Source organism: Neovison vison, chromosome 13 (assembly GCF_020171115.1).
Source record: "Neovison vison isolate M4711 chromosome 13, ASM_NN_V1, whole genome shotgun sequence".
NCBI classification, from domain to species: Eukaryota; Metazoa; Chordata; class Mammalia; order Carnivora; family Mustelidae; genus Neogale; species Neogale vison.
The window spans coordinates 16,174,459-16,688,299 of record NC_058103.1 but is presented as its reverse complement, the minus strand read 5'-3'; the positions used below and the strand labels follow the sequence as shown (position 1 = coordinate 16,688,299).

Below are 513,841 nucleotides of genomic sequence, written 5' to 3'. Positions count from 1 at the left end.
CTTTTTTCTTGCACTTAATATTTATTGTTTTCCATTTCTCCCTCTCCGTCCCTCCTCCTCCCGGCCCGCCGCATTGACCGGCTCACCGCCACCAGATAAGGCCTATGGGGCGGGGGCGCCGCGGGAAAGGGGGGCACCATTAATCACTCTTTTAATTCTCTGCTAATGATAACTTTCTCTCTCGCAGCGAGAGAAGTTAATCTTTCTTGGATGTTGAGAGGAAGGGGAGAGTTGGGACCGAGCGGGGGTCGGGGGAACTCCGAGGGATACGGTGAAGACTGGGGGCATGGGGGAGACTCGAATCCTATCCCAGCTCCTCCCCTAGTTCCCCAACTTTACCTCCTGACCTGTTGGCGTTACAGGGAGGGGCTTTCATTCTTCCGACCCCGCTGCCCAGCAGCAAGGCTTCCCCACCTACAGAAAGAATTCACCTTCCAAGTTCAACTCAGAGGGCCATCTCCTCAGGAAAGCCAGCCACGATGATCCTGCCCTGCCTGATTGTCCCTCCTTCCTCCTTCTGAAATCCCACAGCGCCTGAGGCACCACTCTTCTGGTGAATTCTGCCCATATTACCGTTGCTAGTATTGCACCTGGAGAGTAGAGAACACCAAATCTTTAAAATGTGTATATCCTCCATAGGACAGCAAATGTTTATTGAATGAATGGATCAACTCATTCTTGACTGCCACAGGGGCCTATAACCTTTTTTCTTTTCGCCTCCTTCTTTTTTTTTAAACTTCTTTACATAACATATGAATAACACCCCTTTGAGGCAGGTGTGCTCACCATTTCACAGACGAGAAAGCCTAGGCACAGGGAAGTGAGGTCACTTGCCTGTGCTCACAGAGCTGTTAGGCAGCACAGCTGGATACAAACCCAGGCTGGCTGGCTGCAGAGTCTTGTTCTCATACCCACTTTGCTAGGTTAGGATCTTGGCTTCCACAGGGCCCTTGCTTCCCTACCTGGACGGAGGAATGCGCTGGGTAGGAGGCCCAACACAAAAGTCTAGGCAGGCACAGAAGGCAGGGGAAAGTCAAATAAGCCAGGCCCCCAGCAACAAGCGAGATCTGACACCTGGTGTTTGGCTTTTGGCTACAAAGCGAGGGCTACCGGTAGTGGCCTCAGGACAATGGCTGTGACTACACGGCCCACCCGCCCCCGCCCCCCCACCCCCCCCCCCCCCCCCCCCCCCGCAAACCTGTTCTCCCTTCTCACCCCAGGCCTGCCCCGCTCACTGAGGCAGCAGGAGCAAAATTCCCAACAAACTCTGGGTGCTGCCATACAGAAGTAAGTGGAGCGGAGTGCCCTGGAGAGGGAGGGAGGGCAGGAGAGCCCCCGAAAATCCCTTCCGAATTATAAACATATCCTCTTTAAGTACATTTCTAAGGATAACATTTGTATTACTCTGTCCTGTGCCTGCAGATAGGGTCGTGCGTATCGCCTCCATCTCCCCTCCTTTCTCTCCGCTCTGCTGGGAGCAGTCCCTATCTGGAGCCGCGCTGGCAATCCGCTTCCCTGCAATTGTTTCGATCGAAGGGAAAAATTAATTTCTGCCTATCGTTAATTGAGAGAATTGTGTGGAGGGCGAGAGAAGGGGAGGGGAAAGGAGAGGAAGGAAGAAGGCGGAGGGGAGCAATCGTGTTATTAACCGTGTCCCTTTCATAAGCAAATATTCTGATTGCCATCAGTGAGATGAGAGGCTCATTAATGCAGGAAGCAGAGAGGTGATTAGAGAACTTTCAAGAGCTATTGAGCTAAGCGGGAGGGAGGGTTGTGGGGATCTGGAGGCCAGGGGAATTTGGGGAGGACTGGGCTGGGGGAAAAGCCACTGGCCTTTTCAATTCGATGGGCTTTCCTCCTCTTTGGTCCCCCTCAGCCATTTTCCCCAGTACACAATTCCAAAGGAGTCCCAACGCCATCTGCTCCAGTTGCAAAGAATGCAAAAGAAAGTGAGTAAAAACTTCACAAAAGTCAAATCTTCTCTAAAGACCCCATCCGCCCTGATGCTAAACCGGTAGTCTGCAAATTTCCTAGCCCCCAAAGAGGTCTGTGTAATAGCACATGCTTTTAAAATTATGTCATTGTCTTTACAAGATCTCTACTGTCTGATTTGCCAGTCCCCACATTTCCTATTTATTGACCCCCAACCTGCCTCACTTGTGTATGTCCCCACCTGGTCTGCTCTGCTATTTGTGTGGGCAGCCCCTGGACAGAGCTGAGAGCTGCCGGTGGCCCTGGGGCATTGGGGATTAAGAGGGAGGGATGGGTTGAGGAGGCAGGTGGGAGGGATGGGTTGAGGAGGTAGGCTCGGGGGCTGGTGGCAGGAGTGACAGCAGTTGATACACCTTATATCCTCTCAGCCCACCTCTGATTTCAGCCATCGCTGTGCTGCTCAGGTCCATGTGAATTCATCCCAAGCAAACCCGCCTCCGGAAGCACCATGTTCTGTCTCTCCAGTTTTCTGCTCTGGAGACTTCTCCAAGAAGAAGATGCTCAGCAGTACCCCTCAGGTGACACACTAGTGCCGTGGAGCTGGATGGGAGAGTTTATACCCCCAGGGATAACGGTCAAGGTGGGCAGGGGCGGAGGGGGTGGTGGTGGTAAGAGCCTCCGGACAATCACCCCAGGCTTTCCAGAAGGGTGTTTCTGGAAGGGTACTGTACCCAGCTCAGAAGGCCTGGGGGAGTCAAGCCTCACTCCTACAACAGCCCCTCTGGATAACACACTCTTTAATTGGTTTTTCCTTCTTATCAGCCTCACTTTCTCCACCCTTCACCCGGGTTTCCCAGGATCAGCTCTCACACTATCTGTGCCCAAATCTGCTCCAGCTGTGCTTTCAGGGGCACATGAACTAAGACAGTGGTCACGTGAGTCCCCAGTACAGAGGGCAGGAGACAGTCACTCAGAAGAAGTGGCAAGTGCTACTTCAGAGAATGGCTCCCTGTGGCCCGGAGCACCACTGGTGCTAGAGACAAGGGCGTGTGCAATGCCAGAAGAGCCAGGACCAGGAGCCAGGGAGGACCCGGAACCTATAGGTGGAGCTCAGATGCTAGGACGAAGCCGGTGGGGGCGGGGGCGGTAGCTGGAGAAGACAACACCTGAAACTGACAGTGTATGCCTTGGTCAGGGACAGCAGGTGTGTGGCCCTATGGGCAGCACAGGCACATGATGCACCGGCTCACTTCCCAGGCTGTGGCCAGCCACCACACCAGGGCTCAGGGTGTTTCAGACACCGCATAGCCATTTTGGGATGCTTCTGAACCTCTCCCAACTTTCTTTCCCATATGTGGACATGATAAAGTCCCCATAACACACAGGAACCCTGCCCAGTCCCTTCCTCACATCCGGGTCCTTTATCTCCCAGAATCGGTCCCAATGCCTGATTTCAAATTAGATGCTCCCAACTGGAGGCACAAAGAGGGGTAGGCTGCCTCTGGAAAAGGAATCTGGGGGAGAGACAACTGATTCAGGGCTCAGGGGACTCCTAGAGAGCTCTGCTTGCTCTATTCTCCAACCCCCACAGCCAAAGAGGTTCTCTTCCAGGAGCCAAATATTCCTTCCCATCCTTATGCTTCCCCTAAAAGTGGGAGAACCACTAGCATAAAGACCAAAACCAAAAAAAAAAAAAAAAAAGGCCAAGGAAAGAACTGGAAAGAGGAAAAGGAAGGAAAAAGGAGACAAGAGAGAGCAAAGAGAGAGAGAGAGGCACTGGGAGATTTTCAGAACAATCTCCATTCTGTACGGTGCTTTCTGTTTAAAAAAATGAAAAAGGAATGATGGAGAAGGGGAGAGAGTCAGACAAGTTTAATGATGTGTGTTCAAAGCTCAGATTGGAAAAATGACAGAGAAAAGCAGCCTGTTTCGGCACTAATAAATTGTTCTCTGCCGTAAGAGGCGCCTGTCGCGGCATTAATACAGGCCCCTAATACACGGGTCAGGGTTAAGTAATTCTCTCCGGCAACTTAAGCGAATAATGAAGCTGGCAGCGGCTGGTGGTGCGGTGGGAGAGATGGTCTATGCCGCCGGCACTTTGTCTTCATTTATTATGCCAGCGGCGGCACGGACGGGAAGCCTCCGCCGAGGAGCTATCGCTTCATTTCGGCAAGGTAATGAAAGCCGGGTTGGGGGGAGGATAAACCAATTTGCCGGCTGACACTGGAAGGAGTGATTTGCGGACTCAGGAAGGGGAGAGGAGGGCCTATGCACAAGGAGGCACAAGGCTAAGTAAACTAGAGTGGGCCTATGCCCTTCCACTGTGCAGAGATCTGGCAGGGGCAGGGGCAGGAGCATCGAGTGGGGACAGGTGGGCCAAGCTGAGGGAAGAATGGGGCAAAATTGAGGACTCAGGTGAGTGGGAAGGTGGATGGAAGGACCCGCTAGGAGTGAGGGGAAGGAACAGAAAACAGGCGGAGGAAAGAAAGGTCACAGAGGTATGGGGCCAAGGCTGGAGAATGAAGCATTGCAGGGAAGAAAAGAAACAGAGACAGAAGCAGAGGGTACAGTTAAAGGTCAAGGCTTGTCTGGCAGAGAATGGTGGATGGGAATTACAGGGGAAAATTTTGTGTTGGCTGATAACCAACTGGAAATATCTGGAACTAAACTGTCTTTGGATGGAGAGTCTGAAGTTCCCCCAGGACACTTGGATGATCAGGCAGTTTGGGGATTACTTCCTCTATGGACAGCATGGGCCAGTTCGGCCATCAGGAGCACCCCTGGTAGCTTCTGTCCTCCAGAGATATCCTCAGGCAGCAATCTGAACTTAAGGGCAGAGGGTCTGAGGTTGTCATTGGAGAGTAAGTTGAAGTCCTATTCCAAGTCTAGAATGACTCTTCCCTCCAAATCACTCAAGAGCATCCCTCTACACACCCAGTTCTGCCTTAAAACTAGGGGGAACCCTATCCTGGGTCAGATGCTCAGTTGAGTCTCCCCTGCAGGTGCTTACTCCCTCCAGGACTCTGGCTCAGTTACAAATTGTCATTCTTCTCTGCCAGATGCATGTAAGTAAGAGAGCAGGACAGAACAGGTGACGGGACCTACTTCTGCCCGTCCTCATAGAATGTTGGCACTTATGTCTTGTATGTACTGCAAGGTCACACCTGAACAAGACAGAACACTCATAGGAGCGGGTATAACCCCAGGGACCTAGACAGGGTTAGGAAAAGTAACATCGCCCCAGTGATTTTCCCAAATACTGTTACCTTCCTTTCAGAACCAAGACCTTTGGACAGCTCCAGCCAGAGCCCCAGCCAACTAAACAAGATTTCTTCCCCTGTTATCACGTTTTCAAGTTCCCTAAGATCCATGCTTACCTCTCCCTGCAACATCAAGATGAGGGGATCTCCAGCAGTCAGTCAGTGGAGAGGAGTCTCAACTTCCCCATCCTCCTCTTGCCAATAAGCACTTCTCTCCCTGTTGCCCTACACCCAATCTTCCTCCTGATTCCCTGCCAGCCACCCGCCCCCCACCCCGCCAAGTAATGCTGCCACTTTTCTCCCCTGATGTGGGTTAAGGATTTCCAATAAGGACCAAGTATTTGAAGCTTAACACTGCAGTCTCTGGAGGAGCCAGGCCAATTTCACACTAATCTAACCCATGAAGGGAGAGAGCATCGGAAGCAAAAATTACATCAAAGAGAAGTTAATGCCGAGAAGCAGGCGACATAAAAAGGAGCTGCTTTCAGTTTCAAATGACTACACCAATCTGGATTAAGAGATCAGCCTGCCGAATGCCTGTATCACCATTTCTGTGCCCGGGCACCAGGCAGAATGAAGCCTTGTCCTCAGGGCCCACTCTGATTGGGGGGTCAGAAGAGAAAATGAAGCTTCCAGCCTAACCCCACACTCAGTGACATAGGGACACGCCCTGGGCTATGGGCTTTTGAGAGGAAAAAAAGTTAAAGAGCTATAAGAAAAAAGACAAGAAGGAAGCATATCAAGATGCTAGTTTTCTAGGTGGTTCCCCCCCTCCTCGTTGCTCCAAATTTTCTGTAATAAAGTTATATTACTTTCATAGTAACAAAAATAAAATAGATGTTTAAACAGCAGTGGAAACTCAATGTTTTTCTCTCCATCTGGAATTTATATCTCCAAGCATTTTCCTTGGCACAGCACTTAGCACAGTTACATTTAAATGTGAAAAAGCACTTTATCAATGTGCTAAGGATTGTGGAGGGATAGGGGCTATAGATTCATACACTGATTCTATGACAGAAATGTCAGCCTGAGAAACTCGTGACACTTTAAGTCCTTTCTCGTCGAATATGGGGATCGGTACTGTTGGACCCAACCCTTTGCATAGAGCCTCGCTGAATACCACTGGCAGAATGAGTAAAGGAACGAATAAAAAGCAAAACAAATTCATTTGACCACATTTCACTTGACCACAGATAGAATCTCTCCAAAGTAGTCCATTTTCCCAACACGGTCCCATTGCTCCTTTCCAAACATATGCCCCAGCTGCTGCCCAGGACAGCCAGTACCTCCGGCCCTGAGGCCACCTATCTTTCCCAACCTGCTCACTGCTGGGCTTCTTCCCACTCCTTGAGCCTGAAGCCCACTGACCTGAAAGTCCCCTGAACCTGGGGAATGACCCACAGGAAAAAGAAGTGGAAGGACAGCAAAAGCAAGTGGACCCAGCCTGCAGTGCCCCTGGAGAGGAGCCGCCAGTCATCCTGTTTTAAGTGGAGCTGGACTGAAACCAGCCTGCCCACCCCTCCTTCTGTCCACCCCCAGGCGGCAGCCTGACAAGTGTAAATCCCAGAATGAATGAAGGCGCCCGGCCTCATGGAGCCAGTGTCTCGGTGCGCATCTCCGCGCTGATTGACTTGTAGCCTCTGCGCGGCTGACTCTATCAGCTCCTCGGCGCCTCCAATTCCAGGTGTGATTTAGTTTGGAGATGAGAGGTGACAGTTAACATTGGTACTCGTCACTGTAGATCAGACGCAGTCACGCTGTCTTCCCCCTCCCCTCATCCCCAGCCCGCCTCGTCCTCCTCCGAGACAGACGCTGCCCAGCAAGTGCAGCCCATGGCTTTCCTTCCAGACTCCTTTCTGTCCTCTGCATTCCCAAGTGTTTTCTCCAAGCCCAATGCCTTCCTCTGGCCTGACCCCAAATGGCCCTAGCGCCCTTGTCTTTCCAGGGAAGGCTGAGAAGTTTTTATTTTCACCACCTCTCCACCTTCTCTCTCCTGGTTAGCCCAGCCTCTGAGGGCTCTTGGTCCCTGCTAGCCTTTGGCTCTGCAGATGATGGAGGCATGCTTACTGGGCTTGCTCCTTCCTCAACAGGGGGACAGTTTCAGTTTTCTTTCTTTTACTTTTTCACTGAGGTATAAGTCACACAAAGTGCACAATTAGGTGTAGGGCGCCATGACCTTTTATGGACACAAGGGCTCCTGTGGCCATCACCCTGATCTAGCTATAGAACATTCCTAGCATGCCGACTGACTCTCTCATGTGTCCATCCTCTAGGCAAGGAGACGTTGAAGAGCAAAAACCCTTGTGAAAAGGATGCCTGGATTAGATGTGAGAAAAATCTCCTGGGTCTGGAGGATCCAGAAGTGTCTAGAAGGTTGTGTGTGCGGAAGGAGTGTCTCTGTGCCAGATCCAGGAAGTACCCAACCTGGGAAGACCAGAACGGCAGAGCGACTTCTGACTTGGTGCTCATGTTCACAGCCAAGCCCTGTGCTTTGACGTGAGGTTGCAGAAGTGGAGATCTCAAAAGCTGCTCGGTCAGACCCCATCACTGGGATGGACCACATCCCAAACCACGGTGGCCTCTCCAGTTTCCAAAAAGTCACCTCTGTTTTGGCAATTATGTGACCTTGTGCAGTGGGGGCAGTTTCTTCTTCCTCCAGACCTAATCTCTCTTTCTTCTCCTGAAGCCCATTTCATTCGTTCGACAGGCCCCTAGGAAGGGTCTGGTGCATGTAAGCCCCACAGGCTTATCCATGCAGAGACCAGGAAGATGTGGTCCTTCTTAAACAACCTCTAGCCTTGCAGGAGAAATGGACATGACCCCCAAATCAACAGAGCAAACAAAGTAAGTGCTCTGTTTGGAGATTGGCAAAGAGCAAGAGAGGAAACAGTAGTTAATTCTATCTATAGAGGATGGAAGGTACCAGAAAAGGCAAATATGGCAACTATTTCAAATATGGCAGAGTGGTAGGGACAAGGAACCATGCCTATCTTGCAGTCTTAATTGCCTAGGCACCCGTCCCAAGGTTGTGCCTATCTGCGACCTGCCTGGGTTTATGCTGCTGAGCAATAGTGGAGATCTCAAAGGCTACTTGGTATAAACCTAGGTGGGTTGCAGATAGGCACACTCCTGGAAGGCCCAGCCTGCACTGGCATCATGGAAATTCTTTTTTTCCTGCAACCACTAATTACTGGGTGATGAATGAAGCAGAAACGAAGCAGGAAACTTACAGGAAGAAGACAGATAATCAGTATGATATTTTTAGGTTGCAGTCATGGAACCAGGGGACTGGAGACCCCAGATCTTTTTATTGAGCTATAATACACACGCAGTAAAATGCACAGATTTGGGTGTACAGCTCAATATTTATATAGGTATACATCCAGCAGTGTGCTGGTAAATGTTTAACTGGCTCCTAGGAGAAAAAAGCCCTGATTGTTACTTTGCCCATTACCATGGTGTAAATCGCATCACAGCAGATTTCGACTCACTAACTGATGTCTCTGCATGCAGAGCTGGGAAGAGATTCACATATTTGGCTCTTAGGAGCAGGAGGGAGCCACATTTGAGTCAGATCCAGAACCCTTCTGTATCCTGTATATAATACTCGTGTATTCAAATCAAGATATGGAAAAGTTCTAGTCCTCTAGAAGAATCTATCATGCCCCCTCACCATCAAGGGAAGTTTTTTTTTTAACAAATGTTTTTAATAATATATTTTTTTAAATAAAAAGTGTATCTATTTAAGGTGTTCAACATGATCTGGTACTCATATACACAATGGAGTGATTACTACAGTCGAGCTAATCAATACAGCATCTCCTCACACAGCTACCATTTTGTGTGTGATGAATACCTCTGATATCTCCTCTCTTAGCAAGTTTCCAGTGTTCAACACAGTATTATTTAGTTAGAGTTATCATGTCTATACATTAGATCGCTAGACTTATTCATTCTATGTAATTCCAACTTTGTACCCTTTGACCACCATCTCCCAAAGAGAAGTTCTTGAGAGTATAATCTTGTTGGAAGAAGACCTGGATGAAATTTGGACAAAGTCCCTCAGGCCATGGAGGACCCAGAAGAATCTAGAAGGTCAATAAGGTGGTAGTTTCTTGGATAAGGGACTGCTCCTTTCTAGGCTTCTAGAAAATGCAATGCAGAGCGAGATGAAGGATTTTGACCATGCAACCCTCAGAGTTCTAAGGGATCCCCTGTTATAATTCAGGGACCACTGATAAGGGGGTTCCAGGAGGGGGCATGGGCAGGTTTCTGGACACCCCTCTTCTCTATTCAGCTTCAGTGGCTCTGCTGATGTCTGTGTTATGTACTGGATTTCTCTACAGGATTTCATTCAAGAAAACAGTTTTGCAAGTGTAGGCTGTGCTCCCCTTGATGCTCCAAGTGGTCTCTGTAGCACTAACATGCCCTGATTCTCTCACTATAGGACCTTCTCCTCTTCACTTTCTCCACCTTCCCTGAACCCTACACTGGGCTAGGAATAGTGTTCCCACCTTCTCAACAGGATACACCCCCATCTCCGTCCCCCCACACTCATTCCTATTCTGACTTCACTTTTATTCTGACTTCATGCCTATCTGCCTTTGCAGCTGATGAGAATGGAGATTTCTGACCTTTCCATCCCCTCTTGCCTTGGATCCTGCGTGAGGGCAGGGAAGATTTTGGAGTTCTCCAGGGTAAAGGTGAGAATAGGGATAACATTGTCCTCTTCCTCCAACCCAAGCCAAGGACCCTAAAAATACTTTGATTGACCTCAAAGTTGTTCACACAGGAGTAGGAGAAGGACTGCTCTGACAACAGAGAGCTGGCCTGGCGTTCACAGGTAGACTGTGGTGCTTTCCTGATGACTGTAAACAATTTCACAGAACACCAACATCAGACGAAGCCACTCTGTGACTGATGAATCAAGGTGAAAACAAGACTGCTTCAAGATCATGTCTGCACATAGACAAAAACAAGAACATTATCCAAACCATAAAATGACCCACTACACCCCTATCTGGGCTGCTGCTAGTGGTGATGGCTGCTTCTTTACATATTATAGCTTTAACCTAGAGCTATTCCTGTTTTCTTCTAGATAAGCATCATTAAAATACCTAACTATAGAATTACTCCAACCTCCTGAGAGCATCTTACCCAGAGCAAAGCCCCACTTCCTTGAACCCTCCCCCAAATCACCTACCATGAGTCCAAATCCTATGATAATTCATTTTTAACCCTCTCTTACAACCCACAGACAATCCACAGTTCCCCATGACTTGCTTTTGCCTCCTTGCAACAAATCAACAAGCCCAAGTTGTGCAACCACGAGCACATTCCTGATCTTTTTGGCTGGAGGACATTGGCACACAGGTTGAGTTTCCCCCATTCACAAACCTTATTGCAGAGGCTCAAGACAGGAAGTCGTGTTCATAAGGTAAGAGAAGTTGACGGAAAGACAAGGAGGTCTGGTACAGGACCAGTAGGGAGGCAGATTCAGGAAAATGGGACTCACATTTATAGGTCAGGCATTTCTTATATGGGTCTTTCTAAATTCATCACAATCCAGAGAAGTGAGGGGTGTTTGCCCCATCTCCTCAGCCGAGTAAACAATGTTGGAGAAAGAATAATACATTTGCCAAAGCCACACAGTAAATGGCTGGGATTTGAACTCAGGTGTTAGGGAACTGAATGTTTGTGTCCTTCTTCCCAAATTCATATGTTGAAGTCCTAACCCATGATGTGATGTTATTTGGAGATGGGGCCTTTGGGTAGTAACTGGGTTTAGATGAGGCCATGAGAGTGGAAGCCCATGATAGGATCAGTGTCCTTACAAGAAGAGAAAGAGAAACCAGGCTCTTTCTCCCTTTCTCTGCCCGTGAGGACACAGTGCAAAGGTGGCTCTCTACAAGCCAGGAGAAGGGCTTTCACCAGGAATTCAACTGGTCAGCACCTTGATCTTGGACTTCCCAATCTCTAAAACTTTGAGAAATAAAGGTGTGTTGTTTAAGCCACCTGGCTTTGGGTATTGTGTTATGGTAGCCTAAGTAGATTAAAGCATCAGGTTTGTCTAATTCCAAGGGCTGTGCCATAAGAAGCTTACTCCTTGATCAATTTTTCCCATTTTAATATTAAAATTTCATTATAAAAGTAATACACAAATTCTTATCATAGAAAATGCTAATATTTAATCAATCTACCAACCTTAAGTCTTGGTCTCTCCTCTTAATCTCCCAAAGATGATCATTATGAGTAGTTTGGTGTGTACCTTTCAGTTCTCCTATGTACTTACACACTATGTGAATACCCTTAGAAAACATGTATCATCATTCTGTGCTATAGTTTTATTTTTACATAAATGGCTTTCCATGTGTTACTCTGCATCTTCGCTTCTTTCACTCAGCAGAGATTGGAAGCTCCACAGAGTCAGGGACTTTGGTCCCTCCTGTTCACAGGTGTGTCCCCAGGACCTAGAGAAGTGGCTGGCACACAGCAGGTGCTTGGGAAATGTTGATTGGTTGGATGAATGAATGAAACTTTCTTGATGAGCCTTTCAAGTGAGGGGCCTGCAAAGCTGCCCCACTGTCTTCACGGCATGATACTCCATGGTGGACAGGGCAGGAGGTGGCCCTCTACTTTGTGTGGCCATCCTCTGTGGATGGACACTTAGTTTGTCCCTCTCATCAGTGCAGAAGTGGATACTGTGCCCATGTCACCTCGTGCATATGTGCACGTGTCTCTCTAGAGTAGACAACAAGAAGTGGCACAGTTGGGTCGTAAGGAGTGCATGGTTTTAATTTTAATGATCTCTTACAAACAATCCTTTCAAAGATTTACCATAAACACTTCCAGCAGCAGCGCAGGAAACACTTCCTCACCTTCTTGATGACCCTTGATGTTACCACACTTTGTAATGTCTGCCTTACTTGATGGGCAGAAGTGGTGCCTGCTTTAACCATTCTGCTGCTTGTTTTCATGGGACGAAGAGGGACCCTGGTGAAATGTCTATGGGAGAAAAGTGGAGAGAGGGGTAAAGAAGACACTGGAGTTTATTCAGGAACAACAGGGTAAAATGAGTTAGGTAACACTGACTGAGCACAGCCCTGTTTCGATGTGACGTTCATGTCTGGAGGCAGAAGATCTGGGTTTGAATCCTGACCCTGCCACTTGCTAGCTGTGTGACACCCCCTCACCCAGTGAGTCACTTAGCCTTTCTGAGCCCTGAGTCTCCCATCTGTTAAATGGAGATAATAATATTACCTATTGGATAATGTTGTTGGAAGAACTAAATGAGTTGATATTTGTTCTTAAAGTACCTGCCTGTTTTATGAGTTATTCTTAATTAAAAATATTATATGCCAGAGTCCACATTTTCTATGTATATTGATTCATTTAAGTTTCACATTTGTTTTTAAATAAATCCTCTTGTTAATCCCATTTTTGGGAAAAAGGGGAAAAGGCAGGCAAAGAGAGGCTAAGAAATTTGTCCAAGGTCAAAGAGCTCTGCTGTTAAGGGCAGAGCTATGATTCGAACCCACGTTGTCTAGCACCTAAACCACTGCACTGTGTGACAGGGGTGGAAAAGGGAGGTGGGGGAGCGGGGTTTTACTCCTTGGGGTGGCTGTGAAAAGGGGGATAAAACTCTCAGAAAGGCGTTTAGGAGAAAGCTGTCATAGCCTCTGTCAGAGGGCACCCTGGCCTTGTCCAAGGTGTCCCAGTTTTTAGAACAGGGGCTCATTTTCCCTCCACCCTGGTTAGTTCTGGAGTCCAACGTCAAAAAGCCTTGTGTCCACGTGCAGGCCCAGCACATCCTTGCTCTGTGAACTCAGGCAAATCTTCCATCGTGGAAAGCCTCCTGTCTCTCTCTGTCAAAACGCAGGCAGCATTGCCCCCTGCCCCCCAGGATTAAAGCAATAATGCTTGCAAAAACCCTATACATAATGGAAGCCCAAGGAAACCTTACTATATTTCCTTCTTCGGGCCTTTGAGCCAGTTCCACATTCAACCTCCTCCCAACTCTCCCTTCTGGAAGCTCGCATGGTCACCAGGAGGACGTAGGACCAGCAGCATTCCAAGGACAGCCGACAAGCACAGTTGCTCCAGGCGCAGGCAATACCAGGGGCATTGTCTTAAAGACTTTAAAAACAATCATGAGAATGATTGAAAATCAGTCTGCTTTTTATCACTAACATGCCCTAGAAATTCTAAACCATGCCAGTGATTAAAAAAAAAAAAAATGCTTCCCTGAAAAACTTTTATTGGTCTAAGTTCCAAGTGGCTGCGTTCAGGATGCGCCATTTCTCCACACCACCCTTGGTACACCTCTGGGTAGGAATTCTAGTTGGTACAAGTGTATCTGCTCCACTGGGGGGTCTTTCCCTGGGTTTTGAGGAGGGGGGCTAGCAGGAAGCGGGGAGGGTGGTTCTAAGGACCACAGATAAGAGAGTCATCTATTACTGCGTAATGAACCATTCCAAAGTGATGTGGTTTAAAAAAACAACTGCTTTATGGCTTGTGATGTCGGGGGTTGGCTGGGCCGCTCTCAGCCAGGAGTTCCCGGCTCTGCTCTGTGTACTTTGGCTGGGCTTGACCTACGGCTACAATATGGGCTAGAGGATCCAAAGTGACTGGCCCCCAAGTTGGGATGGCAGGAACACTGGGACTTTCCTCCCGGTCTTTCATCCTCTAGGCCTTTCTCTGCATGTAACTTTACTTCTCTCTCTCTCTCTCTTTTTTTTCCTTCTGCCCTTTTTTCTTTTCTTCTCTTTTTTTGCACATAACTTTTCTAAGAGGATGACCCAGACTTCTTTACAAGGTGGCCAGAAACCCCAAGAGAGCAAAAGAAGTCAGAAGGCATCTCCAGCCTCAGGCCTAGAACTGGCACAGCCTCAGTTTTGCTACAAGTCACAGGCCAGTCCAGACTCAACATGAGAAGGAACCCACGAGCACATTAATTCAGAGGGGGCTGACACCTGACTCAGCCAGGTGCCCTCTTGAACCTCCTGCATTTAGGGAGTCTCTGACCCTAGGTGACCTCGCTAGGCAGCCGAGGATTCTCTCTGAAGCCTTCCACAGCCTCACCCCAGCACACAGACTTTGGGCAAGACCTGGCCTCCCCAGGGCCCTTTCGAGCCCACCTTCCAGAATAACCTTTTCTGACCTTTTCTAATTCCCATGAGAACTGACTGACCATACTGAGTGTGCTCGCCATCATTCAGTGTGCTGAGTCCCAGCCAGTCTGGGGCCTTTCCCTCCTACCTCACAGGCAGCCAGAGGGGGCTTCTGGAATGGCTCTCTGGGTGAACCTTCCAGGCACATCTCCTGAGTCACCCATGAGGCTTGGAGCCCCTGACTAATGATATGCCAGCAGGAAGGGCCATGCTGTCCAGGAAATTAGTGAACCCTCTGCCCCAGACATTCTGGGGACTTTTCTTTCCAGTTACCTCCTCAGCAGGCTCAGTCTGTACCTTTCCTCCATACTTTCTAGCACAGCGAGTAACAATTACACAAGCAAGTAGGGCTGCCTCTGTCCCGGCAGCCATGCCTCAGGCTTGGAGAACTGTCACTGCAGGGAAGGGCTGCCATCCGGGGGGGGGGTGCTCAGGTGTACCCCTGCCCTTGGCGGAGAAGCTCACCTGCACACAGCTCGTTTTGGCAGGTCCCTCCAGCCCCTCTTAGCGTTGCCACCCTCCCCCGCTCTGAGCTGCGCCCAAGTGTGTATATCTATTACAAGAAGGGGGAGAGCCAGCCAGCAGTATGTCATGGGAGTGATAATTACATCCCCAACTCCCATCATGCCGTCTGCTGCTGACCTCTCACCCTTCCTTTCCTTCAATCACCCCCCGGCATCACTCACTCTGACAGAGCAGCGGCACAGGCCCTGTGACCTGTCAGCCCGGGGACATGACTTATAGGGCCTCGCAGGTGGACAAAGGGAAGGGAGATAGGCCACATAAATCTCCCTAGTGAATAAAAGAGAGTAATGGAGGGCGCTCCCAGGACTGCGCTAGCAGATTCCCGTGGTCTTGTTATTTGGTGCAGAGTTACGGTGATGAGGAAGTGGCCCCAGCTGACGCGTGGGTCCCAATCAACCTTGCCAAAGCCAGCAGCCTCCACACGGGTCCCAATGTCACATCCACCCTGATGTCCCTGGGGAGAACGGGACGGGTGAGGGTCACATGACTATGGAAGTCGGCTCCTGGGCTGGTTTACTGCATCACAAGGGGAGAGAAGGAAGGAGGAAGAACCAGGCTCAAACCAAGCAACCCCTGGCCTGGCCCCTCCTGGTTGGGGTTCTCTGAGCAGCTCCATCAGGGGCTTCATTCCAGGCAATAGACAGGGCAGGAGCATCACCAGCCTGTAGTGCTACCCAGTTTCTAGAGAGATCCTGGAGTGGTGCCTCTAGTCACCTGGACAGTAGGCACTGGGAGGAAGACTTTACGAGTTGTGTGCAGGACTTCTCAGGGCCTTTCCAAGCTTCACCGATTAGCATGAGGGGACCTGTCCCCAGTGAGGGATCTGAGAATGAATAGGAATCTGATAGCCTAAAGCCCTGAGCTGGGCAGGCATGTCCCCCTTCCACAGAAGGATCCACTAATTGGTATGAGTTGATACTTCTGAAACACACTTGTTCATAAGACACCAGTCAGCTTCCAAGTCCTTCTTTACCTATTCATTTAGCCATGGGGCTTCAAACTGGGCCCCAGAAGCCAAATATGGCCCCACAGATGTCTTCTGTGTGTTCTGCAGTTGTTTTTGTCAAATTAGAACTTGCATTTCTTCAGACAGAGAAGACTCCTTCCAGGACACACTCACAGACACGGGCCTTGGGACCATTGCTCTCTCCCAGTTCCATCATTTACATCACCTGCCTCTTCCCCGTAGGGATCCTGATGCCTGAAGATGCCCCTGGTACTCAGGCATGGCTCTTGGGTGGTCCTACTTAGACCATCCTGCTTGCAGACCTTCCCAATTCACCACCCACTGGGCAACCTCTTCCATCTGTCTGGATGTTGCATCCATTTCCTCAAACCCTTTGTAGCCTTGACTGTACCTGAGCCTCACAATACTTCCCCAAGAGAGGGGTGCCTGGGTGGCTCAGTGGGTTAAGCCTCTGCCTTTGGCTCAGGTCATGATCTCAGGGTCCTGGGATCAAGCCCCACATCAGGCTCTCTGCTCAGTGGGGAGCCTGCTTCCTCCTCTCTCTCTCTGCCTGTCTCTCTGCCTACTTCTGATCTCTGTCAAGTAAATAAATAAAATCTTTAAGAAAAAAAAAAATACTTCCCCAAGAGAGCAGATAGCATCATCCCCACTTGGGCAGATGGAGAACATGAATCAGAGAGGTTAATTGGCTTGCTTTGGGCCACACAGCTTATCGATGAAAGAGAAATGAGGACCCAGAGATTCTGATTCCAGATGTCTCTTTTCACCAGAGCATAACTCTACTCAATTGTTGTTTCTACCACACCCAACAATACATTGATAGCTAAATCTTCATACTTCAGAATTCAAGAGCTATTTGGTCTAATTCATACCCTATGAAAGAGGAGCCTTCATGATAACCCCAACATAGGTGTTCCTACAGCCCCCTCCTGGCACGTTCTGGGGCCAAATAGCTCACTACATCAGAGGTATGCCTTGTTCCATCCTCGGGCAACACCTGCCTTTAGAAGAGTCTTATCTTCCTGGGGCCCAAATCCATGAGGTCCTCTTACTGCCACCATTGGCTCTTCTGTTCCCTCGGGATCCACATGGAAAAGCCTCACTGACTTTAAGATTTTGAAAACCCTTTGTCAGGCCAAACAGACTCAGTCACTATGTCAGCCAGAATCACAAAGGACAAAATCTTAGCCCTAAAGGGAATGTATTGGTTCATGAACCTGGCAAAATCCAGTGTTAGGCACTAAAGATTTGAAGGGTTCAAACATTTTCAGGAACCTGTCTCCCTTTCTTGCCTCTGCCTCCTCCTCACTGACACTGTCCTTAGGTAGAGACTCCCCACGTGGCAGCCCCTGGCAGACTCAGCCTAAGTCCCACCAGCTCAACAAAAGTGGCAGAGGAAGATCTCTTCTTTCCCAATAGTTCCTGAAAAGGCCCCAGACAGGGCTCTCTTTGACTGGGCTTGGATCACATGTCCACCCCTGACCCAGTCCTTGTGTCCAAAAAGATGCAAATCTTTCTGACCTGAACGGTCAGGCCTGAGTCATATACCCACCACTGGAGGTCAGTTCCACCTACCTGATGTACACAGCGAGGTGGGGTGGGGTGGGTACTCTAAGGAAAATCATAGGGAGCTCTTTCTAGAACAAGGGAGAATGGAGGTCTGGTCAGAACAACCCCTGCCTGCCGTAGTCGTCATGGTCTGGAGGCCCATCCCATCCCGATCACCCTCTCCGTGTGCCTCCGGCTGTGTTACTTTCTCTCTGTGGGGCTGAGTTCAGAGAGAAGAACGCAATCTCCAGTGCAGTATCAACTGCGAAAAGTGGGCCACAGGTATGTCCCTCCCCTGAACACATACCATTTCCATCACACACGAAGGCTCCCATTTGCTATTATGGGGCCACACTGCTGTTCCAGTTCCCCGAGCCTGCAGGCCACCTGTCACAGGGAGTGTCACTTAGCTACCCATCTCCCCCTGTGTGTTAGTACCACAGAGGTTTTTAAAACAAAGGTGCCTGGTTTCATATGTTATCCTATTCGATCTTAGCTTGAGAGTTTTTGCCCCACAATTGCCGCGCACTGGAATCACCTAACACAGGATTGCTTCGGCAGTCCGAAACTATATGTATGACTGTGTGTTTCCTAGCCAAGTCTTTGATCTAAAAAAACAAAAAAAAAAAAAACCAAAAAAAAAAACTTACTAAGACAGGATTAAGAACAGAGCCTGTGGCCTGCCACTAGACGTTCCATCTAGGCTGACATCAATCCAATGACAGGATAGCAGCATTACCTAGCTCCGAAAATTGTCGTGATGATTCAATGAGTTGATATTTGTAAAGCTCTTAGAACAGGGCCTGGCACATGGTACATAACAGATAGGAAAGTGTTCGCTAAACAAACAACTGGGACTTGATGGATCAAAAAAAGGTGGACGAAAGCTGCGCTATTCTTCAACTCACATTTCCGTTTCAGGCCCCCAGTCTCTTGTGATAGGTTTTCTCGAACACCTTACAATATAAGAATGTGCTATCTCCAGCTTTCTTCTCATCCATCTTACAAAACAGGGAAAGTGAAGTTTGGCTGGGATGAGCAACACTGGCCCCTGGTGACCCACACACCTTTCTAGGAGCTCCAAATCCATCTGTTTGATAAGCATACTGTTCTAGAGCTGTCTTGGGGAGCATCAGTCTTGCTAATAAAGAATGTTTGGCACCGCCTATCGGAAATCTGAAACAACACGGTATTAGTGCCTCTCTCCTTTGAGTCAAAGCTGTATTTAATCAAGAAGCGAAATCAGTCAAGCAGAGAGAGTCAATCATCATATGGTTTCACTCATTTGTGGAGCATAACCAATAGCATGGAGGACAAGGGGCATTAGAGAGTAGTAGGGAATTTGGGTAAATTGGAAGGGGAGGTGAACCATGAGAGACTATGGACTCTGAAAAACAGTCTGAGGGGTTTGAAGTGGCGGGGGGGTGGGAGGTTGGGGTACCAGGTGGTGGGTATTATAGAGGGCACAGCTTGCATGGAGCACTGGGTGTGGTGAAAAAATAATGAATACTGTTTTTCTGAAAATAAATAAATTGGGAATAAAAAAAAAAAAAGAAGCGTAAATTCAGTCAGTTGAGTGTCTGACTCTTGATTTGGGCTCGGGTTGTGATCTCAGGGTTGTGGGATCAAGCCCTGCATCAGGATCCATGCTCAGCGTGGAATCTGCTTGGGATTCACTCTCCCTCTGCTCTTTCCCCCACTCTTGCTTTCTTTCTCTCCAAAATAAAAGAATAAAATCTCAAAAAAAAAAAAAAGTAAACCTAGATTTATTGAGGTCCAAAACAATAATCCCCCACCAAAGTCAGAACCCTTCTCTTGATCACCTAACAAGCTAAGCCATGGCTTCTTGCAATAAAGAAAAAGTCTAGAATCAATTAAAAATGTTGTGACCTACAAGTCACAGAACACTCAGCAGCTGTGCTGGTTGGGAGGCTGGATATAGCCTGCCTACCAGGAGGTCCAAGGACAGTAGGTCTTAGGGTTGGTTTAGCTGCTTAATCGTGTATCAAGGACCCAGTCTCTTTTTGTTTCTGTTCTTCACTCTTTGGCTGTTGGTTTATGCCTCATGGTCACAAGATTGCTACTACAGTTCCAGACATTGTGGCCTTCTTTAAGGCACAAAGAAAGGGAAAAGATAAGCACCAACGAATTCTCTTCTCTAACTTTTTCCTATGGGGAAGCAAAATATATTTTCTAGAAGTCCCTAACACACTTCCTCTTTGTATATCATTAGCCAGAAGAAGATCACCTGGCTACCCCTAGCTACCAAAGAAGCTAGGAATGAGATGATCTGTGCTGTGTAATGAGGGGTGGCAAGGGATAAGCACATTAGGAATGGTTGCTAGGTGGCCAACAAAACATCCATGGCAAGACTGTAGTCCTTTCTATGCAACCCTCACAGCCCAGATGTTAGCACTGATAGTAGTGAGCTTGAATTCATCTTTTCCAGCTCCCCCATTTGGCTCTGATAAAACAGGTGCCCGAAGAGAAAAAGACTTGCCCAAGGCCACACAGCTAGTTAGTAGCCGAACTGTGTCTTCATCCATAAATGAGGAGAACAGTACATTTTAGTCAAGACTAGAGTTCTCCAGAGAAATGACACAGATATATAGATAAGTACAGGGACAGATACTGACACGGGTATGGATACCTATCTCTATGTATCTTTCTGTCTACCTGTCAGTCCATTGAGAGAGAGATTAAGAAGCCAATTTTAAGGAACTGACGTATACACCCATGGGGTCTGGCAAGTCTGAAATCTATAGAGCAGGCCAGCAGCCTGGAAATTCAGGTTAGAGTAGATGTTGTAGACTCGAGTCCCAGTCCTTTAGGGCAGCAGGCCGGAAACTCAGGCAGGATTCCTTCCTTACTTTCCTCCTTCCTTCCTTCCGTCCTTCCTCCTCCCTTCTTCTTTGTTTCAAGATTTACTTATTTGTTTGAGAGAGAGAGTGTTTCATGCATGTGTGTGAGCAGGAGGGCAGAGGGAGAGGGAGACAGAATTTCAAGCGGACTCCCCGCTGAGGGCAGAGTCTGACGTGGGCCTCGAGCTCATGACCCTGAGATCAGGACCCGAGACACAGCCAGCAGTCAGACACCTAACCAACTGCACCACCTAGCCACCCCTCAGGAAGGATTTCTGTGTTGCAGTTTTGAGAATTTTTTCTTTAGGAAATGTCCGTCTTGAGGCCCTCATCATATTGGATGAGGGTCCAGATTAGGGAGAGTCAAATGCTTTACCCAAAGTCCACTGATTTAAATGTTAATCACATCTAAAAAATACCTTCCCAGCAGCTTGTAGGCTGGTGCTTGACCAGACAACTGGGCAGTGCAGCCTCACGAAGTTGACACAAAAAGTGAACCATCACACAGTAGCACCCAGCCTACAAGCCCCCTTCAATGACAAAACGAGCTAATACTGGAACATTCAGAACTACTAGAGAGTGTTTATTGAATCATGAAATGGGGAAATAAGGAGACAAACAAACTGGGACTCGAACCGGGTCGGTCACTCCCACCACAGCTCCTGAGCGCTGAAGCACACACTCGGGGCCCCGGGGGACATTTGAAGCTCCAGGGGACCACAGCGATGCTTGATCCCGTCAGACGCTGCATAGACTACTAGCTTAAGGTGGTTCACAGCTTACATAGGATGTCACCCTACCTTCTTCGCAATGGTGTCCTATCTTTGAGAAGCTGGGTTTCCCGCGGTTGCTGTGATAGAAATCAACACGGGACCAGAAACGAGGTGGCGGTGTCCAATAGGACAGCAAAGTCTGCGAAGATGTGCAGTGCCCAACAGGCACACACGTCCCATTGGTATGTAACCGGTCTGTGACAAAAAATAAAGTCTTTTTCATTTCAACTTACATATACCATGTTTTTGAGTGGTTCATTAGCTGTGAAGACAGGACTACTTAAGTTGTTTAGACCTAGCCACTTAATAAAATGAACTTTTAGGTATCTCTTTCATGAGAATGACTGAGATGCTAAGAGTGCCAGGAACGGAGAAAGAAAGTGTGGGCACCTCTGTTCTTTCTCCTACCCTGTCACCCTTCTCAGTGCTGTGCCCAAAGCTTGTCCACACCCGAGCTTCCCGAAAGACAACAGGAAGCATAAGGAGCCTGGTGAATCTCCATTGGTTCAATGACCAAATACATCTCTGTTCAATGCAAGGTCCTATTCCTTGTGCTGGGACAGAGCTGGGAACAGATTGAAGAGACCTTCTTCCATGGAGCTTTCTTGAGTGGGATGGAGACTGAAGAGGGCTTAAGTGCTGGAGGCTGAGCTGAAACTGCAAGAATCCAAGTAGCGAAGCAACACCCTGGGTAGAACATTCCAGGTGAAATCAGGAGTCAGGCCAGTGGAGCCAGTGGGTCATCCTGCCTAGCCCTAGGGACAAGCCCCACACTGGGGTCCCCTTCTCTCTCCGGGGCAGCACCTGGATGCTGAACAGAGTTCCCTCCATCATCCCCTCGCCAGCTCCAACCTCCACCTCGAGCACCGTGAGGCTCAGCTGAGTGGCTCCATTCTTGCTTGGAAAGGGGTTGCCACACAGTCCTAGGGCGCGAGAGGGAGAGAGGGAGACCCTCCCTCTCTCATCTCACCAGCTGGGCCAGGGCCTCTGAAGAGCTGCGGTGCACGGCCCCCCGCCCTTCCCCCCATCTGCCGTTTAAGCATGATGGAAGCTGCTGTCAGGGCACAGCGACAGTAATAAACACTCTTCTTAATAACACAGGGTGTACCTCTTATTAAAATGAATGGACTCCCACGGCGCAGCCTGGGGCCGCACGGCTGGCAGCCAGCCGGGGACAGCAGCCCTCAACTAGAGCAGTTTATCTGCTGTAATTACTGGCAGGACAACGCAGTGGGGGCTTCTGGGGGCAGGCTGGAATGGGTCCAGGTCCGGACCGAGCTCAGACATCCATTCACACACTTGGACATGTCCCCACAGAAGAATCTCTGTATCCCTGCCTCCAGACCTCGTTCCCAAAATATACCTTCCCACATCCAAGGGGGTATAGAGACACCTATCCAGGGACATACACACATATACACACACATCCAGAGCTGACATGGGAACCCTCTGGTGGGAGGGATTGCTCTCTGTGATGGCCCAGTGCCGCAGGTATGGGGGAGAAATGGGGTTATACACATAAATAAGGCTCAGAGAGCTCACACACAGCTGCACGGGCTATCAGGAACCAGGTGTTTACCTTCTTGGCAGTATTTAAGATCAGGGAGAAACAGGTCCCTTTAAAGATCTATAAGATCCCTATAAAGATCCTATAAACTCGATATGAGATCACAGAATCATAGACATGGACTCTCAGGGCTTTGTGGCATTTAGCAAAATTATAATTCATCATTTTTTAGATTTGTTATTTAGTTTATTGAAGGAAGGAGTGAATTAGGATTTATTTATTTGACAGGGAGAGAGAGAAAGAGACCACTAGCAGGGAGAGAGGCAGGCAGAGGGAGAAGCAGACGTCCTGCCAGGCAGAGAGCCTGTCGCAGGACTCGATCCCAGGACACTGGGATCATGACCTGAGCCAAAGGCAGATGCTTAATGGACTGAGCCACCCAGGCAGTGCAGGAGTGAGTTGAATTAGTGGGTTAATCAGAAGTTTTGCAGAGGAACGTGATGAAGTATGAGGGCCTTTCAGAATTTATGCACACAGGCAGAAACACACACATGAACAAAGGTACTCAGGCACAGATACATGCATATGCAAACACATATAAGGGACACACACAAATGTTTACACACACACACACACACACACACACACACACATCTGACAACCCCTTTCTCCGGCTGGCTCAGTCACAGTGTTAGAAATAAACACACTGGGGGCGCCTGGGTGGCTCAGTTGGTTAAGCGGCTGCCTTCGGGTCAGGTCATGATCTCGGGGTCCTGGGATCAAGTCCTGCACCAGACTCTCTGCTCATCGGGGAGCCTGCTTCTCCCTCTCTCTGCTCCTCCCCTCGCTCATGTTCTCTTTCTCTCTCTCTAAGAAATAAGTAAGATCTTAAAAAAAAAAAAAAAAGGAAAGAAAGAAACACACTGTACGCTCATGCAGGTGCCCTGAGACCTAGCTCCTGAGACTCTGCTTTTTAAGTTATTTTTCCTCTTGAGAAAGGAGGGAAAAGTGTGTTGTGAAGACATGAGAGAACTGAGACAAAAGGGGGGGGCGTGCCCACAGCATTCCTGCTTGTGGCCCTGATTCAGGCCCCGGCAGCCCAGCCTGCTCATAGCTATTTGAGACCCCATCAGGCAGAGGACCTCCCCCTCCCCTGCCAGAGCCCAGTATTCCTTGCTCACAGGGACCCTGAGACCCCTCCTAGGGATCCTCCTGCAAAACAACGGTTTTCAACTCCACTGTGTCCTGGGCTTTAGAGAAGCCCCATTCCAGAGATGTGGGGACGCTGAGAGGGAAAGTGCGTGTGTGTGTTTATGTGTGTGTACACGCATGTGTGTAGGTGGGTGTGCATGTGCCTTTGGGGCAGAGAGGGATGGACTTCCTTCCCTCCCAGTTGGAGCAACTCTTATTTTCCAACCCAATACTGAGATTACATAAAAGAACTTGCCCAAAGGGTTCTGCGGTTTACAAATATACAAAAATTAAAGCCCTCAGAACTAGCCCAAGAACGACCACATCTTGCTCATGTCAGTCTGAGTCGGGCAGCATCAAAAATCCTGTGGATGAGGTTTTAACTAACGAAATGCTAATGGAACCGGTCATTTCAAGGCTTTGCTGAGCACCTCCTCTGGGCCAGGCGTGGCAAGGCACTTTCGAGAGACCATTTCGTCAAATCCCCACTTTAACCGTATCATCACCTCTAATTTATAATGGAGCACACAGAGAGTAAGTAACAGGATCAGGATTCCCAGACAGGCCCTCTGACTCCAGAGCCCACGTTCCCTATCAGTATACACTGCCCTCGGGGAAAGCAAATGCATGAACTTCAGGAGCCCACACCGCAACCAGCTGAGTTCACCAGCCTGTTCTTGGAAGCTGTTCCTTATAAATGAGGTGCTGAGTGGGGAAGGATGCTTTCATGCTAGCCTCTGAGAAGTGATGGATGGCTGCCGTGGGGGCACTGGCCCCATGCCTCACACAGCCACTGGGCTGCACCCCTGCGTCTGACTTTGGATGACTAGCTTGTATTTGGCCAACCAGGCCTTCAAGAACACCTCGTAAAGCTGGATTTATTATTTTTTTTAAGATTGTATTTATTTATTTGACAGAGATCAAAGTAGGCAGAGGGGCAGACAGAGAGAGAGAGAGAGAGAGAGGAGGAAGCAGACTCCCTGCTGAGAGCCCGATGGTGGGGGGAGGTGCTCAATCCCAGGAAGCTGGGATCATGACCGGAGCCAAAGGCAGAGGCCTTAACCCACTGAGCCACCCAGGCGAACCCGTAAAGCTGGATTTAAAAACAGAATATATACAATGTGGATGAATCTTGAGGACATTATGCTAAGTGAAATAAGCCAGTCAAGAAAAGACGAATACTGCATGATTCCACTCATGTAATATACCGAGGATAGTCAAATTAACAGAGTTTCAGTTTGGGGAGATAAAGAATTCTGGAGACTGGTTGGACAACAATCCAAAGTTAATCCGAACTTAATGCTACTAAATCGTACACTCAAAAATGGTTAAAATGGTTACATATTTATATGATATATTAGGAGCACTTAATATAATAATATTTGTAACATAGTATCAATGAAAATATAATAATAATTAGGAGCACTTAAACATACAAAGCAAATATTAACAGGCCAAAAGAGAGAAATAGACAGCAATACAATAACAGTGGGGGACTTTATTAACCCCACTCACATCAATGGATAGATCATCCAGACAAAAAATCAATTAGAAAACATCAGCCTTAGATGACACATTAGACCAGATGGACTTGACAGGTATATACAGAACATTCCATCCAAAAGCAACAGAATACACAGTCTTGTCAAATGCACATGGAACATTCTCCAGGAAAGATGATGTGTTCGGCTACAAAACAAGTCCTAATAAAATTAAAAGATTGACATCATATCAGGCTTCCTTTCCAACTGCAATGGTATAAAACTAGATATCAATTACAAGAACATTGGAAAACTCACAAACATGTGGAGATTAAGCAACATGCTACTGAACCACCAATGGGTCAATGAAAGAGGAATAAAAAATACCTTGAGACAAATAAAAATGTAAACATGACATATCAAAACTCATGAGATGCAGCAAGACAGTTCTAAGGAAGGGAGTTCATAGCAGTAAATGCTGACTTTAAGAAACACGAAAAATTTTAAATAAACAACCTAACTTTACACTTCGATGAACTAGAAGAAGAGGAACAAAGTCCAAAATTAGTAGAAAAAAGAAAATTACAAAGATCAGAGCAGAAATAGATAAAATAGGGACTAAAAAGACAATAGGGAAGATCAACAAAACCAAGAGCTGGTTCTTTAAAAGATAAACAAAATTGACAAAACTTCAGCTAGATTCACCAGGAAAAAAGAGAAAACTCAAATAAAATCGGAAAGAGAAGAAGCTACAACTGATACCCCAGAAATACAAAGGATTGTAAGAGACCACTCTGAACAATTACATCCCAACATTTGGGACAACCTAGAAGAAATGGATAAATTCTTAGAAACACATAACCTATCCTTGTTCACGAATGAATCATGAACAAATAGAAAATGTGAACAGACTGTTTAGTAATAAGGAGATTGAATCAGTAATCAAAAACCTCCCAACCAGCAGAAGAACAGAAGTCCAGGACCATATGGCTTCACTGGTAAGCTTTACCAAACATTTAAAGGAGAATTAATACCAATCCTTATCAAACACTTCCAAAACCCAGAAGAAGAGAGAACACTTCCAAACTCATATTATGAGGGCACATTACCCTGAAAAGAAAAGAAGGGAAAGAAAATTACAGGCCAATATCTCCAGTGAACACAAATGTAAAAATTGTCAACAAAATATTAGCAAACCAAATTTAACAATACATTATACACCATGGTCAATTGGGGTTTATCCCAGGGATGCAGGGATGGTTCAAAATCCTCAAATTAGTCAATGTGGTAACTACATGAACAGCATGAAGAATAAAAAATCACATGATTGTCCCAGTAGATGCAGAAAAATCATTTGATGAAATTCAACCTACATTTATGACAAAAAATCTCAGCCAGGTGGGTATAGAGGACATGCACCTCAACATAAGGAAGGCCACATGTGACAAACCCACAGCCAACAACATACTCAATGGGGGAAAGCTGACAGCTTGTCCTCTAAGATCAAGAGCAAGTCAAGGATGCCCACTCTCACCAGTTTTATTCAACACAGCAGTGGAAGTTCTAGCCAGAGCAATTAAGCAAGAAAAAGAAATAAAAGGCATCCAAATTGGAGAGGATGAAGTAAAACTGTCCCTGTCTGCAAGTGACATGATAGTGTATCTGGAAAACACTAAAGACTCCATCAAAAAATTGTTAGAACTAATATAGCAACATTCAGTGAAGTTTCAGGATATAAAATCAATACATAAAAATCTGTTATGTTCTATATACTAAGAAGGAACTATCAGAAAGAGAAATTAAGAAATCCCATTTACATTTGTATCAAAAAGAATAAAATACCTAGAAATAAGTTTAAATGAGGAGGTGAAAGACCTGGAAACTGGAATAACCCAAGTGTCCATCAACGGATAAATGGATAAAGGAAACATGATAGATACAGATATATAAAATATTATGTTGCCATAGAAAAGAATGAAATCTTCCCATTTTTGACAACATGAATGGACTTTGAGGGCATTATGCTGAGTGAAATAAGTCAGACAGAGAAAGACAAATACCACAGATCTCATTTATATGTGAAATCTCACAAAAACAAAAAGAAGCTCATAGATACAGAGAACAGACCTGTGGTTGCCAGAGGCAGGGGGTGGGGGGAGGAGGTGGGCAAAATGGGTGAAGGGGATCAAAAGGATAAACTTCCAGTTATAAATAAATCAGTCCTGGAGATAGAACATACAGCTGGCAACTATGGTCATTATACTGTACTGCATATAGGAAAGCTGCTAAGAGAATAAATCTTAAAAGTTCTCATCACAAAAAAATTCTATGACTACGGGCGATGATGGATGTTAACTAGATTTAATGTGGTGATCCTTCTGTTACACAAATACTGAATCATGATGTTGCGCACCTGCAAGCAATATAATGTTGTAGGTCAATTATACCTCAGTAAAGAAAAGAAACAAAGAAAAGATTAAAATGTTCAAGATGTGTTTTTCAGCATAAGTGCAAATGGAACGAAAGGTCTGGAACAGTTAGGTTTGCCGGAAGTGTTCCCAGAGACAGTATGGTTGTGGGTGTGGAGACCTCAGCCCTCCTGCAGCCTCACCCCAACCCTCCTAGGCTCCCCCTCCCCCGCCCCGGGGCAATGGGGCAATGGAAATGTCAGCCTTCATTTGAGGGTGGCATTGCATTTGCATCTCCAAAATTACCCACTCCTCTCCCTTCTCCCCTTCCTCTTCCCCCACCCTTTCCTCTCCCCCCAGTTTCTCAGTCGTGGCTTACCGGCTTCACCCAAGCCACAGCTGGAAACAGCTGGTGTCCTCCTCTGGTTCCTCTGGCTCCATGTTTCTAACTACACTTAATTAACTTGGCTCCAAACCAAAGGAACCACTTCCCCTCCACACTACGGCAGGGCCAGTTCAAAATCACTGTTTTCATCCCAGCTCAGGTGGCTCCAGGCCAGCTTTTGGGGGTAGGTCATGAGGAGGCAGGGCCCAGGATTATGGGGACAGTAATGATTACAAAAGGACATGCATCTGGTTTACACCACAGGAAAGGGTTTTGCGTCCATTATTTCATTTCAGCTCACAACAAAGCTATGGTGGTGTAGCGTTAGCCCCATTTCACAGATGAGCAAACTGAAGCTCTGGGTAATTACACAAGATGCCCGCATTTCCGACCCCCTCAGTTTTCCCGAATGAAGAGAGTAAGTGTCTTATTTTAGGATATAGGATAGGGACAGTAGCAACCTCTGTCATTCCTTTGGACAACTGATGGCTGGTGTGGAGAAGTGGCTGAGCAACCCCGTCTGCCGTCCCAGCTTGCCCAGCTGAAGGCCTGCATGACTGTGTCTATCAGCTCTGGGTTAGGAGGACAACAAGGCCTCTAAATATGCCAGCCATGGTGGGCCCAAGGCCCAGGGAAAGTTCTAGAGGTGAGGTATGCAGTGAGCCCCACTTGGAGCTCTCTAGTATCTGTATCCAGGTGGCTTCTGGGGACCCCTTGGATGGAACAGGAAGTTGAGAAGGAAGATGTGGGCTGGTATGGGGAAAGGGACGGTCTCAACTATTTCGCATTGACAGTGAGAACAGCCAAAATGGCCATTGTTTGCGCCAGGCATCTGCTCTGGGCTTCTACATCCGTGTTACTAAGCTTGGGATCCCTTGGCATCACCTGGGAGCTTATAAGAAATGAGGGCTCTCAGCATCCCACCCCAACCTGCTGAGGGGAAATCTACATTTTAACAAGATCCCATGGTGATTCAGACCCTGCTTTATGGTCCTTAGCACCACACCCCCACCAAGTGGGCTTTTTCTCCTTCGGGATTTTACAGCTGAGGAAACTGAGGTCCAGAGAGGTGGAGATCGTTGTCCAAGGTCAGAGGTAGGAAATGGCAGTGCTGCAATTTGAGCCCAGGGCAGGACGGGCTCAAAACCAAGAAAGGAGTGATGGGAGGTTTCTTGAGCTAAATCTCCCATTCTGAGCTTTTGATTCTTATGTTTTCACCAGACTGCCCGGGTAGAGGCGGGGAGGAAGTCATTGCAGGGCTGCTCTGGGCCTCAGCCTCACCCTCCCTTACCCCAGCTGGGGTCACCATCCTTGGCCACCGTGGCAATGTGTGGCGGTTCTGGGCAGCCCCACATGGAGGCGCTGGAAGGGCACAGCTCAGGCACTTCGGGCAACAGGGAGACCTTCTGCCTGCTCCCACAGCTGCTCTGCTTGGCCCTCCTGACATCACAGGTGGTCAGAAGGGTGGCCCAGCTCCCAGTGAGTCAGAGACATTCTCCCACCTACCCCCTGGGGTCAGGGCCAGGGCCGGGGCTGGGGCAGGACTGTGTCTCCCAGTCCCTCTCTTAGGAAGCCACGGAGCTACGCTACTCTCCGCCAGCTGCATCTCAGCCCCTGGGGCTGTAGCCCATGACGCGTCTCATTCCGAATCCCTCAATCTTTCCCATTAGCTGAGATTGCGGGTTCAGAGCACAAACATCGCCGCCTGTCACTGGTGCTGCACATCAGCCTGGCGCCGGGAATGGTCTCGTCTCCTTCAATCCATCACGCAGGCTTTCTAGCTCTTGTTCCCAGACTGCTGCTCTCCGTGCCCATCCCCAGGCCTGACCCAGGGGGATTTGCTGAGCTGCCAGGTGTCAGAAGGGGAGCAGGAGAGTAGGATGGAGCACTGTGACTGTAAGCGGAGGGTAGGGACCTCTCCACCCGGAACCCAGCCACACCCAGAGAGCCCGGCCTACACCACCAGCCGAGCAGCTTCGGATGCACAGCAAGTGGATGAGGGGGCAGCGCAGGCAGTAGGAGGCAGAAGGTGGCAGAGGCCTTCTCCACCACTCCCCAGGCCTGTGATCTAAGTTTGCTTCTCCGAAGATCCACTCACTGTGGCTAGAACCGCAGATCCCAGGGACCCAACCCCGGGCATCCGACTCAGCACCGCAGGGGGTGGGGCCTGAGAATCTGCATTTTACCAGGGCTGGTGCATGGGATTCTGAGGCAGTCGGTCCCTGAACCCCCACATTTCGACACTCTCCTGATGGAGCACTGATATGTCAGTTAGGTTAGGCGAGGTTGTGCTGTCATAACGAGTCGCTCCCAAGCCTCAGTGGCTCAAAACAAAAGCGAGCCGCACGCCTGCCGCAAGTTGGCAGGGAGGCTCTGCTCGCTGATGTTACTCAGAGACCCAGGCTGACGGAATCCCATCTCAACCAGGGTCCTGCAATCATGGAGCTTGTGACGAGCAGAGCTGGAGCATCTCCCATCAGCAAGGAAATTCCAGCCCCAGAACAACACACAGCACGTCTGCCCACACCCACTGGCCAGAACTTCACGGGGCGGGTGGGTGGGGGATGGAGAAAGATAACGTTCCCACGTACCAGGAAAGTGAGAAGCACGGGACTCAGGCGAAGAGCTAGAATGCCTCCCCCACTCTGAGGCCCAAAGACCACTCCTAGCCCAGTGAAACCCTGACCCACTGCTGCTATACCCATGGCAGAAAGAGATTGAAGACGCAAGGCAAAGGCCTGGGCCCCCCTGCATTTCCACTGCACCTTAGAAGCTCCCAAGTTCATGCACATGCTTTACCCCACTAGTGATGCTTGCTACAGCAGAATTATTTACACCTGTAAGTTATTTATATTATATCTACCTTTTATTTGTATCACATCACATCATGACCATATACACTTAGCTTTCAGCAGCCAAATAAGCCTCTCAGTTGTTTATAGGGAAGGATGGAGTTTGGTGCCCAAGGGTCCTGGCTCCTAGTCCAGGGACCTTCCATCAGGCTCTGGCCGAGTTAGGGCTGGGACAGGCTGGTTCCATGGACTTTGGGCTTCTTGGGTTTGGGTTTGGCCTCCCCCAAGGAGCTGGGTCCCTGTGCTCCTTGGAAGTCTTACGTTCCGTCTGCATAGGTCGAACCCCTATGCTACTGGCAGCCCCAGAGATAACTGCCTTTCTCTTCCATCTACAGGGAGAAGAAAGACTCCATCCATGTCAAACTACCAGTCCCCTCTCCATCGCACTTCAGGCCACCCCCCATGAGCCTGGCACACAAAACACCTGCCACAGCATTCGATTTCAAGGGCAGCGGGGAGCACAGGTGAAGCAATGAGTGGTCTGTCTGGGAAGCTAAGTGAGGTTGCTGTGGGAAGTTTGGACAGGTGAGTCAGAGGGAAGCTGCGGCAGGAAGTAGGGGGACTTGGCCAACCTCTGGGAAATGAAGGGGATGAAAAATGGCTTAGGTTTGACTCTAATTTTTACTGCCTCGATATATAACCCAGGCTAGAGGGGGCGAGTGAAAACAGCATAACCGGGGCACCTGGGTGGCTCAGTGGGTTAAGCCTCTGCCTTCGGCTCAGGTCATGATCTCAGGGTCCTGGGATCAAGTCCTGCATCGGGCTCTCTGCTCAGCAGGGAGCCTGCTTCTCCTCTGTCTCTGCCTGCTGCTCTGCCTACTTGTGATCTTTGTCTGTCAAATAAATAAATAAAATCTTAAAAAAAAAAAAAAGAAAACAGCATAACCTGTTTACACAGTCCACATTGTGTAAGGCCTTGAGTGTTCTCAGAGCTCCCAGGAAACTGTGCACATCCACAGAGGACACACAGAGGACCCCAGGCCCGCCTTATGCTGTGGTAACTTGTATACTTGTATGCTTTTCACCTTAAAAGAAGTTGGCACCCTCCACGTATGATTTTAATTTTCTCCTGGAAAAAAATGCTGCAACATTGGGACTCAAAGGTCCCCAGACCTATGCAGCCACTCCATACGCTTCACCCCAAGACCTCATTTTCCCTTTTCTATCTTTACTATGCCCCCCGCTCCTGCCTCAGATAGTAAAGACTGAGTGGAGAGGGGTGAGCTTGAACCTGCTGACCCTCCCCCAGAGAACTCACATGGTGTCTGGCCTCAGGCTGCGAAACTCCACGGAGATTGCTGAGGGTCAGGAAGGGACAGGGAGACCAATTTCAAGTCCAGAGACCTGGGATGGAGTTCTTCATTCAGTGATTTCCTACCTATGTGGGCTTGGAAAATCTACTCTCACCAGCTTCCTTATCTATAAAACAGGACAATAATAAGTCTACTATTGATGACTTTTTAGTTCATTCATCCAACAAATGTTTACTGAGCACCTACTATGTGCCAGGAACTATTCTAGGAACTGGCAGCATAGAAGAGAATAAGACGGAGTTCCTGTGCTCACAGGGCTTTAGTCAATGGGGAGGGGGAGGATGGGGGAATAGGCAATAGCCAAGGATTACAGTTCTGGTAAGTCCCATGAAGGAGATAATGTGCCATGAAGGGTGATAAGATGAAGGGTATCCAGCTGAAACTAGGAGGCAGCTAATTCAGACTAGGAAGTCTAAGAATACCTCTCTGAGGAGGTGACACTTTAGCTCAGACTAAAGTGCAGGTGAAGATCTGGGGCAGTATATTCAGGCTGAGGGAAGTGTAAAGGCCCTGTGGCAGGAAAGGCTTGGTAGGCACAGGTGGTGGCCAGGGTGGTTGGAGAAGAGGCAGTACTGAATGAGGCCACCCTTGCAAGAAAAGTGAGCTCCAACATAGGTCACAATGAACAAGCTTAGGAACTAGTAGGTGAAATCCAGGCCTCCTGCCTTGTAATTCATCCCCCCAGACTTGTTCCCCACTACAACTGGCTCAGGGAGAAACAGAAAGTATTAAACAGAAACCTGACTACAGGCCACCCTGGGACCACATGAGCCCTCCCACCTGCATCCAGGCAAGCTCAGGCACTTGGTTGATTATTGGGGGGAACAGCTGATGCCCCCCTCCAACCCAGAATGCACCATCACTGTCACCGGAGGAGACACCTGGAGTCCCCTGGAGTTCTCTTCCTGCTCAGCAGCCTCACTTCTGCCCTCCAGCCTACACACACAGAGGAAGAGTGACCTCTAGTGATGGATGCCCTGCAGAGAACTCAGCACCTGGCTGGCTGACCCCCGGGGTCCCTGCTTCAGGAACCCAGGGTGGGGGTTGCCTAGGCAACGTGGGGCAAGGCTGCACTGGATCTGAGGAGCCACAAAGTTGCCTGTGCATCTAGAACACCAGCTGTTCTCCAGCAAGGGCACTCAGCCAGCTTCGGGAGTCCTGCTGGGGGTCCAGGCTCTGCCTCAGGTCAGCTGGGTAGCCTGGGAGCCTGGGAGCTGGGCGGGGAGGGGGGTTAGGGGGGTGGGTGCTGAAATTCTCCCAGGCTCAGTTTCCCCTTCTAGGCTTTCCAACAGCCTTGGGTCTTCCACCAAGACTCACGGTAGGTCTTGATCTCTCCATTTTAGAAATAAAGATGTAGGGTCACCTGACAGGGCTATAAGGCGTCGGAGCCAAGAGTCAAGTCAAGAAGGGTCAAATCCAAAGTCCACTCTTTCCACTGTGCCTCACGCTTCCTCTGCCTGGACCTCACCAGCGGACCAGCACCTCTCACGTGACCAGTGAGCTCCCAGGGCAAGGCCAGCCATCAGGGGTCCTGTCGGCAGCTGCATACTCCAGGAGGCAGGGCCGGCTCAGTATGCATGAGCGGGAGGCCCATCGGTGCAGGGTCTGTGCGTGTGCAGGATTTGTGTGTGTGCTGAGTCCATGTGTGTGCAGGGTCTGTGTTTGTGCAGGAGTTGGTTTGGCCCCACTCAAGGGCCTTCCCAGTCCTGCCAGGCCTCTTCCTTTTGTCCTTGCACAGGAGCTGGCACACCCCTCACCTCAGGATGGGAAGGAAGGGGCAGAAGGACTTCTCTGCTTCCCTGAATTTGGGCTGAACGCTCGTTTGCATTTCGGTCTGCACAGCTGAAGACCTTGACCGTTAAAAACCCCTCCAAGGTCCTGTGCGCCGATCCCTGATCCTGGAGTCCTGTCTACAACACCCAGCTTCAGGTGGGAGGCCTCCGGTGGGGGAGTCTCACCCCCTACTGTCCCTACATTCTGTTCCGACCAGGAGCACCTGTATTCCCACAAAATTCCTCTTTATACTAAGCTGTCATCTGCCTCCACTGAACGTTGAACCACTGATGCTAACTTCCTTCTCAAAGTCACACGTGATAAATCCAGGGAGCTTTTCTTATGATGCCTTTGAAAACACCCATCGAAGACTCTTCTACGGGACAAATAGCCTCAGTTCCCTTGAACACTCCTCATGGAGCACCTTGTCTGGGCACTTCCTTGTCCTGATACCCTCCTGCCAACTTGTCTCTCTGACCCAGGTCACTAGCCAAACACTTTGGAGAACTGTATATGAAGATAAATAAACTTGGGGGGAGGAAGCCCATGAACATATGCTACATGTTCCTACCAAATAGGGGAAACTTTGGAATCACTCACTCATGCCTGAAATGGTATGGTTTCTTATTTCTGTTGATTTAGCCCTCCCAAGCTTTCAACAACAAAAGGGTCTACTATTTTATCTAGTTAACATAAGGTTGCTTAATGAAAAGAGAAGGAAGGGGAGAGTGAGAGAGACAGAGAATCCTAGTGCCTTGTGTTCCCGAACCCCCCCAATCTCCAGCCAAGGACCAACTGGACACTAACTAATGTATATGTTCAATTCAGTACCTATTTATGGAGAATTTGGGGGCTTCAGAACTTCTGACTCATCCCCCTTTGGGGAATAAATTCTTGAACTGCCCTGAGGTGAGGTGATCAGATTTTCAGAGTGGAAAAGAAGCCCAATTGTTGACTAGGGGGCATTTAAAAAAAAAAAAAAAAAAAAACGGGGATTCTAATTCCTTCCTGTTTTGGTGTCTGTAGCCCAATTCCCTTCTGGGGAACCAACCCTCCCTGACCTAAGGCTCTGTGCTCGGAGGGCCCCAACACCCGCAGAACACAGGTCACCTAGTTCCCAGCCAGTCCCAGCTTCCCATCCTGGACCGAGCAACTGGTCTCTTAGTATCATTTGATTGTTCTTAGCCCTGGAGGCAAGAAAGACAAGTGAGGGACACCTGGGTGGCTCAGGTCATGATCCTAGGATCCTAGGATCGAGTCCCACCTCCAGCTCCTTGCTCAGCAGGGAGCCTGCTTCTCTCTCCCCCTCTGCCTGCCACTCTGCCTTCTTGTGCGTGTGTGTGCTCTCTTCTGACAAATAAATAAAATAAAAAAAAAAGAAAAGAAAAGAAAAGAAAGGCAGGTGAGAGCAAAGATAGGGCTAAAATCTGAGGCCAAGTGCAGGGGGACCTGAAGGAAGGAGCTCGTGGGTTATCTATTCATCCCTGTTCCTGGGGTGTGGTAGTCTGATGGGGGCTCTGACTCTGGAGGTGACCCAGGCACGGCCCTCCGTAGTCCTGCCCCACTGCCTGACTTCCAGAGGCGAGAACTGGCTGTCCCACCCCAGCGGAGTGACAGATGGGATTTGCTCAGGCCAGGTCAAGACAAAAAAATATGCTTGCTGGGATCATGTTTTCGGAAGGGATAGGAGACAGTTTATGAGCCTCCAATATTCCTGGGGCTTGGACACACAAGTAAACACCTTCTCAGCATTTCTCAGCTGGAGGCACTTTCCTCCCCAGCTGCCAATCACAAGCACGTCTGTGCCTGAGGCCCATGTCCGGCCATTCCCAGGCCGGAGCTGAAGGTCCTGCTCGCAAACTCATGCAATAGATTTGTATCTAGCACCTATGATGTGCCCTTCCTAGGAGCTGGGGAGATAGAGTGAACAAAACAGACAAAATCCCTGTTCTTTGGACAGCTACGTTCTATGGAGGGAGTCAAACAATAATAATAATAATAATAATAATAATAATAGGGGTTATGCAGGAAATTTAAATGGGGTGAAGTGACCGTGACTGACAACGGGACTTGCCTGGCTGGTCAGAGAATCTGAATTTTTTTTTTTTTTAAGAGAGAGAATGCAAACAGGGTGGGTGGCAGATGGAGAAGAAGAGAGAGAATCTTAAGCACACTCCACACTCAATGCAGAGCCAGACATGGGGCTCGATCTCATGACCCCGAGATCATGATGTGAGTTGAAATCAAAAGTAGGAGACTCAAGGGACTGAGCCATCTGGGTACACCAGGGAATCTGGATTTTTCAAAAGTCAGACTTGGTGGGGGGAGGATGCCTGCGTGGCTCAGTTGGTTAAGTGTCCAACTCTTGATCCCAGGGTCAGAATGCAAGCCCCACGATGGGTGTGAAGCCTACTTAAAAAAAAAAAAAAAAAAAAAAAAAAAGTCAGCCTTAGGAAGATCAAGGGATGAACATTCTGGATAGAGGGATGGGCTAGTGCAAAGGCCCTGGGGTGAGAAGATCCTTGACATGTTGAAGGAACAATTACCAAGTAACAGCATCCAGTGCCAGGCAATGTTCTAAGCCCTTTATGTCTCTTATTTATCACAGCCACCTTCTGGAGTAAGGTCTTTATCATCCCCATTTCACAGATGGCAAGGAGACATAAAAGTTTGCCCAAGATCATCTAACTAATGAATGGGAAAGCTGAGATCCAGATCTGGCTGGCCTGACTCCAGAGCAGGTGCTGAGCAAAGGGCAATGCTATGGAAAAAGACTTAGGGACGTGGGGCACAGATGATGCTCGAAGGGTCAGGACAGGATGAGGAGGTTCATTGAGAGAGAAGAGAGGGAGAAGAGGGCTGGCCCTGAGCCCCGAGCACTGCCACATTCACAGGTGGAGCACAGCCTGCAAAAATCAGGCTTAGCCAAGGCGGGGAAGGGAAACCAGCTCTTACATTGTCATGGCAACCAGGAGGAGGCTGTCTGAGAAAGAAGGAAGAGGTCAGGGGTCCCCCATGTCAAATGCTGCAGAGAGGCCAAGTATGGTGAACACAGAGAGGCGACCGTGGCTTGGTATTGGGGGTGGGGGGGTGGTTATTGGTGGCCTGGAGAGGAGCAGCCTCAATGGAATGGAGGGCTCAGAAACCCCACCGGGGTGGGATGGGAGAAGGACATCAGATGGGCAAGCAGAGGCAGCAAATCTGGTTGGCACTAAGGAGCAGTGAAATGAGCACTAGACTAGGAGTCCAAAGCCCCTCCACCCCCTGTAACTAGCCCTGTGATTGTGGCCAAGGGGTCTAACTTTTCTGAGCCTCAGTTTCATCATCTGTAAAATGGGGGCTGATGTTAATACCTACTTTGCCGGACTGTAGTGAGGTATCTGATGAAAGATTACAAAAATGCTTTGAAAACCACACAGCCCTGTGAAGAGAGAAGATATTTCTGGGCTCTCGAATGGCTTCCCTCATGGTGGAGTGGGGATTTGCTCCCCTCCCTCTTTCTCTGCTTTAACCATCTGTCTCTGCAGTCTGAAATCTGTTCCACCTGACCCCTAGCTGACCAGAGCCTTCCCTCTCCCTCTGCCCTGCCACAGCCTCCTCCTCACAGTCCTGGCTTGGCTCTGGGGGGCTCAGTGGAATATGCAAATGTCTCCCCAACCAGCTGGTGTCTGCCTCCCAGAAACACATGTTCCAAAGCCCCTCTGCCTCACCGGGGAGGGGGACCAGAGCCTCTGCCGCTTCACAGCCTAGAAAGGACACATGGCTGGGCAAGGAACGATCCAGCCGGCAGATGGGGAAGGGCTGCTAGGCATGGACAAAGAGGGCAGGATAGGGGCCGGGGATGTGTGCAGGCGAGGGAACCCATGGGCAGGGATGAAAGGAGCAGAGAGCCGGGTGTGTGGCTGCCCACCACGAGAGCTCACAGCCCACCAGGAGGTGTTCATCCCCACCGACCCATCTACGGGGCTTCGTGGTAACAATTTGAGGCCGCGAAATTCTAAGGGGTTTTGCAAAACTAGCCCTGCCTAAATTAAAAAAATATCTATCATAAAATACTTAAGGCCCTCAAAAAGTGATCAAGGATAACCTTTCAGCTTCAGAAATCACATATGTTTTTCCCCAAATTCAAGTGGAAGACCCCTGGGCACCCCTCTCCATGGACCTGCTTCTCTGAATTCAGTGTCTCTCATCCCTGCAAATTCCTTTAGACATTTACCATGCATGAACCCATCCCTAAGCCAAAGGTACTACTGTTTCATATGTTTTACGTGTCTATATAAACGGGCCCGCACAGAGCTCATCTCGCAAACCGCTCCTTTGGGCTCCAGGTTATACTTATGGGATTCAAGCACGTTCTCAACTCACTTCACCTTCATTGTGTTCTTGCCCCTATTTTTTTTTTTCTTTTCTTTTCTTTCTTTCGTTCATTCTTTCTTTCTTTCTTCCTTCCTTTCTTTCTTTCTGTCTTTCCTTCTTTCTTTTTTTAAGATTCCACCCATTTATTTGACAGAGAGAGAGATCACAAGTAGGCAGAGCGGCAGGCAGAGGGGGAGGGGGAAGCAGGCTCCTGGCCAAGCAGAGGGCCTGATGCAGGGCTCCATCCCAGGACCCTGAGATCATGACCTGAGCTGAAGGCAGAGGCTTAACCCCGTGAGTCAGCCAGGTGCCTCTTGGCCCCTATTTTTCAATAGCACCCTGGTCCCCTGACAGACAGCACACTCAGTCTGTGGCCTTGATCCTCTGGTCCCCCCACTCCCCCGCCTTGTCCCTTAAGCCCAGTCACAGACTCCAAGGGAAACTGCCAAAAAATCTCAAGCTAAGACCTGAGGTCTTGTGTCTCTTTGCAGCTGATGGTCCTGGGAAGACCCCAGGGAAGGAAGCCCCTGGGATGGGGGGTGGGGGTTGGGCAGCAGACATCTCTGCTTCTGCCCGGTCAGACAAGGATAATGAGCAGGCTAGACCGGGGCTCATGGTCAACACCACTCACACGATGCCCACTGTGCACCAGGGACCATTCCAAGCACTTCCTACGCATTTAATCCTCACACAATCCCATGGCGCAAACACTATTACTTCCACTGCCTTCCAAGGGAAGGATCTAAGATACAGAAGGTTGAAGGAACTCGCCCATGGTCATCAGCTAGAGAGCCAGGACTTGAACCTGTGCAAACCACAACTGGGCTCCCTTGTGCACCCCAAGTCTCATCACATGTCCCCCTCCCTGCTGCTCAGATGATGGTCACCTCTGAGCCCCATGTTTGGCACTTCCTGAGCCTGAGAACATGACTACCTTGGTGCCAAAGGAGCCCCATAAAAACCTCCAGCACAGATAAAGGAGCAGACCATGTGGGGCTGAGAGTCCTACTCTCAGATAGGGCGCTGGGAGCCCAGCTTCCTGAGGGGCACCGGGACCCAGGGCCAGCACTGGACTGTGGCTCTTCCCGTGCAATGGGTCTTGCTCTCGTTATTTGAAGAATGGATGGGTAGAGTAAGAAGACACCCAGATTTTTGAACCAGGTGGTTTCTAAGATCTCTTCCATCTCCCAAGTTTGCGTGGCTCTAAAGCAGAGGTTGGCAAACATTTTCTGTAAAGGCCAGGAGAGTAAATATTTGCAGCCTTGAGGTCCATACAGTCTCTGTCATGATTCGTCGGTTCCTCCAGTGTAGCCCATGGCCACGGACAAGACATAAACAGATGAGTGTGGTTGTGGGCCAATGAACCTGTATTTACAGACACTGAAACGTGAATTTCATATCATTTTCACTGGTCATGCAGTACTATTTTTCCTTCTGTCCCCCAGCCCCCAGCCATTTACAAATATAAAAACCTTTCTTAGCTCTCAGCTTAGTGAAAATGGGGTGGGCTACACTTGGCCTATGGGCTTGTAGTTTACGGACCCCCTACTCTGGAAGGAAAAGGCTGGATTGGGAGGCCAGATTGAATTATGGAGTTATCGCCCTGCCCTTTTTAAGTCATGCAATCAGGAGCAAGTACATAGCCTCTCTGAACCCCATTTCCTCTTCGGTACAATGGAGATACCAGCATCTACCGCCAGTGTGCAGGCGTGAGAGGATGCAAGAGCATATAACCAGCTCTTGGAAGCAGAAGTGGTCCTTAGGAATATTACCAGGTCCAGGATTCTTCTCCACAAAGCCCTTCCAAGCTGACAAGTCCAGCACACCATTGGCCCTTTCCATCCTTTGTCCCTGCCTCCTTCCTCTGTCCCCCAGCCTTGAGGGTTACCCAGAGCCTGTTTCTCTAATGGCCTGACACATGCACCATGAAGGGCCCAGGCTCAGCCTGTGCCTCACCAGCTGTCCTGGGACCCTGTGGCCTTGCCCTGAGAGGGGTGCCAGGACTCTCGGGCAGGAGAGAATTTCACAGTGCTCACACCAGACATCCAGAACTTGACAAGCTCTCTGTTCATCCGTCTTCTTCTAGAGCAATTTGCTCAGGGCAGTTTACTGACTGGGTGGTTCCAGATGGCAGATTTCTAAGCTATATCAGGACTCTGGCTTCTGCAAGGATTGAGAGTTCCCTTGTGTCACCAATATGAGCAACGGCAAAAGGGTAACAGTTTTAGAATGGAAGGAAGACAGAGGAGTTGGGCATCACAGAGCTGTGAGTATCTCAACCCCAGGGTCTGGTGGTGGGCAGCACAGAGCCTCCAAGTAAGAACTGAGGACAAAGACCAACATGCACATTCCCTTCCTTGGGCCATGTGTCATCTGGATTCCAGCCCTGCTGGGAAAGGGAGACATCTGGAGCTCCTCTCTTTGGTACTTTCCAGCATACATTATGCATGTCCAGCCAAGGGAGGGAGAGGACACAGGGCAAGGAGTGTCACCAGCAAGTGACCAGGGCTGCCACGTCCAAGTACCACAGACAGGGGGGCCAAAACTGCAGAAACTTTCTGACACACAGTTTACTTTCTGACACACAGTTGTGGAGGCTGGAAGTCCAAGATCAAGGTATCGGCAGGCTTGGATTTTCCCGAGGCCTCTCTCCTTGGCTTGCAGGTGGTCGCCTGCTCCGTGTGTCCTCGTGTGGTCTCTCTTCTGTGATGAGCGTCCCTTGTGTCCCTTCTTCTTCTTCTAAGGGCCCCAGTCCTATCGAATTCAGGTCCATACATTCCACCTCCTTTTACCATAATCACCTCTTCAAGGCCCTTTTTCCAAATACAGTCTCATTCTGAGATACTGGGGCAGGGGGTTAGGACTCCAACGTATGAATTTGGGGGGACACAGTTCAGCTCATACTGCGGTCTCTCCACACGAAGCCTACGCTGCTCACAGCCTCCCCCATCCCACCATGATGGTGGACATGGGGGAAGCCCTTGGGATCCTGAGTCCACAGGTTCCTGCAGACAGGAAAGGGGTAGGGGTGGGGGATGTTTTTGGAAGCTTCGGGGAGTGGGTAACTAGGTATGAGTCGCCAGTGGCGTTGGTGGGAGAGAGGGTTGTATCAGTGCAGACGCTGCTTGAGGGCCCAAACGCAAGGAGCTATGATTCTAGGGGATAGTGGGTTGTGGTGCTCCTAGAGGACACATTTGAAAATCCACAGAACCACAGCCTGGACGTTGTGTCTGCCCCAAGTCCACGTGTGGCTGGCAAGACTGAGCCATGGCAGCATCCCGTGCGTTTGACCCAATGAGAGTCCCACTGCAGCCTGTTTGAATTCACTGCATTCGTCTTCGGGGCCCCTGCCCTGTCTCACCCATCCTGTGGGGGAGGGGCACGAGGTATAGGGAGGATGTGCCCAGGACAGAGGCGAGGGCCCCCAGCGTGCATCTCAGCTACGCAGGCCCATCCCAAGCTGTGCCCTGTCTCTGCTGCGGCCCCACGGAGAGAACTTCCAACTTGGGAGCCTCCTTCCAGCACCTTCCTTCCACTGCCCAGCCCTCCCCGCAGACCAAGCGAGGGTGGCTGGCAGGCTGGGAGCTGGCTCGCGTGCCGCCTCTCCCTTTGTGTGCACCTCCTGGTACGATTATTAAACGCAGATTACAACAGACGCGACCCGAACGATCTTTATTTCTTCTTTCCACAAGTGCTGCCTGCAGGGCCCTGATTCCAAATTCCGTTTCAATTATCTCAGCCATTTTAGACACAAAGCGGCTGCTGTTTGTAATTGCCAGAGAGGAAGCAGGCAGAGAGAGGAAGGACCGGTGGCTCAAACCCGGGACTCCTGCCTCTCCAGCCTGAGCACTAATGCGCAGCGATGAAAGGTGCCGAAAGCAAAAGAGGAAAATGGGCTTGAAGGTGCTGGTCCGTTACCTGACGCCCACCCACGGGACCTCGGAAGAGATTCACAAGCCCCACACTCCGCAAGCCCGACACCCAAGCCCTGGAGGCTCCCCAGGCGAAAGAATGTGCTGGAGAAGCCCTCCTCGCCCTCCCCCAATGCTACCCCTGCCCCCCACCTCACTTCTCCTTGCTGTTCTAGGAAGGACAAGGAGCACGGGCTTCCGACCACTGTTCCTGGGGAGAAGGAGCAACAAACCTCCCCCGTGTGCACATTTTGCAAGGGCTCCCCCAGCTGCATTTCAGGAGCCTCATGAAGATAGAGAAGGAAATCAGTTGTAGACCCGTCTGTGACCTTTCTCCAGGAAGCCCTGGCCTCCACAGCAGAAAGTCATAAAACACTGGGGAATGGAGACTACCCCTTGCTTCCTGGTGGTGTGCCCAACCTGCTGCGGCACACACAGGACATGGCAATGAAAAGCCCAGATTTTAGCTTCTGGAAGGTCTGCGCTAAGGCCGCCTTGAAGTTTACAAGCCAGATGACCTTGGATGAGTTCTGTGACCTTGCAGGGTCTCCATCAGGGTCTTCATCTGTGAAACAGGGACAGCCCTGGTAACTAGGACTCGCTGCGTCGGTGTGAGGGTCAAAGGAAACGGAACGCAGACCCAAGCACGGTGCCTGGCACAAGGCGAGTGTGCAGTGAATGCCAGCTGCCGGAGTTCATGGCCAATAAATTTGCAAGTCTGCACTGCCCCAGCCAAAGCTGCAGGTGTAAACGTTTCAGCAGGCCCTCCTCTGCCTCCCTGCTGTCTCCCGGCTGCCCAGGATCCTGGGAAGGGCCCTGGTGGCCTGACCGAACTCTGGGTCGGAGGCCCGCCTCTGCCACCTCCTTGTCCCCGCTGAGGGGCTGCCGAACAGGCCCAGGCTCGCAAAGGGAGGGGCGATTTACAGCCGCGCTTAGCGAGGGCTGGTGAGTCATTTGTCACGCCGGGCCCGGGCACCTTGTTCTACCTGTGTTGAGTGTGTTTTATTGGTGTTGAGCAGAGTGAGGCCAGAGCAGAGTCGGGGATAGGAAACCCACTCAAGTGAAAAATGAGGAAAGCCAAATGGGATTGAGGCGCGCGAAAGGGGGAGAGCTGGTGGGGAAGGAGGTGAAGGGGGGACGTAAAACACAAGACGAATGTGTGCAGCAGCCCTGGGGTCACCAGAGAGGGCCTCCAGGCCCCGTGGCCCGACTCCCACCTCTGTCGGGGACCCCACGAGGGCCCCAGGAAGTGCAAGCAGGTGCAGGACAGGCAGGTCAAAAACATCTGGCCAGAGGAGCCGCTGAGCATCCAGGTCACGGGACCCAAGGAGGAAGGGTTTGAGAGAGAACAAGCAAACCCGTCCTGGGGCTCCTGCTTCCCAGTTCTCTCCCCGGAGAAGCCCTCTCCCCAGACCGCTCTGGACAAAAGGAGGCCAGGCTCGTCTGCTTAGAATTTCAGACCCTTCTCTCAGCGTCCCTCAGCACGGAAGTTTCAAGTCCAAAATCACGAACCAAGACTATGGCGAGGCAGATGTGGAGATCTCCCCGTTAGGAACAAGAAAGGAGAGAGAGGAAGAGAGGGGGAGAGACAGGGAGATAGAGAGATAGACACTCGGCTTTGTGCCTGCAACAAGCCACTAAAGGTGCATTTTTAATTAAATTTATACAAAATGTGTCAGTTTTATCTCTGGGTTTCAAACCTGACTCTTTTCTATCAAAGAGAAGTATTGATCTCCATTGCCCCGGAGCTACCTGACTGAATTAAACAGAATAAATAGAAGGAGGAGGCCTGGAAGGGCTCAGAAACAACCACAGAGGCAAAAATCTAATGGCTCCACAGTCATTTGCTGCAATTAAAAAACAAAACCATTTAGAGAGCTGGTTAACACCTTGAAGTCAGGAAACTCTGGCTTCAAAAAAAAAGGCTCCAAACAGCTCCCAGGCAAAACATTTTAATTGCTTTAAATCCTTCCATCTTTGGCCGGCACTTGGGTATCTACGCATTTCCCTGCAACACCCCCAGCGCCCCCCTGTCCACATCAGCCCCCCAACTCCCTAGTCATTTGCACAGAGTGTCTCCCTCCCCAGACGCATGCACCAGACTCGTGAGCAGGCTCCCTCTCTAAGCAGCTTCCTGTGCTCCTCCCTGCCTCAGTTTCCACATCTGTATAAAGGGGGCAATAACACACGCTTCACAGGGTTGTTGCCAGGACGAAGCCAAGTAACATATCAAAGCGCGTTGTGGGAACAGAGTATATGCACAATAAACGGTAGCTTAAAACACTAGAGGTCCGTCTGCAGACAATGTCAGACTCTCCTGGCCATGGTATCCTTCGATTACAAGTTGTCTGTCAAGTAACTTCTTTCAGGATTTTACCCATCATGTTTTCTTTCTTTTTTTTTTTTTTTAAGAATTTTACTTACTTATCAGAGAGAGATCACAAGTAGGCAGAGAGGCAGGCAGAGAGAGAGGAGGAAGCAAGCTCCCTGCTGAGCAGAGAGCCCAATGCGGGGCTCAATCCCAGGACCCTGGGATCATGACCTGAGCTGAAGGCAGACACTTTAACCCACTGAGCCACCCAGGTGCCCCCTCATCATGTTTTCTCATTTGGGGCTCTTCCCTCCTAAGACTCTGATTTGTGAATGTAGGATCCCGTCTACCTTCCCATTTTGTCTCTCGTGGCCTCTAGAAGTGGATGTGGCCATCACCCAGGGGCCTGCAGAGCAGTTGACGGGCCACCAAGGTGACGGGCTGTCCGTCTGGCTATCAAGGGCCGAAGAATCAAGTAGGATCTCAGCCAGCGCTGAGTTCACGGCAGGCGGCCTGTGCCGTCGGACAAAGCCCTGCATTTCAGAAAGACCCCATGCTTGCTCTAACGCTCTCCTCTCCTGTAAGAATTGAAATGTTTAATAATTTTTGAAGAAGGCCTCCAGAATTTTCCATGTTTCTCTAGCCCCTGAGAGTTATGTAGCTTGTCTTGGCCTCAGCACATCCTGGCCCTACCCCTGCGTGTTTCCTCTGTGCATTTCTGTCCAGCACACTGCCAATTGCTGAAAACCAGGTGTCCTGGGTTTGTTTTTGTTTTTTTTTTTTCCTCTGTCACTGCCTCTACTGGGATGAAGAGTCCCCCTTACTTCTCTAGACCAGATGCACAACCCAGATTGACCCCTCCCCTTGCAGACTAAGTACCCCCGTGGCTCAGCCCCTCACCACCTCACATCTGTAATAATCTCCCTCTGGCCCAGGCTCCTCCTCTTCAGTCCACTGCCAGGAAGGCACGCATGGGCCTGGCCAGCGTCCAGCACTAAGCTGAGGTTGGCCCACTAATGCTGGGTCACTCCAGTGTGAGTGACCTCACCCGCATCAGCACCCCCTGGCACTTATTAGGAGTTCACATTCACAGCCATGTACAGAATCAGAATCCCTGGGGGCGGGGTAATCTGTATTTTACAGTAGCCTGGATTTTAACAGGCCTTCCCGGTGATGCTGAGGCTCTCTAAGGTTTGAGAAGCACTGTTTTCTCAGTGAGTACTGGCTGGGTACTGCCTCCCTAGCCCTCAGACCCAATGCGGTCCTTCCGGGGACTCATGTCCCTGCCTCAGACCCCCTGGGAGGTAGAATGTCCCGGCCACAGAGCCCGTCCCTTCTCTGCCTATCAGGAGACCGGATCACTCCCATCTACACGTGGGCACTGGTGGGCTGACCAGCACTGCTTAATTAAATGGGGGAAAAGATCAGGTTAATGCCAGATAAGCAGGCAGGATTAAGACAGACAGAGAGAATGGACAAGGGGGAGCTGTCAGCACTCTGGCCAGTCTGAAGTGATTATTAATAATGATAAGCAGGAGAATGGAAATAATAAAGGAATAATGAACTGGTCCTGAAAGTAACAGGAGATGGAGTCTGATAGGAGGCCGAGCCCTGGTGCCTGCTGCCCTCGCGGTGGGGTGAGGCCACGGGAGCTGAGTTTGCCGCGGTGGCTCGGGGCTGGGGAAAGGATCCACTTCTTTCAGGGATGCCAGAGACCCAAGAGGCCGATCTGACCTGAGCCCAGTTAAACTTACATTCAGCCTCTCTCCTCCAGGCAAGTGTGGGCCATAATGCCTAAAGCGCACCAAAAGGCCCCATGCTTAAAATGCAGATTCCCCAGGCCCAACCCCAGCAATTCTGATTCCCCCCATCTGGGGACCCAGCTTGCCCAGGGCCGGGTGAAAGGCAGGCATCTGTGTTTTGTAAGCCTCCCTAGGGGGATCTGGTGTGGGTGGTCTGCGCACTATGATTTGAGAGACGCTGATCTCATGCCAGCCTGGAGGAAGGGGCACGTTTCACCTCTGGATCATTCCAAAAACACATCTGGCAGCAGCTGCCAAAGGACGGAGAGTAGAGGGGGAAGGGAGGTGAACGGAGGCCCTCTGCACAAGTCCCACAGAGCCATGGGCCCGATGCAGGGAGGAGGTGGCCACTGGCAACCCGGCGCCGGCGCCGACAGGCACAAGCATTACCGTCTCCTCTGACCGGTGCTCACAACTAAATGTCCATGGATCCCGAGGGAGGAGGCAGGGACAGGGGCGGACGGGGTGGCGGGACCTGCCCCACTCCTCCAGTCAATGTTCTCAGCTCAGCTGGATCTTGCCAAAAAAACAGAGGTCTGTTTGGTTTTCCTAGGACACTCTGGAGTTGTCAAGATTGGCTACTCCAACAGAAAGGGCCAAGGAAGTATTTCAGCCAATGCTGTAAGTGCCAACGACAGCCTGGGTAAGGTTCTTGATTAGGGCTGGGGTTTGGGAAGGCACTGGTTTAAAAATACTGATGTAGTGAAAAGAAGGGCCATCTGTACCCCAATGTTCATAACAGCAATGGCCACAGTCGCCAAACTGTGGAAAGAACCAAGGTGCCCTTCAACAGACGAATGGATAAGGAAGATGTGGTCCATATACACTATGGAGTATTATGCCTCCATCAGAAAGGACGAATACCCAACTTTTGTATGAACATGGACGGGACTGGAAGATATTATGCTGAGTGAAGTAAGTCAAGCAGAGAGAGTCAATTATCATATGGTTTCGCTTATTTGTGGAGCATAAGGAATAACATGGAGGACATGGGGAGCTGGAGAGGAGAAGGGGGTTGGGGGAAATTAGGGGAGGAGATGAACTATGAGAGACTGTGGCCTCTGAGAAACAAATTGAGGGTTTTGGAGAGAAGTGGGGTGGGAAGTTGGGTGAGCCTGGTGGTGGGTATTATGGGAACCTGTGTATCTGGTAAACTCTGTGGACGCATCTGACGCAGGTGGTCCATGCCAATGACCACCTCTGAGAAACCCTGCCTTGCAGATGCTCTCATTTTGCTCCTAGACTCCAGGAAAACACTTCAAACAGGCCACTTAAAGGAGGCCAGGAAGAAAACCTGGCAGTTCTTGTCCCCAAGGCAGAATGCCCTATCCCCAGGGCTCCCATTGTACAGAATCAACGGGCAGAGCTTCCAGGAGCCAACTACGGGGGCTTACTGAGGGAGACCCTGGCTGCGGGGACAGAACCTTGCTGTGCCTCCTTGCCCCAGTCAGGAGGAGGAAGCGACAGGACACCAATGACACACAAAACAGGAAGGGACATTACTCATCTCACTGGATGCTTCCTGAGCACAAGACAAGAAAAACCTAAATTTGAGCCTCAGTGCTCTTACCTCTAAAGTGGGCATGACTCAGTACCCATCTCCTAGGAGTTGAGAAGATGGAGGGAGATGATGTACAGAAAGCATTTTGTAGGGGCTCTTGAATGGCTCGGCCGGTTAAACAACTGACTCTTGTTTTCGGCTCGGGTCACGATCTCATGGTCTTGAGATCGAGTCCTGCGTGGGACTCCCCACTGAGCAGTCTTCTTGAGATTCTCTCCGTCTTCCTCCCCTCCAAGCCCCCACCCCCAGCCCTGCTCACAGGCGCTCTCTGTCTCTAAAATAAATAATTAAAATCTTAAAAAAAAAGAAAGAAAGAAAGCATTTTGTACATTGCCTGGTATCTGGTAAGAGCTTCACAAACATTAGATATCACTATTACTAGAGGCAGAGCGACAGGAACAAGGACACAAAGCTAACAAGGACAATGCAGGCACTTAGCTCTTGGTTGTGACCAGCCATCAAATGTCTTGGCAACAAGCACTGGACACCACACCTGGCCACAGAGCACTCACCGGTGCATTAAAAACAGACAAACAAAAGGCCTGCAGAAAACTCTAACTCCGATTTCCCCTTTAATACTAACTATGACACCAGGCCCCCCACCTCCCACACACAGACTGGCCTCTTTTCAAGCCAGGCCTCCTCCTATCCACCACGGGCTACCAATGTCTTCTCCCTGTGACCTCACTGTCTCGTCCCCCTCAGCCTCCCACTGCCCTGGAGCAGCTACCCCCGAGGACTAACGTTCTGTCTGCCATTCCTCACCAGTGGGTGCACTGGGATGGGTAGGGGAGCTGTGTGTCCTTTTAGGGGCTTGGTGGTGGTCCAGCAGAAGGAATTTGGAGGTGAGGGAGAGCTGGGGTGGACCTCAGGAGTCCCCGGTGGGAGGTACTGGCTCAGTCTGAATGACCACCCGTGTGGAAGGGCTAGTGAGGGGACAGAATGGCGGGGCAAAAATCCACAGAATGGTGTCCATCATTAAAAAGAAAGGGGAAGGGGCGCCTGGGTGGCTCAGTGGGTTAAAGCCTCTGCCTTCAGCTCAGGTCATGGGATCGAGCCCCGCATCGGGCTCTCTGCTCAGCAGGAAGCCTGCTTCTCTCTCTCTCTGCCTACTTGTGATCTCTCTGTCAAATAAATAAATAAAATCTTTAAAAAAAAGAAAAGAAAAGAATGAGGAAGAGAGATGGAAGTTCAGGATGTGTTCCTAAGCGGACAAAGCAAAATGTAGGCCATACTTGCAGAAGGGTCCCAGTTACATAAATAAAGCCGAGGTCTAGGTCTTTGTTTGTACATCCATGTGTAGGTAAATGCACTGAAACATCTGGAAGAACACGAGGGGCACCTCTGGGGAGGCGTTTGGAATGGATGGAGCATGGCAGAGTGAAAAGGAATTTTCACTATATTCAGAGACATAATTTTTAATTTAGTGAATATGTATTCACTGTGTAAGTAAAGATAGTATTTTAAAATAGCATTTGAAGCTTTTAAAGAGAAAATGTTTTTTCAAAGGCCTGGCATTGGAAGTTTTTATAGCTCTGCTCATGCCCCCCAACCAAAGAACTATTGCAACCCACGAGCTGGCACAGCTTGCTCTCTCTGGGGTTTTATCTTCTCTGAACAGTCTTGGGTCTTCAAGATTCTCTGCGTCCTTCCTCACTCTGGGCTCTGCAGACCTATGTTTCCATTAGGATGTCAAAAATGAGTTCCAGATGTCCGTGTTTGACTTCAGATTGGACCATCTGCTGTCCCCACTCTCAAATTTACTGGACTTTCCTTTCATGGAAAATCATGGAAAATTAAACTGCAGATAAGAGGTAAAAGCTTGTTCTGGAGTCTGACCAGCCCCCCAGGCGGGGGCTTCGGGGCTTCGGGGATCTTGTAGGGCATCTCTGCTTCCTGGCCTGCCTCTCAGGGACAGCCAGGCTGCCCAGCACCATGGCCCTAGGGGACCCTGTGGGACAAACACAGACTCCTCCACCTCGTGTACCTCGGATGGTGACTGGTGACAGGGAGAATCTTTTTGTTGTTGTTGTTGGTCAGAGAGAGTGAGCACAGGCAGACAGAGTGTCAGGCAAAGCAGGCTCCCCGCTGAGCAAGGAGCCCGATGTGGGACTCGAACCCCGGATGCTGGGATCATGACCTGAGCCGAGGGCAGCTGCTTAACCAACTGAACCACCCAGACGTCCCAGGGAGAATCTTTTTTAAAGTCATGTTTAGTGAAGTCTAACTTAACACACATTAAAAACTATTCTTTTTAAAGTGGACAGTTGATGAGTTTTACAAATACAAGCAGACATGTAACCACCACCACCACAGTCAAGCTAGGGAATATTTCCATCACCGCAGAAAGTTCCCTCCTGCCCTTCTGCCACCATTCCCCACCCGCCCTGCCTGCCCCACCCAGGTTTTGATTTTCGGTCTGCTCTCTATTCAAATTTTTTTTCTCTTTGCTTAGCTTCCCCTACTAAGTACTGTCTCTGTCATCTATGCCCTGCGAGGCATCTTTCTGTTTTTTTCAAGATTTTATTTATTCATCAGAGAGAGAGAGAACGCACAAGCAGGGGGAGAGGCAGGCAGAGGCAGAGGGAGAGAGAGAAGCAGGTTCCCCACTGAGCAGGGAGCCCAATGCGGAACTCAATCCCAGGACTGCGGGATTGTGACCTGAACCGAAGGCAGGTGCTTAACCGACTGAGCCACCCAGGCATCTCATGCGGCCTCTTTCTTATTTGGTCTTTGTCCTTAAAACTGCAAGAACACTGTGGTCATCACGATGCCTCAGGGGCAGTGTAGCTCCGTCCACTGGGCTTCCATGAGCACGCCTGGCCCTCCACCCGCCTGCCACAGACTCCCCCTGCCTGCTGAGAACACACCACCAGCACCGCCAGAATAGCTCAGGGGCCTTTGCTACCTGGCACCGTCCTGCCAAGGTCTGGGGTACAGTTGCCCGGACTCCCTCTCTCTTCCTACCCTCCGAGGCCATGCCCCCTGATCCTGATGGGCAACAGGTAGTTCCCTGGAGGGCACATCCTCTGTCCCAGCAGGCCTGCTGTGCCAGGACATCCCCGTTCTCTGCCCATTAAGCCACCCACAGAGTTTTTTCATGCCCAACCTCAGCAAAAGAAAAAGGGGTGCAGGGAGCTGTTTCCTCTTCCTGCTGCAAGGAAACCAAATTCCATTTTGCCAAATGCCTGCCAGATCCCCTGGGTTGGATTCGTTTCCAACGAGTAAGTGATGGAGGAAACTACCCCTGGCCAAACTCCTTCATCCCTCTCCGGGAACCCCACACCCCAGCCGGGCCACCGGGCTCATGAGGCAGGTGGCTTTGCAGAAGAGGCCACACCCCTCCTCAGCCCTACCCGGAATAGGCCCACCCTGTCTCACAGGACCGCCCCAGGCTCACTGTTTGACCCCTGAGGAAGCAGACACGCAGTCATTTAGGCCTGTGAAAGTTAGAGAGGGGAGCGAGCAGAAGTAGCAGGGAAAGCCTCCAGGGGGTGACGAAGGTCTGTCGCCAGAGAAAAGAGAGGAGGAAGGAGGGAGGGCTGGGCAGTCAGAGTCTCGGACAGCTCTTGAGAAAGCCCTAGCCGGCCTCAGGGAGAGTGCTGGAAGCAGGGCTGTCATAGAGGAGTCCTGCCGGCTGGGAATGGCGAGCCTCTGCCACCAGCAGGTTTAGGGACCGGCTGGGTGTTGTCAGCACACCGGGGCGGACCCGAAGGCTCCATCACAGGAGGCTGTCTGCTAACTGTGTCCTCTCTCTGGAAGGGTGAGCTGCGTGGGGCACCCTCGAGCGGTGTCCCTCCTCCTGAGCACAGCACAGAGACCCTCCTGCCTGATGGGTGTGGGTGCGCCCCCGCCCCTGAAGCCTGCAAGCCAGACACTCTCGGCAGCCTCGGCAGCCTCGGCTCCCCCCAGCTTCCCAGTGCCTCAGTGGTGTGCTCGAGGCGCCAGAGGCTGCTACAGAAAGAAGGTGGCAAACCTCTGCTTCTTGACTGCTGAGCCCGGACGCTGTTCCTCAGCAGACACCACGAGCACCAGAGCACAGTTTAACTGTTTAACTGCCCTTGACTAAGGGCAGAGGACTAACTAGTCACTGGCCTAGGACCTACCACAGGACTCTGGTCCAGCTCCTCTCAGATCCCTGCTGGACACAGGGTCAGGCGTCCTGACCCGAGGAGGAGAAGCCCATGGCCCGCAAAGGGGATCTTCTCCAGAGCTTGCGTGATTTTAGGTTGCACATCAGCCCGAGGGTCCTGGTTCCTGACAAAGGGCATGCCAAGCTCCAGGCTCAGAATGTGACCTTGTGCAAGGGCTCTTGGGGGGCAGAATCCCCATCGGCAAGGAGGAGGTTAGGCAGGGGTCTCACAGTCAAGGCCTGGAGTAGCCCGGCTAACCTGGAAGTGCGGAGGGAGTGGGGGGCACACTGAACCGCCCCTACTTAAAGGAGCTGTTGCTTCTTTGCTCAAGCCAGTCACTGCCATGGGAGCCGTGGCCCCAGCGTGGACACATCCCCTCATTTCCTCAGAGAAGCCGGAAATCTGGGTTTAATGTGAAACCTTTCCATTTTTAATGCTGATAATTAACGAAGTGATTTTAGAGAGTGTATAGGCTGATCAAACACGTTGTATGGGTCAAGGTTAGCCCACAGCCCTCCAGTTCATGACCTTGGGGTAGACGCCCACACAGGTCCCCTCGGTGCCTAACACCCATGACGTCTGTTGGAGGCAACACGTGACCACCGACTGTCCCTCGGTGTCATCAGAGCTCCCCCTCACTGAGTGCTTCCTTTGTGCCAGACACCTGATGTGTCGCAGGCAGTTTGATCACCCCGGAGCCTAGGAGACAGTAATGATTTTCGACCTCACTCTGTAGATGAGGACACCACTGCACGGACTCCCCTTGCAAAGCTGTACAGGTACAGCGTGGAGCAGCAGAAAAGTGAACCGGGCATCGTCTGCATTCTCAGCCACCACACCCTCCTGCCCTGCCTCTCTGTGGATCTCGGACTCCAGAAGGACCCTCTGCAGTAAGAAGCCCAAACAGCACCCAGTGGGGGGGGGGGGGTTTCCAGGACTGGTACTCCGGAGGGCATCCCAAGATCTCTGCGTTCTTGCCTCTCCCAGCACCGTTGCTTACGTCACACCTCGGGGCTGCTGGCGGCTCAGATCTACCGAAGCTGAGATCTGGAAGAGAGCGCTTTTGCAGGACTCTTACAGGCCTTCTCTCAGTCCCTTCCCAGGCAGGTGTTTTCTTGCAGCGAGCATGTGGAGGGGACCACCCCCCTCCTCCCAAGGCAGCACTGCCTGCCACAGCTGCAACAGATGTTCCTGGGCATGCTGGCCAGCCATCGTTCTGTGGGAGCCGGGAGCCCCAGCAGCCCGGGAATATCTGGGCTAATGCTCAGCCCTGGCAGGGTCCCCTCTCTTGCTGACCCCTTCGGTCCAGGCCACCGCGACAGATGCCGGGAACATATGCCGGGAATTAATTCGCTCCATCATAGCCACAAGAGGGCCCGCCGCTTCCTCTGTTGGCTCCCGCCACCCTTGCGTTCTGATTTCTGTCTTGCCAAAAGAAAAACTGGCCTTTTCCTTCCTCCCTTGCTCCTAGCCCCCCTGCACTGGACTGCCCCTTCATTATCCTGAGCCCACCGCCAAAAGTATCTGACTTCCGGAGAACGCCCTCCTTCCCTACATCTCCAAGAGGACCGAAGGGCCCAGAAGAAGTCCAGAGTCACCCTTCCCAGCTTTTTGTCTCCAGATAGCTTATGTCCCAACTGTGCTGGAGTGGAGAAGTGTTTTTGTTTTGTTTTTCTTTTTCCCTTTTCTGAAGGGACGTTTGTCTCTCTCTTTGAGGAGCCAGAAGGTTACCACCTAACCTTGCCACCTGTCCAGTCTTTCCTTACATCTGATTCAGATCCCGGTTCCTACAGTTGATTTTCTGGATATCACCTCACGGCCGAACTGTGGGAGCACGTGGGTGTTGTTATCTGTCATCTTCATTCTTTCCTCTAAGGAGATGTTGGCAAAAGTTTTCCGTAAAGAGCCTGATTGTAAATATTTTAGGCTTTGCAGGCCACATGGTCTCTGTCACAGCTAAGTTCTACTATCATAGCACAAAGGTGGCCACAGACAGTATGTAAACAAAACAGCAAAGCTCCGTTCCAGCAAAACTTTTATAAGAACGGGTGGCAGGCTGAATTTGGCCCCTGGGCTGCTGTTTCTGGATCCTGCTCTAAGCAAACCAGCCCCACCTGTGTACTTCCTGGTGGACACTCCAAGTCCCCTCTCTCCCTGCTTTCATCTCCACTTTGCAATGGATGGTTTGGGGTGCTTCCATCTGGAAAGCCTCTGAGGTTTTCAAAACTAGGGCTTTGAAAACATAGATGAGACCTGTCTGTTTCTCTACCAGTTTGTGAGCCCCTTGGGGTCAGGGCCATGTCTTATTTGACTGTTGGACTCCTGGCAGAGCTTTACAGAAACTCAAACAACACCCCCTTCTTACCCTGAAGAAGCTTCCAGGCTGGGGCAGAGGAGGGGGGCACAGAGAGAAGAGCTCTGCATTCTTAAAACAGAGGTAAGCTCAATGACAAGAAGGAGGAAGAGAGGGAGGAATCAGGAGATCGGGCCAAGTATAAACTTCACCGCCACCTTTGAAAAACTTAAGGAAAGGAAACAAACAAACAAAACAAATCAACTACTTAATTAATCCTGATACCCGGAAGCACTGGCAGACAAAAGTGCTGCCCTGAAGAAGTCTGGCAGTTTCTGCAAAGTTAAACATAAATAATTTTTCAACTATTCTGTCTGCTCTTTAACCTTTAAGTTTTACACAGTGTTTTTCTTAAAAGAAAGTGGAAAAAAAAAAAAGTTAAATGTAAACGTACCCTATGACCCGGTGATTTCATTCCTTGGAATCTACCTGAGAGAAACGAAAACGTATGTCCACACAAACATACACACAGGCCTGTCCAGAGGACATTATTCCTAAGAGGCCCAAAAGAGAAACAACTCAAGCGTGCGCCCACAGGTGCACGGTCAAACACTGCGGTGAGGGTCCGTCCGGCGGGGCTCCGTCTGGCGGGGTTTCACGGAACCAAAGGACTGACACGTGCGAGGGCGTGGGTGGACCGTGAAAACGTGGGAAGTGAAAGCAGCTACACTCAAAAGATGACATATTACATGAGTCCATTTCTACACAGTTTCCATAAACAATAAATTTATAGGGTCGGGAAGCAGATCAGTGGTTGCCGAGGGCTGGGAGTGGGAGCCGGGATTAGCTGTAAAGGGACACAAGGGAATGTTGTCGGGTGAGGACGACATTCTGAAACAGGATTATGGTGACAGCCGCACCACTTGGTAAATTTACTAAACTCACTGAGTTGAGTATTTCCGGCGGTGACTTTTAAGGCATGCATAGTGCGCCTTAGTAAAGCTGCTATAAAAACGAAAAAACCTGCTGCCAAACCATTCTTCTATCCATGGCTAAGAAATAATGCATGAGGGGAAATGAGGGTGACAGTCCCTGGCAGAGTGTAGGTTCATTGCAGTAACATATCCAGTGGGACCTTCCCTATGGTCACTTTTGGAGCCCATCCAGTTCTAAAATCTAGCAGAATTCAGCTTTCACTGGGCATCACTATCTTAAGAGTGGTATCTTAATCTCACTAACATCATCTAATATCATCCTAATCCTACTACCATACTAATACCACCGTTTTACAGATGAGAAAACAGGATCAGAAAAGGAAGGCAGCTCACTCAAGGACCCACAGCTACTAAGTGAGAGAGACAGACTGGAACCCAGGTCTTCCATGATTCTGGAATCTGGGTTCTTTGCCCCGTGCCCCTATCCTCACCTCCCCGGACACTCCCTTTTCAGCCAGCTATCCATTCCCCAATGACTCTTTGGGCTGTGGGAGAAATGCACAGCACTGCTTGGGCAAAGCTGAGCAAAGGAGGCTAAGCTTCCTTATCTCGCTGGAGTAAATACTACCTTTCATTCAGGTCATCAGCCCCGAGAAATCCCAGGAGCCCCCCGACCACTATGCAAGAAAGGCCCTGATTGACGTAAGCTGCCCATTTGGGTCAAGCAACAGCGAGCAGGTACTAGCATCAGTTTCCGTCTGGAGCACATAGTACCTAAATAAAGCCTGTCTGGGGTGCCCCAGGGTCCAGCAAAGATGAGCCAACAACCAGGGATAGAGATGACCCAAGGCGCAGCCCAAATGAATTTCTCTCTTGAGCTTTTCCTCAGAGCTGTGAATTTCCAGGGAGCGTTGCGTGTAGGGGCCCGACAATTCCGCCCTGTCTGCCCCGCACAGGGCCTGGCAGGGAGCTGGCAGTGGCCTCCGGACCTCCGGTTCATGGCAGATAGAGCTCATTGTGCTCCACTGCTCCCAGGCTGAGGCCTGGGAGGCCCAGGCAGCAGTTTGAGTTTTTTCCAAAGGCTGTCTGGCAAGGTGGAGGTGGCCTGAGAGTACTTGTGTCCCTGGAGGGCATGGGCCCCACGCACCCCGAGACCACAGGCGCAGCAAAACAGAGCATCTCCTCTCCCCATGCCCCTTCCACCCAGGCACACCGACCTCCTCTGCTACTCAGACAAGCCAGGTGCCTGTTCGCCTGCTGGCTTTGCAAGTATTGTCCTCTCTCCCTGGGACACTGTTCTTAGCTACTTGTCTTGCCCCTACTCTTCCCCCTGCACCTTCTCTAGGTCTTTGCTCAAATGTCACCTTCTGTGAGCCTTCCCCTAACAATCCCACTTAAAAAATCACAACCCCTGACCTAGCATGTCCCTCCCTGCTCCAGCTTTGTTTTTCTCCAGGGCACCCTTACCACCTAACATGCTGTGTGTTTGACCCATTTGTCCGTCCCTCCCCCACCCCCACCCTGCCCGATGTGAGTGCTACGAGGGAAGAGAGTTCAGCTTGTCTAGTGTTCTCTCCGCCATGCCTAGAACAGAGCCGGGCACGTACAGAGCAGCAATCCATATCTCACGAGGGAGCAAACTTCCCCACCACCGCCCAGCCTATGAACGGCATCTCTGCAACTAATACCCAGAGCCAAGGTCACCACGGGAGACTTTGTCAGAGACCAGCTGGGGGGTCTCGAACCCACTCAGAGGTGACATGAGCCAGCCTAGGAGAAGTGGCTGAGGGGCCAGCCAACATGCCACATGAAGGAGGTGGCCGCACAGAGACCCGTCACGTGCCTCCCTGACATACCTGCAGAAAACCACAGTGTGGGTACCTGTAGCTGCGGGTCCATTTGGTCATACCTCCTGAGCCCTCTTCTGGGGAGGCCCTCTGAAGTCTGGGCTGGGCTGCACCACTGGATGAAACATAAGGAAGGTAGCTCAGGGGTCGGGTAAGAACCAGGTGGTCATAAGTTCTGAGACACCTTGTCCATGCCCAGGAGCTCTCAAGGTGCGGCACTCAAGGCTGTGGAAAAGATGAAGCCCAGACAAGTGAGAGGACATTTGGCCATCCCCGGCCTGAACCTGACTCTTGGCCAGGCTTATCTTATATGACTTCGAGCTGCTCATCACCTGGGTCTGTGGGCTTCATCCTTACCTCCCTGGGGCCAGGACTCTGGAGCCCAGCCATGCTGGGAGGCTTTGTATGCTCTGCTCTGTGGTCACTCCATGCAAAGGAGGGATGCGTGGTCTGGGAGGTGGAGGGCGGTGGCAGGCAGCTTCTCCCAGTACACTGCTAATTGCGCCTACTTCAGCCCCAGCTGAAGGCAGCAGAAGGTTCCTTTTAACACAAATGTTAAAAGCACAGTGGCGTCGGATACCTTGGTCTTGAGTTCCAGCTCCACCACTCAGTAGCTGGATTATCTTGGGCAATCTCTATACCTTTCTGAGCCTCAGTTTCCTTATCTGTAGAATGGGGTAAGAGCAACTGTGTTTCACTGGGTGGTTGTGAGGAGTTAGTGGGATCACGTGTAAGTGCCGAGCCCAGTGCCTCGCCTGTGGTGAAGGTTCAGTCCACAGGAGACCTTGTTGCTGTCGCTCTCATAAAATAAAGGGAGAAGGGAAGTCAACCCCTAGCCACCTGCTCAGGCTGGCCGCAGCCCTCCCAAGTTTATCAGCATCCCCAAGCAGCTGAACTGGCCAGTAGTTAAGGTACTAGAAATACCTTTCTCCTTCGGATTTCAGGATGGTGCTCAAGAAAAACCAGAATGGGCGGACACTTCTCAGTGACCATGGGAATTATTTCAAAGGAGGGGCCATCAGAGCTAAGAGTGCGACTCTAGAAAAGAAGGAAAAGGGGGCCCAGAGCCACTAAATCCCTTAGTTTATAATTAACAGCCACACAGTCTCTTTGGTGCTTCTGGAGGCCTCCTGGCTCACTGGGGAAGGGCAGGAGTAGTCATACAAAAATAACCCCCCAGTGGGTTTTTGAAGTGTTGAGTCTCTTTGTTTTACTGAATTTTAATGAAGGGCTTTCCAGGCAGGATAAGAGCAGCTCTCAGCTCTCCCCAGGACTGCCCCATGGCCGTGGAATGGGGCTCGGGCCACAGCTGCCAGCCTGGGTGGGCCGGACCCAAAATGGCATCTAAGAGAGGAGGGCAGGGAGAGTCCCTGTCCTCAGATGACAGGTCTTGGGGGAGAAATCGAGAAAAACAAAAACAAAAGATGTCTCTGTTTCGAAAGAAGGTTGGGCTCTGTTCCAGATACTGGCACAGTTTGGAAACAGCGATGCTGCTTGCGGGGGCAACGGAGACAGGCAGCTACGTCTCCGAAAGGTCAGAGGGAGTCCCACGCTCCCCGGGAGAGAGCTTCTGTGGAACGCTCGGGGCTGCCAAGCTGGGCCCTGCTGACCAGAACCAGCAGCGAACCTGGGGCAGAAGGGAAGGGCACGCCTTGGAAGACCCAGGCGTGGGCTGTGAGAAGAAAGGAGAAAGGGGGGGTGTTGTCAGAGAAGCCCCCCAGACCCCACCGTGAGAAATGGGTCACTTTACCACACCCACTCCCTGCTGTCTCCTCAGCGAAGCCGCCTGCCAGCCTGAAGATGGTGCAGCTTCGCTGATGTAAGCGACACCCCGCCAGGCCCTCCCTGGACCCCGGCAGCTGGCAGCTGGCAACCTCCCGGACCCCTGCGTCCAGGTGCTCACGAGGAGACGGATGCTCCCGGCAAATGCTGTGGCGCCCGTGGAGCGAATGGCGTCCGGGAGCAGCACCGTTCGTCTCCCCGAGCCCAGCTTTCCCTCACGCTCTTCAACGGCCGCTGGCGTACCTGTCAGACTCTTTAAAAGCCGCCCTCCTTCACTCTTGATGAATCTTTCCAAGAGGTGCTGGAAAGAAATGGAAGAGATGGCCACAGAATAAAGTAATTTATGACAATGGAATGATCCCATGTGGTCTACTGAAAATAAGTATTTTTATTACAAAATATTGCATAGAAAAATTCTAAGCTGCTTGCAAGCTTTTCTAGGTTTAGGCTTCTGGCCTTTTCTTCAAGTGCAAAGCAGAAATGACTCTGTGCGGGGAGAGCAGGCTGTGGACCCAGGGCTCAGGGACGCGTGGGCTGTCCCATGGGCTCGTCCTTCTCTGCCTGCAGCAGGTCCCACTCGGTGAGGAGCTCGGAGGATACCTCGGTGTACAGACGGTCCCAGTCCCAGCTGATGTCGTCCTGCCAGAAGAGGTATTGCTGGGTCACAGGAAGGAGGCCTTTTCCCTCTGTCACAGCCGACCTCCCCTGCACCCCCCCACCCCACTCCCACCGCCCCGTGCGCCACAGGAAGGCCGCGCTCATGCTGGGGAGCCAGCTGGCCGCAGGAAGGACGCAGCCTGGAGAAGGAGATCCTGTGGCTACTCACCTCTCGGACTTCATGCTCTGGTGCAAGGACTTTGGTGAGGAGCTTCAGGTCGATCTCTCCATCCTGTGAATGCAAACAAACAAACGCGTACACCAGCTTGTGCACCCCAGGGGACCTCCGGACAACCATCTCTTGCTAAGTGGGTCAGGGTGTGCGTGGTGGGGCTTCCCAACCCAGACCTACAGAAATGCCTTAAAGAGTAAAAATGTGAGGGGACCGCACAGCCACCGAGGGAGGCGGGACCACCATAATCTCCTGCAGGCTGGGCATTCTTCGCAGGAAGGTCAACACCAAGAGGGCAGGGCACTACAGCGGCAGATCTATCGGGCCACAGTGTCTACCAATGCCAGTGGGCAGCCGTGGAGGAGGGTGGGAGCCCGGCCCTGAGAGACGCTGGGGTAGGCTGGGTGTAGGGACCCCAGATACCCGAGGATGATGGCGCCGCCAGGTGGCCTCAGAGCCCTGTGGAGGAGATGCTGCCTGGAGCCTGCCCTCTGACTGAAAACTGTTCCACTCACCAAGGTCTGGAAGGCTGAGTACTTCATGAGGTCATTGTCAAGGTCACGGTAGGTCATCACCCGGTTTACCTGGACGCTGTATGAAAGAGAGAAGGTGAGGTGGAACCCCAGGCGGGACCAGATCCAGGAGAGCTGTGGGGCCACCATCCCCAGAGCCTCCTAGGTAGCTGGGAGGGACCAAAGTAGAAGGACTATGCCTAGCAAAACGGGAGCCCGTCACCAGAAATTCCCCATCTCCACTCAGGGAGCAGCACCACTGTACATGGGATTTGGAATGTATGAATTCACATGTCCTCTGCCTCCCGCTAACTTCATGCTCAGTGTACCTGGGAGGGGCGGCCACCTGCAAAGCAAAATCTTCTTCCTGTACTTCTTCCAGATCCGGAATAACAGGGATGTCTGCAAAGAGAAGAGAAGCAAGAGGTCAGCAGGACAGACAGGGAGGGACCTGGCCCACTTCTCCGTGTATTACTTATCACCTTCAAAGAGCCAGGTGTGGGGCTGGGGGCTGGGAGTAGAATGGGCACTTGGACACAGTCTCTGGCCTCCAGGGGTTCCCAGGCTTGGGCTGTGTGGTCCTGAAGCACAAAGTCAAAGGCAGACTTCAGGACCCCAGGCCCTACCCCAGCGCCTGCTGGAGGAGAATCTCCTGGGCGGGGCTCAGGATTTCGTATTTTTTCCCAAGATTTCGTTGGCGATCCTGATGTATTCTCCAGGTCAGGAGCCCTTGGAATGGCTCTCCCAAGGAGAGATGTAAAGAAAGGAGAAGAGAGTCCCAGACTGTGCTCAGGGAAGTCTGTGTTGGAGGAGCCAGTGAATGAGCCCGCCCTGGCCAGAGACAGAGGAACGTGCTGTGACATGACGTGGACATCACTATGAGCGACTGCCTCATGAACAAGGTCCACACGTGCATTAGCTCATCAGAATTTTTGCCATCATCATAGCTGTCAGGGCCCTGACCCTGACTCTGAAGGACACTTTACACCTAAGGATATGACCGGCTCCCCAGCGGTGTCCCCGGGAGTCTCCACTGCCAGATCTGGTAGAATCAACAATGCTGATTCTAAAGATGACACTTCTCTTGTGCTGTCACAGAGATCTCTCCCTTCTTCAAACCCTCTATATGAGGCAGACGTGCAGACACAGGAGGACACAGGAGAACACACAAGGCCACTTCTCTTATCAGATGAACAAAGTCATGTGAACGGAGAAGCCAAGAGATAACAATGTAATGGTGAAGACTTGCTGGAAATGGCCTGTCTTGTCATGGGGACCACTTAACCCCCTAAAGTAGCACTTCCTTTTCCAAACGAGCATCACTGGCTAGAGGCGGGGTTTTGTTTGCTTTAACCAGCTGGAGTTAAAAAAGAGAAGGGGGGGGGAAGGCGTGAAGAGAGAGAGAATCCTAGAATTCCCAATCCAACTGCAAACAATAAAGGGGGGAAACACCCCAGAGAGGACAGAATAGTGAAGAAACCGTTCATTTTTGCTTCCATGGATTGAATTCAATTTTATTTTTAAGACATGCAGCATCGTTCCAAGAACATCTGGGAAGACCTCTGCCACTTTTGGGCTATTGGTTCTTTAGGCTTTGCCATGGCTCTAGGCCAGCTAAGGCCGAGTATAGAAATGTCAAGGTCGTTTGGTCGTTGCTTCTGACTAGGGAGTTACAGATACTGAACCTGGAGGGAGAGGGAGGAAGTGCACGGGGGAGAGACAGAGACACAGAAAACAAGACCGAGAGAGAAAGAGGGTGGTTAATAAATAATAAAAATAAATAAAAATAAATAAATGAATAAAAATGAATAAAAAGAGGTTTAGAAAAGAAACGGCTGATAGGGGAGATAGAGAACACACGCACGCCACCCCCAAAATAATGAACCACGTTCATCCAGTCCTCTGTCCAGAGAGCAGCTGTGCAGAACTCAGAGTCTCTGTCTCCGTCCTGCTGGGGAATTAGAGAAGGAGTTCTCCAAGATTCTAGCTCTTATGCTAATCGGAATTTAGCTTTCTCATTCACTCTGGCTCTGCGTGATTAATACCGTCCATGGTGAGAGCTGCTGACAAGACCGTCCTGAACCCGGGCCGAGCGGGGCTCCCAGGCTGCAGAGACGGCGCGGAGCCTACGGCCGGGCAGGGAGGAAGCCGGCTGTGCCACACGCCATCAGCAAGGTGACAGTTTTGGAAGGAGCCAGTTAGCGGTTCCTGTCTCTCCTCGGGTGTGGAGTCCAGCCTGAGATGAATATTCAGAAGGTGGTAAGAGGAGCCCCCATGCTGGGTTTAGAGCTCAGGACGGGGTCTTCCCCAAGTCCCCTTTCCCTCCACAGCACTAGCATTTGGGTCCTGTCAACTCTGCCCAGCGTCTCCCAGCTCTGAGGAACTGCACTTCTGCCCAATGTCCACTCGGACTCCCCGTGGGCTTCCCTCTTCAGCCCCACCCCCCTCCTCCAAATGCGCACAAAGGAGTGTGGGACTGGCCCATCTGTGACAGATCAGAGGTCAGCCTGGGCCTTGGCAAAGGGGCCTCTCAGAGTGGCACTGGTGAGGCTGGCCACACAGTGGGATTTCTCTCTAATTGGAAGCCTGGTGCCCAACAGAACCCGGTGAACCGCCTGAGTGGGACAGAGCCAGAGATGACAGCCAGGCCGAGGCGAGCTGGAACATTCCGGTGCAGTGACAGCTTGAGCCATCGCAGCAGAGTGGGGCTGTCCAACTCCCGGCCCCCATGGAACAGGTGGCCGAGGAGCCGGTTTGGGGCAAACTTCAAAGAACTTCACAATTTCACAGTTCCTGGTTTCCTACCACGGACAAGGGCTTACGTATATGTAATTTGTTCTTGGAAATTTTCGTCTTGCCTCTCTCCCCTTCCCACTTTCCCCTCAACACACACACACACACACACACACATCCATGAACAAACCTAGAAAAAGAAAATGGACCTGAGAAATCTGCTTCACCAGACTACCCACATGGACATCTCAGTTACCGCTGCTTGACCTACATGTCTGGACTGGGGACCCAGGCTGATTCACGATGTCAGACTGAAATCTCAGAATTACTAACACAACACTTCTTTGTCAACTGTGCTCAGATTCAATAAAATAAAATAAAATAAAATAAAATAGCATGTGATTTTAACAGCCAGGAAGAGGAATACGAGGGTCTGCTCTCGCTGAAAAGCTACCACTATTAAAAAAAAAATTAGGGGCACCTGGGGGGCTCAGTGGGTTTAAGCCTCTGCCTTCGGCTCTGGTCATAATCCCAAGGTCCTAGGATCGATCCCCGCATCGGACTCTCTACTCAGCGGGGAGCCTGCTTCCTCCTCTCTCTCCCTGCCTGCATCTCTGCCTACTTGTGATCTCTGTCAAATAAATAAATAAAAATCTTTTAAAAAAATTAATAGTTCCAGGAACTTCATTCTCATTTTGTTCGTGCTACCAAGAGGAAGAACAGGAACGGAAACAGTGAGTAGGTTAAATATATAGGCAGGACGCCCACGCCATGGTTAAGGGCACAGGCTCAGGAGACAGGGAGGCTGGTTTTCAGTCCTGGCTTCCCCTTTACCAGCTGCGCGAATTTAGCCTCTCTGTGCCTCAGCTGCTTCACGTGTAAAACGGGGATCATAATTACACCCACCTCACATGGTCACCGTAAGTATGAAATGCAATCGTCTTTATAAAATACTCATCACTGTGTTCAGTGCATAATTAACAGATAAAGTGTTGAGCCTGGGAGAAACTATATGGCTCCATGTTCATCTTCTCCTTTAGTCTAGCCCAGTTTGCACGCGAGAACAGTGAGGCTCAGCAGAGGAGGCAGCTTCATGACCTGAGATCATCTATAAGGGACAGTGCTAGGCTTCCAGCTCTGTCCTACCGTAACCCGTGAGCTCATCCTCTCTACCCACTGTGCTTTCTTTGCAGAGGGATGAGCTGTTACTCTGCCTGAGACTCACTGTCCCCAGTTCTGGGTACTTCTCTTGATTCCAATCACCACAAATCACTGAAATACTCTCCCTCCCCCTATACCCCCACTTGCTACTTCCCTCCAGCAAAGCCACATGGAACAGATTGGAAAGAGTGCACTGATGCCAGAGCCCCGTTGCCCATGTCTTAACTCACCCAGCCTCCTGGAGGTGACGGAGCACCTCAAACAGTCTCAGGAAAGGGGAGCAAGGCAGGAGGGCTAGGATGCCTCCAGGGCCACGGGAGTGGGTGCCCTCCTCCTCCATCTCAGCCCCGCAGGCAGGCAGCGCCTCCTCACCCAGACCGCCCCCACCCCTCCCACGTGCCACCACGTGCGTCTATCCTTCCCAGCTCTGACCCCTTCAACTCCACGGGTTTTCTTGGTTCTCTGCACTTCTCCCTGCCTCTTCTGTTAGCCGTCTCTCCTGCTGGCTCAACCTGCCTTTCTGCCCTGTTTGTCAGCCGGTTAGCCACACGGTGGGGAAACCGCATTTGCTCACTTGTCTATTCATTCCCTCAGTCCTTCCTTCAAGGAGCGCTGACGGAGTGTCGCTACTTGCAGGTGCGAAGCTCACGGGGCCAGTGATAACAGCAAAGGAAACACAGTCCCTGTCTTCACAGAGCTGGAAAAAAACGGGGCTGAAACAACTAATTGTCTTATGTTCAAAAGGTAAAATATCATATGTGATAACAATTCAGATGCTACAGATAAGTATAAAGTGAAAAATTTCCTTGTCTTCTATGAGCCCCAGTCTGTCTCCCTAGAGGTGCTATTAACAATTTCTCCTATATATTTACCGAAAAGAACGCATGCCTACCGCAGCACAGATGTCCTTTAAAGTGTCTGCAAAGGGGATCACTTTACATATGTAATCTGCAACTTGCTTTCTCTTTCCTCATCAGTACACTGATAGATGTCATTCTTTTAAATGACCACCTAGTATTCTGCTGAACTGGTGCCTCCTAATGCATTTAATCCGGTATAGAGAAAACCTCATTTAAGAACTTTGGAAGAGGGGTTGGGGAGTTGGGAAAGCTCTGAATTAGGGACGATATAGCTCAAAGCCAAAGAATAGACAGGATGAAACCAGGCAGGGATGGCATTGGCAAAGGCAATATGAGGTAAGAAGTAACTTGCAACGCTGCAGAAACTGGAGAAAGGCCAGTGGGGTCGGCACAGGGGCCCCGGGGAGAGAGGCATGGGGTGAGGCAGGAGAGAGCATGCCTGATGCCAGGTGAGGAAGGCCCCGCACCAACCAGCCAGGAAACATGGACTGGATGCTTGCTCTATGCAAGACCCCTTCTGGGGCGCTTCAGGGGAAACCAACATTGATGACGCATGGCAACACTGCAAAGGGAAAACTACACATAAATAGTAATCATAAAAGCAGAATCAGGAAAATGTACATCCCTTCCTTTGTAGAATCACCTTGGAATCCAACAGGCAGAATTCAGAGCTTTCTACTTTGGCTTTCCATTATAGTTTATTTAGGGCCACCGGGTTAACCTCACCACCTTGTAACAGGTAGAGTAAGTAAAATTTGCCCTACACCTGTCCCCTATATGGTGGACTAGCTGAGGGCGAAAAGCACATCTCAGTCACTGTCTTCCCAAGGACCATCAAACCAAAGAAGAGCCAAACAGAACTGAATGGACAGACGTCCCTGGAATCTGAAAGTCCCACGCAGGGAAGGGCCATGCCCACCTTCTCTGGATCGTTCCAATTATGGTGTAAGTGCTACCAAGCCTTAAAAGTTGTCTGAGTAGGATTCATTTAATAAACAACCAAGCACAATCCTTGGATAATGCCTGGACGTGATAACATCCCAGCAAAGGTTCTGCCTCCCTTGACAGCTGCAAGGCCTAGCTGGGAAGGGCCTGGGCACACGCAAGAAACAACAGATGAGCCAGCACAAAGTTACAGGGGAGGAGTCATTCAAATTCAGTCCATATGGACCACTGGGCTTCCATCCTGAGGCTGGGTCACACTGCTCTTTGCCAACTTCCCAATGTTTTCTTTCTTCTTCGGATTTCTGAGGTGCCCCCTCCTGTATCACTCCACTTTCTGGAAGCCCCCAGGAAAGGTTTATTAATATACAACAACAGTAAGAACTTACTTCCAAGAGAGAGACTGCCAAATGGGAAACTCATTATGATGCCAGAGTGCTAGTCTGCCAACAGATCTGCCCCAACAAACCGACTACCAGACGAAACCACAGAATGAAGGGGTGCTGATATAAATAACAGAAGCATGTGGGAACACCTGTAGGATCGATTACAACTGGTTTCAAAGATGTGAGAAGCTGCCATTTGCTCTGAAATACATTCGTTATGGATAATATCATCATACATGCACACTAAAAAGCTAACTATCCAGTAAAGTCCCAGAGGGCTCCTTTTCAGCCCCTGTGGCCTGACAGTAAGAGGCCAGCCTGCCTCTTCCAATAAAGTGGGCTCCAGATCTCCGTGACGATTCGGAGATAGCCCGCATTCAAACCCACATGTTGTTGGCCTGTTTTGGTACAACCGGAAGAGAAAGTGATTTTTGAAGACCGGACTCAGCATGCAGGGGTACCCTTGAGTACACCCTGAGTGTAACTCAGGCACTTTACCTGGAGCATAACTCTGAATTCTGCAAGAAGGAGAGAACAAAGGAGGCCCCCTAATCTGGACCCTGGGTCCCCCAGGGAGCCTTACCTCTCTGTGTCCCTTGAGGGTCTACTCTTTGCTGACTTTTTGGTTGGGGATTTCTGAATAGGATTTCCTGGTTGTAACCACAAGGGTTTCTGGAGAACTACAGAAAGTCTCTTCTATACTCGAGCACTTTCTCGCCTTGACACCTTGACACCTTAGTAAAGGATACTGCCTACCTGGCAGGTTTGTCCGTGTTCCTTCTGATGACCTCTCACTTCGTCCTCTAACTAAGCTCCCCAGGGCAAAGTCCCTGCGTGGCTACAGGCACTCTCTTCCCAGAGCTGCTTTCCTGCGCAGTGACCTTTCCCACTTACAAAGCATCCACGGGCTCTTAACGGCCCACATCCACCGTCCATAGCCAAGTTCAATAACCAATCCACATGAAAGGAATCTAGACATACTGCTTAAGGACACCGCAGGAAGAGTGGTCCACACAACCCCTAATTCTGTGCCCAAAGTTAAAAGACCTCAGCAGAGCCAGAAAGCAAAACAATGTCCATGTTTTTGGGAGATGGCAACTTTAGACCAGAGATCATTATGATTTTTCTCTGCAGCTGCAAAACTTTGTTTTACTGAATGCTGTTACCTTCTGCATCACGTATGGGGAATTTTAAACAGGCAAATGGAAGAAGGTCTGATTGAAGATGAAGTTAAGTGAAAGAAATTGGTCTCATTTAGCACATGACAGGATTCATCTGTGTTCCCAAGTCCACTGAGGTGGCATCATGGGCATTCCATATTCATGAGCTGCTGCGACACTGTGTCCCCTCATTTACAAAGAGCCGTGTTCAGCAAATTCTGTCCCTGTGGACACACCGTGCATTTCATGGTCTTGTCAGAGAGACATCAAACGCTCCAGTAACCAAATACCAGAAAATGGCTTTAATTAGCGGATCTCAATCGTATAAATAATTTTTTTTCTAAGTGAAAAAATGGAGAATTTTTGAAAAGAGAGAAGAAAAGGGGAAAGCAGTAGGCAACAGGCTTCAAACACCCGAAGAAACAAGAGAAAGAGCTGGTCTCAGAGGAACTCCTGAGCGCGCCTGGGCCCTGCAACCATCCGTCCCCCGCACTCCCCAAGTCAGGGTTTGAGGGGCAAAAACACGTCTGCAGGTCCCTGGCAGGTCCGCTGTGTGAAGACTTTTCCCCTGTGAGCACCTGATCGAAACCAGGTCCCACCTGGACTCGCTACTGGCAGGGGAGGAGAGAGGAAGCAGACACGGCAGGCAGGGAAAAAGGGTCTGGAAACTGGGATCCTGGCTAGAGACCCACACCGCAAACGCTGAGGAACAGGCACGGCGGAGCCAGTGTCTACTCTGGAGCAGTGCACGAGCAGGTCCCCGAGAAAGCGTGTGACAGACCGAAAGAAAAGGTGCCCCGTCCTGGGGTGCCAGCTTGGGGGTGGGTACTGGGACGTGTGTGTCCCGCAGGTTGAAATGCCTCTGTGTTCCTGCCCAACTGCATCTCTCTAAATGTTGCCAGGGAAGGAGATCACAGACCTTAAGATCGGAATAGCTGATTGTTTCTCATGCCCTCCAAGCCGTGGTGACTCTCATGGCTGACGATGGTTTGACGAGGAAGGTTTGGACTGACTTAGTTTCTGGGATCAGCTGGGCCTCCATATACTGTGGTGCTGGCTGGACCACGGGCAGAGAAGGGGCTTTACTAAGAGTGGCAATCCAGCACATGGTAGATTATGGTGTGTGACAGCCTGACCTCCTCATATGACCCCCAGAGGGATGTTAGGATGTATCTGAAGGAGCCAGGAATGCAACACCCCAGAATGAGATTTTCCACATCTCCTCACCCAAGGGCACTCACTGAGTGCTTGGAAGAATCATTATCAGCAACGCAAAAGGTCCTCAACTGGGATTGAGCCTTTGGAGCTATTCAAAGGTGGCACTTGCAAGAGACCCAACAAGGCTCGCATGGCCCAACAAGGGTTCTCTATAGAGAAAGATCCCATTCAGCCCAGGAGCCCGACACTGGGAGGACCCCACTGCCACCTGCGAGGTGGCCTCTAGGGAACGTCACACCAGGGGTCGCTGGCAGTTGAAGGAAATGAACAAGGAACAGGAATGCTCTCTACCACTCAGCTTGCTGGGTAAAGGACTTTGAAAGTGATGAGCAAAAAGTGGCTGGAAGGAATGAAGACTGAGGAACTTTCCACTCTCTTCAATAAGGCTCAAGATGAGCGAGACAGCATTAATGTGACACGGAGCGCCTTCTCCGAGCCGCCCATGGAAGCGCGGATGTAAGAAACCAGGCATATCTGATTCTATTTCATCCTCTTCGTGTTACACGGAAAAAAACAAGACAAACTACACCGCTTTTATTCTAAATCCTTAGGTTTTGTATTTTTCCTTATATATATTTATTAAAAAAATGCTACTTTGATCGGTGCCACCCATGACACTCCCACATACGGAACGCTTCTGAGCGGTTCCCTCTGCGCGAGGCCACTGCTGGTGACAGCCAGCTGGTTTTGATCACAGCCATTCCGAATCGGATTTTCATAAGATAGATGAGGAGTCTTAGTGCTGCTCTCGCTCTTATCAGATGAGAAACAGAGGGGGAGGGGAAGAACGGGTCCTGAGGGAACAGCGCAACAATCAAGGGCTGTGTGGTTCTTTCTCCGTCCCTCCGCTGCTGCAATTTTCAAAGGCGTTTGCCTCGGGCACTTTTAAATGATGGTGTCTCAATTCTGTAATCATCTTTCAAGAGCTTTCTCTTAAAGGGTCTTTTAGGTAAACCTAGTCTGTCAACCACACTTATGGACTCAGGAATCACATTCCCAGTCTGTGTCCTCCTGTGTGTATATATAGACGAGAACACACGCACATACACACATATGCACACACAGACTCCACATCTGTGAACTTTCGGAAAACTGGGAGACCCTAACGCTGAAGAGGAAGGTCTACCATGTGGCCACATTAAGTTCTTCTCTTGCTAGGGTAAGACAGTCTCCGTTACCTCGCCCCTCGATTTCCACTAGACCCAACCCTTCTTTAGAAACGAATTTCCTTGGGTGCTGTGTCAGAAGGAAAAGACTTCTCCAAGTGATGGCTAAGAGGGGCACTGAGTCCAACCTCCAAGCACAGGCTGTCCCTTCCTATCTCACCTCAGCGACACATCTGGCTGTCAGACTTCAAACCTGGGCCACCCACTTGGGAGAAGAGTCTCCCCCTATCCCAGGGCACAACGGGCTGGGTGTTTGCTTATAGACACTATTTGGAACAACTCCACGACACTGACTTCTTACACGCAGAGAATAGAGTGCCTATGCGCAGTCTCCCTCTTTTCAAAGAGGTATCCTAGACAATGGAGCCCCAATTTCTTTCTAGGCAGATAAAACCCCAAGTCATCCACCAGCTCCCTGGGGGAAGTGGTTCTCACCAAAGCGGGCCTGTCTCCTGTGTGCAGGGCCCCCGATTCCTCACTCGTCCACTCCCTTCACACCTGTGGGATGTACCCGTGCCTCTCCCCGAATGCTGGAACACTCCTCCACTGGTCTTGTGAAACGAAATGGGATTAGCTCTGCCCTATCATGAGCCTGTCTTCTGTATTCATCCAGGATGGAACCCAGGGAGTTACAGAATAAATACCCTGATTTCTAGAACGATTTCAGGGAGATTTAGGTCTCTTTTACTTTTGTCAGTGCTTAATGTTGGATGATTTATTGTTAATCACATCCCTCCAAGCTGACGATAGTATGACAGAATGCTGACGGAGCAGTCTGTGTGTGTGTGCGTGTGTGTGTGTGTGTGTGTGTGTGTGTCTGTGTGTCTGTGTGTTACTGAAGGGGGGGGGACTACAGCCTGCCTCATTTAAAACAGGTGTGCACCCACGGCACCTGGCTTTCGTTTGCATTCCCCATTCTGCCTCTTCAGATGGGGACACACAAGTAAGCTGTGCACATGAACAAAGCAAATGAAACCCAGAAAGGTTCGTGATGATACGTTTGGCAAGTCTGGCATGACCAGAGATTTCAAGGCACCACTAGTGGGGTAAAGCACTGAGTCCTGGCTCTGCCAAGAGAGCAACAGATCTGGTGGAGATGTTGGGCTATGCCTTGCAGCTGGACTGGGGCAGGGCGGGGGAGTCAAGTAGAACATGACAAAGCTGACAAAGCAGAACTAAAATCTGCTCAAAGCCCAACTCAGCTCTCAAGAGCCCCCCTGACATTCTGCCTTTTGGGAAGGCCAGAAGAATGCAGCCAAGCCAGTCTCTCCCATATTTGCTGAGTTAAATAATTCTAAGTATCTCTCCTTCCTATCAGCTCTTACATATCTACTCTTTCATGGCAGATACTTTGCCTAGGGTAGGGTCATGGGACCTTGAATCACCTCCTGCAAAAAAACTAAGTAAATACCAGCTGTGGCTGCATTAAAGAAACTTCTGGCAAGTTCCAGGTCCCTTCCTTGGTGTCTCCCTAACTCTGGGGACCAGCATTGGCCACACCCATACTGGAGAATAGAGAAGTCAGCCCTGTGATCTTGAGAGTCTATATCTATTAATGCTCCTTTTTCTCTTATGAATCAGGACACCTGGGTCCCAGATCTGCCCCCAGTTTGCTGAACTTAGGCAATCACTTGTCAACTCTGGTCCCAAGTCTCCTTATCATCAAATAAGCTCTACTCTATGAAAATCTTATTCTGGAGTGCCCATTAGAATATATCTCATGATGTATTAAAAAAAATTTTTAAAAACCACCCCTTCTGTCACATTTGCTCACAGCAGTGTCTTCCCAAATATTCCAGCCATAGTTATGGCCTACAGCTTGAGCACGCCAAATCTCTTGTTTAGTCACTGTAATAAAAATTCTTTTCCTCCAGTGTAATTAACGTGCACAGATTCCACCTGTGGCTCCATGACGACTCCAGCTCACACCGAGACCCAGTTCAACCCCCTTCCCCACCCTCCCCTACCCCCTACGGGGGCTCTTCCATGTCCTAGGCATGCCTGTGGTGTCAATCCTTCTCCTGGACTACGCCCCAGAGGGGCAGGCTGTGGGAGAGCTACCAGCACGGCCCTTCAGGGCCAGCTGGACGCCTGTGGGGCCTTGGTTCTCACCAACTTCCCAAACTGCCCAGCCTCACAGTGCTCCCTGCGTCAGCCCAGTGACAATCCTTCCTCGTGCCCTGAGGTAGGCTCTCCTCTCCGGAAGACTCAGCAGAGGCACCAGACACCATCACGGCTTTGCTAGAAAGCGAAGCAAAACGAGAGAGAGGGGAACGGTCAAACCTGAGGATTCTGCCTCCCGTCACGGGCCTGGTCTCTTTGGCTTTTGCCTGTCAGGGGGGGATGCCTGCAGGTGAGACCTGACGGAGAGCAGGCCGGCAGAGCCCAGGACAGGGCTGGTCTGAGAACTGGGGTGGGAGGGGAAATGCCACGGGGTGGGGGGGGGTAGAAAAATGAGGGGAGTCCAGCTTCCTCAATAAGCAGGGTTGAAAACCCCCGCCGATACTTTTACAAGGAGGAGGGCTGTGACAGCAGAGTGCTCGGGAGTCACAGGATGTCTAAATTCCAGCTGTGCTGCCTTATAAGAGCGACCAGCTCGATGTTTAGGAATATGGCATGCAGGTCGTTAAACATAAGCATCATCAATGACTAAGTTATGTACTCTTCAAGCTAGAGACATTGTATTCAAAACACAGGCAATTAACTGTTGAAACTGAGCACTTCCTGAATTTTATACTTTACTTTACCCATGCTCCTGCAGTTCTTTACGTCTATTGTGTCTGTGTGGCAGAAATCTGATACGCTGGTGAGCTCCCGGCCATTTCTTCCCAGCTGTGATGAGCCAGGAAGAGCTCTTCCGGGATCAGTGATGTCCTGGTGGAGCCCAAGACCACTGGCAAACATGACCAATGAGACTTGCTTCCCCTGGAGAGCCGGTTGTTGGACATTCACCAGGACATCCCTGCCTCTTAGCCACGTGACTTCTGGGAGTGACTTCCCTTCACAAGGCTTCGATTTCCTCTTGTGTACGGGGGTGATAATCACAGTGTCTCCTCCAAGAACTGCTGGGAGGGTTACTGCAGGTGACACGGTGCAGGGGCCTGGCTCACATTGAACACAAACATTAACTGTCAATACCGTTTCCTACAAAAACGACTTCTTTCTCCAATCTGTCACCCAGTATCTTGTAAGCAGAACAAAGCACAGATACAACCGATGGGACAGCTAACCCCTGCACCAGCAAGTCCTACCCCGTCGCACCCCTCTCCTGGGCTAGATATGTAACAGCTCCCGCTCGTGTATGTGTTGGGGGAGGGTGGGAAGGCATGGGTTTAGAAAGACCTTAGCATCCACTCCTAGTGACTCAGAACCTAGAAAAAAACAAAATGATTTTTTTTTTTTTTTTTTTTAAGTAGGCTCCATCCCTAGTGTGGAGCCCAATGCAGGGCCTGAACTCGTGACCCTGAGATCAAGACCTGAGCTGTGATCAGATGCTTAACTCACTGAGCCACCCAGTGTCCCAAAACAAACTGATTTTAAGGAACATTATTTCATAAAAAAAAAATTAGTGCTGGTTAGTATAGTTTAAAAAGATTAGTGCTGGTTAGTATAGTTTAAAAAGATTAGGGGGACGCCTGGGGGCTCAGTTGGTTAAGCAGCTGCCTTCGGCTCAGGTCATGATCCCAGCGTCCTGGGATCGAGTCCCACATCGGGCTCCTTGCTAGGCAGGGAGCCTGCTTCTCCCTCTGCCTCTGCCTGCCTCTCTGTCTGCCTGTGCTCACTCTCTCCCTCTCTCTCTGACAAATAAATAAATAAAATCTTTAAAAAAAAAAAAAAAGATTAGGGAGGCAAAGGAAAATTAGGTTTGGGGACAATCTAAGAAGTCCAGTCCCATATGCTGAACGCCGACTTAATGGAACATTCTTATGAAGCGAGAGAAAGGAACTGAGATGTCAGGGTTCCAATTTATCTGTACTTAAAGAATTCTTTCCACTTTCTCTTTCTCCCCATTAAAGCTGTGTAGGCTCAGAGTGACTTCACAGTTCGCAGGATAAGGGAGGGAGGGCATGGTGGGAAGATTAAGCATGGAGTGAAAAAGAGCCCAAAAGAGAGTTAGAAAGCCCAGAGCTGGTGATGCCCAGGGAGAGGGGAAGACAGAAGCAAGGGAGCGACAGCCCTCTACAGATGGCATTTTTCTAATTCCACTGACAGTCCAGCATCTCGCATCTCATCCAGCCTCATTGCTTGGCTGTTTTCAGCCACTTTTACCTATTTTCCCTGTTGACATGGATAGAAAATTGAGCAATTACCCTTGAACTCAGAGCTCTCAGATCATCCAGATTGCTACACTTACAGAATTAAGTCCCCAATTGCCCCTGGCTAGAAGTGGCTCAACTCAGCTGGTCCTTTAGGAATTAAACACTTTTTGGCTGGCCATAAGGATTTATTATTCCTAAGGTTTTGAGATATTCGATTCTGTCAAAACTGGGCCTGGGTTGCAAAGAGCACAGCCCTCTCTGGTGGGGATGGGATGCCCAAGAGGGGCAGAGAGCGGCTGGGAAGAGATGGTGAGCATTGCACCCAAGGTCCTGTGGCACGCCAAAACGCAATGGTTAAATGCAAGAAAAATCCAATCCTTTTTTTTTTTTTTTAAAGCTCCTGTTTTCAGAGACTTTCTACTTTTTTTTTTTTTTAAGATTTTATTTATTTATTTGAGAGAGAGACAGTGAGAGAGAGCATGAGCAAGGAGAAGGTCAGAGAGCGAAGCAGACTCCCCATGGAGCTGGGGGCCTGATGTGGGACTCGATCCCGGGACTCCGGGATCATGACCTGAGCTGAAGGCAGTCGTCCAACCAACTGAGCCACCCAGGCGTCCCGAGACTTTCTACTTTTGAAAGACATCTTTGGGGCTCACAAGTTCTTTCCTAACTTGACTTTCACTCTCAGATGAACTATCTGAAAGGCAAGTCTGTATTTAACTGTGTTTCCAGAAGTTGTTTCAACCTGAATACTATTCATCTTTCTTAAAGACAAGGAAGTGCTCCTCTCCCATTTGTGTGCTTCTCAAACCTCATCTCAAAGTTTTGCGTTTTACCCAGAGTTCACTTTCTGAGAGCTGGACTTTAGAGCTGGAAGAGGCCACACAGGACTGGAAACACTCCTGGAGTTGGAGAGCTGACAAGATTTTGCATGTGCTGTCTCCTCTTCCGGGCACCCCCCCACCGACCCCCCAACTCACATCCCCCGCTCAGGGCAGCTTCACTCCCCCTTCAGGCTGAGGTATAAAAACCACCTCTGCAGAGCGGCCTTCCCTCATCATGCGATCTAAGTTGGGTCTCCACGCCATTCTCTCTCAGAGTGCCGATGCCCTGCCTTCAGTGGGCTCAATCACTCATTGTCCTTCCTTCTTTAGTTGTGTGACCATTTGTTTAGTCCCCAGTTCCCCACCAGGCTGGAAGCAGTATGAGGGCAAAGACTAAGAATGGTTTCTTCCACATCATATCCCCAACACCCAGCTCTAAGCATCACATAGTAGGTGTTCAATAAATGGTCGTGAAATGAACCAATGAAGGGAAATGACTTGCCCAAAGTCACTTGTAGAGGCTGCATTCAATCCCATCCCAGATCTGATGCTCTTTCTTCTAACACCGTACAACCTTCCATGACAAAAGAAGTCTGAAGGCCTTAGTGCCCAACAGAAACTTGATTCCAGGAACAGGGATGGGTAACTGTGCCACCAAAGGATGGTTGTCTAAGAAGGAAAGGTGAGTGTGGTTGTCCAACAGTTTTGGAACCCTGCAGTCTTCTGGGGGGATCTGGCTGTCCATCCTTCTCAGCTGTTCCAATTATGACTCCCAACTTCCTGAAGCTCGTGTCAACTCGAGCTGTGGGCGATTCCCCTGAGAATCAGCAAATCAGATGACTGGCCATCTCTAGACTTCACAAAAGGCACTTTATGTGGGACATTTACTTCCTGTAGCTGAGAATGGACCAGAACCAGGGCTTTCCTCTGTGGAACCAGCTTCTCTTGTGGTTACCGAAATTCCCTGTTCATTCTCTGCATGGAGTCTCTCCGCGTGCCAGGCCTCACCCGCAAGGCCCTTCGCTTTCTTCTTCACCACTGCTCGTTCTTCCTTCCTCCTGAAGTGCCCTCAGCCCACAGGGATCACTTTCTTGCCTGAATTGTGGCCCTTACTAACGTGAATCACAAACACAGCAACCACCTCCAGCCGCCTCTGCCATCCGGTATACTGTGTCTTCACCCCTTAACTCCATGCTTTCCATCTCCGTGTTCTGTCTCCCCAGCAATGTTGCGTTCCTGCAGAGCACAGCCCTACAAAGTCTCGTGGAGCACTTGCAGGTCGCTTCCCACCGGCCTCATCCAACTGGCAGGTGCATTCTGTGCTGCTTATGAGCAGACAAATACAAATGTGAAAACTTTCAGGCGGCGCCATCTCCTCTCTAGGTTTACCACAGGCCCTGCCATTCTTTACTGCCTCACACTTCTGTTTCCTGTCTGTGTGGTATCCGCCCAACCCCTTGAGGTGTGCGAGCTTGTGGACTGCCATGGCCTTGCAAAGGGTCCCACGGAGTACCTTCTAGTTAACCAACAGACTCTGAAACCACCTCTAAATGTCACACACCTTTTCCTAAAAGCCTTTTCCTTCTTCTACTTTTCTGTTCTCTCTCCTTGGAAGCCTGAGGCATGTATGGCGGGGAGGAAGTGCTTCTCTTCTCTCCCTGGGCATCCTCCCCACCAAAGGAGAGTTTGTACCACAAGTGAAGACTAGGAGGCTGGATGCTGAGAAATAGATCTGAGAGACAGGGTTACTGAAAGTTCCCTACAGAAGACGGGGAGGGAAAAGAGGGGGTTATTTCTCACTACATCAGAGTCTCTGGGAGCGCCAGGGCTGTCTTACTTGCCACCATCTCCAGCATCTGGAGCAGTCGTGGCCACAGGGGGCGCTGTCCAACACCTGCTAGCTTTCGGCAGTAAGATTGACTAGAAGACACGTGGTAGAAGAGACCACCTGTCTGAAGGAGGCCCTAGTCCTTGGCTTCTCATTTCGATTCCCCAAGAGACATTCTCTTTTGGGATTGGTGCCCAGCCAGCCCTACCAAGTATAGGAAAACTAGCAGCCCGTTCCCAGTGGACAACGCTCCTCACACTGACAACCTCGAAGAACCTGGGTGTGACTTTATTACGCGCCAGTAGGTTCCCTCAAAGGCACCCAAAGATCTGCTTAATACCATCGCTGAATGAGACTCCATGGATGATTCTGGGCAATCATTCACCGAGCGTCCACACCCACTGGTTATTCCAAGTTCAAAGAAGAAGCCTTCACTAGCCAACCAAGTAATTCTCTGAGCAAAGATAATTCTAGAAACTAGTTATATGTAACATATGATTCCTACCGCATAATGGATTCTAAACATTCACATATAGTGAAATGGACGAAGTCGAGTGTGAAGTGTAACATATGAACTGATTTTTCCATTAAAGGACTCAGGCATAACTGCACGGAAAACAGATTTATGCCGGGGAAGAGGCGTCCCTCCTAGAAGGTAAAATCAAGTGCACTCTGACGACGGGTTTTATGTGTCAAACCTCCAGAGCCAAAATAAAGGCCAAATCACTAATTTCACACTTCAAGTTTATGAAGGGGAAAAAAATACTAGGTGGTGTTCTCTGAAAATAGATATCTTTCTTCTCTCCTTCCTTAATGGAATTGTATTAAGCATCCCATCAATCATGCTAGGTACTCTGTGCTACAAACGTGAGAGCTGACATTAACATGAGACACCTGTGGAAGGAGATGCCAGCATAGCTGAGGGTAATACCATTTGCTATAGCCCCAAGGCCAAGAGCAAGGACTCCAGGGGCAAGATCTGTGTTCAAATCCCAGTGCTGCACTGGGTGGCATCGGTGGTGAGGTGAAGCAGAGATGCCTTCCAAGTGTTGTCACTTACTGTGTGACCTTCGGCAAGGTTACTTTTCTTGTTAAAATGGGGATAATGAACGATCCAAGTAAATGAATGAACACCCAGGTGAATACATCACCAAAATGTGGGATGTCCATACACCAGAATATTACTCATAAATAAATGGAACAGGCTAATGGCATAGACAAAAACCTGGATAAACTCACAGTCATTACAATGAGTGAAAAAAGGCCAGACACAAAAGCATATGTACATACGTTTCAACTTACATGAGAGTTCCAGAAAATGCAAACCACTGCGTAGTGACAACAAACAGTAGTTGCCGGGAGACAGGGACAGGGGAAGGATGGACTGGAGAGGGGCATGAGAAATCTGGGTTACAGGGTGAAGGAAATCTTCTGTATGTTGACTGTGGCGGCGGTTTCCCGGGCATATACATCTATCAAAACTCAAATGCTGGGAGCCTGGGTGGCTCAGTGGGTTAAGCCGCTGCCTTCGGCTCAGGTCGTGATCTCAGAGTCCTGGGATCGAGTCCCGCATCGGGCTCTCTGCTCAGCGGGGAGCCTGCTTCCTCCTCTCTCTCTCTGCCTGCCTCTCTGCCTGCTTGTGATCTCTCTCTGTCAAATAAATAAATAAAATCTTTAAAAAAAAAAAAACCTCAAATGCTATGCTTTAAATGGATTCGGTTTATTGTATGTAAGTTAGGCCTCAATAAAGTTGATTTTTAAAAACTTTTCCATAGTTTTGAGAACTAAGCGAGTCTGATGAGTGGTAACAGCATGTGGTAGGAGGCAGAGTGGTCTCTTGTGGGTAACAAGACCAGAGTTCCCCGGAGTCCTGCTCTTTTGTGTAATGATCTCAAAGCTTCGATGCTGTAACACGGCCAGTGAGGGGCTCACACAAGAAGGCCAGCAGAGTTGCCACCACAGCAGCCGGCACCAGCTGATGCTGAGACACATCTAGAATGTGTGTATACTCCGGCACTTGGAAGGTTTTGGTGGAACATTTAACAGTTACTCCTTGAGAGATGCCTGGGTGGCTCAGTGGGTTAAAGCTTCTGCCTTCAGCTCAGGTATGATCCCAGGGTCCTGGGATCGAGCCCCACATCGGGCTCTCTGCTCAGCGGGGAGCCTGCTTCCTCCTCTCTCTCTGCCTATTTCCTCTGCCTACTTGTGATCTCTGTCTGTCAAATAAATAGACAAAATCTTTTAAAAAAATCTTTAAAAAAATTAAACGAAACAGTTACTCCTTGAAATGTAGCATTTTCACATGTTGAAGATAGTGGAAAAAGGAGGATTTCACTCTGCTGAAGGGAGTTAAGAAAGAGGTTTAAGGTAGGGTAGGGAAAGGCCTGAAGAAGATACCAGCTGAGAGAACCTTCTGGAGACCCTGAATGTAATGAGTATCTCGGAGTGGGCAGCGGCATAATTGCCCCGCACCAGCAGCTCTGTCGATGTCCAGCAGGGCCCCTGCCTCCTTGAGCCCTTTGGCACATCCTTCTGGATGGTTAGCCCATCGTCCCCCGCGACCAGTGGCTGAAGCAACAGTCTGTGAGGATGGGCGGATTGAAAGTGTAGGCAGCACCAGTAATTACCGAGCCACCACAGGTCAGCACTGGCCCGGGGCCTCCCGGAGACCTGGGCAACAGGGGTGCGGGACACCTGATTTCACAGGGTTGCTGGGAATTCTTAGTGGGTGGGCGGGTTTAACGGCTACGAGGAGTTTAGTGAGTTGAGCTAAGGAGGAAGAGCCGGTAAAAAGGAATGAGCTTATCAGTAAGAGAGTCTAGGCAACACAGGAACAAATGCTGAAGAGTGATGAAGTCAGGCTCGTGAGCTCTTAGTAAATCTGAGTGGATGCTCAATTCCTGACTTGCGGTGACTACCTTTCAACCCGAAAACCCCTTTGACACAAGGCAGAAGTACCTTTTCACGATTCCTGTCCTTTCCCGTCCTCAATCCTGACTTTAGAGCCACTAAAGGCTTGACAAGCTCAGGTGGGCAGAATGTTCATCCAGGGAGCGTACGGAGATTAGTACAGACCTCTGGGCCGCAGATTCTGATTGCTGGAGGCTGGGCGTCTGTGGTTCATCAGCATGCCAGCGTAGTTTGGATGTTGCACACGCCCCAGGGCCTGTGGGGCAGCTAATATTCAGGTCATAATCTAAGCTTTCTAGATTGAATGCTGCCCTTTGCTTTGTGGTCCCATGGTAAGGTTAGTTACTGAAAGCTTTGGGGGTGCCACCTCCAGCCACGAGGCAGTAACCGGCACTGGACTCCTGCCGGGAACAATTAGGAAACTGGAAATAACGGAAGGAACAGCTGTGTGCAGGCAGTGGACAACAGGTAGCACAGGACGGGGATCCCTGAGTGAAGGGAAATGCAGTGAGGCTTATCGTCAGCCCTGGCTTTCTGCTTAATGTATACTTCCTGGACTCTGGCCCAAGGAGGGGGAAACCCTAGGGAAGCATGGCAATCTCACTGGGTTGAGGAAGCAGAGGTCAGGATGCAGGCAGGCTAAGGTGGCTGGAATTTGAGAAGCAGAGGCACCATGTGGCGGAAGGGTACAAAAATCCAGATCGATTACATCCTTTTTTTTTAAATGTATATGCAGGTGAGGTGCAGAGGGAGAGAGATAATTTCAAGCAGGCTCCATGCCCAGTGCAGAGCCCAAGGCGGGGCTTGATCTCATGACCCTGAGATGATGACTTGAACGGAAATCAATTGTTGGGGCTTAACTGACTGAGTTGCCCAGGCGCCCCTAGATGGACTGCATTCAAATCTGTGTGTGTATAGGGTCAAACTCCACACAGCTGGGCAAAGAATTACTACCAAGAAGGTGTGAGGTGAACCATCCCCATAGCTTATAAAGGACTGGAAGAGGCTCAGCTCCCCTCAAGCAGAGCGGAGAGTCCTGGCTGAACCACCAGGCAGGGACACCTGAGTATCTTAGTGTTTAGGGTTAACTCTTGATCTGCCCTAATAAAGCTTAAAAACAATTCTCAAAATGATCAAGTTGACCAACAAATACATTAACTGCCTATTAAAACAGATATATGGGTCTTTAAAGAAAGACAAGATCCAGACACTCAACATAGGAACTAATACTCAAAATGACCAGCATCCAGTCAAAAACTACTAATCATGTGAAGCAGCAGGAAAAAAACAGAACTTGTAACCAGAAGAAAAAGTCAGTTGGTAGAGACACAGGAAAGAGAGAGATGGTAGAATTAGCAGAACAGGACTTTATAACAGTGACTATAAAGGCTGCCATGAAGAATGAAGCAAAACCTGATCAAAACAAGGAACTGAATGGAAGACATGGAACTAAACGAAGCTTCTAGAGCTGAAAAAGAGAGTTTCTGTAAGAACAAATCCGCTGAGCGGTTTTAGCAGCAGATTAGACTTTGCAGAAGAAAAGAGCATTTACACAGCGGTAGAAACTACCCACATTGGAGCACAGAGTTCATGGTGAACTGGAAAAACCTGACTTCACCTCTCTATGCTTTAGTTTCCTCAACTGGAGAACGGGGACAGCAGTACCATCTCACAGGCTGTTGTGATGATTAAGTGCTTTAACATTTAGAAGCTGGTAGGACAGTACATCAAGTGCCTAGTAGATAATAAACACCTAACAGGTATTAGCTAGTGCTGCTGTTGTCATCTTGGAGGTTGGCCCAGGAAGCCTTGGGAGCACAGGGAAGAAACATTGGAGTAAGAGAGGGAGGGGGGTGGGAAGGGAAGACGTTTCCATTTCAGAGGACACGCAGGGCTGGTGGAAAGCCATGGGGGTGAGGTCCTCCAGGCAGAAGCAGTGCTCAGCAAGGCACAGAGACAAGAAGGGATGGGGTCACTGCCTCCCAGGAAGGGTGCAGCCAACAGGGCCTTAGCTGCGGTCCAAGAAAGGCTCTGGGGGCTGTGGAGCCTCTCCAAAAGCTTTTTTGATTTCCTCCCAACACAACTTACCTCCTCCGTCATCTGATCCAACCAAGCTCTGCTGTCTGAGGCGGTGACTGCCCCCAAAAAGAAGGAAAGGAAAGAAAATGAATTTCACATGCAGAAAGAAACCATCCAAATTATTACTGTGTCTGTCGTTTTTCCTAGATGAGGTCTCTGGACCCACTTTCCTCTATCAACTTGGTCAAACCTAATTAGGCAACTGGGTCTGCCAATACAGCTGTACAAGCCGTGCGGAGCACCATTCCATAGAATATGATATGAATGCTTCTCTCACCCCTGGGGGGGGGCAGGCGTGAAATTCAGTGGTCTTGCCTTTACATTCTGTCTTCACTTAAAAACCTTCTCCTTTCCTTTCTGTTACAAGTCTTAGGAGAAGGCTAGGTTCAGAAGCCTGGCATTGTTTCTCCCCATCTGAGTCAACACAGAAGAATACATGGGTCAGCACTCTGATACCTGGACATACGGTTCTAAAAACCCCAGAGAAGGACATGGACATTAATGCCAGGGTCTAGACCTTCAGCTAAGGAAACAGCATTAACTGAACCCTGGATCCAGTGTGCATCACTAAGGCCCAGATGAAAGCCAGATTCATTCTATTTTCTAATGCTGAGTCCAACAAAGGCTGCATAGATAATGACCACCAAGACTGCACTGCTAGCAAGGGTTACCAAAGGATGCAAAGGAAAGCTGGAAACATACTCTTCTATTTCTTCAGAAGCCCTCCTTCCTGACCTGAAAAAAAGAAAAACGAGGTTCATGAGAACCTACTAGTCTCGTGCATTGGCGGGGTACACTGGAGAGGGGGGTTTCAAAAGCAAGGGCAAATTAGCATACTCCGAGTGCTTTACTGACCTGGACTTCTCTTTCTAGACCAAGGCCCATAACCAGCACGAGAGAATTACGGACATCGTAATGCCTACTTATAGCCTTATTTCACTGTAACTCCAACTTAAATCGTCAAGTTTAAGCATAGATTGGGAAGTTCAGAACTCAAATGGATATTGATGATATGGTGCCCTCCTTTCAACAATCAATGGGCCAGTTTATAGAGCACTTTCTTAGGATTGAGGCCTTGGGTCTTCCCTTGGAGCTTCAGTTGTCAGCATGGGCAGCTTCGCAGTAGTAAAAAGAGAAGAAATGACCAAGCAGTTCAAGCCGTAAGCTCTGGGCCTTTCCAGAGCCTCCACTTGAAGCACCAGAAGACCCCGTGAGTGATGCGGGGCAGGTAGTGCCCTTCAGATGTTCCATGAGAACAGGAAGCCTAAAGATATACAGACGTTTATCTAAGGCTGTGGTTCTCAATCTTCAATGTGTCCAAGAACTATCTGAAAAGCTTGGTAGACATGCAGATCACTGGACCTGGCGGAGAGCGCTTTCTGGATCAACTGGTCTAGGGGAAAAGGAGTCCGGGAATACACTTTTTTTTTTTTGGAAGATTTTATTTATTTATTTGACAGAAAGAAAAACAGTGAGAGAGGGAACACAAGCAGAGGCAGTGGGAGACGGAGAAGCAGGATGACCACCAAGCAGGGAGCCCGATGTGGGGCTTGATCCCAGCATCCCGGGTTCATGACCTCAGCCGAAGGCAGACATTTAACAACTGGGCCACACAGGTGCCCTAGGGAAAATGCATTTTAAACAAATCCCTAGGTAATCCTAATGTAAGGTGGTCACTACTGACCCTCTGAGAAACACGGATCTAAAGTCTTCTAAATGAGACTGGCCAAATGTTGACAATTATTAAAGTTAGGTATTGGGTACATGTTGATTACTTTTCTGTATGTCTGAAAATTTCCCCAGTAGATTTTGTTGGTTAGTTGGTTGGTTTTTTAATGACTTCTTTCAAATCCGAAGTCAGTCACCACGATGAGCATGGGCAGAAGGTGCTGGCAGTGTCAGGAGTCGGGGTGCGTGAGAAGACAGTGCGGGGCCCACTAGCCTCTCCTGCAAGCGACACTGGAGCCAACCAGCAACTCCTGCAAAATGCAAACAATGCCTCCCCCTCTCTGAGTATAACCTGAAATTAAGGCCAAGTTTAAAAGGACTATTGTCCATGAAATTCAGACCACACCAACTGTACTGTTAAGGAAGGAGATGGGGGAGAATTTTGGCCTCTGTTGGGAGGGAGAAGAGAATGGGTAGCTAAAGCTGGATGAATAGGATGAAACAACTGAGGGGGGTCTCCCAGGCTGCAGTTTTGACTCTTCATAGGACAGTAAAGAGACGAAGCAAGTCGGGGGAGGAGGACAAGTGGGACAGAGAAGGCAGGATGGGGCATCACAGGTAACCTGCAATGGGGTGCCCAAGGCATCACCACCGGGGTACTGCTGGATGATCCTTGTTTCCAATACTGCTCTAAGTCAGGAAAATCCCAACAGTCACCAAAGCCACCTCTATCTGTGTGGGAGGACAGAAGGCTCCGTTTCCAGCTCACGTCTGCTCCCCAGGACTACTGCCTCTAATTGTCCCGGTGAAGTTGAATTCTACCAACCCACCATCCGAATGCCTTGGTAACATGTCACCAATGGCAGGAGGGCTCAGATGAATATAGGGTCCGAGAAGAACAAGGTGATTAAGGCACCTGCACTTTGTACATAAGAGACATAGCATCTCTGATCGCCCTTAGTAGTTGTTAGTGCATCGTTCCTTCCTAAGCAATGGACCATGGCCAAAGTAGTGGCGATTCCGTCTAAAGGTAATGCGAATCTTCAGGAGAAGGTTGATTAACTGCCATTTATCCACTCAACATCCAGAGCCGGGATGAGTTTCACATTCAGCATAATTGCTGCGGAGCTCACGTTCTCCTCTCTCTTGCTCCAGGAGGAGCCCAAAGACCCTCCCAAATTTCATCTCATCCCATGACACGGAGCAAGATCAAAATGGAGCCCTCAAGGTCGGAGGGCGGGGATGCTCCCAGGCGGCCTGCTCTCCCGTTCTCCCCCATTTTCTTGCACTCTCTCTGCCAGAAATAGCAGATTCTGGGCAAGCCTTCTGCTTGGGAGATGGACAGACAGTCCAGTGGGAACTTGGGCAAGGCCCTGGAAAACTGGCCACGGAACACCCTGCCTTTGACAAAGCTGAGCGTTTTCTGGCCTTATCTAGCAAGCCTGCCCGTTTGTTGCGACCACACTGTTGTTTATTTTTGTTTTGGTTTTAACACGAAGCTGTTGCCCAAATTGGGAGATGCTCTACAAAAATGCAGACTTCTGGATTCTTCAAACACAAAGCCTGCAAACTGGACCTGCATTCCCACATGGAAGACTCTGGGGAAGTGGAGTGTGGCTGTGATGAACCTCAGCTCCCGGCCCTGCCCGACACTGGGGGGCGCGTAGAAGCCCCTTATCCTTCACTCTGCACTGCTGGCTCTCTTACAGTGGAAGTTAAGAGGCAAGTGAAGTATTTTGTGTAGCTTTATGGCGACCTGAAAGCAAGAGAAGCGAATGGAAGGCTGAGTGGGAAGCGTGTTTAGGAAAACTGGCAGAGTATGTGTCTTTAGAGGAATGTGAACATGGAACTAACAGTCTGTGGGCGCACCTCAGTAACGTAACTGAAGGTGTTATTCTGAAATAAAATCTTGCTTCACAGACATACTGGACCTGCCTGGTCCCCAAAAGTACTTCAGGTCTCCCAAGGACATAAAATCGAGCACAGTGATTTTCAAACTATAGGTCATGCCCCATGGTGAGTCATGGAATCAATTTAGTGGATCGCCTCCAGCCTTTCTTATCTTTTCCTTTAATTATTTATTCTTGACAGAGAGAGTGAGGGGGAGGGGCAGAGGGTGATGTTGAGAGAGAAGCTCAAGCAGGCGCCTTACTGAGTGAGGAGCCCAACATGGGGCTCAATCCCATGACCCTGAGACCACGACCTGAGCCAAAATCATGAGTCGGATGCTTAACCCCGACTGAGCCACCCAGGTGCCCCTCTTTTTGTTTTTTAAAAGCATAAAGTCGAATAGGAAAGAGAATGTCCTGCAAATAGTAAGGGTAAGTATTACACAAACTCCTTCCCCCAGTTTTAAATACAGACGTACAGTATATTTTTAAATTGTTGGTGACAGGTTAAAAACAAAATAAAAACAAAATGCAGCGGTCTATCAGAGCTTAAGAGGATGGGTAACTAAAGAAGGATCTGGACTGAAGTCCTGCCTCCCACAGACTGGGGAAGTGAAGTAGAAAACTGTAGGTTCTGGCTCATTTTCCTGACAGACATACTTCTGAGAAAACCGTGTGACCTGGTCCAGGCCCAGGGCAGGCTGTCTACAGGGCTGCAGTCAGCTCTGCCCTGGGCTTCTGGTCTCTTACTACACCCCCTGGCCACGTGCCTTCATCCTCAGAAGTGGCTCCTGGGGGGGGCGGGCTGGGAACCTGACAACCGTAACATGGGGGACACCACCTTAGGCAGCTGGATCATTCTTCAGGTTTCTTCCCCTTCCTGTCTGCCAACTGCCACGTGCTCAGCCCCACTGTGGAAAAGAGGCAACGCCGATTTCAGAGACACTATGTGACAAAAAGGGCCATGGGGCACGGCCAAGTGTGCTTCATCCAAATCACCCAGCTGGTGAGTACCGAGGATGCAGCCAGAAGCCCCATCTCCTGACTTCCACCCGGGATTCCAAACACACTGCCCCCAGCCTTTTCAAAAGGAGTTACCCGCGATTTTCAGATGTCCCCAGGGCACCCAGACATCTGTTTGGATTTACTGGGCAGACGGCCCATTCCTGACTTGCCACACTTACGGAAGGCAATAGAACGTACAGAGAACTGAAAGCTACAGAGAATCCTTTAAACCAATAGTTCTTAACCAGCGGTGTGCAAGAGAATCACTGAGGGTTTTTGGTTTTTGTTTTTTTGGGTTTCTTTTCAGTGTCTCTGTGCTGTGCCTCACCCCAGGCCCTCTGAGGCAGTAATCTCTAGTAATGGGACCCAGTCACACATGAGAATCAATGCCCTACACCTCACCGCAGATAGTAAGCTGAACTACAGGTACTAGGCAGCAAAATGGAAACCTTCCTGCCCTATCCTGCTAAGATGCCCCCTTCCTTCTAACCAAAGTGTTAATGAACTCTCACTTGACCTAAAGGTTGAGGGGAGGGAAGAAAAGCTTCACAGACTGCAGCCTCCATTCCTGCATAATCCCAAATCGGCTTCCCTGAAATCCAGACAAGATTCCATGCTGTTCCTAGCCAAAGCAGGTGCTCTTCAGGCTGGCAGGCCCAGGAGCGGTGTAGGTCCGATTAGAGATGCTTGTTCAATATTCAAAATGTAAAACATAGAGGTTGCTGAACCAGCACTTGGAAAAGTTAATTAAATGCCAGGTTTCTTTTTAAGAGCTACTCCATCACTTGCTGATTGCTTTGGCCATTTTGCAGAATGAAGCTTTAGCTCCGGACAGTGACAGGAATGTTCCCCTTCACCTCCCACCTTGTGGGGCTAGGGTAACAGGGGTAAGGACACGCGGGCTTCTTGCTTGCGAGCCAATGACACAGACCCGGTGGGTGACTTGGCATGGGCGTTGTCTCGCTATCCCTACCTTCATGTAAAGCCTTGTTCAGCCCAACCCTCAACCGGTCACTCCTGGTTTTCACCCTGCTTCTCCCTAACCCATGCTACGTTTCCTCCCCTTGGCTTCCCATAGCCATCTTCGCTCCTCAGGGGGAGGCCCATTCCCAGGTCCTGCCCCACAAGCCTGTCGCAGGAAGGCTGATGACTGATGCCATCAACAGTTAACATTTATTGAGGTTGGTGGGTACCTAGCACTGTTATTATATTATTTTCTTTACATATATTACTTTTATATTATACTATATATGTATATATTTTTTAAGATTTTATTTATTTATTTGACAGAGAGCGTGAGAGGGCACAAGCAGGCAGAACAGCAGAGGGAGAGACAGGCTCCCCACTGAGCAGGGAGCCTGATGCAGGGCTCATCCCAACACCCTGGGATCATGACCTGAGCCGAAGGCAGAGGCTTAACCAACTGAGCTACCCAGGCGCCCCATATACAATGCTATATATATTTTATTGATATATACCATTGTACATTATTTTACTTCATTATCACGTTATCTTTTCTGATTTGCTCCATTTTACAAGCGAGGAGACAGGCTCAGAGAAGTAGAGTAGGTTGCCTAAGGTCACCCAGCAAGAAAGCCATAGGGACTGAATACAAACCCCACCCCAACTGCCATCAACGCCCAGCTCTCAATCCCTACATCCCAGAAGCACACAGGTAGCTCTACATGATGGGAGATGCTCATTCCATAGCCTCTGCTTCAAATCCAACTAGTATTTTCCATGACGAGGATGCCCTTTCCACTACAGTAGTACTGTACTTTGTCAGGCCTGAAAAATCATTAATGTTCATTTAATTGTTCTGTGGCATTTATTATAAGTTTTATTTACAACATAACTGCTCGCATGTGGCAAAAGAGATGGCACGTAGCGAAGTCTCCTCTTCCTCTGCACACTCCTTTTCTAAGTTCTTCTGCTCAAACACAACTCCCTTCTCTTGGCTTTCAGAAACCACACTGCCATTCAATGGGCGTGAGTTGGTCAGCCGGGGACCAGCGTGGTGGCACAGGTACATCCTGTGATCGCAGCCACGCAGGAACACGACTGAATCCCGGGTTCTCGGGGTCATTCTGGCACTTGGTGGGGGAAGAAATGCTGTAACGTGCAGACCCTTCCACCCGAGAAGTCTGTCTCCTGTGTCCTCCCTGCCGGATCAGACATAAGGCCTCAGCTGCTGCTTCCACGGGTTACGAGCTGAAGGGTGAAAGGCAGCTCTAATGTAGACATCATCTCAGTTAAAATGTTTCTCTCGAGTTTAATGGAATACTGCAGAGATCTAAATGGAGATAAAGTACCACGGCTCAGAGAACAGCCCGGATGCTATCTTTATGCAGCATGACAATGTTCGGTGGTTAATTAAACACCGTTAACCTATTTTAGCAGGGGACATAACTGGGATAAATGGGGGGAAGTGTCCTTGAAGTCTCTTAATATCCACAGCACATATTGGACCCTAGACTCACCTTCTTGCTGCAAGACAGAACAGGCTTAAAATAGACCAAAGGGCCAGGCATCTAGTGGCCCGACTGTCCCAGGGGAAGGCCCTCTGCTTGTCCAGCCCCCATGGGCCACGGCCTCTGATCCGGATGTGAAGGGTCTGGACACATGGTTGAAGTGCAACTTGTTACCTGGGAGAAAAAAGCTAGAGCCACGATATGTGGCTCACAGGGCTCCTATGGCAAAAGGAGGAAAGTCCGCAGCCAGGGGGCCAAAGTTAGAAGCACTCGGCAAGGGAAAGAGCAAGAATGAGCTACCAAACAGGAGCCAAAGCTACCTGACGTTGCCAAAATATATCATTCCTCTGGAGGAAAAGAAATCAAAATGCCACTTTCTTTTGAGGTTTTTCTGCCAGCATAATTTTTAAATGTCCAGTAAAAATCTCCCAAGTGCCTCCGAACCTCACTTGAGGTAAATTTTACTGAGGCATGAGAGAAAGGAGGTAATGTGTCCCAGATCGTGTGACAGCTCACTAGCACATCAAACACCAAGGCTCTATTTTACACATTGTGTGACCCACAAAAAGAGCCTTCATGTGAAAATCCGAATCTGAGCAAAGGAGACGTTGCCACTGTAAGCTCAGCTACCAGGTCTAGACAGTAGCGGGCCATGGACTGGGTCATCTGCTCTAAGATGTCCTCACACCTATCATACCAACTGAAAGTCAGGTATCTGCCATGGCATTTCGCTTGGCAAGTTGCAGCTCCCACGTTCTCCCCTCGCCTTGGCTCTTAGCTCTTCCATTCATGGGTTCAGAGTTCAGTATGTGTCTTCTCCCTCCTTTTAAAGATGAGTAGGAACTCCTCAGCACTCAAGTGTTGGCATTTTGGGGTTTTAGGTCATATTAGATCGTATTTAGCTTCTGCTGGTATCATCAACAAGATGCCCAGCAGAAAGATGAAAACCGAAGGCCAGGTAGACTACCAAGCCAGGGTGGGTTGAAGGTATAGTGATTTTATAAGGCAATTCCTGGGTGGAGTTTGCCCCCTGCTGGTCAGATTCAAAATACCAACTCTGTTCTGATCCAAATTCTAAAGGCGCATTTATTTACATCAGGATGAAAAAAAGGTTGAAAGTTTTAATAGCTAAAAACAATTAGGGGCACACATGAAATGTATGTATATGTCTGCTATCAAAAAAAGTGGAAGAGTTGAGAACTCTAGATCTTTGGTGTCTCAAATGAACATTATTTTATTCAGACACTATTGGGTAACTGATTATTTGGCATTACTAAGAGGTATTGAGGTTGGGGATCTTTCACCCAGGATTTTACAATCAGACTGGAGAAAAGAACATTCTAGAAATAGCAGTAGTACTTCCAGAAGACACATATGGCAGTGCCTGAAAGACTACTACTGCTGCCTTCCCTGTGCATCTTCTACCTGAGAAAAGAGAGACCAGGAAACAACCTAACTAGAGTCCCAAGGCTAGCCAGACACAGAGTTGGAGCTAGAGACCAAGGTTCCCACTCATCTACTGCTGGTCCCAGCTTCCCAGGACAAGCGATGGAGACAGAAGCAACATGTCATGGCAGCGCAAAAGAGGGAACTAGTCATGCTTGCTGCAACCCTTGGGGGAGACTTTCTAGAAGCCTGGAAGATGAGCAGGCTTGGAGAGGCAGAAAGGCTCCAGCAAGGCTCTTCCTGCTGGAGGAAACAACCTGAGTAGAGGTAGGAGGCAGAAAGGGCCAGGAGTGTTTGGAAGGCAACTGGGGATCTGGTGTGGCTGAAATGCAGACGAGATGCTGTCACCGATGGTATAAGCGCTATAAATATACACACTGACAATGGTCAGGAATCAGGAGAGAACCATGGGACTGGAAACGAATTTTCACAGGTTCCCTTTTTTTCCTTCAAGTTAAGTCCACAACTGAAAGAGAGGTGGCAGCGAACACTGTGCCACTCATAGTGCATCGAAGGAGCAGGAAGGGGCCAAGTGGCAGAGGCTCTGTCAGTCCTCCCGCTGGGGGAGAGGCTGGGGAGGAAACACGGGGGGAAGCCGCACTCCAGGGCAGTGTTTCCCCGACCGGCCGTCATTTTCAATGCCACCCTCAAGAATTTTGTTACAGCTGCGCAATTTCTGTACCTCCTCCATGTTTTACTTTGACTTCAATACATTTATATAAAGGAAAACTTTTCCTCAATGGAAAGCTAGCATTACCAGCCATATAGAAGGTAAACTGTGAAAAACGAGCGTTTTCTAGAATCACAGAACGTACTTTATCAGGCCAGTGGGAAAGACAGGGACTGTGAGGCTCAGCGCCTAACTCTGGGAAGTGTGGCCATGAGGACAGAGTGTGAAACAAGAGGAAATCATGGGTCCCCGAGTCAGGGACAAACGTTTATCAGTGTTTCTGGAGACCTGGATTTCAGTCCATTTTCAATCACTGAAGAGAAGTTTCTGTTCTGTAATGAAGAGACCTATAAGGATTTCCTTCCAATCCCTTACCCACAGTTTTCTCTGCCCCTCCTCTACATCCTGTGGTCCCCCAAAGGCCCATGAATACATTCACACCCAGCCAGGTGATGGGGCGCTCAAAGAGAAGGTGACACATGCCATTTCAGGTGACGCTCTTCCAGCTAGCTGTCAGTGTGCGGCAGGCCTCCTCGAAGGCTCTGGACCCGCCCTGGTGACTCCCTACTATAGACGAGCCTGGACAAGGCCAAGGACGCCCTGGTACCTCTAAACCCGGCCTCTCCTATGAGGGCCACCGTGAAGCCAGGGGGCCCGGTACAGCCACCTGTGACCAGCTATGGTGAGAGAAACACGGGTCAAAAAGTAAAACCCCTGGCAGCCCCAGAGACCAGAGGAAACCTAGATTCCGTGAGGGTGCTGTCCTCCGGGTGTATATTCAGACCGACAGATGCCCAAGTGGCTGCTTCTGTACTAAAATTGCCCTTGGTTACTTCTCAGTAAAGAACCAAAAAGAAAAGGGAAGAAGTATGAGGTAGGGAATGACGTGCACACAGGCACTTTATTTCTGAGAGACTGACTCCATCAGAGGGAGGACAAGGAGATCATTTCTGTCAGGGGAATCCCTAGTCACCACCTCCTCATTTGGCTGCCCAAGCTACAAACCAGCGAGTCCCCCACAGCAGGCTCGCCGGCCCAGGATACATAACTTTGTCCTCTGAAAGTTTGTCTGTTCAGTAAGATTGTTTCATACGATCAAGACTGCATTTCTGGAAGGGTCCCAGAGGACTGCTGGGAAGATAATTTCTTGCTAACAGGCTTGCTATTGCACAAACAGCATAGCGCATGGCCTTTCCGTGAACTTGATAAATGCGTGCATGTGAGGTTTGTGGATGGGCATGGGCCGTAGAACGAGAGGCACATTCTATTACACTAATTAGCTATACGACCTTGGGGAGCAGGCCAAGGTGACATTTTCTAACTCTCAGATTTTATATCTGAGTCCCCGAAGCACCCCAGGCCTCACTCATTTCTCCCTCTCTAAACTGAAGGGGCCCCGCACTCCATGACTTCCCAGGTCTCTCCCCAGCTCTGTGAATGACACTGACCTTGCCCCATCGTTCCTCATTTATACCATTCCCTAGTCTCACCACATCCCCCCAGCAGACCCTTCCCTGGAACTGGCTTTTCTGGCCCCAAAATTTCAACTCCTGGGATGTGCTGGTTTGGAGATCCCAAAGTTAACATGGCAAGGAAAAACAAACAAAAAAGGAAGGGAGGAAGGGCAAAAGGAGGAAGGAAACCCTCTTTTCTTTATTCAATCCTTTTAAAAAAAGTATTTATTTATCCGAGAGAGAGAAAGAGAACAAGTAGGGGGAGAGCAGAGGGAGAGAGGGGATCTCAAGCAGACTCGGCAGTGAGCGCGGAGCCTGTGATGGGGCTCAGTCTCAGAACCGAGATCACGACCGGGGCCAAAACCAAGAATCGGCCGCTTAAAGGACTGAGCCACCCTGGTGCCCCCGTTCAATCATTTTTAGAGACGATAAACATGAACTCCCTTCCTACATCAGAAATGTAGCACATTTTCCATCTTTGTCCTTCCCTCTCGTTCCTTAGGGGTTATCAAAACCAGCCACTACCTTCCCAATTGCACAGGGAAATTTACTTTCCCTTTACCCTCCTCTCCTGTACAGTTAACCCAGTCTTAACGTTCCTGGTGTTTTCTTCCTGCTTACTAGGACTCCTCTCCACTTCCTTTCTCTCTGAGCAGCTGGAAAGAGGATGTCTGCCTGGTCGTGTGAGCCCTCCAAACCTCCAAATTGAGCTCCCCAGAAAGCAGCCTTTTGTCCTCTGGGTCCTGAGTCCCCGGGCTCAACCACTTGGGATCTGGCCAGCCTATGTGTGGGTGCTAAGCTCTGATCTTGGGCCCTGATGGGGCTTAAAACCAGTGGCCGAGTGGGGCTCTGGAGTCAGAGGGTTCAAAGCAGAGTTCACCATTCACTAGCCATGTGCTCTCAGGCAAGCCACGAAAAACTACAAATCGGTGATACCACCACATTCTGCTTCACAGGGTGGTTCAAAGATTCCAATGAGCTAATTCGTGCAAAGTATTTAGCACAGTACATGGCACACAGGAGGTGCTCAGCAAACAGTGGCTGCTGCCAACATTATTATTATTCTCACCCCAGTCTCTACTCCCTATGCTGCTGATCACTGCCCAGGCTGGACACACCATCTTTTTCCTCCTCAGTCCTGCAACTGAACCCCAGCCCTGAGGTGGGTGCTGGCTAGGTCCACCCAGCTGAGCTGCTTCATACTTTTTGCTTCTAGAGCCCTTGTTCCCCACCCCCGCTTCCCACATTCCTGCTGCCCCTTGCTGAACTTGCCTGGAGCCCTCAGTAGACATGCCCAGCAGCCCGCCCTCACCGTCTGGCCTAGATGGTGCCTCCCATCCTCACAGAAGAAACACTCTGCCGGACTCCCAGGGCCTCTCCACCACCTGGACCCTGCTTCCTACAACAATACTAACTTCGCCTTCAGCATTAACCTCTAGGTTTTTCAGCGGACACCCCTCTCCTGTTTCCCATCTCCTGCTTTATTTTCTCTGCATTTTGGTTCCCTTCTTTCATTTCAGCCAATTCCATTTATCCCTGTCTAAAGGGCAACCTGTTCTGGCTTTCAAATCCTTTTGAAAGCATTCCCCACTGCTGGGAAGCTTCTAGAATTCAGTGAAATTGTTTCTAGGCTCCTTAGCACACCTGACCCTCTATATCACACAACACAGTCTTTTATGATAGGACAGTCTCACACAGTGACTTCTACAGCTCTTCCACAGATGGGGCTGGCTGCAGAAAACAACTTGGTACCTACCCCAAAGTCCTTTCTCCTTCTTCTGGATTCAAACCCTAATTCTGTTTGGGTTGGCAACGAGTCCAACTGAAAATAATCAATTCCACAGCCTCTTTCACATTGAGGGGTAGGCACACACCGTATTTCTGACCAATGAGAAAGACATGGTAGTCCCAGGAAAATATATCCCCCCATTCTGTCTCTTCCAAAAGACAAATTCCTGCTAAGAAACAGCCCTATGCCTTCACCTCCATGTCATTCTCCCTCTTCTTAGCTGGAAAACAGAGGTGAGGCCTGGAGGTACAGCAGCCATCATATAACCATGAGGAATGAACATGAGGACGAAGGCCCAAATGTGAAGGATGGTGGGCAGGAGGATGGAAAGAGTTCCATCCCTGTCATCACCATGGAGCTGCCACACCAGCCCTAGACTGTGGAGCCTGGACCTCTTGTTTCCTGAGACAAATCCTTTTCTCTTTAAGCCTCTGTTAGGGGGATTCCCTATTGCTTGCCGATACAAATGCAACCTCAACTAATACAGCACATGCAGTAGCCAAATGAGAGGTTATCCTAATTGAGAAGGAACACAAATCCCATGGAAAAACAAATCTCAAACAACCATATCTAGTTAAGCATATGGTCTCCTAAGAGAAAGCGAGCATTTCAGTCAGAACAGGAACAGTGCAACCTTGGGATCGGAATGAGCAACATCACTGAAATCTGCTGGGAAAAAGGGCATCCAACTTAGGGAGAAAAAAATGAGCAGACTCTCTCCACAAATTTGTCTAGTCTAAAAAGAGAACGCTCTGCTATCAAGAATGGAGAGGAGACCACCTTTAAGATGATTCCACATGAGGAGAAATGGGTCTTTTTATTCCAGCAAATAGCCCAAACCATGAAACATCAAAAAGGCATTCGGAGGTGCCTGGGTGGCTCAGTCGGTTAAGCATCTGCTTTTGGCTCAGGTCATGATCTCGGGATCCTGGGCTCGAGTCCTGCCTCAGGCTCTCCGCTTGGTGGGGAGGCTAGTCTCCCTCTCCCTTGGTGCTCTCCTTCTCTCTCTCTCTCTCTCTCAAATAAATAAAATCTTTTTTTTTAAAAAAAGGGCATTCAGGAGAGGTGTTATAATGTGTCCCTCACATCACTGGTCACATACCTGTCAACACTTCAGTGGCTCCCTGTTCTTTAAAAAATTAACTGCGTGCCCAGAGTTCAAGGTCCTGCACTCAAGACCGTTTCTACCTCACCTATTTCCATCCCCTTCTCTAGGCAAACCCTGGGCTTTAGACACACAGGCTGGTTCATTCCAAACTCACTGTGGCACACTCAGGCTGTACCCCCAGCCTCTGTGCCTGGAGGGACTTCTCCGCCTCAGTGTCTGTCAGCTGCTTCATTTCAAGGCAGTGATTTCGAAACTAAAATGTTTCAAGTAACCATCTAGAAAGCAGCTTTCAGAAGTTCAAACATCCCTTCTGAGTTCTGGACGGCCTGTGAGACCACTCTGCTTTAATGCTGAAGAGACAGAGCACGAGGGGGTTGAGCTAGCAGACCTACACTGGCCCTCTCCTCCTCTCTCTCCCCGTTCAGTGTCCTCTGAAAAGAAATCTGGCATACCCCAAGGCTTACGCATTTGGGATTTCCCAGGATCAAATCCAGTGCTGAAAAGGGAACTCGGAGATCACCCAGTTCGGACCCCTCAGGGAGCCTCCACCCCAGGAGTCCACACGACTTGCCCTTAGGTGACACGTTTGTGTGTGTTTGGCAGAAGGGGACTAGAACACAGGCAGACATCCCAACTCCTAATAGGTGCTTGGGGAAAGGGTTAGTGGCCCTAAGAAAGGAGGGCGGCCAGAGAGGAGCTCAGGAAATGGCCTGACTGTCTTTCACATGTACTCGGGGCACCGCGCTCTGGGCTGATCTGGATTACTCTGCCCTCAGCCTCGAAAAGGACTTAGAGGCCCGAAACCAGAGGCGGGGCTGCTGGACACCGGTAACTAGAACTGGCTCTCAAGCGCCTGCCTGGGAATGGATCCAGTTCTTGGAGGGCACTGCAGGGTTAGAAGGAATGATCATTTCCAATGCCTAATTGAACTTAATGATGAGCCTAATTAGGCCATTCAGTGGCAGGACTGGCCTGGCCTTAGCTTGGGCCCCTATATGCAGGCTGCTTCCTTTGCACTCACCCTCCTGGGGCCCGGCGGCTGGCTAGAGCACAGCTCTGCACACACGTAGGCCAGAGGAGGTGAAGGTCAAGTGCTCACTCCCTGTTACTCATCCCACAGGCCGACCAACCTGGATGCTGGAACCACATACAAACAGTCCTCACGGAACCTCTGCCGAGGGCCTACTGAGTGCAAAGGTACTAGACCAGGAGCCAAGGGCACAAAAACGGAAGGCAGCGAGACACAGAGAATTAAGAGAGTGACCCTGCAGCCAGGTGCGCCCAGGCTCAACCCGTAACTGGTTCCTTACCAGCTATGGGACTTGGGGCAAGTTACTTAACCTTCCAGAACTTCTACTTCCTCAACTGTAAGCTAGGGCAATAAGAGTACCTATCTTACCAGGTTGTTTTAAGGATAAAGTAAGACAACTGTGCTTAGCTGTGCCCATCACAAGAGCCACAATAAATGACATGCCCAGCACAAAAGCCACAATAAATGGCATAAAAACTAGAAATAACTGGGGCACCTGGGTGGTTCAGTTGGTTAAGCAACTGCCTTCAGGTCAGGTAATGATCTCAGGATCCTGGGATCGAGCCCCACACCGGCCTCCCTGCTCAGTGAGGAGTCTGCTTCTCCCTCTCCCCCCTGCTCATGCTCGCTTTCTCTCTCTCTAATAAATAAATAAAATCTTTAAAACAATTAGAAATAACCTCAATGCCCACCAAGACAGTGAATAGCACATCTCCACCACGGCACCGCGATGCTGCAGTTGGAAGCATGGGAAGAGTTCCAGATGTACCGCTAAATGAAAAATGAAAAAAGGGAGAACACCCTTAATATGAACCTATTTATGTAAAATAGATAGATAGATAGATAGATAGATAGATAGATTTCAGTAAGCAAACCTATTGTGTAAAATTATATATTGAATATCGATTGTTGATAAAAGCTGACCGACAAACTGTTACCAGGAGTTACTTCTAGAGTGCTGACTAGCCTTGGACAACATGGTGGTTTCTGGCAAATTTAGCTTGATCTGTCTTGTTTGAGTTTTTACATCATTAAAGTTCTCTTGGCTTCCTTGCACAACTAAAAAAGGCTTTTAAAAAGTATACTCCCACTGAGCTCCCCAGCCATGGAGGAGGGATTCAAGCAGACCCCGGACCAGCACTGCTAGAGACTGGAGACTAGAGGCTACTAGAGGCTAGAGACTAGACTCTGACAGGAGGTGAGAAGAAACTGGCTCTAACCTTCTGGTTAGAACAGTGCACTGTGCAATGATCCAGAGAGAGAGACAGGAATATTCCACACCACGCGGTGTTTTTTGGCTGTTACCTAAGGGATACTTCTGCGGGCCTATCATTTCTTCCCTGACCCTCCGAGACCCTCTTACTTTGCGATCCTACCCCTGGCTCCACAGAATGAGCAGCTCTGGCCATAGAAGACTTTGCACTTCTGCAGAATGAGAAACTACAAAGGGCCGCAAGTCAAAGCCTTCATAGGACACGCTGAGAACTCCCTCCAGAACCACTCCCAGTTTTCAGTTACAAACATCAAATACAAGGGGCACCTCCGTCGGTTGAGCCTCTGGGACTGTTGGTTTCAGCTCAAGTCGTGATCTTAGAGTGTGGGACTGAGCTGTGCACTTGGTGGGGAGTCTGCTCGAGATTTTTCCCCTTCTTCTCCCTCCCCCTCTGCTCCACCCCCCACTCTCTCTCAAATCAATCTAAAAAAAAAAAAAAAAAATTCAAGAGTAGCTTAACTTGTTAAGAAAAGCTCAAGACCTGAAAGGAAGTTGAGAGCAGGCTCAGGGGGAAGTGGGGATCAGGCCTGGACATTGGGGTCTTCCGGCGGGCCTCCACACAGGTCGCCCCACAGGCAACTGGGAAGCAGTTCTGTTGACTTAAGCCCTTAGAAACACAGCCACTGGATGCCATGTGGCCTCGGGGACCTCAGCGGTCCCTTCCCTGGTACACAGGCATAAACAACAAGTTCACCTCAAGTCACGACACGCACTCCTCCCCTGCTCCTTGGGCCTCAGGTACTCACCTCTGCGCCAGAGAGGGGACTGACTAGGGCCACTTGTCAGGGAGACGGCTCCACTCTTCAGAGTGGGAAGTGAAGTGTCCAAATGCTACTCCACATGGGGGCTTACGGGAACAGACTGCCATGGCCTTCCACTGGGAGGCACTTGACAGAATTGCAAGATTCCAATTATTTCAATATTTAGTCATTTGCATAAGTAAATTGGTTTTGTGACACTAGACAAGCCATCCAGGGCTCTAACCTGCATTGACTATAACACAGAACATCTCTCTGGCTCTTAACTGAACAGCATTGTGTCAGTCTAAGTGGCCGTGTGTGAAAATGCCCTCCGCCAGAAGCTCAAAGAGAAAAAGCTTCATGCATGCTTCTTATCTTTTCCTTAGCCTAAGGGGTCTATATGTACCTTACCTGAAGCTTTTATGATACTTTCCACAGGATCATGTTATATTCAGTACATGAACAGACGTGGGAAGTCTGCTTTCCCAATCTGGGAAAATACTACATCTATGGTGAACTTAGGATTACTTTTATTGAGATGGGAAAATCTGGAGTACTACGTAGCCCTTAAAAATGAGACAGTTCTACTCTGTCTTGCAATTCAGAAAGACCACCAAGAAATACTGTTATATGGGGGCACGTGGGTGGCTCAGCTGGTTAAGCCTCTGCCTTCAGCTCAGGTCATGATCTCAGGGTCCTGACACCGAGTCCTGCATCAGGCTCTCTGCTAGGCAGGGAGTCGGCTTCTCCCTCTCCCTATGCCCCTCTCTCCCTCATGCTCTCTCTCCCAAATAAATAAATAAATAAAATCTTTTTTTAAAAGAAGAAATAATAGATATGTTACCATTTACGCAGGGGATAAAAGACTATATGAACCTGTATTTCTTGTAAATGCACGAAGTCTCTTTGGAAGGATACTGGTGAACAGTGGTTTCCTCTGGGAATAGAAGCGGAGTGCCTAGGGGGAGCAGGGAAGGAGAGCTTTAGCTTCCTATCCTCCCTCCTTACCCTTCGAATTCTCTGCTATGTACATTCCTAATGTATATAAAAATAAATTAATAAAATTCAGATTCACTGAGGAGTGCTAATGTTTCAAAAGTTGACACGAAATTACACAATGACTTGGATGGAGGAGTTTGTTTGAAGGGTGACTTTTAGTAAGGACCTCATTGCTGTGCACTGTGGGGCTGGGAGGGAAATGACAGTCCTGTTATTATCTATTCTTCTCACTCCTCCCCACCAACCAGCTACCGAAGCAGATGAAATCTACCAGAATGGTGCAAGTGTGCTGAGATGGGCAGGGCCTAGGGAGAGAAGGAATTGGGCACATTCGGCATCTCCCACTACTTCACGGTGGACACTTCTTTCTTCGTGAGTTATTTCATTGCATACAATCTAGGTGTTCTTTATTTCACCTTCAGATTCTACTGAACATGTGTAATTTCCAGCAATAAACAATGCAATTAAATTCCAATTAAAAAAAACCAAACTGTGAATTCTCCAAGTTCAGTTAAAATAGAAACTGATCTCGACCTTCCCTTACCAACTTCCTGTCCAGGCTCCGAAGACAGGTGGGGAGCAAAGCCAGAAACTGCTGTTTGGGAGCCTACGTAGAACAAACGAATACAAGGTGTACATTAAGGAGATCTGCTGTTGAGGCCCGAGGTTAGCTTTTCTGAATATGCCATGTCTTGGAGGCCACAGAGTGGAATTTCATAAATGCATGAGAAAGCACGATAGAAAGTCAAGACAGAGGTCTACACTGGAGGTTCTCGTGGGCATCTCCAAAAGCCACAGAAACAGGGACACGGCACCCAAGCCTTGGGCACGGCCACTGAAATGGGTGCACAACTAGCTACCGAGGACTTTCCATTCTCACCAGCTCATATGCAACCACTTCACTGATTTCACCTGATCTTGGACACTCATCTCTCATGGCCAACCTTACTGAGAACCAAGTTCACCCACGGTGCATCAGGACCCCGGTCCCGCCATGCTGATCCTGGGTTCCTTGTGACGGTTGGCAGCATGTGGAAAATAAATTCTCAATATTTCTAAGTTGTTTTGTTTTGTTTTGAAAACTAAACAAAATTATGCTTAATAATGAAAATCTGAAGGTCAAGGATTAAGATCTTATAGTTCGAAGTACAGACCTGGGGATATTTGGTCCCTTTTTAATTACTGGAGCTCTGTAAGAAAAGTTCCAAACTCACTCACTGATTAAGCGTGAACTGAGCACCTCAATGTGCCAGGCACTACAGACTCAGAAACAAAATACAGACAAAAATCTCTTGGAAAGTAACCGTTGACTAGTTACTAGTAATACCAATGCAGAGGCAGCTGTAGCTCTCAGACAGATCGGCAGAAGAGAAAAAAGGAAAAACAAGTAGGGAAGAGAAAGAGCCACAGGTGGTAAAACATTACCCGGAAGGGTGTTTGTTGTATCAGCCTTTCCACCTTCTTACAGGTTTTGAAACTTTCTGAAATAAAGACGGGGAGGTGGGGGGAAGGCAGGATTATAGAACATGAACTGTATTTCAGGCCACCAATGAGGTGACAAAAGAAAGTGTTCTTTACACAAGAATTTTTGTTAAGGGAAAATTGGAAAATCACCATTTAACATCCTTCAATTGAAATCACGCTCTAGGCCACAATTCTGCATGGACGCTACGACTTCTAGGTGGGAGTTTGGTGGGGGGCGGAAACGGAGGGCACATTCCTGGCCCTGCTCATCGATCACAGCCTTGCCTCATGTGGAGCCCCCGCACACCTGCGCCTCTCACACCTGCCTGTGCCTTCCCATGCAACGCAGGAGGATGGGCAGAGCACCACCCTCAAAGTACTCCTGCCAACATGGTGAGCCGGAGTCTAACTTGCTATATCTAGATGTAACTACAGCTACTCAAGGAACGTGAAGGACGGAGGAACAAGCGAAACACCATAATCAGGAAACGCAAACCAAATCCAGAATGTGGGACATTCCACAAGACAAGGAAAGAAAGAAAGAAAGAAAGAAAGAAAAGGGAAGGAAGAGGAAAGAAAAAAGAAAAAAATCAAGAAAAAAATCATAGAGAAAAAGAGAGGCAGGGGTGTTGCAGAACGAAAGGGAGACTAAAGACATCTAATAACTAAATATAAGGTGTAGATCTTGATTTGCCCTTTTTACAATCCAACTGTAAAAAGACATCTTTGAGACAATGGAAGTATCTGAATATGGCTAGATGTCAGATGACAAGGGATGATTTTTTATTTTGACAGGATAATGGAATGATGGTTAATAAACAAAAATAGTCCTTATCAGTTAATAAAAATTATCTTCAGAGGAAGGAGGGAGGGGAACAATGACATTCTTTCTATATGGTCAAGCTTTTCTGTTTATCCTTGGACTCATAAAGGATAAAAGATTTCTCACATCTATATGTATACCTTCTTAACACTAAGTAACTACATACAAACACACATACACATATAGATAGAAAGCCCAGTACTACACACACACACACACACACACACACACCCCTCCAGTCCTTCCTTCATCTTTTTCAAAACATAAAACACTTAAAACTATCATTGTAGGGGCACCTGGGTGGCTCCGTCAGTTGAGTGTCTGCCTTCAGCTCAGGTCATGATCCCAGGATCCTGAGATCGAGCCCTGTGTCAGGCTCCCTGCTCAGTGAGGAGTCTGCTTCTTTCTCTCCCTCTGTGTGTTCTCTCTCTCAAAAAAATAAATAAAATATATATTTTTTAAAAACCCAACTATCATTTTAATGGAAAACTTGGGTAACAGACAAGACCGCGCGCATGGTCACAGCCTAGGGACCTTGGCAACCGTGGGCCTGGCCCCGCAACCCCGTGGCTGAGCACCCACATCTCGGCACACTGATACCCACCGGGCCGCACAGGGCACACCAGTGGAGAAATTCCAGCTAAGCTGTCCTCCGTGCTAAGAAACTGACTCCCATGGGGAGAGAAAGCCTGTCACAACGCTGGTGCAAGAGGACAAAACACATGTTTGCAACAGTGCTTATAGATCTAGAAGCCCAGAGGCTCTGTGAGTTTTTGCCTTTCACACTTTTGTGGGCTAATAAGAATGAACTATTCACTGCTAACAAGAAGGTAGAGAGACTCTGGTATGGCAATGACACATACAGAGAGAGAGGACAGAAGCCCTTTAGTATTCTTGGAACATCTATGCCATTAAAAGAGAGAGAGAGAGAGAGAGAGAGAGAGAGGGAAAGAAAGAAGGAGGAGGGAAGGGGGCAACCTCGGGCCTGGCACTCGGCTGTTCTCCCGCCATCTTGATGTCCTTGACGCGTGCAGATGGTGTGGAAGTGCTGGCACCAGAACAGCCCAGGAGAAGGAACGAGCAGCCAATGGAGATTTATGTGAGGAGAGTGAGATGGACAAGGTAAAATTGTCAGGAGGAGTTGTTAGAAAGTAAAATATATTGTGACAATTCCACTCCTGCCGTTCATCAATAAACTGACAGATCATTTAGTGTCAATTAGGAGTGATAGATGGACAAGTCCCCATGATCCTGGGCCAAAATTAATGGCTGGGAGGGAGAGGGTGATTGAAAATGACGGCTGACATTGAGAGCAAAGTCCTGAAAGTCCCTGAGGGGCCATTACTTGCCTCATTCCCTTGCAGATCAATGCAGGGACAAACCCAAAAACAGACACTTTGAGACAAAACTTAATCAGACTACCTTTCCTTCCTCTCTTTACCGGGTCTAGTTGCCTCTCGTTCAGCTCTGTTCTCCATGGCCAAGTCAGCGACCCACAGGCTATAAGGGCCCCAGATGCAATCTTTGGCATAGCTATGACTTTGGTGCCCGGATAAGGAAAGGTAGTGATCCCAATAGGCCCAGAATATTCCTGAATATGGCCCTTTCCTGCGGCTCGGGGACAAGCATGGGAGTCCTGGCATCCAGAATCTAGCCAGTGTGGCGGGTGATATACGTTCTGCTCTCTATCTTGGGCAGTGTCATACAAACAAAATAAATCCCAGAAATTCACATCCCTGGGCTATAAGCTCCTGGTTCATATCTGGAATTAGCCCTTCTACCTCCCACTGGCAACAACACAGCTGTAGACCTCTGTAAACCTCCTTTTCCTCCTACCTCCCTTGTAGAGAGGTACCTACCTTCTAGAATGGAGCCTACCCAACAGAGCTGGTACAACGCGCCTATAAGGAACAGCCGTGGACTAAATGTTTATATGCCCCCCAAATTCATACACTGAAACCCTAATCCCTAACGTGATGGCATTTGGAAGTGGGGCCTTTGGGAGCTAATCAGAGTTAGAGGAGGTCCTAAGGGACCCACATTGGGATTGGTGCCCTTATACAATGAAGAGATACGAGATCTCCCTCTCTCTATATACACACCAAGGAAGGCTGTGTGAGGATATAACCAGGAAGAGGCCATCAACAAGAACCAGACCGTGCTGGGAACTTGACCTTGGACTTCTGGCTTCCAGAACTAGCAATCAAGGTGACAGATACATGTTTGTTGTTTCAGCCACCCCGTCGATGGCACCCCGTCGATGGCATTCTGTTCTAGCGGCCTGAACTAAGTCAGTGTCATTATTATCATTTCAAAAGAATTCAAGTAGAGTGTATGACTTTCCAGCATGAATTCCCTGCTCTAAGCAATAAGGCTACTATCCCCGCAACACTTCTCCGTACACCAAGGCTCTCCTCATGATCCTCTGCGCATGCGAGTCCACCCAGCCTGACCTCCGTGTCCTCTGCAAGGGACCCCAAGTCCCTGTGATCTGTGTCTCCTCCGATGTCCAGTCACCGGCGTGAGCCAGTCCATCTGGTTCTCACTTGCAATGTGCTCCTTCCTGATTTTCGCGAGCAAAAATCCCCGATCTTCCCAATGCGAATCCAAGCTCTTACAGGGCAGGAAGCACAGACACACTCTGTCCTCCTCGGAGTGCCCCACGAGGCGCAGGAGGCCACGCTTTCCAACCTGAATGGATGGGTCCTCGATGTGGCCCAACGACGGCCACTCCTACCCCTGGCCAGCGGCCTGTCCCTCTTCCTGCCACACGCCTGGCCTACCTTGCCGCCAGAGGCCAGCTCTCCTCGGCTCCAGCAAGCTCAACGGTCTGCCTTTCTACTTTGGAAAAAGAAGAAAACCAAAGGGCCAATCCAAAATGAAATTCCCCCAACTCCCTACTCCCTCAACTTCTCTTGATAGCTCACCCAGCCTTTCCAAGCTCCCTCTTATCTTGGAGGGAAAATGTCCCTGCCTCCTTCTGTCTAAGGTTTATCAACCTCTGTTGGAAGGGTTTATCCTTCCAAGGATCCTGCTTCTTCCAATCCTTCCTGTTTTACCTGCAAGCTCTCTTTCCCCACATGTGACACACATGGTTCTTGACACAAACCCCTCCTTCCAAATACTGTCCCCTATTTTCCTTTCTTTCTCAGGGAAGATCACCATTTCTTCACCTCAGTTCCTCTTTAGCCCCAAATATGGCTTCTGCCCCAGTGCAAATCACCGTAACCTTCTCAAAGGCCCCTAGTAACCTCCAAACAGCCAAATCCAAGGCTCTGTCCTCGGCTTCTATCTGTGTAGATGACCAAGTTGGGCCTCTCTTTTGGCCTCTCTCCCAAACTGTGGAAAATTATCTACATGGACCACCACCAGCCTACAAATCAGGTCTCCCCTTCAGTGCTCCCTACCTGACAGCACCACCCCCAACCAAGTCATCAAAGCGAGGCCCCGTGCAGGACCTGCCCCTCCTCCCTTCTTTGCCCTGTATCTGACCTATGGTCCCCAAAGCTCCTCTCCTATCCAGGCTCACACCACTGCCCTCGTCCAGCTCTTATCATCCTTCAAACAGAGTATTACCTTTCCAGCTGCGCTTCAACCTTCCAGATCTCCACTTCCCACACTGACAGCAAAGTGACCTGATCTGAGAGCAAAAACACCAATGAGATCATTCATTTGTTCAGCTGGCAGTCACGGAGCGCTGGTATGGACTGGCACTATTTGAGGTACCGGGCATAGGTAAATGTATCCTCTCAAGAAGCTGACATTACAGGAGAGAAAGAGACTGCATGTATGTGCACCCACAAATACATATATGTATGTACGCATATACGTCACGTGCGGATACATGAAGAGACGGGAGCACAGAGTGACGAGGGGAGCTACTTTTTATAAACTGAGGTCAGGAAGAGCCTTGCTGGCCACAGTAAGAACTTGGGGACTTACTTGGACTGTGGGGAATCCCACTGGAGGGCTCCGAGGAGACAAGGGAAATGACCTTGCTTGTGTTTTAAAAAGGTCCCTCTGGCTCTGTGGAGATAAGACGGAGGGAGAAAGGATGCAGGGGGAGACCAGTTCAGGACGTTCTCAGTTGAACCGGGGCTAGAAATGACAGTGGCCACAGCCGAGCACCGGCGGTGCAGACCACAGACGTATTTCATCTGCAGACTTCACCTGCTTTGCTGACAGACCAAATGTGGGCTGAGATGAAAAGTGGGGTCCAGGAGGATTCCAAAGTTTATGGTCGGAAGTAACGGGGAGGCCAGAGTCACCATTTACGGAGATCTGAGGGAGATTCTGGCAGGTGCAGGTTAGGGGATGGAACAAGAGGGGTAACAAGGAGGAGCACTGATTCAGATATGCTGTGACTGAGTCATGGATCCAAGTGGAAACTTCACCTGGAGGACTGGATGTTCGGGGACAGGACTAGATGGATATATATTTTGGAGGTGTCGCTGTGAAGGTGACAGTCAAACTCCCGAACTGGGTCGAGATCCTGCAAGCGTGCATGTTGACACAGAAGAGAGAAGGTTCGCGGATGGGCACTGGGTTCCCCAACATTGAGAGAAGTCGGCACTAGGCCACAGACTGAGGAGACACACAAGATAATACTTTGAAAAGTAACATATAAAATGGAAAAATATCTTTTTCCTGGAGCAAACTGATTTGCTTTGGAAAAATCTTCAATATATTCATTGAGATATTCATTTAAAATATTCATTTTTGAGATTTCCTTTTGTTCTCTAGGCAGCAGATACAAGGTTTGTCTGATCTCCATATTTCAAAGTAAATTCCAGATATTACAAGCAGTAAAATCCCCTAATACCTTGGAAAAATGGGGCGACTCTGGGAGACTCTCACTGATATATGAGACCTACATTTCAAAGTTACCTTCTTCTCCTTGGTTAGCACTAGAAAGTAGTGCTATGTTCTATAAAGCCAAGAGTGGTATTTGCCAGCAAATGAATCGATGGAAAGACCATTGGAACACAGTAACAAGTCTGAAAGTAGACTCAGGTATGTGTGAAGGTGTAGAATTATGATACAGGTGGTTTCTAAACTCACCAGATAAAGACGGATTTTTAAATAAATGGTGGTGGGACCATAGCCACTTGGAAACAGATAAAACTGATCCACACCTTATGTCATGCAGTAGAATTAATTCTGAATGGATCAGAGATCTAAATTTTTAAAATGAAAGGGTGGGGTCATTTTCCAATAAAAGATGATCTCTAAAAACTGGCAGTTAGCTTGTGGGTCAAAGTTTGCTAAATCTGGGGCACCTGGGTGGCTCAGTTGTTAAGTGGCTGCCTTCAGCTCAGGTCATGATCCCAGGGTCCTGGGATCGAGCCCCGAATCAGGCTCCCTGCTCAGCGGAAAGCCTGCTTCTCCCTCTCCTGCTCCCCCTGCTTGTGTTCCCTCTCTTGCTGTCTCTCTCTGTCAAATTTTTAAAATCTTCAAAAAAAAAAAAAAGTTTGCTGAATCCTAGTATATAGAAACAAAGAAGAGTAAATTAACATTGTATATGCTTATGTTTAATTCTGCAAAAAAGAGTATAGGTCGGATAGACCAGAAGCTAATAAAGAGGTTACCCACAGGGGATGTATGGAAATGAGGTAGAGGGAGTAAGGATGGCAGTGAGACATCTCTGAGTGTGTTTCTATACCATTTTCATATGATAAGAAGTATATCAAATCACCTGTTCTTGCCCAAAACCTACAACTTGAACCTGCTCATGAGGAATCAGAGAAAACCAGAATTTAAGACATTCTACAAGACAACTGGCCAGGACTCCTCAAAAAAAAAAAAAACATCTGAGAAAGCAAGGGAGGAATTGGGATTATTTTAGAACAAGAGCGATATTTCAGATAAGATGAATTTATCTAAACAAATGTATCTACATAAACTTAAATAAAAGTTATTCTGGCTATAAAGAGGCAGAACTACCCGATATAAGGTGTGAACTCTGACAGGATCCTGGGGCTATAAAAGACATTTCGGGACACCTGGGTGAATTTAAATATAAATCCTTATTAAATATTAAATCATTATGAAATTACTTGGATGTGAGAATTACACAGTGATCATATGGAAAATGTCCTTAATCTTGAGAGATGTGTGCTGAAGTATTCAGAAGTGAAATATCATGACTTCTGCAACCTGTTTTCAAATGATTCCGGGGGAAAAAGTGTATGTGTGTGAGACAGAGCAGGGAAAGGAAGGGAGGAAAGAAAAAGGGTATATTCTTAAGGCATAGGTATATTTTTAAGGCAACAAGTGCTGGAGGAAATTCAAGGTAAGAGTAACATCTGTATTTTTTTTTTTTAAAGATTTTATTTATTTATTTGACAGAGAGAAATCACAAGTAGGCAGAGAGGCAGGCGGAGAGAGAGAGAGAGGGAAGCAGGCTCCCTGCTGAGCAGAGAGCCCGATGCGGGACTCGATCACAGGACTCTGAGATCATGACCTGAGCCAAAGGCAGCGGCTTAACCCACTGAGCCACAACATCTGTATTTTAAGAAAAAAACTTCCTTCCCAAGTCTACCTTAGTTAAACTTGATAGTCGGCGATCCTCTGCTGGTGGAGTAAATATTCTTTTCTGGTTTACTTTTCATCTACGACTTCGTGCGAGGAATTAAAGACTAAAGTGGGGAGCACCTGGGTGGCTCAGTGGGTTAAGCCGCTGCCTTCGGCTCAGGACATGGTCTCAGGGTCCTGGGATCGAGTCCCATATCGGGCTCTCTGCTCAGCAGGGAGCCTGCTTCCCTCTCTCTCTCTGCCTGCCTCTCTGCCTACTTGTGATCTGTCTCTCAAATAAATAAATAAAATCTTTAAAAAAAAAATAAAAAAGAACACAGAATGAGGGGACACCTGGGTGGCTCAGTTGGTTAAGGGACTCCTCGGCTCAGGTCATGGTCCTGGAGTCCTGGGATCAAGTCCCGCATCGGGCTCCCTGCTCGGCAGGGAGTCTGCTTTTTCCTCTGACCCTCCCCTTTCTTATGCTCTCTCTCTCTCAAATAAATAAATAAAATCTTTAAAAAATATATTTTAAAAAAAAGAACACAGAATGGGGGTCAGAGGGTACACTTCCAGTTATCAGATAAGTAAGTAATGGAGATGTCATGTACAACGTGACTACAGTTCATAATACTGTAGTGCATAATTGAAAGTTGCTAAGAGTAGATCCTAAAGTTCTCAGCACAAGGAAAAATTTTTCTGTGGCTATGTATGGTTACAAATGTTAACTATATATTGTGGTGGTCACTGGCAATATATACAAATACTGAATCACGTGAAACCAATATAATGTTATGTGTCAACTATGCCTAATAGTGTCAACTATTAAAACATGCCAGTGTTTAAAAAAAAGAACACAGGGGGCGCCTGGGTGGCTCAGTGGGTTAAGCCGCTGCCTTCAGCTCGGGTCATGATCCCAGGGTCTCGGGATCAAGCCCCACGTCGGGCTCTCTGCCCAGCAGGGAGCCTGCTTCTCCCTCTCTATCTGTCTGCCTCTCTGCCTGCTTCTGCCTACTTGTGATTTCTCTCTCTGTCAAATGAATAAATTTTAAAAAAATAATCTTTTAAAAAAAAAAAAGAACACAGAATCCTACAATATGGATGATCTCTAAAAACATTAGGTCAAGTGAAAGCAGTTAGTCATAGAGGACCACATAAAGTAGGATACCATGTATGTGAAATGTCCAAACAGGCCAGTCAGAGACAGAAAGCAGAATGGTGACTGCCTAGGGTTGGGGAGACTGGGGGCACATGGGAAATAACTGCTAATGGGTACCAGGTTTCTCTGAGGGGAGGGTGATAACAATGTTCTAGAGGCGCCTGGGTGGCTCAGTGGGTTAAAGCCTCTGTCTTCAGAGCAGTCATGATCCCAGGATCCTGGGATTGAGCCCCGCATTGGGCTCTCTGCTCAGCAAGAAACCTGCTTCCCTTCCTCTCTCTCTGCCTGCCTCTCTGGCTACTTGTGATCTCTGTCTGTCAAATAAACAAAGAAAATCTTTTAAAAAAATGTTCTAAAACTAGGACACCTGGGTGACTCAGCTGGTTAAGCATCTGCCTTCTGCTCAGGTCATGACTCCGTGATCCTGGGATGGAGTCCGTATCAGGTTCTCTGCTCAGCAGGGAGTCTGCTTCTCCCTCTTCTTCTGCCCCTCCCCACTGCTTGTACTCTCTCAAATAAAGAAATAAATCTTAAAAAAAAGAGTTTTAAATTGACTGTGGTGTTGGTAGCACAACTCTGTTAGGGCACCAAGAATGACTGACTGACTTATACATTTTGTATGGGTGAATTACATGGAGTAAGAATTATACCTCAAGAGAGCTGTTCTAAAAAAATTAAAGAAAAACTACCCAAGAGCCAAGTGCCCACCTTCACACTCACGAGCTGCTGGCACTTACTTTGAAGACTTCACGGAGTCATCTGCCCAGCCTCCTTGCCTGCGAGGTGGTTTGGGAGGGGGAGCCTGAAAGGGGACGAGAAGCCAAAATCACAGTCACTCACCACTGGTATTCGTGCATGCAGGGGATGAGGCTGAGGCCACCTCAACCAATATTCTATCAAAATATTTCCAATAAAAATATAGTAACCTTTCTAATTTACTTTCAAAATCTGGATGCTTTTGAGCCCTTCGGTAGGTGTGTAAAAGCAAGATCCACAGGGCAAGATCTGGATGGCAGAGTCTACTGAAAGCCTTAGATGGCTGCCTTGGTTGAGCGACTGCCTTCAGCTCAGGTCATGATCCTGGATTCCAGGGACTGAGTCCCATATTGGGCTCCCTGCTCAGTGGGGGTCTGCTTCTCCCTCTGACCTTCCCCCTCTCATGCTTGCTCTCTCTCTCATTCTCTCTCTTTCAAGTAAATACATACATTCTCTCTCTCTCTCTCAAATAAATAAATAAACAGGAAATCTAAAAAAAAAAAAAAAAAGAAAGAAAGAAAAGAAATGCTTCATACTTTTTAAGCCAGCAATTCTAATCCAAGGAATTCATCCCAAAGAAACAATTAGAGAGAGACATAAGGGTTGTTTCTGAATAGTAAACAACTCAAAACCAAAATAGATTGTGATAAGAAATTACATAAATAATGGAACACACATGTGAAAATAGTATGTAATAATGAAGAACTATGGTAAAAAAGAATACTTAATGAGATGAGAATGTTTGGTATATAGTAACTCTTAAAAAACATGTTGTAGAATAGTAGGTATATGCTTCTAATTTGAGGAAAAGATTTTTAATACATAGTGTTAACTAGCTATAAGTACATGAATGAGAGGGGATTCCAGGGGCAGAACTGTGGGCAATTTTTTTAGTCCCTTCTTTGTGTTGTTATGCATGGTCTAATTTTTAAATAATCACCTTATATTATTTTTATAAACTGAAAGGTGATAAAAAAGGATATAAGGCAAAGGTTTGCTTAACAGACTTAAATTAAATGGGTGGGTTACAAATCTACTTGGATTCCTTAGGGAAGAGGGAGTCACCTACCAAGGATGCATTCAGAAGCCTAAGTGCAGGCGTTCCGGTCCAGCATATCTCAACTGGAAATACCAAGGGGGATGTCAAGCAATCCATTGAGTCAGTCAAGTTGGATAAAAGAGCAAAGAATACTTCCTACTTTCCATTCCCCAGCATTCCCATAGGATTGTTTTTTGAAGTATCAATTTCCTTATTCTAACAATGGCATATAATTATAATTCTCAGTCTTAAGAGATACTTTGATGAATGGACTTAAAACATGAGTTGGCCAACTTTTTCTATGGAGGGTTGAGCAGTTTTGATTCTGCAGGCCATACAGCCTTTGTTCCAAATCAGTTCTGATACTGTAAGGCAATAAAGAGCTATGGACCATAAGTGAACAAACGGGTGTCTCTGTGTTCCAATAAAACTTTGTAAAAATAAGCAGTGGGCCAATTTAGCAGGAAGGATGTGGTTTGCAGAACCTTGAACTAAAATGTGGCATTGCAACATCCTTTAAATTGATCACTTAAAGCCTAACTTGTAACTTTAAAAAGAAAACATTCTCTCAACATGCCAAAATACATTTATACTTTCGATATTTTATTTTGCACCAAGATACATTTCCTTTCTGGCTTCTCTCGTAGCATGGGACTTTCTTCAGAGTGAGCCAGAACCTGCTGGAAAAGGCTAACTGAGAAGAAATCCAGCCCCAGGATGCCTGCATCCAACTCAGCTCCCAGGAAATGGTAAGCGGAGCCTTAGAGAAAACAAACTTGAGTTTTCTTTACCAGAGGCAGGTAATGGAGCTATGTGGGGGACTCTGTTAGAAATGCCGAAAGTGCCGAAGTGGAGAACAAGCTATTATTTGTCTCTACCAGAGAGATATCCAAAGAAGACAGACCAGAGGGATATCCAAAGAGATGCTCACTGGTGCTTCCCGCTCCACATACCCTTATCTGCTGTCCCTGCCACCCACACTCACCCACCCCGAGGCCACGAGGGGAAGCCTTCTGATCCAAGACCCCCACTGCCCTGAGACACTGACTGAACCACGGTGCACCAGTCTGACCCCACTGGAACCAATCGATATGCCTGTCCCAGCACTCCAGAACTGAGGCTGAGCTAGGCTGTTCAGACAGCATGAACACTGGAACTATAAGGACCAGCGGGAATTAGAAAAATCCCAAAGTGCCAAAAACCAAAGTTGTATGAGCAGAAAATGACAATCTTGCCCTGTCAACCTCCTACTGCATATAAAGCACTGTGCTGGGGAGGCTTGATAGGTTAAAGAGAATAGAACCACACGGGGCCCCTCTGAGGATGTCCGAAGGCTATCTGGCCTACAGGTGATCCTCCTGGGCTTCTGCAGGTAACATCCCACGCTTCTCCACCCAAGGACAGGACCACCTTGTGATAACGAATATTCCTGAATGTGGAGGTCTGTTGTGTGCAGACAGACAGCGGCTTCTTGGTGTGTTTTTATTTTTATAATTTAGGCTACCACTGTAAAAACTGGACGATTTCCACCTAAAATGTCATTTTCCAGCTTTCTCTCAAAAAACTCTAAGGGCCAGTAACAGTGGGGCTGAGTACGAGTGGCAGCTGTCCCTGAACACAGGACCTGCGCGCTCCAGGTGGCCCCGGTCATCACTCTCCCTCTTTGCCTCCTTCCTGCTAAAGTCAATGCCAGCTGCCGCTTACTAGTATCCTCCTTGTGCTGCTGTTTCTCTTCCAGGGCAGAATCCTGCGTTCCTGTGTCCAGTGGAAGTGGGAACGGGAAAGCTAGGTCAGCCGTTTTGAGAAAAGTGGGCAAGAGCATGTGTCTTGGTCGGGAGTGTGAGCTGACCTTGCGACTTCAGCACGCACACTGAAGGAGCGTCTGTCTCATCCCTCGCCCCACGTCACTCCCCGAAGCTGCCTGCCCGCCCCCCACCCCCAACAGTCACCTGGGCATGTGACCCCCAGCTACTCCCCCCTCAGAGCTGGGCTTTCTTCTGTTGGCTCTGGATGTTGGAAAGCACAGAATGAACCAAGTCAAACGCAAGGTGCCACAAGGTCAGGGTGTCCGAGCCTGCCTGGCGCCTTCCCAGCGCTGGGAGCTGCAGAGAGTCCACAAGAAGGCAGGGGACCTGCGTGGCACTGGCGGGCTCCTGCTACTTGTCTCCTGATCCCGGCAGATGCACAAGCAACAGACACTTCTGTCAAAAGGCACTCCTTTGAGTAACCGCTAAACTGTGGGACTAAATCAGTGGCTTCGCAGCAAGTACTTAGAGCGGCGCCGGGCACGTCGGTACTCCGTCTTCCCTGTTACCATCGCCGTCGTCATCCTTATGACTCACGTCCATATATGAAAGCTCGGACTGTGGGTCATAAAATATCCTACCCCTTAGAAAAAAGATAAAGGAAAAAAAAAAAAAAAGACTCCTTTGAGCCTGGCCTGAGCTGTCACTCTGACTACTAAGGGACATTGTGTGGTTAATAAAGCTCCCTAAGATTCTAAAAACCAAAATGACCGGCTTTATCTCCTTTAACCGCAAATCCCAGGAAGCCATGGCTGTTGGGGGGATGAGAACAAATCCCTTCCGGCCAGAGGAAGCACAAAGACACACTTTCTCTCATGCTCCTCCCATTACAAAATGGTACCAGCTGCTACATTAGGACGGCAGCTTCAAAGCAAAAAGATCCCCACAGAAGAGCCACAGCTCCGCGTCTGATGGGACTGGAAAACTGGTTCCAAAGTCACAGGGTGTTTTCACAAGTAACGAAAGACTTCAAGGGTTGACAAGATGCCGTAAAAACCACGTAAGCTACTCTCCCATGAGAGGCCAAGAAGTTCTCTGAGCAAAGTGGGGCTGAGGCAATGGTTGTTCTCCCCACTCTCCCCTGGGGGTCTCGGCCAACCTCAGGAGAGCGCACGGGGCAGATGGGAGACCCGAGGGACAGGCAGAACATGCTCTCTGCAAACCAGGGCTCGGGCGTGAAGCCGGGCTGTCTCCTTCCTCATGGGGAATCCTTGTGTTCAGTCTAGCACTCTGGGGCCCAGGGTAAAAACATTTTTTTTAATACTCCCTACTATAAGTCTTGTTATGGCTACACACAGACACCCTATCTAGATGAAAGAGACTTAATTAGCCACTCTGAAGTGATAAAGGCTCTTCCCCAGAATTTACCTTTGTTCCCCATGTGGGGAGCCAGGCACGGTCCTATGTGCACTGGGTGAGACAGGAAAAGTAGACGTCACCTCTGTCCTCAAATGTTACCTCTATTCCGTGAGGCAGAAGAGAGGTCAAATTCGGTGTATATCAGACATATACGAACGCTATGTGATGGCATGTCAGGGCCACTGGGGAACTTAAGAGGCCATAGTGGACGTGGGACACATGCGTCAGGGATGGGGGCAGGGGGCTACTCCAGGGACAGGCCGCATCCATGGTCCAAGGGCGAAGCTGAGGAAATTTTGCAGTTTTCTTGCCACCTCTGGTGGTTTTACTGGAACACTCTCTCCTGTCTCATTCAGACAGAACTCAGGACACAACCGAGGATGAAATAGAACTGTGCCAGGCCAAGAAGTGCCGAAGACCCTTGGAGAGGGCAGGGAAGCTTTATGGATGTGAAATATAAAGAGAGATGAAAAGGCAAAGCATTTCTGAAGGAACCAGATGCAAGGGATAGGGGTTCCAGAATAGCACATAACACTCGGGCCGCAGCAAATGCTAGTAACCAATCGTCATATTTGTAGGAGTCCCTGGGAAAACTCTCCCGGAAGAGGGGGCAGTCTGAGCAGCCTGACATCTATCCTTTTACAACGTGGGCCGTAAGAGGAAGCTGATGCAACCCAGTCACAATGGTGATTCGACATCAGGTGCAAATGACCTCGTCTGAAACGTAAGGAGATAACTGACTTTCAGCAATATAATTGAGAAGGTCTGGTAGGTCCTTTGCACGGACAGTCCAGCCCCTGAGAGCCTGGCTGATCTTCCTAAGAGCTACGATGGCATCTAAATACCCAGTAAGCCCCTGTTTCAAAAAAGAATGCCACGGCTTTCTCCCAGGGTGATCTGAAACACAAGACCCACTCATAGGCCCTGGCCCTCCTGTAGCTCCTTTTAGAACCAGCTGCCAGAACTCAGCTTCCCCCTTCTCCGAGGTGACAGATGAGATGTGGGGGGATGTCAGGGGCCTGCATGCGCTCCCCAGCTGAACTGTCAGGGATCCAGTCCCTGCCTGGAGTGGTGAAAGGTTGTAACCCTTCAGCTATGGGCCCTTCGTGTGGGGCCAGGGGTACTTCCCTCTCCTGCCCATCAGGTCTGGGGAGGACATGAAGACATGAATGTATGATTTATGCACTCTCTAATCTTTGGTGCCTGAGTTCTCTGTGTAATGACCCCAGCATTTAAAGGAAAAGGAATTTACTCTTGCTCCATCCTCTTAAACTAAAAACTTACACTTGAGGCAGGCTAAGACAGTCAGTAGGGGCATTTTTTTTTTCTTCATGGAGCCCAGTTACTCTAAAATCCTCCCTTATCCACGCACTTGGGAAGACATTACCAATCCGTTTGAGTCATGACTTTGGAAGAAGTCTGTACCGCTATGTCTGTGTTAGGAGGAGGGAAAACAAATAAAACAAAACAAACAAACAAACAAAAAACTCCACCCTGGATGGGTAAGGAGGGGACAGCTCAAGTGATCTTAAAGGCCAGAATGAAGACCTGATTCCAGAATTCAGAAGTCCTGTGTCTCCTTCACATTGCTCTGCTTCTGAAAGTCAGAGGCATAACCCCAAAACCATCTGCTGGGAAACCCATTTCTAATTTGGGCAGATTTACTGCCAGGTAACAGTATCCAAATTTGCTTTAAGAAGGACAGAGTCTTAAAATGTGCAACACTACGAGGGCCAGAAATAGGAACGGGTGACAGGAGCCCAAAGGCAGCAAGCGTATCCCACCCGTTCTCTCTTGAAAGCTGGAGTCACGTCTCCGAGTGTGGGAAACGAGCACAGCCTGCTGGGGCTGCCGCCTGATGGACGGAGGGGGCAGGACCCTGCATAGCTCCTGAAGAGAAGCAAAAATGTGCTCTCTCCAAAAATAAACAGGGGGCAGGAGAGACGGAGAGTAAAGAGTTGGGAGCACGTGACCGGCGGTTGCGGTCCTGAAATACCAGCATTCTACAAAAAGGAGCCTGTGAGAGGCAGGGAGCGGGCAATTCAGGAAACAGCCTCTTTATATGGTCTCATCCGAATGGGCCAGGATTCAACGAACTGGAATTACTCTGTCACAGGGAGCCTTCGGGGCCAGACTGGCTTCTGATCTTTATATGGTTTCCCCCAGATTCTTAAGATGCCGAAATAGAAAAGATGCTGCAGTGCCAAAAAAGGAGCCTTTTGGGTTGGGAAACTTCTCACACACTCTCGAAAGTCCTGGAGAAACCCCACGATATGAATCAGTCCCAAATCCAAATGGCAACCTGCTTCAAAAATTCAGTGCAAACACACACACAAATTCCCAACAGCAAAGACATTCAGTTAGGCAAGATCCACTGCAAACTTGACACACACCCCTCTATCTCCTAGCTGCCAGGGGCAACGCAGCTCCTGTCCTCAACCCTTGCCTGTGGGCTAAGAGCAAACTTCCCTTCCTTTCTCTAGCAACCCAATGGAAGATCCAAGAAAGGTTTTCGTCGATGCTGGGTGAGAGACAAGGCTAACACCGATTAAGACAGGAGTACAACACAGGGGCTGGTGTTCATTCCTCAGATCTGTCCCCCAGCCTCCACCCTGGCTGTGACAGCTAATTCATCACAGACCTCAGTTTCTCCCTCATGGATTTAAGGTCATGGAAGGTAACGGACCATCCAAGCTTAAAACGGAACCCCTGTGAGTCAGCATAGCTCTTTCGAGATGCAATGCACGTAACAAAATGCAGAATCTCTTTTCAGTATAAGAAAGAAACCTGAGTGTCAGTAGATGTTAAAGCCATTAGGTGAAAGACTGATGGATGGGGAACCAGACATTCTCGTGGTGCCAAAGAATCGCCCCATACATCACCTGCAGTCACAAGGGAGAGAATGTTCCTTCACCATGGAGATACCTATCATGACCCTCACTCACTGAGCAAACTTAGCAGCATGACCAGTGGGAGGCGAGGAGCTGCTGCTGGAGGCTCTGGGCCCCACCCGGGGAAAATTCCCGCTGCTAAAGGTCCTCAAGTCCTCCAATGGGATTCCCAGCTTATTGCCAGAGGAAGAGCGAGAGCAGGAAGAATCAGACAGATCTAGCATGGGGGGAAACTCTAGGACAACTGGCCCTAAAAGTCAGTCCCAGACTATTCTCAACTGAGAGAGACTTAGGAGACATGGAATTCAGAGTGGTTCTTGATTGGATCCAGATTTTTAAAAAAAGCTATAAAAGACATGTGATGACAACTGGGGAGAATGAATATGGGACCTGGTAATAGATGGTATTAGGGAACTCTGAGCACTGAGAGGCGTGGAATTGTGGATTTCTAGGAAACTATCCCCCATCCCCTCCCCAGTTTTTTTCAGAGATACGTGCTAAAGTATTAAAGCGACATACCAAAAAACATATATAAAACACATAAATATATATCTTCAAATAGTCTACAAATTATCATTCAAGAAAATCTAGCTCATTGTTGGTAACAGCTGAAGCCACGCAGTGGGTATATGCTGTTCATTGTACTCTATTACTGTGTCTACGTTTCTGGATGTTTCCAATGTCAACGTGAACTTAAAAAAAAGAAAGAAACCAGATGCATAAAGTTTAGGTTAATGAAAGAGACAAAAGGCAGGGCTGATGAGGGACAGGGGCACCAATATGAGCATCTATCTGCTCGGGAAGAACCATGCTAAACAGGGACAGGCATTCTTCGCTTCATGGCTGGAAATTCTTAACACCAACACCCTGAGGACCAGAAAACTCTACACCCCAAATCTCCAGTCTTGAGATCCCTGCCACAATTACAATGACAGGAGAGTGAGCTTTTTATATGAAGTGCCTCCTCACACCCTCCCACGCTTCTGTTTACTGTGGATCAGAGTTCAGTCTTGTGTGTAAATGGACATAATGAAATTTGGGTAAGAAAAAAGTGGGGTGGAAAAAACATGAGACTGGACACCAGGTCATCCCGGGCCTAGTCCTGATGCTACCAATAGCTACTTCCATGATTCTGGAGTTTCACTGAAGCTAGAAGGGATTCCTCTCAGTGGTACAATTTTGTGATTCTATGAGTCCAAGCATTATAGTATCTTCAATTCAGGGAGAGCGTACAAAGGGTAAGAAAGGTAAATAATGACAAAACATTGATCATCGGTTTGAGCTAAAATGAAGAAGATGGAGACAGAGAAAAAGAAGACAAGGTCAAGAGAAAAATGAGAATAAGCAAAAGGATGTGATCAATGGTGAATGAGCCCATCAATGCAATGACAAAGCATATACTCACTAATTCATAGCAACTGATAACAATATTAGTCATATATTAGTAGTTTGCTAGACACCAAAGCTTTAACAGGGTTACTCTGCAGAATCTTCATGTCCCAGTGGAGGCCAACTACCACATTTACCATTGCCAAGTTCACCAATGAAGAAACTGAAGCTAAGAGGTTAACTCACCTAAAATCATCCTGTTTCTAAGCCATAGAGCAAGGATTCGAGTCTGTGTCTGACACCAAAGCTTTGCACTGAACCAGGTGCTACGTGAATTCCTAGACATTAGATGCATGCCAGCTAGAGCAGGCTTGAAAAGACAGAGGAACTACAGGAAAGAATCCAACTGGATTGAAACCAAGTGCCCAATAAGGGGGACTAGAATGACAAGGGTAAAGCGTGGGCGGGCCAAACCCAAAGGACCGTCTCCTTCCCTCATTTTCTGGGCACAGAACAAGATGTAGCTGATCATGATGGCAGTGTGTTCAATGAGATGGAGGACAAGAAAGTAGCTTGGTCTAACCCTTACCTCTTCGGCATGGTCAACCAAGGGATGGGTTAAGAGTAAAGTCAGGATTGAAAAGTGATGCCAAAAATAAACCGCACTGTCACTGAGCACTGTGCCAAACTGTATTAAGATGAATTCAATATAAATCTTTGTGCTTGGAAAGTGGCTGTCTTTACTGCCTGTCACAAGCTATGCTCCTCATACCAATGGAGCAGTAGTTGGAAGAATGAGGGACTGAATGCGGGGAGGAGGGAGTTTGCCAGAAAGGAGAGGACAAAGGCCATAGTTTTAAAAGAGGGGTGGAGGGACAGGTTGTGGGGGCAGGAGGGAGAGTCCTGGGTTGAAATTCTAGAGTCATCATTTTCTAGCTGTGTAGCCTTGGGCTAGTTGTCTTCACTAAGCCTCCTTGTCCCTGCATGAAACACAACAGTGGTCCTGAGTCCTTTACAGATCCATTGTTGTTAATGCTGGAGACCATCTCCGGCACAGAGCACACAGTAAATGGTGATGAAAGTGACTGATATTTATGAATTTAGAATTCATAATATTAATCAAATGCACACTCTGGAGCCAAGAATCTTGAATGCCCATAGTTGAGACGACAGAAGGGTTCTGACAGGCAAACACGGCAGGGACCTTTACCTGGGGCTGCCTTGCACAGGTTTCATTCTGGGGATCCAACTCTTCCCTATTCCAGCTTCCCTAAAGGTCAGAGAAATCCTTTAACGTTGACTGAACCAAGAAGAGGCAGCCAGAGTTCTGCTGCTCACTGAGAAATAAATGTGAGGCTCGGGACGACCACAGGGCCTGGCAGTTACTCTGGTGGTGTCACACTTCACCAAATATTCCCACATACCCTGTAATAAAAGACCCATATCCCATATCTCAGGCCGCAGTCATCAAACTGCCTACTTCAAATGACTCACGGGATGGGTCTGCCAACAGTTTGCCGAAGTGGCTGATCCAAAGAGAACAGACCTCAGCCCCCAAAATCATTCTTAAAATTCATCCTGGATTTTTCTACCCTGGATGGCATCCTCTTGATCTCGGTTCTACTGCTCTGGGTCAGCCTAAAGCAGCTCTCCCCTCTTCTTGGGTCTATACCTTCCAGACACTTTGAAAGCAATGCCCTGGTTCCCCCATACTTTTTGCAGTTCAGCCAAAATAAACATTCCTTTCAACTTTCATCATAAATCAAAACCAGTACGTTTCTGTCATTCTCTTAACTCCTTTCGGTTTGCTAAAATTCATCCAGCAGAAATGTGCACCATGTCGAGGGTGGAAATTCCCAGAACTCCAAGAGGCAGGCCCTCCTGGCTCTGGTGACTTGGTATAAGCACGGTCTAGACTTGCTACCTCAACCAGATCCAGAGTGGAAGAACTCGGAGGAAGCTGAGAGTGGAGAAGCACGTTTGAGAAACCTGATCTCTCACGAGACTGACTCTTCAAGGCGAAGACTGAAAACAAATGGAGGGAGCTTGAAAGAAGTCTTAAATCATGGGCCAGCAGCCCTCATCACAGAAGAACTAGAAGGGGGCGACGCCCAGCTCCACACCCTGCTCAACCCCATGGTGAGATGCCAGACATCACAGGTCTCACCCTGCAGTTCCTCTCTATCTTGCCTCACTTGTGGGAACAAGAGGAGAAGGTTCCCATATACAGCAAGGCCATGGCCGACAAGTAAGCACCCACTCAACTCACCCTCCAATATTTCTAGTAACTCAGTAATCACACATTTTTTTTTTAATTCTAGAACCGTGTTTCCCTAACTTCTAAATTTCATGGACTGTCAACATTTCAAGAATCAAAATTTGTGGGGCATAGGAGGTGGTTGGACATACAGACTTAAGTTTTTAGTTTTGTGAAGAATCTTTTTAAAAAAACCACCATTGCCTCTCATGGTCATTTCACCTTAAATAGGGGACCTTTTCAATTTTCCCAATAGGAAGGACACAAACCAGGATAAAGAATGTTGCTTTCCGGGTACCTGGGTGGCTCAGTCTGTTGGGTGTCTGCCTCCAGCTCAGGTCATGGTCTCAGGATCCTGGAACTGAGTCCCTACCTTAGGCTCAGAGAGCCTGGTTTTCCCTCTCCCTCTCCCCTCAACTCTCCCCAGCTGGCTTGTGCTCTCTCTCATTTTCTCTCTCAAATAAATAAAGTCTTAAAAAAAAAAAGAATGTTTCTTTCATTCGATTAAATTCAGTTTATGAAAAACTTACTATACTGTTCTTGGTTTTCTCATGTTGGTAAAAACTTCCTCACAGACTAGGGTTGAAACAAGCTATGTTCTATCTCCTTTCAGCTTATCAAACCAAGCCCAATGTGGACTTCTCAGGTTTTCATCCCACCCTTTCTGGAACAGGAAGGCTGAAAGCCAGCCACTCTACTCCTCTCAGGTGACGATGCCCTAACACAACAGGCAAGACCTAGGTAGTCACTTAATCTACACACTTTGCTGCTCAGTTTGAAGTTGTACAGGAAGACCTTCTATCGTTCAAATAATCCACTGCCAGCCTCTCCAACTCCAGAGGAGGCCTTTCTAGATAAACTTTTCAGAGCGCTTGGCACAGGGTGTGCCAAGAATGGGTACTGTCAGCTTTGACTTGATCACAGATCAAAATCTTTGACAGAGATCACAGGTCTCTGGGCCTCTTTCATACCCAGGTTTCTGACTGTTACTTCCAAGTGCACCACTGATGTCAGAACACTTTCTGTCTCGATCGCTAACATACCTAAATGCCCCCGGTTAGTTATCCTAAGAGGAAATCGACATGATCCGTTGCTGCTACAACCACTCTCATTCTTTTCTTGTCAACAGTACCGCTTGAAAAAAAACCACAGTGGGTTCTGAAACAATCCAAAAGCAATTGGCAGGTTCTGGAATCAGAAATGGGAGAGTGGTCTGTATTTGACTAATGTTCACACGGACAACCATAGACTCCAGATGAAATACATAAAACAACTATTCAAAGGCACTGGAGGGCAAACAAAAGCAGGCAGAAACCAGAGGGGACTTGACCCTTGAAGGAAAAAAACTATAAGGGGTAAAAACCCATGTTTTAGTGGATTTTCCCCTTGAGTGCACCCTCCAGTCTGTGCAGCAACTAAGCAGCTAGAACTCAAGCAGAAAGCTGCAGTTTTATTCGCCTGAGGACAAATTTGCGGATGGCCAGGGTCACTAAAATTAGAAAGGGAGAAATCCTGGGAAGAAAGGAGACCCAGATCTGCATTTTTACTCCCCTAAAATCCTTTAGGCAATACCTGAACTACGTTAAGAAATCTAGTGAAAAGCAACTGCTAAAGAAATAAAGAGAAAAAAAGAAAAAGCACAAAGAAGTACTGAGTGGAAATGAGACTTTAGCTGCTGCTCCCTGGAGGGGACAGGAATTGGTTTGAGTTCCACCAAGTTAAAAGGTATTTGGTACATACCTTGAGTTTTCTCCAATGAAATCTCAAGTGAATCACACCTTAGGAGTAACGACTATGTCCCAGGACTCCGGGATTTATTCTAGGACCAAAGGCAAAACCCAAATAGGCCTGACCTAACAAAGTCTAAAATCAAGTCTTCCTAAGTTCAAGGCATCCTGCAAATAATTAAACTCTCTATTAAAACAAAAATCAACACTTTTCAGAGGATGATAACATAATCCAGAGTTTCCACAATGTATCATCCACAAGGTCCTGTATACAAACAGAAATGACTGGACATGTGAAGAAACATGAAAATGTGATCTACAATCAAATGAAAAACCAACAAAAACTGACCCCAAGATGACCCGAATATTGGAATTAACAGATAAAAGTTTTAAAGCAGTTATTTTAAGAATATGTTCAAGGACTTTAAAGAAAAGATGTTCATAATGAATGCACAAATGGGGAATCTAATAGAAGCTAAGGGGGGGGGGGAGAAGAAAAAGAAAAAGAAAAGTGGAAATTTAGAACTTAAAAGTTAAGAATCTGCAATAAAAAATTTTAGTTTGACAACAGCAGAAGAAATAATCACTGAACCTAAAGACAGAAAACAGAAAATAAATCTAGTCTGAAGGAAAAAAAAGTGGGGGGAGGGGAATTAGCAATTCTTTAGGGAGGAAAAACATAGGACAAACCAAAGGGACAATATCAAGCAGTTTAACACATTTGCAGTTGGAGTCTCAGGAACAAAGAGAGAGAAAATGGAGCAAAGATATATTTGAAGAAATAATGGCCTAAAGTTTCCCAAATTTGGTGAAAAATACTGGCTTACTGATCTAAGAACCTCAGCAAATTCCAAGTAAATCACAGCTAGCTACATCACAGTCACACTGCTGAAAACCAAAGAAGATAAAAAGAAAATCTTTGAAGCAGCAAGAGAGAGGAGAAAAGACTTACATGAAAGAGAACAATCCTCAGAAACAATGAAGGCCAGAGGACAAAAGAATAAAGATCTTTAAAGAGCTTGGAGGGCAAAAAATTCTCAATTCAGAACTCTATATGGACAGAAAGTATCCTTCAGAAATGGGCGTGAAATAAAACTATTTTCAGATCAAGCAAATAGGGAGTGGTTCTTAGCAAATCCGTACTATAGGAAATGCCAAGGAAAGTTCTTCAACCTAAAGAGAAATGCTGCCAAAGGAAAACCTAGACTACCAGGAAGAAATGAAGAACAAGAGATATGGTAAACATATGGATGGATATAAAAGACAATCTATTTCTCTGAACGTCTCTAAACAATAGCTATTTAAAGTGAGGTGACAAAGGGTATTGTAGAGTTTCTGAAGTAGGAAGGTTTAAAGCATGTGACATCACCAGCACAATCGATGATAGGGGTCAAAAGGACTTCTACTAAAGGGGTATGACAGTAACTTCACGTAGTCACGGATGAGTTAAAGATGTATTTTCTAATCCGTGGAGCAACCACTAAAATAAAGTATTAAAAACTACACCTAAAAAACCAATGAAGAACTGAAAATGGAATATAGAAGCAATTGGCTAACCAGGCTGACATCATTCTCTATTATACCGGGTAGAGGCATGGGACCAGAAATGTTTCAGTCTATCACCAAGGACATTCAACACCCGTCAGTACCCTTTTCCTGTAAAATATCATTATTAAAAGGATATTTTACTATCATTCTGTTCCTTCTCACTAATTATTGACATGCTACATAATGAGAAGAAATCTAGCCCAGCTAATGATTTCAATGAGGCTTTCTGATCACAGTCTTCTGGTTCCTAACTGACTGGATATTCCCTACTTACAGCACACCTTTTCTTTCTATCTCCTCACCTCTCCTAGATCCTGGCATTCCACCTCCCCCCGCCAAAACGATGTCTTTATTCAGGCAGTTCTTTTAAGGAGAGCCTGTCCAGTGTTTTAAGACCCCACAAACCAGGGCCCCAGCTAAGGCTCACTCCCCAAAGTTCCTCAAGACCATTATTCTTCCAAAGTATTATGGAACACTTCTCTGGAAACTAATCTTGTTCAGCTATGTCACAGACTTCATGTCTGTCACAACCACAGTGAGCAAGACAGATCCAAAATTACGTTATTACCACTCCTCAACCTGCCCCACCATTCTAAGCAAAGCCGATGTTCCCATCAACAGTCCAACCAATGCTTAGCCAAAGAGTTCCCTGACTCTTTAAATACCAATGACCTTGCTACTTTTCCAACATGTCATAACCCGGAACTGCTCCATTCCTGAAGTATCTAGCCCCCTCCTTCCCTCCTTATCCAAGAACTCCCTTCTTCGTTTTGCTTCCTTCTCCATCAACCCAGCTCACTCCCAAGGTCTATCACACTACGCTTCACTCCGTTGCCTTTTTACATTTCCCCTAGAACTACCCCCAAATCTGGATTGAGTCACCCACACCTGCTGAGGGGTGCTGGGAACCTGTACAACCACGCCAATTAAGGCCTACCAAGCTCATCTTCCGCCTTCTCTCAGCTGGATCCTACTGGTCTCTCAGCTTCTGTCTCACTTTCCTCCAATCTGTACTCCACACCTGCATGGGCCCCTGGAAGTTACAGAGCGTTCTAGATAGCGAAGGGATGCTAGGTCTCAGTCAGTAAGGGTTTTCTTCATAAGCCTTTCTGGTGGGCTGCCTAACAAATTCTCTAAAGAAAGGCATCTGAACATCCAGGGCTCTTGTAACTTGGCCATGATTTCTTTTCTCATTATAATAAGTATTTAATTTCATAGTTCATTTTGAACTCATAATTTTGAATTATTTTTCTTGAAGAAAGCCTCCAAACTATTTAAGTCTCGGGGTCCACAAAACCTGGTTCCATCCATGACCAGTGCTTGGCAAAGTGTTCCTTCTAAAAATGCAAATTAAAAAAATAATCATAAGGGCACCTGGGTAGCTCAGTCGATTAAGTGTCCGACTCTTGATTTTGCTCAGGTTATGATCTCAGGGTTGTGAGGTTGAGCTCCTTCTTGGCACTGGATGCTACAGGTGTCTGCACTTCCCTTCCCCACTCTGGCGAGTCCTCCGCAATTTCTTTTGGTGAGACATTCTTTGGCCGTGTGTTCTTTAAATATGGATGTTCCTCAGATTCTGTCCAATGGCTTCCTCTCTTCTTATGCTACAAAATGCCCCTTACAGAGCTGGGCTTCCACTTACCACCTCAATACTAATGACTTCCAAATCTCTAGCTCCGGCTTCCTGGACGTCTCCAGCTAGGGCTCTCATAGGCATCTCAAGCTAACCTAGCCCGGCACTGAACACGCCCCCTGACCTGCTCTTCATTCATTGGACAAGTACTTACTGAGGACCTACAAGGTAACAGGCTCATGGGGAGCAGAACAGTCACTTCTGGAACTTGCAATTAGTGGGGGACAAGGACCTAAATAATTACACAAACATAATTACAAATTGCAGATGAAAAAATAAAGTAAAAAAAAAAAAGCTAAGGAGCAGTAATGAGAAGAATAATATTCTTATTTAAAAAGAAGTGATATTCGTGCTGAACACAGTGCAAAAGAGATGTACGAATCAGCCCAGCAAAGACTAGGGATGAGAATTCTAGGGATCCACCCTACTCCAGTCCATTCTACTGAATTACAGAATTCTAGGGAACTAGAATAGGGAACTTCATAATCTAAAGAATCCACGTGAGTCTTTACACAGCAGAGTGGCAGGTGTGAAATGAAGCTGGAGATACAGGCAAGTACCAAATCACAGAGCTCCAAGGTCAGGATTTAGAAATTTTTTTTTTTCCTAGTGAGCTCTACACCCAACGTGGGACTCGAACTCATAATCCCTAAGACTGAATCACATGCTTTACTGACTGAACCAGCCAGGCACCCCTAGGATTTTTTCTTTTTTTTTAAATCCTAAATGCAATAGGTAGCTATTAAAGGGTCTTGAGTGTGAAATGAATGATGCACATTTCTATCAGACTGCTCTAGCTGAGCGGCAAGAGGGCAGAAACACAAAAGAAGAGTCCGAGTATAAGGCAACTGCTACAGTTCAGGTAAGTTAAGAGTGGCTTAAACCATTTTGCTCATTCTTGATCATTTTTTTCCTCACAGGATGGTATTTCTAGCCATAGATTTCGAGAAACCTTTGCTCTGGGAACCTTGCCTGAATATAAGTCAATTCTCATTACAACAGAAATATCATCATCATGAAAATCTTCACATTCCAGGAAAAAAAAAAAAAAAAGATCTCTGAACACAGGCCAGCACTCCACATATTCCAATCAGCGGTCACATCAAATTCTAATGCTACAAGAGCACTGAAGTCTTTTGAGCTGGGTCACGATGAGCGGGTATGACCTGTGTTGTTAGATCTCGTACATTCTGAAGATTTTATTTACTTATTTGGCAGAAAGACACAGTGAGAGAGGGAACACAAGCAGGGGGAGTGGGAGAGGGAGAAGCAGGTTTCCCGCTGAGCAGGGAGCCTGATGCAGGGCTCGATCCCAGGACCCTGGAATCATGACCTGAGCTGCAGGCAGACGCTTAACTGACTGAGCCACCCTGGCGCCCCACATGTATGTTCTTCTAATGCCAATTAGGAAAGCTGAGCTGAGAGCTCTGACCCCCTGAGGCAAAGCAATAGCAGTCTGTCATAGGCACCAGCCTGGCTTGTATCACTGATTCACGGACACATATTTTTATTAAGCATCTAGATTACAATTGTTAGAGCGGGATTTGGAATAGCATTAGTCTCTTATTTTGTGAAGTCAAAAGACATTTTCTAAATCCAATCAGATCACAGCTACTTTAATGTTACTTTCATAACGAGCAGATTTCTCTCAAGGGTTACTAGGATCTATCATATATGGGAAAATAATCTATGTTCAGAGCAATCCTCAGAGGAAGCTAAGAATTTCCAGGATATAAACGAAGTATGAACACTATAAACTACGGGTCTACTCAGCACCTCCTTGTGAAGGATAAGCCAGGAGAGTCACAAGTCAGCGACACTGCCCTTGAGCACACCTCTGAGTTTCTCTGGACCAGCAAACATGAACACAGAGTGTGGAGTGTAATGGCTGCACTGAAGATTCATCAATGAAAGGCTAGAAAAGTAGAGAAAGGTCAGTCCATATACAAAAACATAATATTGCCAATTAGTTCAGCATCAAATAAGACACATTGCCTCCTATGCCTCATTTGTCAAAAAAGACAAGGCAGCTGATTCTGGAATATTTGGAAACCATCTCATTGCTTGCAAAAGTAACTTCCAACTACCACTCCATTGCTGGTGGTTTGTCAGCTCCACTGACAAGCCCGGTGTGCCAAGCTCTCTCTCCCTTACCTCCAGGACTTGGCACATGCTCTCCCCTCCACTTGGAGAATATTCTTCTCTGCCCCTTCCCTGGGCTCACATCTACTCATCCTGAAAGTCTCAGCTCAAGCATGAGTTTTTCCCTAGACAACCTTTCTGGATGCTCCCCAGAATAAATGGGGCATGATGTAGGTATTCCTATATTTTTCTGTGTTCAACCCTACCTGGCACTCACTTCTCTAAGGCCCCCAGATCAAAGTTCTGGGAGGACAGGGAGCAGGTCTGGTTTATTACTATACTTCCAGCTGCAAGCACAATGCCTGGCATGTAGAAAATTCTCAGTCCGGGGTGCCTGGGTGGCTCAGTGGGTTAAGCTTCTACCTTTGGCTCAGGTCATGATCTCAGGGATCGAGCCCCACATCGGGCTCTCTGCTCAGTGGGGAGCCTGCTTCCCCCCCTCTCTTGCCTGCCTCTCTGCCTACTTGTGATCTCTCTGTCAAAAAAAAAAAAAAAAGGATTAAAAAAAAAGAAAATTCTCAATCCAGTTTCACAAGTGTATGAATGAATAAATTAATAGATATTACCTTCTACTCCAAGGTCACTTAAGTTACCAAGGTCACTCTTGCCGTCCTCATTTTCTACCTATATTTCCCCAGAATGACAGAATGATATAAGTCAGCAATTAAAGATTATTCTTTGGAAAGACTCCCAAACTCCAGACCGAGGGTTGGGTTTTGGAAAGAAGATGGAAAGAGACTAGCAGATGACTGGTCTGTTGTATAGGCAGAAAGGCCTAGAGGAGGGAAATAAAATGGCTTTCAAGTGGCACAAAGAATTCTCATCAAAAGGGCTCCTCATCCAAATGCTTTGGTCCTAGGGGCCAGTTAGTTCTAAGAAATATGAATATCTCTGTATCTTGAGCTGAACTGCAATCAAACCTAAATGAGTGATACTTTCTAATACTTTCAAATGACAGAAATAGTATGTACCAGGCACTATTGGAAGAGCATTACACATTTGTTTAATCTTCCAACGACGCTAATGGATAGCTTCTACTGTTATCTCCATGGGATCTGTGGAGACAAGGAACCAGGGTTTGGGTGGATAAAGAACGTGCCCAGGGGAAACACCCCGAAACTGGCAGAGCGGGGATTAAAGACAGAACAATAATGAGGTCTTCTTCTCATGTTGTGTAGATCACCTGAACAACAGCTAATGTGAGGCCCTGGGCTAAACTCTTCACATATATTTCTCACCTAACCCTACAGAGGCCAAAGAGAACCTTCAGGTGCTGTTCAAGCACCGCCTCTCAACCTGGGACTCGTGGAAACCAGCAAGAGTGACTCCCCCTGCCCTTACAGGGAGCAAACTGAGGCACGAGGTGTTCCCATGCATCGGGCTGGGACAGTGAAAGGGCTCAAGCCAATGCTGGAAGAAAACCTAAAGATGCTGTTTCTAAGGACAGGCTCTGCCCTCAGTTGACATTCCCTCCCCCACAGTGGCGGCCCTAGGGATGGGGAGCGATGTGCGTCGCCCACCCTGACAGAGAGAGTTCAAAACCGAAGCATGCGAAACACGACATAAATATGAAGTGTGGAAAACGCATTCCTCACAAAACAGTCCTTCATCAAATTCCCTGCATCCCTCCTCGACGACGTTATCGGGAGCATCCTTCAACCCAGCCCATTGGAGAGCGCCTACGAAAAAGGCTGAAAAATGTGACCAATCAGGAAAGTTATTTTTGTGAGAAAGAAGAAAAATGTCACCAAAAAGGGTCAGCAGATAACCCTATTGGGCTGAAAATAGCTGCCCGGTTGGCAGAGCAGTCAGGGAACAGGCAGAGGGCGAGAGACGTCATGTAAAGCGCCGAGGGAGCTCCAGCTGCGTGAAGCTGCTGAGGGATGAGGAAATTGGCCTAATTTGGGAACATGAGCCCAACAGCATTGCTCAGATTCCTGCGAGGGAATCTGGCTAACTTTCAGTTCTGCGTCCTAGGAGGAACACTGAAGGGATGGGGGGTGGAGAGAAAGGGAACAGCTGTGACTCAAACATTTCTTCAGACAAGTGGATGGATAAGGGTCATCAAGTGAGAGCTTACTCGCGCTCCAGAAGGATTCCAAGGGAGTAACCCAAAAGCTTCTCTTCCCTCTCCAAAAGCCTTTCTCTGCTGGAAGCGCCGTGCACCTACCTATCTAGCAGGAATCACAGAGATCAAACTAGAGTCAGAGATGAGCTGGATGACTCTGAACCAGTCGTCCAACCTCTCAAAGTCTCAGTGTCTTCATGGCTAATATGGCGTAAGAGTAGCCACTGCTTCAAGAGCCACCACGAGCCTTAACGAGGACCCCACATGCAGTTCACCGAGAGATGGCAATCGTTCCAACATCAGCCGAAATTATTATGAAAGGGAGAGTCTGCAAACTACAAGTTAAGCCACAAAGAGATCTAGACCCAAGGGAGAAGTGCTCATCCAAAAGAACGGCCAGACCTAGATAGGTTTTGCCCAAGATCACTTTTCACCAATCCCATGACTCGGTAGTGTAACTTATAGTAGAAGATGTCCTGGTCTTGAGGGAGTGTGTTAAGGGAAGAATCATCTGTATCAACAGAAGGTGAAAGCTTAGGCAGAGAAACTCTCAGAGCTGCCCTGACCAGAGGAAGGTACATACTACAGACATGCAGACATGCGTCACGGGACAATATCTGTAACCATAATACCAACCTCAACTACCGCTCAACTATGCAGCTAGTAATCCAACCCTGAGTTGTGACAGGTGACCCCCAAAGTCCCCAAGACAGAAGAGTGCAGTCAAAAACTTTCTCGATAACTGCTATGTCCTGTGAGCTGGAGACTGTGTTATGCGTTTTATCTGTATTACTTAATTTCTTTACGACATCCCTAAAGAAGTAGGTATGACTCTGACCAACTCTGAGCGAAAGTACACGAAGAGCTCATTTTTAAGGTTACTCCGTACAATCAAATGGTTGGAGTTCTTGCAAAGTATTCAAAACTTACTGAAGGACGAGTCAAAGAAAGAGACCTTCCCCCTCTCCTCTCAGAGAGGGAGGAAGCATTTCATCACCGGCACCGAGCCACAGGTAGAGGCAAAGAGCCCCGGAGGCAACAGAGAAAATGGGCAGAAGGAAAAGATCCAGAAGAGTTGACAAAGGTAACTCAATCAGATATCCTGGAATTTCAGGGCATATAATGTTTCACTGATCTCTACCTGACTTTCAATTAGAACTCTGGAGAGGAATGTGGATTTTTTTGTTGTTACTAAAAATAATTCTTTCCTGTCATACCCAAATTTATGAAAAAAAAAATCTGTGTATGAATTCAATTTTTTAAAAAAGTGATGACACATCGGTAGGAAACTACCTACTCAGCAGCCAGTCTCCCCCACCCCAAACTGCCATGTTATGGCTGTGGCAACAGGCCTCACTGAAGAGTCCCTTGAAACTCGAGGCTGTTTGAAGAGCCAGTTCTGATCAATGAAATATAACTCTCTCTCTCTCTCTCTCTCAAATAAATAAAATCTCGAAACAAAAGAAGGGTGGGACGAAAGAGTTAAATAATTTGCTGAGTAGGGTTCACGTGTGGCAGAGCCAGGATTTCAACCCAGGCCTGTATGACCCCGAACCCTGTGTCCTTACCCACTCTTCATGAGGAATGGCCCCCTGCACCCAGGAAGCACAAACCCTGCTTTAGATCACTACCAGTCTCCTGAAGGGATAAGGAGTAGAGCAGTCTGACTTTGCAGTCAGTTTGACAGGAGACCCAGGCTCCTGGCCTCCTACGTGGCTGCCCTGTAATAAAAATGGCAAAGCCCTGTCCAACCCTCATCTACTCACGAGTTTCCTGAAGGAACACAAGGCGTGTAGTGCTGTCAAACGCATCTCTCCCTTAATCCCCACAACAACCTGGTGGCATTGTTACCGCCACTAGACAGACAGTGAAATGGAGGATTAGAGAGATCAGTGGACTTGTCCAAGATCCAGGCAATTAGCAGAGCCGGTCTCCAGTCCCAGTTTGCTGGTGTCAGGCCCTGTGTTCTCTCTGTTCTAGCAGACTGCCTCTCTGTCTCCTCCACCAGAGCGCCCAGCTCCGCCACCTCGCCTCAAAACAAACATTCCTACCTATCTCTACAGTCACTCCAGGATGTCGGAATGGCCCCCAGGTGCCATGTTTACGTTTGCAGGGATAGCTTCCTCCTAGGATCTAGTCAGCAAGGGGACAAAAATAAACACGTCAGGTCATACGCTCAGAACTGGAATGTAAATGGGCACACACCAAAGTCCTGGGATCTAATTTTAGAAAGAAACAGCAGAAAAGTCCCACACAGCACACGAAGCATCTGGCCCTGGGGGAGGCTGCCCACACGGCTTTAAACCTCAGTCAGCCCAGGGAGAGAAGGAATCCTGGAATTCTGACCGGCCTGTCACTGCTGCAGGCACCAGTTGGGCAAAGAACAGAATGACTTTTCATCATGTTCTCTCAGAACAAAGCTAAGGCCCAGAGGTGAATGTCCCTGGGGAAACACATAGGTCTTCCAGAAAGGCTGAAACCCTGTCTGTGCTTTTGAAGTTTAGCCGCTCACAGTCCTGACTCTCACTGGGATCCACGGGGAAGGTGATGGGTAGGTGAACAATGCCTACCGACCCTAGCCAGGAAGCTGATTTGGTGTGGGGGTTACACAGAGCCTCAAGGCCAGCAGGTCATTCCAGGATATCCTGGCCTACCACAGGCCCATTATCTAACCACCGCAGGTGGCTGAAACCTCCTTCACAATTAAGTAGACACGTGATTGGTCTTTCCGGCTGCCAGTGATCACAGGAGTGAAAGTTCCAATATGGCAGGAGATTCTCTCTTTTGTTCACTAAAATATGCCAACCCTCTGCAATGGTGCCTGGCACATAATAAACTTCAGTAACTATTTGTTGAAGAAATAGCAGAAAAGGATTTGCTATCAGGAAGATGTCCCTGGACCCACAGTCTAAAGCGGCCAGAGGCCAAGAGGAGACTCCGTTAACCCAGTCTTCCGCTTGGCCCTTCTCTCCTGGCAGGCATATGCTACTGTAGGTCAAGCTCCCTCAGATCCAGGGATGGGTATGATATGTCCTCTTCCGCCATCTCCCCACACTGTACCACCGTCCCCCTTACCGGGGCCTCCGGTGCACCACTATGTACCACCTGCCATCCTACGCCACTCTTCCTCAGCCTGTGATGGCCCCCGTCCGCACACGGTGCACCTCACCACCCACCCCCTCAACCCCGGTCCTGTCAACCTCACGCCTGTGCTGGGCACTGTGAGTGATGGACGGCCTTCCACAAGCTCACCTCTTATGAGGGGGCCAGTCATGGAAATGACTAGAATACAACGTAATAAGCACTATAATGCAGGTGCTCTGGGCTAAAGTCACCAACTGACAACCCATGGGCCTAATCCAGCCCACATGATGGTTTAATTATTATAATTAGTTGCTCACCTATAAAAATGTGTTGCTCTCTCACAAAATTTTAGACTGCCAGCATCTCTCAGAAAATCAGAGGATCTGGCAATCCTGGGCCTGTGTTCCCCACAGTGTCCATCAGCTTTAGCTAGGCAGTGGTTTCCTCTTTACGGGGGACAGGTGGCCTCTGGTTCGCACAACCCGTCTCCCACCCTCTCCCTATGGTGTCCAGGCAGCGAGGCCATGGGCCAGTCACCAGCAGCTCTGTACCGGAATGACTGTTTCCTTAGAGTAATGATGCTCTGTACCCACATCTCTACAATAAGTGAGAAGGTAAAAGACACATCGAAAGGGCCATGTGGACTGCTCACAGAAGTGCTAGAGAACTTGCTCCCCATGAAAGTGAAGACTATTCCTACACCTGTAAGTAAGTGTACCTGTGTCTTGTCCCCAGCATGCTTTACTCAGGCACCTGCCTAGCTCGTTAGGCTTCTCAGCGAAGGCCCCTTCATCGATTTTAAACCTCCTATGGCCAATGAACTAAAGAACTGAGAAGAAGCCAGACTTCCTGCTGTGTGGGAACTTACTGCATAGTGGGGCAGATAAACACCTAAAAAGAAAACGAGCACACTGTGTGAGAACATGCAGATATCCTACAACAGGTACTACGGGCACCAAGAAGGAGCCCTACGCTGGCCTGCGGAAGTTAGGAAGAGCCGATGGAGGAATTATCCCGAAACTGGTTCTTGAAAAGAGCACAGTTTATTCAAACGGACAAAGGAAGATACAAAGGGGAGCTGAGTAAACTGCCAAAAATAGTGCCCTGGCATTAAAAGTGTTCCTCATCAGGATTACCCATGCTCCGTGGAGTAGCTGGATAAATTCCCACAATTCCAGGCCACTCAGAAAAGTTTCCAAGGAAGTAAGGCCAGCACTAATCCCCTTCCTGCCTGAAAACTGTAGCAAGTGCAGGTCACCACTGAGAGCAAACGTCCAGTTGTGTAATCCAACCTTACGTCACCAGCATGCCTCGCTGGCACTGATTCGGCAGAAATAAAAACCTGGATTTCCACTGGATTTTGAAACTTCCTGGTCCCTGGCTTCAGCGAACTTAAGAACCATCTTCACTGAGAATATAACGCAATGCACAGAAACTACTCTGGCTTCAAAGAAAAAAAAAAGTTCCTCTTTCATTTCTTGCTACCAGGATGAATGCCAAGGAAGGGAATTCCTAAATCAAGATAGGAGGAAGGGCTGGCATTACAGAGAAGTGATATCAAATCCCAAATCCTTGCTCATTAAGTAATTACGTACTCTTAGAAAGCATTTTTTTTTTTTTAACACCTACCTCTCCAGTCAGAATTGAAGAGGAGTTCTTGCTACGGAGATGATTCTCGACTTGAGCTGCCTCCTGTTGAGCTCGGCGACCCATCTTCGGCCCCTGTAAGGAGAGATGAGGAGTGCTGCTGACCCAAACATCTTTGAGCCACTGTGAGAACGAGAATTCTGGGAAGGTAAAAGCAAGGACAGGATTTGAGGCGGGGGGCGGTGGGGGGGGGGGGAGGTGGAATTTGAGCAACTTGAACATATTTTTCAAAAATGCTCCATACCCTTAAAATAACACCTGATGCCCCTTCTATTTGATAGGAAAATATGAAATTCCTGGATTAATGGCCAGGGGTTTCTCTTTTAACTGCCACAGATCTTTCCTACCCAAAGAAATGCACACAGACATTCCTCGAGAATGAACAGAGACCTCGTGCCACAGTTCAGGGAAGAAGGTGGCAAAGGCTCGCATGTTCCAATGTAGGATTCTAGAAAGGCCTCATTTCAAAGCTGCAGCCTGGCATGAAATTGTTATCAAAAAGGCTTTTGGGGGTAAGTATCCTTAAATTCCATGGCAACTAGCACCAGAGAAATACAGTTCGCATTTGCTCCGACGTATACACTAATTGGATTTGCGCTTCTAGAGAGTAAAGAAAATCTCTTATGAGAATTTTGAGCCATCAGCTTCAGAAATCAGAACGCTTTAAATTCTGAGTCATCAAATGAACCATCTGCAGGTGTTCCCCAAAGCCTTTCTGGGTGGAGGCTCTGTGTCTCAAATGCTTCCCAGCACAGAAACAAAACTTTATTTAGGCAGACTGGTGGATGTTGAAATATTTATATTTCAGTTGTTGGCTTTTCTAAAACCAGCATGAATATAAGCACTCATTAATAAAATCTCATTTAATGTGGCTTCACTGGATTCTCACAGGGGCAGGGACTAGGACTGATGCCAATTCACAAGTGTGGAAAGTGAGGCCCAACAAGGCAAGGAAATGGCAGAAGAAAATCGAAAAGCAAAATCTTCTTCTGTCTTCAGCTTCTCAGTTCTTTCCACTATCCCATGCTGGAGTTTCAGTTTTCAGATGTTCTAAGAACTGTCTGCACCAATACATTGAGAGGGGTTACACGGGAGTTGCATAAAAAACCCTATGACATGTTTACATTTCAAATTCAAGCCAGTAATTTAGGTTTTGGGGATGATGGAAACAATCTTTCTGATCAGCAGCTCATTTTCCTCCGAGGCAGATAGTTCCACCCCTCTGCCTATCTCTCCCCTTTCCCACTTGTCCTAGCACTTGGTATCTGAACATGGTGTACCATGCACAGTGGTTGCTAAAACAAAAATTCAACGAGCTTGTCTCTAAATGCAGTTTCTGGGCAGTTTCTCTAATAACTGTAAAGTATTTTAAGGTTTTAAGCTTTTTTGAAAGCCCTGTATAAATCCACAGGAATGACTGGTAGAAAAACTACTTTACTATATTTAGATGTAGGTGTATTTTAAATGTATAGTCTGTTTATTGTCCATTTTCCCCCCGCCGGATTGTAAGCCCCCTGAGGACAAGGACTTTGCTTGTTGTTGCTGTTGTTTTTTTAAGATTTTATTTTTTTAAGTAATCTCTACACCCAGCATGGGCCCTGAGATCAAGAGTCGCATGCTCGGGGCACCTGGGTGGCTCAGTGGGTTAAAGCCTCTGCCTCTGGCTCAGGTCATGATCTCAGGGTCCTGGGATTGACCCCGCACCGGTCTCTCTGTTCCGCGGGAAGCCTGCTTCCCTCTCTCTCTCTTTCTCTCGCTGGCTGCCTCTCTGCCTACTTATGATCTCTGCCTGTCAAATAAATAAATAAATCCTTTAAAAAAAAAAAAAAAAAGAGTCGCATGCTCCACCATGCTTTGAGCCAGCCAAAGCATGTGTTGTTGGTTTTTCCGTTTTTCTTTTCCCACTGCTACATCTCCAGCACTTAACACAATGCCTGATACACAATGTCTGATACACAATAAAAATTTGTTGAAAGAATGAATGCATAACTACATTTACATTCCCAGGGACTAAACAAGTTCACATCTCATAAGGACCCGGTGACCTAATATTCTCTTTGGTCAGTCAAGGGACCTGCTTCATCCTAAACAGTTGTTCTTGTCCCCTGAGAGGCGCTCTTCTCCAGTACCTTGGAGGACATCCGATGCTATCAGGGCCCTTCAAAACACTTAGAGATTCCAGAGCAGAAACTGAAGACCTGCCGTGTGCCCCAATCTTCTAGTGACTGTGGTCCTGACTAATTTTAAAGGTAAAAGGGTTTGATGGGACTGTGATGGAGTTACAACACTGAACCTGGGTCTTGAATCTAGGTCGATGATTTACAAACTATATACACAACCAGGTAAATCGCAGCCTCAGAAGTCATAGCAGCGAACTTCTTCTATTAACTTAGCACATGAGGGGCGCTGCATGAAATGCTTCCCAGGTGTTACTCTGTCTCATTTTCATTGCAGCACTTTACTTTGAAGTATCAACATCTCCATTCTAGAGATAAGGAAACCAAGGTTGGGGAGCGTGTGTTTGTTGTTAATTTTTTAGATTTGGGTACGGTTGACACACAATGCTCACTTTTTTTTTTTTAACCCAGTAAGCAGCTTCGTAATCCATCTGACCTCTGGGCCCCCAGCACCTAGCCACTCCACCACGTTATAAATCCTAAACCATAAAAATAAGGTAGTGCCCACGACCCCTTGGGAACTCAATGGGCAAGAAAAGGCCCTTCCAGTCAGCGCCAGCCTACCAGCCTGCCCTCCATGCATAAAACACTGAGGTTTTTACATGAAATTACAGCATGAGAATTCTCAAGGAAAAAAACCCTAGCATGGGTGCAAGTGCGACTCTGGCCCAGGATGCCTCCAGTCACCCTCAGATATACCCGCTCTAGGGGAGTTGGCACTCACGGCTCCAGAAAGCGGAGCCTGGCTGGGAAATTTCCCACTGGTCCCAGAGGCCGGCAGGGGCAGGATCTGGGTTTTGTTTTGTTTGTTTTTTTTTTTCTTTCAGAGAATTTTAAAGAAAGCAAACCCCAGGCCCGTAGCGGCGGAGCCCACCGCTGCCCCGGGGGCGGGGCGGCTGAGGCAGCCTCTTCATCCGCCTCACCCTTCCGCGGCTCCGCGTCCTCCCGCTCAGGCCAGGCCGAGGCGCCTCCGGGAAGCCAGGCCGGCTAGGTCGCCCCTCACCACCCGCCAAATCCTAGCCCCAAGCCCCCAAGTCGGTCCTCACGGAGGTGGCCAAGCCGCTGCGCCGCTCCTCGCCTAAGTCCAGCACATCCTCCATCTCCGCGGCCGCCTGAGGTCATTTCCTGGAAACCAAGCGGCGCAGTCGCGTCCCTGACGACGGCTCCGCCCTTTCATCTCAATATTTAAAGGATCCGCCGCAGGATTCCTGGAGTCCCTGTGCCACCTCTGAATAAACCAAAACTTTCCTAAACTGCTTTGCCTGACTTCTGGAAGAAACCCTCAGCTATTAAATCCTGCTAGGGCCGCTCCTATGGGACAGCGAAAAAAATGTTAGTCTTTAGGAATTGTCTACGTGTGTAGCTCTGTTTAAATACAGGTTATTAAGTGCAAAGCCTACTACTAATAGTAGTGATTAAATTGATCCTTCCTATTTATATAGGCCCTTACTATGAACAAAGGATTTCCTCAGTTATTAGCTCACGGGAAGGGTATAATAACCTTATGTGAAAAGCAAGGTGTGCCTATTATTTCCACAGGACAGATAAGAAAACAGGCTCAGGGGAGGGGGGAGTGGTCAGGTGCAAATAAAGTTTCTCATGGAACATGCAATATACATAATCTCTGCCTTCAAGAAGTTGACAGAGACTGAACCAAAATGTCAAATACCTAAGTAGTGATAACATTCAAAAGTCAAGTTATCCCTCCAACACTCCCACATAGTGAGCCTCAGTGATATCTCTGTTCAAAAATTGAGGACCGTAAGGTGCAAAGAGGTGGCTTGAGGGAAATCATCTGAGTGCCAAGCAGCAAAGCCTGATGACTTTTTGATATCAGATCTTATTAGAGTATTTTTCTCCTGCACATATTCCTGGGTACCAGCCATATTCCTAGGTCAGCAGAGGAAGATGTCCCTTGAATTACCAGCTTAATGGGGCAACCGAGTGGAGTCTTTATTGACTCTCCAAGTAACATCCCTGAGTCCACACCACGGGCCAGGTCCCCGGTGCTGGTTAGCTAGACTCTGCCCCCCTGCCAGAAGATGGCTTCACGGTCCTGATAGTAAGCAATGTCCCTAGTATCATACTAGGGTAAGGCCTAGATGCCCACTGCTAAAAAGCCTTTTTAAATACCCAATAAACTGGGTGCCTGGGTGGCTCAGTGGGTTAAGCCGCTGCCTTCGGCTCAGGTCATGATCTCAGGGTCCCGCATCGGGCTCTCTGCTCAGCAGGGAGCCTGCTTCCCTCTCTCTCTCTCTCTCTCTGCCTGCCTCTCTGTCTACTTGTGATCTCTGTCTGTCAAATAAACAAATAAAATCTTAAAAAACATACCCAATAAACTACTCAGTTCAACCAGTCACCCACACATGTTTACTGGGTAGGGCCGTGTGTTAGCGTGTCTTGTGACAGCAAGAGCACAGCTTGATGTCAGGAGAGTTGTGGGCTCATCCTAGGTCTGCTGGTAACCACCTGTGTGGCCAGGCAGAGCCCTCTCTGGACCTCAGTCTCCTCCCTCATAATTGCTCTTGGAGATGACCCCCAAGATCTGATCCTCACTGAGAATACCCGTTTAGATTTTAATCTGATGAAGCATTCATTGCCAAAATCCAAGACAGATAAAACGTAGGCTCCCATGAATCCTTTGTTTTCGTCTTCCTTGGCACCAGATGAGGAAGAAGGGATTCATCTTTGGATTTTTCCATTTGGTGTGAGCTCATAGCTACACTACCATCACCTTACTGCCAGTTTCCAAACCCTAACTCCCACTTCCTCCCTGACTTCCTGAAAGCAAAAGGTGCACTGCACCGTGCTCAGTTTGAGCAGAAAGAAACCCTAGGGCAGTGGCTTCCAGACCTCGCTGAGTACCTGACTCATCTGCGGGGTTTGTTAAAAATACACGTGCCAGGGCCGCATCCCTGGAGACTGACTGGGAGTCCCAATGGATAGAACTTGAATAATTTTCCTCCCATCTTGCAGGTGTTTGCTTAAAGGCCTCAGTAAGGTCTTCTCTGTTACCCTATTTTAAGTTTCAACAGTTCCAACCTAGGCACTTCCTAATCTACTTTCCTGCTTTATTTTCCACCATGAGGCTCATCTTTTATCATCATACCTAATTATTTGATTTACTGCCAGTTTCCCCGCCCCTCCTACCCCACCCCTAATGTAAGGTCCCTTCAGGGCAAGAGTTTTGTTAGTTTGTTTTCTTCAGGGCTACATCCACAGAGCCCAGAACAGTGCCTGGCATACAGAGAATGTCAAAATATTTCTCAAATGATGGCTGAATTTCAGAGGCAGTATTGCCTAAGAAAATGTATAGAGCCTGACAATACATTTCCTGGGTCCAAATCTCAGAGTTGAAACCTACTGCCTATATATTTTAGGTAAGTTACTTTTGAGCTTTCTACACCTAGATTTCCACATGTTATTCAAATGACAACAATGCTTACCCAAACTAGAGAGCCTGGGTTAAATATCGCTTCCACCACCCACCAGCAGGCTGGCCCTTAGAGGAAAAAAAAAAAAAATCGTTCTGTGCCTCAGTTTCCTCAACTGTAAGCTGATCAACCACTGTTCTGGGTATTCAGTGAACATCCCAGAGGCCTGGGAGTCAGGAGCAGGAAGCAGACCTCAGAGGAAGGGTCCAGGAAGGTGGGTGAGGTGGGGTGAAGTGGTGGGGAGCAGCACTGATTCCCAGGAAAGAGATCAAGTCAGAGGCAAGTCCTATGTTGCCGGAAAGCAACGTGCCTTGCCCTCTCTGGGCTTCTCGTGGGAAAAGACCTAGAAGCTTAGGCAGAGAAGAGAAACGAGAGCGAACGGAGAGAAAACTTCCCCTCACCCATCTGGGAAATGGGCTAGGGCCAACTGCTGACTTTGCGCTCGCTGGCGCAGCTCCCTGCGGAACCCTCGGCGGGGAGGGAGGCTGCGAACATCTGGAGCACATTTCTGCGAGAGCGGCTGCCGAGCGGGGCCCGGGGAAGAGAGAGGTGCACTTGTGCGCGCGTCGGTCCGAGAGCGAGGCCGTCCCCCCAGGCTCCGGTGTCGCTTCCCTCGCCCTCTGCCGCGGCCCCTGTCCCCCGGCCCCACCCCCCAGCCCTCCCCGGTGTCTGGGCCCGGGCCCGCCGCGCTCCTTCACTGGCGCGCTCGCCTCGCCAGAGGGCACCCTAGGTCTGCCGGAAAACGCCACCATTTTCAATGGCCCTGGAGCATCTCCAAGCTTCAGCCCGCCGCCCGACTCCAGGCTTGTCCGTGAAGAATTGGGGCCAGGATCACCGTGGAGCAGTGCCCACCTCCGACCCCGCTCCCCGGCCCGGCGTCGCTCCCCGCGCCGCCTGCCTCCATCCCCGAGGATGGGCACGGCTCCTCCTGCGCCAGCCCCGCGCGCGCCCCTGCCCGGTGCCTCGCGCCCCAGCCCGGCGGGCCGCTGTGCCCGGGTTGGGGTGGGGGTGGGGGCGGGCCGGGGCAGGAGCGAGAGACTGGCGGAGTAGAGAGGACGGACTGACAGCTGGCGAGAGGGCGAAGGAGCTGGGGGAGAAGGAGGGAAGGGATTCGTCGGAGTAACTTTCCAGAAAAACAGTCAACGTGTAGCAGGAGTGACTCCAAGAGGGGAAAAAAAGTTCAGTTACCACGTCGAACGAGAGGGCTCGCAAAGTATTTTTCAAACGGGCTCGGCTTTTCCTGTGCCTGTTTAAAACATTAAAATCGTGCAGCAAAAGAGGCTGCGTGCGCTGGTCCCTCCCTCCCCCACCCGAGCCAGAGACGTCATGGGAGGGAGGTATAAAATTTCAGCAGAGAGAAATAGAGAAAGCAGTGTGTGTGCATGTGTGTGTGAGAGAGGGAGAGGGAGAGGAGCGAGAGGGAGCGAGGGAGAAGGAGAGGGAGAAGCAGCAGGGAGAGGAAGGGAGGGAAGCAGAAAGCCAAGGCCAAGGGAATGAGAAGGAGAGGGGAGAGATAGGCGAAGAAGCCAGAGAAAGAAGGAATAACAGCTTTCCGGAGCAGGCGTGCAGGGAACTGGCTGCTATTTTCTTTTCCTTTTCCTTTTTATTTTTTTAAAGAGAAGCAGGGAACAGAAGCAATGGCCGAGGGAGAAGACAAGCCGAGGTGCTGGTGACACTGGGCGTCCAAGTGGATTATTGGGGCTGCTCTCCAGGGGCCTGTCCTCCCTGCCTTCCAATTGCACATACCCCCACTTCCCAGCCAATGAAGACGAGAGGCAGCATGAACAAAGTCATTTAGAAAGCCCCCGAGGAAGTGTAAACAAAAGAGAAAGCATGAATGGTGTGCCCGAGAGACAAGTGTGTCCTGCAGTGTGTCCTGCGCTGCCCCCACCTTTACTGGGGCCAGCCCAGCCCAGCCCTGCCTCTCCCCACCTACTCACTGGCGATCTGACTTTTTTTTAAGAATTTTTTTTCCCCTTTTCTTTTCCCTTCTCTTTTCTTATCCTCCTTCAGGGCAAGGCGAGGATTTTGATTTTGGGACCCAGCCATGGTCCTCCTGCTCCTTCTCTAAAATACCCACTTTCTCCCCATCGCCAAGCGGCATTTGGCAATATCAGATATCCGCTCTATTTATTTTTACCTAAGGAAAAACTCCAGCTCCCTTCCCACTCCCAGCTGCCTTGCCACCCCTCCCAGCCCTCTGCTTGCCCTCCACCTGGCCTGCCGGGAGTCAGAGCCCCGCAGAACCTGTTTAGACACATGGAGAAGAAACCCAGAGCTCCAAGGCACACAGTCGGCTTCTTCGCGCTCAGGGTTGCCAGCGCTTCCTGGAAGTCCTGAAGCTCTCGCAGTGCAGTGAGTTCATGCACCTTCTTGCCAAGCCTCAGTCTTCGGGATCTAGGGAGGCCGCCTGGTTTTCCTCCCTCCTTCTGCACGACTGCTGGGGTCTCCTCCTCGCTGGGCCTTGCAGCCCCCCCGGCCGCTCCCTCCAGCTTGAGCAGGAAGATGCACTTGCAGAGGGCTCTGGTGGTCCTGGCCCTGCTGAACTTGGCCACGGTCAGCCTCTCTCTGTCCACTTGCACCACCTTGGACTTTGGCCACATCAAGAAGAAGAGGGTGGAAGCCATTAGGGGACAGATCTTGAGCAAACTCAGACTCACCAGTCCCCCTGAGCCATCGGTGATGACCCACGTCCCCTACCAGGTCCTGGCCCTTTACAACAGCACTCGGGAGCTGCTGGAGGAGATGCAGGGGGAGAGGGAGGACAGCTGCACTCAGGAAAACACCGAGTCGGAGTACTATGCCAAAGAAATCCATAAATTCGACATGATCCAGGGGCTGGCGGAGCACAGTAAGTCCAAATTCTCGCTGGGGTGTCTGCTCTGGAGGGTCTGAACTGGAGTAGGGAATCCCACGGAGTGGGGGGGCCCGAGTGCTGGCCTCTGAGCAGGGTGGGGGGGTGCCCAAGGTTCACTCACACCAAGGCTCAGGAGGTGTGATGCACAGTTGGGGCTGGGTGGGTGGGTGGGTGGGGAGGGAGACAGAGCCACTCTGGTAAGAGCAGGGGGCTTTTGGGAGGCCGGGAGCCCTGGGGTTGAGTGGCTTGTTGAACTGCCATCACATCCTGAACTGGTTTGACTTTGGAATTACATTGTGCTGTCCCTTTAACCTCTGTGCTCTGGCACGTGTGAGGGGCTAGGTAACTGAGCAGACGGGTGCCCGGGAGGCCAGGGCCGAATCTCTTGAAAGCCCTTCTGGCTCCACGTGTCTGGACACCTGGGTCTTTCCCCTGTTTTCACAACTCCTTGTGACACGTCTGTGGTTTAATCTTTCTTGTTCTTTGGAAGAAGGGGATACCTGCCCCAGATTCATGTCTGTCAAGCTTTTCGAGGCCCGGGCAAGGCACAGCCTCTTGCTGTCCAGGCCCCTTGGTCTGTGCCACACACGTGACCCACGTGAGCCGTGAGCATGGTCACACCTCTGTTCACACGTACATGTGCTTTCGGGCTTTGTACAGTAGACAGATTCCTGGGATCAAAATGGGCGGCTTCCAGGCCTGCGGACACGGGGAAAGCAGGGTTGTGGCTCTGGACGTGTCGATGATTGCTGGCCGCCCTTCTGTGTCTGCGTGTCACGGGAAGAGTGGGTGGGAGGTGTGGCTGTGGGTGCAGAGAGGACATGTGTCTGGGAGTGTGTCTTCCCAAGAGCTTCCCGTCTGTGCCGAGAAGCTGGGAGGCTCCTGGGTGAGACGTCCGTGTGTGTGTTTGTACACGTGTGGAAGTCATGTGTGTTTGCTGAACGGACATTTAAAAAACCTCAATATGAGAGAGAGAGAGAGAGAGAAGAGAGAGAGATTTGGCAGATGTTGAGAAACTGACAGCCCAAGAAGGAGGAATGTGAACCAGGACAGGCCAGGGACTCTGGGAACAGCTCTGTTTGCTTTTCCTACCAGCAGGTGTCCTCGCCACCCTGACTCCACGGCTCCCTCTTCTTCCCGGGCTCACCTGGCAGTGGGAGTAGGGGTGGGAGAGTGGGAGGGAGGAGGCAGGGTGAGAGGGGTCAGCTGGGGGTGGGGGGGACAGCAGGGGTTGAAAAGAACCTGGCTGAAGAGGAGGGAGAGGGTAGGTGGCCGGTGGGTGGAGCAGCTCTCGCTGAAGGGGCAAAAGGCCCTTTTGGGAGCCGGCCCAGGCCAGATCCAGGAGCCTGTGGTTCCTGGCGAGGGGTTCCCACTCCCTTTTCCTGTGGCTGCCTGGAGCGCCTTGCCTTAGGATGTGGCTACCATGTGGGGCGGAAGCCTGAGTACAAGGCAGAATGAGTAGAGGCTCCCTCCCCAGTGTCCTCCAGGTGGGGCTGGCTAAGGGTCTGCCAGGGGTCTGCAGTTCCCAGAGGCACCGGGATGGCTGAAACCCGCCCCCCGGCCAGCTCCTGGCAACTGCCAAGTCAGGACGCAGTAGCCATGGATAGGGACAGCTGAGGCCTGCAGGAGAGGTCTGAAGAGAGCTCAGGGTGAGGGAGAAGGGCTCAGAGCTCAGTGATCCAGGCCAGGAGGTGGAGTCTCAGGGAGGAGGGACTCTGAGTCACAAGGGCCCCATCCAGCCTGAAATCCCGAGCCCAGAATGAATGGGCCAGATACAGGCAAGGGCATACAGGTGCCAGTGGACACGGATTTTGTGCAGCAGCTCAGGGCACATAGAGGGGGCAGCCCTGCGGAAAGCCAGGACAAGGGCACACGGATGCCGGGCAGCTCATCCGGCAGCACCAGGACCTTGCAGCTGGGGCAGGCAGGGGTCGGTCGCCCTCGGGCCACAGAGCCTGGTCAGTCTGGGGGTAGATCTGGCCCAAGGATCCAGATGCTGTGTAAGATCTTGGGGAGGAGCTAGGGCCGTGAGGACACGGGTGATGCCGGGGAGGCTTGCAGGTGCACACAGGAAGCAGGCCCAGACTCTGCAGCTGCTGGAGGTGACACAGGGGCTGAGCAGACGTGGCTTGGGCCCGCCCTGCAGCTGGTCAGGTGCCGGGCCAGCCCTGGAGAGGCAGATGCAGAAGACACGCTAATTAAAAAGAGGCAGTGGGCAGATGCCGAGCTGGAGCAGAAAGCCATCCTCAGAGGCTTAGCGTAAGGGAAGCCTGTCCGGAGCTCGTGAGGGTTGGCCTGTGGCGGCACTGGCTCTGCGGCAGGACACTGGCAGGGTCTGGGTGCCAGAGCTTCTGGGGAAGTGCTGAGATCGAGTTCCCTTCCACATTTCGTCATTGCCCACGCACTCCTGTACACAGTGGACAGGCACTTAGAGAGGAGTGACAGCAGGGAGATGGGGGAGCCTGGAGAGCAAATGTGGTAAGGAGTAATTTCCGGGGGAGGGGGCAGGAAAAAGGGCACCAAGATGAGCAAAGAGGAGAGGGCCCATCTTCTGGCAGATAGGGACCCCAATTCTCTAACTTACAGATGAGGAAACATGCAGTTAAGTAATTTGGCTCTAAGAGCATGGACTCTAACCTAGACGCTCTGCCTACAGAATGCATATCGTTAGGCACCAATGCCGGTGTGTAAATAAACATTGCAGGTCCCACCTTTAACCTTAAAGCTTCAATACGACCTTGACTTACAATATGAATAAATCACATATTGGACCAAAGCGATGGTTGGGGGAGGGCGGGTAGGAGCTGTTAATAACCCCGGGGCAGATCGCGCGGGGCCAACTGGGCGTGTTCTGTCTTAGCTCTGCCTGTTGTTACGGCCAGGAGATTCATACCACCACAGATGTTCTCCCAAATTCAACAAAAGGTTTTCTTTATCTAAGGAAAAGCCTCAAGCTGGTTAAACAGCCACACCAGGTGGCAGTGGATTGGTCACCTCTCTGAGCCCAGTTTTCTCATCTGTGAAGTCAGAGATAATCTTCAAACACTCTTGCAGCTGAAACAATTTTGTGTCTGTATCTGGGACGATTCAACAGTCTCTGCGCGGAAGGCAAGCCTCTGTAAATCCTTTTATCATTCACCGGGAGTTGGCCATAGAGAGGTTCTCTCTGACATCCACGATGGAGAAAGACGCAGCCTTCTCCCTTCCTTTGTCATCCTTGTTATCAAGATATCACCAGGGTGGGTGTCATTGTAACTCCTGGCCTGTAATTATCCGTGGCTGGCGGGAGACTCTTGTTTTCATCCAAGGCTGGCGTGAAGACAGCCAGCAAACCCAGAGATCCTGAGCAAAGAGAAAATTTGCTATGTTGGCCTTTTTTTTCCTGGATGCTAATTTAGATTGGGTTCATTCTGAAAATTAAAAGACCTTTCGTATCCTGAGAACTCATTGGTTCTCAGTGCCAATGCTCTCGGCACACTAGGTCAGGGTTTCTCTAAGAACGGTCCAGGGGCTCTGTGTGAGTAGGAAATATGTAAATTCCCAGGCCCAACCTCACCCTTCCAGAATTAGAATCTGTGGGCGAGGTCCTGGGAAGTCTGTATTTCCAAAAAGCACCCACTGCTTCTTAAGCCCCCTGAAGCTTACAACACAGTGTACTCGGGCGAAACCTTTTCTTCATTTTCTTCATTTTCTGGGCCCTCTCCTCTTTGCTCATCTTGGTGCCCTTTTTCCTGCCCCCTCCCCCGGAAATTACTCCTTACCACATTTGCTCTCCAGGCTCCCCCATCTCCCTGCTGTCACTCCTCTCTAAGTGCCTGTCCACTGTGTACAGGAGTGCGTGGGCAATGACGAAAAGGAATGAAGAAATGAAGAAAAAGAAAAGGTTGGAGCCTGCCAACCCAAGTGTCCACAGAGATGAGGCAGCTGAAGCAAAGGATCCAGAGAAAAGCCTCAGCACCAGCACCATGACAAAGCACAAAGGGCCCTTGGCCTTGGGGTCAAGGAGAGCACAGGGTGTGTGGGAGGCTGATGGGGGTTGAGGGGAGCCGGAAGCACCCACGCCCTGGGTCAGAGAAAGCACCCACTGCTCAGTTCCTGCCGATTTCTGCATTTAGGAATGTGGGTCCAGCTTCACCAGACCTCGCCGTTTGCCAGAAGTGCTGAAAATCTGGCTCTTTTTGTCAAATTTCCCACCTTTTACCCTGGGCTTAAAATATCGATGGGCTTCTAATTCAAAAAATTTTTTAAATGATGCATTGGCCAAACTGTGTGTCTAACACTTCTGAAAGGTCAACCTATTTAAAGGTTAAATCACTGAAGCGTGGTTTTTCAAACTTCCAGAGCATCTGGAAGCCATGGTACCCTTTGCAGAGCACTGTAAACTGTGGTTCTCAACCCTGGCTGCCCATTAGAATCATCTGAAGACCTTTACAAAGAGAAGAAAGATAGGGGAAAAAAACAACAACAAGCAGCTCTGGACCCACCCACTCCGAGGTAGTCACGGGTTTGTAAGGGTCTGCAGGTGATTCTAAGGGGCAGGGGGTGAGAAGCAGCGCCTGGCTCGTGTCTGTGGGCCGCCACTGGGAGCAGCAGGGACCAGGCAGAGAGGACGGATAGACGCAAAGGCACATCCAGGAGTCCCAGTGTCTGAAAACATTTTCAGAGGCATGGTCGAAACAGTTAGCCTTTCCACATTTTTTCATGAAGACTCTACAGGAATATCCTTTGCTTATTTTTCTCTCCTGTAGCAAAAAAGAGAAATTCGTCTCCATATATATATTTATATATCTATATCTATATAGAGATGGCTTTTTTTTTTTTTTTTTTTTGCGTAGTGGAAAAAGTTGGTCCTAATGTAATTTTCAGGGTGGCCCCTCTAGCGTCCTGAAGATGCAAGGCCTACCCACAGAACTGAGCGGGAATGGGCTGTTGCTTGGGCCCAAGTTGGTACTCTAGGCCCACTCCACGGAAGCTTTCTCTTTTTTTGGTGAAACTGTGCCTCCACTAGAGGATCTCTTAGGGCTCCCCACAACTTCCAGAGGCCCCACTTTAAGAAGAGAGGGGTGGTCAGATGACCTGGCTGGGTTCAAATACTACCTCTGCCGCAACCCGCTGGTTGCGTAATCTTGGGAAGGTCACTCACTTTTCTCCTTTGTAAAATGGTCAGTTTGACTTAATGCTCATTCTCCTCAAGGACTGTTAGAGGGCCAGGTGAGTTGGGAAGAGGTCTGTGCAGTGTAAGGTGGTGTTACTACAGTTTGTTTATTTATAATCTCAATCCACAAATGATTTAAAATACCATCATTATTCTGGGGATTTAAATGCCAAAAAGGTTATATTTACATGTTTTTCTCTCTCCTAGGCAGTTCCCTTGTAATCACTAATGATTTCCAGCTTTCCTTGCTGGTGTCAATTTGCTTGCATCAACTAATTAATGAGTGGGTCTGGCAAGATCCGTCTGAACATTGGTATCTTTGTCTGTAGAGGGTTTCCCTAGATGACCCTAATGTCCCTTCGAACTCTGCTAGAAATCCCAGGTCCCGGTGACTTAAAAGAAAAGAAAAGAAAAAGAAATAACACTTCCCAGGGAGCCTAGGTGGCTCAGTCGATTGAGCACCTGACCCTTGGTTTTGACTCCGGCTGTGATTTCAGGGGCATGAGATCGAGCCCCACATCGGGCTCTGTGCTCAGCACAGAGTCTGCTTGGGATTCTCTCCCCCTCTCTCTCCTTCTGCTCCTCCCTGCACTTATGCATGTGTGCGCTCTCTCTCTCTCAAATAAATAAGTAAACAAAATCTTTAAAAAAAAAAGAGAGAGAGAGAGAGAGATCCTCCCCACCTCCTTCTTGAAATCTCCTTGAAGTTCCCAGCAAGAGGAGTCCATCTGAGGGACTGAGATTGATTGACTGATTGATGGTTTGGGAGTCACAAAGGAGGGATGGTTACATACAAGAGTGTCCCCAAGAAGTCTTAGCTCCTTGCTGTCCTGGCCTCCTGCGTCCTGGTCCCGCTCTGACTCTGCTTATGGGCACGTGCCCTTTTCTGTTTCATTTTCCTTCCCATAGCAACATGGACACACTCCGCTCCCTCTTTCAGCAGTTACCGCCTCGATGACAGCTCCTTCAAGAACCGAGTGTGTCAGTGCGCGACAGGGTTGCCAGTCCACGAGCTTGTCCGTGTCCAGAGGCTTCCAAACTGGCAAGCTGAACAATTAAATTGCTATCACTGATGCCTCTTTCTGGTTCTCTCTGACACGGTTTAGGGAGTAGTTGACAGTATTTGTTTTCTCGAAGGCAGTTATTAATCAGGGTTCGTTAGGCGGCATTCACACATTTGTTTTCCTAACATCTGTTCCATTAATTTTCTAAGAACCAGTGTCAGGCCCACCAGATGGCAATTTCCAGAAACACTCACTCATCCTTTCCTAAAGATCAGTAGCACACTTGCTTGTTTCCAGGCCTCTGATCCTTCCCTCCTTGTCCGTGACTTCCTACACCACCCCTCGGGCTGATGATGAGCTCATTCCAGCCACGTCCATTATGTGTGGAATCTGGGTCTCCGAGCTTGAATTTCAGGTTCTGGCTATTGTTACCATTCATGTAGAAAGTTTTCCTCTGGGTGTTAGTGCTGCTCCGACCTTGAGGTTGTAACGCACACAGGAGAGAAAGACAGAATCTTTTTTTTTTTTTTAAGGATTTTATTTATTTATTTGACAGAGAGAGAGACGGATCACAAGTAGGCAGAGAAGCAGGCAGAGAGAGAGAGAGGGGGAAGCAGTCTCCCCACTGAGCAGAGATCCCGACACGGGGCTCCATCCCCGGACCCTAAAATCAAGACCTGAGCCGAAGGCCGAGGTTTAACCCACTGAGCCACCCAGGTGCCCCAGGATCTTTCTTTTCTCTTTGTCTGGTGCTGAGGTATGGGAAAGAGCATCTGCTGCCCTGTATCTTGTGGACAGGGACGAAGCAGCCAACAGTGTGGCAGAGGCTGGCATACCACATGATGTCAAGGACAGAAACCCTTAGAAAGGAGCCAGAGCGGATGGCCTAGCTCCGTCTGAAGATATGTCCGTGGGTCTGCCCGGCTTGAGATGTGGGCCCTCTGCCATACTGATGCTGCCTCAGTGGGTCTAAAACACGGTGTTAATTATGTCACGGCGCGGCTCTAACACTTTCCATGGCTCCCACTGCTGGTGGGGTAAAATCCAGCCTCTTGGTCTGACATTTCAGCCTCCCTGTGGGCAGAGCGCAGTTGGCTGTCCTGACCTTGTTTTGGGGCCTCACCTGGCTGCTTCAGGTCGCCTTACACACGGGCACCTCCTCCCTTCCCCGCTTTGTTTCCAGCAGTCCTTCCAAGGAAAATCCCTTCCTCTCCATCCTCTAACCCTTTCCTCCTGCAGGACCCAGATCGAAGGGTGCCTCCTCGCCTCAGTTGCTCCCTGCTGTCTCCCTCCTCGGATCCTTTTGCAGCAACTCCTGGGCTTCTCCAAAGGCCCTCAGCACTTTCCTGCTGGTCCTGTTATGTGGGTCTTTGTATTAGTATCTTCCCCCGGATCTGAATCTCCTTGAAGGCAGGGGCGCGTCTCTTCATTTTTGCTTCCAAGTGTCAGCACTGGCTTGGTGCACAGTGTGTGCTCAAGCCATATGTGATGAATGAATGAATGCCTGAAGGGAAGAATGCAGGAATGGGTCAACCAGCGGTGAGATGTTTGAACTACTCAGGGCATTTGCTGCGACCTTTTGAGAATCCGTGTTTTCTAAAAGCAGGAAAGCAGGCCGGAGAGCCTGTCAGAGCTAGGATATCGAGGTAATGGGAGGAGGGGTGATTGCCCCTGAATGACCAGTCATTGGTGCCATGTCCTGGGGTTCCCAGGTCTCCCTGCTCCTGGCTTAGGCCTGTGTGTGATTCCAGGGCCACTAGATCTTCCTTCTGTCCCCACCTTTAGGCCTGAGCCCTTGAGCCTCTAGGGAGGTCATGGGTGGGACCTGGGCCACCTGGCCAGTGTCCCTGGGCAGGACATTGGCTCCTATGCATCTCGCTCACACTGTCCCTCTCCCCGCTTGCTTGATCTCCTAGATGAGCTGGCCGTCTGCCCCAAAGGAATCACCTCCAAGGTTTTCCGCTTCAACGTGTCCTCAGTGGAGAAAAATGGAACCAACCTGTTCCGAGCAGAATTCCGGGTCTTGCGGGTGCCCAACCCCAGCTCCAAGCGCAGTGAGCAGAGGATCGAGCTCTTCCAGGTGAGCCCCTCCCAGAGCAGAAGCCCCATAGACAGGAGAGCAGCGTCTCTACCATTCTGGGCCTTCCCTCTGCTAGAGTTCAGCAGACCTGGCTGTGAACCCTGCCTTCTTGGACTCCTTGCATCTGTGTCTGTCCTGGAGAGGACGAAGCATTAACTAAGGGACTTGGGGAGTCTTCCAGAATTTTTAGCTTCCTGTTGCTGCCCTCGCCTGAGCTCCTGCACTGTGACCTAGGCTGCCGTCCTTGTCCTGGCCTGGGGTACTTACGCCTCTCTCTGCCCTCTAGATTCTCCGGCCCGACGAGCACATTGCCAAACAGCGCTACATCGGCGGCAAGAATCTGCCCACGCGGGGCACCGCCGAGTGGCTGTCTTTTGACGTCACCGACACAGTGCGTGAGTGGCTTCTGCGAAGAGGTAGGTTGGCTCTTAGTCTGAGTGTTTTGGAGGGAACCGCGGGACCCTTGGTTGTTCCTGAAACAGAAGGAACAGGACAAAACCAGAGGAGCCCCAGATCTGGGTTCAAGCTGTAGCTTTGTCCCCGGCTCTCTGTGCCCTTCGTTCATTCACTCAACCCGTGTTTATGCACTGGGGGGGATGCAGCCGTGAACATGACCAGGGAGGTCCGTCTCCCATGGGGCCGTTGTTCCGATAGGAGAGACACACAGTAACCAAGAAACCAAGAAAACACACTGAGGAGTAGGAACGTCGGTGATGAATACCATGAAAGAGAGAAAGGGGACAGTGTGGCCGTGACGGGTGGGATCCGGCAGGCGGTGCTCAGGGAGGCTCTCTGTGAGCGGGAATGTGTGCCCCGAGGGATGAGGAGGGCCGGCGTGTGAAGGTGAGAATAAGGATGTGCTGGGCAGAGGAGGTGGGGAGGTGTGGCCCCCAGGTGGCAGCCGTGTGGTTTGATCTGACCGCAGCACGCAGGCTGACACCGCTGGAATGGAGTGAGCTGGGGGCCAGAGGTAGCTGGGGCCATATGACTTAGGACCTGCAGAGCCATGGTCAGTTTTGAGGACTTAGTCCCTGTGTAATGAGAAGCCTTGGAGTATCATAAGCAGGGCTGGGATGTGTAGTGAGGTGATTTGGTTTAGACCCCTCTGCGGGCACCTGGGGCCTCAGTTGGTGGAGTATCTGTCTGCCTTCAGCTCAAGTCATGATTCTAGCGTCCTGGGACCGAGCCCCATGTTGGGCTCCCTGCTCAGCAGGGAGTCTGCTTTGCCCTCTCCCTCTGCTCCTCCCTTCTGCCCCCACTCACACTCTCTTGTGTGCTCTTCCTCTCTCAAATAAATAAAATCATTGAAAGAAAAGAAAAGACCCCTCTGCTTGCATGAAGTCAAAGGAAGGAGAGAGAAAACCCGCTAGGGGGCATCGCAGCAGCCCAGAGGAGTGCAGCTGGGGCTTCAGCGAGAACGGTAGCTGTGGGCGTGGAGATGCTTGGGGTCTGTTGTCCATTTTGGAGGTCTGGCCCATACAAAGGGCTGGTTAGGTAAGGGGTATGAGGGCTAGGATGGCCTCGGAGGCTGTGGATGGAACCCCCTGGTGGTAATACTTACTGACACAGGGAAGACTGAGAGAAGAGTAGGTTTGGGGCCCGGTTCTGTTAGCGCCAACTAAGTTTGGAAGGCTTGGTGGTTATCCAAGGGGAGCTGTACAATATGCATATCAAATGTCACATGTCCCAAATATCTCAACCACTTGCTGTATTTCCTCACCTGGAACATCAGGTCATGGTTCCTTCCCTGTACTCACAGAGCCGTTTTAAGGATCAAATGGACTAGAGAGAGCTCCATGGTTTTTTATCCTATTACACAAGAGGAGTCTTTGATTAGGTCAGATAAGGAAACTGAGGCCCTGAGAGGTTAAGTGGCTTAGCCAGGGTCATCCAGCCTAGATCAGGACTGGAGTCTCCCGACTGGCAGTCATGGTGTCTCGTAATATCACGTCTGCTGTTTCTCCCCTTCTTTACTTGGGGACACTGCCCGAGGACTGATGCTCAGTGCCGGGGGGTGTCTGTGGCGGGCGGGCCCATCTGTTCCTTTTTCCCGTCTTGTCCGGAGTTTTCTTCTGTCATCAGCTGCTGTGGGGGCACAGTCCACCCACAGGCCGATGTCCAGAGTCCCTGGAGACGGTCAGCCCTTTCTTGTCATTGACATTTTAGGAAACTTGTCTTGGTGTTTGGGGGCTAAAGCACTAAGTCTTGACCTACATGATATTTTAAATTTAAGAAACAGTCAACAGTTTCTGTTCTTCAAGTCAGGAGATGTCACATAAAACCTGGACTTCTGGATGTTCTAGAAAAATGAGAAGATTTCCTAGTGACGGTCCACAGGAGATGAGTCGTGGCCACCTCTTAAAATGGGGCGGGCATCCTTCTTATCTCCATAGGCCATTCAGTCCCTGCTGTCCCCCAAGAACGAGACTGGCAGTCCCCATTGAGCATGATCTGCTGGCTCATTTTCTTCACTTATATAACCTGTCCGGGCTCTGCAGGCCTCTGAGTGGGCAAGTACTCATCGAAGGGGCATTGCTTGCTGCTGAGCCGGCTGATCATGGGCTGGAGGTCCTGCCTCAACTCCAGGGATACCCGGGAATTCTGTCCCATCTCCCCTACTGAGCGCAAAGGCAAGAGCCTGGGAGCACCCACAGAACGGGGATCTGCTTGCTGTCGGCAGCACAGTTGGGAAGTCTGACTCAGACGGCACTCCACCTAGAGCCCGACATGGCTGCAGAAAGGGGAAACTGGGGAAATTAATCTCTTAGCTTCCCTGTCTGATTTTGATCAGCTCCACCTGGATTTCTTTGAAGCCCTGGGCACTTGAAGGAGCTCTTATTTTCCCAGCTGCAGAGCTCAATGCAACGTTTGCGCTGAGAATGATTTCCATCTTCCTTGAGACATCAAAAAGATAATTTCGTAATAAAACCTGTGAGTCCCCCACCCACCATCCCTACCGCTGCCAATTCTGAGGTTTGTTCTTCATTGGAACCTTCAGTTCCCATTTAGGCAGATGCTTCCCGCCCCTCAAACAGGGGAATCACACGCAGACCTTGACTTACGCAGAGCTCGTGAGACTCCTCAGAGTTCGTGGCCCCGAACAAGGCAGCAGGTGGACTCCAAACGGAGCAGTGGGTGGTGTGGACTGATGGGGGAAACTGATTCACATATCGGGTCTTGGATTCATTCAGCAAACACTTGGGAGCCTGCTGTGCACCAGTTTGCCAGTCTGCCTTCTGGGTCCCGGAGCTGGCTGGAGCCCCACGGAGAGTTAGGGGCCTGGGTCCTCATACCTTTGTGCTCCTTCTCCTTGGTAGGCACTTTCTCCCCCTGCGAAGCCAGACGTCCCCTAGCGACCGGGGGAGGGAACACAGCCAGCATCATAGCTCAGGTGAGGGGCGACACTGCGAAAACACAGGCATCTTCCCTGGTGATCTCTGTTGTCCCCTCTTTGTCCCTTCTTGTCTCTAACAATTAGGAGCGTGGCTTGGGCATCAGGTGTTTGAATCTTGGCTCTCCCACTTACTGACTGGGTGGGTACCTTGGGCAAGCCATTAAATTTCTCTTAGCCTCAGGGTCCTTATCTTTTAATGGGGATGGGTAATAATTGCTCCTGCTTTGTAGAATTATTATAAAGATGGAATGAGTTCCCGCACATACAGTCTTAAAGCAGTGCTCAATATGTAATGCTCAGTGAATGTTGGCGATTATTGCCGTCACTCTGAATCTTCTACCCAGACAGAGCCTGTTGGCCAAGCCAGGGGTCCATCTCTCACTACCACCTGTCCCCTAAGCCTTACTATCCCCAACACATCTGTCTGCACCTTGACTTTCTTCTTCTTCTTCTTCTTTAAAGATTTATTTATTTATTTTAGAGAGAGGGAGAGAGAGGGCCTGCTCAGGAGCACACACCGGGGAAGGGACAGAGAGAGAATATCGAAGCACACTCCTGCCAGGTGCAAAGCCCGCTGCAGGGGTCGATTTCATGACCCATGAGATCAGGGATCGGGACCTGAACTGAAACTAAGAGTCAGACTCAACTGACTGAGCCACCCAGGTGCCCCTGCACCTTGACTTTCTAACTCAGAATCATAGAACTTACTTACAGCTGGTCTCTCTCGGCCTACCTTGAGCCCTTCTCAGTAATAGAAATTGTACTCGGGGGACGCCTGGGTGGCGCAGTTGGTTGGACGACTGCCTCCGGCTCAGGGCGTGATCCTGGAGTCTCAGGATCGAGTCCCACATCAGGCTCCCAGCTCCATGGGGAGTCTGCTTCGCTCTCTGACCTTCTCCTCGCTCATGCTCTCTCTCACTGTCTCTCTCTCTCAAATAAATAAAATAAAATCTTTAAAAAAAAAAAAAAAAGAAATTGTACTCGGCCGCCCATCCCAGCTGCCCCTGCTCCTTCCTTCAGTGGCCTTCAGCCAGGAAGAAGACATTCCCATGGTTTCATGGGGGACTTCTTGTCTATTCACTTCTTGTTCTATTCACTTCTTGTTCTCTGGCTGGGCATCAGCTTCCTTGTGATAGTAGCCCCATGCCTCCCCGCCAGAGCGAACCTTCTGGAACCGAAGTCTTCAAGCTCACCAAGGGTCAACGTGTCCTAGAGGTTACCCTGGCTTAGAGGAGGACAGATAAGACTGGGTTCTGGAATTTATGAAGAGAGGATCCTGGCCTGCCTAATGGTGATCAGAACCCTGGGCTTGAGTCATTCTGTGCATGAGAGGGTGCTGAGCTGGCTTGGACTCTGGGGTTTTCCCAGATGAAATCTTATGACAGCAGATTTCAAGAGGACATCCACCCTTGGTCCCAAGGGTGGATGCTCCCACAGAACGGGGGTGGCCCAGGGCACAGTCAATGAGTCAGCTTGCTGAGATGCTGGTCCTGAAGAGGGGTCCATCCCCCATGACCTTTCCTACAGCACAACCTGCTGCTCCCTTTGGGTCGACAGAGCTTCCCTAGCTGACTCTGACCCACCAGAATTGATAGTATCCCAGACCCTTCCTGGTCTCCCTGCACAAAACTTCTGGATTCAGTTCAAATGTGTCTCCTCTTCTTCTTCTTTTTAAAGATTTTATTTATTTGACAGACAGAGCCCAACATGGGGCTCAATCCCAGGACCCTGAGATCATGACCTGAGCTGAAGGCAGAGGCTTAACCCACTGAGCCACCCAGGCACCCCCAAATGTGTCTCTTCTTATACCTCCTTTTCTCCCTGCACTTTGCTCAACCCATTTTACTAATTTCCTTGCTTCCCCCATTTTAGTACAACACAAACACCACTGGTGGAAGAAAGGGCCACAGCTGGCCTTCTTACACCAGAGAATCTGTCTGCAAACCCTGGCATCTCCGTATTTCCTCCCTTTGGTTTTCTCTGAGCTGTGTCATCTGGGCCCTTGGCCCTTGGCCACGTCCTTCGTCCAGTGCTCTGATTTCACAACAGTCTTCCTGAGCGGCTCGTTTCCCCAAAGCAAGCCATCCCTGTCTCCAGCTTCCCCAGGAACTGAACAGGGATTCCCAGGGAAGAAACTTCCAAGTAACTTTGACCTCATTCTGTCCTTACCCCTTAAGGAAAATACAGTCAAAATTAACTGTGATTTTCATCGTCTCTCCTCCGGAAACTTGCACTCCATTTACACCCACAGTCGTGGCCCTGGCAGAAAGGCTGCCATCCTCCCATTACACGGATTTGGCTATTTGTCTGCAGGTGATCTTGCCTCTAGCATTGCTTCCTAACTTCTCTAGTTCTATGGCTCAGACTCCGCCGGCTTCCGCCCAGCTGGAGGAATTTGTGGCCTTTTGCATCACTGCCTCTCTGCTCCGAATTTCCCGGTAAACCCCCTTCCCCGTTCTCTCCCGGTCCCCCGGCCCCTCAATTCGTCCTTCTGGAGCAGGTTGGCTTGTGCATCTCCTCTCCCAACAAACACCTAGAAGGGGTGATGGCTAGTTTTCTTCCTTCTTGTACCCTCTTTTTTTTTGTCCCCAAGTAGGCAGGTGACAGTCTTTTCCCCCAATATCATCCTTTGAACATAGAGGACCGTGAATATTCTCCTTCGGGATGCCTGGGTGGTGCAGCTGCTTAGGCGTCCGACTCTTGCTTTCAGCTCAGGTTGTGGTTTCAGGGTCCCGAGATCAAGCCCCTCTCTGGGCTCCAGGCTCAGCACAGAGTCTGCTTAAGATTCTCTCTCTCCCTCTCCTTCTGCCCCTACCCCCACTCACACACATGTGCCCATGCTGTCTCTCTCTCTCTCAAATAAATAAATAAGTCTTTCAAAAAAAAAGGAAAATTCTCCTTTATAATGCTCCTTAATTTATGCCTTTATTTGGTTGTTCATGACATAACAGAAACACCTGCAGTGTGGTGACACGTGTGGAGGTCCACTCCAGCTTTGGTGGCACCTGCTGGCTCCTGTGACCTTCAGTATCACTCGGCTCCTATGACTGCCTAAGGGAGCAGAGGGCCTGTCTAACCGTGTGTGGTGATGGGCACACTTCCCCATCATGTAAAGAATGTTCTCACTGATTCCGTGTCTTATTTTGCAGAGTCCAACTTGGGTCTGGAAATCAGCATTCACTGTCCATGTCACACCTTTCAGCCCAATGGAGACATCCTAGAAAACATTCACGAGGTGATGGAAATCAAATTCAAAGGTAACAAAATGGATGTGTCTAGTAGGTGGAGGGGGGATCGATGAGGCAGGGTAGAAGAGGAGACCCAACCAAGCCCCAAGAAAAACTACTGAACTCCGTCACAGAGATAGCCCAATATTTTATACTCAAGTATTTCAGCTTTGCTCCAGTGACTTTCTGATTATAGATAGAATATGTGAGTGTCTGGAAGACAGTGTAGTGTTGGGAAGAAGGGTGCAGTCAAAGCCAACCAGTCTGCCTCTCTGGGCTCAGTCAGTAACACAGAGATGAGAATACCTCTTCCACAGGGTCGTCACTCAAATTAAATGAGATAACCAATGTGAAACCCAGTGCCACAAACACTCAACAAATAGTAGGTGTCTTCCCCCCTCCCTAAAAGAGATGAACTGCGGTGACTGGGAATATGTGTCCTGACTCCTGAACTTTCTAAATGTCCCAGCGGCCACCTGATCCCCACCCAGGAGTCATCTTGGTTTGAATGATGGCTTTGGGCTCAGAGTAATCGTATGAAGATGGAAAAAGAGTTGACAGTCTTTTCAGGTTTTCCGGTTTTCCAGTCTGTTTCTGAGGCTCTCAATCTCTGGACAGTCTCTCGATCTCAGGGATTTTTCCCTTCCTTGAACAGTCCCATTTGGATAACTGAGGCACACCCAAAGCCAGGCTGTTCCTCGAGATCCAACGAACCACACCAGAGCCTGAGGTCAGAGGCTTGTCTGGGAAGAGATGTACCCTCTCTTGGCTGCCAGCCCTGGACAGTCTTCTTTACCCTTCATGGCCTTGATTTGAGGGCCCCCTGCCCTCCCCCCTTTTTTAAAGCCAAGCATTCGACATCCTAGTCACAGAACCTCAGGGCTCAGAAGACCTTTGGGGTCTAACCTATAGGCCAGGTCAGGATGAACCCCCCCCCCACTCTGTCTATAGTTACTTTGTTCATAAAGATGCTCAGAAAAGGGAATTTGAGATTCAAGCCTCCCATTTGTCTTCTGGTCCTAGTGCTCCTTCATGGGGTGCAAGTTCCTTCCGTCACTGTGTAAATTAAGCTCCTTGTGTTCCTGTCCCTGGTGGAGGGACAGCAGCCGGCAGCTGCCTGTCACGAAATAGATCTCCTTTTAGTTGAGACTCGCTCTAATTCAGTCCCCAGTCTTTTCTCTTCCAGATGAAAGAGGGTCACCACCACCACCCCGGCCCTGCAGAGTTTGTTTGCTAATCTGTGCGTCACATCCCTTGTAATCTCATCTGAGTGTTACAGTGGAAACACTTTGAAACTCCTAGAGCACGTGTCTGTTAACGGTTACGGTCTAGTGCCTCCAGCTCCCATCAAAGGGATCTTCAACCAAGACACCTTACGTTATAGGGAGGACTCAGGGGCTGTCTTGATCAATTCAGAGCATACGAGGGAACTCACACCCCAAGATTCTAAGTCTCAGAATCTACATGGACAACCGAAAGCAATGTGTTAGCTGCCCCTCACCCCCACCCCCATGGTACTTCATGGAAGCTTCTTGGGCCTGACATCACAGGAAGCATCTCGGAAGCCCTCTCTGCTCTCTGGACGGTTTACACAGAGGAGACATAAGGGGATCCGACTATGGGTGTCTTGTGAGTTCCTGTGAGGCCGGTTCCTCCACCTGGTCTCCTCCTTCCCCTTCCTGCAGCCCGACACGAGCAGGACACCTGGGTAGTGACGGGATAGAACAGGAGGCCAGCCTCCACTCTGCCTTCTTTAGACAGGAGATTGTCCTCCTCCTCCCCGTCCACAGGTGTCGACAGTGAGGACGATCACGGCCGTGGGGATCTCGGACGCCTCAAGAAGCAGAAGGACCACCACAACCCCCACCTCATCCTCATGATGATCCCCCCGCACCGGCTGGACAACCCGGGCCAGGGCGGGCAGAGGAAGAAGCGGGCCCTGGACACCAATTACTGCTTCCGGTGAGCTTGGGCCCACTCATGACCATGAACTCCTGAGGCAGCCTTTATTGTGTGCCCGTTGTGGTTCGGTCCCCACGCCCAAGCTGGGTCCTGGATGCTATTCACAAACCTCTCTAGGAAAGAAGATTGAAAACCTCTTCCCAACATCTTCCTGTTTTTCTGGGAGCCACAGGTTTTCCAACAGCCCAGCTCTTGGGGGACCTGGCTGAAGCCAATGGCCAGGAGAGTGTTGCTAAGATAGTTTGGATTGGGGAGACTTGGCCGAAGCCCCTCTGCCTCTTATGTTGTAAAGTACTCCTACCATGTGTTTTTGTGTGTGGGAAGGATGAATGCAGGACTTTCTTTTTTCTTTTTTTGGCTATTTAAATTCTAATTAGTTAGCGTATGGTGTCATATTGATTTCAGGAGTAGAATTTAGTGCTTCATCCCTTATATCCAACACCCCATGCTCAGCACCACAAGTGCCCTCCTTAATGGCCATCTCTCATCTAGCCTGTCCCCCCACTCCCCTCCCCTCCAGCAACCCTCAGTTTGTTCTCTATCGTGAAGAGTCTTTTATGGTTTTCTTCCTTCTCTCTTTTTTTCCTCCTTCTCCTACGTTCATGTTTTGATTCCTAAATTCCACATATGAGTAAAATCATGTATTTGTCTTTCTATGACTCATTTGGCTTAGCATAATACTCTCTAGCTCCATCCATGTCTTTGTAAATGGCAAGATTTCATTCTTTTGATGGCTGAGTAGTATTCCATTGTAGATATACACATGTCTTCTTTATCCATTCCTCAGTGGAGGGGCACTTGGGCTCTCTCCATAGTTTGGCTATTGTTGATAATGCTGCTGTAAACTTCAAGGTGCATATACCCCTTCGAATCTGTACTTCAGAAAAATACCTAATAGTGCAATTTCTGGGTCGTAGGGTAGCTCTAGTTTTAACTTTCTGAGGAACCTCCATACTGTTTTCCAGAGTGGCTGCACCAGTTGAATGCAAGGATTTCCATGAAAGGAGTGCTCAGTTCCTTGTGAACTGTCCAAGCATGCTCCTGGGTGAGGGGAAAGAGGGCAGTCTCCGTGTACCAGGGCATTTGGAGCTGGAGAAATTAACAAACTAATTCAGAAGTACTAGGAAGCCACTGTGAAGACAAAAAAAGAGTGAGCCCCTTCTCTTATTTAGTTTTCTTCCTCTTTTATGAGGGGATGATAAAGCACACCTAGCAATGACTAAAATGAAGAAAACGACCACATCCGTGAGAAGGTCTGAAGGATAGAGTGCTTTAAGAATCCGGAGAAAGTAGTTCATCTTTGGATGCAGGAAAGGCTTACGAAGGGTGCACAATGTGAGCCTCAGCAGATGAGTGAGGTTTGGGCATGTAGAGGCATAGGGGGAGGAAGGAAGGAACACAAATGGGTCAGTTTGGCTGGGGAGGAGGATGCCTGAATGGAGCTGGGGAGAATGAATTAGAACTTTAGATCTAAACCCATGTCTTATAAGGAGGGACTGAGTGAATGAGGGATGTTGAACTTGAAGGTGCAGTAGAGGCAATGTAGTTGGCCGCTAACCGTCTGAAGGCTGGCATGTAGTTTGCTCTGTGTGGCTCATAATCAGTTAGGAATGGGTGCTCTTGGCTGCAAGGAACAGTGGCCTAAACCACAAAGGATTTCTTGTTCACAAGTAGCCTGTAGCAGCAGGCTCAGGTTGGTCTGGCTGCCTAACTACACCGTTGGGAATAGAGGCTCTCTCTCTGCAGTCCGCCATGTTTCCTGTGTTAGCAGGCTAACGTATGTAAGCCACATGAGCTTAGAGTTCACGTCTCGCTGAGTGCTCCTTAGGAAGGTAACAATAAAACTAACCTCCACAAAGCTGAGCTGGCCAAGAACATGCAGTGCTTGGTTTTATGTGAAGCGATTTATGTCTCTGCTTTGATCTATGATGTAAAAGGAGGCAGGACCACCTTTGCCTTTTGTCCTCTTCCTCATGCCTTGTTTTTATCTGCCTATTATGACCTTGGGATCATGGTCTTCAGTACGGGAAGATGCTTTTATGGTATGTACTGCTCAATGCACTTGAACGTGGGATTCCATGGATTAGGGCCACCTCTTAGGATGACCAGGAAGGACTCCAGGTACAAATATGAGGGCCGTTGAAATTTTTGATATCGATTTCCTTTAGGTTGATGGTCTATAAATGTTTATTTGTTGTCGTAGCAATCTGGAGGAGAACTGCTGTGTGCGCCCACTCTACATTGACTTCCGACAAGATCTGGGCTGGAAATGGGTCCATGAACCTAAGGGCTACTACGCCAACTTCTGCTCAGGCCCTTGCCCCTACCTCCGCAGCGCGGACACAACCCACAGCACGGTACGGAGTGGGGCTATGCGATGTGGGGCTCTGGGCCGTGCCCGCTGGGCCACTCGTTCACACGAATGCGTGAGGACAGAATGTTGAATGAGCGAATGAAGATCCAGGGAGAGTAAAATCCCTTTGCTGAAGGTTCTGATCTTGGCATCCTGGGCTGACTCTATGCCACATTCTGCCCTTTAAAATTTCCTCCATGGTTTCAACCAGGATTTTTATTTGTTCTGTATAAACCTTTTTACTATTCTGGCAATGAATGCACTGTCCCAACACCGTATGTCAGAGACGCGCATGCACGGCTAGCAAGGGATGTTGGGGCAGAAAGGCTTCTACCACCAGTGAAAGGACTGGGAATTCCAGCCTCTTGGGATTTTGAAAGATCATGCAAAGAACAAAGAAGAAGCTTATAGGCAACAACGGGAAGGAAAAGGGAGAGAGAGGGAAATCAGGATTCTGACACTAGCTTGCCTTTCTTTCCCTCGAGGGGAATTGGAAATAGGGCAGTCCATTGGGAAGCATGGTTCCGGAGAGCTCACGGTTACTGCATCCTGTCTGGGGTCCCACACTCTGGGGCTTACTAAATGGCCCAAAGCAGCATTTAGTGAGATCGCTTCTCACCGGAGTAACCATTATAGCTAGCAAAACCAGAAGTGTCTCCTAACAGCTAAGAAAATTTCATGAGGCATTTCAAGTCACCCACTAGTTGTCATCGGCTTAGCCTGATAATGCTCAGCCCACACAGTATAGGTGTTCACCCACACCCAGACAGCATCCATGGCCAGTCTACAAGTGGCCGTCTCTGGAGAGGCCCCCAGAACGTTGTAGAGGGTTCCAGGCCTGTGGCTTGGCCTGCCGCCCTCTAAATGATGTGTCCTCCCCAGGTGCTGGGACTGTACAACACCCTGAACCCCGAAGCATCCGCCTCACCTTGCTGTGTGCCCCAGGACTTGGAGCCCCTGACCATCCTGTACTATGTCGGGAGGACCCCCAAGGTGGAACAGCTGTCTAACATGGTGGTCAAGTCCTGTAAGTGTAGCTGAGATCCTGCCTGCGACGGAGAGAGAGGACAGAGGACTGCCACCGCCTGACCGCCTGCTCCTCGGGAAACAAAAGCAACAGACCTCACCTAGAGGCCCGGAGCCCACAACCTTCGGCTCCGGGCGGATGGCCAAGACGGAAGTTCCCTTTCGGGACATTTCTCCTCCTTGCTGGCTCTGGGAATCACTGTGGTAAAGAAAGTGTGGGGTTGGTTAGGGGAAGGCCCAACTCTTCAGAATACACAGATTTTCTGTGACGTAGACGGAGGTGGTGGGGACAGAGGAAGAGGGATGGCAAGTCGACACGGGGACGCATCAGGCGACAATGGATCTGGGATACCCTAGGGAGGAGGAAGGGCAGAGAACAGCCGGGACAGGGCCAGGCCCGAAGACACTTCTGAGGTCAGATGGGCTCATTGCTGCCCCACATCTGCTCTAGGAAATGGGAATTACCTTATTCAAGGCAAGCATTTTTCTTCAGACAGGTGACCTAGACAAAGTCCCAGAATTGTATCTTGGGCTACCTGGGATTAAGGAGGAATGTGTTATTTTTGCAAATTGTCCTCTCAACATCAATCAGCAGCACCAAGGGTCAGTACAGGGAGAAAAATCCAGGGAATGGAGTTCCTGGACCGTCAACTCTGTGGGGCCATCTGGACTCAGAAGCAGAACTCAGAAGCAGAGGGTGGGAACGAACGTTCTCCTATCTGCCCTCTGGGTCCCTCCTCTCGCCTTCTTCCTCGATCGCATTTCCCCTCGGACATATGGCTAGACACCTTCCAGGGCAGGGCGCACATATTGGGATTTGGGGTCTGTGCAGTCTTGGGGCATTATGGGTTCCCTCCCCCCACCCCAGGCCCTGCGTGCATCTGGTGTTCCTGGAAGAAGGTGCTAGAATGGGTGACGCGTGCGGGGAGGTCACACACACGCCACACAATGACTTGGCCCCAGACACGTAGACTGAGGTATAAAGACAAATACAAATATTACTCTCAAAATCTTTGTATAAATAAATATTTTTGGGGACTCTTGGATCATTTCATCTTCTGGAAGATTGTCTCTAGAACAGTAAAAGCCTATCCTAAGGTGTTCAGTCTGACTGGATAAATATCCTTGATTGCTCTTTTCTTAATCCCATGTTCGTGTCTACTAACCTGAGGTAACTGGCACATGGGGCAGAGCGTCTCAATCGTGGAAAGCGTTGCTTAGTGTGCGCACCCTGGACGGTGGGATGCCGCACTACCTTTTGCCATCTGAGAAGACTGAACCGTCTGTGTTCCCTTCCTTCTTGTGGAGTTATTTTATTCTCAGACACACAGAGGCAGTGGCTCAGATTTGCAGAAAGTTGTATGAACGTGACCTACATTTAACTGGGCAAAAATCATTTGCGGTGAACCCTAGCCTGTGGAAATGTGTTTGTTTGTAGTTGTGCTATAAATTACAAACATCATCATTTTTGTAAATCTAATCTCACCCTTGAGGCAGTTGAGAATTACAGAAACTGTCTGTGGCAAACGGCTGAAGAAGATGAGGCTAATTCTGTTATCGGGGAAGCCTGCCAGGAACACCTCTGTCAGTGATTTGGGGATGGGAGAGGGCGAGGAAGTACAATCCCATAGTTCTCTTTTGCGGTCACAGATCCCAGAGCAATGCAGAATTCTACTGTGGTATTAATGTCCACCTGAAACAACTGTCTGCAATGCCGAGGAACCATCTAGCAACTCCCAAAAAAACATGTTCCTCTACTGAAATACCCTTACCGTTGGTGAAAAAGTCTATTTGAAGCTAAAATTTGCAGGTTGAAGGGTCTATGGGATATATTCTTGCCTGTGTGTGTGTGTGTGTGTGTGTGTGTGTGTGTAGATGTGTGTATCTTGCTCCTTCTGGAATTCTCCCAAATTGAATTCCTGAGTTTGGTCAAGACCTTCTTTCCTGCTTTGTCCATGCCCAGCCAATTCTAAGAGCTTCTCTCTCAGGAGTCATCCCCTGTGGCACCCATTTACTTCCACAGCGCTTGGGGGGCTGTGTCCCTGCCCTAAAATCATGGCTGCTGGGTCTGTGGTCCATCTTACCCAAGGGAGCTAGCGGGCCTAGAGAGGGGATGAAGCGTGGCCATGGCCATGGGCCATTGCTTTCCCAAGCTGCAGTCTTCTCACTCGTGGCAGTACTCTCGAGTTTCACTGGGCATGAGAAAGAAACACCCAAGTGTTTATCTGAACACAGTAATAAAATATAAAATGATTTAAAAAAAAACGTGCAATTTCAGCCTATAGCTTTAGAGATGCCTTCAGGCGTTGGGGGACGGTCCAGGCTGCCTAAAAGCTACATTTTGAGCAGCAGTGTCTTATATATGACATCACTGGTCCTTCCTTGAGGCTTAATTAAGAAAGAAGGGAATAATCTTTTTGACCCCAGAATAAACCTTCTTTCTTCTCCAACCTCACAGGACGTCACTAAAATGTTGGCCTGTGGCTCATCCTAGTGAACCAAGGCAATGAGTTATGTTTCCTGAAGTATCCCAAAGAAAACAGTACACGCTGTGATTCCAAATGTTCTTTTTATACGAGAGCTCTATTCTTATCTTTATCAGCAGATACAAATATGGGCGGGGGTCTGAAGTTCAGCCTCTCCATTCCACATGTCACTGAGAGGCACTACAGAAACTTGAGCCATTGTGTCTGTCTGTCTGAAAAGATACACACTTATTTCGGGGAAGGGGGAGGGAGGGACACTGGAAATGACACCATTTTTGGAGGGTGGAATCATATGATCGGTCTCGTTTATTACCAAGAGAAGTCCAGTACCAGTAAAAAAAAGACACAAAAAGTACTTGGTTAAATGAAAGAGAGATCTGGAGTCTGGTCTTAACAGCTGATAAGCACATGGGGTGTGCAATAAGAAACAAGCCGAGGACCCGATTCTAACGGTTACCTAGGGCAATTCCACACAGTCTTTGCTAGTCTCGGAGTTCTTGTCCTGGCCTCATGCCCTTTTATCCTTTCTCACACGATCCATACATGGAGTCTCCCATGTACCTTATCTCCCAGTTCTACACATCACTGGGGAGTCAGGAAGGAACTGTCTCCTACCCAGTTCACAACCACGTTGGCCAACAGTTCAGATGGTCCTCAGACTACTAACCAGAAGTCCCAGGCACATCAGGAATACATTCTCTCCTCTCCCTCAAGTGACAGTCTTCATTCCTCACAAGCAAACAAAATGCTTCCCTGTGCTCAAACCTGTTTGCACTCACTGAGAGGTCAATAAAGTCCCTTTTCTCTCTGCCTTGTTGGGCGTCAATTCTCCTTTGGGGTTTTAATGCTCAGTCTAGAGTACCTTGCTGTAGAAAAACCCAGACTCTGGATCCTCCCCCTGGAACTTCCCAGGGTTCCCTTCAAACTTTTTCTTCAGTAGAAGCCAGAGAGGGGACCAGGGAAAGGGGAGGAGAGGGAGCAGAGGTCAAGTGAAAAGGCATGGGGGGGGCGGGGACTGTGCCGCCTCATTCTGAAGAGGACCCCTAGAGGACCTGTCCGCTGCGGGCTGATGATGGAGATATGTGCACATACGAGCTTCCCAGATTCAGGAGCTGCTCGTGGGGAACAGCCTGGACCCACCATCTGCTGAAACCAAATGGAAGAATAAAACATCTCTTTGTAGTTCACATTTCTAAAGTGAAGTTTAAAATACTGCCCAGCAATGAAAGGAAACGAGAAGTTGGTCCCACTTCAGGCTTGTTTGTGAGTACTGATTGTTGGGAAATTAGTACATGGAAAAAAGAAAATAAAAATAGAATTACTTTATTAATTTTAGAAATCAGTAATTCCAAAGGGTGCCTTCGCCATGGCTCATGTGGTCAGCAACACACTGACTTTCCTCCACTCTCTGGGAAACTTGTGATGCGTGCTTCCCCCTTCCCCCGAACCCTTGGAAAAGGGAAGAACAACTTTGGTAGATAATGTTGTAGGGATTTTAGGCTTGTAGGAAGTAAAGCTTAATTCTGCAATCTGGAAAAGAAGAGGAAGCAAAATGCAAATAGCCAAAGAGCCTCTTTTATATTATCTCTGTGTGGTAGCAGGGGAGGGACAGAGAAGACCTAAGCAGGTTTGTGGGGGAGGCTACAAGGGATAGAAGATACATGTGTGCTCTGATGGGGTATAGAACGTATCAGCTGAATGTCCCCACTGCCAAGTTCAGTCAAAACCCAGCTGATGTGTTTTCCCGTCATCTCAGTAAAAGCCTGGATTGGCTGATTGGCAACAATCTACTGCCACTGTTGCTTGAAGGCTCTGGGGACTGAGGCAGCAGAAAAAGAAAAGAAAAAAGAAAGAAAGACAAAAAGAAAGAAAAGAAAAGAAAAAAAAGTACCGTGGAGCCCTCGCAGCGCAGGTGGATGCTTCAGCCTCGGTCACGCCCCCGCAGGTGCGGGAGTAGCAAATAGGTTCTTCCTCTGGGCAGTCGCGGTTCATCTTTTAGTGTGAGCGGGATCTGAAAAAGAGAGAACCAGCCGCTCAGTGACTGAAATGAAGAGTGTGCGATTTTATTTACAGCAACGTCTGGTTTAGTTAGCACTACTGAAGACTAAAGAAGTTGTGGCCAAATAAATGTTCACCTTGAACTTGAAGCCTTTTCATTTTAACCACTTGGTTGGAAACCCAACACATTCCTGTTCTGCTGCTTTTTTCTGTGCTTTTCTTAGTTCCTCCCTTCCTCCCTCCTTTTGCTTTTTACCTGGATAAGAACATTTTATCCCTTTTGCTTCTTAAATATAAAATATGTAAGGTCAGCATTATTAGTGTTCGGTGTTGAACTACAGGGAAAAACTGTTCCATGTACGCTTCTGAATTGTGTCGGTCTTTGCTGAATGCTGGGTTGTCGGAACACACTCTGCCTTGGACCGCTGTCCCCACCCTGACCAAACACACCTACATCCCACCACCCAGTTTACAAGGACATTACTCTCACCGTGCATCCCCTGTGAAGCCCTCCCACTGCCTTCCTGTTTCCACGATCCTGAATTCTGTGTTTATCTTTCCCTTGTTTGGTTTTTAAAAACAGGTTTATTTATTACATACACTCCTAGCCATAAAAATTGTGTTGTTTTCACAATTTTGTGGTTCAATCTGACAGTGCTGCTGTAACTATTATTATACGTGATCTCAGCACACAGCTGGGAAAACGTCTTCAGTTATATACTTAGGAGTGTAACTGCTGGGTCCTGGATGCTTCCATCTTCAATCCTCTAAAAATAATGCCCTATTACATTCCAAAGTGGTTTGTACCAATTCCCCCTTCCAACCCCCAGGGCAGCTTCTCTACCTCCCCTACATGTGGAGAAGGGGGATTGCCTGAGTGTAAAATATTTGCTAGTCCAGTGGGCACACAATGTGTACCACTACTGTGGTTTTAATGAGCATTGTCCCAGTTAGGAATGAGGTTGAGCCTCTTTCCAAGTATCTATTGTGCATACATGTTTTTTTCTTCCGTGAAATGCCTGGACATGGCTTTTGGTTATTTTCTTATTGAGGTTACTCTTTATTGATTTAAAAAACTAAAACAGCTCTATTGAGATATAAGCCACACAGCATACAATCCATTTAATGGGTATAACCCTGTGGCTTATAGTATATTCAGAGTTATGCCTCCACTACCACAATCAATTCTAGAACATTTCCATTGCAAGGAGATGAAACCTACACCTACTAGCCATTGCCCTTGCTCATCTTGTCCCCTGGCCCTAGGCAACCACTAATCTGTTTTCTGTCCTATAGGTTTGCCTCTTCTAGACATTTCATATGAGTGGAATCATGCAATATGTGGTCTTTTGTGTCTGGCTTCTTTCACTTGGCATAATGTTTTTAAGGGTCATCTGTGTTAAAACATGGAGCGGTTCTGTCTGCCTTTTTATGGCTGAATAATACTCCATTGTGTGTGTATTTTATTTATTCATTCATCTCTTGATGGCCATTGGGGTTGTTTCTGCCTCCTGGATATTAGCAGTCATGCTGCTATAAACAATCATGTACAAGGTTTTTGTCTGGACATATGTTTTCATTTCTCCTGGGTCATATGGTAACCCTAAGCTTAAAGGTTTAAGAAACTGCTAACCTTGTTTCCAAAGCAATTGCACCATTGTTAAAAAATATATACAACTTGCAAACTATTTTATTATTTTTTAAGTTTAGTCACTTTCCCCATTCTCTATCTTGTATAGTTTTATTTTTTCTCTAGAACACTCACCATTGGTAACATACTATCTGTGTTTCTTAGGTGGTTTGTTGTCTGTATCTCCAGTTAAGGTTTTAGGGCTGTTTTATTCACTGCTCTGTGCTATGTGCCTAGTGTAACTGCTCAGTAAGTATTTGCTGAGTGAATCAATCTTTCACTTTAACTAGAACATTAAGTCCACTCACATTTTTGTAATTACAAATACTATTATTTTTACTATCTTAAGTTGGGTTCTTCTTTAAAGATTTATTTATATTAGAGTGGCAGAGGGAGAGAATCTTCAAGCAACTCCCTGCTGAGCATGGAGTCCAATGTGGGGCTCGATCTCAGAACTCCTGAGATTATGACCTGGGCTGAAATCGAAGGTTGGGTGTTTAACTGACTGAGCCACCCACGCCCCATCTCAAGTTGTGCTTTCTATTCGCCCATACTCATGTGTTTTCTTTTCCTCCCTCAAGTTTTATAATTTCTATTCTTTTAGTAGTAACTCTATTTATTTTGCATTCGTATATACTGACTACGGAAAGCTGAAATGAATCATCATCTTTACCTTTTTGCTTTATAAGGTCAAGTTAGACTACTTAACTCTGGTCATACCTCTGTCTTGCTTAACACAATACTGGTGTTAGATATTTTCATCCCCTTCTTTTTTGAACTTCACAAGAACATGATTACTTTATTGATTATTACCCTTTTATTTGCTCATGTTTTTCTACATTCTTTGCTCATAAGTCAGTTTTGGCATCTCAGACCTTTCTCTGGTATCATCTTCCTCTGTTTGAAGTCTATTCTTTAGAATCTTTCCTTTTGTGAAGGTTTACCGATGCCAAATTTGTCTGGGTTTTACATGATGGAAATTTCATCCTCATTCATTAAAGATATTTTTGCTTATAATACATTTCTGGTGGGGTACTTATTTTTTCTCACCAATGGCAATATCACACCATAGTTTGGCTCCACTACTGCTGTGGAAGGGCACGCTGTTATCAAGCTGGCATTCCTTTGGAAAGCCTTCCTTGGCCGTTAGGGGCTTAAATTTAACATCTTTTGTCTTTAGTATTCTAAAGTATGGTGTGTCTAGATGTGGATTTCCTATGAGTCACTATAGCCAGTTGTATCTTCCATTAGTTTTTGGAATATTTTTAGCCATTATCCCTTCAAATATTGTCACTGTCTCTTTTTAAATTTTTCTTTCCAGAACTCCAATTGTCTAAATATCTATCAGGTCCTCTCACTTGGCTTTTCATCACTTTTTCTTTCTGTCCCGCAGTTCATGTAATTTCTTTAAATATATCTCTGAGCTCATTAAATATCTTTAACCTCTAACCTGCAGTTAAGCCCACTCATGGATTTGAAAACTGTGATTACTGTATCTTTGCAATTCTAAAGTACTACAGAGTTCTTTTTCAAAACTGCTTAGTCATAATTTTAATCTTTTGATTTTACGCATACTTTTACACCCTCAATTTATCTAAACACATGAGAAATTTTATTTTTCATTGTCTGGTAATTTCAGTATCTTAGTCTTTGTGGGTCTAATATTGTTGTTATCTGTTACTTTGCTGACTTTCGCTTATGGTGCAATGATTCCTTATTTGTTTTGTGGTTTTAAACTGCGATCTCACAGTTCTTAGACTTTTACCTATAAGAATTATTTGAGATTTGAGTTGAAGGAAGATTCTTCCAGAAAAAAATATGCATTTGCAAAGTATATGTGCCTAGGGCCGCTATTAGCTTTGGATCACCTCAGATTAAATTCTCCATTTGAAGTTTTTCAGGGTACCTAGGGAATATGAATTCATGCCCAACCTTACACAAGGGCTAGTTTGTGGTTATAAGTCATCAGGGGACAGTCCCCTACTCCATCTCACTCAGCACCCAGGCTCCAGATAGGCAATTTTCTTTCAGTGCCTGAGGGAGAAGAGGTAAAGTGGGAAGGGAAGGTTTATTTCTGGTTGACCTTTACATGGGGAATACAGCCCTTTGGGGTCCTATCTTCATGTGACGGGTCTCCAATTAGATGCTCTGCCTGTCGTTCATGACACCTGCCATAATCCTGGTCCAGAGCTGCCTGGATCTCCACTCCTGCCTGCTGATAACCCCAGGGCAGGAACAATACATAGGACAACAATGATACTGTGTTTCCCCGCTCACTGCCTCCATGGCCATGATCACAGCTTGGCTCTTTCTTGGTAGGATTTTGAAAAACCAGTCATTGAAGTTGTCCATCTTCTTCTTTGCTTTGATGTCCTGACCTGGAAATTCTCTCTCTCTCTCTTTTTTTGAAATGCCTATGGTTCGTACTATCTATACACTCACTTGGTGCTTAACAAATAAATGAGGTTGCATCTTCTTAGGTTAGTTTTAAAGTCAACCAGCCCATAGACATAAATTATTATCAATTACCCTTAAAAACCTTGAAGCCCTTGTAAAAGACACTGTACTGGTTTGGCCACTATTGGAGTCCAACAAACCCGATCTGTCCTCCAGTCCACTGTTCTTCCAGTAGTATCACAGTAAGCAACCAGGTTGTGCTACTGTACACAGCAAATAAAAATCCTTTAAACACTATGGCCAACATCTGCCAGGTGGAGTGATGAGGAGAAGCAGTTAGGCATGCAGAACTGCTAAGGGAAAAGATCACGCTCGTGCTCACTTTGAGCTGTATGTCCCCTGAAGGGGTGGTTGACAGACTTTCCCAAACCACCCAAATCATTGTTTCTTACACCTTTCTTGGAGGGTGGGGGGCTCTGTCTTGCTCCTGTCCTATGGATACACTCTTTTAAGTGCAGGAACAGCATCTTACACATCTTCGCATGACCTGAGTCAGCTCCTAGCATTTTTGCCACGTACTTATTTATACGGGGGCTGCTTGGAAAATACTGGGTCAATGATGGGGACAACGGTCAACAGCAGTGCGCCCTATGGGCAGCCAAGGATTGCCAACTAACAATGCAAACTTGGCTTCTGCAAACACCACAGCCTCGTGTGAAAAGCAGCAATCCGTGCTCCCGACCAGCGCTCCTACCACTCATCGGCTGTGTGGAGAAAAGGGAAGCATATTTTCGATGAGGTCATCTGACTCACGGCTTTTCCAAACGAGAAAAAAATCAGAGGATGCATCATGACTTCCACGCCACTAAAGAAGCCCAGACCTCAAACAACACGAATGTGTCACTGCAGTTATTTTTCTCCCTCCCAGGTCTGAAGCGAACAGGAGAAATAAAATTAAAAACTTAATTTTTAAAATGACTTAAATGCAAAGGCTTTGTACATTGTGCCTCATAGATGGACCCCTAAGGCCGTTCCAGTGGGTTAGAGCGGCCCTGGTGGTACCTTCTGGTGATGTTCTGGTTTGATAAGAGAGCGGATGAATCACTTTATTTATATCCTGAGTGACATTAGGAGAAAGGGACAGCTGGGGCGTGAGGGCCAAGCTGCTGGCCCCTCACCTTCCCGGGGCACAGCTCCAGTATGTAGGAATGAACAACACAGGCATAAGAGCATCAGATCCATTTCCTGAAACCCTGCCTGGTGACACAGAGGCGCCGGGCACAGCTGCAAGGGGCTTGTTCAGAGCAAAGGCAGCCCCGGAGGCGCTCTGAAGCCAGCCCCAGGGGAGAAGGGAGCGAGCTGGCTGACCACAGCAGCACCCCGAGCGCTCAGGCCTCCCCGAAACCATTCTTTATGTCTAGCGAAACATATGGGCACTTGGTTGGACTCTCAGATGCTAAATGCAACTTGAGTCAAGGGTCCGTCTATGGGGGAGAATTTCTGCTTGCAAGTAAGTGTAGAAGAGTTTTAATAAGATGCTATTTTAAGGAATTTGACTGTAAAGAACTGAACTCATATATGCAAGAAGCTGAATTCTTCTAAGAAAAATGGTCCCTAACTCATTTCCGAAAGTATATTTAACTCCTATAAACCTGTAAAAACCACGTCCCCTCACTCCGGTTCATTTTCTTACTTCAACAAAGCAGTCAAATGGGCACAACAGAATGATGTCGTGGAACAGAGAAACCTGTCTGGACAACTTTTCAATGTTACTCAGTGAAAAAAAAATTTTTTTTAACTCCATTTTGATAGTTAAGGGGAGACCATTTAACATGTTTGCAGGGTTGTGAGTTTTTTGCATGAAAATATTTATTAACTTCCCTTTAATGAAAATTTAAAAATTGCAAGGCTGATCTGAATCAAAGTTCTTGACATCTAATTCCATGATCTTTATACATCTATCTAGTTTTGAAACATAATCCACTTAAGCATATCTGGGATATTAATATATATGTTTACTTATATATTTTTTTAAGACTTTATTTATTTGACAGAGATCACAAGTAGGCAGAGAGGCAGGCAGAGAGAGAGGGGGAAGCAGGCTCCCTGCAGAGCAGAGAGCCCGATGTGGGGCTCGATCCCAGGACTCCGAGATCATGACCTGAGCCGAAGGCAGAGGCTTAACCCACTGAGCCACCCAGGCGCCCTTATATATATTATGTTTATATATAAAATGTTTCTATATAATGCACATGTACGTATATATAAAAATATATATAAAATCTGGATTTAAAAAACAAATCACTAAATCATTAAAAGGAAAGTGATTTACAAAAAGTTTATTTACTTCAAAAAAGATTTAATTTCTTTATAGAAAGTTCTCATAATGAAAAATGGTAGAGTAACCCAAGGTTATGTGCTGAAGTCTGATTTCTGCTATTTATTGGCCTTCTAATCTTTGGGACTTATAATAATGATCATTGCTTTCTGAGCATAGGACAAATACATGTTCGCTCTACAAAAATCTTTGGTGGGGTGTACAAAGAGTTTTTTTTTATGTAGGTTTGAGTTCAAAAGAACTGATATATAGGAGGATTTTGTCTCTTCTAGAACCTTAATTTCTAGCCTGATACAAATTCAGTCTCATTCCTCCCACAGCAGATACAGCATTCATTCAAAAAAGATTCCAGGGGACGCCTGGGTGGCTCAGTTGGTTGGACGACTGCCTTCGGCTCAGGTCATGATCCTGGAGTCCCGGGATCGAGTCCCGCATCGGGCTCCCAGCTCCACAGGGAGTCTGCTTCTCCCTCTGACCTTCTCCTTGCTCATGCTCTCTCTCACTGTCTCTCTCTCAAATAAATAAATAAAATCTTTAAAAAAAAAAAAGATGCCGGATATTAGTAATTCTTTGCCTAAAGATCAGCAGAAGAGCAGACTTTCAAATAGTTGAGGAAGGTAAATGGAAGGACCCTAGACCACTGACTTTCAAACTTATTTTTAGTGAAAAATACATCTTATATGAATACATACATAAATATCTTTTTGACCTAAACAGAAGTCTCACAAAACAATTCTTACTTTTATCACAGATGGACCCTCATTCTTTTTCTCTCTGTTCTATTCTGTTCCATTGCAGGAGGGGTGGGAGGGAAGGGGAAGAAATGGTTGTGATCAGTGGTACGTTAGTGAAGGTTTAACAACTGGTTCTCTGTGGTAAAACGAACAAAGGCCCCAGCTTTGTGGTGTTGGCTGATTCCCACCACAGCCAAATTCAAGTAAGCAACATGAGGAAGTTACTGAGTGTTCACAGCGTTGGGAAGACACATGCACCACTGGCTCTGGTGAGCCTGGTCATGACCCATTAACTGATTTGATGACCCTCTGTTTGCTTATGACCCCATCGTTCACAAATTACTGTTCTTGAGTCGAGAAATTCAAACTCCTTAGTATTTCAGAGGAACTTGAGAGGGGCCAGTAGAAATTGTTTCCGGGAGTATTAAGGGAAAGCACCCGTGCTAGGGATGACAGGATGCCAGGGCACTAGTTTGAGGGGAAACTACTCTGATGCCCACTTGGCATCATCTGTCTTCAGCTTCCACCAAACCGATCATCTTGGGAAAACGAGAGGTACCAAACAATAACTTTAGGAAAACCTCAATCTCCCTGAGATTCAGTTTCTTTCTTGTAATATGGGAATTACTACTTGTGTACTTCACCAGATTAAGGGCTAAATAAATAATCCACATGCGGGTGTTCTGAAAATTATAAGGGACTCTTCAGGAAGGTATTCACACAAAAATGATTCAATTTAACAAAATTTTAATTACAGGTAATTAAATAATGTCATCTGAGCTCATCAATCATCCCCACCCTCTTGACTCTTCCTCCCCTCTGTGGGTCTCTGAGATTCTGAAATAACCAGTGCCTCTCAAGACTGCCTCCTTGGATGGTTCCACTGTAGCCTCTTTCTTTTCTGTACTTTGCTGCCTTTTTTTTTTTTTTTTTTAAACATTCTTTCCCTCAGAGAATTTATCCGCTTACAGCTAAACTCTGGGTCTGGCTTGAACTCTTCCCTGGTTTTGAGAAGACTTTTCTGAGTTGAATGTTCAGCCACCATGTCAAATTTGACTTTTAAAATACTCAGTGTTATCTGTCCCATCCAATACTCGGTTCTCTACTTCTGTCAATGGTACTTGTACTAGCCCAGTTAACAATGTTTAATTTAAATAACTTACAACCACTTCACCCATGAGCATGGCTACATTTCAACCATTAGCATGGCTATTATAAAAATAAAAAAAGAAGTGTTGGCGAGGGTGTGGAGAAAGGGAACCCTTGGGCGCCGTTGGTAGGCGTGTAAAATGGTGCAGCTGTATGGAAAACAATATGGCGGGTCTCCACAAAATTCAACATAGAATTACTACACGACTCAGCAACTCTACTTCTGGACATACATCTAGAAGAACTGAAAGCAGACCTGACCAGGCATTTCTGCACCGGTGTTCTCAGCAGCATTACTCACAAAACTCAAAAGGTGGAAGCAAATCAACTATCCACTGACAGATGAATTCATAAATAAAACGTGGTACTGACATACAATAGAGTACTATTCAGCCTTCCAGGAAGGAAATTCTGACACATGCCACAACACGGCTGAACCTTGAAGACATTATGCTAAGTGAGATAAGCCAGTCACGGAAAGACAAATGCTGCATGGTTCCACTTATATGTGATATTCAGAATAGTCAAATTCATAGAGACAGAAAAGAGAACAGTGGTTGCTAGGAGATGGGGGAGAGGAGAATGGGGAGGGTTTTAGTTTTGTAAAAAAAAAAAGTTCTAGAGATGGATGGTGGTGATGGTTGCACAAAAATACGGATGCATTTAATCCACTGAATGGTACATTTAAAAATGGTTAAGGTGGTAAATCCTGTGTTAAGTGCCTTTTGCCACAATTAAAGAAGATAGTCAATCAGAGAAGCTAGTCCATGGATATTGCCCTATCATTTACTCTGCTGTAGGTACCATATGAACTATTTATCACACACATTGTCTTATTTAACCCCATATTTGCACAGTTGCAAAGAAGCTCTGGGCTAAAAGTAGGGGAAATCTGTCTTTGTCTCCTAATATCCCTCCCCATCTGCCTGTGGTCTCTGCTCCCTTCACTTCCTTTGGAAAACAGCTCCCCACTTGCTCTATTCCAACCTGGTGATTATGGCCAGACTACGAATGCCAGGACCATAAGCATTTAAAAAAAAAAATTCCAGTATAGTTAGCACACAGTGTTATATGAGTTTATACAATACAGTGATTCAGTGATTTCATAGGTTTTCCCGTGCTCTTCAGGCCAAGTGCACTACTTAATCCCCTTCCTCTACTTCACCCATCCCCGCCCCCAACCTCCCCTCTGGTAATCTTCAGTTTGTTCTCTATAGCTCAGAGAGTCTCGCAGCCTCTTGATCACAAAAGCTGGCAGGTGATCCAGACCTGGCCAAGGTCCCCAACACCCCGGGGCCACAGCAACTGCCACAAGAGTTGGTCACATCATCCAAGCCAAGCCAAGCCCATCCTCCGGGTTTCTATATCCTAACATAAAAAGAGAAATACTGTTTGTGCTCTGTGGTCATGAAACTGGAAAGAATAAGGCTGAAGCTGCTCCAGCTCCACCCTCCACTGATCTGCTCCAAGGAAGAAAACTCATAAAGAAGGAAGAGGGAGGTTTACGGAGCTGTGAAAAGAAATGGGAAGAGATGAAGACGGAGAGAAGGAACATGAGGCAGAGAGAGAGACAGGGCATAGGAAAGATCTCATGATGCTTAGCTGGAGTCACCCTAATTCTCTCTACTCAAGTGAGCTCACAGGTGCACCTTCTCCTTATGTGTCTGAAAGATTTATCGCTGTAACGGAGTCTGGGTGCCCGCGGTGGAGGCTCCCCGGTCAGCACTGTTAGAATGAAGCTGAAGTTCTGAACGTGACTAAAATCAGAAGCGCGGAGACAGAAAACGTGAACAGAAGAGAGAAACTCAAGGGCGAAACTGACCAGTGCACCCCTCAGAAGAAGGGTCCCTCCGGTCTTTGCTGAAGTAAAGTGCCGATCAGGCATTGGGCAGAAAATCTATCTTGGAACCGTGTCCTCTCCATCTTCTAAAAAGTCCCAGAGGAAGAAATAGACAAGTCGCAGCTGGAAAAGGAGACCGGAAGAAACATCCTCATGCGACTGCTGTGATGACGAAGTGAAGCAACTCCATGTAAAGCTCTGGCACTCGGGGTGGAGCAGGTGCCCCACGGCTAGCAGCCCCTGCTGTCAGGAGTTTTCAAACTGCGATGACAAGAGGGGAGAACTGGAGCTCAGGCGCCCAAGGGAGAGGACACAGCGTGAGTTCAAAGGCTTTATGTGGGAACTAAAATGTCCTCTCTTCAATGCCTTTCTCTTTAAAAACTGTTTCTGTTTGTGTTATATTAAAAGTAATTCATGCACCTTCTATATACTAATAATGAAGCAGGACAAAAGGAAATTGAGAAAACAATCCCATTTATAATTGCACCAAAAATAAGATACTTAGGAATAAACTTAACCAAAGGGACAGAAGACCTATACTCTGAAAACTTTAAAACATGAATAAAAAACGGAAGACGACACAAAGAAATGGAAAGACAGTCCATTGCTCACAGAGTGGAAAAGCCAGTATTGTCAAAACGTCCATTCTACCCAAAGCAACCTACACACTCAATGCATCCCTATCAAAATACCAACCGCATTTTTCACAGAACTAGAACAAATAATCATAAAATTTGTATGGAACCACAAAAGACCCTGAATGGCCAAAGTAGTCTTGAAAAAGAACAAGACTGGAAGTAATCAATTCTAGATCTCAAGATATACTACAAAGGTGTAGGAATCAAAATAGTATGGCGTTGGCACATAACCAGACACATAGATCAATGGAACAGAATACAAAACCCAGAAATAAACCCATGATTATATGGTTACTTCATCTATGACAAAAGAGGCAAGAATAAGCCAAGGGAAAAAAAGCCAATCTCTTCAACCAATTGTGTTGGAAAAACTGGACAGCTACATGCAAAAGAATGAAACTGGACCACTTTCTCACACCATACACAAAAAGAAACTCAAAATGGATTAAAGACCTAAATGCGAGACCTGAAGCCATAAAAATCCTAGAAGCGAGCACAGGCCGTAATGTCTCTGACATCGGCTGTAGCAGCATTCTTCTTGATGGTAAGACAAACAAAAGCAAAAATGAACTACTGGGACGACCTCAAAATAAGAAGCTTCTGCACAGCAGAGGAAACAATGAAAACAAGAAAACAACTGCGAGAAATTTGCAAATGATGTATACGGTGAGCGGTTAATATCCAAAAGACATAAAGAATTTATGTAACGCAATATGAAAAAACCTAAAGAATCCAATTAAAAATGGGCAGAAGACATGAGCAGACATTTTTCCAAAGAAGACATACAGATGGCCAACAAATGAAAAGATGCTTAACCAAGTGCAAATCAAAACTACAATGACCCATACCCCTGACACAAATAATGCATTGTATGTTAATAAAATAAACAAAACAAAAACAAACACCACAATGAGCTATCACCTCATACCTGTCAGAATGGCTAAAATCAAAAACATAAGAAATAGCAGGCATTGGCAAGGATGTGGAGAAAAAGGAACCACCGTGCATGGTTGGTGGGAATGCAAACTGGTGCAGCCACCATGGAAGACAGCATGGAGGGTCCTCAAAAATTAAAAACAGAAATACCATATAATGCAGTCATTCCACTACTGGGTATTTACCCAAAGAAAACAAAAACACTAATTTGAAAAGATACATGCACTCCTGCATTTGCTGCAATATTTACCGTAGCCAAAATATGGTAGCGACCCAAGTGTCCACTGACAGATGAATGGATAAAGATGTGGTACACACACACACACACACACACACGCACACGCATGCACACAAATATTACTTAGCCATAAAGAGGAAAGAAATCTTGGCATTTGCAACAATGTGGATGAATCTAGAGGGCATAATGCTAAGTGAAATAAGTCAGAGATACAAATACTATATGATTTCACTCATGTGGATCTGAGAAACAAAACAAATGAATAAAGAAAAAAAGAGACAAACAAAAAAAAAAACCAGACTCTTAAATACAGAGAACAAACTGGGAAATTATCAGAAGGGAGGTAGGAAGGGGGTGGTTGAAACAGGGAAGGGGATTAAGAGCACACTTTTGATGATGAGCAGAGTAATGTATAGAATTTTTGAACCATTATACTGTACTCCTGAAACTAATATAACACCGTATGTTAACTATATTGGAATTAAAAAATTCTACGAATGACTGAAAAATAAAGGCATTTTTAAATAGCTTCTAACTACCAAAAAAGAGTAATCCATGCACAAAATAAAAGAAAAAATCAAATAATACAAGAGGTATAGGGTTAAAGGTGTCTTCTACCTCAGACTCATTCCTGGTGTGTATGTGTGTGTGTGTGTGTGTCCTTTTCAGAGCAGCCTATGCATATACAAATGTATATTCCTGCTCCCCTTTTTATACAAATGGGAACAAAACCTTCAGTGGGCTTCTTGGGTATCTTTTATTTAACAATGTATCTCAGAAACTGTTCCATACCAACATAAACAACTACTTAAGGGGAACTCTTTAGATTATCCGTAGAATCACTATTCAAATCTAAAGGGACCTTTCTAGGGAGGGTCATCTTGTGAGATCCCTGTACTGTCCCACTCTAGTTCCACAGCTTTGTGTAAGGAAAACTGAAAGAGACCTAGAGGTCTGTCATCTCGTTATCGTGCAACCAGGAGATAACAGGAAACAGCTTCTTCCTCTCTTAAAGGGTCACCCAAGGGGGAGTTCTGATGAAGCAGGAGCCAAATTATTGAAGCTTAGTATTCAGAGGGTTTATTATAAGTGATAGCTTTTAGAATGTTCTGGAAGGTAAAGGGACAGTTTAACCTCACGATAGCATCATTTAAGAGGTCAAAAGGAGGGCTGTTGGTGAAAAGAAATCTGACTGTTCTTGGGAATAATGACAACTTTGCCACATAGACTCTGATTGTTAGAAAAACACGAGACAATCAAGCTGACGATGCCACTAATTTTAGAGCCTAAAGCTATTGGAATTCCAGCATACTTAGCGAGGAATCAGATGTCAGCTTGCAATCATGACAGATTGCGTGACAGAGGATCCTTTGGATCCTTTGAACTAAAGCTTGGGGTTCAACTATCACCCATCCTCCTCTTGTAGAGTTCTTCCTACTGGCTCTCAAAAGGCCCCTGCATATGTCTGTTAGATTGCATTTGCCCCCAAACTAATCCATAGAGCCCATTAATCATTTTTCATTCCTCCTTGGATTTTCTAAAGTGTACCCCCTCTCTGGGTATTATGGCTCCCTGCACGCCCCCCTCTAACCCGCTATCCCTTATCCCTCCTTTTTATCTATTAACAATAAAAGAGAGTTGTTTCTCAACTCTTTACGACCTATGTTCTATCATCCAAGAAGATTTTGTTCAGTTTTACTTTCTGTACCTTGTCTTATAAAAGCTGTTTCTTCTCACTTTTCCTACAGAAGATTATATTATGGTTTGCTATGCTTTTTTTATGACTCATGCTATCTTCCCTCCTCTTTCCCTCTCATTCCCCTGCATACCCCCTTGGTATATACAGCCCTGGGTGAGCATCACTGTATTAGACACAGACAAGATTCACTGGACCACTTCTCTTCAATCTCGTTCACAAAATCTTTTTTTCCACCCCTAGAAAACCTTGTCCTAAAGGTCAAAATTTTATTTTCCAGGTCAGAACAATCTTAGCTTCACAGAATGATGAAGAATCTATAGGCCATACTACACCTTCTATCAGCCAGGGTGCCATGTATTTGATGATGTTGAATCTACACATGTAAAATATGCCAGTTTGCCCATCTGCTGACTTCTAATTTCTACTTTGTTAAAAACAAATCTAAACTAGTGTGGTGGGGCAGCCTTAAAGATGGCCTCCGTGACTTCCACTTCCTGGTACCCATGCCCTCTGACATCCCCTCTGAGTAGGGACTGACTGGACTTACTGACTCACTTCTGACAAAGAGAATATAGCTGAAGTTATGGGGTATCCCTTCCAAGACCAAGTTATAAAAAGATTGTGGCTTCTGTGTGGGTGCTTTCTCACTTTCTCATGGATTGCTTGCCCAGGGAAGGCAGCGGCCATGTTGTAAGGCAGTTATATTAGTGTGGTAGGGCTGCCACAAGCAAATACCACACACTGGGTGGCTTAAACAACAGAGATTTACTTTCTCATCGTTCAGTTGGAAGATCAAGGTGTCAGCTGGTTTGGCTCCTTCTGAGGTCTTCCTCCTTGGTTTACAGATGGCCGTCTTTTCCCTGTGTCCTCCGAATCTTTCACCGTGTGGGCGCCTCCCTGGTATGTTTTATGTTCCTCTTCCTATAAGGACACCAGTCGGGTTGGATTAGGGCCCATCCTCTCAACGTAGTCACCATTTCAAAGGCCCTATGTCCAAATACGGTCACATTCTGAGGTAATGGGAGTTAAGACTCAACATATGAATTTGGGAGTCACATTTCAGACCATAACAGCATGAAGAGGCCCAAGTGGAAAGAGGCCTGCCAACAACGATGTGAGTGAACTGGAGGTAGATTTCCCAGATGAACCTTCAGATGAGCTCCCAGCTCCCAGCCAACAGCTTGCCTACAACCTCATCAGGAGACCTTGAGCCAGAGGTATGCAGTTAAGCTAGGATGCCTGAGCCATAAAAAGTATGATATAACAAATGTTTTTTGTTTTAAGCCATAAGTTTGGGGGTAAAATGTGTTATGGGTTTTACAATGTACTAGATGACTACTAATCACCAATGACCTCACACACCAACAAAGAAAAACCTGTATTAACTAGACTACCTGAGCAAAGAATATTGTAGCTACTTGAATTTATAGTTAATTGGGATTAAGGTCAAATTTTTCTTTGCTTCAAACCTTGCTGCAAATGAATCAGTTGTAATTTTTTTTTAAATTTTTATTTTTTTGCCAAAAATAAGTCTTTGATGACTAGAGGTCAAGACTGCTCTAGGTGTCACCTGATAGTGAAAAACATTAATGCTGCAACATTTGCACATGCAATATGCCATCTAGTTTTCACAGCAACCCCATGAAGAAGACATGAAAACTATCCGAAGTCAGGAGCCAGGCAAAATTCAGGCATTCAAGACGCATCTCTAAATGAATGCTATTTCCATTTTATAGACGGTGAAACTGAGCCTAGGGAAGTTAACTAATTGTTTCAGATCACAGTTACTAAGTAGCAGGTATGGTAACAGAACCTGAGTCCAGAATTTTTCCTACTGTATTGTGTCACCTTATATATTTGCTGTTTGCTGCTTTCTTCCTTCAAGTGATAATGAAAACATTTAAAAAAACAAAAACAATCAATCTGTTGTCAATAGAGACTTTCCCCCCAATGGTTCTATAGGAGCCCTGGCCAATTATCTCTAATGAGTTCTGATGCCTTTGGTAATAGTATTGATACTAATTATTCAATAGAACCTCTAGAAAATCAATTTCATCTTGGGCTGCATATCTACATCACAGCAATCTTTGAAGTTTTCTGCCCCACCTTCTCTGCTACTCCTCCCCAGCCAAAATGGTCACGTTTCTATTTTTATAGGAAAGGATATTTGTGAAGTATTTTTTTTCTAGTAAAAATTCAACGTGAATGATTTCTCTAATCTGTTGAGTAGGCCTTTAAAAAGTGATGTCCCAGGAGCCTGTGAAAGTAAATCAGAAGGAAGGAGATCTCACTGCCTTTTAGAATTGGATGGGTCTGGCCCATAGTGCTGAGAGACGGGGAGGTGGGATTAAGCCCTCGCATCCTAGTAGTGGTTTTAGGACCCAGAAAATTCATGAATGATCAAAAACTGCCAACTGACTGGTACAGAAGATGTAGAAAATACATTTCATTTGTTCGACAGCCTTATCTGATGGTGCTACCTTGGTTACAACCAGCTACCTGACTGGAGGCTCCGTGTCTCTATCATTTGTCTACCTCCTACAGTATAGCTAGAGAGATGTTTTGTTTTTTCTTTTTCTCAGACTAAAAGAGTGTTTGAAAGCATCTTGTCCAATTCCCTCATTTTTAGGGGGGAGCTAATACACAAAGAGATGGTGTGCCCACACTTGGGAAAATATATAAAAATCCTGCATTTTAGTGTCTCAACAACACTGGGACTTGCAAAGATTATACCAAATCAGAATTATCCAGGTTGTAAAGTACATGGAATATTTCACATTAAGTCTTCATCATTTAATCTGTACAAACATTTTTATTTTATTTGTGTATTCATTTGAAATGAAAATATTTGAGACTCTAAGTCTGAACTTTCCTTTTTGTGGATTGTACAAATAGAAATGTGATTATGGCATAGATTTTTTTTTATTTTAAAGATTAAAAATTCACTTGAGACAGACAGAGAAAGCACAAGCAGGGGGAGAGGCAGAAGCAGACTCCCCACTGAGCTAGGAGCCTGATGTAGGGCTTGATCCCAGGACTCCGAGATCATGACCCAAGCCGAAGGCAGATGTTTAACCAACTGAGCCACCCAGGTGCCCCTAGCATAGGTGGTTTTAAAAGGTTAAATTTTCTTCTTCTACAATTTGTTAATAGGTTTATAGTATTTTTTTTTTAAATGTGGTATTGGATCATCTCCAAAATTGCCTCTTCTGTTTCCAGATGGTAGACCCCAGACACAGGAGGATTCAAAACTAATTTTAATATTAAACATAACTATTATGAGTGTCTGACTCAGTTAAGAAAAGTTATCTATTTAAAAAATAATCATCTTGGTAAGACTGATGATTCACAGACCTGTACCCCTGAAACAAATAATATATTATATGTTAATAAAAACATAATCATCATCTTGGGGCACCTGGATGGCACAATCAGTTAAGCAAAACTAGGTGTTGGTTTGGGTCATGATCTCTGAGTCAAGGGATCGAGACCTGCGTTGGACTCCGCAGTCAGTGTAAAGTCTGCTTACGGTTCTCTCTCTCTCCTCACTGTATGTGCTCCCTAAAATAAATAAATCTTTAAAAAAAAAAAGCCATTTTAACACATTTCAGAATGCACTGTATTTTTTTTTTTTAATCTGACAGACAGAGATCACAAGTAGGCAGAGGGGCAGGCAGAGAGAGAGAGAGAGAAGGGGAAGCAGGCTCCTCGCTGAGCAGAGAGCCTGAATGTGGGACTCGATCCCAGGACCCTGGGATCATGACTCGAGCCGAAGGCAGAGGCTTTAACCCACTGAGCCACCCAGGCACCCCAGAATGCACTGTATTTTAATGAGTCACCAGAGCTCTCTTCTCAGTGGGTCAAACAAGGTTACTCATGGTGATGAGGCCATCAGTGATCATTTTCCATCAACATTATGAAAACAGCTATGAGTTATGATGGGTGTAGAAAACAAAAGCTATTCTCATTTTCTCATCATCCCGCACCACTCTGTTCAGTCAGTCAGGACTTAACTTCCCTGCCTGGACTGCTAATGGCTTACTGGCCAAGGAGAACATTGGTTTTTAACTGGAAGTGGTATCGGGGTGGTGAGGCTATCAAAATTCACTGTTTAAAAACACATGCTTCTACTCTCTACCACTGGTAAACAGGATTTGGGGCCTCACAAGGGATTTTGAAAGGCGTACTTTCGGTAAAAGGTAATTTTTATACATTTCCACAATGATGGGTCACTGGAGACAAATCTGATGCCATTGGGGCACTCTAGACACAACACGATAGCTCAAGTTCACCAATGAACAGAAACCTACTGAGTATCTGTCTATTACTGTTTTCTCCTGGGACTCAAGATGCTGCTCTACAGAAATAAATTTTAGTTAAAAGATGATTGATTTTACGTTTTTCTTTTTGATGAGGGCTGAATGATTGGGATGAATGAAAAGCAGGTGTAAGCAAACAACTGTATTCTGAAAATGGTCAATTCATAAGATATGGGCACATTCACCCTAGTCTGCTACTGAGTCAACTCTAGAACATGTCTGTATACATGTACACATTTCTGTATCTTTTTTAACAATTAGTAAGTAGTGGATTTAACATTTTTAGCTTATCAAAGATAGGTGTTTGATTATATGTTTGTTCTCCCCCCCCCCAAATAAATTTCTGGGTGAAGGAATACAGCTCCTGAACACCAGGAAAAAGTTCACAGCAAAAATGGCATGGAGTTAAGGTTTCCTCTGAGAAGTCCAATGGGCAGAAAGTATAGAAATAGTTACTAAAAAAATCCCATAATTTACAGGATATACACACTTGATCTTAACACTGTCCAGAGACAGACTTGGCAAATGACATCAATTCCTGATCCCCCCGGGAGTTTATAAATCTAGTGGAAGAGGCCAACAAGTCAAATAAAATATTTTAGCAAATTCTATGACAGAGGGAGGCAAAGGATGCTACAGAAGTTGATGGTAAGAGGTGGAAGTGGGCACTGTGGTCAGTGAAAAGTTCTGGAAATGATGACAAGATCTGGAGGTGGAAGCAGAGGCCAGAGTCAGCCAAAAAGAGACCCGATTTCCCTGAATGAAGAACAGTGCCTACAATAGTACAGGAGTTTGAGACAATGTGGCAAGTGGCCTAGAAAGACTGGAATGTCAAGGTTCCTGCTGGGGGAGAGGTAGAAAATACACAGTACAGAAGAGAGAAGACCATGAAGGCCTTTGGTTACCCACTGCACTTAGAAGGGAGCTTTTGAAAACTTTTAGTGGGGGAAGTGTTCATAATTTAACTGTTGTTAACAGATCACTTGACGAGCAGCGTGGAGGACAACGCAGGAGGAGACCAAGGGTGAAGACACCCATGTGGAAAACATGGTAGTAATTCAAACAAAAGGGTTACGTGTCTGAACTGAGCTGGAACTATGGTCAGCTGACTATGGTTTGTCTTTGACTTTGACTCTGTCTTTGTCTTGGACTCTGGAATCCTGTTTTTGGTACTGTCCCATAGTTGCAGCTGACTCTGGACCGAGGCAGTGGCAATGAGGGAGACCGGACACAAGATCTGAGAGGTTTAAGGTGAGAAATAGAATAAGTGATAATGAACAGGATATGTGGGGTGAGGAGACCAGCTAGAAAGATTCTTAAGGTTTCTGGTTTCACCTTTGATGAAGGTGAACAGGGAGGGACAGCAGGAGGGGTGTGTCTGAGAAGATAGTGAGTTGAGCTTGGGATGTGTTGGGTTTGAGAGGATTGTGAGACACTTAGGAGAGATGTGTACAGGCAGCTGAGACATATAGATCCCGAGAGGTCTGGGCTGGGGCAGGGCTGCGGCATACAAGTTTTTTTGGTCTCTAATACAGGACCCCCAGAACTGTGCAGTGCATAACCAATCTGAGAAGTCATAGGTGACAGCCCCGGCAGAAGGTACCGGTCTGAAATTAGTGCAGGTCAAATGTAGATGTCAGCTGGAACTATGGGACAGTACCAAAGACAGGATTCCAGAGAATGAAAATTCACAAGCAAGCAAAGGATGAAAAGCTTTACAAAAGAGAGTAAGGCGAGAAAGGAAAAAGTCAACATCACCAAAAACTCAGTATCAGTAAAGACTGACACTTTAAATATGTGGGTGGTATTTCCCTGAACTGAGTGATAAAGTAAACCATTCTTATTATTCCTTATAAGATATATTATTAGCCATACTTATTTTTTTCTAACTAAGACTAGGATTGTCTGGCTAAAATTGCTCTTAGCCAGAACTTAATTTCAGTCTCAATATTTCTATCAGCGACTGCTACTTTTCAAGGTACTAAAAGTACTTCTTTGCTTGGTCCTATTTTCACGTTTTTTTCCCTCCTAAACCTCCCATGCAACCCCTGATCCAGTTGTTTCTTGAATTTTCTTTCATGTTTTACTTCTTTTACTGCTGTGAGTCCCTGTTCTCTCTGCATTTTCTCAGTAGATATTTAATTAATATTTCTCAAAATATAAATTTATAATCATTCTTTGCCTCACTCTATAAAATCTGGAATTCCATTTTTCCTAGTATATATGCTTTAGCATCTGAATTCAGAGTAGGGATCTTGTGATTTATTCAGTTATTCCTTATGAGAACCTAATAGTAGGAAATTCCTACCACACTCCCAAAGCCCGTAAGAACATGCTGACCGTCTGAAAGGTGGAAGTTGAAAAGAGAAGTTCCACAAAACTTTTAAAAAACTCTAGTCAAAAGCCTATGTTGGTCTGAATAACTACTTTGGCTCTTAATTGCAGTTTTTAAAACTAGAAGTCACCTTGCCGTATATGAAACTATGTTTCTTTCCCCCAGGAATGAGATTTGGAAGTTGAAAAGTTAGTTTTGGGGCACCTGGGTGGTTCAGTCGTTAAGTGTCTGCCTTCAGCTCATGTCATGATGCCCGGGTCTTGGGATCAAGCCCGCCAGCCGTCAGGCTCCCTGATTGGCTGCAAGCCCGCCTCTCCCTCTCCCACTCCCCCTGCTTGTGTTCCCGCTCTCCCTGTCAAATAAATAAATAACATCTTAAAGAAAAAAAAAATAGTTAGTTTCAACTGAGGCTGGCAAACACACCAGGCACGTGACAGATGATAGATCTCTACTTCATTTCTCAAAGTGTCAAGATGTTAATCAGCATTATAGGACCAAGGGTCCTAGTGTTAGATAAATTCAAGAAACGCTGGGTGAGAAACAAGTTTCTTTATTGAAAGACTCCTCAGATGTAGAAATATATATATATATACATATATATATATATTCTTAAGAAATGGCATAGCATAAATGGAATTTCTCAAATTTATATGACTTCGAAGACTTGCATTTTGCAGAACACCCCAGAAAACACTGCTCACTGGTCACGATCTCAGGGTCCTGGGATCGAGCCCCGCATGGAGCCCTGCATGGAGCCCTACAATGAACCTGCATCAGGTGCTCTGCTCAGCAGGAAGCCTGTTCCCCGCCCCTCCCCCCGCCCCCCAACTGCCTGCCTCTCTGCCTACTTGTGATCTCTGTCAAATAAATAAATAAGATCTTTAAAAAAAAAATTGCTCCTTTTTCCATTATACCGCACTGCTCGTATGCTACTTCCTTTTTATCTGAAACTGTTCATGGAGCGCAGACCCAAAACTTATAGTACTGGCCCACAGAAATTTGCACCTCTGGGACTTAAGAGATTCCTCCCACAACAATGACAAGATCTCTCCAGGAGTCTGTCAGCTGCTCTGTGGCCATGAAATGGGCTGTGGGGGTGGGGAGGGTGCATGGGAGGAGAAGCTCCCTGGGATGCTTTAGGATGCTTAAAAGAAAAATGGATTTATGCCGAGGATAATTCCTGGAACAGATGTGAAACCAAATACTTCATCTCACAATCCAGCCCCCGCCCTCTCTGAAAGGGAAATGAAATCGTAGGATTAACCTGCTCCTCATCAGATCATGCTTTGTTTCTTTCAAAAATCCCATGACCCGGGCAGATTCCATTTCCTGCTACTCCCCTTCCTCCAGGGAGAGGGGAGAGCCCAGGAGGGAGATGAGGCTTTCCTTAGGCTCTGTAAGCGCCAGGAGCACGGGGGAGTGGGGATTAGAGAGACACACATGACAGTAAGTCACACGCTACCACGCGCTGTTACCCCCCAGTTTCCAGCTGCATTTCTCGGTCCACACGCCATCAGGAGGTATCCTTTCGCAAATATAACCAACATGTCAGTACACGGATAAACCCATCATTTTGGGAACAGAGAGAAATTAGAATGAGTTAGTTCTAGGGCTCTGTGAAAAAAGTACATATCGACTGAAAAGTGACTCATTTTGGGGGGGGAGGCATAAAATCCACGGTTTCTGAGAGAAATAGATGAAATTTTATTACTTTTATTTTTTAAAGATTTTTAAGATTTTTTAAAGTAAACTCCACACCCAATGTGGGGCTCGAACTCACAAGCCCGAGAACAAGAGTGGCACCCGCTACTGAGTGAGTCAGCCAGGTGTCCCAAGATGGATGAAATTTTAAATAAGTTGTAATGTCCTGACCAGGTAATGACAGAGCGAAGCAAAAATCCGATGTACTATATACATAATTACCACCAAGCCAGCTGTGCCGTGCTTCCAAGGGATTTGATAATCCACATGCCAGAGCATGATCGCTTCTCTAGGAGCCAAAAAGCACGGGAGGTTTCTCACGGTCTGCACCTAGCAGTGAAATGCTCTCCCTGGCGAGCCTGCCCGCTAGGCCGGGATCTTGGGGGTGTCAGCAGAGGTGACTTTCTCTTCAGGCCAGGCTTGGCTGGCAAGTGTGCTCCGCCAGAGAGCTCTGGTGCCCCAGGGCGATGAACGTCAAGAGCTTCCCGGCACACCAGGAGCTGGGTCACTCGAGGTGTCTCGAGGAATCACCTTTCAAAGCCAAGCCACTTGTTCGCCCCTATCACAGGCGGGCAACATGACAGTGTGATGTGAGCGGTGCCTGTGGATGGCAGAATCAGGGGGATTAACAATGGGACAGAAGCAATTGGCGGCACGGCTAGCCCCATTCTCAGCTGCTCTGTTTTGGATTTGGAGCACGAGGGGAAGCTTAAGGCTCCCAGACTAGAGTTAAGGTCCTCCTTGCTCTGTGCTGACTAAAGCCCCAAAAATGCTCTGGAGCCTGACACCTTTCCAAACGGGGAAAAAAGCAAAAGAGGCCAGGCCCAGGCACAGCTGCTGTCCCCGAGGCACACCACCTTACTTGGGAACGTCAAAGACCAGGGCCAGAGCGGGGCGCAGGCCTCTCCCTGCTCATGACCTACAGCACACCCCGTACAAAGGGGACAAATGTTTGCTGACTTCATGAACCAGAGGCACTAAATAAGTACTTACTAAAAACCTGGCTCTCTGAGAAGTATACAACTTGCTTACACTGAAGGCTTTTTTTGTCTTTTTACTTTTTACTATTACACTTTTTCAAAGATTTAAGATCTATTTCACATGCTAATAAAATTCACCCATTTCAAGCGTGTAGCTCAGTGGTCTTCTATCACCACAACCTAACTTTAGAACATTGTCACTGCCCCAAAAAGGAAACCTCTGTGCCTCTCGGCAGCCACTCCCCAAACGCCCTTCTCCCCACCTAGCCCTAGGCAACCACTGATCTACTTCCTGTAGACGATTTGCCTATTCTGGACATTTCACGTGAATAGAATTATTCAGTATGTAGTGGCTTTACATCTCCAAGGTCCATCCATGGTGTAGTCTGTATCAGTACTTCATTCTTTTTGACAGCTGAACAGTATTTGTTGAATGGATATACCACAGTGTGTTTAACCATTCATTATCTGCTAGACGTTCACATTGCTTCCCTGTTCTGGCTATTGAGGAATGCTGCTATGAATATTCACATGCAGTTTTTAAGATTTTATTTATTTATTTGAGAGAGCGCAAGAGAGAGTACAAGTTGGGGACAAGAGCGGGGGTTGGGGAGGGCAGGGAGAGGGAGAAGTTTTTGTTTTTGTTTTTATTTATTTTTTTTTAAGTAGGCACCATAGCCAATGTGGGGCTTGAACTCATTACCCTGAGATCAAGAGTCACACGCTCTACTGATGGAGCCAGCCAGGTGCCCCATGTACAGTTTTCAGGTAGACAGTGTTTTCGTTTCTCCTAGACACACATTTAGGAGTCAAATGCTGGGCCCTAGGCTAACTCTATGTTACTGTTTGAGACCCTGCCAGACTCTTCTGCCAAAGCTGTCGTACCATCTTACATTCCCACCAGCAAAGCACGAGAGTTCCACCGTCTGCAGCTCAAGGTCACTTATTGGTTATCTGTCTTGATTGCAGCCATCTAGTGGGTGTGAAGTGGCATTTCGTTGGGGTTCTTATTTGAGTTTCCCTGATGCCTAATTATGCAGCTTTTCAGGTGCTTATGGTCCATTTGTAAATCTTCTTTGGAGGAATGTCCAAATGCTTTGTGCGTTTTTTAAATAGGGTTCTCTTTTTATATGAACTGTATGAGATATGTATATATTCTGTAGTTAAGTCCCTTGCCAGATACATAATTTGCAAATATTCTCTTTTGTTCTATAGGCTGTCTTTCACTTTCTTGATGGCACCTTTTTATAAAATTTATTTTTTAAAATTTTGTTTTATTTAAATTCAATTAATTAACAGATGGTGTATTCTCAGTGTCAGAGGTAGAGTTCGGTGATTCATCATCTCATAGGACACTGAGTGCTCATTGTCAAGTGCCCTCCTTATACCCATCACCCAGTTACTCCATCCCCCCTTCCGCTCCAGCAACCCTCAGTTTGTTTCCTATGATTAAGAGTCTCTTATGGTTTGTCTCCTTCTCTGATTTGGTCTTGTTTTATTTTTCCCTCCCTTCCCCTATGATCCTGTTTTGTTTCTTAAATTCCACATATGAGTGAACATGATAATTGTCTTTCTCTGACTGACTTATTTCGCTTAGCATAACACCCTCCATCCATGTCATTGCAAATGCTAAGATTTCTTTTTGTTGTTGATGGCTGAGTAGTGTTCCATTGTGTATATATATATACAGCAGATCTTTATCCATTCATCTGTCAGTGGACATCTGGGCTCTTTCCATAGTTTGGCTCTTGTGGACACTGCTGCTATAAACATTGGGGTGCACATGCCCTTTTGAATCACTACATTTTTATCTTTGGGGTAAATCCCTGGTAGCACGATTGCTGGGTCAAAAGGTAGCTCTATTTTCAACTTGTTGAAGAACATCCATAGCATTTTCCGGAGTGGCTGCACCAGCTGGCATTCTCACCAACAGTACAAAAGGGTTCCCCTTTCTCCACATCCTTGCCAACATCTGCTGTTTCCTGACTTGTTAATTTTAGCCATTCTGACTGGTGTGAGGTGGTATCTCACTGTGGTTTTGATTTGTATTTCCCCGATGCTGAGTGATGCTGAACATTTTTTCGTGTGTCTGTTGGCCATTCAAATGTCTTCTTGTCATACAGGAGAGATGTCTGTTCATGTCTTCTGCCCATTATTGACTGGATTATTTGTTCTTTGGGTGTTGAGTTTGGTAAGTTCTTTATAGATTTTGGATACTAGCCCTTTATTTAATATGTCATTTGCAAGTTATTTTCTCCCATTCTGTCGGTTGTCTTCTGGTTTTGTCAATTGTTTCTTTGCTGTGCAAAAGCTTTTTATTTTGACCAAGTCCCAATAGTTTATTTTTACCTTTGTTTGCCTTATCTTTGGAGGCATGTCTAGCAAGAAATCACTGAAGCCAAGGTCAAAGAGGTTGCTATCTGTGTTCTCCTCTAGGATTCTGATGGACTCCTGTCTCACACTGAAGTCTTTCATCCATTTTATCTTTGTATGTGGTGTAAGAAAATGGTCCAGTCTCCTTCTGCATGTGGCTGTCCAATTTTCCTAACACCATGTGTTGAAGAGACTTTTTTTGTCCATTGGATATTCTTCCCTGCTTTGTTGAAGATTGGTTGACCAGAGTTGAAGGTTCATTTCTGGGTTCTCTACTCGGTTCCATTGATCTATGTGTCTGGTTTTGTGCCAGTACCATACTTTTTTGATGATGACAGTTTTGTAACAGAACTTGAAGTCTGGAATTGTGATGCCTTGGTGGCACTTTTTGAAGGACATGATTTTTGAATTTTGATGAAGTCCAACACCCGTTTAATTTTTGTTGCTTGTGCTTTTTGATGTCATATCTAATAAACTGTTACCTAACCCAAGGACATGAAGATTTACTTCTATGTTTCTTCTAGGAATTTTATAATTTTAACCCTTACATTGGATCTTTTATCAATTTTGAGTTAACTCTGTGTATGGTATGAGGCAGGAATCACACTTCATTCTTTTGTATATGGATAGCCAATTGTTCCAGTACCACCAGTCTCTTCAACCCTAAGTTGAAAAGACCATTGTCTCTTCTTGGCACCTTTGTGGAAAAGCAACTGGCCATACACAGATGCATTTATTTCTGGACTCTCAGTGCCAGTCCATTGATCTGTCCTATGCCACACTGTCTTGATTACTTTATTTGTATTTATAGCTTTGTACTTATTGTTAGTTTTAAGTCCTGTTTAAAATTCTCTGACTCATTATTACCAGGATCCAGCTGTATTCTTTTTGGAGAATCAAGGCAAAGACCTGAAGCACAAGAAGCATTTCTTTAAATGCAACAGGGGTCGTTAATAACCTTTCTCAGTTTCTGAAGTAGCTGTACTGTGAGCAAAACCTTAGAAAGACAACACACATGAAAAGAATTTAGTGTTGAATAAAGTTAAACTTACAACAAGGTTAACCTGCATAATTTGAGAATACATAATCATTCTGCTACAGAAAAATCAAGAGCAAATAATGACTAGTTCACGCAAATGAATGTGCTGTACTGTCAATTTATACTGCTTTTAGAGCAAATTTATCATTTTAATTAAGAAATGAATTCATAGGGTTCCGTTTTTTTTTTTTTTCTCTATGGCTCATTTTTACCCCATTCTCCTCTCTTGTAATGACCTTTCTTCTAGGAAGATGGAGACTCTCTTGTGTTCCTGAAACCTCCAGGTATCAGGTACTTTCAAGCCCCCACATACTAAGAGCAAGCCCTAGGTTAAGGAACGGTGCTCTTCTCGGCAGAGTCAAGAAGCTGGTGGAGAAGGGCTGGAGAAAGGTGATGAATTCCATCCAGCAGGGGAGGAGACTATGGAAAGAAAACGTGTTGTGACAGAAACTAATGGATGTTTCTTCACATCTATTCTCCCCTTATGCCTCAATAAGAAATTCTCAGAGAATCTGAGAGAGAGGCAGTGTGCGCAGCCAAAACGCTTGTTTGCTGCTAGGAGAAGTGGGCCTGGGGTCCAGGGTCAGCCACTGATGGATTAGTTGGAACTGCTGGGCTTCCAAGGAAGCTTTTTAAAAAAGTGGGCCAATTTAGGGGCACCTGGGTGGCTCAGTTGGTTAAAGCTTCTGCCTTCGGCTCAGGTCATGATCCCAGGGTCCTGGGATTGAGCCTCATATGGGGCTCTCTGCTCAGCAGGGAGCCTGCTTCCCCCCCTCTCTCCGCCTGCCTCTCTGCCTACTTGTGATCTCTGTCTGTCAAATAAATAAATAAAATCTTTAAAAAAAAAAAAAAGTGGGCCAATTTAGCCAGAACCTGTCTTTTGCCCTTCCTCCCAACCCCTCTTCTTGCCTGGAACATGGACACAATGCCAGTAGGAACAGGAACCACCCTGTGACCAAAAAAAAAAAAAAAAAAAAAAGCCAATGCTTTAGGGTTGGTCGAGCAGAAGAGAGGAGCCTGGCTCCTCCATTACGTCTCTGAGGAGCTGTGCTAGCTGTCTCTGAACTTCTTGACATGGAAGAAAAATAAATCCTTCACTTATATAAGCCATTGATGTGCTGAGTTTCTGTTACCTGAAGAGAAAGCTCTTCTGTCCTCTCTCTTTCCCCCCAACCCTCCCACCTTCACCCCCCTCCTGCTGCACAGCTTCCTTGCTCCATTCCCATCTAAGCTCCCTCTGCCAGGCAGAACTGCTGCCCCTCCAGAGGTGTGGCAGGGAGTGTGGGCAAGCTTAGCACCTTCCCCAGCCCTCCCATCCGTGGGAGCAGAGGCACAAGCCCACCTTGATCCTTATCCTCTCCCTTCTCCCGTCTGGCTCCACCCAAAGAGGGAACATGAAGTGGCTGGAGGAAAGGCAAGCCCACCTCACCTGCAGATGTCTCCACACTACCAGGAATTCCCTTGAGTGACTGGAGATAACCACTGGACACTTCAGAGAGATTCCCAGACTGGAGAGTGGGGCTACCAGCCACCCAGCTCCAAGCTTGGAACATGAAATCATCCTGATGGGCCTAGCGTTCTAATATGACTAGGCAGCTCCACAAGTTCTGGAAATAGGGCTGTCTGCCTTTGGATTTCAGCTCTGCCATTGACTGTGTGGCTCGGACAAGGTACCTCACTTCCCTCAGCCTCCGTTTGCTCATATGCAAACTAGAGAACAAAGCCTTCTTCTTCCGTAGAGTTGAGAAGATGAACTGTGACAGCGCCACAATGCTCAGCACAGCCACTGGCACATGACAAGTGCTTGAGAAAATGGCGGACCATTGTCGCTGTTATTATACCGGTAAAGAGCAAGGGCTCTGAAGTCAAATCCGGGTTCAAACCCAGCTTCCCCGCCCATCAGTTATGTGCACTGAAGCTGTTTCCTCATCTCTGCCCCTTTGTTTTCTCTCTGTGAGGAAGAGAATGGCCAACTCATTCATCCATAAATACCTATTGCGGGCCTGCTTGACACCAGGTTTTCTGCTCCACTGGGGGCGTACGAAGGGAACGCTGCCACAGTCTAGTGAGGAAGACAGACACTACAGGAAAATCGCAAGGGACTTTAACAAATGCTCCAAAGGAGCGCTACACCAGGTCTCTGTAATGGGGACATGTCCTGTCAGAGAGGCCAGAGAAAGCAAACGCACCCGAGGGTGGAAGAAGAGCACGAGGGGTCAAACAGCATCTGCGGAAGCTCTGTGGACTCAAGGTGGTGTGGGGAGCTCAGAGACGGCCAGGACGGCTAGTGTGGAGAACGCATGGAGGCAAGGCGATGTGATGTTGGGATGAAAGGTAGGCATGCCATGTGAGACCTCTTACCTAGGTTTACCTTCATCTTAAGGGTAATGGTCAGCTTTTCTGAAGGGCTTTAGGTGGTGTGTGTGTGTGTCAGAAACAGTTTGCATTCTGAAAAGCTCAGTGCACAGTGATGTGGAGAATGGAAAGAGAGTAGGGATGGCTTGAGGGTTGATGGGGTGAGCTAGTAGCGTAGGTCCAAATGAGAATGTCTGGTGACTGGAGCTTGACTCCTTGCCAGTAGGGAAACCGAATCCATGTTTCAAACTCAATACTTAAGTCACGCTTAGTTTTGGGGTCACTCTGAGTACCCTCTTGAATAAAGGCACAAAGGCAGGGGATTCACAGATCAACCAAAGCTACAACCATGGGCTTAGGTTGAATTCCCTGAATCAGATGATAGAGCTTGATAAACTCTTTGACTGTATCAAGACCCCTTTGTTTTTACCAGTTCCTCTTTCCTGAAGGTTATACTCTACTTGGTAGACCTCCTTTCCCTGTTCTCTGATCTCCCTATCCCGACACCAAATGTCCTGAGAGGATGATGCTAACAGATGAGTTATCTCATGATAACAGATGAGTTATATCATGTCAGGAACATGAGCTGCCCGATGGCCAACAAAATGAGAACATGGTCTTTGCCCCTTTCGTCCATTAGATCCTTACAGACTCCATCTCTTTTCTCATTTATGTAATGGATTCTTGGAGGAAGCAGATGAAAACATGAGTGAGGAATGGCCTTAGGACTATTTACACCCAGAACCTGTGGTGTTCACGGTATTCCTGGATTTAGGCCAGACCTGAAGAGAACTATGGATTCCCCCACAACAGCAAAGATCAGGTCTCGAGGTTGAGCACAACATTCACTTAACCCAATGTGTATCTGGCCAGTGTCGGCTGGGAAGGACTCCAACAATGCTTTGCAGGAGTCCTACAACCCAGGACTATTTAGAGTGGAGCCCTGGATTGGTACCCGCCCGAGAAAAATTTAGAATTCGAAGGTAGGTAGTTAAAGCCCATTATCGAAAATAGCCAGCAGTTTTATGCCTGGTGAATCTAGTAATAATGAATTTGAGCTTGTGTGTTAGATGTCTTCTTTTCTTATTTAGTTTCTCTAGTAATTTATTTTTAATGTATTTTACAAAAGTACCAATCCATGTAAGCCTGGAAAGGAAAATAACTAGAGCTCTAGTACGGACGGTTGGAAAAGCACTACTGTAGCCACAACTAAAAATTCCCTGATTCCTCCCTCACTGAGAAGACTGGCAGCACGGAAATTTTACTCATTAATACAGAAGACTGGAGATAAGTCGGAAAGGATGAGGAGCCACGGAAACATGAGTTTTAGTTCTCAAGGGCACGTCCTCTACCCAGGCAGCCTGTATCTAATGACAGATCAACATAAAGTACGTACAAAAGTGGCATCCCAGCTACCTTATCACAACTTACAGCTCCCAAGGCTGGCTTTACGCTCCCTGTGGCACCAACTGAGACCATCCTTGTCACTGTGCCACAGCCCAACTTCTCCCACTGCCTGATCGCATTTCCTTTCCCTTCCCCTCTATAGGAATTGATCCCTTAATAAACCTCTTGCACACTAATCGCCATCTTAGAGTTTACTTTCTAGGGAACCTAACTTTTGACATTGTTTAACAATAACATGACCTCAAAGATCATAATGGGAACTAATGATACCATGTGCTTTGAATTCTGATAGTAAGAACTACCATTTACTGAGTACATATCAAGTGCCAAACACTTTACTAGGCATATTACATACATAATCATTAGTCTTTTTAAAATTGTGGTAAAACACCTAACACAAATGAGATAGTCAGTGACCAAAAACCTTCCAATGTAATAGAAGGCCAAGACTAGGCAGCTTCACTGGTGAAGTCAACCAAACATTTAAGGAATTAATACCAATCTTTCCCAAACTCTTCCGAAATGCAGAAGAATTCCCTCCTCTTCTACACACTTTCAAAGTCATTTTACAAGGCCAACATTACCTGGACACCCAAACCAGACAAGGCTACCACAAGAAAACTTCGGACCAATATCTCTGATAAATGTAGATGCAAAAATCCTGAACAAAATAGTAGCGAACTGAATCCAGCGATGCAATAAAAGGATCATACCATGATCAGGTGGGATTTATTCCACACACGCATCAATGGAGCAATATATGCAAATCAATCAATGCGACACACCATACTAACAAAATGAAGGATAAACATTAAATTATGTGATTATCTCAACTGATGCATTAAAAAGCATTTGACAAAATTTGCCATACATTTATGATAAAAACTCAACAAGGTGGGTAAAGAGTGAACATATCTTAACACAATAAAGGCCATATATGAAAAGCCCATAACTGACATCCTACTCAACTGTAAAGAGTTGACTGCTTGTCCTCTAAGATCAAGAACAAGACAAAGATGCCCACCCTTCCCGCTTGTATTCAACAAGGTATTAGAAGTCCTAACGAGACCCATACACAAGAAATAAAAGGCATCCAAATTAGAAAAGAAGTAAAGCTGTCTCTATTAGTAGATGACATGATATTATACAGAAAGAACCTCAAGGACTCCACCAGAAAACTGTTAAAACTAATAAACAAACTCAGTAAAGTTTCAGGATACAGAAATCAATATACAAAAATCTGTTACATTTCTATACAGTAACAACAAACCATCATGAAGAGAAATTTAATTGCATTTACAATTATATCAGAGAATAAAATATCTAGAATAAATTTAACCAAGGAGGTGAAAGAGTTATACACTGAACACTGTAAGACATTGATGAAAGTAACTGAAGAAGATATAAATAAATGGAAAATATTCCATGCTCATGGATTGGAAGAATTAATACTGTTAAGATGTCAATACTACACAAGGCAATCTACAGATTCAGTATAATCTTTATCAAAATTCCAATGGCATTTTTCACAGAAATAAAACAGACAATCCTAAAATTTGTATGGAATCACAAAAGACCCCAAAGAGCCAATGCTATCTTGACAAAGAACCAAGCTGGAGGCACTATGCTTCCTGATTTCAAACTATACTACAAAGCTTATAGTAATCAAAACATTATGACATATTGTATTGACATAAAAACAGACATACTGACCAACAGAACAGAAGAAAAAACTCAAATAAACCCATGCATACGTGGTCAAGTAGTTTAGGACAAAGGAGCCAAGAATATACAATGGGGAAAGGACAGTCTCCAATAAATGGTGTTGGAAAAACTGGACAGCTACATATAAAAGAATGAAATTGGATCCCTATCTCAACCAGACACAAAAATTAACTCAAAAATGGATTAAAGACTTTAAAGTAAGACCTAAAACCAAAAAACTCCTAGAAGAAAACAGAGGTGTAAGTTCCTTAACATGGGTTTTGGTGATTGATTTTTTTGGATTTGACATCAAAGAAAAGGCAATAAAAGCAAAAATAAACACATGTGACTGCATCAAACCCAAAAGCTTTTGTACAGTAAAGAGAACAATAAAATGAAAAGGCAACCTGCCAAATGGGAGAAAATATTTGCAAATCATATATCTGATATAGGGTTAATATCCAAAATATATAAAGTATTCATATAACTCAGTAATAAAAACAATCTAATTAAAAATGGCAGAAGAGGGGCACCTGAGTACTCAGTCAAGCATCTGACTCTTGATCTCAGCTTAGCTCTTGATCTCAGGGTCATGAGTTCAAGCCCCGCACTGGGCTCCACACTGGACATGGAGCCTACTTAAAACAAAAATGGCAGAAGAACCCAACAGACATTTTTCCAAAGAGGACATACAAATGGCCAACAGGTAGAGGTAAAGGTACTCAACATTCCTAATCATCAGGGAAATACAAATCAAAATCACATGGAGATATCACCTCGTACCTGTTAGAATGGCTAGTATCAAAAAGACAAGAAATAACAAGTGTTACTCTGTTGGCGGAGACGTAGACTGGTATGGTCACTATACAAAACACTACGAAGGTTCCTCAAAATCTTAAAAATATAACTTTCATATGATCCAGCATTCCACTTCTGGGTATTCTGGCAAAGAAAACAAAACCACTAATTCACTGCATGTTGACCCTCTGTTTGTTGCATTGTTTACAAGAGCCAAAATGTAGAAACAATCTAAGTGTCCGTTAGTGGAATGAACGAATAAAGAAAATGTTATATATATACACAATAGAGTATTATCCAGCCATAAAAAAGAATGAAATCTTCTCATTGTGTCAACATGGACAGATCTTGAGGGCATTATGCTAAGGTAAAATAATTCAGACAGAAAAAGGCATATATCATATGATCTCCCTTACATGTGGGATCTAAGAAAACAAACAAACAAGCAAACAAACAAACCCAAACAAGCTCATAGATACAGAGAACAGGTTTGCAGTCGCCAGACAAGGGGACAGGGGAAAAATGACCAGCTTAACCACTTTTAAGGGAAGAGTTCACGGCATGATGAACATTCACGCTATGCAATCATCAGCGCCATCTATCTGCAGAACTTTTTTCATCTTAAAAAACTGAAATTCTGGGGGCACCTGGGTGGCTCAGTTGGTTAAGTGTCTGACTTGATCTCAGCTCAGGTCTTGATCTCAGGGTCCTGAGTTCAAGCCCCACATGGAGCTTACTTAAAGACAAAACAACAACCACCACCAAAACTAAAACTTTGTATCCATTGAAAAATAACCTCCCATTCTCCCATCTGGTCAGAACTGGTAACAACCCTTTTGCTTTCTGCCTCTGAATCTGACTGCTCTAACTATCTCAAATAAGTAGAGTTATATACTATTTGTCTTCTTGTGATTGGCTCATTTCAGTTACCATAAATCCTCTCGGTTCGTCCATGATGTAATGTGTATCAGAATTTTCTTTCTTTTTAAAGGCTGAATACTATTGCATTGTATGTACATACCACATCTTGTCTATCCATTTGTCCATTGATGGACACGTGGGTTGCTTCCACCTTTAGGCTACTGTGAATAAAGCTGTTATGGACATGGGTGTACAAACATGTATTCAAGACCCTGCTCCCAGTTTTTATGGTTATATATCTAGAAGAGGAATTTCTGAATTATATGGCAATTCTATTTTTTTAAGTTTTTAGAAAACGCCATATGATGGCACTGAACTTGAAGCAAGACTAGGTAGGGAAGGTAGGAGGTAAGGGTTGAAAGGACTTTTGTTTTGGAGAGCACAGTATGCTAAGAGTAAATCAGAACACACGACTCCAGAAGCATCAGGGTACATCTTACATTACACATAACACTAGGTGGATTTCTACGACTCGAGTACGGTGTCCAGTGTCAGGTAGCAGACAACCTAGGAGAAGCCTAAAAAATTCATGAAGAAATCAAAAAAGAATTAAGAAAAATGTGAGTATCCAAAACCAAAACCTAATCTGTGTTATAAGGTCAAAGAGCTCCCTCCGATCAGCTGGTATAGAGGGACAAAATCTGAAGGAGGACGTTTTCCAAATAAACTAAACCTCATTTTGACTTTGTTCCCTTAAAGTGAGATCCTTGGATGTGGTCTAAAGTAGAACATCTTTATACGGAATTCTGCTTTGTAACACATAAGTTTTTATTTTTTTTTTAATTTTTAAAAGATTTATTTGTTTGTTAGAGAGAGAGAGCGAGCACACACAAGTAGGCAGAGTGACGCAGAGGCAGAAAGAGAAGGAGGCTCCCCGCTGAGAAAGAAGCCCGATGCAGGACTCGATTCCAAGACCCCGGGATCATGACCTGAGCCAAAGGCAGCCGTTTAACCGACTGAGCCACCCAGGCGTCCCAACAAGTAAGTTTATAGTTAAGTTTCTGAATGGGTATAAGAAGTTGTAATCTGAAGGACAGTGACCAGTCATTCTCTAATTTCGAGGAAGTAGTTTTATAATATTGATAGGCTTGAAATACTGTACTAGGTAATTTATAAGGAAGGTTATTCTGAGTTTTAAGATTGTTTAATAATAAAATACATTATTTATGAAATCTTTAAGGTTAAAGCATTTTAATTTGAGGTTAAGCATTTTACTTGAAGCCAGGAGAACAGGGGGAGTAGATTATTTTTTAAAAAAATTTTATGTGTTTTAAGTATTCTTTTCTTTAGGGCTGATATTACAAGGTAATGAAGCATTTTGGGTGTTCTTATGGATTCCACAAACATACAGAATGTAATCCTGCCGTCATAGAATTTATGGTCTTATTGGAGACAATTTACCCAAGGAGAAAGTAGGATAAAAGAATGAAAAAAATACAATGAGGTGCCAAACTTTGTGACATAAATTGTAAATGCTCTAGGGATTTAAAAAATGCAAGGTTAAAATCTAATTATATGAATATAGCATACTAGACAAGACCCAAACCTTTAGAGGATAAGAAGGATTTGTATATGTGGACAGGGATTCCAGGTGTTAGGAGAAATATGACAATTCACTCATTCATCCATTTAATCAGTCTTTTACATCCCTACTATGGCCTGCACACTGTGCTAGGCCCTAGGGTTTCAGAATTAAGTGAGAGCTCCTCCTTGCCTTCAAGGGGATTACAGCTCTGGTGGAGGGGGAATGGTCAAGGAATCCAGAAAGTACTAGAGTGTTGTAAATGCCCCAGCAGATAGCTGTAAGCACAGTCAAAAAGCACGTAAAATCACACTGGGGGTGGGAATGGGCTAGGGTTGAAAAGGACAAATAGGAATCAGCCCGACTGGGGGGAAGCAGGCATGAGATGCCTAGGGACAGAATAAAGGGACAGAGAGCAAACATGCCGTGACAGGTCAGAACGGTGCTTGGCTCCAGTTTCCAGGAGACGTTTCCTCTGCCACCTGCTTTCCAGAGCAGATCGGCGCCATCTTCAACGAGCCATGTAGAAGACTAGGCCTCTGCACCTTCGCCTAAGAGCAAAACTAGCTCTCACGGAGCCATCACCCGACAGAAGGTATAGGATATGTAGGATTATCTAAGACACATGCAATCCATCCACCCCTCCACAGAACCACCATCTCATTGGATTATATTGGACCACAAAGCGACTTGGACTGTAATAGTTCACAAAATTGTCTTCACTGACTTGAACTGCCATGTTTAGCCTCAGTGTAGCTCACACGGAGAAGCAGTACCGTGAAACACACCGCTGTGCTGTGAGGGCACCATTACTTTGTTCAGTGTCCTCGTTTTAAAGCATGTGAAATACTTCTTTTAGGATAAGATCTAGGAAGGGGCACCGGGGTGGCTCCGTGGGTTAAACATCTGTCTTCAGCTCAGCTCATGATCTCCGGGTCCTGGGAGGGAGTCCCACATCTGGATTCCAGCTCAGTGCGGAGTCTGCTTCTCTCTCTCTCTCTCCCCCACCACTCATATCCTCCCCTCAAACTCTCTCAAATAAATAAATAAAATTTTTTTAAAAAGCAGCTAGGAAAAAGTTTCATAATTTTCCTCCGGAGTATGGCTTCCTTTTTGAAAATGAGAACTATAGACCTTGATGTATCAGGTCTCTCTTTTTGTCTGGCCTGTTAGAGAAGACTCAGAACCAAATCTAACCTTGATTATCATAATTTTATTTGGTCTTATATTTGAAAAATGTGAACCATCTTGACCTTTGGCCTTGGTTTTCCCTTTATATTTTGTTATTTTCCTGCAGGTGCTTTTATGTTTTAAGACTTGATGCTAGGGATGAAAAGTCTGTTGCACGCGCCACCTGAAGAAAACGGCCAGAAATGCTGAAGCTGGCAGCTTTGTGTCATGTCTTCACGCTCTCCTGGTCACAGGCTGGCCCTGGTCTGCAGGCAGCGGCCGCCCCCTTTAGCTCTGTACACCAGCGGCGCTTTGTTGGGTGAATGAATGCCCGGTTTTTGAATTCTGTCCTTTGATAGCTGCACACGGAGAGAGAAACAACCACATTGAGAGAGGCGGGGTCTTGAGGAAGGCAGAGGTGCTACCCAGGAGAAGGGTGGAGGCCAGCTGTCCTGGGCACAGGGACAGACTCAGACATGCTGTTGAGCCACTGATTAGCCATTGCTAACTGTCCCAAATAAGTGGTAGGTTTTTATGAGTCTGGCCCCCGAGGCTGTTCCCTATGCTGATGTACACGAACTTTCCTTAACAGAGGTAAACTGAGGCGGTCTCTCTTTTATTAATCAACAGGCTACAGAGACAACTCGACTTCTCCGCATAAAAGAGGAGGGTAAGAATACGTACGTACACACAACTGCAATTTATCCTGGAGAACAGCAGCAGGGATGGCTGGATACAAGGCCTGCAAGGAGTCCTATTCCTAAAGAAGAGCTGCGTTTTCAAGATGCCGTGTTCCAAAACCCAAGTAACGGCAAGCAATTTATTACCCAATATTATTTTGCAGTTCAGCCATAAGAAATTATAAAAAAACAACAACAAACAACCAAAAAACTTGTTAAATTCTAAAACATCTTCATCTGGGTTCATCCCACCAACAAACATATCTTAATTTCCCTGGGAAGCAGAGGAGAGGTGAATGGGAGGAGGAGAAACACCTCCGTCACCTTTTGGTCCAATTGAATGTAAAAAGGAGGGATTTCTTTCTTTCTTTCTTTCTTTCTTTCTTTCTTTCTTTCTTTTTTTAACCTGATAACCATAAACAAAGAAATAACATTAAAATACCAACTTCTAACCAGTTGACCTTTCCATTCACTTCACTGTCTTACAACCAGGTTGGTTTCCCAGGATACATGCTGTGTTTTACCCATACGGCTAAGGGGACATGCCGCACATTCAAGCTGTTCCTCTCTGGTGGCAGGTAACTACTTTTTTTGTTTTGTTTTTTTAAGATTTTTTATTTATTTATGACAGAAAGAGATAGCAAGAGAGGGAACACAAATACAGGGGAGCTGGGGAGGGAGAAGCAGGCTCCCCACTGAGTAGGGAGTCCTATATGGGACTCGATCCCTGGGCGCTGCAATCATGACCTGAGCCAAAGGCCAACGCTTAATGACTGAGCTTCCCAGGTGCTCCTGGCAGGTAGCTACTTAACCTGGCTTTAGGTTTCAACAGAAGAAGGCTCCTGATACTTACAGGAGTCCTGAATGGAAATGCTGGCATGTTCGAAAGAGGAGTACACAAAGAAGTATAAGAGACTATTGTTTTATGTTTCCTAGCGATGCTCTTCATTCTGAGGACAAGAGAGGCCCAGTCTTTTCCTTTATAATTATAATTTGAAAGAATAAATGTCAATGGCAATCAATGCCAAAGGAGAATTAGACTTCAAGCCACCATTCTCCATGCCCTACAGTTACCCACCCACACACTCTGGGGCCCAGTAAATTCTACAGATCAGGCAAGCAGAGATGTAAATATTTCCATGTACAAAACTTGCTTTTTCCAAAGACAGGCATGGCCTAGCATGCCATTTTCTTTCTTTAGAACTTTGAGGAGCAATTATGACCCGAGGTTATACGGATGGTAAAGCAAAGGTATGTGCCTATAACAAGCATTTCTTTGAAACCAGCAGCAAGATGTGTGGGTTCCACACATCCAGAGTATAGACTGATAACTTGTAGTGATAAGTCTAAAAGCTCACAAAGTAAGGCAATGTTATGCTGGTTACCTGCCCAGTTCAGGAATACAAGAATAAACAGGATCCATTTCCACCCAAAGTGAATGGATATCACACAGGACAACACGAACCTGCTACAAGCTGGGGTGGTAGGCACACGTCTAACCACCCAGGGTGCCAAGCAATTTTTTTTTTTTTCCAGTGGGTGTGTGTGCTTCTGTAACATAAATGTAATTTGAGAAAGGGGCCACTGCACTTTCCACGTCCCACGTCTCTTTATAACAAAGTAGTAATTGTTAACAATGGAAGAATCATCACTCCTCTCTTGGGAGTTTGCCAGCTCAGCAAGAGACAATATCAATTTTCTGATGTTATCTCTCTCCGTGGTCCACTTCTTAATCCATTTCAGAAATCAGAGTTCCCCGGTTTTCTTTAAGGCAAATGATCCCCCTTTTGGGTGGGATCTTAGAGGTATCCCCCTACTTCCTCTAAACTGAAAGCCAAGCTGTCTCCTCCCCCACTTCCAACCAGGTTGTTCTGCTAGGCTTGAGTTTTGTTTCTGAACGTAGAAAGTTACTAAATGAAAAGAAAGAGGCCTCGGGACAGGAAAGCATGAAATTTCAATGGCTGACAGCCAGGCGATTTGGCCACGTAAAGGGATTCACATCCTTCTTGTGTGGCTGCAGCCAGATTGCGGCTAGCACCACACACACTGTGAAAACATCACTTGTAGAATACAGCCTAGAATGAAGTGAGTGCTGTGGCCAGTTGCTTAGAACTTGGTGATATAAACCTAATTGATTCAGATGTTTCCCTGTGTTCCCTGCTAGACATATTAAAGATAGTCTCTCCATTGCTGTGTATTCTAAGAATGTCCAAGTTGAGTGTGGTATGGTCCAGTCAGTGTGGCTATGGAGGCGATGAGAACAAGGCCTGGCAGGAAGTTGATTCTACTTAGGGTCCCAGAGAGAGGGTCCCTACGTGCCTCACAGGGGAAAACACCAGTGTGGTCCAGAGATGGAAGACAGGAGTGAGGAGAAAGTCTAGGCCAGAGCCTTATTTGGGATTTCCCTGGAAAAGGCAAGGCAGGACAGAGTAAACGGCTTAAGACTGGCTTGTTTTAGTAATTCTGGTGGCCTCTGGGCTACAGCGGTGCTCTCCAGCTGCCTGGAAGCTGGCCCTGGAGTGATCTGGGGCAAAGGAAATGTGGGTTTTCCATGTGAGAGTTAGATAAGGAGGTGGTTGGGTATATAAACTTGGGATTAGCTGGTTTCTGTCTGAAAGGCATACCCGTGGGCAAGCTGATAGGATCTTTCAGAATCACCTAGTTGTGGGATAGGCACTCCCCCTGGCTCCGTAAGGCCCCAAATGCAAAAGTATCAAGAATACAGAAAACACAGTTAACTGGCTCTGTGACGAAGAGATGCCAAACAGACGACACAGAACCTAAGAAGACACAGAATCGCGCATGTATTTAAATATGGCCCTTGCCTGAGACGACCAAGTGGGCGGCTTCGAGAATCTCATTCCCCGTTATCCTTCAGTGTGGCTCCCTCATTCTTTGATAAGGACAACTGACATTTTCTCAGTCTTAGATAACAAGCTATGCAAACACACTTCAATCTTCTCATCTCCTTCCTGCCTCCCTAAACCCATATGGGAAGGGGTTCTAGGACTGTTAGAGCTGGTGATGACATTCCTTTGTGACTGCGGTTGAAGGGACGTCTGCCAAGCAGTGATCTGCCTACACCCCATTCGCAACAAGGAGAAAGCAAGCATCCAGGTGGACTCTGGGTTCTCCCCGCTTCACTTCGTAAACTACTTGTTTCTCTTATTTGGCCTGGCAGGTGGCAATGGGCTGCCTCTGGGGCTTCCCAGCAGTTCTGCTGCACTATGGGAGGCCGGTCCTTCAGCGGCGCTCTGACCCACTCTGTTTTCTGAGACCATACACACTCGGCATGAGGTCTCACCACCGCAGCTCATCACAAAGTACAGCATCACCCACCCCTAGCTTGTGCACAGCTCAGTTCTGCAGGGCTGCTTGCAACAGACTGACGTGTGGAGAGATGGGCTCTTTCCCAAGGCTTCTCTGCAGATGATCTTATTTTGCCATGCAATGTTCTGGGTGGATTGTAAGAGATACTAATGAAATAGGTTCAAGGAAAGTGATATTACAACTGTGGCAGGTCCAAGTCTCTCAGTCCTGGAAACTGATGGACATTAGTACTTCTTGGCAGGCCAGTGGTTTAGTTTGGAGCTTGGTGTCACATTCATTCTTTTGGCTGCCAGTCTCCTCAAGGAAATATGGACCTTCTCGCTTTAGTTTTCTATATTTTGTTAGTTGTTCATCTCTGGATAGGCTGCTTCGTATCAGAATTAAAGGATCATTGGCAAAGTATTACCAAGACAACTCTGGTTGTTTTCAGTTTCACTGGTACATTTTGGTAGATGACCAAGCCATGGATTTGGTGTTCCTTTCTCTCTTCTCATTCCTTTTTGGAAAGAGTTTAGAAGGGCTGGGGAAAGATATTTGAAGCTTTCTGATCCAATGTAAATGAATTCTGTGGTGGGTAAATAATTTTCCTCCCTCCTTTGCTCTCCTGGGGGTACTCTGATGAATAATGTTTCTCAAATAAGTCTGTAAGTATTCCCCTAGACGTAAGAAGGGTATTAAGCTACTAGCAGTATGCCTTTAATGCTTTAGTGTGTTCGGTAGAGCAAAGAGGAAAGGAATCGTCACAACCTTGTGGTTTCATAGAATTTTCTGAAAGTTCTGAAGGCCATGGGCTGGGAACAAAACACCGTGGGGCAGTGCTAATGGTGGGAGTACAGCCTCACGAGCTCAAAGTCAGGCCATCCCTTTAATGTTGGAGATTTTTACGGACCGGGTTTACAGTTTGTTTTGCTGCCAATGACAGCATATGCTTATCTTCACTCAGAAAAAAGCATATTAATCAACCTCACAAAAAAAACCTTTTTTCAAAGTTGTGTTCCTTCCTGCCTTCCATTACTTGGAAGTCCAGTTCACAAACTATACAACTCTAATCTGACAGCCTTCTTTAATAATATATGTCTTTAACAATAGTCATTCTCTTTAGAGGCTATTGCAATTTGACCTTCAAATACCATGTCCTCCAGTGTATTCTGTTACTCTTTACCTGTGATAACTTGATTATGGCTTTAGTTTCTTCCTTTGATTGGTTTCATGTCCCCATATTTTTAAACAAAAGCCTCCATAATAGTAAGGAAATTTCTTACTGCCACAGCGCCACCTACTGGTGGTCCAGTGCAGAAGCATGCTAGCAGTAGCTTTGACTCACAGTCCTTCTGAGTTCTGGTTTTATAAAACCAAAATTTCTTTGTCATTCTGAGAAACTGTCACTTCTCTTGATAGCTATTAAGCCTCTTGCTGTGATATAAAGTCAGCAAGTTATAATAAAAAAATATGCTCTTATTCTTACTGTTACCTTAAATTGGCCCTGACTTCACCGACTTTGATTTTCTCTGTCCTATAACTGTAGCAAGGGCTCCAGATTGTGTGGGCAAGGGTTTGGATCTGGCGAAAATAACTTGGGGAGCTTCCAAAGATCCTGAAAAATGTAAAAAAAATCCCTACTTAACACTTTATTTGATCTTGGTGAAAGGACAAGAGGTCAAATCTAAAACTAGTCTTAGGATAGGACAACAACCAGAGAGAAGAATAGCAAGGGACACCAGGCCTGGAAAACTGCCCAGAATATAGCATCAGGTGGCGGGTGACAGAAGGACCAAAGAAGGAAAGAGAGGGTTGAGAAATACATCGAACATAAAGAACGGAGGAAATAAACAGCTACGTGTATTGCAAGAAAACAAACAAACAAAAACCAAATTTAGGTTTTAGGGGATAACTACCCAGATGCTGACATTGAGTTTCTTGCCAAACACCAAATCTGTGCCCCTTGTTTTCTAACACTGTCAGAGTGGGTAATCAACCTAAATTCTTACCCCTCTGGCTCCAGGGAGAAAAGATCATTCTGGGAACAATAAAGGATATAAGCCTCTAGGGCAAGCATCTCAAGAGGTTTATTTATTTTCATTATTAATCTACTATACTCCAGATCCATCCAGGATCCATGACAACTATATAACGCTTGGTGAAAGGCATAAGAATCTAATAATAAAAATAGGTCATTCCGCTGAGAACTGCCGGGCAAATGATTTCGTTTCCAAAGTTAAAGTGACTTCTAGATCCTTAGAGTTTATGCTCCACTGGGTTTACTCTGTATTAAAATAAGTCCCTTTCTCTTGTCTTATGGGGAGTTGGTGAAGTGGGCAGCCGGAGTCATAGTGATGTCCTGCTGCCCCACCTCCATGCAAAGAAAGAGGATATAGCTAAACTGTGTTTTACCGAGGCCCCAAATTACCAACACTTAACAAGGACATTGTTTCTCACTTCTTGTAAATGAAATCTAACGCTGGTGTTCAAAAGGCAGTAAGAATCCCTCTACCAACTACAGACCCGTACGAGCTTTAAACAACAATAACAAATTGGGGTGGGGGGTGGACAGAGGCTGGGCTCCAGGACAGAAAAGGCATAGGCAGAAGCTAAGGCCAGGGATGAGGGCAGCTGGTACAGCCTCAGACCCTACAAGAATGGTGGTTTACACTATCAAGCCAGCACGAGAGAAATGCCAGTTATCTAATCTGTGGCTCCCTGCTATTTTAGTTCACCATCTCCACTTCAGAACTCAAGAACGCCATGCTTATAAAGAACGAAGGCCAATGGCTTTGGCTTTGAGCCAAAGGCCCTCACTCTAGCCTTCCTTCTCAAGTTTCCCAATCTGCTGACTCTACACCTTTCCTTCCATAGCAAACTCAGAATGTTTAGCTTGCAGGAGGGAAGTCAAGGAAAAAGTAATGTTCGTGGAGCATTCCAGGCCTTCTGCTAGCAGCCCTCACATCCACTACCTCATTTCATGTTCACAATTAGAAGAACACTGTCACTAGGGGGAAAGGGTTCTGAGTTGTTTTTCAACAGTGCGCTGGGCTGAACGAGTTATCTTATTCAGGCGCCCGATGAACAAAGTGACACGGCTTTAAGGCCTGGTTGGCTAGACTTGTAGAGGGTCAAGGGGCCAGGAAACAGACTTCTGCTATACTCATGCCGTTGATAATACCATGTTTAACCAGCTGAGTTAACCGGACTAGACAGGGGCTTAAATACCTGTCCGAGTCAGTGTGGTGCTTCCTGTTGGGGCAGAAACGTCCCATCTCTGAGAGACATGTCAACTTTGACTTACTGTGGGGGTTGCTCTCCCTTCTTATGGGTTTAAAGAAAAATGTTGCTGATGCCAACCTACCCTCGTTTTTGTAGGACACCCTTCTGAACCCCTAGAAGAACACCTTTAAATCTACGTGTCACAGAGAAAAACATATGCTTTGTAGTTGAAACCCTGAAGTGCCAGGTAGTTCCTGACTAGCCGCAGAAGTAACTCTAATGGGGTTAGCTGCTGTCATACTGCCAAGGCAAAATATTGATTGGGAAGGATTGAAAATACCATGTTCATCAGTGTTTCTTTAACTGAGGATCAGGAACACCAGGAAAGGCACAGAACGGAAACAAATTCAAGACACTTTAGAGGTCCAGAGTCATTGGAGACAAAAGCAGTAAAGAGCAGGCAGCCTAAACAAGGTGACAAGAATAATGCACTTGTCTTAAGACAGAAGCAGGGAAAACTAGATATCGGGATCCAGGGAGACACACAACTTCTTTATGCTCTGTGGCTTTATGCGGCTACCGAGTTCATTGCGACTGTTACAAAATCTCTAACAGATAACTTCAGTCAGGAAATACGAATTCATGATGAGATGCTGAGAGTATGAGCCCTCGAACTTCCAACTCCCCCAGCCAGAGCACACGCAGAGAGTTCAAGTCTGCACGTGACACATCAGTTGGACATACAAATGTGGCAGGCACGTTTCTTGCCTCTCCTACGCTTTGCAACCCTCCCCGGCTGCAGCAGTTATCTGGGTAGAGATACTCAGCTGTCTGTGGTGCAAAATTCTCCCAGCCACCCAGTTCCCAGGCCGTAACAGTTCCAGGGGGAAATTTTATTTCCTTAAAAATAACTACCATATTCTAGCAATTCTTTTTTGGGGGAGGGGAAGAGCAAGTAGATATCCATCAAATATTTCTTGAATTCAGGTTCAAGATTTTCAGTGGAGAGCAAAATCTTTACACTCTTATATTATTACCTGAATGGGTGTCGTTATAAAGCTTTTGTCTATATATTTTGTCCTTTAGGTCCACAGGAAGCCCATGACATATATGGAATTATCCCCAGGATACAGTCCAACCAAGTTTCTCGCTGGTCTTATAATCATTTGAATGTCTATTATGTCCCATACACACCCTCCACACCCCAGGCCTAGATTCCTCGATGGCTGCTTCTTGCACTCGGGACCAAGTTCCCCTACACGGCTCACGAACTGGCCCTCCTATCGCCATGACCTGTTCTCCTGCTGCTCCCCGCCCAAGCTCTTAGTCCCTAGCTATGGTGACACAGGAGGGCTCTCAGGACACCATGCATTTGCACCCCCCTACTCCGGCCCCCATTTGTGCAGGCCTTATTCTTTCTTCCTGGAACTCTTTCGGCCCCACGCCTCCCCTCTCTTGGGGGACTTGTCAGCGTGCAACCCTCCGCTTAGATGTTTCTTCCTCTAGAAGAAACATGCACTCTAATCCCTAAAGAGCCCAGGCCAAGTCTCTGGGCTTCCAAGACGGCCCTGCCATTTACTAGCTATGAGGTTTGGGATGTGTTTCATAATCTGTGCCTTTATTTCCTCAGCTGTGAAATGGGCAACACAGTTCCTGCTCTATGCCTGTTTGGTGAACAAATGAGTTATCATGTGTGAAGCATTCAGAACTGCGTCGAACACACCAGATGTTCAGCCACTGCTGCCTGTGGTTATTCTACACATCCCCAGGCCCTTGAGAACCACCCAGCCTGTACCCACTCCCTGCTGACTCTTCTCTCTCCCTGAGTCTGTAGGGTCCCTGGCCGCAGGGTCTGCCTGGTGCACCCTCTGTGTCCCTCAGTGCCCAGCGTCTTTCTCCATGGGTCGTGCTCAGTAAGAAATATTTGTGGAAGGGAATCCACGTGATTTTCTTTTAGTTTCCTAATTACTTATCAGCATGTTTTTTACAAATTAGTACTCCTAGAAAACTCTCCCTGGGCCGATGCTGCCTGACTTTTAGTCAGGTCCCTACACTGATCCCTACACTGAGAGGCTTTAAGATCTCAGTACGTATCTGGCAATGGACCAACAGGCCATCACGCTAGTGTGACAGGCCCCCGACCAAAGACAAGGGCTCCAGTGTGCGGAGGAGCCAGCGGGAGCTACTACGGGTGGGGATCCGAGATGAACAGGGAGGAACACCAGTCAGACACAGGCCTTTCTACTAAATGCTGCAAATCCCATTACACTCTCCCGGACTGAGAAACTTGTCTACCCCGAACTAGTTCTGGAAAACCATTCCATCCTCAAGCGGCCATTTGCAATGCTTCCAAAGCCCGGATGCTCCTTCATTCTTTGAACTGCACGTTTCTTCTGAGGCACAAGTGAGAACACGCCCAGGGTGGCCCCCGCCCCGTCATCCCGGCCTCCATGGCTGTGCCCACTGACCTGTGGGGCCGGTGATGGGAGCAAAGGCCGCAGCGTTCAGGCTGCCCTGGAGTCCGTTCAGCTGCCCTTCCGCGGAGGATCCCCTGAAACACAAGCAGGTCGGTCAGACAGCAGACGGGAGCGGGAACTCAAATCCCTGCCCTCTGGGGGCTCTGCCTTGTCGTCTTCACTGAAAGGACCTCTAGGACCAACCTCTCCCTTCTTCTGAAACATTGCCTTGCTCCTTCCCCTGGAAGGTAGTTTCCAGAAAGCACATGATCATGACCATGGCTGTGTCTCCGGTGCCTCACACAGCGCCTGGTGCCTAAGAGGCACTCAGCAAATGCGTTTATCGATGAATAAATGCTGTTCCCAGCATTGACCTGGATAAATCACGAGGTGAGGCATTTCTAAAAAAACCACGTTTCAAGCAGGCCAGTGGTTCTCAACTGAGGTACAAAGGAGGGACAGAGTTTGCCCTGACTCCTGCCCTTCCCCAAGGGACATTTGGCAGTGTTGACACATTTGGGGGTGTCACAGCCGTGGGGTCTACTGGCCTCTGGTGGGGTGAGCCAGGAATGGAGCTAAGTATTTCCTACGGCACGCTGGAAGGTGTCCGCAAGGCCCAAGATGTCTGCAGCGCTGAGGCTGAGAAGCCATTATACAGAAGCACCTGCCCTCACGGCTGCTCTGACAAGACACAGGACGCAGGGTCCTGCATGCTCTGGGCCCAGATTCCCCAGCCACATGCCTTAGAAATTCTGTGACTCGCTTACAGACCATGCCAGGTCTCCCGACTACAGGCTCTCATTGCATTTACAAAATTATAATTATGAGACCGTGTAACTGGTTGCTTTAGTTCTGTCATCCTCGCTAAAAGTCTCCACAAAGACAAGAGATTTTATCCGCCTTACTCACCATTGTCTCCATAGCTCCCAATACTGCATTTTGCACACATTAGGTATTTATTAAGTATTTTAAAAATAATCTGATCCATTGTCCCATAAATACAAATTACTGGTTAGACCCGTCTACTTTGCCTTCAGTTGATGTGTGCAAATTTTACCTTGGAAGATTCAAATTTTCCTATGCTCAGTTCGTTATTTGTTGAGCAGCGTTCAATCCAACCTGTGAAACCCTTCTCCGAGCACTAGTTTTCCATTTGTTCATCCATGCAAAAAATACTTCTGGAGTACTGTGCTTGGTACTAGTGAGGAGGTAGATATTAGGCAAATACACAAGGTACAAACTATGTGATAACTGCCAGGGAGAAAAAGCACAAGGTGATTTAAGAGGATGAAACAAGGGGATCTGATGCAGACGGCGATGAGAGTGGTCAAGGATGGTCTGAAAAGATCACATTTTAGCCGAGTTATGAAATTATGAGAAGCAGGGATTGGCCAAGAGTAGGGAACAGGTAAGAGCTTTCCATGGAGAGGAAACAGCATATATGTATAATGAATCTGAGACAGAGGTTTAGAATGTCCTACGAGCCTTTAAAAACGAACAAGGTGGAGGGGCAGGCAAGTAGTGTCTGCCAAACGTCCTTGACAGGAACCACCTGGGATCACTTATTCATCATGGAGCTTTCCAGGCCCTTCCCTTGGAGATACTGACTCAGTGGGTCTGGGATAAAGCCTGCAAACTGAGGCTTTTCCTAGCTCCACAGGTGTCTGGTTTCTATCGCTAGAGAAGTAAGGGAAACATTGACTTGCGGGTAAGGTGGTACAAGGGCACTTAGAGACCCTGGCAGATGCTCAGGTGGTCCCTACGGCCTCAAAGAGACACATCCCTTGAGAGCACACCCCAGCAGTGAGGCGAGGATGGCACTGTCCTGTACCCTTCCCCTCCAAGAAGCTGCAGTCCGGGCCCTGCCCACTCCTTTCCACTCGCCTTTGGAGGACAAGGAAACTGGAGACAAAAAAAGGGAGAGAAAGGAACAGAGGGCTTCTCCCTTTTCCCATGAGCCTCAGCCTTGGACAGCTATCCCTGAAATGCTTATGCATTTTATTTCAGCCCTTTATGGACCCAAAGAACTACCCAAAGCATCTATAGCTAATATTGGCTCTTCCAGATCCAAGTGAAAAAGGAAAAGTTCTGGAGCCTGGGATGGGATCTTTCCTCCATAGAAATTAAAAACCATCCAAAGAAAAATCACAAACCTTAGGGCCGCTCGACCACATGAGGAGCAGCGAAGTCTAGAAAAGCCACAGGGCTGGTCTCAGGTCACAGAGGAATTAAATAGTGAAAGGGAGAGAGGCAGGCAAAACACTGGAGTCAGTAGAAGAAACGAAAGCGGGGAACAGGGATCTACCGGAGGGATGAGCAGAGTTCTTACGTGTTTACAACTCATGAGTTCAAGGTCCTCAAACTCTTTTTCCTCTCCCCTCTTCTCTGGAATTCTTATCCCACCCTTCACCTTCATGGACGTCCTCCTGTTCCTCTCCCAACATCTCCTGCGCCTATGACTGTCCCCTTGTCCCCAGCTTCTGTCACTCTTCCACCCTCCTCTGTCCATCCATTTCCGCCACAGGCCTCGGGAGCTACATCTGATTCTGACTTCGAACACTGCTCATGATTCTGCTGTTTCTAGCACAGGCTCCCCATTTTCCCAGTGGTGGAGAAATGTGTCCAGCAGCCGTTCAAGAGGAAATTCAGAGTGAGTTTTTCCATGAAAATGCTGGTACGCAAAATGGTTGGGGTCTGCGTTTTTACTACTTCAGGCACACCAGGGGTAAATAGGCTTTTGTGGTGATAACATCATGTCCCTGGGAAAACACATTTCAGCTTCTGGACAACCCACTCCTAAATGAGAACTTCTGAACCACAGCTTGTTTATTATGTATGTTAATCTGTATGTTATTTTGTACTTGCTGGCCTCCTTCTGCAATAATTCTTTGCTGCTTTCCTGGGAGCACCTGTGTTTTGGGAAATAGTTACACAGGAAGGTATGTACGTGTTCCCTTGCTTGTCTAAGTCAGTCACTGCTTTGATATCAAGACACCTCAGAGGGTTGTTAAGAATTAAATGAGATGGTGCATCTTAGTGCAGTGTCTGGCATTATATTAATGGCTATATAAACATTAACTTTTATTAGTATTGGTATTTTTACTTAGAAATACCAACCATCTCTGCATTCACCATAAGCCTATCTATCCACTGAAATACTAAGTCGGGGGACTCAGTGACTCTGATTCAGTATGGAACAGGACTGCTAAACAAACTACAGAAGGACCACAACATATTCAGAACTTAGACATTAACAGTAATTTGCTATTAAAGTCAGAAGGTAGTTAAGTGGCAATCCACCAGGCAGAAATCGCATGGTCAAAATTACTCTTCAACTCCCCGAAGAGAGGTCTATTTGAGATTGACAAACAACCTCTCAATAAATCCAATATACACGTATTTTCAGCATCAGAACGAACCACCGTTTCTTCACCTGTGTGAAGTGGCTGGCCTGTCATCTATCATGGCTTTCTGCATAAAAAGAGCCCACAGCATGGGGGAGGCTCGTCCTACCTGAGAGGCTGGTAGGAAAGGAGATGGATGGGCAGGAAGGATACATCTCCCATCCAGCCCATCCCATCCCATCCCATCCCATCCCATCCCAAGAGGAACGTGGAATGGAGTCAGCTCCTACTGAAATTGCACATTCCCTTGCTCTCTGGAGAGCTGAACGTGCGAAGTTACATGTGTGTCTGGTGCAGTCCCATTTCCTGTCGCTGACCACAGCACATAAGGAATATGAAGAGGTGGCTAGAAGATGAACTCAGAAAAGTGACTTCTAAAAGTTTCAAGAATTCTGCAGAGAGGAAAACCAAAAAGATGGGACAAGAGAAGTGCCATTAATTTTATACTACACCAAAGTTAGTTTAAACCAAGAAGAGTGCTACATGGGACTAGGTAGTCCCACGGCATTTCTTAATTGCACTTCTTGGAAGTGGGGCAGGTTCCAGGAGATGGAGGAGCCCAAGATACAGTCCAACGTCAGGAGTTTGAGACTTCCTACAGTCTCAGCTGTGGTGCTGGGCTTAGTTCAGACCTGTCTCCAAAGGACAAACTGTGTAATTATCAAAATCCACTGAAGGAAGGGCAGGCTTCCGGGAGAACAGAGCATCTTCAGTGCGGACATGACACATGGCCATGCGTACACGGTAGCGCGTATGGCAGCAGTGAAGAAGTCTAACTAGAAAAATTCCATTAATAATGACAGGCTCTTTTCAACTAAGGCAGGACCTTCCCTTGGGATAGATTCAGGGCCAGTAACTGAAGAGTTTCTTTAGGTATTAAGTGTGCACTTTCTAACCCAGAATTCAATTTACTGGCTTCACTCTGCCTACTCCTTTGATCTCTTGCATTTTCCTGAAGTCTAAGAAAAGGCCTGACTCTGAGGAGGGGAGAACAGCCTCTCAGCCTTTCCAAGAAACGGTTTCAGTAATGCATTACAAATAAATAATATCTTCATAAGCAGAAATATTGTCTACATTTATTATTGAAAGATTTCTTCTAGTTCTAGTCTCTACTTTGCGTATACATGCGATCAGACAGCTGGCTAGGAATTCCACTGGCGTCAGGAGCACACGAACCAGCCAGCCTATGAGACGGATCATCACCAGTCAGGGAGGGTTCTAATAAGCAAAATCCCTACTATCCATTTTGCTGGTAAGGCTTCTGACCTGCTTTTTCGTGATCTTTATTTCCTTTATTTGTGGTTTCCTCTATTCCTTTTTTTTCCCCCTCCCATTATTTTGATCAGTGGAAACTTTACTGAAAGTGATATCCTTTCTTTAAGATCTGTTTTGTTCATTACTTCACAAGATTGACTGTGGTTTGGTGCTATATTGTTTCTCTTCGAGTTCTTTTCAAGACTTTCCACATCTCTAACACAGAGGTACTAGTTTTCTGTTCCAATGGTTTCATAAAAGTTTATCTTGGATCCATGCCACCACATCAGGGATGACCTTTCTACAGAAGTTGGGACCCACAAAAGAAAAATGCTCAGGATTTCGCAGGAAGAGGAGAGCTAGAGATGCTGGCCTTGCCGGGCATGTGGCTGACAGGCGGGTGGCATTTGAGAAGGTCCTGAAAAGAAACCCCAAACTTGATCATTTTTTAAAATATTGATGAAACCAACCTCTTTCAATTCCCAAAGGAGAGAAGAAATCTCAAGGTACAAGTTAGGTTAAAGAACTAAATTCCAAAAGGAACACGTACTGATTTTTCTTAGCAAACATTTACTCACAGATGAATCCTCTCGAGTTTCTCACCACCTACACGTGCACTGGTGTCTCTGTGCTTCTTCCTTTTATCCATCAGGCCAGGGATTATGTATGTGTTGCCCAAACAGAAGCTAATAAGCTAATCCTTAACAAGTAACAATGAGAACATTATTAAATTGGGTTCTGGTTCCAAAACCAATTCAGGAAACACATCGCGAAGTCAACTTCTGTGTAGTGCGCACAAGACGCCATTTTATAACTACACTACACGTGGGGTGCCTGGGTGGCTCAGTGGGTTAAAGCCTCTGCCTTCTGCTCAGGTCATGATCCCAGGGTCCTGGGATTGAGCCCCGCATTGGGCTCTCTGCTCGGCGGGGAGCCTGCTTCCTCCTCTCTCTCTCTGCCTACTTGTGATCTCTGTCAAATAAATAAATAAAATCTTTTAAAAAATACACTACACATTATCTAAGCCATAATCCATTATCTTTGCTGCTATATTCCTTTTTATTCCTAGTATTCTCTCTGTGGGTCTTTTTTTTTTTTTTTTTTTTTTAATTTACTGGATTAGAGCCCCTCTACGGTTTATTGTCAGTTTCATTCATCCCTTCACCAAGTACTGAATGAGCATCTACCATGTCCCAGACATTGTTCTCTCCTGTTCTCCCATGTGCCAGGCTGTTGTAGGGGATTTCTGTATTTTATTATTTTATTTTGATTTTGATTAATTTACTGTTATTCCTTTTATAGTTTTTCAAGTTAAATGATTATCTCATTTATTTTTAATCCTTGTCTTTTTAATTATTTATTTATTTGACAGACAGAGATCACAAGTAGGCAGAGAGGCAGGCAGAGAGAGAGGAAAGGAAGCAGGCTCCCTGCTGGGCAGAGAGCCAGATGTGGGGCTCGATCCCAGGACCCTGGGATCATGACTGAGCCGAAGGCAGAGGCTTTAACCCACTGAGCCACCCAGGCGCCCCCCTTCTTGTCTTTTTTAAAAAGAGATTTTATTCATTTGAGAGAGAGAGAAGGAGGGAAAGAGAGAGAGAGGGAAAGGGTACGAGTTGGGGGAAGGGGCAGAGGGAGCAGGAGAAGCAGACTCCCTGCTGAGCAGGGAGCCCAATCTGGGTCATGATCCCAGGACCCTGGGATCATGATCTGAAGGCAGAGACTTAACCAACTGAGCCACCCAGGTGTCCCGTCCTTTTCTTTTTAATAAATATGAAGTTAAAGCACTTTCCATAGGCATCCAGTTCTAAGTGTTTTATGATTTTTATAATTACCTAACACATGGGTATTATGTACTGTATTTTTAAAATTTTTCAAACACATGAACATTTTTCAAAAATTACCTTTTGATCTTCCCTAATTAAAGTGTATTTATTAGGGCGCCTGGGTGGCCCAGGGTCCTGGGATCAAACCCTGCATCGGGCTCTCTGCTCAGCGGGGAGCTTGCTTCCTCCTCTCTCTCTCTCTGCCTGCCTCTCCCCCTACTTGAGATCTCTGTCAAATAAATAAATAAAATCTTAAAAAAAAAAAGTGCAAACAGTTTGATATGGGTTTTTTTTTTTAATGTGTGGAGCCTTCACTTGTGATAGCATATGTTGAAATTTTGTAAACATATACTTGAAGAAAAGATATATTCTCCCTTTTGGTTGCAGGAGTCTATGCATAGCTATTAATATTTTTCAGGTTATGAGTTCTGACGACTCATAAGCGGGTTGTAAAATCAATTTAGGGAACCCCACAGTATTTGTAAAATAATAGGAAATATTATTTCCTAGCTTTATTTCACATACATAATATAGATATTTTTACTAGGTTGCATATAAAGTTTAATTTTTTTTATTATAAATGGTGGTCAGAAAAAGATGAAAAGCCACTGTTACTCTGCATTTCAGATACTCCATATCCTCGGAAATTTGTTTGAGGGACCAATCAGTTACCAATAGTAGTAGATTCAAATAAATTACCCACTACAATAGATAATTTTTCAATTTTTCCTTATACTGTTGCCAGGATTTGATTTATATATTTTAAATTTATGTTAACTGCATACCAGTTCTTTTCTTTATTCCTATTAATGATTTTTGCTTAATTCTATTTTATCTATTGCTATACTCATGTTCCTTCTAATTACTATGTGGTTTACCTTCTTCTCACCCTCTGCACTGTGCAATTTTACTTTAGGTATTTCTCTTTCAAGCAGGCTATAACTGAACATGTTTAAAAATGCAATTTCATAATCTAACCTTTCAATAGAAGAGTATAATCCTGTTAATACTTACTGTGACTACTCATATAATTGGATTTATCTCTACTATCTTAGTTTTTATTTTCCACTTATCACCCTTTTTCTTCACTTTTTTATTTTCTTTTCCTGCCTTCCACTGGATTCAAAGTTTCTCCATTCTCTTCTCAGTCCCTCTGTTGTTTTAAAAGCTACAGATTGTGGGGCACCTGGGTGGCTCAGTGGGTTAAGCCTCTGCCTTCGGCTCAGGTCATGATCTCAGGGTCCTGGGATGGAGCCCTGCACTGGGTTCTCTGTTTAGTGGAGAGCCTGCTTCCCCCTGCCTCTCTACCTGCCTCTCTGCCTACTTGTGATCTCTCTGTCAAATAAATAACTAAAATCTTAAAAAAGAAAAATGCTACAGATTATATGTCAATTATTTAGCTGTTTTTTTCTAAGTGTAAAATTTAGCTTTTTTTCCTTCAATAGTTCTGTCTTGCCCTTAGAACTGTTATTATTTTCACTATCCACTGAATCCCCTTGTCCCTTAATCTTGTCTTTGCCTTTTTTTTTTAAATTTTAAATTTTAAATTTTTTATACACATATATTTTAATCCCCAGGGGTACAAGTCTGTGAATCGCCAGGTTTACACACTTCACAGCACTCACCAAAGCACATACCCTCCCCAATGTCCATAACCCCACCCCCCTTCTCCCAATCCCCCTCCCCCCAGCAACCCTCAGAATCTTGTCTTTGTCTTAAACATATTTTAGTTTTTCAAAACACCAATGATGTGTATAGTCATTAACATTTATTATCATTTAATAAAAGTTTTGCATGTCACTGCCTTCATGTTATCCCCCACTTCTGTGTTCACTTTTATCCTATCCAGTCCTCACCCAGTCTTTCAGTGAAGGTCATAAGTGGTACCTAATCTTAGACTTTGAATATCTCAAATTTCCTGTACTTTGGCGGGTTTCTTGAATGACAGTTTAGCTGGGTATAAAATTCTAGACTGAAAGTTACTTTACCCCAACACTCTGAAGCTATTAGCTCTTGTCTTCTACCATCTACTATTGCTTAAAAGGAGAATGCCAGTGTTCTGGGTTCCTTTGTGAATTTTTTATCAAATAGTAGGTAAGGCTTCCCTTTATGCCCAGTGTTCTGCAGTTTCACTCTGATGTGTCTAGATGTGCATTTGTTTTGGTACGTGGGGTGAATTTTTCAGCTGAGGACATTTACATTTATTTCTTCAATTCCAGAGAAGTCTCAGTTATTATTTATTAAAATGTAACTTGTCTTCCTCTCCCTCAGTTCTCCCTTCTGATACTATGATCAGAGTTACATGTCACATTCAAAAGGATAATCCTATCAGATAGCAGATCTAATATGTCTGGCTGTTTAAAAATATTAATTTCATTAATAAGGAATTCATGTTCCACTTGTTGACTTTGTTGGTAATCTTTCTTAGATTCAGATTTATTCACGTGTTTTGCAATTTTGGTTTGCAGGCTCATTCTGAATAGTAATCATCTCCCCTCTTGTCTCTGTACTTGCTCAGCCCTTCCTGTCTGAAGTGGCTTCAACCCAGCCTTCTTACCCCAGTCAAGAACCAGACTTTATACTGGTATTTCAGTGCCCTTGCCTCGGTCATACTTAGGAATCCAGGTGAATTCTGGGACATGAATAGCTGTACCCTCAGGCTGTGGGTCCACACCAGTTTTATCAAGTCTCTGATGAGGAGAGCCCACTGCATTCCTTAGCTCGGGATTTTTAACCTTGGTACTATTGGCATTTTGGACTGGATAATTCTTTTTTGTGGGGAACTGTCCTGCGCTTTGCAGGATGCTTACCAGCAAATTCCTAGATGCTACTCATTAGATTCCAATAGGAACTCCCCACCCCCACTCAACTATGATAACAAAAAAATTACTCCAGACATGGCTAGACATCCTCTGGGGGCAACATCTTCCCCAGCTGAAAAATTACTGTTTTATTTTCAATTAATGAGCTCGGTTTCTTAAGTCTTTCCTCTTGCATAGGGCACTTTCAGGCCCTGACATGCCACTTGAGCTGAACTCTTTCGAGGCTGTCACTACCTGCTTCTAAAGCAGAGCTCAGAAAGCTTGTTGTTTCAACCTCATTCACTGATTCTCAGTTATTTCTGTCCATTTGGGGGCCAAGGAGATGTTTCCCTTGTTCTGAAGCTCAGTTAGGCCCTTCTGTTTTTTTTTCTTTCTTTCTTTCTTTCTTTTTTTTTTTTTTTAAATCACTGCTATGTATTTGAAGCAGAGGGAGGGTATTAAGTGTAAACTGTGGAGACAACTTGACTGGAAGTCGGTATGTCCAAATTTAGTCTTTCGTTTTATTTGAAGCTAAGCCCTTGCCTTCAATAGTCATTAGAGTTATTAGTGTTCAGGATCTCAGAATGCATTTGAATTTCCACAGCCTTGTCAGCTAGAGCCAAACCACACTTAGGAATATCAGCATAATAACAACAAAAATGCCATCTTTTTAAATAGGGAACAACAGCAGCAGCAGAAATTATAACTATACCAACACACATGCATTGGACACTGATGTATGTCAGGGAAATACATGATTTCATTTAACCCTAAGAACCACTCCATGATGTAGGTAGTATTTTATAGATAATGAAACAGAGGCTTAGAGGTAGCCCCAAATAACAGTCAACTGACAAAGGAGCCAGGATTCAAATTTAATTAGAAATCCTGGGCTGTTAACAACTGTGCTCTCCTGCCTCCTGTACACTACTACTCTACATGGTATAAATAATTACTGATGAGGTCATTGCTATTTGGTGATCCCTGACACATACACCCTGATACACAATACTGCACCATCACCACTTCTGGCACGTCTCCAACTTCACCACGGCCCCCTGTACCACCACTGCCTGAGAGGTCGTCATGAATAGAAGCCAGCCCAGGGACTGAGGAATATACACTTCTCTCCCCTCTCTTAAAAATAAACTTCCTGGAAACTAGGCTTGTATCTGTGCTGTCCACTGGTCTTATCAGCAATATTTAGAGCAACGCCCAACACAATGGATATTCAAGATATGCGTGATAAAGGGTAAAGACAAGGTATCTATCCCTAGAGAATTATGGGGAGAAGAGCACATATAAAAAGGAAAAATCAGACAAGGAGGTAGATGATAGAGTTAGCTGAGGCACTTGGAAAAGCTGGATCAACGTGATAAATTAAAACCTGATCTTGAATAAAACACAGGATTCAAGAGGGCAAAGGGTGGGGAGCCTGGGTGGCTCACTTGTTAAGCATCTGCCTTCGGTTCAGGTCGTGATTCCAGGGTCCTGGAATCGAGCCCCACAACAGGCTCCCTGCTCGGCTGGAAGCAGGCTTCTCCCTCTCCCATTCCCCCTGCTTGTGTTCCCTGTGTCTTGGTGTCTCTCTCTGTCAAATAAATAAAATCTTTTTTTTTAATTTATTTAAAAAATTTTTTTTATAAACATATAATGTATTATTAGCCCCAGGGGTACAGGTCTGTTAATCGTCAGGCTTACACACTTCACAGCACTCACCATAGCACATATCCACTCCAATGTCCATAACCCCACCACCCTCTCCCTCCCCCCGCCCCCAGCAACCCTCAGTTTGTTTTGTGAGATTAAGAGTCACTTATGGTTTGTCTCCCTGCCGATCCAATCTTGTTTCCTTCATTCTTCTCCTACCCCCTGAACCCCCATGTTGCATCTCCACTTCCTCATATCAGGGAGATCATATGATAGTTGTCTTTCTCCGACAAATAAATAAAATCTTAAAAAAAAAAAAGGCAAAGGGCACAAAGAAGAGGGGAAAACATGAGCATATGGGAACAATAAATAGAAGCATGGGTGTAGAGCAGACTGTAAAATAGTACAGGGAAGGCTACAGACACACAGAGGACATATTGCTGAAGGCTTTCGTGTCAGAGTGAGGACTCAATTTTATCCTGTAGGCACTTGGAAGTCTCCAAAGATTTTGGATAAAAAGTTTCAAAGAACTATTTTAGAGATGATATTTTAAATTGCCTCCTAGGCCTACCCATGTACCCTATTTTTTTCAGAACAAATTCAGATAGTTTAAAGATTTCTACCTTGTTCTACTTGGGTGGTTCTACAAGAACCAATCTTGAATAGTTAATATATTTGAAAATATTTGAAAAAAACTTACATCCAGTTTTTAAAATTTAGTAGCATTTAATTATGCAGTATTCTTATAATTTTTTAGTCTCCCCTATATCTACTTTCATTTTTTAATTTTTTTAAATTAAAATTTTTAAAATTAAGATTTTATTTATTTATTTTTTCATAGAGGGAGACACAGTGAGAGAGGGAACAAAAGCAGAGTGGGAGAGGGAGCCCAATGTGAGGGTCAATCCCAGGACCCTGAGATCATGACCTGAGCCAAAGGCAGACGTTTAACAACTGAACCACCCAGGTGCCCCTACTTTCACTTTTTAAAAAAAGATTTATTTATTTGGCAGTGAGAGAGAATGGGAGGGAGGGGCAGAGAGAGAGGGAGAGAGAATCTCCAGCACACTTTGTGCTGAGCGTGGGGCCCAACATGGGGTTTTATCTTACAACCTCTGAGATCATTATCTGAGCTCAAACAAAGGGCCAGATGCTTAAATAACTGTGCCACCCAGGTACCCCAACCCTGTATCTACTTTAAAAACCTTTTTGTTATTTTTAGTTCCTTCTTTTTATGGCAGAGCTAAGTTTATTTTCTCTTTCCCTGTTGCTCTACCCCAAACTAAATAAGGTTCTGAATTTAACTTTTTATTGCTTTTCACTTTATTTATATTCCTTTTCTTATTTCCTTTGACCTGTTTTTCTTAGTTTTGTTTTATTCACCCTTTTCTAACATCAAGAAAGGAAACCTTTAGTTCAGGTATGACAAACATGTGGTGTGCATATTCATTCCTCATACTCCCTGTCTGTGGCAGACATTACTAATCTATCAAAGCACTCTTTCTTGCTGGGCTCAGAGAAGTGCTAATAATTCATGTCAACAAGACACTCTAGATAATCAGCTGCCACCAGTGTATCAGTTGAAGCTAATCTGCCATTTGTATCCTGGTTAATTTCTTTTCAATCTTCCTATACTATAACAATGAAAATAACCAAGATTATGAATTTACCTTTGAGTATATCTTTGACTATATTTCAAATATAAGTTTTGATAAATCCAGTTCTTTTTATTATTTTTAAAAATATTTCAGCTTTATTGAGGTATAATTGACATAAAACTGTAAGATATTTCAATTATATATTGTAGTGATTTGACATACATACACATTGTGAAAGGATCCCCACCCACCTCCTAGTTATGTAACACATCTATCCCTTGCTCACCTTCTTTTTTTGGTGAGAAGATTTAAGCTCCACTCTTAGCAAATTTTAATTATACAATACAGTGTCATAAACCATAGTCACCACATTTTACACAGATCCTCAGATCCTCTGTAGCTGGCAGTCTGTATCCTTTACCGACCTCTCCCTGTTTCCCCGCCCCGGCAACCACTTTCCTACTCCGTTTGTATAAGTCCGAGTTTTTTTTTTTCCCCAGCTCCACATTTAAGTGATACCATGAAGTTTTTGTCTTTCTCTGTCTCTCTCACTTCACTTAGCTTAATGCCCTCAAAGTCCATTCTGTTGTCACAAATGGCAGGATTTCCTTCTTTCTCATGGTTCAGTAATCCTTGCGTGTGTGTGTGTGTGTGTGTGTGTGTAACATCTTCTTTATCCATTCATCCACTGATGGACACAGAGATTCTTATGCTATCTTGGCTATTGTGAATAATGCTGCAATGTACATGGGAGTGCAGGTATCTCTTCAACATCCTATTTTCATTTCCTTCAGAGGCATATCCAGAAGTGGGATTCTGAATCATATGATAGCTTTATTTTTTATTTTTCTGAGAAACTGCCATACTGTTTTTTATAGTGGCCACACCAATTTACATTCCTACCAACAGTGCATATCCTTGCTAACACTTATCTCTTATCTTTCTGATGACAGTGTGAGGTGATATCTCTTTGTAGGTTTGATCCGCCTTTCCCTGACGATATAATGTTGAGCACTTTCCAGGTACCTGTTGGCCATTTGTATGTCTTCTTTGGAAAAATGTCTTTTTGGTTCTTCTGCCATTTTTAATTGGATTGTTTGTTCTTGCTACTGAGTTGTATGAGTTCTTCATATATTTTGGATATTAACCCCTTATCAGATATATGACTTGCAAATATCTTCTCCCATCTGACAGGTGACCTTTTCATTTTGATACAGATTACACTGAATCTGTAGATGGCCTTGTGTAGTATTCACTATTAATTCTTCCAATCCATGAACATAGAATAAGTATTTATTTTTGCATCTTCTTTAATTTCTTTCATGAATGTCTTACAGAATTCAGTGTATAGAAATTTCACCTCCTTGGTTAAATTTATTTCCAGGTATTTTTTATTCCTTTTGATGCAAGTACATTGTTTCTTAATTTCTCTTTCTGAAGGTCTGTTGTCAGTGTATAGAAACGCAACTGATCTTATATATTGGTTTGTTTTGTTTTGTTTTTAAAGATTTTATTTACTTATTTGAGAGACAGAGATCACAAGTAGGCAGAGAGGCAGGCAGAGAGAGGGGGAAGCAGGCTCCCTGCTAAGCAGAGAGCCGGATGCGGGGCTCAGTCCCAAGACCCTGAGATCATGACCTGAGCTGAAGGCAGAGGCATAACCCACTAAGCCACCCAGGTGCCCCTGTATATTGATTTTGTATCTTGAAACTTAACTGATTTCATTTATTAGTTATGACAGTTTTGTAGTGGAGTCTTTAGAAAACATTATATATTTTCTATATATAATATCAAATCAGTTGCACATTGTGATAGTTTAATTTCTTCCTTTCCAATTTGTATGCTTTTTATTTCATTTTCTTGCCTAACTGCTTTGTTTGGAATTTCCAACACTATGTTAAACTAAAGTGGCAAAAGAAGGCATCGTTGTCTTGTCTGATGTGTATAATTCTTACTTTTTTTTTTTTTAGATTTTATTTATTTATTTGAGAGAGAGACAGTGAGAGAGAGCATGAGCGAGAAGGCCAGAGAGCGAAGCAGACTCCCCATGGAGCTGGGAGCCTGATGCGGGACTCGATCCCGGGACTCCAGGATCATGACCTGAGCCGAAGGCAGTCGTCCAACCAACTGAGCCACCCAGGCATCCCTACTTTTAAAATAGTTTGCAATATCATTCTGATCTAAGTTACTTAAAAGAATGTTTAAAAATTCCAAAATTATTTGGGCATTCTATCCAGACTTTTAATATCTCATTTTATTGTAAAGTGGTTTGAGAATGATGTAATTCTATATCATCACCCTACATAATTACTAATTTTTGAGGCTATAATTAAAATATTCTAGTTTTGAAAAATATTCCATGGGAGCTCTGCAGGGCACAAAACTGAATCTATTAATTTAATCTCACTAATTATTATACTGTTCAAAACTTTCATGTCCTTAAGTTAGCTCTATTTTGCTGGGAATAATAACTATTACTTCTATTCCCTTCCTGGAATTCATTATCTTAGGGTGAATCCGCCTTTTGTCAACATTTCGATCTTTATATACTTTGTCCTCAGAATTCTGAAGGAATTTTTGAAATCTGTCCTCTATTTCACTAACTCAATTTTCTGCAGTGCCCAATTTACCGTGTTTAGCCCAATTTTTCACTTAGGTAGTTTTCATATTCTCCGTGACCATAGACTACTTAGTCTCTATGTGAGATGGCTTTTTTTAAGCTCTACACATCAATGTGGTCTATACTTAAAATTTTCAAGAATACACATTAGGGATTTTCTAAAATGTTGTTCTCTCACTTGCTTGAACTTATTTCAGAGGCTGGCAGCTCCCCTGAGTCCTCTCCTGAGCTTTTTTTTAAGCTATATCATCTATTCCTAGGCCCCACTTATTTAAATATTTGCTCGTCCTCAGAAAGGAACATCTAAGTCTGCCATTAAAGACTCATGATCATGGAGGAACTGATATGGATTCTATAAAACCCATAAGATCCTGCCCATATCTTTTAAAAAAGTAGGGATTTTCCTACTCAGATAAGAGAGAAAAGTAAGACATGGGAAATATCCAACAGTTATATTACCATTTTGTTTTTTAAAGATTTCATTTATTTATTTGAGAGAGAGATGGCTAGAGACCGAGATAGTGGCAGAGAGCGGGAGCAGGGAAGAGAGGGAGAAGCGGGCTCTGCACTGAGCAGGGAGCCCAACATAGGCCTTGATCCCAGGACAAAGGCAGATGCTTAACCAACTGAATCACCAGGTGCCCCAGTTATATTACCATTTTAACATCCCAGTTGCAGGGAGGAGAAGATTTTAATTTAAATTACCCAAGTATGAATCACCAAAGGAAGACCCACCATTCCATGACTCTCACATACTTCTCCTCCTCACTGGACCACACACATGCCAGCAGAACTTCTGGTTCCGTGTGGTTCCTAGCACCCAGGTCTCTGACCAATGTTATCATCCACGCCAAAAGCAAAACCCTAAGATATTCTAATGCTACCGCTGAAGTCCAAATCCTGAAGGCTGAGAGAGGAAAGAGTCTAAGTTGGGGACCCCTTGACTAGCTCCTGAGCCCTCTTTGTACTTCCAGACCCTTCCCCTTAGAGTGACAGGGTGTTGTCTTGTATATTCCACTCATTTTCTAGACTTCACTCTCCATAGGAAGGCAGTATATAAAAGCCTTCAGTATTGTTCTTTAATCCAATCCTTCCCGGGCTACATGTAACAGAAATTCTCCCAACACTGCAGTAGGAGAGTGACAATAATTCTTCCCCCTTTTGAGTATTTCAGTGGCCACTTAAGTAGTAAAACTGGCGTGGAAAGGGAGGGGAGTGTGCTCTTAAGTGCTTACATTGCATTTTCCCGGAGGCAATATTTTAGGATGATTAACTTGTCATTTGCTGTACAGAATGGATCTGAATGGGTTGGCGGGGGGCCTTTGAAATTAGTGGTCTATTGGGAAGAGTCTGGGGTTAGCACAGTAGGTGACTCAGATTTGGCTTTGGCTCTGCCAGGACCACCTGTGGACCCTGCTACACTCATAGCCTTTCACTACCCTGCAGTCTTTTATCTTTCAGCACTAAAAGTCTATAATACATATTTTGAAAATGCATAATTTAGAGAATCCTGTCTTTAAGATGGAAATGCCACAGATTCGATCATATTTCTTGAAACTGCACATAATAAAAAAGGCTGAAAGACTGACAGAAGATGGTTTCTACAATACGACACCTTGTATCCTCACATCAAAACCTAACTTTTGGACCGTTTCAACTCCTGATCCCTTTCTCTCACATTAATGATGCTTATGTTAAAAAGACAGAGTGCATTTTTAAAAAACCCGATCCCCATTTTTTATCTGTCTGAACTTAATCTCTGAGAATCTTTGCATCTTTCATCATATTGCTCCCGTCAGCAATCCTGTCCCACAAATGAGTCCTGGTGTCCCCGCCGTTGCTGGGCTCCTGGCCGCCCGCCTCCCTTCCTGATGCCCAGCAGCCATTAACAAACACCACTGTCCTGGGTCCTGACAGAACAAGCAGTTACCTTCAATTTCCGCTGAGGTCACCCTGGTGCAGAACATCCTACAACTTGGGCAAGGAGAGGTAACCCCAGCTATTTAAAGAAGAGCGCTGTAGTTAAGTCTGGGGTTTCTTTCGGACCTTTCTTTCTTCAGAGCGGCCCCAGGCACCACAACTTTGACTCTGCCCTTCCCCGTCATGGCTAGTCTGTGAGTTTCGCCCATGTCCCTGGCAAACTTTGATCTCCGCAGGTTTCTTTCCCTATATTTCCTGGAAAGCACGATTCTTGCTCTGAGAAAAAGGTCATTTACATGGAAGACGCAGTTCAGATGCATGTCGCTGATCCTAGCCTGTCATCCTGTAGTACAAATATGTAGATCTGAGAACTATGACAAAGAACTTCTGGGCCAAGTGGGGACAAGGAAATGGCTGTAAAGCAACAGGATGAAAAAACGAATGTGCTCATAAAAAGCTTTCAACAGAACAGACAGAAAACAAGTTATTTTGGTTAATTATTCAGTGGGGACAGTGGTTTTGTTTTACAGATGGGAAACTGAAGTCTTTAGAGGGAAAGTCACTTGAATATTATCATAAAGAAATAGGACCCCACTGTTCTGATTCCCAACTCCCTTTGCACCAACATCCAAATGACATTCCATCTTTTATGTTCTATTGTTCTCTAAACTCAACCCTCTAGGATGTGGAAACTTTGATGCTCTTGGAAATTGCTTCTATATTTGCCAATGCCAACTTCTGTGCTAGGAGAAGTTTGAAGTTCAACCCCAAAACACAGGGCTTGGCACGGTCAATAGCTCATTACAACTTCTCATTAGTTGTGTCTCTTGGGGCAACTATGGCATTCCTGAGTGTGACTCAATATCACCACTCATAACTGACGGTTCCTGATTAATCTGAACTGAGCCAGAATAAAGGCTGAAATGAGCTCCCAGCAAATGAAGCAAAATATCTTGCAGGAAGAGAGTAAAAAGTTACCTGAAAATTTCTCGAAATGCCATCTTAGTATGAACCTAAGAATGACACGGTATAACAGCGAACGCTAATCAGCATGTTTAATGTACCAGGCCCTGTGTCTGTGCCTGACATTAATTCATTTATTTCTCTTAATAACCCCATGAGACAGGTCCTATTATTATCCCTATTTTAAGTAGGAAATGAAGTCACACAAATGTTAAGTAACTTGCTAGGCTGGCAAGGAGCATGAATTACTTTAGAAATAAGAAGAAATCGGCTGATACTCAAGGATCCTAATTTCAGGGGCCATGAAAGTTTTCTCTAGATTAAAAATAACTTCATCAATCCAAATAAAGTGCGGCATTTCTAGTTCATAATAATGTACGAATGACGGTTTCTCAGTAAGGCACCTTCTTCAAATGTACATGGTGATACAGGATGTTAACAATGGGAAGAACTGGGTGTTCTTACCGTCACGTGTACTGTCTGTACAACTTTTCTGTAAATCTGAAATTACTATAAAATAAAAAGGTGATTTTTTTTACCTGAATACTTTCTAGTAGGAACTTTCCATGGAGTCGGGTTAGATAAGAACAATGTTATTCCTTTTCCTGAAAGTCTGAAGAATATTAAAAACAGGGGGGCCCTGGCAACACTACATTTTACATGTAAGTGAGAGAAATGGTAAGGTCTCCATTAATACTAACTTATTTAGCTTTGGAGACTTGTGTTAGAATTTTAAAGGCAAATTGGAAACTATTTCCTGGAACAACGCCTTACAGCATGCCTTTTGATACTTGGATTGTATTTCTTCAATTCTGAAGAAATCTTGCTTTTTTCCCCCCCTTCTGTGCATTTTTGGTGCTGAGCTGTTTCCGGTTTTCCCACACTCCTGCCTGTCAGAGAGAAGAAACCACAAAAATGCAGCAAAGTTTGTCCATAGAGCTGCAATTCCATCTCTAAGGGCTGAAGAGTTCCCTTGCCAGCAATGAGTTCAGGGCGGTGGACGGCATCTTCAAACGTCCAGCGCTGCTGCCTGCTGACAGAGCCCACTCCCCACCGCCCCGGCAGACCAGCCAGCTCTACAGGCCACCGTGGGCCATCTCGGGCTACTGGCAGTACTTAGAGGAGCCACAAACAGGGAGTGCACTGGCAAATTCAACATTCGTATCTGACTCACGGATTTTCCTACTAACTGTGGGCTTATGAACCTGTGAAAAGGAGCATGGTTTTCGAATGCTTATGATGGCAACTACAGCTCACTGAGTTCTTCCGTGTGCTAGGTCTTGTTCTGTGTACTTTCCGTGGATTAACTCTGCGAATAGTTAGCAATGTCCTATGAGGCAGGCACTCTTTACTATCCCTGCTTCAGAACTGTGGACAGTGAGGCTAACTGATTAAGGAGCTTGCAACTTGCCAGAGGTCTCCAGGTAGTAAACTGTGGAGGGAGGGTGTGAGCACAGGCAGTCTGGCTCCAGAGGCTGAACCTTTAAAGACTCACCTCTACTCCTGCCAGGCTGAGGAGCCATACAGCATCCTTCTTACTGTGCTCCTGGCCTTTGACCACAAACTGCCCCCTTCCGACTGCCCTTCTCTATTGCTCCAGAGAGTTCTGTAAAGTCATTACAATGCCAGCTCTTCCTACGATGGCACTTGGCCCTTAGTAGGCACAGAGTAAATATTTGTTGGATAAATGAATAATGGCAGCAGTATAATTAAAACAGCCACGAGGGGCTGGTTTCCATCCAAATCCAGAATTTGATTCACAGTCCAAGGGGAAAAAAGAGGAACTGCTTTTTCTGCGTCCTAGGATTCGTTCTTACAACTAAAATTGATTTTGCAAAGGACACATGAACGAGGAACCTTAATGAGGGCAAGAGAAAGATACAAACCCCCTCTAGGTATTTATCCAACAGGGGACACCTGCCTTTTACAGGTATCCTTGAAAAGTTCCCCAATTTTAAATGGAGAAGGGCTACTAGAACTAATACTCTTTATTAGTCTACGATTGATTCGTTAGCTAAAATATGGCTGGCAACAGTGAAGGATGGAATGTGAAAAAAATTTGATTTGGGCACGGAAGTGTCTTTTTGAGGTAAAATGGGCAGACTATAAAAGGTATTAGAAACACGTTGCTCCACAGAGCCTGTATACTAATGTCAATGAAGTTAACTACCAACCCCTCAACCCCAGCTTGAAATCCCATTCCAATGTCTTCCCATCCAAATGCCTAGAAGTAAACAACAAACAAAGGTTAGGGAGGTAGTACTGAATTTTACAGGAAATTGAAGAGATCAGACTCTGTAGAAAGACCAAGAATAGAATACATCAGGAAGAAGCCTTCCTTTCTCCAAGCCCACAGCTCAGCACCATTACCTGGTACACTGTCTGATCTCAGTTCCTGTCAGAGGCTGGAAGACTTAGCAATGATCTTGAACCTGCATCAGCTCTCATCACAATCCCCAGGGAAGCTAAGAGCCGCACCTGCCCCTCCTACAAGGTACACATTCTGACCTGCAGCCCATGCTGAGAACCAGAGTTAGCTTTCAGTCCCCATCACAGGCTCCTGTCTTCAACATTTCAGTACAAACACTTTTGAGATCCTCATAAATAAAGAGTACTCTTAGCACAGAATTGACACAACTCAGGAGAAACCGAAAAGAAGATTAAGGAAAACTTACTTGGAGGCCCTCTGGGATGTGGTCTTTCTGAGGACTTGTTTGTGATTGGCTGGGGGCTTGGGGGTCAGTGATGAGGAAGAACTTGGAGGCGGCACCACTTTCTGGGGCAGAGGAGTTGGCTTCTGGCCACTACCTGTGGCACTTGAAATTCTGCAAGCTGCACCAGTATTTATTGTCCATAAATTGGAGTTAGAGAGTGTGTGACTGCCAAAGATGGCCTACAAGAAAAAGAAAAAAAGACAGGCAATGGAGATGCCCTTTATAACCCATCTGCTATAAATGCACATCTGGCCTGTAATCCTCAAGCGGGACAAAAGGAAAAGGGAAACCGTTCAGGTAATTTTTGAGGGAAAACTTCTCTAATGAGGCCAGTGCAGGGCCATGCTCAGAGAAGGGAAGTCTCTGGAAGCATAGACGGTCTGTTGAGAGTAGACTGAGCTAGGAATCAGGGTATCTGGGTACTGTGTATTTTCCAGCTCCAGAAAGCAGAAAAGCATTTGGTCTCTCTCAGCCTTTGTTTCCTTCATTGTTAACAAATATTTAACGAATGTCTCCTAGTGGGTGTCAAGCACAAGAAATAATGCACAAAACAGAAGTGGCTTGAAGCTTGACTCAACGCCAGCCCACTTGGAGAACTTGGAACTCTTCTAGAAGGTTTGCACATTTGAGGAGTGGAAAGAAGCCAGGGTGGCAAGGGCATAGTAAGCAGAAAGGGTGGAGACAGGAGGCTGGAACAGAAAGCTCATTACTGGGGCGCTGGGGTGGCTCAGTTGGTTAAGTCGCTGCCTTCAGCTAAGGTCATGGTCCCAGGGCCCTGGGGTCAAGTCTCGCATCAGGCTCCTTGCTCTTCAGGGAGCCTGCTTCTCTCTCTGCCTCTGCCTGTTTGCATGCGTGCCCGTTCTCTCTCTCTCTCTCTCATAAATAAATAAATAAATAAAATCTTTTTTAAAAAACAGAAAGAAAAGAAAGGTGGCATTCTGTTACCATCCATCTTTAAAAAAAAGAAAGAAAGCAAGCCAGCCAGCAAGCAAGCTCGTTACTAACTTTAACTTTTCTGACACAGTAACACCTTGTGGACCTAAAGATTGATGGAAGACTTTACATTTCAAAACACCCTCAGGGGCACCTGGTGGGCTCAGTCCGTAGAGCATGCGACTCTTGATCTCAGGGGCTGTAGGTTCCAGTCTCCCATGCTGGGTGCAGAGGTTACTTAAAAATAAAATCTTCAAAAAAATAAGATACTTCAAAGTAAAACTACTATCTGAATACTGCTCGCTAAACGAATCTAAGATCAACACAAAGGTATATTCGCTCAGAGGGTAAGCCTACAAATCAATAAAGACCTAAAAATCACCATCTAAATATCACAAACACCAACACGTGTCTATAGTAAACGTATGGATGTAAACGTATGCTTTCTCAAGTACATGCTTAAAAAATCCTTACAACTTATTTACCTCATTAGAAATTCGGTGTTTTGGGGTCGCAAATTTTGTTACTGATCATTCAATACTATTAATACTGCTTTCAATATCCATGCACTATGAAAGCTTTAAATGTGAAAGAATACTAGGAGAAAAAGAATGAAGTTGACAAAACACATAAGGTCTTTTTTATTAAAAGAATTTCTGGCAATTGATTTCCATCTGTAGACACTACATTTAAAGAGACATGGGTGAAATGTCATTTCCTTACAGCAAGGCCTAAAGGAATAAGATCAGATGCTCTTAGGAAACATTTACCTTCTAGATAGACTTTATGAGTATTATCTTTTATGACTTTTTTATGACTTTTATTTTTTAAGATATAAAAGATAAATTGGTAGCTTTAGTAAAATGTTAACTAATCCTTCTATACTCATGCCTTGGAATGTCCCATTTCATGGAAATGTGCCAAAGGTGGGCTAAACAGGTCTGAGGGGATCAAAGAGTCTTGTGCGGAGGAAATGTATCACATGGACAGGCCTGACAAAGAGCAAAACGATTTCAGAGCAAGAGGGTCAGAGCATTCTCAAATGGAACAGTCTGAGATGTTCATCTCTGCAAACTATCCAAAACAGAAATTGAAAAGCTCTTCACTCACCTTCATCTCTGACCCAAAGAAGGGGAACAAAGGAAGACCCAAGCCCATGGGCAGAGCCTGTAGGTTGGCACTGGGGGAGAGGGGCGGTGTCTATACATGCGGAAGGTCTTAGATGGCCTGAGAGTGCCCAGGAGCCCTGATTCTGCTCCGGCAAGCCTTCTGAGGACAAGTAACCAAAAAGTCCAGCAAGGCAGCCTCAGAAACAAATCCTTTCGTTTCAAGCACCATTTCCATACGTGAGGGTCTCCACATCTGTGGGAAACATTCAGCTGGAGGGGAGGGAGGCAGGAAAGAGCTCCTGTAGGCTCCTCTTTTCACCACTACATCCTGACACATGAGCATAGACTGAAGAGTGCTCGAAAGTGCCCCAATTCAGGCCCCTATCAATATTTTTGTTCACAATAAGGCAAGGAAGAAAGGGAAAAAAGGTGCCTCCTTCAGGCTAGGGAAGACCAGAAATCAGAATGAGGGCTGCAGAGCTCTACAGCAGCCATGCATAGACAAAGTCACTGGAAGGGGAACTAAGGAAGAAAAGCCATTGTTAGCAAAAGGGCTCTTGGAAGTGAAAATATTCTTTACTGAGTGCGATTTTTCATGCTGTCAAGGAACTGCCATCAGTAAAGAACATCGATTTGATACATGTTGCCAAAGTGACAACTTAACCATATTTTCAAGATCCCTGAGTTTTTCTTTTGTTACAACATCTTGCTGGAACATCTAAATACAAATAAAAAAATTAATAAAAACAGCAAGATCAGAAGTTAGTTCCTATTTTTGTAAAAAGCAAAAAGAATATGCAGAACCACACACACATACACCAACACACACAGATACACACACACATAAAGCTGCTATCTGCACAGAACAGTTCTGAAAGGATATACAAAAAAACTAGTAACCTCCATGGAAAAGAACTGGTTAGCTGGGGGTCCAGGAGAGAGGGAAACTGTTTATTATATATCATTTGTATCCTTTTGAATTTTGTACCACCTATATGTAGTTATTTATTACAAAAATACATTATTCAAAAGTCAAAAGGAAGTCCAATTCTCTTAAGATTTAAGCAGGCAACAAAATTAACTCTGAATGCAAGTCAAAGTAACCAAGTGACGCTCAAGTTTTAACCAGGTGGGAATAGGACTCACTATTATGCAGGGCTGAAAAAGGAGTTCACTGTTCAACACTTACTATGCCCACAAATCCAGATTTGGTCATCAGTGAGAGGCAGAGACTCAGGTCTAAGTGGAAAAATAGCAGGGCTTTGCAGTCCAGTATGCCTGGGCTCAGATGCAGTCCAGTATGTAGGCTCTGTTACTTACAAACGGGGTGACCTTTTCAAGTTCCTGAACTTTTCTGACCCTTAGCTTCCTCATAGGCAATTAGAATTACTTTGCTGGACTACTGAGGATTAAATGAAGATCACGTATGAACATCCAGCCCAGGCATTCAATAAAGGATTCTTGTAATAGACCAAACACCAAGGTCCTACTAGACACTCAACAAATGCTCCATTCTTCCCCAAACCTCCATGTCAGTTTACTGAGGAACCAAAGGATGGGATGACATGCAAGGCTGCCTCTCTGTAATGATCTGGGAATGGCACTGCCTGTGCATCATCAACGAATCTTTCTAGTCTTACGATGATGCTCACTAGCTGTGAAAGCAAACTCTTAAAATGAAAACATGTGCTTAGGTTCCCCAGGTCATGTTTACTCACTTCTCTCTGGCAGGAATGATCTTTCCCTCTTCTGAATGCTTGCAACAATTGATTTGTATGCGTCTTATCACATTAGCACAATTCTACCTTGTGTTACGGCCACTGATGTCTGTATTTTTCTCTCCTTCCGGACAATGCACCCTGGTGATGGCCAGACTGGCATCTGATTAATTTTTGTTTCACTCACAGTGCCTAGTAGAAGGCCTTGTACATAAAAGGTGCTTAATAAATATTTACCCCATCAATGTAAATTAAAAAAAAAAACTCATATAACCAAGACTTATCTTTTTTTTTTTTTTTTGCAACTACCAAATTCCTATAACAAGAAAACAGGCAAGTTTGCATTTACATAGAGATGTAATCTTGTACTAGGACCATTCTCTGGACTGTGAATAGGGCCCAGTGTATTATTTGTGTTCAACTTATACTTAGCCACAAAATATAAGTAAGCCCTTCTAGTAGATCCCAAACAAAAATAAATTCATCTTCTTGGATGCCAATTTGTGGCAGCCCCTTAGACACTGATGTTCTGTGGTGATAAGGCCAGTTTTCACCTCAAATAACAAAATAAAAGCAATTAGGATAATTTATTGCTTAGAAGACTGTCACCTGCCCGGATACTAACACTTCTTTCCCTTTTCCTAATAATATTGCCCTTATTTTGTTCGGGCAATGATGTATGCCCAGCTAAAAAACTGTATTTCCCAACCTCTCCTGTACTTAGAAATAGCCATGTGACATAGTTCTGAGATATAAACAGAAATTTCTAGGTGCAGTTTCCAGGACAGCTCTTTAAAGGGGGGAAAACTGGTTAGTACACAGCTTTTGCCCTTTACTGTTCTTCCTCCCTCCCAGAACACGGGTATCTAGCTAGCATGGGGCGGAAGTTACTTCCTAAGGATTGCAGAGCATAAGGACGGGGAAAGCATAGGCTCCTGACAATACCATAGAGGTCAAGAGAGCCTAACTCTAGATTTCTGATTATATGGGGGAAAAAAGTCTTTAACTTGGCAAGCCATGGCAGGGAGAGGAGTCTGCTAGATGCAGTGAAAGGGAATCTTAACTGAACTGAGCCAAAATCCTCAATCTATCAGAGTCACCCTTGTTTAAGCATTAAATAAATGTACTGCATCTCAAAAAAGCAGAGTCTTTCCAAACACAGCAAAAAAGCTTCTAGGTTCTCAGCTGCTGTTCAGTAACCATACTCTAATACACTGAATAGATAAGGCCATGATCACAATTCCATGCCCTCCAAAATTCCAAAGAGTCGGTAATGTAGACAAGTTCCCAGGTATTTCACCAAAACCAAGGCTAAGTGTAATGAAATTAAGGCAACTGAATTTGATAAGAAGAAACCCAGGGAAGTACTGAGGCAATGTTAAGAGGCAGATATATAAATGAATTTATTTCGACTGTTGGCAGAAATCAGCCTCTCCAGGCCTCTCATAGCATGTATTGGCCCGGATCCTACAATTCCATCAACGATAGATTATGTGAGTTGTTTTGCCCTGATATTCATTCATAAATGGACAGAATTAGAAGATCAAGTTCTCTCAATATAAATCCTAAAGAAAGGTGAGGGCTGGATACGCAATACTAGCATGCTGCGCTTGTGGTTTAACAACCGGGAAGGGGGCTACAGTGTCATCAGTCAATGTCCCGGGAATGTGAGAGCTGTGTAAGCACTGGCCTCCACTCAAGACCTGGTCAACATATACAGGACTTTTGCTTCTTTATTGGGTGTGGGAAACAGCCTTGCTTCAGTAAGGAGACTCAGAGAAAACCACAGTTTGAGGGTTGGCTTGGCCCCAAGCCAAAGACTGGAAAGGCCCTCCTTCTCCCACAACAGAAGGGTACTCGTGGGTGGGAAGGAGGAATTTCTGATAGACAGAACACAGACTGCAACTTGGAAGGTTATGAGGGAGCAAGATCTGGGCTCTCTTACTAGAAAGATAATACTGTTCAGAGATTAAATTCTGGGAGGTTTTTTTCTTTACTTTTTTTTTTTAATTCCTTCCAGAAAAACACTTCTTTTCGTCTTTGCTTGGGCTTCTTGGAGATGGAGCAGAGCTGGATAACTCTTTGTATTGAAATAACTCTAAATTCATTTCTTTCTTTCTTTTTTTTTTTGAAAATTAAGGGAGATAAAGTAGGGAAATGTTGACCTTTACTTCAATGGGTTAACGTCTTTTTGTGCCCCTTTTACTTTGGTTCCAGAAAAGAAAACATTTTTATGCATTATTCTCCCCACTGAGATTTTTATCCTAACTTGGATAAAGTTCCCATTACATAGTACACAAAACTGCTTCTAGAATGTTGCTCTCTGGCAGCTCAAGTACTGGTTTTGGTATATCTTCCTGAGCATGTCCGATGCTAATCACTCACCTTACTACAACCAGCCAAGAGCTGCTCGATGCAAAGAACACATTGTGTCTTTTGTGCAATCATATGATGCTGCGAAAAGCTTGGGGCCAAGGTGAGGGTGAGGGGAGCTGTTTCTATTTTAGCAAAAGCAAACTCCAAAAGGCCTTTGTCTCACATTGTATGGAGTTCTTGGCTGTCTTCCATTCACAATGTTTGTCAGCTGGGACAAGACTGGAGTCTGAGCAAGAGAAACAAGAGTACAACCTCTGGGATGGGGCAGAAACCCAGAAGATGCTACTGTTCATACAGAGAGAGACTGAGGACGCTAATACCTGAGATAGGGCTTTGAGTGGTCAAAGATACCAGAAGTTCTCCGGCATACCCTTTTATTTCTAAAATCAATTAAGAGGCTCTGTCTCTTTTACTAACTAAGATTGAAGGCTCTTAGTAATTCAAATGATCTACTCTCCAGGATGTGAATATAGCTGCTTACCTGTAATGAAAAATTTATACACCAACAAAAACCACTGTGTTTTAGGCAGTTCCTAAGTCAACTCTTCTTGTACATTTGAGAAACAATGCCGGTCATTAAGAGATACTTAGATATGCTCCTGGGCCTCAGACTCTGTCATCTGATAAAACCGATGATTCCAGCAGTAGTCTCTGAGTTGGTTTTTCAACCATCCAGCATCAAGACAACTGAACTGCTTTGGGCCAGAAGTGTGTTATGACCAAAGAAGTCCAACCATGAGGCAGCTGGCTAAGGCCAGAGTTGCAGCCTATGACCAGAAAACCCAGTCAAACTGACTAGCCCTAAGATGTCACATAGATGACCTTCCCCCCCATCCTTTCTACTTTTTCTTCTCGTATCTCTCTGGCAATTGTGAACAAATTAACTTGCATTTATCTTCAGTTGTTCAAACATGTAAATATAAGTAAAAAAAAAATTAGCCAATTAATACTTTATGAAACTTGAACTTCTCCTAAAACTCTTCCTTAATATCATTTTAACTAGCTTCTGCTTCTGGCACAGGGTAGGGGGTGGTAACTAAAACCCCAAAGTTGGAATCATAATGCTATGCACATTTAAGGTTAAAAGTAATACATAATAGGGGCACCTTGGTGGCTCAGTCAGTTAAGTGGCCAACTCTTGGTTTCGGCTCACGTCATGATCTCAGGGTCATAAAAAAGCCCCGTGTTGGGCTCTGCACTAAGTGTGGAGTCTACTTAAGACTCTCTCTCTCCTTTCCCTCTGCTCCTCCCCCTGCTGCTCACACATACTCAAAAACAGAAACAAACAAACAAAAGGGAATACATAATAGAAGAGATAATCTGCACAACCATATTCACTGAAGCATTATTCACAACAGCTAAGATGTGGAAGCAATCTAAATGTTCATCGATAGATGAATGGACAAAGAAAATGTATACACATAAGACAGAATATCTTTCAGTCTTAAAAAAAGAAAGAAATCCTGTAATATGCTAGAACATAGATGAACCTTCAGGACGTTATGCTAAGTGAAATAAGCTAGTCATGAAAAAGACAAATACTATGATTCCACTTATACGAGGCATCTAAAGTAATCAAACTCATACAAATACAAATTAGAATGGTTGTTGTCAGGGGTCGGAGGAGGGGAAAACAGGGAGTTGTTCGATGACTATAGAGTTTCAATCATGCAAGATGAAAACGTTTTATTGAGGCTCCTCGGTGGCTTGGTCGGTTAAGCGACTGCTTTCAGCTCAGGTATTGATCCCAGGATCCTGGGATCAAGCCCCACATTGGGCTCCCAGCTTAGCATGGAGCCTGCTTTTCCCTCTCCCTCTGCCCCTTCCCCCTGCTTATACTCCCTCTCTCTAATAAATAAAGTCTTTTTTTTTTTTTTTTTATAAAAGACTATTTATTTGAGAGCAAGAGAGAGAATGAGAGCGAGTGAGCATGAGAGGGGGGAAGGTCAGAGGAAGCAGCAGACCCCCTGCTGAGCAGGAAGCCCGATGCGGGACTTGATCCCAGGACTCCAGGATCACAACCTGAGCTGAAGGCAGTTGCTCAGCCAACTGAGCCAACCAGGGGCCCCAAAATCTTAAAAAACAAAAAACCCAAAAGACAAAACAAAAAAACCCACGTTTTATTGATCTGTTACACAACAATGTTCATCGTCAACAATCCTGTACCATACCCTTAATTATTAAGAGGGTAAATTTATGCTATGTGTAAGAGCTATGCATTTTTTAAAAAAAGACTTTATTTATTTATTTGACAGAGAGAACATGAGCAGAGGGAGGGGCAGAGGGAGAGGGAGAGGGAGAGGGAGAGGGAGAAGCAGACTCCCTGCTGAGCAGGGAGCCAGCCTTGGGGCTCCATTCCAAGATCGCTTAACAGACTGAGCCACCCAGGTGCCCCAAGAGCTATGAATTTTTATTGAGCTCTCGCCTAGGGTCAATATGCCCTTAAGCACTTTACATGCTATTATCTCATTTAATCCTCCCAAGCGTTGAGGTGGGTCTCATCATCATCTCTATACAAAGGAAGCAACCATGGCACAAAAAAGTTCCATAATTTGTCCATGATGGCACAGCTACTAAGTAGTAAAGTAGGACCCATGCCCACGAGGAGTCTGATTTCAGAGCCCCATTACACAACACAGCCTTCCTCATTTATGTTATGCTGACTCCCTTTAAATGCAAATCCACTGAAATCATATATCCCTTCCAAAGCAAATCTAGAGCAAACCTAGCAATGTGTCCAATTTTCATCAGCTGCATTTAAAAGACACAGATTTTGCTAGCTTTACTCCAAGTAGGAAAGCTTGAAAAAAATCTGCCTATATGCAAAGTTTTGTTACTAATTTTAAAAGTTAAAGTATGCATGCATGTATGTATGTCTATAAATAAAGATAACTTCAAAAAGATAACTCCAGCAATAGGGCCGCCTGAGTGGCTCAGTGGGTTAAGCCTCTGTCTTCGGCTCAGGTCATGATCTCAGAATCTTGGGATCAAGCCCTTCATCAGGCTCTTTGCTCTGCAGGGAGCCTGCTTCCCCCTCTTTCTCTGCCTGCCTCTTTGCCTACTTGTGATCTCTCTTTCTCTGTTTAATAAATACATACTATCTTAAAAAAAAAAAGATCAGCAATGACCCCAGACTCAGAGTTTAATTGGTTAAAAAAGATAATTCAGAGCATCGTTTTCCATTGTCTCTTATGTCTTATTAGTTACTAGTTTTAGGGAATTATTTCTCCATCAGGGTCCTTGTTCTCCTGATGATGTGTCTGTGCCTTATGTCTCCTGATGAGTAAAATGAAATAATTAGACAAAGCAACCTCTAGGTTCCCTCACAACTTTAAATTCAGAATTTATAAGTGTCTAACTGGCCTCTGCCTTTTGATGGATGGTTTATCTTATTTGGCTCAGAATCTCAAATGGGTGACCTACTGTGTATCTTTTTTTTTTTTTTTTAAGATTTTATTTATTTGACAGACAGAGATCACAAGTAGGCAGAGAGGCAGGCAGAGAGAGAGAGAGAGAGAGGAGAGAGAGAGAGGAGGAAGTAGGCTCCCTGCTGAGCAGAGAGCCTGATGCGGGGCTTGATCCCAGGACCCTGCGATCATGACCTGAGCCAAAGGCAGAGGCTTTAACCCACTGAGCCACCCAGGCGCCCCCCTACTGTGTATCTTTGCACAGACCTGGCTGTTGTCCGTTTGCTATGCTTCTTTCTGGGGCTGTGTCCACTTCAGATGAACGAAATTCTTTATATTTAAGGAGGAGGTCTTTTGTTATCTCACAGTTATGGTTTCAAGACCTTCCTATGCCCACAGACAGAGAAAAACAAACCAGAGGTCACAGAGTGAGGGCAGGGAAGGAAACTGGTTGCCAGGCAGCAGTAGCAAAACCACATGTTAAGGCCATACAACAAATAAGGTTGAGCCCAAGTGGCTGGTAGGTGAATAATTGCCTTTTAACATACCCACAACCAAGCAGAGTTCTATACTTCGATTCATTACATTGACCCTTTCTTTCGTATTTGCATGTATGGGTCTGTAGCAGCAGTCGCATCAATAAATTTGGAATGCTTTACCTGATTGAGGATAAATGTGTAAAACAAAAAACAAATGAATAATCCCTTCTCTCAAGAGGGAGGGTGGTAGAGTGGAAAGGGGCTTCGGAAGCTCTCTGACCGGGTCTGAAGATTATCTCCATAATTAGCTAGTTATGCAACCTTGTGTAAGTTACTTAAACTCTTTGAGTTCCCTCATCGGTGGGATGGAGATAGTGTTATATCCAGCACACACGTGGCACTCACTCTGTGTCCATTTCCCTTCCCCTCACCTCCCCCCCAACCAAGATTCCAGAGGGGCACTTTCCAGCGGCAGCTTAGAAAGCAACCTGGCGGGGCCCCTGGATGGTTCAGGGGGTAAAGCCTTTGCCTTTGGCTCAGGTCATGATCCCAGGGTCCTGGGATAGGGCCCTGAGTCGGGCTCCCTGCTGAGTAGGGATCCTGCTTCCCCCTCTCTCTTTCTGCCTGCCTCTCTATCTACTTGTGATCTCTTGTCAAATAAATAAATAAAATCTTAAAAAAAAAGAAAGAAAGAAAGAAAGAAAGCAACCTGGCAGTCATCAGGGGACTTCTATCACTAGTCATGATGAATCAGCATAACAAACGGTATCTGTATTATAACAACATATTATGAATCAGATTTATATGGAATTGAAAAAGCAAGCATAATAGTAAACATGCAAAATTATCACCTAGGGTAGTCCCATTTGCAGACACCAGTCATGTGTCCCAGTAGTCTTCCCAAATATGCCATCATAGAAATAAAATTCAAATACCATGACCCGCAACAGTAACAGGGTAGAAAGGACAATGTGATAATTGAAGAGATAACACCTATGTTATTAGTAACAACCCCCACAAGTGTTTCAAATCTTCAAACTTCTAGAACTTATTTCAGGATACTGCACGACTCAGCAGTCCCTAACCATGTTACTATATAGTAAAAACACAAAAGAGGGTAAACAGTGGGTGTTTCCAAGAGTTCTAAAGGAATACTTTCTTAAGACTTTTTTTTTTTTTTAAGAATCTGAGATACTGGGAGAATGTCTAGACCTGGGTTTACGTATGTTCAGTAGACCTTCTCTTTTATGACAGTGTATATGATGGATGAATGGTAGCAGAATAGACAGGCTACTTGCAGAGGACTTTTCAAATACAATTTTATAGGTGTCAGTAAGTACACTGGTGAATGTATGAACTGCAACTTAAAATTTATGTAATCATACACAGATTAATACATACATATGTGTGTGTATGTGTGTATAAAATATACACGGACGCTTCCTTATGTCATCAGGGTGGTCGCACAGTGTGACAGTCTGGAGGCTGGAGGCTGTGTCTGCAGGCATACTTGGGGTAAAAGACCTGGTTTTTTATTTATTGCTTACATGACCCTGAGAAAGTCACCTTAAGTGATGATCTGTTTTTTTGTCTGTAAAATGGGCTATGAAGAGGATTCAACGTGATGATGCGGGTGAAGTTCCAGTCCAGTGCCTGATTTCGTGAGAAATCTAATCCTCACGATATGTACCGATACACATTATCCTGTCCTTAGCAGACATCAGCAAACTGAGGAGCGGAGAAGTCTGAACAGCCTGTCCCACGCATGGGCTGGACAGAAGCAAGATTTAAATGCCAGATTATCTGACTCTAAAGCCTGTCCAGGGGGCCCATTTCCCGAACAGCTAAATGTAGTTTTACGTGTATCATTTCACATGTTTTCAACGTATTTTTATTAGGTAAGAAGAACAGAGTTTGGGCTTGGCAAAAATCTACTAAATCAAACGGTTCTACGAAAATCAATCAATCATCGTCATCATCAAGAAACTGAGTGTTGTATGAGTTCCTGATAAAAGTCAGAAGGAAAACCAAAATGCAACAAAACACCCAACAAAACAAACCGGCCGTAGGCTATGACGTGCTCCAGGAAGTTAAGCGAACGCGCACAAGTTCTTCCTCCTGAAGAGCTCCAGTCCAATCCTCTTCCTGGACACTCTGTTAGAAGGATGGAGAAAGACTCCCCCCGCACAGTCAGCCTGTTTGCTCGCTCTCTTTGTGCCATGCTGAGGAGCCAGCGTGTTATTGCTGGCTGCCTGGAAAAGCCCGGGTGCCTGCTGAATTTCTTTCTTTCCCCTCCCCCACAAAACAAACACACAGCAGCTGAAGGCTTGGAGAAACAGTATTCACTCCTGTAGGGGGGCAGAATTTTTCTAGACACATGCAGTGGACTTTTAGGAGCTGTGTAACAAGAGTTGGCTGGGCTTATATGGGAATCCTTTCCACACCTGCGGGGTTGTGCATGGACACACTTGCCATTGGCCAAAAGTTCATTACAAATGGCCCTCAAGACGTACTCGAATGCTGAAAGACCCTTCGGTGTGAACCCAGAGCCCCCCGGCCCCCACACTTGTTCCAGGAACAGGAGTTCCTGTTGGCCCTTACTGATCTGGTCAGTCCGGCAAGAGAGAGCACAGTGGGCAGGGGAAGTAAAAGCCAGATGGGGCGGAAGGATGAAAGGAGATCGGGAGGCAGTTTTCTCCTACCCCGAGTTACCGCACTAGGTTCAAAACGAAGTCTACTAAAAACTGAACTGCTCTGGCTAGGGAGTGCAACCAGTGAAAAGTGAAGATTTTTAAATATTTAAGACCCCCTCTTTCTCCCCTCTGTTGTTAAAAGAAACTTAAGCAATTCTGCCTTGGCCATCAAAATGTCCTTAATTTTTCTGCTTTTGGGGCTTTTTTTTCAGTCTGGATGAGGCAGAGAAGAGAGTGGGAGGGAAGGAGAGGGGGGCTGGGAGCAGAAGTTTAACAAAGGATCACTTTAACAGAAACTACTGAGTAATCGCTCTGTCCTGGGCCAAGAATAACATCAGCTCAATGTCGGCAATTAGAATCAGGTCAGTTGGGCCTCACAGCCGGTGCGGCCCTCCGCGCAGCCCCCAGCACGAGGGCTACTCATGCTGATGTCACCAGCAGGCGCTGCTGCCCCAGAAAGTCCCCCGACGCAGCTGAAAGAAAAGTGTTCTAGCCTTCTCCTCCGGGGGCAGGAAGCCGGGATGAGAAGGAAGGGAAGCAATGAGTGTAAACCAGAGAAAAGACAGACACCGAGATAGATCAACACATAATGGATTCATTTCACCACCCCGAGACGACTTCTGTCACGTCTCCAACCACCCCGACAGTCCCGTGACATAAATGAATATATGTGAAGCACGGGGAACAGCGCTGGGGCCACAGTGCTTACTGAGTGTTGGCTAACACTATCAGAAACAAAGAGGGAGAGGCGCCTGGGTGGCTCAGTGGGTTAAATCCTCTGCCTTCGGCTCAGGTCATGATATCAGGGTCCTGGGATCGAGTCCCGCATCGGGCTCTCTGCTCGCCAGGGAGCCTGCTTCCTCCTCTTTCTCTCTGCCTGCCTCTCTGCCTACTTGTGATCTCTGTCTGTCAAATAAATAAATAAAAATTAAAAAACAAAAAACCAAAAAACAAAGAGGGAGGAATCTGTCCCCTTACTTATCTTCTAGCCACCATAAAACTTGCAGCTGGAGCAGTGATCGCAGAGCAAAATGTGCCCTGATAAGAAAAGTGTACATGACGGTTCTCAAGTTTGGAAAACTTATTCATAAGGAGACTGTGGCAGATGGAGTGAACAAGATGGAAACAAAGTTCCTATAAAACAATGAGTGCCTGAAATTTTATAAGGGCAACACTAAGTTTTAACATTTTCGGTCACCCTGCCAGAAGACAGAAAAGAAGTCACTGCAGAGGAGATGTTTGTAATCGCTTTCCCTCTAGCTCAATGGTTCTCCAAGTGAGGTCCCCCAAAGAGGGGGGACTGGAAATAACTGAGCCTCATTCCCAAACTTACTGAATCAGAAATGGGGTGGGGGTAGCGATCGGTGTTTTAACAGGCCCTCCAAGCGGTTCTGTTGCCCATAATCGGGGGTCCACAAACTAGGGCTTGTTAGACAAATCCGGCCTGTTGCCCGTTTCTAATAAATAAATGTTCACGGGAGAATAGCCACACTCATTCATTTCCATACTGTCTACGGCTGTTTCCGTTCTACCGTGGCAAAGCTGAGTAGTGGCCATGGAGACTCTATGGACTATGAAGCCTTAAGTATTTACTATCTGGCCATTTACAAAAAAGAGTTTACTGACCCCTGTCTGACTTAGGATGATTTCTTCTTTAAAACTGCTGGTTTTTGGGGTGCCTGGGTGGCTCAGTGGGTTAAGCCTCTGCTTTCGGCTCGGGTCATGATCTCAGAGTCCTGGGATTGAGCCCCATATTGGGCTCTCTGCTCAGCGGGGAGCCTGCTTTCCTTCCTCTCTCTCTGCCTGCCTCTGCCCACTTGTGATCTCTGTCAAATAAATAAATAAAATCTTAAAAAAAAAAAACAACTGCTGGTTTTACTCATCAGTGTGTAAAAGTGCATGGTTTCCATTTTGCCTTACTTTGTTTATCCTGCTGTCAAATGGGACTGGATCACATCTATTTCCTTGTTCCTCAGTCCCTGGAAATCCTGCCCATGGCTCTCAGTGACTTCTTCTCCAATGCCCTTGTTACAGTTCCAGTCTCACTCTCTCTTTTTTTTAAAAAAGATTTTATATATTTATTTGACAGAGAGAGACACCTTGAGATAGGGAACACAAGGAGGGAGACGGGAGAGGGAGAAGCAGGCTTGCAGAGCAAGAAGCCCGATGTGGGGCTCGATCCCAGGACCCCAGGATCATGACCTGAGCCAAAGGCAGATGCTTAAGGACTGGGCCACCCTGGTGCCCCTAGCTGAAGTGGATTCAGTGCATGACACTTTCTCAGTTTATGAGTGCAACGCCAGACAGAGATGAAGACCAAACCTTATGCGGCATGAATGGTTAGAGATGTCTATTTCCAAACACATCCTGAATCAGTTTCCCTTCTTGAAATCAATACCTTTAATAAGCTGGCTACCTAAGTGCAGAAAGGGATGGATAACTTCCTCTATGTGTAATGCAAGAAAGATTGCATGATGTTTCCCAAAAATATTTTTAGGGAATCACTATGAAAACCACAGTCCATGCATAACATCAGTATAATTCGATATGCTACAGTACAATAGAATAGAAAGCCCCCTTTAATGACCCGATCCACAGGTATCTCTCACGGCTGAATGTTAAGTAAATTAGATTCCAATTCTACCCTCAGACAGACAATTAACCAAATTGTTACTTATATCAATGGCTATGGATACTTCAGAAGAATGAATCCAAAACATAAGGAGTTCATCAGAGAAACCACCTCTATTAACCCAAGGGCAGAAACACAGAGAATGCAAAGCAGGCTTCCATCAACTATGTGGTGATAATTATAATGGTTGAGTCTAGCACAGTCATAAGGTAGGCTAGAAAAAAAAGGCTTAAAATCTAGGGGACATTTAATATCTTATTTGCCATTTTCTTAGTTATAAACTCTTCAAGCTAGGAATTTAGTTTCTTTAGCTCTCCCATAGTCCCAGAACCTCACCCCGGCTCATTTTTACCTAAATCAGCTATGGGTTAGAAGAACAGAGGGAAGAAACAAATAATGTTATAAACATATATAAAATTATGATGAATGCTTTTCTGTTCCCTCTCCAGGAGACACGAGATAACTCCCTTCTTGGGAGTTCTAACTCCTCCCTAAGACAGATACTCTGACAGAGTCTAAAAAACATGTTTTCCATATACTTCATAGTTCAGTGAAACTAAACCAGTATAATCCTCACTGGAAAAAAAAAATCCACACAAGAAGAACAGTACTCTGAATTTTCAAAGGAATGTGAGTCACTGGAAGTTAATCAAAAGAATGAAAAGGGCTTTTACATGAAGCAGTTTCTAAAAGTGGAAATCAGTAAAACGGTCTCTCTTTCCCCCAAACTTCAGTGCCCTACAATCACTTTAAAAATCACCACCATTTCAAGGTATGGAAGCATGGAAAGGGCCCAACTGTCTAGATTCATTAGATCATCGATTATGCTCACGTAAGAGAAATAAAGCTGTTTCTGAGACCTCTGCTGTCCAGGATCTGATTAAGCTGGCATTCTCAAGTACCCTGAATGATGAGAAGTTCAGAAGTTCACAAGGTTTAAGAAATTAAATAGATTTTAAAAAATCTAAGATATACATTTATATCTACAATTCTGAAATGTAAACTGCCTGTCCCAAGGACTTTCTAAATGAGGACGGAGGGCAGTGTGGTGATCAAAATGAGATGCTACATTCCATGCTTCCCAGGGAAGGAGTATGGATTTTCCTCCAGTAAAAATGACCTACTGAGCTACTTCATAACTACTGACACTTGCAATTTTTCATATATTACACTGAGTTAATATAATATAGAGAGTACACCAGCATAGAAAGAGATGAGCATGTAGTGAATGAAATCAAAATAATAAAATGTCTGGATCTGGACAAGAGCTGAAAAGGTTAAGTAGACACAGAGAGCATAATGGTAACGGCTTTACTTAGAGGAGAAGTAAAAACTTTGGGAAATGCTGCCTTAGCCCTTGAGTGAATATTAATTTTGCACAAACTAATGTACACTACGCACTACATGTTTATAAGAGCAAATAGAAGAAATTTTTAATAGAAAATTTAGAAAAAATAGAAGATATTTTCAACATCTTCAAGTAACCAGATAAATGGGCAGGTCATAGAATCAGCACTGATTTAGCCCAAAACAACATGTAGAACATAGTAATTGATTCTAATGATAACCCTGAAATCATCAAGAAAAAGTTAATGCTGTAAGGGCTGAATTTTTGTGAAGTCCTTTCCCTGTAATTTGGGCCCCACTGACACACTAGTACCATGCACTTACACAGCTCCCTCGTGCATACCCTCAGGAGTTTCTGTCACTGTAGGGACAATGAAGAGGAAACCAATGTTTCACAGATTTTGTGTACTGTCAAACCAGAAGACCAAAAGCCAAACTTACATCCATTTCCTATGAGAAGAACTTGAAACATTATTTATACCTTGAAAATTCTGATAGGTCATGAAGGATTAACGTGTGCTTAGGTGAACCAAGTGTGTAATGATAAGGGAGTGGTACATTTAGGGAAAAAAAAAATTGCTTCAAAGGCTAATTCTTAGGAAGATGGAAAGTAGATCCTTTGGGAGCTTACTGAATTACCACCGTGCAACAGAAAGGGGAAACGCTCAAGAGATTTCTAAAGAAAAAATATCCAAAGGAACGAAAACATCAAAACTGGATCAGTGTTACATCCCAGCGAAGCCAACATCATGGCTTCAGGACATTTCTTCCGTCAGAGGAGACTCTCTGTGAGTCGTCCAAGCCACGGTGCTGTTGGTAAACCCTGGGGAAAGTGTTCCCACCTTTCCCACTGATCTTACTCCACCGCTCCACACCCACCCCCGACCCCCTCTTAGAAGGACGATACTAGCATATGGAAAAGCCGCATCTGAATTACCTGGTGCCGGGCTCGACTCTGGTCCAGGAGCTGCCGGGACTGAAGTTTCTGTTGTTCAAGCTGCTGCAGGGCAAAGTGGAGTTGGTAGCTGCCCGCTGTGGGGTGGTACCTGTGCTGCGGGACCACCCCTGTAGCCTTGCTATACGCGTTGTTTTCTACCTCTCCCTCCCAGGCAAAGCCACCTGTTTGAAGGCTCCTGGAGAGAAAAGAAAGCAGATTTCTTAAGAGAGGTTGTAGGAACAACGTTAACGGAAAAGAGAAGTATCACAGGTGGGTTTTTTTCCTGTGGAGAGCCAGGCACAGTGCGGGATTACAAATCTACTTGTGTGAGAAATGATCTGATTCGCCCACTGAACTGTAGCTCCGTGAAGACAAAGTCAGGGTCAGCTCTGCTCTCTGTTCTAGTCGTAGGCCTTATCCCAAGGCCAGGCACGTGCTCCGGTGTACAGTATCTGGTGAAGGTTAAATAATGTATCTGGTGAAGGTTAAATAAAGAAAATAGTTCCTTCAGTTCCCCTGTGATGGCCACAGGGCTTCCGAGAGGAGCCGGGAGCTTCCGGTGCAGGACGGCAAGCTAAATGTCAGGTGGGAACAGAGGCGCAGTCATCTTCTCTAAAATCAACTTCAAATATATAGGGGTGAATTATACAGAATTCATGGTTTTTCTTAACCACCCATTAGTGAGCTCATGCACCCCTCATGGGATAAAATAACTGGTCTGAGAAGATTCTTTTGTCATTATTCTGAATTTACCTCAATGGAGTCCCCAGCCAAGGTGAGGTTTAGCCCGTGCGTCTGAAGAAGGGAAGGGCTGGTGGCCTTTGGGACTGTTCAGTACCCACGCTAGGCTCTTTATTATATACTCTGACTTTCTTCGTTGCCCAGATTCCAAAGTTTTAGATTCTGGTGACCATGTCAGTGTATATCCCAGCTGAAGTCTTCATAACTACAGGCCTACACTTGCCCTCTCAGTCTGTTTCTTCCAAGCAGAAAAGTCCCCATTTATACCACTTCATACCCATTAGGATGGCGACTATTAAAAACAAAACAAATGGAAAAAACCAAATGCTGGCCAGCGTGAGGAAACACCGGAACTCCTGTGCATTGCTGGTGGGCACGTGAAACGGTGTAGCTCCTGTAGAAAACATGCCGGCAGTTCCTCAGAAAGCTAAACACGGAGCTGCCATGTGATCCAGCAATTCCCCCCCGCACCCAGGTACGTACCCCAAAGAGGGGCCTCAAACACTTGTACACTAATGTTCAAAGCAGCATTATTCCCAAAAGCCAAAAGGTGAACACATCAACAGGTGAATGGATAAACAAAATGTGGTCTATACATACAATGAAATATTACCCTTAAAAAAGAAAGAAATATTGACATGTTACAACATGGATGAAGCCTGCAGACATCATACTACGTGAAATAAGTCTATCACGAAAGAACCAAAGTTGCATGATTTCACTTTTGTCAGGTCCCTAGGTGAGTTACGTTCATAGAAACAGAAAGTAGAATGGTGGTTGCTGGGTCTGGGGAGATAAGAGAATTGTGAGTTACTGTTCAGTGGGTGCTGAGTTTTAAATTTGGGATGACAAGAAAGTTCTGGAATGGATGGTGGGGACGCCTGCACGAACCGTGAATGTACTATATGCCACTGAATTTATACACTTAGAAATGGTAAATTTTAGGTTGTATGTATTTCCTTACTGTTTTTAAAAAAGGTCCCCATTAATTTTTAGAACAGTCTTACCTGGCAGCCCTTTTCTCTCATTTTTGGTTCTCCTCTGGACCTTCTTCAACAAACCTGTGCTTTGTTTTGTTTCCTTTTTGAAGTACAGTGACCAGGAAATTGTACACAGAAAAAACAAGAAGAGCTTCCTAGTCAACAATCTTACCCCATCGGGGCTTAAAGAAAGGACACCGTGCCGAACTGAAGAGAAGTAGTCATAGTGATTTAAATCATCCTGCCGTCATTTCCTCTGCAAATTTCCTTTGGCATTAGGGGCCATTTCAATGGCAGAGAGGCAGCAACACTGGGGTTATGCTGACCTTCCTGAGGCCTGACCTACATGCCACCTAGTTCTTTACAGCCTGATCCCTAATGACCCCAACAGGGCCCTGGGGAAAGGACCAAGGTGGAATGTCTGCTGAGTCCAGGAGCCCAGGCTTCTCTCTCGTCCGTTCCTCCCACATTACTTCATCGGTTCAGGGGTCTGTTTTGGTTTCTCTGCCTCTCTTGGAGGGATTTCCAAATACCCAGCGAAGGGAAAGTCTGTGTAATGTATTCTGAAGTCCACAGATGAAGGGTTTACTCCTCACACACTCTCACCTCCTCCCACAGTTCGGCTCCCCTAGTTCAGTGGCACAATTACATGCTTTCGGCTAATCTTCTCAGAGAACACTATCAAAAAGCTCAGAGCTTCTTTATGAATTTTTCTGAGTATGACATCTGATCTTCAGGGATCCCTCAGTGCAGGCTGTTCTGCACTGCAGGATCCTTCCCAAGGGACTTCCAGAGATACAGAGCCGTGGGGCGACCAGTGACTGAACAGAAGTAAGTACCTAAATACGCAAGTGAAATGTTCCCATTTATTCCACAAAGTGTTGAGTGGGAGTCAAACAGGAGTTACAGGGGGAGGAAAGGAGGAGCCAGAGGAAGCTGGTATCTCTCTTCTCATTAGTGAGGGAAGAGAAAAGCTTAGTGAAGAGAATGTACAAGAAACAAGTGAGCCCCTCGGGGAACTGCGCAGGCTCCGAGTGGAAGGGGTGGTGGAGAAAGGCATCAGGTAGAACCGACAGAAGGGAGGAGGCAGGAGTGGCGGGGGGGGGGGGGTCCACTGAACGAATGAGCACATGGGAAGAGACAGATGGAACAGTAGGAACGGCCTGGCTGAATAACTTTGAGATTTCCATCAAATAGGGCAGATACTCAAATTTAGAATGAAACTATTATTTGGACAACTGCACCGAAAGTCAGAAAAGGCATCAACTGCGATTCTACTTCCAGTTCTGGCTTGATGGTTATAGAAGTTTCTAGCTACGGGTAGCCATCTAGACTCAGGAATTAGATAGTAAAGGGTTTTTGTAACTATGTTACAGTTATTATGTCAAAATTCATCTCACTGGCAGGCTAGGTGGGTTTTGTTTCCTAAAAGCGGCTTATTAATGCCCTCTTGTTGTACATCGGAAATCAGAGCAATGAGGCCCTCTTATACAAAAATGATCAGGGACAGATTCTCAGGTGTGTATCCATAAAGCAGGGGTCTGTGAGTGTCAGGGGTAGGACAGAGAATAAGAGAAGGTCATATAAGAGACTACAGATAAGAGGTCTGTCCATCCAACCGTACACATAGTGTACAGACTGCAGTATCATAAACTTTTACAATAAAAGCTGTTTTTAATCGCCATCAGTAGCCTAAGCCCAATCTCCAAATCACAAAAGAAAGTTTCTCAAGCAAGTAGAAACTTTTACCAGAGGCAGGAATTTTTAGAGTGCACCCGGGTCGGGGCAGGAGTGCTCAGCTGTGCAAGGCAATGGTGGGAAACTTGCTCGCACGGAGTGATGCTGGTGGTATCCAGGCCATGGCATCTCACAATTAAAACACAAGCCTCTGGGGTTTGTAATATGCAAGTTCTACAGCAGCTGACTCAGAGGAAGTCAGGTGCACTCTCATTTGCACTTTACCTGAGATTACATACCCTTGTATTCCCTTCTACAGCATCGAATAGTTTCCATTTCCAGCCAAAATCCATCCTGAACCTTGATTCATTGTAGTCTACTAGCAATATATTCTCGACCGCCATCAAAATTTTGAGCTTTAATTATTCTCTCTGGTTTTTATGTTATTCTTTGCTCAATACTAAAATATAATATGGTACATACTCCTGGCAAATAACTTCTAAGAGTTTTATATTACTTCTAGAACAGAGTAGAGACAGCCAAGAAAATTAGCTGTGGAAATGCTCCGAATGTCTAACATTTGACTCAAATTCAAAGATTCAAAAGCAAACTATGCTGTATTTCGCCTTTACTACTTATGTAGCTAATAGGCAACAATATGACAAATTTTTCTGAACATCACCTTCTCTCATTAGCCCGCTCATTTAGAACTTCATCTCCCTTTCTATATTACACTGTGGCATGGCAGGGCTGAATGTTTCTCCATTTAACTCCAGCCAATACAGACTTTCTCCTCTGCTTTAATATGTTCCATCTAATGGATGTTGGTTGTAAGAAACTTCCAGGCACTGGTTTTTATAACGTGCTGGTTTTTAGCAAAGCAATCACCAGGCTTTCGGATCTTCTGAGACTGATGTGATGGTCCTACAGAGTGTGATCCCGCAGTCCATGTCCCCAGCCTCCTCCACCCAGTCCCAGCAAGACTTGAGTTGCCATATGTAAGGGAGGGTTGGGAAGTGTGTGGATGTAGAAGATATTAAGGACAACAGAGGCTACGTTTTCTTTGTTTACAAATTCTCAGTCCCAAAGTAATCTCAGTACCTAGTGAGTGCCGCGGAGGAGCTGTAAGTGCTGGACATCTTACAGATGAGAGCAGGGCCCCCAAGCAGAACAAAGCAGTGCGGGCCAGAATTAGAAAGCTTTGAGATCAGAGAGGCATCACGCAGGGTAGTTTAGGGACTTCTCTTGGCTTTAGGGGATGTTTCCAAGGACAAAATTAGAGTGATTCTGCATGGACTGTTGCGTTTCCCATCCCCAATGCCTCCCAAGGCAGCTGGAATAGGGCCATATTCATAACGACCACACAGGGAAAAACAAAGCAGGGAAGGGTCCTCTCCACTAGGGCCTGCATTACGCTAACTTCTCGGTGTCAACTGTTCTCATCTGTGACATGGGGGTAGGGCAGTAAGGCCCTATTTCAAGAGCTGTGTGGGTTCAAGAGCTAACAGAAGTGAAAGTACCGGCATCCTGGAAAGGCTCCAACAGCCTATCACCACCACGAATACTACGATTATTACTATTCTTCCCCCTACCAAACGATTCCATTTGACCGCTGCCCTACAGTCCTTCAAGGTAGTACACAGAAAACACGAATTCAGTCATTCACCTTCAGAGGATTCTGTGTTGCCAAGTTAGCACAACAGAGCCATCAGCACGGTATTAGTTGTGAAGTCAACAGGGCGCTGGCTTACTAAAAACTCTCCGCCCATCAGTCTATTTGACAATTACAGCAGAAAAGCTCTGCTGAACAGTATCCTCTAAAGGGTTATTACAATTGTGCTACAACTGCTGTATGCTGCGGGCCAGAACAGGTTATCTGGAAAGTGATGAATCTGCCTCCTCTTCAATCCACTAAACAGTGGGTGGGGGTTGGGGCAGAGGCACATATATCTTTTTATGCATTCAGTTTTCTGCTCAAATCTACTTCCTGCTCCTCCATTAGAGCTGATCGCCCCTGCCATCCACTCTTTACTGGCAATCTCAGAAATAGGACTGTTTATACCTTCCCTCCTCCCCAGGGCCTTTCAGCCGGACCTCCACCCATATATAAAGGTGGCGGCTGCCTTTTTCTGCTCTGGAGGGGGCTCCACTGAGAGAGTCTGAGTGAACTGCACAGACCTCTGGGACTCTCCTTCAAAACTCCCGAGCCCAAATGGAAGTCCTATTCTCCAGTCTCAGAAGTAGTGAACTAGAACCCTCTTGGTTTTTATGTCGCTCCCTCATTCTCCATCCTGGATGTTACCTCTCCTGTAGTTAAATCAGAGGCAAAGCTCAAAAAATACTCCAAAGCATCTGTTGGACTTCTGCTTCTGAGCAAGCTCTAGAAAGTTTTAAGAGACTGTCATTCCTACCTTAACACAAAGAACAAGGTGAATAAGCTGCTAAAACATTCTTACTTCAAACCCAATGAAATGCTGAGGACGTGCAGAAACCTTAATGGATGAAATTCCAGGATATGACAAGCCTTAAGCTTTCAGCCAGAATGGACCCCTCGAAGGAAGAGGTATCTGCCAAAGATAAGGGTTAAGGCACCACCACCTAACTTTTGACAAACTCAACCTGCTTGGGGGATGGTATGATATATTAGACTCCTTGCAGCCCAGCCACAGAGTGAGTCCTGTGGCCCCCCCCTAATTCTTTCACCAAGTGCATGGGGAGACTGAAGGCTGGAGATGGGGCAGGAGACCGACCCAAGACCCTTTCAGTGAAATGTGTATATTATTCTTTGACCTTCACCAAAACTCAATAAGTAATAGTCTAAAAGTTAGTGGTAATATAGAATCTGAAACCAAACCAATGAACTTTTCATACTCTGTTGGTTTATCCTGCACTTTGAATGGATCTTTCTATTTCTACAAGATTTTATAAGGCATGCATTAGCCTTTAGGAGTAATGGTTCACTGAGTTATGCAGACCTTCCAAATGTTGTCACACTTCATTATACAATATAAAAAAATTACACGTGTTAATATTACTCAGTCACATCAGAAAAGTCTTCAAGTATCAGGAAGCTATCAAATCCACAATGGTGGATACAGGTTTTCCATAATTCTAATTTTTTTGTGAAAGCTTGAATTTTATCACTGACGACAAATACCATCAGTTGTTTTCCTGAAAGTGCTCAGTTCACTGTTTATTTTTGAGAAAATATCCGCCAAACATCTAAATCGGAATAACCAGAATTCGTCTACCAGTTGTTCTTTCAAGTGGAAATGTTTAATGAGAAAAGCAGCTAGTCTGGACCGTAATTCAGACAGTCCCACAAGTGCTTTTCCTTAGACGACAATCACACAGGACACAGAAGTGCTCTCTATGTACTTCCTATTTTGTCAGACAGAACATGAAAAAGATATGTAATCCAGAGTTGAGATTTCATAATTATTATTGCATAACAAGGATTTTCTTAAGTAGCACTGGCATTTCTCTTGTAACTACAAATGCTCTCGTGGTAAAACTTACCATGATTACTACTATAGTTTGGTGCCACGGCCTTAATTTGTACTAAGGCATGAGGAGTTTTATAAAAACACCATTGTTTTTGCACCATGTGCAAATGCCAACATAGTAAAAAAGGCAAAAAATGTCTTAGCGCTACAATGGAAAACATTTTGACCCTATTGGCTTCCTCAAAGAGTCTTGAGGACCAACCCCCTGCCCTTCCCCACCCCCACACACACCCAGAAGAGCACTTCGTGAACCACAAACCTGTTGCAACAGAGTCGGGACAGGGGAGAAGAGAGAGTGCGACTGGAAGAGGAATCCTCAGCTACTCGAAAAGCTGACATCCAGGATGAAAAGCAGACACTTCGTGTGGTTCAGAAAACTGACCACATGATTATAAAGCATAAAAGGGTCTTTAGAATCTTACTGGTGTCCACATTCTGCTCTCAAAACATCTGAAGTCAGAGGTGAACTGGAATCTCACTAAGGTTGCAACGAAGTCCAAACCCAGCTTAGTTACCAATTAGATCAGCTCAACCCCTTCTCCTCCTGCCTTCCTTCCATACATTAGCAGTCTGAGAAAAGGATAAGCATGTCTTTTCTGGGGGGTGGGAGGTTATACTTTTAACTTACTAACTTAAGACTCTGATTTTACATAAAATGTCTAGCATACCATTAATAATTATAAAAGTCATGCAGAAGCAAGAAAATGTGATCCATGAGAGAAAACAGTCAATAGACGGGCACTGAGAGATGGCACAAATGTTGGACTTAACAGACATGGGCTTCAAAATAACCATGATAAATATGTAAAAGTGTCTAGTGTAAAAGGTGGGCAACATGTATAAATAGATGACGAATTTCAAAAGAAATTCTTATTTAAAAAAAAGAACCAGGGTGTGGTGAAAAAATAATGAATACTGTTATGCTGAAAATAAATAAATTCAATTAAAAAAATAAACAGTGCATTTGCAGTAATCAGTGATAGCACAGTGATTGCAAAGATGAAGAAATAACACTGAGTATTTTGATTCTGTTAATTATTCTAAAGCAGTAGATTAATGTCAATAATTGGCATCAGTTACCATTTTATCTGTTTTTACAGAAAATGATGTTACAAAATATAATAAGCATTTAAGATGAAGTTGTTGACAAAGGAGAATTTTTTCCAAATGTGGAGACATTTGAAAAATCATTTCCAAAGAAATAAGGGGATGGATGCTATGACAATTTCTGAAATATCAATGACAGAGGAATTTCATGAATTTTGGCCAAACTTGTGCTTATCTTCAAGAATTTTCCAAATTCTGTATCTGTTGCTTCTTATAAAAAAGAAACTTTTAAAAATAAAATTAATTAAAAAAAATTAAAAAATAAATTAAAAAAAGAACCAAACAAGAACCTGAGAAGTGAAAAAACACAAAATCAGAAATGAAGAATTCATTCAAAATGCTTAATAGCAGACTGAATGCAATAGAGGAGAATACGTAACATATATAAAATTGGAATCCCAGAAGGCAAAGAGAGAGAATGGGGCAGAAGAAATGTTTAAAGAGATAAAGGCTGAGAATTTCCCAAAGCAGATGGAAGACATTAACTTACAAACATTAGAAGCTCAGCAAATCCTGAGCAGGGTAAGTACAAAGAAATCTACACCAAGGCACATCATACTCAAATTACTGACAACTAAAAATAAAGGAAAAAAAATCTTAAAAAGTAGCTAGGTGATGGGGTGCTGACTGGCGGTGGTAGAAACATTACCTACAAGGGACCAACAATGCAAATGGTTGCATTGTTGACATCATCAGAAAACAAAAATCAGAAAACAAAGGATAGGTATTTTAAAAAGTGCTGGGGGAGAAAAAGGCAAAACCAACAAAACCCAGCCAGTACAGACTTAAACATTTAAATCACTCTCCACCCACTCAGTCTATGTGACAATTACAAAGAACTATACCCAGTAACTTTAGAATACTGATTCTTTTCAAGTACACGTGGAGAATTCACCAAGATAGTCCAAATGCTGGACCATAAAATAAGTCCCAATAAAAAAATCAAAGGATCAAAATCCAGAGTAGTCTGACTAGACTGTTACTAAGTTAAAAATCAATAATAATATATCTAGAAAATTCCAAAATATTTGGAAATTAAACAACACACTTCTAAGTAATCTATAAATTAAGGAAGAAGTCACAAGTCAAATTTAAAAGTGTATCCAACTGAATGGTAATGAAAACACGAACAAAATCAAAGAGTACTTAAATAGTCTTAAATGTCTATATTAGAAAAGAAATGTATAAAATTAACAATCAAGTTCCTACCTTAAGAAGTTAGAAAAAAGCAAGTTAAACAAACAGTAAGTAGAATAAAAAACAGGTTAATATTAAGAGCAGAAATCAATACAGCAATTAAACAAGGATGCCATCAGACTGAGGTGGCTCTAAGCCTTGGCAGCCTACATAAACAAACCAAAACCTAAGCCAGTGTCAAGGCACTCAAGTCTGAGAAAATGATATTTAAGAACAGTCAATCACAAACAGCTTACTAGGCTTTCCCACATAAGGCAACTGCTTAAGCTGTAGTCAATCAAGTAATTTCCTGGCTTTACTTTAAAAAAAAAAAAAAAAAAAAAGCCCTGCCCTTAGTTCCTGCTGGTAGATTGCTCCTAGCCATTTTCAGTTTGTCACTGTCCAGTTAAAATCAATGTTTGCTCCAATGAACTCTTCCAAATCTTAATATACTTCAGTTTGTTTTTAACACAATGGAATAGAAAATAGGCAGAGAATAACAACAAAATCAAAGGTGGCTATTTGAAAAGACTTTAGAAGTTGATAAGTGCCAAGCAAGCTGATCACAAAGAAAAAAAGGACATAAATTATTAATATTAGGAATGAAGAAGAACATCACAGAGTCTATTGATATCAAAAGTACAACATAATATTATGAAAAGCTCTATGCCAAATATTCAACAACTCAGATAAAATGAAGAAATCCTTGGAAATACAACTTATTAAAAGTGACACGATGAGAGAAAGTCTAAATAGCTCTCTCGATATAAATATGTATATAAAGAAATTTAACTTATAATCAAAAAACTTCTTTTACAAAGAAATCTTAAGCCCAGATGGTTTCAATGAATTCTACCAAACATTTAAAGAAGAATTCTACTCTTTCACAAAATCTTTCAGAAATAAAGGAGAGAGAGGAAAAATTCCCAACTTATTATGTTAACATAAAACATGACAAAGACATTCCAAGAAAATTACAGATCAATATGCCCAATGAACATATACACAAGAGGCTTTAACAAAATATTAGCAAATAAAACCAATCAATCCTTATCTTCTATATAAAAAATCTACCTCCTATAAAAATTAGATCATATATCATGACCAAGCGGTATTTGCCACAGGAATAGTTTAAGATTCAAAAATCAATCATGTAATTCACCACTTAAAAAGAATAAAGAAGAAAATCATAATAGAACATTTTAAGATGGTATAATGCATTGGACAAAATGCAACAGCCATTCATGACAGAAACTCTTAGTAAACAATAAAAGAAAGAAAGGTTCTCAATCTAATAAAGTATATCTAATAATATATAATAAAGTATATCTATAAAAATCTATGGTTAACATCATACTTATTAGTGAAACACTGAACTCTTTTCCTTTAATAGGAATAAAGGAAGGGTGCTTTCTCTCACCACTTCTATTCAAAATTAGTAATGGAATACATAGCCAGTGTCATAGGACAAGGAAAAAAAAACTGCCATTATTCATAGATGTGATTATTTACACAGAAGATCCTATGAATTTTATAAAAACACGGTAATAAGGTTGCAGAAATCAAGGTCCATAAACAAAATACAATTATATTTTTAAATGCCAGTAAGACACAATAGGAAAATTAAATTTTAGAATGAAAATTAAATTTTAGAATACAATACAATTTGTAATCTCATAAAAATACACCGAATATCTAGAAATAAATATGCTAGAGAAAGTATAAATCTCTACACTGAGTTTATAGAACATTAAAGAGAAATATTCAACAAAATCTAAATAAATATATAGGTATACTATGTTAATCCATCAGAAGACTCAATATTGTTAGCATATTTATACTACATCAGATACTGTTTTTTGTAGTTCCACAATTTCCATCTGGAATCTGTCTTGAGATTTCCTCTTTGATTTACTGAAGCATATTTTCCTTTACATCCTTATTCATAGTTATAATAGCCACTTTAAAATCCTCTACTATTAATTCCAACATCTGAGCCTTCTTAAGACTGGCCCCACCTTTTATTCTACAAATGGGTCACATTTTCCTGTTTTTTCAGATGCTGGATAATTTCATATTGTAACTTGGACACTGCGAAATGTTATAAATACTGGATCGTATTATACTGCTCCAAAGACCAAGTGTGTGTTTTAAGCAGGCAGTTAACTTGGCTGAACTCCAGCTGCAATTCTGTCTTTCCCTCAGTGGGCTGAGGCTCAGATCTATGTTCAGTTCTTTTAGCTTTAACTGTGGAGTTTGGATATACTCCCCTTTCTGCTTGCCTCATGCCAGGGTTTCTCCGCTTACTCACCAAGACGCATGGCTGTCCTGAACTCCATCCCCCATCCTTGACAGTAACTGTCAAGCCAGTTACTGGGGATTTCCACCGAAGTTCTAATAGCAAACTGTGACCTGACTTCAGGTTAAAAGGCAATAGATAAAAGTCAAAGCTCACTTCTTGCAGGTCCTTTCCTCTAAATGCTCATCTCCTTCTTCTGAATACCGGCTACTCCAGTGTGTGCCAGTTTTTGTTTACCTTTTACTGCCTTCAGGTAGTTGTATTTTGTATTTTATCCAGTGGGCTGATCAGATAAAAACTTAATCAACCACTACCAGAACTGGAAACTGCCCCCAACTGAGCTACAGATCCAATGCAATCACAGTAAAAATCCCGGGAGGCTTGGCCGCTATTAAAGAAACTGACCAGCTGATTTTAAAATTTAAATGGAAAATTCAAAGAATCTAGAAGAGTCAAATCATTTTGAAAGGGAGATTTATATTACCTGACTTCAAGGCCACTATAAAACTACCACAACCAACATAGTACAACACAGGCATAACAGTGAAGAAGACAGATCAATGATACAGAAGAAAGAGTTCAGAAATAGACCCATAAATACACAGTCCACTGATTTTTGACCAAGGTGCCAAGTGAATTCATTGGGGAAAAGAAAGTTTCTTAAACAATGGTGCTGAAACAACTGGATATCCATATGGAAAAAAAAAAATGAACCTCAACCTCTACTCTGTTCCATACACAAAGATAAATTTGTGCTAGATCACAGACCCCTGAACTTAAAAGCCTCTAAAGGAAAATATGAGACTGTCTTTGTAAGCTTGGCACAGGGAAGGATTTCTTAAGACACCAAGAGTTCTAATAATAAATGAAAAAAATTGATAAACTTTATTAAAATTAAACATCTCTGCTCATCAAAAGATATCACTAAGAATAAATGAAACAAGATGGGATTGGGAGGGAGACAAACCATAAGTGACTCTTAATCTCACAAAACAAACTGAGGGTTGCTTGGGGGGGGTTGGGAGAAGGGGGGTGGGGTTATGGACATTAGGGAGGGTATGTGCTATGGTGAGTGCTGTGAAGTGTGTAAACCTGGCGATTCACAGACCTGTACCCCTGGGGATAAAAATATATGTTTATAAAAAATAAAAAAATTAAAAAAAAAAAAGGTATCACTAAGAAAATGAACAGACAAGCCATGCCCCGAAGAAAAATATTTACAATACATATATGTGAGAAAGGATTCCTCATTGATAATATATAATGAAGTCCTACCATTAACTATTGATTTTAACAAAATGATAACCTAGATTTAAAAATGTATAAAATATTTGAATAGATACTTTATAAAAATATATATATGAATGGCCAATAAAACACAAAAAAGCACTTAAAAAGTTCTCAGTATCAGCTGTCATCAAGAAAATGAAAATAGTAAAAAAAAAAAAAAAAGAAAATGAAAATAGTATTTTACATCTATTAAAATGACTAAAATCAAACATGACAATACCAAATGTTGGTAAAGATGTGAGTGATTAAAATTCTCACACATTGCTGATTTGAGTGTGAAGTGATACAATAGTTTCAGAAAACTGTCAGTTTCTTATAAATTAAAACATATATATATATATATATATATGACTTAACAATTCTCCTAAGTATATGCCCAAAAGAAGTGAAAGCATATGGTTATGAAAAAAAACCTGTATAAGGATTCTCACTGAGTTCATATTCGCAACAGTAAAAGACTGAGACCATTCCTAATGTCCCTCAGTAAGAAAAGGGATAAATAACTTGTGGGAATATTCATATAGACTACTACTCAACAATACAAAAAACTGCACTACTGATATGAGCAACAATATAGATGAATCTCTAAAACAGTGTGTTGAAGGAAAGAAGCCAGATACAAAAGAATATTATATGTCCAAGAATAGGCAAAACAATATTTACATGCATGTTCGTAACACAATAGCTAAAGCGTGAGAGCAACCCAAGGGTCCGCCGAGGATGAATGGATAAACAAAATGTGGCATATAATTCAATGAAATATCATTTAGCCTTAAAAAGGGAACCCTACAACATGCTACAACATGGTTGGACCGTGCGAGCATTAGGCTAAGTGAGAGATACCAGTCACAAAAAGGCAAATGCTGCATGACTCCACTTACAGGAGGTACTTCTGAGTAGTCAGAATCAGAGAGACATAGTATAACAGTGGTTGCAGGGACTGGGGGGGCGGCGACAAGAGGGGAATTTACTGCTTAATGGGTACAATTTTCAGTTCTACAAGTTGAGAAGAGTCACGGTGATGGATGGTAGTGACAATTATACAAGAATGTGAACGGATTTGATACCACTCCCCCGTACACCTAAAAATGGTTTGTAAATTCTATGTTATGTGCATTTCATTATGATTTTAAAAAAAAGTAAAAAAAAAAAAAGATTAGGCAAAACTAACCTATCATAAGAGACGTCAAAGGAGTGATTACGGAGGGAGGATTACCGACTCGGGAGAGACACAGGGAATTGTGAATGCGATGGAGACGCTCCACATCTTGTGTTGCGTGGGGTTATTTGGATGTACAGAGTTGTCAAAACTCACTGAATTAAATACTTAAGGTCCATGTACTTTATGTAAATTTTACATCAGCCAAAGAAAGACATTTATCTTTCATGAAAAACCGAATTATTAGTATTTCCCATTCTGTGTGTATGTTACATCCCTATTCTTGACTTCCCTGATGTTTGTGGTAAAATCACTTTTTCTCTTCATGCGTGTTGCCATACGGGGATTCCGTGTAAAGGTACATGCCTAAATAGTTCTCCCATTTCAGCAGCATTCAACACACATAAGTAAATATCCCACAAAATAAATTCAACCCATCTACTGGACCCTGTTCCTAGGGACTAGCAAGAACAAAATTTGTTTCCAAAGAGCTCCAGATCCCGGGGGAAGGGCGCTTGTGAAGCTGAGTCCACGAGGAAGAGGAGGAGGTGGGAGAAAGTCAGGAAGGGCAGGACTCTGGAATAGGTGGCATTTCCAGAGATGTTCAAAAACCGAGGAGCAACAGTGCTGGGCAGGGTCAACGGGAGCCAGCCTACATGGTAACGTGAGTGAGGAAAATTATACCAGCCCCCGGAAGATCCAAAAAGCTGGAAGAAGGTCTGGGGAAGTGAGGGGAATGTAAGCAGAGTGGCAATAATGATGGTAAACGAGCAGTCTGGACAAAAGGCAGAAAGAAATGCTGGCTCGGAACAACTATGCCTGAAGATATATTATGAGATTAGGAGTAATATGTACTTAGAAGGGAGTCAAGGGGTCAGTGACAGTTAAGTTTAGCATTAAAATTGCATGCTGTGAGCTCCGAGAAAAAAGTCTGCTTATTAAAAGGTATCCAGTGAACGACTGTGAACTTTCATTAGCGAAAGAATAAAAGTCAAACTGCATTTAGACACAAATTTAATAAATAACACCGTAGCTGTCTACTAACAAGTCTTCAGGCTTGCTGTTGGTAACTGCTGATTGGGAACAGTGATAGCTAGCCAAATGAGATTTGTGCCTGAAATTATATAAGTGGAATGAGTTAGACCTGCCAAGAGATTTTACACTTGTAGTGACAGGTGCCTCGATTTGAGCAAGTTTTTGTGTTGGAATATTATTTTTAAACGATCTTTGAAAATGCAGGTGCTGAAAGACTAAATTTTTTTCCTTTGGAGTTTGCTCCTCGAGATAAAACTATATAGAACACTTTGACCTTTTCCATTTTGAATCTGTGGAGTTAAACTGAAATGGTACTTTTGTAGGAAAAGCTGAAGTACAATGGAGTGGTATCAGAGAGATAGAAAAGCTCAGAAATTATCTGGAAAATTGGTAAACGTCTAAAGACCTATATGTTAGGTCAAAAGCACAGAGTTATATAAAATTATAAATGCAAGCTGATCTTTCTGCTTGGGAACAGGGAGAAAGGGCTTAAAAACCTTTAAATATTTTGTTTATATGAGAGGATGAAAGGCTCTTGGGAAAGGATTAAAGAAATAATCCAAGAAAGAAGGCAGAAAGAAATGAAAGGTTTTAGATTCTGGAAAGGAATCAAAACCAATCCAAGGGCTGGGTTAGTGAGAGAATTCTGGAGGAAGAGCAGAGGCCCTGTGTCCTTGGATCCACACCCCAGGTTCTGAACCGGATGACCCCGAGAACAGAAGGAAGCACAGCTTCGTGGCCAGGAGATGTGCTCTACAAGACAGCTGGGTTCAAATCCTGGCTCTACCACTCACTTAGCCTCTCTGTGCCTTGGTTTCCTCAGCTGTGAAATGGGAATAAAAACCGATCCCATCTCTCAAAGGGTTGGTCTAAGAATTAAATGGGATTTAACATTTGGCACAGTGTTTGGCGCACATAATAAATGGGAGCTATTAATACCATTCTTCCCATGGATGTGAATGCAAACCTCTGGGAAAAGGAACAAGGGCACTAAGGCACATATGAGCAAGCTGGGAAGAAGATAAGCAAAGCAGTATTTAAATAACCTCCTTCTAAGTATTGTGCCCATGTGGGTTAACTGGGTGATAATGGGGGCGCCAACCTAGTGGATCTGGAAAAGGACTTGAGAGTCGCTCAGTGTGTGTGAGCAGGGGAGCCCTGCCACCCGCCAGTCTTCCCCACCAGAGATGGATGTTGCATGGCGGCATGCTAATGATGGAGGCCTGCTGCTCCAAGCTGACCCAGATGGTTAATGCTTGAACCTTGGGCAGGACCCTGGCCCCCGTGTGGAACTGGGTTTATTCACAGTGCTGATTACTAGGGAGGGGCAGCTGTTCAGGCCGTGGATGTGAGCATGAATGAGGGAGAGAATCACAGTCCTCTTCCTGCCCCTAATCTGGTTAGTAAAAGCCTAAGCTACCAGCAGTGCCTACATCTCCCTACATCTTTGCAAAATTAAACAAAAGTAATGGGTTTTTTTTTTTTTTTTTTAAGGAACAAAAGCAATATATTCTCAATGCCATAAACCTGACAAATACAAAAAGATGGGCAAAAAACCAAGTCATCTATCTGTGGTCCACCAACAAAGATGGCTACCGTAAACATTTTGATGTATATACTTCCTTTGTGTGTCTTTCCCTCACACAGAGCGATTCTGCACTATCTGCTTTGTAGACTGCTTTTCTCATCCGGCAATCTGTTGTGAAAACCTCCCCACATGATATTATTGGGTTTTGCCAGTTCTTATTTCACTGTTAACCTCTATTAGACTTAAAGTCAACCCAAATCCTAGGACTTCTTCACACTTGAATTTCTGAAACTGTGTGAAGAGCTTTATGCTTTTCCTTACTAAATCCCATGAACCAGATGCATCATTTTGGCCAGATCCAATCATCATTTGGTATTGTCACTCAAGGTATTCCATATCCCATGTTCATGTTGTCTGCAAATGGGATCAGTAGGTCTTCTAGCTATGTAAGTGCCAAGCCTGTAGTAGGGGCCGAAATGAATATGAATGAGTGAATGAATTCATTGATAAAAATGGTGAACTAAGGAGCCAGTGAAAAGCCCCAGAGACCTAATCCTCAAACTTACATGGACGCATTGTTTGGGTAGAGTTAGGTGGGTAGAGGGATGGGGTAACTGGGAGATGGGCATTAAGGAGGGCACCTGATATAATGAGCACTGGGTGTTCTATGCAGCTGATGAATCACTAAACTCTACCTCTGACACTAATAATACACTGTATGTTAATTAATTGACCTTAGATTAAAAAAAAGAGTTGCCTATTTAGTAACCAGATAATCCTAATGACAGTATTATCTCATTCACATTTCCCTTCTGTGCTCACAAAATTTCATTTGGCTGTGCTGAAACCCAGTTAAGATAATTCTTAGTCCCCTGATCTTCTCTTACTAAAGTAATTCTACCATGAAGGGAAATGAGGTTGGTCTAGCATGGCTTTTTTTCTTTTTTTCATGAATCAGTGCTAAGCTTAAGTAATTCTCTTTCCCTTCTCTAACAGCTGCCAAATCACTGGTTTGCTAACCTGTTCAATTTGGGCCTGAAATGGACGCCTCTGTTAGTAGTTTACATATTCATCTAATTTATTTCTGTCTCTTCCCTTCCTTTCTCAGTGTATGAGCTTCTTTGCACATTAAATCATGCACTGAATCACAAGGACTAAAACCATAAATCATGAATTAGTAATCCTAAGAAATTCTCCTCTTTGGAGATGGTAATTCAATTATTAAGCAGAGAAAAATAAGATTGATTCAATACCATGAATCTTGTGAGTCTCATTTTCCTTGAGGAGAACAGCACTTGGAGGAGGCAAAGATGTGCCCTGAAAATTAAGAACCTAAATAAGGGAGAGACTGTATTTCAATTGGCATTCCCCAAAATAAATCTATCACCTACTGTTTATTACCCTTCTTTTAAGAGAAAAGCCAAAAGTGGAAGTAGGACAACATGCTAAAATAAGGTGACTCAAAATCAGTAGAGGCAAAAAAAAAAAGAGAGAGAGAGAGAGAAAAGAAAAGGCACAAATCAAAAGAGATTAAAATGTGAGCAAGGTCCAAATAAGATACATAACTTGAAATACAGAATTGCAAGCAATTGAGAGGGGAGGTTTCTGATTTATTCACTCAATAAGCAGAGATCCAGAAAAGGAAAAGGAAGCAGTATTGATAGCTGGAAGTTGTCTGGGGGCAGGGGGTGTGTGTGAGATTTTGGCTACTACTTTGAGTTTATTAAATACCATGTGACAATGATATAAATTTGGGAAGAACACACGGAGGTATCATGTCAAAAAGCTAAGCATCGATATGCCTGTCCTTTAAAAATACAGTGAGAGCCCAGCCAGCTGGACTTGACAATGGATACCGAATGTGAACCAGACTTTTGCCGTCTCCACACTTATACCACCCCATGATTGATGGAATGATCCCCAGGAGGAGGAAATAAGGACAAAGTTGGGCTTTCTCAGTACATCTGGCACGGAATCTGGGGGCAGGCTTTATGGAACACAAAGCTGGATCTAAAACCTAACCATTCAAAGGTTAAGTTCATAGCACTGTTCTAGAAGGCAGTTTAGGATTCTGGCAGTCAGCAAGTTAAACAGAGGGAGACTCCCTTGTCCTTTATCTATTAGCAGTCTGGATCTGAAAAGACAGATTGATCCTCAGCCTTATTAACAAGAAATGTCTTTGATGCAGCTCTTTACTTTGGCATAACCAGCACACCACATGAAGCCTGAAAAATGTAGCTGTGAACTAAAAAAGAAGTGAGCAAAGAGTGACCTTTATGAAAGCCAAAAGAGAACTCCCTGACACCAGTTCATTCAACAATGAAGACCGAGTCCAGCTCAGCAGGGTTTTCATCAAATGAAGGGAAAAATCTGATACCTTTGTGACAAGGCAGGTACACACGAGCAGCTGGCCCTTGTAGACCGGCCCACCACCGGCCAGCTTTCACACCCTGCGAAGACAAGCCAGGAAAAGTTTTCAAAGTGAAAGTTAACGTGCAGATTGTCTCGGGCAGCTGACATGCCAGTTTCCAACAACTCTACACCGAATCGTAGCTGGGTTCAAACCTAGTGCACACAAACAGCTTGCAAAGTGTCACAGACTTAGAATTCCTGCCTCATCGCATCAGGCAGGCTCCTTTCGCTTCTCCTCTTTTCCCCAGGAAGCCAAACAGCAGGCAGGTTGGAAGAGTCAAGCCTCCAGCTTTGGCTTCAGTCACCTGTCTCTGGCCCCTTTCTTCAATTGCCCAAGGGACAAATCAAAAAACTCCACCTTTCTTTCCTTTCTTTTTTTAAACCTTTTACCTTCTCTACCAGTGCTTTTTTCTTTTCTTTATAAATAAAGTTGTTTTTATAAAAGAGATCAAATACTGGGGAAATTGCAAGACAGGAGGTGTTTTTTTTTTTTCCTTCAAAGCTATAGGACCAAAAAGAAGGAAATAAAATGTGTACTGATGGTCAAATCCTTTGTCTTACTACAGTGTGTGTGTGTGTGTGTGTGTGTGTGTGTTGCCTTTAGGGGTCCAATCCCAAGCTACCTTCAATGTACAATCTATGGAAACAATACTTCATCATACTAGGAAATGGCCTCTCATTCATGAAGCCCATGGCACGGCAACCATGGCACATGCTTCTGTTATGTCAAGACGATTCTACTGCAATGTGCTGTCCCCTGGGGTGCCTGGGTGGCTCTGTTGGTTAAGTGTTGGGACCCTTGACCTCAGCCTAGGTCTTGATCTTGGGTCTTGAGTTCAAGCCCCATGTTGGGCCCCACAGTAGGCATGGAGCCTACCTGGGGAAAAAATAAAAACAAAAGAGGAATGTGTTGTCCCCAAGATTTACTAGAGGGGCTTAGTTCAATGTCACAGCTTGTGCAAAATGCAGGCACCTGCCTCTGATAGGATACCACTGAAACTCATGATTCTGGTCCTCAGCTGCTTGCACTGAATATTAACTCACTACCAGCTCCAGGACAGTGATTCTCAGAGTATGGTCCCTGGAACCAACAGCATAACATCACCTGGAAACTTGTTAAAAATGAAAATAATCGAACTTTACCCCAGACCTATTGGAACCAGAAGCTCTGGATCTGGGTTTAGCAATCTCTGTTTTCATAAGCCTTTCCAGTAATTCACACACACTCCATTCAGAATCACTAGGAGAGTGGCTAAGAGCATGGATTCTGGGGTGCCTGGGTGGCTCAGTTATACATCTGCCTTCAGCTCAGGTCATGATCCCAAGGTCCTGGGATTGAGCCCCACATAGGGCTCCCTGCTCGGTGGAAGCCTGCTTCTTCCTCTCCCACTCCCCCATTCCCCCTGCTTGTGTTCCTTCTCTCTCTGTGTCCCTGTCAAGTAAATAAATAAAATATTAAAAAGAAAAAAAAAAGAGCATGGATTCTGTGACTACTTGCTTGGGTTTGAGTCCTGACTGCCATTCACCAATGTGTTAGTCTCTTCGTCGGTAAATTGGGAATAACTGTACTTATCTTATAAAGTAGCTATGAGCACTAAATCAGTTAACACATGTAGAGTTTCGAGAACAGTTGCTATCACCTAGTAAAAACTTTTAAATGAGTTAAGGTATACATAAAGAATTTAGTGCACAAGCACTACATGTTATTCTTCTATGATTTTATTTTTGAGGTTCAACGGGACATAACCTGATACCTCAGAGATCAACAGGCAATCCATATTCTTATACCATAAAGTGGGTCATCTTCATATAGAGAAGCAATCAGCATTGCTATGAATATAATAAAAATGGGAATATAAAATTTATATTTTAGGGATTGACTCAAAAATTCTTTACTTCTAGAGCTCTAAATTCAGACATTATACTTGCTGGTGAAGAAATGTATGATTTCTCTCTATGTCTGTCTATGGCCTGGTTCCCCACACACTATGTCCATAAATAGCCTGGAGTCTAAAAGGGACATCTTTCATTATTTCTGTTTCTTTATATACTTTTCATGATAACATAGTTTTCTCCAACTACTCGATCTTAGCCAAAAAAGCTGAGAAGCAATGGTTCTCTTCTAACATACCATAGTTATTGAATAATGCATTCGTTAAACCATAGCTAAAATGATAAATCATATTTCTAAGACATGTTGACCAGTGACTGTATGATCAGGCCATTGTAAGAAACCAAGAAGACTAAAGTAGTCATCCTAATCTACTTGAACTGCTCGGTCAAATCTGTGCAAGAAATTAAAAAATAAAACAAAATCAAACAAAAACCAAAAACCTTACAGTCAGAAAAGCCAGCATAGAAAGCAAATAGAAGTTTCATCCAAGTTCTAAATACAAGCCATATACTTAGAGTTCGCTCTTCAGGCTAGTGATGTTTTCTGCCCAGACACAAAGCCCGAGAGTGGTGAAAGTGAAAAACGGTCCAGATTCACAGACTATGGTCAAGGTCAGCTTCGAACTAAATTTGTCTCCACTTTTGTTCATAGGTTGTTTCTTACATTCTACAAATGATGGTTTATTTTCAGAAATCTTTCTACCTCTCTTTTGCACATTACCATCATTAATAAATCGGTCTTAGACTAGTTTGGGATGCCACTGTGAAAAGTCTAGTACTGCTCTTCCTCCTCCGAAGACTAGGGAAGTTAAGCTAGTAAAAAGAGTATGAGTTTCCAAGTCTGCGAGAGCTGGACACTAATACTGCTGAAATGTCCGTCTTACTCAAAGCAATCTACAGATTCAATGCAATCCCTACCAAATATAGCATTTTTCACAGAACTACAATAAATAGCCTTAAAATTCGAATGGAACCACACAAGATCCCAAATAACTAAAGCAACTGAGAAAGAACACAGATGGAGGTATCAGAATCCCAGGCTTCAAAATATACTACAGAAAGCTACAGTAATAAAAAAAAAAAAAAAAGTTGCCTGTGGCACAAAAACAGACACATTGATCAATGGAACAGGATAGGGAGCCCAGAAATAAGCCCATGCTTATATCATCCATTAATCTTCAAGAAAAAGTGGGGATAGGGGAAATGAGATGGGGGAAATCGGAGGGGGAGACAAACCAGGTGAGACTGTGGATTCTGAGAAATAAACTGAGAGTTCTGGAGGGGAGGAGTGGGGTAGGGGTGAGTCTGGTGGTGGGTATTAGGGAGGGCATGTACTGCATGGAGCACTGGGTGTGATGCATAAACAATGAATTTTGGAACAATGAAAAGAAATAAAATGGAAAAAAGGGGGGGCAAGAATGTGCAATGGGGAAAAAATTGTGTCTTCAATAGATGGTTCTAGAAAAACTGAATGACAGCTACATGCAAAAGAATGAAACTGGACCGCTTTTTCACACCATACACAAAAATAAACTCAAAATGGATTAAAGACCTAAATGTGAAATCTGAAACCATTAAACTCCTGAAAGAAAACATAGGCAGTAATTTCTTGGACACTGGCATTGGCAACATTTTTCAAGCTATGCCTACCAGGCAAGGGAAACAAAAGAAAAAAAATAAAGTATTGAGACTATATCAAACTAAAAAGCTTCGCATGGCAAAGGAAACTATCAACAAAATGATAAGGTAACCTATTTAATGGAAGAAGATATCTGCAGATATACCCAGTAAGAGGTTAACATTCAAAATAGATAAAGAATTTATACAACTTGATACCAAAAAAGCCACAATAATCACAATTTGAAAATGGGCAGAGGACTGGTAGACATTTTCCCAAAGATGATGTATAAAAGATATTCATCATCACTTAGCAGCAGGGAGCTGCCAATCAAAACAGCAATGAGACACCATCTCACACCAGGCAGAATGGCTAGGATCAGAAAGACGAGAAACTTAAGTGTTGGTGAGGACATGGAGGAAAAGCTCCTGTGTGGGACTGGTAGGAGTGTAAATTGGAGCAGCCACTGTGGAAAACAGTAAGGAGATTCCTCAAAAAGTTAGAAACAGAACTACCATATGATCCAGTCATTCCACTACTGGGTATTTACCCAAAGAAAACAAAAACACTCATTTGAAAAGATATATGCAGGACACTTGGGTGGCTCAGTGGGTTAAAGCCTCTGTCTTTGGCTTGGGTTGTGATCTCAGGGTCCTGGGATCGAGTCCCATGTCGGGCTTCTTCATGCAGGCAGAGAGAGAGGGATCTTGTGATCTCTCTCTCTGTCAAATAAATAAATAAAATATTAAAAAAAAGAAAAGATATATGCATGCTTATGTTGAAGGCAGCATGATTTACATTAGCCAAGCTATGGAAGCAGCCCAAGGGTCCATCAACAGATGAGCAGATGAAGAAGATACAGTGTACACAATGTGCACACACCGAATATTACTCAGCCATAAAAAAGAACAATAGCTTGTCATTTGTGACAACACAGATACCCTCTAGAGGGTACTACGCCAAGTGAAATAAGTCACAGAAAGCTAGATACTGCATGATGTCACTCAAAGTAGACTCTGAAAACAAAACAAACAAAACCCAGAAGTAGATTCATAAATACACAGAATAAACCAGTGGCTGCCAGAGGGGAGGGGTAGAGGATGGGCAAAAGAGATGGGGGGTTAAGAGGTATTGCATTTTTTTTTAAGAGGTACTATATTTTAACAATAAAAAAAGAAAAAGAAGACAAAGAGCTAGACTCAAATGGCAATATTTGTAAGGCTGATTCTCCATCTATATTTGAGGATAATAATACGTTACTGCGTGTTTTCAGGGAATAAATAAGATAAATCATCAAAGCACAGGATCTGGCATAAACTGGGCACTCAATTAGCTCTTTTTTTCTTCCCTTTCTTTTGTTCCCCCTTTAACCAATGGCAGAATGGAATCTCATTATTTAAATTAGGGAGGCATATTTCTGAATTAATAGTAAATTGTAAGGCACATTAAATAACACAAAAGTCAACTTAAAAATTAACACATGCTGACTACGAAAATGTCCAACTACTGAAAAATGTAAAGGAGAAAAAAAAAATGTCACCCTTAGTCCTATACTGCCATCCTGGTACTCTGCTGTGTGTCACTCGTCTTGTTCCAGTATACTGCGATTATATTATCCTGCTTTTATCATTTCATATTAATGTGAAAACATATGAATATATTTTATTTATTTATGCATTGTAAGATATATATGTATATTTTTCCAACAGAGGAAAAAAACTCTTGCTACTCCCCAAACTCCGTATGCTGCTGTGCTGGAAACAGGACACTAGCTTTAGAAAATAAGAGAAAGGGAGCAACATCCTATGGAGAAAATCAAGACAGGCTTCAAAATAGAGATGATCTCAAAAGATGACCAGCAATTTGACAACTGGAAAAGACATTCCAGGTAGAAGGAACAGCATATAAGAGAGCAGGAAAGAATAGGAAACCCAGTGTGGCTAATGGTAGGGGGTGGGGGAGGGTCGAGGGATGCTGTAATTACAGCTGGTAAGACAGCGATCTCTCATCTGCTGTTCTGAAATAGACATGTTGCTGGTCAGAACTGGCATCTAAGTAAAGCACACCACAGTAGCTTTAATTGGAATCACTCATGCACTCCTGTTGAAGCTACCACGGAGAGGCTGAAAAAAGGTAAGCTTTGGGGAAGGCAAAGGGTGTCATTAAGTATGGCCTAGGATGGCCAACCAGGGAGACAGGCAGCTCTCACTGCCACTACTCCATTAGCATGAGGACTTCCTAGGTGTCTGACTTCAAGTGAAGCCCTTCACATGCCTTACCGTGCTTGGCCTTCACCGAAACCCACTGAGACAGGTGTTACTGTTCTATATTAGAGATTGAGGACACAGAGGCTTATGCTAAATAACAGGTTTACCTTCACATACAGAGTAAGTGAATGAGCTGTTTTTGACCCTAAATCTGTTTGATTCCATAGTTATGTGGAAGAACAGAAAATGGGAACCTAAGAGTCTTTGCCAAGGATATTCTAATTAACAGTTATTGCTACAGGCAGGCCTTTGTTTTAGGAATAGAAAAATCACCAAAACCTGGGCATGACTCTTGATCTCAGGGTCATGAGTTCAAGCCCCACAATGGGCATAGAGCCTACTTAGGGGTAAAAAAAAAAAGTCGAAGACTCAGTACCAAAAATATTTAAAATAAAACAAAATCATCCAAGACCCACACAAATATGGAATGATTTTTGACAAAACTTGAAAAACCAATGTGACGGAGGAAGAATAACCTTTTTAAATTAGTCATCTGGTTGCTAATCAACGGGGCTGGAGCGATGGCATGTTGATAGGATGCAACATAAACCTCGTACTTCATACAGACACTGATTCAAAATAGATCATAGACTTAAATGTAAAACATGAAAAAGATACAATCACCCCCAACAATGTATTTTCAAACCATCTGAAACCAAAGAGATATTTTGGTTTCAGGCATGGGTAATATGAGAGTAACCACGAAGATGGAGAAAGGTAGATGCTCGGCAGTACGCACCATGTTTTCCGTGCTTTACCTATGGAAGCCCTTCACGTTCCAAGTGGAGGCAGAGCCTACTCATGCCTCGAGTTACAGATCAGGCAACCGAGGCCTGGAGAGGCCTAGCAGCCTGCAGAGCTAACCTCGGGTCTGAGCCCGCGCTGGCCCTCCGTGTGGGGCTGCCTCTCTAAAACGGTCAACATCTCACATCAAAAGGTAAGACTTGACTTGACTTTTTTCTCCCTTCTTTCTTTTTCCTTCCTTCCTTCCTTCCTTCCTTTTCTTTCCTTCCTTTATCTCTCTCTCTCTCTTTCTTAGCCAAAATGGACTTTTAAAAGTGCCTAAACGAAGTTTAAATGCAGGTGGAAGTGAAGAGCCACCTGAACCAGCATCTTCATCCCTTCGCCCCTTTCCATTCTCCCTCTAAGGCCAAAGGGCAGGGCTAAAAGACCCGTTCTTGACCACCTGGAAGTGCCGTCAGAGAGTGCCCTTCCCTTCCACAGAGGCATGAGAGGACTTCCAAGAGAAACAGAGGCCTGGGCCTTCAGAGGAGTGCACCTACTTGGCACCCAAAAGGACTCCAGACTCCATGGAGGGCCTTCATGCAGTAGGATCATTACTGATGGAGAGAAAGTGCCTGTCCGTTACGTGGCAGTCCTCATCTCCTTCTAGGTCCCCTTCTGGACAGCAGAGAGAGAGAAGTTATCATCGCTTCCAAAATGGCAGGCTGCTTGGCTGTCGGATATTGAAGCCCATCACAGAAAAGAAACTTAGGCAGTGTTGGGGGGGGCGGTTAGCAAGCAGGTTCACTCAGTCCTCTACTATTTGCCTCCCCCTGCCTTCCTTTTGTCATGATGTCAAGAGGGCAAGGGCAAGTCCACGTACCAGGACTCTTTCAAAGTGGACCAGCCTCTGAAAAGCACTGGGTGTTATACGCAAACAACGAATCATGGAACGCTACATTAAAAACCAATGGTGTACTGTATGGTGACAAACATAACAAAATAAAAAATAAAGTAAAATAAAAAAAAAAAAAGCTGACTGGAAGAAGCTGTCCAGGTATGGAAGGGTTAAGGCGTGTCCTGCGCTGTTGGCTCCTCATTATTATCACTTTGAAAAGCCGCTGGGTTTACAGGAAGAGTGTGAGAGCTGCGGCTTTCCCAGCCAACATTTGGTTCCCATTACCGTGAATAATCTCCCTCTCCCCTCCCTGCCCCAACCCCCACCCTTCCCCTACTTTTTCCACATTTTATATTAAAAGTACATCAAACCCTTTTCTTCCTTTTTAATATTTTCCTTAAGCTTCCTTCACTCGGTTTTCTGGGCTCTGTGACTTTGCTGGTTATTCATTACTTAAGGAGGGGGAAGGGTCAGGTTCCACGGATGAAATCAGTCAAAAACAAAACAGGAGAGAAAAGCACCTAAGCAGTGTGGTGGAAAGAAGCTGACTCACGGGGATTCTTTCTAGTCTTAGCTGACATTAAGAAAAGAAAGAGACCACAGAGAAGCCTTTATCTTCCCACCGCAGGCCGATCTCAGCTGTACTCCTCCCCTAAAACAAAGCCTCCCTGATATATCTGAAGATAGGTTCTAGTCTAATTTCATCATCAGTAAAAATGGGAGGGAGTTTATGGCAGATGTGACAGTCCAGCAGCAGAGACAGGAAGATCAATGGTGGAATGCTGGCAAGGGTACGGGGAAAGGGCGTGCTTCTGTACTCCAGACTGGATGGCATATTGATAGAGACTTTGTAGAGGCCAGTTTGACAGTCACTCTAAAAAATTCAAAGTATACACAGCATTTGACGCAACAGATTCCACTTTCTGGAACATGACCTATAGAAATGCTTGCACATGCGCACAAAGATCTATGTAGGACGTGCTCACTGCACATGCCTAAATCGGATACAACGTACTGCTCTTTAACAGGAGAACGGTGATAAATTACAGAGTATTCATACTTTAGGAAATTACTAAGTAGCTAAAAATACTTCAGTAAATTAATACAAACAGACAAAAAAATTAGAGACACTAGGAAGGAAAAAAAGGTACAGAAAAATATTTGAAAAAATATATAAATAAACCTTTTAACAATGGCTGCCTCTGACTAGAGGGCTTTACCTCCTCACAATCTGTATATATTTGTTGGATTATTTTATCACATGGCTACATGCGTGTATTATTTGTACAACTAATTTTTTAAAATATGCAAATACTTCAGTCTATAGAAAACTGAAAAATATATAGTTATATATATTTTATTATATTGATTACAATGTGTGTGTGTGCGTGTGTGTACGCACACAAACTTCCCCCCATCACCCACTGTGGGTTTACAGCAATATATAAATTGTCTTGAACTGGAAGAAATTTGAAAGGCAGAACATTTCTTCATTTCAACGTGTATCAAGTTGGACTAGGTAAACAGACAATGTAAGAAACTGTTAAGAGAATCCTCCAGAAATTCAGATAAGACAGAAGTAGATAAATAGGAGAGAAGAAATGATGACTCTAAGAAGCCCAAGAATTTCTAAGGGCATAGTTGTGATAATGGAGACAGTGAACACTGATCAAACAAAAAAAATCACACTATATGTGTAATGCAAGGATGTGAGGAGGGAAAGTGTGTGTGTGTGTGGTAGGGGTTATGCCAGGAGGAGGTAGTTTAAGAATGCTAAACTTCCATCTCTTGATAGGAAGTTAATAAATAATATATAAAATGCAAAGTCCAAAACCGTGGAATAAATATATGATTTAGAATTAAGAAGGTAAATAACAACTTAAAAGAATAACTGAAAGCAGTTATTACTGAGGTGTGGAAATTAACATTCTAGCAGAGGAAAGAAAGACCAAAGGATTCCCATTTTCACTCTAAATCTTACAGAACTATTTAACTTTAAAAACTATATACCATAATTATTGTGGGAATCAGCCTTCAACATGGCCCAACGACCCCCACCTCCCACTATTCCCCATCCTTGCGTCATTTCCTCCCATCCTCAATAGAAGTCACCTGTGTCACTATAAGATGCTACAGAAATGACAGTGTATTTGAAACACTTAAACATTAAGAGCTAAAATGATAAGACTCTTAGAAGAAAACAAAGGGCACAAACTTCATGACAGTGTATTTGGCAATGATTTCTTGAATAAGACAAAAATTAAAATTTTTTGCATTTCAAAGGACACTATCAACAGAGTAAAAAGACAATCTACAAAACTGGGAAAATATCTGCAAATCACGTATCTGATTAATACCCCCAAAATACATAGAGAACACCTAAAATTCAGAAAAACGAAAAAACAACTCCATTAAAATCTTGATTAGGGGGCACCTGGGTGGCTCAGTGGGTTAAGCCTCTGCCTTTGGCTCAGGTCATGATCTCAGGGTCCTGGGATCGTGCCCTGCATTGGGCTCTCTGCTCAGCAGGGAGCCTGCTTCTCCCTCTATGTCTGCCTGCCTATTTATTTGATCTCTGTCTGTCAAATAAATAAATAAAATCTTTGAAAAAAAATCTCGACTAGGCATTTTTCTAAGGAAGACACACAAATGGCTGACAAGCACATGGAAAGATGCTCAGCGTCACGAATCACTAGGGAGGCACAAATCAAAACCACAATGAGGCATCACCTCCCACCCATAAGGATGGCTACTATCAAAAATAGAAAATGCCAAAAAAAAAAAAAATAGAAAATGCCACATATGGGTGACGATATGGAGAAACTGTCACCTTTGTGCACTGCTGCTGGGAATGTAAAATGGTGCAACTGCTATGGAAAACAGCATGATGGTTCTTCAAAACATTAAAAAGAGAACTGCCCTTTTACTCCAAGAAAACACCAAACGGCAGATGATGCGTGCGTGTGGGAAACCTGGAAATGACTCCCAGAGAGGTTTGGGCAACAGCTTCTGGGACCAGAGTTGCAGGTGTGCTGAGCCACAGAGCTCACTGAGGCAAGGATGAGGTCAAGTGGCTGTCCATCATCAAGCTGGGCCACATGGTCAAGGGCACGATCAAGTCCCTGGGGGAAATCTATCTTTTCTCCTTTGCCCATCAAGGAGCCTAAGGGATCATGGCCTTCTTCCCAGAGATGACTAGTAAGGGTAAGCTGGAGGATTATGCCTGTGCAAAAGCAGATCCCAGTTGGCCAGTGAACCAGGTTCAAGGCATTTGTCCTCATTGGGAAACTACAAGAACCAGGTCAATCTGGGTAGATGCTCTAAGGAGGTAGCTACAACCATTCACAGGGCCATCACCCTGGCCAATCTCTTCAATGTCGCCATGCAGTGAGGGTACTCGGGGAATAAGACTGATGAGTCTCACACCAACCCTTGCAAGGCAACCAGCTTCAAGCTCTGTGCCAGTGGGCCTCATTCCCCAGCCTGAGAGGCACTGGCATGATCTCAGCCACTCTGCCCAAAAAGCTGCTGCTGTTGTCGGGTATCAGTGACTGCTACACCTTGTCCAGGGGATGCACTGCCACTGTGGGCAACTTGGCCAAGGCCATCTTGGATGCTACCTCTAAGACCTATAGCTATGTCACCCAACCTCTAGGAAGAGACTCTGTTAAATCAGGTAACCCTCTAAGGAACTCACCATTGACCATCTATTAAGGAGCTACACTAGAGTCCCTGTGTAGAGGAATAAGACTGTCTATGGCCACCAAGTAGGATATTTATACAAGAAAAATCAAGTGAAATAATTAAGTTTGGAAAAAACAGAATTACCATATGGTCCAACAATTTCACACTGGGTATTTACTCAAAAGAACTGAAAGCAGGGACATGAATAAGTATTTGCACACTCACGTTAATAGCAGCATTAGTCACAACTGCCAAAAGGTGGAAGCACTCCAAGTGTCCATCAACAGGTAAGTGGCTAAACAAAATGTGGTATATACATACAATTGACTAGGATTCAGTCTTAAAAAAGAAGGAAATTCAGAAAGATGTTACAACGTGGACAAACCTAGAGGATATTCTTCTACATGAAATAAGGCAGTCACAAAATGACAAATATTATATGATTCCACTAATATGAGGTACTTAGAAAAGTTCGATTCATAGAGCCATAAAGTGGAATGATGATTGCCAGGAGCTAGGGGAGAGAGAATGGGGAGTTACTGTTTAATGAGTACAGAGTTTCACTTTTGCAAGATGAAAGAGTTCTGGAAGTATGTGGCGCAACAATGTGATGTATTTATTGCTACTCAAACGAACACTTAAAAGGGGTTAAAATGGTAAACTTTATGCTATGTGTATTCTACCACAATTTAAAAAAAAATTAATGATGGTATGTGACTTCTGAGTCTAGGTCATAAAAGACATTGTGGCTTCTGTCTTTCTCTTGAGTCATTTATTCTCAGGGAAGCCAACTGCCATGTCATGAGGACAGGCAGGCAGCCCTGTGGAGAAATCCTTGTGGTGAGAAACCAAGGCCTCCTGCTAATAGCCAGCATGATCTCATCATCCATGTGAGAGTGAGCCATCATGGAAGTAGAGCCTACAGCCCCAGACAAGCCTTCAGATGATGCAGCCCTCTCAGCCGCCATCTTTACTGGACCTCATGAAAGAGCCAAAGTCAGAACCACCCAGCTGAGCTGTTCCTTAATTCCCGACTCACAGAAACCAAGATAATAGTAAATGTTTATTGTTTAAGCTGCTAAACTTGGAGATAATTTGTTATGTAGTTACTTAAATAACACATTTTAAAAGGAAAACTTCACTTTAAAGCACTAGCCTATCCGAGTGGCCCACTTTCCTAACATGGCACAATGTCAGGGTAGATTACCAAGATGGCCTGCTACTGAATTCCAACGCATCTCTTCACTAAAGCCTTGAGAGAGAGAGACTCAGTTCTTCTGTACTGGGAAAACTTTGTAAGTGTGGAACCTTGACCAGTAGGTAAAAGATATTAAGCAGGTTCCACACCCAGGATTGGGCTCCATGCTGGGCTCAATCTCAAGACCCCCTGAGATCACGACCTGAGTGGAACTCAAGAGTCTGATGCTTGGCCGACTGAGCCACCCCGGCGTGCTACAGCTATGTCTGTCAAAAGAGTGTTGAGCTGTTCAGATCTTGTGGCACAGTGCAGAGCCCTGTATATTGGCAATACGGGAGAAATAAAATGTAACAGCAAGCTGGTACCAAACACAGATTGTGTGTTTATTAGAATACGAAGAAGCTTCGCCTTGAGAGTGTAGTCGTCTAATCAGGGCTATTAATAAATAGTACTACTCCAGCTACATAGTCCTGAGAAATGGCCAAGTAAGGATGACTACGGACGGTTTAGTGGATGCTGTGAGACACTGTTCTGCTTTAATATTGATGATTCCACAGGTTGGAAGTCACTGGACTGAGGGCTGTCTTCAGTCTTCCAGTCCCATCAGGTGTGTTCTGGTATGTGGAGGTGTGTTGTAAACACAAAATGGTTTTTGTACCACAGCAGATTTTTGACCAACTTATAGTGTTAGGGTTCCGTACTGGAGGAAGCCAAGCTCATATCCTAATGATGGCAAGCGTGTTGAGTTACAATTCTGGTTAAAGGGAAAGTCTTGACCTGATCCTTTAACATTTTCGTGCCGCCGAAGATAGGCGTTGGCTAAAGAGCCGCCCAGGTGGAAGTCGGGGCTGGGATTATGAATCTAGAGGCATTTACGTTCATTCAGTATCCATTAGGTTGGTGGCTACTATGTGTTAGATGCCCCAGTAAAGGAGAGCAGTATAAAGATGTTTTAGTCTTCACTTCAAAGGAGGTGGTAAAGACAGGAAAATGAATTATGACACAGTGTGATTGCCACAGGCAAGTAGGCCGCCTCTGTGTGAGATGACGGGAGGAAGTGCAGAGTAAGGGTTAGCACTGGGCTGGATCCAGAATGATGAAAAGAGTTTCACAGTTATGAATGAATGGGGAAGAGAAAGAGTGGAAACCTGAGGTATAAAGACCCAGGAAGGCGAAGTCACACATCTACGTAAACCCCGCCCCCACTTCTTTGGTTGATGTTAATTAACAGGGGAGATACCGGGATAAAATCCCCCTAGATTGGCACTTTGAGCACTTGAACTTGCCCTCCTCCTCAACCATTCCCTACCTGCCCGGCGACACTGCACAGCGGTGCTCTTCCCCGCTTCTCTGCCATTGTCACCTGGGAAAACACAACAACCGATCCTCTGCAATGCCTACTCTGGTTCTCTTCTGACAGAGCTTATGCCCCAAGGCCCCCAAATGCCCTTTATTGCTATGGTTTTTTTTTGGATGGTGACTGTTTTTCACAGCGACTATTTCCTACCCACTGGACCAACCTTTCAACCAAATGAGTTCATCACTCTGGTCTCTCTCCACCCAGAGCCTGAGAACATCACAGTCACGCGATGTTTGCTGACTGAACAAACGGATGACATTTGTGGACATTCCACCCAAAGAAAGGAAACTAGAATAAGCCTTCGGAGGAGTTAGAGGAATCAAATGGAAAATTCATCAGGTAGAAAATTTGAAGCCCTGGGTTCTAGTCCCTACTTTATTAAAGGTAGGGGTGAGAATTTACACAAATCACTTAACTTCAATTTTTAACATCTGCAAAACAGGGTGTGGACAGATGACATGGAAATGTTTCCAGGAATTCTCATTTACTAAGTACGTACTCTACAGCAGGCACTTTCTAAAAGTGCTTTTCTCATGTCTTAATTTTCATTTGTTCCTCAGAATATCCTTAGGAAGCAGGCATTCTGTCTTCATTTAGATGTAATAATAGTGGGTTCAAAGAGCTTGCCCTCACATAGCTAGTAAGTGGCTGAAAAAAGGAGGGATCCAAATTGGTCTGTCTCTACAATACATGTTCTTAAATACCAGGTCATCACACTTAAATGTGAGATCTTCAATAATTTAAATAAACAAATTTGGACCTTCTCAAGCCATATGACTGCTCTTAAAAAATGGCAATGTTTGTTTATCTACTAAAGGTGACAGGCACGTGGTGTGCACCAAACCTCAGGGTCTTGAAAGGGGGAGGAGCTTTTCTGGATGAAGTCTGAGCCCAGGAAAAGGAAGAAATGCAAGAAAAGATGCCGCGGGGGGGGGGGGGGGGGGGCGCACAGGGAGACTGGAGGACAGCCTGGCAGAAAAGCAAGGGCACGCACAGGCAATAGGAAGGGTCCCAAGTGGGCTGCTGCTGAGGTCGTGGGGCTGGGTGGAGGAAGAATGACAGAAGGGCCAGTGCTGCTAGGTGGGCAGAGCTGTGGGTGGCCACCTAGGGAGAGAAGGATCCACTGCAGGTGGCAAATTCAACCCAAAGCAGGAAATGGGACGGGTCAACTTTGCTTTGCTAAGAACGGAGGGGGTTAAAGAGAAAACTCAGCCTGGGGCCTGAGGGGAGAAGACAGGGGAGACTAGCAAGAAAAACAATGACCCCGCAGGTCTGAAACGAAGAACCTGCAGACCGAGAGAGAGGTGATGACAGAGAGGGCCTGGAATGGCCCATTTCATGCTTTAAACCTGTGCCAAGCTGAGTAATGCGGGACTGAGCTGGTGATTTACCTCAGCTCTGGGGGAGATTACTCTATGTATCATCAACAGCATAAACAAACATCACTGTTCTACAGCGATAAGTGCTATTAATACCAAAGATAATACCTAAACGGGTATATAACTATATACCTATATAATTATATATAACTATATAACTACTTTATAGTTCACAAAGCACGTTCACGTACAGGATGGCATCGAACCCGCAGACAACCCGGGCATCGTCACTCCCCACATGGCAAAGTGAGGCTGAAGTTTTGTCAGATGATTTAGTCCAAGTCAGGAAGTTCCAGGTCGACCTGAGACTGGCTCTTAGGTCTTCCCATTCCTACCCCTACTTCTTGGGGTAGGAATAAAATCTAGGCTTTGCCTTGTAAAGACTTACATCTCAGGAGAGAAAGAACAAAGATAGATGGATGGATGGATGGATAGACAGATTGATTGATTACACAAAGGAGCAGACTATACTCCAGAAGAATGAAGTCCAGAGGAAGGGGCAAGGTTGGAGGAAACTGGAAACAGCTCGAGGCGACTGCAGACTGGCTGGGAGGAGACAGTTACTAAGCGAGAAAGCAAGGAAGCATGGACAGCTCTGAGTGTGGGCTGCAGAGGGCACATTCTGCCTACCTAGCCCCTACCCAGACCCTCCCCACAGCACAGCAGCTCCGAGGGCAATCATTTAATAAATATGTACTGTTGACATTGTGCTGAACGCTGAAGATCCAAAGGTGTACGAAAGGTAGGTTCAAGAAATTTACTCCAAGACCCAAAGTGTCAGGGTTGCTTGATGGCGGCAGCAGGGGTGGGGCGGGGGTGGTGGTCTGCCATCTGTGCTTTCGGAAAAGGGAGATTTCTATTCTCAGAGTGATAACCCAATCTATCAGAGGAATGTAGGACCTTCAGTTTTTCGAAACTTACTACTTCCCCTAAATAGAAAAGGATGCTGTTTGCCTCTCCTTTGGCAGGTGGTCAGAAGGGGTCAGAGCTGCAAAGGGAGAAGGGAGCATTCCAGTAGCTGCTTCACAAGCAAGAGCGCTGTGTTGAGCAACTTGCCCACAGTTTGGTATTTACCCTCCCAACATTGAAGCCCCGTTGTGTACACGACGCACACACAGTGTGGAGAACATGCGAGATGGGAGCAGAGTGAGGGGCCTGCAAAGTGCTGAAGCAGCATACCTGGCAGCTGCTAAAACAAAACTTCAAAGATCTGGCTTCTCTGAAAAGCCATCCAGCAGGACCCCACCCACTCCCCCTGCTCACCACAGCTTCCCTGGGAGCTAGGACACCGAACGGCTTCCGCATGTTTGGCTCTGTTCCCCAGGGCTAGAGCCTCTCCGTAAGCCAAGTCACGACTGCTGGCCGAGCAGGTGGGGGGCTGGGGGGCGGGGTGAGCATGGGGACACGGGACCTCTCCCCAGTATTCAGCCATGGGCATATTGCAGAAAACAAAATGATCATGCTGGGATCTGCTTGAAAAAAATCCCCTTCCTCTCGGTCAGCCCAGGTCTGATTGGTTAGACACTAGTAATACAGAAGCTCTGGGCTTTCCACGCTCCCAAGGCATCAGAACATGCCCCTCCCAGCACCGCAAATTAGTTCAAGAACAGCATCTGTGGTAAATCTCTAGATCTAAACAAAAGAGGCTTGACATCTACAGAAGGCCCTAAGAGGAAAATCAAGAGTACGCCTTTCTTGGAAACTCACTCCTTTTTATTTTTTTAATCCTCGGACCAAGCTTAGGTCTTTATCACATCTTCTGGGTCAGCCGTCAGCTGTCTAGTCCTGTGCTACTTAATAAGGAAGCCATGAGCCTGCGAAAATGGGGCTAATAGAACTGAGCAACTGATTTTTTTCGTGTTATTTAATTATCATTAATTTAAATTTAAATTTCCACACCTGGCTTGTGGCTACTAAACTGGACAGCACTGATCTTATTCACCAAACATCTACTGAGGACTTTGTACAGGTCACCGTAAGGACGTAGAATTGTGTAAGACTCGGTGTTCTCCCCGCAGAAAGTTTACAGTCTAACATGACAGGTTAAGACAAATATTCTAAGAACCAGAACATGAGAAGGAGTGGCAGGTGTTGTAGCAGAAACAAAGGAATGATACTTGAACATGGAGTAGAGAGATGGTGGCCCGACACTGCCTCATACCAACCACTCAGGAAGGAAATACCAGTAAATCTATCCAATGAAGGACAGTGAGAGGAGAGAAAACACTGTAATGAACACCAAAAAGCTGAACCTCACAAAAACATACATTCAGTAAAGTAAGTCATTAGGCAACCCAATGTGAAAGGTCAGAGGAAAGAGATAACTATCCCATTCTGGGCTGTCCAAGATGGTGGATACCGTCCCACTTGCACGATCTTCTAGGAGTGGTTTTTAAGACTCCTGAGGATGAGGTGGGATGGGGAGAAGGATGGGGGTTAAAAAGTTCTCTGCCTTTTCCTCTCCCATATCTGCTTCTACCCCTCAGATGAAAGAGGATCTCTTGCTTGTCGGCACTTCTAAATTTTGGATAACATGAAAGAACTGAATAGGGTGCAAAGGAGAAGCAGTAAAGACCGATGACATGGGAAGGGTGGGGCGGGAGGGGGTGTTTCAGGCTTCAAGTTCAATAAAGGAACTAGGTAGGGCATTTTTTCCTAGTGTTCAGTTCAATAGGATAGGAAGGCCCCACATTTCCATTCTCTAGGAATTAAAACTGTGTACTTAGCCCGAGAATCCTCTGAATTACAGTTTTTAAGAATAGGAGTCCAATGCATAAGGAGGGAAGAGAAGAAGAGAAATCCTAATGATATCACTCAAGGAACAGGGAAGTCTGCATTGAGCCAAATCCTAAAGAACAGGGTGTGGGCACATGAAGATGCTGTGAGGGGCCAGGTGTCCACCCTCTCCTTCCTTTAAGTCAAAGTTCCTTAAATATTCACTTAATATCTGTTCTTATTTTTAAGTGCCTACTGCTCCCCAAGGCGCAGGATCTGACTGTAATAGGACGGCTTACACTTCTGTTGAAGGAGTGACAATAAGGAGAGAGTCAGCTAATACAGGGGGGCTACAGAGCAGCACCTGCACGGAAGTGCTGAAGGCAAACACATGAGGCTTATTTCTGATCACTGCTGGAACTGACCGTGTAGAGAGAAATAATACTGGAATAATACTGGAAAGTTTGGGACCAGATGCAGGTGTGCATTCTGGAAATCAGGCCAAGTTTTTATTTGTTTTTCTTTTCATTTTTAAGACTATGGTGCATTAGGACTTTTTATGTCTTCTAAAACTTTTAATTATCAGAGAAATTAACCAACAAAGAAAATCTTTAGATTAAATAAAACAAGTTAGAAAGACACAGACTTGAGAGGTCCAAGCCCAACTGCGCCATATTCAGAGGCTATCTCCTCCAATTTATCCTTCTCAATAATAAAGGTGTCTGTTGAAGGGAATCTTGGTTCTCTCCACAGTTTGGCAACTGCGGCCATTGCTGCTATGAACACTGGGGCATAGATGGCCCCTCTTTTCACTACATCAGTATTTCGGGGGGTAAATACCTAGTAGTGCAATTGCAGGGTCATAGGGAAGCTCTATTTTTAATTTCTTAGGAAATCTCCACACTGTTTTACAAAGTGGCTGCATTCCCACCACAGTGTAAGAAGGTTCCCCTTTCTCCACATCCTCTCCAACACACATTTTTTCCTGTCTTGCTAATTTTGGCCATTCTAACCAGTGTAAGGCGGTATCTCAATGTGGTTTTAATCTGAATCTCCCTGATGGCTAATGATGATGAACATTTTTTCATGTGTCTGATAGCCATTTGTATGCCTTCATTGGAGAAGTGTCTGTTTATGTCTTCTGCCCATTTTTGGACATGATTATGTTTTGTGTGTGTTGAGTTTGATAAGTTCTTTATAGATCCTGGATATCAACCTTTTGTCTGTATGGTCATTTGCAAGTATCTTCTCCCATTCCGTGGGTTGCCTCTTTGTTTTGTTGACTGTTTCCTTTGCTGTGCAGAAGCTTTTGATCTTGATGAAGTCCCAAAAGTTCATTTTCGCTTCTTTTTCCTTTGCCTTTGGAGACAGATCTTTTTTTTAAAAAGAATTTATTTATTTATTTGACAGAGAGAGATATCACAAGCAGGAGGAGAGTCAGGCAGAGAGAGAGAGAGAGAGAGAAGCAGGCTCCCGCCAAGCAAAGAGCCCGATGCGGGGCTCGATCCCAGGACACTGAGATCATGACCTGAGCCGAAGGCAGCGGCTTAATCCACTGAGCCACCCAGGCGCCCCTGGAGACAGATCTTGAAAGAAGTTGCTGTGGCTGATATCGAAGAGGTTACTGCCTATGTTCTCCTCTAGGATTCTAATGGATTCCTGTCTCACGTTGAGGTCTTTAACCCATTTTGAGTTTATCTTTGTGTATGGTTTAAGAGAATGGTCGAGTTTCATTATTCTACATATAGCTGTCCAGTTTTCCCAGCACCATTTACTGAAGAGACTGTCTTTTTCCCACTGTCTATTTTTTCCTGCTTTGTCGAAGATTATTTGACCATAGAGTTGAGGGTTCATATCTGGGCTCTCTACTCTGTTCCATTGGTCTATGTATCTGTTTTAATGCCAGTACCATGCTGTCTTGGTGATTACAGCTTTGTAGTAAAGCTTGAAATCAGGTAATGTGATGCCCCCAGTTTTGTTTTTCTTTTTCAACATTTCCTTAGCAATGTGGGGTCTCTTCTGATTCCATAAAAAATTTTAGGATTGTTTGTTCCAGTCTTTGAAATTCAAATACTCGTGAAATTTTTATTGGAATGGCTTTAAAAGTATAGATTGCTCTAGGCAGTATAGACATTTTAACAATATTTATTCTTCTGATCCAAGAGCATGGAATGGTCTTCCATCTTTTTGTGTTTTCTTCAATTTCTTTCATGAGTATTCTGTAGTTCCTCGAGTACAGATCCTTTACCTCTTTGATTATGTTTTTTCTCAGGTATCTTAGGGTTCTTGGTGCTATAGTAAATGGAATCGATTCTCTAATTGGCATATAACTGTTGATAATAATTTCTAATGATTGCTTCTATTCCTTGGTGTCAGTCGTGATCTCTCTCTCTTCATTCATAATTTTATTAATATGGGTCCTCTCTCTCTTCTTTTGTATTAGTTTGGCCAACTGTTTATCGACCTCATTGATTCTTTCCAAAAAAAAAAAAAAAAGCTCTAGTTTCGTTGATGTGTTCTACTGTATCTCTAGTTTCTATCTCATTGATCTCTGCTCTAATCTTGATTATTTCCCTTCTTGTGTGTGGGGTTGGCTGAATTTGTTGTTGATTCTCCAGTTCTTTAAGGTATAAAGAGATCTGGTGTATTCTGGACTTTTCAGTTTCTTTGAGGGAGGCTTGAATAGCTATGTATTTCCCCCTTAGGACCGACTTTGCCGTATCCGATAGGTTTTGGACCAATGTGTCTTCATTCTTATTGGTTTCCATGAATTGTTTAAGTTCTTCTTTCATTTCCTGGTTGATCCACACATTCTTAAGCAGGGTGGTCTTTGGCTTCCAAGTGTTTGAATTCCTTCCAAACTTGTGGTTGAGTTCCAGTTTCAAAGCATTGTGGTCTGAGAATATGCAGGGAATATTTTGGTATCGGTTGAGCCTTGATTTGTGACCCAGTATGTGATGTATTCTGGAGAAAGTTCTATGTGTGCTCGAGAAAAGTGAGTATTCTGTTGTTTTAGGGTGGAATGTTCCATATTTATCTATGAGGTCCATCTGGTCCAATTTGTCATTCAATGCTCTTGTTTCTTTATTGATTTTCTGCTTGGACGATCTATTACTGAGAGTGGTGTGTTAAGATCCTCTACTACTAATGTATTCATATCAATATGACTCTTTACCTTGATTAATAGTTGTCTTATGTAGTTGGCTGCTCCCATATCGGGGGCATAAATATTTACAATTGTTAAATCTTCTTGGTGGATAGACCCTTTAAGAAGGATGTAGAGTCCTTCTTTATCTCTGACCACAGTCTTTAGTTTAAAACATAATTTATCTGATATGAGAATCATTACCCCAGCTTTCTTTTGAGGCCCATTGGCATGAAAGATGCTTCTCCATCCCTTCACTTACAGTCTGGATGTATCCTTAGCTTCCAAATGAGTCTCTTGTAGATAACATATGGACGGGTCCTGTCGTTTTATCAAATCTGCAACCCTGTGCTGTTTTATGGGAACATTTAGGCTGTTCATGTTGAGAGTGATTACTGAAAGATACATTTTTATTGACATCATGTTGCCTGTGAAGTCCTTGTTTCTATAGATTATCTCTGTAAATTTCTGTTGCATGACACTCTTGGGTTTTTTCTTCTTTTATAGAACCCCCTTAGTATTTCTTGTAGTGCCAGGTTGGTGGTCACATACTCTTTTAAACCTTGCTGATCTTGCAAGCTCTTTACCTCTCCATCCATTCTGAACATCAACCTTGCTGGATAAAGTATTCATGGATGCATGTTCTCATTTAGTGTAGGGCAATATTCTTTATACCACCTGCCTAAGCTGTCACCTCTAACTTAGCAGGAGTGTGAATCACTTTTCTTTGATCCTTGAATAGTGTTGAGCACAAAGTAAATGTGCAATTATCTCTTAATTTATTACTATTAGCCTCTTGGCCCATCCACACTCCATCTGCCCTTCCAGATTCAGCTCATGCCCCTTTCCTTTCTGTAGACCTTTCGCCAGCTTCTCCAGTTAGTGATCAATTTCTCCTCTGAACTCTTACCTATAGGATAATCCTCTCCCTCAACCATTAAGCACATATTGTTCCACAGTATTTGCATCCACAGGGCTATTAATTTTCCTCTTGGAGAACACAGACCATGTCTAACCCTCCTTCAGAGCTCAGCCCAGTGTCTTGTGTTTAGGAGATATTCGGTAAATGTGCGTTAACTATTTGGGGATAATACTATTTTAACAACTACCAGATGATGCCATTTCCCATCCGGGATGCTACTTAATGGCAGTAGCCACCTTTCCTCTTTTTCAAATATCTCAATATAGTAATGATTTGGGACAGAAGTTAACAAAACTCTTCTTTTGAGGGCTGGTATTCCAAATGCATTGGGTTCATGTAGCTAAGCAAGAGATTTGAGAACACTAATAATATAGACAGATTCTTTCATCTATTTAATTTTCCTTGGTGCAACGTTTCAGAAGAACATAATTTGATTTCCTTTAGCCTTTAAGTACATCGCATTTATTAACCTCCTTTATGGTTTCCTTACCTGCTATGCCAGAAAGCCTGCTTTTCTCATCTAAATCCTTATAGATTATAGTCACGTTCCAGAGATGCACCCATATTTCATTTTCATCATGGAAAGATAGTAAAACTTATTTTTAAAGAACCAGGCCGAACATGGTATTGATTATTGGCTTTGAAGCCAAATTAACACAAGTTTTAGCCTGACAATTCATGAAAGTCAAAACATCCCTTTACTGCATCTGAAGCAGAAGAATGGTCCAATTAAGTCAAGAGTTCTACTGTTACTTATTACGAACTCCAGGGGCCGGCCATATGATGTGACATTTTGAATTCCTAAGCCCTCATACACTGCCTCTCTCCCATCTCCAGCTTTCCTTGCATCTCCCAAAGAACACTTCGCTCCATATTCAAATGCCCTTTTAAGTTTAGCTTCTCTTAGGTATCTTTCTTTAGGAGCATTTTCATGGTTTGTGATTAAAATTTTAATTTATGGATATTGACTTCACAATAAAAATGAATCGTGTAAACCTCTGGGTTGCTCAGTGGGTTAAAGCCTCTGCCTTCGGCTCAGGTCATGGTCCCAGAATCCTGGGATCGAGCCCCGCATCGGGCTCTCTGCTCGGCAGGGAGCCTGCTTTCCCCCTCTCTCTCTGACTGCCTCTCTGCCTACTTGTGCTCTCTGTCTGTCAAATAAATAAATAAAATCTTAAAAAAAAAAAAAAAAGATTAGGTATACCTGTTTTCCCTACTGTGTATCTAGTCTAAGCATTAAATGGAGTGGTATGGGAATATCATGTCCTTAGCAGGTCTAATTTTGTTTCTTTCTTTTCTGGAAAGGGAACAAAGAATTATCAAGAAGCTAAACCCAGGCCAGAACCTCAGCCAAAACTGCTTCTCCAAGTGGCTGCAAGGGAAGAGAGGACCTTTACTCGTTTTCAGATACTGTCAGTCTATTGTTTTGTTAAAAAAGAGATACAGGGAGTTTTTTCCTTTTAGCCTCTTAAATCCTAGGTGTTAAAAAAAAAAAAAAAAAAAAAAAAAAAGGAGGGGTGCCTGGGTGGCTCAGTTGCATAAGCATCTGCTTTTGGCTCAGGTCATGATCTTGGGTGTCTTGGGATCAAGCCCCGCATTGTGCTCCCCTGTACTGCCTCTCTTTTTCAAATAAATAAAATCTTAAAAAACAAAAAAAGCAATGATTTCTTAGTTGTACTTAATTGGTAACATGCTGAAAGTCTTAATAAAAAGAAGAGTGGGAGAGGCACTTGGGTGGCTCAGTTGGTTAAGCATTTGACTCATGATACCAGCTCAGGTCATGGTCTCAGAGTTGTGACATCGAGACCCATGTTGGGCGTGGGGCCTGCTTGGGACTCACTTTCTCCCTCTCCCTTCCAAATAAAATAAAATGAAATAAAACAGAAAGAAGTGGGAGGGAGGATGGGATCTTCAGCTACAGATTTGGGAAAGTTGGCTGGTCTTCCTTCTAAAAATTCAGGGAATCAACAGTAAGCTTTAAAACTGGATCAGCATGAATCTCTACAGGAGTCACAAAGAAAGACAGGTTCTTTGCCACTCTGACTCTTTCTAAGCTCTTTCAAGGCTGGTAAATGGAGTTAACTTGGAAAGATGAAAGGAGAGAGAAAAACGTGAGAATTAAACTGAATTATGAATAAAGTACCTCTAACATAACTTCTTCATTTTAAAAAAGGAGTCTCATTCAGCTTAATATGCAGACTTTTGGCATTCAGGCCTCTTAAAGCCAAAATAATCACCAACTGTGGATGAATATAAAATCATAAAGTGAACAGTCAAATAAGATAGGGTCTGCCTCCAAGATTGTGCGCGTGCAAGTGTACACGTGTGCCTATGTGTTGTTCCCAAGGAAAGGTGAGGTGGTTTCTCTTTGGTACTCTGGGGGAGTTGAGGGGGAGGCTTGCTGAACTGAAAAAACACTACACTGGCACACCACAAAGCAACCTGCATTTTGGCTTGCAGATAAAAGATCTACTTCTTTCACTCCTGATACTAGGCCCCAACATTCCCACACATACTTTGCCCAGGCTCTGCTATGATGTCCAGCCAGCGATCTTTTGACACATTTCCTGGGTTTACCCACATTCCTTCAATAGGCAGAAGCCCAACCCTTCGGCCCTTGGCACAAACACCTATGGCCCTCAGCTCTCTCGGGGAAGAAGGAACTGTGGAATCTGTCACAGAGCTTGAACTGACACAGAGCATAACCCCTGAGAGGTTATATGCCTGGGCGAGTGAGAAAAGAAGCAGAGAAATTTTAGATAGAAGTACAGGCCTTTATCACTCCTGTGCTGAAGAAACATTTTACTCAAGGGGAAGGAATGGTGAGAGCTAAGACTCAGGAGGAGGAAGGTCAGGTTAACTTTATTTTATGGGAAAGAAGGAAGGAGAATAAGAAGTGAAATATCACTTCTACAGAACTCTGAACATGAAAGAGTTTCTTTTCCTTTTTTTTTTTTTTAAGGCACCCCCCCAAAATTGGTTTCTTTTTGTGATTGTGCTCTTTGGCTAGAGAGTGTTGTTTACATAACAGTATAAAGTACAAAATTATAAGCTCCAAACTCCTCCAGAGAAAAGCTCTCCCAAAGCTCGACCCCCAGGATAGATGGAAAATATGAGTGTTTACTGGCTGGAACATCGAGCTGCAGTGGAAATTTCAACATTCAGAAGAAGATAGCAGAAAGGAAGGGCCTGGTGAGCAGAACGAAGTCACCCTTCAACAAAGGGGTCAGAGAAAAAGGAAGAGTCTCCTATCGGCCCCACTCTGTGCTTTCCCTTCCTCAGCTGGAAAGGGCACAGCTCTGTACTCCAGCCCGAGGAGCACACCACCTGTAGGTGACGGCCGGTTCCCTCTGTACAAGATACTAACACAAGTGTGTAGCAACACCATATCCCAAGCAAATCCAATTTTAACTTTACTCCTTTGGGGGACGAAAACGAAACGTTATCGACAACCTACAGCAAAACCAGACAGTACACTGGCTCCTTTCACATACACTACTCAATTAAATCTTAAAACAACTTAAGAGGTAGGTACTACTTGCATATCTAAGCAGATGGGGAAATTGTGGCCCAGAGAAGCAGCGTAACTTGCTGGTGGTTACATACTTAGTGAGGCGCATCCAGGCCCCTCCAACTCAATGGCTCCTTCTCTTTCTATTACACCATGTCACCTTCCTCATAGGGGTCAACGGCCCCCTCTCCTATGAAGTTAACACACTCGTAAAGAAACAGAAGCATTTCAAGGACTAGGCTCAGGATAATCTCCCTACAGAGAGGCAGAGGACAGGAGCAAAACTTTGCCATTTTAGTCACTAAGTACAACTTTTGTAGAATTGTGGTACTCTCTTTTAAGCCCTTACAATACTCTTTTCCATTGAAGTAAAAAAACCCCTATGTTTAAATGTACCATCTAACCACTTCTGTGTATGCAGTTCAATATATATACATGGTTGTGCAACAGATCTCTGGAACTTTTTTATCTATAAAACTGAAACTGTAGCTATTAAATGCTAATTCCTTCCCCCTCTCCCTACAGCCCCTGGCAACCTACATTTCTAACTTACCTAGACACTTCATATGAATGGAATGATATAGTTAGTATTTATCCTTTTGTGATCAGCTTATTTCACTTATCACAATGTTCTCTTATGTTGTAGCAGGTGACAGGATTAAAACCTCATACACTCTTCTTGATATCTTTTCTTCTAATTGCCTGTGCTGTAAAATTTAAATCTTTGCTCTATGCCACTGGACACTACTCTGTAATTGTTTCATGTGTATATAGCTCCTCTTCTCTGCTAGATAGTAACCTGTTAGTGATAAAAAGAAACAAACAAACAAACAAACAAACACGTCTTCCAAATCTTTTAGACCAACCCAGCGCCCAGGACTACCCTCGCCGAGAATGTGAAAGATACATCACAGACTGTAAGCTCTGTGAGATCAGGCACTATCCTGTTTTATTTATCGTGACTCCCCAGCATCTAACCTAATGCCTGACAGGGAGAAAATGAATAGGACTTTAAAAACAACAACAAAAAACTTGGTATTTCTGAGGATTAAGAATGAAAAATGGAAAAGAGACTTGACTCTCCAGCAACATTTATAAGAGATAATCTAAAGAAGGGAGAAAAATATTAGCTAAACTAGAATCAAAATCTCTGAAAAACTTGTTCTTAAAAATTATGTAAAGTAGGGTATCAGACTCTATAATTTAGCTCCAGAGAGTGAGAGGACAGAGGGACAGAGCAATGTGACATATACCCCAATTTCAAAGATCTGGCGCTTCATTGTACCCTGTTCCCCCGTGTTACTCTCCACAATGGGGGCTAGCCAGGACGAGCACCCTAAGCCCATGAGGTCTGACCCAGTCGCAAAAAGGAGGCACATACTCATGGCTTTGCTTTCAACTTCCCCCACCTTTAATATCGAGGAACAGACAAATCCCCAGGTTGCATGTGTGAAAAAGCCAGAGATGGATAAAAATAATTCAATGACAAATACTGGAAAAACATACAAAGGGGCAGAAGCCAGACATTCGTGGGATTCCCTGACAGCTCGATCCACAAGGAAGGGTTGGACTGGAAAAAAACAGGGCCTCAGGTTCCTGCCAAGCCGTCTGAGGCCCTGTCCTTCCCAAATCATTCCAAGCAGCAGCCAAGACTTTACAGTAACCCTTCCAGGTCTCAAACAAAAAGATGCACTGTGGGGCACCTGGGTGGCTCAGTGGGTTAAAGCCTCCACCTCAGGTCATGATCCCAGGGTCCTGGGATCGAGCCCCGCATCGGGCTCTCTGCTCAGCAGAGAGTCTGCTCCCCCTCACTGTCTGCCTCTCTGTCTACTTGTGACCTCTGTCTGTCAAATAAATAAAATCTTTAAAGAAAAAAAGAAAGAAAGAAAGAAGGATGCACTGTGAGCCCACTGAGGGCTCCTCACCTAGAAAACGCCCTGCCCAACTCCAGGCAAGGCTGGCAGTCCTGGGGAGAGGCCTCTGCTTATGGCTTTGAGCCACTAACAATGCCCCATGGGCCTAGAAAACATACACTCAAAGCCTGCCTGAAAAATCTCCCCCATCTCATTGGCTGAAGAAAAACTTAGACACGTAGGTATCTGCATCTGGAAAGCGAAACTGATCCCTTTAAGAAGGAGGTCAGGAACACTTGGTACCTGCATCCCGGAGGCCCTACTGTAGAATTCTGAATCGGCCTTGCTTAGAGGTACACCTCAGGCTTCTCAACATGTGACTGATTTTGGCCCTGACTACTTTCTCTTCTGGAGAATGGCCTGCAATTAATCTCACTTATTACCTCTGAAAAGTAACAACAGAGGAATGGCTGGCCAAGTCCAGCTCCAGAGCGTCTAGGGAACTGCAAGCTACATGGCCAGGCCTCAGACTGTCTGGGCAAGTCGTGGGCTCTCTGCTTTCCTCTCCCACAACAAAGCTTGAACACGGACTCCAGACAGACCAGAGGAACCAAGGGATTTGAGGAGCCGGGCTGAGCTCACACTGACCCAATGGGAGACGACGGCCCTGAGGCTGCGTTTGGGGTGGTTTCAAAACAGCGGGGGAAGAACAAGATTGTCTGGTCAAAACGTGTGTGATCCATAAAATCGAGAACAATAGCAACACCACAGGGAAATGAAAAATAACACGATTTGCCGAGTTCTCGTGAGTCACCAGTTTTCATTCCTGTGGCTACCAAGTCACTGAATCCTCCAACATGCAGATGAAAAGCACAGCCAGTGAAGGATTCTCTTTACGTCTTGTCACCGTTGATGGGGCAGCCCCTGGTTTAGTGAATTATCAGATCTTATCAGCGCTGGAATCCACTGTTGCTGTGACGGACAAACTAGTAAGAGCACCTCTTATTTACGTAGCGGCCACTTCCAGGGAGATCAAAGTGCCACAGGGGCGATCTAAAAGCTCTCAAAACAGGCCGGTTTATACGTAAGTATGCTTACCCCATAAAAATATTCAATGAATAATTTAGGGTCACTTAGTGTCAAAACCAGTACTAAAACTCAGATCTCTAGGCTGTTAATCCTCTATTCATTGGGCTTAGTCACCCTTACTACTAAGCGAGGGACAAGAGCCCATCCACAAAACAGTGACTTACCAGATAAAAATGGAAATTGGGGGACGGTACTGTGTAGAATGTGTGCTGGAGGTCTGGCTGTGGCCCACATCACAGCCAGCTCTGGTAAAACCCTGGAGAATTCACTTAGCGCTGCTTTTGGGTAGACAACTCGGGGAATTCCACAAGGTGCCTCCCGGCTATTCTGGCAACCACAGGTTACCTAGGCTCAGAGGAAGGTGTTCAGGGCTACTCTCAACTGAAATGGGACCTGACAACCGACCCTTTGGCTTGAAGAGCAGGTGACAAGAGGCTGCTTTGGGTACAACTAACCTGAAAGGGGAAAAGCCTGAGGACTCTGCACGGGCCACTTTCTGGTGCTGGGGCTCTGAAGTCAGTGGTATAATGTGTTATTTTCCTGCCGCTCAGGAAAGCACAGTCTGGCTAGGCGAAGGCCTTTCACAGTGCTGGACTCTAGGTCTGGACTCTGACCTGGACGGATTCCCACATCTTTCTGGGTCTCAGCACTGCCAAACAGGTGCTACCCAAAGAAGGTTCTGAACCCAGCCATGATGTTGGAGTTTCGACATTTTGTTTATAGTATGGAAAATGGTTCCAGCCTTGTCCTACAGGCAGATAATATACCCTAAGATTGCAGGGAACGTGTCTGCCATAGAAACAAGGCTCTGATTGTAAAATGAAAACGGAATATTTGGAAATATTTTATATGGAAAATAAAGCTCTACGGTATAAACAGAATTCTTTTTTACGACTTGTGTTTTAGGAATGTGGCTATTCTGTAGACTGTAAATCACCAAACGACAGACTTCTGCACAGAGAACTTCGTGGGAGGATGTCCTGCCTGCAACAGTCGTGCCTCGCAGTCTTCAACTCTTTATAACTCTCAGTTAAGATGATTCTTTTCACCCTTGACCACAATGGTTACTGGTATGAAAGACACTGTCCTCAAGCATGATGTAATGTGCTTATGTTTATGTTGCTTCCTGGGCAGAGTCTCTGCTTCCCAAATTAGCTCCTTCAGTAATAATTCTGACACTAACAGATACTTCAATGGCAAACAGGTATTTCTTTCATCCTTAAGTCTTTGGTCACCTCTCGCAAGCACGAGGCAAGGCAGCAGGCTAAGAGCTGGCCGGCTGGTGGAGGCTGGAAGTGCTGGTGCGGGGTGGGGACTCGCTGGGACATCTGTGGCAGAGCTTCTTTACTTGGAGGGAGCAGAATACTTCATCGTAACAGTCACATTCCTCTCTAGCTCACTTCACTCAGGGACAGATGCAATCACAGCCATTTTTAATAGCCACTAATGCAAGATTCCTGGGAATCCATTTCTTACATTTTTTTTTTTTTAAATAGGAGACTTAAAATATGGATTGAGACTAGAATTCAACACAGTGGCTTCTTTTTTAATTTACAAGTTGCTTATGTTATGGCCAGAATCTATTTGGATTTTATCCTCTGCCTCTTTGCTCAACTACATAAAGGAAATTTCCTTCCCACTTCCCAAATGAGCGTTGTCCAGGGAGGCTGTTTGAGGTTAATTATATAACCCAGATGAAAACATAAAAAATAAGTATGTCCTTCAAGAAAAAGAGTCCAAAGTTAATGAGACACAACATAGTACAAGGTATAAACAAGAATGAGGAGACAAGGGGAGAATGTCAAAAGTCAAAACAAGAAAATGTGGACTACAGGCAAGGATTGAACACAGTAGGAATTCTTCCTCTTTTAACCTGTCTGAATTGTATCAGAAATTTCCTTTGCTTTTGGTTTGCCTGCAAACTGCCTTACGAGTAAACCGAGGCTCTCCATTCAAGTGCCAGAGGACTGGGACAGGCGGAAAGGCACGTGTCTCCCAGGTGTCAGTGCAGGGAGTTCAAGGTGAGAATGGCCCTCTTCAGACCCAGCCTGTCTCTGCACCCCAAACGCTGGCTCCAAGACCCTTCACATACCTGCTTCCAGGAGGGGTGGAGTGGCTCTCAGGAGCTTGGGGGTCTGACTGTATTGACCATGTCGGGCCACTAGGACTGATGACAGGCCGAAGGGTGGGGGGGGTTGAAGCACTGCTTCTGTTTATGACGCCACTTGCCAAATTCAGGTTTGTTACCTAGAAATGAAGTGAGGGGGAAATAACCTGATTTTACAGCATTTTCAAAAAGTCTCATTAAAAAACAGATGGAGAAAATCAAGTCGAGCTGAGGAGATGCTGATCATCTGAGCTGAAACGGTGGCTGTGACCAGGGCGGCCATTAAAGGCTGGCTTCTGCGCACACCAAAGAGGAGAAGTAAGGGTGGCTGGTGCCAGCAGAAGTTAACCGCGCACGGATTCTGCCCCTACTGTGTGCAAAGTGCTGGACTGTGCCAGGTGCTGTGAAATACAAAGATTAGTAACAAAGACAGCAAGAGTTTACTGTGTATTAACTCTGTGCCAGGCAAGGGTCTGTCTGACACACTAAGCAAACTACTTAGCCTCTCTGGCCCATGTTTCCTCATCTGCAAGTTCGAAATCACAATAAATTTTAGTTATACATAAAAGAATGATTCTTATGACACACAATTACTTGCTGATTTAGAAAAAAGACGCACAGGCAAAAGAAAAATGGGCACTGACCCTAATAAACAATTTACAAAAAAGGAATATAATTAGCCAACTAAACATTTAAAACTAGACATTTCTACTGACAATCAAAGAAACGCAAATTACAAATAACATTTTTGTGTATACATGGATATACAATAATAAAAATATACTACCTAATTTAGGCAAGGGGTGATATTAGATACATACTTATACTATTTATGTGTCTATAAATTGGTAGAATCATTCCAGAATTTGGCAATATTATTAAAGGCATCATAGTATTTGTACTACCATCTAACTTTCAGCATCTGTGCTAAAAACTAATTGCCCATGATGGGGCGCCTGGGTGGCTCAGTGGGTTAAAGCCTCTACCTTCGGCTGGGGTCATGATCTCAGGGTCCTGGGTTTGAGCCCCGCATCGGGCTCTCTGCTCGGTGGGGAGCCTGTTTCCTCCTTTCTCTCTGCCTGCCTCTCTGCCTACTTGTGACTGCTCTCTGTCAAATAAATAAATAAAATCTTTAAAAAAAAAAAAAAGAAAACAAAAAAAAAACAAAAACTAACTGCCCAAGATTAACAATAGTGATTATTATAACTGCAATTACTATTTAGGAGAACTTACAATGTGTGAAGCTCTATATAAATATAAAATATATAAATGAGTACATTATATACAACCTATTTTTTTTTCCCAAAGATTTTATTTATTTATTTGACAGAGAGAGAGAGATCACAAGTAGGCAGAGAGGCAGGCAGAGAGAGAGGGGGAAGCAAGCTCCCCTGAGATCATGACCTGAGCCGAAGGCAGAGGCTTAACCCACTGAGCCACCCAGGCACCCCTATACAACCCACTTTAAACTGTCATAATTTTATTGGTAAGAACCATTATAATCGCCATTTACAAAGAAGGAAACTGAGGCCTGGGAACAAATGGCCGAACTAGAATCTGGAACATGGTCTTTGGAACTCCAAAACTCATCTTCTTACTCATGACCCTATATTGTGAACAGATTTTAGTGAAAAGAAGCATTGGAATATTGGAAATATTGGAAATATTTTATATTTTTAATATTGGAAAATGGGAAGATCAAAATGGCTAACAGTGTTGTTAAGTAAATTTTGCTCTGTGCATATGAGGGAATATTAAGTGTTGCCCGATTTTTCGAGGAATTCTTAATGATAAAGAACCATGCTAATATCTGAAGTTAAAGAACAAAAAAAAGTCACACTATACAACTACAGAAAGCAGACCCATTTTCCTTCAACACACGCACATAGATACATACTCGTGAACTGCATGGGTTACCCTTATAATCCAAACGAGAGAATGTCAGGTATGATGAGAAATACAGACACGAGGTGAGCTTAAAGCCTGTGCAATGAGTCAGAAAAGAAAGGACGGTTGGTAAAACATTTCAAAATCAGTTGCACAGGGAGAGGATGCTGAAAAGAGGGAGGGCACAGAGTGAATGCAGGTGCTGGCTGTGTGTGAGACGCCAGAGAGGAGAGGCATAGGAGATGGACAAGCCAGGAAAGCTGTTCCCCTGGGAAACTGTCCTAAGAACCTAGTAATTTTGACATTTACAAATAGGAGAATTCTGGAGCACTGTCACGTCTTTTTCACTTGAAAATTATTATTATTATTTTTTAGTTTATTTATTTATTTGTTTGAGAGAAGGAGAGAGCATGAGCGGGGAGGGATGGCAGAAGGAGAAGGAGAAGCAGGCCCCCTGCCGAGCAGGGAGCCTAACTCGGGCTCCATCCCAGGGCCCTAAGATCATGACCTGAGCCAAAGGTAGACATTTAAGGAACTGAGCCTCCCAGGTGCCCCTCATCTGAAAATTGTGAAAGAAACATAGATCATTTATTTTTTGGCAACTGTACAGTGCCTCATCCCTAATTAGAGAACTCAGTACATGAAAACGGCCTAGGACTAGGTCTTCACACCAAAGGACTCAAATATTTTTCTGGGGAAGAACGCGTTTTCCATAGTTCAGGAGTGATTCCTGGTGCTTGTGGAGGCTGAGGTCCAGGACACCAGAGCTGCGCCCTCCAATGTGGGTCTGTCTCAGAAGCAGCCTCAGAAGCCAACCTTGCCTTATTATCATTTCGGACCCCCTTCTTCTGCTATCAGGGGAGAAGACACATAGGGATTAAAGAAAAGTGGGGAGGGAAGATCCCGGGGCAGGTTATGGCAGGATTCTCTGGTCTGTGGAGTCTTGGAAGAGCCTTGCCTTCTTCCTGCACCTCAGTGGCAAAAGCAGTCAGACTGTCAGACGATCAAACCGCTCCCTGTAGGACTGACTTCACTCCTGCCCCACACTGAGCCTTCTTCCTTGCTGCTCTGCTCCCTGGCCTTTCAAATTAGACACGAGCTTGCAGCTTATAAAAACAGTAAGTGAGAAAGGGCTTTGTGATAACTAACAGCTTCTCCAATTACTGCCTCCGTTAGTGTGCCAAAACCCTAATAATAGAGGCATATTAATAATTTATAGCGGAACAGCAATAAAATAAACAAAATGTACACACTTCACCATGTTTAGTATCAACTGTATGGTTTAGAGATTAGTGAATGGGAAGGAAAAGAAGTATCAGATTTGTTGAATCTTCTCTCTTTTGGCAAGGCCATCCCTAATTCAAACATCATCATTTTCATCATAATAGCTAAGTTACTGAATGTTCACCACGTGTCATGTATCAGATGTCCTTGCGTTGTCACAATGTGCGTTATCTCGTGTAATCCTGAGCAAGCCCCCTGAAGCAGGTTCTACTGTTACCTCCATTTTACAAAAGAGGAAACTAAAATCACATAACTCTAAGGGTAAACAATTGCACAAAAATCACAACCGCACTAAAAATACCTACTAAGTGCAGGACCAAGATGAGAACAGGGAATGTTTTCCTCCAAGTGCATGTGGTATACTTTTCCCAAATAACATAGTTTAATGTTTGAGTCCTTGCAGTAGCAATGGCCAGTACTTAAAAGTGAGGTTTTATATCTCACTCCTTACCCATTACTCATGGAAGCAGACACTGCTATACTCCCTTTCAGAGATGGAGAAACTAAGGCTCAGAGAGTTTATAGCAACTAATTTGCTCAAGGTTACATAATAGTTGCAGAAGTGGTACTCTTGTTTTAAAATCCCACTTTCTAGGGATGTCTGGGTGGCTCAGTCAGTTTAAGCGTCTGCCTTCGGCTCAGGTCATGATTCCGAGTTCCTGGGATCGAGCCCCGCATTAGGTTCCTTGCTCAGTGGGGAGCTTGCTTCTGCCTGCTGTTCCCCTTGCTTGTGCTCTCATTCTATCTCTTTCTCTAACAAATAAATAAAATCTTTAAAAAAAAATAAAATCTGGGACTTCTGGGTGGCTCAGTTAAGTGGCTATCTTCAGCTCTGGCCATGATCCTAGGGTCCTGGGATCGAGTCCCATATCAGGCTCCCTTCTCAGTGGGGAGCCTGCTTCTCCCTCTGCTGCTCTCCTTGCTTGTGCTCACTCACTCTCTCTCTCTCTCTGACAAATAAATAAATAAAATGGATAAAGAAGATGTGGTATATATACACAATGGAGTACTATGCAGCCATCAAAAGAAATGAAATCTTGCCATTTGCGACAACGTGGATGGAACTAGAGCGTATCATGCTTAGTGAAATAAGTCAAGCGGAGAAAGACAACTACCATATGATCTCCCTGATATGAGGAAGTGGTGATGCAACATGGGGGCTTAAGTGGGTAGGAGAAGAAACAATGAAACAAGATGGGATTGGGCGGGAGACAAACCATAAGTGACTCTTAATCTCACAAAACAAACTGAGGGTTGCTTGGGGGAGGGGAGTTGGGAGAAAGGGGGTGGGGTTATAGACACTGGGGAGGGTATGTACTATGGTGAGTGCTGTGAAGTGTGTAAACCTGGCGATTCACAGACCTGTACCCCTGGGGATAAAAATATATGTTTATTAAAAATAAAAAATTTAATAAATAAATAAAGTCTTTAAAAAATAGTTAAAAAAAATAAAATCCATTTTCCCATTTTAAAACTAGTAGGAAACAGCCCTAGTTATCCTAAATTATCCTTAATTATTAGAAATTTTTCAAAATATAATTAGATTCCTCAAATTCTGACAGTAGTGATTATACAAGAATCGATTTTACCAAACTATGCCAGCTTTTTCCTTCTTTGCCTTAAATTTTATTCCCCATTTGTTAACAACATGCATATTGTTAATATCCTTCACCAGAGCGCATGAAAAAACCCACACCCATCCTCAATCAGTTCTGTTTCTTAGCAGGTATAGTAAAAACATGGCATGAACATGAAACTAATTTTAGATTCCTGGTGGATTTTCTTTTTACATGTAACATCAATTCCTTATTTCATGGATAAACCAAAAAAGGGTAGCTATTGTGATTTCCTTCTACACAAAAGCAAAACATCATTGTTAATTTATTTTGAAAATAGCAAAAGGGACCAATACTTAATGAGAGATTATTATAAAGAATAACAAAACTATTAAAGCTTCTCATCTTTCTTTCCAAAAAATTACTGCTAAAAATATAACCTGTCTCTTTAAATAATAACAACTGACCCTCTATTTTAAATATTCTATTCTTACTTCTGTGGTTTTGTCTATGAGACATCCAGGACCTATGCCATGACTACCTCCACCCACCCAGCTCAGTCTTCCTAGGACATACGTTGTAGTAAATAATCAAACAATTTGGGGCTCACTTAGATATGGCCTCAGAACCTTCTTTACACAGTCCTCCAGACAGCCAATGCCGATCAATCAGAAGTGACAAAGGAGATGAACCTATTTTTCAACCCCTGTTTCTAGAACAGGACAATCCAGTAGAATATATTGTGAAGATGAAAATGTTCTACAGTCTGTATCATCTAATACAGTAGTGATAGCCACATGAAGGCTCTAAAGCCTCCACCAGATCTGGCTGAATCTTATTTGTACAGATTGATGCCTTCTTAAGAGTTTGGTCCAAGTGAATCATTTCTAGATTAAATGACTTAAGAAAGCATCTGGTTCTTCCTTTCAGTTTCCCAGTTTTTTCCTAGGATGGGCAGAAGGAGTCACTGAACAAAAATGGACCCAAGCATCAACTGTGGCCCTAGAAGCACCTGGCATTGACTAGGGAAGATCTAAGAGCAGGGCAGGTCTCCCAGCATTGGGCCAGGTCTTAAACTCTACAAGCCAGTTAGGCTTCACATCTGAAGGTCCTCCTTAACAGGACAGGACGATGACGAATATGGTTGTCATCAGGTTGCATCTGCTTCTCTGTCCCCCTATATTCCTCCAGGTAAACAAAGTTTCATTAGGTGAAGAGAAAGTGGAAAATGGCATATATGTATCTGATTTTCATTAACGATGAACATTTCATGCTAAAGAATTTTAAAGGACAGAATTACAGCACATAAAGACATAGCATCAGTAATGAAAGAGATAGCTCATCATTTTTTGTTAGGAACTTTAGGCTATTAAGGCAGAGGGTGTAGCCATTGGGCCAGGTGGCTTCTCTGGGTCAATAACCAGATTCTATGCTACTAAGGCTAGGCTAGCCAACTCGGGAATTCAAGCCACTGGTCACAACAGTCCGGGAGACAGGTGGGATAGTTTAAAACCTTTTTAATTACTGAAACTATGACACAAATAACATGTCTTGCTGATAATGGATATCAACATCTTTATGTGTGAGAAAGAGTACACATCTATAAGAACTGTTTAAGTCTGTTTGGACCTCTAAAACATTTTAAATTTTTAAGAAAATACAAAACCTCTCAGATTCACTACAGTAATTGTAACAACAAAGTTGTATTATTAGCACTAATGATAGCTTACTTCAATGAGCACTTAATTTTTGCCAGGCATTGTTCTCTGTGCATGTGTGGGCACGTGTGCACGCACGTGTGTGTGTATAAACTCATTTGATATTCAAGATAACTCTGTAGGTAGAATTATTGCCCTCATTTACAGATGGGGAAATTGGGGTTGAGAGGCAAAATAACTTGCCCAAGCACAAATAATTGTTCCATGTCAGCCCCTAGTTTCAATTCCTGGTCACCTTGATTGAAAATCAAGGTTTCTAGGCATTGTGGTACTCCCACTGCCTTGCCCCACTGAGCCTGGTGCTTACAATTCCATCCATGGACCAGCAGCAACTGCAATCCCTAGGGGCTTGATGGACAAGCAAGCTCTTAGCCAGTCTCAGCCCCAGGGAAGGAAATCTGCATTTGACAAGATCCACAGGTAATTCACATGCAAGTTAATGTCAAGGAAGGACTTGTCATAGGAGATGGTGACAAAGGAGAGAGAGAATTCAAGGGTTCCCCTGCACAAAGGTCAGGGGATCTTCAAAAACGGGAAGAAATACCTTGATGGGGTGAAGAGTAAGCAAGGGAAAGGAGTAGAGAAGATAATTCCATCAGGAAATTTAAAATTTTACTATTTCTCAATGTTGTCTGGATGTTCAAATGATGACATGAATAATCATTCAGTTTGCCAAGGATGCAAACGTGGATAAAACAGTTTAGAACAAGGTTCGGAAAAGCCCGAGTCTACTTGTGATGCTGCCTTGAGAAACAGTGGTCATTAAAAAACAACCAAGACATTGACACATAAAAACAATCAGCTTGGGCACCTGGGTGGCTCAGTGGGTTAAGGCCTCTGTCTTAGGCTAGGGTCGTGATCCCGGGGTCCTGGGATCGATCCCTGCTCGCCGGGGAGCCTGCTTCCCCCGCTCTCTCTCTGCCTGCCTCTCTGCCTATTTGTCATCTCTGTCTGTCAAATAAATAAAATAAAAAATCTTAAAAAAAAAAATCAGCTTGTTGAATATTCTTCCACCTGGGCCTTTCTCAGGCTAGCCAGCTAAATGAATGATTGCCTGTGGGAAAATCGAGTCACAGAATCCCTCCGCTGCCTAAACCTTAGGCAGATGCTTCACCCCTTGCTGTCCTCCTCCTCCTCCTCTGCTACCACTCTCCTGGAGCAGCTTATCCAGAGGTTCCACTCCTGTTCCCTTCTTCATGTCCATTGCCACGGTGACCTCGGTGCATTTTTTCTTTTAATACCAACTCTGTTTATCTTAGAGCCAGCCTTCCGAATAAGGCAGGTGAGCAAATATCTGAATGTGTGGGGTAAGGACACATTGCCTGCATTCCATCTAGACAGGTGTTTAAATTACAGCAGGAATAAATACAGGTGATGGATTGAAAAGGGGGTAGGAGAAACACAGAGAGGGAGGCCAATTTCCGGAGGCTGGCCCGCCCAAGTGTTACTGCTTGTTACTGCTGTTGCTAAAAGGAGGGCTGCTGCCAGTGCTATAATTAAAATATGATGGCATTGCCCTGATGGCTTCCCAGAATATACCCACCACCCACCCAGATACATAACCTTTTGGCATCCAAAGAAGATCGAGGGCCGGGCCTAACTAGATCACTGTAGCTATAGTTGGAATGCTCTAGAAATGCTGCACACCTGAATGTGCAAAAGAAGTTCAAACCTCAGAGAGAATCCAATAAAGATCCACTGCATGGCCTAGCATAAGCAAGGCCTCGGGTAAAATCCTAAGGGAACAGGAAGGAGGGTGGGGGGAATTGGGTAACTGGGAAATGGGCCTTAAGGAGGACATGGGATGTCATGAGCACTGGCTATTATATTAGACTGATGAATCACTGACCTCTACCTCTGAAACTAGTAATACACTATGATGTTATTAACTGAATGAAAATAAATTTTCAAAATCCTAAGGGGATACACAGATTAAAATGTGGTCCCTGCCCTTAAGCCATGAAGGAACTGATAATACAGTAAGTGAGACAAGACACCTAGACAGATAATATTTAAGGCTGCTAGAAAGTGGTAACTGGCCCAATAAAAAGGCAAAGGAAATTCCAAGACCACCTCTGAGCTATGCCTAAAAGGTAAGAGGATTACTGAGGGGGGAGGGCAGGGTGGTCATGGTTTCCTAGAGCAAAAAAGCCTAAGTAAAAATGCAGAGACAGATAAGCAGGAAGAATGTCTGAAAAACAGGAAACAGTCTAATTTGGCTAAAGCTCAGAACAATAAAAGGTAGGAAAAGAAAGAAAAAGGGCTGGGGAGATCCTTGAATGCCAGACTAAAAGATTCTGCTCTTGACCTAAGACATAACAGGAAGTTTGCTCAAAGGTTCCGGTGAGAGTAGTGCTATGTCAGAATTGTGGTGTAGGTAGAGAAATCTAGTGCTATTTTCATGGGCTGGGGTGAAAGGGGCTATTAAGGAAAACCAAGACGTGTAGAGAGCCACGGCAGTCAGGCAAAAGCTACCAAGTCTGGGATGCAGGATGTACCATTGCCGGGCTCCTCTCACTTTCCGCCTAAAGCTCAGGAAGAATGCTGGGCCTTGTAGCTGGAGACCTGCTTTGTAATCAGAGGATAAAAGTTCCTGAGTTTATGTGTTCATTGATCATGGTCTCTTCTTCCATCAGCCCTCTTTGGGATTTATGTTCCCATGCAGCTGGTAAGCCAAGATGGCGCTGCCCGGCATTTTAAGAAGGGAGGGTCAGAGAGGGGGCCTTAAGGCAAATATACCTTTTCTTAGATTTATCTTTCCATGCCTCTCTTCAACAGAACGGCCTGAGAATCAAGATTAGGGGGTGGGCTTGGGTGGGGAGAGGTCTGACTAGATGGCTTTGGTCTAGGCCTGAGGACTGAGGCCTGGTGGGCAAAAGAAGACAATGGATCATACACTCTCTAGCCCAAGTCACCAACTAGAAACTCCACTCAGGAGTTTGGAACCAAAAGCAGTAATAAGAGGAGGCTATGGCCTGAAGGAGCCTCTCCGGGGGCATCTGCTCCTGAACCTCAAGGCAGTGACTATGGAATCCTGGATTCCAGGCACCGTTCTCCCTAAATCAGTGTTTAATGACCTGATGTGCGGTCACTTTCAGTGCTACCATGGAACCACAAAATCAAACAGATACTTAAGGATGGTGAAGTTTTAGTAGATGTTGACAAGATAACACAGCTTACTGAAAAATAAGATGCTGGCAGCCGGTGTGAGCCCTCAAGCCACTACCAGATTGATCAGAAAGCAGCATCTGCCTCCGTGTATGCCTGTGATCAGCCCGTTAAGGACAAGACACTCTCCACGTATAGCAGACCACGAATTCTCCATCTCTACAAATGCAGCCCTCCGCTGACTGGGGCTTATGGGTTATCACGTGACCTTTACTTTTCTTAACATAGTACCAAGGATTATCATTGCTGCTGGGGGAAATCCAACCAGCAAGTAACTATGCCAGGAGGCAGGGATTATCCCCAACGTGGAAGTGGAAAGATCAGAAGCTTAATTTGGTATTTTATCATTGGCTCTAAGAAAGTCCTTCAAACCCCTTCAGCGCAGTAAGATCCTGAAATCCTGCTGCTACTACCTTGCATTTTACTTCCCAATGTCAAATTTATTTTTTATAAACAATCTCCCTTAGCTGTAAAGAAGCCTTGTCATTAAACTGTTTCAAAGGCATAGTGGTTGTGGGGCGACTGGGTGGCACGGTCGGCTAAGAGTCTGCCTTCGGCTCAGGTCATGATCTCAGGGTCCTGGGATTGAGCGCCCTGCATTGAGTCTGTCTCTCCTTACCCCCCACCCCCGCCTTCTCCCTTCCTCTCTCATACAATAAAATCTTAAAAAAAAAAAAAAAAAGAGCATAGTGGTAGAGCTGAAAGAGCTGCATGCCATGATTTGTACTATATTATAACTACAGGTTTATTTGCCTATCTTGACCCACAAATTACTATATCTCATTCATTGTTGTATCCTCAGAATTTAGCTCAGCAGGCACAAAAGTATTTATATATTAAATGAAGTGGTTCTCATCTAGTCCTAAATACATACCTACACACACACACACACACACAACCCCCACAGCCTCTAGCTAGCAGCTAGTTTCACTAGTGAGTGGAAAAGTGATTAATGTCACTGGAAGGCCAGAGAGGAAATTAAAGGTTCCAAATGACCTCTTTCTGCAAATACCACAAGGGAGGGACTGCGTTGCAATAATGGGAAATAAAATAATCAGTGATTAGAGGGAGGTAAGTGTTGCTCTTGCTAGTGCCCTGTATAATTTTAGAGACGAGTTTTACCTGGTCTTGAAGCCTTGGGCAAGGTTCTCAAATGCGGGAAATAAGAGCTTTGCATACATTTTTCATTCCTTGACTGCACAATGTTCTCCTTGGCACTGAAGACTCCATCTGAAATTGGGTTGCATACATTCTCTAGTACTTCTCCAGTGATGAAAATCGTCTACGAAGGATGGATCTGGCATTTCAGGTTTTCCTTTTATCTTGAGTGAAACAGATCTTGAAAGTCAGTTTCACCAGGCTCTTTGTAAATGTCATGTATCTTATTTATCAAAATGGAGATTGGGAATTCAACATGAAAGACCAAATAACAGCTTAACACGGGAGTCAACTGGTGACACAGCGCTCCCAGAGCAGCTTTCTGGATCTCGTCTCAGCTCAAGTGAGGCCAAGAGATGCAGCATCAAAAGATTATCTCATTAATCCAATGAATATTTATCAACTACTCTGTGGCATTCTTTTCAGCACCAAGCACAGAACCATGAAAAAAACGCACAAAACAAAAATCCCTGCTTTCATTGACATGACACCCTACTCAGGGGATATCACTGAAATATATACAGAATGTGTGAATAAAGGTGATCACTTTTAGCCAAATTACTGGTATTATTGGCCATATGCTATCTTAAAATTTTCAGAGGTTCTTAACTTGAAGACAAAGGGTCCAAAGGGCATCGAGATGAAGCCTAGGTTGGGGGCTGTCTATGGACGTTTTGAAATGAATGCAAATTTCTAAGTCTGAAGCAAATTTCTAAGTCTAAGCACTTTTTTTTTTTTCCCAGAAGAAGAGAGCCTTCATGCAACACTCAAAGGGATCACTGACTCCGAAAAGGTTAAGAATCACTTGGGATGATATGAAGATCAATTTGTCTAAATCTGCATTCATAATGTCCTCAGAACTACACCAATATCACCTTGAGAATAAATGTCTTCGTGCCATTCATATGCAAAGACTGATCAGAATATGGCTAGATCAATAGAACCTGCCCTGGAAGCTTTCATTCCCCCTGGCCTTGGGGCTTTGAGTGATCTGGAACAGGGAAATGCAGCGGCAAGTCCTTCTGACTGGTTTTAGTGTTTGAGCGAGAACCGAAGGCAATCTTTGAAGAGGAAACACCAGTGGACCAAGATCCACTTTCCTCAAGATAAAGAAAAGGAAAACCAAAAGTGCCTGATCTGCACTTACTACATCATTTTCATCACTAGAGAAATAGTAGAGAATATATTCAATCAAGAACATGAAAAAAATATCATCCTTAAACAGCTACCTTTTTAACCATTGTTTCAAGGGCACCTCCTGAGGATGTATAAATCATCAGCCACACCAACCAACATGTTTTAAGACAGTTTCAACTCCTGTATCAGTTCCTGGATGCCATTAAACTGAACCTCAAGAAATCTACACTCTGAACACCAAGAGATGTGAGTTATAATGTTAACTAAATTTTAAAAGGGGTTAGGAAAAGCTGGGAATCTCTGTAGTTCTAGTACATCAACACCAAGTTCTCTTGTCATGTATCCCATTTCTGTTGAACATTGTCATTACATGACACAGATATGCATATCAACATTCAGTGCTCCAAAATCCAGAAAAGAGTTCCAGATTAGGATTTGAGACATTCTTGGGAAACCTCACAAAACAGCCAAATTGCTTGAGAGTGTTTCTAATGTATACATTTGGTTTTTAGGAGTCAATGAGAACTGCCACCACCACAGTAAATCGATCCACTCTTTCTACATCTCTGCAGATTAAGAAGGCTGAGTTTTGCCTGCTCAAAGGATCAATGGCTTTCACCATAAAATAATCTGATGCAGAGTTCACTCAACAAACACTTGTTCTTTCAACAAATAACTGATAATCTAGACAAAGCCACACACCTCTCAACCTGTTTGGAGTGAGAAGCACTTCTAATCATGAAAACAGCAAGTTCAAGTCCTCGGCTCTCTCTTGCAGGCTCAAGTACCATCTCGGCTGGCACTCTGCTGCCATGTGCAGCTGATGAGAGGTTAGAGCCCTGATTCCCACAGGAGGCGGCGGGAAGAGGCGAGGGGAAGAGCATGGTGCTAGGCAGACTTGGGTTTGAATCATGAGTTCAGTCACTTGCCATTTGTGTGACCTTAGAATTGTCACTTATCCTTCCAGCTTTACCTGTTATAAATAAGTATTTACATCCCAGGACTAAAGAAATCATGGCCATAAAGAGCCTACCATAGTGCCTGGTGCAGAGCAGACATTCAGTTAATGACCCTGAGATCATGACCTGAACTGAAGAAGGCAGAGGCTTAACCCACTGAGCCACCCAGGCGCCCCCGAAGAAGAGTTTTAAAAAAGGATATAAAAACCAACAAAATGCAGAAGAGAAATTCTTTCCAACTTAGCAAGGCTGTGACAAGTTTCTGCTTAGTGCAAGGGTGCAAGATTAGAAGGAAGTGTCATCACACAGATCTAACTGTGTGAAGGAAAGAGATGCAAAATCACTACGACAGGTTTACTACACAGAGAAACTAATGAGGGGCTATAGGAGCAGGGAGCATGGAAAGATGACTTCTGGCTGGGGCAGCAGCGGGTTCTTCATTCATTTTTTTACTCAAAAATGTATTCAGGGCATGCCCTATACCAACGCTGAAAAAAAATGATGAAAAATGGGTCCCCATCCTCAACCAAGTAACTTACAGTCTGGTAGAATGAGCACATTTACTGAGTATTACCCACGAGTCAGGTTCTGATGCGGCGTAGGACACTGCCCCCAAAGCTTCCCGAGGCAGGAGACAGCTCTCCAGACACAGAGTGAGGCATGAAGTGACATGCATCCAAGCGAAGGAGCACCTGCTGGGGAGCGCCGTGAGAAAGACACGGCTGCCGACGGACCCACGAGCTGGCCCAGGGCACTGAGAAGCTCCTCAGCCCGCCTTCCATCCTTGGAATGTGGGTGCCACTTGCCTTTTCCTGCTCCCAGATCCCTCTCTAAGGACACGGCTTTGAGATGGTGATGTGTTGAAAACACGTGCACAGCACACATGACTGAGCCCAGTTAGGGCCTCTTTTTTTAATTTATTTTTTATTTTTTTAAAGATTTTATTTATTTGACAGACAGAGATCACAAGTAGGCAGAGAGGCAGGCAGAGAGAGCGAGGGAGAAGCAGGCTCCCCGCTGAGCAGAGAGCCCGATGAGGGGCTCGATCCCAGGACCCTGAAATCATGACCTGAGCAGAAGGCAGAGGCTTTAACCCACTGAGCCACCCAGGTGCCCCAGTTAGGGCCTCTTTACAAACTTCTAAGATTTGGCAACAGGAATGGGGATCCATTCATCTTGCTGCTGCCCAAGACAAGCCTCGTATGTAAGTTCCCTTTGCTGGCACCGGAACTGCCACCTACCAACACTGAGTGGCCTGCCTCTTTCCCTGGTGTCTGCCTACTTTCTGAGTACAGAGGCCAGATTTCAGATTATACCAGGAAAGCTCCCGAGACGGTTGTGAACCAAGCAGCATCTATGTTGAGCCTGGATGGACGCATAAAGTCAGACATGGTGACAGGGGAACATCTCCCATGAGAAGGTAGCAAAAACTAAGGCATGGAAACGAACAAATTCTGAGTGAGTTGCACAAAAACACATGTGATGGGAGAGGACAGACTGGAAAAGTAGCCAGGAGCCAGATTCTAAATAAAGGCTTTGAATAACATTTAATAGCTCAGGCTTCACATTTTGTATAACAGAAAGCCCCCTCGGGATTCTTGAGCAAAGGAGTTCTTATCACCAGACTTGTGATTCAGAAAGATTCCTTTACAGCAAAGACTAAGGTGGACAGGAGATCGTTTCGGAGGTAACTGCAGCTGTCCAGGTGAGATCATGAAGGCCTTAAGCAGGACAGTCTATGTGAAAATGTAACAGGGAAGACAGATTTGAGACATTATGGAGTCGGCATCAACCAGACTTGGCAACTGCCTGGATGCAGAGAGAATGAAGAAGCAAGCGGAGACAGTGATAAATCAAATGCGCCATACCTAAGTCCCGAGGAGGACTGCTGTGTCACCAATACTGAGAGAGAAAAGGGAGATAAACAAATAGGTTTTAGATGTCTTCAACATTTTTTTAAAAAAGATTTTATTTACTTATTTGACAGAGAGACAGTGAGAAAGGGGACACAAGCAGGGGGAGTGGGAGAGGGAGAAGCAGGCTTCCCGCTGAGCAGGGAGCCCAAAGTGGGACTCGATCCTAGGACCCTGGAATCACGATCCAAGCTGAAGGCAGATGCCTAACAACTGAACCATCCAGGCACCCTGTCTTGAATGTTTTTTTGAATATTTTCAAAATATGTTTAAAATGAGGTGCATGATCAGGGAAATACAAACCAAAACCACAGTGAGATAGATACCACCTCATACCAGTCAGAATAGGTAAAATTAACAAGTCAGGAAATGACAGATGTTGGCGAGGATAAGGAGAAAGGGGAACCCTCCTATGCTGCTGGTGGGAATGTAAGCTGGTGCAGTCACTCTGGAAAACAGCATAGAGGTTCCTCAAAAAGTTGAAAATAGAACTACCCTATGATCCAGCAATAGCACCACTGGGTATTTACCCTAAAGATACAAATGTAGTGATCCAAAGGGGCACGTGCACTCCAATGTTTATAGCAGCAATGTCCATAAGAGCCGAATTATGGAAAGAGCCCAGATGTCCACCGACAGATGAATGGATAAAGAAGATACGGTATACATATATAAAGGAATCCCATGCAGCTATCAAAACAAATAAAATCTTGCCACTTGCAACGATGTGGATAGAACTAGAGGGTATTATGCTGAGCGAAATAAGTCAATCAGAGAAAGACAATTATCATTTGATCTCTCTGATATGAGGAATTTGAGAGGCTGAGTGGGGGGATGTGGGGGGTAGGGAGGGAAAAAATGAAACAAGATGGGATTGAGAGGGAGACAAACCATAAGAGACTCTTAATCTCACGAAACAAATCGAGGGTTGCTGGGGGGCGGGGGGTAGGGAGAGGGTGGTTGGGTTATGGACATTGGGGAGGGTGTGTGCTATGGTGAGTGCTGTGAAGTATGTAAGCCTGATGATTCACAGACCTGTACCCCTGGGGCAAATAATACATTATATGTTAATAAAAAATTTTAAAAATGTGTTGCACATGTTGTGATGAACACTGGGTATTATACTTAACTAATGAATCACTGAGTACTACATCAAAAACTAATTGTGTACTATACAATGGCTAATTTAACATAATAAAATAAATAAGTAAATAAAATTTGGTTTATATAAAAAAATTTAAAAATGCACTGAGTATTTTGGATGCTGATAATATAGTTAGGGGGTGATGTCTGACAGCTGGAAGTCTGGGCTTGGCACTCAGCAAAGAGGTTCACACTAAAGATGCCTGCATGGAAGAAATCCACAGAACAGTGCCAGATGGAGCTATGGGAGGAGAACATGTACCCAAGGGGAAACTGTGTGTTGAAAAAAACTGCTGTGTTGTGCCCTGACTTCAGAGGTACGCTGGGGGAGAGCTCCAAAGAACGGGAAGAAGCAGATGCCCAGGCATCAGGGAAGAAGCAGATGCCCAGGCATCATCCCACTGTCTTTAACTGGGGGAGCCTACCATTGCCGGTTTTACACATTTGAGGTCTCTATGCCAGTGGCTTTTAAAAAATGTTGCCAATGGAATCTAGCCTTCAGGGGAAAGAGGAGGATGAGCTCCCACGGGAATCGCTAAAGGGCTGGAGAAGCTAAGAAAAGTTTTCAGGTAGGAGGTGGTTAATAATAGGGCCAAATACTGAGGCAGGAGAAGGATTAAAAACAGGTGACCGAAGTTGGCAATTCCAAGGTCACTGGCAACCTCTGAGGGAGAGCTGGATAACATGGTAAGAGATAAGGCCAGACTGCAAGGGTAACTGTGGAGGGGACAGGGGCAGGGGCACTGGAGCAGCAAGGGCATGCTACTTTAACATTTGGCGGTACAGGGAAGACAAGAACTTGAAGGGGTGGCAGGGTGAAAGAAAGGTTATTTTAGAACAAGAGACCATGGAGTAGGCTAAGGAACTAAGGAACACTGGGGGCTGAAAGCCTGGAGAGAGAGAGAAGAGCTAGCGAATTAGACAGGATCACTCCAGCTGATCCAGGGATCCAGTAGGAGAATTAGTTTCGATATTAAAACTACCCCATTTTACAGAGAAGGAAATCAAGGCACAAGGAGGTTAAGTAACTTCTCCAAAGTCTCATTGACTCAAGAGCTCCTGTTTTTTCCATTTATTCTTTTCTGTTTCTAGAAATGGGAAAAAGTAATATATATGATATAAAGAAGTGTCACTATTTCTACCCGGAAAGAACATAGGACCGAAGAAGCTAGACTTGGAAAATCACCACCAAATCAGAACATAAACACAGAGCAGCTCAAATGCGTCCGGGCATGCTGAAGAGGCAGGAGGAGCATTCCCAAACACCCAAGCCTGTGATAAACCAGGGGCCATCTGCCTCAGGTCTGGAGAACATTTATCATCGTTTCGGAAATTCAGCTCCCTCTCTGCCAATTTCACCTTCAAACTGGAAATTCTGAAAGTAAGATTCACTCAAGGTCCACCTCGGCAGCTTCTGAAGCAGAAAAAATGATTGAGAAATACATTCATACGTGAATGCATGAGAGAAATGAGTAGCTGGCGGAAACCAAACATTCTCCACCTCAGCATATACCCTTCTCTAGAACTACTCTAGAAAAGTACCACGGTGAGGAGCAAAAAATGAGAGAAATTGAATGGTTTTCTTTCCCACTCTCCATCTACATGAAAAATGTGAGAAGCAGAAAGTGTCTCCTCCCTCTTATGTATCTGTCAGCACATTTCCAGGAGGCCTGGCCACATCCCGGGCACTGGCTGGCTGAGGAACAGAGACTGACGCAGCACATTCGTTCGCCTTGGAGCCCTCGCCTGGGTGGTCTGCTGTTATTCCTTTGATTAAACTCCCAGGCTGGAAGAGCTGGAGCTGCTCCTAATGATAGCCGGGTCCTGAAACCTCACACTCGCCCGCACAGCGAGGGCCGGTGCTCCCTCCGAGCGGCTGCCTCCCACTCCTCACCACAGAGCTGGGCTCCTTCGCCACATTCTTCTGCTCACTCACGGCGGTGACCACAAAGGGCGCCGTCTGGGCAGAGTGCGGCCGTGGGAGCGCACACCTCTCCCAGCCCTGAGTGAGGCAGAGATAGGGAGACCGAAGCTCTACTCCTGTCAGCGACCACAGCGCTCCCTACCACAGGAGAAAGATGCTTCTAGAACACCCTGCTTTCAGAGATGGACACACTCACTTCCCAAGAACCCCAGCCCCAAAGGTCAGACCGCCTCTCATGTGCCAAGGGGAAGAACTAAATTTGGCCTGCTCTCTGCTCGGGTCTGTAGGGTACTTGCTGAACACGTATGTCTTCTGAGCACTATTTCAGGCGCACGCATGCCGGCACAAACATTTCTGAAGTGGCTGTTGTGGCTACTTCGTGGGGCAAGGAACGTTTGATGTTCGCCTGTGCTGTAGGCTACGAAGAAAGTTACATCATAACAGAAGTAGTGAAAGTAATCACAAGCTAAATAAGCCTCTGTTCTTGGCCACGCAAATCCATAACAATGCAGCCTCTCATGTAAATTCTGGGTACCTCCAAGTTTTATTTTAAAATTTTGGGGCTGTCAGGGTACTTTGCTTCTTTACTTCTGGCTAGCTCACTGCTCCTCAGCATCTTCGCCAGTGAGCGGGAAGGAAATGTGGTGACGTTGCCTCACCCTCCAACCCACCCTCCTCTCCAGCTACCTGAGTGATCACGCTAAAAGGCAAAGCCAACCTTGTCTCTGGGCCCCCTTCCTCCATCCCCGTCATCTCTGAGATGAAGATGAGTTCCTTCACAGAGAAAGCTTTCCCTAAATCAGTTTTTGTCTTCTCTTCCAGCTTCCATCCTAGCTGCTCTCTGCTGACTCCCTACCCTCCAATACCACTGATCAGCCTACTGTTTCTCTATACACATAGAGGCTAGCTTTTATTCTGGAACCTGCCCTCACCCTTCTCCTGCCACCCACTTGCCTACCTTCAAGATTCAGTTTCGATATAATCTCTTCCAAGAAGGCTACTCTGGCCTTATCACTCCCATACACAGGCTGGGATAGGCAGTGTGCCCTTTGATACTTCTGCTATTCCCTAGAAATATCTCTTTCGTGCATATTCCATGCTAGCACTCTGATGTGTTTATGTGGCTGTCACCCTTACCAGATTGTGAGTTATTTCATGCCAAGGACTATGTCTTATATCATCCCCATGGCTTAGTACCAAAGCCTGGAACATTCCTAAGAGCTTAATAAAATGTTTTTGAATGAATAAATTAAAAAACCACACTTGAATTAAAAGTTTTATGAACAATGCCACTAAAAGGTTTAATGAGGTAAGCAGCTGAAATTACAGACAAAAGAAAATGATTTTTCAAAAACGAACCCAAGGATTTCAGTTTTTTATACTTATCTTCCAAAACACAAGTAATTAAAAATTCATGTTCCTTATGTAGTGGTAGGTTTCATAACACCTTACCCAGAAAAGCAATGTAAAGATACATCAGAGTTTATGGAATATGATGAAAGTGATACTCGGAGGACAATTCATAGCTTTAAATACAGTGACTGACAAGAGTGAATGAAAGTAAGTATCCCACTTAAGAGACTGGGAGAAAACAAAAGCTAGCAAAAGCAGAAGGAAGGGAATTAGTAAAGACAAAACAAAATAACCAATGAGAAAACATTAAAACAACAGAATGAATAAATTTAACCAGAATGATCTTATCAAAAAAAGGGAAGCAGGGGAAGAAAACATTAACCCTATTGGATTTGAAAGGAAGGAAGGAAGGGAAAAAGGGATAGGAAAGGAGGAAGGAGGAAGGAAAGAAAACACAAACAGGAAATAGGAATTGGAAATAAGGAAATACTCGCAGGTACGAGGGAGTAAAAAGGCATTCGAAGTAATTACTGAACACAAAGCTGCTTCTGATGAATTTGCCATGAAGGTTTCGCCGCCCAAGCTGAGAGAGAAGACAGAGCAGCCCCCACTTTGAGTCTGCACCTCCACTAGTAAACACATGGGCCAGAGCCCCTATGAAGCCATTGTAACAGGTTATTATTTGCTAGAAGAAGGAGAAAAGAATTTTCCAAATTCCAAATTAAGGAATTACTTGCTCTGAGGGGTAGCACCCAGATAACATGTAATTGAGCTTTTCAATAACCAAGTTCATTTGGGTAACACTATATTTTATCTAAAAACTACTTTTTTGAATCAAATTAGAAATAACTTATTATTGAAAGCCTTTTATGGCGGAAATACCAATATTTTCCAAATACCTGATATTTAGACTTCACAAAGTAGTTTTTGCATACTATCCTCAGGAGCCTACTCCAACAACAAGAGCAGACCCTTAGGTTGGAAGTTGAGTGAACTGTCCGAGATCACAGCTGGTCCGTGGTGGTGGAAGACAGATCTACAGATGGCTGGTCTAGCTCGCTTTTCCCCACCCAACCCTGCTTATTCCTGACTCCAGCCCCTCCCTCAGTACTGTCTGGAGCACCAACCTCCCTCTTACCAGACTCTAAAAGTTAAGACTGACATCTAATGGTAAGTTCAGATTCCTACGTACAGGACTCTGATGGACTTTTCAATTCTCTGGCTCTGAAGCTCTTCTTCGACAATAAAGATGGACTGAAGGAAATGACTTTCAATTAGAATACAATCTCCCTGGTGTCCCAGAGGATCAGAATCTTGTCATTTTGCAAGCTTTGCAGCTTACCAAATGACAGAAGCTGAAAATATGTAAACACTAATATTGGCTATGTTTTTTACTATGACTGCAAAGAAAATTTCCTAATGTCTTGGTGCTTCTAGCTGCTCATTTATAAACTGGGAACATAGACTCTTGTCAGTGACCCAGCGAAAAACAAGTAGCAGACCACTGGCTCTCTCCCTTCCACACACCCACTTCACATTTCAAAATTCCTTCTTCTTCTACCATGGTCATAACATTCTAGTACCTTCCTCCTATCACTCTCTCTGTAAAATCTACCTCGCCCACCCTCTCAAGTCTCAAAACTGCTCTCATAAGATTCTTTGCTTCCTATTTCAAATCAGGCCTCCTCATCTACTCCCTTCAAATGATTAGGGATTTGAAAAAGAATTTTCATTACAGCCTCACACATTGGGATGAGGCTGAAGTAAAGTTTAAGCTTACCTTTAATTTTGGTTCTGTATTTCATACTGAGAAGCAGGGTACCACCAGGGAGCAGTGTGTTGCCTACTTTTAACATGTGCTCGTAGTCATTTTCAGCTTCACTTTTTCCTAGACTTGATTACCATTACAGAGTTGCCACTAATTAAGACTCTGTGGCAGAGATAGAGCAAAATGTAACTGTGGAGTTAAATTATAGTAATTTCTTAGGAGGACTTTGATGCCATTTTGCATTAAGGAAAGGAGAAGATATGGATTCTGGTTAAATACCATGAGGACGATCAGCAAGGAGGGCAAAAACAATCCCAAAGTTCTTGTAGAAGTTTCATCTAACTTCATTGTGTTGTAGGCTTGTTATTGCATCTATACTTAAGGTCAACAATGTGGTATCTATTTCCATCCATCCAACTTCCCGAATGACCCTGACTGTATCACTTCTTTCAGCCTCAGTTTCCCCCATCTATAAAATGGGGAGAATGACATGTGTTGACTAAAGGTGGACTGAAATATTTTACCAGTCAGTAGTCATAAAACATCCTGAGAGCAAGAGATGAAAGGTGGTATAGTTTAAAAAAAAAGGAAAGGAAAAGGTAATGTTCTGGTATTCTGGTAAAAAGATTTCTAAGATGAGAATTCACTGGAAAATTTTACCAAAGAAAGAGGTTATTTTTAAAGATCCTTTAAAAGTCTCTTTGACAGCTGAACATTCAAGTCAGTTTATCCATGAAATGAGTACATCAGAGTTAGGAGCAGACTTAACTTTGGAATACCTGTAACAGAAGCTCATTTTCTTTAAAGATGAAGAGGAACACTCTTTCTTTAGCTCACCCCAACTAATACTCCTTCAACAAGCATCAGCATACAGGAAATGAGCAAAGGCAGGGAAAGACAGAGTCCCCTGTCCTTAATGCGATCCTTGGAACCAAAGAACTCTTTGGCTCCCCAACCGTCCGTACCTGCTGGGTGAGGAGGCTGATGTGGGTGGACGGGGAATACTGGCGGGCTGCCTGCTTCTCAGCCAGCCGCTGCAGCTCGGCTGTGACCATGCTTGGGTTATACCGTCTGCTGTACAGAGACCCATCTTCTCCCTCTCTTTGTGTTTTAGCCATTCCCGAGTGCGGCTTATTTGGATGGCATGAGCCTGCTAAAAAAAAAAAAAGAGAGAGAGAGAAAAGTCTTTATCCTCTTAGGAAAGAAGTCCTGAAAAACTTAGGGTGAGGACAGAGAAATCTCAGCCAACAGATACTTTACGGAAGCCCAGGGATCTCTGACAACTTGTCGCAAGCATTTATCAACATGTTTTTGTTTACCAGGAAAGCTTCATGCACACCAAATTTCATCATATGCAGTGGGAAACAACCACTCCTAGAATTCACTAATTTTGATGAATAAAAAAGCATAGTTTTAAAACTCAGTATAATTCTTAATATTTCTTGTAATGGGACTTTACTAGTCAGTAGTCTATGTCATCACGGTCAAATAACCCACCTTCTTACCAAGCTCAAAAGGGACAACAGATGAAAGCAAAACAGTGTAATTAGAAAAGCAGCAATAATCTGTTATTGATGAAATGACTCATTTTCCTTTCAGACTTAAATGCTCTTCTTCCAACTACAGTATCAGAGTTCTATTATTTTTGAGCACCGAAATTCTGGCAAAAAGAAATTTATTTAATATAAAATCAAGGTTCATATTTTTTCTATGATGAAAGTCACACATCTCACTGGAAAAAAAAATTTAACCTAGAAAACACTGTAACATGTTTTCTTTCTGGCTTAATGCTTATATAACTGTGATCATTGGTATATACAATTTGGTGACACTGCTTTATAGAAATCTGTTAACTGTTTCATGTTTACTTTATTGTGTGATACATAGAAAATTTCATAACAGATGTGTAAGTTATGGAGAATACTATAATGAACCCGCGAACTTACTACCCAACTCAAAAACCATATTACCATTGAATATACATCAACTGTGTGATTCTCTTGAGACATCCCTTATTGCCTATCATTCATTCCCTTCCTTTTAAAAAATATCTTCAGTAATGTATTTGTATGCATGTGTGTGTGTATGCAATAAACAAAATATAAGATAATTTTGCTTGGTGTTAAGCTCTACAAAAGCAGTATCTTATTGTAGCAGTTTCCTGAGATACGCTCTTGTCATTCAATACCATACTTTCAAGATTCATCCTTGCTAAGCATAGCTTAAAATGCATTAATTAACCTGGGGTTTGGTGTTCCATTTTGCAAGTACACTACCACTTATTCTTCTCTTCCCCCATCCGTGGTGTGTTGGTATTATAAACAGTGTAGCGGTGAACACTCTTAATTAAATACATCTCACGGTGAATGTGTGAAAGAACATCTCTTGTATGGATGCCAAAGAATGGGACTGTTGAATCACAGAGCACATAAATCTTTAAATTTATGTGATAATACCAAAGTGGCATTTTTTTACACTCCCACAAGCAAAATATGAGAGTTCCTGCTGATCCACATCCCTTCCAACACTTAGTGTTGTCAAGTATCTTAATTCTTCCCACTTCTAAGGGGGTAAAAATCTCCTTGTAGTCTCCATTTACATTCACAGATTGATCATGATGCTAAGCGTGTGTTATCTCTTTTCTGATACCACTGATCATTTTTCTATTGGGTTATCTTTTTCTTACTGATTTATGGAAGTTTTGCTTATGTTTTCACTTGCTCCATACCCTGTAATCTTAAAGATAATCTTACTTTATCCCAGAAGTTTTTATTAAAGATTTATTTATTTTAGAGAGAAAAAGAGTGAGTGCATGCATGTACGCACGCGCCCAAGTGCGGGGAGTGGGGGAGGGAGAGAATCTCCCAGAGACTCCCTGCTGAACTCGTAGCCCGATACAGGGCTCAATCTCATGACCCTGAGAACACAACCTGAGCCTAAATCAAGAGTCAGATGCTTAACCGACTGAGCCAACAGGTGCTCCTATTTTATTACAGAAGTTTTAAGTTTTGCATCTAAAGTTAATTTTATACATAGTGTAAGTCAGTGACCTGATTTCATTTTTTCCTCTGTGTTATTAACTAATCATCCCAGTACCATGCATTGAGAAACCCTTCCTTTTCCATTATATACAATGCCATCTTGGAAATGTGTCAAACATAGGATATGTATCTGTGTGTCTCTAACTTCCTGCTCTTTTCTATTGGTCCATTTGTCTATAACTACACTCTCTTAGTTATCATATCTTTTTTGTTTTGTTTTTTCATTTATTCATTTGAAAGAGATACAGACACAGAGAGAGAAAGACCTCAAGCAGGGGGAGAGGCAGAGGGAGAGGGAGAAGCAGACTCCCTACTGAGCTGGGAACCAGACGTGGGGCTCCATCACGGGACCTGGAGATTATGACCTGAGCTGAAGGTAGATGCTTAACCATATGAGCCACCCAGGCGGCCCATTAGTTATCACATCTTTTTTTTTTTTTTTTTTTAAAGAACTTTTTTTTTTTTAAAGATTTTATTTATTTATTTGAGAGAGAGAGACAGTGAGAGAGAGCATGAGCGAGGAGAAGGTCAGAGAGCTAAGCAGACTCCCCATGGAGCTGGGAGCCCGATGTGGGACTCGATCCAGGGACTCCAGGATCACGCCCTGAGCCGAAGGCAGTCGTCCAACCAACTGCGCCACCCAGGCGTCCCTAGTTATCACATCTTTATGTAAATCATAATAAGGTGTTCCTCCACCTTATTTTTGTTCTTTCATAGGTTCTCACTATTGGACCTTTAGAATAAGCTTATCCAGTGTAACAACAGACCTGTTGAGGTTCTGGTTGGAATTGTATTGAATCTAGGAATCAATCTGATGAGAACTGAAACATTTAGGACACTCTCTTTCCATCTATGCACATTAGGCTATTTAATCTATTTTATTTAGGTTTTCTCTAATGTCCCTCAAAAAGCCTTATAAAATTTCCTTCCATTCCTAAATTTATCCCTAAATTATATTCCTAAATTTATTGTTTCCTTGGTGGTGACTCTTACACAACAATGTGAATGTACTTAATGCCACTGAACTGTAAACTTATAAACATAACAAAAAAAAAAGTTAAGTATACTTAAAAGAAATATCAAAAAACTTAAAAGTAGTTAAAATTATACATTTTATATAAATTTAACCACACTACAAAAAAATTGCTTTCTCTTTGTTGCTAATATACTATACAGTTGCTAATATAATATACAGAAGCTACTGATTTTTAATATTGATCTCGTGGCCATCTATACTGCTAAGATAATTATTTCTAAAATGTATCTGTAGATTGCTTTCAGTTTTCTATGCAGACAATGTATTTTCTGCAAATAAGCAAATTTTATTTCCTCTTTTTTGATCCCTATGCTTTTAATTTCTTTGGTCTTACTATGCTGGTTCTGGTAAAACATTAAATAGAAGCAATATTAGTGGGCATCATTTTATGGCTCTTAATGTTAAAAGAATTCTTTCAACATTTCCCCACTTACACTGATACCTCTTGTAGGATTTTGGCAGATAGCTTTTTTCAGCTCAAGAGGGCTTCCTTCTCTTCCTAGTATGCTGAGAGCTTTATCATGAATGAGTGTGGAATTTTATCAAATTCTTTTCTGCATCTACTAAAATGAATATGGTTCTTCTCCTTTAGTTTGCTGATGTGACAAATGTCAGTTATACATTTTCTAATGTTAAGCCCCTCCTGTGTTCCTTGGATAAACTTGTTTACAGTGTCCTATCTCTTTCATACGTTGCTAGATTTGGCTGGCTTATATATTGATATATATATTAATTAGAATTTTTGCATTTGCTTTTTTTTTTTTAAGATTTTTATTTATTTATTTGAGAGAGAGACAGTGAGAGAGAGCATGAGCGAGGAGAAGGTCAGAGGGAGAAGCAGACTCCCCATGGAGCTGGGAGTCCGATGTGGGACTCGATCCCAGGACTCCGGGATCATGATCCGAGCCGAAGGCAGTCGTCCAACCAACTGAGCCACCCAGACGTCCCTAGAATTTTTGCATATGTGTGCATAAACGTAGCTGGTCTATAATTTCCCTAATACTATACTCAACTGGTTTTGTTATTAAGATAAAACTAGGCATTCAAAAAGAGATGAATACTGTTTCTCTTCCCATTCTCGAGAAGAGTTTAAGATTGAAATTATCAGCCCCTTGAAAGACAGTTAGAACTTCCTTATAAAATTATCTGGGTTTGATGCAAAAATAATGAATACTGTTTTTCTGAAAATAAATAAATTGAAAAAAAATTATCTGGGCCTCAAATTCTGTGAGATTTTTAACTACTGTTTCAATTATCTTAATATTTACAGGACTGTTGAGGCTTTCATCTTCTTGAGTCAATTTTATGTAAGTTATACTTTTCTATTTGTCCGTTTTATAAGTTTTCAGTTTTATTGGAATAAACCAGTTAAGAATTCTTTTGTCACCTACACAATATTTGCATGTTCTATAGCTTTTCCAACCCTTGTACTATTTCTCCAGGTCTGCTCTCTTTTCTTGATCAGTCTCACCAGAGGTTTGTCCATCTTATTAGGGTTTTCAAAGAACTCCTGGCTTCGATATTCTCTAGTGTACTTTATTTCTGAATTCTCTGATTTTTTTTTTTGCCCTATCTTTATTATTTCTTTTTCTTTATTTAGATTTATGATGTTTTGTTTTTATAATGTCTGAAATTAAATACTTAGAAATTAATCTTCAACCTCTTTTACTTACAAATCAAGTTTTTAAGGCAGTCAATTTCCCTCCTCATACTGCCTTTCATAGCGCTCCATACACTCAGACACACAGTTTTCTCATTATCATTCAGTTCTAATACTTTTACATTTATTTCCATTATGATTTCTTCCTTGATGCTTTTTATGTTTTTTTTTCAGGTTTTAATTTAAATTCCAGTTAGTTAATATATATTGTAATGATAGTTTCAGGTATAAAAATAGGGATTCAAACCTCCATACAACACCCAGTGTTTGACTCTTTTTAATCCAGAAATTCATGAGGATTTGTTATACACTATAACTTGTTATTGCCATTCAATTTAACTGTAGCATGACAGAGAATGTGCCTGTATGATACCAATTCCGTGATATTTGTCTTAAATGATGCAGGATGACTGGTTTTATGAATATATTATGAGTGCTTACAAAGGTGTTTTATCTAATTATTGGATACACAGTTCTATGTATGATAAATTGATAAAGCTGATCAACTTGTTTAAATCCTCTTTATCTTCACTGATTTAAAACAATGTGTTTAGTCTATCAGTACTTTAGTCTATCAGTTTATCTATCAGTTTAGTCTATCAATGTGTTTAGTCTATCAGAGTATGTAGAAATCTCCCACTAAGACATGTACTCATGTACTTGTATCTATCTTTGTTTTGGAACAAATATTATATTGGAAGTTATTTTTATTAGGTGCCCTTAGAACTGCTTTATCTTTCTGCTGAACTAAACCTTTACCTTTTGTCTTATGTAATTACTGTAATGTAATGTACCTGTAAGAAAATTCTCTATCTCAAAGTCTATTTAAGCATATGTTAATATAGCTATACCATGTTTCTTCTGGTTGGTATTTACATGGCATTTCTTTCTTTATCCTTTTTTTAATAAGCAGGCCATTTTTCTTCCCCCCCCCCCTTTTTTCTTTTTCTTTTTTTTTTTTTTTTAAAGATTTTATCTATTTATTTGACAGACAGAGGGAGAGAGATCGCAAGTAGGCAGGGCAGCAGGCAGAGAGAGAGGGGGAAGCAGGCTTCCCACTGAGCAGAGAGTCCCATTCAGGGCTTGATCCCAGGACCCTTAGATCCTGACCTGAGCTGAAGACAAAAGCTTAATCCAGTGAGCCACCCAGGTGCCCCTCTTTCTTTATCCTTTTATTTTTCAACCACTCCTTCTTCTCTTTAGGTGTATCTCTCTTTGGTAAACAGCACACATCTGGATTTTTAAAAAATTCAACCTGACACTCTTCTAACAAGTTCAGCCCATTTACATTTATTTGATTCCTGACATTGGGACTTGGTTTGCTATTCAGTTTCCTTTCTCCTTTTTTCTAAGTTTTTTCTAAGCTTCCTTCTCAGTTCATTTTTCTTCTTCCAAAAGTTTTAGAATTTCCGTATTTTTACTCTTTTGGTGGGAACCTTTGAAATTTTATACTGTGTATTTATCTTTAAAATGTGTGAAGCTAAATCATATCCTACTCTCACTCTCAAACTATTCAATAACCACAGAAAAATTTAGCCCAAATCACTTGGAAGCTATTGTTGTCATTTATTATGTTGTTGTCTACTACTATTCAAGCCATTCAGGATGTGTTCTCTGACTGCCATGGGAATAAGCGAAATAGACAATTACAAGAAGTAGAGAATGCCAATTATCTGAAAATTAAACAGTACACTTATAAACAATCCTTGGGTCAAAGGATAAATCACAACAGAAATTTAAAAATATTTTTGAACTAACTAGCTGTTCCCTATTCCTCTCTGGGAAAAATGTGAAAAAGGAAGGTTTTTTAAAGAAAATTTTGATTAATACAAGGTATTGGAGACAATGATCTTATATAATCTCTCTCAAATGGGAGAAAACAGTTCAAACCAGAACATTATTGATTATTAATACTCTTGATCTTAGATTAAGTCACAAGAATAACCACTCAGAATTAGCACACACATACATGCCCATATTCATAGTTATGACTTATTAGACATTCAATATCTGATTCAAGCTGCATAATATTCATTTCATTTGAAATCAGATACTAAGAAATATAAATTGACTATTTACAAAACAGCTTAGCTGTAACTCATCTTAACATGGATATTACTAAACTGTTTAAAAACTTGATCAATGGTAAGGTATTTGCCAAATTAATCTACAGATTCAACACAATCCTATCGAAATCCCATCTACCTATTTCTGCAGAAACTGACAAGCTGATCCTAAAGTTCATATGAAAATGCAAGAGATCCAGAATATTCTAAACACTATGGAAAAAAGGAATGAAATTGGAAAAATCACTCTTGGTGACTTCAAAACTTACTATAATTCTACAACAATTAAGATAATGTGGTACTGGCATAAGGCTAGACATATCGATCAGTGGAACAGAAATGAGACTCCACAATAAACCCTTACATTCATGATTAAATGATTTTTGATAAGAATGCCAAAACAATTCAATAGGAAAATAATACTGTTTCAACAAATGGTTGAACTGAGACAATGGGACACAGGGACAACTGAATATACACATGAAAAAGAACGAAGTTAGGCCCTTATGCCACATCTACACAGAAGTTAAATTCAAAATGGATAAAAGTCCTAAATGAAAGAACCCAAACTATAAAATTCTTAGAAAAAAACATGCATATGAATCTTTGTTACCATGGGTTAGACAATAATTTTTCAAATATGATACCAAAAACATAAGCATAAAGAAAAACAGATAAATTGGATGTCATCAAAATTAAAAACTTTGTGCTTCAAAAACATGAAATGATAAGCAACAGAAGGGGAGAAAATACTTCAAAATCATGTATCTGACAAGGGACTTGTATCCAGACTACATAAAGAACATAACTCAACAATAAAAAAAAAAAACAAACACCAAGTATCTCAATTTAAAAACAGGCAAAGGATTTGAATAAATATTTCCAAAGAAGGTATACTGATGGCCAAAAAGCACATGAAAAGTGTTCCACATCCTTAGTCATTAGGGAAATGGAAATGATAACCACAAAAATGAGACACTACTTCCAAGCCACTAGAATAGATAAAATCAGAAAAACAATCGTAAGGATTGGCTGGCAAGGATATGGAGGAACTGGAACCTTCATGCATTGCTGGAACCAAAATGATGTAGTCACTTTGAAAGAAAACAGTTTGGAAGTTACTAAAAAAAAAAGCATGAAGCTACCATATGACCCAGTGATTCCACTCCTATGTATATACCCAAGAGAAATGAGAGCATAGGTCCACACAAAAACTCATACACAAACGTTAATAGCAGCAGTATTCAGAATAGAACTTAAGTGAAAACAACCCATATATCCCTCAATTGATAAATGGATAAACAAAGTATGGTATATCCATCCAATGGAAAACTACTCAGCCATACAAAGGAATGAAGCACTGATACATGCTACAACACGAATGAACCTTGAAGACGTTGTGCTAAGTGAAATAAGTCATTCACAATACACCACTAATTGTACAATTCCACTTACATAGAATGTCCAGAGTAGGCAAATCTACAGAGATAGAAAGTAGTTTAGTGGTTGCCAGGCTGGGGGAAGGAGAAAACAGATACTGACTACAAAAAGGTATGGGGTTTCTTCAGGGATACAGAAAATGTTCTAAAATAAGAGATAGTGGTGTTGGTTGCACAACTATGTGAATACACTAAAAACCACTGAATTGCACATTTTAAACTGGTGAATTTCACAGTGTATGGATTGTATCTCAATAAAACTGTTAGCAAAAATGGAGGGAAAAACTTCACTGATAATATGGGTCTACCTACTTCATTTAAAGTTAGATACCTTAAGAGTTCCTTAGTTGTTTATTCAGGTCATACTTGACTTTAAATACACTGAAAAATAACAATTTACTTAGAAAGAATGTATATAGACACTTGCAGGTCTGTGATGGAAAAATCTCCTGACTAGACTGTAAGCTCCTTGTCATTCATCTCTTCATCTAGCATCTCAAAGAAATCCTGACTCATTTTATATTAATGGATGAATCCTACTGGACCAAATGCAAGACTCTTCCTTAGAACAATGCAGGTGTCCCTTTATCTTTCAAAAGAAAAGGCAAAGGGAAGAGATGGCATTTTTTTCTTTTCTTTTTCTTTTTTTTTTTTTAATAGGGGCTGGGGAGGAGCTGACATCACAGGCTGCCTTTCATTTTCTCACACTCACCTGCCTTTGCTGAAGAGGGACGAGACAGTTTCTGGCTATAGATGTGTGCAGCACTTTGGAAAGAGGAAAAGGGGCCAATGGTGTAACTGCCTGATCGACAGCGTGGCAGGCCAGCAGGGCTTGGTGCGTTCTGTGTCCCAGGATGTATGGAGGGAGAGGCACTGTCAGGGACTGAGCTCAGTAAAATTGTTGGCTGGTGAGACATGCTGGGGATAGCTGGAGGAATCTGAGATAAAGAAGAACGGCGGCCAGGCCCTGCCGACAGGTCAGAGGTTGTAATAATAGATGACAAGTGGGTATTGGGAATTTTCTGCAGAAGAGTAGCAGCAGGACCAGAGAAAGAAGCAGAGGAAGAATTTGTATAGACTAATTTAGCCTCTTTTTCTGCTGAAGTAGTAAATCCTATTAAAACAAAAACAAACAAATAAAACAAAACAAAACAGATCATTTTAGGAAAAAATGACATATAATCTCTATAAAACATGAAGTAAACATTCTTAAACATCAAAATAATCATAGCATGAAACAGAAATCATCAAAGATAGAGACTTTAATGACTGGGCATCATGAACTTAATGAATTATGCCCACCAAGACAACCTGGCAACAGAAACAGTTTACTTTTAGTCCTAGAATTTCTAAGAGCTGGAGTTGAGGCTACCTCCATCAACCAGAGCAGGCATTTTACAAATGTAAGCACATTAAGACAAAAGTTTCTGGTGGTGACAGCTAATTCCTCTCCCTCTGCTTTTCACCCTTCTAGGAAGAAAAAAAAAAAAAAAAAAAAGAGCTCAGAATTTCTAAATATTAAGAAAATGAAAAATTCCTCAGAAGGAAAACAGGTTATCAGTAAACAGAAGGGAAATTCTAAGTCAAGAGAAAAGAACAAAGAAAAGGAGCTTCGTTGGGGTAATGCCTTGCGCTTTAGAATCATTTACTATCTGATGACTTTTTTTCCTCCCCTTTTAGTGATTTATAAGAGAGCGGCAAATCTAGGAAGGTTTGAAGTCACTCACGAGATAATTTGTCGGAGTGAATTTCTGTTGCCTGCTGCTGTTTGGGCTGCTTTATTTTCACTTCCTCCGTCGTCTCAGGGTGATCTGAAACAGAAGATAAATACTGAGCTTAAGCTCTCCTACTAATCAAACGCTCCACATATAATTTTATTCCCAAAATATAACACAACTCCTAACTGATCGCAGGAACACTGCCTACCCCACCACACTTTCCCAAGGCTGGCCACATCCACAGCCCTGCTGAGTGGGCAACCAGTCAGAAGATTCCCAACAATCCCCAACCCCAATTCCAGCTAACTGAACCAGGGACAAGTTCTTAAACCCAGGGCAGACATCCTTGGACGGCAACAAGCTAGGACATGCCTGGAAAAGAAAAATAACAATAGTAAGAGTAAGGGCAGTCAGATGCTTCTACCAGGAATTCAAACTAGGGAAACTAAGAAACCAAGGTTGTCGGTGGTACCCACTGGAACAAAGAAATCATATGGAGCAAAGAAATCGTATGGAGTAGAGCAATAGCCAAGCTAGAACAGCTTTGTTGGCACGATACCTGAATACTACCATAACTTTGTGTCTTTTTATTTATTTACCTACTTATTTATTTGAGAGAGAGTGGTGGGGGGATAAGGGCAGGGGGAGAGGGAGAGAGAATCTGAAGCAGGCTGCACACCCAGTACAGAGCACGGCACGGGGCCCCATCTCATACCCAGAGATCACGACTGAGCCAAAATCAAGGGTGGGATGCTTCCCTGATTGAGCGACCCAGGAGCCCACAATAGCTCTGGATCTTCAAGTGAACGTCTAAGTTTTACCAGAGCAAGCTGAGTGAGTTTACTTGAGATAGGGTGATCAGTATATTCAAGACAAAATCGCTCTAATAAAATAAATTCCACTCTAATAAACTAGTGTTTTGTTTGTTTGTTTGTTTGTTTTTCCTACCACAGAATTGTGAAACAGGACAGCCAGGGCTAATCACATCCTTGCAGAAATATTCCAAAATCTTGTGTCAGGGCTAGTTCATATAAAAACTCAAGAAAGGCCAATTTACACACCATCTTTCAGAATGAAAGAATAAGGACGTAGGGATTATTTTCTGTGTCACCACCAGCCGTGGTAATACTGTCACACGTGTCTGCTCATGTTTGAAATCAGTCCAGATGCTACCAGATGTCACAGTGTGGTTTCCTAGATTGAGGCCTTCCTACTGCCTTTCTAGTTATTCTTGATAGATCTAGATAGGTCTAGATCTTCTTATGTAGAGGTCATCCTTAATACATGAACTCCAGAATTTCCAGGGACCCATATGTACAAACAGATGCTGTCAGGGCTTCCCCAGGGAAAAAATCACTATCTGTAGTGTAGTATGTAGGCCCTCACCTCCTTAGGTTAACGAGCTTTTCTCTACCCCAACCTCACTGTAAGAACTCCTCAGCCTCTTTTCCTCAACACTGTTAGAGGAGCTTTTCAGAGCTTCCACCAACCTTCTTCCTACATTTACGCACCCAATTCTATCTACTAGACAATAAACATTATGAGTCAAGGTACCACGACAGCCCTGGTCACTTTATACCCAGCATCCATCACAATGTCTGACACACAACAGGTGCTCGGAAGAAATGCATAAAAGGAATGAAAAAACAGATGAATCAACTAACTTCAGAATTTAGATAAGCTAGGACAGTTCAAAGAAGAGGGCTGGGCTGGGACTTCTAGAAATATTCGATTATACAGTGAGCTCAATATAAATAGGCTTTTACCCTATTTGTTTGGGAAAACTCACTCCACGTTTTTTTTTTTTTTTTTTTAAGATTTTATTGATTTATTTGACAGAGAGACAGAGATCACAAATAGGCAGAGAGGCAGGCAGAGAGAGAGGGAGGAAGCAGGCTCCCTGCTGAGCAGAGAGACGGATGCGGGGCTCCATCCCAGGACCCTGGGATCATGACCCGAGCCAAAGGCAGAGGCTTTAACCCACTGAGCCACCCAGGAACCCCTCACTCCATGTTTTAAATGACCAATTATCCTCACTATTCCCACATGGGACTATGGTAGTCTTAACAGCAGGGAACAAGTCTCTGTCTTTGAATTTAGTGCTTAGCATACCGACAGAATTGGTGTAGATTTCCTATGTCTTATGCTTCCTATCTAGATTTTAAATGAATCTTACTTTAAGGCACAGAGCTTTGTTTATAACAGAACATCACTGCTATTTTTTTAATCAGATGACATGAGCTAGAGAGTTCGGTCCACATTAATCCCAAATCCCCAGTCACCGAGTTCCCCCGAAGGGAACTCTTTTCTCATGGTCCTCAGCAGGGATTAAGAAAGTGTACACAGCAGATCCCCGAAACTGGTGGGCTTGACTTCCTGGCAAATTGCTGCATTTTCCCACTTTTCTGTTCAGGACCACTAAATGCTGAGATGTGGATGCATACCGAAATAAAAGCGATTCATTGTGTTTTAAAGGGTTTTTTTTTTTTTTTTAATTTAGCGTTTATATAAAACCACCTTTTGAAGTAGCAACTATCAAGTCTGAAAAGCAATCGATGTTTCCATTAATCTTTTTCTGGGGGATACCTTAGTCCTGAGGATTTAACAACCTGTAAGTAAAGTTGAACATAACAGTATTCCATAAGCAGCCTTTTTATTGTCAGACCATTGCCTGATTTTAATATAATTTTTTAAAAAGTGTGCGTTAATATTTTTAAAAAAAGAAAAAGAAAAAGAAAGAAATGCGTGGGAACATCCTGGGCTATCACAGTGACTGAAGAAAGCGAAAGGCATTTCGGATGTGAGATGCAGGAGATCAGACATCCCACCAGGTATGGAATAGTCAGTCCCACGCAACAAATAATTCCTCTGCCCCAAATGCCAATGCAGCTAAGCCAGAGGAAGCAAAAAACTTAAATAAAAGAATGGGAAATAACCATTAGGAAAGGCAGAAGAGCACAGATGAAGAGCATAAGCCTTGAGTGGGGCCAAAGGAGGTTCAAATTCCCATCCCACTGCACCGTGAAGGGAACTCCTGGGCAAGTTACTCAGTCACTTTCAGCTTTTGTTTTCTCATCTGAAAAGAAACTGAGTAATTCCACCCACTCCATATGGTTTTTAAAAGTAAAAAAATTAGATCACATCCAGCAGGTTATAGTAATATGAGCATTTAAATGTTAGCTATTATTAGCTTGTCTTGAAAGTTCTCTGCTGTTCATTTCATGAAAAAAATTTTTAAAAGGACCATGTTCCTCTTGTTTTGAGGACAAAAATGGAATGCCCCCTCAGCCCCAACCCCCACGCTGCAGAGGTTCACCATCTTGGAGCCTGTTAGTGCTCATGCGGCACAGGATTCTCGGCAATCTTTGGCATGTCTCATTTTTTCACTTGTTCTTCTTATTTTTCATTAATAAACCGTCATACTTACCACCCTTTGCCCCGCTATCAGAATAACTGTTGCTGTTTTTAGAACTTTTTGAGTGAGTCCCCAGGAAGACGCTTGCAGACTTGTTTTTTTGGGTATAAAAAGTCAACACTTCCTCCAGCTCAGCCTCACTGAAACAAGGAGAGAGAGTATGGTCAGAACAAAAAGCTGTTCTGGAAAAATCTTTCCACTAGATTTTATTCTGGAAATGGAGTCAGCTGGAGAAGGGGAAAATGAAGAGTACAAGCCGAAAACTCCCTACTAGTAGATGGTTACACAGGAATACAAACAAAGCAGTCTGAAAAATTTCAACACGATAAGGCTTTCTTCAACCCAAAGCGAATTTTCGAGATGCGCTGTCCGATATGGTAGCCAGGAGGCATATACGATGATTTCAGTTTAAGTGAATTAAAATTAAGCACATTTAAAGATTCTTCTCAGTTAGACTAACCACATTTCATGTACTCAGTAGCCACAACACACAGAAAGTTCTATTGGGCAGCCAAGTTCTGTATCAGAGGTCAATAAACTACAGACTTTACGGGCTCAAAACTGGCAAGCTGACGAGCAACATGTTCTTGTATGGCTTCCTGCTACAGTGTTTATCTTTTTAGAGAAGAACATGCTATGAAGATCATAGGTATCCTACAAAGTGCGAAATATTTATGATCTGGCCCTTCACGGTTTGCCCTCCACTTCCAGATAAATGAAGTGTATTCACTAAAGGAGCTGCTCGTCATTTTAATTCCCTCTGTCCGAAATAAGGAGACCTAGCAGGAAAGCCACAGAACAGTTCCCTAAACATTGCTACAATGAAGGAGATGGAACTAGATGGTTCTAGGTCACTTCAGATATTGAAATTGTACACACTTTATGAACATCCACAAAATGGAAAGTACAAGGAGTTTGATGAGGGCCCACAGGACTCTTCCGGTAAACATATTATGGATGGGTTTTTGTTTTTTTATTTTTTAATTTTAAAGATTTTTATTTATTTGACACACACACAGAGAGAGAGAGAGAGATCACAAGTAGGCAGAGCAGCAAGCAGAGAGAAAGGGGGAAGCAGGCCCCTTGATAAGCAGAGAACCCGATGTGGGGCTCGATCCCACGACCCTGGGATCTGAACCTGAGAACCTGAGAACCTGAGCTGAAGGCAGAGGCTTTAGCCCACTGAGCCACCCAGGTGCTCCCATATGCATGGGTTTTTTTTTTAAACACCTGTGGAAGGTTCTCAATGGCCTTCTGCATCTTTTTCCTGGAGCCAAGTTATATCCCAGATTCGCAGCCTTTGAATAGGTAAAAATAGTCCTGCATTATCACAAAGGACCTATATCCCATCTTGAGAATATGTTGTAATGACAACCTAGGAAACTGCTTCTACGAATCTCAGAGTAAACCCCACCGTCTCTAGAGTAGCAAAGTGCCATATAGTAAGGACCTCAAGGAAATACTAAAGGTCCATATGCAGCTGAGGTTACAAATGTGTGAATGACTCTGTCATTCACAGAAAGGGAAAAGAAAAGGTTCAGGCTGGTCAAAATACAAACTGCTCGCTGCCTCCTCTCTTTTACCTTTGCTCACTTCATAATCTGTGTTTCCTTGTCTGACTCCTGCAAGTATCTGGATTTGCCAGCCTCGATGGAGGTATCTGTATACTCCCTCAAAACATAGTAAGCCAATGCTAGAAGAAGTTTCCGACAATCAACACTTAATGTACAACAGTAATAAACAGGTTCCAGCATATTCGACCACTAACTCTGTATCACTTGTTTTAGTACACATCAGTCACTTTCAGCCTCCAGTTGGGCCTGGTAAGGGAATATACACCACTTTTCAAAAAAAGTTCGCTTTCCTTTTATTTGTTTATATTGTAAGGATCTTGAAGATCCCTAGGAGGAACTGAATATTAATCTTTTAAAGGAAAGTCATTTTCTGAACATACTCTAGTTTGTCCTTCCTATTTGTATAATGTTGATATGAGAAACCATTTCTTGCTTTGTTCCTATACCTGAATTATCAATCATACAATTCAAGACCCGAGAATGTCATCAAAATAACAATACACTATTATAAACTCCTACAAAATGATGTATTTGTTTGCTGTGTGTTTTTAAGCACACGATAGTGAGGCTGTAAGTGTAGACTTCAGTCTACACAAGGTCTTAAACACAGGTCATGCTATCTTGGTCACTGATAACCCACCACCTAATTTAACTTCATAAATCAACAGAGAATCAATTTTTTTCTGCTTTTCTTGCCACAGTGACATCGATGGCTGAAGACTAATTAATGGGATTGTATAGATGTTTTACCCTTTATTTGAGTAGTTCTGTATGACTTTCTGTTTTAGAAAAAGGCCCTCCAGTATGAGTCTTACAAAGTTTTAAATGAAATGCCTTTGTTACCTCTTCCTTTGGAAACATATTGTAAAAGGACAAAATGGCCTGACTGATTTACATCAAGATAGAGCTGACTGCTGAGATTTTCAATCCTTAAAGGCTAACTCTACTCATGAAGGACTTGTTCTATTTTATATAAATTAGGCGTAACCCTCACAGTGCTGAGAAACTGCCAATTCCTCAACCCACTCAATGTAGGCAAAATTTGGTCATCGCCACTGCATCAGTAGGTCAGGGATAAATTCAGATCCAGTAAACACTGGGAGCCTCTAACTTCAACTTTCCAAAGGGCTCTCTCAGTACTCCAAGTGGTGTGTACTTTGAAGGCTGTCTAGAAATACAGCCCAAATACCCAGCAGCAGTGTTTTGATAACTGAAACCATGACAACAACAACATAATTGACTGAGATACGGAGAGGCCAAGCCTATGGAACTCTTTTTCTCATTCTGAGAGCGATTTTACTCACATCCGTTTGTTCGAAACAAGGAAGTATTAAGAATTGAACGAGGCAGTATGGCAGATAAAGGAGGATCGTTTTTATTAATCAAGAATATCTTCTACCTTGCTTGTCTGATGAACTCCTGAAAGTTTTCTGTATTCACCCCATCTTCCTCTTCTTCTTCAAGTTTCTTCTTCGATTTCTTTTCAGCCATCTGTTCTGTTTCCTACCCAGTCCCCAACCCGCACAAGAAAACAATTAAGATAAAACTGACTCCTGATAAATGCATACTTCATCAGCTGGTTTCATGACCATTGGGTTCATCTGTCTCTAGAGTAAAGACACTTACTTCCCCATGTACTTTTGCCACCTATAAATTTGATACATTATTCTCTGCCATTATTTCATAAAACATTTTGGAATTTCCAAATAAAAGTTGCAGAATAAATATAAATTTGTATCATGTTTTTGCCTTCTGCCCACATAACCCATTCAAAAAGAACTTTATAGTAGCTTAGTAACATCTGTGCTCACACTTGCAGCTTTACCAATATAACAACAAATATACAATTAGGAAGAGGAAAGAGAGGTTTTAGAAGTTACTCCTATACCAGCATCCAAACTGAGTAAATTCTTCACTTATAGAAGACATCTCAAAATTCTCAACAGATCTGGAATAAATAGCAGCTATCAATTTGGTATACTGATATTCTTTTTTTTTTTCTTTTTCAATTTATCTATTTTCAGAAAAACATTATTCATTATTTTTTCACCACACCCAGTATACTGATATTCTACTAATCATTCTACACATTCTTACAAATGCCATTTAAATTTCCAGGCCTCAGCTCTCCCTTCTGCTAAATGACCATACTTTTTTCTCCCAAATACTGATACTTCTTCCAAAGCATTCTAAGACCCTCTGGACATCAGATACTTTGCAAAATATTCTAACCAAGTAGTATATTTCCTAGTCTTGGTTGTAAAATGATGTCACCATCTAAGATGTTCTCTGATACAAAGTGTAACTCTCTCAGGAAAGAAGATTATGTCATTCTATTAAATCCACAGTTAATTTGCTCTCAAATAGTCAATTCACCACTGTCTACAGGCATAATAATGATAATGTAAATTCACATAGTCCATAGTTCATCTCAGCCTCAACAGCATTCAAAGGGAATATGTTTTTTGATAAGCATTAACTATGGCCACTGGGCTTTTAGAAGTAGTAAGTAGCTTTACAGACCAGCTAGGTTAAGAGGTGAGGTCCAGCTGCCTGTAACAGTTACACACAAGGGCTGACAACACTAGAAGAAAGAAGGACCTCTCCACCCAGCAGGACACAGGCTTCTAGCCCACTAACAGGGTATAGCAATCTAAAACATACAAGTAAAAGAAAAACCACCTACCTTGTTGTACACAATAATAAAATCACCCAGTTGGTGTGCCAAGATTCTTCTGCGTTCCAGAAGTGCCAATCGTCGACTGGGTAGTACCATCCTCAGTGAGTGCTGGAGGTTACTGGATGCTCGTTTAAGGAAGCGAACCACTAGCTCCTGAGTTGTCAGGGAAAAGAAAACAGGGATTGTACTAAGCAACAGAAGACAGGCTAGGAAGGGTTTACCCAATGGAGATATGAGAACAGGTACACTGAACATTCCAACAAATAAGACCCAGAGGAAAAGCATTAGGTATAAGAAGGAGATAGAGACACAAAAGAAACTTACTCTTCCCTCAATAAGCTGACAATCAGAAAATCAAAAGAATTATGTACAAAAATAATTATATATTAGAGAAGTAACTGTAAAAGTACCACAACTCAAATGCCAATAGTGCCATAATAATTCAATATGCAGATACCACTGCTAGGTTGATCAGACAGAGCTACTTAGGGGAAGTAGCTTTCAAGGATAGACAGTGGAAATATGAAATCATCAAAGGTGAGAAGGAAGAGAAAGAAACAGAAATATTCATACTTAGAGATAGGAAAGAAGAGGAAGAATCAGAAAAACAAAAACAAAAAACCCATGGCAGAAACACCAGAAATGTACCAAACCAAACCAAACCAAACAACAAAACAAAAACAAAAACAAAGCCGTAGGAGAAAAGAGTGTCATGGAAGCCAAGGGACTTAACGGCCCCATGTCAAAAGCTTCTAAGAGACCAGAGCTGGGAAGACCCAGGACCAAGACAAGGCTGTAGATCTGGCCATTGTGAGATAACTTCAAGAGAACACTTTCAGTAGAGAAAAGGAATAGTAAGAAGAGGCCAAGGAGAGCACAGGTAATAAAGAAAAGAAACCGCTCATTTAGAAAGTTTAGTGATAAAGAAAAAGAAAGAACCAATACTGTATACATGTGAGAGGTGGTGGCTTCTTTTTCCCTTCCCGGGTTAGGAGGGGCACAGAGGAAAGTCATTAAGGGGTCCAAAGAGTACATCTCACTTGACATGGGGCCAAGGATTTTGAAATCTCAACAGATACCAATCAGATCATTCATAGCACGAGAAATGCTTCCAAGAGAGATTTTGTGAGACCAAGGGCCTTAAAGAGAATTGTTCCTTCCCTCCTCACACCCCCACAACATGTTAAAATTGCCTTAAGATGATAGGTTTGAGGACCTTCTATGGACGTGCCTCCTGTGAGTTCTGTGATAAAGAATGTCAAACCCTAACCTGGGGTAGAGAAGACAATTCTAAGCCTTCCCTTCCCGGTCAAGACCGCCCCCGCTCTCCAGCTAGATTTTCAAACAGAAATGCACAGGACTGGTATTAAGTTTTGCAGTGATGATCCTAAGTATTCTCGTAACCCCGCTGCCCCCAAATCCTGTGTGGGGTTCCAAGCCAGCGCTTGCAGGAGTTACTCTATTCTGAGCTTTTTTTTTTAATTCCTGTCTGTGATTTTGGTTCATTGTTCTTTGGTGCCAATTTACTCCAGCATGAAGGAACAGCCCCATAACCACAGGTTGGATTTCACGGTTCTACTCTGCTGTCTTTACTATCGGGTGGTTTAAGCTATTACACTAAAACATTATTTTTTCACCGTGGAGCAGACAAACTGACTCTCAAAAAGGCAGTTTCAATTTTCCACTTGGAAAGAGCAGAGCTAACATTTTCCACTGATGGTTGAAGGATTATTCACAACACACAAGGTTTTATCTCTGGGTTGTACTGGCTACTTTAAATTCACAGGTTGTTTTCTGGGATTTCCATCGTGTTTTTATAATAAGCCTGGCACATAGTATGCTTCTTGTATGTGGAGAACTGAAAATTATGGGAGGGTCACCAATGAGTTGGACAAAGGATGCAGCTTTCTCAGACTTTAAAGGTCTCTCTCTTGTGGGTGACAGATCCCTGTGGTCAAAGGCTATGGAAGGGCTGTGGATTCTTCTATAAGTGTTGACCTTAGAAAGAGCATGAAGTTCCCTGTCCTTCCAATTCAAAAAGAAACACCTTGCTAGAATACTAAATCCGAGGCATGTTCAAATGACTGATAGCAAAAATTACTACACGGTTTGTTTCCACAACTTTACAAAACTTCAACTACTAGAGAATTAATGTTAAGATGGAGGATGGTACATTCTCAGAGAACCTACGATAAAGTGTTGACTTTCACGGGGCTAACTGTACCCCCTCAGGACAGAAAACAAATGCCTTGTGATGCAAGGAAACAAGGGAAGAGAAAACGCTGTACAATCTTAACCTGTGGGTGCAAGTTTCAGTCTCTCCCCACACAAGCTATGGGACAAGAGGCATATTACATCCCTGCTCTGAGTCGTTGTTTCCTCAGCTACAAAACGGGATGACGGTGCCTACGTCAAAGAGTTAATGCAATGGGAAAATCGCAGAGTTAAAGGGTTCTAAATTGCTGTTCTTTTTGAGGGCTTTGGACAGGGCCTGACATCTAATGAGCAACCAATTTCCATTTTTAGGATAAAATAAACTGATGCCCTCAACATGGTGTGATGAATGTGGCCCCAGATCAAAGATTTACATCACATTAAAGTAAGGAAAATCTGTAATCTATAGTGTGGAACAACTCTTTCACTGAAGAATATATTGCTTTTTACCCTAATAGGGGTGGGGGTTAGGAAGAGGAAGAAGAAAAAGAAGAAAAGAAAGAGGGCAAGTAAAAAGGTTCCAGCAATGGTGAGGATGTGAAGAAAGGGAAACCCTCCTCCACTGTTGGTGGGAATGTAAGCTGGTGCAGCCACTCTAGAAAACAGCTTAGAGGTTCCTCAAAATGCTGAAAATAGAACTACCCTATAACCCAGCAATAGCACTACTGAGTATTTACCCTTAAGATACAAACGTAGTGATCCGAAGGGGCATGTGCACCCGAATGTTTACAACAGCAATATGTCCACAATAGCCAAACTATGGAAAGAACCTAGATGTCCATCCACAGATGATTGTATAAAGAAGATGTGGGATATATATATATATATTATGCTGCCTTCAAAAGAAATGAAATCTTGCCATTTGTGATGACGTGGATGACGTGGATGGAACTAGAGGGTATCATGCTTAGCGAAATAAGTCAATCAGAGAAAGACAACTCTCATATGATCTCCCTGATATGAGGAAGTGGAGATGCAAAATGGGGGGTTTGGGGGGTAGAGAAAAATAAATGAAACAAGATGGGATTGGGAGGGAGACAAACCATAAGTGATTCTTAATCTCACAAAACAAACTGAGGGTTGCTGGGGGGAGGGGAATTGGGAGAGAGGGGTGGGGTTATGGACATTGAGGAGGGTATGTGCTACGGTGAGTGCTGTGAAGTGTGTAAACCTGGCGATTCACAGACCTGTACCCCTGGGGATAAAAATATATTATATGTTTATAAATAAAAAATTAAAAATAAAAAGAAAGAACCCAACGAAGAGCACCAAAAAAAAAAAAAGGTTCCAGCAAGAAGAGTCTCACCATCTGTTCATCCTCTTTGGCGGCCCAACTGGCACTGAACGTTTGACCTCCACTGTCTTTCATCAGGCGAATTTGAACATGCTGGAGATAGGCAGAGAATGCTATCCGGGCCTGCACTTTGCTATAGAAATCCAAAACAACATAGTGTTTGTTATGAAACAGAATGGTAAGCCTACCAAATATGTACTTGCTTCACTCGAAGTGGACTGTGACAATCATCCTGTTAGGATGGCTGAGACAAATGAAGCCCATCATGCAATCATATGACTATAAAGATTCCTTCTAGAGTATATGAGATTTTTTTTTTTTCTATTAAAGAATCCTATTTAGTTTCTCTATTATTAATGTGGGAGGGAAAAAATCAAACAAGAATAGGAAATCAGGTTTCCTACTCTTTTACCTTATCTCTGAACTTTTTAACAACTTCCTTTGGGGAAATGGACAGGAAAAGTACTGAATCTTCACAAGAACATGGAGGCCCTTATATACTCATCAGTTGGGGCAAAAGTATGCTTTTGCTATGGCAACTAATATTTCTGGTGTGCAAAGGCCTCCAATGCAGGAAATAGATAAATCCTACAAAGGAACTTTTGAGACCAAATTTTTAAGGTCACGCTTTTCTCAACTACAAGACAGGAATGGCTGGAGCCCAGAACAAATGAGTGAGGTCCAACAGAGCTTGGCAGAGATGAACTGACAGGCTAGGACAGGCCCAGATGTTCAGTGGGAAAAAGAAATCTTTACATATGGTAATGAGCACCTTAGCGACATCGCTGAAAAATCCAGCACATTTCTGCTTGGTGGTCTAGGTTGGAAATAAGGAAATCTGTTCAAGCTATGGCTTAGAAGGCAGAAATACCAGAGACGCACTGATGATTTTCACTTCAGCTGCTAATTGTAGCAGATCTGTTTTCCTTCAGGACAGATTTTGGTTACTTCAGCTGATCGGCCTTCTGACGCTACAGCCAAAATTACATCAGCGAAGATTAGGGCCCAACACAAACTCTGTTTACAGTCCTCACACATGCAATCACTGAATGCTTTCTACTCACTGCTCCTCCACAGTTAGGATGAAGGACTTATCCAGAGGGAAGTGAACAGCATAAGAAGGTCTAACTTCTATGTTTGTGGCAGAGGGACTGAAAGGGAGGGGAATCAGGTTGAGAAGTAGATTTGCTCTTGAGAGTTTGATACAGAAGATCTTCAGAGCATAAAATATAAGGCAGGCTACATCTTTTTTACTAATGGGGAGGGTTTATGGGAGTACAATATGATTTTGAAGAAACAAATTTAAATTTTCAAATGTTTCTCAACAAGGGCAACACTTACACTCTTGTTCACCTGGAGATCACATGCCACTTTCCCCTCAACCATTCCCATAAGACTTCTCTCCAAAAGATTATTTTCATGACAAAACAAGTGAAAAGGATTCTTAATTTTGGTCCACAAATTCACTTGCTATCAAATGAGGTAGAAATGGCACGTTTCAGACATCTCCAAAGTGCAGAATATCTGATTTTATTAACTATTCCTCTAACGCTAAAACATAAAGGTCTTTTGGATAAGGGAATTATCTCTTGGAGGTTGAGATTTCAACCATTATTTTGTTGCAAATCATTGTCACAAATCAAATGAACAAGTACTGTGTTTTTCATTTCTATAAACCTTCTTGAAACGACCTGGGTTTGTTCATTCTGGGACTGGCCCTAAGGTACTGTACACATTGGTCAACTGGTCATACGCAACAAACCCAAAAAGATGAAAGAATGAAAACTAGAATGATTTATACCAAAGAAACCCCTATTTTTTTTTTAAATTAGGCTTCTATGGATCCTCAGTATAAAAATTACACAACTAAAGGCTAGGGCCGAGAGTCTCGAATCCTTGCCATGACCTCCCTGAGACCCCTCAGTAGCCACAGAGATGCCCCACGGAATGATGGGTAGCTCGAGGCAGCAGAGTCTGAAAACCACTGATTTGCATTCACACACCAGGCAACTGAAACAGTTTACTCACTGAAAGTCAGATCCCTGAGATTTATGAAGAAATAATTTATTTCTACAACAGCTAAGTAGAATGTTATTGCTGGAAAGGGCCTTAGAATATAGTCCAGTGGTTTTCAAATGTTCTATTTCAATTCAGTGGAATCTTTTTTCCCCTCCAGAAAGCACAGTTTGAAAACATTTGTTTAACCCCATACCTTGGCCTAAAGGAAAAGGAAACTGAGGCGTGGAGAAGCTCTCTAAGCAGCCCATGATCACACAGTCCATCAGTGAGCCCTAAAAAGTGAGAATCCAGGTCTTCGGACAGTTTGGTGTGGTGTCCACTGAACAAAACTACTGCTATTCTCCATGGACACTGTTCCAAACCTTAACTTCATCTCCCCACTTCCCTGAAACACAATGTTACCCACCAGCCTTGCAATATAAGAACTGACCTCTAACTTATAAAGGCCAAAATGCATAAATACTTAACCTTCCTTCCTGCTTAACTTCTAACTATTGCATTCATCCCAGTGCCTTCTTTCTGACTTACAGTAAGAGATACCCCTCCAGTGGCCTCTTTCCACCTTCCTTTACGGCCCTTCTTAGCAATATATCCATTTCTGCATCACTAATCCTCGTTTGTTTTTTTTTTAACAATTTTATTATTTATTTGTTTGTTTGTTTGTTTAGAGAGCATGACCCGGGGGAAGGTGGAGGGGGAGAGAGAACCTCAAGCAGAGTGTGCTCTGAGCGGGGAGCCTGATGGAGGGCTCGATCTCACGACCTTGAGATCATCGCCTCAGCCAAAATCAAGTCAAATGCTTAACTGACTGAGCCACCCAGGTGCCCCTAATGCTCTTTCCATAAAACCCTTCTTCGCCTAGTCTATAAATACACTCCAGAATCCCCATCTTAAAAAAACAAAAAAAACACCACAATCCTTTTCTCTTCGCTTGCTTTTGCTGATGTGTTCTCAACTCCCTTTCACTGCCAAATCCTCTGAAAAAGTTGGCTTGCACCTGCTTTCTTATTTCTACAACTCACAATTTCTCACAACTCACAAGTTGGCCCTGGGTCAGAAATGCAGGAGTCTCTTCTCACTCTGCATGCTCTCTTGGGCTGTGTGAGGCACACTACAGCTTGGAACTCTCATTCTGGAGCTTCTACCACACTCCTTCCTCCTAGGCCTGGTGCCTACCTCCCTTAGCTGCTGGTTCCTATCTTCTTACTATTAAACACTGGTCTTCCCCAAGGCTCAATGCTCCTCCTTTTTTCCTGTCTATGCTTCTGGACTAAAGTGAATCAGACAAGCTCACCCACTCTAACGTTCCCAACTGCCCAGTTCTGTTCAACTCTGACCTTCAAAGCTATATCTTCACCTATCCACTGAACAACTTCATCCCAGAGCCCTTCCGTCTCACTGTGTCCCAAATGAAACATACTTCTGTCCTGAAACCAACTCCTATGCTCCTTATATTGACTGACTGCAAATTTCACTCGGTCCATCCCATTCTCTCCATTCCAGTAGCCATGGTTCTGGTCAAGGCCTCATCTTCTGGCTCTGGACTACTGTGACAAGCTGCTAACACACTTTCCTGGTTTTCATTCCCCTCTTATCAATCACTGACCCACAATGCATCCAGAATTTACCTTCTAAATCAAGATCTGACCATATCATTCGTCAGCTTAAAAATTATCCATCTAGAAAATATAATCCCAGCTCCTCTTAGAGCACTTTATAATCAAATGACATCCATTTTTTTCGGTCTTATCTCTCACTGCACCCTTCTCTCCACATAACTATATAGCCTAGCACAATTTCTGCACAAAGCAGGTGCTCAATAAACCGCTGTTGAGGGGCTGAATGACTTGACCAAACCATCGCATCTCTCTGCCTTTCTTTCCCCTACGGGTACTCCAACACATGGCTGCCTCCTCCCAGCCCTCCTGGCATCCCTGCTCATCAGCTACAGCCTGGTTCAAATATTGCTATCTCCCTAATGTCCCTCTTGCCTTCCCAGGAAGGACTAGTCACTCCTTTCTCTGTGTCCTAAGAGCACTTTGTCCATATTGGGGCCCCTGCCCGGTGAGTATCCCTACATTAAACCAAGAGCCACTTGAACTCTGCACTTATAGTGACTGATATTCAAACCAACGAACATTTGTTGGGCCCATGAGACATGGGTTTTGGATCAGAGCTCTACACCTTGGACAAGCAACTTCTCTAGGGCTCAGTTTCCTTAACAGTAACAACAATAATAAAATCCCAGTCATTATCTCCCAGGGATGCTGTAAGAAAAGGAAAATGGCTGCAAAGCCACCAGCATGGTACCTAGTACACAATGCAAGTTATCGGTTTTATTATCATAATTATCAAAGGTACATACCTAAGATTGCCATTATCTTGTAGAACCTGCATCAGGTTAAATTTAGGCTCTGGCTCCTGAGTCTCTGTTTTGCAGCACTGCTCACCTTTATTATTCCATTCAGAAACTTTCATGGCATTTTCTTTGGGCGGATTTTCTACCATAACAGTCAATGAGGGGGTGTATTTGGCTTGATTTTCTCCAAGGGACCCCGCGGATTCCTCCTGGGAAGCCTCCTGCTCTTCGTCTTCATTGTCTAACGCGACTTCTTCCTCCTCGTCACTCTCTGTCTCAGTTTTAACATTCATTTCGGCCGGCTGAGTGATCACTAAATGCGGAGAATCACTAATGTTGCTGAAAAAAGGATTAAATTTTCCTCTCTCCCAATACCTTCCTTCCATCTTTTTAGTAAAAACCCTTCTCTAAGTCAGACCACAAAAGAGGCACAAAACGAACAGCATACACATCCCTCTCCAGCCTTTCGCACTCTAAAAATCCAACTGCATTAGAGCTCAGGTTTCTCAGGAGAGCAGCAATGGCTCTCTCACAACTTCAGGCAAATATCTACAATCTCGACAGTGTGTTAGAGGTTTCTAGAAGGGCACCTTTTATGGAGGTACACAGAGCAGGGGAATATCTTTCTATCCTACATTTATTCGTTGTCTTTCTCTTTCACCGACCTGGCAGGTCTGTGAGGACAAGGGACCTATCTTTTTTATTCATTGATGAAGCCCTACTGACTAATGTGCCAGATACAGGCTCAACAAAGGGGGTGGGGGCGGGGAGGAGAGAAAGGGTCAGTGACAAATAGACCTAAAAATGAGATTATCTGGGAAAGAAATTCCTCCTTGTCTGTTCATGGTTAAAATATTTATACCATTCAGCAATGTCAAGGGGTGAACTAGATTTAATACCGCATCATAAAAAAGCTGATAATGATGCTCAGGATTCCATTAAACTTAAACTAAAGCATTTCTTTATATTTTTATACCTCAAGTATTTCTAGAGTACCAGCTAGTTATATGATGCTGAAGTAAGAGCAAAAGCCAAAAACATGTATGCTTTAGTTATTCTTCAGTACAAATATCACAGAATGGAAGGTTTAAAAACTTATAATCCTTCTGAAATTAAGTTTCGGAGAAAAAGACTATACAAAAAAATTAAGCGGATGTGATCAGGAAGGTTCTTATTCATTGAGTATTACTTAAGAAGCTGATTAACTCAGAATGGCAAGACCCGGTCAGTGGAGTTTGGCATAAGCTCACCAGCAGGTACCTGGGTATTTTGGCCTCATTGCCCTCAATCTGCCACTCCGTCGTCGACGTTTTCGCACCTCCAAAGACAGGAGCTTCCGCTCATAGAGGGCAGCGTGCAGTTTGGCCTTTGAATTCATACTCTCTACCTTCAGTTCCGGGGTTCCGTCAGCAGCTAGTCTATGGGAAAAAACCAGATGGAAGCTACAGTCTTCAGAGAGTTCTCTCCTTTATTCCAAGGCTAAGCTTGACAGAATTCTGTAATGACGACAGGACGGATATGGTACCTCTAGTGAATTCTACAAGGTTTGGCAGATAAATGGGAAAAGTGGAATCTACAGAAAAACTTCACTAATGGCCTATCTGAATTTGTCCAACAAAAATATACCTGAAGACAGTGTTTAAGTGTTTTTAAGTATTTGGTCATACTGGCTGGCTGACTACGTCAGGGCCCATAAGAGTGCTACCCAAAACCTTACACGGAGGACTGGGCAACACTGGCAACACTTTAATTCTTAAGCTGGGTGGTGGCTAGAGGTGTTTGTTTTATTGTTATTCATTATAATTTACTCAGACTTATACAAATATTCTTCTAATGTATATAGTACTTAATAAATACAGATTTAGCAGAGCTTGAGACAAGGGGAGGGACAGCTGGTACCTGTGAATATGGTAGCACAGAGCTAAGACTTATGGGGGAAGTGTCCTAGGAAAGTTACCAAGGCCCAGAGACACACCAAGTCTCAAGCATTCCAACAAGAGGAACTCCTTTCTTAGGGTCTACTTAGTTAAGAGGGATGGGGTGGGGGAAGTGATAGGGCATCTCCAGATATTGAGTACAGGTCAGGAGTTAAGAGTCAGAGGCACAAACAAGGAAAGGGAGCAGATGTTGGGCAAAGCCAAGTTCAATCATGCTGTGAATGGGAAGTGGGCTGGGAAGGGGATGGCAGCAGCTACATTAGGCATTAAAGTAAGATAAATCGTAAGTTAGGGGAGTAACTGGTATCAGGCCCAGTTCAAACAAGGACTGGGCAAAGTACCATGCAGGCAGAGGTAACCAGGTCAGCAGAGAGAGAGGGATCTTGGTCATTGGGTCAGGAAAGAAGTATCTATATCAGTGTCTGAAAGCAGGCAGCTGACTGTGTATACTCAGAACTCAAGATCTAACTGGTTGGCTATGAATTCTCTCAGAGAACTGAACTCCCTAGAATTCAAAGTGTATTCCTTTGAGGTCAAGGAATCATCATCTTTTCTCTGGGAGTTTTCAATCTCTGATAATGATGGAAAGGCTGTGTCTTTTGATCTATGTAGGAGTTTTAGGGATAAACTGGACTGTGAGTCTTCTAGAAACTTTCTCTCTAGAGCAGGAAACTGGGCCAAGAATAGGGATGGTCCTGACACACTGGGGCAGAAACCAGAAGCAAATTAATAAAAATACTCCAAACCTAGCTTACCATCGTCCCAAAAAATGAACACTGCACCCCCCCGACCACACACACACGGTTGTGAAAATAGATATTTAGCCAATTAAATAATAAAGAAAATGAAACAAATCTAACATTTTAAAGTAACAATTGTGAGCTTCTAAGAAACCATGAGCAGAGCAATAAATTCAAATAGTACAAGGGTTGGAGGTAGGGAATGATGGAGAAAGTGTGATAAACCCTTTATAATTAGGGTTCTATGAGGGTAAGGACCATGCTTGTCTTGTCGACCACTGGGTTAGAGATGCCCATGAGACTGCCCAGCCCACAGATGACATATCATTAATATTTTTGAATAAACAATTGAATTCTGTATAAATAAGCTGCACTACCTTTTAGCTACATCTACCTCATTTTATTTTTTCAACTCTTTATTATGAAAATATTTACACAAACAAAAGTTTTAAGAATAGGACAGCAGACATCCATGTACCAACAGCCTAGTTTCTGCTATGAATATATTGCTATATTTCTTTCAGCAAATATATCCAACCGTCCTTTCTTCTACTCAACCATCAATCCATCTAATTTTTAAAGCATTTCAAAGTTATACACAGAAGTCAGTGCAATTTACTCCTAAATGTTTTTTTTCCCAATTTATTTATTTTCAGAAAAACAGTATTCATTATTTTTTCACCACACCCAGTGCTCCATGCAAGCTGTGCCCTCTATAATACCCACCACCTGGTACCCCAACCTCCCACCCCCCCGCCACTTCAAACCCCTCAGACTGTTTTTCAGAGTCCATAGTCTCTCGTGGTTCACCTCCCCTTCCAATTTACCCAAATTATGTTTTAACACGCACATCATTAAGTCAATAGAGTTCAGCATTTGTTTTACAGGGCTTTTGGTGTTTTGTTTTTTGCTTTTTTTTTGTTTTTTGGTGAGCTAAACATTACATACAGTGAAATTCCCAATTAAATGCCCATTAATGAGTTTTGACAAATGCCTAAAACTATATAACCTGAACTCTGATAATACTACCCCCTCAGAAAGTTCTCAGGCCTCTTCCTAGTCAATCCCTCTCCCTCACACTCTTAAAGGAGACCACTGTCTAACATTTTTTCATCACATTTTCATTGGGTTTGCCTGTTCTAGAACGTCATACAAATGGAATTATTCAGTGAGAACTCTTACGTGTAGGTCTCCTTTCATTCTGCATGTTTTTGAGGTTCATCTGTGTTGTATGTATCCATATTTATGCCTTTTTATTGTGCAGGACTAGTCCACTCTGTGAATAATCCACAGTTTACCCACTTTTTGGTTGTTGGAGCCGCTAGGTTGTTTCCAGTTTGGGAATATTATGAATAAAGCTGCTAGGAAGAATTTTGTACCAAGTCGTTCTGTGGTTATTTTTTTCATTCCTTCTGGGTAAAGATCTCAGCATGGCGCTTTCTAGCCTAACAAACTGGCAGGCTCCTTCTCAAGTGCTTGTACAAGGTTATGCTGCCAATGACAACTTATCAGACTCCCATCAGCTCCCCGTCCTCAACATCTGATGCTGTCGTTCACTTGGGCTCCGCAACCACCCCCACAGCTTTCCTGAGCTGTAACTGACAAATAAAATGGTAAGGCATTTAAAGTGTGCAACATGATGACAGAATTTTAGCCACTCTGCTGGATGTTTAGTGGTATTTCACGATTTTAATTTGCAACTCTCTGGCACTAATGTTAAGCACATGTTCACGACAGTATTGGCTACTCACACACCTTCTTTTGGTAGTGTCTGTTCAAATATTTCATCCATTTGTAAAAGGGTTGATTAATTGTCTAATTCTTTAGCAGGAGGAGCTCATTATGTTTCCTAGATTCCGGTCCTTTGTTTGATGAGTATCTGCACTCAGTCTAGGGCTTGCCTAGTCACTTTCCTCACAGTATGTGATGATAAGCAAAAGTTTTTTATTTTGAGGAAATCTAGCTTATCATTTTTTTCCTTTTTGGGTATTGCTTTCTGTGTCATGTCTAAAAACTTTGGCCAAGCCCAAAATCACAAAGATATTTTCCTCAAGAAGTTTTATAGTAATAGCTTTTATGTTTAAGACTATGAATCATCTCTGATTTTTCTGGGAGATAGGGGTTGAGGTTCATTTTTAAGAGCACGATACCCAGTTCCAGCTCTATTTGTTAAAAAGAGTTTCCTTTCGGGGCGCCTTGGTGGCTCAGTCAGCTGATCCTCCAACTCTTGATTCTGGCTCAGGTCACGATCTCAGGGTCGTGAGATTGAGCCCCGTGTTGGGCTCCATGCTGAGGGGTCGAGCCTGGTTAAGATTTTCTTTCTCTCCCTCTGCTCCTCCCCTGCCCCACTCTCTCTCTCTCTAAAAATAAATAAATAAACAACAACAACAAAGAACACCCCAAAAGCAAAACAAAAGAAAACAACGACATTTCTCCTTTTATGATAGCCTGAATAAAATCTCTTAAAAAAAAGTTTCCAATGGTGAGTGCTGTGAATTGTGTGAGACTGATAAATCACAGACCTGTACCCCTGAAACAATGCATTATATGTTAATAAAAAAAAGTTTCCTTTCCCCATTGGACTTTGGGCCCTTTAATGAACTCAAACGACTATATAAATATAGGACTATTTCTGGACTCTTGATTCTGTTCCACTGATTGGCTTGCCACAGTTTTGCTTACTACAGCATTATAGTATTTCTTTCAGTCAGTTACCCTAAGTCTTTTTCAAGATTACTTTGGATAATCAAGATTACTTTTGGATATTCCTTTGGATATCCTTGTATTTCCACATTAAAAAAAATTCTTTAAGTCATTTTCTGCTGGTGATGAAAAAAATATAGTCAATTTCTACGAAAAAAAAAAAATCTACTGGAATAGATTAGAATAAAATAGAATAGACTAGGATTGCACCAGATCTTTAGATCAATTTGGAGAGAATGAACTTTTTTTTGGTGATATTGAGTCTTCTAATCCATGCACATCACTTATCTCCCCACTTATTTAGGGCTTCTTTCAGTAATATTTAGTAAGCTTTTACTGTATAAGTATTGAACAGAGTTTATAAAATTTATCCCTAAGAATTTCATATTTTCAAATGCTATCATAAACAAAATTTTAAATTTTTATTTACTGCTATTATGTTAAAATGCCATCAATTTTAGTATATTGGCCATGTATCTTCGCTAAGTGCACTTAGCTGTTCTTGTAGTCATTCTGTGGAGGCTTTAGGATTTCATATTAACCAGATCATGTCATCTAAGACTAAAGACATTTGATTTCTTCCTTTCCAATCTGTATACCTTTTCTCCCCTACTCTCCACCCCTTGCTTTATTGTACAGGCTTGGGACGACTTCCAGGGTAAAGTGCTCACAAATTCCAGAAGTGGACATCTTGCGATACTACTGATATAGAAGGACGCCTTCAATATTTTGCCATTAAGTATGATATTAGCAATAGATTTTTCACACAAGGCCTTTAAGAAATTCCCTTCTACTCCTGACTTGCTAAGAGTTTTTCTCATAAATGTGAATTATATTGGATGCTTTTTTTGCATCTAATAAAATGATCAACTAATTCTTCTCCTTCATACATGGTGAATAATACTAATTTTCAAATGCTAAACTAACTTTGTACTAGTAGAAAAAACCTCACTTGGTCATATGTATTACCCTATTTTATACTGGTGGATTCAATTTGCTAAAAATCTTTGAAGAAACTTTGTGTCTATGTCATATCTATGTTCATGCCTGTAATTTTCTTCTTTTTAAAAATGTCTTGATAAAGACAAGGTTTTGATGTCATAGTTAATGTGGACATCATAAATGAATTGCGAAGTGTCCCTTTCTATATTTTTGAAAGAGTTCATGTAAGATTGGTGCTGTTCTTCCTCAAATGCTTGAAAGAAATTACCAGTGAAACTACTGGGCCTGGGATTTTCTTTGTCGCAAGGTTTTTTTTAGTATGAATTCAATATTCTGAATAGATATTGGGCTATTCAAAATTTCTATTTTAACTTGTGTCAGTTTTGCTAAGTGTTCCCTCCCAAGGAATTCAGCCATTTTATCTGGGTCATCAAAGTTGTAGAATAAGGTTGTTAATAATATTCCCTTAACATCCTTTTTATGTCTGTAGGGTCTGTAAATTATTTTCCTCTTTCCTATCTGATACTGGTAATTAGTGTTCTCTTTTTTCATTGGACCAATTTATGTAAGAGTTCATCAATTCTGCTATCTTATCAGTGAACAATTTTAGATTTTACTGGTATTATTTATTGTCTTTTATTTAATTGATTCCTACCCTTTATTATTTCCTTTCTTCTACTTACGCTGGGCTACCCTTCTTTATCTGTTTTCATAAAATGAAACATTAGATCAGTTATGTAGGCCTCTGTTTTCTAATATAAGCATTTAAAAAGCTATTAAGTTCTCCCAAAACACTCCTTTAGTGCATCCTACACATTTTAATGTTATATTTTTATTATTAATCAATTTAAAATACTTTCCAATTTCCCTCATTTCTTCCTTGATCCATGGATTATTTTGAAATGTGTGAATTTCCAAATATTTGGAGATTTTTCTGTTGTTACTGCTTTCTAATTCCAGTATGGTCAAAGACCATGCAGTTTATGATTTTATTTTTTAAATGTATTAAGATGTATTTCATGTAACAGTACATGGTCTGCCATACGTCAGCCATATGCCAGCTTTCCTCCGCTTCTATCTCTATGCCACCAAAAAACTCCTGAAGGTAATATAAAATGAGTGTCAAAAACAAAGAAAGGCCAGAACCCACTGACTTTTAAATAGTCTTATTAAGATCTTTTTCTTTTGTTTCGTTTTTATCTAATTGCCAAATTCATAGCAATATACTCCAGGAAGCATTTTCTTTGACTAAAAACTGGAGGAAACTTATAAATTTACTGTGGCTTTCATTTGGAAGTTACAAACCTGACTTTCCCCAGTTTTCCCTTCTTTAAACAAAACATGTTATCCTTCTTTAAACAAAAATTAGATTTATGCTTCAAGGGGTTTCAATGAGAAACCAGGTTTATCTTCATTAATCCTTAAATGTAAAACTAAATGCTAGATACGGGATGTCTCTTTCTCCTTGTTGCCATTTTGATTTCTAAAGAGGCACAGCACAAAGGGGATGTATGTAAGATCTCAAGCTAGGGGGGTTGTATGCTTAGGTTTAAGAGTTGTTGGGGGTCTGGTCTTTGATTGGACAAGGCCACCCCAGCCCTTCTCTGAGATCCTTCTCTCCCCCACCAGAGTGAAGAGTCACAGGTGTTCTGCATACTTTCAGTTCTGTGGCAAACTGGGAACAGTTCTGCTCAGGTCCACAGGGCACTGAATTACATGTCCCAAGTATATCAAGGCCAACCATAACCACTTATCTTGACTCTAACACAGTTCTGGAATCTCAGTTATACTTTGGTGTCTTTCACACCGCCAAATGATACACCCGTAGTTATAAAAAAATAAAAAAATAAATCCCAAACTTCTTTTGTAAAAAGTTGCCTTGGAATAGTGTTTGAATAGAAACTTTTTTTATGTTACTATTCTTGCTGAGCCAAACCAAAAACGGTTACATAAAATATCACGCTTAGCCCCTGCATGGTCACACGTTGTGCGCACGGAAAGAATCTCTCAACTTTTAAAAATCAGTTACCGTGTTCTTCCTGTCAATAAGCTTCTTCTTGGGTTTCCCCTACAGAAGTAGAAAGGACAACTGGGTTAGAGGAGTGGTCAGATATTCTCTCCTGACTTCACACGTGCACACACACTCATACTCCTGGATAACATAGAATTATGCCAGGGAAGGCCTCTTTGGGGAGAAGCAGAGAGATGTATCGAGAAAAAAAGAGAGTCCCATAAGCATGGGGGAAGAGCAATAAAAAACAAAAGGGAAAGGACAAATGGATTCCAGCAAAGTAGCATAACAATTACATACTTTTGTACCTTTAGTTACAAATCAAACTTATTCTTCACAACCACCATGCGAAGATTACTATTAGTTTTGTTTATAAAAAAAGGGGGGGGGGTAGGAAGATTATTTTGTGACATGCCCAAGACTGGAGGCTTAGTGGGTTCAAATGGGAACCCAGAGGTTAGGTCTCAGACTCCAGTGCTCTTCTTTAGGCTTTCACCGAATTGTTTTATGTATTAGTAAAGGAAAACAATCTCAATCCTCATAGGGTTCAAAAAGGGTGCTCGGGAGAAATCGATTTTTCACAATTAAAAAAAAACAAAACCCTTTTAAAAAAGAGATGTTCTCCCTAGTGTCTGAACTAGAATTGGGCTCTCACTACAGGATGTGAATGCCATTTATGTTGAAATTAGCTTTTATTTTTAAAACATTCTCTCCTCATTTAATTTCCTTTCATTAACATACAAACTCTCTCTTTCCTAAGTTCCTCAGTTTTACCTGTATCCATTTGTGAATGTGTATATATAGCTCAGTACAATTTTATCACTGTGTAGATTCACGGAGACATCACCCCAGATTCACTGAACAATCCCATGGCCATAGGATCCCTTGTGCCGGTTATCCTTTTAAAACCACACACCTCTTACCTAACTCCTGCGTCCTTTTAATCCGTTCTTCATCTTAAAGCTTTATCATTTCCAATTTATCATTTAAAAATTTCAAAAATGTTATGGAAGGAGAGCAATGCAATCAATGTCAAGATTTTCTATTTACAGAAAATCAAGTGAAAAGTAGGTCTTCAAAATGTTTAGTCTTTCCCTTCCTATGTCTTCTTTTCATGGCAATGTCTCCTTATCATCAGAAAGGCTCAAGATGATTTTAACTTTCTCATCAGATAATGGTTTGTTCCAATAATATGCAGTCATGGTTTCACTTTACAATCACCTCAGCTTTTAGAAGTACCAATACTTCAGCCTGGAGGTGGGGCCAGAGCATCAACAGGGTTTACAAAATCTGCAGGTGTTACTAATACACAGCCAGGGTAAAACTGCCATCAAACTGTAAGACAGCTGTAAGATACTGTTTGCCAGGCAGGGTGGCAGCTGCGGGATGAGAGGGAGGGGGTATGTAAGAAAGATGAACAATTAGGAAGATTATTTCCCTATGATATAATTAGGGAATTAGTTTGAAAGTAATTCTGACAATGATACAAGGGGATTTTCAAGAGGAAAAATATCAGTTCAGACTGAAGAGAAACAAACTTACTGGAAGATGTTAGGGCTTGCAATAAATAGGATTTCATTTCTCCAGTGCATGTTTGTGTGCCTGTGCCTACCAGGTGGTATGCTCTAGAAACTGACAAGGACAAAGATGAAGGTAACAAAGTACTGCTCTCCAAAGCCAATTTATAAAGTAGACAGGCTAGTAAGTAAACAAGCAATTACAAGGCAGTGTGGCAATCTGATCACACTGAGGGATTGGAAAGGCTGCAGAACTTCCTCCTAGCCTGGGTGAGAGGATGAAAGAGGCAACTAGGAGAACTTAGGGATGGACGGAAGGCCATTCCATGGGACAGCAGGGTGTGAGGAGGAGGCATGAAAGAGTAAGCTGACACGGAGAGATCGGCCATCGGTGGATGTGAAAAAGTAGACATTAGGCTAAAATTAATCCTCCAACTGAAATTTAGCATTTCTTTCATACACATGTGGGAAACCATCTGCAGCAGTTTTCATATGATTTTATTACCAAACCACCCCCGACAAAACCAACACATCTTTTTTCACATTACTTTAGAGATGTTGTTGGTATCTCAAAATATTGCAACACGTATCACACTTTTGAAATTACGGTGATTATCAGACCCACTGGTGATCTTGTTTATTGAATCATTAATAAAGAAACAACATATATTACTACCTCTGAAATCTCTTCATTGTTATGCTCCCCCTAGGAGAATGCTATCTCATTCTGGTGATGGTTCCCAAATGTAAAGGTTTACTTCCCTCTCCCTCAATGGGAAGCCCAAGGCTGGAAAGACTGAGCCTCAAACACAGAGTCCATGTCAGTCCAGACTGATACAACACTCTCTCTAAAATAAATGAGTACATTTAAAAAAATAAAGAAATTAAAGAAATATGTATTTGGTCTTCATTCCCATCTCTGGCACAGTGTACCTAAAACTTCTGGAACTTCCTAAGCAGTAAGCACCATAAAGGTGCCTTTGGTTATGCCAATGAGGTGACTTTGGGAATGCCCTGGATCACCATCAGGATGTGGGCTGGTCACCAGAGGAACCAACCATGTGATCAAAGGGCTGGAACTTCCAACTGACCTCTAGGAAGGGGAGAGGGCCTGGAAATGGGGCGCTCAATCACCAACGGACAATGATTCAATCAGTCGTGCCTATGTAATAATGCTTTCATAAAAATGCAAAAGGACAGCATCCAGGCTGGGGCACACATGGAGATCTGGGGAAACCTACCACACCTGGAGAGGGCATGGAAGCTCTGTACCCTTTCCCCATATCTCGCCCTCAGTGTCTCTTCCCTCTGGCCATTCCTGAATTATATCCTTTTATAACAAACCAGTGATCTAGTAAGCAAATGTTCCTTGGAGTTTTGTGAGCCATTCTAGCAAATTAATCAAATGGAAGGAAGGAGAGACTTGTAGGAACCTCTAATTTTTAGCTGGTCGGTCAGAAGTACAGGTAACAATCTGGACTTGCAACTTGTGCCTTAATTAAAGGTCCAGGCCCAGGTTGTTCGAAACCCCAATCTGTGGCCAGTTAGTTGGCAGCACAGGTGACAACCTGGCCTTGCTAACAGGCGTCCAAAGTTAAAAAGGTAAACTGAGCAACCTTCGCCTGTCTGGTACTGAATAACAAAATAGATCGGGCTGCAGATCAATTTAAAATTTTAGAAGAAAATGTTTAAGAAACTTTCCAGAATTTAAAGCTAAGAAACAATGAGATCAAAAGAATGAGAAAAAAGTAAAAACAAAACAAAACATGGAACATATAGCAGAAGATTCAAAATTCATCTAACAGAAGTTCTCACGTAGAGGAAAAAGAGAGGTCAAGGGGAATATCTCCATAGATGGAAGACTTAAATCTTCAGACTCAAGAGACTCACCCACTGCAAAACCAAACTAATGAAAAGTACTACACTAGATAAAACACACCTTGGTAAAACACCTGAACTCTTAAATATAAAGGAGCCTTATAAAAGTTTCTACGATAGTGGGGGAGGAGAGAGAAACGTTAGAGAGAACGGAGTTTCTAGTCTTCTAAGTGAATCTGAAGGTCTCTTTCATTAGAAGCTAAGCAGTGTAATTATTCCATCAATGGTAATAACCACAAATTTAAGGGGAGAATGGCAAATTGCACATATTTCCTGATAATACATCATGAAATTGTAAGAAATGACTGAAATCTGGGTATCTGTTTTAAGCATCCTGCGAAAAAGTACATACACTCTGAATATAATGTAAATTTCTCTAAATAACTGAGGTTTCTTATTTTGATAGTCAATTACTAAACTGTACTGCAAGACAATTATGTCTTAGGGATAATAAAAGTATGTGGGACTAAGGAGTGCCTGATTGTTGTGCTATTTGAATTCCAATGTCCATTTTTCATCATTCTACCCTAATATTGAAATTATAAGTTGTCATTTTTTACAACTCCTGGTGTATTTATTTTGTGAATTACTGCCTGCTCTACCTTTCTTAATCTGATTATTCTAATCTCTTCTGGTCTAGAAAAACACATGATCACGTCTGTTAAAATTGTGTCTGGGAAGGTGCCTGGGTTGCTCAGTGGATTAAAGCCTCTGCCTTCAGCTCGGGTCATGATCCCAGGATCCCGGGATCGAGCCCCACATCGGGCTCTATGCTCCGCAGGGAGCCTGCTTCCTCCTCTCTCTCTGCCTGCCTCTCTGCCTACTTATGATCTCTGTCTGTAAAATAAATAAAATCTTTAAAAAAAAAAAAAAAATCGTGTCTAGGGGCGCCTGGGTGGCTCAGTGGGTTAAAGCCTCTGCCTTTGGCTCAGGTCATGATCCCGGGGTCCTGGGATCAAGCCCTGCATTGGGCTCTCTGCTCAGCGGGGAGCCTGCTTCATCCTCTCTCTCTGCCTACTTGTGATCTCTCTGTGTCAAATAAATAAATAAAATCTCAAAAAAAAAATTGTGTCTAACGTGACATGTGTCTAATGTAAAAAGACACGGTGTACAGGTCTTCCTTTAAGAAGAATAAAGTTTAGGGCATTTGTTAAGATTGTTTAAAGATAGTTATGGTTTAATTTATGGCCTCTAAAAACAGTATATGGTGATAAGAGTTAATGAATTCGGGAAGAATAGGTATGATACTGTGTTTTCTCTAAGGCCCTTTGTAGCAGAGATTTTATGAAAGCCTTTTTTTTAAAATAAAGCCTCTTTCCTTCTTTTCTATGTGCCTTCTCCTTATCACGTGATCTAATGATCTTATAAGATTAGCAAATTTACAAGATCAGCAAATCCCTACCTGTCCTGGAAGAGACGCGTTGCCAGCATATAGTTCATGGAGGTCTTGTGTTCCAGGTAGGACCTGAAAGACAAAGAACGAAACTGGCTATTTCTTAAGTTTGACTGAAGGGAAAAAAACATGGAAATAAAGCCATGAATCAAGCACAGAAGGGACAGGTTACTTATATACGGTTTCTAAATAAATGTACGGTTCTCTACAGTGGCAAAGGAAGAGAAAGTTGCTTAAATTAAAATTATAAAATACTAGAGGAGCAGAAGATACAAAAAAATGAAAAGGATAAATGGAGGAGCTGATTTAGAAAGTAAAAAGAAAAAATGATGGGATTTCTTGGATTAATAAAAAGTGACATCCTACATTCAGAAAATAAAACCGTAAGGCAAAAACAAAGCCACCGCCAAGAATCATATATAACTAGGAGAGAGGGCAAACGAAGCTGGGAATAGGGAGATGCATAAAGGGTGTGAAAGTGTGACAGAACATGGTTTCCATCATTATTTCTCAAGAGCTTGCAGTGGCTCCTTGTCGCTTACTGTAGGTGGCATACTCTTTCTCTTCCAAGCTTTCAAAAGTTGGATAAGCTACACAACCAGTATCTTCATGCTTTCTCCAGACACTTCCTCAACCTTGATCCTGCCGTACAGCCAGACAAGCTCCCTTAAACTCCTCTCGCACCACACTTCCCAGTGATCCTTTCGCCTTGGTCTGGACACCTCCTCACACACTCTCCAATAATCTACAGTCTACCCTTCAAAAAGCACCTCAAGTCCAGTCTGCTGCACAAAGCCTCCCCTGACTGGACGGCTCTGAGACTAGAGAAGTGGCCTTGTCTGAACTACCTTAGCTTTTCCCATATGCCCACGGAGCGACCTGTCATACACCGTCTCACAGAGGAAAAGTTTTCTTCTCAGAAAGCAGCATGATATAGCGGGAAAAAAGTCAGATCCGGAGTCAGAATACCTGAATCAAGTCCCCTGTGTGATCATGGACAAGTCATGTGACCTTATGGAGCCTTACTTTCTGTATCATTAAATTGGAATAACAATATGCATGAAATACATTATAATGATGAAAATCCATACAAATGAGCTCTTTTTAATATATGAATAAATAACTTCTCCTTAATCCCACTGTTAACTCTCAAAGGGCAGGGGTGCCATCTAATATTGGTTTTATACTCCAAAGCAGCAAGCACAGTGCTAGACACCTGGTAGATACTCAATGAATATATATTAGTAAAAAGGCATATTTGTTAGTAGATAAATACATCGTCCCCACCCTACATCACAGCAGTTCAATTAGTTTAATATTCTTGGCCCAACTCTGCCACTTTCTTCAGAGACCCAGGAGAGGTGGAGTGACTTAACCAGACTGGTAATTTAAGAAGAATAAACAGAAATGCATCAATGAGCAAGTCCCATTTTTCTCTTGGGAGACAATTTCCCCTTAGGAGGTACATATCCTCTACTGGTCCTATAAGGTCAGGTGCACCTCCCACACAGCTCAGTCTAACCTTGCCTACAAATGGGCATGCAAATCTGCCCATATCAGAAGTTCAACTTTTTGTTGAACACAAAAAGTATGTTTGCTTGTAGACAGATAATAATCAAATCTCCCAGCCTAGACTTTATAAATAAAGGAGATATTTTGGTCTCCATCTCTCTTAGTCTTTGTCCTATGTCCACTGGTTCAGAATCAAACCAGTATAATCAAACTTATCATTACTGGACTCTGTTAAGAGACCACAACACTACCTGTAATTGGTTCCTTAGAAAAGGCATGTAAGTTAAGGTCCTGCCTCTTGAAATACTCAAGAGTAGAGGTTTCCACTTTCATTAATTAAAAAATGTTTTCGGGACGCCTGGGTGGCTCAGTTGGTTAAGCAGCTGCCTTCGGCTCAGGTCATGATCCCGACGTCCTGGAATCGAGTCCCACATCGGGCTCCTTGCTCGGCAGGGAGCCTGCTTCTCCCTCTGCCTCTGCCTGCCTCTCTGTCTGCCTGTGCTCGCTCTCTCTCCCTCTCTCTCTGACAAATAAATACATAAAATCTTAAAAAAAAAAATGTTTTCTAGGAACTGTAAATATTTAAATTCTTCAAAAACATATCAAAAGAAAACCCAAGCAGTATCTTTCTGTTGCGTTCCTAGGTCTTTCTAAGGTATAATTACATTGATAGAATATTTTGTAAGATGAAAGAAAGATTTCTCTATGAACAGCTGGGTTTTCAAAACAAAACAAACACAAAATGGGTACTACCTTTTATTCTTCTAAGTTCTAGCTCTATACTTAGAACCACTAATACCCCAATTAGATCAAAAGTTATATATTAACTATAAATTGATTCTCAACCTTATAGTTATAAAAGAAAAAGCATCACAAGGGACTCTGAGTCTTTGGGTGAACACAAATCTGCTTAGTCATGGGGTAATTCTGTCCACAGGCTGGGCAACGAGCAAGTGACAAGGTAAAGAATATTAAAGAGAAAGTATAAGCTGAGTACTTTCCAGAATTCATCCAGAGCTACACACTGATTGGTTCCTGAATGGACTCAGCCAGAATGGAGAAATTTCATTGAATTGGGTTAAATGGGCTCATTTAACAGACTCTCCAAAGAGTTAATAGTAAAACTTTCCTAGATCTAAACAAAAAGCTACCCTAAACAAACCAAAGAAATGGTTTTAAATGAACTGAGTAATGTACAGAATTGCAGAATCACTACATTATACACCTGAAACTATATTACACTGTATGTTAACTATACCAAAATTTTCTTAAAAATGTTTTTAAATGAGTCTGGAAAAGATTAAACTGATCTATATGTAACTTAACTATCAGGCCAAAAAACCTTCAGAAGTATTTAAAGAAGGCAATAAAACCAATTCAACAATACATTTATAATGTCCAATATCCAATTTTTAAAAATCATTGTACATGTAAAGAAAAAATGGGAACATGAGGAAAATCGGTCAATAGAAACAGACTCAGAAATGATAGAGAGTAACAAAGATTTAAAAACAGCTACCATAAACATTATAATATATGCACAAAACTAAACAATCATGAAAATAATGGGAAAAAACAAAAAGAAGATATAAAGAGAAACAGTGGATTCTAAAGTTGAAAAATAAAGTAACTGAAATGAACATTTCATTGGACGGAATTAATAGAAGATTTGAGGTTGCAGACAAAAAGATGAATGAATTTAGAAACAGAGAAACAGAAAACCATCCAAAGTAAAGAAAAAGAATCTTAAAAAAATGAGCAGGGCTAGACTTGTAGTGTAGTATCAGCCAACTGAAATCAGAATCAGCCAATCATGAAATCTGAGTCCCAAAAGGAGAACACAAGGAAACAGAAAAAAATATATATATATTCGAAGATATAATGGCTAAAAATTTTCCAAATTTGATGAAAATGATAACTCCACAGACCAAGAAGCTCAACAAATCCAAGTAGAAGAAACATGAAGAAAATGACACCAAGGCATATGTATCATAATCAAATGAGTTGAAAATGGGTCATAAAGAATAATCTTAAAAGCAGGCTGAGGAGAAAAAAAGACACATTCTGCACAGAAAAAATAAAATAAAATAAAATAAAATAAAGTAAAATAAGAATTACCACATGCTTCTTGCCAGAAAAATGCAAGCCAAAAGATAATGGAACATTTTTCAAGTGCTAGGAATAAAGGAATATCCAGAATATATAAAGAGTTCTCACAACTTAGTTATAAGAAAACAAATAAGCTCACTTAAAAATGGGTAAAATATTTGATTGACAGAGACATACAAACAGCAAATAAGCACATGAAAAGACACTCAACATTAGTCATTACAGAAATGCTGTTAAACCTATGTGCTATCACTACACACCTCCTAAGGAGTTAAAATTAAATCAACCATACCAACTGTTGGTAAGAATGTGGAGGAACTAGAACGCTCATACACTTATTATGGGAATATAAAATGGTACAACCACTCTTGAAAACTATGTGGCCATTTCTTAAAAATTTAAACACATACAATAATATGATCCAGTCATTCCACAAATAGGTATCTACCCAAGAGAAGTGAAAGTACATGTCATATAAAAATTTGTATATAAACATTCAAAGAAGCTTCATTTGTAATAAAAACATGGAAACAACCAAATTGCCCATCAAAAGATGAACAATAAGCAAATTCTGGCATATATGTGTAATAGAATACTACTCAACAATAAAAAGGAATTAAACCACTGATACATGATACAACATGTATGAATCTAAAAATAATTTTAATAATAATAAAGTAAAAAGAAAGACGCAACAAATAAGAGAACAATCGGTAGAATTCTATTAAATTAAATTCTAGGAAATACAGATTAATCTTTGACAGAAAGCAGATCATCGCTGCCTGGGGACCAGGATAGGCAGGGAAGGGCCAGGAGGGGCAGGTGAGAGGAATTACAAAGAGGCACAAGAAGACTTTTGGAGGTTATGGATAAGTTCATTATGTTGATTTTAGTGGTAGTTTCACAGGTATATATACCTATGTTAAAACGAATGTAACATATTATACTCTTTAAATATATAAAGTTTATAACTCAATAAAGTTATTTAAAAAACAATGTTTTTAATACTGTTCAAAAGCATGAAATACTAAGTGACAAATTAAAAAAAAAACATTCAAGACCTTTACACTGAAAACTATAAAACATTGCTAAGAAAAAGAAAAGATATAAATAAGTGCACTTGTCATGATGAACACTGGATGGTGTATGGAACTGCTGAATCACTACACTGTACACCTGAAACCAATATCACACTGTATGCTCACTAACTGGAATTGAAATAAAAACTTAAAAAGTAAAAAAAAAAAAAAAAAAAAAAAAAGACCTAAATAAACGAAGAAATTTATCATGATCATGGATTGGAAAATTCAATATTGTTAAAATGCCCACTGCCCCAAAATTAATCTATACACTCAATGCAATCCCAATCAAAAGCCAGCAGGCTTTTGTGTAGAAATTGATGAGGGAATTCTAAAATGCCTTGGGAAATATAAAGGACACAATAGTCAAAAAACTTTATTTACTTATTTATTTTTAGTCAAAATACTTAAAAAGAAGTTGGAAGACTTACACTATCTGATTTTAAGACTTAACATAAAGTTATAGTAATTGAGACAGATTAATTAGTGAAACTGAATAAAGTCCAGAAATTGACCCACACATATATTTGAACTAATTTTCAACAAAGATGCCAAGGTAATTAAATAGAATAATTTCAACAAACGGTGCTGAAATAAACGTATTACATCATATGAAGAGAAATGAACCTCAATCCTTACCTCACACCATACACAAAAATTAAGTGAATACTGTCCCAGACCAAAATATAAGAAGTCAAAGTTGAAAACATTAAGAGAAAAAGCTTTATGATGTTGGGGTTGTCAAAAATTTCTTAACAGGAAACACAAAATGCATCTTTTAAAACTTTGTGGTCAATTGGACTTCACTGAAACTTAAAAACTCCTGTTCTTTGAAAATCACCATTATAGAAATGAAAAAACTTGGGGCATCTAGGTGGCTCAGTTGGTTAAGCATCTGACTTTGGCTCACGTCATGACCTTGGGGTGCTAAGATTGAGCCCTACCCTACATAGGGCTCTGCACTCAGCAGGAAGTCTGCTTCTCCCTCTTCTTTTCTTTCTGCCTTTCCTCCAACTTGTGCACTCTCTCAAATAAATAAATAAAATCTTAAAAAAAAAATGAAAAAGCTAGCCACAGACTTGGAGAAAATATTAATATTCTCAATGTGACTGTCTGAGAAAGGATCTGTATCAAGAGTCCTTTATAACACAAACAAAAAAAAAAATTAAAACCCTAAATTTAAAATGGAAAAAAAAGAAGATTCACAAATGGCCAATAGCAGATGAAGTCTCAATACCATTATTTAGAGATAAATGCCCACCAGAATGCCCAAAACTAAAAAGCCTGACAACTGCTGACAAAGAGGAGGAGCAACTAGAACTCTCATATACTCTTGGTAAAATGTAAAATATTACAGTAACTTACTTTACTTCAAAGGTAATGATGACCATTAAAATTTTTCAAAGTGTCTAACCTGGGGTTAAGGGGCTATTACAAAGGAGGCAGGGGATTTTTTTAAAAGGAATAATGCACAGGTAGGTTAAATTTCTGTTAATGCTCTAGGTATTGGGTTGGGTAAATACACAAAGTGAGAAAGACACACATGGAAAGCAATGCCAACACCTGTGTCAAAATTAACCCAATTCTGTGGACCTGAGGCACAGATCAAAAAAAAAAAAAAAAAGGTAGCCACCTCACCCATATATTTCCCATGTCTCCGATGTAGGGAATATGCGAATAAATCCACCTCTCCGATCATTTTCTTCCTTCACTCTTCGTAAAACTTTGATCTATACAGAGAAAGAGAAAATTGGGTAAGCACTCATTTTGAAAACTACAATCCATGTGTTTACAGGGCAGAGGAAGAGAGTTACGACCCACAAATATGAAAGAAGCATGAAGGGAGATGTTAATTCCATCTAAGATTCTGTTTTCTAAGAACAAGTTTCTCCCATCTTGAATCTTTGTTCAATGTTCAATGTAAGATACGAGTTGGTCATCAATGTTATAAATCACTCAGTAAATTTCACTGAACCCTATATTAGCCCACAAAGGCCTGGAATGGAGTTATCTTTACCTCCTCCATTGACAGACCAAGCACAGAACCACCTAACTTCCCCGGCACCTTCTCTCGGGCTGAGCCCACAAGGTTTTTCATTTCCGCATCACTGGCAGACAGTGGACGGGAACGCTAAGGAGAAGGAAAAACAGAAACAAACAAAATGTTTTCATCATCATTTCTTCATTTCTCTTTATTCAGTCCCTCAACATCATTATCTTCACTAATATGGATAAGCTCAAATCCAAAGCCCATTTTCTGTAATTACTCTCTAGCCTTAAACCCTGGGAAATAAATGAAAGCTAGTAGACTCAAAGGCAAGAAGAGAAAACAGAATAGAAGAAAAATACTACGGGTTGAGAGGAAAACTAGGAGAAAAACAAGAAAGATGTCCACGTGACTTTTTAATCCAGTTCTTAATCCTAATCCTGGTTTTAGAGTACATCTGACATTTTCAAACATATAGAAGAAATCTGAAAATAACTGCTACATAAGATTAGATGAGCATTTATTTCGGTAAATAACTATATTCTTTTCAGCAGTGGAGAAGTGTGGGTTAGGAGAAATGAGACATAAGTCAGAAAGCCAAGGAACAATCTATTATGTCACAGGTGAAAATGGGGCCATGAGATGTTTTAGAACTCGGGCGTGGGGTAGGGGGGTGGAAACTGAGGTAAGAGTCATCAGTGACACAGAAAAGAGATGTGACCAAAAGAAACGCTGTAGCCGCTGGACTTCAAGAAACATGACCAAGGACAACTGCCTGGGCACTCCAAGGTGGCAGCCAAATGGGCCATGTTCATTCAGTCTTCCGAATGCCCATCACAAAGGTCATCTGAAATTAAAGTTCCAAGTAATTCTGATGTTACATAAGCAAAGAAATATAAAGGTAACAGAGGAAGTCAGATGGTATGAAGCTTGTGAACACACTATTATTGAAAAAGATAAAGTGATAAGACAAATACATCTGCCAGTAATAAGAAGAAGCAATAACTCAGGAAATGTGCATGCAAATTTTCTTCCTAAATTCCTAGAACATGATGAGAGAAAAGCAGTCCTACTGTCAGGAACTAAGTTTATTTTTCTCTCTGCATACACTCTCTACGGAAAAGCTTTCAACCTTCTCAGCAATGCTCACTGTTACAGACTGAAGGTTTATGTCCCTCCACAAATTTGTATGTTGAAGCCCTAACCTCCAAATTTGATGGTATTTGGACATGGGGCTTTGGAGAGGTAATCAGGATTAAAGGAGGTCATCAGGGTGAGACTCTTGCCTGATGCAATTAATGCCCTTAAAAGAAGAGGTATCAGAGAGCTTGTACACTCTCTTTCTCTGCCCGACCATGTACAAAGAGGTCATGTGAGCACAGAGCAAGATGGTAGTTGTCTACAAACCACGAACAGAGACCTCAGAATGAAACCTGCCTTGCTGGCACCTTGATCTTGGCACTTCCCAGCCTCCAGAACTGTGAGGAATAAGTTTCTGTGGTACTTGGTTACAGTAGCCCAAGAAAAACTAAAAGACACACCTATACACATCATGAATGCTTTTACCTTTGACACAAAGGAGACCAATACAAACCAACCTTCAAAGCTAGCACGGGAGTTATAAAAGACAGATTTCCTGATAGGAGACTCCATGATGAGACAGATACCTTTAGCGCAAAAAACCATGAAATCAGCAGAATATAGCAACACGTAAAGGCAGGGACTTTCACTTGTTTAGCTTTTCCTATGATATCTTCAGCACCCAGAACAGTACTTGGCGTGGGGTAAGAGATCAATAAATATTTGATGAAGAAATAAATAAATGAATGAATGTGCTGAAATGCAGATTAATCATGGTTAGAACTACACTTTACAGAGGATTTGGGGGAAAAATTTAACTCCTTTCCAGTCTCTGGGTATGCATTAAATAGCACATGTTGGGATGAGAAGGGAATCAAAGGACAACTTCAAAGATATAGGAAGGGAATCATGTAAGTAATATGATCTTTTCGAAAAGATTTTAAAGTGTGAACACTTATTTAGTGACAATTCAGTAAAGCCAAAATGTTAACTGGATGCTTTAAGGACTTTTCTCATTTCACACACTACTTATCGTTGGTTAAAAATACTTTGTTTCACATGTGATGACACGGCTCTGATCAGAAAGCTACTGGCGGTCAAGTGCCTTATCCAAGGTCAAGTTGCCTCATCACTCATACTATTTACAAGTACCTTAAAGTCCTCTGAAATTATGTAAGAGAGAATATGAAGTAAGCACTCATTTAAATGTATAATAAAAATACAAATTAGGCATTTTAGAATAGAAAAACTGATTTTAAAATGTTGGTAAGCTAAAATCTGTATTAAAGGTTAGTAATAAAAATATTTTAGGAAGTAGTTATTAGCTATTTTAAGAAATACATGGTTGGGGAGCCTGGGTGGCACCATCAGTGAAGCGACTGACTTTTGGTTTTGGCACAGGTCATGATCTCAGAGTTTTGAGATTAAGCCCCCTGTTAGGCTCCGCACTCAACGTGGAGCCTCTTGAGATTCTCTTCCCCCTTCCACTGGTGTTCACGCTCTCTTTCTCTAAAATAAAATAAATAAATCTCTAAAAAAATGTAAAAAAAAAAAAAAAGAAAGAAAAGAAATGCATCATCATATTTATAAGAACATGGATCAAACCACTACTGAAAAACATCTAACTGGCACCTCCAATTTATTTTTCATTTTTTTGCTTTTTGTCTTTCTTTTGTTTTTGTTGTTCATTTTCTTGTCTGTTTTTTTATGATTGGTTTTGTAATTGTATTTTACTTGTTGAACCTTTTATCTTTTTTTTTTCTTTCTCTCTTTTTTAGGACCTAATTTTCATCTTGTGGAATTGCTCTGAGGTGGAACAATATTCCTGGCTTCCAGTGACTGAGATTACAATGATGTTGCCACCTTCTTCTACTCATCTAAACCTGCTCCTAGAAACACTGAACTGACACCCTCCAAAGTTCTCAGTCTTCTCTCCCAAGTCACTTTCAAAGAACTGTCTCCAACACAGGTTCACAAACACTCCTTCATTATGCACGGCCCACGGTTCTAACTCCAGCCACTTGTGTATGCACGTGAGCTATCCGGGTGAGGCACGGGGGAATTCAGGAGGTCCTACCAGCTGGGGCCTTCAGGAGGTTTGAAAATGGAAGTGGCTGAAGGGTAATGGTGTTTGTTAGGTGAGCGCTCTAGCTGTGAACTCCCATCGGCTGATGGCTTTACTCTTTTATTGCCACAAATATCACGAGGTTGCAAAGAAAAAGGTCAAAGCTATGCCTAGCGGAAAAAAGATGGCTAGAAACACCTTTTACCTCTTCACCTATTTGCTTCAAACTAAACTACTAAAAAGGCTGAGAGGAAGGTACGGAAAGTTGTTAACTACCAATGTCTATGTATCTCAAATGCTTCTCTAAAATCCATCCAGGCTCCTGTGTCTTCGGGGAGGCTGCTAAAAAATATCAGACTAGAAAGTCAGAAGTATTTTGCCAATCTCAGCTTTTCAATAAATTTGAGATTAGAATTTTCTGTATCAGCATAATATTGGCTGTACTGGTCTACAGAGATGTGTGGCTACATATGTACTACAAAGCACTACTGTCATAGACCACTGGTTAAATCCTTACCAACATCTGTTAATGAAATGAACTGGAGATTAAATATGTGTCCTCCTACTGTTTACTACTTCCAGCATGGTGGAATTTTATGGACAGCCTGCATTCTTTATGCAAATCAAGAAGGGCCAACTTTGAATTATATTTGTTATGTTTTTAAAACCAAATGGCTTAATAAACTAAATTAGAGATTTCAGGAAAAAAAAAAAAAAAAGAAATGTGACCTGAATTATAGACACAGGTGAGAGAAAACACTGAGAAAAAGGATAGCAAAGAAAAAAGAAAGGTTATAGAAATGCTTCTGAGCGCCAAGAAAGACATACCTGAAGATTAAAAGCAAAGCAAATAAGGGGGGGGGGTCAGATTTGGAAGGCCATCGGAACTGCCAAAAACAAGAGCAAAACACTCCAAGTGCAAGCCATTCTGTGGTACTGATCTTGTGCCTATCAGCACAGGAACTGACTGAATATGCACCGAAGAAATAAAGTTCTTCTGAACTTAGAACCATTGCCTCTGTCTAGGTGACACAGGATTTTAACTACTGGGTGTTCAGATAGATTTTAAACTGCCAAATTACTGCCTAAGCCAGAATTCTGCCATGCGGCATGCACCAAAGATGTAAAATTATCATTAGTGCAACTTACAATTTAGAAATATATGCAGAAAAGAAACCTTTACACATCTAACCTTTATCACTATGGAAGAACTGACTGAGAATCATTGGGATGAGGAACCCCTTGTCTCCACTAAAAGTAGAAAAAAAAACAAATGTTGAATCAGAAAAATGATTCTCTGCCTAGAGAAAGCTGGCAGGTACCAGCAATGAGAAGAACCGAACAAAACTCAGAATATGAAAAAGGTGAGGCATCATAAAAGATACCATAATTGAGGGGCAAGAATAAAACCTCTTTGACAGAGAATATATACGAGGAATAAAAATGTCCTAATGCAGTTTTACAAAGTTTGGAATTCTGTGTTAGAAACAAATGAGCTAGAAATAGCTCAATTTGTGTATGACACACCTTGCCACCTAGAAAATAAAAGGTAAAATCTAGTTTAAAAAGCAAAATGAACTAATGCTATCAAAAAAAAAGCAACAAAAAGGACCACAAATGATTAAATCTAAGTGGGAAATAAACAAAAAATGGCTAATAGAGAAGGTCTAAATGTAATTGACAACCAGAAATATACTCTGAAATCAGGGGAGAAAAAAAAAAGGAAGTAAGTAGACTTGTGTTACAGTCAAAAGACAGGCAACATCTGGAAATTTGGAGTAAATACAAGTCAGCAGGTCTAAAAGACATGCATCTTGTCATTAAGGGAGCTGGCTTTAAAAAATCAAAACAAAAACTTACAGAACCACTTACAATTATGTTTGAAAAATCATGAAGAACTGAGGAGGTACCAGAGGATTAAAAAAAGACAAATGAGGTACCAATCTTCAAAAATGAAAGAAATGTGCTTCTGGTGACTACTGCCTGGTAAGTCTAACTTGAATCCCTAGTAAAATAATGGAACAAATAATAAAAGAAAAAAATCCGTAAACATTTAGAGTTTAATGAGCTCATAAAGGATAAGTATGGAGACTGCTTTATTTATTTTAAAACATGCTTAAAATGTTTATGTTTAGGACAAAAATTACAAAAAAGGGGAAATAGAGCAAATACATTTAATGTCTTTGGGTTTTACAAAAGCATTTATACAAATTTCATAAAATTTCCATTCTATATTATATTTCTGATTGGGGCTTAGTGTCATAATATAATGAATAAAACACACCAACAAAGACTGAAAAGAGTTGAAAGATGTTACGTAGGATAAACAGCAGTGAATCAAGTTAGGACGCGATTTTTAGAATGGGTACTGATTGAGCACTACTTAGAATCTTCACTGATGTCTGGGAGGATGGATAAATAAAAAGATAATAATTAATCTGCATTTGTAGATGAAAGCAAATGTGAAAAGAATGGCTACAGATATGAATATCGAAATAATACCCAATGCCGCTAACAAATGCGTAAAAGGAAAATTAACAGGACCCAAAAGTGTAAAGGGAGCCATGTGTCCAAGGTAAACTATGTGTCCAGAACTAGCCCAAATTTTTACCTATGCTTTATCATTTCTTTCACACCCTGTCTCCATGTATGTATTATCTTCACTGGAAGACATGGATAGTGAGCCTCAGAGACACAAGGGACCTTGCCCAAAGTCTAACAGCTAGTTAGTGGCAGAACAAATTTGAACCAGGAGCTATCTGACTGTGTGTTTTCCATGAAACTATGTCATCTGCCTGGGGACCCGGAAAAGTGACTTCTGATGAGTGGGAAATCTGAACTCGAAGCATTCAAGGGAAGGAAGAAATGTAGAAAGAGACGATGGACTAAAAAGGAATAGACAACGGGAAAAGAACTGTGAGTGCGCAATCTGACAGCAACAGAAGAAGAAAGCTTGACAAAGTGTCCGTGGCCAGAGCAGAGAACTTGTTTTCATTTCTAACTTAGCTCGGACAAAACCCCCATGGGGTTGAGAACGCTTCATTCACACAAAGTCGGTGACTTTGAACACTGCAAAGAGCAAAAGTCAGAGAATTCCACACGTATCAAGTTGGCCAAATAAAGCTAGAAAGACTTTGTGTCACTGGAGCAGTGTTCAATTACACAGCCACAAGGGAGAGGCCTTGCTTGGCCACAGGCTATCACAGTCTATGGTCATTCTGGCAAGCAGGGCTAGGCGACATGAGAAAATTAAAATGGTGAAGGGAAGTTAAGATTAGAATTACACAGCAAAGACAATTCTTTGGAATCAAATTCAGAAGGCTATGAATTAAGGATTTTTTCAAGTTCTCCTGAAGAGTAGATATCCCTAAAAGGTATTCAGAATGTAAGCTCTTAGAAGTCAACAGCTCTGGGGCTTTTTTGTGGTTGTTTTTGTTTTGTTTTGTTTTCTGTTTGGCACAGAAAGTAGCTAGCACACCTAGGTTCTCGCTAAACATAAAACACTAAACAAATTCTACCAACAAAACACCTATGGAACCGCATCAGCCAGTGACCAAACGCTAGACAAGACAACCAATAAGCCTTTTTTTCACTTCTTGGACTCATATAAACCATATAAAGCACTTTGTCAAAACCAGTAGCTGCAGGAGTTACGACTCAAGCTCCCAAGCTGTCCGGTCACTGTATCAGAGAGTACTGAGAGTACAAGGCCAAAATAAACGTCCTGGAGCTTCTTGCTGAAGAACTACTAGTTGCAGGAGCTCACTTATGTCTGACACGTCTACAGCCCTCATTTCAGAGTATCCGCTAGCAGGAAGGAGCAGCATCGTCACTGCTACCCCGTCACTTCGACGAGATGTTTAAAAGAAAACAAAGATCTTCATAGAAGAAAATGACAGTTAATCTCAAATATGCTAACAAGGACAGAAGGAGGACAAATACTGTTCATTAGGAGTTGGAGATAAAATATTTTTCGTTTCTGGGGCGCCTGGGTGGCTCAGTTGGTTCAACAACTGCCTTTGGCTCAGGTCATGATCCTGGACTTCTGGAATCAAGTCCCACATCGGGCTCCCAGCTCCTTGGGGAGTCTGCTTCTCCCTCTGATCTCCTCTCTCATGCTCTCTCTCGCTCATTCTCTCTCAAATAAATAAATAAAATCTTAAAAAATATGTATTTTTAGTTTCTTTTTATTTATTGTTTTTGAAGATTTTTTTTTATTTGACACAGAGAGAGAGAAACATCGAGAGAGGGAACACAAGCAGGGGGAGTGGGAGAGGGAGAAGCAGGCCTCCTGCTGAGCAGGATCAAGCCCAATGCAGGCACCCAGGCACCCCTTGAGTTTATTTTTGAAGGTAGCATCTCAGACACTTATTATGGCAAAGGTTCCACGATTCATAAAACTGCAAATCACGATGTATAAGAAATATGTAAAATCAAATGCAGCCCAATACCCAATTGAAAATGTTTTCAGTATGAAGCTACTGACAATAGTACCTTTCTTAAGACATCTGAAGAAAAGAAAGGGTGTCTGTGAACTATATTTCCTTCCTGGAATATTCTGGTCAAAGCGATAGATATGCCTCTAAATCCCGTTCGTCATTTAAATCCAACTGCCTCCTTCACAGCATGATCACTATCAGGAAAAGAGGATTCATAAATTCCTGCAGCCTCTACTCTTGTATTCTATATATGGAAAGACCTCTGTGCATTCATTTTCACTTAAACTCTATGTTATTAAAGTTCAAAAAGCAGGTACATCAAACACAGACTGTGAAAGAGCAAAGCTAAAAGACTTTCCATTTGGGGACTGGAAATAAGAATCTGAATGAAGTCTCCAAGTGATCCAGAACTTACCAGTTTGGCATCTGAGGACTGACACTGTGCAGACACTGGACGCTACAAAAGATAGAAAAATGGAATAAAGCCTTATCTTCTCCTACCATAGTGAGGTTTTCCAACTCTATGATGTCTATGATCTCACAAAGGAGAAGATGATCTCCAAGCAAAAAGCAAAAGCAAGAGCCCTACACTTTGTGCTTGTAAGACCAGAACATCATTATGCTTCACACCACTTTCTCCTACAGTGTATTTATCCCAGTTTCGTCTTCTAAGCAGGAAAGCAAAATCCTGCTATCACATCCTGAAGCCAACTATTCCACCTGATAAATTTGTTCCAGAGTACATAGAACTAATCTACAGTTTTTTAACCCTTTAAAAAGGGTTGATGGATGAAGTCGTGCCATGACCTACCAGTCAGCAAATCAAATGGTGGACGGATTCTTTGATTTGCAAAGAGCAGCCAATAAACGCTGAGAGGCAGGCTAAGAAAAGGGGTCAATTCATCCAAGATTGACATATAGCTAACCCCTAGAGTAAAATTTGGCAGGAACTCTTGTGAAAGCTGCACAGAAACATTTGCAGTCCTTTACACACAAAAAACTACCTGCAGAGGAATGTGATGGCCTAAATTCAGTTTTGCTCGTGCACTTAGGGCAATCCTCTACTTTTTCTTATTAAAAAATTAAAGAAAACCTTTTGATCTGTGATAATGTACTGATCAAGAACAATGCTGCTGCCTGGTTTTCTTTCTAATCCAAGATAACAAGACCCCTTAAAATCCAGTATACCCCATCCCACATCACAACTCTATTGCTAAGAGGGGACGATCCTAGAGCAGGTGGTCACAGAGTGCAACTAGCTCAAAGACATGTTGCGTTTGGTCTGCAAAGTATTTTTTCTTTAACTGGACCAGTTGGCAATATTTTAAAATAAGACTTCTCATTTCTCTTGACAGGAGGAAGGTTCTCACAACACGTGTCCCACACTCATGCGTGGCAATGATCAGTTAGAGCACATCAGCAAAACAGCTGCCCCTTTTTAATATGGGGCAGAGGCTCCAGTTCAGCACAGCTGCATCCCTTCCTCCCAGCTGTACTGTACCCGGCCCTCTTACCCATTCCCATTGTCTGCCCGCAACCCCTCTAGGCAGTAGAGCTTGCAGACGCTGTTCTAATGAAAACTTAGAAATACAGCTGTGTAAGTAAGAGTGACGAGCTTGGCAGACAGAAATAGCAATACTCAAAATGAGACCAGCAAGCTAAAGGAAAAAACGCAGAACGAGTGGTGACAGGAGAAGGGAGAAGTGGAGAAGGAATCAATGGATGGGAGAAGAAAGGGAAAGGGGAGGCAGGGGGAAGAAGCAGCTATTTCTGCCTTCAAAGAGCTTAGAGTCTAGCAGAGGAACACTGGACAATGTCAAAGCAACAAATCAATGAATGCCAAAACCAAGCACTGGAGTCATGACAGAATGGGATGGATTTAACAGAAAATTATCTTGAGACTTCTGAGCAGGCAAGGTCATCAATCCAGGTGGGAAGAGAGGAGGAAGGTGGACCTTTTAGCTAAGAAGAAATGTTAAAGGCAAAAGAACAAAGTAAAACTAGCCCGGTCTAGACAGGCAGGGATGGATTAGATGATGGACTGAGAAGGCAGAACGATGAGCTGATTGGTTTAACTGGAACACAGATGCAGAGGACACAAAGATGGGAGCGACGCTTGATCAAGTGACATTTCGGACATGCACAGGATTTGTAGGCCTTGATCTCATTGAACCTCAGTTAACACCTCATGATCACTGAGCACCTGTAGAGAAGATGTTCTTTCAACGAGCATCTTCTTCACAAAGCTAGTCTGAAGATCAGAAAGAATGTAGCAGAGTAACGACTAGGAATTTGTCAGCTCCCTCTCTGTGCCTTGTTTATGAGCATATCAATTTGGGGAAAAAAGCAGGTGATTCTTAAAGAGAAAAAGAAAAAAGGACAGATAATGAAAAAAGGCAAAAGAAAAGAAAAACAAAAAGCAGACAGTAAGTTGGTTTGAAAGCAATGAAAGCATATGCTATCAGCCACGGGGGAATGTAACTGCCTCCTGTCTGGAATGATCCCCATATTCTCCTCTCAGTGACGTCATATCTGTAGCGCTTCAGCTCACTCATTTACATCAGCTACCACTTTCCAATAAGCCTCTTCGGGCTCCCTGCTGCTGAATTTGCTTACCTGAGGTTTCTGGAAAGGGTTTCGCCTGGAAGACTCAAAGGTGGGATAAATTGGCCGGGTTGATGCCCTCTGGGCAGGATCCTGGCACACAAATCCTGAATGGGGAAGGGCAAACATTAAAACCTACCATTTTCTAAGAAATTAGCAGGTTTAGCTGTACCTTTTCTTTAGAGATACAAAGTCAGTTTCACAGTCATAAATATTAGAGATCTATCCTCAGAAGGATGAGGCATGGCTCTCTCAGACACACACTTCACTTGAACTTCAAGTTCAAAACTGGACAGCATGAGAATGGAAAATATGCAGATAAATCAACCTTCCTTGCTGGGGAGCTGATTCTGATTGAAAAAGAGATGTGGATTTTTGATGAACTTCAGAGTAAAAAGTGTAAATCACCATTTAAAAATACACAGTTGTTTATAAAAACAAATTATTTTAAAGTGGCCTCCTAGAAGGTGACTGGAAAATAATGTTGTTTTTACTGGGAGAACCCAAGAGCAGGTGAGGGGTCTTGTCCTGTTACAAGATCTACTCCTGGGGTGCCTGGGTGGCTCAGTGGGTTAAGCCTCTGCCATCGGCTCAGGTCATGATCCCAAGGTCCTGGGATCCAGCCTGCATCAGGCTCTCTGCTTAGCAGGGATCTTGCTTCCCGCCATTCCCTCAACCCTCCCAACCCCGGCCTGCCTCTCTGCCTACTTGTGATCTCTGTCAAATAAATAAATAAAATCTTTAAAAAAAAAAAAAAAAAAAAAAGATCTACTCCTAAAATAGCTGAAGGTGGTCTCCTGGCAAACTGGGCTTCTTAGATTATCTACAGCTTAACCAGTTAGGTGTGCACTCACTTCACCTGCTTCCTAAAAAGAAGCAGACTCCCATCCAGGGAGACTAGTGTGTACACTAGTGTGTACAATGGCTCAATAAGTTTTACAGCATTTGCTGGTCCACCAAGTAGTAGTTCATTTCAAATGTGTTTTGTCATGCCTTAGTAGAGTACTTAGGAAACGACAACAAAACCACAATAAACCCATCCGATTGCCCATCTCCATTTCAAAGTTTTTGGCTTATCTGCCAAAAAAGGAATTTCTTCCTTGGACTTCCTTCAGTTATAACGATTGGGGGGGGGGGGGTGTGGACCATGTTGACACCAGTGGAGACGGCCTAGCAGAAACAGAGCCACTCTCCTTTGTAACAAAGCTTCTTCAATCAGTCACACTCTCCCAGCTCGGAAAAAAATAGACGGTCTCCAGACCTTTGGTTAAGGCTCTTCCTCGGCTCGTAATTCCTGTGCCCCAGGAATTAGTTCTGAGCCCTAGTTGTGGTTCAGCCTCAGGACAGGATGGAGCCAGGGGGAGTAAAAACATATAAACACTTGCCTGAAAATAGAATTTCTCAGTACAAAACACTCAGCATGGCTTAGGAACTGCCAACTGGCAACACCTAGAAAGCCCAACAAAATGGATGCTCTGGTCAGCTTCTATAGGAGTCTTCAGAAAACACCACTACTCACCTACAACAGTGAACATATCTGAAATCATACTGGCTTTAATCTTTAGGTCCAGAGGTGCATCGCTAATAGAAGAGAGAAAGAAAGGCCAATCGATAATGTTAGAAATTAACAGAAGAGCTACCCCTCATGGGCCTCAATATAGCAGAGCTTCCAAATGTCGATGAGAAGCAACACATCAAGCATACCAAACCCATGGAAAAAGAAAAAGAAATCTGGGCAAAAATACTTGAAATAAAAGCCCACTGCTAAACTCATCCTCTGTAGGGCAGGTCCAGCACCAAAGTTGATTCCCTGACATGCAATCTTTTTATTCCAGAAGGTCTTGTGCAATTCAAACTGTGTACAAGAACACTGCATCATTAGAAGTGTTTAGGCCTTTAATATGCTCTTCCATGAATGTGTCCATCCTTCAAATTATTTTTTACTGCTACAAGAGTCAAATCACATTCACATGCAAGAGAAGAAACTCTGGTCATCTTTGTACATTTTTTAAGGCTTCATTTTCTGTTCTAAATCAATCCCTTAAGCTTTTAGGCTTGCGAATGAAGGCAAAAAAAATACAAGTTATACCAAAATATCACCAGATGATGCAGAAGGAACCCACATGGAAACACAAACATGAACTGAAAGCTGGACGCTCCCTGTGCCAGTGACTGCCATGTTGGCTTTGGTGTTGAGGTGTTCTTCCATGAACCAGATTACTTTGGCTGCTGGACCAGTGCATCGTTCCGGGGATCTCTAACATCAGAGGATGCACCTGGCTGGGCAATATGCTAAGAGCTGACTTAACAAAAGAATAGCCCAACATCCGAAGCATCTCTGTGATATCTAGTTCTATACCTTACTGCTGGGTTGAAGCTGAACTCCCACCCCACTAAGTAGTTAATCTGTCTTTATTTGATGAGTTGGCATTTTGCCAACATTTTTCATCCTTAAACGTGCAGCTGCTGGGTGGTCTGTAGCATAAATCTCTAGGGTTCTCTAGCTGTTTAGAGAAGTGTATGGCTAATAGAAACTCTGGCTACAGCTGCAGATATAAGCACAATCTTCTCTGGTATTGAAAAAATATGTTTCTTTCCTTCTTCTAAACGATGGTTTAAAAAGTTTAAGATTGTTTTGAAGTTTTTAGACTCTAATCTTAGATGCAAACCAGAATACAGAAAGGGTAAAAGGACCAAACATTATATGTACTACCCTAGGCCCAGCTCTATACCTTACAGTATATGTGGATTTGAACCTGTACAAACCTTTAGCAATAAAGGAAATATAATATCTCGTGTATTTCTTTAGTCTTGGCAGAACACCTACAAAGTTAAAAGACAGAAAGAGAGAGAACTGGAAATAAAAATGAACACAAGAAGCATCCCTTAGATGCTCAAGAAGACAGTTATCAGATCACAAATTGACTAGTAAGGTAGGGATACACGGTTACCCTCTGGAGGTTAACCACATGTCACAAATCCCTCAAATTTAGAAATTCTAGTCATTTCTATCTAATAACTAGGGTAAAAAAATCTAGCGCCAAGAGAAACGACTTTTTTTTTAAAGTTTTTTTAGTGCTATTCATTGAAGGTTTGTCCTTTTCCAATTGAAGGAACAGACTACTTACCAGGCCAAAGAAGGGGAGAGATTTACTTCCAACAACCATGGCTTCAGAGTAGAATCTATGAGCACATCAAAGCCATAGAGTTCTAGAAATACAACATAACATACAAGATCATTTTCTATGTTACAACTGAACAAAAATCTGAAAGACTGAAGCCAATCAACTCCCACCAGAGGACTAGAAATTTGGGGAGTATAAGTAATGAGTGGAAGTAGAAGCAGAGAATCTTTCCAGATCAAAATAAATTAATCAAGTTCTAGAGATCATGAGATAATGTTATAAAATTCCACTGCTTTTATCATCCACTCTATTGACATTCCTGAGTTCTACACAGAAAGTGACCTGACCTCTAAAAGTTGGCAAGATTCTGCTGTGCATATGGGTAAAAAAAAAAAAAAGTCGGGAATGGGAATGCCACAAAGGCATCCAACATCAAAGCTTCAAAGCTGCTTTGGGTTTGTTCTGGATTGTCCCCCCATATTCCGAAACAAAAAAATCTCCTGAAGGAATCTCCCTGGGCCCTTCCACTACATTTTCCTAAACTAGTGTCTTGCTTTTGCAGCCTAGGTCAAGAAGATAGTTCACTGTAAAATATATTTATTCTTCCCCTCTCCTATGGTTTCAGTTTCCCTTTGGAGACAGAAAATAAAGTACAATGGCTCAATATAGAAAGAAAGAAGAGAAAGGAGGGAACCTGTGGCAGACAGAGCAGGACTGTGATAAGCCATCCTGCACCACTAATATCACTGAAAAAGGGAAGGAGCCAGAGACCAAATTTCCATGGTTTCTGGATTCCTTTTCATGGTTTCTTTACTGATTCTCTTCCCTAATTCCTCAACTGTTGTAAAGAGTAAAGCAAGACATAAGCGGGCTTTTCTCCCAGGACGCAGAGATAATATGACGCTAATTTTGGAACCTCAGCCAGCAACCTTTACTCTTATCATTAACGAGACCCTCTCCACAGTCCTCTTTGGGATACACACATCAAATCCATCTTTCAGAAGTCCCACGCATTCTCAAACTTCCCACTCCGTGTCCCTCAAATAAACTGTCTACATCTTCTTTCCAAGAGAAAAGATGAGCTTCCTTACAGTTCAGCCAGAGGTCACAGGCCACAGCTCACACCTATGGAACACGACCATGGATCTTCCGGAAACTCATTTTGAAACAAATGTCTTTACTTCAAGAAGGATTCTCCCACTTCCTAATCCTCTCAAGAACACAGAAAAGTAAGTGTAAGTTTCTAGAAAGATGGTGCCCAAGACTGTCTTTTGAACAGGAAGTCTGATATGGGACCAAGAATCCTAGAAGGTAAATCTAGAGACCTGGTTCCTTCTCATGACTCTACCATTTATTCCCTGTGGCACGTGAGGACATCATTTCTCTTCTCCTTTCACTTTTCTCTATTAACCACCACCTTTCAGTACCTGTATGCTCAGTAACGCTAAACCCAAAATTCCTATTTATGCAACACTGATTAGACAATCATATTCAAGTTTTTCTCACAGGAAAAGATGTCATGAATGAATTTGCTTCCACGGTACTTATTCAGGATTTAATTTAATTTGTAAAACGAATCTCAAACCAAAAGAGAGTCTGAGGTAGGATTTTCCTTCATGTAACTACACAAGAACCAATTACTGGTACTTCAAAATGTAAAGAAAAGAAAGCTCCTATCTCTTGTAGGTAACAAATTCATAATTTTTATGGCCAGTACATTCTTCTTAAATATTTTACCTAATCTTCAGTCATCCTAAATGTTATAAATATAAATTATATTATAAATATATTTAATTATAAATATATCCTAGAATATTCCCCTTTTAATCTGAAAGAAAAATCTTTTGTGATATGGCGCTCAATAAGGCATTTAAAAAGAAAAACTTAATTGCTAAATCTATAAGCTCATGTTAACATTACACAAGCAGGATTACACAGGATTCAACTGTTTCATAAAGTGGTAATATTATTAATAATAACAGTATGAGGAACAGGGTAAGAATACTGCCTGATGCACAGAGTGACCAGACTTGCAGAACCAACCACAAATGGAGACAAGCTGAAATCAGAATGACAACCCATGAGCCCCATTATTTAAACACTCTGCATTAAACAGCCAACACATGGACTATTTCCCAAATTAAGAGGCAAATTCCAAGTATCTCAGTTGAAAGTCTGAGAACTAACATTCTAGGAAGAAAAAAATAAAATAAAATAACCCAAAGAGAGAAAATGCCCTTTATAGTACCAACTGCATTTTTTCTCAGGTGAATGAAACCTGTCAGTGCTTAACAATCTCAAAATCAGTTTTGGCTCTGATTGGACCTGTACGCGCAAGGCTTAGATCTACTACCATCTAAAAGTGGGCTAAGTTTGGGACAGCATCATAACCCAGAGCCAAGCCCAGCTCCCCTTAGAGGCTGGGACTGGAACAGGGTTTGGGGGGTGGGAAATGGTAAATGGTATGAAAAAGTAGCATTTGTATCAGGTTTATCTCTTCAAATAATCAACTCAGCTTAAGAAAAATAATTTGGGTCCTTGACAGGCTACAAAGTCCTTATTATGACCCTTTTAACTTATGACTGGTCTTTTTCATGGACATTTAAGATTTTAAAAGGTAAAAAGGAGGTTGCACTGAGAATATTAAACTTCACCTTCAATATTGTGTGTTTTGCCAGTGTCTAGAATTTCAAAAACTTGGTAATCTGGGATGAGATATAGCAGTGTTGCTGTCATTAAAGGGTGCAGGCAAACTAGGTTTTTCCCCTCTGAGCGCTACTTTCTTTGTTCTCTCTCTTGTCCTCTCACAACAGAAGAGCAAGTATTTTCAAAGAACTGCTGCTCCCACCTTGTTCAACAATGTTTCCTTAGGAAAATTTTCTTTCATGATGTATTTCCTTCAGTCCCCAGCCAAATCAAAACAAACTTGACAATATTCTCGTGACTAAGTAAGGGGAAGCCTGGCACCACCTCTGCTTCACACTCGTGCCCTTTTCTCCCTATTCCTTGAATGCAGCTTCCCGTAAAAGCAATCTACCCTTAGCTGCCTTAACCTTCTTAACAGCCTATCCATTCCCCAGCCCATAGGGATTTGCTCCCATGCTCTAAGTCAGTGACTGTTCTCACTGTGATCACCAAAGACCACCTTACTGCGAAGCCCAAACATCTGAAACTGTTGACCACTTATTGGAACTTTCTTCACCCTTGGTTCCAGGCCACTGCTCTCTTCTGATTCTCCTCCTCCTTTCACACCTTCTCTTCTGCCCAGCTATTCACTGGTAGGTTTGCTCAGGGTGGCATCCTCAGGGCTCTTTCCTTCTCAATTCTACTTCTCTTCTTGGGTGATCTCATGTATTCTCATGGCTGCAATTAATATTATGATGATGACATTCAAATCTCTATCTTTAGTCAAGTGTCTCCTGGACACCAAATCCATAACTCCAATCGCCTTCTGGATAACATCACTAGGATATCCCATGAGTACTCAACCTCAACAGAATATAACTTGTTATCTTTCCCCCAAACCTGTTTGGATTCCCATTATTCTTCACCTTGGAAAATAGTAACCCCATTTGCCAGTTGCCAAAGCTAGAAACACTCTCTTCACCACGTCGGAAATCCTACACATTATCAGATCTCTTCTCTATTTCTCTTTAATCCAATCATATAAATTCCTTTTTGACACAGAATTCATATATAATGAAAGGGACAGATCTTAAGTGTACAACTTGATCATGCACGATAATTGGATACATCCATGTAATCCACACTCATCTCAACCCATAGAGAATATTTCCATCATTCCAGAAAGATCCCTCACGCCCTTTCCTGGTAAATACCTTGCTTCCCCTCATCATACCCCCAGATAATCACTATTCTTCTTTCTTTCACCATAGATTCATTTTGTCCATTCCAGAAAGCCCTATAAACGGGAGCATCCTGTATGTACTCTCTTGAGTCTGGCTCTTTCATTTAGCCTTTCTGAGATTCATCCACCTGTTATTGTTTCTTGTTTTAAAGCGAGACAATAAAATTATTGTATAATTTACATACAACAAAACCCTTTTCAATTGGAGTCCGATGAGTTTACACTAATGTATATGGTCACTTAACCATCACCACAATTAAGATAAAGGACAATTCTATCAGACACTCCCCATGCCCCCTTAGAGTCAATTCTCACTCCCCATCCCACCGGCAATCATTGATCTGATCTCTGCCTTTCCAGAAAGTCAAATAAATGAAATCATATGGTATTAGCCTTTGAGAGTGGCTCCTTTCACTCAGCATTGTGCTTCTGAGATTTATTGACGTTACTGTGTTTCAACAGTGTAGACCATTCCTTTTATTCCATGTTATGGATATACCACAACCTATTCGTCCATTCAACAGTTCATGGACAGCTGGGTTGCTTCTGATTTTTGATGATTATGAATAAAGCTGCTCTAAACCTTCACATACAGGTATTTGTGTGAACATGTATTACTTTTCTTGGGTAAACAGCTACAAGTGGGATTGCTCAGTCTATATTATTGCTTACATACTTCTTACCTCCCCATCCATTTCCCTAGAACTAGTCTCTTCCCGCTGCAGTCTGTGCTCCATATGGCTATCAGAATTTCTAAGACATCAGTCTGTCAGATAGAGACAAACTGTGAACTGCCCCAACAAGAGACACTTGATGTCAGGTTGGCTCCTGCAGGATTTTAGTTACCTCTGGTCATGTTGTACAGTATTCCCTTTATTGTAATTCTGTCTTACCAGTTTGGGTCACATCATGATAAAAATGAAAGCAAATAATAATAATCTTACTGCTCTCCTGGCTCAAAAAACTCCAGCGGCTGTCTATTATCTATAGGATAAATTTAAACATGTCAGTCCTCTACAATCAGGCTCCAATCTACTTCCATATCTCCTCTCCTGTCACCGCTTCCCACGCAGGCTCTATCTAGTCACAGGGAGCTTCCCACTTCAAAAAATGTCACACTGTGTCTGGACACTGTGCTGGGCACATCCTATTCCCTCCATTACAAATGGCTTTCCCCGGCTTCCCTTAGGCATAGCCAGTGGCTCTGGTGTATTCCAAGAGTACCTGAGTCCCTCTGCTCCCTGTACTGTCATTTATCACTTCATGTCTGCTCCTCCACACCACTGGAGGATAGGGCCATGCCTCATTCATTGTATACTACAAGCAGCCTACACCATAAAAAGCACAGAGAAAGCAATCAAAAAATGCTAAAAGAAAGATAAAGAAAAGAAAAGGCTAAAAGAAAACCAACTAAGTGAAAAATACTGTATGATTTTTGAAAAAGACCAAGTAATATGTAGCTACTCCCCCAAAGTAACCCTAGGACAAGACTCGAAATATTCATAATAAAGCTAGTAAGCATAAAGACAATAAGAGACATTTACATTAAGATTTTTACATATTGACATATTTTTTTTTAAAACCTGATAAAGGGTGGTCTAGGAAGGGAGGGAAAAAAGATTTGATAGGGCAAATAATAACACGTCCAATGCCTAAAAGATTACTAAACATGTCACACCACTAATTGTGGAATCAATCCACTCACCCTCTCCAGAAACAAAGCCCTGGCTGCAGCTGCGATCCTAAGTCAGTGGAAAGTGCTGACATTAGCCAGTCCGCACTGTCAGTCAAATGCTATTGTATAAAGAAATTCTTTTTACCTTGGCTTTGGATTTGAGTTGAAAACCTAAGGAGGAAGTCTTTATCTGGGGTCCAGAAGGAGAAGTTGGAAAAAAGCAAATCAAGATCCCACAGGAAAATGAGCTAAATAAAAGAAAGCCCAGAGCCAATTTGTTAACTAGTCCAATACATCAACATGGTATCTGGCTACCATATGTAAAGGTAGATTTGAAAGCAGTTTCTAGGACTCGGTACTGTTGATAAGAGCCGAAAGAGTGTCTTTTTCAGGCCTGATCAGGTAGAGAGAGTGATATCCTTTTTCCTGAGATCTAGTTAAAGGAGGGCAGGAGAAGAATCCAGGATATGGGATGTGCCAAAAGTGGTCAGACTCATCAGAACTTGTCTTTATGTGAGTGGATAAAGAGCCAGAGAGACCTGGCTCCCAAACTTGGCTTGGCCATTTGTTAACTGCATGACCTAGGAACAGATTATTTAACCTTTCTGAATCCCTTGTCTTTGTTATAAAACCATGGGTAACAAATACCAATAAAACTCTCAAAAGAGGGCTAAAGGGAATAACCAATGAAAAGTGTTTGACAACAGTAGGTACTTCCTCCCCCGAACCTTCCACAGTGAACTTCCCTTCCGTTCCCACCTGAAGAGGAGCATGGAATAAAGCAGAAAGGAGACTCTGTCGAAAAGCGAACTGTTAGAAAAGAAGAAAGAAAGAAAAATGAACTGTTTGCTGACTCCTATTGGTGATGGTCAAGCAGTTTACATAATTGGGGAATGTATGCCGTCCACTTTTGTGTCTTCCACAAATATTTATGGACACCCACCCTCTGAGAATGTCAGCTTACCCTATGAAATGGTCCAGAATAAGAGCAATGGAAGGCCAAAGTAGCATTCATTCAACAGACAGAGGTGTACTGAGCGTGGATCGTCCTGAGAAAGAGGTCATTGGCCTCTGACCTAAACAAGGCCAGCCACATCGCCTCTACAAGTGGCATGGCAGCTGGCTCAGAGGAGTCCCAAGCCGGAGAGGACCAGGCTCCTGGCCGGTTACTTTAGCCATCCTCACACACAGAGATAAAACTGCTGTCAGCAGCAGCATCTGTGAAGGACAGCTAACATCCTGTTGCTCTTGGCTGGTTTTCTCCAACTGGTCAAAAAAGCCCTTCTCGTTGCCAGTTATGTCACAGTGCCAATTTCCTAAGCATACTTAAAGGGTTGCTGTTTACACATACATTTCACATGGTACCATATTTTTACAACCTTGAAGGCAATACAAATTAGAGTGCCAGAAATCTATTTTATTGGGCGAGGCATCAAAAATTCTGTAAGACAAGAGTCCAATGATTAAGATGACCTGACAGCCAACCATCCCGTGGGCCCCTGCCTTCCAGGCTGGGTCTCCTTCATGTGGGCTCTTCCACTCATGAGCTCTGGGACCTCAGGAAGGGCTCCAGTTTCTCAGGTCTCAACTTCTTTTTATGGACTAATTATTCTCAGGGGTCCTTTCCAGATGTATAATCTATGAGAAGGCATTACACGGCTAAGTCTTAAGATTGTTTGCAAAGGCTCCTAGGTCTACATTTAAATACCAATAATACAATGCAGGTGTATGTAGATATCATCCATGTAAAATCCAGCTTGAGAAGAACAACACTTACAATCTATGCCTTTCAGCAGGGACTGAAAATAAGTTAAATGCATAGATAAACAGATGAATAGAATACTGGCAGTACCAAAAAGCAATTGTCAGTCATTACAGGCGGTAGAGTGGGAAAGAAATCATAAGGACAGAAATGCTTAGATAGAAATGGACTGCTCCTGGCCAAGATCCTTAACGTGTACGTGTGAAACCACGACTTGAAAGAATATAGTGGACCCCATCACTGGACTACTGGCTTCCACTAAAAGCACCAATGCTCTATGTAAGCCAAATTATTCCGGGAAGCTCTCGATTCCTGTTTACTCTAAAACAAGAAAGAAAGAAAGAAAGAAAAAAAACAAACCCAGTTTATTCCTTGCAACTTAAACCCCAGGGGAAGTTCGCAGGAGTCAGTGGGAGCCAGAGAGACTCACACAAATATACACACGTATGCAGAATCATATCTGATGGGGGAGGTTAACGAAGCACACAAAATCCCAGGGCTGACAGGAAGTGGAATTAGAACCACAAAAGCCAAGACAGTCAACAACTTAAAAAACTCCAGATGCACTCACTTTATTAAAGCTGAAGAAGAGGAGGGAGGGGGAAAGGGGACCCAGGGATGATGAAATGGACTTAGAGGTATTTCACTGAGTCAGAGAAAGTCACTACTTATTTCATATCGGAATCTCTACTGCCACTAAGTTCCAGAAATTCTCCAGCTCCCAAAAGGCAATCAGGTAATAAAACAAATAGAAGAAGAAACCTTCAGAACAGCTTATGATCATTTCTACAACAAAGATTTTTACAGCAGGAAATCTACCCTCATATAAGAGTCAAGTAGATGTGGAAAAGAAGTTTTTTAACCTAGTGAGGTTTCTGAAGTTGAAAATATGTTCAATCACCCCTTGCTCAGACAGTTTAGAATAACACTAAGAGCTCTAGGCCCTTACCAAACCAGATCTACTGAGAAGCCCACTATCAGGCCACCAAAGGGCAAAAAAGCAAGTACCAATGATTCACTCAACAAACACTTCTTGAACATCCTCTAAAAGCAAAAACAATGCTATTGTGCACAATAGGAACAGAAACTAGGGAGACACCACTCCTATCTGCAAGGAGCCTCTAGTCCAGGAGGGAAGTGAGACACATAAATGGGTACCAGATGACAATCAGGTACCACCGCAGATTATGAATGGAAAGCTGGGGGCTGGGAGGGCTAACTGTGACTGGAATATTTAGGGAAAAATTCACCAAAGAATTGACACTTGACTTCATCTTGAAAAGATGTCGGTAATCAATAAGTAAAGTTAACATGAGAAAAATTTATCAGACACAGGATAAAGCAGGTGCAAAGACACAGGGGAAGGGAAGGACCTGGCAGGCCTAGGCAGACAGTGAAAGGTCTGTTTGACAAAAAGACGGTAAGAGGGGAAGGAGACACACAGTGGCTACTGAGAATTGAGAGAATAAGCTCAGAGACTACCAAGGTAGTGCATGTGTAAACAAACCATCACAATATGATAGGAAAAGAATATAACAGAACAAAGGATCGAACAGGATGAGAAAGGAGACACAATAGGGCACTTTGTTAAGCAAGGGTTCCTAGAAAAGGCAATAGTGAACCTGAGTCTTAGAATATGAACAGAAGTGTGTCAGGCAGACAGGATAGCAGAATTTACACCAAGGCACAGTGACATGGAGTGCTCAGTGGTGTAGTTGGATTATGAAATATAAGAGGAGATTCTAGAAAATTCTAGAATTTCTAGAATATGCAGCTGGGGTCAGATCCTTAGAAGCCTTGAAGTCATGTCAAGTTTCTATTTACTAGTTAAGCCTAAAGAGCCATGTGAGGGTTTTATAAGATATGAACATAATTACATCTAGAAAAGATGTCACAACCTCTTCTTTTCCTATATAACTTCAGGTCCTGGTTAATCTATGTTCTTCTATTCAGAGTCTCAACACCTCCCTTTGTTTAGTGTCCCTCAAGTACAGACTATTATGATAATCCATGAAAGAGGTCAAGAATTATTAATTCTAGTTACAAAAATAATAAAGAAATAATTTCTATTGAGTACAAATTGAGAAGCAGACATTGGGCCAGTTGCTTTGCATATCTCATCTCATCTCATCTCCACGGTACCCTTGGGAGGTAGGTACCATCCTTATCGCCATTTTAAAGCTGAGGAAACAGGACTGGAGTAACATGCTGAAAATGAGAAAACTAGTAAGGGAATGGCTTTTAAACAAATGGCTTTTAAATTAACTCCCTCAGGCTCTAACGCCCATGTTCTTTACTTTCCTGTTACCCTGCCTCCTGAGCAAACCATGCTGTATATCCTCATTACTGCACTACTTTAAATATCCCCCCAGCAACGATCCTAGTATGTTTTACTAACAAAGCCTACCACCTGCTAAAAGCCCCACGGGACTTTATAGACGCTGGTGCTGGCCATCACTAAAAAGCTCATATCCACACAGAAAGCAAACATGCGCAGGCACCCTTGGAGCCGGTCACAGCCGGTGGGTCAGTAGGCAACAGGCTTCCTGATCTAGGAGCTGTGAACTATTTCTTACTCCTTCTCTGTGCAACTGGGGAGTCACGGATGGGACAAAAGGAGACAGAAGGAGGAAGAGGAGGAGAAGAAAGGGAGGCAGGGGGAGAAATCCACTAGAAAGAAGACTAAAACAAAAAGGAGGAGTCATTGGAAACTGGGAGAAAGCACATACTGGTACCAGCCAGAGCTTCTTGGAACAGTTCCCAGTCTGGCTGCCAAAGAGCTCTGGAATATATTTGTTAGAGCTGGATTCCTGTACAGCCCATTGCAGGCTTTTTCTGATTGCTCTCTGACAAAGAGACCCATACTTTGGTTCCAACCCCTGCTTCCCATACAGAAAGCTAGTGAGTCCTCAGGGGACCTCCACCACTGGCCTCTCAGTGGGACCTTCATGTGCTATGTGAGCCTAGAAAGAAAAGTCCACCACACACCTCTTACTCCTGCAGAATCACTAAGCCTGTCTATCCCAGGATCCCGTCCCAACTTCCCAAGCCCCTTTGCATAAAACATATTAAGCTTCTCGATTCTCCTTACCAAAACAACTGCTGCGGTGAGGAACAAAGGTTTTACAGGCTGTAGCAATAGCTAGTTCAGCAGAGATGATAGTCTTAATAATCAGGTCTTCCACATGGGCCATCAACGCTACAAAAAAAAAAAAAAAGAAGAAGAAGAAAAAGAAAAAGCAGCAGCAGTAGCAGTAGAAGAAGAAGTAGGAAGAAACACTATAATGCATGGAGTAGAAAGACTGGATTTCAGAACACCAGTGATTTATAAAACATGTGTGCTCATTCCAAAAAGTCTCTAGGTGGTGGCTGTGCTTCTCTCGAAGAAGGCACTATCTATGAATAAGTTGACGCAGGCCAGAAAATAGGTGCTGGGGACTGTGTTCGAATGGCCTGCTACAACAAAAGATAGACATGGAATGGAAAAGAAGCCTTACTGCCCCCTTCTCAGCCTTCTCCTATCACTCTTTCCTTCGGGGACTGAGCATTAGCCTTTTGCGCACTTCCCACCCTGCTCGAGGCTCAGCAATAGTGTCCATTTTGATGCCAAGCCCTGAACTCATATTTGACGCTGCTCATTCTCCAACTCAGCAACATGAATGAGAGAGATCAACATGGACGAATTTGCACCCCGGGCCAATATGGAGAAAGTATTTCAGTTTGCACTTCAACACTCAAGAAGGATTAATTCACTAAAGGCTAAGGTTTTAGGGTGCCTTCCAAACTAGAAATAAGGAAAAGAATTTCAGGGCTCATGGAAAGCCTGTTCTCCATCTTGGACAGGACAGGAAAACTTGACACCACCACCAATGACCCCATCAGATGTCTCAGCAACACGGTCAGAACTAAAAGAGCGTGATTCATGCTGAGAGGCCAGGGCAGGCTAGATAGAGAAGAGAGGTCAACAAGGAAAAAGGCCTAGTACTCACCAGTTGTATCTCTGCCTTCCTGTTTCAGATACCTAAGCATGGCACTCATGCTCCATTTGTTCCCATAATCCTCCACCTCTGGATCATCACAGCTGAAACAAAGGAATGGATCAAGATCACACACGCAAATAGGCCTGGCAGGAGAAATCGGATTTTTTACAAATACTTGTCCTTTTGATCATTAGGAAAACACTCCCTTTGCTGCCCTCCACTCAGCAAGTTTTCTCGGTCCTTTGTGTCATATATATGCCCCATCTACCATTGAAATGAAAATGCATATGGCTTCCCTAATTGGGGTGGTAGGGGAGAAGGCAGCAAATTCCTCTTTAAGCAAACAGTAATGTATCATGAAAAGGTGGAAGAAATGTATGGAAGAATTGTTAACAACGGAAGAGTGGATACATTAATAAAGTGAAACGTTCAGGGATACTAACCTAGTCTTTGAGGTAAATGTCCCATGAGCCCACAGAACAACTTCTAATGCCATTTTCAGAACTGAGTCTGTGGGCTAGTGAGCTTACGGTAGCGTAGCATGTAGCATTTTAATGAGCTAACCCAGCACAGAACCGCATTAGCATCTGAAGCAAGCTCCCTCCTCTTTAGTGGTAGACAAATGTCTTTTTTTTGGTACTTTCTGAGGTAACACTGAAGGGAGAATGCACTGAGGCAACAGGAAAGCGATAAGTACCCCACGGCCAGAGCAGCAGACTAGCAAACGGAGTACAATGCCATGACCACCAGAAGGGTCTTGCAACGTGCGACCGTGTCTCGCAGCTGCCCCCTCATTCCCTACCACCACCCCACCACCCACCAGCTGCGCGTCTGCTCATCTACCAGAGTGAAGGATACAGTCTCTTCAGCCATTCCCAACACTGGTACAGGACACTCCATGAAATCTATAGAGCTCTGGCAACTATGCCATCACTTCCAGATTCTTTTCTTTCTTTCCTTGGACCTTCTAGACACCTATTTTTAGTCTGAGGAGAAAGTAACTGTTTGGGTTTCTTTTTTATTTTTCCACTTTCTGGCAAAATTATCAGGATGAAAGAAAACAGAGCAGAAGGAATATTTCCACACAGCTGGGCTGGCACTCCCTTCCACCGAATCTTTTTCTGAGATGGCCTCATTTCTTTCTTCATTTAATTTATTCCTAACTTTCTTCCCCCCAATCATACAAGTATTTACTTCAGAAAAATTTAGCAAATACATAAAAGCACAGCGAAGAAAACAGTCACCCGCCCATTATCCCGTCCACCACAGTTAAGCACTGCTAACATTTTAGTATATATCCTTCTAGTTTCTATCTTCTCCCCCTCAGCAAACATAAACAGCTTTAGTTATCTTATATATTCAAAAAAGAAATTAAACTGCAAGTAGTGTCGGGCAATCTGTTTTTTTCCACCTGACAATGTACAGTCGGGAACGTTCTTCTCTCTAAAACTGTGTGCACATCTCTTGTTATTTCTGAAGCTTAAGTTCCTAGAAATGGAAATGCTGGGTCAAAGGGTACCAATATTTTTAAAGCTTTTGATACATTTTGCCAAGTGCTGAAATAACCTCATTTCTTGACTTCTAAAAAGTTCCATATGCCTATTAAATTCCCACCCGTTAAATGAAGTGAGGAAAGACAGTGAAGACGAAATGTGGGAAGGCATATTTTGGTACAGAAAGGCGACACTCTAACAGGGAGGGCAAGCAACGGAGAAGCGGGAGCTAAATGTGCTAGATGACGACGGCTTCCCGTAGGTTCCATGAAGATAAATGTAGGACAGCGAGCTGACGTTCCACGAGCACCACACCCGCACGTGGATGCTGGCTCAGACGGAGCTGGTACCTGACATAGTCTCCACTCTTCTTATTCACACTGTAGTTTGTCAGGTGCATGAACTGGTTCCGAATGTTCTTGGCTCCTTGATCATATCTCACAGTTGCAAACCTGACAGAAAGGACGTAAGTTAAATGTCAGGGACAGGGGTTCAAGGAAATGCAGGCTAGAACTCAGGATCAATGTGGTATTCATAAAAGGAGGCTAACATCATTAACAAATAATGAGTGCTTGGTAAGTGCCCACTCCCATGGTAAGTGTTTCATATACAGTATTTAATTCATTCCTTAAAGCAAGTCCTGAAGTAGATAATATTATATCTCATTTTTAGAGTAGATATAAAAACTAAAGGGTAACCTAGAAAAATTAAGTAACTTGTCCAAAATTACACTGACTAACAAAGTACAACATCCACTTTCTTTTTTTTAAAGATTTTATTTATTTGACAGAGAGACACAGTGAGAGAGGGAACACAGCAGGGGGAGTAGGAGATGGAAAAGAAGCAGGCATCCCGCTGAGCAGGGAGCCAGATGTGGAGCCCAATCCTAGGACCCTGGGATCATGACCCGAGCCGAAGGCAGACACTTAACAACCGAGCCACCCAGGTGCCCCTACAACATCCACTCTTGATAAAAACCCTCAACAAAGTAGGCTTAGTGGGGGAATACACCTCAACATAACAAAAGTCATATATGAAAAAACCCACAACTAATATTTTCAATGGGAAAAAAATACTGAGAGCTTTTCTCCTAAGATCAGGAACAAGACAAGGATGTCCACTCTCACCACTTTTATTCAACACAGTAATGGAAGTCCTAGCCACAGCAGTCACACAACAGAAAGAAATAAAATGCATCCAAATCAGCAAGGAAGAAGTAAAACTTTCCTATTTGCATGATATGATATGATACTATATGACATGATACTACTATGACATGATACTATACATAGAAAACACAAAAGACTCCACCAAAAACCTGCTAGAATTGATAAATTCAGTAAAGTCTCAGGACATAAAATCAACATACAGAAATGCATTGCATTTTTATACACCAAAAATGAAAAAGCATAAAGAGAAACTAAGGAACCAAACCCATTTACAATTACAACAAAAAGAGTAAGATATCCAGGAATAAGCCTAATCAAAGAGCTAAAAGATCCATACTCTGAAAACTATAGAACACTTATGTAAGAAATTGAAGAGGACACAAAGAAATGGAAAGACATTCCATGCTCATGGACTGGAAGAACAAATATTGTTAAAATGTCCATATTACCCAAAGCCATCTACACATTTAATACAATCCCTATCAAAATCTCAACAGCATTTTTGCAGAGCTAGAATAAATAATTCTAAAATTTGTACTGAACTACAAAAGACCCAGAATAGCCAAAGCAACCTTGAAAAAGCACAGCAAGGCTGGAAGCATCACAATTCCCAGCTTCAAAGTTACATTACAAAGCTGTCGTCATCAAAACAGGGTGGTACTGGTATTGGCACAAAAAACAGAAACACAGATAAGTAGGACAGAACACAAAACCGAGAAATGCACCCATAATTCTATGGCCAACTTATCTTGGGACAAAGCAGGAAAGGATATCCAATGGAAAAAGACGGTCTCTTCAACAAATGGTACTAGGAAAACTGGACAGCCACATGTGAAAGAATGAAACTAGACTTTCTTCCATCAGACATGAAAATAAATTCAAAATGGATTAAAGACCTAAACATGAGACCTGAAACCATAAAATTCATCCTGGAAGAGAACACAGGCAGTAATTTCTTTGACATCGGCCATAGCAATTTCTTTCTAGATATGTCTCCTGAGGCAAGGGAAACAAAAGCAAAAATGAATTATTGGGACTACATCAAAATAAAAAACTTCTACACAGTGAAGGGTGGGGAGAGATTAAAGAGGGTACTAGTTATGATGAGCACAGGTATTGCTTGGAAGTGTTGAATTAGTATACTGTAACACCTGAAACACATATTACACTGTATGTTAACTAACTGGAATTTAAATAAAAACTTAAAAAAAAAAAATAGCACACCCAGAATCGAAACCAAGGCTGTCCCAACTCCAAAACTCATGTTCTTAGTCACAATGTTGTTGTCCCATAAATAACTGGTTCAATGTTGAAATAATCATTTCTCCCTAAATTGAATTATTTTCTCACCCTCCATAATGCTGTCTGCAGATCTGGCTGTTGTAATAACACACTGAATTTCCATAAGTAACATTAAGTTCAAAGAATGAAACTTGAATAAATTCATCAATATTCCCCACCCCCTACACTGACTCTGCAACACATGTTGCTGCTACTTTTACAGAACCTTAGACCAATAGGAAGAGTGAAAAATAAAAACAGAGTTACCCATGCCTGGGAAATTGTGTGTGGGATGCTGTGGATGACAGGGTGTGAGCTGGTCAAGAAACACCCCGTGGGTGTGGATACAGTGCATGGCACCATAGAATTCTATGGACAACATTAAGCAAAAAGAAAAAACTGTCAGCATAACGTTATGTAGATTTAAAACTCATCTGCAGAAATACCAGAGCTGATCTTTAAAGTTCATGTTAAGAAATAACAATGGCAGCGTTAACAGCACACAAAGCCTAGGTCTGCAAGAACAGCTTAAATATGAGCATCATGTAGGAGACTAATTCCTGAATTTGGAATGAAGGCAAAAGACGGAGGGATTAAACATGGAGCCCACTGAAAACAGAGCAGCAATTTGATACCTGGACTACTGCCAAAAGAAGACCAAAGTATAAAATATACGTGCCTCTAAAGGAAGTAACCAGGGAAAGAGAAAACTTTCCAGTGATGCTCAACATCAACAAAAGGACACTTGAGTCGAATGGTTATGGTAAATATCAACCCCTGTTTACATACCACCATAACCATATCACCCTTCGCTAAAGTGGTTTTCCCAAGAGGCACATCCAAGTGTGTGAAAAAAAGTCCTGGAAGGCCACAAGTTTATTTTCATATGATTTACAAATTATTTACATATGCTTACTCAGACTATGAAGTCAACATGAATTTCCACCACATTAAAGGGCAGCATTTAAAAATGTTCCTCTTTCTATTTCTTCTCACCCACCCACTATCTCCACTTCCTAATTCCCTGTACTAGAAATATATGAAAGCCAAAGAAAGAAAAGTGAAAAACAACCCCCAAAAAACCCCAAAATTAAAATAAACAAACATGAGGACAGGAAGAAGGATGTGGACGAAGAGACAATGCTGACCAGGCATGTATGGCTAAGGGACAAGGGTCTGATGTCCATTATGTCTGTGCGTGAGAAGGACCTCTGATTTTTCAGAAACTTCTGAAAAATAGTAGTAGTTATCACCTAACTTCTAACCATGTCACTCCATGGTAAGTAAACCCTACCTATGCACCCCAATCTTCCTTCTATAGCCATTCCCTAATCAAGTGGGAGACAGTCATTCTCTGAAGTTCTTAAGAAATGCAAAGAGGACCCACGGGGCCTGCCTGCCTCACCCAGACATTACCTCACAGTGACATACCTCCTGCCATCCTCTCCCCCCAAAAGAATAATGATGGAGAGGGAGGGAAAAGGTTCTGCTTCAGAGAAAGAGGCTTTCCATCTCTCCTTGATATGATGATCTGATCTAACTTGATCGACAGCATGAAAAGATTGGCAAAAGCCTGCCAGGTGAGTAACCTGGTACTCCACTCATCTGTCATTTCTACACTTCTTTTTTCAATCGGACTGCATCTCTAACAATGTTTCTTCATCCTAATCTTCCTTCTCCCTGAGGAATTTATATTCTGAACTCCCGCAAGGACAAGATTATTGGTGTCACAGAGGGGGCTTCTAAAGAGCGTAAAAAGCAGTCAGAAGTGAGAATTAGAGAAAACAAAAACAAAAAACAAACCTAGGCTCGGTGGAAAGTTACCAAAAGGGCCAAAAGCCATACTCTATTTTGCTTAGCCCGATGGGGAATGTAGAAGGCCACATAGGTGTATGCACGTTCATCTCTTCCCTCCTAAAATGATAGGGTTCTCACTAAAGCCCCTATTAAAAGACCATGTTCATCTCTGGTCACCAGTTCCCAACATCGCCTTCGTATTATCTAGACTAGAGGTTCTACCAGCCTACCAATCAAGTTCTGATTAGCCCACAAATTGTTTTAAAACAAAACAAAACAAAACAAAACAAAAAACCTGGATGATTTGGCCAGTGTTTAAAAACTAGACCTTCCTTCCTACAGCCATGACTGATATGGAGGAAGATGGAAGACAGCACAGGAAGGTGGCCCACAGGCAGTCCACAGAGGTTATCCATGCAGGATGGCGGTCCCACAGGGTCAGAGTCCACACAAGGAGGGCATCTGAGGGAGACAGTGGCCAAGGAGGTTCAGAGATTGGCTACACACAAGGGAATTGGGTAAATAAATATGTTGGAAGATAAAGAGAGTCAGATTTCTCACTGTTGGAGAAGAGAGATAGAAAACAAGGACAGAGAGAGTCTCAAATGAATACTACAGAGTAGGTCCCAAAGGGGACCAAGAGACATGACAACTAAATAAACCACGTGATCTGGGCTCGGAGGCTTTTGTTACAGAGAACATTATTAGGACAAATGGCAAAATCCGAATGGGATCTCTAGATGCAGGGTAACAGGTAACTTTGCGCTACTTTTACAGCTTTTCTAGAAGTCTGAAATGGTTTCAAAATTCAAAGTCTAAAAACAGAAGTAAGTTTCTCAATAAAAATCTAGATATTCTCGGGGTGCCTGGGTGGCTCGATTGGTTAAGTGTCCAATTCTTGATTCTGGCTCAGGTTGTGATCTCAGGGATGTGAGATGGAGCCTCAAGTTCTGCTCAAGGCAGAGTCTGCTTGGGATTCTCTCTCCCTCTGCCCCTCCCCCTACTCATACTCATGCTCCCTCTCAGTGAATGTCCTTGGGAGTCTGTAGGTTTGTGACCCCTGATTTAGAACTTCACATTTCAAATTTCAACCCATCTAGGTCTGCAAGCTTCAATGCGAGCTCTTCATTAGCCGCAACCTAAAAGACGTAATTCACCAGCCACCCCAGGACCACATTTGCAAATACTTATGCTGGCACATACTGAAATCAAAGTGATGTACTGAGTCTTGAACCTCCCTCTTAATGAAATCAAAATTTAGAAAAAGCTCTGACGACAGCATTTCACAGTCTTGACCTTTAAACCAAAAAAAAAATTAAAAATAAGGGGGGGGGGTAGCCTGGACTTCTTTGCCAAATCTGAAACTGTTTACTATTTCATAGCCCACCGATGGAGAAGTATATGCCTTTTTATAAACCACACTGAAATACATAATCTTTGTTCTGATAATGAATTTTTTTTTTTTTACTATTTTATTTATTTATTTGACAGAGAGAGAGATCACAAGCAGGCAGTGAGAGAAGGGAGGAAGCAGGCTCCCGGCTGAACAGAGAGCCCGACGTGGGGCTTGATCTCAGGACCCTGGGATCATGACCTGAGCAGAAGGCAGAGGCTTAACCCACTGAGCCACCCAGGTGCCCCCTGATAATGAATTCTGAAGTCAAAAGCTACATTTCCTTTTTGCTTCTTAATGTTTCTCCATGAGAATGGGGACAACAGAAACGATCTGTCTAAAACTCTTGAGTGTCCATGGGAAGGGATCCTGTGTTAGGCACATAGAAGGTACTGGACAAGTATGAACTGAAACTGCACACGAGCTGCTTGTCCCAGGAACACCACCAGTGTGGAACCAAAACAGGAAGGAAAGCACAGACTTAGCAGAATCCTTTTAACTCTGTTCCTCCATTCAAAACCCATGTTGTTTTTCACGGATACAGCAGAATAGCCGGAGTCAGAGATAATCTGGAAGTAGGGCAGTGAGCCCCTCCCCTTTGAGAGTCCACATCATCTAACAAACCTTCAGTCCAAAACTACAAAAGAAAAAGGAAGCCAGCCCCGTGGAGCCCCTGGCTGGGGCACCTGAGTTCTCTTGCAGCAGGTGTAGCCATTCCGAGCCCAGAGGATGAAGAGACAGCACCTCCGGCGGCCTTGCCAGGAGCCACTGGGTTTCATCCTGGCCTGACCCAGACAAATCTTATGGACGAGAACAAGAGGCCCAAGGGCTCTCTGATCTGCTGTCAAACCAGCTGCAGGCGGGAGACTGCCAGCGCGCTGCAGTGACTAGGCAGCGCCCCACGGAGCCGTCTGGGAGGGGATTACCAGCCTGATCCCTGGTCTTCGGAGCCAGAAATGACTCAAACTTCACAAACAGCAGAGGCCTGCCAGCGAGGGTGACAATGAGCACCGGAGAGGGTTTTCTTGCCCTCGCTGCTGTCTCCACAGCCCCCCACCCCCCCCTCACTGCTGTGGCAGATTCTGGACAGTGTGCAGCCTGTGAGGTAATGTGAATTCCTTGGCAACCAATGAGTACCTGAATTCTTTCAAAACCACAGGAATCCAGCAGAGAAAAGGTAAATATCCCTGCGGAGCCAGTGTTAATTAGCAAGGAAGGCTACTGAAGAAGGAACTGGGGGGTGGGGAAGAAGGGAAAGGCATTACAAATGCTTTGGGGTCTTTTCTAAATTCCTGTTGAATAATGCGGCTAAGGCAGAAGAGAGGTAAGGCCTGACGGACCTTCTCAATGCCCTCCCCTCCCACCTTCCAGTGTGGATGGGAGTTTCCAGTCTGTGGATGGGCACCTTTGCTGCCCCCGAGTTGCCAGTGCGACCTATCTTTGGGTGTCTGACAACACACTTGGTTTTCAAGTCAATTTTGACTTTTTATTTTTCCCGTTGTAGTGAAAATGTGCCTATTAGCTCTGTCTCAAAAAAGTCCTCATCAAATCGTTTAGACCACATCCTGGATCCACTTGAAACTGTAAAATCCAGGACAAAGTCTTCTTGGATCCCACCTCTGACAAGAAAAAGAATCTACACCATTTTGGTAGAGAATGGTACCCCTCTCTGGAAACTGAGTGTCCCCTGCTGGTGCAAAGCAGGAACACACTTGTCAAACTCAAAAACAGGGTGAACCTCTGGGGCAAAAATGCTGGGCCCAAATACGAGGAACCCAATTCTTTTTCTAAACATCTCCATAGTCTGCCCATGTATAGGAAAACAATGACAGTTTTTCTGTGTTAATAAAACAACAAAGACAACTGGAAATTATTAATCTAAAAAGAAACTATTTCTGGTCTTTTTCTTAATAAGTTTAAAAAGGTCAAGAATTGACACAAAATAGCTAGTTTACAAAACCGTCTTGGGAAATGCACTTAATCTTTATGTCTCCTAAGCATTAATTTGGGGCCCGAAACAGGAGTGACACAGGAGAAGGCCCTTCTTTTCTAAAGAGGAAGCCAATTAAATTTGCTGCCAATGCTTTCTCTTTAGGAAAAATTACGGTTTTCCTTGTTGAGCCTCAAAGTAAAACAGCCTAGTAATCTCATCCCGAACTGATTATCTTCAGCAATGTCTACAGAAAACACACGTGACCCCAAATTACCAGAGGCTGCAGATCTGGAGACGCTATGGACTATTGTTGAATGTAATGACACAGTTGAGCAGATTCTGAGGATTAAAAAGAAGCAGATGAATGCCAAGATACACAGTGAGTTAAGACACAGGAGCTCGGGTACATGGAAGTGGCTGTGAACGGCAGCAGAGCCTCGCAGGCCTCACTAGTAGCCAGGCACAGGCCATATTGCACCATACTTGTGTGAAGCCTGGAGATGTACCTATACTTTTACATTAACTGAGCCCAAGCCCTGAATAGTCCTATTATTACTTGGTTCAATTTGGTCTGAGTTTTGTTTTTTTTTTTTTAAACTGTCTTCCAAATAATTCTGGTGGGGAAAAAAAAGTACACACACGCACCCACACATACACACACTCAGTCCCTGCTGGGGGTGAGGGAAGACAGTTACTCAATTCAGTGGATCTGATTTCCCACACAAACCCGGTAGACACAGCACTCGCATATCTGTAGGAAGTTCTATAATGAATGTTGTAGTGCTCTCATATCATATCTGAACCACTGAGGCCTGAAAGCTACACTAAATTTCACCAACAGAGACGGCTACTGATAGCATGAGTGCAAGGTCTTCGGAATAATATGCAGAAGATGCTGGTACGGCATCCTTGAGAAACAGTGGGTGTAACCTTGAGGTCTTTTCCCTATCCAAGAACTTCACTTTGTGGCAGGACATAATCAGTTCCTGCAAAAGGCACAGGAGGCAAGATGGGGTGAGGAGGCAGGGAGGGAAGGAGGTGGAGAAGCTCACGTTGGACAAGAGGGTCAGCTCATGTACCTCGACTTAGAAAATGGAAACCCTTCAAGCATCTTATACTCCTGAGCAGGAGGAAAGGGTTTCTTTTCCCTTCTTTTTGATCTACATAGTATGGGGATTCAGCTTTTAAACCTTTACTTCAAAGTCTGAGAGCACATGTGTCTACAAACACGACAGAAAACTGTCTGCCTATGAAAAGCTGATGTGAGCTAGGCGGCCTGGTGTGCTCAGATGCCCGGGTCAGCCCTTTCCCTAAGAACTGAGAAAGATTTTAGCTTCCCCCTCCTTTCCAAGGAACAAGAGTCTAGAACCACAGAGCTTCAGTAGCCTTCAGTGTTCCTCACACTCAGACTCAGGAATCTTCCATGACAGTGTTTCTGAATGCTGTCGCTGCCACCTAGAGGGGAAGGGGAGGCTCACCTCAACCCGCTACAAGCCGGTTAAAGGCGCTCACCCTGATTCCAGTGGCAGGATGCATCAAAAAATGTGAGTCCGTGACAGAATTAAAATAACATTCTAAAATAACAGCTTCCAGGGCACCTGGGTGGCTCAGTGGGTTAAGCCTCTGCCTTCAGCACAGGTCATGATCTCAGGGTCCTGGGATCGAGCTCCGCATGGGGCTCTCTGCTCAGTGGGGAGCCTGCTTCCTCCTCTCTCTTTGCCTGCCTCTCTGCCTACTTGTGATCTCTCTCTGTCAAATAAATAAATAAATTCTTTTAAAAAAGAAAAAAAGAAAATAACAGCTTTCAGAGGACAATAATTCGTGTCAAAGCACCTAAGCTTAGATAGGTAGCCTTCTTTTAACCGTGATATTTCCCATCTTCCAAGTGCATTTTCTAAAATTCACAAATACAGACCATACTTTTTAGCCTGCTGTGGCTGACTGCAGACGCAAAGTAAGTCCTCAACTGCTGGGTCCAATAAGGCCACCAAGCAGAAAAGGAACTTCAGGGCAAACTAGTTAGTAAAGAGATTTATATATTAGTTTTGTAGGGGAAAAGAATACAAGCACAGCAAAATGACATACTTAACCAACTGAGCCACCCAGGCATCCCACAAAATTACATACTTATTCTAAATAATTTAAAAGGCCTATATCACTAGTAAAATTTTCTGGCTGTGGAAAAAAAACCTTCAAATTATTAAAACTTGAGTTTAATTTTGTAAGTAAGTCACTTTCGTTATCTTAAAACCTAAAAGGTACATCAAGAGAAACAGAATGTATATACAACCACTGTACAGTTTATTATTTACAGGTAGGGGGAAAAAAGCAGCTAATGTCTCCAAAATACAGAAGGGCAACAAGAGGCCATGAAACAGCTCAAGCTATGAGCTCTGGAGTGATATCCACCAGTTCAAAGCCCCACTCCACTACCATCCAGGTGGGAGAGCTCTGAAAAGTGACCAAGTTCTCTCCTCACCCCCGGAAGCCCATTTCCCCAACTGCAAAACTGCATTAACTACATGGTCGCTGGGAGCACTGAAATAAATGTCTGTTATAGAACAGGTATATCTATATTGGATTTCTTCCTTCCTACCGGTTGTGAAGAAAAGTGACAAATTACCTCAGGGTATCTCAGGTATGACCCTAGGGTCATCATAACTACCACCGTGGCCTGAAAACACAACGTGATCCTGGATCCCTGCTGGGAAAGGTGGGGTTTATATAGAGAGGCATGTTCCTATGTGCAGAGATGCAAGGGAGACTGCAAAGTAACATGACTGATGTTCTGCCATCTGAAGCCCATCTGGGTTCATCTTCTGAGTTGAATGTAACAGAAACAGCCTGATCTTAACACACTCATTAAATGGAGCCATTTTGATAAACACCCCTTTCCCCCAAAAGTCTCTTACCTAGCCAATCCCTCTTCATAGAGATAGATGACAAGAGGATCATAGGAAGTCACAAGTACGTAGAGGCGCACGTCAAACTTGAAATCTAGAAAAAAAAATTGGGGTTCATAAAGAAATGTGAAAGGATAGTCTACCTCTCCCCACAAAACACATACTGCCTGCATACCTTGCCCTTTAAGAATAAATCATTACTCATTTCCTACAAATAAATAAACATATATATATATATCAATCATACACACCCACTGAGAAAGAGAGCTTACATATACAGACTGTGCAGCTCTCATGTAGACGTACTACAAAGCACTTTTTCTTTTCTATTCTCTCATTTCATCTTCAAAATAATCCTATGAGGTAGGTAAGGCACCAGCCTCATCTCTGGAGCCACAGCTGCCAAGAATTATACCAGCTTCATAAAGACTTACTAGAGAAGACTGTGAAAATATTCTTTAAAATTAGCAAGATCGAGCCCGTCAAGGGCCCAATCTCAACTCACCGTCTATGAGCAGGGGGTTGTTAATGTAACGGGAGACCAGGATGTTCTCCTCCAGGGAAATCTGGTTCGGCTATTGAGTAAAGAGAAAGAATAAAAGGACAGAAATCCTAACTCACAATGAGGGAGCAGAGTTCTTGACCTTTCAGAAACAATAAAGTGGAAAACTACGACTCTTTTTTTTTTTTTTTAAAGATTTTTATTTATTTGACACACACAGAGAGAAATCACAAGTAGGCAGAGAGGCAGGCAGAGAGAGAGGAGGAGGCAGGCTCCCCGCTGAGCAGAGAGCCCGATGCGGAACTCGATCCCAGGACCCTGAGATCATGACCCGAGCCGAAGGCAGAGGATTAACCCACTGAGCCACCCAGGCGCCCGAAAACTACAACTCTTAAGAAAAGTTTTCTTCCAACCTACCCCTACATTCAACTGGTCAGGTAACACAACACTTATAAACACTATGGGTATCCAATTACAATGAGGGAAAAATAAATTTACAAACCACTTCTCACATAATAAAGAGAGCAATAACAGCTTTAAAGATTTACATACATGATATTAAAAAGTTACATGCCAAGAAAAATAAAAGCTACTTAAAAAATAAATTAAAATGTGCTTTCTCCAAAATGTAAGGTGTGATGGAAATTTTAAAATACTACCATTATTCTTAAGCAAATGCTTTCTCTAAGTTGCTTAGAGAACTTACAGATCTTTTCCCAATGGATCCTGGCATTCTCCTTGAGAAACAGGACAGATATTTCATTGATTCATTCAGTTGTATTTCCTATGCTACTTTATAAAGACTGAACTAGATCTTAAAGGTTTTTCAAGGAATAAAGAGTTGTTATACAATAAAGAATCATGAGGACTGTTTGATACTCATAAGGCACTGAGGATCCAGTGAAGACAGAGAGAATCCCTGCCCTCATAGACCCTAATCCAGCCTTCCAAAGGGTTTAATATTTAGTAAGGGGACAGTAAAATGTACAAGTTAAAAGAACACAAAGCAGCATAGTTACAAGCGCAAGACGTGGGACTGCACAGTACCAGCGCTGCCCAGTTTCATGAATCAGTGAGGGAAGGTCTATTCTGGAAGAGTAGGCGCAGAAGCGAGTGTTGAAAGCTACTAGCACATGGTGGAAAGGAAAGGAAGCTGCCACGGAAAGGTGGCAGGCACAAACTTTAGTAGAAAGGAGAGGACACAGACCACTGACCTGGGGCTAAAAGACCGACCTGAGAAATAATGAAAGGTCTGGTTAGAATATCAGGAGGGAGGGGACACCACCAGCAAAGGAATTTGAACCCCCAACAAAGGAAGTTTAGCCTGAACATGGTGGGAAGGAGGAAATGATTGTGGATTCTTAATAGTAAGATTTTTAAATATATGGAATAGCACAACTCTAAGTGAGATTAGATGAAGACAGAAAAGTCAGCTGGAAGCCACCACAATCTATACAGGACAAAAGGACTGGAAAGGGGAAGTGGCTATATTCATAATTGTAATGATAATGGCTGCAGTAGAAGAACAGAAGTAACTATTAACATTTGCACGAAAAGAAATGTAATAAATGCACGGAACATTTGCTACACGTCCAGCTCTGTTCTAATTCTTCACAAGTAATATTTCCTACAGTCCTCACCCAACCCTCTGAGGTAGGTATATCACCATTCAAATATTACAGATGAGGAAAGAGTCAGAGAGGGTGACAAAGTCACATGGTGACAGAGGAGCACTGGAACGCAGCCAGTCTGCCTCAGAGACTTAACTCTTAGAGTACGATTCACATCTTTCCCCAAAGTTCTGACCTAACATACTAGCCCCCAAATTCAAAAGACGGTCTTTATACTAATGCATCTGCTACCCCCAAATACTACAGTTACCATGAAATAAGGATAATTTTGTGGCCTGTAACATCATACACAACCACGATGAGCAACCCCAGAGTTAAGATAAAGAGATTCCCCGCTCTTCTCCCACTGTTGCATCACACAGTCCCGGCGACGGTCAGGGCTGATTCACACTCATGGACCTGATCGCCCACACCATTTCCGGACTCCCTTACATTTCTTGATCACTTTCTCACAAGCACTATCTCCATTTTGAGTCAGCTTAGTATGTAAGAAGTGATGAATCATAGTACAAAGGAGCAAGCCTCAGGCTGCGTTCCAAACTTAAAATTAAACAAATGCAGACCTCTTCCCACTGAGTAACACCTATAGGCTGTGGCAGATGCGTGACCATCCAACTGTCCTCGGAACCAGAGACTACACTGGCGATGGCCATCACCCCATGACACATCTAATGTCCTTGTCCACTTCCTCCCTCTCCTCCCTCATCATACACATGTATCCCTTGAGTTATGCATTATCTCGTACATTATTTAATATTTGTTCAGTGGTCTGAGCCTCTCATGTCTACCTACATTAGGAGTTAAATTGTAGTTCATCAAAGAAAAAAATAGTTTGGGTATAGTTTCTTTGTATAATGTTATACTAAGAAGCAACTAATGAAAGCTTTTTGGTATTTTCAAGCCTGTTTCCTTTTCATCATTTCTCAACTAACTCATTTCAAATGATTTCAATTCCAAGCTCAAATTGCCCTCCAAAGCATGCTAAAGCAAGGTCTAAATTGTTGGGAAAGCTGGAAACATATCCATGTTTCTAACTGGACTTTGAGATTAAAGCTCATGGTATCTGTTAAGTTATTATAAGGCAGAACGGTACGGTGGTTAAGAGTGTTAAGCTCTGGAATCAACTAGACCTGAGATAATCTTGACTCTACCACTTACTAAGGAAATAACAGTAACCACCTAGGGTTCTTCTAAAGACTAACTGAGTTTATATTTGGAAGGTACCATGACAGGCACATATTAAATGCTCAAGACCTACCAGTGTAAAGTCAAGAGTAACTCTATGGTTCTACTAAGTTCTTACTAAGCCTTCATCACGGCGCACACCGTGCCATTCCACTCAGAGCTGCGCACTAAATCATAATGAAGACACATTAGCTTAGTATCAGTGTTAGTATTAAGAGATAATCCCTATTCCTCAAAAGGTTTTAAGGAGTGGCAGCACCTGGCACACAGCAAGGACTCTCTAAATAGTTCTTGAACCATGATAAAAAATAGAGAGCATTTAAGATAACAACATATAAACAAATAGAAACAAATAGAAAGAGCACTATAAAGAATTATATTCACAAATATAGGAAGTAAATAGAGTGACCTATTCTCCTGCTACTTCAAAATCTCAAAGAAAACATTAATGTTGTATTTACTATGGCTAATGTGTTAGAAGAGGATGACGAAATTTGACCTCCATAATCAAATTTGTACCTTAATCAGAAAATGCCAGATCTTTCCCTCCTCAACTTGAATATACTAAATTGGGAAAATACGGCATTTAGTCATGGTTACTGAGGGAGCTGGGGTAAACGCAACTGTGCTCCTCTGTGCTGTATTTCTAGAGGTAAAGAGCACATCTTAAGAAGCCATGCATGTTAGCTGAGAGGCCAAGGTACTTCCGTCTGTAAGAGCTCACGCTTCTCCCTTTGGTGTTTCATAAAAGTAATGCCTTTTCTATCCTTTATCCTGTTCTTGTAATGGTAAAAGTTGCTATTTGTAGACATTTTCCAGAAGGTTATGACTATAATTGGGAATTTCTAATAAGAGGCCCTCTCCAGTGGGGAAGACAAGGAAAGATGTTTTCATTTGGCCTTCACACCTAACTCCACCCACCACCACCCCCCAGTCCCTCACCCACTCCCATTAGTTCTGTTCACAGACCCTCCGCCTGAGCACTCCCTCCACCCCAACAAATCTAAAAGGAAAGCAGGCAGCAGCCTTGGAAAGAGTTACTTCATCCAGTTGGCTAATGGGTCACATATTCCATGGGAAAGGATCCAGGTATGGAAAAGACAGGATGGTGAGGCCTTGTGTGTAAGGAGAGAGAGAAGAGTATTAACTACATGGTTTGTAGGTCTGAGTAAAAGGTGATAAAATTCCAGTTTTTGGAGTGAAATGGGAATATTTTCCCATTATGTCCACATGCTGCCAGCTCCCCTGGTGCCTACTGGCATCTTCCCAGGCTTCTGTCTGGCACCTTCACCAAATACCTCAAAGAATCAGACTCATTCCAAAGCTGCACTGAGGGGGAGGAGGGAGGCAAAGGGTCCTGCCAAGTACTTTGATCTATGCAGGGGGTCTCTAGGGATTCAGCCCAGGGAGAAGTGGGAGGGAGAAGGAAAGCCTGCCAAACGCATTCTCTAAAGACTTGTCACCCTCTATGAGACTCCATCCAGGGAAGAGTTAGGGCACGGGGTTCTCAGCCCCACCAAGGAAAGTTTAACTTTTCTATTCTTTATGATGTTGGTTTCAAAATAACAAATCACTAGAGCAAAAGTGCATTCCAAAAGAAAAACGTCCCAGATGAGCTGGAAATAGATCCTATTCCTTTTGACTCATGTCTAAGAAAATAAAAAGCAAACTTGTACCACAGTTGACTTTCAATAGCAATTCCATTTGGCAGCTAAAACCCAAACCCAAACGAGTGCCGTCTATGAGATTCAAACAACACTGGAGCTCCTGGCACGGAGCTGAAGGAAAAGCTGTCAAGACAGGAGCCTTCACGCCAAGGTCAGAACAGAAACAAGAAAAGAGAGCTCCAAGCCATATGACCAGGGCCTTCTGTCACAAGAGACTCAGGGGCAAAAGGCCTCCAGAGGGACTGATCCAGGGCCAGGTAACGGGACTTGTAGCCTAGGCCTCAGGCTGGAGTAGCTCCTATACCAGAATGAGGCTCAGTAAGGTCCAGTCATCAGTAGTCACCGAACAGTTTTCAGTCCAGACTGAATTTAAGGATTTTTCGATGTGAAAGACCTCTCAGAAAGTTAGTTTGTGCACATGTAGGAAATAGCTCGGACCACATAAAAAGAAAATTGGGGAATTTGAAAACAGAGTACTTGACCACACACACACACACATATCTACCTCCCCTTCTTCCCTTCCAGAGTCCCACTGGAAGGACAGAGAAGATATTTTTAAAAGAACGAAATGATAACAAAGTTAGAAAACATTTAAAGGAGCCAGGAAGAGACCAAAAGTTGAAGGAAACCCTCAAAGACAGAAAGCAGATGGGATCAGGTTGAGAAAACAGAGCAAAGGAAGCAAATTACCAGAGGTGAGAATGATCTTCTCAAGGAGCCTCTGAGAAGCTCCAAGCTGGCAGGAAACAAAAATGAGGAGCAGGAGTGGGCCAAGGAATGAAAATCAGATAATTAATTCTTAATTAATTCAGGGGGCTTCCTCCAACACCCAGAGCTTTGCCCTCAGGATAAAACCTAATGATAATACTCTGAGGAGGACATCTTGTGTGGGCAGAGGGATTTGACAGAAGAGTGGAATTTGAGGCCGCTCTATCCCTACAACAGACACAGAGAGGAAAAGACAGGAAAGATAGTGCTGCCCAGAAGGGAAATCACCAGAATCTTCCTCTGTAATTCACAGTTAGGCCTGTTCTGTTTTGGCAGGGCGGCAGGAAGACACATGCTCCTCACTCACACCCACCTGAGGCTCGGCCTGTCAGTCAACACCATTTATCCTCGCACCAAACTGAGTTCGCCTTCTGTCCAGGGAGAAACTTTGCAGGGAATCAGTCCTAAACAAGAGTACCCAAAACCTGAGCCAGCTGTCAGTTTCAGTCAGTCTAGTCTTTAGTTCATAAATACACCCAAGGTCACTGACACTGAGAAAACCCAACAGCAGGGGGTAAAAAAAGACAATCCCAAGAAAACTCACGAAACAAAAGAAAACTTCCCAAAAAACTTTCAACTGATATCCTCACTAAGGCCAATACCGCACCCATTAATCTATTAAGCAACAACAGGCTTTTTTTAATTAAAAAAAAAAAAAAAAAAAAGGCAAACACAAAGTAAGGATTTCTATAAAATATGATAGCCAACAGAGAAATATAGTAGATAAAATGAATACTAAAATGGATAAAGTCCAAACTGGTGATCCAGAAGGATCAAGATGGGGGAAAACAGAATTTAATACCAGAGGAAAGTGGACATAAAGGAAAGACCCAGGATGCCTCAAAAATGAGGTCTAGAAGCAGAAACAAAAGCAAAAAAAAAAAAAAAAAAGGATAATTTTCCCTAAACCAAAGAAAAACACTAGTTTCCAGACTAAAAGGGCTGACCAAATGTCCAGGAGTAAAAATGAGGAAAGACCCAGAGTGAAATACTGGTTCAATTTCAGGATTCCAGGGGTGTCTGGCTGGCTCAGTGGGAGAAGCATGTGACTCCCTGTCTTGGGGTGGTGAGTTCAAGCCCCACGTTGGGTGTAGAGATTACTTAAACAAATAAAACTTAGAAAATCTTTTTCAGAATTCCAATGCTATGAGGTTACTATCGAGTTTAATTCTTTTTATTCAACTTATAGATAAAGCAGAGAAATGGAATCACAGTTACTGAAGATAGTATAATTGTATAAACTTTCAAAATATAAAAATAATAAAGAATAGGAATGTGGAAGGGAGGGCAGGAGGTTATGTGAATACAATACACATCAAACTGGGACTTAACAAACACAATGTAAAGCCAAGAAAAGAAACATAAAATCAACTCCATTAGGTTATAAACTACTGTTAAAAGTCTTCTAGGAAGTGAGCCTGGGGTTGAGATTTTACCTTATTTATTCTGTATTTGTTCAACTTATAAACCACTTTTAATAAGGATTTTGCAAAGAATCAAGATACTGACAAGTTTTGAAAAAAAAGAAGAGGATGAGGAGGAGGGAGGGAGATGCAGAAACACCAACAGGGATGCCATACCAAACTGAGGTTAATTTCCTTGATGATCTCGAGGGCAAGAACCCACAATTCTCACACTAGAAACTAAATGTAATATGCTACCAATTAATGCTTGGTACTGAGGAATTAATATGACAATATGCTTCAAGTGGAAAAGAAACCTCTTTTCTGCTGACTCCAAAGGCTTCTCTTCCCTAATATTTGATCAACTGACTTTTTAGCCATGGAGTAACTGCTGGAACAGGAAGAGGCTACTGCTGGTAAGACGACTAGTGGCCAACTCATACACACCATCGACTCACATGTCTGAATGCAGATTTCAGAAGGGAACACCTACTCTTAATTGAAAAAAAAAAATCATATTAGTAGCTAAGACAAGGGGTGAAACAAGAAAAAACTAGTAAGAAGACAGGGTAAGGGGGCGCCTGGCTGGCTCAGCCGGTGAAGCATGTGACTCCTGATCTTGGGATTAGGAGTTCAAGCCCCACATGGGGTGTTTAAAACTTACTTTAAAAAAAGAAGAAGAAGAAGAAAGAAAGAAATAGAAGAGGAAGAAGAGAGGGTGCCACCTGCTGCATACTTACATTGTTGATCAGGTAGACGCCCCGTCCCCTAGAAGAGGCCACTGGTTTTACTATCCAAGGTCCCCGGTCCTTTGAATATGAATCTGCTCAAAATGTTGGGAGATTAAAAGAGGGACAGAGAGAAACAGAGAGAAAGAAAGGACAAGAGTTTATTATTCTAAATTTCAACAATGGTTTATCCACTCAGACACCCAAAGAAGTTTCCATATTTCTAAGTGGAGGGTGGCCAGGCTAAAATACCTGTATTTTTGAACTGGCTTCAAACATCAACACAAAAGCAGAGAGGGGACGGAAAGGAGGAAGGAGGAGGCAGCAAAACTACACATTACTTCCACCATTTCCCCTCTTTCTTGAATGAGAGGATGAAAACAAAATAAGGCAACTCTCTCATACTGGTCTATGACTGTCACGAACAGCCTACGGGAATCTGAGATTCTCGCCTCAGTCAACTCAAGGACCTCCGGAGGCTCCCACTGCAGACAGTGCCACTGGGGGTCAAACACTAGATCACCTGAAATGACAGCATTCCTTAAGTGATTTCTCTTAGCTTGGATGAAAAAAATCACTGTCTGTCAAACTGTGTGCAAGTGGCGCAAGAGGACAATAATTTACGTGATCGAAAGAAGCCCTTTACTTTTTTTTGCACAATACAGTGATTCAACATCCATATACACAATGAAACAGCACAATGAGCATAGTTACCATCTGTCCCCACAGACAGTTACTACAATACTGACTGCCTTCCCTACACTGTACCTTTCATGTCCGTGACTCATTTATTTCATAACCGGAAGCTTGTACCTCTTAATCCCCTTCACCTGTTTCACCCTTCCCCCCGTCCACCGCCTCCCCTCTGACAACCACCAGCATGTTCTCCGTATTGAGGAGTCTTCTCATTTTTGTTTATCTATTTGTCTTGTTTTTGAATATTCCACATATAAGTGAAATCATACAGTGTTTGTCTTTCTCTGACATATTTCACTCAGTATAATACCGCCTAGGTCCACCCATGTTGTCATGAATGCCAAGATTTCATTCTTTTTATGGCTGAGTCATATTCCATCGTGTATATATGCCACACATTTATCCATCGTCTATCAATGGACAGTAAGGTTGCTTCCAGAATTTGGCTGTTGTAAATAATGCAGCAATAAGCACATAACTTTTTGAATTAGTGTTTTCATCTTCTTCCTGTAAATACCGAGAGCTGGAATCGCTGGGTCATATGCTATTCCTATTTTTATTTTTTCAGGAACCTCCACACTGTTTTTCATAGTGGCTGCACCAATTTACTTTCCCAACAACAGTACACAAGGGGCTCCCTTTTCTCTGCAACCTCGCCAATACTTGTCATATCCTATCTTTTTGATACTAACCATTCTGCCAGGTGTGAGGTGACATCTCGTTGGGGTTCAGATTTGCGTTTCCCTGATGAGTGATGCGGAGCCTCTTCCACATGTCTGTTCGATTTAACCCTCTCCCGTCTCCTCTGGGACCCCATTCCCTTGTTCATATCTTCAAGCTCACTCTTCTCTCTGGGGGGCTTCTTCTCTTTTTCTCTAATAATCACCTCTTCCTCCATCCCTGCAACTTCCAGGATCTATTACCTTTGGCCAGAACTCAACCCTGGCTTTACAGCTGCCTGCAAATCACCCCGTGGAAACCTGTAGGCCTCTCAAATCCGTACCCGGCCCCAAATTTCACACTCTCCATCCCTTTTAATAGCTCTTCCTTTACAGTCCTGGTTATGCTCCCTGGTGAAAGATGTGCCGAGGCTCCTGGCTGCTCACAGTCACCCCTCTGCAGCCATCTTTGGCCCTTGCCTCACTACCCACAGCCAGTTGGTTCACTTTATTCTACCATTCTTTCTGCTCCCTCTCTTCTACTCCAGCTACCTAGCTCAATCCAACTACGCTTGTTGTCATAACCTCCAAGTCATCACTCTCCTAGTGCGCACACTCAAGTGAGCTGCAGAGGGACAGGAACGCGAGTCATGGAGAAAATGGAAATTTCTGGGTTACAATATGCTAAAGGGACATGACACTAAAGGGAGAGAAGAACTTAAGACAGACATCGTGAAGAAGAGGAAAGTCTCTTTGAAAGAGGAAGTGGTACCAGTAGGTGGGTTTCTCCCCTAAGACGTAACCTTAGCAACACAACTAACCTAACAGTGTTGGCTCCTTTCCCCACTGCCAAATGAATTTTAGTGTAGAGGTCATAGATTCTAGACAACTGGTAAAGTATCACTGGCATCCTGGCGAGACTGAAACCAAGAAGACCCTTCTACTATCACGTTGTCCCTGTTCCCCCTTTTCCACAAACACAGTGAGTCCCTGCTGTGGTGTTTGGTGATGACGTCAGTAAGTGATTTGTTTGGGGGACTGAGGAACACCATTTGCCTATAGTAACTGCCCTGGGGCTAAGCGTGGTGGCTTTGAGTTATGGCTATATTAATTCCATGTGTTCTGCTGACCTTTTAAATTCATTTTTGTTAAAAAGTAGCACACACACAAGTTTCAATAATACACTAAAGAAGCAATCCTTCTAGAAGACAGGTCATGCTTGAACTGATGGAGGGAACCTAAGTCTATCCAGTCATCTGAAGGAACACCCCACCCCCGCAACGTGCCTCCAAAGGGTGAACAGAAAAATAAGAAATAGCAGAGAGAGGACAAAGGGAATTTTCATCTCAGACTCCTGTAGATGTCAACAGGGAATTATTGTAGAAGTTAACAGGAGGAATTCACATCTGGGACATGTGCTAACACATTAACTGAAGTATTTTTATGCTATCATGTTGGCTTATTGCATAATTTTTTACCTTTACTACATAACAATACATCTCAACATAACTTGAAATAAGGAGTAACACTGAACATTTATTAAGCACCTATCGCGTACCATTCCAAGTGCCTTCCATGTATTAACCTACTTAAACATCACAATAATACTATGAGGTCAGTACTAGTAATAATCCCATTTTGCAGAGGAGGCAGCTAAGACAGAGAGTGTTTTAAGGAACATGGCTAAAGTCACATAACAAAAATTCTTAACTGTAAGTTTTCAGCTTTGCATCCACTGTCATTTTGAACTTAATTCATTTAATTACTAGTCTCTTCTGAGCCATTTCAGAGCCTTCTGTGGGCAAACACTGAACATATCTAATGTTAATGGTCCCCGCTTGAACAGGGAGCGCTATCAGAGAAATGGCCTCACCAACGTGAAGCGGAAATCCCAATGACGGAAATCCCAGAGGACGAACACCCCGCACTGGTCAACCAGACCAGACTGTTATATCCAACAGGTTAAGAAAATCACAAGTCAGGAAGTCTAGAGAGAACTTTCTCTTCCTCTCTCTGTGCTTCCTAAGACAGGCGTAGTCTCTCTCCTGGACGTACAGAGAAGAAAGGGATCTATGTGTCTGTCCTTAGACCCTTCTCACAGAAGAGGCCTCTATCACTGGTGGTACTGGGAAACGGACACTGTGCACACACAGCCCCGGGTCTTCAAGCAGTAAGGCCTGGTGGTGAAGAACACGGTCTCTGATGCCAAACCACAGAGTCTGACCCACCGTTTGCAAACTACACAACTTACGGGAAGCTCCTGACCTCTCAGTACATTCGTCTCTTCATCTGTAAAACTGGGAATAACAACGGTACTTACCTCAGAGTAGAACTGCCACTCAGAAGAGGGCCTAACAGAAACGAGATGTTCGTTCCATTTTAGCTTTTATTATTGTTACTTTTCAGACTCTCACAAAAGACCTGCCTCCCACCTTCTCTGTACTCACACCTCTTCCATGCACCAGGCCTCCTGATCAGGCTCTGCCCCCAGGGAGAAAAGTCTGAAATAGCCCATTTCGTCTACTTGCACCCGGGGAAGATAGCTGACTTCAAGGCAAAAGGAATTAGAAGGCCCCATTAAGACTGGGAAGCAAGCCACATGCTCCTAGTGAGCTTTACAGGCAAGAGAGTGGACATTTACATCCCTATTGGGCTAACACCTGTCAGGATACTCCAACCAGAGTGTGACTAACGGGAACCTCTAAACCCTCACACTAAACAACGCGTGATACTTGTATCTCATAAGCCATACAAGTCGAGAAATCAAGGTGATAGGAATACTCCTTAAATGGCAAGAAAAAGCAGACAACAAAAAGGAAGCATATATAGTTCAAAGGCAGAAGTATATACACCCTTCCATAGGCACTGACTCTTGCTGGTGAAGAAACGTTCTGTACCAGACAGGGGCACAGGTGTGACACCCATGTATCCTTCTAGAAATGAAAGCAACAAGCTTACTAAAAATAAACATACAGGGACATAATCACAATGAAAACGGTTTTAAAGTCATCCCTCCAGCTGTTTCACTAAAGAAACACACTGTTTTAAAGATTTGAAAAGCCCTAAGTAGTTACTAACTCAAGGTGGCCCTTGGGGTAAGTCTGCCCCGAGCTCAGTGAGGTGGCGGGGGAGGAAGGGGGCATTCGCAGCCAAGCACTTACTACAGAATTCCGCATACTCGGCTGGCAGAAGGAAGGTCTGAGGGAGGATGTGAAAAGCCTTGAATCCGTGTGTGTGCTGCATTCGAATGATGTTTTTGTAGAGTCGGTCTTTCCGGGTTAGTTCATAGGACCTAAAAATCATAAAAGTTTTCCATTTCAGTAAAGTCTGACTCCGAGGCCTTCCTGTGTTACCACATACTACAGAGTTCGTAGTTCAGAGCTGGAATAGGTACCGAGGACAGTATTACATGAGATCGACCACTCTGTCAACCCCAAAGTTTAATAATCATTTTCATGAACTGGATTTCTTTGATCAGATTTATTCACTGAGGTATAACTGACCTACAGTAAGATTTGCCCTTTTTAGTATATAATTCTATGAGTTTTAACAAACATATACAATTATTTAATTGCTACCACGAATGGTTCTAGCATCCCAAGAAGTTACTTCTAGTCCCTTTGGAGCCAATCCTTCCAGTCCCCTTCTGCCATTGGTAAGTATTCACCTGTTTCCTGTCCCTTAGTTTTGCCTCTTCCAGAAGGTCAAGTTCATGGAATCATATATATGTGTCTTTTTGAGACTGGCTCCTTTCCCCGAGACTGGCAGCAACTGAGATTCATCCCTGCTGTTGCCTGCATAAGGATCTCACTCCTTTTTAGGGCTCAGGAGTAATCCATTGCTCAGAAAGACTGCAGTTTCCTTATTCATTTGCCAGTAGATGGACATGTAAGCTCTTTTCAGTTTTTGAAGATTATGAATAAAATCACTAAAAGCATTACGCAAGTTTAAAAGCATTATGCAAGTTTTTGTATGGACATAAGTTCCAATCTCTCCAGGAATGAGACTGCCAAGTTCAGTAAAATTGTTTAGTAAATTCTATTAGTTATCTATTTTTGCATTATAAATTATTGCCACAACATTATAGCTCAAAACAATGATAAACATTTTCTGTGAGTTTCTATGGGTTAGAAGTGTTGGGGTAGCAGGCCTGGGTAGTTCTATCCAAGGGTCTCTCATGAGGCTACAGTCAAGACACTGACCAGAGCTGCGGTCATGAGGCTCAACTACGACTGAAGGACCTACTTGCCAAATAGCTCTCTCGCCTGGGGCTGGTCGTTGACAAGAAGCTTCAGTCCCTTCCCATGTGAATTCTTCTGTAAGGCTGACCGAGTGTCTTTGTGACATGACAGCTGGTTTCTCCCAGATCAGGTGATTCAAGCGGGAAAGGGAACAATGAAGAAGCTGCAATGTCTTTAATGACAGCCCCAGAAGCAACAGGCTGTCACTTCTGCCATATTCTATCCATTAGAAAGCACAAAGGCTGGCTTACACCCAAGAACAGAGAAATGAAGCTCAACTTTTTGAAGGCCATGTCAAGGAATTTGTGGACACGTTTTAGAACTAACACACCTGTGAGTGTATAATTAACTTTCTAAGCAACTATGACCCAAAGTGGCTGTACCGTTTTGCATTTCCCACTGGCAAAGTTTCCGCCTTCCATTGCACTGAGTCCTAACCGGCACTTGGTGTTGTCTGTTTTTTCTGTTTTGTTTTCAGCCGTTCTAACAGGTAGGCAGTAGTACCTCAAGTGGTTTTCATTCCACTAGTGACTACTAGTGGCTACTAGTGACTACTGATGGTTTTCATTCCACTAGTGACTACTAGTGGCTACTAGTGACTACTGATGTGCAACATCCTTTCACACCTATCTTCTTCAGTGAAGCATCTGTTCAAATATCTTTAGCCCATTTTGCAAAAAGAAGGGCTGTTTATTATTGAGTTTTGAGAGTTCACTGTACACTATGGATACAAATTCCTTATCAGATATGTGTTCTGCAAATATCTTCTCCTAGTCTGTGACTTATCTTCTCATTTTCTTAACAATGTCTTTCAAAGAGAAGACATTTTAAATCTGGAGGAAATCCAATTTATCCATATCATTCTCCTATGGACTGTGCATTTACTGTTATGTCTAAGAAATCTTTATGATTTAAATCCAAGCACATGAAGATTTTCTCCTAGAATTTTTTACAGTTTTAGAATCAGATTGAAATCTGATTCTTTTTGCCAAATGGGTCTTATGAGTATAAAATCTGTTCTAAAACAGAATTCAAATATAAAGAAGCAAAAAAGACTGTTTCTAAGTTTGACTTTTGATAAATATATTCAAATTTTCAAGGTCCACAAACCAAATACATCAAATAAATTCCAGCTTCATTAGCAGCTTGTGACTATTCACTACTAAAAATAAATGAAACACTTTGGAACACTACATGTTGTATGTTCACTGAATCACAATTCTTTAGTAGTAGGAAAAAAAATCTAGATTACCCAAATAATGAAAAAATACTAGTACCCCAACTAACAAGTTCTAAACCCAAAGCATTCTGGGAATTTTTATACAAAGATATCTAGAGGATGTGACCTTCTGAGAAACATGCCCCGGGCAAAGGTTGGCATACTTGAAAACAGTACCATTCAGGAAAATAAAAGATATGGCTACCTTACCCATACTTAACAGCAGTAATTGTCCAACCTTTGCTATAACTACACGGAACTTGCATCATCATTAGTAAAACAAGAATCAAGGGTCTGATATGTTTCTCCTACATAGCGTCCAAGATAGACCTTAATTTTAAACTACAGTGGGCCTACTGGAGTAAAGTCTCAGATCACTACTTTAAGAATCCCAATGATGGGTGCCTGGGTGGCTCAGCTGGCTCGGCAGCTGCCTTCAGCTCAGGTCATGATCCTGGAGTCCTGGGATCGGATCCCGTGTCGGGCTCCCAGCTCCTCGGGAAGTCTGCTTCTGCCTCTGACCTTCTCCTTTCTCATGTTCTCTCTCACATAAATAAAATCTTTAAAAAAAAAAAAAAAGAATCCCATTGATAACTAAATTTACATCCTTTGAAGATGGATATGGAAAAGATAAAATGTTAAAGAAAAGCAAGGAAATGACCCCCCATAAACTTCAGGCAGCAAATGCCACCTATCTGAGAGTACATTCTGGAGTTCTACAGCAGCTACTTCAGTTGGCCTCAGCTGGACTCATAAGCTCCACTACTGGCTTCCAGTCATGGTTTCTTCCTCTAATTAAAAACCATCTAAGAACCTTTGCTGTAACCACTAAAAGCTTACTGTGCCTGTTCCTCCGTTCTAATTTTTCACTATGATTTCTTAAATTCAAAGGTAGCTTTGATAAGTCTAGGTATCACAAACCCACTGTCCTCTTCATAAATGCAGAGAAGAGGTCCTTAAATTTCAGATAAGAATCACCTAGAAAGTGAATTACTAAAATTACCATTCCTGGGCCCCAGCTCTCACAATTCTGGGATAAAGCCAAGGATTCTGCATTTTATACAAGTGTCCCAGGTGATTTTGGTACAGATGGTCCACACTATAATGCTGATTTAGTCTAGAATGTAATTCCTAAAACTTCCCAGATATAGATCACCCTAGTGCTTGTTAAATATATAGCTTTCTAGGTATATATTTACCTGGAAGATTAAGCACCTAGAAGGCACTGATTTATTTTATTTATTTATTTATTTTTATTCTGTTCAGTTAGCCAACATATAGTACATCATTAGTTTCTGAGGTAGAGTTCAATGATTCATTCACTGTGTATAACACCCAGTGGTCATTACAACACATGCCCTCCTTGATAGTCATCACCCAGTAGAAGGTACTTTTTAAATATACACTTTCCCAGGATATGGTGAGTCCCTGAATCTGCAATGGGATACATGTTTGTATATTTGTGTGTGTGTGTGATTGTCTATTTTTAAAAAGGAACCTCAGTGATGTTTATCATCAGCTAGAAATAATGAGGAGAGGACAAGGAAAAGGAATGCATTCTCCTATAGATGCCCAATCCTAGTGGTCTCCAAATCCTTCTGCTTAATGCCCCCTATACAAATTTTGGGAAACTATATATCCTTTAGTTGACATCTAAGATTCTTCATCAAAAACTTAAATAGGGGCATCTGGGAAGCTCAGTCAGTTAAGCATCTGCCTTCAGCTCAGGTCATAACTCCAGGGTCCTGGGACCGAGTCCCACACTGAGCTCCCTACTCAGTGGGGTCTGCTCCTCCCTCTCCCTCTGCCCCTTCCCCAGCTTGTGCACTCTCTTGCTCACTCTCTCTTTCACATAAATAAAATCTTAAAAAAAAACCCAAAACTTAAATTGTCCCAAATGAGCCAATGAATGGTAAATATTATTTTAAAATAAAATCATAACACTACCCTTTTCAGTATATTCAAGGGAACCTAAATAACATCAGGATTCAACAGCCACCATACAGTTTAAAAATATTATCAAAGAGAATGCTCTTTTCTGCCAGTACATTTTTCACTTTTTAAAATACACTTCTTACTGGAGGTAATATATATGCAGAAAAGTCTATAAATCACATACGCAAAGCATGATGAATTTTGGTCACCTGTGTGAGCACCCCCAGAAGCTTCCTTCATCCTCCCACCCAGGAATTATCCCCCAATCACCCTTGCTTTTAATTCTTCTATGCCATTTCCCCCAGAGAATGGTTTAGCCTCATAGAACATATTTAATGCTTGTAGATCTTTTGTATCATAGCACACCTTCTCTACAATAAAATATGCATGTGAATTAATATGCATTATTTTCAAATCCCCCGTAATCATTCGGCTAAAAACCACTTACACTAAATTGACTCTCACTGCAACCACTGTAGTACACGATTCATCAAAACACCATAAATATTATAAATTTTGATTAAAATGCATATTATACCAATGTTCAAGTCTCCATTTTGATAATTATACCAGTTGTAACTGATGTTAATGTTAGAAGAACAAGGTAAAGCATACTGAGTAACTATATTTTTGCAACTTCTCTAGAAGTCTAAAATTACTTAAAATAAAAAGTTAAAAAACTGTATTAAGAAAGAGTTGACAATAAGAAACATTTTAGTGCTCGAATTCCTCTTGCATGTGAGTTCAAGCCTTTGGATTGAAAACATGAGAAACAGAGCAGCAGAAGCCACAAGGGACATTGCATTTAGATAATGGATTATATTTTTTTTATTATTAAAGATTTTGTTTATTTATTTGACACAGAGAGAGAGAGAGATCACCAGTAGGCAGAGAGAGAGGAAGGGATGCAGGCTCCCCGCTGAGCAGACAGCCTGATGCGGGGCTTGATTGCAGGACCCCGTGATCATGACCCAAGCGAAGGCAGAGGCTTTAATCTACTGAGCTACCCAGGCACCCCTAGATGACGGATTATTAATGTGCTCGAACATGCAAGAATAATACATTCAAGAAGTACTCAAGAGAAGATAGGATTGAATTTATGAATACTGACTGAGCCTAAACTAAGACAGAATTCTTATATACCAACGGGAGTATTTCAGAAAACTATTAAAATACACTGCTCACATGAATTTGGAATGCAGACTCTAATGTGGGCTATTTCAAGGACTCTTTCAATGCCTATTTAAAACAGATGCATCTGATTGACTTCAATCATCCAGTCACACATTTAGAATATCTTTCAGACAAATCCACATCTTTCAAACAGTGAGGAAGAAAATAAAGTTTAAATTACTCTCTGCGAATGAAGCTGAGACCTCAAATAAAACTGGAACTTGTTATGAAGACTCAAAACACACATTTATCCCAGATGATGAAGAAACTATTTGACACTGGCCAGGTACTTAGACACGGTGATGAGATATAAGACAACAGAATTGAAAAATCAAGAAAGAAATTTCATGAGATAAAAGTGAGAAAAGCCTCTGAAGGTAACTGAAAATGAAACCTGTTAGCATAAGTACATAAGGATATTTTGTAGTACATAAGCCCTGGAAATAATACAAAACATAACTACTGACCAAATTAAAAAATTTGTACTGGATTTCCTTCTCTTCATTAAATGAGATTTGTTTCTTTCTTCTCTATAAGGTCATCTATCTATCTCTCCATGGTTGAGTATGACTGCCAGAATAAGGCAGGGTTTCAGCATCCGTTTTTGTTTTGTTTTGTTTTAAGATTTTATTTATTCATTTGAAGGACAGAGATCACAAGTAGGCAGAAAGCCAAGCAGAGAGAAAGGAAGGGAAGCAGGCTCCCTGCTGAGCAGAGAGCGGGGCTCAATCCCAGGACCCTGGAATCATGACCTGAGCTGAAGGCAGAGGCTTAACCCACTGAGTCACCCAGGCGCCCCTTTACCATCCGTTTTATTCCTACTTTCTTTTTCGTGGATGAAAACACTAAAAAACTCTGGTCACAAAAACAGTAGCTAAGACTTCTCCAATGTTTACTATGTGACAGGCATGCACTGTTTTAAACATCTTAGATCCTAATAGGTTAAATCCTAACATCAGTTATACAAAGTCTGTCTTTAGCAACATCTTTTTACCAATGAGGAAACTGATGTTCAGAGAGGTCATGTTTGGTGGTCACTCAGCAGAGCTGGGATCTAGGCCCAGGTAACTGATCACAGAGCTCATGCTTCTAGCCACTAGGCAGCATTGCCTCCCTAGGCTGCCATTAACAATGTGATTGGAAGGAGTTTTCTACAGCAATGACATTCAATTCTCTGAACTCCTCCCTAGTTCTGTGTCAGAAAGTCACAAGATGATCTATCATTAAAAACTCAAATTAATGGTCTACCAGCTAACAACCTATGTCCTCCTTTAGTTCCATTAAAAGTAAGGAAATGGAAATCACCATTGTGATGGTTTCTGTTGCTTGGTCATTTGTCCTTGTCAGAACTGAATTTGACATCATGGTTTTTTGTACTTTTGTTTAGAATCCTGAAAACTATCTGCACCCAAGGACAATGTTTGCACCATATGAAGATTCTAAGGGGACCACTGTTAATAAAGGGGAACACAGTTAACACTGGAAAAAGGAGGTGAGAAGGGAGAACCCATCCATATGAAGGGCTCTCAAGCTGTGCAATTTTAGGAAAAAGAACCTATGGAATTTAGAATCCAGAAACAGTTTCCTTCAGAACCATCCATGTCTACATAGTCCAATACATGCTTATGGATGTGAACACCTCAGTTTGATCAGCAGACTGCTGCCCTGTATCACAGACTTCTTTTTTGAAAGGACATTAATTATCTCTACTGGCTACATGCCCAATGTCAGGCACCTTTAAATGGAGCAAAGTAGCTACAAGAACATTACCTGGGAAAGTGATTAACCTTTTGTGCTTCAGAGAGTGTGCGAAGTAAGAAGGGCTTCAGGTGAGATCCCGTCCACATTAAGTTATAGTCAGTGCTGCTTGGGTGAACCTGAGGGCAGATAAAAAGATAAAGAAACATCAGAGATAGCCTCTCTCCAGAGAGACAGACAGCAAGAAAGGCCATAGAAATTTCTCATCTGCAGAGCACAGTGGGCACCCAGTTAGTATGTGAGCCTAATAAAATAAAAGCTGAGTATAAAGAACATGGGGACGATCAAGTTTAAAGAATGAGATAGTTGGGCAAATCTCAAATGCAGAAAATAGAAAAAATGAATCCTTCTAAAGCAGTTTGTTATGTCTCTTAACATTCTTGCATATCAAAGTATGAGAAGAGGGCTCAACCCCACAACTCCTTTCTCAGGGTGTCCTTATATCCCTGCAGATGATGGGTATAAAGTACTGATCAGAACTAAAACCCTGTGGTGGCAAACCAACTTAGACTATACATCCATTCATTAATTCCTAAGAATTCATTTGTCAATTATGTACTTGATGCCTATGATGGGATATGTACCATGTTATGCCCTGGAGATAAAACAACAGGACAGGATATGAACTAGTAACAGAACTTCCTCAATTGCTCTATTTCAAACCTCAACCCAAGATAAGGGGCTAACAACTAGACTTTTATCAATTTGTCGAAATATCTACAGGGTAAGACTATCCAACATTTTTGTCTGTCCCTTTAATATCAATATCCCAATTTTCCCAATTTTGGGGGGGGGAATAACATACTACTTAGTTTCAAAAGACTGCCAGTCACACTGCCCTCCCCACTTACAAGGTGTGGATCCATGACCCAATCTGGACCAGCTATATTATCTCCAGAATGTGATTCTTCAGGGACGAAGGGCACAAGGACAGTGAAAGGAGCCGAGTCACATCTGTAGCAGTGCCTTGAGGAAACAGTCCTGATTCCTATTTCCAGATCCCCAGGATTTGTCCTAGGCTCTCTCCTTCCAAAGGCCTGCCTTCCCAACCCTTCCTCTGATTCTGCTCCCTATGCTGTATATACCTTACCCACAAATCCTTTTTGGTTTAAGTTAGGCAGCCTTTGTTTCTGTTGCTTGCAATCAAAGCACCTTAATTAGGTATCAGATGATTCCTTAGGGGCAAGTCTGTCTCCACCCCAACCCAAAAAATCATAGCAAGAAAAATGTTTGGGCTTTTGTTTGCTTGTTAAAAGAGAGAAAGAGGAGAGAAAGAGGGAGAGAGAGGGAGAGAGAAATCTTGTGAAAATGTTTTCCACGTATTTCAAGAGAAACTGACAGAGCCACTTGGAAATCCAGTGCAAGCTCTGCATTATCACTAAGCATAGGTCCCATGAACCTTCTAGAGCTGTCCTCTTAACCGGTAGTCGTGGGGTTAGGATTTTCAGCTTTGCAGCAGATCAGGTGAGATAGTAAAAATGAACTTACTTCATGAAATCCATGGGCTGTCAGAATGCTGCGTACCAGGCGACTATCTGTTCGCACAATTTTGTAAGACAAATGATAACGTTCTAAAGAAAAACAGAGTCAGATTCAGTAACCAGAAAGTTAATTGTAGAGACAAAACTAAACTGTGTGACTTAATTCTTAATTATACTCAAGAATATATACTGCTCCCCTCACACTACTATGAGCGGGCTGCCGATCATTTTGGACTAAGAGTTCTCAACGTGAGGTTCACTGGGGGTTGTAACATATTCGTTTCCACTGCTAGTTTACATTTAACATGACCTGCAGTTATGAATGTAGGCACAAGACAGAGCAGTGGTAGCAAACTCCTGTGACTGGGCCTCCTACATATACTAGGTGTTTTAATATTATTTTATAGTTGTTACGGTTATCTCACAATATCACTTCTCACAGTATTTAGAAGTTACAGTTAATGAACAGACCTTCCGCGAGATCATGTTATTTAATGCACAAATAAAAAATGCATATATGTCACAAATTTAGCTTCTCAGAAATATTTTGGTAACTCCATGTCAATACAATTGATTCTGTTTATAATCCTGTAGGTTTCTTTATACACTTAAAACACATTATTCTGACAACAGACCCACCGGCTTCCCCACCCCTTACACATTTGGTCCACTGCAGAAAAAGGCTAAGAACCCCTGCTCTGGACAGCCCTCTGTGTGTAGTGATGCTGCTTAACAGTGTATCTTAGGGCAGAGATTGTAAACTGGGGATCCAATCTACAGATAGAGTTTGGTAATTTCTCCCTGTGTGTTATTTCTCAATAAAACTGAATTACCAACCTTTTGAAAGTACTGGGATTTGTGTAAAAATCTAGATTTCTGGACCCCTCTTGAAACCCCGGCATCCCTGGGCTAGCTCTCTTTGCCAGGGCAAGAGTCAACAGGGAAATACCAGCGCTCTCTTCAGCACAGGCTCTGGCACTCTAGTTCAGCACAGTCCCCACCACAGTTTCCTGCCAGGCTCTACAAGCATAGTCATTGCTCCCTAAGACAAAAGTCTGTAATCACGTGAGATTTCTACATATCCCCAAAGACTAACATTTATTCTGGCCCCTTAAAGGCAATCTTTCTATGCATCCCTACAAATTGAGAAAATTAGCCAAGAATTCTACAGAACAATTATTATTATTATTATTTTTAATGAGGTAATCTCTATGCCCAGTGTGGGGCTCAAACTCATGACCCTGAGTCAGAGGTTCCACTGGCCAGGAACCCCATGAGCAGAACAACTTTTTTAAAGGACTACATATTGAACACTTTCTGAATGAGAATAATACAGAAACTTATGAACAGGCCTTAGAATAAAATTCAGCCTCTAGAAAGAGACACACATCTTTTCATGAATTTATGTGAAAATCTTCATAAATCCCTGCTGCTACTTGCCCAGCCCTGGCAGGAACTCCATGCAAAGCAGACACAGGAAGAAAACAGAATGAAAAGGCCAGACACTCCATACTTCTCATTCTTGTGGCAAACTTTAAAGCCCAGTTACAGGGTTTCCCCAGTGATTAATCACTATTATGTTGCCTTTGTAATACTGTCATAAGAAAAACAGTTTAGAGTCCTAGGTGTTGGTTTCAGCGCAGAGTAGAAGGTAAGAAACAGTGCCCTGGGGAGGGAAAGCACAAGACAGGCCTGGGATATCTTGTTCTGCCAAGAAAGAGGAAAGTGCTCAAAAATGGCTATGTCACAAGGATACCAGTGGCCAAATTTAAGACAATTTCAACACAGATATGAATATGACAGAGATAAACTACAATTCCCTTCCCAATGAGTCCACACTGATAAGAAGGTAAGAAGGTATCCTGGTTTTCTATCACTGCTAAAATAAACTGCCACACACTTGGCAGCTTAACCAATATTTCTGATATTTTTGTAGATCAGGAGTCTGATACAGCTTTCAACAAGGCAGCACTGGGGCTACATTCTTTTCTATAGGCTCTGGATGGGTCCATTTCTACTCCTTTTTCAGCTTTTAGAGGCTGCCCCTGATCCACGGCTTATAGTTTCCCTCCTCTATTTTCAAAGCCAGCAATGGCAGGTCTAGTCCTTCTGATATAGCATCTAGCCTCCTCCTACTTTTTTTTTTTTTTTTAAGATTTTATTTATTTGACAGAGAGAGAGAGAGCACTTGCGCACTAGCGGCAAGCAGAGGGAGAAGCAGACTCCCCACTGAGCAGGGAGCCCGAAGCGGGACTTGATCCCAGAATCCTGGGATCATGACCTGAGCCGAAGGCAGACACTTAACTGATGAACCACCCACCGAGGTGCCCTGCCTCCTCTTACTTAGAGGGCCCTTGTAATTAAGGTCAGCTGATTAGCAACCTTAATTCCACCTACAACCTCAATTTTCCATTGCCATATCAGGTTCTGGGGACTAGAAAGTAGAGATCTTTGGAAGGACCATTATTCTGCCTCCCATGGAAGGGAAAGCTCTTCTTTACAGAAAATCCAGCTAATAAGTACAAAAGGAAAGAAATAGAAAATCGGCATTTTACAAAAACCATAAGAGGAAGTAGTTCAGACTAAAACCAATGGATACCCATGGGTGAGAGACTATTGGGAAAGAGGATATCCATGCATCTCAAAACATCACTCCAGAGAATGCTTGTAACAAAGAAGAAAGGCACCCTTCCAATGAGCCAACCTGGTGAACAATATCTCAACCAAATGATGAAATCTGCCATCACCAGTAATGCTGTACAATGACATCACATCCTTCCTAATGTGATACACTGAGGAGGACACAACTGCACTAAGTTAATAGTCTTATAAAATTTTTAAACTTGAGTCTAAACACACAGAAACAATCAGACAAACTCAAACTTAAGGACATCTGCAAAGCAGCTAGTTGGGAAATCTCTAAACATGTCAATGCCATGAAAGACACACACACACACACACACCCCCTAAGTCTGGGAGATTAGAAGAGAAATATGAAAACTAAATATAATCTTTGATTTAGTCCTGGATTCTGGAAAAATAATAACAGCTATAGAGATCAAAAGGGGGACAAAGGGGTAATGCGCATAAGCACTGTATGCCAGAGTATTTTACCAATGGCAGATTTCCTGAGCGTCACAATGGTACTGTGGTTATGCAGAGGGTGCGCCTGAGCTTAGGGACACAACTGCTGAATAAGGCGTTAAGGTATGAAGTATCTGAACTAATTCTCAAATGGTTCAGAGAGAGACAAGAAATATGACAGAACATTACCAGGTGGTGAGCGCATGGCAAGAGTATACACACATTCAATGAATGTGCTATCCTTACAGCTTGTCTAAGGGTTTTTAATCTTTTTAGAGTGAGTGTTTAGAAAGTGAGAAGAAATCAGGACTCTTTGTTATGATAACGGCGACCACTGACATGTCCATTTCTGCACATGCAAAAGCCAAAAGCATCATCCGTGCTGGAGACCAGAAGTGTACCTGATTCCACGCCTGCTCGGCAATGCTCACCTCACAGTGCCGGGCCATGGGGAAGGGAGTCACTAAGGCAAGCAGAAAATCAGACAATGATTATCCCAGGACTGGGGAGGAAAGGGAGATGATAAGAGAAAGAATATGTCTCTGGAGTGCAACTGCCAAGGGCTCAAAACCTGGCTCTACTACTTCCTGCCTGTAATCATGAATAAGTTATTTCTCTATGGTCAATTTCCCCCCTTCTCAAATGGGGTTGATAATAAAGGTACTTACCTCATGGGGTAGGAGTAAGCACTGCATCAATGACCAAGCGTAAAACTTTTAGGGCATTTGTTGCTACGTAGTAAAAACTTTTTTCTTTTTTTTAATTTAAATTAGCCAACATATCACACATCATTAGTCTCAGGTATAGTGTTCAATGATTCATCAGTTAGTTGCATGTAACACCCAGCGCTCATAGTAAAAAATTTTCTTTTTTTTTTTTCTAAAGATTTTATTTATTTATTTGAGAGAGAGACAGTGAGAGAGAGCATGAGCAAGGAGAAGGTCAGAGAGAGAAGCAGACTCCCCGTGGAGCTGGGAGCCCGATGTGGGACTCGATCCCGGGACTCCAGGATCATGACCTGAGCCGAAGGCAGTCGTCCAACCAACTGAGCCACCCAGGCGTCCCGTAAAAAATTTTCTTAACAGTAAAAATCACTTTAAAAAAAAGAAATATGTGGTAAAATAGCCATAATATACAGTGTCATGCATAAATTATGCATTTTACATAGCAATTTTAAAAATAAAAATGCTATTAATACTTTTTCTCCTGCTTTTCCTAACATAGAAGAAAAATGCAATTATCACTGCACTCAATGACCCAAGCAAGCAGTGATCAACTACTTCTAATCCATACCAACTAGCTAAAACCCAACTCTGATACCCTGTGCATGTTTCAAAAGGGGAGTGCAAGAAAACCAGGGTGGAATGACATAAGGCAAGTGGGATTGCTGGGGATTTTAATGCACGTTCATGTTCTGTGTCCAACAATGCTGATAACCAGTTATAAACTAGTGACCCAAGGGCCAAATCTAGCCTGCAGACATGGTTTTTCATTCTTCGTGGTGTTTTAAACTTAAAACCGAATTAGTCGCTAATCTTTTTAAAATTGAAAGAATTCATATAAAAATCTTGATTTCTGGGCTTCACTTGAAAGACCTGGCAACCCTGGGCTGTGCTCCCACGGCAAGAGTTAAATGGAGGCTTTGCGACTATAAACTGAGCGGTCCCACTGCCCAAGAAATAACCACCTTATCCGTATTTCCTTCCATATAAAAACAAGAAGCAGGGCACGGAACTGTTCTTGCTAGCGAACTGCCAAACATCTGCTATCTGAGCCTCCGGACACACACTGCATCGATTCCAGGAGATTACAGAATTTCCTCCTCTCCAACCACTCCCGTGTGCATCAGGAGGCGACCTAAAGCACCAGGACTCCTGGCAAATTCCAGGACCAGCAGCAGCAGCGTGAACTAAAACAAGGAACCAATAATCTGTCAGCACAGAAGCACCTAGGGAGTGATGAATGCCCTAAGAGGTCTGGACAAAAATAGCCTGGCAAACTAGAATGAAGATAAAACAGATTTTCCTTTTTTTTTTTTAAACTTTTAAAATATAAGAATAACCCTTCCAATGGCAACACAGTGTAGCTTTGCCTGTGTCAGAAAATAAGGTCTAGACCTGCACTGTTGAAGATGGTAGTCAAGAGCCACATATAATTACTGAGCACCTGGAAGGGAAGTAGTGTGGGGCGCCTGGGTGGCTCAGTCAGTTCAGAGTCTGACTCTTGACTTTGGCTCATATCATAATCTCAAGGTTGTCAGATCAGCCTCACATGAGGCTCACTGCTGGGTGTGGAGTCTCCCTGAGATTTTCCCTCTGTCCCTCCCTCCTTGCTACCTCTCTTTCTCTCTCCTTCTCTTAAAAAAAAAAAAAAAGTACTAGAAGAAATGTAACTAGTGTGACCAAGGAACTGAATTTTAAATTTTATTTAACTTTATTAATTTAAATTTGAATGTGAAAACTGACACTTAATTCAGTTATTGGAAAACCTGTTTGGAACAACCTGAACATAAGAATTTACTTTTTCATCTATAATGTTTATAAAGTCTAAATATTGATAAAAACTTCTGATGAAAATTTTGTACCACACTGAGATTGTATATTTACAGTGTAAAATATACACTAGAAGTCAAGTATCTTTTTTTTTAAAGATTTATTTATGTGAGAGAGACAGACAGCAAGAATGAGAGCGTGAAGGGAGAAGGGCAGAGGAAGAAGAGAAGCAGGCTCCCCACTGAGCAGGGAGCTCTATGTGGGGCTCAATTCAGGATTCCGGAATCATGACCTGAGCCAAAGGCAGATACTTAACTGACTGAACCAACCAGGAGCCCCTAAATGTCAAACATCTTAATAAATTTTTTTATACTGAGTAAATGTGGAAGTGACACTTTGGATTAAATAAAATATATTATTAATACTAATTTCACTTATTGCTCTTTTTTTCTTTTTAAAGATTTTATATATTTGTCAGAGCTCAAGCAAGGGGAGCGGCAGGCAGAGGGAGAAGCAGGCTTCCTGCTGAGCAAGGAGCCCAAGGCAGAACTTGATCCCAGGATCATGACCTGAGCTGAAGGCAGACGCTTATCCAACTGAGCCACCCAGGCGCCCCTATTTCTCTATTTTTTAATAAGGCCACTGGAAAACCTGTATATACCTAGCTTATATCATATTTCTATTGGACAGTGCTAGCCTACACAAATGCAAACTTATGAAACTGACACATGCAGAGGCAAATTATAAAAAGATGTTTCTTTCTAGGAACAGATTACCTTAAACTGAAAATATCTCTCTTGCCTCTAAAATGCAATCCCATTTACATGTTCAAAGTATACGCAATTTTGAAAAAACCATGGAGATAAGTAAGGAAAAAAATCTATTTCTGGACTATTTCCCAAATAAAGTATACATAATATTACTGTACCAAAAATATTAAAAGTAAATTCAATGGAACATTTAACAGATAACAGAAAAAACAAGGCTTGCATCTAATACTCTAAGATCAGCAGAAGGTACCTAATGCCCCAGAAACACTTCTCAAGGGGATTTAAACACAGGATTATGATCTGAGCAGATCTATGTCAGCTATTTAAGAGAGGAGGGGGGGAAAAAAAAAAGACCCAGAGTATTTAACAATTCAGAAATCTGAGGCAGTAACTAGAAATACTCATTCTAAGTCATTCTTTTCAGGGGTGCTTGAATGTCTGACTTCAGCTGGTGAATGTCTGACTTCAGCTCAGGTCATGATCTCTGGGTCCTAGGACACAGCCCCACGTCAGGCTCTGTGCTCAGTGGGGAGTCTGCTGGAGATTCTCTCTCTCTCTTTCCCTCTGCCCCCCCCTCTTGTTTTCACTCTCTCTTCTTCTCTCTCTAAAGTAAATAAATCTTTTTTTTAAATTGTTCTTTTCATAAAGGAGGTTTAGAAAACCACGAAACCGCAAAGAATGGAAAAGATACAGAAAATTTAAAAACAAAGATTGAAAAAAAAGTACAGTGGCTTTTTCTTTAATCACAAGATTGTGTCAAGGGAAAGAAAAAGACATTTAAGTTCTAAAAACAAAGGAATTGCTTGAAAAACGAGATGACAACACTGATGAATACTGATTTCCAATAAATGCTACCTATTCTAAAAAAGAAGGGTCTGCTTATTGTCACGGAATACAGAGATTCATTTATGTGACAAGCAGACTAAAACATGTATGTTTGGGGGAGATTATTTACTTCTGTTGTTTTACCTACCTTTGATGTTTGACTCCAATCATACTGAGAGGGAGTTTCTTTGCAAATGTTAGCAAAATCTTCAGTTCCTCCAAATTCAGAAAATATGAGTGAACCATATCCCTTTAAGTGGTAACCTAGCAACTTGCTAAAGGGATTAGAACAGGACCCTTTGGGGAGGGAGGACTCAAATCCCAGAAGCAGGTGTTCACTGTCCTCTGAACTCCTGGCTTATTGTGGGGCAAGAACAGACCTTAAAGTCATATCAAAGTAGAACAGATCCTATTCAACAAGTAAATAGCACAAATTGTGAGCGCCTACTATGTGCCAAATATTGAATGATCTCATGAATTCTTCACAAACAATGCCTACAAGGTAGCTATTATCTCCACCTAACTAATACTAAAACAGAATGAGAGAGTTTAAGTGATTTGCCCCAGACTCACAGCTAGTAAATGCCAAAGCGGGATTTGAACCAGTGACTGAGAACCCATGTAAGACTCTTTCCATTGTATCACACAACAGTTCTTATCCAGTTCTGACAGAGTTCAGAGTTCTGTAACCTCTGAAGACAGCTACAGGCTAACCCCAGAATTCAGAGCACTGCTTAATATCAAAGAAGAGTAGAGATAAATGAAATTGAGAATAGAAGAACAATAGAGAAAATAAGCAAAAGTAAACATTGTCTCTTTAAAATGATCAAAATTGACAAACCTTTAGACTAAGAAAAAAAGGGGAAAGATTCAAATTACTAAAATCAGAAGTGAATGGGAACACTACAACTGATCTTACAGAAATAAAAGGAATACAATAAATAAAAAGAAATACAGAAATAAAAAGAATACTATGAAGGGGCGCCTGGATGGCTCAGTGGGTTAAAGCCTCTGCCTTCATGATCTCAGGGTCCAGGGATCGAGCCCCGCATCAGGCTCTCTGCTTAGCAGGGAGCCTGCTTCCTCCTCTCTCCCTGCCTGCCTCTCTGCCTACTTGTGATTTCTGTCTGTCAAATAAATAAATAAAATCTTAAAAAAAAAAAAAAAAGAATACTATAAAAAAAAACAAATAATAAGATACTAAGAATAATTGTATGCCAACAAATTAGATAAACACAAAAACTAAAAACACACAAACTACCAAAACTGCATCAATACAAAATATAAAATATGAATAGACATGTAGCAAGTAGAGCTTGAAACAGTAATCAAAAACCTCCCAATAAAGAAAAGCCCAGACTATATGGAATCACTGGTGAATTCTATCAAACAGTTAAAGAATCAACACCAATCCTTCTCAAGTTCGTCCAAAGAAGAGGAGGGAACACATTATATGGCCAGCATTACTCTGATACCAAATCCAGATAGCTATCACAAGAAAACTACAAATCAAAATCCCTTATGAGTACAAATGCAAATATCCTCAACAAAATAACAGCAAACCAAATCAAGCAGCATATTCAAAGGTTTATACCATGACCAAATGGGATTTATCTCAGGAATGTACATATGGTTCAACATACAAAAGTCAATCAATTTAATACGCCACATTAATAGAATGAAGGAAAAAAAATTTCAATTAATGCAGAGAAAGCATTTAACAAAATCCAATACCCCTGCATGATAAAAAACAAAACAAAAAAACACCAAATAAAGGCATAGAAGGAAAATTCTTGAACATGATAAAGGGCATTCATGAAAATCCACAGCTAATATATTGAACGGTGAAAGACTGAAAGCTTTCCCCCTCAGATCAGAAACAAGAAAGAGAAAGACACCCACTTTTAAAATGTCTATTTGACATTGTACTTGAAATTCTAGGAAGAGCCATTAGGCAAGAAAAAGAAACAAAAGGCATCCAGGTTGGAAAGGAAGAAGTAAAATCTCTATGTGCAGATGACATGATCTTATATACAGACAATGCTAAAGAATACAAACACACACACACACACACACACACACACACACACAATTAGAGCTAATAAATGAGTTCAGCAAGGTTTCAGAATCCAAGATCAACTTATAAAAATCGGTTAACTTATGCACACTGGCAATGAATAATCCAAAAATGGAACTGAAAAAATAATTCCATTTATGATAGCATCAAAGAGAATAAAGTATTTAGGAATAAAGTTAGCCAAGGAACTCTAAAACTTGTACAATGAAAACTACAAAACATTGCTAAAGACAATCCCATGTTTACAGACTAGAAGACTTCATACGAAGTCTTCATACGAAGATGGCAATATGCTCCCCATCACAATCCCAACAGCCTTTTTGCACAAATGGAATAGCTGATCTTAAAATTAATATGGAATTGCAAGGGATCCTGAATAGCCTAAAAAATCTTGAAAAAGGAGAATAAAGTTAAAGTACTCACACAGCCCAATTTTTTAAAATTTAGTACAAAGACAGAGCAATCAAAACAATGTGGCACTGGTATAAAGTTAAGATTTAAGTGGAATATTAAGAGTCTAGAAATAAACCCATACATCCATAGTCAGCTGATTTCCAATGACAGTGCCGAGACTATTGAATAGGAAAAGAACAGTCTCTGCAACTAATCACAGTGGGACAACTGGATAGTCACATGCAAAAGATGAAGGTGGACCCTTGTTTCATACTATATAGGAAAATTAACTCAAAATGGATCAAAGACCATTTAGCTCTAAATGTATACACTTAAACTATAAAACTCTTAGCAGAAAGCATAGGGATTATGAACTTGGACTAGGCGATGGTTCCCTTAGATGTGACACCAAAAGCATAAGCAACAAAAGAAAAAATAGATAAACTGCACGTCATCAAAATGAAAAAGTTTTGCTCATGTGAGAACACTATCAAGATATAAAGACATATCGCTTCTTGGCCTTTTGGCTAAGATCATATGTAGTATCTGTTCTTATCAGTTTAATATCTGATACATCCTCTATCCAAGGACAATATATTAAATGGATTTTTTGAGCAGAAAGATGGAATAGGGGCTTGCTCTGTCCACTCCACGCAACAACCTGGTATTGCAGTACTTCAGGAATGGTGCATCCCCACCAAACTGGGGGGAAAAAAAAAAGAGAGAGAGAGATAAAAAGGCAAACCAGAGAATAGGAAAAAGAATTTGGAGATCGAATATCTGATAAGGGTCTAGTACTTAGAATATATAAAGAACTCTTCTAACTCAACAACAGAAGTGAAGCAACCCAATTCAAAAAGAGGCAAAGGCGGGGGGCGCCTGGGTGGCTCAGCTGGTTAGCATCCGACTCTTGATCTCAGTTCACTCAGGTTTTGATCTCAGGATCATGAGTTCAAACCCACATTGGGATCCACGCTGGGTATGGCGCCAATTTAAAAAGAAAAAAAAAAAAAGGCAAAGGCTTTGAACAGATATTTCTCTAAATAAGATATGCAAATGACCAAGAAGTACATGAAAAGATGCTCAGTGTCATTAGTCATCAGGGAAATGAATATCAAAACCACAGTAAGATACCACTTCACACCCACTAGTCAAGCTATAATCTAAAAACAAAAAATAAGAAACGTCAGTGAGGATGTGGAGAAAATGGAACTCTCCTACAACACTGGTGGGAATGTAGGCTTGTGCAATCACTACAGAATATCCTTTGGCAGCCCTTTAATAAGTTAAACATGAATTACCATAAGACCTAGCAATTGCATTCCTAGGCATAGACCCAAAAGAATTGAAAACAGGTGCTCAAACAAAAACACGTACGTGCATCTTCAGAGCAGCACTATTCACAATAGCCAAAAGGTGGAAACAACCACCAACAGATCGAGCAACTGAAGAATGGATGAACAAAACATGGCCCTCCATGAGAGTAACGAGGTACTGATATATGCTACAACACGGATGAACCTTGCAAACATTCTATTAAGTGAAAAAAGCCAGACACAAAAGACTACATATTGTAGGAGTACGTTTGTAAGAAATATTCAGAATAGGCAAATCGAAAGAGACAGAAAAGAGATGAGCAGTATACTATGAGCTGGGGTAAGGAACCATAGGGAGTGACTGCTTAATGGAAATGGGGTTGACTTTAGGATGATGAAAATGTTCTGGAACTAGACAGTGGTGTGGGCTGTACAACACGGAGACTGTACTAAATGCCAGTGAAGTGTACATTCTAAAATGTTTAAAAGGGCACATTTTGTTTTGTGTCTGTTATGACAAAAAATAACAGTAACACATGCACATTAATTCTGAAGAAAAAGTTCAAAGAAGGAAAGCAATTTTAGATGCAAAATATTTAAGAAATTCCAAATAATCCCGAAGTATATTTAAAAAAATCATGAGATTTGGTTTTTTCTCATGACCTAGGCCCTTTTCCTATTTACCTATGATACCAACTTCTGTAAGACGAGGTTACCAGGGCCATGCCCAGCCCTGCCCGCCATTGGGGAGGCCATACCTACCTCCAATTACTCGAATATTGTTGTCCTTTGTCAGAATAGCCTCAGCGTGGAACACCAAAACTGGAATTCTCCTGCAGCCTCCGGTCCACATGATACACGGATGATCCCTACAGCCATAACGAAAGGCTTTTATTTATTAAGTGACAGCTCAAAATCTGAATTAATGACTAAAGCAGATCACCGTGGTTTGCTGCTTAACAACTTTCCCTCCTCTTGGAACAAGAATCCCAAATGTCCTATGGGAAACCATTCAGCTCCCATTCTCAGCCATGGGGTCTAGTTATGATTAACTCCATCCTTGCTCCGGGGATGGCCTTCGATTGGCCTCAGCCGATCAGGGCCTTCTACCCCTCAGTTCTAGTTAGTGGATCCGCAATGAGCACATAAACCAAATGCAGCCAGTGAGTGCCAGAAGTTAACTACCAGAAGGTACACTGTGAGACCCTCTGAGAAAGAGATCTTTTCTTTCTCTTCTGTAGCAGCTACAGAAGAGATGGCCTCTTCCCCTGGATGGTATAAGAGAAGGAATTAAGTGCAATTGTCATTTTATGACCCTGAGAGGAAAGCCTGGAGCTACAGGTAAAGGAGGAAGTCAGTGGAAATCCCACTGGAAGAATGAGAAAAATGAGATCCTGAGAGGCAAATGTGGCATTACAGAATCAAGTCTTTCCTAAATATAAGTTAATAAATTCCGTTAATGGGGGACCATGGGAAAAAAAATCTTTAAAATGAAATTTTAAAATTCTTTTATTATTTAGGACAATTTTTATTTTAATCCCTAGCATATATAAAGATTTCTAATATATAGCATCCACAATAATTTATATACCTTTTTATGCCCTATAGTCCCTTTTTAAGACAATTTGATAACCCATCCTACGATTCTGAGCTAGAAACCCAAAATTAATACAAGCGCTCCAATTAAAACCACATTATTTTAAAGCAAACCTGTACTAAATGAAACAATATTTTTCCAGAAAATACTCTCCAGAAAAGGACCTCCGACTTTATGCTCTTACTGTAGCCTCAGGAAATCTGTTTAATCAATCTTAGACAGATAGGTATTTACTCACAGACTGGGAAAATCTTGAACCTCCTTAGTGCTAGGGAGCCAGAAGGGAAATAAATGACTTGAGCCCCTACTGTGTGCCAGGAATTAAAGTAAGAGCTTTCACATGTTGTCTCACTTAATCCACTTGTCCGCACTATGAACTGAAAAAAAGGTGTCTCGGGGAGGGTAAGTGATTTGCTCAAGATCAGAGAGCTGGATAAGTAAGGGAACAGATATCTGAACCCAAGTGCCTGACTGCGCTCTAACACCCTCCCACCTCCCTGATCACATTTCAGTGATGTTTTATATACACAACACCTCAAAACCCACCCTTTTGGGAACCTACACTAATCAGTTCCTTAAGCAGAATAAGATCCATTTAGCCAAAATTTGGGCTGCTCTCAAACACTCACATGACCACATCCTTTAAAAAAGGTCATACTACAAATCTCAGGGTCAAGTCAGACCTTCCCAACCCAAGTTTAAAAAGATCCCCGTTTTGAATGCACAGGCTGCCAGGCTACCAGTCTGAGAAGTGAGGCAGCCTTGAAACTTGGAATGAGCTGCCAAAGTGTTTTAGTGAGGAAAAGCAAAGAACACCATACCTAGTTCACTTCCTGTTTTCTGTGTTCCTGCTTCTTGACTTGGGTAATTGCACCCATTTGTGAGAAAAGGTATTTATCACGGGCACTTTTTTAGCAAGAAGGATTTTTTTTTTTCATGGTTTGCTTGCTTTTTAATCTTAAACACCTGTAAAATGTGAGCAGGGGACCAGATGATTCCTAGGATCTCTTCCAACTATAATTTTTCCACTCTATTTCTAAGTCAGAGGATAGAGAAAAAATAGGCAGCCTAAACTGCAAAGTCTTGGACAGAAACTCTGGAAATTATCCAAAGTTCCTGTCACTCTAGCATTAGCTACAAACTGGCACCACTGTGCCCTCCCATTTACAAACAATGGATTACTGCTTCAAGTTAAAACGCCTGACAAGGGTCAGGAACACAATAAACAGATATACGGCTGAGAGGAGCCAAGGCCCCAGCGATGCTATTTGCAGAAAGCCAAATCCCTGTCAGAGAAATCCTTCCACTTGCAACCTATGAAAAGATAAAAGATGTGGTAGACACATTATGAATTCAGTACAGTCAACCAAAACACACTCTGGGCAGATGCTGTTATCCTTAAAAGCACGCTCCCACCAGGTGGTGCTAAAGGCAAAAGATTCAAAATGGTGAGGAAACTGAAAACTGGGACTTCCAATTTTCATTCACACCAGAAACTGGTATATATTAAGAAAATATGCTCGTATAGGCATGAATGAACACAAAACTTGGATGCTTAATTACCAAAGTAGAACAGTTGTAAGGTTCACTTTATTGAATGCTTAACATTTTGGTTCTTAAGAAGGAATTTCATGAGGCATATATATTATTCACTCCTGGGACCTAGCCTACGTTACTCGAAGCTTCGAGGCCTAATTCATACCAATGCCCTCACTGGAAATGCCTTCCCCGCTTCCGTCCATTTAATCTTCTCTGTCTCTGAACTCCTGTAGTGCTCACTGTATACTTTGTATACAAACATACTTTGTATATTTGTTGAAGACATTTTTATCCCCCATGTATATGTTGATGAACTGCTATTAAAGCTGGCTTTTATAATAGGAACTGAAATTATTTTTTTAGTACCTGAAGAAACCTTATATTACATCCTTCCACATCTATATATAAATTTGTATTTGGGATTCACTAGCTAAATATAGAAAAAGGGCCCCTTTAAATTTAGTATTTGAAATAATGTTGTGCAAAACAAGGATTTCCTGGAGAGATCCTAGCCCTAAAGTCCATTAACACTTTAACACAGCCTTGGGATCTGAGGAGATCTAGCAGATGCCCACGGATAGACATCTTTGGATCACATCAGCACCCTTGGATGATTTAAGGACTTATAAGTTCTGAAACTTTAAAAATGTAAGCATATTACCCCAAGTGTAAATCAGATTAACTTAAGATTCCTAATGTATATAATAAGTGTCTGATAGATAAGACATGAGCCAATGGAATGTTAACTGTCAAAAGTCACCAGGAGTCTGAAAGGAAGAGCAAAAAAAAAAAAAAAAAAAAAAAAATCCATGAATTTGGATTGGGGTAGGGAATTACACCTGTAGGTTCACTTACTTGTACTAGAAATTTAGCCATTTCTCAATTATGAATATAGGCAACAAAGCATTATTTCTGTCTTTGAGTCTGTCTGAAATTATACATTTTTTATACCATATTACAGCTGTTGCAGATATCTCAAAATATCATTTACATTTACCACTACCTCTAAGTTACGGTAGTTACTACACTTGCCACCAGATCACCTGTGGTCACGATCTTCCTCACCTGGCATGATGAAGCTGGACAACAATTTGGCAGCTCTCCTCCCAAGCAATCATTCAGCTGCTAAATGGTGACACATCACAGTGGTGGTCCAGACACCTTTGATGCTTCCCAATATTCCCCACCTACAACTGCTAATCAAAAACTACCCCCACAGGGTCGGGGCACCTGGGTGGCACAGTTGGTTGAGCATCCCACTCCTGGTTTCAGTTTAAGTAACGGTCTCAGGGTGGTGAGCTCAAGCCCTGAGTCAGGCTCTGCACTCAACACAGAAACTGCTTGAGACTCTCTCCCCGCAATTCTAAAATGGATAGATAAATTGGGGGGGGGGGGGAGACTACCCCAACTACCCACAGGGTGATGAGCTTAGGCAAACTGAGCAAAACAATCTTCAGGCTGCTGTCTTTACAAAATAAAATCTAACTTTCCCAGGTTTTAAATGGGTAATCTTGTTTAATGCAAAGAGCACATATTACAATATCACAAGTTTGAAGTTTTTTTTAATTTTAATAACTGTATTTCAAGGTAATTGGTACTACTCGCAATGATGTGTATTTTATTTTAAGCACCTAAAAATATTATTCTGATAAGGAATACATGACACCAAAAACCTTAAGAACCCCTGCTCTAGGATGATCTAAAGCAGAAAGTCTCCATTTATTCATTTGGTCGGTGGGTCACTCAATTGGCAACTATTTACCGAGTACCCACTGCAATATTAGGTTGAAAATCTGAAATTGTCGTCCAGAATTGTCAATATTTGACTACTTTTAACTTACCAAAACACCAATTTCATGGAGTTCAACCTAATACTCATCAGACCCAACTCATCAACCCACTAATAAAAGAAATAGCCATGAAGTAAAAGAATGATCTTGAAATTAGACTGATGCTTGTAGAAGTTAAAAATTTTGTGAAATAGGTAAGACACAGCACACAGGAAGCAAAAAGTCACAAGAAGATAAAGCGACCAGAGGGAATTATCTATTTAATTATCCTGAATAAGAATGACCCAAATATAATGCTAAATCTCTTTTATTTTCTATGACCTCACAGTGATGAGAAACCTTTCCTAAAGCTTTATGAATGCTTCAATAATTTCTTCTAGTTACATTATTTTTTTTAATTTTTTTAAAAATTTTTTATTTTTTATAAACATATATTTTTATCCCCAGGGGTATAGGTCTGTGAATCGCCAGGTTTACACACTTCACAGCACTGCCACAGCACATACCCTCCCCAATTCTCCTAATTACATTAAATGTTATCTTCTACTTTATAAAAAGAAATTGCACTTTAAATTCAAAATTAAAGCCAGTAGGAATAATCCCTCAACAATTGTATGGCACATCTTCATTTAAAAAGTCATTTCATACATATCATTCTATTTGATCCTAACCATACCCCTATAAAACAGCCTGAGAGATATTACCCCGACTTTTCAAGTTACATAGCACACACATATCCAAGAGGACTCCCAGAGAAACTGAAAAACTAATCTTAAATTTAAGTCAGACTCTCTTTTTCCTCTGTATCAAGGAATAATGCTAACAGAGGCAAAAGAGTAAAGTGCCTCAAAATCCACGAAAACTGGGTCTGATTCTCAATTCATCACACACTCTGCATCCTTGAAAAAGTTCTTTGATCTTTAAGGCTGAGCTTAATAAAGTGGAAATAATAACATCTTCAGATTAAATGAGACACATCAGTTAAGGCTCTCACCATCATCTATGCTAAATGATAAACTACACTTATTCCCATCATTCATTTTTATTGTTACAAGAATCCAGCAATCAAGAAACCTGACTCTTTCCTAAACTCGGGAAAGCAATGTGGTTCAATGGCACAGCAGAGGTTACAGAATTCTAATGTACTGTCCCACAGTTACTCTGGTAAGTTACTTGACCTCTCCATAGACTATCATTCTATCATTGTAAAGGTTTTTGAGAAAATAACGTAACCTACCTCACAGGGTCTGGAGACCTCCTTTGCTTCCATATCTACAAATTTAAAATCTCCTACATTAGGAGCTCCAATCAAGAGTTCACGAAGAGTAGTACCTAGGGCCAATGTTCATTCATGAGCCCAGAAATAGAGCCTTCTCTCATTTCAGATAGCTAAGGGTGACCAACTCATAAAATCCTGGATTAGACTGTGGATAGAAACTAAAACCAGAGTCTGACTACACCAAAGAAAGGAGACTGCGTGAAAGAAGGTATAAGTAAAAGAGAATTATTTTCTACCCCAAAGGCAAAGGCTTTAGTTAGATACAGGCTCGCTCTTACTTACTCTTGGCTTACCACCTCCTCATCCTCTGAGGATGATGCTGTTTCCTCCAGGTCCCGGGCCATCACGACTGGCATCTCCTTTAGGGTTTGTCATGCAGTCAGCAGATGGGGGCCTCAGAGACCTTTTCTTGCAGATTCACCGGATCAAACAATTTAGGTGGCACTGATTCCTGCAAGAAAGCCAAATGATTTGAAACACAATGGCATTTTCTATTTATTGATTATTGCTATTGATCTTCCAAGTAATAAATATGAATGTTTACCTAAAAGGTGCCCATTTAGGTAAGAAGCTCACCTTCTATCACAATGCCTCACTTAAGCCACAAAAATCAAGACTGTTTCAAACATACTGTCTGTCCTCTATGTGTTTAAAGAGCTGTTATTACGTTTGAGTATTTCATTTTTCTTTTATATACTAAACCTAACAAGAACTAGCTTCTAGGAAAGTCTAAGATAGGTGGCTGACTGACTAAAACATAGACTCCTTGCTAGAAAAGCTTGACTTGGGTTAAAAATAAAAACTCAAGATTTACTACCCTTGAAAATATTTCTTTAGACACTAGGACAAGCACACAGCTGAAATGCCTTCATATTTCACTAAAACAAATTCAACCACTAAACTAAAAGATTAATATATTCTCCTCAATCAAGGTGATAAGTAGCTGGGAAAAAAACACACACACATACACACACACAAAACAAAAACACTGTCCTTCCACTCTCAAAAATTATTCTCCCTTACTAAAAATCACAAACTATGATTTGAATCTCAAATAGACATTGGAATAGGATATTTCTAACTTAAAATATTTTTGCATATGTAAAAAGTACAAGCGTGTTGTGTGTTTAAGGATGAAATCGAAGTTACAGATAAAGAAAATGAACTGGTTTAAATGACCATAATCCTGTTACTCAGAGATAACGATCTGATGTCTATCTCTGCAAATCTTATTTTGTTATACATTCAAAATATGGTAAGATCGTAATCGGGACCAAAAAACCGCCGATCCCGCTGACGATCCCTACAGATCTTCAGCGGAATGGGCAGTATCTAGTAACTTCAAACGCGTTCTTCCGAGGACTCCCGAAGGGATTTCTAGATCTTTCCCAAAATGTTGGAAAGTCCTTTAAATTAAAACAAAACGAGCAAAACCTCCAAAAGAGGAAGAGATGACAAACCTGTCCCAGGCCGCCAGCAGAGTAGAGACAACGGAGATCGGAAGAAGATTAAGGACACTCGCCCAAGAATCGTCTTCGCCCTAAAGGGATCAGCCCCTCGGCCCCACCCCCGGCTCACCCCAATCCCGGGTAGATCCTCAGATGCTCCCCAAGGGAAAGACAGGGATGACTGTGCCGCAGCGATTCAGCCCAGCGCGCCCGGAAGCCAACAGCTAGCCCCGGACTCCGAGAGGGAAGTGTAGCCGCCGGCTCCCGCCCAGGCTCGGGAGCTCACCTCCCTCCCGTAGGGGAGCGCGCCGGCGCAGGCGTTTACCTGTCTCATCTTCCCATGGCTCCGGGAGGGCCGGCGGGGACCGCGCTCTGCGCCTACCTCCCTCCTCCTTCCCCAGCCGGGCTCACGGCCGCCGCCGACGGCTGCTTCCCCCGTTACTACAACAACCAACAAGCAACCGCCCGCTCGGAGCCACTGCGCAGGCGCCCGCCTCCCCGCGCTGACAACGCTCGGCTTCGGGCGCGAAGGAATGTCGTCACCGCCGCGCTGCGCGGGCGCAGAGCTTTGCTCTCAGGAGAAGTCTATAGAGTTCTTTTTTCCGCTCTCTTTCTCTCCACTCCTAAAGGGTAGACTCCAGCCCCGGAGTCCTTCCGCCACGCTCAACAGGAGGGTTCGCTGCGTGAGCGGCCGTACGGGGTTGAAGCTTGGGCAGCGGCAACCACTGATTGGCAGTAAAGGGGTTCACGCCCCATCTCCTGCTCGAGCACAACCGGAGCAGCCAATCAGAGCGAGGGCTGACGGAAACAACCCAATCCTGGAGCCGGCCTGTGGGCGGGGGCGAGGACAAATGGCTCAGGTGGACTCCTCGCTAGATGTGCTTCGAGGCTTTGCTGCTGCTGCTCTTACTGCTGCTGCTGCCGCTGCTCCAGCTGGTGCTGCTGCTGCTGCTGTGCTGGGGGTCCGGTCACCAGGTACCGAGAGTGTTGGGGAGAAGAGGGAGGGAGGCGTTTTTGCGGCATCTGATTGAGAGCATAGGGAGAGCCTGGAAAAATGGAGGTGAGATGGATGGAAGATCGCTGATAGCAACCTTTTTGGGGGGAACAAGGGGTTTCGAGAGACCTTGACAAGGGACAGCTGGGACTATGAAGATGAAGAAGGCTTGGTAGGTTCGGGGAACCAAAGAATGAATGAACGAATGACCAGCCACTCGGAGCCTAGCACAGGACAAGCAAGAAACCTTTTCACTTTCTCATGTAATTCCCACAGTAACCCTTGAGATAGGTATTTTTAAAGCTCCGTTTTGCAGATTTCTCATCCAGAGTCGTACAGCTACAAAATGATTGTGGAACGGTGGAAACCTCCCCTGACTAGTTTTAACACCACACCTTTGCTGGGCCAGGCCAGGACAAAATTTGAGAACAGATGTTAGATACTTTAGGAGGCCCTGAAGCTTTAGGGAAATGGGGTTGAGGGATTTGGTAGAGCAGTTCGGAAGAGTGCTCAGGCTTTGCCCTCATCAGCTATCTGTTGGGATTTCTAAGAGCTTCTGTGAAATGGGCGTAAGTTCTCTCAAAGAAGGGAGCCATCCACATGGCTTTTCTGCCCCTGAGAGGAGAAAGCCTGAGTCACCTGTTGAGAAATGGGGGAAAATAAGGAGGATCAGGGGACTTGGCCCATGCCCTGACCGCTTCTGATCGCCAGTAAAAGTCTATTCTCTCTGGACTTCAATAACATCCATTGTTGCAATCTACCATTCCCTGAGAGATTTCGCTTCCCCCTCTAGAGCTCTTTTGTGGTTGTTCTTTCTTTTTAGTGTTTCACGTTGTCTTAGGTCATGTCTGACTTTAACATTTATTTCAGCTGGGTAGCCTAAGACCATACTGAAACTTCTGTCAGAGTGTTAAAGGAAGCCTGATGGTTTATCACCACTTCAGGCCCAAGAAGTCAACCTGACAACAGATAAACTTTGGGAAAAACAAAAGACAGCCAAAAAAGAAAAAAAAAAAAAAACCCAAAACCCAAAAAACACAGACTACAACACTACAATGAAGATGAGAAGAAGTAGTTGTATTATTGGATTCTTTATCTACATGAGTTTTATTTAAATCAAGTTGATTGAGGGGCCCCTGGATGGCTCAGTTGGTTAAGTGCCTGCCTTTGGCTCAGGTCATGATCTCAGAGTCCTGGGATTAAGCCCCACATCAGGCTCTCTGCTCGGTGGGGAACCTGCTTCTCCCCCACCCTCTCCCTCTCAAATGAATAAGTAAGATCTTTAGAAAAATAAATCAACTTGATTGAAATCATTGCTCTTCAAGGGTTCATCTAAGCTTTTTTTTATTAAACAAAAAGTACATAATGTAATTGTATTTTGTATACAACTTCAAGACAGAAGTGGATATAGTGTGCTTGCCTTCCTTAAAAATAAACTTCATCAAAATATTCTCAGTGAGGCAGTATTGCAGAGCAGGGTTCTTAGCTTAGCTCTGCCATGTTGTTAGCTGTGTAACCTCAAGCAAATCACTTGATTTCTCTGTGCCAGCCCTCATCTGTCAAATGGAAATAGTGATAGTGCCTATCCTCCTTGTTTAGGGATTAAATGAGATACTTTATGTTAGGTGCTTGCACAGTGCGTGACACATACAAGTGCCCACTACCTGTTAGCTATCCTAATTTCTCTTGCAATACAACGCCAACATTGTTGGTCCTCCTCCACATAATTTTCATGCGAGTTCTCAAGTCACAGCAATTAATTTACTTTTAACTTTTATATTGTTCTAGCTTATGGAGCACGAATTACCTGAGAACCAGAGTAGAGAGTACCCAAGAGTGTACATATTGCCCTCACTCCATAGATACCACTCAAATGTGTGTGGCTTTTGTGAGCTTCAAAGGGTCTGTCATCAAAATAGCCAGGCATGTATCTGTTGGTAGATCTAAATGAGCCACTTGGATTACAAGGGAATGACATAAAAAACAAAACAAAACAAAAAACTGGGCTAGAAGTAAAGATATTAAAAGACTGACTCCAGCCAAGAGAAAAGGGTTCTGATTTAGGCTAACACTGTGGAGAAGTTGCTTAGACAAAAGTAAGTGCCGTGCCACTTACTGCAAAGTATCCTGTTGATTCACCACTAGCAGTGAGAGTAAATAAATAAGACCAGTTTCTATAACTCTTACACAGACGGCCATTTTATTACCTGATAGTCATATCTGTACACCTCCTCTTTGTCTGTTCCCTTTTTTCTCTGTTATTTTTGGTTGGCTTACCATTTCTAAGCCCTGCATTTAGCCTTTGTCACTCTAGGTAAAGGTTAGCACCCTTGGGTTTAGGGTAAATGTCCAGGCAGCTTGCGAACCCTGTGAAATAAGAATGGTACATTAAGATAACAGAGTGTGGGCAACTTCAGGGACTGGGAAAGGAACTAACGAAGTGATTCCCAAGATAAGTTTCATGTAGCCTCCGGGAGTGGGGCACAAGTTAACTACTCAAGCCAGAGAGTTTATGGTTGAGTAAGCTAACTGCTGTCTCTTGTTTTTTGCCTTTGTTTCCAAGGCAAAAAGCCCTCTTGGGTTGGAGGGAAGTCATGAGCCGTTTCTTGAACGTGTTACGAAGCTGGCTGGTTATGGTGTCCATCATAGCCATAGGGAACACCCTGCAGAGTTTCCGAGACCACACCTTTCTCTATGAAAAGCTCTACACAGGCAAGCCGGATCTTGGTAAGAAATCAGAGAACAGTATCCTTCATGGGAGTGGTCCCAAACTGTGGTTCCCAGACTGGGCTGTGCCTAAGAACAAGCTATAGGATGTTCAAAAACAAACACACACACAGCACAGGTGTCCGTTTTCTTCTCTAGACTTAGCTCCTGAAACTTCCACCCCAAGTGGGGCCCTAATTTTTCATAACTTCCCAGGTGATTCTGATGCTGGCTAATCTAACCTTTGGTGGCCATTAGAATAATGGCCTTTGTGGCTAGCACTTGGCCCTTTTTCCTCCCAAGCTTGTCTGAATATCTTTTCATCCATTTTATACTGTCCTTTGCATATTACAGGCAATATAAAAAGTATTACAAGGGCAGTCAGAAGAGAGTTATTTGGTGACACTGGGGTGCCCCACTAGAAAGCTATAAAAAACCTGTTCATATTATTTCATTCCTCTTCAGAAGCTAGGTTGTGCCACATATAGTTTATTCTGTGACCTAAGGACTTCTTAAACTGTGAAGAGTCCCCAAGAAGCTATCCGAAATTCCACTGAGCTGGTCTCCCAGAGTGGAACTTAGAAGGCCTCTGGTGGCCTTTCCCAGTTCCTTGAGCCTCCCTGCTGAGCATATTTTCACATTTCAGCTTCTGCTTCCTTGCACTGATGTGTGGGATAATGGTGTTTGAGCTGCAGCACCATTTCACGCAGCTGACAACTCTGTGTCGCATTTATAGCTAACCCAGATTCGGGCTGTGACCTAGCTCATGTATCTGCAACATCTCCATACAGAATAGATCAAAGTAGGCTAAGGCTCCCTTTGAACAAAGCTCAATCGGAGTAAAGTACCTGGAAAAGTAGGTAGGACATTTCCACCGTGTCCCCCTCAAATGCTGCCCTCTGATATCCAGGAACCCTTTGTAGATCCACAGGATTTTAGGGATTATCCAGTCTAGTCCTTTAAGTTTAAAGTTGACAGAAAAACCCAGGGGTTATGCGAGTCACTCAAGGGTGTATAGTGGAGTTGAAGAACTGTTGGGAGGTGGGGAGCATGGTGGGCTGGGAGGAGTTGTTTGTCTCCATCCCAGAAGTAGAGACTCCCCCCCCCCCCCATAATCAGGAGGCTCTCATAGTACTCTGCTGATGCAAACAGTGTTCTGGAGCATCCCACAGAATTTTGCCTGATGCCTTACCGCCTAGGGTTGGTGAAATACTCCACTTTTGTATCTCACTAACTAGACCCAGATTCGGGCTCCGGGTCTAGTTAGAACTCTTTCCTCAGCGTTTTCATCAGTAGAGCTATCAAATCGGTTTATCAAGAATGTAGCCTTCCAGGGCCAACTAGATATTTGGTTGGCATGTGGAATTTTTTTTCTCACCTTACTACCGTCTGAAGGTCTTCGGTGTTGTAGGAATTGGTGTCACTGTGTGGTTTTCCAAAGGATGGAAAATCCTGAAAGCCCAAGTAAACATTAATAAACCTTTCAGGGCACCTGAGTGGCTCAGTCAGTTAAGCACCTGCCTTCAGCCCAGGTCACAATCCCAGGGACCTGAGATGGAGTCCCACATCAGGCTCAGAGCCTGCTTCTCCCTCTGCCCCTCCCCCCACTTGTACATGCCCTCACTCTCTCAAAAATAAATAAATAAAATCTGTTTAAAAAAAAAAAAAGGAAATAGACCTTCGGTTATCAGTCTTGTCCCTTGAAATTTCTCTTGCTCAATAGACCAGCAAAGGAAGTATCTTTGCTTTCACGGCATCCCCTGCCACAGAATATATTAGATAAAGAACTCTACAGTCACCCAGGAAGAAAGTCTTTTTAGAAAATACTTACTCCCAGGGCCTATCTCCAAAGAGTATGATTTAATTGGTCTGCTACCCAGGTCTTGGTAATTTCATAAAACTTCTTTAGTTGACTCTCATAAACGCCCAGAGTTAAGAACCACTGCTGTGGTAGACTGTGATCCCTACTTTCAGGACAAGATATTTCCTACAGCAATACCAGAACAAAGCCACCCAGAGTAGGGTGGCCTCAGCAAACACCAAGGAAGCAGCACTTTGTTCCAGTACCAAGTGCACAGGAAACCTGCCCGGTGTGGGCTTTGTTCAAATAATATAGATCTGGCTTCAGGAGAAGACTTCAGTCTCTTCAAGGCCAGATTGAGCATCTAGATATGTTGCAGGATTTCTGAGCTCCCTACTGCATCAGCCTTGAAGGTTTACTGACCTCCTAGGCATCTTGTCCTGATGCCCCACTGTGTGCAACATTCCCCCAGACCTGTCCTGATCCAGTCGGGCTGGACGTCACCTGCACCAGAGTGGTTTTCAGGACAGAGGTGGAAACTGCTACAGTCAGGACTTACGGCCCAAGTGGGCTCTTTGTTGGGTTCTTACTCTTGGAATGCCCCCGCCTAACTGTAGACATCTGAAGAGGAGCTGCACAGTTCTCACTGTGGAATTCCTTCCATTCCTTCTCGTTACCATGTGTAGCCCCAGAGCCTCCCCTCTGCCCGACTGAAGGGAGTTCAGGCTCAGCAGCCTGCCTCCCATGAACCACCAGTAAGTAAGAGGAGTTTGGAGGGAACCCTGACTCTCCCCTCTCGACACTCTTGGTTTTTTCTGCTCTACAGTGAATGGCCTCCAGGCTCGGACTTTTGGGATCTGGACACTGCTGTCGTCAGTGATTCGCTGCCTCTGTGCCATCGACATCCACAACAAGACGTATGTAAGGGAAGGAAGAGTTTTAGCATCCTGTCGTTGGAAATCAGGTGCTACGCATACCCAGTGTGGGCCTCCCCTTGGAGACCTGTTAATTTTCATACATTAGCCTAGAAAGTGGATAATGAAAAGTTAATGGTTCTATTCTTTCCAGGCCTTAAAAAAAAAAGAAACCATAATAGGCCTCACAGGTCTTTACAGTTTGAAAATTCTTTAGAAGTGGATAGCAACAGGCCATGTCATGATCCAGTGGCCTGCATCACACCCCTCTACTTCTTCACTAAAGAATCAGCCTTTCTTCTACAAAGGAGAGTAGTGCACTCTTTTTAGAACAGCCACCCACATATACCTTATTCTCACATTCCTCCTTAAGAAATAGGAATGAACAGAAACCCCAGTCCCCGAAAAAAGGAACCCACGAGGAAACTGCTGCATGCTTGTATCCCTTCCATAGGTGAGGATGAAAGCAAACCCAAGATTCCTATATTCTGCCACTCTAGGGTACTCAGGCCAGGCTGAAACATTTTGCAGACAACCATAGCCTCTCGTCTGAATCACGCTATAACCGGTGCTGACCACTGGAGGGGGCTTGAACTTCCTTGCCAACCATCCTCACCATAGTCAAAAGGGGGAAGTTTGCTCAGATCACTGGCTGAGGCCACCAAAATGTCAACTTCACACCAAAATATTTTTCTGCCATATCTAAGCTCTCAGCATTTGGGGAAAGAGGAGGTAATGATATTTACTGAGCACCCCTGATGATTCCTGGAGCTTTCACCTACGTGACCTTGATTAAGTCTCCCAGCAGCCCTGGGAGGTAATGATTTTCATTCCCAAGTCTGCAGATCTACATGTTAGAGACCCAATTAATTTGAACTAAGGAAGACTGACTCAAGTGGGATTTGAAGCAGGGCTGTTAACCCTGTGATCTCTCCAAGTTTTTTTAATTTTTTTTTAAACTTGAAACTATGGTTTGACTCATTCTACACTGACGCGTATTTTGGGAAGCAGCGTGGTTCCCAGTGAAAGTAGCAGTGGAAACAGCCTGGGGCCCAGGCATGAAAACAGGAAAATGGGCTCTTATCTCCATTCTGTTAATAACTCCTTTTGGAGCTGTAAAAGTTCATTATAGCGAAAATCCGCTGTATAGATTTGACTCCCCCCAAACTTAGCTACTAATGGCCTACTACCCGCCAGAAGCTTTACTGATAAGAAAGTTAGATTAAGACATATTTTGTGTGTTTTATGTGTTAGGTACTGTATCCTTAAAATCAAGTAAGCTAGAGCAAAGGAAATGTTACTCGGAAAATCATAAGGAACAGAAAATGCATTTACCGTACTGTACTACAATGTGTTTTTTTTAAAAATCCACATATAAGTGGACCCATGTTGTTCAGGGGATCAGCTGTTGACCTCTGCCTCTTAGTCTCTTTATGTATAAAATGAGACCAGTAGATCTGAGGGCAGGGTGACTAGGAGGGCGAAAGAATTAAATAATCCCATGCATTTCCCTCGTCCTGACAAAGGATAGCCATAAATGCGGACTTCTGTTTCTAGCCTTTTTGTAACCTTGGACTTTAGTCCATGCTCTTCTGATAATACATTCTGATTCTATTTCCTCCCTAAACAGAAATTCAAAATCAACACCCATATATACATATTTACTAAATGTATAAAAACATGCACAGAAATGATAAAATTCAAATTTAACATATCCATTCCTTCTGGGGAGGGGGAGGCAGGAGAATGGGATCTGGGTGGGATAAGGATACATAGAATGCTTTTACTGATATCTGTGATATTTCATTTCTTAGAAAAAAGTATCTGGAGCAAAAATGCCAAAACATCCCGATTGGATGGAACAGGGTTTTGGTTGCAAATGGGATAATTACAGTATTCTATCATCAATGCTTTTTTGTACCTTTGAAATATTTCATAATCTTAAAAATTTCATTGTCAAAAAAAAAAAGATATCCCCAATCTAAGTGGTCAGTCATCCTATAGCCTATCTCCCCTCCACCGCTTCGTCAAAACTGAGGAACACATTCTCTTCCCATGAGGTTATCACTGTGTCCTCCACCTGATCATGTTCCCAGGCTAAGACCCAAAATAACAACAGCCCGCATGGCAAGAGCATCTAAAAGCCCCAGAGATGTCCTCACTGCTCATGCCACACTCAGGCCCTTCATTCTATGACATCCATCCTCTGAGCACTGACTAGCTCCTGGCCCAACACCTACCAGGTGGGCTTGGACTACAGAGCCAAGCCAGTCTGAGTAAGTAGAATGTGTAAGTGTGATTGCTCCCCAGCTGTCTATACTGCTAGGAGTGCCATAACCCAGACTCTGCTTTGCTCTGGCTGGCTTCACCACCTTGCTACGACTTAGAGACCCACTCTGGATGCCAGGACCATTCTCCTCTCAGTCTAGCCCTTGAAACCTTCAGTTTTGCTCTCGCAGAGGGTAAATTGGTGTAATGGAGCAGATGGGTCTTTCTTGGGCCCAAGTCTGGATTGACGTGGGGGGTGGGGGTGGGAATCGGACCGTTGCTTGTCCCCTGCACTGAACAAGCAGGCCTCCAGTTCCCATTTCTGTCTGCTCCCTTGTAGGCTGTACCACATCACACTCTGGACCTTCCTCCTCGCCCTGGGGCACTTCCTGTCCGAGTTGTTTGTCTTTGGGACCGCAGCTCCCACGATTGGCGTCTTGGCCCCCCTGATGGTGGCAAGTAAGCACCTGCCCCCCAGACCTCCTATGGGAACTGTACCCTAGGGTCGGGGGTGGGAGAGCAGACATACAAGAGGATAAGAAAGTGCTGTGTTGATGTCCGCCACCTTTCTTTTCTCTTAAGGTTTCTCAATCCTGGGTATGCTAGTTGGCCTCCGGTACCTAGAAGTCGAACCAGTATCCAGACAGAAGAAGAGAAACTGAGGCCGGCGTTAACCACCTCTGAGACTTCGTCTTCCACCTTGCGTCCCCTTCCTTCATCGTCCATCCTCTTCTTTCTGCTCCATCCTGAGCCCTCTTACCACTCCTAGCCTTTTAGGTTTGGGGTTTTTCTTACACTTAAAGATTTTTAAGCTACAACCTTCATACAGAAAATATAATGTGTACATACAATTGAAAGAATCCTTTTGATTGAATACTCTGTCCCTTCACCCAGCTCAAGAGATGTCCAGCACCTCAGAAACCCACTGTGTGCCCTTCCCCTACCTACAGTCTTCCAGGATCCCTTTTCCAGCCTTCTGCTTTTTCCCTTTATTTTCATCCCTTCCTCTGACTTGTGTGGTGGGAACACGTGAACTATGAAACCTACAGCTGCTGCGTCACCCAGAGCAGCTGCCACCAAGGGCTGCTTCAGGAGGTCGCCCCCCGAGGTTGGGCTCCTCTCTGCTGCTGGCCCCAAGACTCTGAACCATCCGAGGAACAGGCAGTTCTTCTAAGAAGGGCTCCCCTGTGAGTCAGCATGGCTCGTATACTTGTGTCTACAAGTGGATCAGGGTTGGAAGAGTCTGGGCTGTTTTTAGACCTTCTGGTCAGCTCTATTTGTGTAACAAATTTTGTAATAAATAGAAAAATCCTCTGCTTGGATCAGTCCTTGTACTTTGACCTCCCCTAAGCCAGGAGCACTCCTGCCCCTCTCCGAGCCGTAGTGTAGGAGAATCACAGCTTTTTGCTGATCAAATACGCCCTAATTGGTAGGACAGCTCAAGGACCCAGGGACCCACCAACTATTGTCAAGAGGTAGTAAGAAAAGCAGTGATCTTACGGAGTTAGCGTGTGAGTGTAGATGCACGTGGAGCTCACCTTAGAAAGTGAATGAGAGCATGCATGGTTTGGATTTGGATGCTCTAAGCATACGTCATAGAAACATAATTCCAGATAAGCCAAGACAAGACCCGAAGGATCTGAAGAGATGATTTAGAATAGAATGCATCATGAATATTACCATTCTTTAACAGCCAGCCTTGGCTCCCTTTCAAGATGATTTAAAGTAGAATTCGTCGAGTCTCTCCAGCTGAGAACTGCTAACAGATAATGGTGCCAGAATGCCACAGGTGCTGTGCATTCACTAAGAAAGAAACGGACAGAAAACTGAGAGCAGCATGTCCAAGCCACAGTGTAAGGCACACCCACCTGGGAAGGGAGAAGTGGCAGTAGGTCAGACAGTTCAGAAGGAAAAATGGTGACCCAACGGCAGAGGCCAAAAGCATGGACTCTGGCCAGGGCCGGATGGTGCAGTCACACAGCAAACACTTCGGCCACACTTTGAGGCAGAGCCAGAAACAACAGTGGGCTCTGAGCGGCACCCCCCCGTGTGTGGACCATCCACATGTGTACACAGCCCAGAAGGCAGGCAGGGTCATGTGCAGGCCATTGAGATACAAGGCACCACATAGGCACACATTCAGTCTTCCAGCCTTGTCTTGAAACAGTAGGCCGTGGGGAGGGTCACATCTGTGTGAACAGAGGATCCACCTCTGCAGTGGGCCCTGGGAACTGCTTCTCTAGCCCCAGGCCCCTCCCATCCCATCCCATGGGCCCGGGCCCCACAAATGAGCTGGACTCTTGGCTACCCAAAGACACCTCTGCCCCGTCTAATGACATGGCAGGCCACTTGGAGAATCTTTTATTGTCTTAAAACATCTGGCATTACAAATAGAAAATACAAATCACGCTTTTAAAATAAAGGAATGACCAATCTGGTAAACGTTTCGGTAAAAAGTTTTAAGGAGCTGGAGAGTAAACACGTTTCTCCTTATCAAAAAGCAAGACGTGCTTCCTCTCCACCTCTTCTACCCCCCAACCCTCCGCCAGCAGAAGTGTGTACTTCTCTTACATACAGCACATCTGGAATGCCTGTATACACAAACACACACACACACACCAGGCTCCCCTCAGGCAGCAGCCCCCCTGCCAACCCAGGCTGCCCCCAGATGCCCAGACCGGGAAGTGGCCACAGCCCAGCAGCACCATGGACATGATCACAGCTGCTCAGCACAGGAGAAATGATTCAAATGCCTTACTTTCGGGGGACACTACCCCAGCCCATGAGGAGAGCCGGACAGCAGGCTGGGCAGGCGAGGAGGACACCCTGGGTTGATTTAAAGGGAATCCCTTGAGAAAGAAAAAAAAAGGGGTTTCACACATTCACAACATCTGTTAAAAGGTGATTGCTGGAAGGGGACAGTGAGAGGGTTTGGGTGTGCGAATACGATCCCCTCCGGAGGCAGAAGGCACTTAATTCAAGCCAACTCAATTCCTTTTCCTTCTGCCCCTTTCCTCTCCTCTCTCAGAAGCTGTGGATTTCTCAGGGTGGAATGAAACAAAGTTTTCAGGAAAGATTACAGGAAGGTGGCTGGGATTTCCCCTCCCTTCAGAGAAAGGAAGCACTAAGGCCAACGACAGTTTCTCAAGGCATCGGCGGTGACGACAACACACACACACAAAGAAGTCCCTGGGCAGAGATCTTGTAGAAAAGAACCATCCTGTCCCCAAATCTAGCTATCACAGTGCCCAAAGGCTGGACCTTCACAAGCGGCCTCAGGCTGCTAGGCAGGTCACCCTCCCAAACAGGCTTCTCCTTCACGGTCACAGCACGGTCACGGTCGCAGCAAAGTTTCTGTCAAGTTTATTGATGTTGGGTTTGATCAGCTCTTAGGAGAGGGTCTGGAAACAGACCCTCCCTAAGGCAGGAGAAGCTAGGCGGAGTCCTGATGGGTTCGTTCTGATGTTTTTCTGCTGGTGCTTTCTCTCCCACAGAACATTAGCCACAATGTGATGACCCCAAAATTACCCCCTCTCTGGAGCAGCCGCCTCTCCTTAGAACTGGGCTTCTAAGGGTCTTATGATTCTTAAAAAAAAAAGTTAATATCCTGAATAAGCTTTCTCTCCGTGATAATTTTGCAGGCCCTCTGCTGGTGGGCTGGAGGGGAAGGGGGAAGACGAGGCACCACGGCTCCCCAGCTGTCTCTCCAGCACCAGCTCCCACAGCCTGCGAGGGGGGCGGGGATGGAGCGGGCACCCAGCGGAAGGTGCCATCTTCCCCAGCTAGACCATGCAAGCTCTTCAGTGGGTTCCAGATGGCAGAGGCCCTGCCGTCCAAGCCCCCAGTATTCCAGCCGGTTCCCTCCAAAAGCTGCTGCGGCGAAGGCCTAAGTGCCGGCGGTAGGCGCTGATGGAAGAGCTGGGGAGTGCTGTCTGGTTCCCTGAGTCGCCACCACCTTTTCCTCTCAGAGCTGCTCCTCAGACACAGTGGTGGGTGCTTTGCTGGTGTTGCTCTCCTCCTCCTCCTCCTCCTCCGGGAGCTTCTGCAAGGCACAACAAGGAGGCAGCCCTTTGGGTGAAGAGGAAAAGGACTGCTCCCTTGGCTAAAACAGCGGCCTGTCAGGGATGTCATCAGTGGGAAAACCAAGAGCCAGAGGCCCCTCAGCAGCCCCAGGAGCAAACAAAGGGAAGTAGAAAAGCAGCACCCAGCCTCTGCCAGTGTGCTCTCTAAACACACACACACCCTCACTGTGTCATCAAAGAAAAGCCAGAAAGGCCAGCTCTCTGTGACACCATGGCCACCACAAACGGTCCTGCTCCAAGTGCCTCCAAGGGAGGGTTCAGGCTCCCTCTGGGGCCTGCGAGAGAAGCAGAGCCCACCCTGGCTCCCCATTCTGACTGCCTAAAACTCACTTGGACTGACCACTGAGTAGTTCTCCAAAGTGTCAGCTCTACAACCCCTGCAGAAATTCTGACTACCTTCCTTTGGAGGCGGCCCCCAGCATGAGGAATATTATTATAGTGTGCAGGGACTGGAGGCAAGAGAGAATTTTTGTAAAGGCAGGATATAAACTCAGTGGCTAAAATTATGTATATATATCTTATACCTAGGGAAGAAGACTTTGGATCAGTCTGGCTTTGACTTTGTTGGGGCAAGATGGCCCAGGATAAGCAGAGTCCTGTGGCTCACACTTGTTCAGGTGGGTCTGGAATTAACTATGACCTGGAAATGATCTTCTGCGGTCCCTAGGTATGTGCCGTGCCCTGCTTCTTACCTCAAGCACTCATCTGTCGGCGGGAAAGCCCTGGCATGGGCACAGCACTGCACCATCACCACTCGAGAGCGCAAGGGACATCTACAGGCCCAGTGCCAGCCGGACACATGGTGCTTCTCCCCTAGGGACTGTCCCAGGCCTAGTCCACAGCTGGGGCAACAGCTGTAGAAACCCAGCCTGCCCATTCTCTTGCCGGTTCCTTGCCAGCAGCTCAGCCTCAGCCATGAGTAGCTTCCATTCAGGCCACCAGCCGCCTGCTTACGTCAATCAAGCAGCCTCTCGCCTCTCGCTCACGCACACGTGCACGCCCACGCACGCCTGCCCCCGCCAAAGCCAGCACTTTGAAATCACAACCAGAAACAGAGATTAGTGGGGGCAGAAGTACAGCCGCTGTCTCTAGCGGAGAACCACCAACTGGAAGAAAAACGGAAACCCAAACCAAGATTCTCATCATCTCAATTAGCCATTAGCCCCAAGCTAGACATTCATTCATTCTTTCTTTCTTTCTTTCTTTCTTTCTTTTCTTTCTTTCTTTCACCAAAACTGTGTATCTCACTGATTAGAAAGAGCAGCTCTGGCCACATCAGTTGGGTGCCCTGTCTTCAGCTGGCACTGATCATGAATTTGTGTGCCAATGGCCGGGTCTCCCTTACGCGGACTGCCATGGGGTGCATAATGGTGGGTTCCAGAGGAGGGAGGCTCTGTGACAGCCCTGCCTTCCCAGGGTATCAGTGCACCATGATTCTGACCTTCCCGTAACAATAGGCTTCCCCAGGTGCAAGGGAGGTTCAAAGGCACATGGTGAGTTATCCAAGGACACAGACTTTGGAGTACCGTCCCCGGATTTGTCTCCTTACTCCTACTCAGTGCTATTTCCTGTACTCCATACAGAAGATGACCAAGCCAACAGCTCCAACCTTGACTAACAAACCTGGTCCCTATGCACCAAGATACGCCCATGAGAATAGTGAAATATCACAATAACCTAAATATTAAACAAGAGGAAATGGAAATATATCTACGTAGATACGAGGTGGTAGAATGTAACTATGGAAAGTTTGTCAAACTACTATTAAGCAAACAAGCAGGCTAGGACCCTGCTCCCGAAGACTCCCACAAAACAACTCTGAATGACAAACCGCAATGTTAGTCTCCAGGTAATCTCCAGGTATTAAGGTTATAGGTGACCTTTTCTTTCTTCCTGTTTGCCTACATCTGCCAACGCAAACACAGATTACAAAGTAAACAGCAAAATCTCCTATCCCTTGACACAAGATGTCACATTCCAAATTGAAACCTTCTCACAAGAAATCTCTCCTGTTTTATTATAGGCATCTTGTTCCCAGGCTCACTCTGTATTTCAAACCCGGATGCCTCCTTGTAGTGGGGCCAGGTGAAAGCCCATCCTCATGGAGGTAATGCCAGGGTCCTCGCGCCAGTCTAGAGAGCAGCATTTCAGCTCCAAGGCCTTCCCTGTCTCCCCACTGAGTTTCCTGCGCTAGGCTCTGCCCTCCACATGCTACCCGCTGGCCCGCCAACTCCAGAGTGTGATATCAGAAGACAAATAATCAATGAAAGCTTGTCATCCATCTGCCCACATATGTCCTTACAATACTAAATATACTCTTTCGGATACCATTTTTGCCTCACCAACTGGCAAGCTTTTCCAAAATGATAAGGCCTCCGTGTTGGCACTCCTACACTTCTAGAGCAATATACTCTGATAGTGCTGATAGGACCTTTCTCGACAACAGTTCAGCAATATGTACCAGGATCTTAAAAATGTGCGTGAGCACGGATCCATTTCTCAAGGAAATAGTGTGCTTGGGAACATGCACAAAGGTTCAGCTTCCAGGACTTTAGTCATGATATTGTTTATAACAATGATTGAGAACAACCTTGATGTCCACAGACAGCAAGACTGGGGGCACCTGGGTGGCTCAGTGGGTTAAAGCCTCTGCTTTCAGCTGAGGTCATGATCCCAGGGTCCTGGGATCGAGCCCCGCATCGGGTTTTCTGCTCAGCAGGGAGCCTGCTTCCCCCTCTCTCTCTGCCTGTCTCTCTGCCAACTTGTGATCTCTGTCTGTCAAATAAATAAATACTTAAAAAAAAAATCATGGTTTATCCATGAGCACTCATTGAAACACTGTGTAGAAATGAGAAGCATGTTATAATGACCTGATAAGGTGTTCACAAGTAAAAAAGCAGAAGATTCCATCTTTGTTTAAAAAAATTTACATATCCATATATATAACAAATAAGAGATACATACATATTATATGTAGATACGGACATGTAAGTTTTGCAAAAAGAAAACAGCATTTCATCTCTAGGTGATAATATTACAGATGATTTTTAAATTTTATATACTTTTCTGTATTTTTTTAGTTTTCCTACAAAGAACATGTATTATCTCTGTAATGGGTTTTGGGGTGGTTTGTTTGTTTTTAAGTAATATCCCACTTTTCGTCCTCACATTTGAAATTGCTTTCATCCTGGCTGATTTGATACCTAACATTTTGACTGAAATAGTCCCTAGCTGATTAAAGCAGATGGGATACGCTCTTGTGTTCTAAATCATACCCCTAGTCCTCCCCCGTCTACCACCATCAATGCCTACTCCCTGACTCGCCCTTTGTGAGCCCTGTTGGAAATGCACTGGCGCCAGCCCCTCTAGCTCCACTGCACTGTCTAAGGGGCTGGAACATGCAAGGAGAACCACTGCCTTGGGTCCACCACCACCACATTCGAGGTAAGCGCCCACCTTTCCTCTCCAGCCACTGAACCCTGGGCGAAAGCAGTGGAGCCAGGGTCTCGGGACTTGTCTCAGGATCCAAGAAGGGGTTGCTGCTCAGCAGACTGGGACAATATCTGGGGACCACAGCAGGGAGGCCAGGAGAAGGGAAGGAAGCAGAAGAGGCCAGGAAAGAGCAGCACAACAGCCATGCTGAACACTCACCCAGGAAACTCTTGGGCGCCATGTTTATGTGAGTTGAGCTGATCTCAAGGCCTCCAGAGTGAAAGCCCCCCAGAATGGGAGCCCCTCGGACCCCCCCATGCTGCCACAGCCTCAAACAAAGCCTGGGACCCCGCTTTCAGCCCAGCAAGCTTCCACATACTCACATTCTCGGGAGTTTCTTTGTTTGCTTTCTGCCTCCGGAGATCTGCCTTAATGAACGCTGAGGTTAAGAGATTGAGAAAGAACACCAAAACACAGAATTAACAAGAGACCAATGATGAAGTTCACCCAAGAGAGGGAGTTCTCACTTTCCAAAGGGTCACAGGTATCTCAGACCTATAGATATCCAAGGGAGATGGAGGTTCCCACCACCAACTTGACAGAGCCTGGGGATCACCAATGTGCCTGACAGGCAGAAGCCAATGATGATGTAGGCCTTCATTTATATACCTGTTATATTTGCCAGGGAGTTTGCACATGTTGCGCTAGTCCTTACAACAACCCCCATTTTATAGTTTAAGAAAGTGAGCCTTCCAGAAGTTGGTCCACTTGCCCAAGGTCAAACAGCTATGGAGGTCAGTGTCACAGTCTTGGATGTAAACAAGGGTCTTTTGGCACCAAATTCTAGGCTCATTCCACCAAAACATGCTACTGCCCCTCAAACACATTTCTTAATAAGCCTTCCCCTCTGCCCCTCTGCAAGTGTACCCCCGGTCTGTATGATCAATCAAAACACTAAGGTCTCAAATCGCCAACAGCCTAAGCTCACGCGTGGCCTAAGCACCATCTTGTCTTAAGGCCCCAACTCACCAGTGAGGGCTGCTCCAAGGGTGAGAAACACACAGAGAAAGATGTTCCCAGGCATGGTTCCGTAGCTGTCAATAATTTGGCCCTGGGAGATGGTGAAGATGATCCCGAACACCTGGAAAGACACAAAGGAGACTGGAAACAAGGGCCTGGCCAACTAGTCCACAGGAGCACTGAACCGTCATGATACAATGCCAGCGGCAGCCCAGTCAAGTAGGGAAAAAAGAGCCACTGTTTTGGGGCCACCACCAAATAAGAGTCCTACCTGGGCAGATACATTCAGGAGGCCAGACGATATGCCTTCCGATTCTGGGTATGTCAACTCCACAGCAAACTCAAATCCCAGCGGGAGGTAGCCCGTCATGAAGAAGCTGAAGGCCAGATTACAGAAACAAGGTAGTGGAGAATTCAAGAACAAGAAGGATAGGGAGCCCACCCCGCCCTCCTTAGAACTCCTTTTCCTGCTTTGTTTCTGGTCACCAAGATATTCCAGGCCATCCCTCTGGTGACCAAGGAAAGAGATACCCCTGTAGGTCAGGAAGAAGTTCCTATGCAGGCTTCATGTTCAGGAGCCCCCTGGGTGTCCCCAGCTTCTTCTATGCCCAACCATCAATTACTGTCAGCATTGCCAGAAGGGATGGGGATGCCTGCGGTGTTCAGCCCTCAGCTGAGAAATTCTGCATCATCGGTCTGCAGGCCCTGTGCTGGCAGTGAGAACTCCCTGGACACTGAACAGCATCTCCCTGCTCTCTGGGACCTGGAAGGAGGATCTCAGTGTCCTCCTTTTTCCCTCTGGAGTTTCACCAGCTGAGAAGGACTGAGTATCTGTGTCTCTCTGTCTCTGTCTTCCTCTTTCTCACACACACACTCAAGTAGTGCCCACAGGAAAATAACGGGGATGTGCAGCTAAGCAGAGACCCCCATGGAAGATGTGCTGTTTCCTGCACTTTCTCATACAACAGGTCCAGAAAGTTCCAACTCTAATTTCTTACATCTGTACCACACTTTGGGCTACTTTCACACTTATTTCTCTCTCACTCCTTGCAACAACCCTACAAGACAGGCCACTCTTATCTTCATTTATAGATGTGGAAACTGAGGCTCAGGGCAGTTAGGTGATGCACCTGTCATCTAAAGGTCAGCAGTGGAACTGGGACCAGGACCCAGACTTCCTGATTCCTAGCCCTGTGCACTTTTTCTGCCCACCCAACTATCCCAGGCAGAGCTACAAGAGATTCTAAACATTTCCTAGCCTCCCTGAGTTCCGTGAAGGACAGACTCCATCCCAATGGCGTGGAAGCTCTGGGCAGGCTTTTGAAGTGTTGCAAGTAAACAAGACCTCTGGCCATGATTTCCACATCTCCAGAGATCAATGAGAAGGCAACAAAGGGACGAGTGTTGCTTCCAAGGATGGTGGCAGCACTATGAGCCATAGGATGCCGCTTTCCTGCTAGACAGGTCAGAGGTCACACTTACCCCATTGTGCCAGCGGTGATGAACACTACCCACAGGTATCCCAGGTTCAACGTCAGTGTGTACACCACCATGCCCACTACCGTCATGATGTAGACCACCAGGGTTGTCTCTCTAAAAGCAGACACAAAGAAGTTGACTCACTGGCTTCTGACTATAACAGGACCATTCATTCATTCATTCATTATACAAGCATCATTTGGGCACCTGCTATGTGTTAAGCCCTCTGCTGTGTACTGGGACATCAGTTCTCACAGAACTTTCTGTCCATAAAGTTGATGGACACTGAGCCAATGATCACACAAGTAGTTATTTAAATACACTGTGGCCAGTGCTATAAAGGGGAAGCCCAGGAGAGGATAAGGCCCTCTTGTTACATGTGTGTGTTTAACTCCCACAGAACCCTCTCAACAATATCATGCTACACCCCAAGCAAGAAGGACACAACCCTCTCCTTTCCTCGTCCTCCACCAAAAAACAAACAAACAAACAAAAAACAAACAAACAAAAAAAACCACAGAACAAACATCTGTTCCAGTCAGGCAGCAGTGGCGTGCGGTTCTAGCTCAGAAGCCACCTCCTCCTGCTGGTCTGCTTTGCCCCAAGACCCCATGGCTGTGGCAGGCAGTGAGATGAGTTTTTAGATTCTTTGTTGTCTGCAACTTCCTCCTGCCAATGGCGCGGGGGCAGCGCAGATTTTTCGCCAAACCCGAACTGCTCCGCTCCAGACAGCAGAAGCTAAGCAAGAACATTCTCCAGCCCTGAACTAAGTGCTCGAGTCCAAAGCCCAAGTGGGAAAGCTCTGCCCACTCCCCATGACATGCCCCTTTGCCAGTCCTCTCAGAAGGACCATCAGCCGTCTGCTGCTTCCTGTCTGGGGTTTGCCCTGCGTACGCCCCTCCCTACATTTCTCCTCCCACGTTGCCCACTTGTGACTCTGCAGCCCCACCCCTGCCACCGGACCTATGTTCCTCCCCCTGCCCTGCTGATGGCAGGCTGCGGGCTCCGCCATACCCCTGCCCATCTTCCCACGAAATGAGCACTCAGACACTGAAAGCCAAAAACCCTCACTCATCCCCCCTGAAACCAGAAACACAGTGGGGGTGCCAGTAGATGTATACTTTGGTTATATCAAACTAATCCCGCATTTATTGGATGGCAGGAATTCTGTTAGGTGCTTCGTGTGCATTTATTGTCTCACTCGAGCCTGACAAAAGCCCCACAAGAAACGTATGACTACCCCTAATTTTGCAAATGAGGAAACTGAGGCACAGACCCCTTAGGTTAATTCAGAGTCACCCACTGAGTAAATGCAGAGCTGGCATTTGGACCCAGCCCTGGGATCTGAAACATATGCTGCTCTTTCTACTGCTGGGCACAGGACCTGATACATTAACACACTTAGACACACTACATGGTTGCCTCTTTGGAAAAGCTCAAGGCCAGAGGCTGCAAAGGATGCCCCTCCCACTCAGGGCTTCAAAGCAGCTGTGGAGGACAGACGGGTGTCCACGTTTCTCCACCCTGCACCTGCGTCTGGTCCCACCCACCCCACAGCAGACAACTTCATGGACACCCGTTTCTTCTACTGGCCATACAAGCTCCCCTCTTGCCGAGTTTGCTTAACTACAGCTTCGTTTTAAACCACTGACCCATTTAGAAAAACTGTTAGTAGTCCCAGCCTCAAATAACAGGATGTGACGCACCCAATTTCGAGGCACCATGTCAAACGGGTCAAATCTGGGAACCTCAGGGAGAAGAGAATAGGGCACTGAAATGCCTCAATCACAGAGCATCTTTCTCTGCCTGGGTCATAGCACAGGGTGAAGAGGATCTCTCACTGATGGCAGGAGCTGGACATCAGGGACACTAACAGTGGTGTCTACATCCTCAAGTGTGCCCTCAGCCCGTTCCCTGTATTTTCTAGTTCTTCTCAGTCATCTGGCTGCACATCCCAGCCCCATTACCGTTCCAATCCCTTCCTTCTCCTGCCACAGATCGAGCCCCGGGAAGAGGGACACTGCTGTTCACTGGTTTTGGGGGGTGGCCAGTCCTCACTGCCCTCGGGCCAGGCTGAAGCAAGCCACTGACAGATGGCAGAGACGAGACGGCAGCCAAGCTCCCCCAGCAGTCATTAAGCCAAGCCAGGCTCCACGTCGCATTCAGCCAGGCGGCCACATCCCCAGGGATGACCTCAACTGCCCTTTGTCTGGGGCAGCTAGAGTCAGACCTGGTCTGACCAGAGCCTCACAGAAGCGGGTTTGTGCGACAGAGAACAGGTCTGCCACTGTCTGTCGCCTCCAGACACTGGGCGCTTTGGGGGCCTCGACAAAGCAGCCACCCTGCCCCAGGGTAGGAGAATCCTGGCAGCTCCCCAGCTGACCTGCATTAATCGAGCACCTAGTGTATACACAGCACTGAAAAGGAGTAACAAAAAGGGAAGGGTGTCAGGTCTCCATTCTCCAGAGCCTTTCCTCTGAGCCTGGCTATTTGGCTTGAGGCACTGGGCGGGCTGCTTTTTACAAAGGCGGTTTCCCCCACTGACCTGGCAGCCATGAGGATGGGGCCCAGGAATCTATTTTTAATAAGCATCCTGGGTGAGCCTGGCATACACTAAAATCTTAGAAAGCCTGCTCAGGGCTCCTGGAAACACGCTGGGCATTCAGGCCCCAAGCCCATCACGGTATTTACGAAGGAGGTATAAGCAGTAGCAAGATGATAAGGTGTAATCCAGAGGAAGCCCATCCACCTTGCTTAACCCCTGGGAGCCAGGGGAACAGGGCAGGGCATCACTTCCTCATCGCCACTCTTTGGGGTTTCCATTAACTTTGCAACCGTTGGCATTTTTCTACCTTCATTTTCATTTCTCCCTCATCTGCCCCTTTCGCAAACTACATGGGGGGATGGGGAAAGAGTACTGGGCTAGGCCTCACGTCCTCTGTCTCTGATCTTATCAGATCCCCCACGGAACGGGTACTATTTCCCTCATTTAATAAGTGGAGAAACTGAGGCTTAGAGAAGATAAATGTGAACCGCTTGACCCCTGAGACCCCCAGCTCTCACACCCAACCCTCTGGACCCAAACTGCTGAGGAATGTGTCATTTCAAAATAAGGGTCCCCAACTGTCAGTCCAAGAGGAGGACACTTACTTGTAGGTTTTGGACCTATCCAGCCAGATGCCTGAGATCACGGCCCCAAGCATTCCTGCAATGACGATGGTCAGGCCGATTCTTCCAGCATTCACTTCTTCCCCCTGGGAAAACCACAGCCCCGTGATCACCCAGGAATGGGACAAGACACCAGACAGAGCACAGTCAGCAGGAGGTGACAGGGGAAAGAAAGGCAAGTAACTCAGGCTCCATTTGAGCTGATTCTCTGAACATACCAGGGCAAGGTGACCGAACTGTCCCAGAGCCACTCTGAAGTAGATCTTTTTAAATTTAATCTTTACGGCGGCCCTTTTATCTTATTTGTCATTATCCCCATTTCACAAACAGGGAGACCGAAATATAAATATCCAAATATTCTATGCTTAGTTGTTTTTTTATTTTTTATTTTTGAGCTATTAGTGCCAAAAAGAATAGGAAGGTGACAGTTATATAATCTCGTTTGTTTCTCAAAATTCCCCACTGTGAGGTTAGAAATCAATAGTCTGCGCTTTATAGATGGGAAAAAAAAAAAAAAAAAAAAAAAACAAGGCACAGTGAGATGAACCTGCTAGCGGGAGGTCGTGAGACATTTATTAAGAACAGAGCTAGGATCTGAACTCAGACCTGTCAAACTCCAAAATGGGAACACGTTAGCCACAGTGGCCTACCACCTCTTCAAGTGTGAAACCCCTGTCCTTTTTTTGAAGATTTTATTTATTTATTTGACAGAGAGAGATCACAAGTAAGCAGAGAGGCAGGCAGAGAGAGAGGGGAAAGCAGGCTCCCCACTGAGCAGAGAGCCTGATTCGGGGCTTGATCCCAGGACCTTGAGATCATGACCAGACCCAAAGGCAGAGGCTTAACCCACGGAGCCACCCAGGTGCTCCGGGACCCCTCTGCTTTCAAAAGGGGGTTGGACCTGGGATTCCTGACTCCAGGACACACAGTATCCCACACTCTTAGGCTCCAGCCCTTGCTGGTTCCGAAAACATTTAAGAAATGCTTTCAGGGATGCCTGGGTGGGTCAGTCAGTTAAGTTTCTGCCTTTGGCTCAGAGCGTGATTCCAGGGTCCTGGGATGGAGTCCCATAGTCAGGCTCCTTGCTCAGCAGGGAGCCTGCTTCTCCCTCTGCCTCTGCCCTCTCCCTGCTCATGTGCACTCTTCCTCTTCTCTCTTTGACAAATACATAAAATCTTTTAAAAGAAAAAAAAAGAAGAAGAAATGCTTCCAGTAGAGCAATTAAGAGTTCAAAATTAAACTCTGCCCCTATTTTACAAATTAAATCTTTCATACATGATCTGTATGTCTGTAGGTTTACCTACTGTACAGCTGGGCGTCATGCCATGTGCTTTACATACATAGAACATATGAATATATACATATGGGCACACATACATAGTATTAGTTTCTAATGCTAAAAAATAATCTTTCAATAAGGAATTGTGTTTCTTTTGCAGAAGGAGAATGCGAGTTCAGAGAGGTTAACCAGCCTGTCATGCAATTTAGAGCTAGGGCTGAGAACCAGGGCCGTCTCCCTCCAAATCCCATAAGCACAGCACCCTATGACACTGTCTGGAATGGCGACGGCAGGGTCCAAGGGGGACTAGAGTTAACCACTGCCCCAGCTCCTGCCGGGATGGACAGAACTCTCACTCTCTTTCGCGTGCTCAAGGGACTACCTTACCGGGTAGTGCAAAATCACCATGCGATTCAGCAGCGTGGACAAGGCATAAAAAGCACCAGCATTGAGACCTGAAAGAAGGAGGGAGACACACAACATTAGGGGCAGCCTTCTGCTGAACCATTGCTAACGTCTCCCCCTGGCAGGTAGGGAGGTCAGAAGTCCTCAGCTTCACTGCCATTATGAGTGGTATCCCCAGAAGGTAGGAGGCTACTCAAGACTCCAAAACAGCCCAAAGTAACTATTTTAACCATTTTTCTCAGCCCACACCACTGCCCGCAGATCCCTTTAACCCTGCCCTGGAAACACAGGCACTAGAAACATTACTCCCAGGTCAGAACTGTCTACATTCCTCTCAAGCATTGACCTATTGACCTACAGGGTCAGCAGAACCACTGGACACCTTCCATCTTCTCCTGATGACCTATCCCCATTCCAGACTGCTCCAGGCCTCTGACCCGTGACATCGCTCCTTCTGTGGGTGGTTTCTTTTTTCTGACCCCATTCAGCTTTCTTTTTGGCCCAATGTCACACAAAATCTCATATCTGAAACCAGAAAACACCCTAAAGAGCATTGAGCTGACTCTCCTAACTCATCAATTCATCCAACGGATAAAAGGAACACCAGAATATACTGTAAGAATCCATGAGGCCATTTGTGCAAAGCTGTAGTAGCTTTGATGAGACTGAAACTGACCCAACGGCGATGATGATAACGATGATGATGGTGGTGAGAAGGATGGCGAGGAAGACGGTGAGGAAGAGGGTGGGGAGGAAGGTGAGGAGGAGAGTGGGGAGGAAGGTGGCAGTAGCACGTTTTTATGTACTAGATACCGTTTAGGTATCTTACAATCCTTATAGCAAGGTAGTTAATATTATCATCCCCATTTTATAGATGAGGAAAATGCACCCAGTTTTAAAACAAATACAGAAAGTCACTTTATAATGCTCACCAGAGGTCTTAATTTTAACTAATTTTGAGGCTCACAAGACCATCTCTGGTACACTTGACATTAGATACCCTAGAAGACTCTAAGTAACAGGACACAGCTCACGAGCAGGGCAGCCTCAGGGATTCCTCTTCCACGAAGCCCAGATCACGGAGCCACCCAGAACCCATCCTCTTTGGCCTCATAGTGATGGCACAGACGCAGGGAAATGTGGGCATGGCAGCCGTCCTGGTTTAACACCTCGCAGGAGCGACAATTGCTGGTGGCATCTCCAGAGGCATAGCTTTAGGGCCCCAGAGAGGACAGGCCAGCTAAAAGAGTCAGCATACTCAGAGAAGCACAAAGAATGGCCTCCTAGCAGATATGAAAAGGTCCCCCAATCCAGACAGTCATTTTTAACACTGAGGTCATTTTTATCATATGTGCTGTTGCCTCAATGCAGTTCACTGACTCCCTTTATCAGGTTCCCAGAGGAATGAGACACCAAGTTAAGTGCAGATGAGTTTAAAAATGCAGATTCCTGGGCCCCACCCTGGATCTACTAAATCTGATTTTCCTGAAATAGAGCTAAGAATCTGTAATTTAAAAATAACAACAGGCACCTCGGTGGCTCAGTCAGTTGAGCATCAGAATCATGATTTTGGCTCAAGTTACTATCTCTGGGTCATGAGATCGAGCCCTGTGCTGGGCTCCATGCTCAGGGGGAAGTCCCCTTGCCCCTGTCCCTCTCCTTCTCGCTCCTCCCCCATTGCTCACTCACATACTCTCTCTTTGTCTCTATCTTAAATAAATAAGTAAGGGGCACCTGGGTGGCTCAGTGGGTTAAGCCTCTGCCTTCAGCTCAAGTCCTGATCCCAGGGTCCTGGGATCGAGTCCTACATTGGGCTCTCTGCTCAGCAGGGAGCCTGCTTCCCCCTTCTCTCTCTGCCTGCTTGTGATCTGTCTATCAAATAAATAAATAAAATCTAAAATAACAACAATAATAACAACAACAAGGGTGCTCGGGTAGCTAAGTCGGTGAAGTATCTGACTTGATCTCAGCTCAGGTCTTGATCTGAGGGTCCTGAGTTCAAGCCATGCACTGGGCTCCATGCTGGGTGTAGAGCCCACTTAACAACAACAACAACCCCCCCAGCCATTTCTTAGACTCAGCAGAGTTCATAAATAAATGACCTTGGGAATCCAGAAGGTCCAAGACTAGGCCCAGGCTCCCAAGTTAACATGGTGGCAAATGGTATGAGAAGGAGCTTCAAGACCATGAGAATGACCCTACATTAGAGCTGCTCCATGCTGCTGCGAACCAGAATCACCTGGAATGCCTTTTAAGAGCAGATTCCCAGGCCCTCACCCAGACTTTCTGAAACTGAGTTTCTAGAAGAAAGGCAGGGAAATTCAGGCACACACTCAACCAAGCACCCGAGGCGATTCTGTCATCAGGCAAGCTTGGGAAACACTGATCCCAGATTCTATCTCTGGGCTCTGGATACTCTGTGTTCATTTCCCTTGGGCCCTTCCTGGACTTGTAGTAAACCCTCGTTTTAAAGGGCCAGCCTCACCTCAGCAAAGCTCCAGGGAATCACAAGAAGGATATTATGCCTACTCTCAAGTAGGATCTGAGAGGAAGCACAATCACCCTCCCTAAACCCATAGGGGAGTGGGCAGTAATAAAGCCCTTGAAAGCCCCAAGGGAAGGTGATAATCTTCCCATGTTGGGATGTGAGTTTGGATGTCCAGAACTGGAAGATTATTCAGAAGTCAAGGCTGGGGGACAACATGGAATAGTGTTCCCTTTGAGGACATTCTTTAGAAGAGAAGCCTTTTCAATGATTTTTTTCAATGTGGCAATTGTGCCACATGAAGAGGGGACCATGTGAAAGCAAGGCCTAGGGACTCAAGGAGAAGGTAGCCAAGGAAAGTTTATTCTCTTATGCCACACCACTGCCCAATTCTACTGATACAAATCCTAAGATTCGCTGGGCCCCTAGACTCTGGCAGACCTGTAGAGAATATGGTTCCAGCCCTGCATCTTCCTGCATTGCCAAACCTGGAGAAGGGGATGGGGGGTGGTATTTTACTAGAGGAAAAGGCATTTTTTTTTATTCCTGTGATTTCAGCAATATCAAACACAAAACCCATCTCTGCCCCCTCCTCTCTAAGCTGGGCTGCCAGATTTAGGAAAACAAAAACAAAAACAACACATCCAGTTATAATTTGAAATTCAGGTAATACTTTTTCAGCATAAATATGCCCCCAATACTCCATGGGACATGTTTATGCTGAAAAGAATGTGCTGTTTACCTGACATTCAATTTAGTTGGACAGCCTCTATTATATCTCTCAAATGTATCTCTAAGGGTATGACCAGAGGCCTACAAGAAAAAGCCCCCTAAAATTCCTCCAAAGCCCTCACCAGGCTCTACTCTGGGCAGCAGACTCAGCAGCTTGGGGAAGACTTGGAAAGCCACTAGAAAGACAGTACTGGACATCCCACCAGCTATGTGGGAGCTACTCCTTACCTGGTGAAATGCAGTTCAGACCAATGAAAGAATGTAGGAAATCAAGTTCACCAACACAACAGCAATGTGGATTCATGCAACTGCTTTAGAAGCTTTCATTTCCATTCAGAGCACTCCAGTGGGAACCAAAATTGATTCTTATTTTCAGAGATTTTTATTTCATGGGCACAGGATGGGTGAAGGAGGTACATTGAGTAATTTGGCAGAGCAGACATTAAAACTCAGACTCCTTATTCCTTACATGCCAACTCTGAATTCACCACTCCAGCATTCAAGGCTCTTACCCCAAGACATGTTCACCCACGTCCAGCAAACATGCCCATGAAATGCTATCATTGGCTTGATTCAAGCCACATGCTCTTAAGTGCATGTAATTCAGAGGAAAATATGAACATCATACGTGAAATATAAAAAATATGAACCATTTCCCTTTTCAAAGCCCAATCTGAAACTACAGGAGGGGTGGTGGGACACTCGGGAGAGCTTCAAAACATCTAGGTGAATTTATAGAGGGTTTTGTTTTGTTTGTAATTTGGAGCAAAGATTTAATTTGGAGGAGAGCAGTGATTCTTAGGTGGACTGAGTCCCAAACACTGCCTTTACATGACCTCTAAGCCTTAGAAAGATGCTAAAGTCAAGACCCCATCATTTCCAAATCCCAAAGATGGCTGGTCAATATAAGTTGATCCTGCTTCGAAAACCCCAGAACTCTAGATCTGCATCTTAGGAGAAGGCAACTCCTAGGCAGCTGGCTTAGAGGACTGAACCTGAAGAAGGAAATACCTCCCCTAGGTAAACCCAAGGACCACTGAGACAAGTGGGGCTAAAAGAGCTTGGCTTTGTCTCTAGATGTTCCTTTCTCCATAAGGACACAAAAATGGCATGGTGGTGAGGAAGATAGGCTTCGGCATCAGTCAGACAGAAGTTTAAATCCAAGATCTGTTGCTTGCTAGCTGTCCAGTTGTGGGCAAGGAACTAAACGGAGCCTCAGCGTCCTCATATATAAAATGGAATGGAGTTGAGAACCTATGTCATGGGATTGTTTTGAAGATTAAATGTGATAATCTATGTAAAGCGCTTAACAGAGAGCCTGACACACAGTAATAGCTCAATAAAATTCTTTCCAAATCTGTTAAAAGCCTAAAAATTGTTTCCTTGTTGGTCTAAAGTTTAGTCACCAAGTACAATTATCTATCATGGAAAAAGGCTTGCAGTTTTCTAACTATAATTAAATATATGCAAACATCCAGATTAGTTTAACTCTCTCTCACTGGAATAACCCCAGGCCTTTGACGGAAAAAAAAAATTAATAAATTCTATCTCTGCAATGGAGTCAAATGCTCCTAGAGACTCAGAAGCAAATTGTTTTTCTGGGTAGCACTATCCCAACTTAAATGACAATTTACTTTCACCTTTTCTCTCCTCACCTTCTAGGACTCCCATTATGTGTATGTTGGTTTGCATGATGGTTTCCCACAGGTCTCGAGGTTCTGCTCATTTTTCTTTATTTTTTCTGTTCCTCAGACAGGATAATTTCATGTGATCTATCTTCAAGTTCAATGATTCTTTCTGCTTCCAGCTCATATCTGATTTTGAGCCCTCCAGTGAGTTTTTCTTTTCTTTTTTTTTTTTTTTTTTTTTTTTTTTTTTTTTTTGTCTGTAGAACACGGTTTATTTCAAGTCAAAAACACAAAATTTAGTGTACTTTCAATTCCAGAATTTCTATTTGGTTCTTTTTCATTCCTGTCTTTATCGATATTCTCTATTTGGTAAGACTTTATTCTCCACCTTTTTTTTTTCATTCTTTAGGCATGGTTTCTTTAGTTCTTTGAACACCATTTATATTGTTGATTTATAATCTTTATTATGTCCAACATCTAGGCTTCCTTAGGAACAGTTTCTATTAAGGGCTTTTTTTCCCTTTGTGTATGAGTCATTCTTTCCTATTTCTTTGCATGTCTCATAATCTTTTGGTAAAGCTGGACACTTTAAATACCATGTCAGCTCTGGAAATGAGATTCTCATCCCTCCCTGGGATTTGTTGCTGTTGCTGCTGTTTGCTTGGTGACTTTCCTGGACTAATTTTTTAAAGTTTGTATTCTTTGTCACGTGCAGCTGCTGAAGTTTCTGCTACATCAGTTTAGTGGTGAGGTAATGATTAGACAGAGATTTCCTTAAATACCTTAAACCAGTAAGTCTCCACCTTTGCCAAGGACCTCCTCTGTATGAGCTCTGAGGCTCTCCTTCAATGCTCCAGCAGGCAGGGGTCAACCCTGCCTTAGCCTTCACTTCCTCCTTGCCCAGAGCCTCAAGGTCAGCCAGAGGTGAGAGTTTAGGGCTCATATGCATGTGGATTTCTATCTAGATTCCTAAGAATATGTCACAGCTTTTCAAAGCTCCTATGACCATCTCATTCTCTAGATTTTTGTTTCAAGATTTTTGGCCAGCTTCCTGTTTCCTAAACTGGTTATTACTACCTTAGGCAGCTATGATGCTAAACAGTGATGATTTTCAACTAATGCCCTGGAAATAGTGCTTTTCCCACAGAGCAAGCTCTTGAGTCAGGTTAAATAAAAGCAAGTCCTCTGAATGGGGCTCTTCTAGGGAACTGTCAGATATCATATAATGACCTAGGAACGGGGTTTTGGGGGGAGCTCCAGAATTGTTTTTGCCCCACCAAGTGGCTGTGAGGCTGCTGGTTCTCCCAACTACCATGGCTGCTAGGCTGCTGGTTGTCAAGGCTACCACAGAGACTGGGAGAGGCGGATTGGAATAGGGCAAGTTAAAACACAAAGCTCACTGTTTCTGCTGTTATTCAGTCATTTTTTTTCCCTTGAATAAATGTCCCTTGGATTGTAGCAAACCATTGTTTAAGAGTTCTGGAAATTTGATTTTGACAATGTTTTTAATACCAGTGTACTTGTTACTTTATGGAAGAACACATTATCCAAGGTCCTCACTCCACCATTCCAGAAGTGCTTCCCTATTTCTTGTGTTATCATTTAACCAAATAGATGAATGTGCAGAAGTACAGTATTAAAACAATGCTGCCAAATTAAAGACCATATAAGCAACCAGCCATGCAATAAGAGGAAGAGTCGCTTTGCTTCCCTGCCTATACACTGGGATCATTGCCCACTTATCACCACTATCATTATTCTCACCCATTAAAAAAATTTTATTAAGCACTCATCTGCTCTAGAATGCCAAGGTAGGCTAAAATACCCTGATGTCAGATGCAATAAGATTTATGGTGTTCAAAAGTCAATGCACTTGAAATATTTGACTCAAGGAAAAGTGAAAGTTCTTGGAGCCATGCAATCCTGAATCTGAAAGGGATCCCAAAGGTCATGTGGCTTTACTATCCATCTATATAGCCTGATATTCTCCAAATATCCCCACTAAGTGATTGGTCCCATCTACACATGAGTGCCTCCTACTTATGGACAACTCACATAACTTCTTTAATTGTACATCTTAAGTATTGGAAAGTCTGTCTGTATATTATGGGTGAAGGCAGAGACATTCTCAGAATGGAAAAGCTGGAAAGAATGAGAAATGGAGACCTGAGACCTTGAAGACTAATCTGTTCATCCAACACTTTTCCAGGTGAGAGATCACTTATTTTTGTGAGTGCCTGAAAAATAGGCATGCCACTCTCCTGTGTGTGATACTACCTCTTCGTGCCTCCGCAGATAAACACTCTAATTTAGATAAAGAGCATGATGATAAGCCTAACATGAAACTCTGGCATAATTCAAAAAGGGGTATAGGCATTAATTGTGTAGGCTCTGGAGTTAGATAAACCTGTATTTGAATCCTGCCTCTGCCAATGCAAAGCTGTGTCTTCTCGAGCTAGTTACTTAGCCTGTCTTGAGTTTAAGTTTTCTCCTCTGTTAAATAGGGAAAACTATGGTACCGACCTCACATGGGCATGATGAGAGTTAAATAAATAAAATCATACATGGGAAGTCTTGGCACATAGCAAATGTTATTGTTATAAAAAAAAAAAACAAGGTTAAAGCCAACTGGAGTTTCACTAAGCATAAATTATGTCAAACCAACCTTGTTTCTTTTCTTCTAATGGTTACTAAGCATGTTACACAACTTCTGACTCTTGATTTTTAACAAACTAACTAGAAAGGGTACCTGGGTGTCTCAGCTGGTTGAGTGTCTGACTCTTAGTTTCAGCTTAGGTCATGATCTGGGGGTCATGGGATCAAGCCCCATGTTGGGCTCGCTGTTCAGCAGGGAGTTTTGCTCCCCTCTCCCTCTCCCTCTGCTCTTCTCCCTACTCATGTACTTTCTCTCTTTCTCTTTCTCTCCCTCTCTAAAATAAATAAAATAAAATCTTTTAAAGAATTTTAATGCATATTCAACTGTATCTTACCAAAAGCAAAAAAGGGAACTAAAAGAGGGATACTGTCTTGTATTCAGGTAAAAAAGGAGTCAGTGTTACAAAATGACAGAGGATTGGTTGGGACCGGTTTATGTGGCAAGACTCATATATGCATTCATTCATTCATTCACTAAATAACTGTTAGAGTGTCCAATCCAGGCTGGCCACTGCTAAGGAACTATAAAGATGAAAAGCCATAAATCCCTACCCTTGGAACATTCATAGTCTAGGGGGAAAAGAGACCTGGAATTTTTTTTTTAAATGTCAGTGTTACGATGCACCAGGAACAGCGTAATAAAACAGGTAAAGGTCACCTTTATAGCAGTGATACTTAGGTAAGACCTGAAGGATCAGCAGGCATTTGTCAAGACAACTTGATTTGGGAGGGAATGCTTTTCTAAGTGAACTTCACAGAACATGCAAAGGCCCTGAGGCACAACTGACTCTTCTGGGTTGGCCCTGAGCAATAGCTTTATATACACACTAGGGATTTGGAAAGAGAAAGACACACAGACACATCAGGTCTTACGTTACCAATTTAAACACACTCTTGGACACACGTGCACATTACCATAGGTGATGATAAGCAGCACAAAGTTGAGGTTTTTGAAGACCCGGACAATGGAACTTAAGTACGATGCATCAGGGGACGCCAAGGCATAGCTCAGAGATTGTGCCCTGCTGGGGGGGTGTTTCGGCTTCTCCTTGAATACTGAAAGGAAAGAAACAGAGATATCACTGCAAATCTCCATGGCCCCACCCCTGCAGAGCTAACACGTGGACAAGAGAAAAGGTTAAGACTCAAAAAGGAGGGCGCCTGGGTGGCTCAGCTGGTTGGGCGACTGCCTTCGGCTCGGGTCATGATCCCAGAGTCCTGGGATGGAGTCCCGATGCGGGACTCCATCGGGCTCCCAGCTCCATGGGTAGTCTGCTTCTCCCTCTGACCTTCTCCTCTCTCATGCTCTCTCTCACTGTCTCTCTGTCAAATAAATAAATAAAATCTTTTTAAAAAAAAGACTCAAAAAGGAAATATGAATTCTTCAATTAAATCCATCAGTCCCTCTTTCTTGAAGCGGTTTCTCACCACCTGTGGCTTTTTCTTCATGGCCTCTGGATGGCTGCACTCCCTGGGCCTCCCACGCAGCATTCGAGGGTCAAGGAGTCCCATAATCAATCAGCAAATAACATATCACAGAACACTGAAAATAACATAGTAGTAATACATGGAGAGAGAGAAAGTGAGAAAGTTTGGGGTTAGTGAGCCCAGTGAATGGCTTAGCACCAGAGCTCCTCCCAAAGGGGAAGGGACCCTGTCGCCCCTGCTTAGCAGAGAGCCTGGCACATGGCAGCCAAGGAATATTCCCTGAATAAGTGAAAAGATCTTCTTCTGTTGGAAAAAACCTCAAGTCAATTCCTAGTTTGTCACATTCTGACTCTAATGTCTGCTCGTGAAGAGACAAGAGAATTAACACACACCCCTGCAGGAGGGGTAGGAAGGACTGGGGAGAGAGAGCACGAAAACCACTCATTTTGTATTTGATTTCCAGCACAGCTGGTACAAAAATTTGACGGCACTGATCGCTGTTCAGGTTCTGGGGGCAGACAAGTGTAACCATTTGTTTGGTTAAATTGCTTCCCCCCAAGTTGGGTCCAGGCAAGCGCCATGTAGCTTCTCCACACGCCATGAAAATGCTCCTGAAAGGTCAGTAGACTGTCTCTAGTTAGAGGAAGCTCTGGACTTGAGGTTTACTCTCTTGAAGATCAAAGCCCCACCCCCCCAACCCCCACCGCAGAAAACCTTCCAGCCCTAACTTCAGAGCCCTGCTTCTTCCTTCTCCAGAAATGCTCCTGGATTACTTCCTGGTGTTGGAAACCATTCATCCACTGTCTTGTCCATTCACCTCCCTTTGCATGAGGGGAAAGAAAGCAAGGAAAGAGGCTATCTCTCTTCCATTTCTCCAAGGTCCTGGAGAAACTACAAACCAGAATTCAGATCAGATTTTTCAGTTCTTTACTCAATTAGCCACTCTCTGGCTTGATAATACAATGTCAAAACACAGAAATGTCTTACCTTTGGAATTTCAAATGCAAAGAACCACATGCTCATCCGCTACGAGCACAGGCATTTGAAGCTGGGCATGTTACAAGTTGAAACTTAAGGTCTGGTTGAGTAAGAGGGACCCTGGATGAACTGTTTCCTGAGGCCATCCACACTCCCATAGCTTCTCCCCTTCCCAGAAACAGCAAGTCCTCCACCCACCATACCCTGACATATCGAAAAGCCATCAGACTTTCTCATCTTGGAGCCCAGGGGGAGAGAGTGACTCAGTGAGAACAGTGGAACAGGGTGCACGATCATAAAACAGGAGGTGGGGATGGCAGGGAAGAATGAGACCTTTATTTACCACGTGAGATGGAATGTTAGGAAGAAAGCTGGTTGGTTAACCTTTAAAGGTGAATGACTAACTGAAAATTAAAAAGCCTCTACTATGCTGTTTCTGAATTTATCACAACACATGTAATACCATTCAGATGATAAAAGAGGATATATAAATATATTAATCAATATCTCAACGATCAAATGTACATGCACATAAAATTAATAGTGGTTGTCTGAGGTTGGTGGTGGGGATTAACTGGTACAGTCTAAGTTAATGGTTATTTCTTTTTATTTTAATTATTTATTTTATTTATTTCTTGAAGTAACCTCTACCCCCAACATGGGGCTCGAACTCAACCTGAGCTCAATCGAGAGTCGCATGCTCTACCAATTGAGTCAGCCAGGCACCCTGGCTATTCTTTTCTTTATGCTTTTTCGTATTGTCCAGATTGTTCCATAACCAACATGTATTCCTCTTATAGTTTAAAAAACAAAAAAGCCTCAAAAAATGTGGTCCCCACGTATTCTCAGATGAATCTACAAGAATATTAGTGTTTGTGGGTCAATTCTGTTTTAGTTTCGTTCCAGAAATTTATTAGAGTATGGAGTTACACAGGGTTAGGCGATCTCTGCCCCTTACTACCCATCTAATGTTGAATAATTTACTTAACTCCCCTTAAGTCTCATTTTCCTCTTTGTGGGAAAGAGGGGATTGATGGGATTGATGATGGGAATTTCCCTCAAGATTCAAGGAGATCAGGCATGCTTAGCACAGTGCCTGTGATATATATCATAAGCACTCAGGCGGTTTCATCACAGGGATCAACAGCCTGCCCGTTAACTCTGGTGAGGTTTTATTGGGGAACCGGTTGATTACAATTAAATCCTTACTGAGCAGCTAACAAAGTACACAAGAACAGCTAGCACTCTATTGGCTAAGACATTTGAAGACCTCAACTAGCAGCCTGGCATCTACTTTCTGTAAATGTCCGTGGTATTCTAAGGTCATGTTCACAAGGTCCCCACCCAAGTCAGCAGAACCTCCCTGCCTCATGGCCCCCCATCAGTCTACTAATGACCTTACCGATGATGACAAGGATGAAAAGCAGAGTAGCCACGCCTGCTATTATGTAAAACATGATGCTGATGTGGTAGGCAAGCTTGTCCTGGTCTTCGATGTTGGGTACCAAAACAGGAGGGACCAAGAACCCAATTGCAATTCCAAGCTATAGAAGACAGAGACAATCAATCACAGTTTCCAACAGCCAAGAGATGACAGCATAAACTTAAAGAGACTCCTGATAAGAAACATAAACCCTAACTTCCAGGCCTCCTTAAAACCCCAACAGGGATTGGTCCCCCCTCTCAAAACACCAGAGAGATCTTTCATTTCATTGACAGCTCAACTCTTTTTATTGATTGAAACTCACCCCTGATCACCCTAACTATCGATACCTATTGGAAAACATTAGAGTTGGGGTTCTCAAGGCAGGCTGGCTCTTCTCTATCTGCAGACTAATGAACAATGTACTCTATAGTAGAGTAAAACAACATTGATTTTTTTTTTCCCCACTGAATTTTTCATCTCACTGAATCCATTAAACTAGAGCTTTGAGACTGGCTGACAGAAAAATTCAATTCTATACCCTACAACCCCAAGAACTTGCATTCAGTAGGAGATGAAAGCCTAAAATTGCTACCCCACTCACACATGTGAAAAAATAAGCTCATTGTGTAAATAACTCATAATTTACAAAGCATCTACAGTGTGAAGTCACATGTCACCACATAAAGGTACACACACAGGACACAGGGACATGAAAACTGGCTATAAACATGCATGCGCACACACCCACGAATTAAAACATCTCATTCCTGCCTCACAGTACAAATTCCCAGGACCTGATAGATAACATGACTCGGGCATTACCAAGTTCCCAAATGCCTAGATTCAGTGATGGCTTACTGTGACGTAAGCGCCGAAAGCCCTTCCACCACACATACATACCAAGGCAGAAATTGGAAAACAGCCTGAGAACTCAGGCAAGCCTCAAATTCCCAAAGTGAAGGAAGATGAGTTAATCTTTTAAGGTCCCACTTTTCTTTACTGCACTTGAAAGGAACTGCAGGCATAAGGCGAGTTAGTTTCATGCCACCCTATAACAACGTCTGTTAACGCCTGTCTGTTGACCGCCTTGATTGCTTTTCCAGCCTGTCAGTTACAACCACTTAGGATGGTGGTTCTCAACTCTGGAACAGTGGCAAAAATCATCATCGATAGGCTCGGTATAGGGTTTTTCCAAATTTGCCAATATATAATCAATAAATCAAACAGATCTTTAAACCATCTACTGTGTGAAAAGTACTCTGCTAGATATTTTACCAAGGTACTGCGATGGATATGGCACAATTCTCGCTTTCATGTAACTTTATAATCTAGTGGGGGCAGGGACTTTAAAACAAAGATACAAAAGAATAACACAAATGGGGTTATTGTGGGTTGAAATCATAGGATGTTATTGTTTTGAAAGTTCCTTTGTCATTGTCTAGTACAGCCTGATTAATACAGGGTCAAGTGGAAGTTAATTGAAAGTAAGATCTAGGAGGTGAGTCACACAGGGTCATAGGAGTTCTAGCAGATTTGAGATAAGAAAACAGATCTCCTAGCTTCTCCCCCCAGGGCCTCCCCCACTGGGCCTGACAGGTCTTCAGCGCTAAGAGTCCTGAGAAAGGGTCAAGTGAGCAGACTTCTCCAGAAGAGAAGATATTTCATGTCCTTGGAGTCTTCTCTGATCCTTGGTCACAACGATTTGCCAGTGTTAAGTCTAGCTTAAGGGTTGATCTCCAATAATTTAAGGGGTGTAAACCAGCCAAAGACAAAGGGACAAATACAACGGGCACAGTTGGAAAACAGGGCCCCCTTCAGGTTCTATCTGGTCTCCCACTACTTCAGTGTTGGAGATCTAGGCGTTCAACTGAACCCCAAAATGTCCCTAGGTATTAAAAAGGTCACGTATTGCATGGAGCACTGGGTGTGGTGCATCAACAATGAATCTTGGAACACTGAAAAAATTAAATTTAAAAAGAATGAGGACAGATATGGGATATCATCCAAGTCTCTATGATTCTTTCATTCCCCAAAGGACCTTGATACAGGAAAACCTAATACTCAGTAATCTTCTGCCTTGAGAAAGAAGCCCTCCCAGCTGGTTCTACACCAGAGCAGACTCTGATTCCTCAGAGACCACACTCCATTCTGTCTATACACGAGGCCTGAATGAGTGCTATTCCACATGGAAGCCTTCTCCAGACAGCAGGCTGAGGCAGTCAGCTGTAGGGACCCGTGGTGACCCAGCCAGAGAGCAACACTGCCACAAGGTACACTTTCTTCAGAAGGAAATTGACTTTGGAGGTACTTTCGTGGTCAGTGTGGAAAACAAAAACATCTGGACTGGACTGCTGTCTCTTCTGTTTTTTTCAAGATGTATTTGTTCCTTCTTCTTGAGATCTGTGTTCAGTGAGAGTTTACAGGCTCTGCTCAGCTCCCAATTCCTCAGTCTATCCCCTGGCAGGTGCTCAGTCATGTTGGCTAGCTGGACAGATGGATGGATGAACACTGGTGGAAAAATCCTCTCTACGCAAAGCTGGCAGTATCGCACAGGTCTGCCCATGAGGGTCCCTGTTCTTTCTACAAACCACATTGGATTCAGAGGGGTAAGGGGAATATAAAAAGGTTTACAGGGGAGGAGGTAGGGAGAAGGTCGGATGGCTGACTATTTCTTGAGCATCTATTATGTGCTCTGTATCTAACAGCATTTATCTTTTTCATTTAACCCAAGAAATTTTACAATAAAGACAAAAATGAGAAACACTGATGGTCCACACCCTGCCTAAGGTCACATGGACAGCTAGCAGAAGAGCTGGCCCTCCTATACCAGTTCTGACTCCAGAACCTGAGCTCACCTACCATCTCCTGTGAAAAGCTGGTATGACACCAGTCAACATGGAAGCCTAGGTTCTCACCCATTCAAGTTCTGTCATGAATTTTCTAGGACACCTCAAGGGTAAAAATCAGAGACCTGCAGTCCAAGTCAGTACAAGATTAACTCAAAGAGATGGGAGAATGATGCCCCAAGAGGGTGTGCCGGCACCTTTCCTGCGCTTACAAAAACAAGACCCAGGCCATGAATGAAAATGATTAAAAATAATTGCTAACTGGTTTGATGGGTTTATGTCCTAGCGTTTGTCCTAGTTTTACCATCCTCAACAAATTATTAGTTGTGGGCAAAAAACACAATACACAGTCAAACCATCCAGTCTTGTCTCTAGAGGAACTTATGCTTTAAAAACTGCTTTTCAGGTGCGCCTGGGTGGTTCAGTGGGTAAAGCCTCTGCCTTCCGCTCAGGTCGTGATCTCAGGGTCCTGGGATCCAGCCCCATGTCGGGCTCTCTGCTCTGTGGGGAGCCTGCTTCCCTCTCTCCCTGCCTGCCTCTCTCCTTGTGATCTCTGTCAAATAAATAAATAAAATCTTTAAAAAAAAATTGCTTTTCAAGTGGAATTAGGTTCTCGCCATTTCTACAGCACCAATAGCAAGATTGCCCACATTGCCTGAAAAGGCCACCAGCCTTGACCCCACTGTGATCCTGCAGGTCTGGGATTCATCCTGAGTACCTGTAGGTTCATATGTAGGCAATCCTTGTCACCCATCAAGGGAGCTTGGGTGACAGTTTGGTCATGGGTGTCCTAACAGCTTCCACGTGGCTCTGCTTCCAGACATTTTCCACTCTGCAGCCAGTGATACTGGCAAAATATGATTGGATTATGTCCTTCCTCTACCTAAAACCTTGCAGTGACTTCCCCTTGCTTTTAAATTAAGTAAAAACCTAAGCACAACCACAAAGTTCTGCACTGGGGGTCATCTGCCCCGTCCAACTATTTGCTCCCTGAAACCCTGCCACACTGGCCTCCTTTCCATCTTTCAAACATCCAAAGTAGGGTGTCTGGGTGCCATGTCCTGCTCAAGAGGAAGTCTGCTCCTGCTCATATGCATGCTCTCTCTAACAAATACATCAAATCTTTAAAAAAATGTCCAAAGCACCTTCATGTCCAAGGACCCATGGGGATTTTGCACCAGCTTCCTCTGACCAGACTAGAATGCCCTCCCTCCTCCGGTTCACCGAGTCAATGCAGACATCCTTCAGGCCTGAGCTCAAGCCGCACTTGGTCAGGGAAGCTTTCTCTAGTGTCTCATTTGAGGTCAGGCCCCACCCAGGTAGTTTTATACTTGTGTGATTATTCAATTGCCATCTGTCTCCCCAGCCAGACTGTAAGTACCAGGAGGGCAGGGCTTCCACTGATCTCTAGAGCCCAGCATGTGATACTGATCATAAAATGCACGGAGTGGAGGATCTCAATCCTTGAAACCACCCCAGAAAGAGAGATGTGGGTGTCCCGCTGTCCCAGTTTTATAATCGATGAAAGGGAGGTATAGAAAAGTGACTTGCCCCAGGTCACACAGCGGGAAGCGGGAGAGCTTAAGTTTGAACACGCAGCCGTTCTGAATCTGGAGCCCGCGAGTCTCATCCCTGTGGTTAACTTCACCCCAAAGAGGGCATTTAACAAAAGCATGATGAACACAAGCATGAAAAGGCAGGCTGGGGTACTCAGTGCTCACACCCTGTTTTCTATTTGCCCTCTCTGCAAACCCAAGGGTGATGTCTAAATGCTGTTGCAGCATCAGTGGTTACGAGTACTTCCAGAGCAAAGGTCACAGTCAAAACCACACCAGCACTGCCTGAGGGGACTGGGGAACAGGAAAAAGCCAGACTGTGTGTAAAGCACTCCTTGTCATTCTTGCTTACTCTGCATTTGGCAGAGCAAACAGAAACCCGGAAAACCAGGCTGCCTCTAAGAGGCTAAGATTAGAGGCTGCCTCTAAGAGGCTAAGATTTCCAAATTTAATCTCTTCGCATAGGACAAAGCATGTGTTATGTTGGCTCTAAGATCCACAGGACCACTATCCCCATCGCTGACCATAATGGGACATTCAGCAAAGTCTGGAGTCACCACTGAGTCAGAATCGTGGCACACAGCTGTCCTCCTAAACATCGTGTGGCCATGAAGATACCCAAGTCATCAAACGAGGACCCTGGGCCTTCCACGAAAGTCAGGGAGCTCTGTGCCAACACCATGGTGAGGTCTTTGGTCCTAATATTCCAGGGACAGACCACTGGTCCCCATCTGAATCCTTTGCTAGGCTGTTATGCAGCTCATCCTCCTGTCCCTGGGCCATTGGTAAGGTGGACACTACTCTTCTTGATAGAAGGCAACCACCTCAGCAAACAAGTTCTCACTCACCCAACCCCCTCTTCTGCTCACTCCTCCCCCGGGGCATACCTACCATCCAGACAGAGATGAGCCCACTCCGCACCAGGGTTGGGCCATTTCTGGGACATTGCCTCATTCTTTTCCCCTGGGCACAGTCACCAGGTCAGGGCCAGGCATGTCTCTGGGATTTCAGGGCTCCCAGGAGTTGACATCCTGGTGTCATGGATAAAAAATGTCCCCTAACTTGGTGGGCAGCTTTCCCTGCCACAGAACCCTTTAAAACAAAGACAAGTCTTTGTCTCACTTCAAACATGGTCTGCTTTTGACCTAATGGGCTCACTTACTCCTCAAAGAATTCACACCTATGTTGCATATATTTAAAAACAAACCCCTCGGGTTGCCTGGGTGGCTTATTGGTTGAGCAACTGCCTTCAGCTAAGGTCATGGTCCTGGGGTCCCAGGATCGAGTCCCGCATTGGGATTCCTGCTCCACGCGGGGTGTGCTTCTCCCTCTGACCTTTCCCCTCTCATGCTCTTTCTCTCTCTCTCAAATAAATAAGATCTTTAAAAAACAAACAAACAACAAACAAAGAAACCCTCACCTTCCCTCCTTTCAATCTCAACAGTCCTGGAAGACATCATCACCCTAATATAGTGGTTAGGGACTCAGGCTCTGGGATCAGAGAGATCAGAGTTCAAATCCCAGCTCTATGGGTTATTACCTGTCTGACTGTGGGAAGTGGATTTACCTCCTTGTGCCTGCTTTGTAATGCACAAAAGGAAGATACCATTATCTAGTTACACTGTCTAGCTCTCATGGTTTTTCTGGGGTCTACATGAGCTCCTTTGAGTGGACTGCGCAGCAGGAAGCTTCACATCAAGCGGTGGCTACAGCCACGGCTCTCCCCTCATGCCCTCTCACAGTAATGGCGGCCGTGAGAAGCTACCAGGCCTTGAAGTCATGGTCTGTTTAGGGCCGTCAAACTGCCCTCCCCAGTTCTCCTCGTCTTCCCTCTCCAACTCCTTCCCTCTCGTGGCTCTTTCTCCATTCTCTCAGTCACCCGTGACCCTGTGCTCTGACACACACTCTGTCCCCGAGCCTCCCAAGCCTTCCCTGGAGCCCGCTCTGAGCGGGTAACCATGGGCTCTCCTCTACCTCCCTGTGCCACACACTCAGGCACACGTTCCTCAGCGCAGGGCTGGCCACCAAGCCCCTGTCAGCGGTGAGGGAGGGGGGGGGGTTCCCTCCAAGGAATCAGGCCTCTCAGAGGGAGAAAGGAAGTCCAAACCCCTCAGACTGCTGTTCTTGGCTTTCTTCACCTACTTTCAACTGTCTTTCCAGGCCCTTCTCCGCCCACTTCCTGCTGTGTCCCTGGTACTCCAGCCAGATTGGACTTGGACGAGTCACGATTCCAGTCTCTTCGTGGTCTAGTTTCTACCTTTATGCAAACAGCTTCCCCGTTTGGAAAGGGCTCCCTCTTTTAATGTTTCAGAGCCCATCTCAACATCAGCTCCTTTACTGGGTTTTCTTTGATTATCCTAGCGAGGAGAGATCTCCTTGCCCTGAACTCCTCTAATCCCTTGGTCTTCTGCCATTTTTCTGACTCTAGTCTGGTGCCTGGTAAACAGAACAGGGGCTCGTTCAATAAACGGGTGTTGAACGAAGAGGCTTCAGCTCACTGGCATGTCAGGAACACCTCACTCCCCTTCCTGATTAGCCACGAGCCTGGACGTGGGGAAAGACGTTGCCGGAAATTGAAATGCAGACCAAGTTTTCAGAGAAAGTTTGCTATTTAAAACCAAGCCAAGCCAAGCCAAGCCAAACAAAACAAAAACATGATTGAAGGCCCTTTTAAAATCAGAGCCATGTGAAAGATACATTGGGGTTCAATCTAGATCCTCACACTCTTAAAGCCCATCAACCCACGTGAACAATCTTAAAGCACACGGCCCAACGCCGCCCCCAGGAGGGTATTTTTATATCATGAGTGACGAGATACACGTGCGAACCTACACATCTCTATGTTCACTGGCAATGGTCTTACACTCTAAAAATTAACCCGAAGCTAAGGTTCACAGAGTACCACAGTTGAGGAAAAGTTAAACTACACAGGGGCGCCTGAGTGGTTTAGTCGGTTAAGCACCTGCCTTTGGCTCAGGACATGCTCCCGGCATCCTGGATCGAGCCCTGTGTTGGGTTCCCTGCTCAGCAGACAGCCCACTTCTCCCTCTCCCTCTGCTGCTCCCCCGGCTTGTTCTCTGTCTCTGTCTCTCTCTCTGTCAAATAAATAAATAAAATCTTCCCCCCCCAAAAAAAAAATTCAACTCCACAGACCAATGTCAGGAAATGTTACTACACAAAAGGTCATTTGAGTCCATGAAGAATTTATGGACACCAAAACATGCTAAAAATGCGGTAAGCCTGATTTCCATCCCATACCTAAGTATGCCCACACACTTCTGGGGCTGCGTGGCTCGACACGGGTGTCTTCGGCATGAACAGCACGGCGCCACTGACGATTTGTCTCCTGGGACCACATACACGTGGGGAATTAGGTGCAACTCAGGAGTGACTTCAACACTCATTGGCCATCCCTGGTACGTGCTGGTGTGGGCATTTAAACACGGCAAAAATGCTTCTATGGAAACACACATTAGCACATTCCAGTATGTCGCTTAAACATCTGTTTTTACACCTACGTCTGGGTAAAATGATGCAAACAGGGGCTCCAGGGTCCCAAATGTAAGGTACTAGGTCAGAGGAAAGGCACTGGGCAGGAAAGCCATCTTTGGACCAATGGGGGAGGTGGAGAAGGGGCATCCTGGCACTGAGTCTGCGGATGCCGGAGGAAAAAAAAAAAAACCAAAAAGAATGGGGTGGGTGCCGGGACATTGAACATGAAAGCTGAACACCAGCTGAATTATAGAAGTGAGCCTCTGGCCACCTAGGAATGCCGGGCAGCTCCTAGGAAATGCCATGGTAAGCAATAATGTGCCTGCAAAGCCCGCTCATATGACTGTATTTTTGAAATTCCCAAATCCAAGCCTTTGGCTTCTTTTGAAAAGACCAACTCAGGATTAAGGAGGGAGCAGACCTTCAGGAACAAAAACAATCCCATTGATTTAGGAGGAAATCACTCACCAAGGGGGGTTTATGCATTTAGAAGGCTAAGCGGAGGTCTCTAAGAACTGAGGAAGCAAGGTCACGGTGGTCACAGCTAGTCAACCCAAGACGTCCTTAGGGCTCCCGCCCCATTCACAGGGTCTGTCCTCAAATCTACAACTGTGCTGAGGGCTTCTACCACCTGGACACTGTTGGGTTTCTTCAGTCCTTTAGGGGAAAAGAGGTTATGGAAATGCAGGAAGCAGCAGTTAGAGAAATTAGGACGACCTGCTTCTCAGGGAAAGAACTAACAGCCGCTGATACGTGGAGCTCACCTGCCCGAGTCACCATGGCACTACTAAGCCACATACACACATACAAGCGCAATCTTTTAATCCTTATTTTAAAATTGAGCATTCAGGGGCGCCTGGGTGGCTCAGTCAGTTAAGCACCTGTCTTCGGCTCAGGTCACAATCCGAGGGTGCTGGGATCAAGCCCCGTGTTGGGCTCCCTGCTCAGCAGGGAGCCTACTTCTCCCTCCTCCTCCGCCTGCCCCTCTGCCTACTTGTGCATGCTCTCTCACTATTTTCTTTCTGTCAAATAATAGAAATAAGATCTTTTAAAAAATAATTTAAAAATTGAGCATTCAGGAGGAAAAAATTTGAGGAAATGACATTTGAGTAGTTTATCCAAGGTCATGTAATAATAAGTGATAAGGCCAGACTTCAAGCTCAGGCCATCTGGACTAGAGTCTGTACCCTAAGCCTTGGGTTAAATGAGCAGGTCTTCGCTGTTAGCGAAACTACAAGGAAGAGCTCTGATGCATAACGAGCACCTACTATGTGCTAGGCAGTGATTTTTTTCACGTTATTTCATTTAATCCCCATGGCAACCACCTAAAGTTGGCATCGTTGTGTCGAACTTGGTTTTTATAGATGAGGAAACATCTCTGAATTGCCCAAGGCCACTCAGCTTCTAACAGCAAGACTGACTCCAAATCCAGTATGCAGAGTGATAGTCACAGAAGTGAGTACCTTCAGACACCTGCCAATTCCCCCAGTCTTGTATGCTCCATTCTGTAAATCAAGCCCATCCCTCTGTTGGAGATGAGAGGTACCTCCAGCCATAGTCTGTTTTGTTTACTACTTGGTTAGACCTTACGCGATTTCTTATTCTTATGGGATGCTTTTTGGATTTTTCTTCACATAGGGTGGTGTTCTCCCCAGATAGATGGTTAGCACCTTGAGGACAGGGTCACTGATTTACTTTGCCTTCTGTGACTCTTCCCCACATGGCACCAGGCACAATGCCAAGGGGAGAGAAGGTGCTTGGGAAACAGCTTCTAAGTAAAGAGATAACTCAGGATTGTGCAGCTCAGACCTAACTCAAGTATCTACAGCTGACAGGTTGGGCATAGCAGCAATTGGGTCCATTCCGAGAGCTTACCACCACAAGAAAGCAGAAGTGAGGAGGAATGACCTAGAGAAGACCTCAGATTTGGGCTCTGAAGATCAGAGATGGAAGCCATTGGGATATGGGACTCCCCATCATCAAACCTACATTCAGTAGTGACTGAGCACCAAATGGTCGTACTAAAAAGAAAGGGAGGAGACAAAGCGCTTGTATGACCAAGCTTATAAGCTATTGAATATACCTTGATCTTGACCTACAGCCTTGGTGCTGGGTTTCCTCCTCATCTTTGGGGGGGTGCAAGGTAGCTGAAGAGCAGAGGTGCCCTAGGCTGTAAACAGAGAAGATGCTAGGTTTAGGGGAGGGGTCTGAGTTCTACAGGGATTTTTTTTTTTTTTTTTTTTAAAGCTGAGCTTCCTATCTGTTCCTGCTTGCAGCCATCCACTCAGGAGGCTCTCAGTACTCACACTCCTTCTTTTCAGGGTTAGAGTTCCTCTTGAAATTGTCCTCCTGGTGACATCTGCAAAGGGGTCAGTCTAGGTCTATATGAACACAGATGTGAAGCCTCCTCTACCTCCCTTTTCACTAAGAGCCCGTGGCGCTGCTGGCTTCACTACTCAAAGGTCCCTCTGCTGACACTGCTGAGGGCCAATGACCACAGGCTCAAAGAACTTCCCCATGACTCTATTGCAAAAGAGGAAAAACGAGGGGGCATCTTTCGAACCGCGAGGCCAGCCAAAGCAGCGGAGCACAGACCTCGCTATCTCCCAGTTTTCCGCCCTGGAAGTGGGCAACGTGCTTAGCTCTATTCAAAGGCTTTGGGACTTTGCACCAACTCTGCCCCAGAAGCCCGCACATAGTAGCCAACGGATCAGTCCCGCTGTCCTGGGTACAGATGGTGGTAACAGCCCAGACACGTGCAGTGTCACATGCTGTCATCCCTAAAAGGAGTTCATGTGACAATAAATGTTTCTATCCCTCCCACATTTCTTCGAAGTCTGATTGGACTTTCTGAGTGACAGTCCTCCCCTTCTGATTTTCGAGGGTGAAGTTCGGACCCAGGTGATTACTCAGGGGGCAGACCCTGGAAGAGTCATTGTTTTGTGGGTTTACCATGGAAAGACCCAGTTCCTCTTCCTGCAGGGTGTGCCACCAGAAACAGACAGGGTGGTTCCAAAGCCGCTTTTTCCTAGCTTGTGAAGTCGACTGCACAAGTTAACTAACCCTGCCTCGTGATCCCGAAGAGAAATCTAGAAAGAGAAAGAAATCTCTGCCACCCATAGCTAACCCCGCCCCAAGGAAGCAGCACCATCAGATCTGGCTTTGTGATCTAGGGAGTTACTCAGGGACCTACTTACACAAGAACATCTCCCAAAATCCTGCTCTGAAGATGCCTCCCCTCCTGCTTGACCTGATATTTCCACCATTAGTCACTCCATTACTCGCTGCCTTACAGTTTCATCTCTTAAATGTGAACTCAGGGACCTTTTCTTTCCCATTCATTGCTTCATGCTTAGCACTCAGACTGCTGCTCAGAACAAAGCAGATGCTCACTAAACATTTGTGCAATACAAAAATGACAGTTACGCTGCACTGTCTCAAACAAAACAAAACAACCAAAAAACCGTATCTCCTGAGAGCATGGAGTTCTAGAAGCGCAGTGTGTGACCTCTAACCCGAAGCTGTCCTTCCTGAGACGGTCCGGCCAAGAGGATGAGAGCCTTCATTCCCTGGCTCCCATTAGTCACATTACCTGCTATCAACCGGGGCGATGTGGGGAGGCTGGCTGGAGGGAATGAAATCCAGAACAAGCAGGATTCAAGAAGACAGAGGGGATGGCCAGGGGACTGTGTGGGTTATTTGCAAGGGACAGAGATGTGGCCCAGGGCAGGAACACCCTTCGAAAGGCCATGGGTTTTGGGGGGCAGCATGAGAATGCAGGACTAGCCATTCCTGGGGCAGATAATGGGGTAGCCTTTTCTCTGAGAAGGAGGAACTCTGGAAAGAAAAAAGACAATGTCTTCTCAAGGACAGCCCAAGCCCCACCAGTCCCTGTGTGTTACCACTGATCACTGCCACTAACTGTAAAGGCCCTGGGTGGAAATAGGGGAAGGCCAACACCACCACGTCCTCAAAAGAAGGCTCCTCACTCTGGGCCACGTGTCCTCCGTGAAGACCATATCGGCTCTGTGCTGTGCCACCACGGATACCCACCTTCATTGAAGAAAGGAGCCATCCTGGGCACGTATAGATTGAAAAGCTGCTTTGTGCTAACCCTTGGCAAAAGCCCCTTCTGGCAATCAAAAAGAATCAGAACGTTCTGCAGGATTCCTGAAGCTGCAGAATGGGTCAGGCCAAGAGGCTCAAATTAGCAGGAAGACTCCAGAACCCAGAAGCTCTGAGACGGGCTCCTACAGCCAGAATGACCAGAGAGCTTTTGGAAACGAAGAGCAGATTCTAAAGAGCAAGAATGCCAAGCTCTGCAGACAGAGGCTGCCATCCTCAAGCCAAGTGCATTCCAACAACCGCACTTCACAAAGGCAACGGGACGTGCGCTGTACGCATGTCCAACGTTTTATTCCTTAAGTGTCACTGAGCAAGTCCAGAGTCGTTTTTTCCTTAAAGGCACTTAAGAGCCTAGGTTTGCACAACATACAACCTGAGCAGCAAGACAACCCGGTGAGGTCAAGGTCAACAGCAGGATGCCCAAAGTCAAGCAACTTGCGGCGTTCAGAGCAGTGAAGTAAATATTGGGACTTATGATGGTCCTGTTCCCGGCCCCACTGTCTTCCCACAGAACCTCGCTGAGCCGCGACAAGGCACCAACCAGCCACATGTGCCTGGAAGATGTGGTCTGAGACTCCAGATGACCCAGGGCCTGATGGACTCCTTTGCAGGGCGTTTGTGGTAGAGCTGAGGAACGTGTTTGGGTCATCAGAAAGTGGCAAACACATTTACCCAGCACCTCTTATCAAAGTTCTTTCTGGACAGGGAATCAGAAAGCAGTCCAATGGGAGGAGAGAACGTCAATGTTTCCTTTGGTCCCTGAAACAAACCTCTAGCCAGTGATCTGGGCTCTGGGAACACGACTTCATCTCCCCCCCAACAACGGGGTGTTCTCAGGCTGTTCGGGGTGGTGGCTGCCCCATGAAGCAATCTGTGCCTCCTCAGACCTTTGCCCTGGGCTTCTAGTTCAGTGCTGGGCATGTCTGTGGAACCAACAACAGCCTGAGAAGCAAACACTGGCAAGGATGGTCTTGCTCCACCAACAGGGAGGGCTGTTGAGATGCCTTTCTCAAGGCCACATGGCAGGCCCGGGGCTGAGACTGTCCCTTGGGACAGGGACAGTGACACTCCAGTGATACTCAGGACATAGGGCGTGGGGAGGGTTTCCAGGAAGCTGCTCCAGAAACCGGAGAGCCTTGATCTTTCCCGGCCCTGCCCCGCTCAGGCAGCCCGGAAGGGAGGCTTTATCACCACCTGCTGCCTTTCCTGACCACCTGCTTCCAAGGCTTCAGGAACTGAGGCTCTAGGTGGAGAGGATTTTCTCCTGGTGCCTAGTTACAGAGAAAAGGTGGAAAAGATTAGTCAGAGAGTTGAATCAAGCCACATTCTTCCCTCACCCCAACTCTTCTCCTCCTGAGGCTGCAGGTGACCGGATATGAGACAATAATCACAGAAAATGCTCTGGAATCTTCCCTCAGCGATGAGAAGATAAGGTCCCACGGCTAAAGTGTAAAAAAGCCAGAGCACCAGACATCCCCCTTCCCATCCAGAGAGCCTCAGTCGCTGCTCTGTGCCAGGCGTGGCCTCTTCTGGTCGGTATGTTACAAGCAAGCGGTGGGGCGGGGGCGGGGGGTGACCTCTCTGCAGGAGGGTGGTGACTGCTGGCCCCAACCACCTCACCGCTGAGAGGCTGAGAGAGTGGACATGGGGTGTGGGCTGCTTCACTTCCCCCACGTATGGACCTGGGGAGGGGCATCTGCCAGCCTAAACTTCAGGGATGGCAGCAGAGATGAAGGAAAGTGACTAAAATCGAAAGACACTGCAGAGTGTGGTACGGAGGGAGCAGGCGGGTGTGGGCTCAGGAATCGTCTACGGAGGGCTTTTTTGATTCCGAGAGCCTTCACACGCTCCCTCACCTAATTCTGGTAACAACCCTGGGAGGCAGACTTTCCTGCTGCAGATCACAAGGCTGATGCCCGAGGAGGGCAGGTGTTCTGCCGGACCCCCAAACACAGCGGTGAGCAGCGCCAGGTCCGGGCTCCATGGCTCTTTCATCCCAGGAGTTCTCGAACTTCAGAGAGGGTCAGAATCGCTAACAGAGGATCAAAAACACAGATTCCCGAGTCCCACCCCGAGACACTGACTCCCTGGGTCTGCTTGGTGCCTAGGAATCTGCATTTTAACACACACACTCTCACACACACACACACACACACACACCCCAACCTCCCACCCCCGCAGGTGCTTCTGGTGCTGGAGGCGCAGGGCCCTCCCTTCGCTGTGGCTCTCGGCTGCCCTCAGTGCAAGAAGTCAAGAGACTGTTCTCCAGAGCTAACTTCCCTGTGCGTCCTAGACAGGGGTGGGGGGAGAGAGAGGGAACTGTATGCCCGCTGAGCTCCTCGGGAAAGAGGAAACGGTCCTCCGAGCGAGCTCACTGAGTGGTTCCACAGACATGCCCAGCACTGAACTAGAAGCCCAGGGCAAAGGTCTGAGGAGGCACAGATTGCTTCATGGGGCAGCCACCACCCCGAACAAACAGCCCATTGGAATGGGCCCCGCCCACTTCTCGGAATAGACGGACACCACAGTTGGCCTCGTGTACAGAGAGCGGTCTCCAGAGCCATCAGAGGAGACCCAGCCATGCCAACACAGTAATTTGGGGGCAGAAAGCACGCATTTCCAGGGGAGAGGAGAAGGGAAAAAAGGAGGGAAAAAAAACCAAAAAACCCAACTCCTAAATTGGCTCCATCATTGTGTCCTCTCACTCCCCACACAACCCCCTCGGGAGCCAGCAGAGCTGTCCAATCAAAAGCGGTCTCCTGGAAACGAAGGGGACTTGTGTTCACCTCCGTTCTAGAGAAGGAATCAGGCTCCAAAGCAAACACTGCTCCATTATGAGGTTCTGAGACACACAGATTGCAAGAAGATGGCAGGCAAGGAGAGCCCAGTGCAGCTCCCATCTCCCCTGCAGCACCCCGATGGCACTTCTACCATCGGCCCGCATGCCCGAACAAGGCGTCGTCTTGAACCGCGTGGTGCTGAGAAGCTGAGCTCATGTGTTTGCGCAGCATAAAAAAGGAAAGATGCCTGCAACGAGGTCAGAAAGCAGAAGAATCAAGGTGGACAGCTGGAGACTGCAAGAAGGCTTCCCCCCTCGGAACAACTCAGTAAAGAAAAAAGTCCTTCAGAACCAAGAGAAGAAAGATGCTCCATTGGGTTCACTTCAGGAATGGTAGTGGGTAGAAGTCGGGAGACAGAACAAAGAAAGAAGAGGAGACACCGGCTGTCACGTGAACCACACAGTTTTTTATCATGCTTGATGGGGTTCCAGCCCTTATCCTGCGATCCACTCAGGGTTGTTTGATGTTGGGGATGGGGCGGCGTAGTCTAAGTCAAGAAAAGGATATCCTGTTAACAGCATTGCTGGAAAAAGATCAAGAACCAGGCAGTAGAAACCAGCTGTGTCCACCTAACCTTAGGTTTGTGAGACGAAGGGCTGATGATAACACAGCATCTGTGTTATCCCAGAGACTCGAAATCTTCATCACAGACAACAGGTGTCATTGCCACATGCTGCGAAAGAAACACCACCTCCGAGCCCTACATACAGCTGTCCGTCTGAGTGGCTTTCAAGTGGGACGAGTCCCCATTGTGATACTGCCTGGACACTTCGCAGAATGGCCCGCCCTCCCTAATCACCCAACCCCTGGTCACTCCACTCATGCAAAATCAGCTCATAAATATCACCTCCTCAGGGAAGCTGTCCTGGTTGCTCCCCATTATGCTCATACTGGGATAATGTCCTCCCATGTGCTGTGTGACCTGTAAGGTCCCATGAACATACATGGTGGTATTATGAGTCTTTCAGTGTTGACTTCTCCTTCTAGATCAGGAGCCCCCTGTGCAAAGGAGCAATTGTGTTTATTGACGGTAGTACTGATAACATCTGTTCTTCATTGAGCACCTTTTTATCGAACAAATTCTGCCAGCTGAGAGCCCTCCATTATGTCTCACTTAATCCTCTCCTTTACCTTCTGCAATAGCCACTATTGTCTCCAGCTTACAAAAGAAATCATCAAAACATAGAAAACCTAATGGACTTGTCTGAAGGAACACAGCAGAGCTAACGATGGTGTTCTCAACAACCCTGGGTCTGGCATGGTTCAAGGCACACAGTAAGGACTGCATAGCTCTTTCCATTGAAGGAACAAGACTGAATCACATCAGAAAGACAAATCCAGTCCAATGACCTGAGCTCTCAACTAAGCAGTCACCTTAATGGCAGTGTATTAATCTGTCTGTCCATCTGTCAGCACCTGTTACACCCAGAGCCCTGCTCTGAGATACGGGAGAGGTTTATTAGTCAAATTTCCAGCCCCTGATAAGTTTCCCGTGTAGCTGAAAAAAGGTGGGGGGGCGGAGAGAGGGAGGGAAGGACAGGAGAAAAGATAAGGAAGAGGGGGAAACACAAACCACCAGGAAACAAAGTATCCCAGTGTCCTAGTGAACTCAGCAAGCACACAGAGGGCCCAGAATGCTCTCCTCCAAGCACAGACACTAATGAGTTGAAGACAGGTGAGTAGGCACCCAGCCAGAAGGAAACACCTCACAAGCAATGGATTTTTTTTTTTTTTGTAAAATACACATAGCATGAAACTTAGCATTTTAACCATTTTTAACTGTATGGTTTAGTGGCATGAAGTATATTGCTATGCAAACCATCACTTCTACCCATCTCCAGAACATTCTTCATCTTCCCAAACTGAAACTCTATACTCATCAAACAGTAACTCCCCGTTCTTTCCTCCCCTAGTCCCTGGCAACTGCCATCCTACTTTCTGTCTCTATGAATTTGAGTACTCTTTGTACCTGTGGTATCACCAAAACATATTTGCTCTTTGTCCCCGGTTCTGGTACAGAGTTCTGAAAGCTGTTGGCATCTCGTGAGTGTAGGAGTGTCTTTTGTTACTCATAAGAAACCCTTTTCCATCACATCTGAATTTATGATGCTGAAGTGACTCAGAGCACGGCCTGTCAATGGCCTTAGGATGGGCTAATCTCCAGAAAATTACATGATTCGAGTTTGGGAACTTTCAGCCTCATCCTCCCCTGACGTCTGAAGAAGGAAGGGGAGCTAGAAATTGAGCTCTATAAAAACACACGAGCAAGGAAATTCGGTGAGCTTTCTGGTCAAAACACATGACATCAGGGTGGAGAGGCAGGGTGGCAGGCCCAGAGAGAACCCCACACCTCTTCCACTTGGCCGTTCCTGAGTTGTATTCTTTATAGTAATGAGTAAAGTTACCTTACTAGTAAACAAAATGTTTACCTGCGTTCTGTGATCCATTCTAGCCAATCATAGAACCTGAGTAGGGGTCATGCGAACCCTCAATGTATAACCAGTGGGTGAGAAGTTTGGCTGGCCCCCAAGACTTGGAGATGGCATCTTAAGTGGGGGCAGTCTTGTGGAACCGAGCCCTGAACTTGTGGGGTTGGCTGGTCGGCATTAACTCCCAAGTAATCAGTGTCAGAATTAAATCGGATTGTAGGACACTCAGTTGGTGGCACAGAAATGGAGAATTGGTTGGTGTCAGGAAAAAATACACAACAGTACCTCATATAAGTGGGATCCCATAGTATCTCTCCTTTGGCGGACTACCCTATTCCACCTACCATAATGTCTTCAAGGCTGATCCATGTGGAGCAGGGTCAGAATTTCCTTTCATGGATTAATAATATCTCATTTTATGTGTATATCACATTTTGTTTACCTGTTTATCTGTAGAGGGACACTTAGGTTACTTTCACCTTTATGGCTATTGTGAATAATGTTGCCGTAAAAACAAGCATACAAATATCAGGTTTAACTTCCAGCTTTCAGTTCTTTTGGATAAATAGCTAGGAGCAGAATTGCTGGATCATATGGTAATTCTAGTTTTAAATTTCTGAGGAACTGCCATACTGTTTTCCAGACTGCACCATTTTACATTCCCATCAGCAATGCACAAGGGTTCCAATTTCTCCACAAGCTTGTCTACACTTCTTTTTTCTTTCATAGCATTCTATTAAGTGTGAGGTGGAATCTCATTGTGTTTTTGACTTGCATTTCCCTGATGATGAGCATCTTTTCATGTGCGTACTGACCATTTGTATATCTTTTTTGGAGAAATACCTGTTCAAGTCCTTTGCTCATTTTTAAATAAGTTTTGTTTTGTTTTGTTCAACGGTAGGGATTCTTTATATATTCTGGATATCAACCCTTATCAGATATATGATTTGAAAATGTTTTCTCCCATTCCACAAGTTGCCTTCTCACTCTAATGATCAGTGTCCTGTGATGCACAGAAGTGTTTTATTTTGATATTGTCCAATGAATCTCTCTTTTTTTTTTTACCATGCTTTTAGTATCACAACCAAGAAATCATTGCCATCATTACCAGATCCAACATCACGAAGCGTTTTCCCTGTGTTTTCTTCTTATAGAGTTAGAGTTTTACCAACACCATTTGTTAAAATAGTGATAATCATGTGTCAATGTAGGTTCATCAACTGTAACAAATGTAGCACTGTGGTTTATAGTTTTCTCCACACCATTTGTTGAAGAGATTGGTTGTCATGATGTGTCAATGTAAGTTCAACAACTGTAACATTCTGGTGGGGGATGTTGACAATAGGGGAGGCTATGCGAGCTGAGGAGGGGCAGTAAGAAGGGTAGGGAGAAATCTCTGTACCTTCGACTTAATTTTGCTGCAAACGTAAAACTGCTCTAAAAAATATTAAGGAAAATGTTCCCATTGGCCTTGGCACCCTTGCTGAAATCATTGGATCACATATGTGAGGGTTTACTTCTCGGCTCTCTATTCCATCGGTCTCTATGTTATGTCTTTTTGCCAATATCAGACCGCCATGATTGCTACAGCTTTGTTATTAGTTTTAGGGTCAAGAAGTGTGAGACCTCCAACTTTGCTGTTTTCGTCCAAAATTATTTTGGCTATTCAGCATCCCTTAAATTTCCACATGATATTTTCTTTTTTCCATTTTTCTATTTCTGCAAATAACATCATTGGCATTTTGATGGGGATGACACTGAATCTGTGAATCTGTTTTTGGGAATATTTCCATCTTAATAATATTTAGTCTTCCACAAACACAGGATGTCTTTTTCATGTATTTATGTATTTATGAATTCTTTAATTACTTTCAGCGATGTTTCACAGTTTTCAGTGTATAAGTCTTTCACCTTCTTCATTAAATTTATTCCTGGGTTTGTTTTGTTTTCTTAATTTCCTTTTTTAGGTTGTTCATTGTTAGTGTACAAAAATACAATTAGGCTAAAGTGTTGCAAATTCAGTTTACAGAATTATTGGGAGTACAACATGTGGGAGGAAGGGCCAGGGGAGGAAAAGTTAAGTAAAAATGACATGAAATCTCCCACCATTTTGAATGGGGGTTTTTCTTGGTTGGGTGTTTGCCTGGTTGCTGTTTATCTTTGACTAATCTCCAGAACTCCTATGAAGAAGTGATTTTAGCTGGGTTTTAGTTTACTTAACATTTCTGTGAGGGGTGAGGGTCTGAAGCTTCCTGACCCACCATCTTGCTGACATCACTCTTCAAAGCCTAAGGCTTATTCCCCAAACAGTGAGTCTATCTTCAAGGAGAGAATTAAGGAGCCAGACTGGTGAGAGCAGAGCGACAAGGCTGGGAGAGAACAAGAGACAGACTGGATAGAAAGAAATAGTGAGGAGTCGGGGTCTGAGCATGCTAACTCGGAGACTTAGAATTGATTCCATGGAATTGCCGGTACTTGCAACAATGCCACCAAAGGAACAAAGACAAGACAGAAGTCACGCCAGGGTTGAGCCTCCTCCGGTGCCCTGAGCTGAAGGTTAAAGGAACAAAATGAAGAGGAGGGCGCAGGAGGTTGGTTCCACCTCACATTCCACCAGGGTGTGCCCCCCACACCCGGGATGGGAGTATATTTTTAAAATCTTAAATGAATACAAATGATGAGCCCTACCCCAGCCCAGCCTCTTCCCTCAGTCTGGAGGCTGAATGGCTGAGCTCCCCATTGCTTCCTCCATTGCCCACCAGACGAGCATTCAGCAAACATGTAATAAATCTCTCATGACAACAACGTGGCTGCAAGCGAGAGGCTGCCTTCCCATAGCCTGCTGCTCTCTCCTCCTAGTGATTTCAAAAAACTGATCACTGGTCTCACCTGGAAAGCCAGGTGAAGAGATAGGAGCCCGGGCTCCAGCCCTAGAGAGTCCAGGTAAGGAAGTCCACCTCGGGGCCCAGGCATCTGTATTTTTACCCAGCCCCTAGGGTGAGGCAGATGATCGCCATTTTTGGCTGGGAACACGGGTCTGGATTCCTCCCCAGAGCTGCTCACCTCCAAGCTCATTCTGCTGGCCTGCGTCTTTAGCAAGGGTGTCCCGATAAACAAAGGAGACCGGGCATTCCCTTCCACTATATCTTCCCCAGAAGCCTCAAACTCAAGTTTTATCTGACCCACAGTTTCAAAAGATGGAATATAACTAAACACACACACCTATGAATTAGTTATCAGCACTTAATAGATTTCAGAAGCCAGACCCAGAAAGACAAACGTTGTATGATTCCACTTATGTGACATACCTAGCCGAGGCAAATTCATAGAAACAGAGTAGAACAGAGGTCACTAGGGGCTGGAGGGAGGGGGATAGGAGGAGTTAATATTTGATGGGTACGTAGTGGTGGAGAGTTTCTGAAAATGTTTGGGGAACAGATAGTGGTAGTGCTTCCGTAACATTGTAAAAGTAGTTAATGCCATTGAATTGTACACTTGTGAATGGTTAAAATGATAAACATTATGTCTCTTTTACCATCATCATCATCATCATCATAATCATAAAAACAGACTTGATCTAAAAATCTGGATCTCTGGTTTCTCCCTAAAGAAAAAAAAAAGAGATCTGGCAGCACTGGGCCATACTTTGTATACCGACAGTTGGCGGGAGCTGATGCAGCTGCTGTCTTTAGATGGGAAATGGACTCTCGAGTTGCCATGACCCCATCACACCCCACTGTCATTTTGAATGTCACGTTTATAAGACCTGGCTGGTCCCCAGGAGGGTGTGGTCCCAGCCCCACCCCCCCACGCCCCCACTGCATGTCAGTCACCTCTAGTCTCCTTCCGCCCTCCCAGCCCTGGACTATTCCTGTCTTCTAGTGCATAAGGGGAGGCCAGGAGTGGTCAGCCACGTGGGCAGGCACTCTGTGTGCTTTAAGGAACAAGAACAATGACCAGAAGAGAACATGAGTTTGCCTTCACCTCCCCCAACTTCAATGAGACCTTGAAAGGCCTCTGACATTTGAAAATCCAGAACGGTAAGCTTAGACTTTAACACATCTCCATGGCAAATGACCATGATCTGGGAACAAGAGTGGGCTGACCACCCACCTCATGACCCTGACCCCTGAGTCAGTCTCAAACACCCAGCCTCTCTGGTATTACCACTCAATCAGCCAGCGGGCAAACACCACGTCCTCAAGGCTGGACTTTGATTCCTAGGGTCCGTCTTTATCTGCTAGAACCTATTTCCAACACTTAGATATGATGTGGGTCAGGACACACTCCTCCAAAGTACGGCACCCAGAGGGAGTTTCGGAAAACAGCGGAGTAGGAAAGCCACTCTGACTTCCTCCTCCTCCTCACCCTTCTTCCCTGAAATAGGTCTTAAACTCTCCTATAAGAGCTACCCCTCCCACAGCTGGAGCAAAGGAGCACCCCTACCTCTGAAGACAGAAGGATACCAAGGAGAAGCATAACAAGTAGGCCTTGCCCAGCTTCCTCCCATTCACTACACTAACTTTACACTCCTAACCTGTCATATTCCTCTATGATGATGCACTTTGCATCAAACTTGGCTGAAACCACACAGGTCTGAGTGTTTCTTCATTTCCTTAGGAAGGAAATCAAGTAATACTTATACTAAATAAGCTTGGATGATTTTCTCCTATAACCTGTCTCCATCAGTTTAATTTTTAGACCGAACCAGGGCCCCAACAGGGTCAAGGATATTCCCCCCCACCCCCTAAATAGCATCATTGTTCTAGATCTGCTAGATCTGGCTATTGAGCCCATTCCTGGGAAATGTGGTGAGGCTCTAAAGGTCAAATACATGCCGATTTTCGAAGACTCAGTATGAAAAAAGAATGGAAAATAGCTTATTAGTGATTTTGTTATATTGATTATATGTTGAAAGACTATTTTGGATATACCGAATTAAATAAAATATCCTAGTAAAACCAGTTTCACCTGCTCTTTCTACTTTTAAAAAAAATCATTTCACCTATTTTTAATGTAGCTAGTAGGAAAATTTAGTTGTACACGTGGCTTGCCTTATGTTTCTATTGGGTGGTACTATTTCCAAAAGCCCAAACGGTGTGGCCGCTACACACCCGATTCTGGAAGGTGACTGCACCAGACTGCTAAATCCATCCTTATCCACCGGGGCTGTATTCCCAGATTCCCCACAGGGTGCCTCAAACTGCAGATAGTACTGAACCCTGTCTGTATGACGTGTTTCTCTATACCTACCTCTAACCATGGTAAAGTTCAGTTGTCAGTGAGGCAACATAAGAGATTAGCAATTAACTAGCAATAAACTAGAACCGCTGTAACAATACATTGTAATGAAAGCACATGAACGTCGCCTCTCTCTCTCTCTTTCTCTCTCTCTCTGTCTTACTGTACTCTGCTCACCCTTCTTACAATGAAGTGCCAGGCTAACATGCCTATGTGATGAGATGAAGCGAGGGGAATGATGTGGCATTGTGACATCGTGTAGGATGATGCTCCTATAGGTCAGGAGGAGGACCATCTGTTTCCAGGTTGACCGCAGGGGACTAAAACCATGGAAAGTGAAACCAGGAAAGGGGGGACTCTGATATTTTTCGCAACCCAAAAAGCAAACATTCTCTCCTATTCTCTTTCTGGTAGGCACTGGGCTCTCAGCTGCCCAAGGGTCCTTGACGAAGTCCCTCTGCCATCTCGGTGCTGTAAATTCCTCCTCGGGGCTGGCACTGACTCGGCCCCTTCGAGATCCCACCTCTCTCCCGTCCAGTGCCACCAAGCTACTACCAGACTCTAGGAAGGGGCTTTCTTCCAATCCCTCTGCTATAATATCATTCACGTCCCTGAAAACCCCATGTGGGTCATTTCCCTGAAAGCAATGGAACCAGTGTTGCCAGATGCCAGGTGTCACCACCTGTGCAAATGGCCAGAGCCAAAGGGAAGAGGCTCTGTTGCAATTCTAGCATTCCTTCCCTCTCTCAGCCCCGCTGAGGACTCATTGGTTTCTTCTTGCCAAAGAGAGCCTCACCTGCTTGTGACTCCTGCTAGGCTTCTAGAGGCAGAATCTGCCCTTCAGCAGTTTACAACAGGGTAGGTGGGGAGGTGATACTAACGCCCAGCCCTTCAAAACAGAAGACAGGTAGAGAGGCTCTCTGACTCTGGAGAAAACTGCTGGAAACTTAATCACCCCCACCAACTAGATACAAGGGACAAAATTCCACCCTCACAATCCTGACCTCCCCCTTCGTAAAAATAGAGGCTTTAGGGGCACCTGGGTAGCTCAGTCAGTTAAGGGTCCGACTCTTGATCTCAGCTCAGGTCTTGATCTCAGGGTCATGAGTTCAAGTCCTGCCTTGGGCTCCACTTTAAAAAAAATTAATGAATGAAAAAAATTAAAAATTAATCTAAAAATTTAATTTAAAAACTAAAAAACATATGCTTTATCCACATGACAACTCAGCACTGGCCTACTGACACTGGATTTTGGAGGTGGAGGCGCGATCAAATCTCCCTTCTACCGCTTAGTAGCTGTAGGACCCCAGATAAGTTTCCTCCAATTATCTGGGTCTCAATTTTCTCACCCATAACAACAGGGACAAATTCCACCTACCTCACAGAGTTGAAAAAATAAGTAACAGATGAGAAATACCTTGCACATAATAGGTGTTTGATAGACATTGGCTTCCTTCTCCTTCAATTTCCTCTAAGCAGTCAGGCGAACAAGGTATTAAAATTCTTCTGGAGAACTGAAAAGAAATCCTATACATGCTGTTCTTGGTTTTGTTTACTTGTTTATCAGAATCCTAGTGCCTGGAACAATTTTAAAATCCTGTACGGGAACTCTGCAAAGGCAGGGATTATCTTTGTGGGCCTAGCCCAGTGCCTGGCAAACTGGGAGGCACTAGGTGAATGCTTGTTGAATGAATGAATGAATGAATGAATGACGAATTTGATGCCAGCAGGGCTGGTGCACATGTAGAGTGGCTGGAGGCACTAGAAGAGGGAGGCTCAGAATTCCCAGGGTACAGAGTTTAGCAGATCGGTGTGAGGTTCAGAAGCCCAGAAGAATCAGAGTGCGGAATACCATCCGAAGTCTGTTTAGACTACTCTGGGGAGCCTTGTTTTCTAAGCAGCAAAGCTCTCGCTACCACTCTAGTACTATTTCTCCTCCATTTAGCCCTGCTTTCCTCAGAAAGAAAGGTTAAATAAAACACATGCCAAGAAACAAACATAGATCTTCATCCCTACAGGAGGAAGCACAAACAACTCAATTTTTCAATACATTTTTTTAGGGTTTTTCATACATTATTTTAGGGTTAAGCCGAAAAGATCAAATTGAGTAGATGGCTCTGTGCTACAAATATATTCTGTCAGAGTGTTTTTAAAATGCAAAATTCTTAGCATTTCCTGACCTTGGTGGGGATTGGGGGTGGGGAATGAGTAAACAGTATTATTAAATTTTAAAGATTTATCTGGTGTCAAGTTCCCTCACAGGTGTGTGAGGAAGAGTCTGAAAATCTATTAGTTTATGCTTTATGATTTATAAAAAATTTTTTTGAATTCTCTGATCTCGCCTGGCCATGGGAGAGGGGCTTCTCCCACATAGCCAACCTGCTCTCCCCAAACAATGGGTTTGAGACTGCAGTGACCTCGTATGAATCCTGTTCTGCTGCTCAGACAGAGATTTAACCCTTGGGAGGCTGGAAAGGTCCTGCCCTTCACCTCCCAGCTTTACTCTCCTATAAGGGAAAAAAATCCGATAAGAACTAAGGTTACTGGTCATCTGTTAAATAAAATAAAATGGAAACAATGGCAGGTGCTTGGGAAGAAGTGGGACCTGGAGGCAGAACCCCATAAATACTTGCTTCAAATATTTAGAGAAGGAAAGAAAAGCGATTGAGATAGGAGCTCTCCACGCCTTTCCAAAAAGGTTTCTAGGCCTTAGAAATTCAGGGTGAGATTTCTATTCCCTCCTGCTAGGCTTGGCTCTAACCCCCAGGAAAGCAGTGTGTCCCAGAGCACCGTTTCCACTGTCCTGGCTTCAGCTGTGTATAAAAGACGGTCAGCACGGGGCCAAGCACCACCAAGCCAGCAGTCTGTGATTATATGTTAGTACAGGAGATTCTGTGCTCTAGGAAAGCCGGTGGGTCCGGCTAAAAATACCCATCAAATTCTGACAATCCCAGAATAACCTGATGCCCACGGGCTGCTCCCTGAGAAAGAATAGCTTTCCTGAAATCCCAGGTTTAAGCCGTGGACTGCGGGGGTCAGGAAGATCATAAACCCGAGGACGGTCCAGAAGCATGCTTCCTGCTGGAGGAGGAGGAACTGTCCGTCAAAGACTAGGTCTCCTCCTTCTGTTCCCCTGCCCTTCTCTTACACAGCCATCCAGTCACAATCCCTCCCTCCCACCCAGCCACAAAGTCACCCAGAGTCACAAACACTGCTGAAGTCAGAAAACTATAGGCTCCCCCACACTCAGGTGCAACCTAACACGGAGGGCCTCCCTATGACAATGACGCCCATTCCTCCAAACGGCCCACCCACAGCTCGACCCACCTGATTGCCAAAGACAGCGACGGAGCAGGCCGTTGACACCTCGTTAGCCCCGAACCAGACGGAAGCAATGCGGGAGGGCATGCCCAGGATGAAGACCTGGGCCACCGAGCAGACAACCTGGCCCAGGACGGTGACCGGGAAGAGATGTGGCTTCAGGCTCCCCAACTTCACCCAGGCCCCCAGACAGTTGAGAGCAGAGCCGGTGAGGGCGATGGTGCGCAGGCCGAATTTCTCCAGCAGCCAGGCCACGGGCAGGAGCAGAGGGATGTAGGTGAGCATGTAACACATGGACAGCCAGTCGATGGCAAAGGCGCTGACCCCATAGAATTTCATGAAGATGTTATTGATGGAGCCGTACTGGATCCACTGGAAGGCGTTGCACATGGAGTAGCCGCTGAACAGCAGGACTACCACCCAGCGGCGTTTGCTCACTTTGATCACGCTAAGGTCCTCAGGGCCTGAGCTACTGGGGTGGGCCAAGCCACCGGCTGGGGCCAAGGTACTGGGGTGGGCCGAACTGCTTTGGTGCGCTGCGACGCAGGGGTGGGCCGAACTGCTGGGCTGGGTCGAGACGCTGGGGTGGATGGAGACGCTGGGGGGGGCCGACACGCTCGGCTCTGCGGACTCGCTGGCTTGCCCCGAGGCGCTGGGTTCTGCCCAGAGGGCAGGCTCCTGCGCAGAGCTGCCATCGCGCTCGTGTTGGTTGGGATCTTCATTCACCATGACCACAGCCTCTCCTGGAGCCCGAGACAGGTGCTGAGGACTCCGGCAGTCTCAAGGGACAGTGGCCTCGGCTGCTCCCTTAGAGCTGGCAGGGCACTTGCCCAGGCCCAACCCCAGAATAAACGGAGACCCGAGGCTGCGTAAAAACCGCGAACCGGGCTCCCTTCACTCACCCCCAAGCTTCTGCTCCCACTTTTCCTTGGTGTCTCTTGCCACCGACCGCTGTCCCCCAAGGCCGGCCGCAGACACCTCAGCCCGGTCCTGGCTCCGGGGGCCTGCAGTCCACCCCAGGGGTTCAGGCCAATTCTGTCCCTCGGTCGTGGAGAAAAGTTCGCGCCTGGCACGGAGCCTCTAGGTGGGACACGGTTCCGCTCCGGGGTGGCTTTGGGGCCCCGCCCCCTCGGGCGCACGTGACCGCCCCACCCCCGTCCAGCCGGCTTCCCCCACCCTCCTGCCCCCCCCTTCCCTCCAGCCTTCTCGAGCCGGGCTGGTCCGGCTGCGCAGTTGTTTCGCCACAGCTTGCGGGGTTCATTCCTCCCCCACGCCCCGGGTGCCATGGAAACCGCCGGGTTAACCCCCCACCCCCTGCACTGCCCCTCAGATTCATTGCCTCTTTCAGGGGACCCCCGCAGGAAAAAAACCCCGAAGTTCTGCGAGGTAATCCCACAGATGGAGTCTCCTCGGCGCGGGTCCCCATCCCCTGCGCGTGGGCATCGATGCCCGGCTCCTCCAGAGTGCTCTGGGCAATCCAGGAGGGCTTCCCGACTTTTTACCAATTGGCTGACCTCCCAGATCCTTGCCGAACTTTCGGTATAAAGAGATTTGTAGATTTCTCGGTCTGGTTGCGCTCCTCGGGTAAACGCAAATTGCAGGAAACTCGTTTGGCTCCCTCGTTGCTTTGCCTGCCGAAGTGGTCTTTTCTTGGGGGACTCAGATTTGAACCCGTGAGGTATGCCTCTTCTTTCCTGTCGGTCCCTGGTCACCTAGGCAAGCACCGGTAGGTGGAGGGTAGCCGGGAGTTTGGAGAGTTTTTAGAGCTGGTGGTCTTGTTGCTGGGTATTTCTTTAAGTAGCCCTGGGCTGCCACCTGCTGATCCCAGCCCGTGACAGAGGGTAATCCTTCAAGTCGTCGCCTCCAGAATGTCAGGCCTGCAGGGCAGAAATGTCTGTTTCCAGTGTCCATTTCAGCCCGGGAGGGCGGGGGTGGTGGGGGTGCGGGACCCAGATTCTCTCTGGGTTCAAACACCAGCTTAACTACTCCCAGGTGTGTGATGTAAATTAAGATACTCTACCTCCCTGCCTCGGTTTCTTCACCCATAAAATAGGGATGATGAAATCATAAGTACACACCTCACAGTGTTGTTATGAGGCTTGAATGATACAAGACGTGAAAGTGCTTTAAAAATTTCCTGGCGGGGGGGGGGGGGGGCGCCTGGGTGGCTCAGTGGATTAAGCCGCTGCCTTCAGCTCAGGTCATGATCTCAGGGTCTTGGGATCGAACCCTGCATGGGGCTCTCTGCTGAGCAGGGAGCCTGCTTCCCTTCCTCTCTCTCTGCCTGCCTCTCTGCCTACTTGTCATCTCTCTCTGTCAAATAAATAAATAAAATCTTTAAAAAAGAAAAAAAAAAATTCCTGGCGGATGGCAATCGTTCCATGAGTGTTAGCTATCCTAAGAATCCAAAAGCTAATATTTGTTGTATCGTGCCAAACATGTTTGCTACATTATGGCATTAAAGCATCACAAGAACTCTATGATGTAGTTACCATGGCCAGCCTGCATTTATGATCAGAAGACTAAGGCTCAAAAAGTGAAGTGACTTCTTACTTAAGATCCCAGCTGGCTTGAAGAACCATAGTTCTCAGTAAAGTCTGTATTCACTCCAGCTATAGCTTAGCTGCTCACATGCGGTCTGGGAACAGCAGTGTGGACATGCCCCTGGGAGCCTGTTACAAAGGCAGAAGCCCAGTCCACCCTGGACCTCCCGAATTAGAGGTTACATTTTAGAAGACCTCCAGGTGATCTGTTTGTTTGCACATCAAAGTTTGAGAGCCACTGGGTACTACTGCTTTCCTTTGTTTTTCTTTTTAAATTTTCAAGTGAATGTTGAATTTAAAGCCTTGGGCAGCAGTTCTCAACTTGGATTGAACATTAGAAGCACATGGGGAACTCACCATTCCCAGTGCTTCAGGCACATCCCAAATCTGGTTCATTAAGCCGGGGACCCCTGGCATCTGCACATTTAAAGATCCCCAGGTCGTCTCAGCAGGTAGTCACATTTTAGCACCCCTGGTGGGGCCAAAGCCACTGTTTCCTAGGAGGGGGAACACTGTTTGGAGGCACCAACTTCTTTGCAGAAATTATGGGGTCTTGGATTATCATGGAATGTTTGGAGAGAAAACTCATACCCAGGAAGAATCTCTACACTAATTTAACAGTCCCCATTCTCAAAATTCCAGCAGTGTTTCCTATCATTCTTCAAGGAACACAGAACCTCTATTCTCTTGAAAGACCTTCTAAGACCTCTTACTGCGTCTAATTCCTAGATCATCATAGACCTCTCTCCAACTCTTAACAATGTATTCAGAAGAAGAAGAAGAGAAGGAGAAAGAACGAAAGAAATTTTTTAAAGTGATCTCTATACCCAGTGTGGGCTTGAACACAAGATCAAGATCAGATGCTCTACTGACTGAGCCAAGCAAGTGCCCCTTTACAATGTATTCTTACCTGTATCTTGCATATATGGAAACTGAGGCCCAGAGAGTTGGAGCCTGTAGCTCAGAGCCCCACAGCTACTTAGCATCAAAACAAGCAACAATATGGTTCTGTGAGTTCTCTTCCACCCAGCACACCTCCTCTCCCCTACTGTGTGCTGCTATGGGTAACAAATGCTAGAGTTTAGAGTTCAGTGACAAATCCCACTGGTCTAACCACTGGTCATTCCAGTGATATTTGGGGTGGCCTTTTGTGGTAGAGTGAGCCAGATCTAAGGATCTAATGTGAGGGCTGGATTCAGTTTACTAATCTCTTTATCCTCCAGGTCTATAAAATGAGAATTTAAAATATCAGCAAAATTGTTTTCAGTAATAATAATGTGGCAGCCATCACAGTAATGCTTGGCTGATTCCCACCAGGGATGGACAGCTATGTAAATGTTGGGATGATATTACATAGAGAGAAATATTCTGTGTCCATCCATTGAGAAACATTTACTGAGTAGCTTACTATGTGTTACATCTGTTTACCTATCGATAGATATGTCCTAAGTATAGGTAATCTTGAAGAGGAAGGAGAAATACACTTTAGAGATTGCTTCCTGAAAGGGGGCCCTGTTCCCTTGTTTACCCCAACTGGTTCCCTGGGACTTGGAGGGACCCTCTGGTCTTGAAAACAAGCTTTCCTGGCCTTCAGCAGAATAGCAGCAAAGTCTGCCCTCTAGAGGCTAACAACAACTCCCAGTAATAAAAGTAGGACTAAAAGTCACAACGTCCTACCAGATAAGTCAAGACTGTGGATGGGTGAGGCATGGAATTTGTTGAGTCCATAGGAAGGCTAAATTGCTAATGAATGAATCAGATCGAGATTCTGGATCAGTCCCTCTTAAAAAATACCAACACTTAGAATTTGTGGAAATGCAGCTCTTACAAATCTTATGTGTGTAATAGTGCATCCTCACCAAATCCTACTTTCCCTTGTCTCCCACACTCCCATACATTTCCAGGTCCTTAAAGACTTGTGTATGTCTTTGCATACTTTAGAGCTTTTGGTGGGATCATTCATACAGCACATGCTCTTGGTACTTATTGGTAGTATAGAGTTGAATTACACTTCACCATGAAATTTCAGAAAACTGGGACAAAAAGGAGCTCCGAGAGGTTTCCAGAGATTGAAAAAGAGGTTTCATAAAACGCATTCCAAAAAAGCAGTCATGGAATGTCATCAGAGTTATCCAGTCTGGAAACCGGAAGTCAGAGAAATAATGCCTTCAGAAGAAAATCATTTCCTGCCTCGAATTCCATACCCAAATGACCAAAACAAAACAAATATGACAAGAGAATCAAACATTTTCAGAAATGCAGAGTTTCCCAAAAAAGGTAGTGCCTCATCCTCTCTCTCAGAAAGCTGCTGAAGGATGCGCTCCACCAAAACAGGGGAGGAAGCCTAGAGAATAAGTTGTTAGATCCAAGAAAATGGGGACTCCAGTGCAAGAGGCAGGGAACTGGAATCACCAGGATCATAGTAAAAGAAAACCCCAGATGAACCATTACGGGCCAGGCACAGAAAGCACCTTGTTCAGAGGGAAGCTAGTCAAAAAATTCCAGGGAAGTTTTATTCAAGTAGATGACACTGATAGGATTGTGTGCGAAACTCTTGAGAGGGGTTTACACAATTGGGGTGAATTACAGCTTGGACTTGTGATAACATATCACAAATGTAATTAAGTAAATGGGAGGGACCAAGTGTTAATTCCAGTGGAATATAAAAAGTTGTGGAGGGAAGAAGGGAAAATCATGGTTATCTTAAGTGACTCAGGTGTGAATCACATGGTCATCACAATGTGAAGACTGGAAGCTGATAAACTAAGTACGATGTAACTATATTGAGAGATCGGGGGAATGGGAAGTGAGCACATGTGTGTGGTAGAGGGGAGGGTGGGGTAAACAGAGCTAAATCTTTGGCTGCCATATTGGAAGGTCAATGCATAATGCCTAACATGGACAAAATCAGAAAGTATCAATATACTATCTGATTTAGAGTTATGGAGGTAAATACCAAAAGACTTATCAAACAAAAGTTAGAAGTCCTTGGCTTGGGGGAGTAGGAAAGGTAGTTAACCAACTGATATCCTCGATACATGACTATTTGATTTATTAAACTTTGTATATATTTGGCTTTAAAAAACTCTACACTTTATTTTTCTTAAGATTTTATTTATTTATTTGACACAGAGAGACAAAGAAGAGAGGGAACACAAGCAGGGGGAGTGGGAGAGGGAGAAGCAGCCTTCCCACTGAGCAGGGAGCCCGATGAGGAGCTCTATCCAGGACCTCAGGATCATGCCCTGAGCTGAAGGCAGATGCTTAACGACTGAGCCACCCAGTCACCCCCCCCCCATACTCTACACTTTTTTTTTTAAGATTTTATTTATTTGACAGAGAGAGAGAGAGAGAGAGATCACAAGCAGACAGAGAGACAGGCAGAGACAGAGAGGGAAGCAGGCTCCCGGCCGAGCAGAGCCCGATGCGGGGCTCGATCCCAGGACCCTGAGATCATGATCTGAGACAAAGGCAGAGGCTTAACCCACTGAGCCACCCAGTCACCCCCCAAAACTCTACACTTTAAAAATTGAATCAAACTCAGTGGAGATTGAAATTCTTCACCGAAGCCCACTGTGATATCTGCGGGTGTGGTCTGTTCTGTCATGGATTTTATAATGTTGGTGCTAAAATGGACACTCGAGACTCAACTCTGGAACCTCAGGGATGGTTTTTCAGCTGAGCCGTGTCCTCCAAACTCGTGCCATGTGTCACCTCAGAAAACTAGGTGTGTGGTCAGAGGCCCTATAACCCACCCCCTAGACTTGCTTGACACTTTCCCTGACCTTCCTTCTGCTTCCAATGACTTTTACACTTGTAGATTCCATGGGGATCTTAACCACGTATGACTCCCTCTTGTGATGAAACTTCTGTCCTATCATCCAAAGATCATGCCAAGGTCCACGTCTCCTCTGGAATTCTGTCTGTCAATGAATAGCTCCTCCAGCTCCCAGGTCAGCCAGAGAAGTATCTTGAGAATCACCCAGAATCCTCCTTCCCTTACTCTCAGTGTCCGCGGGGTCGCTCCTCTCCTTACCATCTTCCCTTTCCTCCTTTCCCCTTGGCACCACCTTCGTTGGGCTTCTCGTGGCTCCTCACCTTGATGCTGCGACCCCCTCCTCATTGGTCTGACCCTTCCGGTTCATCACTGCGCCACTCCCCAGGGAGTGGCTCTCGTTAGCCCTCTCTCCTGCCTCGACTCTTCCAGCAGCCACCCCTCGATGCAGATGGTCCCCACTCCCCAGCTGAGCACCGAAGCCTTTGTGATGCTGCTCTGGCCACATCACCCACCACCAGCCTCTCCACTTGGCCCTCCAGGCAGGTGGAAACACCTGTCGCTCCCCGCAAGCATGGTGCAGACATCATGCCTTGCCCACGCCAGCTTTTACGGGGGCAAGTGCCACTGCCTCCAGGAAGCCTTTTCCAGTGTATGATTCAGAGGCTTCTTCCACAGCCTGCATGGACACACTCTACCATACATGTTTTTGGGTTTGGAGGGGGGTTGTTCTTTTTAAAAATATTTTATTTATTTATTTATTTGACAGAGAGAGATCACAAGTAGGCAGAGAGGCAGGCAGGGAGGCGGGGGGAAGCAGGCTCCCTGCTGAACAGAGAGCCCAATGTGGGACTCGATCCCAGGACCCTGAGATCATGACCTGAGGTGAAGGCAGAGGCTGTAACCCACTGAGCCACCCAGGCACCCCTCTACCATACATGTTTATTTAGGTCTTTAAGTCATCCACTGCCTTGAGTTTCTCAAGTTATCCTGCCCTTTTCACATTCAACATCAATCTCTCTTGTGTGATGTCTGGCCTAGAGAAGGGAAGTGAAGGCCTGATTGAACTGCCTTCTGAAATGCAACTCCTAGGCAAGTTCCATCTCTGGATGGCCTCAAAATGAATGGCAACATGTCCAGCTTGTCCTGAATATTCATGCCTCCTTTATTTTGTCTCCCTCCCCCCCCGAAGGCTCCCATAGAGCCCATAGAGTGGGAAAGCCCCAGATCAGTCCCGTGGTATGGGATTCTGGATTCCTTCCCTTCCAGGGTCCTCTCAGTTCAGAGTGTCTCCGAGTCTGTCCTTGAAGGGAGTGGGACCAGGGCCTGCTGATGTCTTAAAGAGCTGGGGAAGACCCATTCTCTTTAGAAGACAGGACAGAATGAAAGCTTCCTAGCTGGACACGTCAGGGCCAGGCTCTGTCCTGGACGCATGGTTTGAAATGAATGTCTCAGTTCCCTGGGTATACAGGGCTATATCTTGAGAGGCCTCAAATGGTATCAGTCATTATCCTAAAGAAAAGGCCTGTGGACCCAGATCACATTGTACTTCCTCATCTGTCCACGTTTTGATGTGTTCATGGTGCTCACTATGTGGTTCTTGACAGCTTTTTATAGATTTTAAATATTTCTTAATAATTAGAAAACAAAGTTCCTCCATAAACATGAGAAAGGTCTCGCTAAACAAGAGTCAAAGAGGAAGGAGATATTAAGTTTTTTTTTTGCATAATCTATAGAAAGTCCAGAGGTGTGAGGTTTTCTTTGCATAATGAAACAGAGGAAGTGTGGTAGCAGTGAGCTTTGTTGATCACCAAGGCAACAATTAAAGGTACGTGGGGTGACAAGAGGGGTGCTGAGCAGACAGGGTTAGGTGATGTTGAAACCAGAGTGCTAGAGAAAGGGTAGACGGAATCATCTGGTGAAATCCCTCTGTGTTTGCGGATAATACCCAGGCTCTCTTACCAGAGCCATTTAGTCATTCATTCACACACTCGTCTCCTGCAGGCCAAGTACTGTGCTGGGCATCAGGGAAACCAAACACAACAAGGACAGT

General features: G+C 44.4%; 5 protein-coding genes and 1 non-coding gene across 28 annotated transcripts; 3 read left to right on the top strand and 3 right to left on the bottom strand.

Annotated features, from left to right (window-relative positions):
- Positions 1-59,242: 59,242 nt before the first annotated feature.
- On the bottom strand, positions 59,243-137,816 carry IFT43 (intraflagellar transport 43). Of its 2 annotated transcripts, none has more exons than XM_044230970.1 (9): positions 137,754-137,816; positions 134,513-134,605; positions 109,983-110,047; positions 82,447-82,479; positions 81,754-81,800; positions 60,548-60,620; positions 60,222-60,297; positions 59,704-59,766; positions 59,243-59,516 (listed from the first exon to the last, which is right to left on the bottom strand). In XM_044230970.1, the coding sequence occupies exons 1-9, from the start codon at positions 137,805-137,807 to the stop codon at positions 59,397-59,399; spliced, it is 624 nt and encodes a 207-aa protein (XP_044086905.1). In that variant the 5' UTR covers positions 137,808-137,816; the 3' UTR covers positions 59,243-59,396. The 2 variants fall into 2 exon arrangements, with proteins under 2 accessions (XP_044086905.1, XP_044086907.1); XM_044230972.1 differs by lacking the exon at positions 137,754-137,816 and adding an exon at positions 137,631-137,724.
- A 3,794-nt stretch (positions 137,817-141,610) lies between these two features.
- Positions 141,611-164,315, top strand: TGFB3 (transforming growth factor beta 3). The gene is made up of 7 exons (XM_044230114.1): positions 141,611-142,992; positions 151,074-151,237; positions 151,524-151,653; positions 157,781-157,888; positions 159,649-159,820; positions 162,024-162,177; positions 163,056-164,315. Exons 1-7 carry the CDS (start codon positions 142,647-142,649, stop codon positions 163,212-163,214), a joined length of 1,233 nt encoding a protein of 410 aa, XP_044086049.1. The 5' UTR covers positions 141,611-142,646; the 3' UTR covers positions 163,215-164,315.
- Positions 164,316-165,764: 1,449 nt separating this feature from the next.
- Positions 165,765-445,423, bottom strand: TTLL5 (tubulin tyrosine ligase like 5). Of its 20 annotated transcripts, none has more exons than XR_006381664.1 (36): positions 445,066-445,422; positions 443,575-443,743; positions 437,850-437,956; positions 426,138-426,220; positions 424,662-424,768; positions 417,485-417,615; positions 412,981-413,063; positions 405,590-405,659; positions 405,094-405,178; positions 394,959-395,060; positions 393,125-393,216; positions 392,227-392,334; positions 381,834-381,915; positions 380,225-380,286; positions 378,718-378,812; positions 376,517-376,558; positions 368,548-368,661; positions 368,169-368,260; positions 361,840-361,902; positions 357,061-357,099; positions 349,970-350,127; positions 348,716-349,022; positions 344,344-344,464; positions 340,830-340,976; positions 339,543-339,646; positions 336,582-336,709; positions 333,164-333,247; positions 332,149-332,550; positions 331,453-331,476; positions 323,160-323,347; positions 301,212-301,366; positions 251,955-252,150; positions 234,285-234,502; positions 213,586-213,668; positions 167,577-167,696; positions 165,765-166,831 (listed from the first exon to the last, which is right to left on the bottom strand). XR_006381664.1 is itself a non-coding variant. In XM_044230839.1 (35 exons), exons 2-35 carry the CDS (start codon positions 443,646-443,648, stop codon positions 167,674-167,676), a joined length of 3,969 nt encoding a protein of 1,322 aa, XP_044086774.1. In that variant the 5' UTR covers positions 443,649-443,743; positions 445,066-445,422; the 3' UTR covers positions 166,993-167,673. The 20 variants fall into 20 exon arrangements, 16 of the variants coding, with proteins under 16 accessions (XP_044086774.1, XP_044086770.1, XP_044086764.1 ...); XR_006381662.1 differs by having other exon boundaries at positions 165,765-166,828; XR_006381665.1 differs by lacking the exon at positions 165,765-166,831 and adding an exon at positions 182,052-182,203 and having other exon boundaries at positions 166,993-167,696.
- Positions 436,279-436,468, top strand: LOC122894776. Its single transcript, XR_006381842.1, has one exon. It is a non-coding gene; the product is annotated as a U2 spliceosomal RNA (small nuclear RNA).
- A 45-nt stretch (positions 445,424-445,468) lies between the features above and the next one.
- Positions 445,469-454,737, top strand: ERG28 (ergosterol biosynthesis 28 homolog). Of its 3 annotated transcripts, XM_044230848.1 has the most exons (6): positions 445,469-445,715; positions 448,298-448,461; positions 451,068-451,158; positions 451,529-451,609; positions 453,764-453,882; positions 454,006-454,177. In XM_044230848.1, exons 2-6 carry the CDS (start codon positions 448,329-448,331, stop codon positions 454,083-454,085), a joined length of 504 nt encoding a protein of 167 aa, XP_044086783.1. In that variant the 5' UTR covers positions 445,469-445,715; positions 448,298-448,328; the 3' UTR covers positions 454,086-454,177. The 3 variants fall into 3 exon arrangements, with proteins under 3 accessions (XP_044086783.1, XP_044086782.1, XP_044086784.1); XM_044230847.1 differs by lacking the exon at positions 451,529-451,609 and having other exon boundaries at positions 445,479-445,715; positions 451,068-451,162; positions 454,006-454,737; XM_044230849.1 differs by lacking the exon at positions 451,529-451,609 and having other exon boundaries at positions 445,481-445,715.
- Positions 454,738-455,756: 1,019 nt separating this feature from the next.
- On the bottom strand, positions 455,757-506,644 carry FLVCR2 (FLVCR heme transporter 2). The gene is made up of 10 exons (XM_044230752.1): positions 505,477-506,644; positions 479,597-479,738; positions 476,704-476,844; positions 468,271-468,338; positions 466,587-466,690; positions 463,440-463,550; positions 462,229-462,334; positions 461,967-462,078; positions 461,321-461,376; positions 455,757-457,465 (listed from the first exon to the last, which is right to left on the bottom strand). Exons 1-10 carry the CDS (start codon positions 506,197-506,199, stop codon positions 457,388-457,390), a joined length of 1,641 nt encoding a protein of 546 aa, XP_044086687.1. The 5' UTR covers positions 506,200-506,644; the 3' UTR covers positions 455,757-457,387.
- Positions 506,645-513,841: the final 7,197 nt, after the last annotated feature.

Coding starts and splice junctions, on each gene's coding strand:
- IFT43 (XM_044230970.1), bottom strand. CDS start 137,807: ATGGAGGATGTGCTGGACTTAGGCGAGGAGCGGCGCAGCGGCTTGGCC. Junction 110,048..134,512: donor CTTCAATTCTGACTGGAGAG/GTAGGTGTTAAA, acceptor GTCCCCTTTCAG/GCTCCCCCTCCCAAACCACC. Junction 81,801..82,446: donor GCTTCTGAAGAAATAGAAGA/GTATGTTTCCAG, acceptor TTTTGGGGGCAG/TCACCGCCTCAGACAGCAGA.
- TGFB3 (XM_044230114.1), top strand. CDS start 142,647: ATGCACTTGCAGAGGGCTCTGGTGGTCCTGGCCCTGCTGAACTTGGCC. Junction 142,993..151,073: donor CCAGGGGCTGGCGGAGCACA/GTAAGTCCAAAT, acceptor TTGATCTCCTAG/ATGAGCTGGCCGTCTGCCCC. Junction 157,889..159,648: donor GATGGAAATCAAATTCAAAG/GTAACAAAATGG, acceptor CCCCGTCCACAG/GTGTCGACAGTGAGGACGAT.
- TTLL5 (XM_044230829.1), bottom strand. CDS start 443,648: ATGCCAGTCGTGATGGCCCGGGACCTGGAGGAAACAGCATCATCCTCA. Junction 405,660..412,980: donor GCGTCTACCTGATCAACAAT/GTAAGTATGCAG, acceptor TTTACTCAATAG/CCGAACCAGATTTCCCTGGA. Junction 361,903..368,168: donor GAGACATGGGAAATATATGG/GTGAGGTGGCTA, acceptor TTTGTCTTTCAG/GTCCTACCTGGAACACAAGA.
- ERG28 (XM_044230847.1), top strand. CDS start 448,329: ATGAGCCGTTTCTTGAACGTGTTACGAAGCTGGCTGGTTATGGTGTCC. Junction 448,462..451,067: donor CACAGGCAAGCCGGATCTTG/GTAAGAAATCAG, acceptor TCTGCTCTACAG/TGAATGGCCTCCAGGCTCGG. Junction 451,163..453,763: donor ACATCCACAACAAGACGTAT/GTAAGGGAAGGA, acceptor GCTCCCTTGTAG/GCTGTACCACATCACACTCT.
- FLVCR2 (XM_044230752.1), bottom strand. CDS start 506,199: ATGGTGAATGAAGATCCCAACCAACACGAGCGCGATGGCAGCTCTGCG. Junction 466,691..468,270: donor TGGTGATTTTGCACTACCCG/GTAAGGTAGTCC, acceptor TGGTTTTCCCAG/GGGGAAGAAGTGAATGCTGG. Junction 462,335..463,439: donor ATCACCGCTGGCACAATGGG/GTAAGTGTGACC, acceptor TCTGGCCTTCAG/CTTCTTCATGACGGGCTACC.